The 505,751-nt window shown below is 54.0% G+C and overlaps 17 protein-coding genes across 32 annotated transcripts; 6 read left to right on the top strand and 11 right to left on the bottom strand.

Moving 5' to 3' along the window:
* Positions 1-8,055: 8,055 nt before the first annotated feature.
* LOC142080025 (serine/threonine-protein kinase PDIK1L-like) lies at positions 8,056-15,451 on the bottom strand. The gene is made up of 4 exons (XM_075144797.1): positions 14,832-15,451; positions 13,548-13,764; positions 11,314-11,566; positions 8,056-8,095 (listed from the first exon to the last, which is right to left on the bottom strand). The coding sequence occupies exons 1-3, from the start codon at positions 15,375-15,377 to the stop codon at positions 11,331-11,333; spliced, it is 999 nt and encodes a 332-aa protein (XP_075000898.1). The 5' UTR covers positions 15,378-15,451; the 3' UTR covers positions 8,056-8,095; positions 11,314-11,330.
* Positions 15,452-26,947: 11,496 nt separating this feature from the next.
* PNOC (prepronociceptin) lies at positions 26,948-36,839 on the top strand. Of its 2 annotated transcripts, XM_075147983.1 has the most exons (4): positions 26,948-26,986; positions 30,732-30,868; positions 34,442-34,874; positions 35,835-36,839. In XM_075147983.1, the coding sequence occupies exons 2-4, from the start codon at positions 30,749-30,751 to the stop codon at positions 35,882-35,884; spliced, it is 603 nt and encodes a 200-aa protein (XP_075004084.1). In that variant the 5' UTR covers positions 26,948-26,986; positions 30,732-30,748; the 3' UTR covers positions 35,885-36,839. The 2 variants fall into 2 exon arrangements, with proteins under 2 accessions (XP_075004084.1, XP_075004085.1); XM_075147984.1 differs by lacking the exon at positions 35,835-36,839 and having other exon boundaries at positions 34,442-35,041.
* A 1,479-nt stretch (positions 36,840-38,318) lies between these two features.
* ZNF395 (zinc finger protein 395) lies at positions 38,319-54,269 on the bottom strand. Of its 2 annotated transcripts, none has more exons than XM_075144795.1 (10): positions 54,163-54,269; positions 48,970-49,228; positions 46,713-46,942; positions 46,211-46,323; positions 45,259-45,494; positions 45,041-45,141; positions 43,698-43,962; positions 42,735-42,827; positions 42,407-42,510; positions 38,319-42,209 (listed from the first exon to the last, which is right to left on the bottom strand). In XM_075144795.1, the coding sequence occupies exons 1-10, from the start codon at positions 54,267-54,269 to the stop codon at positions 42,098-42,100; spliced, it is 1,620 nt and encodes a 539-aa protein (XP_075000896.1). In that variant the 3' UTR covers positions 38,319-42,097. The 2 variants fall into 2 exon arrangements, with proteins under 2 accessions (XP_075000896.1, XP_075000897.1); XM_075144796.1 differs by lacking the exon at positions 54,163-54,269 and adding an exon at positions 53,836-54,016.
* A 50,088-nt stretch (positions 54,270-104,357) lies between these two features.
* NCOA1 (nuclear receptor coactivator 1) lies at positions 104,358-289,738 on the top strand. The gene is made up of 22 exons (XM_075144789.1): positions 104,358-104,689; positions 160,566-160,734; positions 224,655-224,761; positions 228,655-228,821; positions 251,116-251,210; positions 255,241-255,418; positions 257,130-257,309; positions 259,229-259,324; positions 260,191-260,331; positions 261,215-261,362; positions 262,079-263,423; positions 268,927-269,110; positions 271,969-272,154; positions 274,391-274,517; positions 278,826-278,994; positions 281,999-282,313; positions 282,480-282,581; positions 283,659-284,058; positions 284,884-285,058; positions 286,233-286,416; positions 287,276-287,365; positions 288,474-289,738. The coding sequence occupies exons 3-22, from the start codon at positions 224,676-224,678 to the stop codon at positions 288,639-288,641; spliced, it is 4,536 nt and encodes a 1,511-aa protein (XP_075000890.1). The 5' UTR covers positions 104,358-104,689; positions 160,566-160,734; positions 224,655-224,675; the 3' UTR covers positions 288,642-289,738.
* PTRHD1 (peptidyl-tRNA hydrolase domain containing 1) lies at positions 289,157-292,710 on the bottom strand. Of its 2 annotated transcripts, XR_012672840.1 has the most exons (4): positions 291,835-291,918; positions 290,869-291,755; positions 290,053-290,254; positions 289,157-289,247 (listed from the first exon to the last, which is right to left on the bottom strand). XR_012672840.1 is itself a non-coding variant. In XM_075144793.1 (2 exons), the coding sequence occupies exons 1-2, from the start codon at positions 292,704-292,706 to the stop codon at positions 291,585-291,587; spliced, it is 456 nt and encodes a 151-aa protein (XP_075000894.1). In that variant the 5' UTR covers positions 292,707-292,710; the 3' UTR covers positions 291,391-291,584. The 2 variants fall into 2 exon arrangements, 1 of the variants encoding a protein (XP_075000894.1); XM_075144793.1 differs by lacking the exons at positions 289,157-289,247; positions 290,053-290,254; positions 291,835-291,918 and adding an exon at positions 292,422-292,710 and having other exon boundaries at positions 291,391-291,755.
* CENPO (centromere protein O) lies at positions 292,706-300,684 on the top strand. 2 transcript variants are annotated; one of them, XM_075144792.1, is made up of 7 exons: positions 292,706-292,811; positions 293,164-293,400; positions 293,883-294,052; positions 294,425-294,536; positions 295,326-295,585; positions 296,040-296,211; positions 298,559-298,880. In XM_075144792.1, exons 2-7 carry the CDS (start codon positions 293,370-293,372, stop codon positions 298,645-298,647), a joined length of 834 nt encoding a protein of 277 aa, XP_075000893.1. In that variant the 5' UTR covers positions 292,706-292,811; positions 293,164-293,369; the 3' UTR covers positions 298,648-298,880. The 2 variants fall into 2 exon arrangements, with proteins under 2 accessions (XP_075000893.1, XP_075000892.1); XM_075144791.1 differs by having other exon boundaries at positions 292,707-292,811; positions 297,829-300,684.
* ADCY3 (adenylate cyclase 3) lies at positions 300,207-315,376 on the bottom strand. Its single transcript, XM_075144794.1, has 20 exons — positions 314,702-315,376; positions 310,366-310,515; positions 306,521-306,651; positions 306,084-306,195; positions 305,559-305,686; positions 305,171-305,329; positions 304,925-305,087; positions 304,685-304,843; positions 304,410-304,552; positions 304,154-304,315; positions 303,976-304,063; positions 303,757-303,873; positions 303,247-303,506; positions 303,079-303,160; positions 302,508-302,666; positions 302,088-302,234; positions 301,855-301,968; positions 301,658-301,784; positions 301,305-301,429; positions 300,207-301,033 (listed from the first exon to the last, which is right to left on the bottom strand). The coding sequence occupies exons 1-20, from the start codon at positions 315,374-315,376 to the stop codon at positions 300,851-300,853; spliced, it is 3,384 nt and encodes a 1,127-aa protein (XP_075000895.1). The 3' UTR covers positions 300,207-300,850.
* A 2,641-nt stretch (positions 315,377-318,017) lies between these two features.
* On the bottom strand, positions 318,018-328,670 carry DNAJC27 (DnaJ heat shock protein family (Hsp40) member C27). Of its 3 annotated transcripts, none has more exons than XR_012672838.1 (8): positions 328,470-328,667; positions 327,126-327,208; positions 326,518-326,587; positions 323,150-323,314; positions 322,592-322,714; positions 321,874-322,034; positions 319,235-320,511; positions 318,018-318,174 (listed from the first exon to the last, which is right to left on the bottom strand). XR_012672838.1 is itself a non-coding variant. In XM_075144788.1 (8 exons), exons 1-8 carry the CDS (start codon positions 328,554-328,556, stop codon positions 318,171-318,173), a joined length of 822 nt encoding a protein of 273 aa, XP_075000889.1. In that variant the 5' UTR covers positions 328,557-328,670; the 3' UTR covers positions 318,018-318,170. The 3 variants fall into 3 exon arrangements, 1 of the variants encoding a protein (XP_075000889.1); XR_012672839.1 differs by having other exon boundaries at positions 320,122-320,511; XM_075144788.1 differs by having other exon boundaries at positions 320,383-320,511; positions 328,470-328,670.
* Positions 328,671-328,837: 167 nt separating this feature from the next.
* On the top strand, positions 328,838-377,646 carry EFR3B (EFR3 homolog B). 6 transcript variants are annotated; one of them, XM_075144784.1, is made up of 24 exons: positions 328,838-329,462; positions 331,659-331,712; positions 351,550-351,626; positions 352,701-352,828; positions 356,522-356,672; positions 362,297-362,418; positions 364,525-364,674; positions 365,910-366,044; positions 366,405-366,483; positions 367,833-367,968; positions 368,497-368,658; positions 369,286-369,397; positions 371,251-371,302; positions 371,830-372,002; positions 372,671-372,746; positions 373,599-373,760; positions 374,064-374,195; positions 374,308-374,375; positions 375,098-375,225; positions 375,636-375,727; positions 376,269-376,317; positions 376,671-376,774; positions 376,980-377,029; positions 377,385-377,646. In XM_075144784.1, exons 2-24 carry the CDS (start codon positions 331,697-331,699, stop codon positions 377,488-377,490), a joined length of 2,460 nt encoding a protein of 819 aa, XP_075000885.1. In that variant the 5' UTR covers positions 328,838-329,462; positions 331,659-331,696; the 3' UTR covers positions 377,491-377,646. The 6 variants fall into 6 exon arrangements, with proteins under 6 accessions (XP_075000885.1, XP_075000886.1, XP_075000884.1 ...); XM_075144785.1 differs by lacking the exons at positions 328,838-329,462; positions 331,659-331,712 and adding an exon at positions 339,579-339,672; XM_075144783.1 differs by lacking the exons at positions 328,838-329,462; positions 331,659-331,712 and adding an exon at positions 347,999-348,314.
* A 4,160-nt stretch (positions 377,647-381,806) lies between these two features.
* Positions 381,807-385,098, bottom strand: POMC (proopiomelanocortin). 2 transcript variants are annotated; one of them, XM_075147981.1, is made up of 3 exons: positions 384,990-385,098; positions 383,063-383,263; positions 381,807-382,448 (listed from the first exon to the last, which is right to left on the bottom strand). In XM_075147981.1, exons 2-3 carry the CDS (start codon positions 383,189-383,191, stop codon positions 381,807-381,809), a joined length of 771 nt encoding a protein of 256 aa, XP_075004082.1. In that variant the 5' UTR covers positions 383,192-383,263; positions 384,990-385,098. The 2 variants fall into 2 exon arrangements, with proteins under 2 accessions (XP_075004082.1, XP_075004083.1); XM_075147982.1 differs by lacking the exon at positions 384,990-385,098 and having other exon boundaries at positions 383,063-383,196; positions 383,228-383,282.
* Positions 385,099-397,639: 12,541 nt separating this feature from the next.
* LOC142079930 (techylectin-5B-like) lies at positions 397,640-410,711 on the top strand. Its single transcript, XM_075144609.1, has 6 exons — positions 397,640-398,071; positions 403,863-404,085; positions 406,953-407,090; positions 408,521-408,737; positions 409,924-410,119; positions 410,565-410,711. Exons 1-6 carry the CDS (start codon positions 397,640-397,642, stop codon positions 410,709-410,711), a joined length of 1,353 nt encoding a protein of 450 aa, XP_075000710.1.
* Positions 410,712-417,074: 6,363 nt separating this feature from the next.
* On the bottom strand, positions 417,075-424,749 carry STMN4 (stathmin 4). Of its 2 annotated transcripts, XM_075147980.1 has the most exons (6): positions 424,656-424,749; positions 421,501-421,558; positions 420,955-421,050; positions 420,050-420,255; positions 419,666-419,857; positions 417,075-418,715 (listed from the first exon to the last, which is right to left on the bottom strand). In XM_075147980.1, exons 2-6 carry the CDS (start codon positions 421,511-421,513, stop codon positions 418,656-418,658), a joined length of 567 nt encoding a protein of 188 aa, XP_075004081.1. In that variant the 5' UTR covers positions 421,514-421,558; positions 424,656-424,749; the 3' UTR covers positions 417,075-418,655. The 2 variants fall into 2 exon arrangements, with proteins under 2 accessions (XP_075004081.1, XP_075004079.1); XM_075147978.1 differs by lacking the exon at positions 424,656-424,749 and having other exon boundaries at positions 417,084-419,164; positions 421,501-421,552.
* Positions 424,750-429,500: 4,751 nt separating this feature from the next.
* TRIM35 (tripartite motif containing 35) lies at positions 429,501-434,421 on the bottom strand. The gene is made up of 7 exons (XM_075144780.1): positions 434,320-434,421; positions 433,117-433,564; positions 431,971-432,066; positions 431,322-431,552; positions 431,125-431,147; positions 430,542-430,663; positions 429,501-430,225 (listed from the first exon to the last, which is right to left on the bottom strand). Exons 1-7 carry the CDS (start codon positions 434,400-434,402, stop codon positions 429,660-429,662), a joined length of 1,569 nt encoding a protein of 522 aa, XP_075000881.1. The 5' UTR covers positions 434,403-434,421; the 3' UTR covers positions 429,501-429,659.
* Positions 434,422-435,799: 1,378 nt separating this feature from the next.
* DRC1 (dynein regulatory complex subunit 1) lies at positions 435,800-449,834 on the bottom strand. The gene is made up of 17 exons (XM_075147977.1): positions 449,695-449,834; positions 448,200-448,290; positions 447,534-447,646; positions 445,681-445,864; positions 444,884-445,021; positions 444,071-444,157; positions 443,209-443,331; positions 439,805-439,944; positions 439,342-439,476; positions 438,987-439,216; positions 438,420-438,589; positions 437,776-437,865; positions 437,268-437,354; positions 436,738-436,928; positions 436,220-436,363; positions 436,005-436,107; positions 435,800-435,874 (listed from the first exon to the last, which is right to left on the bottom strand). Exons 1-17 carry the CDS (start codon positions 449,832-449,834, stop codon positions 435,800-435,802), a joined length of 2,241 nt encoding a protein of 746 aa, XP_075004078.1.
* Positions 449,835-450,972: 1,138 nt separating this feature from the next.
* On the bottom strand, positions 450,973-452,645 carry LOC142081279 (uncharacterized). The gene is made up of 2 exons (XM_075147976.1): positions 451,642-452,645; positions 450,973-451,377 (listed from the first exon to the last, which is right to left on the bottom strand). Exon 1 carries the CDS (start codon positions 452,567-452,569, stop codon positions 451,661-451,663), a length of 909 nt encoding a protein of 302 aa, XP_075004077.1. The 5' UTR covers positions 452,570-452,645; the 3' UTR covers positions 450,973-451,377; positions 451,642-451,660.
* Positions 452,646-463,634: 10,989 nt separating this feature from the next.
* On the top strand, positions 463,635-497,134 carry PTK2B (protein tyrosine kinase 2 beta). 3 transcript variants are annotated; one of them, XM_075144759.1, is made up of 31 exons: positions 463,635-463,718; positions 479,604-479,851; positions 481,637-481,815; positions 481,950-482,037; positions 483,160-483,239; positions 483,433-483,495; positions 483,899-483,953; positions 484,806-484,946; positions 486,090-486,164; positions 486,266-486,367; positions 486,781-486,898; positions 487,128-487,167; positions 487,256-487,302; positions 487,611-487,664; positions 488,134-488,231; positions 488,324-488,408; positions 488,928-489,028; positions 489,115-489,230; positions 489,581-489,681; positions 489,905-489,994; positions 490,371-490,575; positions 491,038-491,146; positions 491,285-491,350; positions 492,034-492,159; positions 492,944-493,090; positions 493,798-493,833; positions 494,112-494,139; positions 494,547-494,593; positions 494,865-495,011; positions 495,892-495,972; positions 496,061-497,134. In XM_075144759.1, the coding sequence occupies exons 2-31, from the start codon at positions 479,645-479,647 to the stop codon at positions 496,274-496,276; spliced, it is 3,048 nt and encodes a 1,015-aa protein (XP_075000860.1). In that variant the 5' UTR covers positions 463,635-463,718; positions 479,604-479,644; the 3' UTR covers positions 496,277-497,134. The 3 variants fall into 3 exon arrangements, with proteins under 3 accessions (XP_075000860.1, XP_075000858.1, XP_075000861.1); XM_075144757.1 differs by having other exon boundaries at positions 494,538-494,593; XM_075144760.1 differs by lacking the exon at positions 492,034-492,159 and having other exon boundaries at positions 494,538-494,593.
* A 2,018-nt stretch (positions 497,135-499,152) lies between these two features.
* Positions 499,153-504,649, bottom strand: CHRNA2 (cholinergic receptor nicotinic alpha 2 subunit). Its single transcript, XM_075147975.1, has 6 exons — positions 504,586-504,649; positions 503,141-503,295; positions 502,325-502,369; positions 501,995-502,104; positions 499,829-500,927; positions 499,153-499,278 (listed from the first exon to the last, which is right to left on the bottom strand). Exons 1-6 carry the CDS (start codon positions 504,647-504,649, stop codon positions 499,153-499,155), a joined length of 1,599 nt encoding a protein of 532 aa, XP_075004076.1.
* Between the last annotated feature and the right edge of the window lie 1,102 nt (positions 504,650-505,751).

Raw genomic sequence — 505,751 nt, 5'->3', positions numbered from 1 at the left:
GGTCCACCCAGCACAGGCTCCACCTGTGAAGAAAGCAAAGCCAGGTGACAAGTGCTGTGAGCCCCTTGCCGAGGCATGGTGTTGCCCCCGCTGCAAGCGATCTATACATTAGCGGCATGGAGACAGGCAGGGACAGGAGGAAACGGCCTCAAGCTGGGCCAGGGGAGGTTTAGGTTGGATATCAGGAACAATTTCTCCACCGAAAGGGTTGTCAAGCCTTGGAACAGGCTGCCCAGGGAAGTGGTGGAGTCACCATCCCTGGAGGTATTTAAAAGAGGGGTAGATGTGGTGCTTAGGGACATGGTTTAGTGGTGGACTTGGCAGTATTAGTTTAGCGGTTGGATTCGATGATCTTAAGGGTCTTTTCCAACCTAAATCATAGAATAGTTTGGGTGGGAAGGGTCCGTTAAAGGCCATCCAGTCCAACCCCCTGCAATGAGCAGGGACATCTTCAACCAGACCAGGTTGCTCAGAGCCTGACTCTGATAGAATCAGAAATGACTCTGTGCCTGCGTTTTTCAGGCCCGTCTGGGCCCCTCTGTCCCCTCTGCCCTGGTGCTCAGCCTCAGCTTGGAGGACCTGATGGACATCACCCTACTTGTACAGCTCTGCGGCAAAAAAAACCCAGATCCACCACAGCACCTGCACAACCCCGTCCCGTTTCCCCAACAAAAACGCGCCTGTGGATACCTCCAGCTGGTTGCCTTGCCGACCACAGCTGCCTGTTGGCCATCCCGGTGCGATACCTGTCTTCGCTGCCTGTTGGTCATCCCGGTGCAATACCTGTCCTCGCTGCCTGTTGGTCATCCCGGTGCAATACCTGTCCTCGCTGCCTGTTGGTCATCCCGGTGCAATACCTGTCCTCGCTGCCTGTAGTTTGCAGGCAGAAGTGGTTCCTGCCCCTTGAAGCTACGTGAGTGAATGCGCAACCCAGGTGGGGCAAGACGGACTAGGTGAACACGGTGATTCAACAACCTCCTCGGGCAAAAAAAAAGCTGTTGCTGGGAGCCACAGGATCTGACGTGCCGATGGCTTTTGGCAGAGCGCGGTGCTGAGCGACTCCGGACGGTAACTCCTACAAGGTAGAAGAGCTGGCTCCAGGAGAAGGATGTCTGACTGCAGCCTAACAGCAGCAGGAAGCTGGAAATTTAAGAGCGGCTGGGAGATACCTCAAAAACTTGAGGTGTTCAAGCCTAAGATGGCCAAGGTGAAGCATCACCATTACAGGAACTGAGCCATAAAACGAGAGGACACCCACACCGGGATAAACATGGTTAGGTGGAATATGAGCGGCTCAGCTGCTCTGCTGTCATTAATGTTTAGGGCAATTTTAACGTCCAGTAGGCCCTTCTACATCTGAAAGGGATGAATTTAGCAGAAGAGGTGTTGCTCACTTTGGAGAAAATAAAATAATATCTGTTTCCCGATTCTAGTTACGCTCATCCTGCGTCCGGCTGCAAACTCTAAGCCACGGTTAGCACCGCTGCTTGCCGAGGCCCCAGCAGCTCTGGTTTTTTCCCAGTTCATTGTTTTATAATGAACAAAGAGAAATGGGGCGGGGGGGAAGGCAAGTAACGCAGCGATACCTAATGACACAGGGCAGCCTCTCGGGTGAGGCCAGAGAGCAGGGTGGCGGGGATCTGACCTGCTCTCAAGGATCGATCCCCTTCTGCCAGCTCGGATTTTGTTTTTCTTCTTCGCTCGCATCCTTCGTGCGGCAGCAGCAGGGGCTGCCTCCTGCCTTCAGAGCAATAAGCAGTCACGCCAGGGGCTCGGGGAATCTGCAACGAAAAGGAGAAAATTAAATCAAGAGAAGCAGGAGCCAGAAAAGAGCCCGATTTTAAAAAATACAGCAGTCATGATCCGGCTGTGCTCACCAGCTTTGTTTAATAAGAATAAGGAGTCGGTGGTTTGGAAAAACAAAATCGAGGTAAAACAGCACTGCTCAGACCTCGGGTAAACAGCAGCACGAAATCTTCGGGCTCATCTCGAGTCCTTTTCCAAATGGGAAAGAAGTGGTTTGGCATCAATTTATCGACATCGCTGCCTGCTTCCCCTTTTGTCCCTTCCCCGTCTCAGCCGGCTGGCACAGGGGCGCGGACGGCTCTGCGGGATTTCATGCCCAAAGTCCCCTTCCGAAGGCCACCAGCCCCTGCACTGACTCACAGAGCCACTTTGGTGGTTTTAAACTCTTGCAGCAACATGCTTGGCTTTATTTTCTTTTTCGCCCCCCTCTTTCAGTTTGTTTATAATTGTGGGAAAAAGCCAAATGTGGTGGGTTTAGCCTCAATCTTTCATGTAAGCAAAAGGCTGAGACTACTCAGTCACAAACTGACAGCTAAATTCATTCAGTACACGTCTTCAGCAGAAGTTGTTGCTGGTTTAAGGGAAAAGGTTAAAAAAAGCCCAAAACTCTTAAGTCACTGTGTACAAATTCCTCTGTAGATGCCTGTTTTCACTGATGCTTCCTCCCAGAATCTGTGCAGATCTAGTTTTTGTCCAAATCCAGCTGATACCATGATGAAAATTAAATGTAAGCTTTGTTATGGCCATGGCTACCAGCAGTTGCTATAATACCCACTGGTGGTTCTTGGGCACTAGGTCTAGGTCCAAGCCTTACATATATGCCGTATAAGCTTTACACACATGTATTTTCATCCCTGGAAGGACTTGATGCATCCCATAGCCCTTTCAGATCACTTCCCAGGAAGCCAGTGGCGGACCACAAGCTCAGTACACTGCTCCTGGGACCCACATCCTCATGCAGGAGCATCCTTAGGAGGTCCTTCCCTCTCCGCTGCCGCTGGGATTTCACACTCCTGCATCATTGCGTGTGTCAGGGCGGTTCTAGAAATTCATTGCCCATTAGCGTAGTCTCTTTAAGTAAACCTTGATGCCTCTGTTTTGCTTGGGAGCCAGCTCTCACGGAAGGTTGGCTGGGATTAGGGGAGCCAGAGGTAGCAGGGCAATGACACCAGGGTCTTGATCCCGGCACAGGGCGCACGGGTGTCCGTGTCACTCGCTATGGGGCTGGACCCACATCACGGCTCAGCGCAGCTCACAAGACATCCACGAAGCCACTTTAAAAACCACTTTCTCAAAAACTTAAAGCCCAGACTTTCTGCAGGAGGGCAAGCGTTGATGGCTTTTGGGTGGATGGTGGCTTCCAACTTCCCTCTTGCCCATTTTCCTGGGAAAACCGGCCGCTTTGCACTCCAGGCCATTCTGCAAACAGCGCTTTGAGTAGGGAGCAAGCACAAGGCTGTGCCGAGCAGGAGCACTGCGAGGAGGTGTGAATGATGCCAGTAGACTGCGCATTGTTTCAATTTAAAAACAACTTAATGTAAATTCTCTGATCCTCTGTGAGAATAAAGGAAAGCTAAGTAAGCTTAAAAGAGAGCAAACCACTGCTTCCAACTTCAAAAAGCCTCAGCAAAATCAATTAAGAGTGTACAGAGAATCTTGAGAGAACAACAGGGACCGACAGATTGAACCGCACGAGCTTTTCAAATCCTCTCTCTATGATGTTCCTGCGGAACGTCAGCCGTGGCACGTAGGTGTCTTTACATTTCGCCTGCGAGAGTACCTGGATCTTACTTTGCAAATACAGCGTTAGTGTTTTATGCGCTACGGAAACAGCCTCCTTTGATGGGGGAAGGCAGCAGCTATTTAATGGAACAAAGGAGCAACGTGCTCAAAGTTTAGGATGAGAGGAGGAACAACGAATGTGAACTGAGCGTTCTAGTGTCAAAGGTTTTAATTAGGAGATAGTCTGTATCCATCTCTGATGGGTTAAGCTGCAGGTTTCCCCGTTCTCCTTATTTTGCAGAAATATTTCTCTAGATTCAGTCAGTCCACGAGTGACGCCAGTTCACTTCTGCACCCACACAAGTCAATAACTTCGTTCTTACCTCTCCAGCCGTGAAGAAATTAAATTCTTCCTCTGAACCCTTCGCAAAGGGAACGTTTCTAGCTGATGAATGGGGATCACAGGAGCAGCGACGCCGCGGCCTGCAGCTTCCAGTGAAACCAAGCTCCCATCCCTCCTCCCCCCACGCCTCCGGAACAGGTCGGCAAATCTGCTTTCCTTATCTCCTCCTGAGCCCCGGCTGAGATAAGACGCTTAATCCAACCGGCTCCTGTGTCCCCCCTTGGAATGATCGATACCTCCAGCCACCCCATCTGCATGTTGGTTGCCTACAGATAACTGCTCAGCGACAGGCGTCCGGAGCGCCTTCGTTAGTCTTTGCGATTAGCAGACCTGGGAATTTATTTAGTTCCAAAAAACGCTTCCCAGCAGCTGTAAGACTACCAGCTACCATGATGTATTCAACAGGCACAGGAAAAAAGACCTTCTGCTGTCTGGCGAGATGTGCTGGGATTTATGACTAACCGAGGAGTCTGCTAATGAATGATTTCGAGGCAATGCTTAAATTTTAGAGAAAAATAGAATAGTATTGACTGACTTGATCCTGACTGGGGACGGTAGTGAGTATTTAATTCTTCCCCAGATAAATTCAGCCCCTAGCTATCGCTATCTTGCATCTCTGTGAGTGATGTTATTTGTCCCACTGAAAAAAAATTAACTAGTCTGAAGCATCCTTAATCCAAAGCAATCAATTTAACCGCCTGCCTCGATGGACAGCTCCAGCATTTAGAGAGGCTATTCTAACAAACCACACCGATGCCCATGAGGCTCCTTGCAGGGGAGAGAATAAAAATGGAGAACTTACATATTTTTCCCCACCAAAGCAGAACAAAGCTTCACCTTCACTATCTGTTCGCTCGAAATACAAAGCTGAATCACAGATCCACATTCCTCTCCGTTCTTTTCTCTTTTCTTCAAGAGAGATTATGACCGTAGATAAAAAAAAAAATTGGAGTGATACATCCTTTAGTCACTGCTGCCTGTGCTCTGACCTAGGGAAAAATCAACAGTGTCAAAGCCCCGCGAGCCGGGCGCTGAGCCGAGGCACCACTCGCAGCCCTGTCGCCCCGTGACGCACTCGACAGCACCGTTCTCTTCCTAAAACGTGAAGTCACGCAAGCAGCTATCACCGGCAAATGTCTTCCCCCAGTCACCAAAGCAGCCGTTTTCACCAAGACCCAGCTACTTTACCATGACGGGAGCGGTGGGCAGCAATATTTAGGGTTCAGCGCTCTAGGGTGAGAAAGGACAGCGGCATCGCCATCTTCCCCAGGAGCTGGAAGAAAAACTGTCTACGAACAGGGCATCAGCAGCTAAACAAGAGTTTAGGAACTCCCTGAACCAAAGGCTGTTCTAAACCACTCTTCGGTAACCGCTCATAGATTTATCTTCCACGAGTAGGTACGATTTAAGCCCTCTGCCACTTCTGCCATCACCAGGGAGTTCAGCAATTCAGCTCTGCGCTGTGTGAAACCTGTGCATCCCCCGGGCACCCTCAGTTCTCATAGCACGAGGGGGGAGCGTCCATTCAATAAAGAGGAGTTCGTTTTCTCCGTAACACACATAATTTAACAAACTTCCCATCCCCCATTGCCAAATCGTAGCTCTTTGACAAACTTCTCTGTATTTTTCTTTTTTTTTGCTCAGGTCTATTATTATTAATGAGCTGCATACAGCTTTTGAAACAGAATACCATGGATTCATGCACCCTTCCATTTCATTCTGTTCCTTTCCCAGCTACAGACATTACATTTACCCTTTAGATCACTTTTGAATATTGAGCTTGTTTTCAGAGCGCTACACGCAGCAGCTCCAGGATTCTCCCCGCCGCCCCTTTCCCTAAGGAGTAGTCACTTAAATTAGAGGCTGTCACTGCATATGTTCATTTACCAATTCACCAGGTATTAGAGTAAGACTTACTAAATTGTGGTACCTAAAAAAAAAAAAAAAAGTGTCACATGTGATTCTAAAGAGACGCTCATTATTACCACACTTTTTAATGCATTAGTAAAAAACCACAGCATTTTATTAATTTATAAAATACAGAGTTTCAAGCGATTAAAGCATACGTACAGACTAGCTAAAAATATCTAGCAGCTGTGAGGATACTCGCCTAGCATGGCAAAATAAGGAAGAAAATGAGTAAACGGCCATTCTTGTGCCCTGCAATTTTCTCACGTGTTGCGAGGGTGTGCAAACTTCTCCGTATTCCAGAAAAATGGACCCGGTCTCAACGAAAAACAACCCTGGAAGACCACCAGCATGCTCCGAGGAGAGATGGCAGAAAGCAGACAATAGAGTAGAGGTAGCCACAGGATTAGAAAGAGAAGGATGAAGAAACCTTACTTCAGAATAGCAGGAGAGTATTTATAACCAAAAGCGTACAGTCCTGATTCCCCAGAACTCCAAGATTAGTTAGAAATGGAGGCAAAAACTAGGATTAGGTAAAACTGGGCTGTACTGCAGGTGTAGAGCTGCAGTTGAAGGCAGACCTGTCTCCTACCAGAAGACAGAAGTCCTCTCCAGACCAGGGTGACTGTGGCTCTTGATAACGAAAGATCCAGACCCCCATTTTCAGCTCGTTTCCAGTCACCCTACGGTCTGTCTGCGCAGAGGTGTCGAGAGCTGAATGAGCTTCAAAGTGTCTGTCGTTGCTGCACACACTTCACAGCACTGTTGGACTAGGGCTTCTCTAAATTCAAAAGTCAAGTTTAATTTGAAGATCTGAATTAACTTTTTTTTTAATACGTTCCCACAACAGCTCTTTTCAGGGACCACTCCTGTTGGGTAGTCCATTTGTTATCTGTTACGGGGATAGAGGCCAATTAATGCTTGTTTGTGCAGGAAAAACATATTTTACAGCCTATGAGAAAATATTACGCTTCCCCATGGAAGGCCAGCGGAGCCTCTGGATAAAGTCATGGAAGGAAGAAAGATCCTCTCCGTGCATTTAGCTTATGACACACTGCTTATAATACAGAATCTTCTATATCGCAGCCACAATCTTAGTAGAGTAGGAAGGGGGAAGGAATATATTTTTAACAGAAATATATGTATTTATTTCTGTCCTCTGTGGGGCATAGGTGGCGCAGAGGGGCTCAGCATTTTCTCCTGCTTTTGGCAGTTAATTCCTTTCCTACAAAGGAAGCTGTCCCTGAAGGACACTATTTCACCTCTGCACAACAGAAGAGCATAGGAGGAACCTTTTCCAGGAGCTCCCAGCTCCTTAAGAAAAGCAAAGATCAGCAGTAATTTACAGATACATTAAAATATTTTTCAAACAGGGCGCAAATTAGACTCCCCATTTACCTGCCAAGATTCCAGTTCAGTCCTTTTCATTTCCCTTGTAAGAACAGCTGGCATAAGCAGCTAACACAGCAGGAAGCATGATTCCTTAAACTACTTTAAGTGTTAGTGACGCATACGTTCTAATCAAGAGTTGGCATCTTTACATTCTTTGTATTTATTTTAAGAAAGCATTTTAGTTAATCTAAGCAAGAATATTCAAAAGCTACTGTGAAGAAAATACATTTTTGTTTCTGCTCAAACTTTTCAGAATAGACACTCAACACTTTGCCAGCTCATTCAGCAGACATCACTCAGTTACGTGGCCAAGCAACACAGAGCGAAGAATTACACAGAAAAAAGCTCCAGTTAAACCTCCTAAAGACAACTTCTGTGCCAAGGACAAGCGACATGGCGTTATCAGAGAGAAGCCAGGGCTGGAAAGGCAGTCAACGCGCAATGGGGCAGAGAAGCCCGTCTCCAGACGGTTTCTGCATGTTTCTTTGCCGTCCCTCGAAAGGGCAGTCACCGGACAGCAACAAGAGGATGCGCAGGGGTTGCTTTAAAAAGAGCAAGCTCAGAAACTCTACGACTGTGCCGAGTACGGCCAGTCAAGGTCACCTCAGTCAAGCTTTCACCTACGCTACTCGCTGCGTAAAAGAACGCATATATAAAAACACCAAAGGTTTGCATAAAAATAGATTTTTTGTAGTTCTCCTCTTAAAATTACTGTACAAATAAATAAAGTTATTGTCCATTTAAATATAACCGTTGGGGAAAACTGGAAGGTGGCAATGGTCTTCTGATCGACCCACTCATTCCAGAGGAAGGCAGAGTTGTTCGCCATCTCCGAGGCCTCCAGATCGCAGCGGGACATGATACCTGCAAAGGAAACACACCGAAGTTGCAAAATAAAATACTTCTTGGCGAGAGCACTGGCCCATACCAAAGGTCCGCTGGCCCACTGTTCTGCCTCGGGGACATCAACAGCATGCATATGCTTAAGGAAGAGGAGGGGGCAGGTACACAAGCAGGCTTTCCTCAGTAAAAATCCCAGTTCTGAGCAATGTTTAACTTAAGGACTTCCTGAATCACAGGTTGTATCCATATCCTTGTCTTTAAATTCATGAAAGAAAATTCATTTAGATGTTTTTCACACTGTTCTGAGGAGATTTAGTGTTTGGCTGCCCTAGACTGTAGAGTTCATTGCCGATGATAACAAAGCATTATGGAAAAAAAAAAAGTATCTCCTGTTTGATTCGAACTTGCTATTGGAGAATTTCTTCTGAAGCACCTAGATTTAGCATTGCAAGAAACCCTTTTCAGCTTCCGTGCTACTCCTGATTTGAGGTTAGGAAAGTCAGATATGAAATTGGTCTGTTTTCTGGACTGAAGCATCCACGAATCGTTGTTTAAGACAACCCCATTTTAGAAAGGCGAGTTGGTTTTCATTTCAGTCCGCACTAACACAGCAGCTGACAGGATTTTCAACAGCGTGAGACTAGCGCCTCGTGGTGTGGAACGCTGCGCCACAAGTCATTGCTGCATCAACTCCGATTACACGCCAAAAGCAAGTCTAGTAGGTATTCAGCTAGCTTCCTACCGCAGAGGAAAATAAAATAAACGAAGAGGATTGAGACAGAGGGGGTTTTCAGGGATATGTCCTGGCTGTGCTGGCATTTTTCTTCTGAACCTAGTCTGCAAACCTATTTACCATTACGGTTTCATAACGAAAAAGGAAAGTCAACAGGAGTAAGCCCGACACTGTGCTGCTAGAGCCTTTTTTTCTCTTTATCCTTCCTTGCAAATTCCTCTATAGCAGGCTAACCACTTCAGGGCTGGCCTGCCAACTAGTGGTACTGTTGCTATTACAGTATGCCAGGCCTCCTGTTTCAGGTGGGAGTCCCCAGAACTGCAGATCCTACCAGACTAATCGAGTAGTTTTCAGCGATAAAACTGATTTTTCTAGATAAAAAGAAGCGTTGGTTTTGTCCAGTGAGATTTCAGTAAGGCATTTGATGTAGTACCACACAAGAAAGTATTAGGTAGACAGGAGAAGACTGGGATTAGTAAAAAGGAAGATGTAAGGCAGTTAACCTGTCCCAAGGGAAAACTGAAACGGGTAATTTGGAAATTAAGAGGCTAGAGTAGAGTTTTATCAAGATTGGCACTGGCAACGAGCTTGTTTAATTAATGTTTTCGCTAACAGCCTTGGCACAATTAGAAGTGTGCCGATGACACAAAGCTGGAGGTATTACGGTTATAAAAAAGGATGAGGAAATATTCAGGGTAATTCACCGTTTCTTCTAACTGACAGGGGATTAAATTCAGTAATAAAAAACATAAGGTCATGCATCTGTGAACAAAAGTAACTGCTGTAACCCAAAATGTTATTGATTTGAAGCAACTCAAGTCAAAAAGGGCTTTAGGATACAAAGCAATTATGAGAGGATTAAGTGATATAGATATGAAAGGAGAGAGATGCGATCCTGGAATACATCGGGAGGAATATTTCCAAGGCTAGATAGTAAATGCTGGTGCTTTACAAGGACCTGAAGAGACTCGTCTAGAGTAAGTGCAGAAATCATCTGTATATGGAGGAGATGGAGGAGCCAACCTCGATGGAACCAACCAACCAACCTTGGACAGGAAGAAATGCTGCTAAGGTTACAATTGTTCTCTGTAATAGTTCAGAATGGGCAAACGCCCAGGAAGAAGAACATTTTAAGCTAAATGACAAGTCTGTCACAAGATCAAGAGTATTAAACTGATCAAAAATGCATTGGTGTTGCAAAGGACAATGTCCTTAGCTATAAGGACAGCCAGATGCTCAGTCTCAGTGATGGTATCAGACACAAAAACCTTTATTTCTATGATGCATCTATCAAAGAAATTCTAGGATATGAAGCCCAAGATAGCAGAAGACAGGACTTGAAAATCCTGGAAACTCCCTTCTGTATTTCCATTGCTCTGCTGAAAGACACAGAATCTGACAGACCGTCTTGAATTTTATGTTGGACGTTCAATCTTCCATCAAGGCAGATACTAAAGAGGCCATCAAGAACTCACAAGGATGAGGATCAAATTTGTTTTTCAAAATGGGCACGTAAAAACAACAGTCTCACTGCAGGACTCCGCAAGACTACCAGACTTCCAGTCCAGCCTTTTCCAAGACATTCTTCAAGGCCTTTACATGTTAACCAGTTCATGACAGGAAGCTCCTCTATCATCTGGTGCACCCAGCTCTGATACACTCAGAGCATTAACAGTGCTTTAATTAAAAAAAAAAAAACAATCTGTCTTTAATCTGACAGTTACTATCATAGCTGAATACCATATTTAAGATGCACACCTACAAATATACCGTAACGTTGCTCACTGCAGCTTTTATTTAGTTAGCAAATATACTGTAATATATTGTAAATTGTAAATATATTGTAAATATATTGTAAATTGTAAATATATTGTAAAAGCAACAAACTGTAAAAGCAAAAAGCAAAAGTAATGGCCTCAAGTTGCACCAAGGGAGGTTTAGACTGGACATTAGGAGAAATGTCTTTACAGAAAGAGTGGTCAGGCCTTGGAACAGGCTGCCCAGGGAAGTGGTGGAGTCACCATCCCTGAAGTATTTAAAAGACGTGTAGATGAGACGCTTAGGGACATGGTGTAGTGGGCATGGTGGTGTTGGGTTGACGGTTGGACTCGATGATCTTAGAGGTCTTTTCCAACCTTAATGATTCTATGATTCTAAACAAGCACGGGTAAATGCTGGAATGATGGCAGAAATCTGCCCTCGTTTGTGGAAATGGATGAGGTTTAGGGTAAAGGACAGGCTGGCCCAAATACAGACAGCACAGCCAGTTCTCTGAACAAACACCATTAAGGAGGCAAAAGTTTCTTACACGTACTTCAACCAAATTCGTCTTCTCAAACGTTTATAGAAGCCTTTTCTTCTAGTTTGATCGCATCTTTCTATCACTGAATTTTCAGAACTGCTACAGGTCACATTTGGTTTAGAGGGCTTTGGCCTCGAGGTCAATAACAAAAAAATCCCCTGTAAGCTCAGCCTAAACAGGGAGTAGCCTGGCAGAGACACTAACCTGAACGTCCTTCGTCTCTACGAGACAGAGCGTTGACGCTTTTTGCCGTAGGAGATTTGCCTGATTCGGACTTCTAGTTGGAAGGCATCCAATCTTTCCTTTGGGTTAAAAGCCAGCATATCATGCAGGAGCTTGCAGAGATCAGCTGGCATGGACTTCTTGTTCTTCAGGGGAATTTGTAATTTCATGTTGGGATTCTCCAGCAACGCTTCTCCGAGGGGAACAAGCTCCTTGCCTTGGCAGATGTAAGTTCCTGAACACAGATTAGAAGGAGTCAGGTTATACAGGTAGAGGAAAGTCTACACAAAATGCTGTCACGCGCAGTACGGACAGACAGTCTGGAACACAAAACATCTGAAAGATTACCAGAAAGATCACTTATTAAGAGGCGACCGCCAACTCAAATATTGGGAGAGGTTGTTATCAGAAGAGGCTTTTACTTTCAAATAGTAATCAAGATGTTGCACAAGGCCGTGTGCGTAACCGTGCATGGAACAGAAGGAGCACGTTTAAGCATGGCGTGCCCGTCAAGCAGTTATATGGACCATCTGCAGAGAAAATGGGCTGCTGCAATTAAATTCCTGCATTTTACTCCAGTTCGCCCTACTAGCAGACGCGGAAGTTCTAGAAAAGGGAGGGAGACTGTGCTTGGCTGAGGTGACTTGAAAGAGTTAAACACAAAACTTATTTGCTCAGTTAGTCAAACAATTTTCAATTAAAATGACAGCGTATGCCATTTACCGTTAGCCAATTTCTCCTCAGCAAGATTAAGGAAGGGAAATGTAAATTTGCTCCTGGTAATCTAAATAATTTCACCGGTTGTTGAAAACGATTAACTGGCTTCCAAAACAGACAGTAAAAACAGCTTTGCTCACTCAAGCTGTTCTGCCCCTGCACCAGGCAAAGAATAAATGTTTCAAAGGCAGTGACCTGTCTGCGTATAGAAAAGGTTGGCCTTGCAAACTCCTTATCTCAAGTTGGCGGGTAGCTATTTTAATGAAATCTGTTCAGGCTTTGGTCTCAGCTGCAGCCATTTGCTTGTTTCTGTAGGCAGGAACTAAAACATTTATCAATGTTTGGCATTTTAAAAAGAAATAAATAACAGAATTAGAACTGAGCCTACTTAAAGTTGGGGAAAAAAAAAAATTAAAGGGGTAGCACAATAGCTTCCAAAGTTCTTCCATAGAAATTCCTTTTAAGAATTTAAACATTTAAAGGAAAGACAGACAGGTATACTATGATCTCAGAGCCCGGGTAGCTGTCTTCAATTATTATGCTAATGTGCATGACTGGCAGTCTCTCCTCTCAAGATGGATTTTCCACTGCAATATACTTTTCTGAAATCATTTAGTACAAAGTATTTCAAGCGTAGATGTGGGGGATTTGGAGAAAGGAGGAGGCGGGGAGAGAGCAGGCCATCGGAGGAGTCATCCCTGTGAGATCTCGCGTCTCTCAACTGTGAGGAAACTCAGCCAGATGGCAGCGAAGCTTACCTAAACATCCTTTCCCAGTTTATTACTTGGCTCCTTGGAACATCCTTTCAGTGCTCCGAGTGATCCCGTCCCTTGCTTATGCCAAGTCCAGGACACAAGTGAACCCTTAAGCCCAATTCCAGAAAGGTTTTGGTTTTAAGAGCATTAAAAGCATTTCTGAGCAAATGGAAGTGTACAGATACTAAATCCCCTATGAAGAGCGTAGCTGTAAGACAGATGCCTCACCAACGGCTACGAGCTTTTTCTCTTACGATTCTTCACTGACAATAAGGGCCAAATCCATTTTTGAAGAGCGTTCCTTGGGGTAAGGAAGGCCTGACAGCAGAGAAGCCAGAAGCAATCTTTCCCTTAACCTTTAAATCCCACAGAGTATTTCTGGCAGAAGGAATGATCTTCCAAACAAAATGATTTGTAAATATAAAAAGTATTCCCTCTGCCTTAGTGATATCTCTTCAAGACCTGGAAACCCTGCATGAGAAGCAACCAAATTAGGAGCAACACGTACTGCAGAAAAAGACATTTCTTTGCAGTCCTCTTAAAAACGAAAACCCAAAACACCCAAAACCCACCAACTTTGGGTTTCTTTGGTTTGCAAAGTGCTTGCAAATTCCTGGAAGAAGCCACATCCAAAGCATATATGCCATAGCATTTCTAACTATGCCTGGGAGAAACACCTCTCAGAGGATCCCTACAGATCCAGAACGTCCCCTGACAATAGGACAGCACTGATCTGATCCTCACCAAGCAATTCCTTCTCAGTATCCCCGTCTCGGAAGGTGATCCTCTCAACCATAGCCCAGAAAATGATCCCAAGGGCAAATATGTCAGCCTTCGCAGTGTAATGACCTTCCCACACTTCTGGAGCCATGTAGAAGTTTGACCCACACGCAGAGGAGAAGCGATGCTGGTTCACATTCCCTTTCCCCTGACACACCTTGCTGAGGCCAAAATCTGCTACCTGCAATGCATAAGAAAAGCAAAATAACTTATTCACAAACATCAAGTTTACAAGCGTGTTTACAAACAGCGGCTCTGGGAATTCCGCTCTGAAATCCACCACAGCGTGGCACTGACACTTGTGGGGTGGCAGCCCTAGTGAAACAAAGAGCTGGTTATTCCCTGTTAGCTGTCCATTCCCCAACTCCTTACCTGATTTGCCGATCTTAGGAAGGGGAACAAACAACAGAAGCCTGTTTGTCATCTTTCTGTGAAGTTCATTCTGAGTACGTCTAATCGGGCATGAACATACCTTGAACAACATCTAGGGTAGAAGTGGCTCTTACTGTTCCACAGTCAGTGCACTCAATCTCTTGCATTACCATTATTATCCACAGTGATTAAGATGGCATTGATTTAAATGTCCCTTGACGGCTCTACAGGTCGAAGTACAAATACCATTATTGATCCGAATAGTCAAGAAATGAGTTATCTGCAAGGTACCGACCTGTTATTTTATGTCTAACCACGGGAACTCTCGGGATTGAAAGTTCAGGAGCAAGATAGCTCCCAGCTTTTCCAGCTCTCTGAAAAGCAGCTGTACAGACTTTCAGTCTGGTGCTACAAGAAAGGCAGCTAGCCAGTCTTCATCTCAGTCAGGGCATCAACCCACATGAAGCACGAAGACATTCCTCACCTCCCCTGAACATCAATATGTGCTTGAGGCAGCAATATTGGAAGCACTAGCTGTTGTAACAGGGCAGTATGTTCTTAAAGTTTAAGGGCACAGAAAATATTGCTTCATTTTTGACTGGTCATGATCTCCCTGATTATCTAGCGTGCAGAAGTTAGACAGCCCTGAACTGCTCCTCTCAACAGTGGATGAAGGACGTTACAGAAAGACACCATCGTGACCTCTACTTCCTTCCAAGACTCCTAAAAAAAAAGCCCACAAGTGATATCAGATGTTCTGAGTACATTTAGTACAAGCTACAAGTATCACACGACTCACCAAAAGACCTTTCCAAAGCATGTGATGCGCGAGCATGTAGATCACATACTTGTTACAGCAAAGTTTTATTCCCTTACCTTTACTATGGGACTTCCACGTCTATGAGAAATCAAAATATTGTCAGATTTCAGGTCCCTGTGCACTATCTGGTTTCTGTGGAGGAAAGCCACAGCGCTGCTGAGCTGCCGCATGAAGCTGTTATTCAGCTGAGCATCCGGGCTGCGAGACAGCAGGTATTCATTCATATTGCCACCGTCACAAAACTCCATCACAAACCACAGAAAGCAGGCCGATTTGGGATCCATGCACCTCCGCCCCTTCAGGCAGGTCTCAATTAGCAGCAAATGGCTGTCTGATTTCCTGTAACGATGACTAATTGGCTGAAAGACTTGACCGTTCTGCAGGATACACTCCTCCAACTGGATCACGTTTTCATGTTGCCTCTGGATGCTCTGCAGGGCCCAGAACTCTTGCAAAGCCAGTTCTACGTTTTCTGGCACGTTACAGTGCATCCTTTTAACTGCTACTTTGCTTCTAGTTTGATTAACGATGGCCTCATAAACCACGCCATAGCTCCCTCGGCCCACTTCTCGAACGATGCTGTACTTGGCTTCCGTAGCCATCCCTCACTTCGGCCCAGTGAACAGCAAATCAGAGGAAAATATTTGAACTCATGGCAATCAGTCGTCACCTGCAGTAAAACCCTGGAAGAGAAGGGGATAAAAAGCTTAAAACTCTCCCAAACCAAGCAGCTTACCAACAATCAACTACAAATACTTCCAACCGGTATGAATTTTAGCGATATATGCACCGGTATATGATGCAGCTGCACGAGGACCGATAGCTAAAGCTGGTTTTAAGAGAAAGCCTATATCCGCGGTAGCTTTGAGACATTACCAAGTACAATCCTGCCTGCACAGTGGGATACAGCCACCTGGGAAGTGACATTGATTTGTCCACAGCGGATGAGGTTTAGTGAGAAAGAAAAAGAACTATGTAGACACGTTTCCTAAGCAGGGCAGGAAAGGGAAGACAAGACCTCCTGGGTAACAGCTGAACTTACTGTTATCAGAATTGACTTTTAAATAAATAGTTAGCCAGAAGTGCCAGTTTGACACTAGATCTTTCACCCTCACTTTTCCCCTCATAAATTTACTTATCTGTCAATGGCTACATCATGTCCCTGCACTTCCACCACCAATTTTCTACCAGTCCATGCCCTGATACTCACCCCCTTTCTCTAGCTCACCCTCTTCCAACCCCTTCACAAGCCTTACACTGCACTTGCCCTCTACCTCAAGCTCCCTGTCCCATTCCCAGGCCACCTACCCCAGGTTCTTCTTCATTTCACTCTCTAGCACAGGCTCCCCCTGCGATTCTCACGGTGCCTCATTCAATTCCCCCCACAGCCCTATCCCCCAATAACCCAGCTCCCATTTTAGCCCCTCATCTCACTTCTCCCTGCTCCAGTGCTCTTCAACACCAGCCCAAGTTTTGCTCCTTAAGCAACACATGAATTCTTCTCTCCCAACTCAATTTTTCTCTGCTTTCATGGCCTGCATGTTCCTTTCCCAATTCCCTTAACCCCTCCCCCCTACCCCACCTGCTGCTGCCTTCAAAGCCCCCACTTCCCCCCAAATTCTCCTCCCTTCCAAAACCCTCAGTATAGCTCCCCCAACCTAAGCCCCCCCCTTCCCAGCCCACCCCAGCTTCCTTCTCAATCCCCCTCCCTCCTCCAGCTCCATCCCCCACCTGTGCTCCTTTCCCAAATCTTTCATCTTTTCACCCAAGCCTCTCCCATCCTATTCACCACTCTCCAGCCCTCAGCCCCCCACTCCTCTCCAAAGCAGCCCCCACCACAGTCCAAACCCCGACCTCCCCCCAAACCCACTCCCATCGTGGCCCAGCCCCGTCCCATGGCATCACCACACCCCCTCCCCGGCTCCAGCCCTGCCCCTTCCTCGTGTCTACTCACCCCAGCCCCCTGCCTCACCTCAGTCCCCTTCCCCACCCCCCCAGCCCCTTCCCCACCCCACTCCCCCACAGCCCCTGCCCCTCCTTCCCTGCCTCCGCCAGCCCCTCAGGCCCAGCTCTTCCCAGCATCTCACCTAAGCCCCCTTCCCCACCCCCAAGCCCCTGCCTCCTTCCCCACCCCCAGCTCCTTCCCCACCTCAGCCCCTTTACCCATCCCCCCCAGGCCCTTCCCCACCTCCACCATCCCCTCAGGCCCAGCTCTTCCTCCCTTCTTGCTTAAGACCCCTTGGCCACCTCAGGCCCCTTGCCCACCTCCCCAGCCCCTATCCCCTTCCCCACCCCCCTACTCCCTTCCCCACCTCCACCATCCCCATCTCTTCCCAGCCTCTCAACTAAGACCCCTTGGCCACCTCAGGCCCCTGCCCCGCCTCAGCCCCCTTCCCCACGCCCCCAGCCCCAGCTCCTTCCCCACCTCAGCCCCTTTCCCCATCCCCTGCCCCCGTCCCCCATCTCCTCAGGCCCAGCTCTTCCCTGCTTCTTGCCTAAGACTCCTTCCCTTCTCCACCTCAGACCCCTGCCCCCACCCCAGGCCTCTCACCCCCCTCCCCACCTCAGACCCCTTCCCCACACCCCCCAGCCCCAGCTCCTTCTCCCCCTCAGCCCTTTCCCCACCTCCAGCCCCTTCCCCACCTCCACCATCCCCTCAGGCCCAGCTCTTCCCAGCACCTGCCTTAAGACCCCTGCCTCACCTCAGGTCCCTTGCCCACTTCCCCAGCCCCTATCCCCTTCCCCACCCCCCCACTTCCTGCCCCCTTCCCCACCTCCACCATCCCCACCTCTTCCCAGCCTCTCAACTAAGACCCCTTGGCCACCTCAGGCCCCTGCCCCGCCTCAGCCCCCTTCCCCACCCCAGCCCCTGCCCCCTTCCCCCATCTCAGGCCCAGCTTTTTCCCGCTTCTTGCCTAAAACTCCTTCCCTTTCCCACCTCAGACCCCTGCCCTGCCCCACCCCAGGCCTCTCGCCCCCCTACCCCCCCCCAGCCCCTTCTCCCCCTCAGCCCTTTCCCCTCAGGCCCAGCTCTTCCCAACATCTGGCCTAAGACCCCTGCCCCACCTCAGGCCCTTGCCCCACCACCCCCCTTCCCCGCCAGCCCCTCAGGCCCGGCTCGTTCCCGCTTCCACTCGCCTCAGCCCCTTCCCCACCCAGCCGTTCCCACAGCCCGGCCCAGCCCAGCCCCCACCCTCTCCTCACCACCGGCGGCCGCTCGCGCCCGGCCCCGCCGCCGCAATTCCCGCCGCCGCCGCGCAGCCCCGCCCACTGCCCGCAGCCGGCCAACCAAAAGAAAGGAGGTGCGGTCGAACCAATCACAAGTCAGCGAATGGAGGGGGTGAGGCCACCGCCGGACCAATCGACTAACGCTTCGCCTTCCCCGGCTCAGGCAGCCCGGGCGGGGAAGTTCTGCGCCTGCGTGGTGGTGGCGGGGCGGGGGAAAACTACAAGTCCCAGCAGCCTCTGCGGCGGACGAGAGGTGCCCGCTCAGGACAAACCTTCGCAAAACTCCGCGTGCGCTGTGGGGCCGGCGTGGCGAGGGGCGTTGGGCGCCACAGCAGAGGCAGCGTCCTCCCCGTCCGTCTGTCCGTCTGTCCCCTTGTCCCGGCCGTGGCTAGCGAAGCAATTGTCCAACCCAGCCGCTTCCCTGCCTTCACTTCCTACCTCTGATTTGACCCCCGTGCTTAAAAAAAATTAAAATTAATTAAATTTTAATAAAAATTTGAAAAAAATTAAATAACTACAATTTTGGGGGGAAACTTGGGGGGGGGCATCAGGGTCCCCTAAGACACGATGGCATCAAACGCCTTGAAAAGATGCGTTCCCATCCCAGAGCATCACTTGGGGGTTCACCCCCAGCTGCGGGTCACCCCCTTGTTCTCAGCCCCGGCTCGGGGTTCGGACCGTGCCGAGGAGGGGGGGTGGTCCCCACGGGCAGGCTGATTTTCCACCAGTTTCCCTTCATTTGCAGCATTTTCAGGCAGTGGAAATGTGCCTTTTCTCTCTGGTTTCTTATTTCCCTCCGTGTTGCAGCCGGGAGAGAAAACCGGGTGTGCGTGGGCGAGACGGGGCTCGGGGGGTTCCCCGCCGCACTTGCAGAAATTAATAAAAGAAAACAGCTTTTAGTGACCCCATTTTGCCAGACAATGGAGCCATTTGATGATATTTAAATTTGTAGAGAGCAACTGGATATGGTTGCGTGGCTTGGAGGGGGCAAATTTCTCAGCGGGGGGATTTCAGACCATCCCACATTTTGTTCCCGCTCCTGTTTAGCTCCGCCTGGCCGCGTTTCCAAACTAAAATACAATTTTATGAGGTGTCCTCGGGGTGTGTAGTTGAGCTGCTGGAGATACCTGTGTCCTAAACCAGCCCTTAGCACTGATGGGGCTGGGAAAAGGGACCAGCAAGAGGCAGCTGGGACCATCTCCATCCCAGCAATAGGGGCTGTTGTGGTTCCCTGGTGAGAAAACACTCGAGATGCCCACCCTGATTGCACTTGCATTAGGAATTGCAACCAAATAAAAACCCACAGTGGTCCCACACGTCACCCTCGGACATCCCAGAGATGGGGACCCAGGGTTGGTGTCGGTCCCGAGGACCAGAGCATCCCGGTCCCCCGGTGTTAACCAGCAAAGTTGGGGAGGTTTCCCCCATGGCCGACCTCTGCGTGGCCATCACACCCCCTCGATACTGGTTTTAATAACAGCCGGAGCTCCTGATACGAAATCAAACCACAGCATCGGTCTGAAATATTTCTTTGTGTCTTAAAACCAAGGAGCCAGACCCAGGGATGCGGTGTCACCCCCCGGGGGCACATCAGCCCCAAATCCTGGCTCCACATGGAGATGCTATGGGGAGGATGAGCCCGGTGGGATGTCGGGTACCACCCCATCGCCTTCCCAGCCACGCTTGGCTGGCAGGGAGAGTTTTAATTGCCTTCACTGGATTTTTATTCCATTATTAACATGGCAGCGTCCTTCAGCTGCTGCAACGTCCCGCAGCAAGGAGCCCGTGGCTCATCCCTCCTCCTCTCCCTTCCAGCCGCCCATCTGCTCGCTGCATTTCTGTATTTTATCCTGGAAAAAAGTCATTTTCTTCTTAACTTTTCTGCCCGGGCAGGCTTTCCTAGACCTCTAGCTCGTCTGCCCCGAGCTGCCTCTTTCCCCAACCCTCATGGGGGGACCACCCCATCCTTCTCACCCCTTGCCCAGCATCATCCAGAAATCCACACCCGCCCTTAGGGCTAATAGTTATTTCTACGTTTGGGTTGAAAAATAATTAAGCATCAAGAGGAATAGTGGTGCGGTCAGTCTGTCCATCCTCACCCGCCCAGCATCCAGCACCCTTCGCTCCTGCAAACGCATCGTCCCACGTGTCGGGGTGTTGGGGGGAGGGGGGGAATATTTTAACAGAGCAATCTAAATAAATAAAGATAAAATAAATCAAAGCCCTGAATGTTAAACATCAGGCCCGCTGGGATAGTTTGGACTCTATTAAAAAGCGCTGCACATTCCTCCGGTGACTCAGAGGTTTTATGTGCTAAAGACGACAGTGATGTAGCAGTTTTTCTTTCACAAAGCACTAAATGCTGGGCTTTGGGGCTTATTTTTTGGTGCATTGTGTTTTAGCAGGTACCAGCCCAGGCTCCTTGCTGGGAGGATGCTGGGACCCGCACTGGGAACGATGGGGCGAGCGGAGGATGCGAGGCTGGTGGGCTGGGCAGGGCTGATGAGCAGCAGGAGCGATTTAGTTACTGCTGAGCAAAGAAATCCCTTATAGTTATTTTTTTTTTTTTATTGATTGCTGAACCTCTTTCATTAAACTTCAAGCTCTTTTTCCCCGGCGTGAGCCCGGCCGGAGGCAGCGCAAGCGTTTGGGGCTGCGCAAGGACGGATGCGTGCCGGTGCTTTGGGCTCAGAGCCTCTCGGATGGGATCATCGGCACCTCCAAACCCAAATCCTGCCCCAAACCCCCCTCCCCAAGGTATCTGTGCTGGATGATAATTCTGGGTTGGTTATCGGCTCCGTCGCAGCGCCTATAGATATCTCAGTGTCTATAAGCGACGGCCATCTCCTAGGGAAGCTGATTGCTAATTATCTCCCCTCCCCAGGGAAAGATGCTCAATCGCAGCCAAATGTCACCCATCAACGGCCGGGGGGGACCCAAGGGGGCCAGGTACCGGCAGGGACGAACCTGCATCCCCATCCCGCATCCGGGATGGCACCGGGGTGCAAGAAAAGAGAGAAAAAGATCCAATTAGGGCGAAAACTCATTTGTCTGTCCCGCGGCAGCGTGGCGCGTGTCGGAGGTGGCTGCGGGGACTTTCCGACCACCTGATGGATGCTGGGGGGGGGGAAACGGCCGCTTTTCTCCCCCGAAATAGCCGCCGGTGGGAAATGAGTCACCGGTTTCAATCTGGTTTCTCGCCAGCCCGTCCCCGCCGCCATCCATCAGACGGGGCTGAACCGAGCAGATTTTTTTCCCCGGGGAAAATTTATTTTTTTTCACGGGAAGGAGGAGACGGGGGGTGCCGTGGCCCCAAAGCAAGAAGTCAGTCGATGGTTTGAACATCATCCTTCCCATTTTTCAAGTGCTGGCCCCAGGCGTTGAACATAAATATAACAACCGTGGGCTCACGGCGTCATCGCTCCCGGATGCTTTGCAGGGCAAAGGGCCTCGGCGGCAATTTTTTGGCTGCTCGTTGGACCCTCAAGCCCATGTACACGTGCATGGATGTGTCCACGTTCCCCACACCATGGGTTAAAATCTTTCCCCTACAAAACTCTTTCTCTGCCCTGAAGAATTTTTGGGGATCTGCCTAAACTCAAGAGTTTTTCCCCCAAAAAATCAGCCTATGGTGCCAATAAAGTGATTTTCCCACCCCCCATTCAAGCCCGACTCCTGCCGGACCACCCGCTCTCGGCGTGGAGGGGACGTACAAGGGGTGATACACCGCATGTTGGAGTCATATGTATTTGGGGTCAGATCTACCATTTTCCCCCTCCATTTGAATAAAAAACTGCTCCACAGCCTTTTTTAACAGCTCCTCCGACATCCTCCAGCCTCCAACCATCCCCGTGGCCTCCCGGTCCCCGCGCTGCTCCTCGGAGCCGAGCATCCCACGCAACGCTCCAGATGTGGCTCCACGGGTGATGAATAGAGAGGGGTAATGGCTTCGGGCACTTCTTCTGAAATTCAGATATTCCTCCAGCTTTCAGGCACCGCCGTCTTGATGGCCTTAATTCATCAGCAAAGAGGTAATTTGTGAAAGGATGGGTGATCTTCAGCAAAGTCTTATCGCTCCCCGCTCCAGCGTTAATAAGCGGCTGCAGAAGGGTTTGAGCGACAGCTAAATGAGCGCAATCGGGATTTCAATAAAACTGCAATTTCTAACGAGACGACACAAATACTTGGCGGGGCCCCGTCGAGCCCCCACCGCTCGCTGAGGCTGAGCGCCGAGCGGCAGAGCTCTTGTGTTGCTGGCAATTATCTCCTGTTGGTTTTATTTCTTGAGGAACCTATTCATCGTTCTGCTTGGAGAAGACCGTTTTCCGGCTGTGCTCTGCTTCGTGGGTTCACGCCGAGGTGGGTACGTGGTGATGGTGGTGGCGGCTAACATCCGCGTGTCCCATGGGAGAAGAGAGCTGAGGAGGGCAGAGCCATGGGGATGTTTGGGGATGGTGTGTTCCAGCATGGGGTGACCAGGAGGATGGTCTGGGATGGTGGCACAAAGAGCTTTTGTGGCAAAAATCACCTTGAATGGCAAATTTGAAGAGATATTTGATATTTGGAGATATTTGAAGAAAAGACATCACCCATCTTTGTTCTTTGTATAGGGTTGATGTGACAGGACCCCCAAAACCAATACCGGAGGAAGGGTGGGGACTCTAGGTTCATCCGCAAGCAAAGCGGGTGCTGGTGGAGGGTTTCTGATCTGGTCAGGGTAGTTTGGTCCCACAAATTAATTTAAAAAAACACCAGGATGGGTGCTCTCCATCACCTTTCTGTGGGCCAGAGATGCTCCCCAGCTACCGCCGCTCTCCACAAGCTGCCCCATCCCCACTGGGACCAGCTCAGGGATGGAGATGATGGAGATGGAGATGGAGATGGCCACATCCTGTGACTCCTGGGGTCACTGCAGGCAGGGGGGTGAAATACCCCCCCTTATTATTTTTAATAAAGGTCCTCCTGGTCCGTTTTGGGTCCCTGCTACCTTTCATCCCCCTTGGATCAGAAAGTCCCAGGAAGGTGGGATGGGACCTCCGGAGGGCTCTGGTCCCAACCCTGCTCAAAGCAGGGCCAACCTCAAAGCAGGTCATGCTGCTCAGCGCCTGTCCAGACGTGGTTCCAGCATCTCCAAGGATGAAACCTTGAGGTTTCAGAGAGGAGGAGCCACGTCCCTTGGGCCTTGGGGGTAAAATCTTCCTTTCCCAACGCAAAATGGAGTTTCCATGTCCAAATTGACCCTTCCTGGCAGCAGGGATGAAGGGCACCAAGCAGAAGTTATGATCTTCTCAGATGTTGCCTCAAGCTGAATTGCTCTAGTCCCCCTTCCCTTGTAGGAATATTGTCTTTCCTTCTTTCCTGCTTGATGCAAAGTGCAGGAAGGGATTGCTATCCCCTCCCTTTCATGTTTTTTTTCTTAACATTTCTCCCAAATCCCTCAACTCGTCCATTCTTGCCCTCAGACTTCCGCCAGGACCTGCTGGAGACCCAGCCATTATTGCCCACATTACGGTGGAGACCGGGCAGGGGATTACGTGCTGCTTTGCCCATGAAGAGCTGCATCCGCATGGGAGGATGCTTTCTGCCCCACCACGTCCTCCTGCTGCCCATCAGACCCCTTCCCCAGCTCATCCAACTCGCTAAAGTGGTGGAAAACTCATCGCCTGCTGCCCAGCAGGACCCGGCCGGCTGCGGTGTTCGGTGGCCGTGCAAGCCCTGGCTTGGCGAGGGGACGTAGTGTGCCGGCCCCACTCCCCTGCCCGGCCCCGAGCTGCTTGCAGGGGGCACAGAAATGGCTTGAGCCTTCATCACGCTCATCCTCACCCCACCAGGGCATTGTCAATGGGAGTAAATCAGCAGCACTGGTCTGTACCCCCCCCCCGTTGGCATTTATCAACGCCAAACTGGGAGCAACGAAGCCCTTTAAACTGCTTCATCCTATTAAAGCAGCTAATCCCGCGAGCAGGATGCGGCCCCGGTATCGAGTGCCTGATTCTTGAAGAGCTCCTGGAAAATCATCTCCCGGGTGGTGGTACCCGCGCGGGGCCGGGAGAGGAGGGGGTGCTCGGGGGGTTGTTCCCGGGCGGTGGTACCCATGCGGGGCCGGGAGAGGAGGGGGTGCTCGGGGGGTTGTTCCCGGGCGGTGGTACCCAAGAAGGAGCTGGGAGAGGAGGGGGTGCTCGGGGGGTTGTTCCCAGGCGGTGATACCCAAGAAGGGGCCGGGAGAGGAGGGGATGCTCGGGGGGTTGTTCCCGGGCGGTGGTACCCAAGAAGGAGCTGGGAGAGGAGGGGGTGCTCGGGGGGTTGTTCCCGGGCGGTGGTACCCAAGAAGGGGCTGGGAGAGGAGGGGATGCTCGGGGGGTTGTTCCCGGGCGGTGGTACCCAAGAAGGGGCCGGGAGAGGAGGGGATGCTCAGGGGGTTGTTCCTGGGCGGTGGTACCCAAGAAGGAGCTGGGAGAGGAGGGGGTGCTCGGGGGGTTGTTCCCGGGCGGTGGTACCCAAGAAGGGGCTGGGAGAGGAGGGGATGCTCGGGGGGATGTTTTTCTTGATGGAGAGGATGGCTGCCCTATAAATGTCCGGAGTTAATTGGGAAAATAATCAAGCAGCATCCAAAAGCGAAGATGGGACGCAGCACACAGGCTTGGGTACGTCCTTGGCCCCTCCAGCTGCGACATTTAAGGGATCCACGAGACCAGAGGAACAACACAACTTCCCAGCTCTCGAGTTTTCCAGCTCCTGAGTCCTCCAGGCAGCTTTCGAATCCTCTCCATGTTTCCCTTGCGCCAGATCCCATCTGCTTTATGTCCTCTTTCTGAAAAGGATCGTTGCTTTTCCATGCTAATTGCCTGTCACTTCGAATCCTCCTGCTCTGCCTCGCCAGGGATGCTCTTCCCCCCGCCCCGAGCCGTGGAGGAGAGTGCTCGGTCGGACCCAACTTTGGAACAGAAATGCCCAAAAAACCTTAAAAAAAAATGCATCTGTATTTTCCAAACTAATTTTACAAGGGGTGAATCCTCCCCTGATCCCAAACCCGTTCCCTCCCCAGTACTGCCGATGGGAGTTTAGCTGCTGGTACCCACACGGCCCTGGAAAAACCTGGAAACGCTGCAAAAACGGGTATTTCTCCTGCCTAGAGTGCTGGCTTTGGGCACCTCGGCTGTCAATCACCCCCCCCTAGCCCTCCGTTAATTAGCAAGACGATAAACGACGTCACCCTGATGTCATTTGCTGCCTCCTGCTCCTGCCGGCTCAACAGCATCATCATCATCATCGGCTCAGACTCGGGGCCGTGGAGGCAATCCCCTTTGGCCGGGTGAGGGGGGAAGAGGCTCCGGTGCTTCAGTAAACGCCGAGAAATGAAAATTTCGGGGGGCTGCGGGGCTCTGGGCAGCCCCCAGAGCTTGTAAAATTACCCCAGGAGGGGACAAAAGAAACACGAAGCCTTCCCGCTCCGGCTCGGCGGCTGCTCGGCTTTGCATAAGAGCCAGGCAATATGTCCTTAATGAAAAAAAGAAGTGGTTAAGGAAAGACTGAAGCAATGTATGAAAAAAATTTAAAAATAAATATATATATAAAAAAAATATATATATTAAAAAAAAACAGCTTCCCTGTCTCCAGCACTTGCCTGGGAGCATGACGGGGAACCGCTTCACCCCCGGCTGCCCATGGGTCCTGCACAGCGTTGCTCACCAGCCCTATTTTCCCCTAAACCACCCAAAATCCAGGCTCGCGTCTCGCCCCCAGCGCCAGGCAGGTCCCCTCCAACCACTCCTCCGATGCCGTTTCATCACTTTTTGACATTTTCATCAATTTCTAGATTATTTTTTTGGTTTTTTTTGCGCCGCCGCATCCGAGGTCTCGCCCCGGGGGCATTAAACGCAACCGTGTAACAGCCGTAGCCGAACCCAAAAGCACGGCGAGGCGTTCCGCTCCCATCTCCAGCCCTTCCCAGGGAGTCGTTGCAAGAAATTACCAAGATAGAATCGCAGCACCGTGGCGGATTTTCTTATTTAATTGCCGAGGTGGGGCAGGGAGAGATGCCCGGGGGGTTCCTGGCTCCGCGCCGGCGGGGATGAGTGTTACGACTGCAGGTCACCTAAATGGGGAAAAAAAATGGGGAGACGCTGGTTTGCAGGAGGAACCGTTGAAGGTCAAGACCGATTTGGCCTTTCCAAACCGAAGGCAGCATCTAGTCCCGATGCCGGAGCGGCCAAATCCGGCTCCCCGCTTCGCGAGGTGCTGGCACGCGGCTGCGTCCGACTCGCCGGGCGTTTCCATCATCCGTGAAATGTAAAGTTGGAATTTTCTGCTCCCCCCGCCCCCCATCATCCGCCGAGCCCGAAATCAATTATTCCCACCCGCACGCTTGCCATCGATGCGCGACGCGCTCGGTAGCCGCGTGGCGTTGCCGCAGCTGTGCCGGAGAGGGTTGGTAGCGGGGTCGGGGACCCCCCTTCACCTCCTCCTGGGGTCTTGGCGGGGGGGAAGAGCCCCCCGGGAAGGGCTGGGGGCTGCTCCGGGGGTATGGGGGTGATTTTTGGGGCTCACCCAGCTGCTGCTGCCTTCGGGTCCTTGTAACCCCCCCAGCTCTGGACCAGGGCACCGAGCAGCGGCTTCACACACCCCCCCCCCCGGGGCTCCATCCCGACCCCACCATCCTGGGGATGCTCGGAGCCACCGCACCTTTGGATAACCACGAGGCCGGCACCCCTCACCTCTTTTGGGGCTGCCTCCCCAAGATTTGAGGAGGAGGAAGAAGAAAGGATGAGGGATGCAGGAGGGGGGGGAAGGATGCACAGCCCCGGTCCCCAGCTGCCGGCTGGCGCATCCCTCCGCCGGCAGCCCCCGGGGGTGGGCTCAGCGACGCACGTGTTCGGGGAGGGAGGTGTGGGGCTGTGTGTACACCGTCTATATATACCACCGTGGCACAGGCGCCGGAGGAGTCACAGATCAGAGGAGCCGGCAGCCGACAGCACACCCGCAGGTAGGAAATCCGCTTTAATTTTCCATCCTGGGAGGGCTCGGCTGGTTTTTTTTAGTCCGAGGATGGTCCGTCCGGCTTCGATTCACATCGATATTCCCCTCCCTGCTAAGGGTTAAATGAAATATCTTCCCCGGAGGGAGAAATCCATCCCCTCTATCCCAAGAGAGGAAAAGTTTCGGCTTCACCATCCAGCCCCAAAATCAAGCGGAGTGGAGCCGGAGGGATGCAACAGGAGTCGGCGCGGGCCGCCTGCCCGGAGGCGGGGGGAAGCCCACGGGGCGGCGGTGGGTTCCTCCGGGATGGGGAGGAATTTTTTAGGGGATTTTTTTGGGAGCCGCCGCGCCACGACTTTCCCCCTTCAGTATTTCTGCTCCTTTTTCTTCTAGCCAGGACTTCACCGGGGTCACCGCCCGATGCCCGGTTTGCGAGCGATCCCTTTTTTCCTCTGAAAAAGCACAAAAAGGAGGAAAATGGGGTGTGTTTTTTTGTGTTGCTTTCATTTTTTTTTAGTCCCCCCCCCCCGCAAAAAAGCAGGAATGAATGGCTGAGACGTGGGGACGTGGGGAGAAACCTTCTTCCCCGGCTTTTTTACCTCTAAACAGCCTTTCTCAGCCCCTCGAGCCCACATCTGTGTTTATAGTCGCGCCGCAGCGCCTAATTTTGGCCAATTATGGCCAATTACCTGATTGAGGGGGATCGACAAAAGGAAACGCTTATTTTTCTGGCGAGCGCCGGGCATCTGTAGCCAACCCCCCCCCCCCCCCCACTCCCAAATCCCTCCAGTTTTCCCTAAAATCCTCCCAAAAAGCCGGCGGCACGAAGCCGTGCGGCATCGCCAGGATTTGGGGGAGCCGGGGAAGTGTTTTAGGCGGTGCCAGTGGGGGACACTGTTGGACAATATTGCGCTTTTTTGAGTGGAAAAAGCTTTGACTCCTTCAATGCTGGCTCCCAGCGGGGCCGGATCCTGCCCGGTCGCATCTTCTCTTGCCCTCTGGATCAGGCCTTGGCTTTGGGCAGGGTGGGAATTAGCAGGGAAAAAATTAATTGGGGCTGGTTGAACTCCGGGTGTGGGAAGCGGGGAGCTCCTAAATGCGCTCCCCACGTGGCGGGACTGATCCTGAGCTGGGAAAGCGAGAGCATCGCTGCGTTTAAACCCTTGGAAAGGTGTTTGGGGAAGGATGGCGATCCCGCTGCCGGGATAATCCCTGCCGTTAGCATCTCCCAGGGGAAGAGGGGATGGAGCATCCCCGGGGAGAGGCAGGGAGCACCTCCCCCAGCTCCCACCCCAAATCGCATCAAATCAAGGGAATAAACCCCACCTCGGCGGGCACCTGCGGCCCCTTCCGCCCCTTCTCCCCGGGTTATTCCCATCCCACGAGCTCCGCTCCATCCTTCCCGCTGCCCCTCACATCAGCCCTTTGATATGGCTGCACCTCCCACATCATCCCACCCGGAGCAATAAATGAACGCCGTTTGTCCTGGCGGATAACCGGACCCCGCCGTTATCTGAACCGCAGGCTGGATTTCCAGAAAAACCTCTTTTTTTTTTCTCCTCCCCCCCCCCGCCCCGAAATATTAATGAGGGTAATTCAACTGGATTGAAAAACTCTTGAGGATGCGCCCTTGGGGTGGGGTGGGGGGTCCCAAAGCTGGTTTTGTATCCACCCTGGGATGGATAGGTTTCGTTTTGGGGGAGGAAGAGGAAGGTTTGTGCCCAGGAGCAGCCCCGGTGTCCGAGGAGCCGCGGGGGTGGCTGTGGTGCGACGCCGGGGCTGTCGCGTCCTTTGCCGGGGTCGATGGCAGCCCTGGGCGTGAGGGCAGCGGGGCCGGCTGGTGCATCTCTTGGGAAATAGGACCCAGGTTCGGTTTACCCAGAGGAAAAAATGGGGAAAAATACAAAAAAAAAAGGGGGGGAAAAATGGGGAAAAATGGGGAAAATGGGAAAAATGGGAAAAAATGGGGAAAAAATGGTGGAAAAAGGGAAAAAATTGGAAAAAGGGGAAAAAATGGAAAAAATGGGAAAAAAATGGGAAAAAAGGCATCCCTCTTTTTCTCGTGGGTCTGTGGCTGCGAAACTCAGAATGGGGCTTCGTCCGTCACCACCCCACAACCTGCCACCCCCCCTCGCCCCGAACACCCAAGGGCAGAAGCAAGAAAAAAACCCACCGCGCTCGATCCTTCCCTTTTCACGGGCTGATTTAATTTTTTGGGGGGGCACCGATGTGCAAAGAGGGGGGGGGGGTTTGTTTCCCTCTTTCCCAGCCCTGCCCCGGCCGGTGACGCTGGCAGGGTACCGCATCCCGCCCGCCCGATAGCATCTTTCAATTAACCGGGAAGAAAAGCCGAGCCGTAATCTCGGAGCCTCCTCCGCAGCCAGATGTGACCTGCTTTTCCCAGGACGTGGGACTTGCTGTCTCTTGGGGACATGGGGACAGGGCAGCAGGGGGGGTTGCAGCCCCCTCCCCGGCTCTGCCGAACCCCTTTTTGGGGCTGAGTGATTTTGGGGGGGGGGGTTTGCCCTCTCCCGGGAGCTTTCTGCCAAGCCTCTGACTCACACCGCCAGCCAGTTTTAATGAGACTCGACGAAGATTAAGCCTTAATTCCTGCTCCTTATCGCCTTCCCCTCCTACCCTCCAGCAAATGACAACCGGCTGGTGGGGACGAAAGGTGACCGTGACGCCAGTTGGGGACCCCGGCGGATGCTCTGCCTCTGTTGCAAGGAGTGAGGGTGTCCCCCCAACTTGGTGGGGTGGGAGATAAGTTGGGACCCTCCGCCCAGGTGCTCAACCCCCCCAAAAGTGGCCTGAAATGCTGCTGGAGCAAAACACAGGTTGCAAAGCCACCGTCACCGAGGTCTTCCTCACCTCCGAGCATCCCGGTACGGGGGTTTCTGGATGCTGCTCCAGCACGGAGGGACCTCGGTGCCACCAAGGGCAGCACCAACCTTCACGTCCCCATCCTGCTCCTCTCCATCACCTCCACCTCGTCCCCTCGCTGGCTGATAAACCTGATGCCAGGCAGCACCGGGACCTGCTCCCAAGGACCGCGGGGATGTCGGATCCCCTTTTCCCGGCGGGATGAGGGCAAGGGGGGGTCGGGAGGACCAAGTGTCCTGTTTGTTGATGGCCATGGGGATGCATCAGGCTAAATCTCCAGGAACTGGGAGGGAAGCACATGGCCTTGGTCATGTCACTTAATCACCGCCTGTCACCGACGTCGGCAAAGCCGGACGGGACACGGGGGGTTTTTTGGGAATTGGCTTTGCTGCTCCACACTGGGTGGGCTCAGATCCTGGCAATCCCTGCCGGCAGTGATGGCTGAACCCTCCCAAGATATGGGCAGGAGTGGTAGCACCCCAAAAACGGCCAGGAGGGGAAACCAGAGCAGGACATCCTCGCCTGGCTCCGGTGATGCTCGGATAAGGAGCGTCCTGCTCAGGGGACAGCCAGGGACGTGCTGCCCCGCCACGTCCACCCGCTAAAATAAGCCCTGGCCGGGACGCGTGCCATGAGATAGCCTGGAAAAAATTAAGCCGGGACACGCCGGATCTGTTTTGGGGATGAGGAGGCAGCCGGGCTCCTTTCCCAAAAGGATAATTTTGGCAGGGAGACTGGGAGCACGCGTTGCTTGGGGGGGGGGGGTGAGGGAGGGCGGGCTGAGAACGGGCACATTTCGGTGCAGGCGCAGGGCTCGGCGGTGCCGGTGCCGTCCCGGCTTGACGGGTTTTCTCTCTCCCGTGCCGCAGCCGCTGCCGGTGCCGCCATGAGGGCTGTGCTCTGGGACCTGCTGCTGCTCTGCCTCTTCGCCCGGGCGCGGGGCGACTGCCGGGGGGACTGCCTGCGCTGCGACCGCCACCTCTACCGGGACAGCTTCGACGTCCTCGTAAGTCCCTCTGCCTGCTGGTTCGTCCCCCACCATGGGCAGCACCCATGGGGGTAGCACCCATGGGTGCTGTGCCAGCTGCATCCCCCCTACACTGAGTGGGCACCCTCCATCCTGCGCCAGGGTCGGGGTTTGGGGTCGGGGGGGCTTTGGCTGCCGGTCGGCGTGGAGCCTGAAGGGGAAGATGCCGCCTGCCGTCACCGTCCCTCTCCTTGGGCACCCCCCCAGGGACAGCATCGGACAAGGTGGTCCTGAGGGAGGATGCAGACCCCAAATCAGCTGCCGGGAGTGATGGGGACAAGGCTGCCATGGCCCAAGGAGGGTCCCAGGACCCCGAGCATCCCCAGTTTTCCTGCCCCCATGGCTTGCGGCATTGCTATCCCCACCTACGCCAACCCTGGATCCCCCCGGACCCCCACCCCATCCTCCAAGGAGCCACCAAACCCCCTCTCCGAGCCCCATCAGGATGGGACCAGCTTTGCGGGTGCCTGGCAAAATGGGGTGTTTCGGGGGACGGGGCGTCGGGCACCCCGCAGCCCCTCTCGCCCTCTTGATTTGCCTCCATCACTGGATGGGAAGAGCCATTAAAGAGCATTTTTGGGTTTTTTCCAGCCCCTAATCCTTTCTTTTCCCCTCCGCTGAGCCATGGCCGGGCGCCGGCCAGCAGCGTTTCCTTCCTTCCCATTCCCCGTCCGCTTCCGGGGGGATTATCCACCTCCCCCCCGCCCGCTCACCTATTAATTAGCGACGATAAATCACGTTGGGTTGAGACGTCCACCCGAAAGGAGCCAGCAGTTCGGGAAGCCCCCAGGATGGGAAATGTCCCCCTGAAACCAGGGGGGGACCAGAGACTTCCAGGGCTCCGTGGAGATGCTGGAGCCACCTCAGTGCCACCCCCTTGCTGGCAAAGCCCTCTGCAGTCGCACGTCGCTGCCACCAAGTTTTGGGGCACGATGGCTCTGGTTTTGCCCCAAAATGTTGTTTTGCAGTCTGAAGGCACCAGCGTCTCTGCAGGGACCCCCCCCTTCCTGCCCGGTCCTGCTTCTGGAGCTGCATTTTGCTCTGTCTTCCCTGGTCAGCAAGATGGAGAGGAGATGGGATGGTTGGTGGCTCATGGGTCCTGTCCAAGGCTGTATCTCAAAACAAGAGTGGTTTGAACCAGGAGCAGAGGAACCCAGGGTCTTTCGAGGCTCAGTTTCAGCTGGAAGAAGCATCGTGGTGGGATTTAATAAAACCCTCCACCATTTCCAAAGCAACGGCCAGGGAAGTCCCATCAGCGACGTGGCTGTTCCCATCCTTCAGAGGTAGAAGTAGGAGATCCCCCTGAAGTTACAGGCATGTCTGCACCAGATCGCAGCTGCCAGGGCAGGACAGGGACCAGCTGATGGAGCTGGACTTCAAGATGTGGATGAATCACCTACGTCCTGGTCCCCAGAGTCATCTAGGGATGGTGCAAACCCACGGAAGGAGCGGAAGGAGCCTCCCCAGATAGTTTCGGCACTGGACGTAGAGGAGCATTGGCTGGTGTTTGCTGAGGACTCCCAAAACACTGCGAGCAGAAGCCATTTCCATGTGAATTAAGACCACAACACGATGGCCGAGGACCCTGGGATGTTCATGGTGCTGCTTTGTGGATGGGTGATAGGACCACTGGTGGTCTTCAGCCTCACGCCTGGGGTAATTCCTCTTGAAGCCTATTAGCTGGTGCTCATCAGAGCTGTTACCTGCATGTGATCCATCACCTTTCATCTCTAATGTGGGCCACTGCCAGGACACTGTCCATCAGCTGTAGACCCTGCCAAAGCTTTGGAGATCCCAGGACAGGATCCCAGCGCAGGATGCGCTCTGTGTCTCCACAAGGACACTCGTAGGTGTCCCAGCCTACAAGACCCTCGTCACCACCTCACTTTGGGACAACTATTTTTCTTTTTTCTTTTTTGTCTGAAGAGCCTGGCTGCCCTCGGGGGGTGGAAATAGCCAATTGCCGCAGAGCCCCGTGCTCGAGCTGCAGCCTTGAGACACCACGTTGGGACTTGCAGCACCTCTCACCCGGCAAGGTTAACGAACCCATGGTGAAGAGGGTCTTTGCAAGGGCTTTGGTCTTGCAGATGGCCTGTAGCAATGAGACACGCCAAAGTGCTTCAACATGGGGTCCCCCAGTTGGTGTTAAGCATTTAGAAAAGCCCACCATGAAGATAACGCTGGGATGGAGACACTCCAAGGTGAGGGAAGACAACCCTTCCCTTCTGGGCCCGCCAGCCCTGGTTTCTTTGGGCATTTATTTAGTTTGGTTCTTCTACGATATTCTCCTGGGTGCTGGTTTGGGTGGTACCAGCCCACTTGGGGCTATCACCCCACGGTGGTGCTGGGTCTGTGTCTTGCCATGGTGGATGAGGCCTCTTGGAAAAAGGGATGAGACGCAAACGTGGTGGGATGCACCCATGGGTGCTGAGGAAGCCCAATAGCACCTCTTGATGAGGCTGCTCTTGATGGCCTTTGAAGGGACGTGGCAATCGGGGTGGGTTCCTGGGGGCTGGGAGGGGGCAGATGGTCACACCTGTCTTCGAGGAAGGCATGAAGGAGGATCTGGGAAGCTATGGGCTGGTCGGCCTCACCTCAGTCCTTGGGGAGGTGGTGGAGCACATCATTCTGCAAAGCATTTCCAAACGTATGAAGGACAAGAAGGTCGTCGGGAGCAGCCAGCATGGATTTACGAAGGGGAAATCGTGCTTGACCAACCTGATAGCTTTCTGCAGTGAGACAACCACCTTGTCTTGACTTTCATCAGGCTTTGACATTGTCTCCCATGACATCCTCGTAGACAAGCTGCTGAAGCACAGGGTAGATAAATGGGCAGTGACATGGACTGAAACCTGGAGGACCTTGACATCTTCATTAATGACCGGCACGATGTGGCAGATGCACCCTCCGCAATTAGCAGATGATGCAGAGTTGGGAGGTGTGGATGGTAGACCACAGGGTCATGCTGCCATCCAGAGGAACCTTGCCAGGCTGGAGAAATGGACTGGTAGGAACTTCATGAAGTTCAACAAGGAGAAGAGCAAAGTCCTGCCCCTGGGGAGGAACAACCCCAGGCACCAGGACACGCCATGGGCACACGCCAGAGGTCCCTTCCCACCTCCGCCGTCCCGTGACTCAGTGATTTTTTGGGCTCATGCCCGGCTGAAGGACCCAGCAGTGCGGAGCATGGGGTGGTGGGATGGGAGCATGGACGTCAACGGGAAGTGTGGAGCGTGTCCAGCGCGGAGCAGAGCCTGTCTAGGGAGGGTCGGGAGAGGGATGCTGAGCAGCTGCCATGGCTCCCCAGCATCTCCACCACCACCACCACCGCTGGGAGCCCAGGAACAGGTTTTGGGAGGGGACACCTCACCGAACGAGGCCAGGCAACGGCTGATGAGCTGCCGGCATCTTCCCATGGGTGTCTTCCAACGCGTTGCATCGCTGGATGGGCTGGAAGTGGGGGGATGCCCGAGCACCTGGCATTTGGGGTACACCGGTGTCCCGAGGGGGGCCAAAACCCATCTGACACCCATCCCCGTGTCTCCTGCACAGGTCTGCATCCTGGAGTGCGAAGGCGAAGCCGTGCCGCGGGCCACCTGGGAGCTGTGCGCCGCCGCCGCCGGCCGAGCCGCCCCGCGACCCCGCGACCTGCAGGACGCCGGCGATCCCTGGCACGACGTGGCGGCGGTGCCGGCGGTGCCGGTGAGCCCGCTGCAGGTAAGCGAGCTGCTGCGGCGACGGGAAGCCGAAGACGAAGGCGTCGAACCGGCGCCGGGCGCCTTCCCGCAGCCACCCGAGGACATTTCCCGACGACTCGGCGGTTTCCCGCGGGGGACGCGCGGCTCGCGGCCGGCGCCGACGGCCAGGGGGGTGCAGAAGCGGTACGGGGGCTTCATCGGGGTCCGCAAGTCGGCGAGGAAGTGGAACAACCAGAAGAGGTTTAGCGAGTTCCTGAAGCAGTACCTGGGCATGTCGCCCCGCTCCAGTGAGTACGACATGGCCGGCGGCATCAGCGAGCACAACGAGATCTAACGGAGACCCGCGCCGCCCGGCTCGGTCCGCCATGGCCAAAAAAGTCAACCCTCTACCCCTCTACACCACATGTCCATAGGTGCAAATTAAAAAGGGGGCAAAAAAAAAAAAAAAAAAAAAGGGAAAATGCCGAATTGGAAACGGGGGAGGGATGCTGAGAGCGGCCGTCGGCACCTCGGCATCCGGAGGGTGCTCGGGGAAAAGCCCTTTGCCGTCAGCCCCCCCCCAGGGGAGGATGGGCAAAAGGGTTTTGTCCTCGACACCAAATAGGTCGGAAGGATGGTTCAGCCCCCGCAAAAAGCAGGAAAAAAAAAAAAAAATCAAAATAAGTTAAGACAATTTAAAAACAAATTAAAAAAAAAATTTGAAAACTTAAGTTTTAAAGTTTAAAAAAAATTAAATAAATTAAAGTAAATTAAAATAGAGTGGAACCTTTTCCTTTTCGAAATTAAATAATTCCTCCCCAAACTCTCCAGCTTCACATCGCCAAATTCAGCAGCGGGTTCACCCCGCGCTGCCGCTCCCCGGGGACCAGCGTCCCCCCCGCCGCCGGCTCCATGCCGGGATGCTCGGAGCCCCCAGCCCCTCTACCCTGCGGCTGCCGAGACCACCCATCCCCCCCCCCAAATTTACAATTTGGGAGAATTTTAAAATTTTTTCCCCTTTTTTTTTGGTTCTTTTTCCTTTTTTTTTTCCCCGGGTGGCGTCTCCCTAAATTAGGGGATGCACCCCCAGCCCCGCAGCCCCTGGGAGAGAGCCCCCCGCTCCCTCCGCTCTCGGCTCAGCTGCTTTTTTTTTTTTCCCTTCTTTTTTTTTTTTTTTCTTCTTCTTTTTTCTTTTTTTTTTTTCTTCTTTTCTTTCCTTTTTTTCTTTCTTTTTTTTTTTTTTTTTTATTTTATTTATTTTTTTATAGCGTTCCGGCACCGCATCCCAGCACCTTCCGCCAGGCACAGGCAAAATTAACCCTGCTCCTGTCCACCCCAGCAGCCTCCATCCTCTCTCTGACGGACCCCAAAGCGCTTCAGACTCGCACGCGTTCAGAAATCACTTTGCTCTTCACTCACTAAGCCCGATTTAAACCTGGACCCGACGAATTTCGGCCTCCGCCGGCGACGGGAGCGAGATGCCGCGGGGAGCGGGGGGAGAGGACCGCGGGGCAGCGGGCGGAAATGTAAACAAGGAAAAAAAGGGATTTTTGCAAAAAAAAAAAATCGGATTTTTTGGGGTTTGTTTTTTTTGGGGTCGGCCACCGTGAACACGTCACCTTGGATCCAGCGGAAAATCAGCCCCCACCCCACATTCCCAGTGCCTTCCCCGGCAGCGCTCAGCATCCCCCGGCCGGGGCTTTCGGCTTCCCACGGGATTTATTTCCAGCTTTTCGGATGGGGGATGCCGAGGGATCACGTCCCACCGTGGCTCCGTCCCCACATGCCCAACCCGACGGCCACCACAGCGGGGACCGGCTCCCACCCCAGCGCCCAGAAACCACCTGGAAATGTTTAATTTTTAAAAATTTTTTCCCCTTTTTTAATTTTTTTTTTTCCCCTTTTTTTTAAGTGTTTTCCTTGAGTTTTTGTAAAGCCTCCGGGGTTGACTTCTTTGCTCAGCAACACAAACCACGCGCGTGTTTTTGTTGCGTTCCCCGTCCCTCCCGCCCCGGCATGCATCGCATCCCAGTCCCCGTGCCGGGATGCGTATTTTTTTTCCGTGTCGCTCCCAGGAGGATCATCGGAGCCGGTTGATTCTCCTAATTTGCTAATTTTAGCCTAATTTGCTACCCAAAAAGCATATCCCGGGAGCGACTTCGCCCGGGTCTCGCCCGCAGTGCTGCCCTTCACTGTTTGTAAAAAAAAAAAAAAAATATAATACCCCCACGGAAAAAAAAAAAAAAAAAAAGAAAAAAAAACTTCTGAGATCTTGTTCTTTTTAATTGTTTCATACAAAGATTTCTCCATTAAACTTGTACATAGCAAAAGGATTAATAAATTAGTTTACTGTTTCTACGATATTATTGCGACTGGCGACCGTCACTTGGGTCAACACTTGCAGAGCAGGTCCCTGCTGCCCCCCCCCGCCAGGGGGGGGATCGGATCGCCCCGCTCAGCTGGGGAATAGCTTGGTTTTAGGGGAAAAAAGGGAGATTTTTGTACATTTGCATTATTTCCAGAGTGGGGGCTTTTTAGATGGTAGAAATCCCCCCTTGCGTGGGGCTGTTGCAGAACTGGGGGGGGGGGGGGGGTGGTCCTGTTGCACACATGCCCGGCAGCCAAAACCAGGATGGATCGGGGTGTTATTTGGGGGGAAAAAAAGGGATTTTAGGGTTTAAGAGAGAGAAGGGGAATTTCTGCCCAACTCCATTGCACCTGGAGCCCTTTTCCATAGGGAAAACCAAGGCTCCAGCGCCCACAGCCCTCCAGCATCCTCACCCTCCGCAACCCCACTGGAAATTTGGGGGTCCACTCCTCTTATGAGCCCCCCAGATTTGGGGAGAGGAGCAGCATCACCACCCAAGCACTATTTTTAGCATTGCCATAGAAACGGTGCCGGTGGGAGGCTGGGTCTCGCCGGGAGCCGGCAGACAGGTAGGGATGTGCGGTAGCCATGCCACGGGCTGGCCCCAGCGTCCCCAGTTGGGTCCCAGTTTGCAAACTGGGTTAACCCTGGGCTCCGGATGATGATGACTTTGGCCGGCGGGAGGGTGCTGGTCCCCGAGCTCCCTTGCGGGACGGGTCGGGGCTCAGGCCAGCCAGAGCCCTGCGGAAATTGTAGGAATTGCATCAATTTGGGATGCAGTTTTTCATTGCGTATTTTTTTTACTCCTCTCCTTCCCCGTGGAGGGGAGGCTGCCCTGGTGCAGCCCCCTCCCCTCTCCCCCGTCCCCCAGCCCCTTCCCTTCTCCTCTCCCCCTTTTTATTTTTCCCTTTTCCAGTTCCTTTTTCACCTCAACATGCATCAAAACCCCACAAATACCCAGGTTTTTTGCATCTCAGCTCGATGTTCAACTCACAGCGAGGGCAGGCTCTGGGCCGCCAGACTCTGCAGAGTCCCCCACGGCCGGACACCGATTAAAAACCCGCCGGGTTTAGCACGTATTAACCCCTCCCCGCAGCTTCCAGGTTAAAAACCTGATGATTTCAGGGTTTTTTGGGGAAAAAACAACAACAACAAAGGAAGCGCAGCATCTGCTGCCGGCGGCTCCCAGCACCGGGCAGACACTGCTATCTAGTGGTGCCAGAAACGGTTGTGCCAAGGGGCTCCCCGAGCTGGGGGGGGGACATCTCCGGGTCGAGGCCAAGCAGCCGCAAGCGGCGGCAGAAAGTGCCCCCCCATCCGTCCCGGGGGACACGGGGAGTCCCCAGGGGACACGGGCTGCAAGGACAAGGCAGAGCCAGCAAGCTATCAGGCAACTTTTCTTTTTATTTCTTATAAAATATATTTCATATTGCTGCTGTAAAAATTACATTTCACATTTTTATTTTCTTTAACTTTTTTTTTTCCCTCTTTTGTTTTTTTTTTTAAACAATAAAAATAATACTTGGAAGACAGCTGAGGAAAGCTCCAACAAGACAGAAAATTCACTGATACGGCATCGTCCCCACAGGGGCACGGCCCCGGTGACAAGCGTCCCCAACCCCTTCCCCGCTCCTCCACAAAGCCTCCGGCCGATGGCAACAGGGCACCGGGTGACGACGTGGGGTCACCCTGCGCTAAACCCACTCACTTTGCCTTTCGGGGTCCGACAGTGGGGTGGGCAGTGTCCCAGCTGGAGAGCGGGGAGCAGCCTCCAATTAATTAGTGCCCAATTAAGAGGTTCCTATATACATACATATACATGCTCCGGGAGACAGCCGGATGATGAGGGAAAACTCTCCAAGCTGGGTTTTTACAGGTCGGGGTTACCCGCGGTTGGGGCTGAAGAGGAGTTTTCTTGAGACCAGCGAGACTCAAGTGTCGGGAGGAAAAGTCCAAAGGCTGGGAGGTGGCTGGAAGTGAGTTAAAAAATAATAGGAAAGGGAAATAATAGAGAAAGGACAAAAAAAAAAAAAATTATATATCCAATGCCAACCAACCCGATAGACACACTGGAAGCCTGCTGTCATTTCTGCAAAAATACAAGAAGGTTTTTCTGTTTTAAAGTGTAAAAATTCCAAAATACTCCCCAAAACAGAAAGGAAAAAAAAAGAACAAAAAACCCCAAAAAACCAAAACAACCCACCCTGCACCAGTTTCTCCATTAAAAATAAAAAGCCAGAAGAAAAGAGCCACGAGCCTAAGGACGATTTTGTCCGGTTAAGTCCGTACCGCAAAAGCCCTTGGAAAAGAAGCCGTACGCGCCTCCCACCCCCCGATAAACCAACACCGATACGAAATACTCCTACGCGAGAGAACCCCCGCCGGCTGCCGGGCAGTAAGTGCTATGCGCTGCGGGAGGAGGAGGCACGGCAAGGGCTGCGTCCCCCATATTTGCTGGGGGGGGTCCCGCCAGCCCCGCCGTCTCACCCGGGGATACTGCATGCCTGCTTGCTCCAAAGCCATTGACGCCTTTTTCTTCTTTTTATATATATATATATATATATATTTTTTTTTTTTTTTTTTTTTAAAAAAGCATCTTTAACTGAAAAGCAGAAAGTTATTTTCGCTTTATTTTTCGGACACCTGAGCTGCCACCAATGAAAAACCTGATCTCTGAGGCAGATCTGCGCTGGGAAGGGCTGGGGGTGTCCGATGCTACACCCCGGTTTCGGGGGGGATGAACCCCCCCCGGGCCAGGGTGATGCTGCACCCCGATGCCGACCCCCAGATGGCTTGGTTTGACGTTTCCTGAGTGATTGAGCTGGGAGTCGCGGGAGCAGAGTCGTGTCCGACCAGTGCCCGACACCGTTTGGGGCAGAAAGGGCATAGAAAAAGCAAGAAGTAAAATCTCCGGTCCTGCCTGGGTCTCTCAGAGTTGTGGGGGCAAAGGCACAAGGTCTGAGGAAAGCACAAATTCACCCCCACCCCCTTTTTTTTTTTTCCTTCCGTGCTCTGGGTGCTGCTTCGAGCCCCGTTTTTAAAAGATATTTGGAAAATGAAAACGCAGCAAGGCTCTGTGTGGGACCTCTCGGGAGAGCCACCAGCATCTCCAGTGTCACCGAAAACCTGCCCGCACCCCAGCATCGCAGGGCCCTTCCCCAAAAGGATAAACACGCTAAGCTCCGCAAGGCGACGCAGGACGGGTAACGCTGGCTTGGCCATTCAAATGCTGGAGGTCAGACAGCAGCAAAGGTGTGGGGGCGTTTTTATTAAAAAAAAAAACCCAACTATTTTCGAGTGCAACAACCCCACCACGCAATTAATTGTTACCAGGGCTGTGGATGCAGAGCACCAACCTGCAACGTGCTTTGGAAAGTCATTCTTGCAATAAAACGCTTAACCTGGGAACCTGCAAAGCGTCTCCGATGCCAGCGGGAGAGGAAAAGGCTTTTCCCGACATTTTGCTCCTAACACCACGCTCCAGCAGGGATGGGAGCCTGAGCGAGGGGCTCTCCAGGAGCAAAACTTCCTCTCTTCCCCGGGATTTGAGCCGGACCTGCCCAGACCCACCCGGGGACGTAACCCCGCAGGGTCACACCCTGCCCAGGGAGTTTTGCTCCTGCTTTCCAGTGGCCAAATTTTGCATCCGCCAGTTGGATACCGGAGAGAAGATGAGGTTGCGGGACGATATACTGTTTATATGTACAAAATTACAAACGAACAACAAAAAATAATACCCAAACACGTCAACAAGCACCAGCAATACATACGTACGTATCTCAACCCGCTTCGCCTGCCCACCTGATCTCTTCAACAACGGGGCTAAAGCGATCTGGGAGCAGTATCGGATTCTCCCAGCCACTTGATTCGCTTTTATAAGGAAAGCTGAGTCTCAGCGCGGGGTCCTTAAAAGCACCCCGGACTCAAGCTGCCTGCAGGGATTGCTCTTGGCACGATGGCTGCGGGTTACAGCCTATGATTATCAAGAACGCAGCAAAAGAAATACTACAAATCCAAATGGCTGCTGGCCCCAGCGAGGGGAGAAAGCCGACGAGGCAATCCGGCTCCCCGGCTGCACGCACCCCTGCCCGACACCAAGCGCAATGCCCCACCAGCAATGCTGGTGTAGGTGGGACAGCCGTGACAGTGACAGGAAACCAGCAGCAGTTCAGGTTGGGTAAATATATATTTTAAAGGATGGAAGTCAGAAAACTGACTCCCACCAGGCTCGATGGGATTCAAAAGCAAATACTGAAGTGTTTTGCTGAATTGGGGCCGTAGGGTGATGCTAAGGGAAAGCCCTTCCCAGTCCTCCCAGCTGCCTTTACTGGTAGAATAGTTAAATAACAAAACGAAAATTGCTCAGCCTAGTTTTGAAAGACACGGCGAGGGCCACAACATAGGTTTTCACGGAGCTAAGCAGACTTACGAAGCCTAAAATGAGAAAGAACACCAGGTTTTGCCTTAAAAATTCTCATAGTTTTCCTGATTAAAACGTTTTGGGTGGTTTTTTCCCCCAAATGCCTCCAAAAACACCACTCTGCAACCGACCAGAGGCACACGCAGGCTCGAGCTACCGGTGTGACGTGACACGAGCAGAGACCACATCCACGCGGGGGGAGAAACCTCCGACTGCTGCCCTGAGAACCGCTCCTGCCTTGCTTGCAGCAACCCAACAGCATTTCTTTTTTAAAGCTATAATTGTTACCGATCCCCTCCCTTAAAGGGTACAAGGGATTTGCACCTTTTAGGTAGTCAAAGGACACGGGAAGCTGCCTCAATGCCTCACCCCAGCCACGCTGCGACAGTTCGGGAGATTTTAGAGCTGATCTGGGAAATGCAGGAAGCTCTTTGGGCCCCAGATCGTCTACAATCTCCCCCGAATCCCGAGGAACCGGCTTCCTTCCCTCCCAACCCCAGCTTTTACCGTACAAAGGGAGATATTCTTCAGGTTTAAAAAAAGAGAAAGTTGGAAAAAGTTTTTTTAAAAAAAGAGCAAACCCAGCAGATGTACAATATACAGAAGGAGGAATTTACACGCAGCTCTGGAGGTGTCTTCTGGGGTCGCAGGAGGTACCTCCAAGGTCCCTGGTTGCAGCAGTGAGGGACTCCGGTGCTCCCCAGGCAGGAGCAGGGGAGGGACGCGGCACCGCGGTGCCACGCTCAGTCCAGGAAGCGCTGGCAGGCTTTTTTCCAGCGGCAGGCCGTGCACCACTGGTCCCGGTGCTCGATGCCGTACACCTTACGGCACTTTTTGGCTTCACCGCGAACTTTCCTGCAAAACGGGGGAAGACAAAAAAAAAACAAAACACATTTATCCACTCGTTGCAGAGCTCTGGTCACGTATCTAAGGGTAATGCCCCGTAACCACGACCGAGCATCATTCTGACGCATCTCAGCAGAGATGCGGGAGGGAACCCCTTTTGCTGACGGGCTCCACCTCTGCTCCCCTCCGGCCGGCGGGACCCTCACCTGGTGCCGATGGACACCCTGGGCGGTGAGGCGACGATCAGGTGGGACTTGAGCATCGGCGTCGGTGGCTGGGGTTCGCTGAAGCTGAGCGACCGGCTCCGCACCTGCGGGGAATCGGCTGTCAAAGGGCACGTGGGACGATGCAGTCCCCTTCCCTTGCAGCCTCCTGGCACTGTGATGGGGCAAGCGGGAGACACAGGTGCCCCCAGCCCACAAATCCGGATGTTTAAAGTGGGTGCGGAGTGAGAAAGCAGAGACAAGGTCCCCACAGCTCCCAGCCCAACCCTGCACCCCAAAAGGATGAAGGGGAAACACAGGCAGGACTCACCGGTGACAGGGACGGGAGAGTTGAGGTGGCAGTGGCCCAGCTGATGCTGGTGAAGATGTGGGGGGACACTGGAATTTGGATCGAGGGCAATGCCTGTAGAGGAAAAGAGCTGTCAGCACTAGCCCCGGGGGCTCCCCGTTCCCATACACCACCCCACAGGCATTCACCTCCCTGAGAAGACCAGCCTGGAGTACCCACAAACTGGGAGCGCTGGGGGTGGAATGGAAATCCCCACGCAACCTCTCCTCCAGCACCAAATCCTGCTAACGTGGGGCATGGCACATGTGCTGTGTCACCCTTCGCCAGGGCACAGAAGCTTCTGGTCTATATGTATATATTCTTGTACCTATTTACATAGGCTTTCTGCTTTTAGATGATGTCGCACCCATTCCCTAGAATAGAAACGGATATACATGCAGCTTATGGATCTATATACCCTGCCCCTGCACGAGCTTGCAGCTCCACAACAGCGCTTGGCTCTCAAGCAGCCCCTGGGACAAGGGCCACTGGCCCAGGGTGCCCATGGGGCCACCGCACTGAGCCCCCAGGTTTCCTGTGCCTCAAAAGCCTGGGCCCCGGCGAGCGAGCGTGCAGCGGAGACGTGCAGGATCCGGCGCGGCTGCATTCCAGCCCTGTGTTATCTGCCGGCAGAAGGGTGTGTTGCATACCAGCACGGGGTAATTGCAGGGGAGCAGAGGCCGGCAGCTCCCCCCAGCCCGAGAACGGCCGTGGCAGAAGCACACGAGCCCCTTAACCAGGTGTTAACGAAGCCGGTTGCTCAAGAGCTGAAGGGCTGCCAGGCAGGGGATGGTGCTACACCGGCACCAAAGCCTCTCCGTGCTGCGGGGGTGGCAATGAAATGTCCCTACCGCAGCAGGGACTTGCAGAGCAAACCGGATCGCCACCTGCCCTTCGGCAAGATTTCGGGAGGTGACCCATCCCCGGGAGATGCCACCAGCTCACCTGGTAGGCGTGATCAGCCTGGATGTGCCAGAAGGAGCTGGGGGCAGACTGGCTCAGGGCGCTGCTGGCCAGGGCAGGCTCCAGCACCGGCTGCTCCACCAGCAGTGCCTCTGGCTTCGCCAGGGCTTGCTGGATGATGATGGGGGCGGACGCAGACGTGGGGCTGGCAGCGGTGGCCGCCTCCGGCGCCGGCTCTTCCTTCACCTGCACTTCGGTGTAGTAGAAATCCTCCTCCCGCTTCCGCTGGTCGGAGTCTGCGCCATCCCTGCCGGGGAGGAAAGGGGGACAGCGGTGAAAAGGCAGTCCCGTTTCCATCAAGGTGAGCGGTCCCTGACTTCCCCGGGGGAGAGTGATCTCGCCCTCCCAGGCAGAGCAGCTCCGCTCCCAGGCTCCAAAGCATCACATCGGCTGCGATCAGCGACAGCCACTGCCTCTGCAGCAGCACTTCGCACTTCCAAGGAAGATCAATACCTCTTCCAGGGCCTTTAAAAATGCTGGCACATTGACCGGGCGCCACTGAAAATCCCCTGCTCATTTCTAATCGAGTTCATTTAGCACAGCTGTGACAGAAACCCTGCAGGTCACCCAGCAGGAAACAGCCACTGAAGTCTTTTTTATTCTTTTCCCAGTGCGTTTATCCGGCACTGGATGGCAGTCCAGCGCTGCCCACTGCACCACAGCCCTTCTGTCCTCGCCTTTCCCAGAGCATTCACGTTTGCAAGGGAAGAGGAGAAAATACATACTGGAAAACACGGACAAAAGCACGAGAAAACTGAGGTTGGGGTGAGAAGTGCCATGGGGCCACAGGAGGAGAGCATAGCAAAGCTGATCCCCACATCCACACCCTCACCACTTGTATTTTGGGGAGAATTCACAGGAGATCAGGACAAAGCAAAGCAAACTGTCAAAGGGGCGGCCGCTGCCAGGCTGGCACATGGGTGCTGCAGCACATGGGTGCCGCAGCAGCAGGCATGGCTTTCAAGCTGTCAGCCCCTGTGGAACCCAGCTGGGCTGGTGCCTTTCTGCATCTGCCCAGGAGCCCAGGGCTCACGTGTAACCTGAACTCCCCCCGGTGCAAAACGCACACCCGAGCTGCGCAGTCCCAAAGCCCAAATGGGGCCCCCGTGCCTCCCAGAAAGCCCTGGGCTCCCTGAGGGTGGGGACACATACAACACGGCTTTGGTGACATGGCCTGCTTGGCTGAGAACTGCCAAGCGCAGTGCACAGAAGCCAGTATCTCCAACATTGGGGATATTTGCTGCAGGAATTATGAATTACGCAGCAGCAGGCCACAAGGCTTTGGTGGTCGGGCACAGATTCAGGAGGTGAAATCTTTGCCTTACCCGAGGTGCTGGGTCTTGACGTGCCGCTTGATGCCGACGATGGAGCGCAGGACCTTGCCGCAGCTTGGCCACAGGCACTTGTACATCACCTTCACCGAGTTCTGGCAGAGAGATGGCCCCTGTCACCCCCTGCCCGGTGGCAGCATCCCCTCCACGGGACACTGGCTCAGCTCGAGCCACCCCACCAGCGCTGGGCCCCCCCGCTACGGCAGCGGTACCTTTCTCTTGCGTGGAGCGGGTTCATCGAGGAGAAAGGGGTCGGAGTCGGTCTCGAAGCCGTCGTCCATCTGGGGAGAGCTCAGGGCCTCGCTGGAGTACTTGGGGCTGCCTGCGGGGTGGGGGGGCGAAGGGGTGGAGATGTCGCTGCCCCCGCTCCAGTGCCCGCTGGTGGTGCTGCTGCCGCTGTCCGAGACGTCGCCACTCTCCTTCCAGGGATCACACGCCACCCGTGAGGCTGCGGGGATGGGACATGCGCTGCCACCATCAGCTTTGGGCCAACTAAACCCCCGCCAGGGCAGAGACCAGCCCTGAGGCTGGATAACCCGCAGCAACAATTTGCCTCTATTTATTTATTTTTTTAAAAACTTGGCAAGGTGAAGCCTTTGCACTTTTGCTTAGCGCCAGCTCCCAATTATTGGTCGTTTATCCCCTTTTTTCCCCCCTCCCCTTCCTCCTTGGCATCAGTGCAATCCCGCGGGCACAGCCGGCACACGGCGAGCAGCCAGCACCAGGGCACGCACATTTCCCACGGCTCCGGGCGCCTATTTTTATCCCTCCGGCTGCATTTGACTCCTCGGGAATGAAACTGCTGCTAAAAAAAGGACCAACCGGGTGGTGCTCCCCGGTCTGGGACTCCTGCGCGGGGCTCCCCGGCCCCCCGGGACTGCTGCAGAGAGCAGGGTTACCCCCACCGTGCTACCAGGGACGTCCCCAACCGGTGCCGGCACCCATGGGTTCCACCGTAACCCCGGTGCTGCTCCCCGGCCACCTCCAGCCCAGCATGGTCCCTGTCCTGGCAGCTATTTGGCACCCGGCAAAGCACCTCTGCAGCGAGCAAGAGCCCTGGCACTGAGATCCAAAGGGCACAGCACGCTTCTCCGCATCTCCTTTTGTTTCAGATGTTGTTTTTTTTTAACAAATATATTTAAAAATATTCATATGCACACTCACGGGGGATGCCGCTCTCGCCGGCGGGAGGGCTCTGCACCACAGGGCTGCAGGAGAGGCTCGTCAGCACCATGGCTGCCACCATTTCATCCATCTCCACAGCGGTGTCGGCCTTCCTGCACCGTGAGGGGAGAGATGTGAAACGTGTGGAGGAAAAAGCAGAGAAACAGCCCGGGTATGACCCAAGGACTCACTGGGCATCCAAAGGGCAGCACAACCTGCAGCAGCAGCGCAGCTTCCCCCCCTCCACCTCCCTCCATAAACTTTCAGTCATTTTTAAGTCATTGGGAAGGATGTTTTCTCCCCATTTGGAGGGAAAAAAAAGATTTAAATTCCCCTTAATCCTGAATTTAATGATCCTCCGGATAATCCCATGCTGGGAAGGCGGATATATCCCCAGCATCACCGCTCTCTCCGTTGGCCTAAAACCAAGTGCGAGTGCTGCCGGAGCCGCCAAGAGCCCCTCTCCTCCCCGAGTGAGATACCACCAGCCAAAGACACAAACCTCTTGGGTACGTCGATATTGCTGGATACGGATCTCTGCAGCGCCTCGGCAGGGCCGGGATTGCCGGCAGTGGGCAGGGTGGGGGGCTGGAGCGTGGCCGGCTGCACGTCCTGCACCCTCCAGCACGCCTGCAAGCCCTGCTCCGGCAGCAGCACCTTCACCTTGTCGCTCAGCGGGTTGTGCTGCTCCACGAGGCCGGCGCACTCCTGCCCGTTGTAGGTGACGAGGACCTGAAAACGGCACGAGGGGCGGTTTGTCGCTGCCACCCGCTGCTCCCAGGGGATGTCGGGCTGCAGCACAAGCAAGCCTTCGCCCGCTGCAGGATCCCCCCCTCCTCCTCCTCCTGCAGTGGAGGGGTCCACAGAGGGCTTTAGGAGGAAGGCAGAGCCTGTCCTGAAGGGCTTTGACTTCAGACTGCTGTCCCAGCAAAGCAAAGGGGTGGCCAGGGTTCATCCCAACCCCACCACCAAGAGATCTGCTCTTCCCAGCACAAGCTCCCCAACTCTGGCAATCCCAAGTTGAGGGATTTCCTGAGCCGGTATCAGCCGCCTCTCTGAGTGTCGTGACTTTGGGTGGACTTTCCTCCAGTGAATTTGTCTGCTTTGGTCTTGTTCTCATGCCATCCTGCTGCAAAGACTCCCACAATTATTACACACCCTGGCAAAGTACGTACATAAAAGGATTAAAAGCCAGAGGGTGACAGGGGAACGGAGGTTTCCTGGGTAAAGCGATCCTGAATTCACACCTTGGCTCCTCCAGTCCCAGCTCCTTTGGGCAGGGGAAGATGTGCAAACCTCACCTCCTCCTTCACAGAGTCCCAAACTCCTTCTGATGGGCAGTTTTCCACCACTACCACCCATGAGCCTATTTCTGTTAATGGAAATGTATCTGTGTCAAAAGACGCTACATATGTCTCCAGCTATTTATAGGAACAGGAACATCTCTTCATGGAAGCGCCACGGGTGTCATATCAACAGGCTGATAGAGGATGGACACATGCACCCATACCCTGACTGGGGAGAAGCCTGCAAGACCATCTCAGGTGGGACCTCTGGCAGAAACACCAGGGTGGAAAAAGCCACCCACGGCAGGACCAAGGTTAAGGGGATCAGTGCAAGGATCAGGACACAGAAGACCCTGACCCCGCTTTCTGAAAAGGAGCAAGGTTTCCCCGTTGAAGCACACAGGCTGTCCCCCAGAACGCGCACGGCACGAGGAGCCAACAGCTCTTTTGGCTTTGCGCAGCCACTGGCACAGGTCCCGGCTGTCGCTGGGAGGTGAAGGCTTCCCCATCACTACTTTTATACCGTTCCTAGCAGCAAAGCAAGTAAACAAAATCCTCCACAGTGGAGCACGTAGGAGAAAACAACTCTCACTGTCCTGTGGTTAATAAATACGGGGCAGGAGGAGCCAGAAAACTGAACAGGGGCCTTATTTACACTCCATTTCATAAGCTCTGCCCAGAAAAGGTTTTACAGTTCTCTGCAGGTAGCAGCCAAGAAACGGGCTCTACGTCAGCAGCTCACGGCGCCCCTCAGACAGTGCTGCTTGGCCAGGCATTAACAGGAACCGTTCCGGTGGGATCCAGAACAAGCGCTGTTCCCTGCCCCAGGCAGCATCCCGGCCAAGGCACGGCCCTCCTAAGCATCAGGAATCTGGGGCACAAGAAATGGCGGGGTCCAGCAGGACTAGATGTCCTTTCTGGACGAGCCATCGCACCTCACTTCCCTAAGAGCTTCTTCACCACATACGTCCATGCCATCGACCCTCCACCCTGCAGCAAAAGGCTGCTGCAGACTGAGCTCTGAGACCCGAGCCATGAGGCTCATCGCCACCGTGGCTAAGCTGGGGGGCTCCTTGCCACCTGCCTTCAGACATTAACGTAGGGCATGGGGAGACAGGACAAGTTCATGGAAGAGAAGTCCACTGGGAGTCACTAAATGTACAGAAACCATCTCCCTTCGCCTCAGTTGGAGAACACTGCAGGGAAGTGTCAGGTCTTCTTACCCTCTTCTCTGGAGACCTACTTTTGGCTAGGACTGGAGACATCTCCTGGAGGAGATGGATCTCCACGTGAGCTGGTATGGTCCAAACCCATCAGGCCAGCCAGGGCCAAGTGCACTAATGCCAACACCCATTAATAACTCCTGGTAATTACAGATCCCCACTGCACCTTACATTAGAAGAGCCCCAGGAGTTTTCTCCCCCACCGGAGTGCATCCCACCAGCCAAGGACACCGAGGGCCTCCTTACGTACTTGCTGCCCAGTGCGGAGCTGCCGGCGGCCAGGGCTGGGGAACCTGGGTGCCTGGCTGCTCTCCTCCACCAACGGCGTGCAGGATCCGTCCTCTCGCGGCACTGCGTGGGCAGACGTCCGGCCAAGGTCGGTCTGCAAGCCAGGGATCTGGGTGGCCACCAGCATCCCGTCGGCCAAGGTGCCGGGGGCAGAGACGCGGGTGCCTAGCAGGGAGCGCTTCCCCAGACGCCTGGACAGCACGCTCGCCATCTCGGACACGCTGTGGAAGAGAAAGACACGGGGATGTTACCTCCAGTGCAGGACCATGATGTTCAACCGGTGTCTTTCCCCCACCGCCACCCTGGGAGCTGAGAAAGCAGCTTTCCGCTGCTCCAGCATCCCCAAGCTCCGAGACCCTGTGGGGACATGGGGACAGCAGTGTGCCTGAGCTCCCCCCATCCTGCCGCTCTTGTCTTTACGGTCATTTCTAAACCCCCCCAGAAAAAAAAAATGGATGAGTCAGCCCAAAGGAAACCCCACGGATACAGTCAAGACAGCCCTCGGAGCCCACGTCCCCATCTTGAGCTACCAGCAGCACATGCTCCTGAGGCCACCGTGGCTATTCCCGCCCGTCACGCTGAAACCTGCCACCAGCGCTCTTCAACCTTGACCTCTAGACTTGGGTCCGTGCCCAGCGCAGTCCTGCAACTCCCCTGCTCGCGCCCCGGCAGGGGCGGAAAGCTCTCTGGCAGTGAAAGCCAGCACCCCTTCTCAGCCTGCACCCCGATGCTCCCCTTTTCAGGAATTCTCGTGTTTTTTGGAGAGGTTTCTCCAAGCTCGCAGCTCATGCCCAGCACTCCCAACTCCAGGGTCAGTCTGGCAACAAAACGGGAGCATCCTCCTGCCCTGCTTTGTTCGAAAAGGAAGAATGTGGAGCATTTTTATCCTAAACTGTTTCCCTGTAACTATCTTTAGCCTATTTTTGCCCCCAAAATAGCTTCCTTTTCCTCTGACATAACTTTTCCTCGTGTTGGTGTGGCTCTGCTAGCAAGCCTATCCAGAGAGCAGTTTGCCTGGCTTGTTTATTTGGGTTTGTAGATTTTACCACTGTTTTAAAAGAAACAAGTGTTTGCAGGTTTCCTTATAATCAAAGTACACCCAGGCACAGGGACAGACGATGCACCCAGCCCTGATAAATCCGACAGCTCCAGCAGCACTCGCTGGCCTCCTCCATCGCATCCTCCTCCCAAAGTCTCCTCCACCGCAACACCCTCTCCGAGGAGCGGGGGAAGCGAGGATGCACACCATGGCGAGGCTGAAGGGTGACAGCACCTGGGGTTTTGGGAGGAGGGAGAGGAGGCAAGAGGCTTGGTGCAGCCCCGTGCCTCGGGGAGCACCGAAAAAGCCACGTGCTTTTGCACCGCCAACAAACCTGTCACTTTTGCCACCCTGCCTGGGCTTGTCAGCAAGCGTCACCCGGCCGGCTGGGTGCTGTGGGTGTTTGTTGGGTGTCTGGGTGGGAGTGTAACCTGGGCCACGGAGAGTCCAAGTCCAAGGAGCTGCTGCTTGTGCAAGAGGGAGGATCAACCCTGAGCCGCTGGGCGCGCTTGCGCCCAGACCCTCCCCTCCCCTCCTCGCGCAGGGTCACTGCAAGAGGTGCTCGGTTCCCTGTCATGAAGTGGCAGCATTTTAACGGCACATCAAATATATTGGGTTTTTTATATCTAATTTACGCAGTACTGTCTCGCACACTAACTCGGATGAGAAAAGGTTCCTGAGGAAGGGAAGGGGAGCTCGCTGCTCCTCTCCACCTCCAACCGTCCCGGGAAGGGTTACTCCAAACAATGTCCCGCTTCAAAGGACGCCCAAGATTTACAAGCGGTTTTATGAATAACCGTACGCACTCAGCTCGCTTTGTCCTCTCCCGAAATCCATCCGTCCCTGAGTAGAAAATTAACAGCTATTTAGGAGCCATAAAGAATAGAGCAGGAAGGGTGGGATAGGGTGCGAAATGGATAGAGGTGTGCCGAGGACAGCACCTCACGCCGGGGCTGCCCGTCCTGCAGCGCACGGGGACTTTGCCGCCGTCACCGCCTTCCCTCCGGAGCAGGATCAAAGAGGCCGCGGCGGCCAGCTGAGCAGAGCCGCTCCCCCGGCTTCCCTCTCATCTCGCCCTGCCCGAGGAACACGCCGGACTTTGCAGCGTACGGGCATCGCCGGGGGATGCTCCGGAGCCCGCTCTGTCCGATAATGTCTTTTTTCCACCATGCAACATGTTTTCTGATGAACACAAGTGACCTGGCCAAGCAGCTCCGCTCCCACATCTCCTATATACCCATACAGGACTTTCTCATCCAAAAGGAGACCAAAAGGGTTGGCGGGGGGGACACGGCGGTTTGCCTCAAATCCCAGAGCAAAGCTGCGGCAAAGCCCCTCCACCTCACCACAGGAATTAACCACTAGACCACGTTTCCTCCCGCATCACCTTAAAACCTCGCTCTCGGATATCCCAGGCGCCGGGGTTTGCGAACTGCACTTCCAAGGGCTCAGGGAGTCGATGCAGCGACGTCGGTGCCGCCACCGCATAGAAAACTGCACCGAATCTCCGCCGCCTTCCCGACGATCGGTGCACGCCGGTTTCAAGGCAGTGCTTGGCCAGCGGCCAGGTGCGGGGAGGGCAGCGCCGAAGGTGGGAGGCTGCTTCTCATTTCCTTTGGGGTTTCATTTCGTCTTCCCTTTCCTTCCCCCTCCGCTCCGGAGGGGGGGGAGCGGGAAGGAGGAGAGAGGCGCGCTTGCAAGCGGGGGAAGGAAAACCCTCCTAAAAGCCAGTTTTCAGAGCCACATCTGCTTCCAGCAGACCTTTGAATGCCAGATCCCATTTCGGCGCTCAGCCCATAGCAGAGGGTGACATGCCAACGCCGAAAAATCCTTCCCCCGCCGTGCCCCAAAACACAAAGCAAGAGGAGAAGCAAGAGCTGGGAGGGCGTCAGCAGTGCAGGCGGAGTCGGGAGGCCACGCTGCCGCCGCGAGCCCTCCCAGCTGTTAGCAATCACGCGCCGCAGGGGTCAGAGCCGGCACAGATCCCAAATTATTTCTTGCTTCAATGCCGGGCGTGTATTTTGGACGGCGTTTTTCCAGCTCTCGCCGGGGAAAAACGTCAGCCCTTGTGCCTACCGGCGTTGCCGCTGCTGCCGGCAGAGCGAAGCCCGGGTGGAGGTTTGGGAAAGCAGGCGCCTTGTTTGGCAAATGAGGAATGCTTCATTTAGCAAGCGGGGAAGGTCGGGGGGCCGTGGCAAAGTGGGGAGGGTGCCCTGGCGCTCACCCCAGCTGCTGTTTGCCTGGGGTTTGCCGGGAGAAAGGCAGCTCCTGTGCCTATGGTGCTGCGCAAACCAGGACCAGCAGCACAAATCCCCTCCCTAGAGAATGTGCAATTACAGCACACCCCATTTTTTCCCATTTTTTTAAGGAATAAATGCTGGTAGGTTCCCTCAAATCCAGCCTAACTCCTGCCACAGACCGCCATGCTATGGATCAGCAACCCAGACCGCAAAGTACAGCCTATAAGAGACCCTAAACACTGCAATAACTGATAATAAACCCCAGTTTTTCGTCTTCTCTCCCAGCCCACAGTTTCCAAAAAGCCCCTTCTCATCCCAAAACATCCCGAAGCCCTTTACAAACCACGCTCCAGCCCCGCGCCCATCGGCACACGTGACCAGGAAACAAGATATCCGCATGGAGCAGTTTGCAAAGTTTGGGCCTTTATTTTAAAAAAAAAAAAAAAAAAAAGAAGCGACAAGGATCTACTGACCCCAAGATGAAGCCAAACCCACCCACGGACAATAATACAAAACAGGCGCTTTCCCAAAGAGTTTCCTCCTAATCCCGCCTCAGTGCTTGCTGCTCGCCGCTTGGGTTCCACCCGCGGACATGTCACTGCGGGGCTGCACCGAATCCCCACCAGCAGCGCCGAGAAGGGCTCCCCGACCCTCACCCTGCCAATTCACCCGTGCCGGCGTTTGCCGCTGCTGGATGATTCCGGAGGAAAACGCTTTTGGAGAACACCCGCCTGCCTAAAAACGCATTTTCCAGCACAGGCAGGAATGCCGGTGCAGGCAGAGAGACTTCCCCGAGCATCGGCGGACCGATGCGTGCTGACGGCGAGGGCAGCCAGGAAGGAAAGGGCGGGAGTTTGCTGCTTTCTGGGAGCGGTGCCGGCGGAGCGTGACTTGAAGCCACCGTGGGGGCACCGGGACAAGCGTGCAGCAGGAGACAGGGCATGCATGTATGCATGTACATGCGTGTGCATGTATGCGTGTGCAGGGCCCGCGGCTGTGCGGGCAGGCGGGGCACGTGGGGAAGATGGCAGGGCCGGAGGCAGGGGAGGAGGAGGCGTGTGCCCGGGCCTGCCACGGAGGGCGGCACCGGGCAGGGCACGTGTGCGCGGGGCGGGCTGCGGCGGGCGAGGGACATGCACGGGGAGGGGGGGGGGACACATGCACCGGGCAAACCGGGGGGCGGAGCATGCACCGGGAAGGGAGGGGGGCATGTACCGGGCACAGGCCCCGGTTGGGCGGGACATGCACGCGAAGGAGGGGGGAGACTTGCAACGGGGGGGGTGTGCATGCAACGGGCAGGCCGGGGGCGTGGCACGCACCGGGGGGGCTGTGCATGCACCGGGGCGGGGGGGGTACACCGGGACACAACAGACACCGGGCAGGGGTGGGTATGCACCGGGCAGGCCCCGGGGGGGCATGCACCGCGGGGAGCGTGCAACGGGCAGGACTCGGGGGAAGGGGTGCGCGCACCGGGGGAGGGCAGAGACCCGTGGGGGACAGGGGGGGATCCCACAGCGGGGGAGCGGGCCCGGCGCGGCTCGGCGCTTACCTCCGGCGCGGCTCCCGCCTTCCCCCGCCCTCCTCCTCCCCCGCCGCAGCTTGTTTTGAAATCCCCGTCCCCGCCGCGGCCGGCTCACGTACGCGGCGGCCCCGGGCTGGAGCCCCGCCGGGCGGGGCGGGGAGGAGCCGGGGCCGGGGGAGGCGCGGCCCGGCCGGGCGGGAACCACCGCTCCCGCGCGCGCGTTTTTTTTATTATTATTATTTTTTAGCTTTTTCCCCTTTATTTTCCCGGCGGTGCCGGGAGGGAGGAGGGAGGGAGGGAGGCTGGCCGGCCGGCCGGGCGGGAGATGCCCGGCGCCGCCGCCCCGCTACTCACAGCGTCCGGGAAGCCCTGCTCCGCGCCTCGCCGCCGGCCGGGTTAAAGCTCCCGGGGCTGGGCTGGTGTAAACAACCTCCCCACATGCTCAGCCCCTTCCTGCGCATTGGCTCCGCGGCTGCCTTTAAATACACGCCCCCGCCGCCCGGCCCCGGCGCTCCCGCCGGGCTGCGCCGCGCCGCCCCGGCCCGGGGGGATGCCGGCGCTGCCCGCCCACCGCGGGGGAAAGGCAGGCAGGCAGGCGGGAGGGTGGGCGCATCTCTCCGTCCCCCTCCCGGCTTCTCCCCGCCCGGCAGGCAGGGGGAGGAAGGCCCCGAGCTCCCCGCAGCCCCCGAGGCTCCGCTATTTACCCGAGCGCCGGGGCCGGGCGAGCGGAGGGAGTCGCCAGGCTGGCAGCGCCCATGCGATTTCTTGTTGCTTACTAAGCTGTATTGGCCTGAAAGGCGCTTTTTTTAATATGTATTTTAAATTTTGTCCGCCAGGGCTTTTTGCCTCCGCAGGGCCGGGGCTCCCCCCACACCCTCCTGCCCAAGGGACGGGGCTCCCTGCCACCCCGCTGTCCTTAGCCCCCCGCTGATGTACAGACACCGTGCCCAGAGCCTCCCGGTTTGCATTTAACGGGCCCTACCGCTAATTCCTCTTTAATTTCGAGGGGACATTACGATGACCCCTACTCGAGTCCCTGCCGCAGCTCTCCAGCACGACCGTACACAAACCTCGAAGGTTTTTCTTCTGCCAGAGCTGCTTCACTGGTCTCACCGAGCCTGTTTAGCAATAAGGGAGAATTAAATTAACGCCAGCGATGCTCCTTTCGGGGTTTATTTCAGCTTTGTGCACTGAATTTCCTCCCTCAAAGCCTTGGCTTCTGGGTTCCCCGTGACAAAAATTCTCACTTTTGCTGTTTGTCCCTTTATAGTGCAAAGTTGATGGACAAACACAGTGGCCAACAGAATGCCTTCGGGCTTTACTCGGGACCCTCCCCAAATACCAATTTATACCCCCCAGGATAAAAAGCACGATATCCCTTCCCTCCGTCAGAAGGGCCACTCACTGCCAGCCTGTTTGGGCAATCACCTTTCAAGCCTCAGTACAGGCAAGGCGATTTGTTTTAATTTGTGTCAGCTAGCGGATACAAATGCTGGGCCTATTGCCAGCTTAAAAAAAATGTGTGTTTTTACCACCAACTAATAATATACGCAACGCAGACAGGATTTTACTACTGTTGTCCAAGGTAAATTGTTGGGACAGGAAGGGGTTATCATCCACTCGTTGAATAAAAAATGAAACCTGCCTTGTCTGTATGAGGACTCTAGTATTTCTCAACAACATATACGTATTTATTTTTTTTGTCCAGTAAAAATAAGGTACCTTCTCCAAAGCATCCAAACAGGAGCCAAAATCTTCTACTTCCAGCAATACTCCTAAATTTCCTCCCAAGCTCCTCAGGCTTGGATTTCTAAGTCACCTCAATACCTGTTAAGATGAAAAGCGAGTTATTACATATGCAGATGAGGGCAGGTGCCTACGAAAGCCCTCGCCTGGCGATCTCACGCACGTTAGCAGGCAGTTTGCTCTGTAGAGACGTGCTGCTGCAACATGCCAGCGGAGGCATTGCAAGGCGGCCGGGACAGGGGGGCCGGGACGGCACCGCACACCCCACCAGCATTGGTGGAGGCCTCCCTTGGCAGCCGGTCGGCCCGGCGATGCTTGGCCCCGTGCCCAGGCCTGCCGCTGCTCCGGGCCGGGGGGTCAGGAGGTGGCAGCCGGGAGAGAGGAGTGGGGTTGGCAATGGGCAGGACCCCCATGGCCAGCGCGTGCCGGCTGCTCTGGGGAAAGGAACCGGTGGGTGGTGTTGGAGGTACCTCAGCCCTGCTCCTCAGAGGGGGGCGATGCCAGCCGCCTTCCCCTGACCTCACAAGCAGCCATGGCTGCCCCTCATCTCTCCATGGCCACCCCTCACACCCCACAACCGCCCCTCATCTCCTATAGCAGCCCCTCACCCCTCATGGCCACCCTCATCTCTCCACATGGATGTCCCTCATGTCCCCATGGCCACCCGTCACGATCACCCTTCACCTCTCCTCAAGGCTGCCACCCCTCAACCCTCATGGCCACCCCTCATGATCTCCCCTCAAGATCTCCATTCATGGCCGCCCCCCAACTCCCCTCATGATTTCCACTCATGGCCACCCCCCATCTCCCCTCATGATCTCCCCTCAAGATCTCCACCCATGGCCACCCCCCATCTCCCCTCATGATTTCCACTCACGGCCACCCCTCATCTCCCCTCATGATCTCCCCTCAAGATCTCCACTCATGGCCGCCCCTCATCTCCCCCCCACAGCAGCCCCTCACACCGCATAGTTACCGCCCCTCACCTCTCACTGCCACCCCTCACCTCCCCTCATGATCTCCCCTCATGGCCGCCCCTCACAACCCACGGCCGCCCCTCATCTCCCCTCACGATCGCCCATCACAGCTGTCCCTCCAGCCCCACGGCCGCCTCCCACCCCTCCCGCCTCTCCCTCACCCCTCATGGCCGCCCCTCCCTCTCTCTCCCCCCCTCCCGCCGACTGACGTCCCTGACGCGTCCCCCCCCCTCGGCCGCCGGCGCTGGCGGGAACGGCGCGTGCCCTCCCCGCCCCCCCGCCCGTCCTGACTACGTGCAGTTCCCCACGTGGCGGCCGCGCGCGCCCCCCGGCCAGGGAACAGCCCGCCCGGCACGTTCGCGCCCCCGTCCGCGAGCCGGGGGAAGGCGGGGGGAGCGCCGCCAATCGGCGGGCGGCAGGCGAGCCGGAAGGGACCAATGATGTCAGGCGGTGCCGCGCGGCGGCCAATACCGACGGGTTGCGGGGGAAGCCCCGCCCCCCCGGCGCCCCTAGCGGCGCTGCGGCCGAGCGCGGCGCCAGCTTGGAGCGGCTGAGGCGGCGCGGGCGGGCGGGCAGCGCCTCCCGCCTTCCCCCGGCCGGCGGCCCCGGCGCCCGCCCCCCGCCCCGTGGGGGGGAGTGCCAGGAGCTGGCCCCCTTCCCGGCAGCCGGTGGGGGTTGTGGCTCGGCGCCGGCCACCCTCCCTCCCTCCGCCGGGCACCCGGGCCAGCGCCTCAGCTGTGGGACGGGGCGGGGGGTGGCGGAGGCCCCTCTTGGTCAGTGCCGGGAGCGTCTCCCGTGGGGCGGCCCGCTTGGACCGCTGTCCCTGAGGAGCCGTGGGGGCCCGGCGTGCCCCTTCCCCGCTGCGTTGGAGGGGTGTGAGCTGCCTCTCGGGGAGGGGAAGCCCTGCCTTCGGCCCCGGCGGTGCCACAGCCCAGGCGTGGCGTGGGCCGCTCCTCAGAGGGGGACAGCCCGGCAAACCGGGGAATAAAGGTGGCGGCTCAACCTCAGGTTGGCGTGTGGGGACCAGAGGTAGTTTTGTTTTATTAAAAAAGGGAAAACTTAGGTTAAAGCTTAGTGAAAGTGATCTTATGTTTTCACTGTGGTGTTCTCGGTGCAAGAAGCAAAGAGGTGGCGAGCGGCCGGCACTCGTCTGCATCGCAAGTAAACCCTGTCCCGTCTAGGCTGGATACCTAGCCTAGGTGCATGGTACGGCCACGGCATTGTGCACAGACGCTTCCAGAGACATTTCTTCACCCCTGTTTTCTAAAAAACCGTTTACAGCCCATGAAAAAAAATGCCATAAATGCTTAAGAGTGAATAAGTAATTGCACCAATCAACTGTCTATCTTAAATCTTGCAAAATTCTTCCAAGACCATGGAAAAATCTCACCTTAGGACATTATTTGACCTCTCTCCTTCCCAGCTTTACTGATTCTTGTTGCACTAGTTCTACCTTTATATTGTCAGAGTTTGGGGTTGATGCCAGGTTAAATCTTGGCTGAAAGGGCTAAATCTGAGGAGAATAAGCACTAATGGTGCTTGTATATAGTCCAGATTTAGAGACTTGGTATAGGTGTAATGTTTAAATAATTATTAAACACATAGAGTGTTTAATAATACAGTGAAAGCAGTATGTGTGCGCGATCCACTGCTTAAATATCCCAGATACTTACCGAGTCCTGGGCAGCTAATTCCTTTGTATACCAATAAAACGTAACGTGATTGATAGGTGGGCGTACCTGACCCCCAGACGAGAAGGTCCATGGCTGGATTTGGCATTGACACCCTGTGGCATCTCTGCGAAGATCGTGAGCAAGCGTGGTAGCACCGATGATGAGCATGCGTGTCACGGGAGCGGCCTTTGAAATCTTGCGCTGAGATTGTTTCACGTAGGGTAGAAAGCTTTTCTGTGGTTAATAGTCCACTTTTAATGTAGAGAGCATCCGCCTATCGTGTTTAATAGCACTAATGCACCTCTAATCCATTAATTTCTTTAGTCCCTTTTTGAACCCTTTTAATTCGCTTGGTCTCAGCCGCATCCTGCCCCCGCAGCTTCGCCAGGGGCCGATGCGTTACGTGAAAAACTGAGTTGCTTTTGTTTGCCTGGGAATTTCTTCGGTGTCCCCAGCTTTTGTCTTAGGTGTTTACTGCCTAATTATTCCTTCGTCGTGCCTGCAATATTCGTGACTCAGGAGATTTACCAGATTCTCCCTCCCTGCCCCACCAGTCACGTCCTTCGCAGACTTTTGGTCTTCCCTTATGCAGAAGCTGACTTCTCCCTCTGATTAACCATGATAACCCTTCGCTGTAATTTTAGTAGTTTTACATATGCGTTTGGAGATGGGGTGGCCGGATCGGCATCAGTCATCAAAATGTGGTGTCTTTACACCAGCATAACGATGTTTATTATTTTGGTTTCTATTTCTTTCCTAACAGCTGCCAATGTTTGATTTGACTGCTGCTGAGCCTTCAGCTGATCTTCTCAGGCAACTATCAACAATCACCCCCAAATCTCTTTTTTCCTGAGAGGTAATAGCTGATTTAGAGCCCGTGACTGTATACATATGATTAGCATAATTTTTCCAGGATGTGTTTCTTATTGAGGTTAAATCACATCTGCCATTGTACCTCCTAATCACACTGTGCTGCAAGATCTTTCCCTGGTTTCAGGCACGGCTCTTTGGGATAATTTTGCCTGTAAACGTTGTCACCTCACTACTCACTCCCTGGTCAGATTTTGTAATGACGTGTTGAACAACAGATCGCCCGGTCCAGATCTGTGAGAGATCCCATCTGTTATCCTCTTGCCTTGGGGAATGGACATGAAACTGTTTATTCCTACCCTTGGTTTCTCAAAAATTTTTAACCGATTGTCTACAAGAGAGGCTTCCTTCCCTATCCCCCAAAAACTTGGTCTCTCAGAATTTGACAGGGAATGTTGGCGAATCTCCATGAACCTCTAAGTGAAAAATCCCAATTAAAAATATTTTGTGATTTCTACTTTACATGAGTAGAACTAAGAGATTCCTATTTCTGTTTTGGGGTTTTTTTTTGACTCTTTGTCTTTGTAGTGTTCCCAATATTGCTATGCATGCAATGTGAGTAACACACCCAATTTTTTAATTAATTGTGCAACATTTTAAAACAGAGAGGGGAAAAAACACAATGGGAAAAAAATGCCATACATAAAAAAACCATGTCCACAGGATGACCATTACTCACAGCTTTCGTTTGAATTAATATTAAATGTTAGTTTGAGTCCAACAACGCTGAGCAGTTGAATAAGTTTGGCTTGGGTTTACCCACCCACTGGTCTGCCCGGCATTTCACTTTGGCATCTGTCCCTCGACCTCAAGAGATTATTCATTTCTGAATGCACGAGCTCAGGATAAACTGCTTAACTGACATTTTGAATCTATTAATATAATTCCTTTTGTTTTGATAGGAGATGAATTAGAACCAAGCCACTGATACCAAATTAACCAAATAAATTGGAGTTTTTTCACTAGATTTTCCTGCATGTCGTTGGTGTTACAAAGGACCGACGTACTGTGATCCGAGCAACTCCAGACTGGGAAAATCCAGATTTCAATCTTAAAGTTGCTAATCCTTGCAGTCTTTGGGACATGATGCTGTTAAAATCCTCAGCTCATGGGATCAAGACATTTGAGGAAGAAATGTGGGGAGGGGAGGAGAAAATTACATAAATTTTTATCGACCGTGCAGTTGAAGAAAAGTATGAAAATTTCCTAAAAAGCATCCTCCGTGAATTTGGATGCTGCCCTTTGGGTTTCCAGAGACCCAGAAGCTCATCTTCCTGATGGCTGCAATTGCGCTGACTTACACAAGTCAACCGACCCATCATGGCTCATCACCCTCCTTCCCAAATCGAGTGTCTACAGCTGAGACCCGCCGAAGAAGAGCTAAAAGCCCTCCCAGACTCAAGGCACGGGCACTCATCGAAGTCGCATCTTGTCAGAATCATCCGGTTGGGAAATCAGACTTCTCCCCTGGTTTGTGGGGTGTTTCGTCCCGCAGGACCTCAGAGCTTGTCAGCACTGTTAGGTTGGCCATCAGAAGTGAGGAGCCTCTTCTGTGGGACATGGTGACCATCTGAAATGGAGGCTACATCATCTAAAATGATTGCCTTCAACCCCTTGTTCTTGTGCAACGCCTGAACGCCTGCTGTATTGGTGCACGTGTGGAGAATATTTGCCTAAAATCCTGGCCTTAACAAAAGCCAACTGGATTTGGGAGAGTTTCCCTTATTTTTCCCGATTTTGACCTCAATGGCAGCAACGATATTAGTGAATTCAACAGCACTGAGGCCTTCAGGACCACTGACAAAGTTTGGCCACATCCCCACTCCTGAAGTGTCTGAGGTCCAGGAGAAGAGTCACTTTGCCCCAGCTGCCTCCAGGAAATCATCCACAGCCCATGCTAACTCCTCACCCATGCCTGGGAGTTATTTGGAGGCGTGCAAGTTGACCCACGGCAAAGTTATGCTGAGGACTGTGCTAACAGCATGAGCGATTCCATCTATTTGAAGTTAATCACGTCTCAACGGGACTTTTTGCTTACTTCACACGCTGCGAGCGATTAATTACCTTCTTGAAGCAAGGCTTGCAAAACCACTTCTCACGGGGTAGGAGGGCTTTCGTGGCAACCGCACAAAACGGTTCATCTCCTCCCAGCGACTTCTGGTGAGCCGAGAACTGTGAGAGGAAGCCATGGCCGAGCATCATCTCCTGCAAGCAGCCAACTGCCGGGATTCAGGGCACCTGCCTTGCTCATCTCTGTTCTGCAGAGCGTAATTTCTTCCAACGTATAGGAAAAGCTTGAATTGGGCTATCAGGAAGAGATGAAGTTCTTGCACGCTGTGTGCCTCTGCGCAGTCTCTGGTTGGGAGCAGATGACGTGACCTTTCCAGGCTCGACGCTCTCAACAAGCTGGAAGGGGAAAAACCTCCCAGATTTACAAGCAGCTACGAGCCCTTGTCTGATCCAGAGCCGCCGTGGTAAATGTGTGGTCAGGGGCTAGTCTGGGGAGAAGGGAAGGAGGTATCTGCGAAGAATAATTTACATGCTTATTGTTTTTAAGTGAAATATTCCCAGCTTTTTTTCTGTTATTTTTTCAGCGAGCCAGTTATTGCAACGTGCCTGTTCCAGTCACTGACACGAAAGCTGGTGGTCTGATCCTAACGTCCTTTTAATGCAATTTTGCCAATTCTCCCATGCGGAAGCGTACTGGACGCTGAGCAGGACTTTGGGAGGTGCTTGAAAAGATTATCCGGAAAGCCGCCTACGGCGAAGCGAAACGTGACGTTGGGGAAAGCTTTCTGCAACGCAGTTATCTGCAGCGCCTCACACGAGCAGGGGGACCCAGGAAAGCTCCGTGGAGGCGGTGGGGTACGTCACGTCAGCATCCACGGAGGAAGCTCTGACCTACGCACGTCCTGCAGCTCTCGGCGGCTGCTGTGTCGTTTCTAAGTTGCAAGGAAGATGGTGATCCACGGCCGTGATTCCTGGTTATGCAATTCAGCCGTTTGCAGTTTTGCTTCCTTCCAAACGCCCTCTGGGCTCTTTTCCACATTATAAACAAAATAGCCTGCAGCATTTAATGCAAAAGGCAGAAACCCGTGCCCTGGACACTCGCTGTGTGCTGCACTTCTGCTTTTTGTTTGTAGGGAATGCTTTTCAGCGGAGCTATCTCAGATGAAACAAACTGCAAGGAGTAAGCACGTTTTAAAAAGAAAGCGTGTGCTTTTTTGGGGGGGGTTTAATTTCAAAATTAAGAGTTCGGCTCCTTGTCCATATATAGTGCAATAAAGGGCTCCCCGGCTGTTTATGCTTCGTGGCACGGCTGCGAGGAGCGTTCAACGGCAGCCTGGCCGCGCTCGGGATTTCCAATTGTAATACAAAAAAGGAAACAGGAAAGAACGATGTAAACATCAGTAACGAAGCCCGTGCTTGCGGTGGGCTCTGAACAGCGCCGCCGGCGCCCCAGGCCTGCTCCTCTTCTCCCCCTGCTTTTCAGAGGGGGCCGTGGAAGGAGGAGAGGCGGGCGCTGGCAGAGGTTTGGAGAGCCCTTGGCCGGGTTGCAAATCTCCCGATTGCCTCCACTGCCTCTCTCTTGCTTCCAGCTGTTGGCCCTCAGCCCCTACTTGATGCAACAAACTTTTAGGGGGGAAAAAAAACGGGGCAAAATGATCTTTTTTTGCATGACGCGTCACTGTTAGCTGAAAAATCAATGCCAGGGTGCTTTTTTCAGGCACTGTGTGACTAAGGCCCATGGAGACACCCCACTCGCATGTTAAAAAAATTGCTTGCTTATTCTAATGCAAGTAGCAAACTGTTTGGAAATGTGATGCGAGTGCTCCCTGATAGTCTGATAAAACAGTGTTTGACGGGCACCGGATGGGCCATGTAAAAGCAAAACCCCCAAAGCCAGCACTCTGGCGAGGGGGCTCTTTTCTTGCAGGTCACTCACCGAGCCCCATCAGCAAAAGCTCGTTTGGGGAGCAATCACCTTAAAAATTATCCAGGACCCCTGGGCTCCTCCTTCTCTTTCTTTCCAGTTTTCTGTAACCATATAATTATTTTCTGATGTGATAATGGGACTGTGCATGGTTATTCTTCATCCCCCAGGCGCCGCATGTTGGCAGTGCCTGCACCCTGTATCGGTGTGCCTGCACTGCCGCGGCACCTCCTTGTTACCCAAATTACAAGCGGACAACATATTTAGTGTATTTTATCCCAAATCTGCTGCGCGCGACCTGGGGAACTTGCCCAGCCCAAACCTGGGCAAGGCTCCCCACTCCCTCGCTGCCAAGCGGCTCGCCTCAACAAGCTGCCGATGGAGCCGGGAAGGGGGAAGGGAGCAAAGCCGCTTGGCTCCCAGCTCCCGGCTCCCGGCGCTGCTGGGACGCCCACGGGGAAGAGGAGCCTGCTTTCGCATTAAAGAGCTCGTCCCAAAATCTGCATTTCCAAATCGCAGTGTAAGCGCCCCAGCCGTGTTTCACCAGAGGAAACGGTGCTTTTAGCTGCTTGCCGCAGCTCCTGGCTTTCGTAGAAATGTTCAAACCCAGCGATAGCCAGCTTTTTTGGAGTGCATACGCCTCTTAAGGGTGTTCAGGAAACACACGGATGCATTAAGGAGGTCACAGCCCCTCTCCTGCTCTTGCCAGGGAAGAAGTTTGCTCAGTGCTGGAGTCGCAGGGACTTCTGCGGGAGACAAGCCCAGCTGCAGGAGCAGACCCGTGGGCTCCAGCCTCCCCTCCTCTTTGCCGTCTGAGCGAGGAGAAGCCAAGAGGGGAAGAGACGCTCACGAGGTTTCCTTTTCTGCTCTTTGCCGCCTTCTACTTTTTTTTTTTTAGACTCTGGCCTGTTTGCTTCTTTTTTTTTTCCCCCTTTTCCTTTGGCTTGCTCATTTTTAACTCTTTGCTTCACTCCCAGCACTGCTCTTGCCTTGCAGTCCACATGGTTTCAGCAATCTCCAGGTCTATACAAAGTACTCAGTCGAGTGCGCTGGGCACAGGCTCTGTCTTGCATCTGAGCTTGGTTTATTTTGGAAGCTGAGTGGATCCAAGCCGGTGGGATACGGAGCTCCTAGGAAAAAAGCCGGGGCACTCAACGCTAAGGAACCTGGCTCTTCACCATGGGTCAGACCACTGGGCGCAAGCTGGAGCTTCTCCACTGCATCTCGGTGGGCAGCACAGCATGGCAGTTTGGGGGAAAGTTGTCTTGTTTGGAGAATGCGATGAAGATGATGGGAGGTGTGGAGGAGCTCCTCTACAAGAAAAAGCTGTATCAGCTCTGGTATAAGGGTGAAACAGTGATCCGCACAGACTATGTCGCTGGTGAGGAGGAAGGAGACCAAGGAGGAGTGTGATAAAGGTCTATACGATGGTGAGTGTCTTGGAGACAGTGAATTTTCCTTTACTAGATGGGATAATGAGTGAAACTGGTTTGCAACAAGTCCAAACCCATGGGGAGCCTTTCATCTCAGTCCCCTGTGGAGCTGTGGGACTCCTTGCCGCAGGATGCTCTGGGTGCTAAAGGTCTGCAGAGCTCCAGAAACTCACGGGGCAGGTGGATGGAAGTCCACCAAGGGCTCTTAAATACAAAGATGTCACTTCTAGCTCACTAAGTTACCAACCTGCAGGTTGCTGAAGACTGGAAGACCCTTAATGGGTGATGCCAGCAAAGGCTTGTCCTGTCCTGGATCTCTTCCCTTCCAAAAGTTCCCAGGGCTGGGAGCACTCTACGGAGATCTTCTACCTGAGGTAGAAGAGAGGGGTTGGAGGCCTCTGGCTGGACACACACGGCACGGGCAGGATTCGTCCTCTCCTGGGGCTTGCTGACAGCAGATGAGATCTCGGCGCCGCTCCCTGAGCAGGTTTTTAGGATCACAGACATTTCTTCTTGGGCCTGCCCGTGTTGATCTCAACCTGCCCTTCCCACGGTCCCAGCCAGCCAACCCTCCTTCTTTCACTCTGCTTCATTTAAAATAGAAAATTAATAATTAACTGGCCTGTCCTTTGAGCAGCACGTAGGGAAAATCCCTGACACCTGTCTTACGGGTTGTCTGTCGCCCTGGAGTCTGTTTGTTTTTCCTGCGAGCTGCTCTCCCTGAGCAGGATGCTGGTGTTTCGAGGTGGCCTCCTGACCACCCCAGGGCTTTCCTCCACCAGCCTGTCCGACTGCAATGCACCTCTTGGCCACAATATTTGTGAAATATTGTGACTATTTCAGAAGATGAATGCCTTTTTGCATCTGCAGGGTCTTCCCTCCGAGTGCCAGGTATGCCAGGTCACCAACCTCCTGCAGCATCTCACCACCTTCTCTGACCTCCATCCTCTTGTGCCCATCTTGCAGCACACGTCAACAAGCTCCAACTGCTGAAGGTGGAATGGGAGGCAACTTCACCCTAGTCTGGGAATTTTGGGATACAGAAAGATGATAGGAAAGGAGGTAGGAGTTGGTTGGTTTGATCTCTTTCTGCTTGTTTTTCACCTAATTAATGTATTACCCTTTTTTTATGAAAGATGCTTTGGTTGGCCGGAGAGAGAAGGTTGGCCTTCTCCTTTTCCAGTGGAGAAGGCAAGTCCTGAGTTATTTCCCATCCCCATTCAACTACAGACCAGGAACTTCACACCCCCTTCTCTGGTGCTTCAAGGACAACTCCAACAACGGCCAGAGAGGCAAAGACGGCTCTTTTAGATGTATTAAATCTAAAACCAAATACTTCTGGCAGAACTGGATGAAGGGAATCCTCTTTCATAAAGATTTACCCTTCCAGTTGATGGGCGAGGTTGCAAATGCTCTAACCCTACTCCCTTATTCTTACGACACCGGTAGAGATGTCGTTGGTGTTAAATGTCCATCCCAGTGCAAATCAACCGATGCGTTAGTATTTATTAAGGGACAGGGAGTGTGCCAGCACACCCCTCCTGAGATAGCTGGGGCAAACCGGGCTCAAACCAAGAAAATCTTCAGTCTTTTCAAATTTTCATGCGTCACCCTCCTAAAAATATAACGTTTTCCCTTACGCTGCTAAAATTACTTGCAGCAACGCAGGTGCGAGGGGTTTGGAGTCAGAGCGGACCCGACGCTGGGGCAGAGCCAGGGGCCTTTACGCATCCCCTTGGCCCCCCATTGTTTTTTTTTTGCTGCTTATTAAAATGGTGCTTCCCACGGATTTCCACCAGCAGCACCAGACCTCATCTCCTTTAGGGGCATTGCAAGCAATTCCAGCCCCCACGCGCTCCTCACGGCACAGCGAACTGTGACCTCTCTCCTTCCTGGCAGCACCGGGACGCAGCGCGGGACCTTGGTCCCCGTGGCGGAGGAGCAGGATGGGTGCTGCAGGTGACGGCAAAGCTGTAGGAAGAGAAACCTGCTGGGGAAGATGCTATTTTTTCCTTTAATGTCAATTTTTAATGTTTCTATATAGGGCTATGGACGGTGCGGTACGTGGCCACACACCTGCCCCGCTGCTTGCCCACGGAGATGCTGCCGCGGCTCGGCGGGATGCTACCAACAGCACCTATGGATAGGAAGGCAGAGGACTGTATAGGAAGGCAGGTGAGTGCATAGGAAGGTGGATGGGCATATAGGAAGGCAGGTGAACATATAGGAAGGCAGGTGAGTCTGTAGGAAGGCAAGATGAGCATATAGGGAAGCAGGTGAGCATCTAGGAAGGCAGGTGAGCATAGAGGAAGGCAGATGAGTGTATAGGAAGGCAGATGAGCATATGGGAAGGTGGATGAGCATGTAGGAAGGCAGGTGAGCATATAGGAAGGTGGATGAGTGTATAGGAAGGCAGGTGAGTGTATAGGAGGTCAGATGAATGTCTAGGAAGGCAGGTGAGCATACAGGAAGACAGATGAGCATATAGGAAGTCAGGTGAGTGTGTAGGAAGGTGGATGAGTGTATAGGAAGGCAAGTGAACGTATAAGAAGGCAGGTGAGCATATAGACCCCGCCAGCACCGACCACACCGGGGGGTCAGTAGCTCCCGAGCGGCAGCACCTCCCTCCCTCAGTGACAGCCGGTGCTTACGAGGGGGTGGGGGGTCTGCGGGGCAGAGGCGAGACTCAGGCGAGTGGAAATATCTAACTCCCCATGGCTCCGAGCCACCCAAACCTCGCCTCACCAAATGCAGCCGTGCCGGTGCAGCCCTCCCGGCACAGCCGTGCCGGACCTGGCGTGCCGGGGCTGTGCCGAGATGACTCATCCCGCCGCTTGCAGCAGCACTCTCCCAACTAGCAACAAATGAAAATAGAAATGTCCCTGGCTCCTGAGCCAGGAATAACATCGCAGGCTATTTTTTTTTGGTGGTTTTTTTCCCTTTAAAGTGAAATCCCTTTTTTTTATTCTCTCTGACTCAACCCCAATAAAGCCACCAATAAAGCAGCAAAGTCTCCTCCCCCGCTTCTTCGCTGTGGCCCGCGGCACGTCGGCCACCAGCGTTGGTGCCGGTGGGGGTGGATGCAGGAGGGGAGAAACAAAGCCCGGCGAGGCGGGTCTGGGGGGACGATGCCACGTCCCGGTGGGACCTGTCTCGGTGTTTTGCCGGCGGGACAGAGCTTGGGACCTAAAAGGGGAGAAGGCTGGGGTTGTAGCCCACGCTGCTTTGGAGGTTTATGTGATGAGAGAAGGAGGAGAAGATGGATGACTGCTGGGATGGAGAGCTGGAAGATGGGAGCAGCCAGACCCTCCTGCCTCGGTGGTGGGACGGGGACGACGGGTCTCCTCGGCTTTGCCCGCTTTGGCATGAGCATCCGCTGGTGGCCACCATCAAATGGCAAAGGGGGGGTGATGGAAAGTGGGAAGAGGGGGTGATGCGGCCGTGCTGGTCCCCGTGGAGCCACCTGGGGCTGGTGGGTGGTTGCAGCTGTAGCGGAGGTATGGGGACATCCCGGGAGCAGGAGCAAACAGCGTTATCTCAGTCACCCCATGTAACCGCTGCTCCCATTACACGCTGCCCTCCAGGCCTCCCCGGGGCCCTGCCAGCGTTTTCGGGGGGAGATAAGCTGAGTCCCACTGCTCTATCAGGCCAGCCCACACCTAGGATCCAGCAAAACACGGCCACTGTCCCCACCCCTGCCCGAGCCCTGGCCGTGGGATGCTCATCCCCCCAGCAGAGCCCATCCAAACGGCCCCAGGGATGAAGCAGGGTGCAGCACACTCATTAAAAATGATTAAAATAGCAATTAAGGACTATTTACATAGCTCCCCATCCATAACCTCTTGCTTCCGGGAAGCAAGATCATGCTACTGATGATTATTCCCAGGGGATACGAGCTGGATGACATGTGGAAGTCATTTTTGGATTTTTTTTGGAGCTTCTCCAAAAAATAATCACACATTTTTCTTCTACCGTTTTTCTTCGACCAACCCCGCGTGGGGGTAACCCCACCGCCTGTTCCCCACGGAGCCCCCAGCGATGGGGATGTCCCAGAGGGACACTCAGGGACCCTCGTGCTGGGTGCTGGGGGATAACCTGGGCCACCTACACTTAATTTTAGAGTTGGGAAGGGAGCGGGCAGCTCTCCAGGGCTGCTGCCCGTGCCTGCCCGCAGCGGCCTGCCCGCAGCCGGGAAAACCCTCTATCAAGCTTGCACGAACCGGCTGGGCTCGAGGCAGCTCCAAAACATCTCCGGGGCATCCTATGCCACATCGAAGTGCTTTTCTGGCAGCGATGGAGGTGCTTCTTCTTGGGGTTCGGGGGTGCTGGCGGGCTGCCGGGGCTGCGGTGCCCGGGGTGGCTTGCACACCCGGGCATACACGGGGCCGGGGCTCCCCTCGCTGCCCGGCTCCTCCTGGGCGATGACCTCCTGCACGGGGATGCTCGGCTCGTCACCGACGGGCAGGGATGGGGAGTCCCCCGGGGCGCTGCCGGCATCCCAGGGTTTTTTCAGCGTCCCAGATTTGTACCGGATGCTTTCGTAGATGGGTCCCTCGGCATCCGGCACAGGGTCCACCGCAGGTGTACCGGCGTCCCCGGGCAGAACCGGCAGCTGCCGATGCCGCAGAAACTTGGGGATCCTCGGGGGTGGTCTGGAGAGCGCGTGGGAATGGGGTGTCCAGCCCGGCACGTGCAGCCTGGGGTTCCCCGCAGTGGGGTTATCCGGGTCCCCTGGCACCGTGGGGCCGTCCGCCTGCTGCCGGGGCTCATCGGGAGAGGGGGTGCCTGCAGGGAGGGAGAAGAGGGGACGCTGAGCTGGGGAGGGTACCCCCAGCACCATCACACTGGGGGGCATCCCCAGCTAATGCAAGGGTAAATGGGATTAAATGGGTCCCACTCCCACTTCTGTCCCCACTCTCCTCTTTTAGCAAGAAAAATAATAAAAAGCGAAGCAAAACCAGGGCGAGCATCCCCGGGTTGTTGGCGGGGGCCGTGCTCCCCGCCGCGGGGCCAGCGCGGTGTCGGGACCTGCCGCCCGCCTTCCCGCGCGGCGGCTCATGCCTTTGGTCAAATATTTATTTAAGAAGGAGGCTCTGCGCTGCGTGCAGGATCTGTCAACACGGGGAGCTGGCAGGGCAGGACGCCCAGCCGGTTTGTTCGCTCCAAAGGCGAAGGAGGCTCCAGAAAAGCTGCGTGACTGGGTGTTTCTCCTCCTGCTTTAAATATGCAGGGATATGGTGGTCCCGTGGGATTTGGGGTGCAGGACCCCGGGTGCTCCCCCCCAGCTGCGGTGCGGGATGCGTGCGTGCAGCACGGAGGTGGAGGCGCGGGCTGCTGGCTCGTGCAGGGAGTTGCAGGGGGGGATCCAGGCCAGAGCCCCTCGGGGCCAGCACAGCCTCCTCACCGCCCTCCAACTCCGTCCTGGCAGAAAGCAGCCCGTGCCCCATGAGCACCCCAATGTAAGCACCCCAACATGAGCATCCCAATGTGAGCATCCCAACATGAGCATCCCAATGTGAGCATCCCAACGTGGGCATCCCAACGTGAGCACCCCAATGTGAGCACCCCAGCAGGAGCACCCCAACATGAGCACTCTGTTAGCATCCCAACGTGGGCATCCCAATGTGGGCATCCCAGCATGAGCACCCCAATGTGAGCACCCCAGTATGAGCACCCCAGCATGAGCACCCCAGCATGAGCACCCCAATGTGAGCATTCTGTTAGCATCCCAACGTGGGCATCCCAACGTGGGAACCCTCAGTGTGAGCATCCCCAGCATGAGCACCCCAATGTGAGCACCCCAACATGAGCACCCCAGCATGAGCACCCCAATGTGAGCACCCCAACGTGAGCACCCCACCATGAGCACCCCAATATGAGCACTCTGTTAGCATCCCAATGTGGGCACCCCAGCATGAGCACCCCAATGTGGGCATCGCGATGTGAGCACCCCAACATGAGCACCCCAGTACAAGCCCTCTGTTAGCATCCCGTGAGCACCCCAACACGAGCACCCCAACATGAGCACTCCAATGCGAGCAGCCTGACATGAGCACCCCAACATAAGCACCCAGTGTGAGCCCCCCGCTGTGAGCCCCCCGACGTCAGCACCTTAGCAGCAGCACCGTGGTGCACCCCAGCACCCTTGGGTGACCCCAAGGGGCCAAGGCTTCGTGTTGGGGGTGTCCCTTCCCCGTCCCGCTGCAGAAAAGCAGGAGAGGGCGAGGGGTGGGAAACGCAGCCGGGGAAGCCCCGGGAATGGGGTACGGGGGGGGCAGGCTGGTGGGGCCACCCCATAAAATCCTCAGGAGCTCCCAGGGCAGCGCGGGGAGGAGCAGGAATTTCGCTCGGGCATCTCAAAGCTCAGCCACAGCGTGGTGGAAAGGGGAAATTAATACTTGGGCTTTAATCATCCTCGTTACCCAGCGATGCTGGGCATAAACGGGGAGAGAAACTTGGTCCCGGCGACATGGAAAAGCAAACGGGCTGAGTGCTTAATCCGGCGGGAAGGTTTGGAGCATTAAAACATCTTTTTTAAAGTTTTCCCCAGACAATTCCCTTTCTGCCGGCGCGGAGCAGGCAGCTCTGCGGTCCTGCCGGAGGAGCTGGGACTTGCAGTGGGTTTTACTGGGATATTTTGCTGTAACTGGGAATTTTAGGAGCTGCTTGTGGACGCAGCTACCGGCCCGTGTGGCTTCTTGCGAGCCCCTTCACCGCGGCCGTGGGGCGTCCCCATCCTCTCCGCCGTGCCAGGGAACTGAAGGCAGCTGCTTGCCGCTAACGAGCTTCACTAATTTCCCCCATTTTGGCTGCCGTGCCCCCGGCCGGGGGGTGCAGCCCCGCACGTCTGGCCAAGGGCCGGCTCAAAGTCCCGCCGAGCCCCTGAGCTCCTCCAAGTTCATCGCTCGGGCAAATCATTAACCGGGCGGAGCCGGCGGCGCCAGGCTGAGCCCCAGGGACCTTCGGACCGCGGTGCCCGGCTCCCTTACAGCGGCCCGGCCCTTCCCCGGGGCATGGCCAGCACCCCGGGGGGTCCCCCCATCCTGCTGCACCCCGCACCTCCCGCGGGAGCCGGGGAGGGCCCGCGGGCCAGCGGGCACGTGGCACCCAGCACCCACATCCCTGGGAGCCCCCGCAGCAGCGGGGCCAGGGGTGGCAGAGGGACGCAGCCGCCGTCCCCGTCCCGTCACCTACCTCCCAGCAGCGCTGCTCCCCCGCCGCCGGAGCCCGGCCTTGCCAGCTTCACCTGCAGCGGAAACAAGAGGACCCTGGCACTTGTGCATCCGCCCCTGCTACCCGTGCATCCCCCCGGGACGCTCCTCTATCCTCCCTGGACATTGTGCGTCCCCCCTGGGCGCTCGTGCATCCCCCTGGTGCTTGTGCATCCCCCCCAGCGCTTGTGCATCCCCCCGAGCGCTTGTGCATCCCCACCACCATTCATGCATCCCCCCCAGCACTTGTGCATCCCCCCCAGCGCTTGTGCATCCCCCCCCCCACTCATGCATCCCCCCCCCAGCACTTGTGCATCCCCAGTGGCACTTGTGCATTCTCCCTGGCACTTGTGCATACCCGCAGGGACTCATGCATCCCCCCCCCAGCACTTGTGCATCCCCTCCTGGCACTCATGCATTCACCCAGCACTTGTGCATCCCCCATGGGCACTTGTGCAACCCGCCCAGCACTCGTGCATTCCCCCACCACACATGCATCCCCCCCCGCCCCAGCACTCGTGCACCCCCCTGGCACTTGTGCATACCCTCTGGGCATTCGTGCATCGCCCCCTGGGCACTCATGCATGCCCCCCAGCACTCATGCATCCTCGCCCCAGCACATGTGCATCCCTCTCAGCACTTTTGCATCTCCCCCAGGCATTCATGCATCCCCCTGGCAATTGTGCATCCCCCCTGGGCACTCGTGTGCCCCCCCCAGTACTTCTGCATCCCCCTGCCAGGCACTTGTGCATTCTGCCTGACACTTGTGCATGCCTCCTGGGACTGGTGCATCCCCCCCCAGCATTTGTGCAGCCCCCCCCAGCACTTTTGCATCCTCTCCTTGGCACTTGTATATTCCCGAAGCACTCATGCACGCCCCAGTTCCCCCTGCCGGCACTCGTGCATCCCCCCCGGGGCACTTGTGCATCCCCCCCCCAGCACTTGTGCCCCCCCCCCGCACTCGTGCACCCCCCAGCACTCATGCATCCCCCCTGGGACTCGTGCATTCCCCCCTGGCACGCATGCACCCCCCTCAGCACTTGTGCACCCCCCCCCCCGCACTCATGCACCCCCCCCGGCACTTGTGCATCATCCCCCCAGGACCTGTGCACCCCCCCGGGCACTGGTGCACCCCCCAGCCTTCTACCAGCAGTACAGGTGTCGGGGCGCTCAGGGGGACCCAGGATTTTGGCGGGGGGGGGGTGTCAGCGTGGGAACATGGCGGGTGGGGGGGCTGCCCTCTGCCAGCACCGACTGGTTCCAGCTGGCCTCCACCAGCCCAAACTGGCCCCAACTGGCCCCACAGCTCTGGGGGGGGGGGCACCCATGTCCCCTTTGCTCAACCCCTGCAAACCCCGGGGTGGGGTCATACCATGGCCAGGGCCACCCGCTGTCCCCGTCCCCCTGTCCCCATCCCAATTCCCCCACCCCCACCCCCACCACGACACTTTTTGGGGGTCAATTTAGCGACTTGGGGTGAAGCCGGGGCCGAGAGAGGGATGTTCCCCGCGCTGACGCTGGAGGGCTGTCGAAGCACGCGGGACGCGTGGGGACAGGGGACGCGTGGGGACAGGGGACGCGTGGGGACAGGGGATGCGTGGGGACAGGCCACCGTCCCCTCAGCCCCCCACCTCGCCCTCCATTAATGGGCACCCAAGGACACGGTGGGGACCCCGGGGTCTCACCCCTCGGACGAGCCCAGGGTTTTCTTTCATTTTCTGGGTGGAAAACCGCCGGTTCTCCCTGCGGAGGAAGAAGGGAGAGGTCAGCGGAGCCGCGTCCCATCCCCAGGGATGCTGGGGTCAGGGTGGGCTCAGAGGTGACACGGGCCCCCCCGTCCCCTCCTCTCACTCCCCTTCCCCGGCGCTCGTCCCCTCTCCGCTTGACCCCGCGCGGGTTGGTTGCACCCAGAGCACCCTCCGGCACGGAGCTCCCCGCTCCCATCCCGTGCCATCCACGGCATTTCCCCGGATATCCATGGCAAACCCTCGGGAAGAAGCCAAATCCCCCCTTTTTGCCCCCCAGAGCGGACGTACCTGTGGAAGAAGGAGCAGAGGAGGAGCAGGAGCAGCAGCGAGAGGCCGGTGGTGGCCAAGCCCCAGGCCACCGCGGCCACCGGGGCCACCGAGCCCTCTGCCAGCGCCGGAGCCATCGAGCCCCCGGCAGGGCGGCAGAGCTGGGGGAGAGACAAGCCCCGAGTCAGGCCGGCGGAGGGGGATCGGGGTAATAACGGGGTGCACGGGGCTGCTTAGGGTGTGCTGGAGCGGGGCGCCCATTCACCCTTTAACATCAGGAGCAATTTTTCCCTCCCCATCCCTTCATCCCCCCGGGACGCTCAGCATCATCCCACCCCTTCCCAGGGGGCAGAGGATTTCGGGGTGATTGCGGGTGCAGGAAAGCTCCGTGTGTCGAACAAGCCCAGGGTGCTGGCACCCACGGCCCCACTCGCCGGCAGGGTCCGGGCAGTGGTGCCCCGTCCTCATCCCGGCTTCTTGGCACGGTGGCCGCTCTCGCCTCTGCGAGGGGCAGCGGGTGGCAAAACCAGCTGGGACATGGGGGGTGATACTGGGGCATGGGGGGTGATAGTGGGGCATGGGGGGGGTGATACTGGGCATGGGAGGAGATACTGGGGCATCGGGGGTGATGCTGGGGCATGAAGGGGTGATACTGGGGCATGGGGAGGTGATGCTGGGCATGGGGCGAGATACTGGGGCATGGGGGGTGATAGTGGGGCTCGGGGGGGTGATGCTGGGGCATGGGGGGTAATGCTGGGGCATGAAGGGGTGATACTGGGGCATGGAGGAGTGATGCTGGGGCATGGGGGGGTGATACTGGGACATGGGGGGTGATGCTGGGCATGGGGGGAGATACTGGGACATGAGGGAGTGATGCTGGGGCATGGGGGGTGATGCTGGGGCATGGGGAGGTGATGCTGGGCATGGGGGGAGATACTGGGACATAGGGGAGTGATGCTGGGGCATGGGGGGTGATACTGGGGCATGGGGGAGTGATGCTGGGGCATGGGGGGGTGATACTGGGGCATGGGGGGTGATGCCGGGCATGGGGGGGAGATATTGGGGCATGGGGGAGTGATGCTGGGGCATGGGGGGTGATGCTGGGGCATGGGGAGGTGATACTGGGGCATGGGGGGTGATGCTGGGCATGGGAGGAGATACTGGGGCATGGGGGGTGATACTGGGGCATGGGGGAGTGATGCTGGGGCATGGGGGGGTGATACTGGGGCATGGGGGGTGATGCTGGGCATGGGGGGGAGATACTGGGGCATGGGGGGGTGATGCTGGGGCATGGGGGGTGATACTGGTGCATGGGGGCTGATAGTGGGGCATGGGGGAGTGATGCTGGCACATGGGGGGTGATGCTGGGGCATAGGGGGTGATACTGGGGCATGGGGAGGTGATGCTGGGACATGGGGGGTGATGCTGGGGCACGGGGGGTGATACTGGGGCATGGGGAGGTGATGCTGGGACATGGGGGGTGATACTGGGGCATGGGGAGGTGATGCTGGGGCGTGGGGGTGGTACTGGGGCATGGGGGGGTGATGCTGGGGCATGGGGGGTGATGCTGGGGCACGGGGGGTGATACTGGGGCATGGGGGTTGTACTGGGGCATGGGGGGGTGATGCTGGGGCATGGGAGATGATACTGGGGCATGGGGGTTGATACTGGGGCATGGGGGGTGATGCTGGGGCATAGGGGGTGATGCTGGGGCATGGGGGGTGATACTGGGGCATGGGGGTGGTACTGGGGCATGGGGGGGTGATGGTGGCACATGGGGGGTGATACTGGGGCATGGGGGTGGTACTGGGGCATGGGGGGGTGATGCTGGGGCATGGGGGGTGATGCTGGGCCATGGGGGGTGATACTGGGGCATGGGGGTGGTACTGGGGCATGGGGGAGTGATGCTGGGGCATGGGGGGTGATACTGGGGCATGGGGGTTGATACTGGGGCATGGGGGGTGATGCTGGGGCATGGGGGGTGATGCTGGGCCATGGGGGGTGATACTGGGGCATGGAGGTGGTACTGGGGCATGGAGGGGTGATGGTGGCACATGGGGGGTGATGCCGTTGCACTGGGCATTCCTGCTGCATCCCCACCGGGGTAGCTCCGAACCCCCACCGAGCTCGGGGAGGCCCCCCCCGCCCTGGAGAAAACACATTGCCAGCCCCCCCAAAAAACCCAGCTCCTTCTTCCACCCAAGCCCCCCTGCCTAAAACTTGGGGTGAACTGAGCTGAGCCCCGCTTCCGAGACAAGAGCCCAGCAAACCGAAACGCCGAACAGGCTGAGCCCGCTCTGCCGGCTGTGACTCAGCCTTCCCGGCACGGCATCCCGGCCCCCGGAGCCAAGCCGGGGTTCGGGGACCCCACATTCCGGCAGCTCCTCGGCCAGGACCTGGCCGTGAAGGGAGGCTACGGCCTGGCGGTGCTTTCGCCCCTAGAACCGAATGCCTCAGGGATTTATTCCTAACGGATGCTCCAGCTGATCCGCCAGGACACCCTGGGTCCCGGCACCGGGGACATCCCGCACCGCTGGGCCCTCCCGCCCACCCCGTCCTGCGCCAGCCCGCTCTGCCTCAGTTTCCCCTGCTGTGCTTCCCTGAGACGAGCGAGACCAGCCTCAGGTCGAGGTGCCTGCCCACGCCCCACCTTGCTTGGCACCCCAACCCGGGGTGGGGACGGGGCTGGGGGCACCCCATGGCCCGGGACCCCCTGGTTCCCACCCGGGAGGAAGCCACTCACCCCACGGCGGTGCCGGCCCCCCAGGCCGGGCAGGGCCGGGTGCAGCCGGCTCCTCTCGCCGCTCAACTTTGGACGGGAGCGGTGGGTGGGTGGCACCCGCCGCACCCCGGCTTCCTGCTCCCACGGGACGCCCGTCAGCACCCGGGCCCGACGGAACGCGTCTCCAGCGGCCATGGGCATGTCGGGGGTGACCTGCACCCTGGGAGGGGTCCTGCACCCCCAGCACCCCTGAGACCTCCACCCTGGAGGGTCCTGCACCCTGGGAGGGGTCCTGCACCCCTGAAACCTGCACCCCCATGAAGGCTCCTGGTACCCCAAGGGGGGATCCTGCACCCCCAGGCTCAGCACCCCTGAGATGGGCACCCCCAGGAGGAGTCCTGCACCCCCAGCATCCCTGAAAGTTGCATCCCCAGGAGGACTCCTGGTCCCCCAAGAGGGGTCCTGCACCCCCAGATGCAGCACCTCAGAGACCTGCACCCCAGAAGGGGTCCCAGACTCCCAGGAGGGGTCTTACACCCCCAGACCCAGCACCTCAGAGACCCCTTCGGGAGCACAGTCGGTCACCGAGAAGGCCCCCCAGGACCAGCCCTCTCCCACTTCCCCCGAGCTGTCCCCGGGCACCCACCTCTTGTCCAGCTCCTCTGTCCCCAGCGCTGCCATCCCCTCCACCCTGGATCCCGGCCACCCTGGATCATCCCCCATCCTGGATCCCATCCATCCCCGATCTCCAGCTGTGCTGGATCCCTGTCTGTCCTGGATCCCCATCCATCCTTGATCCCCCTCTGTCCCAGATCCCCCTCCATCCTGGATCCCCCTCCGTCCTGGATCCCCCTCTGTCCTGGATCCCCCTCCGTCCTGGATCCCCCTCCATCCTGGATCCCCCTCCGTCCTGGATCCCCCTCTGTCCTGGATCCCCCTCCGTTCTGGATCCCCCTCCATCCTGGATCCCCCTCCGTCCTGGATCCCCCTCCATCCTGGATCCCCCTCCGTCCTGGATCCCTCTCCGTTCTGGATCCCACTCCATCCTGGATCCCACTCCATCCTTGATCCCCCTCCGTCCTGGATCTCCCTCCATCCTGGATCCCCCTCCATCCTGGATCTCCCTCCATCCTGGATCCCACTTCATCCTTGATCCCCCTCTGTCCTGGATCCCCCTCTGTCCTAGATCCCTCTGTTCTGGATCCCCCTCCATCCTGGATCCCCCTCCGTCCTGGATCCCTCTCTGTTCTGGATCCCACTCCATCCTTGATCCCCCTCCGTCCTGGATCTCCCTCCATCCTGGATCCCACTTCATCCTTGATCCCCCTCTGTCCTGGATCCCCCTCTGTCCTGGATCCCCCTCTGTTCTGGATCCCCCTCCATCCTTAATCCCCCTCCATCCTGGATCCTCCTCCATCCTGGATCCCCCTCCGTCCTGGATCCCCCTCCATCCTTGATCCCCCTCCATCCTGGATCCCACTCCATCCTGGATCCCCCTCCGTCCTGGACCCCCCTCTGTTCCGGATCCCTCTCCATCCTGGGAAACGAGTCCGGATTGAGCCAGGAAACCTGGAGCTGAGGGAGCACAGCTTTGCCCCCCGAGACCCGAGCTGTTCACCCCAGTAACTTTTGCTTCGCAGTGAATTTGGGGGGGGGGGGTGTGTCTCCACAGCAGGGCAAGCACCCAGGGCTGAATCTGGGGTGCAGGACCCCTCTTGGGGGACCGGGAATCCTCCTGGGGGTGCTGCTTTTTTGGCCCCCAAGCAGCTCTGCAGCATCTTCCCCCTGGGATAACCCAAAGCTGAGCACAGTGCTCCCCGCTCTCCGGCCGGTGATGCCAAAACCCAACCCCGCCGGTGAGGTTTGGGCTCCCGGGAGCTGAGCTGGGTTCCTTCCTCCTCCCAGTCCTGTTACTGATTTACTGGATTCCTCCCCAAACGGCACAGCCGAGGGCCGAGGAAGCGTTTGCAAGACGCGCTCTGCGGATGCAAACCCCGCGGCGGCGAGATGTGGCCCCGCCCGAGGGACGCGCCGTAGGAAAGTATTCCTGAAGGGATGGTAAAAGGGCTCGGATGCCATTCCCGGGGTCTTGCCCTCCTCCGCTCCCCTCTGTTTTAATGGCTCTTTTATTGAGGGATCCCAAAGCCCGTCTGCAGGTCAGGAATGTCCCCAGCATCCCCCGAAAGGGATGTTTTCTCCGGAGGAAACCGGAGGCTCCTGGGTGAAGCAGTTTTCCGGGGTGTTAGCGGGTGTCAATGGGATGGAGCCGCATCCTCCCATCCTGCGGCACAGGTACATGAAGCTTCCTTCGCTCTCCCTTTCCAACTCACATATTTATATCAATAAACAGACCCTGTCCGGGCAAATTTGGCTTTAGAAGAACAAAACCAGTAAAAAATATTTCCCTGGTTTGTTTTCAATTCTGTAAAAATTGCCCAGAGGGATGGGAGAGAAGGGACGGGAAGGGACGGGAAGGGAAGGGAGGGGAAGGGAAGGGAAGGGAAGGGAAGGGAAGAGAGAAGAGAAGAGAAGAGAAGAGAAGAGAAGAGAAGAGAAGAGAAGAGAAGAGAAGAGAAGACAAGACAAGACAAGACAAGACAAGACAAGACAAGACAAGACAAGACAGAAGAGAAGAGAAGAGAAGAGAAGAGAAGAGAAGAGAAGAGAAGAGAAGAGAAGAGAAGAGAAGAGAAGATTTCAGTTGGAAGGGACCTACAAGGATCATCTCGTCCAACTGCCAATGGATGGATGGGTGCGTTGCTGTAAACTGAAATAAATAAATAACAACAAAATAAAAATTAAATAATAATACATAATAATAAACAAATAAATACTACTACTCTCCCCTCCCAGCCAAATTTGCAAGCTGACATGCGCACAGCCCACATGGGGTTGGCAACCCAAAGGTCAAGCGCATGCAAAACAGGTCCAAAAGCCGATCGTAACCAACTGCCTTGGCCCAGCCGAGGGAGAGGCACATTTTTGGGGGGCAAAAAGCCTTTCCGGCCGCGGAGATGTGGGATCGCAGCATCCCAGCCCCGCCGCGTGTCCCGGGATGCAAGGATCACACCCAAGCAGTTTGATGCCACTCTGAGCCCAGCACAGAATCACCGGAATATTTGGTTTATCGCGAGTTCATCTGGAAAGGCATCGCGGCATCCGTCAGGATTTTCTGCAGAGGGCAGCACGACCCAGGAGATCGGATGAGTTTTTTCCCTCCCGGTGCTGCTGAAAGATGGTGAAGATTCATCAAATCTCTGTTTTTCAGCAAAATGCTCGATGAAATATTCCCTTGTCGGCGAGCTCTCCTCGCTGCCAAAACGCTTTGGAAAAAGATCTTGATGAAATGGAGATTGGTAGAAAATGGCATTTCTGACAGTAAAAATTCAGAGCTTTTTTCCTTCGTTATTTCCATGCTATAAATGCGCTGGGACCTGGCAGGATTTGGGGAGCAGCTGTAATCCCATGGAGCCTTGCCCTGTCCAGCTCTGAGCTCCTGCTTTGGAGGATGGATCTGTGCTCCGGAGCATCCAGAGACCAAAAAACAAGTGTTTTTTTCTGTGCAAATATGAAATAACCCGCATTGTCACTAAAAAAGAGGCATTTCTACTCCTGCAGGGTCCAACTGCACCATCACCAGAGAAAGAAAGATCTTTCTCTGCAAATTAAGGGCTTCTTTCCACCAGGTCAAGAGCAATAAGCCCCAGGCTTGGCGACATGAGGAGGATGCTCCGGTGTGAACATCCTCAGGTTTTTAGGGGATTTGCACCGCGGGGGCTGGAGATTCGCCTCCTCCGACAGCGTGAATTGATTCTCCATCAGCTGAAGCCGTGCGAGCGGCAGCTCGATGCGAATATAAATAAGGGCGGACATGTCTCCTATCGATTCAATCAGTTTAAATTTGAATTTTTCTTCCTACCGGAGGAGTTGAGCCAGAAACGAGAGGAGGGAGATGGGATGGAGGCAGCAGGGAGGAAGCCGAGGAGCCGGGCAGGAGCTGGCCTTTCTCGGAGCAGCTCTGTAAGGCACCTCGGGAGGTTCCCAGGTTTTTCGGGGAATTAAACATGTTTTATTTTGGTATTTGCTTCTCAAGGAGCACGCCGAGCTGTTGCTGGTAGTACGAGCACGACCCAGCTTATTCTCCAGCCCCTCCACCTGCCCAAGTATTAAATTAACTTAAGCAATCAGGAAAGCAATTAAATGAGATGGTTCAAGGGTACAAAAACCCCTCAATGAAATATTGCACTTAATATTAATGCAGTGCCCAACCTGCAGAAAGCCGGGGCACCGGCTCTCCCCGCTCTTTTCCCAGGGGTTTGCATCCCGCGGGGTCCTGGGGATGGTGCGAGGTCAGGATGCAGCCCCTGGGATGAGAGGTGGGTTTGGGACCTCGGTGGGGAGCCGTCCCCTGGGCCGGTCAGCCCTGGATTCCGATAGGAAATAAAATGGGATGGAGGGGGTGACCCAGCGGCTGGCACCGGCTCCGAGCTGGCGGTCCCTTTGCCTGCGTTTCGGGTGCAGAACGGGCTGTGTTGGCCCAAATTTTGCCACTTTTCCCGTGCAAAATTCACCGTGCACCTCCCAGGGGTCCTGCAGCCTCATTGCGCACTAAAGCATCCTCCAAAATCCCCATCACCCGGGCGAGAGGTTTCCTTGGGCTACAAATACCCTTCCAGGAACATCTTTGAGGATGCTCCAGTTTGGAGAAGAGACCAGAGGTGGGCAGGAGTCCCACCACTGGCTTCGCATCCCGGGCACATCGGGATGCCGAGCACCCAGGGACCGGGATGAAACGGTGGCTGCCGAAATTTTGGCACGCCGAGCCCAAGCCGAGGTCTTCCCAAAGCGGGACCAGTGGTGACATTTGACGATCCTGGCCTGTTGCCTCTTGTAATTAAACCCTCTGTCTCCAGCAGTCATTTTTCGCCCTATTTTAAGCCGGCTGGAGCTGCTGTGCCATTCTGACGTTCTTCCTTCAAAATTTAATGACACTTAAAATTTTCCAGAAGGCTGAGAAAGGCAGCTCCGTGGCGTGCCTTTGTCTCCTCTCTATTTTCTCATGACATCTCCGGGCTTTTGTGTATTTTAAAAGCAGCTTGACCAAGCGATGGGCACCTGCAGCCAGAACCATCCCCTTGGGAATTGCCTTTGGAGGAGCCGGCGAGCGGAGGTTTTGGCCCGTCGGCGCAGCTCAGGAAAGCAACGCCACGTGCAAAGTTGAGTTTATACCATTTTTATGCCCAATTATGCTGCCTGAAAGGAGCCTGGTGAAGTTTAAGGGTTTCTTGCAAGAGAGCCAGCGCTGTTGCGATGGGTTTTGATGCAGGTGGCCGCAAGGCTCGGCCAGGGTGACACCGCAGCACCCTTTCCCTGCTGATTTCCCCCCAATTTCCCATCTCCGAGGGGTCCCAGAAGCTTTCTGGCTCACTCGGGCTCTCGGCGTTGCCCTGGCATGGGCAGCGGCTCTCTGCGGCGTCGGTGCTTCCCTTCACCGTTGCTCCTTAGGGACACGGATTAGTGGTGGACGTGGCAGTGTTAGGTTTGTGGTTGACTCAATGATCTAAAAGGTCTTTTCCAACTTGAACGATTCTATGATTCTATGATCTAGAAACAGCCTCAGGAGCAAACGCTATCTAAGCTGAAGGAGTAAAATCATTCCCCACCTTCCTCTCCCGGTTGATGTACAGGAGGACACAGCCCTGGCCACCAGGAGAAGCAGAGGAAGCTCTAATTTATAATTTTTGAAACAAGCAGGGGGGAAACCCCCACCTTTTAGAAGCCTTTTGTACATGGGACAAGTACTCTCGATAGCTCCGTCGGGGCAGCCCAGCTTAAGCGCAGGCTTAGCTCGGAGCGCGGGAGCCCCTCCAAGCCCGGAGGGATTTGCCGGAGGAACCCCAAAGTCCTCAGCACCCCGCGGCTCTGGGCCTCGCCGGTGCCGGTCACCGTTCGCCCCGGCAGCGCGGGAGGGGGCACCGCGGGCGGAACACTCCCATTCCTCCCTCCTCGCTCCCTCCTCGTCCCGTTTTACTAAATACCACGTTTTGCCAAGGCTATCTGGGGGTTTACAGCGCTTCTTTGGGCACTTCTGAACGTGTTTCTGCCTACGTATATATAAAATAATATAATGTACACCATTATATAATATATATTATAATAACATAATGTACATATAATATATATAATAATAAATATGTAGATACATATATATACTGTATTATGCTATAGAACAGTATATCCGATAGCATACTGTATATACTGCACAGTACATAATACTGTGTGTGCTATATATATTACATTATATTATATACACTATCTAGATGTAGTGTATATACTATATACGTATAGCATATACTATAGTATATATAGTGTATATATAGATATATACAGTATGTATACTATATGTGTGTATATATACACACTATATATACACTATAGATACAGATATAGCATATATAGAGTATATATAGTACATAATATATAGTATCTATATATACTACATACACTGTACTCTGTATATACTATTTATATACTATATACACTGTACTCTGTATATACTATTTATATGTATATACTATCCATATAGACATAGTATAAATATACACACTGTATATATACCATATATACTGTACAGTACATAGTACAGTATTTATATGTATGTACATATTCATTATTACACACGTTTCCTTTTTCTTTACACACACATGCATATATGCACACACATACATAGAGCATCGGTACATATGGATCAATATAAGTTTAAAGTTCCTCTCTTTGCCGGGGTTCGACCCGCGGTGGTACCAGTCCTCCCTTTCACGTTGCAAGCTCAGAAGGAACTGGTGGGCTTGGGTCCTTCTGCTTTTAAATGCCGAAACTGGTGGCGCTTGTCCCACAGCCTGTTCCTTTCTGACGTGGAGGTCCCCACCAAGCTGGGCACCAAAATACAATGAATTAAATTAGGGAATAATTTAAAGTTGTGTAAACTACACTTCAAGGTGTGGCCCAGGTAGGTTTCTGCTGTGCCCTGCTGGAGGGCCGGTGCCCCGCTCATCACCGAGCCCGTGGCACTTGCTTTACCCCCTCTTGCTGCCCACCAAGAGCTACCATCTTCCCACCGAGGATCTGCAGGACGGTGCTAAATGGCCATCAGGGATGGGAGCAGGTAAGTGGTGATGCCAGGGAAGTCCACCGGCTTTATCCAAGGTTCGCTCTAGGACTCAACGTCCAACGTCACCACAAGGAGATATGTTAGGACACTGTGGACTCAATGCACATCTCCACCCGTGCATGGCCAAGTGACTTCCACCAAGATCAGACCACGGAAAAGGAGCAGGGTGTGAAGACATCAGCGTTCAGCTGATATACACCATCACTTCAGCAGCAGCAGCTGCCAGGAGCACATCCATCTCCCCTCCACCGTCTTCCTGGTCGGGCTCCACGTCATCATGATGTTTCTGAGCTTTGGCCCAGGATATTTAAAAGTTTGACCTAAAGCTGCGGATGTTGACGCTTCATTTATTTTTGTGAGCATGCTAAAGCTTTCTCCAGGAGGTTGAAGCCCACTACTGTAGCTATTACCATGCTGAGGTGTATTTTGGGGGCATTTAGGCAAAAACCCATCTCCAGCTGAGATGATGAAGCTCAACGCCAGAGTCAGTGGCTTTAGTGATTCATCAACCAACTTCCCCATCATCTCCTCTGGCTTCAATAAGTCACCATGGCCACTGTCTGGAGGAGACTCCCTGTTCCTGGAGGCCCATCGTGGACCTCCCCATGCCAGGGTGCTGGCACTAAAGGTGATGTCAGGCATCCCGCCAAGGTTTACACTTCCACACCTTTCCACAAATCCTGGGATTTTGTAGCATTCTGCAACTTCCTAGAGAAGACAGAAGCCTTGCTTTCTTCCAGCGAGGACGAAAGGAGGGAGGCAGCCAGCCAAAGGCAAGACGAGCTGAGGAATAGCATCCAGGCTAGGAGTGGGAGACCAGCTGGAAATCATTACCCCGAGGATCCAAATGCAGCCGCAGCGCGTTGCTGAGCTCCGTGTGTTGCGCCGCACCTCCCACGCACATTTAACCAGCTCCTGGGGCTGCAAGGGGCTTGCGGGAAGGGGGTTCACTGTCCCCCACCCATGGGACTTGGGGCTCCCCATGAAGGTATCAGCAGTGCTAGGTGCGGAAGCACGGGTGGATGTCGGTGCTGCGGAGCCAAAGCATTTCAAAACCACGTTCATGGAGGATGTGGTTGCACCATGGAGGTCCAACTGCAGGTGTGCAAGGTCCCCTTGCTTCTCCTCCAGAGCCATCATCTGCATCTCCCCCTTCCAGGTGTGGCACCTGGACCCTCCCATTTCTCTTCCCTCTGCTACGTCCACCCCAGATACATCTTTAAGCAAAGGGGATCCAGTATCCACCGACTCCACCACTCCCAAATTGCAGGCACGATGGGCAGAGCGGCATTTTTCCAAGGAAAGACCAAGTGTTGCGTTGCGCCATTGAACCCGTTACGCAGCAGGAGAAGAGGGGACCAAACGCTGATCACAAGTGGAAGGTCAGACTGCTGAAAAAATAATAAATAATTTTAAAAATGAGTCTTTGAAAAAGACCAAGTATTAAAGATGCTGTGCAACAGCCTGATGTTTTTATACGAGGACTTTTCTAGGTGTGAAAGGCGGACAGCGGGATTGCACATCACTTGGTGGCACAATCAATTGAACCAGGACAGCGAAATCTCCAACGTGTTTCATGTCTGGTCTTGCTGCGTGCAGGGAATCAGAGCAAAACCCACCGGCCACATCCCTACCGGTAAAAGAAACCGTCCGCTGGTTTTGGGGGTCATCAGCTGGTCCTGGGAGCCCAGACTAAAGCCTTTGTTTACGATGGGAAGCCAGATTCGACGTCAATTTGAAGCAGCTCCTCCAGATCTGTCGTACTGAAGGGTTTAGAGAAAATGTGATTAGTCCCCAGCCTTCAGCCAGGAACATAAAAACGTTGTGATCATTTAATACGTTTATTGGAACGAGGATGCGAAGCGTTTCTTCAGGCAGCAAGACGTTAGCACATGGAATTCATCAAAGGGCAAAAGATCCCAACTCTCCTCTTGTTCCCACCAGCATAAATCACCTCTGACTTGGGGGGACCTTCTCCAAGAGCAGAACTGAGCTCAACTACCGTATCTGGTTTTCACAGTGCTTGTATAAGTTTACGACTAACGGGATCGTAGCAATATATGTGAAGTCAGCTGCAATCACATCTCCTCAAGGTTAATTTAGTGTTTGGGAGTCATCACAAAATTAATGTGGTGGCATTAAGTGGTGTATTTGGGTATTTTTCTCTTTTTTTTTGGAACTCAAAGTGCAGAAATTGAATACGCAGCATGGTTAAACCGAGTTGGAGCTGGCAGGAAAAGGACTTAAAGTGAAAAAGAATGGTTGGAGATGGAAGAGGGCGCGTACGGGAGCCAAACAACAGCTCCGAAGGCAGATTTGACAAGAGAAGAGCGAATGAATGCACGAAACTCGAGCCTCCTAGCGCGCGCAATAGCCCGAAACAATGCAGAATTGTTAAAACAAAAAGAAAAAAAAAAAAACAACAAATAAGTTCAGAGCGGTCGGGTTTCTTGCCAAGAGCGTTTTCACATGATTGAATATAATAAAATAAAGTGTTGGCAGAGCTCTGCCTGAAGATGAGGGGATGGAGAAGAAGAAATGACAGCGAAGGGGGGTACGGCGATGGGGCAAAATTGCTTCGTGTTATTTCCCGAGCGATGCCCAGTGAAGCACCCGGGGTCCGCAGGATGCCGGCAGCGCTCTTCAAAGCATCCGGGGACTGCGGTATTGATCTCAAGTGGAAAATATGCAGTGATGTATAGTATAACCAGCCATCGGCCAGCCGGCAGGATGAAGGGAATCTTTCTTACAAAAGAAAATCGAGTGTAACAGCGGGTCGTAACGACTGTACTCGCCCGTCGATACAGCACGCGAGCTCCGCTCCGCTCAGTCTGATCCCAGCTCACGGGAGGGAATGAGGGAAGCAGAGCTACCGCAACAAGCCGATTTCGGAGAGGGTCGAGGCGCGTATGGCTCAATGAGGAACATCTGTCCCCCACCGCCTGCACCGACGCACGGGATGCCATCCCATCTCCGAAGCCTCCTGGAGAACATTGGAAGCCCAAAGATTTTCACCGTTTCACGGCTAAATCCCTATTTCAGGCCTTTTTGCAGCCAAAAAATACAAACAGGGAGGGGATTTTTGGCTTAGCAGCAAAGGGCCACAAAGGGGTGTTTTATCCCCCAGCCTTAATGCAGAATTTTTGGGGCAAAGTGGGAAAATTCAGGATTGCCACTGGCAGATGGCTGTTACCCCCCGATATACAAACCAAGCGTGGCTTCCCAAAGACGTGCGTTGGGGAAAGCTCCTCGTTTTCTGCGGTGGCTTCTGGAGGTGAAATGCTGGGGAGGGAGCAGAGGGGGAAGGAGGAGAAGCAGCATCTCTGAGAGCATCCACTGCACTTAGAATCATAGAGTGGTTTGGGTTGGAAGGGACCTTTAAAGCTCACCTAGTCCAACCCCTTGCCATGAGCAGGGACATCTTCAACCAGATCAGGTTGCTCAGAGCCCCGTCCAACCTGACCTTGAATGTTCCCAGGGATGGGGCATCTACCACCTCTCTGGGCAACCTCTGCCAGGGTTTCACCACCCTCAGCATAAACAATTTCTTCCTTCTATCTAGTCTGAATCTCCCCTCTTTTAGTTTAAAACCATTCCCCCTTGTCCTGTCACTACAGACCCTATTAAAAAGTAGGTATATCATGTTTAAAAAATGTATATCATGGTTAAAAAATTTATATCATGGTTAAAAGGAGGCCGGCAGGGTCAGCGTAACTTTGTACGCGTTATCCCCAGCTCTCAAACCGCCCCTTGGAGCCCTAAGGAGGAGAAAGCAAACTCAGAAATGCCCTAATTTATATTAGGATCTAGGCACGGATTAGCAAAATGTAAGATAACGGTACAATCCGCTCGCACCATCCTCCAGTAACCCTACACTGAACACAGCATCGCCGCGTTTGCAGATGAATGGGGCTGTTTCATTAATAGCTAATGCCTGGACCAGAAAACTCATCTATTTAAAATCATTAGTGGAATGGAAAAGGATCATCCTGCAGATTAAGAACAGTCTATAGAACTTCTGATTTTAGATTTTCCCTTTGGATGGAGTAGTTTTTTCTTTTAGCCTCCTTAGATACCATCGTGCTGGGTATAATAACGAGATAAGCAGACTCAGACGCCGTTAAACAACAGATGAAAGATGCAGCCGTCGTCATCACTGAAGACGTCAGGCGTGTGGTATTCTGAGTTATGTGACCTATGGGAGAATGACAAGAAAATCCTGAAATTTTATTCTAAAAAGGAAATCGCATGGCTATGAATGAATCTTTGTGCTGCTAACGAACCCCACTGCCAGAGCTTGGCTGGTGTTTTAGGGGATGCTCATACATTCAGGGCAATAAAACCCGTGCTCATTTTTATATTTATGCAATTAGATATATTAATGTGTGAGGGAAAACGCTTTGTCCCAAGAAAATTCCCTGTCGCAGGGACTTGCTGGAGCACCTGCTTTACAGAGGGGTGTGAAAAATAAGGCAGCAGTGAACTCAGGAAGGCTGATGTAGATGGGACTGTGCCAGTAGATGAGTTTTCTCTTTTTTTGGGATAATATTGTGGCTCTTGCTGTTAAAATCCCGTTAATCCACCGCTGTCCAGCGAGGGTCGGTGCTGGGGTGCCCGTGCGGGGAGCGGCGGTGGTGGCAGCTCTCCCGGTGCAGCCAGGCGTTTCAGACCTCGGGGCCAAACACCTTCCCGCGTGAACCAGACCCGAGACAAGCAAAGCCACCCAGGAGCTCAGGGGAACCCCCAGAGCCCACCGAATTTCTGCCATGCCCACGGCATCCTGTACACGCTGGGACCCCCTATTTTGGCGTTTCAAAGACATTGGTTTCCTGCAGCGATCACCCCATACACCATTTTCCTGACTCCCGCACATCACCACCAGCGTGTTTTGCACCTTGCTGCAATGGGTGATGGCACATCAAATCTACCGCCTTCCCACAAGTCACGTCCATGCAGTGGTTTTTCCTCCTGGCTCCAGCGTTTCCTACTCCCCAGACCCCTCTGAAGGACTGGGACCAGTTCACAGAAGATGCTGGACTGGGCTCCTTGGGAGCGCGTGGCTGGTGTCTGCACAGGACCCCGTTTTCCACTGGAATCGGTGCGAGTTTGGCTCGAGCATGAAGCAGGAGTTCAGATTTCCTTAATTCATCTCCTAGCTCTTCGTCACGCTTGTCACCGAGCCTTGGGAGTGGTGGCAAAGCTTTCCTGGGAAAATTGGCAGATGATGGAAACTGGTGGGAATCCCTGAAGATCCCCAATTTCAGCCCGCGGATCTGACTGAGTCTTTGCTCTCACCACCTCGTGTTGAAAGGGGGATAATTTTATTTACCTTTCTCCTAAGGATGTGGCAAGGGCGAGTGGTTTTGAATCTTGCTTTGGAGAGCAAATTGGGAAGTGTCACTGTCAATGACTTCCCCCAAAATACAGCCCCTTCTAACTGTAAATTCAACAGGAGAATTAAATGTGAAAAGGCACCACTCCCACTATTAATTTCTTCACCGCGCTGTTCCCTTTCCTCTTTTATTCTGCCTCATTTTCAGTCCCTTGCCAACAGATCCTTGGCAGCTCTCATAAAAGCAATTATCATCTTTAGTAAAGTTTTTGCAGTATTTTTTTGCTTCATTCTGGAACTGAATTTTCTCCGTAATGTCATTCTGTCAGTCCCAAACTTCGCCGGCTGCATCGCACCTCCTGCTCCGGCTTTTCTGCCACGTGCCCTCCCTTGGCATTTCTGGGGTTGCTCAAGGAGCTTTTCTCTTTTGCTAGAGAAGATGCTCAACCCCACGCAGCCCCGAGATGCTTTTGATTGACCAGGACTTGGAAGCAATCCAAGGCATCACTGTGAGCGAAATTAGAAATACCACCTTGTCCACGGGTCTGGGGAAATTCATGTGCTTGAAGGGCAGGCGCTGCGCCCCCAGGAGAGGCTTTCAATAACCTCTGATGTTATTTTGGCCAAGGTCGTACCCGAGAAAGAGACAGGGAGCCCCGCTCTTCAGAGAAGTTGTCCTGATAAATGGTCCAGATCAGACTTGCAGATCTGAATTTCTTCAGTTGGGGAAGTTCAGAATCGGAGCCAAATTGGCAATTTTGATCGAAATCCTCTCTTTTTGCTTTAATTACGTTTCCTGTTGGCTTCTTCTCTCATTCTAGACAGGGCGCAGGGTGACTCTGGGATAAGCAGACTATTAGCAGCTCTGATTTCCTTGGCCTGAAGGATGCTATTTTTCAGCTTATCTCATTAAATAGCCGCTGTTCAGGGGCTGGGAAGGGCTGAACTTCCCCCGCAGCGGGACTGCTGCCCTGGATGTCTCACCAGCATCCGCCAGGAGCACCTGCCCCAGATGTTGACATCTCCTGAGCAGATGAAATAAATGGGGGGGATTCAAATCCAGGGTCTAAACTATGAGTGTTTGCACCCGAACAAGTCAACCTGTGCTTCGTCCACCATCAGCCAAGAGCTGACCAGTGGTGCCTGCGATGTCCCATCCAGCAACACGCGCTGATCAGATGCTGTTTTCTCTGCTACTCATCTCCCATCCCGCTTGAACACATTCAACTCTACCCTTTAGTGTCTTTGCGCTATAACATGGTGTGATCAAGGGTCCCAGCATCCTGGGCCACAAAATGATCAGAGGGCTGGAACACCCCCCCTGTGAGGACAGACTGAGAGAGTTGGGGTTGTTCAGCCTGGAGAAGAGGGCTGACACAAGGTTGGCGCTCCTGCCTTGGCTCCTGGCTGTCACCTCCAACCCCCCAGCCTATTTTTACACCATCTAAAGAGATAACACCTCCTACTATCAGTGGAGAGGCCCCGTTGGGGTAGTGATGCCCAGTTTGGGAGGTAGCGTTGCCCGTTCCCTGGAAGAGGCAACGTGAACCTTGGAGCTCTCCAAAAGGCAAATGCCTTGTCAGAGCTGCAAAACCCAAAGGAATCTGGCTTGGACGTGCCCATGCTGCTTATCTTAGTGAAGCATCAAGCTGTTTGACCTGCGAGGACCAAGCAGAGGCTTGTGAACTACAAACTCTTGGAGATTTTACTAATCTGGGCTGAACCATCAACAGAAATCACGTCAGTACACAGCCTTCTTTTATATTAGCCCAGCATCTCTACTTTTGAGTTTTGCACCAGGTTTTTCTCCACCAAGGCAAAGCCCCAGTTTGCCTTTCCAGGGGACTTGGCACGCCATGGGGTGCGGGCAGGGTGCTTCCTCGGGGGAAGCCTCCTCCTCCACCTCCCCGTGGCTCGCTGCATCCCCTCTCTCCTTCTCAGCATCCCTCCTCTCGCAGCACGGCTGCTGCTGGAGAGGGTGTGCAAACGCATATCCCCTCACTCGCTACCAGGTGAACTTCCTGGGTTTTTTACAATATATATATTTATGGATAAACCAGGAAGATTTTTCCTGCTTTGCCTTCTCTGTAGCTACCTGCAGAGCATCACCTCCCCTCTACATCAGTCCTGCAGAGAGGACCAGACAGAAATCGTTGCATTTTGGCCCTCCTGCTTATGTTAATTTTGATGAGGCTGGCTATGAAATGAAGGGTTATCTTTTACCAGGCGGTGCCTGCCGCTCACCGCTCCCCTCTGCAGCCAGGGGAACCGCGGTCCCGGCCCCGTGGTGCAGCCCAGGGGCTGCCAGCACTGGCCCTGCCCACAGCCCAGCACCCAACACCCTCTCCATGCGGGGCTGGGGTCCTCCTCCTTCCCACCATAGATGCTTGCACCTATGATTTATTACAGCCCTCTTTCACCTACAGAAATCAGTGAAATTCATGGTTGTGCAGGCAAACGATCCGCTGCAAAGTCCAGCTCCCCCCACGGAGCTGCAGAATTTGCACCTAAAGAATTGCATTTGTCATTACAGCTGCCAAGAAAAAGTAAGAAAAGTAAGAAAAATAAGTCAGAAAGAAAGACATATTTACAATGGGCACAATCAATCACCGCAACAACCTCCCCAGGGATGAGGTAGAATCCCTGTCGCTGGAGGTTTTCAAGACGTGATGGGGCAGGGTGCTAGACAATCTCATCTAGGCTCCCTTTCCCTGGACCAGCTGATCTTTCTAGGTTCCTTCCAGCCTGGACTGTTCTATGTTCTTCGGACCTACGATCTCCTAGGCACAAATTTGTCTAAGCCGAGTCCTTTCCTCTTGTAATTCAGCCTTTAGCAGAGCTCCGGTCAAGTACTCACAAACTGCACCCTTGGCGAGCCATGATTTACATCAATTCTATTCTAATATGAGGTTTGCATCAATTTAACGATATCAGTGTGGCTGGGCTAATGCTAAAGTCCTCAGTCCACGTAAGGTCTGCCCAGCAGCGCTGATGTCCGAAACAGAGGCTTTGGCAAAACTTTGAATCATCCCCATTTAATTGTGCAGCCCAACAGCTCTAAAACCAACGACTTAAGTACTATTAGCTCATTTGGCAGATAACACAGTATTAGCTTCAGGAAAGGAGGGAAGATTACGGAATTTCAGCAAAAGCAGGAAAGCTCAGTGAAAGCGGCAGAAAGCAAAGAGCCGTGCGTTGGAAGGAGCACCCGAAATGCTGTGTGTCTGCAGCGAAACAAAGCGGATTTGGGCATGAAAAGCTGAAAGTAGCTTTTATACACTAAGTTGCCTGCCGCCAAGATTTCTATATCTCTTTTCACTTACCATACATTGACTTGGATCTTAAGGATAATATTTTAGCTCCTGAACCTGTTCACAGCATTTTTGTGTTTGACGAAGGTCCTACTGGCTTTGGTGGGAGAGAATCAGACCTTCCACGAGCAAACATTGTTATTTTATGTTTTGTAAGGCACCGTGTCACCATACACCTATTAAATAAAGAAAAACAATATATAGGATCACCAAGAGAGGGAAAATTGAATGTCCTCTTCCTCTGACCTCCAGTTCCATCTTCAAGTTACCTGTATTTTTGGAAATACCGCTACGATCAGGTGGCAAAGACTTTGGTGCAGTTTGCCTGTGTACGCTGACAGAGGAGGTTCAAGGCAAGCCAGGCTCTCTGCCTCCCTTGCTGGCTTGTTTCCACTCAGAATTCAGCAACTGGAGAACTATTATTGGATATTTCATGCATAGCAGATGGCTCTGCATTTGCTGAATCCTAAATGAAAATCACTAAGCCAGCAAGAAAATAATATTCCATTTTTCACTGTCCTTGGACTTGCTGTGGTCTCTCTGGGAAGAAAGCAGCGCTTCCTCGGGGAGGCCAGCCGCACAATTCGAGAAGCGCCACGACTACGAGAACAAAAGGGATAGAAGCAATAATAAGTATTTCTCCGACGTGAAATGTTAGATTAATTTGTCGTCTGCATGGGCAGAGAGAGCGCTGCATGGCTATAGCGGAAGTTCTCTGATGTAGAAGATCAAGTACAAAGATGAGAAATCAAACCTCTAAGCGAACAGGGAGGTAGAGTTAAAAAACCCAAGAAACCAACAAAAAAGAACCTGAGACGTGCTGGGGAGAAATCCTGACACAGGGAAAAGTATCTTCCCTGAGCTAAGGAGCAACATTTTGATGCCAGGACCTTAAAGCACTATGCAAATACAAACTAAACCTTGTGATCTGGTCAGTATTGCTACTCGCCGTTCTACCAGTGAGAGACAGCCACAGCAAGTTCAGTGACTTCCTCAGACTTTCAAGTCACGTCTGCAGCGTAGCCATGTCCACAATCCCCATCCCCAGCTCTCAGCCCTGTGCTTCCAACACAAAACCTGCCTGACTTCTGTGAGCCGATTCCTCAGCTCTTTGCAGCAAGAAAATACCAAAATACCATGAGGCTCCTCCCAGGACAATCTCTGCCCTCCTTTGCTGAGCAAAACACAAAGAACCTCTTCCCCTCCCTCCCAGTATACACGCACGTGTACATGGGCATGGCAAAATCCTGAAGATCCAAGCCCTGTACTCGTAATTTAGGTAATATCCTCTGGCATAACTCTCCAGCATCAAAATTTCCCCAGTTATCCCAAACTGTGTTTATCAAGATGGTTTCAACGGTTGCACAAAACTTTGGGGCAAAGAAATATTCAATATATGGACATTTCCAATTGTACAGTGCTGGTTTTATAATCTGTATTTTATTTGCTATTTCATAGTCTATTTATAGAATCATTTACGTTGGAAAAGACCTTTAAGATCATTGAGTCCAACCGTAATTAATTTTTGCTTTGTAGCCAATGTAATATCAACGTGCACTTCCCCATGAGGAGGTGTCATATCAGGAATGGAACTGCATCAGCCTTTTCTTACAGTATTTTCTCTGTCTTTTCAGCAAGGTAAACTCTGCAAAAAGAGCCATACAGAGCAAGGTTATGCTTTCTAGGAAGCCAGTCAACAACTATAATACCAGTATCCATGGCCCCTTGGCAGATCTTCCCAGCAGTGGGGTTAACCCAGCCAGCTTTTCAGAAGGAGAAAGAGGATGATGTGCCACTTCCAAGAGCATCTCACCTCCTCCCAGTCTGCTGTTGGTAGTGCTGCCTGATTTGTTTGCAAGGGCAGAGCCAAAACCACTAATAAAACTTGCATTCAAAAAATTGAATAAAGAAGTGGAAAGTCTCCATAAAAATAAAGAATCACTTTATGGTCCCTTTGGGCTTTCCTTCTTTTTCTCTTCCTATTCTCCATGTTTTTGTTGTTGCAATTTTCCTCATTTAATGTGTTTTCTTCAGACTGGTTTTCATCCCTCTGTTTCTTTAAAATGCTCTCTATGAGATGCAGTTCTTTTCCAACTGACCTTTAATTCTCCTTCACTTCTGTCCTCCTTCATGTCTCTACCAACAAATGCCTCCCTATCTTTTTCGAACCCATCCTTACAACACCCCCCCGAAGGAAGAGAAATTCTGTTGCCACCATTTTGCAGACTGAGGCGTGCGACTTAGAAGAATTGAGGCAGAGATTTGTGTCCTCTGGTGTTAAGATACCTGGTGGTGGGGTGGAAATCAGAGACTCGGCTGCACAAGGGAAGAGCCGAGACAGTTCCCAAGGGGGCAGCTTGCCTGGGGGCTCTTGGTGTTCAAGATGGATGGGACAACTTGCTTAGGAAGCCTGGGTGCCGCAGTGAGCGCTGAAACGAGATGGGATGGATCTGGGCATACGCAGCTACCCCAGACCACACAGAGTTTCTGCTATTAAATGAAGACACAAACTGCAGTTTCTCCTCTCTGTACTACTTCTCCTCCTTATTCCCACTCTTCTTCCAATCTGACTTTATTTCTCCATCTTCCTCTCTGTAGCAGGCATTCCCCTTCAGTACAGACATCCCATGGTTTCTTTCTGCACCACTAAGGTCTCTTCTTTCCTCTTTCTGAACTGTCATCTCCTTGTCTTTCCCTTTCTCTCAGTCTCCCAACAGCTCACCTGCACCTTGCATCGCAGCACAGCACTGGCTCTCCCGAAATCAGGGAGCTGGAGCCCTGCATCAAAAAGCTGTTAGGAGACTAGAAACAAAAAGTAGAAATAAATGGTAGGTTTTCATCTTGACTACAAGGCTAACATGACTGCTACTTCGGATTCTGCAGTGTGTTTAGTTTTTAATGCATTTATTAAAAGCCTGATTGGGAGAAGGGCAGTAAAGATAGGATTTGCAGGTGGGGCTCGGTATGGCAGTGCCTAGAGAAAACACAGGCCTTTTTCAAAGGAATGGATGCAAATCAAATCCGCAGTAACATGGTGGCAGGTAACGTGGGTGAGAACTGCAATGGAATATGCACTGGGAGAAAAACTACTCTTAAACTACATCTTTCAGGAAAAGGACAAGCACATCATTGTAGACAGATCTGTGAAGGGCTCTGCTCAGTAAGCAATTTGATAGAAAACAAGCAAGCAAATTCTTCGGTTACACAAAAGATAGTATGTAGAGGAATCGTATATAGCATCTTTGTGGAAATTCACAGCTGCATGTCTCTAATCCTGGCTCAAACAGGGTATTGCAGAACTGGAGGGGATTCAGAGCTGCTCACGGCAACGAGCATGATCCTCCTAACAATATTAAATAGTACGTGAGGGCAAACTGATGATATCTTGTTACAAGACACGGAGAACAAAAGCTGACATTTAGGCCCAAATAAGACAATTACAGGATGCTAAGCTAACTGCAGCGCAGCTATGGCTTTGGGTGAGCAACTCGCAAACCAACTTCATAGAAAGATTTCTTGCTTACTGTCAGTTTGCCAGCGCTTTAGCTCCTCACGGTATTTGTTGTGACTCGGTAGTAAGTTTACTCAAGGGATCCCATACTAGACAGTCTTGACTGTACCAGGAGATCAATACTGCATGTGTTTTACCCCTTTATCTGCATTAGAGACATTACACACACATTTCACTCGGGGGGGGTCAGCTATTTGGTGTGACCCTAGCAAAGGGGATGCAGAGAAACAACACAAACAGGGCTCCCATCTCCTGTGTCATGTATCCAAGAATCATTAATTACTAGTTGGTGCCACGCACAAGTATTTATTGCCTCATTAGAAGCACAAGATCTTTCAGACTGTATTTAGTAGGACCTATTTAATTCCATTTTCACAGTGTGTTTCTAAATCTGTCAGTACACCATTATCCACTATTGAGCTTTAATATTGACTAGCCATAGTGACTGGTAAATCATTTGGGCAATGCAAGTGCAGTTTGCCCAGACACACATTATCTGGCAGTCATTTTTTTCTCTACGCGTAATACCTTAGCTCACGTGTCTCTTAACAATGTGGTTCCATTTCATTTCCAGGATTGGAACTTAAATCAACGTGGACATCAGTTTTTACATAATATATGTTTATGCCGATAGGTATTTTTGTGGTAAGAGGCCATTACCGAGGGAGCCTGCTGGGCTATCAGTAATCTCAACCACAAACAGTTGCATTCGGCTACAAGCTGTAGTAATGCTAACAAGATTCTCCAGTTTTAATCCTTTTTCTTGTATAAAATTTACACATTTCTATTGCTTTTGTCCACGTTTTATTGTCCCAATATGACATTATTAAAGTTTCATTTGATTGCTAAATTTGATGTTCATTGTCATTGAAAATGATGTGTGGTACCACCTAATTTAGGCAGTTCTTGGTGTTTCTATAACGAAGGAGTTTAAAACTTTCAGTTTATAAAACAGTATCACTTAGGCCTTTCACAACGTTGTATACTATTACACCCAACCCATTCCTGAGTCCATGTTGTAAATATTTCCTTTACTTAGGGGCCACATTTTTGCTAGATGTTGCCATTGGAAAAAACCCCAAAATATTTTTTGTGATGCAATAGTGGGGCACTCTGCTGCCTTGTTGCCACTGCAGGGAAGTCTGTATTGCTAAACCTATGGGTTTATTTTTCTCAGGAAGGATCCTTGATTTCAAAAGGAGAAAGCCATGATCTAAACATGTCTTAATTCTGGTTTCAGTTACCACCGTATTCTGGGATTTTACATTCAGTTTAACCCTAGGTTGTGGTACCCTCCATTCATATGTCTCAGGTCACTTAAATGTCCAAGCTCCATTGTAATTCCTCTCATTTACATTAATTTTCAACCAGTTGGAATAAGGGTAACCTCTCCGAGTTAGGTTATCACCATTTTTAACCCCCACATTGTACCTTCCATGAACTCAGAAACTGCAGCATCCTGAAGTGTTAACAATGTTAGTGATCCATTGCAAAAACTTTGTCATCTTCAAAGCAGTGGAAGGGGTAACAATTATCTATATGAGGAGGGACCTGCACCAACAGAAACAGGGTTGCCCATGTTTTAGGCTGGAATTGCTTCAAATTGCGTCTGTTTTCCCTGCCCCTGCTCTGCTCCCGTTCCTTTCTTGCTTCTGACTTCAGCTGTAGCAGTTGACCAACAAGGAAAGTTATTAAATACACACAAATGGTGAAAGAAAAGCAACCAAAGAAGAGAAAACCAACATTAATATTCAATGGCTCCTCATTCTTCTTCTATGCTACCTGGGAAGGACAAAATGGAGAAAATTTTGATCATGATCTAGAAATTTCAGATTGTGACAAGGGTACCCATCTTCCCTTTGTACTTTGATTGGAGATGACAAAGAACTCGTCCCCTTTAACTACAAATACCACTTCCCGTTTATCCTGCATTTTGTACTCCTGAAGCACCACCTTTACCTCTTCCTTCTCTCCTTGACTGCTTCCCCCATTTTCTCTTGCATTTCTAATCACTTCTGGTGCATCTGTTATCCAGGTTAACGCACCTGCCTCTGCAGGGGTCTCTGCTACAACTAAGGACCTAATTAACTGCAGAGGATTTCACAGCAGCCGGGAGTTTAGCAGACTGAGGCATTTTTGAGGATAACAAGATACCCAGGACCCTCAGAGCAAAGGCCAACAAAGTTTTTTGGAAAAAATGTTTTTTCTTCCACCTGGTGCAGTACCGCTCCTAATGGTTAGGCAATGGGAAATATTTTGTGTTAAACCTCTATCGAGAGGGACAGACGCAACAGACACCTGGTGATTGCCGTGGTGGTGTCAGCACCGGTGGTGGAAGGGACGCTGGTGGTAGCCACGATGATTCAAGATCCCCGATTAGTGGGGAAGTTGCTGTGGTAGCATCAACCCTTTTCTCTCTTCCTAATGCATTGAGGGCGGGGAGATGGAGACGAGGCGTAGGAGCAGGAATCTGGTGTGGCGTGCTGTCGGAAACAACGGAGTGAAGTAGACGGACTGACAGGTCTGTCTAAAGGCGGCAGGTCTTGTGTGCCTCACGGAACTACTCCCACGTTTAAAAGTAAGCACTTAAGTGCCTACTGGCTGCACGAGGGCTTTAGTGCTCTTCAAACTAGTGAAGCAGATGATACTTCAAAGGCATTAAAAGTAGGTTAAGGAAAATATTTCACAAGCTGAGTAGATATCTGAATAAAACTGACAGTCTTTAAGTGCAGATGAGTAAATAGAGGGTGTTCTCAGTGGGATCGTCTCTATAGGGTTAGAGAATAGCTCTGCTTTATTCCCCATTCAGCACTTGGTCTCTCCGGCGTGATTGCCAAAAAAGGACAAGTTATACCAACTCTGATGGGAGTTAGAACAGACGGAAACAATCAATTCTTTTTTACACAGGCCACCTAAAAGCCAACAACAAAAAAATACTGTCAGGAAAGAATGAGAAAATACTCTTTTCTTCTATATTCAGCATTATCCAATTAGCCAAGCACATTACAAGCAGGGTTGAATCGCAGATACAGGCAAACACAGGCACTGATACCCAACGTGATCTGACCCGGCGTAGCAAAGGCTTGGTACCTTAACGGGGCTGAGAGGAGCTGTTTAACCCTTACCCCTTAATCATCTAGAACCAACTCCTTTGCATCTAATGAGTCTACTTTAAAGGGCTCTGAAACATACTTAAATGCATTTAAAAATATTTTTTACTTCTGTGATTAGTAATACTTGAGATGACTAAAACTGAAAAAGTGTATTTCCCCACCCCCTTTTTTTTAGCCTTTTGCTCAGATAAGATAAGGAAATGAGGTTACATGATTTCCCTTTAGAGTTTATAATCAGCCACACTATTTTAATAATCTACATTTAGTTCCACTTTCTGTTTCTTAAATGCTAGTACAATGCAGCAGTGTTTTGGTTGCAGGCTCCACAGGAAGACGTTTCAAAAGCCAACAAACACGATCACTACTTTTTTTTAATTATTATTTTTCCTTTTAAATGTCATGAAATATTTCTACCAACATGAAGTTTTGTAAATCTTTTTAAAACTAATTTAATTTCTGACCTTAAGTTGTTTATTGTGGGCATTAAAAATCAGCTTTTAGAAAATGCTCCGAATTAGATGGAGCAATTTTTTCAACCCATAAGAGATCGGCAGATCCACATGACCTGCTCTAGGAATCTGTCGGCACTAAGTACCGTGATTGGTAGTACATTTTTGCAAAGCCTGGTATTCCTTCTGTAGTAAATATAAAGTTTTGGTATAATCTATTTGAAAACAATAGGGTTCTGCGTAAACATAAGTGTCGTCCAAAATTAGTATACCTACGTGTAACAGGCGGTATTTCTTATAGTTAGCACAACACTACAACCTGCTTTTTGCAACCAGCTGTGTCATCAACTCATCCAGTGTTATAAGGAATGGAATATTTATCCTATGAAAGATGGGAATTAATAATAGTAACAATAATAACTTAAGTACAGAAATATAAATATGTTATTAATCATTAACAGAAATCAGAATAATGCTTCAAAGCTCTCTAGGAGAGGAACTGTAGGAAACTCAGATTTTTCTCTATATTTTAAATTTGGCTGCTTGTTCTCTATCTTTATTAAACAAAAAAGTGATTGTTTAGGAAAAAAATCTGTTGCTGTTTTATATGGCTGTCCCTCTTTTGACACCATCTGTGGTCAGATTAAATGCTGAGATCTGAAACAACATCTCTGCGTTTAATCTCTTGTTGATACTTCTGCAGATTGAGAGGTAAAAAAATGATTACAGGGGGCTGGCCAGTCGTACAAGTTTGAGTTATGCCAGTGCAATCTTAATGAATTTCTTAAGTCAAATGTAAATATGACCCTGGAATGTGGAAGCATACATTTTTGTTCTCTGAGGTCTAATAAAAACACAAAAGCTTTCTGTGTGGTTCAACATGGCATTAGAAGTGCTTTGCAACATACCCCCCGACCCTCTGCAGCTTCTGAAGTTGAAATTAAAGTATGCCGAGTTTCCTGCAGGACATTAAGTGTTTTCCTTTTAATTGTTTACAATTTGCTCTCTGCTGTGCCTGTGCTTGGAGTCGATACCATAAAAAGCCACTGACACATCCGAAGCGGTTGCTTTGCAGCCAGGAAAGCAGAAGAAACCTGTGCAGGGGGCTCTTCTACTGACAGACAATAACTCTGCGGTAAAAGACCCAGCAAAGTTACAAACCACATACTTTTGCCCTTGCATCGAGCATAAAATAGGTCACGGCAGAGAGACGCTGTGGCTTTAAGTATTGCCTGGCCTGAGCCGGATTATCATTAGGTTACGTAACTGCTGATGAGCTGCTTTTCATTAAGGCTTCCCCGAGTGGTGCTGGGAGCAGGCGCTGCCTCCAACAACCATCCTGGGGAAGGATTTCCTCCCAGGCGTGCTGCCGCTCTCCAAGCCCCGCAGTCTGCAGCTAGGCCAAGGTGCTTGCATGAACTGGCATGGGCTAAGTGTCTGAATTCGAAACAACTCATTAACCTTAATGGGGTTGTGTATTAATTTCAGTGTCGGCGAAGTTGTAGAAGTAAGAGGTTCAGAAAAGGTGTTAAATTAGTGTGTTAAAAGCGTCCTGCTCGTGGCTCGGTGCCTTTTTTTTCGTGAAATCCATCTTCTGCTGCATAAAACCCCAAACTTTCATATCTTTCTTGGTCTTGAACACTAGCAAAAAGACTGTCTCACAGGAAACGGCACAACGCTGCAGCAACAACATAGCACACCTGCACCTGAGACCTTAGAGGGTGGAAAAAAATTAAAACCAAGCTGATTTCAACCATATTCTTATGCATGCTCAGAAGCACCATGTAGTGTCCAGGTAGTCCCTTCAGGTGCCAAAGTGCTTGTCTCCTCTGGCCTCTGTCTCTGGGCTCAAAGGGCTCAGTCTCATCTCAGGATGAGCTGGAGGACAAGGGATGTTCATCCTCAGGTCTCAATTCTTCCACATGCTGGCTTTTAGCTGTCGTAGGAGCTGATAGTGATGCTTCACCCTCTGGAGAGACCCTCCTCCTCCAAGTCCTCCTGTCCAGGTGCACAGGCTCCATGCAGGTAGATGCATGCTGCGATCCTAGTGACTTGCTAGTCCAGATGCCATCATCAAATGCCATTCTTGTACCCTTCTCCTGCCATTTGCTCCTCCCGGTGCTCCCACACCCGCCATTCCTGTTCAACCCCCCATTCAGACCAATCTTAACATTTCTATTACATTTTTAGGGGATAAGCAACTTGGTAGTAACAGAGGGGCTCAGCCTGAAACAGTCAAGCACATACTCAGCTCTAAAGAACCATACTCATACGAAGTGGAGGCAATACTACCATCAAAGAAATTATTTATTACTTATTACAATGCTGAGTTTGGCCAAGAAGCTTTAAAGGACTCCGTACTATTAATTTTGCCTTCTTAGATTAACGACTGTACTATGGCTACTTGCGGCTTACAAGAAACTCTTAAAATAGCCTGCTTCATAAACCGAAATAAAGCCTGAAAATGGCCTTTAGCCCAAGTAAGTTGTACGGAAAAAGGGCTACAGGTGACAGCGTCACACAGAGGTTTTATGGCAGGGAACAGGACAACCAGGAGACCTCAGTGGTGTTTTGGTTGGAGATTCCATCTCTCACTTGTTGATTGACCGCTGCTTAAACCTCTTAAACACTGCTTTGTATAGGTAAAATGAAGATAATCATATCATCTTGTTTTGCAAAGTGCTCAGGCTAGAAAGATCTAACAACAGTGAATTATTTGTCATTTGAAGTCAGTTGGAAATTAAAGCTGCTCTCAGATAAAGTCTCACCCACCGCAGTTTCACTTACCTGGTGGGAGAGGCCTTTGTTTTGGATTTAACTCTAGGAAGTTTTGAAATAATTTCATTTTGCTGATGGATTTCATTTTTATTTCATGTGTATTTCAATGAGACATTTAATCTTTTTCATAATACCTTTTGAAGTCTCATTCATTTAAATTGTCAGAGCCTGACAGCTCTGTAATGTACTTAAAAATGGCATTGTTTATACCTGCATTCCATTCAGAAACTAACTTGCAGATTAAAGTAATAAAAATGGTTTTATACTTCTCAGTGCTAATATCACTGAAAACTTACAATATCCCTACCACCTGAGATTAGCTCATATATTACTTTCTCGTGAGGAATTCATGGAGGGGAAATATTCTAACACCAAGCTCTGTATTAGTCGTGAAGGCTGAGCATTTTCTGCCTGAATAAAACCAAAGTGGGCATAGCCTGCAGAGGCAGTGGAGAGCTGGCAGCTCAGGAAGACTCGGGGACTTTTACACAGCTTCCTTCCCTCGCTGCTGCCATGAGGTGAACAGGACCAGAAGGAATCTATTAGCACTTCCACCTAGATGTGTTGCAACGAAGGGTCATGCAGCAGCATGCAGCGGCTGTGAATGTTGCCTCAGCCCCTACCAAGAATGCAATTAAAGGAGAATCAGAAGCATTCCTTCGTTACCTCGTGGACAGCGCGAGTTTTGCAGAAGAGGATTTGTTGTGGGTGCGTGATCTCAGGTTGCTGCTCTCCTCTGTCTTGTTTCTCCACCGCTTCCCCGCTCATTTTGATGCTTTCGTTCACAGACCCAAAATCCTTCTAAAAAAAAGTTCTCTGTTTGTCTAGTTGAAGATGGACAAAACATACAGTATTTTATATACGAATGCACCTACCATTAGCCAGGTTGGAATGAATATAAAATAGCCCAGGAAAAGTTTTACTGATGCCAAAATGACAGAAAACAACTAATAAGCCTGTGATCGATATCCCCTGGCCCTTTACCTGCCGAAGGGTTAACTCAGGCTTATCCTGCCCATCCCCTTCACAGGTGCTCCAGAGATAAGGAGGCAGTTATGAAATAAAGCTTACATGGGCTTTTGCTGGGAAGCAGAGAACCTCAGAGGTAACTGTGTGGATCCCAAGAAAGGTGCGGGTTTCTGAGGAAAACAAAAATCCAGCTCAGATGACAATGTGGGTGACCACACCGGGTGGATTTGTGATGTTGTGTGTTTGACCGGGCCTTTTAAGGCCAATTTGTTTTGTTGTAACACAGGCATTCTCAAGCCCCTGAGGAATAAAGAGCCTCCATGGAGGAAAATGAGCCACCTGAAGCTCTGGTTTATTTTAACTATTCAGCCCATTGAGTTGTTTTGCCTCGTGACACATGAGGTGTTTGGGGATTTCACAGTTCCACAGAGAGGATGAATAATGTAACCAGATACAGCCTGAATGTGATAAAATAGTCAACAGAGCAATTGTGACTGTACCATGTGCGGCAGCTTTGCATGGAAATCGCCGAAAATGCCGGAGAGGAGACCAAATGGCGGGTTGAGGTCTGCGTGGGACCGTCTATCTCCCCATACTGCTTACTGAACTTCATTTCGGTGTTCCTGGCTGATCCAAGGCACGTTTCGGCCCTTTTGATGCCTAAATGGAGAACAACGCTAACACAAGACGAAGGCTTTTAAGTCTTCCTTGAAGCCTCGTTGGGGAAGGCGATTGGGAAACAAAACCCGACAGGTGATTTCCAGCACAAAATGCCTCTCCTCAGTGACAGCAGCTCCTGCCGGGTGAGCGGGACGAGGAGAGCCCGGCGGAGGCCTCTTCACCTCGGGGGACGGCTGGGGCTGGTCGAGCCCAGCCCGGCAGCCGGGGCCTGGGTTTGAGGCGGTGGGGCAGCACCGTGCCTCGGACTGGGGAGGTGTGAGGGGTGGGTAGGGCTGGCCCGAGGCCACTGTGGGGACGTGGGTGATGGCAGCGGAGGGGTCCCGGGCCGGTGAGACAGGGACCCCCCCCGGGCTCGGCGGGCAGCGCCTGACCGGGGCACGGCGCTGACGGAGCCCCGCAGGCCGCGGCGGGCAGGCCCCGGCCGCCCCCTCTGCCACCAAAATGGCGCCCGCCTCCCCCTGCCCCTTCCCCGGGGGGGCGGCGGTGGAGGGGCCGCGACCCCCCCAACGCCTCCGCCCCGCGCTGCCGCCGCCCGGGCCGGGCCGCGGTGCGGCGAGAGGCCGCGGGAGGGGGGGGCGGAGGGAAGATGGCGGCCGGCAGCGACTGAGGGAGAAGGAGGAGGGATCCGGGCTGGGCCGCGGCGGCCTCCTCCGACACCGCCCCCCTCGTCCTCCGTGCCCAGCTCCGCCCCGTCCCGCCGGGAGGGAGAGCGGCGAGCGAGCCGGAGCCCCGCAGCCGCGCCGCGCCGCCCAGGCAAGGGGCCCCGGGTGCCCGGGAGCCCCGCAGCGGGAACCGGGGCCCCCAGCAGCGCCCGCCGCCGTCACCGCTCCGGTCACCGCGATCGCGGCGGGGGCTGCTGCGAGCCGGCAGCCCCCCCGGGGCCGCCCCCGCCGCCTGGCCGGGGGAGTCGCTGTCGCGTTGCCCGTTGAGCTCCGCGGCCTCAGCCCCGGCGGGGGGAAGGCGGCTGTCACCCAGGCAGCGGCGGCAGGTGAGTGGCGCCCGGCCGCGCCGCAGCTGGCGGCGGGGCGGGAGGGGAGGGCGGGCAGGCGAAGGGGGGGAGGCCGGCCGGGGCGCCCCGCTGCCCCGCCGCGCAGGGCGGGGGTGTGTCTGGCGGGGCCGGCACGCCGCCCCCGGCCCCCGCCGCCCGCCGCAGCCCCCGGCCTGCGGGGAGGCGCAGCTGTCACGGCGGGGGCGGGCGCGGCGGGGGGACGGGGGACGGCCCGGCCCCCCGCCCCGGGCTGCCATGGCGGCGGGCGGAGCGCGGAGGGGCGCCGCGGCCTCCCCCCATCCCCTCCCCTCGCCCGCCCTCCTTCCCCCGCGGGGGGCTGAGGAGGGCCGCCCCGGGGGGACCCTGCGCGGCGGAGCCCCTCCTGCCTCGGGCGGTTAAATCCCAGCCCTCCCTTTCCTAAATATCCCCCCCCCCCATCCCTTATTATTATGAATTTAAAGTTGATTTAAAAAGTGAAAAAGCAGTTTTCCTCCTCACACACACACCCCCTCCCCTACCCCCTTCCCGGCTGGAAGATGGCTGAGGGGAGGCAGCGGGGCCGCGGCCGGGCCTGCGGGTGCCCGCGGACCCCCCTGGGCAGGGAGGACGCTCCGTTTGGTGGCGTTTTAGGTGACAGCTCTTTGTCTGCGTGTGGCATCGTGTCCCCCCCCCCTCCCCGGGTTGTGTATGCATGTCCCCCCAAAACCACCCCCCGACCCCGGCGGGGCGGTTCTGGTTGTCAGCGGAGGCAAGTAAGTTCAGCGCTAAGGCAAGCGGTCGGTCGGTCAGGGAGAGCCGGAGGTGGCCGAGAGGTACCGGGTGGGTTTTGGGGCCGTGGGAGCGGGGAACGGCTGGGTTGTCAGGCAGGGTGCGTGGGGAAGCAGGCTCCTCGGGGGGGTGCCGGGGATGCCAGGCTTGGGGCGGGGGGGGGGGGGCTCTGCAGGAGGCTGGTGGGGAAGCTGGCGTCCGCCTCCCCGCTCCTAGCAGAGTGCTTGCCCTAAATTTGCCTCATTTCTCTCTTAGAGACACGGACCAGCAGCAGATTGCAAATAATCCTAAATACCTGACGGTGCATATGCAAGTGGTAGCCCGGGTTTATGCAGCGGGGGGGCTCTAGCCGCTGGAATATGACATTTAGTGGTAGAAAAATCTGTTGCGGAAAGGCTGTTTCCTTCCGATGTAGGTTGCTAGACACGCTCAAGCCCTCCAGTTTCCTAGGTGCGTTTTGACCTTTCAGTGGCTGAGAACTGGGTCGTGCGCGTTGGGTGACAGTCTCCTGATTTTTTGCACCCGAAAGAGCATGTTTGCAGAGGTGGAAAGGTGTGGAGCGCCGTCTGGGGCTGCTGCTTGCTTCCGCTGGAAGCTTAATCAGCGTACAGTAGATAGCAAATTTTCACTACCCAAATACGGCATAGCCAGAAAAAAGAGTGACACAGCAAAGTATATTAAAACTGGAAATTTGGACTTGTGTGGGTGGTGCTTGTATGTTCTTCACCCTGTCTCATGGCTTGTATTCTTCGTGTTGCTGGTTTAGACTGAAAAAAAAAAAAAGACCTGGTTTGTGTGGGCTGGCGGGATATACATATATATTTGTGTGTGTGTATAAATACATATAAATAAAAGGAGTAACATACCTGGTGAGTTCTAGTAGCAAGATGGTAAATTTATATGAACAAAAAAAGGGTGCTTCATTTACTTTTCTAGAGATGCGCTGTCCCATTGTAGTTTAGAGGCTGTGATCTTCTGCCTGCAGAAAATTTCAGCAAACATGTCTCTTGTGTTCTGAACTCTGTATGCTGTGGCCATCTGCTTTCTTATACAAGAGAAAGTAAAAAATATATGTTACATATGGAAGTATACATAGTATGTGGTGCATCTGTAGCTATATACCTAGGCCTCTTGCACAGCAGCAGGCAGAGAAACATTGTAAACCAGGAAAAGATGGATGCAAAACCACAAATTTGCAGAGAAGCGTGGTAAGTGGTGTAGTATCCGCAGCTTTGCAGCGCTGTTTTGTGAAAATGATTAAAGTTCAAGTTGCCACTTAAGGGGACAAACAGCTCTTGATGGTAGATAATAAACAGTAGTAACTTTGGCAATAACTGCACCTGGCTCAAAGCCGATGGGCATGATGAAATGTTAAATCTCAACTTATTTGCTCAAGATGGGTATCTGTTGTTTGAAACATGTTGCCAAACAATATGGCAGCACAAATCCTTGCTTCCAAAATAAACAGGCTTCCTGAGAGGCGAGCGGGGGGTTTGGCTCTTCAGAAGGCAGGCCTTTACTTCTTATTCACTACGGCCCGACTTTGATTTTTAGCGTGCGTGTTTTACCCGAGCCTTGCCCTCTGATAATGCTACGACACATGCTCACAACTGCATGACTAATTCATACAATTAGTCATACACTTCCACTGTGGATTTATTGGAGCAATATCACTGTCATTCTCACGTTGTAAAAGTCTGCATTTGGGAACATGTGCCCTCTGTTGACTTGTCTTGGGTCTCTTGGCATGGTTGTTGGGTGGGCTGTTACAAACATTTGAAGCCTTTAGGATTATTAGGCTTACTTAATTATATAAGCATATTTTCAAGGAACAGATCTGCTGGAGATCAGCACCTTGTTGCTTGCTAATCTGAGGGGGGTAATTTGCATGAGACTTTGCAGGGATTGCCAGAAATGAAGGTGTGAGTGCTACTACTAAAAATATCCCGTCTCCTGCATAAATAGTTTGCCAGTTGAAAAACAGTATATTTTGTATAAGGAGACTGTTTATATGACGAGTTATTCTTGTTTGCTTAGCTGACTGTGTTTCTTTGAAGCGTGGTTCTTACCTCTTTGATCAAAGAGGAGGAATAAAAAAAATAGTTTTTAAAGTTAGATTCTGCCTTTAAAGACAGGATTTTAAGCAGGAAGGGCTTGGACTAACAGGTAAATATTTTACCCAGGTATTCCTGAAAGGCCAGCGTGGTGTGTAATACCCCGTAGATGTGGCCACCACTTCTACATACGAGCTTTAATTGCTGGCAGATACAAACAAGCAATTTTTATTGGCGGTTCTATGTTACTTGTATTGCTGCAGCATCCAGGAACCCCAGGCACGGACCAGGTTTGCAGTGGGGTAGGAGTGCCGCAAAAATAGAGTGAAAGTGGACTCTGCTTCCAAAATCTTCCAGCCTAAACCTAAAGAGCTGGAGGAGCGGAGTTGTGACGGGGAAGCAACTGGGTGGTGGTGGGCAGCAGGAGAGTCGGTAGTCACAGCATATTAGCAGCCTAATCTTGAGTTTTTTGGGTTTTTTTTAATAACACTGCAGCGAACCGGCGCTTTATGGGAGGTGACTGCCCGCTGTCGTGCTGCCGAGCCCTCTGCCTGCCTCCCCACAGCCGGGGCTGATCCAGCCCGTCGGAGCCACGTTGGGCGAGGGAGGATTCACAGGAGTAGCTCTGCTGATCGGTCTGAGAACGGCCGGGAGCTTTAACCTCTTCCCCTGGCGCAGCAGGATCTGGAATAGGATGTTTGCCTGTAGCTGCAATATTAAAAATTATGGCTTGCTTGTAAACAGCTTCAACTCTTTGCATACCTAGCCTCGCACATGTGAGTCAGGGTGGTGCAGAACAGGTTTTTACCACTACGGCAGCATCTCCATGTAAAGCTGACCATTTTAAATGCTGTGGCTTTGCTGTGGGACAAATTCTAAAGCACTCGGAGGCCTGGTCTAGGTACAAAGGATGTGTCAGCACCATGCGCTTTACCTGGGCTCCTGTCATTTACAAAGGGAAAAACTGCTGAACTGGTTTGGAGGTTCTTTAAGCCTGAACTAATTTACCTGGCTGGGAATGTAGGTTAGAAACTAGGCTTCGCTTGGCTTTGGGCTAGCGCCAGTACGCTCCGCAGGGAAAATGCAGGCTAAATAGCTTCTGCGCTGATAATCCTGCAATACTGTTCCTACTGTTTCCTCTGAAAAGATAGGTAGGTTCTCGTGCGGTTGACCCAATTGACTGGGAAGCAACTCCAACGCGTCTCGGCACAAGGAGCAGCGGGATGTTTCCCTTAGATGCCCTTGGGTGAGTGGGGAAAAAGCGAGGACAGGATTTTGTGCACAGACCCTGCAGTGAGAATCCTCACTCAAGTGCTCGGGTCCGATGGACAAGGTTGCATGGCCTAAACTAGGCAGATTTGTTAACCAACTTAGGTAAATCTGCACATAGATATTCTTAAATCTGTTTAAACTGCTTACTGGTTTATTATGTTCTGTAAGCTGAGGCAAGCTATCCTGGCAGTCGTGTTTAAACCAGTGTGTGTCTACGCAGAGATTTGCCTTGATTTAGTGAAGCCGGTGCAAGTTGGTGAGTTACAGGAAGGTGATCTAGGAAAGGGAAACAGTGCAGTGAATATATAAGTCAACAGTTTGCTGGCTTGCCTTGGTTAGTGAACTCCACCGTATCCATATTTTGCTTTAAGGATCCACAAATTGTCAGCTTCTTAAAGCTGATCAGTGGAGGGGTTCTTAGATGTGTTTGCGTTTTTCTGTAGAGGGAAAAGATCTTTAAGCGTTAGGTCCTGTTTTGAACAAGTGTCAGAAATGTCCCAGTCAAGGCTGATCCTGCAACTAGCTATTTTGGAAAACAAATCATTAAAACGTCTATTTTGAGCTATTTATTTTGTGTTTATTTTTAATTCTCTATCATGGAATATGCTACGAAACAAGCTCAAAACAGTGTTTCTTTCGCTTAATTTCCCCCCTCCCTTTTTTTTAATGTGACATCTGAAATCCCAAGGGTCTCATTTTTTTGGATTTTCAGAGTGTGAAGACTTCAAAAATAAGGCAATATGCCAGGCAAGGCAAGAAGTAGGCTTGTTTCTTGTATTCGTATGATGAAATTATGAATGAGGAACTGTTTAAAACACAAACAAATCAGTAGCTTTCCCACATATGTGGAATTCACATTGTGAATGGAGGGTTAAGTTTAGAATCACAACACTACCCTGGGATCAAATTATATTAAATGGTATCACACATATTGAAATGGTTGTGTTGATAACATTTTACACGTAATGTTAGTGGTTTCTCCTGTATGCAGCATATGCTGTCTTTGTAAATAAGGGCTTTGGGAGAAGAGAGAGATTCCAACCCACAGCACGGTGATCCCCTGTCCAGAAGGTTTCAGAATAGTATTTGCTGTTTCAGTAATAATAAAAAAAAAAAACCTAGGCGTTATAATCTTTCCTTAAAACTGCACTGAGAGTTTAACAATGAAAACTAAAAATCTTTTTCTCTTTTATTTTTCCTTTTCTGTTGACATTTTATAACTCCCGGATTAAAGAAATAGGAGAGAAAAGCCCTGAACTTTTCAGACCATTAAATCAGATTCATATGTAAATTGAATACAAGACATCTCACAGCTCGGATTCCTTAACTTCTCTTTCTTCTTATTTCTTGTGAATACTATACTTACTACCTATTCTCCCTCTCCTCTCCCCCAGAGCCTGTATTTTGCTCTTAATCTGAGACTTTACATCCAGTTTTATCAACATACTTTAGAGATCTTGAATAAGTTGGGAGATGAACCTTTTAGTGGAAGTGCTAGTCAGCCTCCGTCTTTGAAGTTTTTTTTAATAAAAGTCTGACTAACCTGAAAAGGATTTTGACACGTGCTTGTGACCAGTTATTTTAAATCATACTGGAAAAATTGTGCGTGAAAATAAACAACGAGCTAGAGTTAAACCTATTGTAGACTGGGTGTGTAAGCTTGATCCCTTTGTCTTTCATGCACTTCTTAAATGTGATTGCTGACAAGATGAGTCCTGGGTCTTCTCACTAATTCTGTAAACAGCTGGCAGTTATGCTACCTGTTTCTTTTTTATGAGCAGAGATTTCCAAGCAGAGTTTTAACAGGGAAGCTTGGCAGGATGAGTTCACCAGACTTTCTTCCATGCTCCAGTTGCGAATGGCGCTCAGCTGAAAGGTGAATACCAGACGAGTATTTTTTAATGATGGAAGATGCTGCGTTAGCATTGAAGGAATGATAACTGGACACTCTGGAAACATTTATAGTAGAACCCAATAGATCATGCTGCATTCTTATACGACTTGTAAGTTCAAATTTAATAATGAAATACTGCATGCACAGTATTATTAAGATTGTGAAACTTGAGCGTTTACAACGTGCTTATATCTCAACTTACTGTAAAGTTGAGCACAAAGTCCCAATGTGTATTGAAATGTAATTAGTGTGAAGCCTAATTTGCTATTGCCTGAATAGTTAAAATTTCTTGGAATGGAACTGATGTGTAAAATACCTCTGTTCGTGTCTCCAAATGTCATTTTAAGAACGTTGGTTTATGGAATAAGTGAGAGCTGCTGGTGAAGGATCAGGTAAAACACCATGTTATGCGGGCCTCTCTGACTCACAGGGTAGGAACAAGGACTGAAACCAGCTCTGCCTTTGGCAGCACGTAACTCTTGCTTTCTTTTAAATTAAGGTTATGAAAATCCAGCATTTTAGAATATGCTTTGTATTTATACTGTTTGCAAGCTTTCTTCGTCCTCTTTCAGCTGTATCTTGTTGCCCCAGCAAATATTTTTCTATAGAGGTCGTTTTTAAGTGTTCTTTGTGAAAAATCTTCTATGTGAATTTTCCCTGGGTGTCTGAAATTGCATTCCCAGATTCATATTTTAGTGTAATCAGATTGCCTTCAGTGTGGAATATCCACCCAAGGCATAGTGGAAGTTGTGGGATCCCAGCACCTCTGACAGCTAGATTAATAGTTATGTCCTTAACCTTTAAAACAGTTTACCCTGACTCGACGGATTTGGCATGAAGTTCTGTGTTTTTGAAGATGCAACAGTGATAATCCCTTTGAAGGCCCAAAACAAATGAAAAAGAGCTTTAATGAATTTAAAAATGCCATTGAAAATAGCATTTGGCCTGATTTTACGTTTTTGTTGTTGGAAACGGAAACAATATTGTATATATGAAGCTCACTGTATGGAAAAAAACTATCTGGTAAATATACTTTAATCTAGTTTATTTTTCAAATACAGTGAAAATGGAAAAATAAACTACCTAAAGTCTATTAATTAAATCTGTTTCCATGTGACATAATGTGATAATTTAATGTCGTTTTCTGATACTGTTGTGAATGACATATGTTTCAATACAGTATATCAAAAAAGTACAATTTGATACTGCAGACTAGGACCAAAACCTGGGAAGTTCCATTAAATCAAAAAGCTATTTCGTTTGTAAAGCTGAACATTCAAAAGTTAGGAAAAACAGATGCAACTGTAATTATAATTTTGTAGCCACATGATATTTTTCCATAGATTCTCTGACTTATTCACTGTATGGGCTGGACTAACAAAGTGGAACGGATTAAGGTTGCACAGATGATCATAAATCTGTTACTCTATAATTTTTAGTGCTTGATTTTGCAACCTACTTAATTTTTTTTCTGATAAGCTGCTTTATGACATTCATTTTTGATACGAACGGAGCATCGCATGTATATTGGCTACTTTTTTGTAATGCCCCTGCAAGACAAAGAAATATAATTCCAATTTTTGCGCTCATTTTTTCAGGTGAATAAACCAGAATCACAGCAATGGGATAATTTGCCTACGCGGCAGGGTGTTAGTGAAAGGTAAAAGGGACTTGACAGGTTATTCTCAAGTACCTGGTGCACTCGACCAATCTGGTTGTATATGTGGATTTATTAAATTGGGTGCAACTTTCCTTGAATTTGCCAGCAAACCTCAAGAGGCTTGGCTCCAGCAGTCTCTGTGTCATCGACAAGTAGCTCTGATGACAGGCATCTGATGGCTTTCGTTCTTTAGAGCAGAGGTTCCCAAACTGTGGCATGCGTACGCTCCTGGTATGCAGACTACTTCAAAATAGAGTATTTTGTGACGTGAAGGCAGTAATTCCTGATGCTGAAGGTGAGTAAGCTCTTGTGGGACCCTCGGTGGAGGTGGGTCTTCGTGGTGGCACTCAGGAGTTGTCAGCACCTGCAGAGAGCCATAAAATTGGGGTTTGCAGGTGTGCTTGCACTTCTGATTGAGACTGTAAAGGAGTGAGGATGGAGATGGTGGATGGGGATGCGCGGCGAGTCCTGCTTTGGGAAGCTGGGGTGAGCGTGGAAGATGGGGAGCAAAGGTTTGGGCATTTGGTGTTAGGGAGGTGCTGCAGTGTCATAGGTTGGTCAGGCCAGGTCAGCAGGGCTGGGGGGGTGCAGAAAGAGAATAAATATCATTTTTATGTCCTGTTTTGTGGAGAATGCGGTGTGCTTTTTAGGTGGGGTGGGGACAGCACCAGGGTTTTTGTTTTGGGGTGCAGAAAGGTTGATGACCGAGTCCTGCTGGGGAGAAGTGTCATCCAGCAGAAGGGAAGGAAGGGAGAATCTGGTTTGGGAGGTCGAGCGTGTGTGTACGTCACTAAAAAAGCAGAAACGTTGCCGCTGGTGGCCTCCAAAAAAAACTGCAGCCTTAGTTCCCAAACTTAGAACAGCCCTGCTTGTCGCTGCGGTTGTTGACTTGCTTATAGGTGTGCGTGCGTGGTGCTACGTGCAAGGAGAGCTGGATTCCTGAATTCCTACTCTTGCCACAGAATGTATGATTACAGAGATACCGTGGACTTCTTGAAAACAGTATTAAATAACTTCTGAAGGCTTTTTAAGGAGGTATTTTAAAAACAAGAAGCATGCTTTTACTCTCAGGTTTCCTCCTGGATGCTGGAAAATACCTACGTTTGGTAATTCATACATTTCGCGTGCAACTGGCAGGCTGGAAATAAACTCTTCAGGGTTTGTAAAAACAGTTTAAACGAATCTAGTTAAACAAGATTTAAGTTTCATTGCAGAGGTTTAAAGTGCGAGGGGAAAATATACAGAACAGCCATTACAAATTAAAAAAAAAAAGCAACAACCCCCCCAAAGAATACTAGCCTGGAAATGTTTGCCTCGCTCTGTGCTGCCCGTTAGTCTGCTGACAGGGGAAACTTCGATACTAAATCTACCGGAGGTTGCTGCAGTTGGGTGTTTGGCAGCGTAGCACTGTCGGGGCTCTTGCACCACTCCATCTGCCCCCGGAGTCATGTCTTACTGCAAGTTTATGCACCTTGGAGAACTCCTGCTTGTTGAAACAAAGCCCCTCACTGTCCAGAGACTGCTGGGGACTTTTTATGAGTGTAAGCTCTAGGGAGCAGGAAAGTATTCCCATTTCACAGATTGGCACAGGCTTGTCCAACTTGCCATGGGAAATTTGGAGATCCACTATTTGACCCTTGTATCTGCATTTACTCTTTCAACAGTTGGTCTACAGCGTTTAGCTTTTGGTTTAAATTGTTTAAATCCATTATAGCAATATAATTTTAATTTGTTTACTAAGAGAGTTCTTCAGATAGGCCTCCCGAAGTGCGAGGAATAAGAAACAACTGCTACTTAAAGACAGAAGAGCTGAGTTTGTTTCAAGCTGTTTAAAAGCCTTCAGTTCAGAGATAAGTGCGTATTTTACATCCCGATCAGCAAGTTATAATGAGATTTAGAGCACTAAATGAGTTCTCTCCTAACCCACAGAATGATGCATGTGGCTCAGCACAGAGCTATTGTTCTCATCAGCCCTTGCTGGTGAAATAATTTAGGAAATTGTGATATGCTGCAAACTGGATTTAATCAGCAAGTAGTTTCCACCTTCAGAAGATGACTTACGTAGATAGAAGGCATTTCTCAATGTCCACAAAGGTTTTTGCACAAGGAAAGTAGTGCTTGTGTTCCTAGCAGTGCAAAAGGGCTATCTGGAACTTCAAACACGTGAACAGGCTGTAGGATTAAGTGTTCTCTGTTGTGATGAGTGGAAGTTACGTCTTCCGAGTGCTGGAAATTTCTAAAAGGCTGTTCTGTTTCTCTATCAGTAGAAGATAATGAAAGAGTACAAGTGAGGAAGGGTCATGGTAGAGAATACAAACATGGAAAGCAGGAGAGCTGCTGCTTTCCTGTTGAGCAGTGAAAAGGAGATGGTCTTTACAAAAATGCTGATAGGATCATTGTAGATTGATCCACCCGTGGCAGGATGGTCATTCGCTGGTGGGGTGGAGTGGAAGTATCGATCATTTTGACTCTAACTCAAATGTATTCAAAGGATTTAAATTTTTCTTCAGGTGGTGGCAGAAGTTCCTCTCCTAATCCAGCGGTTGCATTCAGCTGGTTCTTGAAATTCTTATAATGTGGTCTTGAGAGCAACATGTGGTAGAGATGGAATAGCGCAGTATTGCACCTGGGGGAAGGCACTGCGATGCTTTGCAAGGGGATTAGATCCCTTGTGTAGAAAGGTCAGGCATCAGTGGCTGTAAATTTGTATCGTCAAGACTCCTTGTCTGAGCCTTGAGCTCTTCCCATCCCCCTGTTCACAGCAGATTGTCAAAATTGAAGATGGTCTTTCTCCTCTTTTGCAGTCGATTGTGTTTCCAGAGGTGGTTTTTTTTCCCCTTGAGTATTGAAACCACGCTTTGTTTATTCCAGGCATATTTCCTACTTTGCTGTATAAGGCTAGCACATACGCGGTTCAAGGTCCCTGAAAATGTTATGAACAGTCTTATCTCTGTAAGCTCCTTGAATACATTACAGGTTTTGTGTACCTGGCCATTTTGAACCTCATCCTCATTAAAAAAAGAAATAAAAGCCCTTATCTTTTTTTCTCTGAAATGACCTATGAGAATTCTCATGTGGGAGAAAATTAGTATGCATGTACTCGGAGACGTGGCTGGCTGGTGCACAGGCACAGATTTGCTAAAGAAACACAGAACTCGGAAACGCAGAAGCTAGTTGGATTGAAATCGCGAGATATTGCTGTCTATAGAATGATTTATCTGTTTTTTGTCGGGTTTTTTTTTTTGTTTTGCTCACTGGTGGGTAGAGCTCTAGGGCCTCATTTTTAGTACCTATGTCAGTCATTTATGTTATGAAATGATAAAAGGATTATCCAAATGTTATCTGTTAAGTCAGTACAGAAGGGTCTGAACGAACTGGTGATTGCTTGTGTTCAGATTGAGGATATGCTGCTGTTTGCTAAAGAACACTTTATGTTTCATTGGTTTGAGATGGCTTGAAAGCCGTTTTTTTTGGCTTAAGTAATTTGCTTGTCCTCCTCCTTGATTTTACTCCTATCAACAGTTAACAAGTATGTCACGTCCCTGTATCAAGGATTAATTAGCTGATCGCAAAGCACTTTGAACGTAACTGCAAAACATTACTAAGGTAATTTAATCCAAAGTCCTCGCTTTTTAAAGGGAGAAGAGTTGAACTTGCCTCCCCCTTCTCCCCTCCCCAGGAGGCTTTGCCCTACCTGCGCTTCCTAAGAGTTATCCTCGTGCTGCTGTGGGTGAAGATTTGGCTGAATTACTTCTCACAACGAATGCATCGTTCTGAAGGATTTTTGGTGTACCGAAGGACTGGAATTCTCCCTAAAAATCTAGTGCTTAGAGAGGAGAAGAAAGTCTATATAAAATACTGTCTTTGCACTCGCTTTGGAATCACAACTGTTCCTGCTGGGCTTCTGAGATAGACTTGAAAAGGCATCTTGACTTGCATTGTAGGTTAACCCAAATAAACGTTTAGTAAGTAATAGCAGTAATTAGTATTTATAATGAGGTAGTAACAGGCAACCTGAATTAGCCCAAGCTCCCATTGTGCCTGAAACTAAACAAACAAATAAGCTACTTAGGGAGGGACTGCCGTGATTCAAGTATATTTGTCATTTCTTGTCTTACTCTGAAATGTCGTGTAACGTGATATTTAGTACACTTTTTTTAGTCATGTAAGCATAATATTTAATAATATATGCGGTCCGCATTTTGCTTACCTTGATTCCTGTTGGGCTGATACACCCAAGCTATGTTTAAGTTCTGTCTTCAACTGTCTTTAAATTGAAATAATCTTCATTGCAAGTAGTGGCATACTTATAAGATGTCACGTAAGGAGTTATATGGACTATAGTCTCTTCATTGCTGGCATGCTTGTGATTAAGGATTTTCGAACTAAAAGTATATCAGCAGTTTTCATAGGCATGAAGTGTTGAGATAAATATTTGCGTAATGATTTAATGTATATTTACAGTAAAAAAAAAATTAGGAAGAATGGCTGAAAACCCTCCTGTTTTCTCAAACGTAATATTTTTTACCCTCTGTTCTTTTTCAGTTCTAGCTGCACTTTACTGTTTTGGACTATGGGTCTTATGCAGCTACAATACTTTACCAAAAGTTTTGAGGAAATAATATTTCAATATTTAAACTTCTAATATGAAAATTGCTTTGGGTGAGCTGTCTGTGTTCCACAATAGACCCTTAGTGAAGTCAGTCATGAGCTGGGCAAATATAGCCATCACTGTATCCACGTAATTGTAAAATATGGCATTTGTATTTGTGTTTTAATGGGAATTCGTTCAGTTACTACCTAGGTACTTCTTTAGTATGTGCTGCATAAGTAGTGGGAAGTATTTAATAGCCAACTTGAGCATTATTAACTATTTTCATGTATGCCTAATTTATTGAAGCTGGTGATATCTATTAAACAACATTCATTTGCAGCCTGTCCCAGATGAGTAATTTATGTTCATGGCATAAAGGTCTAAATATTTAAGAAGGTACCTAAAAACTGTTGCCTAAATAATGTTACTAGCTTTTCATTGCAGAAGAGACAGAATTTTTTGCTCCACCCTGGCACTGCTTTGATGCCTGTAAATACTGTTGCGCAATTATGTATTGTTTTTGTTGCATCAGGACACTTACCTTAAGGCAAAGGATGGATTTTGCTTGAGCATTGGTCAGTGGCTCAGGTTTTTTTTTCCCTGTCCTCATCATTCATTTGTATGGTCTGATACTCGAGTTGTTGCTTGGAATTTGAAATTCTGTGAATTGCTCCATTTTTTCCTTGCAGCTATGGTAATTGAGCTTGACAATCACTAAATTAATTTGAATTTATTCTTAGTATTTCTTGTGAGATGTGAAGGTACTTCTGTTTCTGTTCAATAGATTAAAGGCTCCAGGAGCTCAAGGCCAACTCTGGAAATGCAGCTGCAGACACTTTTTGGTTGTTAGTTTGACAGGCTCTCCGGGGCTGTTAGGTATTTGGTGTGGGTTTTCCCCCTCCCTCAGAACACTCCTTCAGCCAAAGAGGAAAAAAATCCAAACCAACTTCAGAGGCAGAAGTTTCAGCCATCAAATATGAAAATATTTTTCTGAAAAAGCTGAATTACAGAATAGTGATGAGAAGGTGTTAGAATGGAAATACTTCACCCATGTAAACGTGATGGTTTCCTAAAAATTGAGAAAAGTCAGGTTGTCTGCACAAGCGAACACTAGGAATTAACCATTTCACACATCAGTTTATCTGGAGTGATTATGACGTATTTCCACGGTGTAAGTGGTACAGTTCACTCTTACCACAGAATTACTCTCAGATTCTCAAGGAAGAGTGTTTTTTTTTGATTTGGCCTAACTGGACTCACTCAAGATCTTAGTGGATGTTTATGGCAGAGCTGAAAACAGATCCAAGATTTTTCTGATGTGTAACCCCGTGTTTTAACCACAAAATGATCCTTTCTTGTCCTCTGGACAAGATACTGGACCTCTTAATCCAAAGTTAAACCTGTGGAGCGAGTTGTGACAGAGTAGCAAAATGTCCTTGCTTTTTTGTGGTGGTTCCCCTAGAAAATGGACACTTATATACTGAAAAATCTCTGCTGCTTATTAAGGTGTGTATATTTAATAATGATACTTTGAAAACAGAAATACTGTAATCCTTGAGTTGTGCTCTTTACATTTATTGGTGTGGCAATACCTAAGGAAGAAATACCTTTTTTAATAAAAGAAACCAATGTTTATTTTCCTTGACGTACTGGCGTGATCTCTGGCGTTGATGGAGAGTTCTAGCTTCTAATGAAGCCATTAAGGTGCTGCCAGTAATTAGCATCTTTTAAAAATCTGGTTTTGCATTTGAATATCACTTTATCAACAAGCGTACTGAGAGAGAAGGCTGCTGGGTGCACTTTGACAACCGGGGTGGAGAGGAAGGAGTTTTCCTGAAGTGCAGCTTGAGTAAAGTTGATCAGCTGAGCGGTCCTTCACGGAGTGTGGACTGACGAACTCGCCCGTGGCTGTGCATGTGGGGCCGTAGTTAACGGTTCCACGTTAAGGACGCTTGATGACTTAGAAATACTGATCATGGCTGATGTAACTGTACCAGATTGCAAGCTGTAGCTGAAGTCAAGGGAACAAGGCGGGGTTGTATTGCTCTGTCTTGCTTCAAACTGCAAACTTGTTTTTAAATGTATGAAATTTATAGAATATTATTTCTCAGTAGGCTTTATAACCTATCTGTTCATGTAGCTTGCAACTGCAGCTCAACTTAAATTCACTAATGGTGACGAAGCTGATACCAGGGTGCAGTGAGACCCAAGCGTCAGATTTGTAGCGTGGGGTTTGTTTTTGCTTTAATTGAATAACTGCGTCTTAATGTGGAAGTTTGTAAGTGAAGCCCCACCCCAAGGCTTTATAATACAATAGTTGTGGCACTAGACCTTAACAGTCCCCTTATCTTGGGGACTGGCTCTAAGTGCTGTCCTTGGGACCGTGGCGTTGAGGAAATGAGCATTGCTGGATGCGATAGCGCTGTCGTAACACTGCTACGGCACCTTTTTCCCTCCTGCCGGCTAAGTCCTGTGTTGCGAGTGAAGCATCATTTTTTCTCTTGGTCTTTGAAAGCAATTCCCGAAGGAATGGCTGCTATATGTACTGCAGTTACATGAGTGGGCATATTGCTACTGTATAGTTTGTCAATACTGGTGTAAATGTCTTCATAAAACCCTTGTGTAATCCTCTTAGTCAAGCTAAAAATATGCAGGGCTTTATTTTATTGTTTATGAAGATTTTTATCCTGGGCAAGGTTGTATTTGCTTCCAACAGATGCGCGTGGTATCCATCTGTTTTTTATGTTTTGGCAACATTTGTTTAGGGTATTATACCCTATCAGGATCTCTGGAATTGACTGTAATTTCTGCTTGGAATGGTTTAAATGACATGTCTGCTCCAAATGTAGTGGATATGCATGTGCTGTGTAAATACAGTGAATGTTGTGGTTCTTTTTTTTTTTTTTCAAATTGCCACTAAAAGAATGACGAAAATAATTGATTTTCTTCTATTTGATAGTCTGCTGAGAAAACGACCCTGATGTTTTGGGGGGGAAGAATTGCTTTGAACTCCCAGCATAGGGCTGGAGAGAGCTGGGTCGTGCTGCCGGGTGATGAGTCATGCTGGTGAGCCGAGCTGGTCGTTTCTGGCACGGAGCTCTTCAGCGTTTCATGCCTTGCCTCGCACTGCCTATTTGCTTCAAGCAAAATGGTGAATTGCACGCAGTCTGAAAGCACAGAGTAATACAAAAGCTTCCCAGTAGAATTAAAAAAAGATGCCAGTGCTCCTACCTATTTCCATTTTGATGCTAAAACCATAACTTGAATTTTTACGGGTTTTTGCAATAAAGATTTCAGCTGGCGTTATATCTAATGTACAGGTTTCTGTAAGAAATGAGGTTTCTTGTTTCTCATTTTACTTGATGTTTGGGAGAAAGTCTCTTAGAAGCCCTTTCTTTGGTACAACCTGGCAACACTACTGCTCACAACTTCCTTGTGAAATGATGAAGAACCTGCTTTAAAAATTGGAGTAACAAAATATCAAAAAATGAACAGAACCGTATTTCTTGGGAAGCCTTGAACAATTTTTTTTATAACTTTATATTACATATTGTGTTTTCAGATGGCATGAGTTACTTTGAGTTTTTGTCTGCTTCCCTGTGACCCAGTTTATGCGTTTCCAGGAGAATTATATTTAATAATTTTGTTAATAAAGAAACTTCTGACTCCTTGTATTTCAAGGACATTTCAAAGACAAAAGCCTATAGCTGCAATAGCTTTATCAGCAGAAGAAAACCTTATTGGTGAGAGTCACTGAAGCCAAAATGTGCATTAGGTAGGATTATGGATACAACGCACCTTCCCAACTGGAAACTGGCGTGGCGGGGCTGAGCCCCAAGGCCCCGTGGCGTGCTCCGTGAATCAGTGTTTTACACCTGGGCCTTCTAAAGGCACCACGTGTATCAGCCTGCCAGGCTTGTGCCTCTGCAATAGCTTCTTAGAAGGCAGACTTCTAATACGCCTCATCTGTCAACGGGAGGCCGGCATGGCTGACGTGTACGGTAACTTTTAGAGAGGAATTAATTACCAACATCATCTGAAAGTATAGAATTTTGCATGTACTTACATAGAATACTTTTTGCTTACAAAAAAGTTGGTTAAAGTCTACGTTCTGCAGACTTCACTAGAGAATGAGAAGGTAAAGGATGACTTGCTGGAAAGAAGGGCAGAAAACCTAAAGATTTTTCTCGAATATAACTTTTCACACCCTTTCTTCATAAAGGTTTTGTAAAATTATGTATAACAGGGCTCCAGAAATAGATATGTTTAAAAATAATACTAATGCACTGGAATCTTATAAGAAACTGCCACAGATTTCTCAATCTGCCAAATTCATGTGCAGTCCCAGGGGAATAAAGCACCTCGCACGCTGGCTTTGTCAGAGGAAAGGGGATTGCGCTACGGGGTTTACAACACCAAGAAGAGGTTCCTTCCATCTCCCTTGCTTCCGTTTTATGTCAGCCAGCTTATCTCATCATCCGAGGATCACAGATGACATCTCAGCTGAGCCTGGCAGCACGCAGCGAGTGATTTCCTGCCTGCTAGGTTGAAACGCTCTTCTCCTTGTTACTACCCCAGCCGGACCCATGGCGAGTCCTTCCTCTGGCTTGTTCGGGGTGCTCCTTGGCCAGCGAGTCGGAGCGTGCCGCTCTGCGGCTTCGGGAGAGATTTGGTGCGGCAGAGGGAGAGAGAGCTCCTGCCGGTGACCTACTGGAGACAATATAGTTAGCGCATCCCTACTGTGACTCTATTAGGGTAATTAGATCCAACGTGCGTTGTAGTGCAGCAGAACGTCGCCATCCAATAAAGAGCAGCTCAGCAGAGAGCCTTTGCCTGTGCTGGGTTGTTTGGTTTTTTTTTTTGGTAATCTTTCCAAAAGGAGAACAAAGTCGTTTATTCAAAAGCCACCTTTTGCTGCTCTAGCTGTACCCGATTCTTGGTGAAGCATTCTGCGTGTTAACGTGGCTTACACTGACACATCCTCCACCCCGAGTGAAGTAAGCTCTGCTCGCAGGAATACCCTTTTACTGCTGTAAGCCACATACAATACCTGGCCCGACTTTGTTAAACACCCCAGGCTGAGCCACGGTGTCTGTACAGCCTCTTTGTTCCAAAGATCGCGCTTCGCACGCGTGCGCAGACGTGCTCTTGCAGTGTCACTGAACATTTCATTTTGCAGATGACTAAACGGAGTCACAAGCTTTCAGCAGCACGGCCAAGGACTTGCAGCTGCCTGGTTTCAGAACTGGGGCTGGATTGCAGGTGTCCTGACTCAACAGTCTTTTGCTTTTACTACGCGATTGACCTTTTTCCCTAAAGGAAGGGTGGTATAATGCATAACCTGGGTAAATGCTGCAAGCGTTTACTAGGTGCTCGGCGTTAACTTAAATCGTTCTCGTTTTCTCACTTGCTTTTAAGAAAATTAATTCACTCGCTAAGATGACAGTCTAAATGACTGCTTTTCAGTGCGTGAAGAAATGGGTTGACTCTTTTATCAAAGCGTAATTAAAATGAGTTTCAAGCTTTCTCTCAGCTTATTTTTGAACACTTAAATGTTCATGGAGGAGTGGCTTATTAAAAAAAACAATATATAGGTATATATTTACAAAAGGATGCGATAAAGATCCTGAATTCAGGCAATCTTCCTCTTCTGAAAGCAAGACGAACTTGTTACCTCAAACAGATGTTTATACAGTTTAATCTCAACCCGGGGGGGGGCAGGGGCAAAGTAACTTATTTCAAGTCAATGTCTTAAGTATACTGGAAAACACAACAAACAGGAAACCACAGCTCATAACATGAATTTGTGAGGAGCTGGGAGCTGTAAGAGCCTCAGTAGCTTAACCAGTTATTTCCAGAAACCGGTAAAACTGAAATAATTCTGAGAAGCTTGCAGCAATAGCCTTGCACTAGCTTTGGAAAAATGAATGATAGTGTTTACTATCCTTCTTCCCAAATGATCCCGGCTGTGTAGCGTTTACTAGCTGGAGTTGGATAGAGCAGCCTCACGTTCTCCATCCATCCCCTGCCTGGGGAGCGGAGCCGTTGTTTGTTCCTGTTCTCGTGTGCTCAGGTGAAGAGATGCTCTTCAGCAGGGAAGCAGACTTCAGCGGCGTGTTTTTCTAAGCCGTTTCGGTCTGTAGGAGAGAAATTGTTGTTGACATGGTGAATAGCTCATAGACTGTGTAATTGCTTTAAGGAGAAGCGCTGTATGCATCATTGGAGAGAAGCCCTTGTCAGGAGAAGGCTTCAGCTTGTGCCGGCGAGGAAGAAGCAAGTGGGAACTGCTTTCGTGCAAGATAATGATGGCTGTTATGTCTGTGATGACCCTGCTCACTTACATCTGGGCAAAAGCCATGGTAATCTTCAGTGTCAGCGTCCACTCGCCAGCCTGTAGGTTCTAGATGCCGGGCTAAATGGGCTAGACCCGTAGCAGAGCTCCTCTGTTGGTCATGGAAACCGGCTTTACATCTTGGTCGCTGCTGGGCAGGTCTAGGCAGTTAGTGGTGCTCATCCCTGCGAGAGCCGTCCTGCGCAACTGCGGACTAGCCGTGGTCATTTGGAATATTGTAAGCCTTAGCTTGCTTTTCTCCTTCCCTGTTTTCTGTTCATTTTTATTTTTCCTTTTGACTTTCTTTGCTTAGAAGGTTATTAATGTTTTTTAGTCTAAGGTCTGCAGAAGGCTCTGAATCCATGACGCTTTTGGTTGCTCTGCTATAGCAAGAGCAGAGGATGCTCCTGACCCTGTATTTTTGCACATGCTAGATCTATTACGGGGCTAGAATGAAAAATGGTATCAAAGGATCATCTGAGTGGATTTTTTGGGGTAAGTTACAGTTGATGTAGATTCTTTCCCTGCCACTGCTTTTTTTCTATACCTTCATCACAGCTGGAGAGTTGCTCTCTTAGTTTAAGCCACTTTGGAAGTTTAGATTTGTTAAAATGTTGGCTGAAAACCAGTATGTCCAGCATGAATAAGTTTGTTAGCCATGCCAGCAAGGGCTGTGGCCCTTGCCATAAGCCATCATAGCAAAAGATGTTAAGTGATTTTGTGACTGTAGAGGAGACCAGAATTCAGGCGCCTTGAACTATAGAAATGAACAAGTCTCAAACCACAGCATGCAGGTTTTGCAACTGGTGTGTCAGGAATGCTTGTTATCTGTAGCCTGTCTCCAGCCAGATGCAAATTCTATTTATTTAAACTGATTTAGATAAAAAGACCATTGCAGTACATCTACAGGGTTGGTGTTCCAGTTCCCCGTAGACGTGTAGCTAGATTTGGTCTCGAACGTAATCTTCAGCACAGGAGCACGATGTACTGATACCAGAGTGCTCAGAAACTTTTGCAAGCAAGGTTAAACCATTTAAGAAAACTTCTAGAAAAAAGTTCAGAAGTATTTTCAATTTTAAAAGGATAGCTGTCACTTTAAGTGGATGTATATTTAGGTTAAACTCAATCTTTATTGCACATAAGTATGAAAGTGCTGTCTGTAATGGATCCAGCAGGCATTTGAATGCTTTACTAAGCTCCTTGGCGCACCTCGGCTGCAGCAGAAACCTGTTAAATGAATAGCCTTGGTGGCTAATACTATTTGCAGCGTATTCTCTCCAGTTTGAAATGCGATTTGAGGATCTTTGCTCCGCTCTTCCAGCTTTTCAACGTGTAGCATCATGGTGAAGAAATTCCATATGTCCTCATGGAGCCTTTACTGCGGTCTGCTTTCTTGAGCATAGATGCAGGTTGGGTACGTTTCTTTTGATCTGAGCCTATTCTTTTTCTAAGTAAAGTTTCATAGGTATTACTGAATTTTTAGAAATAATTTTTGTACCCTGAGAGGTAAATTACTAAACCACAGTAGCCTCTGTAATTAGGACCATTAGCAAGCGAAGTAAACAAGTACACAAGTATTTTAATGTTGGTCCTCATTTATTCTGTGATTCTGGCTGCATTCTTTTGGTATTAATAATGTTAAAAAAAATTATAAACCTTTTTTTTTTTTCTGTGTGTATGTGGTGGGCAGTCAGAGTTCCTTTTACGTGCCCCTGGGCAGGCAACGTTTCAACAAAGCATCTTGCCTTTAAAAGCCCCGGCTGAAGGGAGCACCTTGTAATCTGGGTTGCAGAAATAGTGAGTGAGCAAGAAGAAAAACTATAAAAGCCGTTATAGGAATAGAAGGAGCAGTGTCCATGGAGGAGAGGATGCTGCTTTGATATTTCGAACCTTTCTCTTTGCGGAGGGGAAACAAGGGACAACGAAAAGAAAAGAGGGAGGAGGAAAAATAGATAAAGGTATTAGAGAAGAGGAAGAGAGGGAAGATGAGAGCAGGCTGGAATGGAAGGCAGAAGGCTAAAGGATTGATGTAAGTACTTATGCACGCTAATTAAGTTATTTAATTTTTGTAGAAAAATCTCTTATTGTTCCTTTTCTGGTGGAAAGGGAGGCTTTGGTAGAACGGTGCAAATTTTGCCCGTGCTTGGATGTGTTAGGCAGCTAAATAGGACGGGTTTCTTTTGTGTTTGATTGAGTTGCCAAGTCAGCGTTGCATTAATTGCTCAGTTTACAAAGAATATGGTAATAACACAAATGTCTATCAGAAGAGCAGGGTACTCAGGAAAAGTTTCTAGGCTGCTGTAGTCATTGGTGGGAGGTAAAAGTGACAATCTTCATGTAGTCTGCTGTCATGCAAGTCTTCTCCTGGAATGGGGAGAAGGGACTGACACTCGGTGCTGTAGCAGCTGACAACTTTGCGCATTTTTACCTCTGGAAATTTTAATCCCTGAGCAAACCACGGGTTTATTGGAAAGTGGTGATTCTCACCAGTGGTAATGAGCTACTACGTACTCGTGTTTAATAATGGGCATTGAGTCTTTGGATTTAGCAGTGATATGCAAATATTTATCTTCCATTTTGGTTCATTTGAGGAATGAGAAAATGGGAGGATGTCTGTGACCTTGATGATTTACCTGATAAGCCAGTCGTCCTCATCGTTGGTGTCTTGGTGGGAAGAGCCTCCTTGCTTGTGTGCTAGCTTGGATGTGATGCGTCTGTAGTTAATGACGAGCTTAGTGAGACATGTCCTTGGGTAGGAGGCATTATCCTCAGACAAAGGCTGGAATTTCTGGTGACCTATCTCTGATGTTGATGTATGAATGGCATTTACCCAAGGCTTTCTCCATTTTTTTAGTATTTTAGCAAGCATGTTTCCCTTGAGGGTTGGATATGTTTCTTCTGCAGCCTTGCTTACAGAATTAGGGAATGTGAAGAGTCCACCTGTTTTAATTACCTTTCTGTAAGGTTTTGTTAGGGCTACGTAACAAGACTAAATTGTTGTGTAGCAAGTTATAGTGAATTAGATCCAAGTAAAAGCCTTACTTCATTACAGGAGGGTCAGAATATATTTTACGATGCCTTTAGCAAACTGTAGTCCTCTCCAGTTTGTCTTTTTCTTGGTAGCATCAAATTATTTGCTCATTTTCTAGTAGCTTCAACCCTTGTTCATATACTTATTTTTTTAAGGCCTTACTAGTTATTAAAAATTTTATGTAATTTCAGCACAGCAGCTGCTTTGAGAATTCCGACAACCTCCCTTTTCCTGCTTTCAGGCTTGTTTTGGACTATTTTATTTAGTCTTTTATTTGAGTGTTTCACTCAATAGTGATGGTAAAAGTCCTCCTGGATAAAGCAAGTCTGTTTTAAACAAAATAACTTGTGTTGAGGAAGAAATATGGAAATCTAGGAGTGGTAGAAAGCATGCCCTTCTGACAGCATTGTTTTTCATTTTGTAATAGTTTCTTCTGACTTCACTAGAGACTACAGCAGTGATGTCAGCCAGGATACAGTTTATGTTCTGTCTGTCACCCGAGTGATAGATTGCACTAAGTCTTGCCAGAATCATAAATTGCCTGGGAGATTGTAGTAAGTTGTTGGTGGAATTCTGCAGAGTAGGAGCCAAGACTTGAGAACTTCAGGAGAAGCCTCTTGAAGAGCAATCCAAGGATGAAAATCTTCCCGTTCCCTTTAAAAGTTATGCAAAGTCCCATCCCTGGACATCAGAAGGATGAAACTACTTATTCACACTGTAATAATTAATACATCATCACCGCTTCCAGTTGTCATGCTTTCAAAATGTTGTCTCAACAGGTTACATAATAAGATGATTAGGACCATTGTAACTGTAAGGCCATAAAACTATGTATTTAGAAAAAGCTCTAAAAGGGAGATCACACAAAGGGAAAGCAGATGTGATGCCAGCAGTGAATGGGATTTATTTTGATTTATTTATTTTTTAATTGGTGTAAAAAAGTGTAAAGACTGGAAAACAAACGTTGATTTATACAGAAGGAGCTACACTGTGTGTGAGAACAGCTCGGAGTCCAAAACGTACCCTCGCTACTGACGGCATCTTTTTTGATTTAGCTAACAAGGTTTTATAGCCAGGAGTATTTTTTCAGCATAAGGTATGTCATTGTGACCAAAACTGCAGAAGGTATTTCATAATTGTCAAGCCTGTAAGAGCCAATGTGCGTAAGTAGTAAATTACAACATGGAGCAGAAGACACAAATCACCTGTGAAGAGGTGGATCAGGATGGATGAAGAGGACTGTAGTGGTCAAACTTTGTGGGGAATGAGAGCATCAGCATAGTAAAGAAATGAGATCTGAGCTATGCAGAGGTAGGAGTAGAGGAGATGATCTCAGTTGGTACAAAGTTATCCGTTGGATTTAGTGAAACTGTGACGGTTCGTACTGATGGAGGATGTATCCTGAAGGACTACTCCAGGTAGGGATGTGCACGGAGGAAATTTGTAGCTCACTGGGGAATGCTGGAGGACGTAGAAGAGACCTAATAAATAAAAGGTGCAGGGAAATGCTCATGGATCAGGAAGGGAGTTGAAGCTATTAGACAGTGTGGAAGATCTTATTTCTATTTGGAGAGCGGATTATCTAAAATAATAGACTATATTGAAGTCTCTTATTTAAGACCCTTCATCATGAGGGTAAGATTCACTTTGAGGACAGACAGCCTGCCCCTTAGCCCGGGCGTTTTGGAGGTTTGAGTTTTCCACTTCCAAAACAGGAGATGCGGCAGCAAGGGTTTTCCAGGTTGTATCGGATCTTAGGGTTGGACCTGGCTGTTTTGGTAGGAGATGCCATGAATTTTCCTTCCAAAAGAACTTAAGAAATGCATTTGTCAAAACTTGTGCTGTGAAGCTAAATAAATTCTGTTGTCTCAAGTAGTGTTTTTAAAATAGTAAGGCTGGTGTGAACTGTAAATGCAATGGGAAAACAAGACAGGGGAAACTAGGAAGGTTAAAAGCAATTATCAGATTTTGGGTAGTAAGGAATTTAAAAATAATTTTGAAGAGTTTTGACTATTTGCCTGCAAAATGTTGTGGATTTGGAAGAAAACAATTCAGCTTGCATGGAGTAGTCTTTAAACACACAAAAGTCTTCGAATCTGAATTTACAATTTATAAAGTAAATGTTTCCAAATAGGCGATTTCATTAGTACGGGGGCGGGGGCTTCGTTGCCTCATTCAGCAAAGCGCTTGAGAATAGACTGTGGGACCCATCCTGCTTTTGGGGTGTGCAAGATGAATTCATAGAAATTTCCCCTCTCACATCTGCTTCCTGTGAATTACATTTTTCTGCTGTATAAAGAGTCTATAAAAAAAAGAAGCTGTGAGGAAGGGGAAATGCCAAATCAAAGAAACAGCTCAAAAACGCTTCTGCTGTAGTGTCCATAACTGACCAACCATGAGGAAAAGTCCTGTCGATCCCTTCCTTCAGCTGGTGTAACACCTCCAACTTGAAGCAAAAAACCCCCCCTCTTTCTTGCTGAAAAAAAATAAAACCATCTTATCTCCAGCCAATACATACGTCCCAAAGAGGAAACTGGGATTTAATTCTGCACAGTCAACTTCCTGCGATGTGTCTGAACTTCTGCAGCTCCAGCCCGCTGCGTAACCCAGATCTTTTCAGCTTGTTTGTGCTGACCAGACAAAAGGCAGCTCAGTTGCCTTCTTGCTTGCAGAATAGAGATGAGATGCACTGAAAAATTAGCAGCCAGCAAAGATTTTGAAAAAAAAATGAGGAATAGGAAGCTGGTAAGGGGAATAAATTCAGATGTTCTGAATTCTTTTAATTACTACTTCATTGAAATCTCTCTGTAACATTTCCTTTGACTGATTCAGCACTCCCTAAAAACCAATCTGGCTTCCAGCTAACGGCGAAAAACCGTCTGCTGCTCATGTTTAGACCTGAAGGATTCTGGATTAGGAAAAGTCTCCGGAAAGCAAAATGGCTGCTTGGTGGTGTGCAGATTTGACCAGCAAGCCGGGGGTTGTGTAGCCCAACCATCTTGCAAGTCCCGAGGAGCACGAAAGCTGCTCGCATCAGTAGATACCAGAGCAGAGCCAGGACTTGTCTTGGTTGTCCTGTGCAGTGCTGGGTCCTAAACATCTAAATATTTGATGCTTCGGTGATAGGAGCACCTCACTATTGACATTATCAAGTGGTTTTACAAAAGCAGTTAAATTTTCAAGTTTTCCTACTCAAATCCCAAACACCTGCTTCAGGTACAGCTCTGTGCACAGAGTGCAGTATTCAGGGCTGCTACTTGGACATTTTTTTGCTTAAAAAGTTCCTTAACGATATTGTCTGTGCACCCTCACAGCAATCTAAAGGCTGCCAAAGATTTTTTTTAATGCCGTGCTTGTAGCTAATAAAATAATGAAGACTTCTAATATATAGCATTACTTCTGGTATATTGGAAGAAAAGGAGGATTAATCCCAAGCTGTTGCCCGTCCCTTTCAAAATAAAATGCCTGGAGCACAAGTCTTATGAGGAGCGGCTGAGGGAACTGGGGTTGTTTAGCCTGGAGAAGAGGAGGCTGAGGGGAGACCTCATCGCGCTCTACAACTCCCTGAAAGGAGGTTGTAGCCAGGTGGGGGTTGGTCTCTTCTCCCAAGTAACAGCGATAGGACGAGAGGAAACGGCCTCAAGTTGCGCCAAGGGAGGTTTAGATTGAACATTAGGAGAAATTTCTTTACTGAAAGAGTGGTCAGGCCTTGGAACAGGCTGCCCAGGGAAGTGGTGGAGTCACCATCCCTGGAGGTATTTAAAAGACGTGTAGATGAGGCCCTTAGGGACATGGTGTAGTGGGCATGGTGGTGTTGGGTTGACGGTTGGACACGATGATCTTAGAGGTCTTTTCCAACCTGTATGATTCTATGATTCTATGAAAATGAAATAAAGTTTGACTAAGAATACTGCATACAAGAATTAATATTCCAACAGAAAGGTACCCATAAATAGGTAGCGAGACCATTTTGTGAAATAAGTACCATTCTTATGCCATTCTTCGACAAAAATGAACACTTAGAAACGGGAAAAAGAGTTAAAAAGAGGCAGGATAGGTTTGTAGAAGGTCACGTAATCTTAACAAACTTGTTTAACCTCTGTGAGAAAATAAGAAAACCGGAGTAAAAGTCTAGAAATAATGGGCTTTAATCTTCAGAAGGCTTCAGATTGTAACCCAAGTCGTTCTTACATTGGTGTGATATGCTCAACTGGTTTTAAAAAAGCCCTTTTCGGAGGGATCTGGATGACTGATAATAAGCAGTTGAGTGGGGAAACCATTACCAGTGCTGCACTCACTACAAAAGGAGGAATTAAGGGGAGAGATGTTTCAAGAACCTGAAATGTGAAGTTGTAACCAGAAGAAAGTTGCCACAAAACCTCCCTTGACAATAAAAGACTTTAAATGAGGCTGAACCCAGGGGTGTGTAGGAAGGAGGCGAAGCAGTGCGGCGGCAAAGGTCGTGTAACCAGCATCAAGAAATACCAGTGCTGGAGCTCCCAGCCCGCGGGCTAACGTGAACCCTGAGTGCTGTACGGGGAGTAAAATCACGCTGTTCCAGCACAAGGGTGAGGATAAAAAAAAAGAAAAAAGAAAAAGAGATAAATGTCTGTCTCCCGTGATCTATGGTGAGTAACTGCTCAGCACCCAACGTTTCTTCTCTCTGCTCTCTAAATGTTGCAGAATTTTTGTTCCACCACTTCTGCAATCTTGCTTCGTTTGCAGGATGGATCCCAGTTTGTGTTTAAAACGTTCAGGATTAGGCTGAGCGCAGCTCGTTGGGCTGGGGAGGCCCGATGGGCACTGGAAGAGCAGGTACCGCTTGATGTCGTGTAGTGCCCGCGCGTGGATGCAGCCTGGGGATGCTGCTGCTTCCACCCAGCTCCCCGCCTTGTGCCGTGCCGGTTCGAAAGAAAACAAGCTTTTCTGTACATCTTTTTGGCACTGCTTCGGCACATTCCTATAGCTTGAGTGGTAGCATCTTTCTGTGATGTCAGGCTTTCTCTGACCTCGTTGGAGGATAAGCTTTTTCTTTCTTGGAGAGCTTTTGTTCCAGAATAGGAAGCTTGTGTTGCTAGGGAGTTGGCATTTGCGTGGAGCTTGAACAGCCGTGGTTTTCTGAGCTCCTGAAAATTTTAGTCTGCAAAACCTGCTCTTGTGCTTGAGGGATGAGCCTAAGTGCTGACTGGCGTTTTACAGGACCCCTTGATGAGCAGAAATGAACCTTTTGTCATTTCCAGGAGACTGACTCTCCGTTAATAGCAGCTCCATCTCGGTCTGATGCACGCACGCAAATGCCTGTGTTGAGTCAGAACGATGAAAATAATGGAGCTAGAAAATCCCCTCCTTCAAAACGGGGAAAAAAGACTATTTCCTGAGCTTTTGCAGCTTCTATTCATAGGGGTCTGGCTGCTCCACTCCAAAGCAGGAATCAATTAGAAATGCCTGTGACACTGTCTTCTGGAGCTGTGTCTTGAGGGATACCAGCCTTGTAAATTGGTTTGTAGCCTGGTCGCCCGAACCCAGCAGAGGAGGAAGGTTGAGCGTGTGTTTGTGGTTCTTGCCGGTAATTATAACCCAGAGGAGCGCGAGGAGGGAGGAATGCTTCTGGAGGCACGTGGAGCCTCAGCATTGCCTGCCATAGGGATGTTGCTACGGTCCACACCTCATTTAAAAAAAATATAAATGACCTAGTTTGTGAAGCGTATGGTCTTGCCACGGCTCTCTTGGGCCGTCTTCATTCCCTATTCCTCGTCTGGACCGGGCTGGGAATCCATTAGGAAGAGTGCAACATTGGGTATAACCACCCAAAATCAATGCTTTACAGGTATGTGCTCCTCGCCCTGAGAATTTACGGGCTCATCCTGTGAACGAAGGAAATGAAGAGGGTTGAGGTAAGGATGAGAAGACGCACATTTTCTTTTTGGCTAGCTGCGTGCCTGGCCTCCCTCGCTGTTTGCTTCATCTCAGCCGCTTCGTTTCCTTCTGCGGGAGACCAGGAGACGCGGAGCCTGGCATGCCCGGGAATTTTGGGGGTGGTGGGAGAGGGCCGGCTCGTGCTGGAGATCTGCAGGGAACCTTAACGTTGCTGTGAACTCTTCTGCTTTTGAGCACGCTGAATCTTGCTCCTTTATTCCTTTAGCCTTATTTCTCTACCAACTTATGCCAAAAATAGATGGTGCTGGGAACATTGGAGCTGCGCACATTTATCCTCTCCAAATCACCATATATGCCCCTATGAAGCTGACATTTACTTCTAGAATTTATTCCACTTTTCTTCATGCCAATGACAAACTCTTAATTGTTTGGTGAGCTTGTGTTTTTAATTGTCTGTATGGGTCAGCAGCATGTGGTAGAGCCTTTAAAGTATTGTTTCAAAGTAGTGATCCCTTTGGGAAATGTCTGTTTTTCTCTCTTCTGCAATGGATCTCTCTCTCGCAAAGGCTTAGTTTACATAATATCTGAGTGCTAATGTAGAGGCCTTTTGTAAATACACTAAGATGCTTACTAAGCTGGTTGCCTGCTTGTCTACATAACAAAGCCGAGAGTTATGTAGTGGGTGTAGAGAAAGGGTGTGACATGTACTTTAACCTATTAGGCTTGCTAAATCTGGGGAAAAGGGCTTTTGCTTTATTAATCGGGATGGTTATCTGTGTGCTGGGTTTGTCTCGATGTACAAAACACGGAGCGTTTTGCCGGAGCGTGGTTCGTGTTGAAGCGAGGGCTTCGTTTCCAAATAAATACGGTTTTAATGGTCTTTTTGGCTTTCAGAAGAGCTAGTGCCAAAGTCTTCAAGGGGTTTTTTTTTGACGTTGCACTGTGCCCGTTTGCATTTTGCCGCAGTATTTGGTTTGAAGAGTTTGCTTTCTCAATTTTGTTTTTTATGCTTTATTTTTCAAAACCCCAAATGAGATCCAGAGAAACTGTAAAATGCTGAAAACTTTACGGCGTATCCTTATAGAGACTAATAACGTGCGGCAGTTAGTGAGCGAATTGTACAGGAAAAGGGACTACTGGAAAACTCTAATTTTGCTAATATTGACTCCAGACCTCATGGTAGGTTTTTACCTTTATCTTCTGACTCATAGTGCGAGGCTTTTTTTTTTGCAGCATAATTTGTTGTAAATGACAACCTTTCAAATATGACTGCTAACTTTCCCATAAGTTATTTTTCAACTGTTCCTCATGTTTTACCTCTGTATGAGTAATCTCATAGAGGCAAAGCCTGGGTAAATGTAATTTATTGCTGAAGATTATGTGAAATTAAATCAAGGCTAACTGCAGAGACGAGGCTTCAGAAATTAAAATCTCCAGTTGCTGAATCAATTAGGATGTCGGGGGGTAATTGCTGGAGGTCCTGGCATTTCGAAGAAAGAACCAGTTTGTTTTGCTGGATGATAGCGAGCTAAAAAGCACTTACTGACCAGATACAGTCGCTTGCTGTGCGGTGTTTCTATGTAAGAACCATCATCATGTGTTCAGTTGGGTTCTTAAAGCACGGGCTGTCTCGTTTTACCTGCTAAACCACTTTCTTCTCCTCGTGGCCTTGGGGCTACGCTTGGTATTTTTTAAGTGGATTTGTTCAATGATTTTCAAGATAGAAATACATATTGTGGTGTCCTGTACCCTACTGCAGTTTTGCTGGTGTCTTTCTATAAATACCCTTGTTCTTTTAAGGGGCATATAAGTAATAAGCTCACTTCTGGTTTATGTTAACGCATGAGATCTCTTTTTAGGGGAACGTGATTTTAAATATTTTATTTACTAGTAAACCAAACCTTACTGGCATTCTGTAAGAAGAAACAAAATTACCGATTAAAGTAAGTAAAACAACAAAAAAGAATAAGGCATAAATGTGTTTAATATACCCAGTACTGTAATGAAATATTCTAATTGCAGAGGCTTTGTTCCAAAGCACAAGTTATATTGACATTTAGCTCCCAGGTGACTTTACAAGGCAGGCAGTTAAGAAAAAATAAAAATGACTTGCAAGCTGAGCAGATTTGACATAAGTAATTTGGAACATAAAGTTGCATATTAAATTTCTTTTTCTTTATATACTGGAGAAAGATTCTTAAGGAACTTGGGGATCTTTTTTCCTATTGTTGTACTGAGGACTTGGCACCATGAGCATTCGTTGGTATTAACCACGTAAAGTGCTCCTGCGGTGGAGAGGAAAGGATCTGTTACTGCACATACAATGAAGCGAGAAATTATCTCTCGACCAAAGTGGTTCCCGTCAATCAGACGAGGGGGGGAAAAAGTACGCTGGCATGATGGGAGCTGCAGACGTATTGGGGCTTCAGGATATCGTGGTGGTGTGATGTACGATGTAGCTTATAAATGGGAAGAATAAGAGGCGGTGGTATGGCTTTATAGCTGCGATAGCCTTCTGCTGGCGTGGTTTGCATCGAAGCCCCACAGCTGCTGGCACAGCACTTCAATTTTGCATGCGGCTTGCTCAGCCAAGTTTTTTTTTTCTTCTCCTCTATAAGTGAAATAATTTAAAACAGTATTTCATGCCCTTGAATATTTGTTCCGTCAGAAATGAGCTTATTTTTTATTAAGCTGTTTGATCTATTATGTATTAGAAAAACATACAATATTGTTCTGTAGAACCAGTCTGCCGTTGTACAAGCTTTTTCCTCTTCCTAGTGTCATTCCTTTTCCGTGCGCTGATAAACTGGTGAGTGTAACTTCTGCTGTAGTTAAATTGGACCGAGATTTTTTATTTGCATGCTTTAGCTGTAATAACAAGATGGTATACGGGAAGTAGATGGGCATAGCATTTTTGTTCTTGAATAGCCTTGGTGGTTACGACCTTTTATTTTGTGAAATGACTTTGCTGTGGTTTCCATTTTTCTTTTCTTTGCTCAACGGCTTGTTTTTTGGAAAGACCAGTACGTGTTGTGGTCCACCATCCGAGAGGCTCTCCTGCAGCGTGTGGCACCAGCGGTGGGGCTGGTCCATAACCTGAACCCTCCACTTCTTTGAGGCAAGGTCAATATTTTGGATCTTAGCACTGTACCAGGTCTGGGAGTATCCCCGATGTGTAATTTTGAGGTAGGACCTCAGTTGCCTATAAAAGGACTTGGTGAGTTTTCAGTGGCATAAGACAAGCAGCAGCGGGGATGAGGCTGTGACGGGCTAATGGTACATGATGCATCGGGGGCAAAATATTTGTCGGCTGGTTATGAACGTGAAGGTGCCGTCCTGCAAAAATAGAAACTATGAGCAGCAGCTTGAAACAGTGCGATTGGGAGAGCAGACCTGGGTTTGTTAGCCCTTGGAGTTAATGGCTTTTTTTGTGTGCATTTTCTTCGTTTTAAGTGAAGTGTGTTTGTCGTTGATGTTTTTCAGCAACTAGTTGCAGGGGTTTAAGTGTTTTAAGGGGGAAGGATGGAAATACTGAATTGAGGTTGAGATGAGCCTTTTGAGATTGTTTTTGTTTTCCCACCTAAAAAGGCAGTTGTTTGAGTGTATGATGTTGAGAATTTAATATATAAGAATGACTGGAGGAAGTCCTGAGGAAAGGATGACCTCAAAAATTTAGGATGTGCGTGGAAAATTTCAGGGCGTATTCTCGTAGTTGGGAATCGTATCATTTCTGACTTCACCCCTGAACTCCCTTGCTGGTTGTGATAGCAGGGATCTCAGCATAGAGGCTTCCAGTAGCAGTGAACCCAGTTTCTGCCATGGTGTAATTTGCAATAGCAACCTCAAAATGCTTCTCTTGCTTGACTCCAAGTAGTTGACCATGGAATACATCTACGCAGAATTAAATCAAAAGAGAAATTAGTGAATAATCTTTGAACAGTGTTCCTGCTGCATAGCCTGTTGTCTCGCCTTTTCAGTTTTTACAGTTTCATTATAGCTGCATTACTACATGTCCCTGTTAAACAGATCTGCTAGGTTGATTTCATACTCTTTTAGAGATATAAAGTCTTCGAACAAGCCTAGAATTACTCATGATGTCAGGTTGCATTTTCATTATACTTAGTATACTTCCCCCCGCCCCCCGCAACACAAAAAAGCAGAAAAGGGTAAAGAGGATATATTCTTGGCAGCTGAAGCATTCAGCAATCTGGAGTTATTTATATGTTTGGAATGCAGAAGAATGCAATCATAAAATATTAATACTGCTTTATAAAATTAAAAAAACCCTCTCTTTGCAGCGGGTTTAAAGCCCTGATGGAGCAATCGTGGCGCCTGGGCAGCTCCGGTTCATCGGGAGCTGCTCGGGGCCAGAATCACTTCTGCTCAGGTCTTACTGTTTAGCACTAAACAAATATTTGTGCTAGCATTTATCTTTGTGTTAGAAAATTCACAGTGGTTCTGTATCATTGGTAATAGTGCTTTTAAGTAGATTATGTTATTAGTGTTTACATAGCGTATTTGTCCTAGAGAATTGGTTCCAGCTCGGCTAGCCTTCGAAGTGGCATGCTGCGTGGCTTCTCGTCCTTCTGACTTTAAAGAGTCCAACATGAGTGCCAAGCTTGTCATGGAAACGGGTGCTTGCCTAAGGTACGGGGCTTGCCGTTTTATTCAGAGGAGGAGGAAGAAGAGAGGCTGAATAGGCTGTGGGCCCTTTCCTTCCAAGAAACGATAACAAGTAAGCTTTGTTAGATTTTCTTTACCCACTTCTTTAAGGAGGAGAAGGCACTTTCAGTAAGAAATCATGAAGGGACAGATAATTTTCAGCATCCACTGTGGGTTTTTGGGGAGAGGATCTGCTAGGACTGGAAGTCCCAGGCGTTCAGGAGTCCAGAATTCCTGGATTCTGATAAATGATGTAATTCCTTGCTTCATGCCAGAACTATTGGAAGCATAATATTTGAAATGAAAAATGAAAAATGTCATTTCCATATAGTAATCTATGCATTTGCATCCAATCCTTCTTCCCTCCTTCTCCAGCTCTTGGATGGGTCTGTTTAGGGACAGATCATTGAAATGGAAGCGCTTGCCAAGTAGGGAAGGGTCAGGTTCAGACTGAGTTCCTCCATTAGAGTCCTTATTTTATATTTAGAAGATTCATAAACTGTTTCTTGTGCTCAGCACCTAAAATGACAGGGATTCATACCTGTGCTTGTTTGGACAGAGAAAAAAAATTTGCATGTTCTTGCCTGGAAAAAATAACGTGTTGCAAACAGCTTGGAATTACCGTTTTTAGGGGTCAGCTTAGATTGCAAACAGCTTGGAATTACCGTTTTTAGGGGTCCCACAGGCTGTTTGTGTCACAGGGAGGTTTAAGATTAGAAAGCTGGAGGCCCCACTTTGCGAGACATTTAGTCTTCCACTTAACCTGTGTGGCCATCCTGCAGCTGGAAATACAACATGAGAATAGCTCAGAGGTCAGCAAAATCCCCTTGAAAGAATATTCTTAATATATTTATGGTATATTTTTGTATAATTTATATATTTATGTACTATTAATATATAAATTCTAAGTTTTGTTTCATCTCTTGCACAGCGTTAAGATGATGCATCCGTAATGCTTTATGTGAATGGGGAGGGAGATGCCTGTTTCACCAGCTTTATGGGATAGTAGCACCTTTTTGGGAAAAATGTGTCTTGAGCAAAGCAACAGCCTCCAGCAGCACTTCTTGTGCTTGGAAGTTGGCTCCTGGTGTTTGCTGCCTGGGCTGTGAGCTAACCAGGCCTGTGGAGGTCTTGGCCCGAGGCTTGCTCAGAGCCTTGCATTTAGCGTAGGGAAGAGCCAACCTTGATAGATGAATCAAGCAAAACAATTAAGGGCAAGAAGCTCAATGAATGGTCACTGAAAATTGCATATTAAATGGAAAATTAATTTGCTGCAATCATCTGAACCCTGAGCACCCTGCAGCTAAGGAAAATGCAGTATGCCAAGAGCAACTGAAAAATCACAGAATCACAGAATGGTTTGGGTTGGAAGGGACCTTTAAAGGCCATCTAGTCCGACCCCCTGCCATGGGCAGGGACATCTTCAAGCAGATCAGGTTGCTCAGAGCCCCGTCCAACCTGACCTTGAATGTTCCCAGGGATGGGGCATCTACCACCTCTCTGGGCAACCTCTGCCAGGGTTTCACCACCCTCAGCGTAAACAATTCCTTCCTTCTATCTGGTCTGAATCTCCCCTCTTTTGGTTTAAAACCATTCCCCCTTGTCCTGTTGCTACAAAGAGCATGGTGAGGCACAACTTTCATCTCAGGTAGGTTCTTCGCCTGTCAAGGAAGGTGAGGTTGAGATGATCGTGGTGGATGCTCCCATGTGTACCCTGCTCCTTAGTGGTGATGCAGAAACACCTCTGGTGGCTCAGCTTCAGATCTGCTGGTCCAACAAAATGGTCAGGTCTTTTACCCAAAATTAACTCTTCATCCCACCCTGCCTGCAAAATCCCTAAATACCACTGAATACGTACTTTACTTTGGTGGGGGCCAGCACTTTCCAGTAAACTAAAATGTTATTACCCAAATAGAGTCTTTTTCCCCACATGGAGAAGGTTCATAAACTGGGAAGCATTAATGGGGTTGCTTCAGTGGATCCAGTCTATACACAAAAACTACTAGCATTACAAAATCTCAGGCCTGTGTTTAAGAGTGCATTTGTTAGATGTTGTTTCTTATTGATGTCAGTTTGTTGTTATCCATGAAATTAAACAAATTCTTAGTTCTTGACCTCTGCTCCCATAAAAGAGGTCTCTATCTTTGCTTAATCTTAGCTTAATTCTCACATAATTAATGAAATATCCATTTGAGCCTGGGGCAAATGTTCTTTATTTCATCAGTTGACTAAAGTTCTTGGCCACAGTCACCTCTGCCAGGAGAGTTAACGAGTTACAGGCATTTGTATTGGGTCGACCATTTGCAGGTTTTGCATTACTACCAAGTCATGTGTCCCTTATCCCATATGGACGTACTTTATCCCTTATATATGTCCCTTATCCCCTATGTACATCCCTTATCCCAGCTTGCTTGATACAGTTGTATACTTTTTGGGGAATCAAATTTGTGTATATCCCTTTCCAAATCCCAAGCACAGACTATGTTTTTTAGATGTTAAAAGAGGTTTAGCCGCCTTCTTAGGCAAACTGGAAAAGACAACATCATCTCCCAGTCTGTCATTTCATGTGCTGGGAATAAAGAGAATAAACTACTGTTTCTCAAATCACGTCCATAGGGACTAAAATCTGCACAGAGGAAGTTTGTGAGCTGTTTCCCATCTCTTTTCCTTAGAGGATAAAGTCCTGCTCTTGTGGAGCCAAGACAGCTTTAAGAGGATGTCTCAGACATTTGCCAGATGGACAGGATCTCAATCCTCATTTTTAGTAAGTAGTATTTATTTGACTGAACTTAGCTTCTGGATTTTGATGTAGTTTGCCTCGCTTACCCTCCAGTTGCTTTTTAGTTTGGATTCTTATTGATGATCTCCACGTAGCCCCACTCTTACGGGAGGAAATATGCCTGATTCGTTATTACAAAGCTTTGGCTGGAACTCAGGAAAAAAAGGAGAGTTTATGACCTTTGGAAGAGGGGGCAGGCAACTCAGGAGGACCACAAGGATGTCGTGAGGTTATGGAGGAGAAAATTAGAAGGGCCAAAGCCCAGCTAGAACTTAATCTGCCTACTGCCATAAAAGACAATGAAAAACGTTTCTGTAAATACATTAGCAACAAAAGGAGGGCTAAGGAGAATCTCCATCCTTTATTGGATGTGGGGGGAAACACAGTGACAAAGGATGAGGAAAAGGCTGAGGTACTTAATGCCTTCTTTGCCTCAGTCTTTAGGAGTAAGAGCAGTTGTTCTCTGGGTACCCAGCCCCCTGAGCTGCAAGACAGGGATGGGGAGCAGAATGATGCCCCCAAAGTCCAAGGGAAATGGTTAGCTACACCACTTAGACACGCACAAGTCTATGGGGCTGGATGGGATCCACCCAAGGATACTGAGGGAGCTGGCGGAAGTGCTCGCCAAGCCACTCTCCGTCATTTACCAGCAGTCTTGGCTAGCTGGGGAGCTCCCGGTTGACTGGAAGTTAGCAAATGTGACGTCCACCTACAAGAAGGGCAGGAAGGAGGATCCGGGGAACTACAGGCCTGTCTGTCTGACCTTGGTGCCGGCGAAGGTTATGGAGCTGATCATCTTGAGTGCCATCACGCGGCACGAACAGGACAACCAGGGGATCAGGCCCAGCCAGCACGGGTTCATGGAAGGCAGGTCCTGCTTGACCAACCTGATCTCCTTCTATGACCAGGTGACCCGCTAGTGGATGAGGGAGAGGCTGTGGATGTGGTCTACCTGGACTTTAGTAAAGCCTTTGACACTGCTTCCCACAGCATTCTCCTGGAGAAACTGGCTGCTCATGGCTTGGACGGGTGTACTCTTCGCTGGGTAAAAAACTGGCTGGACGGCCGAGCCCAGAGAGTTGTGGTGAACGGAGTTAAATCCAGTTGGCGGCCGGTCACGAGCGGTGTTCCCCAGGGCTCAGTACTGGGGCCGGTCCTGTTCAATGTCTTTATCAACGATCTGGACGAGGGGATCAAGTGCTCCCTCAGTCCGTTTGCAGATGACACCAAGCTGGGCGGGAGTGTTGATCTGCTGGAGGGTGGGAAGGCTCTGCAGAGGGACCTGGACAGGCTGGATCGATGGCCGAGGCCAATGTATGAGGTTCAACAAGGCCAAGTGCCGGGTCCTGCACTTCGGTCACAACAACCCCAGGCAACGCTACAGGCCTGGGGAAGAGTGGCTGGAAAGCTGCCCGGAGGAAAAGGACCTGGGGGTGCTGGTTGACAGCCGGCTGAACATGAGCCGGCAGTGTGCTCAGGTGGCCAAGAAGGCCAACGGCATCCTGGCCTGTATCAGAACTGGTGTGGCCAGCAGGAGCAGGGAGGTGGTCGTGCCCCTGTACTCGGCACTGGTGAGGCCGCACCTCGAATCCTGTGTTCAGTTTTGGGCCCCTCACGACAAGAAGGACATGGAGGTGCTGGAGCGTGTCCAGAGAAGGGCAACGAAGCTGGTGAAGGGCCTGGAGCACAAGTCTGATGGGGAGCGGCTGAGGGAACTGGGGGTGTTTAGTCTGGAGAAGAGGAGGCTGACGGGAGACCTCATCGCGCTCTACAACCACCTGAAAGGAGGTTGTAGTGAGGTGGGTGTTGGTCTCTTCTCCCAAGTAACAGCGATAGGACAAGAGGAAATGGCCTCAAGTTGTGCCAGCGGAGGTTTAGATTGGGTATTAGGAACAATTTCTTCACCAAAAGGGTTGTCAAGCACTGGAACAGGCTGCCCAGGGAAGTGGTGGAGTCACCATCCCTGGAGGTATTTAAAAGACGTGTAGATGTGGTGCTTGGGGACATGGTTTAGTGGTGGACTTGGCAGTGCTGGGTTAACGGTTGGACTTGATGATCTTAAGGGTCTTTTCCAACCTAAATAATTCTATGATTCTGATTTTGTTTACTTCCCCAGTTTTGCCTACCCACTTGGATAGCTTTCCAGAGATGGCACAATCAACTTGAAGATCACATTCCTACATAGAAACAAATAAAAATATTTTCCATTAATTTGCTCGTTTGAAGAAATGAGTACATTTTGTATATAGCCAAATCCTCCTAGCTGATCTTTTTTTCTTCCTGTGAGCAGATATTTATAAGCATATTAATGCTTACTAACACTTGATCAGCTTCAAAATACTTATTTATATGAGAGCACTCGCAAGGAATATTAAGTTTAATTTCTGTCTGCTGGGGCAGTTTTTGATCTCTGGTTTTGTTCTCCGTGTTTTTACCCTTTATATTGCGTGTCCTTAAGGTCTGTGAAATAAAACTTCAGAGGGGTGTGATGAGTGCTTGGAGAATAAGACCTGGATTAGGACCATGAGGGTCTCTCCTAGATGCCAAGAGCTTCATCAGCAAGTTTGCAGAGGACTTTTGGGCTAATTTCTGTGCACTTTGGGATCTTCTGGCGCGAGCTAAACCGAACAGAAAGGCCAACTGCTGCTGCTGAGCCACACGGTGATGTTGGTTACGTTGCAAAGTGAGAAGAGCACCCTAAAATATAAAACCCCTGGACACGGAGAGGTGGAGGTCTCTGGGACTGGGTGTTTTGTGTTTAAGGGAGTGAGAATTTTTAACAGGTAGAACTAGTGAAAATTTCAGGAGATTAGGGTGTAAATTTGGGGGGAGAGAGGTGGATAACAGGGATAGGAAGGGACCAACACGCAATGTATTTTTTTTCTAGCGCCTGGCATCTTTTTAAGTGTCTGAAGCCTCGACTAACTTGCTGACACTGTGCTGAACCCTTCTAGGAGGACCGAATTAAGCCAATAAATCCTTTTTCTGGAGCTGCTGTCAATATTATGCCACTACCTGTGGGCTTGTACCTTCATCAGCAAAGCTTTGCTCTCCGTGCGGATGTTGTGCATGGACCCACCCCAAACGCCTGGCAAAGCGCTGAATGTCTCCAGGTGCTCAGAAATCAAGCGCCTCCTTGAGAGGCCTCGCTTTGTTTGGGCTTAATAAAAGCATCACGTTTTCAAACGATGTGCTGAATCACCGGGGAATTCTCCCTTTCAGCCTGGCTTAACCGAGTGGGAAAAGCACGTATCCAAGATAATTTTGAACAGCTCGCTCTAGGAAGCAGTTTTGAAATGGTGTTTGTCAAAGTTTCCCTGTTTTTTTTTCAAAAGCTTCCACTGTCTTCTGCTAAACAAGCTCTTCTGGAGAGAGTTTTCTAAAGAAGGGGAGGAAAAACAGTTCTTTAGGCTTGTCTTCAGAAATGTAAACAGCCGCGGCACTACAGCGACACTTTGGAGCATCGCCTCTCGAAGCAAGAGCGAGCTGGGCTGGCACAAGCAGCTACTTGTATGAGAACAGGAGGTAATTACCATGAAGCGAGTTCACTTCAGACTTCAAACACCAGGGAGTTAATTTGCTCTAATGTGATTGAAAACACAAAGTGTTTGTAGATGGGCTGCTCCCGAGATGAAGAATTTCAGCAACTGTTAACGTGCTTTAAAGCCATTTCTTTTAAAACACGATGTCCCCGTGCAGGTGTAGATTTGCACGGATAATATTTGGATTGTCTTACCCATTGATAACACCGTGCCTGGCTTTGAGAAGCCGAACAAAAACCCAGCCAGAGATAGTGCGAGGACGTTCATCTTACACCTCGTGGTGCAAATGGTCTGGATCTTCTTGGTGGTTTGTGTCCTGCTACCTGGCCCACCCTAAGTAGTGCTTGGGAACCTCTAAAGAAAGGAAAAAAAGGGGAATAAATCCCTTTAACAAATAATCTGGGGCTGCTTCTCTGTTTAGTGTTTTCTCTGGCCAGATATTTTTAGATTCCTGTATGGTTTTGATCACACTCTTGTTTAAGAACGATCTGAAAAAAAAATTCCTTTTTGAAGGGTATTTTACATACATTATTGCTTTGCAATAAAATAGTTCCCTTTAGTCTGCATATACTACTGTTCAGTAGAGTATTTTTAAAAATCACTATTTATCTGTATCTCCTTCTCAAAGTGTACCAAGGTAGAGAAATTACATTTTACAGTGTCCAAATTAAAAGAAAGACACTTTGTAAAACTTCAGGGAAAGCTGTTTTAACTTAAGGGAATGGTTCCGTGGTTGAAACCTCCAACTCTACCAGGTCTGGCGATCCGTTGAAGTTCTGCTTGAGCGAGTGATAACCCCGTGAAAAGAAACCATTTAGTGACAGGTGTCTTCATATCATATCTGTGGATTCTGTGGCGCAAGTCACAAAGAAGATGATGTCTTTATCATAATATCCCAGATTTGCAATTTTCCTACCGCTCCTCCAGAAATTAAATCGTCTTTACTGTTTCTTGGCAATGTGCCCGGAGATGGCAGAGCTAAAATAGCAGATCCGAAGGGAGGATGGGGATGAATGGACTGGCTGATCCAGCAGAAAGTCATGCATTCCCAACCGTATCTCCTCCCAGGGTTTGGGTATCGCTCCTCAACGACAGCTGTGGGGCACATCTGGCTGCCTCCAGGCCGTGCGCTCGTTACAGTGCCACGTGAAGCCGATGGAAATCCAAGGTGAAACAGGAGCACGTAATTTTTGTCGCAGGAGGCAAAGGGCAGCCTGGCTTTGACCAGCATTGGTCCGGTGAGCCAAACCCACACTGACAGCACGCCTGACGTCCAAGCTTCTGCCAGGTGGGATGGCTTTGAAAATTGCTTTCCTTTCATTTTTAAGAAATTATTCTCTTGAAACTGGGGATTAGGTTGCCTCTGGCAGTTTGAAGAAGATAAGTAGGACTTGCAAATAACAGGGGTGTGTAATTCATTTTCTGTATCTTAATTCCATTATAACACACCCATAGTCCCAGTCAGATGGGACCGAGACCTTTTAAATTAATTATTTGTCTGCTCTGCCTTACATTTGCAGGGATTATTTTAATGCCCAAGAAAGAAAGGACAAGACGTGGGTATTTGAGGGGCAGTAGAATGGAGGCTGTGAGGATTTGGCTCTTCTGGGTGTGTGATGCAAAGCAAGGCTGGCTGTTGGATGGAAATAAAATCCGTTGTGTAAATCTGGTTGTTGTTTTGTCATACTCGGGCAGTGCAGGTCGTGAAAGATAGGACCCATTTCGCTGAACTGAATGTCTCTTTCTGATGGACCAGTTGGCTTTCCAGCTGGGATCTTCTGTCATGTGTTGGCATCCTGCGTGAAACAGTATTTATCTTTTGGTATAGCATTTAAAGTAGATCTCCAAGATGCTTATAAAAGTCTAATTCTCACAATTTTGGGTAGGTAGGTTTTATGTTTGTTGCTCAACCAGCCAGGTGACTGAGCTGAGTGTAGAGTACGATATTCACGTAGGTCTGCAGCTCCTAAACCTGCTGCACATCAGTTGTTGTAGGTGGCCTCCCAGAAATAGTGCTCTACTTGAACGTTTCATTAAAAATACAAATCAAGAAATTCTTTCTAGATAAGAGTTTTTTCTATAAGTGATGCTAAGCCGAAATAGCTCTGATTTTGGATGATCTTACGGATTTCATTCTTTGGACTGAAAACACTGCCACTTTAGCTTGAATTCCTTCAGTCACGATAAGAATCATTAATATTATTGTTTAAACACAGTTGCGTAGGTGTTAGTCATGGTTATCGATGCGAGTATGGCCCCTGACTTCTCTTCTAACATCTGGAAAAATCTGTCTGATCCAACAGCTGTTTCATCTGGTAGAATCATAAAATACTTTCTCGTAGGCTTTAATTCACACTAGGACTTCGCTAGCTGTCAAGATTAATTTGACATTTTATACAGACATGTATCTTCTTGTCGTATCTATCTCTAATGTGGTTCCTGTAAACTGTAAAAGTATAAAATTAAGTTTTGGTTAAGACTTAATACATAATGTATATGATCAGAAAAACAGTGGCTAATGGTATGAAACACTTTGAGGCAAGAATGGAAAAAATCTCTTAAATGCTTATAAATGGCTTTGGAAAAATAAGTACTTAGTCCCATCTAAGCTGTGGTTACTTGCATGGAGGTAACCATGGAAATTTTATATATAAAGCTCATCTCCAAAGAGCTTATTTTAACATGGTCTCTTGCTGCAGTCCAGTGCTTAACAACTCTCTACTGGCACATGGTGAGACTTTGAGGCTCTGAGCAACCTGATCTAGTGGAAGGTGTCCCTGCTCATTGCAGGGAGGGTGGACTAGATGACCTTTAAAGGTCCCTTCCAACCCAAACCATTCTATGATTCCAAAACTTTGGTGCTGTCCCTTCCAATTTTGTGCGTTTGGGAAAAAAAACACCAGGAAAACAAACTCCAAAATGCTCCTCCAGCCCACAGTTGGGGTTATGTGATAGTCCAGCAATTTTGATGGCTGATAAATGAAAATCTTGCCACCGAAATGAAACTCGGATCATAGAATCATAGAACGGTTTGGGTTGGAAGGGACCTTGAATATCATGCCACGAGCAGGGACACCTTCCACTAGACCAGGCTGCTCAAAGCCCCGTCCAACCTGGCCTTGAACACTTCCAGGGATGGGCCATCCACAACTTCTCTAGGCAACCTGTTCCAGTGCCTTACCACCCTTATAGTGAAGAATTTCTTCCTTATATCTAATCTAAACATACCCTCTTTCAGTTTAAAGCCATTACCCCTTGTCCTATCACTTCATGCACTTCTAAAAAGTCCCTCTCCAGCTTTCTTGTAGGCCCCCCTCAGGTCCTGGAAGGCCGCAATAAGGTCTCCCCGGAGCCTTCTCTTCTCCAGGCTGAACAACCCCCACTCTCTCAGCCTGTCCTCATGGCAGAGCTGTTCCACCCCCTGATCGTTTTGGTGGCCTCCTCTGGACCCGCTCCCACAGGTCCCTGTCTGTCCTGTGCTGAGGACCCCCGAGCTGGACGCAGCCCTGCAGGGGGGGTCTCACCAGAGCAGAGCGGAGGGGCAGAATCCCCTCCCTCGACCTGCTGGCCACGCTGCTGGTGGTGCAGCCCAGGACACGGTTGGCCTTCTGGGCTGCGAGCGCACGTTGCCGGCTCATGTTGAGCTTCTCATCAACCAACACCCCCAAGTCCTTCTCCCCAGGGCTGCTCTCAATCAATTCTCCATCCAGCCTGTGTTTGTGCTTGGGATTGCCCCGACCCATGTACAGGACCTTGCACTTTGCCGTGTTGAACTTCATGAGTTTTGCATAGGCCCACTCCTCATCTTTGCTGTTCGGCAAAGATGCCGTTCTTTGTACCTGTTTGCATTTTGGAAACGTGACCAGAAGCCCATGCTGCTGAGCCGCTCGCCCGTGTCGCCCTGGGAGGTGGTTGCAGAAGCAATGCAAGACCCTGGAAGACCTATAATGACTTAAATGATTTCAAGGCTCAACTACTGAATGTCAGGAATGCTGAGATTAGCAGGATGATGCTGAAGGTATTAAGTCCAGATTGACCTAAACTATTATTTTGACTTAAGCCACTGGTGTTTATATTATTTATATGATTTATTTTTGCTAAAGAAAAACCTATTTCCTCTGGCTGCAGAACCAGAAGCTAATCTTTTGATTAACCATCTGTTCAGATTCATGTAATTTCCTTTTCCAGATCTATGACAGTTTTTCAAAGTTGCTTGTTCAGGAGACATTGATGCTTTACAAGGCGCAGTAAGCAAAGCCCATAGCACTTAACAAAAGGTGTCCGCATCAATAATTCCCATTTTACACCTGCAGAAACCGAAGCGGGAGGAAGCTTGCCCAGGTGTCGTGGTTTAACCCCAGCTGGCAACTAAGCACCACACAGCCACTTGCTTACTTCCCCCCACTGGGGTGGGGGAGAGAATCGGAAGAGTAAAAGTGAGAAAACTGGTGCGTTGAGATAAAGACAGTTTAATAGGTAAAGCAAAAGCCGCGTGCACAAGCAAAGCAGAACAAGGAATTCATTCACCACTTCCCATCGGCAGGCAGGTATCAGCCAGCTCCAGGAAAGCAGGGATCCATCACGCGTAACGGTGACTTGGGAAGACAAACGCCATCACTCCGAACGTCCTCCCCTTCCTTCTTCTTCCCCCAGCTTTACATGCTGAGCAGGACGCCATATGGTATGGAATATCTCTTTGGTCAGTTGGGGTCAGCTGTCCCAGCTGTGTCCCCTCCCAACTCCTTGTGCACCCCCAGCCTGCTCGCTGGTGGGGTGGGGTGAGGAGCAGAAAAGGCCTTGACGCTGTGTAAGCACTGCTCAGCAATAACGAAAACATCCCTGTGTTATCAACACCGTTTCCAGCACAAATCCAAACCATAGCCCCATACAAGCTGCTGTGAAGAAAATTAACTCTACCCCAGGCAAAACCAGTGCACCAGGTTTCTGAATTTTCTTTCTCCCTTCTGCTTTATGCATGTGTTTGCCATCTCGAGCTGTTTTGCTGCTGCCATTAGTGATAACCACCTTGTTGCTCGGGTGAGGATGAGGGTGCGTTTCCTTCCAGCGCTGCGCACGTGACGGGAAGGGGAACGCATGGCCAGCAAACCCCCTTGTATAGCTCAGGATGGTGTTGAAATCGAGATGTCATCTTAGTGGGTTAGGAGATCGTTTTGGTTAATACATGTAATGCAGGAGTGGGTGTTTTTTGCTGGATTTGCAATGTTCTCTCCCTTCTGGTCGTGTTTCTATACAGCAAATTGCAGCTGGAGTGCTCTCGTGTTAAGAGTATAAACACCCCTGGAGCAATCTGGGGATTAAGTAAAATGGATGCTTTAGTTGAGATCCATGTTTTCCTATATCTCTCTTTCTAGAATCATAGAATATCTGAAGTTGGAAGGGACCTATAAGGATCATTGAGTCCAACTCCCTGCTCCTTGCAGGTATAGTTGGAGAAGATCAGAATTTCTGGGCTTGACGGAGGAATTACTGTGCCAAGTTCAAAACATGTGGACTACTGAGAGTGTCTACGGTGCTTCTTCCCCACCCTGGTGTCTTCTGCCCAAATATGCCTTGCTTCTCATTATGGTGATCCCATCTGCTTTAGGACATGGGTCTGCAATTAAAAAGACCCTGTCAGCCAAGGTTTGGGGGTCCTGCGGTGCAGGTATGGCATCTGCCAGGAGGATCCTGTGCTGTGGGACGGGGCAGAGGAGCATCCATCTGGGATGCAGATTGCTCAGCCTCACTGTACTTGTGTTTTGGGCACGTTGCATGTGCCCATCTGAAGAGTCTACAGCCCTCGGTTTCTTTAAGGTGGCTTTACTCGCAAAATGTGCTGTTCTTCGGTAGATCAAAGCGATTTGGAGGCTGCGTGTTGTACAGGTTTTGAATGGATATTGGAGGTGACACTTCGGAATCCTTCGCTTTGCTGCTAGCTTGTTTGTCAGGAAAGGGTATATCAAATTCTCCCCTCAAATGGAGACACCGAGGAGTTATTTCAGGAGATTCGATCTTCGCTGAAGTTTCTACAGTGGAGTGCATCTTTGTACCATCTCCAGTGTAGCTGTTTCTCGTTTCCAGCCCCTTTCGGTTAATGCTTCAAAGGAATATTGTCTAAGAAATTGCCAAATGCGCTGTGGTTACCAAGTTGCTATTGGAAAAGGAGGAGGAAATTCCCCACTATTGCAAACTAATAAACAGATCGGAGGTGGGAGTATGAATGTGAAAACAATATATTTCAGCTGGATAATGAAGAGAGATGTTGAATCTCAGCAACTGTTTAGATAACTGTCCTTTGATTTGTTTACCATCTGCTTTTAATTCCGAAAAGGAAAAGCAGTGGTTTGGGACTGGTTTGAGGAGCTTCACAGAAAAAAAGCTCGTTCACATTGCCACTAGCCACAGGTGGAAATTCTCAGCCAAATCCTCTGTTGTTGGAGCTGGTTTCCCTGGAAGGATCAGAGCAGCAGGGAGCTTGGTCTCTGGATTGATGGATGGGAGAAAGTTGAACGTTAAGGGGTTGGTTTGCCCACAGGATGTGAAGTTCTGCAAGAGACACGTTTTGCAGAAAACACATCTCGATGGATTGACTTAAAGCAGTTTATGAACAGCTTTTTTTCTCCCCTCTTTTATAACGTTACATTCAACTTGCGTGGCTATAGTCATCTGCTTCTGAAAAGTATTTTTCCTTCCCTGTCCGTGCCCTCTGTTGATGGCAGACCACACAGAAAACCAGTGCGATGCTGTATTTTCAGGGTGGCGCTGGACCGATGGAAGGACATGATGGATGCAAGAGCAGAGGAGTGGGAGGATGTATATTAGCACTGACACTTGGCTAGTCTGCATGTGCAGCTGGAATCCCTTGTCTCTAAAATTACTGGAAAACAGGCTTAGAGGAGCGTAGAATCATCATAGAATCATACAATCGTTTAGGTTGGAAAAGTCCTTTAAGATCATCAAATCCAACCGTTAACCCAGCACTGCCAAGTCCACCACTAAACCATGTCCCTAAGCACCACATCTACCCCTCTTTTAAATACCTCCAGGGATGGTGACTCCACCACTTCCCTGGGCAGCCTGTTCCAGTGCTTGACAACCCTTTCGGTGAAGAAATTTCTCCTAATATCCAATCTAAACCTCCCCTGGCACAACTTGAGGCCATTTCCTCTCGTCCTATCGCTGTTACTTGGGAGAAGAGACCGACCCCCACCTCGCTACAACCTCCTTTCAGGCTTAGAGGAGCGTAGCTGGGTGGTAGGAAATTTCATAAACTATTTGAGGCTGCAGTGGAGAAGGGGAAAAGCGGTGGTTAACCCTTGACTTTTCTGTACGAGTTGTCTCTGTTTCCCTTATACAGTCTCCTGTTCACTGCTCTGGAGCTGCTCTTCCACCAGTGCCCAGTCAAGGCCAGTTTATAGCACAGAATAGGCTTTATAAGAGAAATTACGATTATCAGATCTGATCTGGCAGCGGGTGCTAGTAGCTGAGAAAGTAAAGCAGTTGTCCTTGTCATCTCAGTCCCATAGTGCATGCGTGGCCATCATTACCTTTTTACTACTGAATTTTCTTTCTGTAGCTATAGCTACATATTCTTATATTATGCATATATGCATTTATGCTATTCCATAATATATGGAGTTATAACTCCAGTATAATTGTTTTCTTAGTATTAATATGCTTTGTGTTATTTAATTGTCAGCCAGGGATTATAGTAAACACAGTACTTCTGTGTTCATATCCAGTCTGTTTATCTGAGCTATCTGCATTGTATAAAAATCTGAAATATAATGATGTGAGTAATGGGGGCAGTGAGAGAAGAGCCGTTTTCAAATCTTGAAGTGGCGGTTGTTTCAGAAAGTCGTCTTCATTTCTTTTTTCCCCTTCATCATCCCAATATATTTAATCATTAAGACATGACACTCAAGAAGCGTCAGAGAACATTCTAAAATTATTTCGTTGGCTTTACTTTTTAAAGAAACCTATTGAGTCAGCTTCTCAGAAACTTCTAAATTGCTTCTGGATATAATGAGCTCTGCCACAGTTTGGATTCAATAAAGGTGATGAGATACAGATCTGAAATCACAGGGCTGAGGACAGTGATGATTTTGTTAGAGATGTCTACCTGTGGTGGTGCAGAGTGCTTTGCATCTTCAGCTTACACTTACTCCCAAGCTTGACTCAGCATGACCCAGGCCCTCGTGAAATGATATTTGAGGTCTAATGTAATTGAAATTCCAAATTCACTGAAATCAAGAGAATTGGGATTTCTCAATGTCTAACGTCTCTCCCTGTCCTTGTTTTTGATGCCAGGACAATAAAGCATCTTTAGAGTTAAAATGTAAGACAAGGATAATTAAGAGCTGGAAGTCCAGACATACGAATAGCAAAGTTGTCACTGTTGGACTCTAGTACACCTTCTCTGTGTTAATATATTAACCAAAAATTTTGAACTCTGTAATTTTATGTACAATATCCTTTATATATTTTATTTATGATATCTTTCTCCCTTAGTTTTTTTAAATTACATTTAGTTGTGGAAGAAAAAAAGGCAAGAACTTCTGTCCCAGGCTGCTGGTGCGTGTTGTTAAGCACATTTTAATGATGGATAGTAAGAAAGTAAGCAGTTTAAAATACTGTACCACATACTTGTAATCCACTGCACAGCTGTTCAAGTGATCGTGAAGGGTTGAGGCCACCACAGTGTCTGTGTATCGCTTGGTATAACAGCATATTTGCGCATCACTTAAGGTTTACCTGGACAGCAGCCTGTTTCACGATGGTACCCGTACAAACCCATTTGTCATTGTTTAATCATCGTCATTGGCTTTGAGTAGAGAGAAAAAAAGATAGGAAAGAATTAAAAGTCAGTCTCACGTTCCTAAGATCAAAATTGTTCTTTGCAGAGATCTCAGATTAGGGATTTATTTTTAAAGTGTGGTAGGAGCTGGTTTTGTTGGAACAGGGAACCTGTGACAGCTTAAATTCCACTTTGAAAGATGCATCCTCTTTCCAGCCCGAGGAATTAGCATTTGCACAGCTCTTCAAACCAGTTACTCTCTTCTGTACAAGATCATCTCTCCTAGATTACTCAGAGATAACTTCAAGTATAGTCCTTTGGAAACGTCATGCGATTTCAGCCTTTCCAAGGAGCTGACATCAAGCAAGAAGCGGTTATCACCCTTTGGCATCAGTCTGACAAAATAGTTTGCAAATGACGGTAGACACTTTTTAAGATAACTGTGAGGCTTTGGAAGAAAAGGAACCCGAGCACCGCAGGAGTACTGAGCTGTGTAAATAATTATTTATATGCTGTTTGGCTTGAAACCAAATTTGCCCTAATGAGAGAAACCGAATATTCTGAGAATGTGGATGCCGTTCCAGAAATTAGGGTGTTCATAGAGTTCACGTTCAGCTGGTGAGGGAGGAATAAAGTTGGATCTAATCTATATCAGGAAGTTATTAAAAACTAATATAAAGTGTGCAGTTAAGGCCGTTAATGACTTGAGAGTTTTTGGACATAAATCTAATGATTCCTTTGGCTAGGACCAAGCTATGGATTAATTTGGCAAAAGGTAGTGAGTGGGCACCTGGGGTGCTGGATTGTGTGTGGATAGAAAAACACTTTGGGTTTTGGTTTGGGATTTTCTTTTCTCCCCTTAAAGCACACTTCTGCTTTCAGGATGCAAAACAGGAGTCCCGCTTGCATGTACTGCAGCAGGGGTGGCTGAAGCACCCTTGGAAAGTGTCATCTGCTAAAGAGCTTTCAGGTTTATTCTCTTTGCAGGATGCTGCAGCAGGTTCAGCCTTCCCCAGAGCTGACGATGGTCAAGTCATGGCAAGGGAGAGATTTTGACTTGTGTGATTCCCACTGCCTGAAGCTCCTGAAGTGGACCAGCTGGGGACTTCTGCCAGCAAAGTGCTATTACGGCTTCACAGCACTTGGGAAATCTTGAGCTGGTTCAAAAGTACAGCAATTTGCATAAATATCCAAATTGGGTACTCTGGGCTTTGTGTTGCGATGAGGCGGATGAGTGAAGAAAAGCCAGTGATGGTGTGGCAGGCTGAGCATTCATGGACATGTGAGATTGTTGCGGAGACCTGCAGAAGTCTGGCATGGCTCCTAACCTGGGCTCCGTGATGTTCCTCCCCTGTCTTGCAGGAGTTCCTTGGGCTTTGGGAACCAGCAGGTTAATTCATCGGTCTTGATCTGTAGCAGTAGGAGCAATCTGCAGATGAAACTTTAGTATTAGTGTTGCCTGTTGTTATTGATTGCCTAAACGAACAAGTGCAATCAATTTCTCCTTCAGATTTATTTTAAAATGTATTTTACACTTTCTGCTTTTCAGTTAAAGCCCTGCAGTTTCATCTAGGACGAGTGAGATCCCTGCAAAACCTGGCACGTGTTCAAAACCTTAGAAGTACAGAAAGCTGTTTATTAAACTTCCTCATGGGTAGATAAGACAACTCGCTTTACTGGAACAAAGTTAATATTTTTTTTTTTTTGTTGAGGTCTTAGTTGTGTAAAATTATTCTTTCCAAATACAGTGATTGTTTTTCTGACCTTTTAATTTGCAACAGTTAACTGGCAAACAGATTTAGCCCTCTTGCAAAACGGCTTTTCTCTCTGTCTCCTGCAACACTTATTTGGTATTGGATATAAATCAGGCAGCAGTACATAAAAAAATAGATAAGGGGGAAAACAGGCTTTCCAGCTGCCCAAAAATGCGTATAAGTTCTTAAGCAAAATCAAATTTAAAGGGAACCTGAAAGAGTACTTTCACGGGGGGGGAAATGTAGTGAGAATTGGCATTGCCTTGAAACTGTTGCCCGAAAGTCCTTCCTCCAGGGAGATTAAATATCCCTTTTAAAAATGCAACATTTACACTGGCCCAACAGCCTTGGAGTTTGGAGGAGTTGCAAAAAAATATTTGGTGCTGCACGTTACTTGTAAGCAGGCAGAAAAGGAATGTCCTTGCGGGAGGCTCCCTGCAACCCCTTGTAACAAAGCTGTTCTTTTTTAATATCACTTTGTAGCGTGCCCTTTTTATATATAGCACGGCAATGAAAAACAAGTAAATAAATTATGGATTTTGTCCACATACAATAAACATTAAATCCCTCCTAACTCCTTTCCACTCGCTTTTTATAGTTGGGTATAGTTCATTAGCTTTGATTACCTAGGCTAACTGGAACAAACTTTTGCAGTGGAAAGACAGGAGAGGATCCTACGGTCACCGCGTGGGCCAAGGTTGGACAAACCCAGAGCTATGTTCATGTTTGTCTTCATGTTGTAGGTCTGGAGCCCACTCATCAAGTGAAGAGAGTAATGCTGTTTCTGGTCCTGGCTCCACGGACCCTTGTTCATGCATTTTAATATTAAACAGTCACCGATAAAGTATTTAGAGCCTTAGGTAAAATATAACAAGGGAGGTATTGAAAGATGCATGTTTCACGTGCTAAATGATGACCGCTTCAAAGGTGCTGTGGTGGCTCGGTCCATCACGGGCTGTGTGAGAACTCAGCTGCAAAGCGTTTATGCCCTGGAGGTCCATGGCTGAAGATGCAGTAGAAAGCACATGACTTCAATGGACTGGGAAATGTTGTGAGCTAAAGATGAAAGGTTTTGGGTGAGATCTAGATGGGATGAAGGATGGCAGTAAGTTGTTTCTTCTGGTCGCTGGAACGTCTGAAATGGATAACTTTTACTCAAAAATATATTAGCAGTTGACCTTGCGCCTAAACAAGAGTTAGTATACTCTCCACTAATTTTTCAACTAGTAGAATTTCAAAGCAGATGGGTTCAGCAACAGTCCAGGCTCTCCTCTGTGTGTTTGAATACATTTTCATGGGATAAGGAGAACTTCTGATACACTGAATCTGCTATAGTTAGTGTGGGATAGTTTAGGTGGAAGGGGTGTCAGGAGGTCATCTGGTCTCAACCTTGCTCCAAGCAGCTTCAGAGGATATGCTTAACAAGATCGTGGATAACCCACTTCTTGCCCTCAGCTTCAACTGTTTAAAACCAGGGTCCAATCCATCGACTTGTATGGGATATTTCTTCTTTCTGCTTTATGGGTTGCAGGGAACAACCCAACTTTGATGCTTTGTTGGGGGGAAAAATGTGGATACACCTAAAGCAAATCACTTCAAACCCTTCAGTGAAAGTTGTCAATAGTTTGAGCAAAAAATGCTGAATACAGGATTTGGGAAGAAAACAGAAGGGCAAAGGTCACCAGTCAATGGACGCTTTAGTGAAGGGGCTTGGGGTTTTTTATGTTGGAAATCTCTAAGTGCATATTCCTACTAATTAAAAGGCTTTCTGATGAAAGGGAAAAATATCCTGGGCTGTTGATGTATATAATCTATGGATACTTATTTCTTTTATCTGTCCTCCAGATCTCTCTATATCTTAAATGGAAAGCTTATGCATAATAGCACTTGTAAAGTATCTTTTATTATTGCCTTAAGGTATTATGTTTTGGAAAGAAAAGCCAAGATCCCCTTGAAGGGGGCTTATCAGAAAGGTGGGGACAGACTTTTTAGCAGGGCCTGTTGCGACAGGACAAGGGGGAAGGGTTTTAAACTGAAAGAGGGGAGATTCAGACCAGATAGAAGGAAGGAATTGTTTACTCTGAGGGTGGTGAAACCCTGGCAGAGGTTGCCCAGAGAGGTGGTAGATGCCCCATCCCTGGGAACATTCGAGGTCAGGTTGGACGGGGCTCTGAGCAACCTGATCTGGTTGAAGATGTCCCTGCCCACAGCGTTGGGCGTTGGACTAGATGACCTTTAAAGGTCCCTTCCAACCCAAACTACTCTATGATTCTATGATTTTATGATTCTATTATCCAGCTCTTTTAGCTTCTTACTGTGATTTAGGGACTACGGGTGGTGCAGACAGGTTGCATAGTAATGACCTGGGAAAGCCTAGCAAAATCTTCATGTGGTTGAGGACAAGAAAATGTGTGGAACATGGGAGAGCTTGAGGGGATGGAGCAGTCCTGCCAAGGAATTACGTCTGGGAGATCTTTGGTGCTCTCTAAACGAGGCATGTGTTCCTGTTTGCCTTTCAAACCTGCTTTCTTCTGCTGATACGGGCTCAGATCATCCGATGGCCCTGGAACAGCATCGCCCCACTGCTGCTTTTGCAAGTTTGCTGCAGTCCGGGAGTGACTCCGGGGCTGCCTGTAAGCTGCATGTGGTTCAAAAGCCATGGTTTCACCATCTCTGGAACAGGAGAGGTTGTTAATAGTATCTGACATGATCACCTGCACGGGAGGCTGTAGGACCTCCCTGAGTTCAGTTGTGTTTGAAAGAGTGGGTTGAGCCCCCACGTTCAGGAGTTTTTCATGCACGTGGATGACGCAGCGCTGCTGGCAAAGGGAGCTGCACTGGGGAGCCATGTGCGGTTGGCGGTCCACCATCACTGAGACCTTTTCCAAAGTACAGTTTCCTCTACTCTTAGGTGAGAATATAAGAATAGCTTTGATGGATCTGCACCCTGTTTCTAAAAGTGGTGTCTCCATAAGGAGGTGAGGACTGGGCAGACCCTGTACAACACTCTCTACAACTGCCTGGAAGGAGGTTGTAGCAAGGTGGGTGCTGGTCTCTTCTCCCAGGTAACAAGTGATAGGACGAGAGGAAATGGCCTCAAGTTGCGCCAGGGGAAGTTTAGATTGGATATCAGGAAAAATTTCTTTACTGAAAGAGTGGTCAGGCCTTGGAACAGGCTGCCCAGGGAAGTGGTGGAGTCACCATCTCTGAAGGTATTTAAAAGACGTGTAGATGTGGTGCTTAGGGACATGGTTTGGTGGGCATGGTGGTATTGGGTTGACGGTTGGACTCGATGATCTTAGAGGTCTTTTCCAACCTGTATGATTCTACGATTCTAACTCTTTCCCAACTCTCCAGCCTCTGATCATTCAACATCTCCAGGACTTTCCCAGCCAGAGATAATGTCCGTCTTATTAGTAACCATCGTGGGTGTCTGCTCTGTGACATGGCCAGTCTTCCGTTGACGCAGACGTTTAGCGTGCACAACATCCTGCGGCAAGGAGCTTAACCGCTCAGCTGGGTTGTGTGTGAAGGAACCACTGCCTCTTCTTTGGTTTGGGACTTGCCACCTGCTACTTTCATTTCTCGCCCCCTTGGTCTCGCGCTGAGCAGGCTGCTGCTGCCTTCACAGGCTGCTGGTGTGTCCCTCCTCTGTTACATCCCGTCTGAATTGGGAAGGGTCTCTGCTCCAAGTTTGTGTTTGGTGGTAAAGATGTGCAAGGTCTTTGGTTGCAGTCCCGTTGGTAAAAGATCCAGATCTCGTGTCCTTTGCTATTTACAGCTTTCAGAGTCGGTGTGAGTCTGATTTGCAGTGGCTTTTGCTCATGGCTTGCAGGAGGATGAGTAATGTAGGGCGCAAGATCTGCTCCTTCTGGGATTTCAGTACGAGCACGTGATTAATGACGATCTAGTTATATTTTATGACTTTTCACTTGGCCAGTTATTAATCTGTTTAATATATTCCATGTTATGTAATGTAATTCCAGTTACTTGAGAAATCATACTTTACAAAGTGAAATGATTTACCGAACTCTAAGTATGCTGCATCAGAGCTGTTACAGTTTGCAGCCTTGTAGTCTTAATAAAAACACGTACAATTGATTTAAGACCCGTGTGTCGATAGACATCAGTTATTTACTTCCTATAATTCCTAATTAGGTTTTATACCAGCATTTCCCTTGTCTTCCTGGCATGTAAGCTGGACCCGATAGCTTGTTATTAGCCCGGTCATCCTGCTCACGCATTTAAAACATTGACACAACAAAATGTCCTTCAATGCTCTCAAACCTCCCAAGTTCACACTGGCGAGGAGCAAGTCCAGAGGGTTTCTTGTCCAGCTCTTTCAAAGCCCCTGGGGTGCAGCTGAAGATCTCCTGACTTAAAAACGGCCAGCTCTGTTAGCTGTTGTTTCACATCTGCCTGCATCGCTGTTTGGAATAGAAAATGTTTCCTGTGGCATGACTATACCATCTGGTTTCTTTCTTAATTAATGAACAGAAATATTTGTTGCATTCTTCTGCCGTTCCTATAATATTGCTGGTGGTTGCTCTGTTTCTGTGCAGTAACGGTCCTCGGCCATTGCTGGAATTCGCTGTTCCTAGGTCATTTTTATAACCTGATGCGCTCAAACCTGTGAGTGTTGTGGTTCCTCTCATTGCATTTTTCTTCTCTTGCTGTTTCATAGCACTACATTTCTGATGTATTTTAATATTTAGTTTAGTTTTTCTTCTCTTTGTTATACATATTTTTTATTCTGATTGTTGCTTTCCTTTTCATGAGAGCCAGGTTGAGAAGAGTTATTTTATTTTTTTAAAACAGGAACATATTCCCTTTTCAGTTTGGGGAGCTTAATCCCCCCCAGACACACACCTCACCCTGGGAATCTGGAAACATATTCTTAAAGTTTCCATTATTATTTATGTTTTTCTGTTTTTAATGTTCCTTCCTTAGCATCATTGGGTCTATTTATTGTAGAGGTAGTGAAAGCAGCTGGGACATATATATTATTTAGAAATTCAAAGACTGTCTCCTACTGGTAAAATGCAACTTTCAGACTGGAAGCCTGAGCAATACAGCAGTTTGTGCATCTTTTGTGTTCATTTATGTGCACGTGTGTATAAAAATGGATGCTTAACAAGGCAGGCATCCCGTCTGCCATCGGGATGTGCTCTGTCATACCCCTCTGTTCGGGTGCGGATCCGTAAGCTTCCGGAGTTGTTCCTTGCCAGTGCCTTGGAGATGATGCTGCCGTGTGAGTTCTCCTCTCTCCTTTTCCCTGCTTGATTTTTCATGAATAAGTTGCAACGAGTGACTTATAAGAGTCTTGTGTTGCTAAAGACGGGTGCATTATTAAGACAGTATTCTAATGACTGTGTCCATGTAAGTAATTTCTTTTATAATAGCAGGAGCGGCGATGGGGACGAGCAGGTTTTGAACTAACGATGGTACTCCCCTCAGCTAACTTCAGATGCTTGGATTTAGAGGTACAAATTTAACCCAGTAATCCTAGTAATTCTGTGAGAGAGAGAGAAAGAAAATAGACACATCCTGGAAGTAATTTAATGCGGACTCCTAACCTGGTGGTTCCTTGGGGACCAAACCTGATCCGCTGAAGCAGCAGCCAGCCTTTGGGGCCGGTTGGGCTGCTGAGGACCTGCAGACATCTCCATCCAGCATCTCCAAGGGGAGATTCGTGGACCTGTTCATTGACTGCAGAGGGACCCTGGAATTACCAGCTCCAATTTCCAACCAGCTCTTAGGTGTCTAAGGTTGATTAAGATGAATTGCCTCCTATAGCTACTAAAAATAAAAGTTCAAAAGCAATATTGGGACTTCTGTCTCAGAACATTTGATGGGATGGGTAGCAAGCTTGGCTGTAGAAACTGCAACGTGTGGAGTGGCTTGGAAGAAAGGTTATGAAGCTCATCTCAGTGTTTCCATGGTTGGTTTTTTTTTAAATTACTTACTTTTTCGTTAGAATTCAGGCAGTGCATCACAATATGATAACCTATTTTATGAACTTAAATTTTTCAACCAATGAAGGTCTTTGCAAGCCACAGATTAGTTGACATACTAGCATTCGGCTCGAGAGGAACAGGGTTCAGACTGGTATGACATACGGAAGAGGGGATGGCTGAAGAAAATGGACGTACTGCAGTCTTGGTATCTTTTTATGGCGTACGTGCTTCGGGAGAGAAATAATTACGCTCATCTCAGGTTCAGAGGCTACCTGGCTTATCGAAGGCGATACAGAAGGTCTGCGGAAGAAGAGGAACTGGAGAAATCCCCTTGATCCGGTTCTAGCTTAATGCTTAGTAACAACAGCAATTTACTATCCGTGCCTTTGAGAGACAGAGAGGGATCTCATTATCTTTGAGTTTTATGAGTTCAGCGGTGGTCTGCAGCCTGTTGGCTGTAAACACCAACTGTAATTTTCTGGTGCTCGTTTTTATCTCCTGTGTAGCGTAGATGCTGTCTCACAATGGCAGATTTGCTACTAGATCTGTGCTGTGTTTTTCTGGAGGGTAATCTTTATTTCTTAGGAGTGGCATTGGCAAAAAGGGAGGGGAGAATTTAAAAAACAGTATTGGTTGGAGTATTAAGCTTTCATTTACTTTATTTCCCCAAGTAGCTTAAAGCTTGAGGAACCGTGATGAGTTCTTGTCCAATGAAATAAAAAAGATAGCTTGCAATTGATAGTATTGAGAAGGTCAGCAAGCTATTAATGATGCTGCTGTGAATTAATAGTTGACCTCAACTTTGCTGTTTTTCTACTTAAAACACTGAAAATTGCATCGTGTGAATAATAATTCAGAAAGATAAATGAAAGATAATGCAGACAAACTGTCTTTTCCTCCGCAGGACTCAGTAATTGATGCTGGTCCCCTGTCAGAAGAGTTCATGTGAAGACTGCCCATGGAAGGTCGATGCCTGCGTTTGCTGAGGCTCTAGGATTCTGTTGGTTTGCTGTTTAATTAACTGAAGAGTCCAGTTTTTCCCATGAACCATCTTTCACCTCGGGAAGATAGAGGTAAGGTTGCAGGTCTCTGTTTCTTCTTTCCTCTGGCGGAGAATGTTTAAACCTGTCATGGAGGTGGTTTTTGCTGGAGCACCTCCTCATGCAGAATTAATTATTAAGACTGCTGAAAGCAAAAGTCACTGTTTTTCTCTGTCCTTGGCATCCTTTGGGTTGTTTTCTGTACATGAGATGTGCAGTCAGTCTGCATTGCATTCGTAGCTACGAGAGTTGGTTTAAAAGCTCATAAAGATGAAATTATTGCCTGAATCAACTGCGCTTTCTCAACATGTTTTGCAAAATTGAATAGCTAATTGCTGTGGTGGCAGAATGGTATGCAAAGGATTTGTGCTAAAGAATAATATGTGGTTTTGGTAAGTCATTGTTATGCTGTGGGCTGGCTCGCGGTGTTGATCAGGTGAATTGAGTCCATAACTAGAGAATTTTAAAAGTCACAAACTTGGGAAATCAAAATGTTTTATGGCAAGGGCTTCTACAACTTCCAGAGCAAGAAGTGCGTGCTCAGCATCCTTGTAGCTCTTACTAGCTGATGCATGTAACAACTTGAACACTTCTGTGGTTTGCCCACAACCGGCAATATCTTAAAGGAAAATTGTTATAATGGAGTGGTAACTCGGAAAGACAGTACAATATATTTAGAAATGAACAAAATGGTAAAACAAGTAGCAGTTGGATGATGGGTTGGCTGCAGCTACTGTACGGCTGTGCGATTTGCAGCCCCTCTCCATCAAGACTGGGAGTGCTTCCTGCTGTGGACCATGAGCACACAGGAGAGGGGAGGACCTGTACCCCTGCTAATTCCCCTGGAAAACCAGCTTCTAGCTGACATGCCTTAAGGCAAAAATTACATATATCACTACAGCTGCTTTTGTCTGATGAAATTTTGTATTGCTTGTATCACGATTTCCTGTCTGAGATAGCTGGTGTTGCAAGAAACTTCGGTGTCGGAGCTGGTTTTGGCTGGAGTGCAATGGAAAATGGGGTATTTCCTTCTGGATTGAGCGTGGCTTGTTCCCATGCCCCTCTTCAGTGCAGTGTAAATACTGGCCCCAGTAAGATACTGGTGATGTATGTCCTCTGTAGGCTGCTTTGGCCACCTGGTTTCTGTCCTTGAGTTGGCTGCTTCCCTAAGCTGTGGTGGGATGATCGCTGCAGCAGGGACTGCGGTGGATCGGAGACGTCAGTGCCCCGTTCTCGATGTCCTCCCCGATCGGTTTGGTGGCCAGAGGGCGGGTAATCGGATGCCCAAGACGGGGCACAGGGGTAGTGGTAGCTGGGAGCCGTCCCCCCTTGCCCTGCTCCGTCTGGCTGTCTAACGTTTGCCCTGCGTTTCTGGGCAAGGCTCTTTGCTCTCTGCCTTGGTGTCTTCCATTTGTAGCACAAATGATGGTGGTAATGAGGCATGGTGGTAAAATTTGGAAATAATATCACTTCTGTATTGCTGTGTGCTGTCCCAGCCTGTTAGCTTGGAGTCGCCCGGGTGGAGAGGAGCTGGGGGGCTGCCCGTGGGTGGTAAGAAACCAGAAGAGCCCCAATCCAGTGCTGGAAGTGCTGCTCAGAGTTAATTTTTAAACCACGCTTTGCCCGATAAATGCACAGTTGGATTCAGGTTTTTTTACTGCAAAAAGATCACCCTTCCCTCTGGACAGAACAGCTACTTTTTGAATGGAAGCGAGTAAGCCGTATCACACACACACAAAAAATCTTAGCTCCTGCACTCTTAAGTTGTGTTTATTTTTCTCTCTGGTATCTGACCAGATTCAGCCTTTGAAGCGGTGACCTCGCGGGGTGGTGGTGGGCTCTCCCCGCTGCCGACCTCCTGCGTTCCAGGTGCCGATTAATACCTGCCCAGGCTGGGAGCTTGCAGACCGATGGCCTCGGGCTGGAGCGTGGACTGTGTGCAGCTTTATCTTCTGAATTTTCTCCTTTTCTCCCCCCTCTCCAAAGCAATCGGTACAAATCACACGCCTGGCAGTGGCCAGGCTTTACCTGAGACATCTCTCAATGTCAGGCAGCTTGAGAGATGCAGCCCAGGCAAGTAAAGGGTTAAATTCTTAATTGTGAAATTGGATATCATTGTGGGGAGGAAGAGTGAGTTCTAGAGTAATTTTAAGGGTGAGGTGCCTCGTCGGCTGCTCTGGATTTCCCCTAATTTAGGGGACTAACAGGCTAGCCCCTGCAGTTGCATGGGGGGAGCTGGGGGGAGCCCTGCCTTCATCCCACCTGGCACCTCCCAGCCTTTCCTTATTCCCCCCCCCCATCTGTCTTATTAAATTTCATTCTTTCCTCTAGCAAATGGACTTTTTGGCTTGGCATGAAATCCGGTTGCTGTGATTGAGTTCCCATCCCCTTTATCCTGCGATGGGGCTTTGAGATGAAAAAATGTAAATGCAATCGCCGAGACGCTCCCTCCCCCACCCTAGCCCTAGGTCTTTACTGAGCCGAAACTCCCTCTTTATTCCTTAATGATCATATTCCTTCCACTTTAAATAGATTTCCTGCTGTTAACAGTGTTTTCAAGTGTTGCAACACTTTATAAATGGTATCTCGTGAGAGGTATTTACCGTAGGTGAGTTTCCTTGAAGTCGTAACCTCTGCCTTGCCGTTCCCTTTTCCCGGGGGCTGCTGGCGGGGTAGGAAGGACACAGATGAAGGGCTTGGCAGTCACCATACTTCTAAATCATCTGTTCTTCTGCCTCTTTTGTTAGTTTTAGAGAGGGATGTTGTTCCAGCCATGTATTTGAAATGGAGTCCTGCTGATCAAGACAAAGATGCATGCAGCACTTTTGGGGACTTACAAAGAAGAAATCCCAGGCTTGTCTCACCACGTACGAATTAAAGCCATTGGGGCACTCCTGAAGCCTGGCTTCTAAAAAGCAAAGAGCACAAACAAGCCAGGAACCCCCACCATGCCCACTGGAAAAGGCTCTCTAGGTTGCCCAGTAGAGAACAGACAGGACAACCACCGAGGACCACGTGCAGGGAGAGGTCTGAAGCTTCTGCCGCTTTGCAGAGGACACCCACCAGCAATATTGCGTCTTCAGGTCGGGCTTCTTGTACTTCTGCTGACCAGCCTGCAGCCACAATAACAGGAGATGTGTTTCTTTCTTTAGGTTGCCAAATACAAATGCTGAAGTGTTGAGTCTTTTTGGTTTTTTGGGGTTTGTTTTGGTTTTTTTAGAAGAAAAGTTAGATTGAGCACATGGAGGCCCCCAACACGTTTCTTTTCATTTTTGTCGTGAAGATGTTATAGCCAGCTGTCACTAGCAAAAAATTATTTAACTTATATTAAAAGCATTCACCCTGTTGAAGGTGTTTGAGTTTTAACTGAGTTTCCACCCCTTTTGTTTTTATTTGGTATTTGATTCTGCTGCAGTCATTGTTTGCGTAATGTTGAAATACCTCTTTCTGTTGGAGGTTTATATGTTAAAGGCACCTGCGCGATGCTAAAGAGAAAAGTTTCAAGCATATGTTGAGAAGAAAACAGTTGATGAGATTTCAGATGTCTGCTAGTGACTTTGGCTCTTCTGTGTGAAATTAAGGAAGAACTGTTTTGGTATGGGAGCTGGTTGTAGTTTCACATCTGAGAACTCTTTCTGTTCCTTTTTTCTAAAAATACCATTAGATGCTCTTGTTTTCACACGTAGATCCTATAGTTGGACAGTCAGATTGGGTGCTTTGTTTATACAGAAAGTATTTGAGACACACACCTCTTCCATTAAGTAAAACTTCTGGTGCTTAGCTCCTTCAAAAAATTAAAATGTTTAAGTAAGGATTTGGTCATCTTCCATTAAACGTTGCTTCCCCAGGAGCTTTGATTAGATCTATTTTGATTACTTTGTTTTAATATCCAGATTGCGGTTTTGCTTATCTTTTGGAACAAACCACTTCATCCCTTTGCCTTACTACTCCCAGAAATTTTAAGCAAATGCACTTTTTTCTTAGGCTTTCACATTTCTACGCAAATCCAACCTAATTCTTTGACCATGACCGGACACCAGCTGCGCAAACCCTGCCAAGGTCTGAGATGTCATTGTCCCTCCACCGTCGGCCACTACCTACATGGCAAAGCTGGTGGCTTCCATGAGGTCATCCAACAGCGCGGTTCTTGTGAGCCCTCCTCATCGCAGTGCTGCCAAGCCCTCCAGGTTGGGCTGAGCCCTCTCCAGTGGCTTTTCAGCTCAAGCTTCTTGTGCTGAAGCACGTGAGAAATGCTCACGTGAACTCTTCAGCCGCGAGCGTGGGGTCCTCTTCACAGGCAACCCAGGAATGGGAACATCTTAATCTGCCGCAGCCACTTCTGCAGCGATCAATTTATCATCACCTTTAGTAGGTAGTTCTTGCTGTGCTGAGGAGACGAGGTGGAAACGTGTTTGTGTCTTGGCTGAGCAGGATTGTAATCAGCAGCCAACAGGACGGTAAATGATGCTGGATATGTTAATGTTTTTAAAACATAATATGTTTTTAGTCTGCTGGGTTCTCTGCTGCCTTCGAGGAATTTCTACTTCTTGGGCCACAAAGATGATGTGTCGTTTAATTGAAAACCACACTCAAGTGAGTCCATCAGTTTTCGAGACTTAATGATTTGGTCTTTGCCTAATGTAGTATTTGCTGTACAAGCCCTTCCTGTGCATGTAAGGTTATAAATCGGTACCTATTTACTTTCTTCCATTGTTTTAGCTATTTTGGTACCTCTTTGTCAGTTTGTGTTAGCTACTGCTCTGACCTTCTCAAGGGCACCTCTTTGGTGTCAGGCCTCCCGTTGGCTGTCAGCACTCTGGAGGTGAGACACCAGCGATTGCTGATTCTCCCTGCAAGACACGGTGTGATCGCTGCCCCCGTAAGCCAGAGACGTATGAGAAATTCTGCCTTTTGTTTTGTTTGTAGAAGATGCAGGTTGGCAGGATTAGAGTCATAGAATCACAGAATGGTTTAGGTCAGAAGGGACCTTCAAAGATCATAGAATCATAGAATTGTTTAGGTTGGAAAAGACCTTTCAGATCATCAAGTCCAACTGTTAAGCCAGCACTGCCAAGTCTACCACTAAACCATGTCCCTAAGCACCACATCTACCCCTCTTTTAAATACCTCCAGGGATGGTGACTCCACCACTTCCCCGGGCAGCCTGTTCCAGTGCTTGACAACCCTTTTGGTGAAGAAATTGTTCCTAATGTCCAATCTAAACCTCCGCTGGCACAACTTGAGGCCATTTCCTCTTGTTCTATTGCTTGTTACTTGAGAAAAGAGACCGACCCCCACCTTGCTACAACCTCCCTTCAGGTAGTTGTAGAGCGCGATGAGGTCTCCCCTCAGCCTCCTCTTCTCCAGACTAAACAACCCCAGTTCCTCAGCCGCTCCTCATAAGATTATCTAGTCTAAACCTCCTGCCATGGGCAGGGACATCTTTTACTAGATCAGGTTCCTCAAAGCCCTGTCCAACCTGACCTTGAACACTTCCAGTGATGTGTGGGGCGGTCATAACTTCTCTGTGTGATCTGTTCCAGTGTCTCACCACCCTCATGGTAAAAAATGTCTTTGTTATGTCCAGTCTAAACCTACCCTCTTTCAGTCTAAAACCACTGCCCCTTGTCCTGTCACTACAGGCCCTGGTAAAGTCTCTCTCTGTCTCTCTTATAAGCCCTCTTTAAGTATTGAAAGGGCGCAGTAAGATCTACCTGGAGCCTTTTCTTCTCTCAGCCTTTCTTCACAGGAGAGGTGTTCCAGCCCTCTGATCATTTCTCTGGCCTCCTCTGGACCTGCTCCAACAGGTCCATGTCTGTCCTGTGCTGAGGACCCCAGAACTGGACACAGTGCTCCAGGGTGGGTCTCATGAGAGTGGAGTAGAGGGGCAGAATCCCCTCCCTCGACCTGCTGGCCATGCTGCTGGTGATGCAGCCCAGGATACGGTTGGCTTTCAGGGCTGCAAGCGCACATTGCTGGCTCATGTCCATTTTTTCATCCACCAGTACCCCCAAGTTCTTCTCCACAGAGCTGCTTTCCATCCATCCATCCATCCATCCCCCATCTGTATTGATAGTGGGGATTGCCCCAACCCAGGTGCAGGACCTTGTACTTGGCCGTGTTGAACTTCATGGGGTTCACATGTGGCCACTTCTTGAGCTCGTAAAGGTCCCTCTGGATGGCATCTCTTCCTTCTAGCGAATCAACTGCACCACTCAGCTTGGCGTCATCAGCAAACTTGCTGAGGGTGCACTCAATCCCACCATCTAGGTCATTGATGAAGATACTGTATAGTACCAGTCCCAGTATGGACCTCTGAGGGACACCACCTGCGACTGATTTCTGTTTGGACATTGAGCCCTTTGTAGAAGCACAGTTCTGTTTACTCAGCGTGGAAGCATTTAAGGAAAAAATTATAAAGTGATAAAAACGTGGGTGAGCATTCGTCTTGCTGGGCAGTGACACATCTTCATGGGCATCACCGCCCTGGCTGTGTTCATGCGGTGATGGCTATCCATTCTGGAGGGGTTTCTTTCTCCTCCCACGAGGTTTCATCTTCTGTCTGAAGCCTCGTAGATGGGGTGAAGCCAACTGGGAGTAGAGCTGGGGACGGTGAGTGAGTTCAACCCTGCAAGAGGCAGGTTCTGCTCCTGGATGCTCATGGTCATCGCTCCCCCTCATCACCTTGGGCAGAGCTGCTCTTCACAGCAGCTTCTGGGGAAAACGTGGCACAGCATGATATCTGAAAAGGAGATCTTTTTATCTCCTAAAAATAACAAATAAACCTGCTTAGAACTGCCTTTTGCTTGTTTCCCTGCTTTTCATCTTGTCTTTGAAAGAGGAAAATTTTAGATGAGTTAAACCCTAAGTAAGGACTGTTTGTGCTTTTAGTCAGAGAGGTCTTTTTTTATCTTCCAGTTATCACTAAAAACATTTTTTAGAGCTGATGGGAGTTGTGTAACCACTTGTCAATAACTCAGGAGAGCGGTAAGATCTGTTTCTGGTAAACTTTCAAGAGATAAACATGAAACCCCAAAGCCACCGCTTGGCTGACAAAAAGCGAGAAGAATTTTTCTGGTGTTTTTTTAATTTCCGTGCTGAGTTGTTGGTGAACACCTTTTGCCAGTGCCGTACGTGGCTAAGTACGTGGCTCTGTTTGCTTCTCAGAAAGAAAACTATCATACCTAGTTCCTGTGGTTTGAAGATGAAGGTGTACACGTTAAAACATGCACGCACATGCCTGCTGCCATCAGGAAAGGACCAAAATTTAAAGTATTTCCTGGCAGTTTTGCCCGAATACTGGTTTAAATTATTATTTAATATTGAGACAGTCTTGTGAGCTGGAGACAGTGGCGTCACCTACAACAGTACTTTTCAAGAACGAGAAATACTGGTAAATAATGTTCATTACAAGCAAGTTTTAGGAGCACAACACCCGTGAAATCTTGATGATTTGGACTGCAAATCTTAATTTCGCTCATCCTTCATCAGCATTCCTGTCTATTGATCAGCATTCCTATCCCTGTCTTCCCTGACGTGCCAGCATCTCAAAGCACCTCAAATGATGCTTAAAACTTCAAAGTACGTTTCTGGTACGAATTATCAACTCGGGGTGAAATTCAGCATCTGCAGAGAAATTATCTGCATTGTCCGACGCCCCGCTGGAGTGGGATGGAGAGGCTGCAGAGAGGCTCGCCCTGGGTCTGTAGCATTAGGGTGGCTAACACACAGGGAACTCTTGCCTCTGAGGTGGAAAGGTAAGTGATGTTTTCCCATAAAATCTGTTTTTTTCCCATATATTTACAACACTTGCTCTCCTCCTTGAATTTACTTACCTCTTGTTGTTGCGAGTTAGGGATTAGGAGAGTGCTAGATGTTGCCAAGAGGATGAGGTGATAGGAGCATGTAGCAAAAAATATGTAGGAATATATAGCAAACTCCTCATAGATGCTTTTTTCTTTTATTTTCGTAAAGACCTTAGACTCCCCTTGCAGATTTCAGAGAAGTCTCGTGAGGTTAATAAAGCCTTAGCTTTAATGTGCTTTCCCTCCCCACCCCTGCTTCTTCTACCTTGTTATCCTGGAGTTTCTTTATACAATGAAAGGCATACATTTGTTTAATGGAGCTGTCACGAATCCCAGCTACAGATGAACTGCGGAATGTATATTAAAATATATTTGGCGAAGTTAAAATGAAATTCAAAATCAAAGGAAAATTGCCCCGTTGCTTGTTACAGTTCATATCAAAATGTCACCTGGGAGAAAGCATATTCCTTTTAGAAGCGTGAATGGGTTGTTAAGAAGGGACCAATTTTATCTGTAGGGAAATTCTCTGCTGTCTTAAGCCCAAATGTGAAGAGGGAAAGGCAAACTAATTAGCAAATTTTAATAACAAAGTAACGGAATATCAGATGGATGGTATGTCTTTCAGCATTGGATTTATACAGCTGAGCAGTTTCCATGTATCTCTGAATGTGTAGCAAATGAAGGGAAAATCTTTTATTAAGATATTGGAATAACATTCTGATTTAAGCAGCCTTAAATTTATGGCAACCATAATAGTAAATAGTCCAGAGATGGAAAATAAGTGAAACTTCATACTTGAAGTGGAAGGTTTAACAAAAAAAACTTGAACAAACACTTCTGAAGAAACGCAGCAAAAATCTGAATGGGCAATTCAAACCCCGTAATTACTCAAATGAAAGAACCACAAAGGAAATGGATGTTCTTGTGCAAGGAAAGGTCATCCCAGATCTTGACAAATGTTAAAACAAAACCCAGTGGTGTTACTGACGGTTTATTATACGAGAGTTGTAAACAGGGAATTCTGCTCAACGGAGCTGGAACAAGGGCCGTTCAGGTGGATACAGGGAAAAACTTCTTCACTAGGAGGACAGATCCCAGAGCTGACCCAGAGCGCGTTGGACCAGACATCCCTGTGATTCAACCTCCATTTCCCTGTGATTCTACAAAATGTTTAGCATTTAAATACACAGTATTTGTAAAGCAGACATGCAGCTCTTGGCAGTTGATGAACAATGAAAATAGGGATTTGCTAAAATTTATAGGAAATACAGTCCAGATCCATGAATGACTATTGTGAAGGCATGGAGAAACCCCTTAGGGAGCAGGGCAAGATATTACTAGTGGTCATGTAAGTGGTCAGCAGTTGAGTTTAATGACATTAATTTCCAGTAGAAATCCCTTCCTCTTTACCGCACCATAAGTGAGCTTATGGCTTTACTGCGCGTTTCTCACTGGCAGCCAATTTTAAGCTATTTAGGAATTTGAGGACATTTAAAGTCGGTTGTGTCGCAGCTTCTGCCTCGCACGGCGCCGAGTGAAGCTCAGCTCACGCATCTGCAGTGTAAAATGCTCATTAGCGTTTTCATACGTCTTTGTAACTTCAGAGCATTAATATTTCCCCCTGCTTTGATCCCTGCAGAAGGGAGGGAAGCGGAGCCGCCGAATGGTGCTGACTCTGATCTCGCTTGAATGGGAGACTCCTCCAAATTTCTTACATTTGTTGTCTCCTCACATTCTGCAGTCTCATCTTTAATCCCTCTCTCCTGTGTCTTTAATTCATGAAAGTAAGTAATTAGAGACCCGAGCACATGTCGGAGTGATGATATACAGATACAGCTGCAGCGTTTTTTTCTTAAATATAATAGTATAATGTCACAAATGAGCTCCCTTTGCTCTGTATTTCTCCGGAGTCCGTCTATCTTTAGATGGAGAATGCAGCTGCACAGCAGTCTCCTGGCTGATGTAAAAACGGGGAGGAAGCTTTTCCATTTTGTGTAGGCATATTATTTATGAATATACCATGAAGAATGGCATTGCTGCACAACACAATGGTAATCCCATCGCATCCTTATTTCTCCAGAAAATACTTCATTACAATTAGATGTTGTTTGCTTGTTGTTTCCTGCGAGGGTCTGCAGTTCAACTCTAGACCTTTTCCACCCTGCCATTATTAATGTGCGTGTTGATAGCCAAGTATTTCATCAGTCATCTACTTGTACGCTGGGTCTGGGTTTGGGATGCTGCAGTGGTCTTGGAAAATGATGGAGTAATAATGGATGAATGACAGGGTAGAAGCAATCTAGCAACTATTTTGCATGTTAAATATGAAGGACAGATAAATTTTACAGCTGTTAGCAATGATTAGAGCATTTACAGACAAGTAGATAAGTCATTAAAAAAATAAAATCACCCCATATACCACTTACCAATCTATTGTTGACACCGTGACTATACATGGGGTAAATAATTTCAGTAAGTACTGAAATCTTATTAAAATTTTTAATTAACTCATCAGCAGACTAATAAATATTTCATGACAGCTAACTAAATGTCTGTTCTAATGTGTAAGACTGGCATCCTCCTCAACAGGAGACCTGGTGAAGGCCATTTGTCTTGCTCACGAGCGTTACAGGTGGTTGCAGTGAACTTTCCTTTCCAGTGTGGGGTGTCCACCTCTGACACGTTCTCATTTCAAAGCTGTGGTTTTAAAGAGAAGAATAAAAATTGAAAGTATACATAACAGCCTAATGCTTTGTTGTTTCTAAGAGTAATTTAGTGAAGGAAGGGACTGATTGCCTTGACACAAAGATAGGGAGGTAAGACTTGTCAATTAAATGTTCGGTTTGCTCTTTGATACTTGTTTTTGGTTGTGCAGCGTTTCTCAAACGTAATACTTCGGTATTTCCCTCCTCCTGTTTGTAATAGGTATGTGACTTCATATAACACATTAGATGCCCGTAAGAGATCTTTCTGCACGTGCATGCTCATATTGCCACGCTCTCCATCAGAGGATGGGTATCACCTTCCAGCTTGACCGCCGGGGTGGCATCGCCCTTTGCTGGGGCAGCTTCCCTGGCGCCTTCAACACCGTCCTCTAGAGCAAGGGGAGGAATAACCTCTATTTCTTATGAAAAGAGCCCCCAAGGCCAAACATTTTAAATATTAATTCCGTTAATGTGATTTCAGCTGTGATTACCCAGGTGTCACATAGCTGCCATCTTCTAAAGGCAGCATCTCCAGCCCCAGCCTTCCCTGCGCCGCAGCAGCTAGCGAGTGCCGTGCCACAGCTGAGTCTTTTCATCGCTTTGTTTTCACAGGCTTTAATTATGGAGGGAAAATAAAACTGTTACTTATATCATAGTGTGATGGCATGGGTATAAAATAAGCTGTATCCTTGCACCAGTGTGAACTTCACACTGAAGTGCTGGAGCTGTCTTATTTGCCTGTATTGTTTGTGCAGCTGCAGGAATTGCACGCACATCTGTTTTGCGGTCCTGAAATTTAGCCCCGTGCACATTTACAAATCATTGTGAACTGGCAATTTTTTTCCTCTTTCTTAATGGTTTAATAAATACCAGGGTTTTTTTTGTTGTTTTTTTTTACATTGAGTTTCATCTTCCCTTTTCAAACAAAGTGTTGCTGGCAGCTTCAGCACGTTGCTGCAGAAATGTTTTTGCAATGCTGTCTTTACAGTTGCACAGAGGATGTGTTTGTTATGTGCACAAGTTTTGTTACGTAAACCGGCCTTCAATTTTTCCAGTTTGTGCTGGAAAATATTTTATCTTCTACCAAATTCCAAGGATTTATAGCCGGGTAGGTTTTTTCCCCCCTTTTATTTCCCAGCTGATGTTTTCTTTAAAAGGTTGGGTCTTCTCCTTGCATTTCTTGCAGTTTTGGGCACCGTTGAATTAATGAGCAATGATTCCTAATTCATTGGACAAAGCAAGAAGTTATTTTCTCTGGAGCAGTGAAGAATTTTGGGGGAGAATTCAGCAAAAGTGACAGTGGGTTACCTATAGCTCACAGCCCTTTGTTACCTCGGTGGGATCCTGCGTCTTTCAAAGGATGTCCTACTTTTCGGAAACGTTATGTGGAGCAGCCCAGCCATTTTGCTGTATTTTCTTGGGCACTTGCCTATTTTTATATTGTAGAAACAGTTTTAAGGAGTGCTGAGTGGCATCGGTAAAGGATTTTAATGCGGTTCCTTCTCTGCAATGCTTCGTGAAATGGCTTGAGCATCTCTTGCCCTCCATTTTAACAGACCAGATACTTGTGGACCTCTTCCACTATTAATATCTGTGATTTAATAGCATCATTTTGGACTCAATTCTGCAGTACTTTCCTCCTGAAACTCTCCACGGGCTGTGCATTTTAATTAGTTTAGCCTCACATTCCCTCCACGAGGGAGCTGGACTCCCCTGACCCCCTCCTGGTTTTCCCCTTTCCTCCATGCATTTGCCTACATGCGCTCGCGCTCTGGCTCTTTACGAGAGACGTTAATTTTTCCTTGATCGATTTACACCCATTTCTGTAGTATGTGCTTGCCCTTTGTCCCCATTTAGATATACTTGATCACCACTCTGATTTTTTTTAACACACTCACCGTATTTAGGGCAGGAGATGCACCCGGTGCGTAATTTTCCCATGGTTTCTTGAAACAAGGGTACGGTTTGTGATGCTGCCCCATCCCATTTCTTCATTCTTAGGATGTAATTACAAACCTCTCCATCTTTTTTTTTTAATGCCTTACCTCTTTTGCTGCTGTTTGTTTTATTAAACCTAAGGATTAGCAGCCGGCGAGGCAGGTTGCATCCATGCCTGCAGCGCTTGTGCTCGCAGAGGATGCGGGTCTGGTCCTGCTGCCTGGCACCAGGCAAAGCGGGTGCAAAACGCTGTCGGTTTAGTTTTAGCTAAGCTTAGCTTTAGCTTTAGCTTAGCGGAGGGGACTCTCTGCACTTCAGCCTGTGGTGTTTTTATCACGTCGGTTGTTTGCATGCATGTGAAACAAAACGGCTTGTGGTGTTTCCATGTAACTCGGAGGTGATGCAGAGGAAAGGTGGTACGAAACAAAGCCCCATCTTATTTTTCTCTGCAAATTAATGTATTTTTGGGGAGTATTTCCCTGTGGGTGCTCCTGAACTTTTACAAGCTTTCTATGGCAGATGCCTTTGTTGCAGAGCTCCTGCTCCTGAGCTCTCTGCAGCCTGCTTCAAGGAGAAAGCCTAAAGGAGAACGTAAGTAGAAATTATATAACGAAGAAGCAGATCAGTTTTGCTGCGGTAAAGCAAAAAAAAAAAAGAGAAATCGTGTGTTGGATAAATGTATTGCTAAAAGGCTGCCCCAGCACCCTTGCTGGGCTGCTTTCCCTCCCCAGGGAGTGGGATGCAGCTGCAAAATGGTGTAAGCTTTTCCTTCAAAAACGGAAAGTGGTGTTTAGACGTATACAGGGTTTTGGATCAGGGCTGGAGCTGACTCTAGGGGCAGGTCTCTAAGGAAAACAAACAAAACCTTGAAGATCTATAAAATCCTTATGTTCCTCACATGCGTTGCTTGGCAAATCTGTCCGGATGGAAATGCGGTGCACTGCTTGAATCAAGAAGGGGATAATAAGTCAAGAAAATGCAAGCCATTTCTACATTTGCATGAAGAGAATAGTATTTGGAAAAACCTGGTCATGCAGTGGGGGGGCAGTTTGCCGCTATCACCGAAGCTACTTAAAATTCAGGTTTTTAATTAGATTTCAAATGGACAGCGTCCCTTCCAAGCCAGTCTGCTGTACTGTAAGCACAGTTGGGATGCAGCACTTCCATGTGCGGCAAATGGCAACGTTAGCCCGGGCAGCCTGGACGAGCAGAGCATCCTGCCGGGTACCAGGAGTGCTCCGCACCCAGCATCCCTCAGCAGTGCCGGGATCTGACTGGCATCTCTTCGTGTAACTTTATAAAACATGTTTCCTGTAGCCGTGCTTGCAAGTTCAGTAACTCAAAAAGCTTGAAAATTAAAGCAACTGTTACATTGAGCAATCTCTCTTTTTTGTTGTTGTTGTTTTGTTTTTACAAAGCACATATCTGAGGAAGTGTCTTTATTAAGAAGTCATGTGAGGCCGTTGGTTTCCATCTTTGGGATCCCCTGTCTCATCAGCTCGGCAAGTTACGCTGCACAAAACTGAAGTAAAACTTGGCGAGTGCACCGTGCATTTGCCCCAAGTAACCTCCAACCGGTGCCACTGGAATGACGGCACCGGAGAGCCTGGCGAAAGGAGGAGCCCATCCTTGCACGCACTGTGCTTGCTGGTGTAATATTTGCTCTGCGCACATGCATTTATGTGTAGAGTAGTAAAATAGAGTCAATAGTGGCAGGTCTTAATATAAACAGTGGATTAATAACCCAAGATAGAACCACAGAACGGTTTGGGTTGGAAGGGACCTTTAAAGACCATCTAGTCCAACCCCCTTATTGCGGCCTTTCAGTGCTTAAAGGGGCTTATCAGAAAGGTGGGGACAGACTTTTTAGCAGGGCCTGTCGCGACAGGACAAGGGGGAAGGGTTTTAAACTAAAAGAGGGGAGATTCAGACCAGATAGAAGGAAGAAATTGTTTACTCTGAGGGTGGTGAAACCCTGGCAGAGGTTGCCCAGAGAGGTGGTAGATGCCCCATCCCTGGGAACATTCAAGGTCAGGTTGGACGGGGCTCTGGGCAACCTGGTCTGGTTGAAGATGTCCCTGCCCGCGGCAGGGGGTTGGACTGGATGGGCTTTGAAGGTTCCTTCCAATCCAAACTATTCTGTGATTCTATGGTTCTAAGGGTAGAATTGAGGCTGGAGTCTTGGCTTCTCATATGGGTGACTAAAAAAGGACGCTTTCAACTTGTTTCCAAAGATCCAGAGTATTAATATCTTCCTGTGTAGCCCTTTGGACGTTGGGAACTGAGCATCTTTGTGTCTCGGGCTCAGGAGATGCAGGTGGTACTTGGAAATTACTCAATTGGGCATGTAACCCCCGCCTGCTCCTCCTCGGGGCAATATCTGATAGAGCTTCTGTGGCATTCCTGCCAAACAAGAGCAGTTCTGCTTCTTGCCGAAGTTCCTTCTTGGTCACAAGAAACAGTAATTAATACTACATTAAACTGATAAGTTTTTCCTTCCTGCTTTGATTAATTTTCATTCTTCGAGTGTTTATATGATGCTTGATGTTGGCAATTCTTGTTCCTAGCAGACGGGCATTTAAAAGCAGGATATTGCTGTGTGCATTGTATGGGGAGTCAGATGTTATCTAGAGATTAGATTGCAGTAACGTAGGGTCAGAAATTTGCTTTGCCACTGACAATTCTTGATCTTGGTCAAGGAGCCTAAATTCTCCTCCTGTGTTTTCTGCTCTGAAAGTCCATATTCTATCAGAAGAGCAGAGATTTATTTGAATCAGAGTATGGGATTTCTGCTTCATTCATACTCTCCCAGGCCAATGTATGTGAGAGAGGCTGTTTTCCACCGTGATCTACTTCTATTTCCTCTCCCATATCCCCGCGCTGGTCTCTCCATCCCAATTTTAAGTTGTCCTCTTGTTTTGTGGTGAATGGGCATGAGCCAGAAGACAGCTTGCTTGGAGTTTCATGCTAGCATGGTCTTTTTTCAGTCTGCAGAGTGCTTTAAAACAGCCCCATCAACTTATTTGGAGACGTGCCCTTTGAGGTTGTGTTTTAGCACCTTTTCCCGGTTCTGGGAAGCCGAGTCCTCCCTGCAGCCCTGGCACAGACAGAGCAACCTCCAGGCTTCTCAGAAGAAGGATTTATCTTCCAGTTCCCGTCTGGAATCTGCAAAGGTTGGGTTGTTAGGAAGATTTATCTGCACAGAGGTGTCACCAGCACTCTCGAGTTTGAGATTTCTGTATTGAACAGCTTGGGAAGGAGGAATCTTATTCTCTGCTCAGGGAATTTCTGGGGAAGAAATAAAGCCCCTTACACGAAAAAACCCCACCAGTCTGCAGTAATTTCTTATTTGCTTTGTTCTCTTTTAATATTGGAGAAGGAAAGGCATGGGTTGAGGATTGTCGGGTTATCTGTCATAAACCTGAAGACTATATTCTGCTTTTAAAATACAGGTTGTTGATTAGGAAAGTGTCATTGGGATTCTTCCCTGTATTTCTCAGCAGCTGTTGGCAAGAGAGTCTCTTTTTAAGATTATGTTTTAGTACTCTTTCTGAAGGTAATATCTACCAGATAGATGCGCTGTGAAGTTGAACGCTCCTAAAATACTTCGATATGGTCACAAGTCTATGAAAATGCAAAGTATGGCAATATACTCATTTTTGGAGCTACATCCAGGGAGATGAGAAGGTGAATGTAGCAGGTTAGAAGTGACTTGGCTGATTCTCTTCATTTAAGCATTGCTCCGTGATATCTGCTTAAGAGGGTTATGCTCTGCAAAGCAGCAGAGTGAGCCCTTGAAACAGAAGTACTTTGTCCTTGTCGGGCGATTGCCCATCATTAAAACCCCTGACTGCAGGATCCAGCTGGTGCAGACCTGGAGCAGCCTCCCAGGAAAGCCGGCTGCTTTCCCAGCCTTCCGAGAAGAGGCTTCAAAATCGGTTAGTTTGAAATATGCCAGTTTTTGCGTTATTTTGCTCTGGTTCTGCAGCAAGCCCCACGCTGCAGGTGGGTTTCCCAGGTCTCCGCTATAAACGAGCAGCCAGCGGATGCTGAAGTTGGGCTAAGCACAAGATTCCTGCACCCAGCCCCTCACTAACCATGATTTCGGGACTGGGAGAGCGTATGTATTCAATTTAGAAAGAAACCAAGCTCGCTTTATTAAGACGAAATGATAAAAACCAAACAAACCATAAATCTCTTGCACATCGTACTCCCGTCGCGTGAAGTCCTCTTACCGCTCTTGCCTAGCGTGGGTGATTTCTCTCCCCGCAACATCAGAAGTACGGCTGGCATATCTGCGGTGCTGAGCCTTTTTTGTCGCTTCGGGATATTTCCCACGGCCAGGGGAATGCCAGGGGATTTTTGGTGTTTAGCAAAGGAATTTCTCAAATTCACTGTATCTTTCCCTGCCTGCTGAGCATGAGCATTTGGCACAGAAAATGGGTGCAGTTCTGCTTAATTTTTTCTCCTGCTAAGGTGCTGCTGAAGCTCTTGGGAAGGGTTGTGGTCTGTTGGAACATAGAAGAAATCTTATATTGCCCTAAAGAGCTTGGTTTCTGGCAGTAGAGCGAAACTGCCATAGTCAGTTGAACCCAACTTGGTTTCCACCCAGCGATCTACGGCGATTTCCATTAACAAATGCTCTTTGTGCATTTTTTCTGAATGAGTGACCTTTCCTTATCAAATGGACTTTTTATCAGTTACTGTGGCTGAGTAGGTGCAAGTTTTCCTTCATGGAAGACATGCAGGGATTTCCAGAAGTGCTGAACCTTGGTGCCTGGAGAAGTGGCTGGTGAAACCCCCATGGGCTTCAGTTGGGGTTTTGACGTTTAACTCTGGAAACTGTTGTGTTGGACCTTGATGGTTGCATCTGATGGTGGTTGCCACCTCCTCCCACCACTCACCGGAGGTAGAGGGACCTGGGGAGGGAAGCAGCTGGGATGGAGGTGCAGCTGGGATGGGGGGGATGCAGCTGGGATGGAGATGCAGCTGGGATGGGACGGGATGTTGCCTAGTTTTTCTTTGCAGCAAGACCTTCCTCAAAGTTACGGTCTGTATTTAGTTGACAACATGGAAGGGGAATTTTTTGCATATTCCAAGTCTTTGAGGCAAAAAAAGATGTTTAAATAGCTGCTTCTATAAAATGCTGTTTATTTTATAGTATGAGTTGTAAATGGGGTATGTGCAGCTCTCCTCTGGCCATCGTCTTTGAGCTGTCTTCTTCCCCGCATGCAGCAGAGCAGGCACTCGGCATGTGGCGGTTTAGCGAAACGCACTCTGGGCAAAATCTTGTCCTGTTTGGGCGCAAGAAGGTGGAGAGAAATCAGATGTATTTTTTGTCGTGTCAGAGCACGCTATTTTTACTCTAATCATTTTACTGGGTGTGCTTTTTTAAGAGGTAGCATGGGTCTTCCTATTTGTGTTTTGAAGGCAGCAAGGTGCTTCTACAACCTGTGAGCTTTGCTCTGCTTTGAGGAACGGTGAACTTGTCCTGGGATTTCACAAGGCTTTGCTCTCTGCCAAATTTCTTCAGGATTTAGCCCATCCCTCTTCAACTCAATTAAGGCAGCCTTTTAACCTTAACACCCACTACCTGATTATTCAGATGTTAAAGGCGTTGGGTTGGCTTAGTTCATAGGAGTGGTGCCTTCTGCCTGTGCATGTTGGATGAGGCTCTGCTCCACGAGGAACGCGTTCAGCGATGCTCGGACAAGAGCGAGTCTCTGTGTGCGTCCAGACCTGGCCTTGGCAGGAAGATCTCCTCCTCATAGTGTCCAAGAGAGCCACAGTCGAGCGCTTAAACATGGTGTCCAAGTCATGATGGAGGGTTCTACAAAAAGTGTTCGGTAGTATAATCCCAGTGCCAAGGTGAAATCCAGAGAATGGGAATTAAAAATGATCATGATCCTAAACTGTAGCTCTGTCCCTGCCTTAACTAGATGGGCAAGACCAAAGGAGGCTTCGTATTGTAAAGGTTACCCAGACCGTTGGGTGAGAGAATGTTTTCCATGTCAAATTAAATGCAAAAGTCACTTTGAGTGAGTGATGGAAAAATGGCATTCCTGAAATTCCCATCAGGTAGGGATTTTTTTCCTTTTTTTTTTCCTTTTCTTTTTTTCCCCTTTTTTCCCACCTTTTTTCCTTTTTTTCCTTTTTCCCCTTTTTTCCCCTTTTCCCCTTATTTTTTCTTTTCCTTTTTCCTTCTTTTTTCTTCGTTCTTCTTTCTTCGTTCTTTCTTCTTTCTTCTATTTTTTTCTTTTTTCTTTCTTCTTTTTCTTCTTTTTCTTCTTTTTCTTCTTTTTTCTTTCTTTTTTCTTTTTTTCTATCTTTTTCTTTTTTCTTTTTTTCTTTTTTCTTTTTTATTTCCCCCCCTTCCTTCCCTTCCCCCCCTTTCCCCTTCACCTTTTTCCCCTCTTCCCCCCCTTTCCCCTCCTTCCCGCCCTGCCCCTCTTCCCCTTTTCCCCCCCCTTCCCCCACTTTTTCTCCCCCTTTTTTCCCTTCCCCCCTTCCGCCCCCGTTTTTTCCCTTTCGCCCCCTTTTTTCCGCTTTTTTTTTTCCTTTTTTCTGTCCTTTTCCTTCATTTTTTTCCCTTTTTACAGGACACCTTACAATGGCAGGCACTCCGATCTGCTCCCCTACAGATTTAAAATGCTTTCCCCCCCATCTGCCAGTGTCTAAATGACCAACGTAGCTGAGAGACCATCACACAGCCCAGCATTCCGAAAAGTTGGATCGACTCCCTCCTTTGCTCGCCGCACTCCTCCTTTCCCTCTCCCTGCCGGTGCGTTCAGTCCGCGAGTTAATGGCCGTGCAGATAAGCACGCTGCATTTTCTAGTGCCAGTTATTAGATCAGCAGATGCTCAGGGGAGTACTGATTAGAGAATGTCATGTTAACGGTCCCAAGGTGTAATTACGCTTTCCAGATTTCTCTTGCTTTAGCCGTGTTGACAACACGCTTGGATTAAGGCGAGAGGGAGGGAGATGAGCTCTTCAGCTATGATTGAGGAGTTAAAATTTATCTAATAACTACGTCTTTGCACAGAGCTCTGCACGCTTTCCTCCAAATAGGTTTGGTGTAGGGTGTTCCTCCGTAACTGCTATCAATAGTTTTAATTTTTGCTATGCCACTAATTTATCTAAATTAATCTAAATTTATGTATCTGTTGGTGGTTAACCTAAAAATTGCTGTCTGGGTGGTGGACTTTGTCGGGCAATCTCAATAAATAGTTAAGGCTATTGCTTCGGATGGGTGGCATTTGGAAAAAGAAACAAAACCTGACTTGCATTGTTGGGGTTTTAATATATGATATTTAATTTGAAAAAAATACCCAGGTAAGAATGGAAATCTTGCAAAGTCTGTATTCAGAGAAAAAACAGGATTTTAGAAAAAGGCTGTTTATTGCTTGAAACCTCAAGCCCCTCTGAGAACTGGCTAACGATGAATCCGTGAGGGCTTTAATTTCCATATAAGCAGGAGCGAATGCTCAAAATGTATTTTAAAGTATTTTGACAGATACTAAGATAATCACCAGGGAAGTTAATAATTATCTTTTATTTCTATAATTTTTAGTTTATTATGTAGCAGGACCCCTGGTAGCTCCAAGGTAGGAATGCCTTTCTGGTTCCTCTTAGATGTGCTTAGATGCTTACCAAAGCTCGGAAATAAGAGTTACTAATTGGGACAAGACCCAGGTTGAGTTAAAATCAGCTGTAGCCTCTACCACTGTATTTCTCCCTGACAAAGGGCGTAGGAGCGTACTGGAATTTAGCATCTGCTTTCTTCCGTCTTCGTCCATCCATCCATCTTCACATGTGAGATCTGAATCTTGCGTTTAGGTCTGCTTCAAAAGCAGCTTTTTGTCGTGGTTTTGGGTTAGGTCCTGAAATCCACTGGTGACTTTAAAAAAAATAAATCGGTAATTGTACATGACAATCTGTAAGGAAACTTCATTTTGCAGTGTCAGCCCCTCTGGGCTCATCTCCCACCATCAAACTCCCCTGTACTGGCCTCAGTAATAATAAAACCCCCCAATAATGATAAAACCAAGAAGCAACTAATGGGATGTAAAAAATTTGTCACCAAAGTCAGGACCAGAAGGTGGCATTGGCCTGCTTAGTCTGTGGTTTTGGCCCTTCACGCCGACGCCGTGTGTTGCATTCGCATCCTTCGGATGTGCCTGATGTTTCCGTTGGCCAACTCCAAGCGTGTGGCTGGTCAACGGCGGGCAAGACCCATGGGCCTCCCAAAGGAGGGACCACCGTTCTGCGGTCAAACGTTAATATTAAGCCTAAATGAACCCCATGTGATCTATTTGATACGCCAGCATGTTAAGTTTGCAGAGAGGAATATAGCCGGAGTCATTGTAGATGATTCATGTCTTTAAAAGCAACAATCACGTAAAAATGGAAGCCAAACCCACCATCCTTTAGAAAAATTCCCCCCAAATCCTAAGCAGACCCCCCAAAACCCCATTTTTTCCCTTTATTCTCCCAAATCCTAAGCAGACCCCAGAAATAAAGCACTTCTGGTTAGAAAAGAATATTTTCAGAAGGGACCTACGACGATCATCTCGCCACAACCCCCCAAACTGGCAACAGCCGCTCCGCGCAGAGGATGTTCAATGAACTTGGGTCAAGTTAAGCGAGACCTCCCCTGCGCTCCCAAAAATAAAATAATTCTATGTCAGAAGGCTTTATAAAGGTAATGGAAACCATAGTGGAAAAGATGAGAAAGGGAGGGGGGAGAACAAAGTAAAATTGAAAGTAAAATAAAGGAAATGCGTTGAAATGAAGCGGCGCTTGCAGGTTCTGCTTTGAGAAAGCAGGTGAAGGAAATGGGTCATTAAAAAAAAATTGAGGGGATTGAAGGGATAGAAGGATGGGTGAAAAAATGTGGATAAAAGGTCTGTGTGTGAGGTACACCAAAAATAGAGACCTGTAAACCTGGATGGATGGGGGTGGGAACCCTGCTGTCTCCATCTTCTTTATAAAAAGGGTCAGCTGGGTGCCCAGCGATGCTTTCTGGTGTTTCTGCCCCAAAATGAGAGGGGTGGCCTCAAGGGCTTGATTTCTTTTTTCCCCTCCTTTTTTTCCCCCCTTTTTAATAGTATTTTTAAATAAGAGGTGTATGTTTACGGGGCCCCTCTATGCACACATCGTATATATTGTATGTAGCACTTTATAATTGTATGTAACAATGAGTCATGTACATGAGTTTATATATTTGTATATTATTGATACATGAGTTTGTTTATATATTATTGATACATGTGTTTATATATTATTGATACATGAGTGTATATGTTTATATATAATGAGTTATATACATGAGTCTATATATTTATATGTTGTTGTGTATAACTCATTGTTATATACAATTACAAAGCGTTTGGGATGTGAGGTTCCCCCACGAAGGAGATCGCTGCACTTCCCAAACGAAACGTAGCAATCGGAGCAATCAAAAGTTACTGAGAGGGATGTTCTCTGCAACGTAATTTACATTAAGGAAGGAAGGTGCCACCTTCCTGGGATCATCACCTGGTATGGTTTTGAACCTCTTATTAAAAATTAACTTCATTATTTATTGTAAAGCCCTAGCTCCAGTGGGTGGTAATGTATTCGGCATTTACGCTATCGTGCCACAGCATCAGTAGTTACCTCCCATTTAGGGGTATTGATTACAGTGTAAAAATGTTTAATTTGTTACATAATTATCCACTGTAATTTTAGTTTTTGCCTGAATAAACTATTTAATTAGGACACGAGCTTCTAATATTTCAGGATGTACTGAACAGCGATATAATTGATTATACGCCGTGCCGGTGGAGCCGTCCTGAAGTTATTATGTAAGGAGACATAACTGCATTTAATCAAACATTGGCTAAAGCCAGCTGCTGGGTGCCGGGGTTTTTTGGCACAAAGTAAGTAGCAATTTAACAATTACTGAGCGCTGCTGAAAATAGCCCTGTAGTAGGGTGGACTTTCTGCTGCGCATGTCAATGCGGGCAAGGCTTGCCTGCAAGGGACCCGCACGGTCGTGGTGGGGCCTTGATTACGGAAGAGGGTTGCTTAACGAATCCGTATATCCAAGTGATGCAATGGGTTGTGTTCGGTTGGGGTTCTGCAAGTTCTCCAGGCTATTTTTAGTGCCACCGTCAGCTGGGGAGAGAAGGAGGCTCAGTGGCACTGGGGGAAGGGTGAGGACCTTTGAGCAGATGAAGGTTCACCAGCAGCATAACGGTGGCGTGGAGCACCCAACCGACGTGCAACAAGTCCTGCAGCCCCTTCTTCTCACCCGCACCGTGCTGGCGAGTGCGGTGAAGCCCCATATTCACGTGGGTTGTCCTCTACTCACGTGGCACCAAGGCGCTCTTCTTGCTTGTTTGAAAGTTTCCAGAAAGCTGAGTTTACATTTTGCTGTTAGTTTTTTTTTTTTTTTTTGCTTATTGAGCACATTTCTGCCAACTTCCTCGTGCTGGAGAAAATTCAGAATTGCAGATGGGAAAAACTTTGCTGTCACACAGACGTTCCCCACCTCCTCTTCCTCCAGGTTGTGGTGACCTTAGAGGGCGTTCCTCGCCTTGGAGATGAGTGGGGATAAAACTGAACCTCTCTTAAGAATTGGCCAATGTTTGTTTGTGCTGTCTCTGCATTAATTGCTGCAGAAATAACTAAGCCTTACTAGCTTCCTCCATTCCTAGGTGGAGAGAAATGCCTCCTACAGCAGCAGCAAGAAAGGCAACTGGCCTGGGGCTAGCCACGGGGCTTACAGCTTGGCCAACACCAACCCTTGCATCTTCCTAAGCTGACGTTACCTGTATATTACATTTTTAGGGTCTGAAAGTGGCCCGTGTCAGCACATCAGCAGCACTGGAAACCTGTCGGTCAAATGTCCCACCCCAGGGGGAAGCCTGATGGGCAGAGGGCTGGTGGTGCCAGTAGCTGCACTGTCTTGGGCTGCCGTGCTGGTTGGTGCACTACGACTGCAAAACTATATGTTTTCATAATTATTTAGCAGTATCTCTCTTTAAAATCGTGGCAGGATGTGCTGCACGGGGAAAGTCTCACTTCTGTGGTCACGGTCATGACAGATTCACTAACCAAGAACAGGCTCCGGTGTGTTTGTCAGTGACAGACTCGTGGCTGATGCTCAGCTTGCTCAAGCATAACAACTCCAAAGCTACAATGGTAATTCGGAAAATATCTGAAAAGGCCACATAATTAGCATATAGGCTTACAGACTCTTACATAAGCAAAGGATATAAGTATACACAAGTATGTTTGCTTGAACTTGTACCTTCCTTCTTAGAAGGAGAGTTACTGCATGTTTAATTCCTGGGTAATGAATGCCATTCCTGAAGAATTAAGCCTCTCGCCCTCCCTCACCCACGTGTCCCCTCTGAATCAAGTGCGACCGTCTCTTTCCACCGCTTCTCCCTCCTTGTGCACCCTTCTGCATCAAATGGTGATCCTGACCCTAGGCAAGATTCTGCCCCAGCTGTTCTTTTTGGGACTTGGCGTGGGCTCAGGAGTCTGCCCGTGGCAGCCGTGTGTTCTGTAAGGTTAGCAGTCGACGTCTTAGCAGCCGTGTGAAATACCCAGCAGTAAAGTATCCAGAACATGCTGTCTTTCCAACTGGGCATTAATCAGGAAGATGGGAGTCGTGTCTCTGAAGGTGCACATCTACAGTTAGGCAAGCGGTCATGATGCCAGTTGTTGGTGGGGAGAATAGAATGGAATAGAATAGAATAGAATGGAATAGAATAAAATAGAATGGAATAGAATGGAATAGAATGGAATAGAATAGAATAGAATGGAATAGAATAGAATAGAATGGAATAGAATAAAATAGAATAGAATGGAATGGAATAGAATGCAAGCGGTCATGATGCCAGTTGTTGGTGGGGAGAATAGAATGGAATAGAATAGAATGGAATAGAATAGAATAGAATAGAATGGAATAGAATAAAATAGAATGGAATAGAATGGAATAGAATAGAATGGAATAGAATGGAACAGAATAGAATAGAATAGAATAGAATAGAATGGAATAGAATAGAATGGAATGGAATAGAATAGAATAGAATAGAATAGAATAGAATAGAATAGAATAGAATAGAATATTTCAGTTGGAAGGGACCTACAACGATCATCTAGTCCAAACGTGACCAGGGGTGAGCGGTTTAAGGTTGCAAGAGCAATGGCCTGTTTCACCTATACAAGCAGGTGGACATCTGAAAGCTGGTCCCCGGAGGGGCTTGTTCCTCTCCAGGGTTGGTACGGGGAACCTGGGGCGAGGAGCTGCTGTGGACGTGCCTCAGCTGAGTGAAGAGGAGCCCCAGCTAGAGTGCTTGCAGGGGGCCCTTGATGGTTATGCAGTGCTTGGTTCTTCTGGTGGTTGCCACCTCGCTGCAGCCCTACACCTGCCGAACCTCTGCTGCAGGGAATATATGATGTGCTCAGTGGGTTGCAAACAGAAACTGTGAGTAGACTTCTGATAAGCACGGTTGGTTACCTTTCGAATGCTCAATAGTCTTTGCGGTGGAGTTTCAGTGTAAGTGACTGACTCTGATTTCTCTTTTTTTTGGAAGAATTTGGATGCCAAATTTCTACTCCCGGTGTAATTGCACTTTGATTACTAAGTATGGAAACCACCTTATCCACCTTTCTCATCCATCTAATTTATATCTAGGCTGTCATAAAGGTGCACAGGTAAGGAAGGAGGAAGCTTCAGTTCTTGGTCTGAATGACTTTTCTTGCAGACAAGAAAAAATTACTTTGCTTCTAAACTGAAGTATTCATTTGAAAGTGCTCTGCAGAAAAAATAGGGTAGAATCAGGGTCTAAGATTTTCTTTTTCCATAAAGTGTGTTGATTGCAGAGGCTGGATGACAATTTTGCTGTAGCCACTGTGAATTTGGGGTACCCCTTTACCACGTTTTGGTGCTGCACGTGCAGTTCTCTTGCTCCTGGAGTTGAGACCCTAGAAGAGAGCCTGGAGACCCTGGGGTTGAGTTTAATCTCTGTAAACTCAGGTCTAAGTCCTGCTCAAGCTGTCCATAGCCCCGGGGTTTGCTGGGGCACCTGATGCCGTAAAATTTATTACAGACAGACCTACAGAAGGACTCCAAGGAAATCGCTGAAAAAGTTTTGCTTGCAGATTTCTACTGGAGCAGATGATGTGTCTAAATAATGGCATAATTCTCCTAATCACAGGGCAAAAAGTCAAGGGTTGAGAGAGTAAAGCCTCCATTTCTTTGTAGTATTCATTAGCTTTTAAATCTTCCTTCCTCTCTCAGCTCAGTCTCTTCCGCTTGGTGTTGCAGTAAGCGCATCTGTCGATAACCAGCCATGGATTTCATTGCACCTCCGCTCCGCCCTGCTTATCCGTCTGACTCGCGAATCCCTTTGCCCTCGGTAAGCGCAGTCCAGGGGCGCTTTATCGTCCCCCGGCATCCTGACACCCAACAGACAAATTTAACAGCCTGCTAATTGCATGCTAAAAAGGCAGCGCGGCTTCTTATCCAGGTCTGGCTCAGCAAAATGAATGCTACACAGTGATTTTACAGCCCAAAATTTGGAGACCGTGCTTTTTCCCATGCAAAGCTTACTGCTGTCTCTGCTGCTTCACCCCTGTGCTGGGAAAGAAGTCGGAGAGGGAAGGAGTTGAGATGGGAAGGTCTCCCCTCGCCTCCTGCCCCAGCACTCCTTGCACATCTCTAATATGATTCCCGGGCAATACCGAGAAGATTTGAAGAATTAGATGAGAATGGAGGCTTCTTTTTCTTAAAGGGATGCTGTTTGGGCAAAAAAAGCTTGTTTGAAGTAGTGGGTTTTGCTTGTAACCGTTTTCCATGCGTGAACACATGCAGTATTGGCTGCGGGGTGTAGTGCTGGCCAGTGACTGCGGGTCTGTGCGCTGTTTGCTGAAAACAGGGTCGTGATAAAACACCATTTATTTTTCCTTCTGTCTTTGAATGAGAAAAGCGACCCAACTTCTGATCCAGCTTCTTGCATGGCCATGCCCTGCTTTTGGCTCCCCCACCGAGAGCTGCAGGAGGGTGATGCTGGAGAAGTGCCCTGGTGGCCGCCGCGCTACTGAGCCCAAGCAGCCTTGCGTGCCTCGTGCCTGCTGCCGCGACGTGGCCGAGGTGCGCGGTGACATCATGACATATCATCGTTACATCATCATCCAGCTCTGCAAGCCCCCCCGGCAGCGATGTGCACCCAGGTGAGGATGCTTTGGCTCACCGGTGGCTTCTGGTGGCTGATGCATCTTGCCGGGGCCATACACTGGCATTGGGGCGCTGAGCCCATGGGTCTGCTCTGCACCTCGAAGCTTTCTCCTTATTTCCTCGAAATATGGGGAAAGAAATGACGTCTCTTCACCAACACCATGCTGGCGCAAGCTGCGGTGTTGAAATAATGACGTGGTGGGGGAGGAATCGTCTCCCAGGTTTGTAAATCTTGTTCAGGGAGTGGCGGCACTTGCAGAAAAGTAACTCTTCTGCTGGCGTGGGTTGCATCTTGATCGCAGCCTGGGCTGGTTCAGCCATGCTGCGAGGAGCCCTTTAACGACTACGATCACTTTTGATACTAATTTTTGTAGGTACAGGCTTGAATCTGGAATGAAAATTGGAAGCGGCTTCTCTTGTTTGCAGGAAGCGGGATGGAGGGGTGCTGGGTTTGGCAGTCAGACAGAATACCTGCTTTTCCGGCTATTAAATGAAAATATATCTCATGCCAGCTCATGCGTGAATCTTGGAGTCCCCCAAGTCTTCGCTTGCTTCCTTAAAAGTTAGTCTGTGCTGGAAACTTTATTGGGGCAGTATGTGAGTGCTAAAATCTATCAACATAGACCTGTTTGCAGGATCCAGCTTCAGCTAAAACCAACCCCAGTCGTCCTAACTTGTAATACGAATGTACATATGTATATAAAGTACTGTGATGTGGCTGGAAACAAACCCCGGCTGAGCTAATTTTAAGCAGTTACGAGCTTACTCTGGTTCCTTTGCTAGGATTTCTCACTGTCCTGGGCATAGGAGGATTTGTGTTGATCTGGAAACCAAAGCTATGCAGTTTGTGAGTGCCATAGAAATTCATATACACCCATAACATTTGGTTAAGATGTAAAGTTTTTATAGTACGGCAACTCCTCAGGAGCCATTAAAAATATTTTGGAAAAAGACTTCATCCTTTTTTTTATAGGACAGTAAGCACTTTGAAATAGAAAAGCTCTTAAAAATACTTTTAAATTTGAGCATGGCTTTGCTTCCCAGCTGACTTTTGGTTTCAGTTTCAAAGCCTCCCGAGAAACATGATATTTTTGGACTTTAGCATTACAGTACTCGTTAGAAAATGGTTTTGGTTTGCTTCGTGGGGTTGGTCACGCTGCATTCCTGCTCCTGTCGGGTTAGTGAAGTTTCTGCAGATGTGCTAAATGCAGTTTGTGTGTAGCCGGTATAACTACGCCGAGCAAGGGGATCGGCTGCGCGACGGGGGCAGCACGCAGATGGCATCGGTCAGCGGGGAGCCAGAGTTCATCTGTGTCCAGCACGTCCAGCGCTGCCAGGAACCTGCGAGAAACCAGCAGTGGAAATGGTGGAGTAGCTTCTCTCCAGAGAAAATGTCTTTCTAATCCCTGGTAGTAGCCGATCCATCCCTGAAGCAGGAAGGTTTGCTCTGCTTCCAAGCCGTTGGGATGAATTAGGTGCAGGTTCGCTGTGTACCCATGGTGCTGGAAGATGGAGGTTCCCAGGGAATACTTGGCCATCGATAACTTTGTCCCAGGTGCTCTTCAGTTCCAGCTTTGGCCCATCAGACCGGACCCAGGATCTCAGCTGGGCTCCCGAAACTGCTGGGCTGCGCTTTGAGAAGTCCCTGCCGCTGGCTCTGTCGCTCTGCATTTCCATGTATTTTGCGGTGGCATTTTGGGGTGGTGTTTGGTTCTTTGGGTGAACAAAAAAACCCAATGAAGAGCACAGTCCTTTGTCACCGCAGTAAGGACATCTTCCTTCTCCCCATCACCCGAAGCAGTTTTCACCCGCGGTTGCTTGTTCCCAGCCTTCGCTGAGGAATCCGAGCCTTGTGCGACTCCGAGTATATTTTTATTTTTGCTCTTGCAGATGCTGTGATTGTAACAATCTCCTCTGCAATGTGGAACACAGTTTGGGGAAAGTGGCTTTCAATTCGTGATTGTTTTGACTGCGTGATTACAAAGGGAGAGTTCTTTATGATCTGGGAAGCGCATGTTGGCTGAGGAATGCTGTCAAGGTCGTGGGGCTGAGAACAGCTCTGCTCCTGTGTAACCATCCTGGTGGCCGGTCCTTTCCTACGTAGGTCTGAAAACACAGCCTGAACCTTTCTTCTCCAAGCTCTGGAGACTCCCTGGAGCAGGGGACGCGTTGCAGCTGCACGTGCTGGCCACGGGGACCACCTTGCCTGCGCCCCTCGTTCAACACGCCGTTGCTTTGCCAGCAGACTTGGCCCCTGAGCGATCTTGCTCAACCCGGGGAAAATGTTGCAGGACCTGCTCTGCAAGTGAATGCGGTTGAGCAGAGGGAATATCAAATTCTGGAGAGTTTAAGTTTAAGAGAGATTAAGTTTAATACCCAGAGCATTGCACAGACCCCCCGAGAGGTGCTTGTCCAAGGGCTTCTCTCCACCATCACCAGAAAGGCTTTTGTGGTGTTACCTGCTGCTGGAGATTTCAGGGCAAAGGTTTTCTCCTGCCTCTCACCCGGTTGTATTGTTCCAACATGCGTGGTTTGAACGTGATTCCCCGTGTTTTTGGGCAGCGCGAGGTGAGCGAAGGGCGCGAGGACCCGGTTTTGGCAGGGCTGATGTGCAAGAGGAGGGGGGAGATACCTCCTCCGTGGGGATTGTCATCCCTCTGCTTCAGCAGCTGTTAAGGCATCATCTCCTTTCTACCTGGGGTTTCATCTATCTGTACCAAAATTGGTCTAATCATGCAGTTCTGTGAACACAAGATGCTTTTCCTTCCTAAATTCCCCAGGACTTCTGCTGGGGGTGCTGAGCTGTGGTGTCAGTGATGCTGGATTCCTTGCTTTGCCCCGAGCCCCCAGCGCGTGCCGCTCTCACCAGCGTCCTGCCTTTCTCTCTTGCTTTCTTTCATTCAGAAGAGATGCTCATTTCTTCCCACACAGGCTCGCAGGCTTTTTTTGATGAGTCCCCCGTCTGGAATGAGCTGTGGTTGCCCCAGAAGTTGTATGTGGTCACATCACCTGCCTTTATTTTGTGTTACATCAGCTGGAAAGCACCACATTGCGTAGTCTGTAAGTCGGTGACCCGTTTACACCCACGTGTTTCCTGAGACCGAGACGCGCTGCACGTTCGGTGACGTGGTGAACCCAGGGCAGGCCAAAAACAAGAGCTGGCCTGTCTTCTTCTTGGGAGCAGGGTCTGTGCTATGCTCTTCTCTGGCACGAGCAAGATGTCCTACTTCTTAGCAATGGTGTAAAATCATAGTTGTCTTTGTGGATGGGGCTTTAACTTTTTAATTTTGGTTTATCAGCATGATCATACAATCACAGAATGGGTTGGATCGGACCTTTGAAGATCATCTAGTCCCCCTCCCCACCATGGGCAGGGACATCTTCCACTAGATCAGGTTGCTCAAAGCTTTGTCCAACCTGACCTTGAACACTTCCAATGATGGGGCATCCACAGCTTCTCTAGGCAACCTGCTCCAGTGTCTCACCACCCTTAGGGTGCAGAGGTGCTGCTGAAACGCTACCTGGTCTAAGTCTGGAGGTTGGCTACTTAGATGAAAACTAAATGGTGATCAGGAAAGAGGAGTGCGTGCTTTCATCTTCTCAGCTGCCTGGTCACCAGAAGGGTTCATAGACCCAACATGGAGTGCGGGGAGGAGAAGCAAAGTGCTTGCTTGCAGAGCTCAGTCCTGCTGCAGGGTTTGGGCTGGCACGGCTCGGTTCTCCTTAGGGCTTTTGGCAAGACGCTGAAATCTCCGGCCGGAGCCCCTGCTTCTAAAATGGAGATGGTCATTTTTTTTCCATTCAGTTAGTCTAATCTATTCAGGGTTTGACATCTGGGGCAGGGATAATCTAATCCTGCGTATTTGTGAGGTGCCAATCATAATAACGCTCCGCTCTTGGTTCCTCTGGGTCCTGTTGTAATACATGGCTCGAGTGGATTTGGAGCAGAGGTCTCGCTGATCTGATATCCCCTCTCTGATGGCGACAGCTTAAAGAAGATGCAAAAAAATCCCTGGAGTGGGCAGCTACGACTTATCCTGCCCTGGGAAAGTCTTTCTCCTAATCTCTGGTGGCGGAGACGTGCGTTGATGCTCTGAAGAGGAAGGATGAAGATGCCAACTTTTCTGGTCCAAGAGGCTTCATCTCTGACTTCAGTGGGACGGCTCTGCAAGAAAACCAAGCAGAGGTTGATTCTGAGGGATTACACTGAACCCAAAACATCTCCTGGGCATAAAGAGGGAGCTGCTGGACCACAGATAGCAGCTCCTTGTAAGGAACAAGCGGTCTTTCATCGTCTCGCTGCTGCGTGTCGGGAAGAGGAGGCGGTCTGTAGTTTTCCCACTTAATGTGCAGCTTCTTAAACCGTAGCAATTTGAGAATTAATATTTTTGTTCATTTGCTTGGAAACAATTATTATAAATAGGGCAGCGGCGAGCTGTTTTGGTGCTGGGTGTTAGGAGGTCATTCCAGTGCCCCATCTCCTGAGCAACCCCCTCTCACACCGTCCAGATCCTGCCTCCAAGAGGGCAGGGAATCCCGCTGGGGTTTGGAAGTCGGTGGGAGCCTGTTTCAGAGCAAAGGCTTTGCTGAGCAGCAGGATTTCTGTAAAAAAGAAGAGGTTCCCGGTTCCTGCTGTGTCCATCGTTCAGCGAGAGCCGCTTGTCCCTGCTGCTTTTTTTTGTCTGCCCTCGTTTTGTGCTTTGCCTGATGGAGACTCAACCCTCAGTGTGGTGCGGAAAATGGTCAGGGCTTTTTTTTTTGAAGATGAAAAGATTAAGCTTGTGTGCATTTAAATCTTTAGAACATAATGAGATTGGGATCCCTAAGGGTTAAGGATTTCAAAATTTCCTGCAAGTTTTGTCCCTTTTTGCACATGCCGCCTTCAGCAATCTCAGGGTACGCTCTTCTGTAATGCAGCTATTTTATCAAATTGCTTTGCTAGTAGTATATAATTTTGCTCTAACTGCTGCTGATGGCAGCGTGGAGATGATGATAGGCGCACATATCTTCCTTGTAAAATAATTCATAATAGATCGGGCTGGGTTCTTCGCATCCTTGTGGTGATGGATGGGTGTAGGCTGGCCCTGATTTCCCTGCACCTTCGGAGATGGGTGCTGTCTCCAGGTTGCACCACTGGAGGAGAGCTTTCTGCAGGGTGCTTGACTCCAGGGCTATCTATGAGATGTGTGGTGGGAATCGAGACCACCGTGTTCCTTGGTGGAGACCAACTGGGATCTGTCCTGCATCCCTCTGTTGAAGACACTGTACAGTGTGCAGTGGGTTTCTGAGCGTGTTAGTGGTCAGACTGGGATTATTTTTGTTGTGATACTGGTTTTCATGTGCTGTTCTGTGGTTCTGGAGGCACCGTAGAAATGCCTTGCGTTTCCAGCTGAGGATCTGGAGAATAAGGTCAGCATTAATAAGTTTCTTTCTTTCCCCTCTGTGGTTCATTGGAGAAGCATTTCTCCTGCTTTTCAGGCTTGAGAGGGAGGAGGATTGGAGGTGACCACATGAGAAGCCCATCTCTGATAACCCATGGTTGGTGATTCCTGGTGCTGAGCCTTAACCCCAAACCCACCTTTTCTCCAAGTTTCCTGGTACAAATTCTGTTGAACAAGAAGAAAGTGGCATTGCATTAAAACAATGTCGTCATCATCGGAGCTTTAATGCAAAAACATAACGAACCTTTTTGATGTTCATCCCCATTTGGGAATAGGTAGGGTGCTCTGGATGATCCCGGCTCAGCAGACCTGATTTTGTTGACGGGCGCTGCAGGTACCGGGGCCGCTGCGTGCACCACAGACGCAGCTGGCTCGCAATTAAGGTTGCTTACCTAAGCCGATACAATTAGGTAAGAATAACAAAGGTAAGACATTTTTAAAAGCAAGGCTGAACCCAGGGTGTCTCTTGATTGTTTTCTCTTGTCACGTAATTGAACCCGTAGGACCTCTCTGCTCCATGGGAGGTCAGCTATTTTCATAACCGGCTTATAATTATTCCTCTTGTGGAACCTCTTACTAGGCATTAAAACTACAGTAAGACAAGTGAGGAGGTATCGATCCCTCCCCTGGCAAGGAGAGGGTCTACACATAGCGCTTCGCTCCCAACCGTGTTGTTTGTGAAGCGCCTTGGGGCCAGAAAGTGCCTCCAAGTGTGAAGAATAACGTCCTTCTGGTGTTAGAAGGGCAAAGGTTGAAGAAGTGTTTTATTGATTCAGAAGGGGTCAGACAGCAGGACCACCAACCTCGGGGCCGATGCCATTAATACACCAGTGTACCCCTCAAGGGTGGTCTCTGCTCATACTGGGCTGCAGGTTAATTGTCCGGTGTCTTAATAGGCTCCTTTCCTTTGGGGGTACGTCCTAAGGCGCAGTTACCTACATACCATCTCCGCTTCCTAGGCGGTCCTGAATTAAGCAAGCAGCTCATGCTTTTTCCTGAAGATGGGCCCTGCATGGGCCATATGGGGACATCTCTGCTTCGTGTGCATCCTCCGCCCGCCGTGATGGAAGGGATGGAGACCTCCCCAAATGCCCCCGCAGCAGCAAGACCACAACAGCTATCGAAATCCTCACGTTCTGAAGCCTGCCCCCTTACACAGAAGGGGAGAGAGCCAGCGTGGTGTGGATGTGGATCCCCGGGGAGATGAGGATGCTCCAAGTTCTGCCCGGCTCTGGGCGGGATGCCGAGCATTTGGGTTTGGGGACAGTGGGAGCTGTGTCTCCCACCCTGTTTATATATCCCCACAAGGCAGGGAATTGTCATTAATATATATTTATAAATATAAAATAATAATAATTTTATATATATCTATAAATGCATATATGCATTACATAGCAAGTCTTGCTACTGTCTCAATAAGTATCTCCATATATTTTTAGGAAGAAGAGGTAAAATGGTGTCCCCATTCCTATCCGAGTGCCCACCTCTGTCTTCTGTGGCACCCATCAAGCTCTTCTTCATAGAGACCAAGTGCATCAAAGCGTCATGTGTTGTTTTAAACAGCTTTCCCTGTATCATCCTCCCAGTTGACTAACCCCCACTTTAGCAAAACAAGAGGAGGAAGTTTTATGACAACTGTGGTTTTGCAGTCGTACCCTGATTTGTATAATTTTGGCTTTGTGCTTGGATTCCTCGGTTGCCGCTCCAAATTCACACGGTCTACTGTGTACTTAACCCCTTTGGCATGGGCGTTTTAGGGATTTAGGGGATAGAAGTCTGCTCTGGGTTTTTTTTCCCCTAAGTTTGCACTTCTTACTGCTGAATATCAAGCTTGCACCGCTGCAGAGTTTATAACACACGCCATCCGTTGGGAAGAACATCTTTTGTTTTTGTCGCTTAGCAATTCCAGGCTGAGTTTCAATTTCAACAGCAAAATTCACCCTTCCCTTACCCAGAGCTCGCGGAGGTTTTGCATCATTAGATGTATTTTCTGGCCAAGAAGGTCTTGCAGCTTGTCGGTATATGTGTAATGTGTGTGTGGTTGTCCTGTAGTATGTGGTGGAGGAGATGAAACAGTGGTCAGATGTGTCCATGCCTGACTTGGAGATGGCTCTTGGGAGAGAAATGCAAACTCCTACTCTTGGACATCCTGGCTGAAGCCCAGCCTTAAACCTGGAGGAGAATAAGGCTTCATTTCAGGGTATCCCTTAGTGAGCAGAAGCTGGGTTACAAAACCAGCTGCCTGGGGTCTCCGAGTGTTGGCTATCGATTTTTTATTTATCCCTCCAGAGCAGAACCTTAAAACGAAAAGGTGGACGTATGCAGAGGAGTTTGCAGCTGCAAATTTTGACTTCTGCAAAGTAGAAGGAAAATGGTGATTTTTAGCACTGGTGATCACCTTAACATTCAGAAGAGAGTGATTTCTTTGCTGGCCCAGCGGATACTGAAGAGGCACAAGGTGTAGGTTTTGCTGTAGCTCGTAGGGGTGGTTCTCACCTTTTTGCTCCCAGTTGTAATGGTGACAGGGATGGTGGTGTGGGAGCGGCTGGGGTGGAGGTTGTCAGTGTGGCCACCCCACCAAAAATGGGGAGATCATAGAACTACAGAATGGTTTGGGTTGGAAGGGACCTTCGAAAATCATCCAGTCCAACCCTCTGCCATGGGCAGGGACATCTTCAACCAGATCAGGTTGCTCAGAGCCCCGTCCAACCTGACCTTGAATGTTCCCAGGGATGGGGCATCTACCACCTTTCTGGGATACCTGTGCCAGTGTCTCACCACCCTCAGCATAAACAACTTCTTCCTTCTATCTGGTCTGAATCTCCCCTCTTTTGGTTTAAAACCCTTCCCCCTTGTCCTGTCGCGACAGGCCCTGCTAAAAAGTCCCTCCCCACCTTTCTGATAAGCCCCTTTAAGCACTGAAAGGCCACAATAAGGTCTCCCTGGAGCCTTCTCTTCTCCAGGCTGAACAACCCCAACGCTCTCAGCCTTTCTCCATAGAAGAGGTGTTCCAGCCCTCTGATCATTTTGGTGGCCTCCTCTGGACATGCTCTAACAGGTCCATGTCCTCCTTCTACCATGTTTCGCTGTCAGAGCTTCAGCTGCTGTGAATTTGCAACAGCCATACGCGTGCGTAGACACCTCCGTAAGCCTTGGAGCTGCTGATGCAGAGCAGGGACCGAGCAACCTCGAAGCATCTCTGAGATGAGAAAGGTTGGGCTGAGTTGTGTTTTGTCACCAATTTCTTCCTCAGTACAGCCAGCCTCCAGGCTGGGAGGGACTTCGGGCTTTTAAACAACGCCTTGGTGTGTCGGAGTTTGTCGTGTGGAGGCTGGGAAAAGCATCTTGCTCACCACTGTAGCTGGCATGCCCGAAAGAATGTGACACGCTTCATTAAGTTCAGTTTTTATTTAAAGTTCGCTCTTTTGGACTCGAGTAAATAGAAACGTTAAGTGCTGACAGTTGCTTAAACTAGACATTTACCATGAACTTCATTTTCTAGATGCAGAAATCATAACCTAGCGACTTTTCCAGTTTCTTGTAGCTTTTTTTAAGTGATGGAAGAAGCCAGGCTGGAAAGTGCTGAATTTGCTGGCTTCGGCAGACACGCAGGCGTGAACGTGCAGCTTGTTTTTGTTGCTTTTTTAACAAAACAAAGCTATTTTGTTCTTGCCTTCCCATTCAGACATTTACCTCGGATGCTTCTCATCTGCTGTTTGCTACCTGGAGAGGGTAGGAAACCTCTCTGGAGCTTGGCTGTCAAAGGATGTTAACGCAATCGTGTGGATTTAATCACCTCGGCAAAGCGCTGAGCCTCGCGTGTTCGTGCTGTATTTATTCTGCTCAGCTCCAGCTGCGGTCCATAGGCACGTGCAGGTCGGCCAAAGAGACGCTGCTCTCGGAGAAAAGGAGCACATCCCTGTTTGGGGAGAAGGATGCAGGTTCCTGGAGGAGTTTTTGGCTGTCGGAGCATCAAGATAAATCTCGTGATGGAATGTTTGTCTCTATAAATAATTAGTAGATGATAAAGATCAGTGTTGATGGAGTAAGATCCTTGTAGCTGGTCACTTATAGGGTGATTTGCGGGTTTTGTATGTAAAGCACACGGCACAGAGTAGTGGAGGTATTTGGTGGTCTCATCTGATCTGCTCTTGTTGCCATGTCAGCTCTCTTGGTCAACAGAGACTTTTGCAAGCTTTTCCAAGAAGGCTGCTAGAGGGTCCTCACGGGACGTAGGTGAAGCTGGGAGTTGATTCGAGCAGTTATAAAACCCGAGGAACATTTTCCATTCCTTCATTTATCATAAAAATAATTTTCATCCCTGACGTTCTCCTCCTGGAGTGTCATCTGCTCACTGCGAGGCAGTCGTGTCTCGGATAAACTAAACTTCATTTTCCCTCCCTAACCTGGAATGACATCTGTCAAGATGTTGGCTTCTAAAAGTCAATGTCAAGTGCTCATCCTACCTACGTTACACGTGGGCACTTCTGGTATTGGGCTAGGGCTCGTCTCCAGATTCCTGCATACTACTTCTCCATCTCTTAGGACTCATTTAAATCAGGGGACTTTGAATGGTGGGAATGGAGAACTCAGATTTGTTGGTGTTCTGTAAGTCTGTTGCATACTGTTGCCCACAGCCACACAAGATCAGGCTCGAGGTCCCTCTTGAAGGGACCCTCAAATCATGCAATCACAGAATGGTTTGGGTTGGAAGGAACCTTTGAAGATCATCTAGTCCAATGCCCCTGCAATGAGCAGGGACATCTTCCACTAGATTAGGTTGCTCAAAGCCCCATCCAACCTGAGCTTGAAGACTTCCAGTGATGGGGCATCCACAACTTCTCTGTCTTGCCTGTTATCATGAAACTTCAGATCTGTCATGATGCCTGGAAATGCCGAGCAGCCGAACCAGTGTGTCCCATCCCTGCATGGTTTGTGCTTCTTCGTTGGGTTCTTGTAGCCAACCATTGTTTTAAACTTCAATTTTGGAAGAGCTTTTGGAAGATTCCCTGGGTGCCGTTGCTGTTGGTGTAAGATGGAAAGCCAAGAGCTTCAGTTTGTTTGGGGCTGCACGTGCCGCCTCTTCTTTCAAAGACAAACATAAAGGTAAGCAGGAAGGAAAGCGATATCTTGGCTCGGAGGGCCCTGGCTAACCACCGCGTGGGGGTATTTGACAGAAGAACAGCTTTAATTTCTTTTTTGATGCCTTTTCTGAAAACCCCAGTACTTGAGTTGGAGGTTTAATAGCAAGGTGGTGCCTTGTGATGGGCTGGCAGTGGTTTAGGTAATGCCAATAGGTTTAGAGGGTAGAAGATCTGGGGAGGAAGGATCATTGATGTTAAAACTTATTCTGAGCTAAATTTGCCCTCGATGAACCATTTGGAGCCTTTTAGCTCAAAACCCTATCCTTGATTCGGGAGAAAACTTAAAAAGAACCAGTATTTGTATAACCACGTCAATGCAGAATCGACACTGAGATGCTCAATGGTGTGACCTGATGGTATCATTGAATTGCCATAAGGCATTTTATTTTATTTGGTTTTATTTTATTTTATTTTATTTTAGCCTATTCTATTCTATTTTATTCTATACCATTTTATTTTATTTTATCTAGAAAGGTTCTCAGTTTCTGGTGTTTTATTAACAAATATCTTGGGGAAAAAAAAGGTATTGAAGTAGATTAACCTGCATTTGGTGGTTCTTTTCGGTGGGGATGGCTGAAGGTCAGGCAGAGTTCCCAGCTCGCTGCCCGGCTGTAGCTGGGATGCGTGGTTGGGGCAGCGGCCGTTGCCCTCGGCTGAGGTTCGCCAGCGGTTCGGGTGATGGATGAGCAGCGCGCGAGGCTGGGGCTCGGTGCTGCCGGCAGGGAATTGGCTCCCCTCCGCTCGCGTGTTTCCTGCAGCCTTCGTAATTAATCACCGTGCCCAGGAGAACGGGCAAGAAAATGAAACTTGGGCTCCTCGCAGGAGCTCTGTCGCTTCTGCAAATTCTTTGTATTCCAAATTCTTTGTCTTATTTAACTCTGCATTGGGAGAGATGGGTTTTACTGCGTTTATTTCCTTTTTTATGGTGACATTGCATTAGCTTCTGCCCATCCGACTCTTTCAAATCTCCTCGAAGGCGAAGAGATGGAGTGAAAAATACACCAAATTAGGGGGGTACGCCCAGGTTAACATCAATGTTCTCGTGAAAGGCAGATGCAGCCAGGACAAAGACATCTATTAATCATTCATTTAACACAGCAGCTGGAATCAAATTCGTTGCTGGAGCCGGGCCATTCCAGCAAGGGAAGCTTTTTGCTGCTGAAGTCGTAAAAAATTGAACAGCTGAAGGGGTGGAATTTGTTGGTAAACTCTTGAAACTTCCCATATTTCTCAATTATTTTATTTTTAATTTATATCATGCACTTCCCAATTCCTCCAAGACTGCAAAGAACAGAAAAACTGGAAGGATCCCCTCCAAAAAACACTGTGCTTTGAAATAATGCAATCAGAAACTTGTTTTTTGAGCAGGCGATGGGGTTTAGTCTTTAGCCTAACTTGCTCCATGGGTGTAGACGAAATAGGGTCTTCATTTGGGTGCTGGATTTTTGGTATAATTCCACTCCGATTTCAGCTCTCTTCCATTTTCCTTCTTTCCCCTTGTGCCATCTCGGCACAGCTGGACCACATAAGGTCTCTGTGGTTGGTGATCAAGACCGTATTTATTACACGGTTGTTTGTGCCTGTAGTACCTGATTATTTTTTATTTTTTTATACATCTCAATGTTACTGCTCCACATCCCCTGCCATTCTCTCCTGCCTTTTGTCATCTTCTCTGCTTGGCCATCCCACATCTGTGGTCCTGCAGGCTCTACCGTGCAAATAACAGCATCCTCCCTGGACAAAAAATCATAAAATCGTAGAATGGTTTGGGTTGGAAGGGACCTTTAAAGGTCATCTTAGTCCAACCCCTCTGCAATGAGCAGGGAAAATGCTACCTGGACATTATTCTTTAATTAAGTTATTCTGCAGCTGTATCTACATAGGCTTTCAATTCTCCAGTACTTCCTCCCATATCTACCTCCAGCTCTTTTTTTTCTACCCTTTTTCCTCTTTTTTTTCTACCCTTTTTCCTCTTTTTAAATTTTTTTTTTATTTTTTAAAGTATTTGGGCTTTTTTATTCCTTGATCTAACACAGCAGCAGTGGCTCCAAGCATTTTCTCCTTTGCTGACTTCTTCTGGAGCATCATTTCTGTATCACTCCATCCTACCGACACACGTTATTTCAAATTTCTTGTTAATTTTCCTCCTTCCATGGCTTTTTGTGTGCTTTCTCCTCTTGTTCTTTAATGTCTGTAGCTGTGCTGTGCAAATCCCATGATGGAAACGGTTCATCTTTGGTTTTGATGAAAAGAATTTGAGAACTGCAGTTCCTCTGAGCAGGGCAGCGGAGGAGGGACCTTCCTCGGGGTCCCCGAAATCAGACGTGCAGATGACGCACCGATGGCAAAACTGAAAATTTTTGGATCCGGATCAAAAGAGCCATTTTACAGCCCAAACACCTTAAGGTTCCTGTTTATTTTTGTTTATGCTATTCAAAAAAAAAACCATCCAGACCTTGGTGGTGCCTGTGATGTGACTCTTGGTATGAAGATACGGCGAGTCCCCATGCTCCTGCTTGTGATGGGTGGTTGGGACCAAGCCCCCCCAGACACAGGTCCCTTTGCTGGAAAGCAGAATGGTGACAATAATTTGGGTTTTTTTCCCCCCAGCTCTGTACACGAGCCGGGCTCATCTAAAATTTTAGCAGAATATTCTGTCCGTGGTGCACATCAGCGCTGGGGAAAAGACCGGTTGGGGGGCCCTGATCCTGGTTTTATCCCATAGTCCAAGCTTGTAAGTCCAAGCTGACATTCAGAGGAGCTTTATTTTCCCAAGCTGGAAAATAAAAAAGCTGCTGCTTTTAAGTGCAAAAATGCCCATTTTTGATGGAGCAGCCGCAGGCTCGGTCACTGGGCTGGGACTTGGGAGGTGCAGGAGGGCTGGTATGATTTGGGTGAAGGAATTTTTCTTGCACCTTAGTTTCTCCTCCTGTGAAATGGTAATTTTTCTATGATGTAGAAGAGGGGTGTGAGATTAAATTTAATAACATTTGTGGCCCATTCAGTTGGGATGGTGAGTTATAGGGATGCACAGATTAAAAACTGGCTTGTACCTGAATTAAAAAAAAAAAACAGCAAAATCGCTTTTGATTTCAAGAGGTTTATCTTTTTATTTTAAAAAATAAAGAGTCCCTAGGACGGGACTGGTTCTGTTTCCAATCACAGCAAGCTGCAAGCGTTGCTGCTGCTCTCGCTCCCGCGCCGTCGGAGCCGCCTGGCAGGTGGCATCGGCATCGGCGGGCGCTCGCTCGGCGCCGGCAGCATGCGTTGGGTTTCATTATCAGCCAGCCGGTGCGGGAATCAAGTGGGAGAAGCTGGCGGCGAGTCCTTTCGCCTGCGATGGCAGCAGCGCCGAGTGCCGGCGGGCGCTGAAGGGCTCGCCAGCCCCCGGGGAGCACGTGGGGGGAGCGCGCGGGAGCGAGCGGGAGCCGGCGAGCTTCACGGCAGCATGTTCGTCATCGGGGGGCTGCGCAGGCTACACCCAGACCGGCGGAGCTGGGAAGCTCTCAGGTAAGGGATGACGGCTCCTTCCTCCTAAAGCAGCCCTGGGGTTGGTGGTAGTTTGGGGGGTGTTTTGGGGGGTGGGGTTGGGAGCGAGCGACGGGGTGTTCCGGGCTCTCCTGCGCTCCCCCTGCTGCGACCTGGCTGGGGTGGCGGGGGAGGAAAACCTTTGCTGTCACTTCATTCAGCGTTTATACAACAGCGCGAAGAAAAGCCGGCGTCCGGCTAATGAATGATATTTGCATTTTCCGAGGCCGCCTTCCCTCGGGCATTTTACTTCGGATTTCTTTTATGGATTGAACTTTGCTGAGGCTGTTTTTGGCGCTGCACCCTTGCGCGCGGCGTTTCCAGCGTTGAATACAGCCGTGCGCTCGTAGGAGAATGTAAGTAGAAAATGACGTATTTCAGCGGTGACCTTGAAAATCAATGTGTAAATGTTTAAGCTGGGTAGAGCTGGCATGAATCCTCACGGCGACTTGCAGAAGTAAGGACGTTAGTTTGGTTTTTTTTTTTTTAAAAAAAAAAAGCATTCCTCGTTAAAAGAAAAAAAATGCTGATTGCTTAATGTTCGTTAATCATTGATGAAAGAAGTAAAAGCAGCAGATGAAGTTAATGATTTCACATGTATATGAGTCCCCTTTAGCAAAGCCTTACACAGATTGAAGGAGCTCTTCCCCTTAGAAGTTCGCGTAGGGTTGCTGTGTCAGCGGGCTCTCGCACGAGGTTTTATGCTTGAATTTCTTTTGCCCTTAACTCGCTCTTTGGGTCCGGGCCCGTCCCTGCCTGCGCGTGGCAGCAGCGCCCGCCGCCCCAGAGTTGCTGGATTACGCAGGGTGAATAAAAAGACAGTCGTCGCCTGGAGCCCGCTGCGTGGGGGAAGGTGTTGTAGGGCTTTCCGCCGTAAATCCGGCGGCGCCAGCGCCTTCGTTTTTGATGTACATCACTGTAACAGGCTGGAGTGACGGAGAAGATTGTTTAGGATTTATGTAAACCTTTAAAATGCTGCATAAATTGTAGCCGGAGGCACTGCTACACCTCTCTTGAGTGGCACAAGCAAATTCCCATCTCCAAACCTGGCTCTATCTTTTTTTTTTTTTTTTCTGATTTTTTTTTGGCGCTGATGACATCAGAGCATCACTAAATAGCAGAAGAATAAGGTCCAAGCATTGGGTATCGTGATGCTGCTCTTGAGTCTTATATCTCCGTCTGCATTTTCAGAGCTCTTTTGTTCACTCCTGTTACATTTTTTGTGTTATTGATGTAGGTCTTCCAGCAAAAAGGGGCACCGTGGCACTAAAAGAACCTCTTTTTCATTAAAAACTTAGGATCCGGACCAGTAAGGCAGAATAGCAGGAAGTATTGTGTGTCTCGAAGATGGGCAAATTGGTTTTAAAGATGGTACGGGGAGATGGTGATTTGCCAAGAGGGCTGAGAAGAGCTGGGACCTGACATCTCAGACTCACATCTGTCACGAGTTTGTCATTTCTCTGTGATATTTGCTTTTTTGTGTTCTCCGCTGGGCTCCTCTTACCCCATCCTCTAGCAGTTTTATGTACATGTTGATGATGGTGGTGAGCAGGGTGGTGACCAGCATATTGTGGGAAATAATGCATCAGCATTGCATCAGCGATGAAGCAAGTCTCTGTGCAAGACCTTAAAACAGGGGAAGGTGATTTTAGTTTGAAATAAATCCAATCCAAACTGGATTTCACGGATCCATGCTCACATTCTTATTGGGACCAAGATGTGTGTTGGAGGCAAGCTGCTCATGTCTAGGAGGTCAGGGCAGGATTCCTGGAGATGAGATGGACATGGCAGCTCGTGTGCTCCTCACACCTCCTGGCTTCTTCCGAGGGTTTGCGTGTGCCTTTCCATGTCTCGGAGGAGCTGACAGTGGTCAGTCCATCCACCCTGTCCTATCCCAGGATTTACCTGCTGTTTTTTGTCTCCTGACCTGGCTCTCCTGACATGCTGCAAGTAGATGTGTGCTGGGATCTTGATGACCTGTTAACCTGAGTACCATCAACATCTGCCATTTTTTAGCCCTTCTTCTGCTGTTTCTTCCTTCTAGCACTTCCACACCCACCATCCCCATTCACCCAGTCAGAGCAGTCTGAATATTCATGGTTCTCCATGGTTCCCTGGTCCTTACCCAGCTCTGGTACGAGATTTGCTGTTGTTGTTGGTCCCATCTGGAAACCCAAAGGAAGGAAATTGTTGTTTTGTCCCTCTCGAGTGGACAAAACTGGACCATCTCTGATATTTGGAGAGGTCACCCTGGACTTGGGTGGGTGAAGCAGGTGGGTGGTTTGATTCATCGGCACGTGCTTTGCTTGGTGGCCAAGAGGATGCAGGATCTGCATTGATGTCAGCTGAGGTGGAGCATCCATCGTGGCTTGTGCTTGCCATGACGTTGCCAACCACACCAGCAATGCTGATGTTACTCCAGCACCACCAGCTCACCTCTCCCAACAGAAATACAGGGCATCCACGTGTGCTGGCTCCCAGTGCTTCGGCTTTCCCCTGCTTGATGGTGGTGGTGAGATGATGTGGGTGACTTTAGATACCCCCATCAGCAGAGAAAAGAGGTGGTGGAGGACAAAACCCCTTCCTGCAGCTGGGCAGAGCTCCAGCTAAGCAGCTTTTGTGCAGGCAGGGTCAGGAACCAAAAATGTGGAACCAACTCCTTGGTAGGTACCAGCACACGTAGGGTGTCCATGGCTTGGTGTCTGCTGGTTGTCCTGGGACATCTTCCTGTTCAGGTAGCTGTGACAAGCAGTGTTGAATTAATTACATTAAAAGCAGGTAGATGCCAGTTAGTAGGATGAGAAATATTTTGAAAATCGATGGTTTCCGCCATACCCCATTTTGGAGCTCTGATTTAATGCTTAAAATTAAAAAAAAAAAAATTCAAAATCAGCTTTTGTCTCGTGGTTGCTCCCAGAACGACAGCAGGAAAGCGGAGCCGGGAGCTGAGCGCTTCCTAACAACTTGCCAGACTTTTAGAATTTTCACACTTTGTACTGTGGGCATGTTCGTTGCCTAATTAGTTTGACTTTCATTATTCTTCCTGGCAAAAGCCATCAGGATCCAAAGGTTGTTCAAAGGGCACGAAGTGATGCAATTATTTTTGCTTCTTTTTTACCTTTCCTAGCAGGTTTGTGTCTCTGACATAGGACTCGGGGGAATGCGATGCTGAAACGTCCTCGCCTACCTTGCTTTTGCTAACGGTTGTTTTGAACGCGTTTTAGCCTGGCTTGTCACGGAAATGTTGGTTACGATGCTTAACACAGTGACTTTCGGATTTTTTTTAAGCGTGCTAATCGTCACCACCTCTTTTTATGCTACTGTGGTGCTACAAGTGCAGCCACATAAGTTTTAAAAAAAATGTAATTTCCAACGGTGCTGCTCCTTGCAATGATCCCCGGCTGTGTACAAGGCTCAGCCCCTCCCCAAAGCGCTGCTCCATCACCCTGGGGCTTCGTTAGTGAGCGGCGTTGAATTCCCCCCGGTCTCCTTGCAGAGACCGACTCAACCCCTCAAGGCACCGAGAAGCTCCAGCCCCGTTTCTCCCTCTTTCTGTCCCCAGGAAATAAAGATCTCTGTAGCCAGCAGGGCTGCAGAGGAGGGGATTGGTTGGAAACCTTAATTATCGAGTCTGCTTTTAATTAAGTGGGTAGCTTCAACCGTGAAAGTAAAATATTTGTGATTCAAGGCGTGGGATACGGCGTTATCTCCCGGGTCCGATGGTTGGGAGTGGGGTGTGTGACGCCGTGCCAAGGTCTCTGCCGGGTGAGATGCTGCTGGGCTCGCCGCGGGGTCCCGCGATGGCCCTTCGCTTTGCAGGGCTCTGACCGCTCCCGTCCTCCTCTGGGTTTTGGGGAGGAACCCGCTCTGCTCCTGGCTTTTTTACCAGCAGGTATCCAAGGTAGGCTTAAAAAGTTTGTCTTCTTAGAAAAGGCTTGATGACACCAGGATACGTGGATGGACGGGTGGGAGAGCTCACCACGTTCATCCTCAGCTCCTGTTTCTCCTTGTGGTGGTTTCCAGCCAGGATGAGATCCAGCTCCGGACTGGAGCAGGGCTGCATCTACACCGAGAATTTCCTCTTTTCAGACATGATCAGTGCGATGTGCAGTGTCTTCTTCTGATGTGCCTTGCCTGAGGCTCCCGAGTTACCCAGGTAGCTGTCAGCGGATTTTAGGATCCCTCCCCATGCCAATTTTATCCGCGCTGCTCTCCGGACCTGCCTGGGATTCGCACACAAACGGGAGGGACGTGGTGTGTGCATGCATGTCTGAAATCAATAGGAATTATCTGCTATGGGATGCTGTTCATCTGCTTGCGTCTGTAGTCAGAGGTCCTGGAGGAAAGGGGACCTGGGCACCAGTTTGCTACTGGTCGGCCGCATCCCCTGCCACCACGCTGTGATGAGTGGATGTAGCAGCCGCGCAGCACTCACGACGGGTAGATTTTTGTCCTTGCACAGTGTGATTTCCAGTAGCGTTTTCCATTTGTAGCATCTCCACCCATGGTTGTCATCCTCCAATTAATCGATATTTGCCCGTGTCATTGCAAAGCAAGCGCCTGTCCATCTGCTCGGGCAGCTCCTGAGTCAGTTCCCCGCGGGCTGAGTTTTGTAGGGGCTGGTGTTTGTGGGACATTTCCCGAAGGGCAACAGGATTTGTGGTTGAGTTTCCTCCTTCTCTCATTACCCGTTTGCTTTTTAAGATCTTTTACAAGTACGACCCGGTGCTGCATTGGCAAAAGCTGTGATCCTGGGGGGTGATGTGCAAACAGGGAGGGTATCTAAAGTCACGTTGTGACTTCAGAACGTGGGCAGAAAGGATGTCCAAGGAGGACAAGGACATCAAGCAGGTGTAGGGGTGCTGCTTTGCTGCTCTTTGAGCCATTCTGAGCTCTGCTGCCTGCTCGCTGCCCTGTTAAACCTTCCACGGAGCAGTTGGGTGGGAGAAAAGGGATGCTGACTGCAACGGAGGGGGTGGAGGCTGGAAGCTGGGGAGAAACGGGGTCTCTGCGGGGTGTTCGGGCAGCGCGGGAAGAGCCAAGGTACCATCCCGTTCGGCAGCAGCGTTAAATAAGAAAGCAGTGGGTGATGGAGACTGGTGCTGGGGGGTTTCGGTGGTTAAAACGCCAGATGGCTTCCCAAAAAAAAGAGCCCAATGGTTTGTGGGCACAACACACTAATGTAAAATAGGGGTAACCTCTGCAAAGCTGCTGAAGTTAATTGTGTCTTTCTTCCCCCTCCCCCCCCGCCACGTTCCCTACTGCCTTATTTACCTCTTAATTATATCACATCTAACGGGCTCTGTAAATACCTCAGGGCAGGGATCCTCCTGTTTTGGAGGCGTCTGCTGCAGCTGTGAGTGATGGCAATAAGGGATTAATAATGATGCAACAGGCTACGACTTTGCCTCCGTTGCGCACTACTGTTGCTGGGTGTGGGGTTTTTTTTTTTTCCCTTTTCCTCCATATGGTTAGTCTAAAATATCAGCTGAGAAGAGAGGGAGGTGTTTTGAAATCTAAGCCCTACACAAACGAAGATAACTGAAGATGGGGGAAAAAAAATAGTCTGCATTTTTGAAGTGGCATTCCCTGCAGTTTGCTCAGTTCCTCTCGAAGAGGGGTCTCTCCAAACTTGCGTTTCACCCCTTCTTGTTCTGCTTGTCCCCCTCGTGCCTTCTCCTCCTGCTTCGCCTTGGCACATCATTGTTGTGTGTTGGGGTAGCTCTGACCTCTGCAATTCGGAAGCGGAGAAGAAAAAATCTCAAGGAGGACTCCAGGTAAGCCTCTGCCACCGGCCGGAGGATGGCACCACCACAGGCTGGCAGCCCAGCAAGGTGGTACCCGCAAGGATGCAAAAGTCCTGGTCTGTCTCGCTCGGGTTTAGACCACAGATTTAATTTCTGAGCCTGACTTGAATATTGGTTGGTGTCTCAGAGGCAGGTCCTGGCTTGCTGCATGGCCTCAAACTTACCATCTCGCAGCCCCGGGGCGCTTTCGCCGTACGATGTGTTTTCCTTTCGAAATGCTCCCAGGCAGTGGCTGCTGCATCCTCCCCATAGAGCCTCGTGTGATGGTGTCGTGGTTTAACCCCAGCCGGCAGCTCAGCCCCACCCAGCCGCTCGCTCACTCCCCCCCGCTGGGATGGGGGAGAGAAGCGGAAGAGTAAAAGTGAGAAAACTCGTGGGTTGAGATAAAGGCAGTTTAATAGGTAAAGCAAAAGCCGCACACGCAAGCAAAGCAAACGGAGGAATTCATTCACTGCTTCCCATCGGCAGGCAGGGGTTCAGCCATCTCCATCACGCGTAACGGTGACTTGGGAAGACAAATGTCATCACTCCGAATGTCCCAGCTTTTTATGCTGAGCATGACTTCATATGGTATGGAATATCCCTTTGCCAGTTTGGGTCAGCTGTCCCAGCCGTGTCCCCTCCCAGCTTCTTGTGCCCCTCCTCGCTGGCAGAGCACGGGAAGCTGAAAAGTCCTTGACTTCGTGTAAGCTCTGCTTAGCAACAACTGAAACATCAGTGTGTTATCACATTGTTCTCATGCTAAACCCAAACCACAGCACTGTACCACCTACTAGGAGGAAAATTAACTCTATCCCAGCCAGAACCAGGACATGATCTTACTCTTCCATGGTCAAGACTCATCAACCTGGGTCCTCTCAGTTTGAAAATCCCCTCACTTTGTGTCCAGCGTATGGATCACATAGGGACCGCGCAGCTGGTGGGATGTCATATGCAATCCAGACCTGTTGAGTTCAAGCAGCTTCTCCTTTTCACTGGGATTTGGTCCCTTTAATCACTTTGTCATTCATGCTTCTTTTTTAGAACCAATTGTTGCTATCTGTTTGCTGAGAAGGTGATTTCAGCTGTGCATAATCCTCTGTTTGCTTAGCTAATTATGCATAAATAGCTACCAACGCCGTCTAAAAACCTGAACCCTTCATTCTCCATGCTCTGCTGAGCATGTCCAAATATCCATGAGTGCTGCTATGTCATTGCTGCATTTTGTGTGAGTTCCCATCCCATATCTTGCTCGGTATTATCTGACTACTGTTAAGTATTTAAACCCATTTAAACCAACCCATTACGCCACCCCCGCCCAGTAAATGGCAGTAGGAGCCACTTCTCCCTGCAGCTGAGGCTATTTCCCTCTGTGGCTATTGATTAAAGCTGTGTTTGACCGAGTTTCATTTTGTTTCTTGCCTGTGTTTTTCAACCCCCTGGGATGCTTCATAATCCATTTTTGTTCTCAGCGACAGTTACATCTCTTCCAAATCTTGTATTGTATGCAAATTTCAATAGCTGTCTGATCCCTAATTAAGATAATAAATAGGGAAAGGCTTAGCAGATATCCTGTGAGCACCAACAGCTACCTCTCCCCACGCCGCTGAGTGATTTAGCAGTTCTTCTGCAAACCTTCTCTGGGCGGTGGAAGAAAAGCTTGTGTTGGGACCGCTGTCTTTGTATCTCAGTTATCATCTGCTCGAGAGCGAGATCTGGCATGATATGTTGCTTATTTTTTATTCGTTTTGAAAACCCCACCCCACTGCAAGCGTTCAGAAAATGTCCAGGATGCAGCTGCGTTTCTGTAGAGTAAGGTCATCAGCAGGTGGCATCAGTCTTCATCCCTTTTGGCAGCAAAATCCTACAGGATATATTCTAGAGACTGGAGGCTTTCCTTCATCCTTGTGAGAAGGATGGTGACCCCATCCCACCTTCTACCAGCAGGTGAGAAGGCCGTCGCTGCCGTGGCCTAGGCACCAGCTGTGGTTCAGAAGCTGGTTGAGATCTTCTGGTCACAAATGGTCTTGTGTAGTTCTAAAATCCACGCAGATGAAAGGCAGACGTGCTGCTTCTGTGGTGCATCATGTAAACTTGGGTTTAGATAAGGATAGAGCTGATGGCAGCTTGAGGATGTTTTTTTAACACCAATAATCCAATTATCGAGGAATTTCTCTGCGTAGATCTTCAGCGGGTTTCATAAGGGTTTGGATTCATTTGGAAGAGGCTGATAATGCTTTATTTTTTAAGCTGCATTTTTCTTTGTATGTGGTTTTATTTTTTTAACGTCTCCCTCTACGGCCTTTCAAAAGATTTACTTTTGGCAGAAAAGAAACCCAATTCAGTGGGTTTTTTCCATTCTATCTTCCTAATGGCTTTCCTTCTCTATTTAAAAAGCCGCAGCACAGCACTTAGCTGGTCTTGCTGGTACGGTTGGTTACGTGAGGATAGGACAGTAATTGTGAAGGGGAAGCACTCCCTTGCTTTGTGGATTGTTTGCTTTGGTCAGGGGTAGATCAATGGTTGGTCCTAACCTGGTGAGCAAAACCTTCTGCTTGTGGCACCACACCCCCATCCCTGTGAGCCTTGGTAGGACCTTTTGAAATAGCAAAATAGAGGTTTGCGTCTTCTCAAGTCTTTGAAATGCACTGGGCAAAAAATACCTTTCAGAACAGCAATTAGTAACTTGTTTAAATAGTTGGGATGTGCTGGTCAGAGAAGATTTGGGTTGTGTCCTGGAGCTGGGCTGAAAACCCAAGCTCTGGGCTCGTAGGCAGCACAGTGGTTACCGAAGCACAGCGGGGATGGGTGTTTGGCACCGACGGTGTGCCCGTGCCGCATCCCGCGCTGTGGGGGAAGCTGTAAAATTAAGGAACTGTTTTTAATACGAGAAACAGCGTTGTTTGGGTTTCCAGGTTGCAGCGTGTGGAAGTACCTTCATGGTCACTTGGAGCTGCTGAGGAATTTGGAGGTAAAATCTATGGAGTGCCGTGTATACCTAGTAACGTGGGGAAATAATCAGATCCACCTAATGAATCATAGAATCACAGAATCACAGAATGGTTTGGGTGGGAAGGGACCTTTAAAGCCCATCCAGTCCAACCCCCTGCCGTGGGCAGGGACATCTTCAACCAGACCAGGTTGCTCAGAGCCCCGTCCAACCTGACCTTGAATGTTCCCAGGGATGGGGCATCCACCACCTCTCTGGGCAACCTCTGCCAGGGTTTCACCACCCTGAGAGTAAACAATTCCTTCCTTCTATCTGGTCTGAATCTCCCCTCTTTCAGTTTAAAACCCTTCCCCCTTGTCCTGTCGCTACAATGGCGGGGTCTGTGCATTTGAGGTGGTTCCCTGAGTGTAGTGCAATAATTCCCCCTACAAAACAGCAAGCTGCAGCCCTGTGCAGCATCTCAAAAAGCTTTTTGCTCGTCTCCCCACCGGAGATCAGGCTGGAGGAGGCAGGCAGGGTCGGCTGCCTGGCTGCCCTAACCCTTGCTGCAATGCATCTCGCTTTGCTCCAAGAGCGTGCGCGGGCTTCCCGCAGCTGCTCGGGAGGTGGCAGCTGTGACTGTCCCCCGGGGGGGACCTTCGCTGCCACCGCGGCACTGGCAACAGTCGCAGCCCCGGGTCTGCACGCTTCCTCCACACCTGCTTGTTGTCTCTCCGGGCTGAGATCCACCTCCAGTGCGCGGTGGGGCTGTATGGCTATTCGCTGGTGGGGAGCAAAAAGCGTGCGGTGGAAGGAAATCTGCTCGATTGGCCAGCAACATGGCACTTTTACCTTAAGATTTCCTAAAGCCTTGTCTTCAGCAATACGTCTTTTTATTTATTTGGTTTTAATTCTGTGGTTAGAAAAAATGAGCATTTTTTATCCTTTAACAAAATCCTAGTGGTGGCCGACACTTTACCATGGGTCGCTAAGCCAGAATGATATCCAAAGCAGGGTGATATCCCTGCCTCATCGGTCAATCCTCAGATAATTAGAGTTCAGGCAAGCTAACGAGAATTTTATAATGGGATAGTGATCAAGGGGTTACAAATACACCCTTTTATAATTTTATTTTTGGTGTGCTGATTGAATCTTGGTTAGCTCTTCAAGCTGTCGCCTTCCAGACTTCTTCCACGGCAGCCAGCCGGCAGCTTGCATCTTCAGAAGTGGAGCCGTCAGTCAGGAATTTAGCATCAAGTCTAATAAAATTGATTAATTTATTCACAGGGAAACCATGACAATCTTTTCAAACGAGCTCTATAATGCAGTGCTTTGTTTTGGTAAGTGAAAAATTCTCTCCAGCAGATAAAACATCATTTTGGAGACAACGCTGGAAAGGCTTTCCTCTGACTCTTGCTATTCATGAGAGCTCGGAGGTGTTGGGGTTCCTGCAGCCAGGGTGTTAGTGTGCCCATGCACAAGCCTGTACGGTCTCTTGGGGTTTTTCAGACTCCTGTTGGACCTGCCTCTGCGGTTTGACCTTGTCCCTGTGTGAGATGACAGTGGACAGCACCAGAAGACAGTATTCTGTCTTCAGGCTTGGCCAGTTGGAGAGGGTATTGCAACTTCTCTTTGGGAAGGTTGCTGCTGCTTCTCGGTGTTACTCACGTTCTCGGCGTTAGATGTCTTGATTTGGCTCTTCCTCGCTCTAGCAAGAGCCCATGGCTGTTGAGCTCAGTTGGGCCATGCAGAGGTGACAGCAGCGAGAGCTTCTCTGGACCGTCATTCTACTCTGAGTTGTACTGTCGGTGGAAAATGATGATGCCCCATCATTGGAAGTATTCAAGGTCAGGTTGGATGGGGTCTTGAGCAACCTGATCTAGTGAAGGATGTACTTGCCCATGGCAGGGGGTTGGACTAGACGATCTTTAAAGGTCTTGTCCAACCAAACCCATTCTATCATTGTATGAAAAAATCACATCCCACTAAGATGAATGGATGAATGTCAGCTCTTCTCAGGATTATATCTCGCTCTGGCTCATTTGACCTTGCTGCCTTGCCTTTTCCTTTCCCGGTGAAGACTATTATTGGGGGTTTCTTCTGCCACCTCTCCTTCTCTGCCCACTAACGTCTTTTCACATTTTCACAGCTCCCATTGGTGATCCTCAACATTTTGGCTTTCCTTTCTCAGACGAATTGAAGCTGGAGAGCTCGAGAGAATAAAATAAACCTACACAGCAGCGTGAGTGCCAGAAGTCCTATGGAGGGCTTAGGAGAAGCAGACCAGAGGTGGACAGTGGAAACCAGAGGTCTCAGGCGGTGGTGGGAGAAGCAGCGGGCCATCTGTCCTGCCGCTTGCAGTGACTTTTGTCAGATAGTGTCAGAAGCACCTGCAGATGCTGCTGGTGGTGGGACCATACAGGAGAAAGCAGAAGTGATCCAAAGTGTTTGACTAAAAGCAGGACAGATGTGAGTAAACAAAATAAAGCAAGAAAGAGCAGAAGAAAAAGGGGAAGAAGAAGAAAAACTGGCCATAACTTCTGCTAGTGCAATAGCCCTCTTTTAGATGGCTTCAAAGCATGGTTACAGGGTTAATCATTAGATCTGAGGTCTCAGCCCTCCCACCAATTCAGCTTCTTGGCATTTTGGTCAACGGATGTATTTTATATTGAGTCAGCATATGGTGTCTTCCTTTTTGTCTGATCCACCAGGACTCTTGAGTTTGCTCAAGCGTCTTGCTCGAACATAAAGGTACGGCTTAATCCAGGAGCTTCCCCCCACCGGGGTTCCTCTGCCGTTGGGAAATGTCTGTGGTTTTTGGGTCAACTGAAGCTGACCCAGAATAAAGACAGGCGTGATGGGCATCAATTGCTGGATTTTAAGGAAGAATTTTAGTTAGCCTCACTGCAGTGTAAATGATAATGAAATAGGCTTTGTGCTCAAAAGGTATGGAGATGCGTGGCTGTTTAGGAGCTATCAGGGCTGCCGTTTCACACCGTACCTTCCCCAAAATGTGCGGTTTGGATGCACATCTGGAAGATGGGGTTGCTGGATGTCCATCACGGGCATTATGGTAGCTCTCACCGGGCTGCTGGAGTATTTGCTCTGTGGCTGCAGGCCAGCACTCTGGGTTTGTTCTTTAATCCGTGCATTTGAGGTATCCAAGATATTATGCAAGTACAGAAATGTGTAATAACAAAATTAGGGGTGTGTGTGTATATACAGATAAATAAATGCTGCAGATTTTGGAGAGAAGGGACCTGTAGCCCAGCATCCCCCTCACAGCAGGTCCATAACCAACACGAGATGGTTACAGCAGGCTCACGCGGAGTGCGGACCCCCACGCCACTCCTGATAAAGGGTTTTTTCCCCACTCCATCCTGCTCCCTGCCTTCTGGTCGAAGGCCTTGGGGCTGGCTTTGCTGGGGAAAGCCATGGCCTTGCCATCTCTGCTGGTGGGGTTTCCATGCCATGGTCTGACGTAGGATGTGCCGGTGCCTTTGCTGCTTGCGAGTTACAGTGATTTTTATGAAGCCACATGTGCTTGTCCCGCAGTTTAATTTGTGCTACATGAGAACCTGATGTATTTGTACGTTCTGCCAAATACTTTCTTCTCCCTATAGAGAAAATTGTGTAATTGCAACGTGTAATTCACGAGCGTAATATGAAACTAAGTGTGTAATGTTCTGTGACTGCGAGGGAATTAGCCTTATTTTTCCCTTTCAGAAGCTGTATAAATTAACCCACTTTTCCTATCAGTTACTGGGAGAGAAGGCTATGCTTCTTGCAGTTCTGTTTTGTATCTTATCTCTGCTGTAAACATTGCCAAGCGATGCTTGTTGGCGTCAAGAAACGAGCAGCTCTGCAAGGAAGACTGCTCAAGGATGGCAACTAAATTGCATATCCATTTCTGGGTACATCTCAGTTTGTGTTTGCAACATATTCCCATTATTAGTGCAAAGCAATTGCAAAAAAAGTAATAAATATATATTTTTGCGTTGAAAGAGCAAGGTTCCTACTTGCAATGTAGAGAAGAGCATCCTTTCCCACAGGGGTGGGACAGAGCTGTTGTACCATGCAAGGGATGACCCCCGTGTGGGAGTCCTTGCTCCCGTGTACTTTTAAGAAGAGCGTTGCCATTTTTACCATCTACATTTCCCTCCCTCTCGCTGGTCATAGTGTACTCAGTGGCCCTAAAAGGATGTGGGCAATGAGAAAAATTATTGGTTTTTTTCGAGTTATACACACCAAACCTTGACTCACCTTTTTAGAGGGTTTCTTGCATCGCTGCTGTTTCTCTCCGACGCCGTACATTCATTTAGCTCACCTTGCTACCAGCCTTGCTGCCTCCAAGAATATTAACCACGCATGATGCACCCTTGGGGGGATCTGGTGGGGCTGTCAGCCCTTGTCCTGAAATGAAGAATAGTGAAAGAAATCCAAGCAGGATGGCATTTAAGCCCAGATCTTAAAAAGGGACTTAAACCTCACTGCGTCCACCACTGTAGAGACCACTGCAACCAGCCCATTGCCTGGCTGGTGGGTCTTCTTCAACCCACGTGGGTTGGGTTTTCCCCTCCCGTGGACAGCTCCATGCCCGCTAACAGTAACGGTTGAATGCCTTTCCTCTGGGTTTTGGATGTGCAGAAATATATGGATGCAAACGCTCGCGGAGTACGTGCTGCCATTCGTGAGCAGCCCTGTAGCAAGGCAGTTGGCGTGCTTTGGGAAAACAGCTGGTGTAAGAAGAAATGTAATTTTCTATTGGGCTTTTAATGAGGATAAAAAACAAAGCGGTTTTAATACTCAGAGATCTTTACATGGGCTTAAAATACCTGATTGGAGTAATTTTGAAGGGAAAATGATGCGTTGCCATGCTTTTAAATGGACTTTTCCCATGGGCGTAGCAAGTGGTGGTGGTGGAGTGACTCCGCTGATATGGAGTTATGACCCATACAGATTGAAAATAGGTGGTGGGTTCCCATCTTACCTAGCACTGAGGCATCTGGCTCTTAAATATCTTTCATTGGCCTGTTGTGCTGCTGAAACGAATTCAGGCTTGGTTTTGTCTAGGATCTTGGCAAGAGGGTTGAAGTGGAGAGGGAACGAGCCATGGCTGAGACCAAGTGGGTGCCTGTATTGACCCAACTCTTGGAAGGGAGCATCAAGAGGAACCTCAGCAGCAAAATTTCATCCCCTGCTTGCTCATAGCTCAATCTGCTGAGCCCCAGGACTGCAGTGAGGCTCAGGGTTTCCCCAACCTGAGCACTTGAAGACGGAGCTGAGTTCAAATAGTGGGGACACTGGGTAGTCACACCAAGGGTGTCCTGTCTGGAAACGTGGATAGTGCCATGGCAGCAGCGCGGTCCTACCCCAGCTCCTACCAGCTGGTGGGGAATGCAGCCACGGCTCCGGCAGGGACAACCTCAGGAGAAGGGGATGAACAAGTACCGAAGCAACTCACAGATGAATTTTACCAGCAGTGCTGCTCAGAGCAAGCAACGCGAGCAGAAACTCTATAATACTGAAATTTAGATCGCTGTTAGAAACCTTTCTTCGTGCTGTCGTTTCAGATGGCAGCGTCTGGTGAGGCGCTTGTGCTTATTTTTATTTAAAAAAAAAAATAGGTGCTTAAACGTCATCATACGTAGCAACGGTCACTTCTGATCTCTTGACTCAGGAGTTATCTTCTGAGCAGCCACCTTCTGGGGAAGGCATAGAAGAACCTATAGGACAGGTTGTTTTAGCAGAAAGCTCTTGAGCTGACGCTCAAAGTTGCTAATAATTAATCAGCAGCATTTCAGTGCTCCAGAAATTAATGTGGGGAGCTGAGGTGCAAGACGGCACCTTCTGAAGGCTTTGCTGGAGCTGGTGGGCTCCGTTCCCCTCACCCTGGGGGCAGCAGCATCAAGGATGGCAGCGCAAGGCGAGTCGTCCTTTTTCGTTTTCCTGTATTTTTTGTAATGTAGCAGAAGGAAAAGTTTAGTTTCTATGTTTTCATCTTCCCCCCCCCCCAATTGGTTTTGGTTTGATTTGGTCCCCCGTCATTCTTCCAAACAACCCCAGAGCAGCTCAGAAGGTAAATCCTGGAAAATTAGGACAGGTAGCAGAAGCTGTGGGTGGTCGTTTACTCCTGAAAACCCTCCATGGTGCAGCATGATTCTTACTGAGCTTATTTGCTTTATTTTTGGGGTGGGGTGGTTTTTTTTTTTGGCTTCCTATTTTCTAGCTGTCTTCTTTATACTGGGCCATGCGAGAGGTTTCACGGTGGTAGCACGGAGATGCTCGGACAGAAGAGGGATGCCGGGGGGTTAGAAAATGACGTGTTGTGACAGTCCCTGCCCCTCGGAGCGCACGATCTAATTAAGACAGACAACAGATGGCTACGACAAACAGATGTGGGTGAGCACCAGGTAACAAGGAGATGATTGCAATTAGTGTAATAAGCAGCACATCCGTTATCTCCTGTCTGTTGTATTTTAGCTGAGGTGAGTTTTAAAGAGAGCTTGGGAAAATAACAGAGAGGCGTTGTGGATTTTCAGAGGTCTCCTTAGGCATCAAATATCGATTTCCCACAGCTGGATTATTCATTTTCATCGTGCTAAGGCAAAGCCCTTTCCCATATTTTCCCATTCATTTGTAAAACAAATTGGCTGCTGGAATTATCCCTGGGCTAGAGCGGGATGGCTGCAAATATGATAGAGATGATGGGCATATTAAAATTCACACCTTCTCTTTGGACCGTCGCCTCTCCAAGGATGATACTTCGTCTGCAGGCCATTGATTTATATACCTCTTCCCCTTCTTTTTTGTGTTTTCTAGGGATCATGTAGAGAGCAAGCGCTGCAGAGCTGGCGTGCAGCTGGCCCGTGCTTTCATCCTTAAGGAATTCACTTGGATGCGTGTGTTTTTGTTACCGTATGCAAAATTCCCTTTGGCTGAATAGGTTCGTTTTCATGGGTTGTACGGCCCGTGTTACCTTTCCAAAGCAAACAACTTCTTGTGGGCAGAAGGTGATGGAGAAGCCTGGATCTGGAGAGCAAAGGTCGTCTTCTCCATTGTGCAGTATGGAGCAGTTTCTGGTGCTCAGAATTAAAATTACAAGAATAATGGGGCCCTGGAAGGTGGGATTAGTGTTCTGTCTCTCTACCCTGTTAGTATGAGGTTCACTCCTTCCCATGGCTGCTCTGCAGAGGACACAGATCTGTAGGACCTGTGGGTGAAGGACTTGATTCTTGGTGCTGGCTGGCCCACCATGGCCACCATGGGTGGTTGTGAAGCCAAGGGCTGCTCTTACTCCCCATGGGCACACCAGCCAGTGGCATTTCCTACCTCATCCTCTGCAAAACCTTTTGCAGTGGTGAACGCGGGATGGGTCTGGTGTTCAGTTTTCCACTGGGATGCGTTGGGTTTCTCTGTTAGGGGCAGGGAGCAAACCCACTGGGGTCTCCAAGGTGGGAAGAGACCTTCAGCTCTGCCCCCATCTCCTCGTTTGGTCCTGAAGAGCAAAGAGCTCCTGGGAGGTTTGGTACCCAGTTGTGGACCGCTGTTGGGTGATGCATGGCCAGGGTGCTCGCTGTGCGCTGGGGCTTTGCACTGCCAGGGTGCCCTTCACAAGAGGGTTCAGAGCACTTTGTAAATATTAAGTCAATTAATTCCCAGGGTTTGCCAGCACTCAGGGAGTTGCTTATTCGATAGTCAGGAGTTTTCCATCCTTGTGTAAAAAAGAAAAAACTGTGTGTTGATGGTGTCTGACCCAGTAAGAAATTAAATTAAGCTCTGACTTTTTGTTCCCTGCGTCACATCCCCAAAATCCAGAGCCCGCGCGTGTCCCCCTTGCCGGGAGTGCCGGTGCCGCGCTCGCCGGGCTGCAGCCGCCGTCCCTGCTGCGGGAGGGTCTGGACCTGCAAGACTTTGGTTTGAGCCTCTGCTGCCCTCTGCCACCCGGGACGCGTCCCCGTCCCCCTGCCGCGGCCCCCCGCGGGATGGGAATAACGAGGCAGAGAAGTGAAATTCATCTTCAGAAGCATTTTTAGCTGTCAGAACGTTTAATCTTTCATAACGTTAATCTCTTCCACAGCAGTCGAGTTTTTGATCGGTGGCTTTTAACCTGCATTGCATCAGTGATGTTTAAACTTTTTATCTCCCTCATGGCATAGCGGGTGTGGGGTATAGAAATGACCTGCCCGGGGCCACCCGACCTGTCGTGGTCCTTTCTCCTCCGTGCCGGTGGCAGTGGAAAGCCTCTCCTGAAGGGTGTAGGCATGTCACGCATCCTCCCCGTCCCCCGCTCCGCAGGGCTGGCAGGTGGGTGCGGATGCAGGGAATTGAGACGGCGAGCTTTCGCTCCACCGCGTCCCCGAGCTGACAGCTTTCATTAGCCTGCTGCTTCCACAGAGCCGGGGATAATTAAGATTTCTGCACATCCCGCTTATCTCCTAGGAAGGAAAGCAAACACTGGCCCTCCAGGCTGGACAGACGCAGGGGACATTGGAGCGTGCTGCTCTCTCCCTGAATTCATCCTCCTCCCAGTGCTCTGCTTAAAGAGGCGAGGCGAGATCAGGCAGGGTGGATCTCCCCGCTGCCTTCATCTCTAGTTTTCCTCGGTGAAAATAAATCTTTATTCATCAGCTCCCTCCGCCCTAATGACCGCGGAGACATGGGCTCAAGGTAGGGTTGCTGCAAGCCCTCCTGGTGACCTTGAGCATGTTCCATCCAGCCTTGACTCGAGCATCACTGTTATTATCATAATGATGGAAGCATCACTTGATACCTGAACATCGAGAGGGGCTGTGCAGGCCAGGATGGGTAATGGGAACCAAGACAAACCCAGTTGCTCACGCTTCCCAGGCTGTGTAAGGCATGTTGGGTTGGACGTCCCAGAGCCAGAAGGTCCATCTGGCGGCCTCTCCACCAGGCTCAGGCAGAAGAAGACAGAGGGCTCGCAGGGCAGGTGAGAGGCAGGAGGAAATGAAGCAGGCAAATTGGGGTAAGGTACCAAGAAAAGAGGACTTAGTTGGAAGGCAGACGTCTCTGCAGGCTGGAGCGATGGCATATGGATACAGGGATTTCCACCCCCCCCCAAGGAGTGTTGCACAAAACAGGTATGACATCTGTTTTGACAACTTTAGCCACCAAAAAAACAACGTTTAATCAGGACTTTACATCGCCCTCCTTTTTTTGTTGGGGATGAGGTCAGAAAAAGAAGTTCTTTTAAAAAAAACCCACCCCACATGCAGTAGGTTAGCAAGTGACTCACTCTTTCTCACCCGTTGCCTCTTCTCTATTCACATCACAGTTTCAGCGTTTCTTCTGTAATCTGCAGAAGTTTAAAAAAAAAAAAAAAATGAAGGTTTGTTCTGATCCCGGCGATGAGAGGAGCAGCTGATGATGAACTTGTGAGGGGAACAATATAGACGTGTCCTTGCGACACTCCAAGAATGCTCTTAATTACCTCTAATTGAGACTGTGTATGCACAGATGGGTTATATTTTGATGATAAATAGCTGTAATATGGGGGACTTTTCCAACATTGTCGTTTTCTTAAAAACAGCCAATTAATTCTGTCTCTCTCCCATAGATGTTAATGTTATTTTGTAAGTGTTTTTTTGGGTCAAATTCATCCAAAATGTGGGAAATACAGTTCTGTTAGAGCTGGCCGCTGAATACTTGATTCTATCTTCTGTGCTGTCAGTGCAAATCACTTGGGCTATTTGTGTCTGCTAGAGGTAGTGATGGCCGTCTTTGGGAAGCTGTTGGAAATCTGTTGGCATTATTAGGAGAGCAGAAGCATTAAGGCTCAGTAATTCGCATCTTTTTTTCTTTTTTGTTATTTTTTGTTAATATGGAAATTGCATTCGTGTCATGATCCCCAAGGTTGTGTTGGAATACTGGTGTTGGCTGGTGCTTCATCCTCCGTGTCAAGGCTCTGGTCTCTGCTAGGATATTCGTTAGCATCCCAAAAAGCAGTATCTTCTTCAGGTAGACGCTCCAGTATGGCACGTTGCAGGACCGATGGAAGAGAAGACAGTATAGGGTTGGAAATCAGAGGTGGTTTCACCTGCCTGGCCGTGGGCAGGTCGCTTCAGCTCTTGTGCTTCTTATCCATCCCCCCTCTCCTTTTGTTTTTCGTCTGATTTGTCTCTTGCAGACTAATTAGTCTCCGGTGAGCAGATGCAGTGTTGCATTGGGGTGCTGGTAACAACAAGGGCCAGGGATTTGTGCCGTATCCAGATCAGTGGGGTAAGAACCAGGGGAGCAAGAACAACGTGGATATGGAGAATCACCTTTGAGAAGCTCCAAACCTTTGGCCTCACCGGTGGCTTGAGTTTAGCCCGGGTTTCGCTGGAGCCGGGGAGCTGCAGTCTGCATCACAGGCGCTCGCTTTGCTGCTAAGCACGGTGCACATCACAGCTTTGCTCATCGACGCCGCTGCTGCAGGACCACGGACTTGTGCGCTAGCTGCACGCCAAGTCCAAGCATGAAGCTGCTGGTTGCAATGATAATATCCATAGTTGTTGGAAAAAACCACTGTGTTTTGGGTTTGCACCGTGACACGGAGTTTTTTCAGAGCAGTGCTGTGCTGTGATGTCTCTTTGGGATGAGGCTTCATCCACGTGCCTCCGGAGGAGGGCAAGAGGCCAACGCTCTTTGTGTTGATGCAGTGCTTAGGTCTTGCTCCTGCCATGGTCAAACGTCTCCCAGGGAGCCCCAGTGAGCGAGCAGTGCTGGTGGGGGCACCAGCAGCGTTTTATACTGTCCCTTAATATTTTTTTTTGGTGGCTTTTGACAGCAGAGGAGCAATCGGTTTAGCAGAGGTCTGCATTGGAGAGCGTTAAGCCTGGAAACTGCTCCCCCCCGACCCCCGGGCTGAACTAATTGGCTTGTTTTCATTACCATCCTGCCGTCCTTCGTCTGCCTCTGTTTGCTTTCCTAAGCCAGCAGAATATTAACATTTTTACAAGAAGCCAGTGTTTAGAAATCAGGTTTCTGGCGAAAGGGCCCCGAGCGCGGGCAGCGGCAGGCAGGGCTGCCTTTCACCGGCAGCCCAACCCTTGCCCTCGGCGGGGGACGTTGTCCCCTGGTCTTGCCCTGACCCAACAGGGCTTTTGAACCGAGTCATCCCCATTATTTTTAGACCAAATGACATTTTTTGGCTTGTCAGCCCTGGCAAGTTTTGCCGTAAAATAAACTACTTTTACAATAAAAAGAAACATTGAGTGTATTATATCAAGGGCTTAACTCAAGCCAAGGATTTCAGCTAAGGCTGCAATGTTGTCCTTAGTTCACCTCTCTAGGGCATATGGTCGCTCTTGCCAAGCCATGGTCCCGCAATGGACCCAGTGGGACGGTCAACTTTACCTGCCATATCCCCGCTCACTTTTTCTTTTAATTCAGTTGTCGAGAGGAAAGGTCAGGACCTGTCAGAGCAACACCACTTACGGAGACTCAGTGTTTTGGTGAGAGCAAGTTAAACCTAGAAAAAGAAGGTTTAAACCCCGGTAAGCTTGTCTGAAACCCCAGCGAGCCCTTCTCACCCATAGCAGATGATGCAGCGCTTTTAGTTTTCCAATCTCTAAATTTTTCAAGAGTTTGCTTTTTTCCCCCTTCGTTATATTTGCGTTGGCATCGTTCCTTCTTGCAAACATGCCAAAGTCGGGGGGGATGAACTCGGATCTGTGGTCATGGCTAGCTTGCTGGCATCTGCTCAGGGTTTCTGATTTTGGTGGATGAGCTCTCGTGCCTGCAGCATCGATTGCCTGCACTAATATTGCTAAAATGATTTCAGGAACTGCGTTCGCCTTAGCACCGGTGACGCAAGCGTTAGCAGAAATGCCTGCGTGCTGCCGAAAGACAGGCTCTTTCCCCACAGCACCGCGTTAAGCGCAGATATTTCACTTATTTTGGAGTAGAGGTTTTCAATGCTGAGCGTGGAGGTGGGTCATTGGGGAGCCAAAATGTGTAACGCCCCCCCTGGACACCGCAGTTGTAGGAGATAACGAAGCTGGTAATGCTGGTTTTCATAGAATCACAGAATGGTTTGGGTGGGAAGGGACCTTCAAAGCCCATCCAGTCCGACCCCCTGCCGTGGGCAGGGACATCTTCAACCAGACCAGGTTGCTCAGAGCCCCGTCCAACCTGACCTTGGATGTTCCCAGGGATGGGGCATCCACCACCTCTCTGGGCAACCTCTGCCAGGGTTTCACCACCCTCAGCGTAAACAATTCCCTCCTTCCATCTGGTCTGAATCTACCCTCTTTTAGTTTAAAACCCTTCCCCCTTGTCCTGTCGCGACAGGCCCTGCTAAAAAGTCTGTCCCCACCTTTCTGATAAGCCCCTTTAAGCACTGAAAGGCCGCAATAAGGTCTCCCCAGAGCCTTCTCTTCCCCAGGCTGAACAACCCCCACTCTCTCAGCCTGTCCTCACGGCAGAGCTGTTCCACCCCCTGATCGTTTTGGTGGCCTCCTCTGGACCCGCTCCAACAGGTCCCTGTCTGTCCTGTGCTGAGGACCCCCGAGCTGGACGCAGCCCTGCAGGGGGGTCTCACCAGAGCGGGGTAGAGGAGAGGGATCCCCTCCCTCGCCCTGCCGGCCACGCTGCTGGTGGTGCAGCCCGGGACACGGTTGGCCTTCTGGGTTTTAATGCAAACACTGGGGTCTTCGAGCAACCAGGGAGCGGAGGAGATGCTCACGGCTGTGTCATTCCCTCTGCCCTGCTCTGAGGTCAGGAGGATCTGGTCTGCAGATGTGGTTTGAGACTCAGAGGACTTTCAAAAGCTGGTGGGACTTTAATCATCACCTATCTGAGCATGAGATGAGCCAGCGCTGATGGCTTTTGATGAGCGACCGCCTTGTGCCGGGCTGGGCAGCGGGTGGGAGGTGCTGGACCACTGAAGGCATCCCACCGCACTTTCGGGTAGGCCGAATAAAATGTGAGGGGAATATGGGCTGTGGGAACTGTGGATGTGCCTTCTAGGGTTTGTTTTATCATAATCCGTCAGCATTTTAATCCTCGTTAAAATTCCAGCTTTTAGAAAGTAATGGAAGAAATGAAGGGAATTAAGTTTAAGAACTTAGATCTTTCACTCTCTAAACTACTACCTTCTTGTCCAGAATCCCATTGATTTATTTCTCAGGGATTGTATCTTCTCACAATGATGAACACTTCCAAAAATTCTAAAATAAATAAAGAGTTTGGAAGGTGGCATTATCCAATATTGAATTATTGTGGTTAGTGAATAAAAAAAATCACTGAATGGCTTTAGCAACGCAAGGGAAGCAACGTGCATAGCTGATGTCTTTTCTGGAGAAGCTCTGTCCCTTGATTTAATGCGTTGTGTGAGGTTTTGACCCTGTCCTATAGCTGTGTTTGGGCAGTCAGAGGGGACTGGCTGTGTTCTTGGGTCAGGGTGTCACGGTCTTTGGCCAAACCTCTTTAATACCCTTCAAGGTGGAGTGTCCAGAAAGAAGCCTCAGCTGGCTTTCTTGCCCTTATTGGGCTTACGTAGTATTTTATTCAGTTAAATAAAAATGTATAATTCATTGTTAAGGAGCATTAACATGCGGGATATCGCAATGTTATAGTCCTCATGACTTCTGGACCTTCTTTGGTTGCTTAGACCTCTGGTTTTCCTTAGCGTGGACTAGTTTACCCAACATCTGCAGAATTACATCCTGAAAATAAGGGTGAAATGTCCATTGGAGAGAGCTGGAACCCAGGAGGTGCCCAGTGTTGGGACCGGCCAAGGACCGGCCGTGGTGGGAAGCTCTCTGCCAGGAGAAGGTTGGGGCTGGGAGGACCGTGCGTGGGAGGCAGCTTCAGCGGGAGATGGGGAAGATGTTCGTGGGAGGGTGTCGCATCCCGTTAAGAGATGAGTCAGTTTGCAGCTCTAATTAAAGCCCAGGCCATGTGCTGAGGGGAAAGGAGGTGGTGGGGGAGCAGGAGCGCAGACACAATGCGAGGGGTGGCGTGTCCTCTGCCAGCCGTGAGTCAGAGGAACCGGGGGTAGATGGCAGAGGAGCCGAAGATGGGCTGAAGGAGAGGCTTGCAGGAACAGGAACCAAAACAAAAGCAATCAAACAGAGTTAAACAAAGCATCGGAACAGGCTGTGTTTAGATAGTTGTTAAAATGCTGTAAGGCCAAGAAGCTAAAATTTGCAGGGATACAGGCAGGAGCTCAGGCTGTGATATAAGGATGGTGAGGGCTTGCTTGGCCAAATGGTGACCAGGGAACACCAAAAGGAGGGTAACATGATCATGTATTGTCTTCCCTTTGCACCGTTTCCTTCACAAACGAGGCATCAATTCAATACGAAAGACTTGCGTTGGGTTAGTTACCTCTTCAGAGATCACTTGGTCCATGTTTTCTGGCTCTGCCACAGAGGAACTACTCCTCCTGCAGCTGCAAAAAGCTTGTCCTTACCCTGTCTCTCTTCGGTTCTAGGTGCAAAGTAGGTCAACCAACATGAGTGGCCTTGGGGACAGCTCAACGGACCCTGCCAACCCCGACTCTCGGAAGAGGAAAGGCTCGCCCTGCGATACAGCCCAGAGGTACGTGTGCTGCTCCCAACCCGTCCCCTGCCGCGGCTACTTTGTCATTCCCACTGCGTCGCTCCGTCCCGTCTGCTCGAGCAGATGGAGCCAGGTTTCAGCCACTCGGAAACGTTCACACTTCCCACCAGAACTTCGCTTTGCTTTTAGCGGTGGCTGCGGTAGAAGATGGAGCATGATGGAAATGCTGCTCCCCATCTGCTCTGCTTGTTGTTAGGTGGCAAATGGTGATTAGAGGCTTGTTATCAAAGTTAATGTATTGATTTTACAAATTGAGAGCACTCAGAGCATCAGGAAAGCTTTCTCAGGGTAAATTTGGGGGAGATACTTCTGCGAGGTCTGCAGATCATCCCAAGACTTCTGCCTCTTCACGCCAGATTCCCAAGAAATCCATGTTTTTGTAATATTCAGAAACTCCAGTGGAGACTCTCCTGCTATTACAGAACAGAAAATACTTCTGTCTGAAATATCTTCGTTTCTGTGTGCACATGCGAACTGCTTCAAAGCTCAGCTCCCTGCAGAAGGGCACCTTCTGCTTATGACCGAGCCTTCCTGTCCCAGCTACCTTGCCACCTGATTTAAGACTACGAAGTCCTAGATAGAGGCAGTTGTGATCTCCTTCCACAGGCTTTTCCAGGCTCTCTGTAAATCCTGTGCATCTTTTTCCATGGCGATACAGTCTGTTAGGAAGGATGAATGTACAGTGCTGCTGCTGAATTCATGTCTCTGCCGCCTGGGATGCTGTTTTGCTCATCGTCGCAGAATATTGATGCACTGAGCAAACCCCAGGTGTATTTTCTATCACTTACAGCTCATACGTGGTGTTCTAGACAATAAATGTAAAGGCTACGGTGTTCCAGTAGAGAGACAGTAAGAGGTTGTTTGAGGATTTCTGTTTATTGCAGTTTTTGGTCGCAACATCTCCCTTCTGTAGAGTTTTCATACCTTCTTAAGAGGCTGTGTGGGTCATGGCTCAGCTGTGCCATTAAAGGACTAATAATTGCAGAACATGTTTTGATAGCACTTGTAGCTGTCTTATTCCTAACAAATACTTCTGTAATCATGTGAAATATTTCTCCTTTCTGGCTGAGTCATTTGAATCAGAGCTCTGCAGCCCTCGCTGCTGCTCGTCTCAGAGCTGGTCCTCACCCCGGAGTTGAGTGTAGGGTGAAGCTGTTGGTCCTTGGGTCCAAGCAAGGTGGGCTTGGACACCTCTTCTTGAAGGAACTGCCTTCCAGATGGATGAGCACACACCTGGCTTTGCTTCATCTGGTCTGCCTTGGAAAGCAGACCTCTTGCGGTTTGTTTCCTAACCCCTAAGCATCCCAAGAAAGCCTTCTGCTGCCAACATCAGGGGTCTTTCAAAATACGAGGAACGAACTGATCGTAGAGGAGCAGAAACTTCTGGATGAAGGATTCTCCTTTCTTGTCTAAGCATGACAAGTTGTCACATCCACAAAGCACCTACAAGCATTTTTAGAAGGGTTGACTCAAATACGTGTCGTAGGGGTGGCCATCCAACCCCGAACACTGGAGCTGAAGCATTTTACCAAAATCCAGAAGAGAAGTCCTCACCAGTGCTGCACCTTCCTTCCTTCAGACCATCTCCCGACTCGCAGCCACGGTGGGGAGGGACCTCGTCCTCCTCCCTGGGCTGGCCAGAGTCCTCCGTAACATACTCCGGAGCAAAGCGAACTTCAGAACTCCTTTGTTAAAACTTGGAAGGTTTAACTATTACTTTTGATGATACTTGGGAGTCATAAAGCACAGCCCACTGCTGTAATATTCTCATGATGCTTTTATGTAAGGAAAATTGGCCAATTCTCCCTCCTACAATTTGAAAGTTGCCACAGCAACAGCGACATTAAGGGTTTTCATGAAATGAGCTCACCCACAACAGAGGGAATTTTTTTTTCTCTCCCCTCTGCTATTGCAGGGAGAGCTAGGAATTAATTTGACCTCAACTAAAATCCTCGCTCAGCTCCTTCAAGGAGCATTTGCCTGCCCATTGCTGGGGAGCGTGCCAGCGCTGGTGTCACCGATACCTGCGCAAAAAGAGGCTGAGGTCCATGGCTGGACTTCTGCAGCAGGTGGACATCCAACCTACCTCCGTGAGGCTCTTTTTGCTGCCTGCAGAGGAGGAAGCGAGGGCTCCTGCGCCCACCCGAGCCCATTGCAGAGGAGTTTCCAGGTTGCACTGCATGTCTCCTGTGGAAGGTCTTGCCTGTGGACTTCACGAGACCGGTGGCCCGAGCAGAAACACGGCTGGTGTTCTCCACACCCGCAGCTGGCTTTGCCTTTTCTTTTTCCTTTCCTTTTTCATTCTGCTGCTCCACTGAGTTAAAGGAGAGCAAGTCATTCCTGTCGCTCCTCTGGGCAGTCGCACCACCTGGAGAGACGTGGGCAGGAGGAGAAGCGAGGTGATGGAGAGTGAACTTGGGAGGCAAGGGGAGCTTCATCATGGAGGCTCATCCTTGCGGTCATCAGGTATTTTCATGTGAGAGCAAGTTTAAGCAGCAGTAAAATGCCCAAGAGAAAAGACCTACCTGTCAGACCTGGATACTGAGCTGATAAAGTGGCTGGAATTAGGAAAAAATAAAGAAACATCTGTGCAGCCTACCTGAGGTGCTCCTTCGAGGGGAGGGCTGGTGTTGTCTCATCCCCTTTTGGACAGATATGGTTCTAAAGGGTCTCTGCAGAGTTATCAGAGTATACTCATGCTCTCCTTGGCTTGCACTCTCGGCAGATAAAATGAACCAAACCTCTTCTCGAAGCCTCCAGCTGTTAGCAGAGCTTGTTTGGCCACGTAGCACAAGCCAGAGCACGTCTGCGGTGGGACACAAATCTCCTACCGAGCCGGACTTTTGGAATCAGCCTTTGTAACCAGTGTTTTCTCAGCCCCTCCATGAGCAGTGGGGCCTCTTTGAGGCCAGAAACATCTCACCATGCCCACAGGCATCTCAGCAGCTTCTTGGTGTCCAGTAAATAATAGGGATTTTCAGGCAATACTTCTTACATAGAGTGCTGGGCGTCCTGTGGAGGTTGTAACAAAAACCGAGGTGGCTTATTGAAAACCAACCTGATAAAAGGCATCGCAAGCAGCGTAGAGCCGTGTCGGGCATTTTGAGCTGTCCTCATTTCATCCCGTGATTGATGCAGTGGAAGGTATTTAGGGAAATGGGTCTCTGCGTGTCCGTCCCACACGCACAGTTTGTTTTGGTGGCTTTGGTGCTTATAATATCTTTGGTAAAGGAATATGTTACAGTGTCCAGGCTGGCTTCAATGATGGCCATGTCATAGCACGTAAATAATATATTCTCAATGCCCAGAATTTAGAAATAGTTGATGGGAGAATGTTGGGCTTCTGCAGCGGCCGGGAGCTAAAAGAAAAACTGCTTTCGCTGGGACAAAAAGGGTGATCTAATGAATATTTTTTATCTTCCTCTTGTCACCATTGATTCAGATTTTCACTTTGGTGAACTCTGGTGGATGTCGTTAACCTTTATGTGAATTTAGAATTAAACTTGGCAACAGCTGGAATAGTGGCTGTGGAAAAATAAGAGGCTGATTAAACTATTTTTGATTATTTTTGTTATAACTCATTTATAACTATTTTGGAGGGGAAGGCAGAGTCCTGAACGTTAGAGGTCTGTTTTTGTTGGGGGTGACTGGTTAGCCCTATGTGTCTCCTTTGGCATTAATTTTGATTATTTTTATATGCCTAAAAAGATAGGAAAGCCTGAACTAACTCCCCAGTATTTTGGAGATATTCGGATTATAGCACGGTCATCACTCCAGCCAGTAGTTGTATTTTGGGGTTCTTGTCCAGCGCCCAGGTGTGGTAGGAAAAAGTCATTAACATGACTTTTAATTTTTTTTTATTTCTCTAACAGCAATGAAAAGCGGCGACGGGAACAAGAGAACAAATACTTAGAGGAGCTGGCGGAGCTGCTGTCTGCAAACATCGGGGACATCGACACCCTGAGTGTCAAACCCGACAAATGCAAGATCCTAAAAAAGACAGTTGATCAGATCCAGCAGATGAAGAGGTTGGAGCAAGGTAAGGCGGCAGCCTCCTGCCTTGGCTTGTCGGGAAGCTTCAGAGTAAGAGCGTTCTCCTGGTACCCTTCAGATACTAAATTGCAGCAGATAATCATATCTTAATTCATGAAAAATCATGACATAATCGTTCCATTTGCAAGAGTTTTTCCTTCTCCGACTTTTATGAAAGCATTAATACAAAAGGGTACACTTCGCCCTCATTGCTGGGCTTGTTTAAGATGCCACCTTTGTTTCTGGTGCAAGGTGGCACTTTCCTCTGTGTGATTCATCCTGAAATTATTCCGTAGATTAAAATAATCAGAAGCGCTTGTTAAGCTTTCAGGATCAGGCCCATTAAGTGCTTATCAGCAATACTGCTGTTAACTGCGTGCAGAAACCCCATTTTATAGCTGGGTAAGGTGAAGGAGAGACAGCTCTGCCACACGCTGCGCAAGACTTGGTGAAGAACCATGTACCCTTGTCGGATCCGTTCTCCTGCCAACCAAAGAGATTAGAGGGGGCATTAATCCACCTCCCGCCGGTGAATACGGTGCTGTAACCGGCAGACAGAGAAGAGGTGCTTGAGAAGCTGTATAAAGCTTAAAATTCACCCCGAGTCTCAACTCACAGACTGAAATGTAGAAGTCCAAAGGGCTCAGGCGATGCCCAGGAGAAGGACTGAGGTGTGTTAAGGAGGGAGTAGGACTTGTTCAGGTCCTCGCAACCCCAGCGTCCCTCCTGGAGCCGCTGCAGGTGGGCTCCAGCTTGCTCCGCATCATGCCTGCTGTGGGCTGCCCATCTTGCGCGCTCGAACACTTCGCCCTTCGTGCAAATACTTTTTCCTTCATGCAAATACTTTTTCCTTTGTGCAAATACTTTGCCCTTCGTGCAAACGCTTTGTCCTTTGTGCGCAAGGTGAATCCCGCTCGGTATTAGTGCTGAGAGCACGTCATCCGTCAAGCGTTGCTTTTGCCAAAGCTCCCGCCGCATGCTCCGAGTGGAGTGATGTTGCCTGATCACAGATGTTAAATTTTTCCCAAACCCTTAGCTGGAACATGGGTATGCACGTACAGGCGATCCATAGAATCACAGAATGGTTTGGGTGGGAAGGGACCTTCAAAGGCCATCTAGTCCAACCCCCAACCAGACCAGGTTGCTCAGAGCCCCGTCCAACCTGACCTTGGATGTTCCCAGGGATGGGGCATCTACCACCTCTCTGGGCAACCTCTGCCAGGGTTTCACCACCCTCACAGTAAACAATTTCTTCCTCATAGCTAGTCTGAATCTCCCCTCTTCTAGTTTAAGCCAGGCATTGCCCTAGGTCCTCCCAGCTCGCTATTATTTTAGGCACTGAATTTTGGGGCAAGCACAGTGGCAAAGCATTCAGCTCACGTTGCGCGGGCTGCCTGGGCTTCCCGATGAACCAGGACGACTGCTTTTAGATTTCATTCACGTTGTGCCCGGGCTCTGAAAGGAGTTTGGTAGCGGGTGAGTACGCCCAGGTTCCTGCTTGCTGCCACTTCACTGTTCATTAGTTTTCTTGACATTGCACAGCAGGGCTGAACATTAACTAGGACAAGCACTACTTAAAAATATTATGCCTTGAGCTTTGCTCTGTATTGCCAGCTTATCTAGTGCGGCGCCAAATTACCGAAGAAAAGAAACTTCACCTGTATTTGTTCTTAGCAGTTTACTGCAAGAGCATGTTACATGAGGAGGTAGGAAAAATACGGCAAAAAGTCAGAATATTTGTGGCCAGAGACAATTTTCTGTCCTTGTAGTTATACTGAGTGTTAGACGTCGTGTTTCCCTGCCTGTGTCCTTCCTCCTCTCTGTTTCTCAGCCATAAAGCTGATTAATATTTGCTAACTGTTGAGGGTGTGGTTTTGCTGCTAAAGTGCTGTGAACAGCGATGTGTCCGGCAGCGTTGGCCGTGCTCTCTGTAATGCTCCGTTACGAAACCCTCCTGGAGACGTGATTTCATGTAACAGAGAGGAGCCGGGGAGCTTGGACCTTGCCGGGATGTGTTAGAGCGGGCTCGGGACATCCCAGCACGTGATGCTGTTCAGCCCAATAATAAGCAAAACCCAGGAAGAATGATGCTAAACCTCGTAGCAGAGCAGATTTCAATGAAAAAACCGCCAATGTCCTGTTACTAATTTAATTTGGAAAATATGCCAGGCGCAGAGCTGGGGAGTTTGGGAGGGGGCAGGTGGTGGTGCTGGGGGAGCGGGGACATCCCGGGGGGGGGCATCATCCCCACTGCCAGCTCCGGAGGGTTTGGAGGTTGCATCCCACCGGCTCTCCCCCACCCTGCACCTCCGCCGCGGGTCGTCCTCGGTTTTAATCCACAGAGGGGTGGAGGAGCCGGCAGAAGCTTGCAGATGGATCGCACGCAGGGGCTGAGCCCTCCCTCCCATCCCCCTGCCTGCTGGGCTGCTATTTAAAGTATGAAGCAAATGCTTTTAGAAAAGATTCCTAGGTCTGGACCCCTTCCAATGTTAGTAATGTACAGTTGGCAGAACAAGCGGTTTGCGGCTGTGGCAGCAACCTGAAATTCATCTGCCAAGACAGCAATAAACGCAGCGGAGGAAGAGGCCAGACAGTTAATTTTTCAGCCTTTGTCCGTCCCGCAAAAGTTTTTTCTATTTTTTCGAGTCAGATGGTTTGAGTGTTGGAGCCCTGAACCGTGCCTGCGCGCAGTCGCTCACTGGGGAAGGAGGAGAAAAAGCCACCGATGTCTCCTGAGTGGTGTGGAGGTCAGCAAGGAGAAGATGTCTCTGAGCATCCTGCCTGGGCTCACGGGGCAGCGGTCCATCCCTGTGGACCTCCCTCCCCTTTGCCTTCAGGTTGGCGTCATGCCCAGCACATGGATGCCAGAGGTCCTCTCCTGGGGTGGGTCCTCTGCTGCGGAGCCATGCCGTGAGACGGAGCTGATGTCCATCCATCACGCAGAGGTGAACTTGCCCAAGGTTGTTTGAATTCAGAGCAGTGCTGCTGCGGTCAAAACCCGACGGATGGAGGCAAGCTGGACAGCTTCGCTGCTCAACATGCGTCGCTCTTTGGCTTGTAGGGTTAGCCGAGGTGGTGTAAAGGCCATTAGAAGAAGCCATCAGGGCAGCGTGGTGGAGCTGTGATGGAGTCAGGAGGCTGCAGGACGGGGAGGAGGCTCGATTGCCGCTGGGAAGGCGGGGGGTGCGTGGTTGCAAACACAAAAATAAGGCATGTTGGTCATATAGGAGAGTACAAAAATGAGCAGAGATACTGGAAAAGCTGCATTGATGCACAGACCACCACTTGTTCTGTTCCTTTTCTGTAAAATGATGTAATATTGATGCCTGCGCTGCAAGTGCTGTGGAGGTTGGGGTCACCCCTGCCCCAAGGAGAGGCAGAGCCTCGGCATCCAACACCCCTGCGACGCCAGGCTCTGCGGTGGCAGGCGGGCTCCAGAAAGGTATTTCCTCTTTTTCCCCAGATGATTTTTTTAATTAGATGCCCCAGTTTTGGGAGGGTGATAACCTTTGGTTTATGGAAGGGGTGATGAGCAGTGTGCAGAGATCTGACGGGGATGGGAGCCGGCGGAGGGGTCATCTCATCTCCCTTGGAGAGCTGCCAACCTTGGCAGTGTCCTTTTTAAGATGAAGCCACCAAGTCTTTTCCCCAAAGCCCTCTCCATTGACAGGCTGCTTAATTTCCTTCCAGGGCAGGAGTATAAATGCAGCACCTTAATAGAATAAATCAAATAGTATTGAGCTTTTCATTACACCGCCTACAAACTCAAACAGCCGCAGAGGGTTGCCCTTGAAACACCTCCTAAGGCATCGCAAGTGACTCTACCACCGCCGGCGTCCAAGGGACCTCCTTCCCCCCATCCTTCCTGCGTTTGCTCATCGCCGCTCGCCGGCGGTCTCTCCCACTGTGCCGCCGTATGTTCGGCTTCTGCGGGGATTGGTGCGCAGAGCCGGCAGCTACCTGGTCCAGGAGCAGCCGCGGCACGGCTCCCGGCCCCGCCAGGACGCGTGGGGCGATGCTCATGAATTTCTGGTCCTGCGAGGTCCAAAAGCCCCAGCAGATTTACTCTGTAGTTGCCAAAATAGAGGATTTATTCTGTGTTTGCTTGGATTTGTACAACTTAACTTATCTCGTGAAGGACCCCGAGTCGCTGCTTGCCTGTGCAGTGCAGGGCTTCTTATGGCGATGGAGGGTCGTATGACCCCATGTGTGACACCTTCAGCCCTGGTGAAGCCTGGCTTTTCGGTGGTGGAACATAAGGGGAAAAAAATTCAGATCTTTATTAATGCGGTTTTATTCTGTAATCATGCTACAGAATAGTGACCTGATTTCAGGATGTTTTAAAAGGGCACTAGGCGAAGAATTAGGTTTCTTTCCTGAACATTACTGTGTTAACCTGCAAAGATGACCCTCAATTTTTAAGTTGAGTTACTTTGGGCAGGGAGGGGGAGAAGGCTATTCCTTGAGCCTTTACATTAATAATTTTCAGGGGTTTTAGGGATAAGAGCATTTCTATCTCATCTCGGACTACACAAAAATTCCCCAACTTGTTCTTCTACTGCATGGAGGTGTCCTCTTTCGGGTCCAAGAAAACCATGAAGCAGTTGTGTCCTCCTGACATCTTTTTATTTGTTTTTTTTTTTTCCTGAAGTGTGGCCATAATAAGACGGGCTCCTTCAGGCAAGTTTGTGCTCCTTTGTCACTAGGGCACATCAACCCAAAAAGACGAGGACCCTTAATTTAAGACGACCCCCCATTTAGAAGTTAACCTACTTGGGGAAGTAATTTTCTTTTTGGGTAAATACAGTAGGTTAATTAAGTGAAGTATATTAAATAATTATTGATTTTGGCTGCTCTGTTGCATACGATCATTGGGCTGTCAGTGGCTTTCCTTTAATTAAGTTTCCCTGCTGTCTTGTCATATGCTTAGATTTGGCCCTGGCTTTATTTTGTGATATACATGTACAGGTTCTAGCGCAGAGAGGTCCTGGGTCCTCACTGGGACATATGGAAGCCTCTTCAAAATGAATGCTGAGTTTCTTCTTGAGTTTGGGAATGCCAACACATGGTGAGCTTTAAAAAGAGGAACAAAAAAACCTTGGCTAAATAGCGATGGTCAGAAATGGTGAACTGGTGGCCTGGGAAGAGGCTTCTCCCACAGCCTGCGACGACGGCGTGAGGTTTTGGGAGGAGGAGAGGAGGAGACCTTGTCCTCGGGCGCTGAGTCAAGAGCCCCTTCTTGTCCCAGCAGCCAAGCGATGTGGTACTTTATTAAAGATCATAAAATCACTCCCATAAAACCACAAAGTGAGTAATTGCATGCAATGTGTGGAAGCAAGTCGCAGAGCTGAGGCCCCTTGGCGAGCTTTACCCCAAAGCAGAGGAACCCAGTGCAGAGCCATTAAAGGCTTTCAGCGGGTTTCTTCTGCCGAGGTCCAGGCTCTCACGTTACCCTCAGTCCACAGGGTTTTGTGTCCACAGCCTCTGGGGAGGGAGCTCACATGGACTTTCATTAGCTTTGAGGAAATATCTAGCCCAAGTCCCTGTTACTGAGCCTGCAAAGGAGCTGGACATCTCCAGTGCAGGAGTGGAAGGAGCCTTTGGTACCTTCTCTCTTGCTTGGCTTTGTTTTGCCAGGATAATGTAGGTAAAGTCTTTAGGCATTTTTTTTTCTGTTTAGGATCCTCTTAAATTGTCTGTTTTGAAGGCATCTTTCTTGACATGCATTGAATCACAGGCAGTATTTCCAGTTTCTGATGAAACTGCTCAGGTCCTTGGAGCTGCTGCCTCCATGCCACCAAGGGAAAGTACCTTTTGCATAACGTGCTCTGCCTTGTTTATGCTTGCATTATTTCTTGCATTTTATATTTTTGAATACTTTTTCATTTCAGCTCTTCCCTCTCCCCATCTTGTAATCCAGTATCCTCTTGGAGAAGTCGAACATTTTACCTGGGTGCTGGCAATCTCTCTGTCCGGTTGGAACCATCTCATTTCCATAAAGCTTATTTCCATTTCTGATAGTGGTGGTGGTGGACAAATGGGTTCAAAGCAGGCTCAGCTCTGGGATCAGCCCAGGTTGCTGAGGGCTTTACCCAGTTGGGCTTTGGAAGCCCCCAAGGATGGAGAAGCACAAGTGCTCTGGGCAACCTGCTCCAATGCTTGGCTGGCCTCGTGGTGAACAAGATTTTCCTCCTATCCCACCTGAACATCTCTTGCTTCACTTGCACCCATTGCTTCTCATCTTCTCACCATGCATCGCTGTGAAGAGCCTGGCTCCCATCACCTCCGTACCTTCTTGTTGGCATGGGCAGGCTGCTGTCACATGCCCCAAAGCCATCTCTTCTCCGGGCTGAGCAAACCCCTTCCCTTGGCCTCTGGTCTCAGGATCATTGCTCCAGCCCTGACCACCTTGGTGACCTCCGCTGAACTCACTCCAGTTTGTCTTACACTGGGGTCCCAAAACTGGACACAGTATGTGGTGGTCACCTAGATGTGGTGCCCAGGCTGGCCATGCAGATGGAGCAGGTTGATGACAGGAGCCAGTGGCCGCTCTACCAAGTACAGGTTGCCATCAGGAGAGCCAAGAGGGAGGGACTCTGGACCCCGGGGATGTCCTGCTGCATTCCCACATCACATCTGAGCTCCTTCCTTGGTGGCCTGAAGAGCTGCCCGAGGTGGGTGTTACTGCCAGGAGGGCAGGTGACAGCACGCCATCACTGCTGCCTTTCTGCCTTGCATGCAGAAATTGAGATAAACTATTAGATTCCGAGAATTCAAGTGTAATTTTTGGTAGCTTTTATGTGCTGAGTCAACACGGAGGTCCTTCAGTGGACCCAAAAGAGAACACTTTCATGCAGTGGAAGAACAAGTTGTAGAGTTTTTGCATAGTCAGGGAAGAGATGGAAACCCCATTACTTGGAAAATCATTAAAGCAAAGGCTCAAGAAATAGCCTGAGCTCAAAGCATCCCAGCTTTCCAGGCCAGCGATGTATTATAAACAGAAGTTTAGGTCTAGCATTTGAGGTTTGAAGAACAAAAGCAAGCAGCAGAACGGCATCTGAGGAGCAATGCAAGTGGAAATGTCTCCTGGAAACGGAGTAAATGAAAACCGCTTTAAGGGGTTTACATTAATTAAAGGATTTTTTAAATTAATTAATTAAAACCACATTAAGGTTTGTGTCAAATCTAAAATTAGATTGGAATCTCTTCAGGCTACAACTGTCAGCCTGGTGCTGTAGTCTCCTCTTTAAATGCATTGACTTTATCGGAGTTATCCTGATTTTGTTTGCTTCCAGGGAGGTCAGAAAAGGGGAGCTTTGCTTTTGCCTTCGAGCGGTGTTTTGCAGACTCTGGGTTCCTCCGCCTTCGTCCCTGAGGTCAAGAAGGACCTTCTCGGCCAGCGGCACTGTCGCCGGGTGTTTGCAGGTGCTGGGGAGGAAAGCTCTTTCTTCATCCCAAATCTGGGGGTTGGATTAACCCTGGTGGAGCTCCTCGTGCTGCTGGAGGGAGGGATGCACACCGCTTTCATCCCATCTCAGTGGCCAATTTTTCACCGTGTGTTAGAGGGCTACAGAGAAAGAAAAACAACCAAACCCTTGAGGCCAAATTAGACATCAGCGGGGAGGGGGAATTCCTCCTTGGCTTCGGTAGGTGTGAGGCTGATCCAAGGTAAACAGAGTACAAACAGATCCCGTCCTTTTAACTGTTTAACTTCATCCTTCCAGGAATCCTTCTGAGATCCTAAAGAGGATGAAACCACCTGCTCATTTTCGGTGGAAAGGAGTTTCGGATCATTTCTGTACCAGCGTTGCCCTTTAATTTGGTTTTTTCTTCTTTCTGTTTGGTAATTACCACGCTTCCCTAATGTATTTTTCTGAAGGTGTTGCTCTTGTTCTCTGCCTTCGCTTGCCTCGTTCAACAAACCAAGCTCTCCTAGGAGCTGGGTGTCGGATAGTTACGCATTTCCTTTAGTCAACTCAACAGCTGTTTTCTGTACTTCTTCCAACTGAACTTCATTTTTCTTGAGTGAATTGGCCCAGACTGTCATGATTTTTCTTACCAGATCTTACCAGTAGCGTTAGGTTGTTGCTGGTACCACCCCTGATATGCTGGAGATAACGGTTGTTGTCTACTCCTGTCACCTCCATTAAACCATCCTCAACTTTTAGCCAAAGCTCATGTTCTCGGTTGATGAGTGCGTGACCTTCAAGTAGTAGAAAGTGGGAGAAGTTAGCACAGTTCAGCAGAGCAGTTGGGTAGTTTTTCTACCATTTGGTCCTCTTCCGTGTGAACGGGTCAACCCACCCTCCAGTTGGTGTGTATTTTCTCCCTGAATGACTACCTTACCTCGGGTGCCAGAGGAACACCACTGGTGACCTCTCCTCAACCTGATGAAACACCTTTATTCTCAAAATTGAGTTTCATGGAGTCTCTGCTAGATCTCGGTGCTATTCAACATCTTCATACATGTGGAAGGACATACAAAATCATTGGTAGACCAGTACAGGATGGGCATACAGGAGTGCTGGGTGGATGGTATCCTGGGAAATGGTGCTTTTGAAGAAGATCTGGAGATCCTGGAAGCGAAGGCAGTTAATGTGAACTTGAGATATGATGAAAAGCAAGGTGGGCTTCTCTTGGGTGGTGTTACATTTGCATGGAGTTGGTGGGATAAAACTGGAGCTCAGGCATGGTATCCACGCTGGAAGGAGATTGCAAAATCCAGAGAAGGCAGAGAGGAGAGCCACGGAAATGACCTAGGGGCTGGAGAAAACGTCTTGCAGCTTGGAAGGTTGAAGAGCTCTGTTGAGTGTATCCGGGGGAAAAAAAAGGAGTGGGGACATGGTGATGACACTATAAACACTAACAAGAACGGAAAATGCTGGCTACTAAAGAGGTTTTTAAATCCAGCATAACAGAGAATGACTCAAAGCTGAAGCCAGACAAAAACAAATTAGGACTTGGGCCCAGAGTTACAACTGGGAGGGTGATAGCTTTGGGAACCAGCTGCCAAGGGAAGCGGTGGGTTGTGTCAAGTTTGGGCCAAACAGAAGTTCAGGGCTCGTGGTGGTGGAAGTGGGTGAATTCTGGTGGCTCTGTGATATTCAAGAAGTCAGACTGGCCAGTCTGGTGATCTCTACTGGCCTTCATCTCTGTAAGTCTGAAAATTTTGATTTTGAAAAATGCCTGGAGAGCCAGATCCCCGTCCACGGCACCGAATTCTGCCAGCACAAAGCCGGGGCGAGAGTCATAGAATCATAGAATCATTAAGGTTGGAAAAGACCTCTAAGATCATCGAGTCCAACCCTCAGTCCTCGCTTTGCTTCCCAAGCACCTGCCTGGGTCCCCTGCACCAAGCCCCGTCCTGCGCCCTTCCCTGCATTAAAACCTCCCTCTTATCGGAGTAATTAATTGCACCTCGCGCACGAGGGGTGAAGAGTTTGTTGGAGCGGGTTCGGGGAATTTCACGCCCTCCCCTTCTCCGCAGTTTGGTTTCAACGTGAAATGTTAAACGGATTGCATCCCTGCCCACGCTCTCCGCAGACATTTGTGAAGTCTGTCTCTCCGTATCCTCTGGAATCTGTTTTATATCAGGGATTGATTTCAGATACGAACTCCCCCAGGTCAGTACTATAAAAATCTCTGCCTGTGCAGCCACACCAGGGAGCATCCTCTGTATATGTTTATTTTATGGAGCCGTACCACCTACAAAGCATGTCAATAAAATTCTCATCCCTGCTCTGACAGTTTTAATCTAGCTGGCAGCTTAAATATAGACCAAGGGGAAGGGGAGGCTGCTAAGAATTGCACAGACCTCTCCAAACGGTGCCTTTATTTTAACAAGTGAACATTTGGTTATTACATCCTCAAGCTTTTAAACATCTCACACTGTCAAGAACTAATAAATCCTTTAGCACCTCGCCGAAAGAAGAGGATCTGATAGGATGTAACAGGCGTGAGGATCATGCGGAGAGTCATAAACCACCTGTAGAAATCACTCCTCCTCTTGCCTTCTGCTGTGCCGGATTAGCTTTTTTTTTTCCTTTATTTTTTTTTTTAAGAGAGGCAGGGAAAAAATCCCCGCTCTTTAAGGCCCTCCTTACCCTTCGTAGAGATGGACAAAACCTATTTTAAGATTCTTCTTTCCCCGGGATGGCACCCCAGCAGGATTTTGCCTCCTCTGAGCTTGTCCTCTCTCCGCTCTGGATCCCCGTTCGTTTGGTTGATGATCAGAAAGAGGTTCCTCCGTCCCGTGAGCGGGCATCCCTTTGGGTGCAGGAGCAGGGTGGCGGCGGTCCGTCCCACCTCTCTTCTAGCAGCTGCGATGGAGACATCTCATCTGAGCTAGTCATCAGATGGCCCGTGCAAGAGAGGGGGTTCAGAGGGACGCTCACCCCAGCACATCTCTGCAGGAACCCATCTCAATTATTGACCCAGCAGAGTGCCCGGCGGTGCAGGCATTGCCATGCCTAAAAAACAAGAAGTAACACAATAAACCTCTTTCTTATGGGGAAAAAAACCCCAAACTTGGAGCCAGCCATGCAAGTCCTTCCGTTTTCATTTCGGATTTTCCCCTGAACAAACTTTTATAGACCTTAATCCTCCTAACGCTCCTGCAAGCAGAGGAAATAAAGGGAGATTTGTACAAGGAGATAATAGCTTTTATTATGCCGAGCGGTATGGTTGGGCAAAGCAAACAAACTTGCTGGGACACGAGCGTGAGAGATGCAGGAGTGGTCTCGCTCCCTCTGGGGCCACGTTATTCCCCGGTGCCCGGCTGCCGAGCTCCTCATCTGGCTTCTTCTGCTTCCCCTGAGCCCCACGATTTCCTCATGGGGTGTTTGGTGGCACGTAAAGCCTCACCAGAGCCTTGGGGAGAGAGCCAACGACACCATTTGGATGGTTTTAAATGATATTTCTCACCGTTCCTTCTGCCCTTGCTATTTAGGAAGTCTGCCTTCCAAGACAGGTTTTCATTAATTAATTAAACCCCCAGTCTCGGCTAACTACCCTTTAAATCATTAAGTCCGTATTACAATGGGCGGGGTTGACGAACGCTGGAGTGGTGGATCATGTTCCCCAGGCTGATGTTTGCCCCGGGTTTGGTGCAGCTGCTGTGCTGAGACAGTAAATTATGTGTGTGGCCGGTTTCTTATGGGAGCAGGGAGTAGTTTGGACCATCCCAAATTTTTCAAATAATGAATACGGTCCTTAAAAAAGTAGTTGCAGGTAGCTGCACCTTGGCCCTAGGTGCAGAACCCCATCGCATGAACCTCTGCGGTATTTCCCGGGGGGAACGAAGGGTGGATATCCAGCCTTGTTCCTTAGTCTCCCCAACACTCACCTGCTTCGGGATGCGGAGCACCCGAGAGCTGTGCCTTCGTGCACCCACTGCGAACATCCAGCATCTGGTGCTGCACCCGCAGTTCCGCAGGTCATGACTGCACTGGAAGAGTTAAAGTTCGTTTTGGAGGTGAGGTCCTCCTGAGCAGGCTCTGTGCAGATTGACAAGAAAGCAGTCTTCACCTGCGTGGCTTGGTCTGTCTTCTCTGGGTGGCTTGCCATACCACGCGGCTCCATCTTCTCTAGGGAGCTTCCCATACCACGTGGCTCTGTCTTCTCTGGGTGGCTTCCCATACCACACGGCTCCATCTTCTCTGGTGGCCTCCCATACCACGCGGCTCCATCTTCTCTAGGGAGCTTCCCATACCATGTGGCTCTGTCTTCTCTGGGTGGCTTCCCATACCACACGGCTCCATCTTCTTTGGTGGCCTCCCATACCACGCGGCTCCATCTTCTCTAGGGAGCTTCCCATACCATGTGGCTCTGTCTTCTCTGGGTGGCTTCCCATACCACGCGGCTCCATCTTCTCTGGTGGCTTCCCATACCACGCGACTCCATCTTCTCTAGGGAGCTTCCCATACCATGTGGCTCTGTCTTCTCTGGGTGGCTTCCCATATCACGTTGCTCCTTGTTCCCTGGGTGGCTTCCCATACCACGTCGCTCCTTCTTCTCTGGGTGGCTTCCCATACCAAGTCGCTCCTTCTTCTCTAGGTAGCTTCCCATACCACGTGGCTTGCTCCTGCCCATCCCTGTCCCCCCAGGGGCATCTCATGGCCCAGAGCCACACTTGCACCTACTGACCACACTCACATACACGTGTTGCAGCCGCCCCTTGGTTCATTTACACTGCGCCACGAAGTCTGCCTTTACCTCCGACAGATCCCTTTGGCGTAGCAGAAAAAGCAAGTGGATCCCCTCAATAGCTGCAGATTGACAGCTCTCCCTTTGCAGCCGAGGAGAGACAGATGGGAGGCGCGAGAAAGTCGGGTTTGGAGGAGCGGGGCTGGGGCGGGGAGTGCCGCTCTGTGCATGGGAAGCGTCAGCTCCCCCCTCGCCGCGCTCCAGCTTTGCATTGTCTGCACGCTTTGGCAAGCGTCGCCTTGCCGGTGCAGTTCACATATTTGACGTGCCTGTGCGACTTGAGCAGAAAGCTGGTTTAACGGTTGACACGAGTGAATTTTTAATAGGAACTTCTCATGGACTGTAGCATGCAGCGTAGCAGGGCTTCAAGATGCTACATTCTGAGAAAAGACAGTCGGTCTAATTCTTTGCAAAATTAATTAAGTCGGATCGTTAAAACGGTGTTACGATGTATTTTATGCCTGCAGGAGGAGAATGAAGGCTATGCCAGGGCTGAATTAAAGTTGTAGGGGGGAGCTACATGTAGCCCTTTCTCATCTCTGCAGATTTGGCCGGGCGCAGTTGACACACTTTTTGAATGAATTACATTCTTCAGATTCGAGATAAAAGTTTTTTTCTCCCTTTATTCCTTCCCCCAGCAAGATGGAGATGTTCTACCTGCTTGATCGCGTCGACTATAAAAAAGTCTCAGCTCCTTATGCCTGTTCTCTCCTGTCAGCATTCAGCGCTCATTAATTTTGCATTCACTCAGCACCGTATAATTTTTCCTGACATTGTTCAGACAACCAGCCTTTTTTACTTAAGACATCTCGACACCATTAATGTTTAACTCTAAAAGGTGTGAAGACAGAAAGAAATACCCTTTTCCTTCTGTTTTGGTGGCAGTGCGCTTTGCTCTGCGCTCTTCGCCATTACACAAGGATTTTATCAGAAGCAGAAAAATAGAGTTTTCCATATAAACTTTGCCAAAGAAAGTGATGTTTGCGGGTCGGAGCAGGGACCGGTGTCTTGGATCTTAACCTGTACTCCTGGTGCTGTCGTACACTGATGGTGCACGATGCTCTTTGCCTTAGGGCATAGACAGATGTGCTCTTGCAGGTCCATCCGGAGTCCTTCAAGAGAGAACCACCAGTTGGTGAACCACCATGGTGTGCGAAAGCAGCATCGGTTGAAGCTAACCCCGGTGGCTTTTGGGTTGTGAGCGTTCATGTGGCATGTAACAGCATCTCAGTTCAGAAGATGTCAATGAGTTTCTTAATCCACTCCAGCAGGAGCTGCAGAAGCGTGTGTCGTTGTGCATCAGGTTTCTTCAGCTGGAAAATGGAGTGTTAATGGGGAGTAGTGTCTTGTCCATCCTCCCTGAGGTCCTCACTTAGAAGGATGTCACAGGTTGCCATTCAGTTGAGAGCGTGGTGGTTGGTTAGGACGCGGGCGACGCTGGAATATGTTCTTTGCAATTTATAGTAAGGGTCAAATGGGTTAAAACAAGGCTGTTGATTGATTTGCATTGTACAGTCCTGAGGAATTTGGTTGTGCCTGTTGCTGGGTAGATACATGTTTAAAAAATAAGAAAAAAAGTTTAAAAAAAACCCAACAAAATTCCTGCCCTCAAAATCCTTATCCTCTACATGGGAAAAAAGGGGAAGTACCAGTTGGAGGAGCAGCCAAAGCTGGGGAGCAGCCCGTAGCTACCTGGAAAGTTAATGTTGCTTGAGCTTGGGATCACCAGGCTGAAGACCTGATCTGGCATTGGTTTGTTGCCCACCAGGAGTGGCTGTTTCCCGGGGTTGGTTGTAGATGTGGTGGAGGTGGCTGTAGCCCTCCTGCTGACGGGAACTGCCATCAGCTCCGTGCGGTAAATTCCACTGAAGCGTCGTGGGATGTTGTCCTCGGTTTGAAATATTGGAGTTGAAAGGTTTTTTGGGCAAGTGGAAGGATAAGTCAAGCTGCCGGTCTGTTGTATCTTTTGCTCATGTGGCTTAAAAGCTACCTTGAAATCACTAATCTCGACATAAATGCAGTGTCCCACCTGCAAACCTCTGCTGGTGGATGAATAAGTCTGCGTGGTTTAGTCCTTTTATGATTTGATGTTTTATGCAGTGGTTGGAGAGGTTTGTACCTGCTGGGACGAGCCCTGCGCGTTAGTGAGACTTCCCAGTGCCGCTGTGGGTTGGTAAGGATGGGCGCTTGGGCTGCGGGCGGCACGGCAAATAGCTGCGAGAGCGTTAGATGGAGCCGCCGTCGTTGCTGGTAGAGCAGCGATGCTTGACTGACTGTTTTGGCTGCTTTTCCAGCCAGGCCACGAAAGAAGACGCTCGGTGAGACATGGGAGAGCGGCAGGACATCCCCGCTGTCCTGCCCTCCACCAATCTCTCTCCACCGCTGGCTCTGCTGAGGCAGCTGGAGTGGCCACCACCTTCGGTCCTCAATCCTCACCATCCAGGTGGGCACTAGAGCCCACTGTATACACCTCGAGGGCTTAGTTTCCTCCTTTGGCTGTGTGCCTGGCGAGATGTGTCCTCCTCTGCATGTACGTTGAGAGAGAGCAAAAGATGGTTGACTGCTGGTTGTGGAAGAGGGCTAGGGGTAACACCCCCAAAAAACCCAAAAATGAGACTCTATCTTATAACAGATATTTAAAATGGATCAGGCGAATCTCCTTTAAAAATGCCTTTTTCTCTGCTTTGGCTGGAAGGGGAGCATGAGGCGAGTAGCTCAGGTGGAAACATCTCCATCACAGATGTCCCATGCTCCCTGAGATGGATCTCACCCCAGTGTCCTGGCGCTCCAGCCTGGCGTTGCGGCACGCGGTTGGGGAGCACCTGGGGCTTGTCACCGGTAGCCCATCGCGACGGATGGTGTAAAGCAGGCGAGTGCAGGGCTCTGAAGGAGCCATGCTGATTTCTGAAAGCCAAGATCTGCTCTTCTATTTCTTGCACTGGTGTTTTCAAGCTCTGAATCTCACAGATTGTATTTTTCCACAGTTTTTTAAATTCATAGATCAGATAATTTCCTTCCTCCTACTAGAATAAAAAGTTATACAACCTAAGAGCTGTTGATTTCCATACAGTGTTTTAGAGGAATCTGGTATTTGTGGAAGTGAAGAAGGGAGGACGCTGGGCTGGGTTTTCTGCATCTGCCTCCGTGTGAATATGCTGACGTTAAATAGGTGGGCGTTGGGCAAATCTCAGCTTCCACAGCTTGAATTTTGGTTTAGAGTACCTCCAAAGAAGCCATCATTGCTGTGGTCCGAGCGTGTGCCCTATAGGCTACGTAGGATGGTCTTCCTTGGAAGTTGGCTTCATCCCCCAGTTGAGGTTGGATCTTCCTCCTCTTGTTGATCCCTAGGGCTGGGGAGGAGAACGCTTGGGCTTGCTGGGACTCAAGAGGAGGCTGAAGGTGAGCTCAGGACCACCACCACCAGCAGCAGCCAGAGATGCTTGGAGGCTTTCCCCCCACATGTCCCTAACCTGACAGATAGCCCTAGACATGTCTGCCTCTTTGGGTGCCATTTAAGAAACACAAAAGTGTTCCCATTTCTACGGCCCAGATCCCCTTACCTGCTGCTTTCCTATATCAATGCCGTTGGCTTTTTCTCCTCTTGCGGCTTTTTTAAACCAGTTTTTTCCTGTCCCGCTGGTCGGTGCATTCGGTGCACACCTTCTGCCAAGGAGTTTATTTTTATGGTAGTTTTTTTTCCTGTTGGGTTTACTGGACTGATGAACCTCGTAGTAAGCACTAATTAATGGCACAGCTTTCTGTCACGCTCTCGATCCGTGGGTGCACCGAGTCTGTTCCATCTGATTTTAATTAACTAAAAATCAAAGCTTCTCATTTGGGAAATTACAGATGTGGATTTTTTTGCCTCGCTCATCTTTTAAAAAGCAGATAGAGCAGATCCTGGCTGAGATCTGGGGGGTTCAGCCGGCACCGCCCTCGGTGAGGCTGCGGAGCTGTGCCGTGTGGGAGAGGGATGGGGAGCCGTCGTGTCCGGCGCTCCATCGTGTTTTCCAGGCGTCACGTCAACTTCTCCATCTTGCCCTGCGCTGTCATCCTTGGTACTCAGCGGGGTACCCGGCATGGTCTGGGAGAGGCTGCAAGTCCTCCTCGGTTGGACTTTTTGCCTTTGAGCTGTTGAATTTTTAAGAGAAAAGTCAAAACCCAAAGACTTTTTGGGCTTCTATCATGAGAAATGAAAAATGAACGTTGCCCATAGAAATCTTCGGTTGAAAAAGAGCCCTTGGAGAGCACGGGGCAGCATTTGGGACCCGGCCATCGTGCCCGCAACCATGGGGGCCTCTCCATGGGGGCTTCCTCGGGGAGCGGCAGTGAGCTTCTCACAACTCTAGGCAAAATGCAATATATTACAAAGTTTTGCGCTGGGCAAGTGGAAACAATTGTTCTGATTTTCTGTGTTCATGACGTTTCTCGACAAAATCCTGTTTTGAGTTTTTTATGTCCTGGTTTAGAAGACCCACGTGCAATATATTATTTTTCAGATATTCCTTTCCCCTTTCTGGGGGAAAAAAAGGCATTTCAGCTGCAAAATTTTAAATGAAGAGCAGAATCAGACAGCTTGTATTGACTGAATTAGAAAGTGCAGATGTAAGGGATGGAGAGAGAGGAGCGCTTGCCCTGGGTGCTACGGATGGAGCTCCGTCCGATGGAGCCTGCGGGGCCGGGGCTGACTTCCTGAGATGCAGCAGGTGGACATCAACACTGGACATCTTCCCTCCTCTACCTTCACCCCCTTCACCCCCATTTTCCTTCCCCTCCCACCTTCTGCTTTGGACTGGCTCTGAGAGACGTCCCCTGAGCCACCGACCCCCCTTCCCTGCGGTCCTGCCATCACTCTATTGGCACATCCTTGTTTCTCCAGCCCTTGGAGTGCAGGTGCTCTCCTGGCCACAGGGGTTTGTCATGTTTTGGGTAAAACATGGCATGTTTTGGATAAAACGCGATGAGTTAAGGCCTTTTTGGGGACTTTTCCCATCCTGTCCTCGAGCGCCGCGGTGGCTCCCACCCTGCGTGGCCTTGGTGTTGCTCCGGGGAAGGTCTCAGCTGGAGGAGGTCCCAGCTCCTCTCCAACACGTGTCTTTTCCCTGCCTCGGGTGCCTGATTTTCGCCGGGTACGGGGTGTCTGGTACAGAGGTCTGGAAGGGGAGAGAGGCAAGTGCAGGATCCTGGGGATGGTTTTGCTGTGCCCCGTGCCACCAAAAATGGTGGTAGAGAAAGAATAGAAGAGCTGCCAAAGGGGTGGAGGCAACTAAGGCGAACTAGGGAGGTTGGGGAAATAAAAAATAATAATGCAAAGAGGGAAAGGAGGTAAAGAAAGGGGAAAACACCACCTACACCTGTGTGGGCAGGGGGGTGGTGGCACCCACTTGCCAAAGCCACGTCCTTCAGCTTTGCTCCATGCGACGTGGTTTTGAGGCAGAGGGTCTGAGCCAGCTTTTAGGGGGTTACATACTGCACTGTCTCTTTTGGGGGAGCAGAAATAACATCCCAGGTGAGTCGTTTGCCTTTCCCATTTATGCTTTTGGCTTTGGGCTTTTGTTAACAAAACCAAGGACTTTGTGCATTGATGTTTTCTAAAATCAGAGCGGAAGATGATCTGAACAGGTCGGTTGCCCGTCCACACGCCTCGACTTGCCGGCATCCCCCCGCCTGGGCTGCACCCCACCGTTTCAGCAGCTTGCCATCCCACCGTCACCCCTCGCCTTGCCACGGGTGTTGCTTTTTCCTCCGCTCACCTCCCACCCCTTTTTTTGCCCCCCAGCATTGCTCCACGCCTTCCTTCCACTGTGCCGAGCCTGAGAGGAGCTGCACGCCGAGAGCAGCCTGGCCGGCAGCCCCGGACGCGGCTGGGTACCACCGGCCTGGGGGCCGGGGAGAGCAGCTCTCGGTGATGCAAAATCTGTTCCCATTGCCTTGTGCTGCTGGCCATCGCTTCCAGCGTCAGGGCATCCGAGCGTGGCATTCCTCTTCCAGTCCCGGTGTGCTTTAGCAGCATCCTCCATCCCTCGTCAGCCTTGCATCTTCCCCATCCCTTCTTCTAATCCTGCGAAGAATCAGCGGCTTCTAGCCAGGAGGCTCGTGTGGCTGCGAAATCGCGGGGCTGAGCTGGAAATGTCACCTCTGCCCGTGCCAAGCTTGGCTGCGTGGGGTTGGCACGGGACAAGATTGTTTTCAAAGTGACTGTGGTGGGCATCGGGTCCTGCACCCGCTGCACTATCGATGGTGTTGGGTGACCTGGTTATAACACACTTATCTCACGGTTCAAGTCCGCTGACCTGATATTTTTGGAGTGCCGAGGACCCTCTGGCTCCTATAGACTCCGGAGGCACCCAGACATCTCCTTGGATGTCAGAAAATTGGGGTGTGTTTTGAGGAATGCATTTAAAATAGCTCCTCTCTATGCTGCAAGAAAAAAAACGCTGCTTTAATCATGTTTGCAGCAATTAGGTTCCAATCGGGGCCGTCGGCGTGCCTGGCTTTTATTGCGAGATGGGGATTTACGGTGCCCGAGGCTGCCAGAGCCCCCGCAGCTGGATCCCGACAGCCTCAAACAGCAGCAGCACTGGGGCTCATGTTGCTCCCGTTGGTTTATTTTCATGTGGATTTGTCTGTCCGGCTTTATAATGAGATTATGAGCTTGGGGAACCGGGAATTTGCTCGGTGTTTGGCTGTGTCGAGCACAGGGGATGCCTGGCCCATGACCGATGCTCCCCGAGAGCATCAGCCTGTCACCGGCACAGCAGAGCCACCGCTGCAATTAATGCTGGAAAAAAAGAAAATTGAGATTAATGGGTTAAGGTGCAAACCAGGGGTTTGCTCGTAATATATTCCTCGGATGCTCGGGATGGAAAAGCTAAAGAGCTGCGTTTAAGCACAGTAACTGAAGTGCTTAGCCGGGATGCGCCGAGGCTTTGAAGGAGTTGGGCATCGCTGGGATGTGCCGCCCCGGAGAAGGTGAGCAGGAGCTTTAAGGGATCCGTCTGCTCCCGGATCCTGGTGCTGCAAAGGTGGGAAGGAGAAGGACTCGCACACGAGGGAGACGTGACGGTGTGTCCTTCTGCTGGTTAATCCTCCTGAATAACGGGCTTGGCGCTGGCAGATGAAACTATTTTGCTAAAGCAGGAGGAGGATCCCGCAGCCCAATTAAAGGATTAGAGCTGAAAGCCAGTGCATTGCCTCCGAGTGCATCAATTTATTAAGAGTAGGGAAAAAAAAAGCCATTTCTCATGCTGTGGTACCCGCCAGCTCCCACGGGTTTGGGTGCATGGGAAACTCTTCCATCCCTGGAAGGGATTTGGGTGTCTTCCTTGGGCGGGTGCTGCTCCTTCATGATTTAACCACGCAGCAGTGGGTGGGAGGCAGGCGTCGCTGCTCGGAGGCGGTTCGGGTGGGATGAACTCTGGTTTCTGCTTGAAACAGGGGAAGCTGCGGCCCATGGGGACGAGGTGAGCTGCCCAGGGGGGTCCGCAGCAGAACGCAGGGGTCAGGTATTTTAGGGTTGAAGTCGGACCGTTGCTTGAGCATCCGAAACCTGCGCGTGTGTGCTCGAAACGGGGCGTGCGTTGCCTGTTGTTTTCGGGGCTGTGCCAGCAGAGACGAAGACGCGACCTTTTTCGGTTGATTTATTTTCTAAAGAGAAAAGAGCCGCTGGGTGAGAGGGAAAGCAGAGGCAGAGATTACCCGATAAATCACCGGGGGAAGCTGGCGGCCACCTCTGCAAGAGCAAGCGTTGAGCAAATGCTCTTCCAAGCTCGCTCCTCTCGGAGCTGCTTTAGGAGCAATGCACAGGATGAAGGACAAAGTCAGGAAAGAGAAACTGTGAGCTTGAAGACAGATAAAGCCCTGGGAGGACCCAGGGGTGAAGAGTTTCAAGTGATGCATCTGTACGTTTTGCAAATGCGATTTGATGCTGAGTAATAAACCTTGCATCCGATGTGCTGCAAAACGGCAAATGCAATTTAGCTTTCGCTTACAGAGAAGTCGGGCGACCGGCTTCCTTGGTGCTGGGATGATCAGCAATGAAGACCAGGGTCAAGAGAGATGAGCAGTGAACCTCCAGCAGTCCTAGAAACCTCTTGGCTTGCACTTTCGGCCTTGCTTGACGGATATTTATCCCGAGAAAACGTCTCTTGCCCTCTGGGAATGGACTGACATAGGCTGGGCAGAGCTCTTTCCTCAGCCTGCTGTGTTGATACACATATACATTTGATTGATAAACATGTATTTATTGATGCACATGAGGGTTTCCAGGTCCTACCCAAGGCCCTGTGGGTTGAGGAGCCTTTTCCCTTGTCCTGTTGTGCAATAAAGTTCACAACTTGCTGCCATCCCTCTTAGAACCAGTTCGGGCAATTTTCTTCCTCCAGCTCCCAGCACCGCCCACGTGTTTGGTCCTTGGGATTTTTCTGAGTATCCCTTTGGTTTTCCGGCAAACCCTGGGATGTTATTCCTGCTGTGTGGGGAAGCGCAGCCTGCAAGGATGGGGCTGCATCCCCCCGGACCACGCACGTTGTCCACAAATCACCAGCTGCATCCTGGCCCCAGCGTCTTTCTTTATACTAACAATTAACAGTTATACAGAAAGAGCACGGCTTAATTTTCAGTTACTAGGCTGCATTTGTGGTTCTGGTACCTGGGAAAACCGTGTAAATGGTGTAAAATTAATAGAGGACCAAGTTTCAAGTCATTTTTGGGTTAGCCACAGAGAGTCTTTTTCATTTTTAATCAAAACCTGTATCAAAGCCGCCCGTGTGAGCCTGGACCGAGGATGCTTCAGGACTCCTGTGCTGTTTCACGTAGTGCGCGACTGATAATTTCCTTTGCCCGTGCCAACGGGCACCGACGTGCTGTGGGTAATACCCTGCCCCTCCGGCCGTCCCCAGGAGCTGGAGTTTTTGCATTTCAGAGCTAAACATCGCTGAGGCAAAAAGCACCTGCAGTCGGAGACATCCCTGCTTTCCCCTTGCTAAGTGGTGCCCGATCAACGAAGCAGGTATCCTCTCCATCAAGATTTAGCTCCCACTTGCCTCTTTCTGCTCTTATTCCGCCCAAACCGTGACATTAAACAGTAATTAATCTCCTTTTTGCTAATACATCTATAGCCCCAGACGTGCCGGGCTGGGGCTTGCACTGCCAGCCTCCCGAGTCGCTCCCAGCCACGAGGGTTTATTTTCAACTGTGGAGACAGGGATGCTGCTCTCCCCATCCTTCCCGGATTGCATCCAGCTAAGGGACTTTCCCAGCTCTCCCAGGGGAAAACAGTCATGGATATGGAGGAGCAAAGCAGCCCTGCAAACGCCAGCGGCATCGTGGCTCACTTGCCCGTGATCGCTGGCTTTATCACATCCCACTTGCCACCCGCCTTTCGCTGCTGGATTTATCCTGAATTCCTCGGAGTAGCTGCACGATGTGGCTAGCACCTTTTGGGGGAGTGCGAGATAAATAACAGGGCCTTCTCTCCGGGTTTTTTGGGTCGTTTTTTTTCCCAAAGGGATTATTCAGCAATACAGCGTGAGAGTTTCTGGCTGGGCTCCTCCAGCAGCATCGCCCGCTCCGTGTCGGATGCTCTCCTCCCGTCCCCAGCCCCGCTGGCTCCCGGCTGACCGGCATCCGGGGCGCTCCCTGCACATCGGTGGTAGGAGCTGCTTTTTCTTCTCCGGCTGGATTCCTTTGGCACAGCCCGTTCTCCATTAATTTCTCTCAGCAGTTATTTCGTAAAGTGTTGTCCGAAAAGTTCCAGATCAAATACTGTAGCTCGCGCTAAACTGGATATAGCGTTTCCTTTTCAAAATGTTGATTTTGGATGCCTCTTTCTGCAGGCTTCTGCTTAAGACGTTCCTTCCTGCTAGCAGTAGGTTGTGATCTAATTAGTGCCTTTATTTTATAATAATTAATAAATAATTAGAAATGACATTTTATCTTCACAGGACTGAGAGGTGAAATGAAAATGCTGGAGTCTTTTGGTGCACATCATTCATTGTCTGTATGACAAGCGGTCAATATTTTGTTTATTATTGGTAATAATTCAGTAGTAAAATGACGGTTCTTTTGGCTGAAACGTCCCTTTTCCTTTGCTACAGAGAAAGCAGCTGATGATGAAGTCCAGAAGTCCGACATCTCGTCCAGCAGCCAAGGGGTGATTGAGAAGGAGTCTCTGGGACCTCTTCTTCTGGAGGTAGGTGCTAAAATGTTCTTGCTGATGCTGCCAGGCTCCCGCTACCGCCCAAGGCAAAGCAGCGCACCAGGAAAGTGAAATACAGAGGAGGAAGGCAACGGGGACGTAGTTGGGATGCTCTAAGCCCAACCATGTCCCTGGCCTAAGTTACAGGTAAACTGATCTTCGTCCGTCGCTTCAGCAAATGGTTTGGAAAGCGAATCTTAACCAAGCTTGATGGAGCTTGGACTTGGTTAAGTCGAAGCTGTTCTGGGTAGCTTCTTAATATCAGCATTAAAATATTGAGTTGCTTCTAAGTGTGGATTAAATTGAGCCCCCGTCCTCATTTGGAGGTGAGTTTAGGTAGTGTGGATGGATGGTTTTCAAGGTATTTGAATCCCCCTGTCCTCTGAAAAACAGGGAGGGACGAGGAGGGCGCTCCGCGTTTCTGGTGGTATCAGTAAATCAGAAATAATCCTGTCTCAGGAGGAAGGTCAGAGTTGGGTCTGATGGGACCATCTTGTATGGAGAAGGTTATTATATGAGGGTTATTATATTATATCACAGGCCCCAGACATAAACTTCAAATCCTAAATCCTTCAGCTGGTAATTTCACAGGGGGTGGCTGGGGCTGGGGGCTTCCTCCCTGGGGATGGCCAGCACCATCCCGCAGCCGCCTTCTTGCATTGAAACCACCTGATAAAATTACGCATTCAAAGTTCAAAAGGAAGCAACATCCTCATCTGATTCATTTAATTAACTGTAAGAGCATAATTGCTGACATGACACAGTCCAGCGATTTACTCGGAGGTTTCCGTTGGGAGCCCAATAGCTGGGAGGTGAAATGTGGCATCGTTTTTGAGACAGAAAGCCAGCCTGGGTTTCAGGATTCCTAGGGAGAGAGGCTCTCCCCAGCCACATTTTTGGCCTCTTCTGGATCTCCGAAAGATTCCCAAAGGCCATGGGGAGCCCTCCTGCGCTGCGATGCATGCTTTTCCAGACCTGCTTAATCCCTCCCCGTACCACACTGCTCTCCCCTGAGCCCTGGAGTAAAGGTGTCAAAATTAATAACGCTCTGCAAGAGGTGACTCTGCAGACAGAGGAGTTAATGCAAAAGGGATGGGATGCATCGAATGAAGGGTCTGACTTGTGGAAAGGATGGAAAATGGCTGCTGGAAGCACGTGGATGGAGTTAATGGGGAGTTGGCATCTTGGCTGAAGAGGTGCTCAGTCTAACAGAGGCAAAAATGCAGAAGGGGCTTAGAAATTAGGCTGGGAATGGCACTTGGGTTTTGAGGAGTGCGTTGGGTGCTAGAAACAGGCATGGGAATATAAAGTGATGCGGGAGGAGAAGGCAGATCCTCAACAAAACCCCGGTATTTGGGTTATATTGGTGAAGGCATCCTACGAGAGCAATGGCAGAGCAAAGAAAACCGTGAGAGAGAGCAGTGTCCGTCCATCCGCAGTAAATCCATGTATTTCACCGTGTGGTGTTGGGAAGGTGCCTTTACATTGCTTAAATGATGAACGTGGGGCCAGCCGGTCACCAGAGCATCATTCAGCCGGAGTCGATCCCCTCGTGTCCGTGTCCATGTCCACACGTGGGAATAGGTGGCTCGCTGTGGCTTGGAGGTGGCCAGTCCCTTGGGTGATGGGGAGCAGAGTGCCTCAGGGCAAAGCGGGGACAGCAGCACGTCGGTAATAGAAATAGCCCTGGAAAAAACCTGAGGTCATCATAAAAAAAGGAAATTAATTAAATCAGCTAGCTCATGACTAAAAATCACCCTCGGTGCTTGGGGCGGGTATCGATGCATCCTTTCTGCGTGAAGGAATGCAGAGGTGCGTTACTGCTCAGTCGATGCCGCTTTGTAAACAACCTACCCTGTATTATTTGATTTAAAATCCATGTTTAGATTACAGTTATTATCTATACAGGCTGAGGAATAATTTCCTAATTGGCCTCCTCTCATGTGAAGCCCATGCGCTTGAGATGCTGACCCTGACCCGGTGCCCGTGCTACGGGGCATCCGTGGCTGCGTGAAGCACTTTGAGGATGCTAAGCCCTTACCATGCTGAGTTTATTTTCCATGTGGATTGACGGTGAGAAGCAATTAGTGGTTTCACTGGTCCCCAAGCAATCCGCAGCCTCCCGTGCCTAAAAACATTCCCCAAATGACTTCCAGCTGCTTCTGGGTGCCCTGGGCTCAGGCGGGGTTTTCAAACCTGGAAAGGCAGAGGTAAAAAGGGCTGTTAAAAAGCATCTTGTTCATTTTTAGGAAAGTTTTTTGCCTCTTGACCTGTTGTTTGGGCTTGACTTCCATAAGCAATTGTGCTGATAAAGTAATTTAATATTTAAACCGTGGATAAATGCCCAGTGTTGCTGCTGGAGGAATGGGAGCTACAGGGGAGGCGTGCAAGCTGGGTCCCCGCCGGCTGCTGCCTCGGAGCTCCCCTGCCCCTTCCCTGCTCCCCCGGCCCCCCAAAATCAGCATCACCTGGGGAGAAGGGTCCAGGTGGGTTTACCATCCAGCCTGGGTCTGTTTTTTGGGCACCCGAAGTGCAAAGGCTGGTTGTCTTGGAAACAGCTGGGAATAAGGAAAATTGCAGCTGATCTGCCAGAACCATTTTGACAAAAGATTTCTTTCTTTTTTTTTTTCTTTTTTTTAAATGCTTCCTGCTTCTTGTACTTAACGTTGCTCTACAGCAAAAACTGCTTTTTAGAAACTGGATTAAATAAAGCCTGGACACCCTCCGTCAGAGTAACTCTCTGCTGGCACGGGCAAGCAGGAGGATGGGGAGGAGATGGCGATGCCGTGGGTACCAATTTTTGGGCATCACGAGTTTCTCCTGTCCCTGCACCATCTCCCACTCCGGGATATGGTCAGATCTAGTTGCAGGATCACGGTCCACCAGAGCTTGCTGTGGATGAGCAGGAAAGGTAGGAGTTAGACTCCAGGAAAACGAAATCCTGCCTGGATGAAACATTTTAGGTGATGCATGCTTGGAAGACTGTAAATCAGCAATCAGCCTTCTCAAGGGCTTCTTACAAAAGCACTGGGCTCTGCAGCTCGCAGCTTATTTCGTAGCACCAGAAAGCGTTACCCCCCCGTACCACGGCAGTGAATTAAAAACCTTGATGGTGTCCTCGTCAAAATAAGCAGAAGATCTCGCCGTGATTGGGTCTGGGTCACGCTTGTGCTCCTCCGTTGGATTGCAGGGCTGAATTTGCCACTTGCATTCTAAAGGCATGAAAACCCCCCTGTTGTTCTGCAAGCCGCAAAGGCTCTGTCATTCTTGGGCTGTAAGGCCAACCGTGTCCCGGGCTGCACCACCAGCAGCGTGGCCGGCAGGGCGAGGGAGGGGATTCTGCCCCTCTGCTCTGCTCTGGTGAGACCCCCCTGCAGGGCTGCGTCCAGCTCGGGGGTCCTCAGCACAGGACAGACAGGGACCTGTGGGAGCGGGTCCAGAGGAGGCCACCAAAACGATCAGGGGGTGGAACAGCTCTGCCATGAGGACAGGCTGAGAGAGTGGGGGTTGTTCAGCCTGGGGAAGAGAAGGCTCCGGGGAGACCTTATTGCGGCCTTTCAGTGCTTAAAGGGGCTTATCAGAAAGGTGGGGACAGACTTTTTAGCAGGGCCTGTCGCGACAGGACAAGGGGGAAGGGTTTTAAACTAAAAGAGGGGAGATCCAGACCAGATAGAAGGAAGGAATGTTTTACACCGAGGGTGGTGAAACCCTGGCAGAGGTTGCCCAGAGAGGTGGTGGATGCCCCATCCCTGGGAACATCCAAGGTCAGGTTGGACGGGGCTCTGAGCAACCTGGTCTGGTTGAAGATGTCCCTGTCCATGGCAGGGGGGGTTGCACTAGATGACCTTTAAAGGTTCCTTCCCACCCAAACCAGCCTATGATTCTATGTGTTTAAGCAAATAATATAGAGTGGGGATGAAGCCAAGGTGCAAGAGGCAGAGGAAGGTTGCCCATGGTCACCGAGCATCCTGACCTGCTCTGGGACCCATTGCCCACATGCCGCCCGGCTTTATTCCCCTTACAGGCTTTGGACGGCTTCTTCTTCGTTGTGAACCGCGAAGGGAGGATCGTCTTCGTCTCCGAGAACGTGACCAGCTACCTGGGTTATAACCAGGAGGAGCTCATGAACACCAGTGTCTACAGCATCCTGCACGTGGGGGATCACGCCGAGTTCGTCAAGAACTTGTTGCCGAAGTCTCTAGGTAAGAAAACCCTTGAGGTGGGTTTTTTTTAATCGGTGCTTGGAGAGCGCTGTCGAAAATGCCGTTGCATCTTCAGTGATGCTGGCCTTATATTGTTTTTTATATCTATTATTTATATATATTATTATTTTTTGTATTGTTTACTGTGAAATTCAGAGATATACCCAGGGCAGGTAATAATCCGTAAACCTTTGCCTAGTGAAATACATCCTACCAGTGAGATATCAATATTAGATTTTTGAGTAAATAGCTGGTGGATGACAATATTCAAGTCATCTTCCCTTTGTCTTTCTCTACTAAGAAAACCTTTGCCTGCGACTTTGGCTTGTGGATGGGAAGAACCGACTCGTCTGCCCCAAGTGAGGGCACACGTAGGAGCTTTAGGGAAATGAGGAGGAGGATTTCAAGGTGTTGATTTGGGGGACTGAGCCTGTTCGCTTATCCCAGTTCATTTAGGACGTCCTCCCAGCTGGAGGAGGGTTGTCCCCAGCTGGTTGCAGAGCCCCAGTATCTGGCATGGGGATGTGCCGCACCTTGGGGTGCGAGAAGAGGTCATGGTGCAAGGGGTGAGCTGACGGTGGTCCCCTACACTGGGGAAGACAGTTGCGAGGGTGGGAGGAAGCATCGTGTGATGAAGGCACTTGCGGGGTGTTGGAAGCAACCGAAGCAGAAGGTTTTATTCGTTGACTGGAGACGAGCATCCTCCGGGTGGCTGACGTGGGTGGGACATCACTGATCCCTCGTCCACTCACACCTTTGGAGAAACTCAAGAGAAGATGAACCTTTTCCAAGTAGCTTGACTTAAAAACAGGGGTTTTTTTTAAATTCACACTTGTCTTCCTTCTGGGTGAATACAATGATGTCTTAAACCACCTAAATCTATGGGCCCTCATCAGATTGAGCCTACAGAGGTTCAGGCATCGTCTTTTCCCTGTGGTTACCCAGCTTCAGGCAGTGTATTTTGTCTTTCCTTGGGTGTTACAAGCCCCTCAGCCCTTCTTGTAGATCAGGTTGCATGAAAACTTGATAATCTGCTGGTGGCAAAATCACTTGGACTGAATACGGATATCCACGAAGAAGTTGTAGGGGGTTAACAAAATCTTTCAACTGCTGCCCAGAGGTTTTTGGAAAAAAGCCAGGTAATAATAGAAAAAAAGCAAAGGTTTTTGCTGCTGCAGTACCAGAAGATCTCTGGCTTACCCCAGAAATGGGCAAAATAAAAATTCATTTCTATGGAGATGCTCAGCTGGACTTGCTGGAGAAGTCCCGGGAGCGTTGCTTCGGGGGGATTTCAAGTACCATAGCAAGAGGCAGGAGCCCTCCCAAGCTGTGGAAGTGACTCAGAGACCCCGTGCCTCAGTTTCCCTGCCCGTAAGATAGAGATGAGAAAACCTACCAGCGATGTAAGGAGCAATTAATAAATGTTAGCGCAATGACTCTCACAATGACGTGCTGATCTCAGTTGGGGTTGTAGGTGCTCTTACGGCCTGGCTGGCACCGTGAGTCTGGGCACGGGGTCTTCAGTAGGTCCGAAGGAGCCCCGGGGGCTCTGCTCTCAGCTTGCCCCTGACCTGGGCAGCGAGCTGGTTTCTTCCCCCATGTCGGCACTTTTCCTTCTATCCCCTCATCCCAGGGGTTCTCGGGCAGTCGGGGGGGATGTGTGCACAGTGCAGCTCCTAACTACCCCTCTTCTCCTTTCTCCATCCCCCAGTAAATGGAGTTCCTTGGCCTCAAGAAGCGACCAGGCGTAACAGCCATACCTTCAGCTGCAGGATGCTGATCCGGCCGCCCGACGAGCCGGGCGCGGAGAACCAGGAGGCTCGTCAGCGCTACGAGGTGATGCAGTGCTTCACCGTCTCCCAGCCCAAGTCCTTCAAGGAGGAAGGAGAAGGTAGGAGAGAGCATCCTCTGCTTCTGACCATGCGTTTGGGCAGGGCAGGCAGGAGGAGTGGGGTGGGGGTGGCAGGGCAGGAGGAGGAGTGGGGTGGGGATGGCAGGGCAGGAGGAGGAGTGGGGTGGGGGTGGCAGGGCAGGCAGGAGGAGTGGGGTGGGGGTGGCAGGGCAGGAGGAGGAGTGGGGTGGGGATGGCAGGGCAGGAGGAGGAGTGGGGTGGGGGAGGCAGGGCAGGAGGAGGAGTGGGGTGGGGGTGGCAGGGCAGGAGGAGGAGTGGGGTGGGGGTGGCAGGGCAGGCAGGAGGAGTGGGGTGGGGATGGCAGGGCAGGAGGAGGAGTGGGGTGGTGATGGCAGGGCAGGCAGGAGGAGTGGGGTGGGGGTGGCAGGGCAGGAGGAGGAGTGGGGTGGTGATGGCAGGGCAGGCAGGAGGAGTGGGGTGGGGATGGCAGGGCAGGCAGGCAGGAGGAGTGGGGTGGGGGTGGCAGGGCAGGCAGGAGGAGTGGGGTGGGGATGGCAGGGCAGGAGGAGGAGTGGGGTGGGGGTGGCAGGGCAGGAGGAGGAGTGGGGTGGGGGTGGCAGGGCAGGCAGGAGGAGTGGGGTGGGGATGGCAGGGCAGGAGGAGGAGTGGGGTGGTGATGGCAGGGCAGGCAGGAGGAGTGGGGTGGGGGTGGCAGGGCAGGAGGAGGAGTGGGGTGGGGGTGGCAGGGCAGGCAGGAGGAGTGGGGTGGGGATGGCAGGGCAGGCAGGAGGAGTGGGGTGGGGATGGCAGGGCAGGCAGGAGGAGGAGTGGGGTGGGGATGGCAGGGCAGGCAGGAGGAGGAGTGGGGTGGGGATGGCAGGGCAGGCAGGCAGGAGGAGTGGGGTGGGGGTGGCAGGGCAGGCAGGAGGAGTGGGGTGGGGATGGCAGGGCAGGCAGGCAGGAGGAGTGGGGTGGGGATGGCAGGGCAGGCAGGAGGAGTGGGGTGGGGGTGGCAGGGCAGGCAGGAGGAGTGGGGTGGGGGTGGCAGGGCAGGCAGGCAGGAGGAGTGGGGTGGGGGTGGCAGGGCAGGCAGGAGGAGGACCAGCCACCACCCCGCAGAGCTGCCTGGGGGGGTGGTTATTCCTGGCCTGGCACAGACGGTGCCCGGCGTGAGGGACAGCCCGGGGGAGATGCCTGAATTTCGCTGCTGGATTCTCGCTCTCCCTTTGCCCTGCGCCGATGCCCTCCAGCCATCCCAGCTTCCCGGGCTCTCCAGAGCTGCCTCTGGGACTGCTTGCAGTCGGTATTCCTTAAGGAAGGAGCAATATTTTATTGCTCACCAAAGCCCGTTGGCTGCAGGACCTTCCCGGTGAGTGACACGGGTGCCCAACACCCCACCTTGTGCCTTCACCGCTGCCAGACCACGGTGCTGCCCGCACGTTTTTGGGCTGAATTGGCTGCCCCCAGGCAGATCTCTGCCCGGGGACTCGGGACAGGCAGGGTTCCCTCGGCGCCGTGGGGGCCGTTGCTTTCCTGCAAGTGCCCTAACTCTCCTTTCGGTTCTTGCAGCTATTATTTTCCAGCACATTAGCTGGATTAATCCATTGCGGTTTACACAGGAGATCATGACTGGAAGGAATAAATTATGGTATTTTATGACCAAATACTTTGCCTGAAGCCGACAGTTGCTGGCTTTTAATGCTGACTTTTATTGTACGATACTGCCAGATCCGAAAAGCCTTTACAATTAATTTCTCCAATCACTGGAAACCTCTTTTCCAGCAAACTTTATAGAGTTTAGAAAGAGCTGTGGGATTGCTCGAGGTAAACACTTCCAGGGCAGGACGTGGCGATCAAGCCCAGCAGTGGTATTTTAATTAAAATTCGGAATTGCAAGTGGTGGTTGTAACGTCTGATTTTCATGTTCCCGGTGCCTTCTCCTTCTCCTGCTTTGGCAGATTTCCAGTCGTGTCTGATATGCATCGCAAGACGATTACCTCGACCGGCAGCCGTCACCCCTTCTGAATCCTTCGTGACCAAGCAAGACACCACAGGTAACGGCCCAGCGATGCCGGGGAGTCCTGGCTCTGGAGGAGTTGTTGTCCCTGGGGGGGAGAGGCCAGCCGTGCAGAGCAGGACCCCATAGCAGGAGCGTGGTCCTGTCCTTTGCAAGTGGCAGCGCTGCCTGCTAGGACCGATGTGGTCGACACCTCCACTGGAGGCCCCTCAGCTGAGTTCACACCTCAGCTGGTCTGATACACCAGACCCATGCCCTGCACGCAGCCCCTCCCTGCTGCCTTGGATTTCGGGGGCTGTTGCGGTTGCTGATTGATGGGAACGAAACAGTCGTCACCTTTCAGATTCGGGTTTGCTCTCGGCCAAGTATTGCTTTCTAGGCATTCTGGTGACCTTCTTTCTGGTAGTTAATCACCACCCTGGACTTCCCTGCAGCCTGAAAATCCTTAATGAATGTTTCCTCTGCTCGCTGCTTCCTGCCCATGGCTGTAAAACAGCCAGCAAAGCTGCCTGGTGTTTCATGTCGAGGGAGAAAGCAGGCGGCAGGTCCTGCTTGGAGGGCCCTTGGATGTGGGCAAGGTGGCTGGCAGGGTGTCCCACCGGGTGAGGGTGTGAACCTGGGGACCCCGGCCCTGGAACGGTGAGGGTCCCTTCGCACGAAGGGGCTTCTTGTTGGGTTTTGTGTCCTCTTCAGCTGGCCAAGGTGTGTGTAGAGGTTGGTGCACGCTCCAGAGCAAACCCCTTGAACCTCCACCTCCTTCTGGAGGACATCCTCGTGTGCTCCTGCCACTGCTGCCTGGCGCCAAATAGGACATGGCTTCATTTTCCACATCCACAGACCTATTTGTGCTGCGGGACTTCTCATGCTGTGCTTGAGTAAGGTGGCTTCTCTCTCTCCGCCCAGGTAAAATCATCTCCATTGACACCAGTTCCCTGAGAGCTGCCGGCAGGACGGGCTGGGAGGATTTGGTGCGGAAATGCATCTACGCTTTCTTCCAGCCTCAGGGCAGAGAGCCATCTTACGCCAAACAGCTCTTTCAAGAAGGTAACGGGCTCCTCTTCCCGGCTGGCGCGCTCCTGCTGGGCAAGGAGAAGCTGGAGCACGGTCCTCCTTGCTGGATAAATGCTTTCTGGAAAAATAAATGCTGCAATAATAATCACAAAGTGCCAAAGGGAGAGGGGAAAGGGCTGAGTGACGCTGGAGGACTCCTCCAGCCGGGAGGTTCCCCCTCACCCTTCAGGAAATACAGAATTGAGACAAATATGAGCTAAATACGATTAATTTAATTTTTTTTTCCTGCGTCACCTGCAAATGCCATCCCCGGTGTCTAAGCAGAAGAAACGGAAGCTCTTCTGTGAGCATCTTTGCTCTGTCGGCTCTTTCATGACCATCTTTTGCTGTGTCGGCTCTTTGATGAGCATCTTTTCTGTGGCAGCGAGGATGCTCAGGACAGGGATGTGGGGAGGGCAGGACGTAGGAGCAGGAGGTCACTGAGCCTCCGGAGAGCTGTAGCTCTGCCAGGGTTGCAGCAGCAGCGTCCTGCTGCACCTTCCCAGCCTGGCCGGGGTTCATCAGCTTGTACGTTGTACGCTGGCGGTTGAGCGATTGCCCCTTCAGGAGCTCTGAGCACCCAAGGACGGTGCTGGATGGATTTAGATTTACCCGCTGCAGGACACGGGTTCGGAGCTGGAGGAGCAGCTGGGAGGATTTCTGGGCCACCGTGGTTGTTCATAACCCTCGTATTTTCTGGGTCTACGGGGTTAGCCAACATGCAGCCTGTGGTTTTGTTTGCTAGCAAGGTGGTTGTCCCAGACAGGTTCTCCCTCTCCTCTGCTCCTTCCATCCTCCTCCTGGTGCTTGTAGGGTGTTGTGGGTTCTGGCTTGAGTTTCTAAGCGGGGTTCTTGTGTTTCTGGTTGTCTCCTTCAGTGATGACACGCGGCACGGCCTTCAGCCCCTCCTATCGATTCACCTTGAGCGACGGCACAGTGCTTAGTGCCCACACCAAGTGCAAGCTCTGCTACCCCTCCAGCCCGGAGATGCAGCCCTTCATCATGGGCATCCACGTCATCGACAGGTACGTCCCCACCCCGCCGCTACCGAGCCGTGCCAGCGCCTGACTGGGCGATCCGGGAATCCAAGTGCCTGTTCCCTACAGCGGAAGGAGGATCCACTGGTGGTCTATGATGCTGGTTTGGAGGTGTGATCCCCATGAGGAATCTGAGGCTGAGGGCCAGCGGTGACAGCAGCTCTGTTGCTCTTGATTATTCTTGTTTTGCAAAGAGGTGGCCCCGGGAGTTCAGGTGGAGGTTTATAGACGTGCTTCAGGTTTCTGCCTTGCCCTGGAGAACTTAAAATATTTGAGGAGGCAGAGGCTCTGAGAAGCTGGCAGGACAGGGAGAGGTGAGGCTGTGGACCTGGACTGTGCTGGAGATGTGCGAGGGGGCTGGGGCGGAGGGGAATGCTGTCGGAGCATGGTCCTTCTCCAGCCACGTGGGAGCGTAAGACCCAGAGAAGGTGACACCTTCAGGGTTTAGCTGGTGAGCGGCTGTGATCCTGAGCAGCATTGCGTTTCTGGGGAGATGCTAAACCGCTGCTCTCCATCCATGCTACTGAACTGGATCCAGAAGCGCTGGTGGTCACGGGAAGGCTGAGACCACCAGGGCTTGCGAGCTGCTGCTCTGCAGGCTTCAGAGCTCTGCAGCATGGACGGGGGGCAGGAGCTGCCTGAGTGACACTAAAGCTTTGGGCCAAGCCTGTTGTGACTTTTCCTCTCCTTTTCATCTCCCGCAGGGATCACGGCATGCTCTCACCCCAGGAGAACACTAACTCCACCATGTCCCTTCCCCGGGTCAGCCCCTCGCTGAACCCCAGCATCTCCCCGGGGCAAGGCATGGCCCTGCCGCCCTCCATCCCTCCCTCCAACGGCAGCATGTTGGCCACCAACGTGAACCAGCAGCCAGGCGCCGGCCTCCACAACAACAACTCCAGCACCAGCCAAACCAGCTTTGGATGTTCACCTGGGAACCAGATAGGAGCCAACGTTGCCTTAAGCCAGGGACAAGCCGGTCCCCAGAACAGTAACCACACTTTGAACCTCAGTAGCTCCCCCATGAATAGTCCAGGGATTACCCCACCGCAGTTCATGTCTCCGAGGCATCGGGTCAGCCCAGGGCTGGTGCCCAGACCCAGAGTGCCCAGCAATCCCTTCTCGCCCACCATGCCCACCATGCACTCCCCCGTGGGCATGGCCAACAGCAGCAGCGGGGGCAGCAGTGGCACCGGTGGCACCAGACCCTTTCCCAACGCCCCCATAAACTCTATGCAGGGGCTGACCGAAGGTCCCAGCACGCCGGTGGGCTACTCCACGCCACCCCCCGTGCTGAGGCAGCTCAGCTCCCAGAGCTCGCCCGGCCGCCTCGCCATGCAACCCATGAAAGCGGAGTCGAAGGACAGCAAAGAGATCGCCTCCATCCTGAGCGAGATGATCCAGTCGGACGGAGGGTCGGGGGATGGCAAACCGCTGGACTCGGGCATGCTGCACGCCGGCGACAGGCTCTCGGAGGGGGACAGCAAGTGCTCCCAAGCCACCAGCCATAAGCTGGTCCAGCTCCTGGCCACCACGGCGGAGCAGCAGCTTCGACATGCTGATGCGGACACGAGCTGCAAAGATTCCTTAGCCTGCGCGGGCACCGCCGGCACCTTGGCCTCCAGCAACCCTCCCAACAGCACCTGCCCTTCCTCCCACAGCTCGCTGACCGAGCGGCACAAGATTTTGCATAGACTCCTTCAGGAGGGCAGCCCTTCCGATATTACCACCCTGGCCATGGAGCACGAGAAGAAGGAGAACGCCCCGAACCCCGCCACCACCCCCACAGCTCAGAGCCAGCTGCCGGGAACCCCGGACATCAAACTGGAGCCAGACGCGCTGAAGAAAAAAGATGTCAAGGATCACCAGCTCCTGCGCTATCTGCTGGACAAGGATGAGAAGGAGCTTGCAGCAGCCCCAGCGCTGAGCCTGGACGACGTAAAGGTGAAGGTGGAGAAGACGGAGCAGATGGAGCCCTGTAACACGGCGCCGGTGCCGCTCGCCAAACCTCCTGCCACGGAGGAGGTCAAGCTGGAGACGCAGGGCCAGGTGAGTTGACCCATCTGCGTCCGTGCTGGTGGGATGCTCTCGACAAGTCGTGTTTTGGGGGCAGTTTCCCTCAAACCTGCTGGTGTGCTCCGCAGCAAGGTGGTGGAGCTGGGAGGAGTGGGGGGGGATGTCCTGTGGCTGCCACAACCTTCTGCCCTGGTGCCACTTTCTCCAGCGCTGATGCCATCTTCTCCAGCACTGATGCCACCTTCCGCAGTGCTGGTGCCAGCTTCTCCAGCATTGGTGCCACCTTCTCTAGCACTAATGCCACCTTCTCCAGTGCTGGGTGCCACCTTTTCCAGTGCTGATGCCACCTTCTCCAGCACTGATGCCACCTTCTCCAGCGTTGGTGCCACCTTCTCTAGCACTAACGCCACCTTCTCCAGTGCTGGGTGCCACCTTTTCCAGCGCTGATGCCGCCTTCTCCAGCACTGGTGCCACCTTCTCCAGTGCTGATGCCACCTTCTCCAGCGGTGGTGCCACCTTCTCCAGTGCTGATGTCACCTTGTCCAGCGCTGGTACCACCTTCTCCAGTGCTGATGCCACCTTCTCCAGCACTGGTGCCACCTTCTCCAGTGCTGATGCCACCTTCTCCAGCCGTGGTGCCACCTTCTCCAGTGCTGATGTCACCTTTTCCAGCGCTGGTACCACCTTCTCCAGTGGTGATGCCACCTTCTCCAGCACTGGTGCCGCCTTCTCCAGCGGTGGTGCCACCTTCTCCAGTGCTGGTGCCACCTTTTCCAGTACCCGTGCTATCCGATTTTGTCCAGACCCCTCACGCTTTGGCAGCTCAGACCTTCAGGGTGATGGTGGGAGGGAGAAAGGGAGAAACTTTACCGAGGTGTATAAAAATGAGAAAGAAATGCAGCACGTCGCTGCAGGTGGTGGGTTTGAGTGAGGAGAAGACCACGTGCATGTTGCCATGCAGAAGGGTTCTTAATTCTGCATCTGTGGGCACATTCAGGGCTCGTGTCCCAGGGAATTTTCAATCCCTTGCCCTCTTGTTGGCTGAGATTAGCAATTATACGGGCCTTTTAGTTATCCTAAAAGTATTATTAAATTGAATAATCCAGTGACAGATCTCTGCAATAGAGATTTGGGTGTATAAATATTCATTACACGCAGCTATGAATAGAAGAGATTTCTTATTTTTGAAAGCCAGGGGAGATGGTAACATGGATAAGGCTGCTTAATCCTTTTTAAGCAAAGAGAAGAGAGCGGCTGCCACGAAGAGCAGGGCCGATCGCCTGCCCCCTGACTGTGGCAAATAAGGCTGCCGGCGTTTGGAGGTGCGGGATGAATTACAGAGCTCGGAGAGCCTCGAATGACGAGTACACAACAAGTCTCTTGATAAGGTTAAGGTCTCGGTTGGCTTGGAGTCGCGGTCGGTTATCCTGTAGGCGAGTGGGAATCGAACTCCTTATCCCTTTCTATAATGTACTTTCCTGGTGCCATCGGCTCGCTGGATGCTACGTCCTCCCCCGTCATCTCCCATTTGAGATCCGTCATCTAGATTAGATGAGGAAGACCCAAGTCAAGATGCGCATATTTTGGGAGGCACAGGGAGCTCGCGGGTGGTAGAGCCGGGTACCCACCACGCTGCTCCGGTGGAAGGCGCAGCATCCTGCCGGGAGGTGCACGGGCTCTTGTACGGAGCCGCCCCAACCTGCTTTCAAGCTGGGAGCGTGTCGGGGAGCGCGGTTGTAGCCGAAATCAGGCAAAATGCCGGGGCACAGGAAGAGCTTTGCTTGCCTGGTCTCCCAGACATCCACGTGCAGGATGCGCTCGCCAGCCAGGGATCCAGGCAGGCTCTGTCAGGGATGGTTCCAGGTACTCCCTCCTTCGGAGAGGGCAGAAAGCCCTATTAATTAAACGAGGCTGCGCTAGCTAATTGTGCTCTGCTCGCAAACGGGCGCACAGACCTTGGAGGACTCGAGCCTGGATGTGTTTATAAGCCCCCCTCTTGCGCTGTTGGAAGCAGCCGAGCATTTTTAGGCTCCTTCGTGGCTTTTCGGTTCCAAGTATCTCTCCCCAGGCAGCTGGAGAGCGTCAGGATTATACGTTGGACTGTACCAAGTGCTTCCAAAGAGTTAATAAAAGAGGCTGGAGAGGGTTTACAGAGTCTTAAAACGCATTTTCTGAGGAGTGAACAACCCTTCACTGCTCAGCAGCTCGGGACAGAGTTTCATTTCCACGTGTTTTCTGTTACAGGCTGCTTTGGTGCGGCGTAGAGAGGGGGAGCTGCCATTTCAAATAAAATCTAGCACTCGCTAGATTTTTCTTTTCATGTGTGATCATTTTAAGAATGAAAATGTCAGTTAGGAGCGATATTAATTGTGGGGCATGCCATGCAGCTCGCCTTCAGCCTTGAAGGAACTATTTCCTTTCTGGATTTATGGAAATGCCCCAGGGTTTGCTCGGAGACACTTGTTCGTGGGGTGAGAACAAAAAATATTTGGGTAGGGCTTGGGGAAGAGCTAATAGGAATTACAAGAGTTAAAAAAAAAAAAGGAAGAGACTAAGCAAGGTTTTGGAAGGGCTCTTCATCCTTGTGCTTCAAGGCATGCGCTGAACTTCAGCTAAGTGAAGAGGAGACTTTCCTTCAGGTCACGTTGTCTTAGATCTGCCCTTGAGCGGGACGCGGGAGCGCTCAGCTCCCTCCACCGTCCACAGGCATGGAGGAGGAGTCCGAAGAGAAGTCACAGATGCCCCATCACTGGAAGTCTTCAAGGTCAGGTTGGACGGGGCTCTGAGCAACCTGATCTGGTTGAAGATGTCCCTGCTCACTGCAGGGGGTTGGACTAGATGGCCTTTGAAGGTCCCTTCCAACCCAAACTGTTCTGTGATTCCATGAAAAATAAAGTTTTACCTTCTTTTTCGTTCACTTTTTGGTCTGAATCTACATTTTGGCTTGTTTTCGCAAGCAGGGTAGAATCGTTTTCTGGAAAAGAAGAAAAAAAGAGGAGTGATGACAGAGCTGGAGATCCGTATGGAAATAGCTGCCTTCAGTAGCCAGGACTGCACAGAAAATTTAAATGATCTGAAGCTTGCAATGAAATCATGGGATTATTTAATTTGTGCGAGTATTTCGTCTCCCAAGTGGCTTGGGAGGAGACGTGCCTCCGCTCCGTGTGAAGGTCCAGCCAGGGATGAAGGTTTGCTGGGTGGATACCATCTCTGACCTCCTCACCAAGCTGATTTCACACGTGGGGCATCTGACGAGCCAGCTGGGCAAGGGTTGAAGGGCAGAGATGAGATGGTGTCCTCAAAGTTTGCCTTTTGGTTGGCTCTGATTTTGGAACCTTGCGTCTGCTGGGAGCCGGAGTTTTGGGGAAGAAGCAGCAGCTGTTCAGAAATATTCAGCCACCCTCGCACCGTGGGTTTTCTCACCCATTTGGGGAAAGAAATAGGTCGTGGAGGTCTGAGCCTTCTCCGAGCAAGACTGGATGGCCTCAGCTTCTCCAGCCCTCCAGCACTGTGCGTTTTCTAGACGTGGAGGAGAAATAAAATACCCATTAAAGTGGGCGCAGATTCCAGGTGCTCCAGAAAACAACGTATAAGCACCCTGCTCCCACCACGTGTGCTTCATTCCCACCTCTCCATCCTCCAACCTCTTCACGTACTCAGCAAGCGATGCAAGAACTTCACTGCCCCCGTTTTATCTCCTCTTAACGTCTGTTTTGGATGCCCACAGCTCCCTCTGTGCCCTTCTTCTCTCTCTGCTTCCAAAGTGAGCTCCCTGCAGGAGGAGATGGAGTTGAGGACATGTATTTCTGGTGTATCGGGGACGTCTCCCATTTGCTTCAGTTCTCTTTGTTCTCTGCTGCAGGAGTTGAATTTGCTGCGTTTAATTCTCTCTGTGAGCCTGGGTTCAGGAGGATGTTCTGCTTCTCAGGGCTCTGGGGTTAGGATTTGATGGAAAGGATACGGGGGAAAAGAAGACGACGGGTTAGTCCGTTATAGAAGTTGTAATATTGATGCCTGCTGCTCGCGGTGCACGTTTCATCATCAGTGTTGTCTAACCATCATTTAATTCACAACGGGCTACGGTAAAGGGAAAGCAAGCGCGTGCCCTGTCACGTATATTAAAAACACCAATTCATCTACCCAGGTGCTCCAGACTGTGGGAAGGGGGGAAAAAGGAGCCGTGAAGGTCAAGAAGGAAATCTCGGACATGGTGGGGAGCGTGAGGGGGGTCCCTCAGGTCTCGGACGCTGGACTGGGCTCGTGGTTTCGATGGAGCCACCGTTGTTGGAAGGTCCATCCCAAGGTGGAGCTTCCCGCAGCCGCCCCGGGCTTTGTCCTCGCCGCGCGTCGACCTGTGCATCGTGGAGGTGAAACTGGAAGCGGCTGCAGTGGCAATTGGGATTGCCGTGGGTTTGGAGGATTTTATCTGAGATATGAAATATTTCCAGCTAGGATTTAGGGAGAAACTTCCCGTGGTTTCTTCTGGCAAGGGGCAAAGCTGTTACCTTGGTGAGAGGTCTTTAACGCTGCTCCGTCAGCCGGGGAAGCGCGGAGGCATCCCAGGGATGCCCAAAGCCAGCGGCCTCCCGGCCATTTATCACGGCGGGGGCTGTTGGCTGCAGCCTCGCGTCCCAGCTGATGGCAGAGCCTCTTGTCGAAACCAGGATCCCAATTCCTGCCTGATTTCTCCATCTTCTGCAGACTGGAGCATCATTCCCTCCATCAAATGCAAAGATTTTCCCTATTGCTATCAAGTTGTCTATTAATTACCCCGTCTTAATGACCAGGCTTTCCCTAACGCCGAGGGGCGGCTCTTCGGGAAGCGGTATGTGTCCTTAGATATAGCTTCCCTTGAGATATTTTTCTTTTTAGCCAAAGCTCATTTATCTCAGCCCCTTTAATCCCAACCTGCTTCTTTACAGCGCCGCTGTTACAGCCACTGGTGCAAATCCCTGTCCCAGTAACTTTCCCATTTATTTGAGTCCCCGGGCTAAACAGCTACTCTTCCGCTCTTAGCGCTGAGGAAGGCTGGAAAAGCTGAATGATATTTTACTACCCCATTGAGGGTAATTACTTGCCCAAGGCCAGCGTCGGTTTTGGACACTTGTTCCAAAAAGTCACTTCTGTTTCTTAGAACAGACCATTTTTTTAGTATTATAATTCCAGTGTAAGCATATGTGTATTAACAAAGCAAATTATCTCCCGTTTTAAATAGCTGGAGGTTATATATACTGTTAATAATTATGCTAATTGCAGTGCGTGAACATCTCGAAGCTGCCTCCAAGGACCGGGCTCTGGGGTGGGGACCCGCGCACGGGGGGGGGACAGTCCTTGTCCCCCCAGGGTCTGCATCTAGCCGGGCAGAGGGACGCGGGGCTGGTTCTCCATCCGTGCGAGATGCTCGGTCTTTCAGCAAGCGAAGGGATAGGGGGAGCAGCGTCGGGGGGCTACGCGCCTGTGAAACCAGCGCTCGGTCTTGCTGATGCTGTGTTTGGGCCGAATCACCCACCTGTGATTTTTTTTTTGCCTTCCTTAGTTTGCTGCCGAACTGGAGCAGCTGGACCAGCTCCTGCCCTCGCTGGAGAAGGCGGCTCAGCTGCCCGGCTTATGCGGACCGGAGAGAAACGAGAGCGGCGTGGCCGGTGTCGCCGTCAAACCGGAGATGCTGGCAGCCCCCCTGCAGCCCAGCACCGCTGCCAGAGCCCCCACGGGACTCAACCGTACGTGTCCGCCCCCGGGGAATGCCGGCGCTCGTCCCCAAACCGGGTCCCTGCCGGGGGGTGGGAGGGGAGGGTCTCCTCCATCACCGGGTCCTGGATCCGGCCGCGGTGATGCTCTGGGGGACCTGGGCTTTGCAGGCTGGTGCAAGGCCGGTGGCGGTGAGCCCCACGGTCCCCCTGCAAACGGCCGTGAGGTGAGTAGGAGGAGAGGGGTGCTGTCCCGCCGAGATGCGTGCGTGGTCGCAAGGGAGCAGGCAGGCTCAGCCGGAGGTGTTTGAGGTTTCAGAGCATGGCTCTTGCCTCCAGACAGGGGTTTGAAACTTAGTACGCTCAGGTGCATCATCAGGACCTGTTTTCTAGGCGTGAAAAAAAAAAACACGGACCTGATTTTTATCCGAAGTGAACAGTTTTACCAAAGAAAAAAATTAGGATTTCTCTCCTGAAGGAGCCTGCAGGCAAATGATAAATTCAGGGTGTTGGGTAGCAAAAGCGTAGGTGGGCCCCACGGCTGGGGGCTCAGGCTGGGGCTCCTTGGGGTGGGCTTCCCCCGGCTGGGCGCTAACAGAGGCACAGCTATTCCCAGCAAACGGCCCGCACCTGCCATGAGGAAAGCAAGCTTTTACCAATTGCAGCATAAATTTGCCCAAATCACTGCACGCAGCAGCTCCTACCGCCGCGGCGTGCTTGGGTAGAGCCCACGCCGCGCTTTTGCCGCGATGGACGTGCCCGTGCCAGCCCCAAGCCCCGCGGCACGAGGGATGCTCGCCTGTCCCCTCTGGTACCGCGGCACCCCCGGGGCAGCGTGCTGGAGCCGGTCCCGGCCCCGTGGGGCTTTTCCCATCCCACGCTTGATTTTTCATGGATATAATTATCTGTCACATCCCCCGTATTGCTGCCGCTGCAAATCGCACTGAGTCTTGAATGCTGAAGTGCAGCTTTCAGAGCAGAGGGAAGGAAGAGTGAGTGGCAGGACAGAGCCCAGTATAAACCAGTTAGCTGCTGGTCCACATCCTACCCAGGGAGGGATAATCGTCCTGTTACTTATTCAAATGGCGATGAGGAGGTTTTGGGTTCCAGCCCAGCAAGAAGCCCGCGAGGCGGCTCTGGCAGGCAGGGCTGGGATATTTTCGGAGGACTCGGGTTGCAGAAGCAGAGCCTTTAAAAGGGTAGGAGCATCGTAGCAGAAGGAAAAGCAACGCGGTGGTGTGAGCACAGCCAAAATCGTGCCGTGAAGTGGGGTGAAGCCCACCCGGGAGGCTGGCTTTGCGGTGGGCTCTCAGGGGGGGACCCTCCGAGGGCAGCGGAGCATCGCGCTGCTGAGCAATGGCTTGCAGGTCTCTAACTCCCCCAAAAAACCCTCTGCGAGCTGCAGGCAGGCTCTGGAGCAAAGTGCTATGGGCTGAAACGTCGCGATAAATCATAGGGGAAGAGTTTGGGGTCTCATAAATGGGAGTGTCGGCTAACAGAAGATGTACAGGGTAGGGCGTAAGAGATGGATGCTGGAAGGGTGATGAGTGACGGCTGCGTTGAGCCCGGAGGCATCGGGGAGCCGTGCTGTGCCTCCCCTCCGTCGGGGAAATGTCTGGGACGTGAAAAGGAGCTGTCAGCCCCGTAGCTGTAGCCGTGGACCGATTCACCCATCATCTCCGAGCTGAATTCATCATTAGGCTTATCGCTCAAGCTTAGTAGTTCCTTGCCAAGGAGCCTCTTGTCCCAGGGCTGAGGTGGTTGGTACCTTCCGTAGCGGGGACACTAGTAATGCTCGACATAATTAAGAGCGGGGCTTATTGCCTTCGGAGGAAAGGGAATCCTGCATCCAAGTTAGAGCGGGGAGGAGGGTGAGCACGGTTGCGGCAGGGGCTGCAGTGCAAGTGCTTGAAATGCCAACTGCTGCCCTCCTGGGTTACAGCGTCTAAAATAGCAGGAGATCCAGCACGAGCCTCGCTGAAGGCGCTGCCGTCGGGTTTAACTCCTGCGAGGCGGCAGCGGTGCACCCCTAAGGCGGTCCCTGAGGATTTAGAGGGGCTGCTGGCTGGGAGAGGGGTTGCCAACAGCCACGGCTGGTGGCCACCGGCTTGCAAGGCTGCCTCTGACATTCATTTTTCAGTTCAACGTGAGCATTTGAGACGTGCTCCCTGGTGGGAAACTGCAGCTTAACTTGCAAAAACTTATCTAAATAAAAATTAGGATAATGCAAGGCCTAACGACATCATTTTAATTGATTTAAAGCCATCAGGTGATAGATGAGAGCTGCCAGCACGGGCAGCATCGCTGCTGAGGGTCCCCTCTAGCTGCCAGGCTAAGGGGGGCACGGCTCCTGCGCCTGGCTGGTGCGGCTACACCGAGCAAGAGCTGCACTTCGGCTTCTGTAGCTCACTCTGGTCCCGATACCCTCCTTTTAGCGGCGGTCGAACCCTGTCTATATATGTTACACGGATGCAACCCCCATCCCCCCTGCCTTTCTTACATCCCGTTGATTATTTTTCATTTTTGTGCCCAGCTGATTATTTTAAGCTCCAGCTACTGGTTTTCAGGTGCTGGCCCGGCTCCTGGATCCCCTTACCTTCACCAGCATGGCACAGCATGCGGTGCTGCCCGGGGGCTGTTGTCACCCGGGGTGGCTCCACCAGGGTGGCTGTGGGTGACGGGGCCACGCATGGGACCGAGCTTTCAGCTTTAGGCGAGGTGACATCCCACCACGACCCCCTTCTCACCCTCCAAACTTACCGACGCCAACTCCCTTCCCAGCAGGGCGAGGAATCTGCCGAGCGCCGGTGATCTTGCAGTGAGCCTTGGGGAGAGATCTGACTTGTGCTTTTTGTCTTTTTTGGTTTTTTTATACTTGAATGAACCTCTAGCGATGAACAGCGGGCAGGGCGTGCAGGCTGGTCGGACCCCATTTGAGTTCTGCGACCCCCTGGAGCCAGCGCAGCTGAGGCCGGTTCCTTGTCCCACCAGCAACGGCAGCAGCCCGCACGCCCGCGGGCCGTCCCAGCAGGGCAGGGGCTCGGTGACCGCACCAAACCCCTTCCCACCCGACACGGGTACGTACAGCCGCAGGCGTCCGCTCCTCTCCACCTTCTCCGGGTTACGCTAAGGCTTTCCAGGGAGTCCCAAGGGAGAAAAGGCGTTGCAGGGTGGAGCTCGAGCATCGCTGCTCACCTCTAGCTTCTCACAAGCAGCGAGCTTCCAGAGTGCTTACTCTTTTCTCTCTTTTTGCGTGGGTATAGTTTCAGACAAAAGAGAGACCCTTCTGTCCCTCCCAGCTCCCAGGGAGGCAGTCAGAGGGGGCTGCATCCCCTCACCCGGGCGGTGACAGCAGCTCAGGCTCTCCTGGCACTGGTTGAGGTTTAATTTCCACGAGACCCGGAGCACGGGTGGTGTGTAGGGAGAAGAGCTGCAGAAGCAACAGTCTCACCTCACCTTGCTGAAATCCCCGATGGCAAAACACTGCAGACCTCGCCGTGAGCCATTTCAGCAGCCTGGGCTCCGGAGGGTTGTGGATGCCGCTTCTCTGCCCTCCTCTGCTTCCCTCGGTGCATCAAGCGATGCTAAACACGATCTGGAAGAGGGACCTTGCTTGCCACCGTGCGCAGGGGCTGTACAACGGCTTGACTGCAGGTGCCGAAAGCAAAATAACCCAGATCTCATCTTCTCACGACAGTTAGCGTGGGACTAGAGGAACTGCTGGATTCATCCCTCTCTGACCGTGGCCAGGCTCCAGGAGAGCACCAGCCCTGCATCTCACACACCCTTCGCCTTGGAGCACAGCTCTGGCCCCGCTCGCGGGGTGGGACTGCCACGCTCCCCACCAGCCCACGGATGCAGGATGCTCGTAACTCTGCACGCAACCGGTCCCCCTGAATCACGTGAAGCTCTTGGTTTGGGCAGCTTCTCCTGAGAAGGAGAGCACCACACGAGAGCTTTCACCCTCCTCCGAGTCCCCCCCAGGAGGGGAGGCAGAGATCAGCCCCGCACGTTTGCACCGTCACAGCAGCTTGCAGCTATATCATATTATTATTTTACATCTGCTTGGGAAAATCTGCAATCTTCAGCATCGATGAGCCTGGGGACCGTTGTCGGGCGAGTCGAGGAAGGATTGGGGACGGCTGCACAGCGACTGTGCCACGAGCCTCCCCGGCCCGGCTGGAGCTGCCGCGGCTGCCGCTGGCACTGCCGGCATCCACCTGTTGCCAAGCAACCTTAAGGCTTTTTTTAAGAAATTTCGAGAAATAGAGGAGTGCTTGGCAGGAGCCGCCGTGCCGGTGTGTGCGGTGGGATGCTGAGCATCCCCGGGCTGGACCTTCCTCCCCTCCCTCCCCTTAGGGCTCTTATTTTCTCCTTTTTTGAAACAAACCCCATGGTCCAGGTGGCACGTGAAGCTGGTGGCTCCTTGTGACAACAGCGAAGACACCGGGCACTGGGTAACCACAGATGTTTTCAAGCAAATAACGTATTTTAGTGGGAAAAGAATCAGCACAGCTGAGCTTGGTTAAAAGAAGAGAGATTTTCATCTTTAGCGACCGCCTCCATCAGCACTTCTCTTAGAAACTCAGGGGTTTTGGCATGGGGGCGGCCACCAATAGCACATCCCGATGTGGCAGAGATGCCACCCCGGCCAGAAATGTGCCTACCCCTCCGGTTTCCATCTCCCTGGATCTCCACGGGCTGGTTCAGCTGAGATGCTGTTTGATCTTCAATCCCAATTCCTGTTTCAAATGGGATGACGTAAAGTCTCCAGCCTCATAAATCTCTCTGTCCTGGGCTTGGGCTCCAAGTTCTGCTACAACTTAATTTAATTGCGTTGGCTCCTTTCCCTGCGCAAATTAACTTTTCTCCAGAAGAGAAGCAGAGGATGCTAATGGGTAGGGGCTATTTTTTAAGCTAAAATCTTCGGTAGTAACAATTTGCCTTCAAGAAGAAACCCTCTAACTTGACTAGATTTTGAAACTCTTGCTAGAAATGTGCTGAAAAGGGAAACTTTTTAATAGCATTTGCACATACTGAGTACACAGGGTCATATATATCTGCTGCGTGTGCAGTATCTGCCTAGATTTCGCCCAGAATTTCATGCTTATAATTAATGCTTAGGAAACCACACCTGATATCTGTAACTTTGGGTTGAAAAGAGCCGTAACTGGTGAATCTTAGCTTCCCTTTTAGGGATGTTTTAGGACACTGTGGCATCCTGTGGCTCTGAGCTTGCCCGGTCCCCACGGCAGCACCCGAGTCCTGCCCACGCACTAACCTTTCCTCCCCCCATCCTGCTTTTCCCCCCAGGAATGCCTGAGCTGGAGATGGGGGTGCCGGATCACCAGTTTGGACAGCCGGGAATGGGGGAGCAGATCCCCTGGACAGATAACAGCATGGCAGCCATGAATCGAGGCGCGCTGAATAAACCCGAAGAGTAAGTACCGTGGGGCTGGTGGCTTCCTGACCTCTCCCCGGAGAACGTCGGGATGTCCTGGGAATAGCTGCCTGGGTCAAAGAGACGTGTCCTTGCTTTGCAAGTGGAGGCTGGGACGAGCGCTGCCCATCGCCGTACGGCAGCGGCAGTTGCTGCTGGGACCTGGGAGGTGCAGGGTGCTACGATGCGAGAGATGACGTCTGTTATCTCTCTAGGGACAAGCGTGTGAGCAGAGGAGGAAGGTGGGTGGGGGGAGACATCCAGCGTATGTCTGGACCTGAATAATCCCACGGCAAAGCCAAGGATGCTGCAAGTCCCCACTATCCCTTGCCAGTGCCAATATTTGGGTTGGTGTTCTCCAGCATCCCTTCTCGCTGGGAGCAGTGGTGGGATCTGGAGAGTCATGGGACAGTTCTGTGTTTTCACGTGATTGCAGCTCTTCGCAGTCCCCATGTGCTTGGCTTCAGCTAAAGTTATTATGGCTCTAATCCAGGGTCAAATAACCCCCGCCGATCCTCTAAGCACCTTTTTTGGGTCCGGGCCCCATGGAGCAGCCGAGGGGCCATCACCTGCCCAAAGTACAACGTCACTCCTTGGCTATGAACGGGTTGGAGGAGACCGCAGGTCAGGTATTTTGGGACGGGAGGTCAGAAGGGTGGCGAGCCCTGCTGATGGAGCTCGGCGGTCGATGAGGGGCACCCCAAAGTCCTCGCGGAGGCAGCAATGCTCACGGAGATGGATTTGGTGCGGACGGGAGGTGAATCCACAGGGAGAGCTTCAAGTACCTGGTTTAAGAGCCAGCACTGATGAGCTCTGCGCAGATCCTCTTGCCAAAGCCCAGCCCTGCTTTGCAGAGAGGCAGAATTTCCTCTGCTAATCGAAGGCTTTCGCAGATGGGCAGCCTGTTTTCCCATCCTGAAGAAGAAGTGTAAGAGCTGTATTTGAGCAAGCCGGTAGCCAAACATCTTTTTCTAGGGGCTAAATTTGGATTAATTTCTTAAAGCTCTTCGCTCACCCCAGAAGAGAGTTTGCCCAAGTGGTCTCCACTGCTGCAACTGGATCTTGGACTTCTGCTGGAAAGACTTGGCCTCTTGTTGCTTGAAAGAACTGGGAGATAAAACAAATCCCCGTTTAGCTGAGCATTTACACCAGCCCGAGTCCTTGCCACAAGGAAGGAACTTTCCTTTTAAGCCTTGCTGGTGTCATTATTTTGTTGGGATAAGATCCGTAGGGCATACCTGGCAAAGGGCAGAGCTGCTAGAGAAATCAATCTGGTTTTTAAGCTACGAATGTTCCTTAAAATGCTGCTTATGGGGTAAAAATGACCTTACCTTACTCAGCAGCCTTGTGCTCCGAGCGCTGAGTCAGTCTGGCTGGCTGTAGATATTTTTGTCTCCCCAGCCAGCGCAGCTGGGAGGAAGGGAGCTGGATTTTCTTCTGGCTCACCCTTTGCAGCAGGATTATTGAGTGAGGACCCAGGTTGGCATGAAAGGCTTGGGACCTGCGCAGGTGTCAAGGAGGGAAGCGTTGGGCAGCAGCATCCCGTGACTCCTCGGGTGGGAAAAACACCTCGGGGGGTTTCAGGGCAGAGCCGTTCGCCAGGAGACAAGGTCGGACCGGTGGAGCAGCGGCATCTGCCCGAAGCCTGGTGAGATGTGGAGGTAACAAATCTCGCACAGTCCCTGCCTTGGGAGAGTGGTGGACTCAACCGCTGGTGGAACTTCAACCACACTTTAAAATTGGCCTGGCTAGGGTTTTACAGGGTAGTATTTGATTTTCTCGGCATTGAGAGGGGAGAAGGCAAGGAAAACCATGCTGTGTGGTGGGACTTCCCATGGCACCATCAGGTCCCTGCAGCAAGGTTGGGCTCCCATGAAGTGGAGATGTGCTGGAAGCCGCCAGTAAAGCCAACACATGGACTGGGGCCACGAGATGACAGCAAGATGAGAGGTAGAGGTCTGCTTGTCGTGGTGAGCCTCCGTTCCTCCTGAACTGGGGTCTCTGGGCATGGGTTGTTCCTGCTGGAGGTGGTAGGCAGAGGTAATGCTGGAAGAAGCTGTTCCCAGCTCAGTTCCCTCTCACATCTTCAGTAACCATAGGTCTGATGGAGCATCACGGGTGAGACCTGCCTTGGCAGCATCTTGGTGGGGTCTAAACACTTCCATCCACCACACATGGTGATCAACTACAAAACCCCGCTTCCACTGCAGCTGAGAGAAGGGATTCTGCTGGGGAAAAGCCTCTGGACTTTGGTCCTCCAGACCTGCAGATGCGCTCCAGTGGTGGAGGACATGCTCGTCTTGGGAGATGCCCACGGTCCCAGCGGCTGCCTGATGGAGACCACAGTTGGAGAAAGCAGACCGAGCCTTTAGACTGCAGATACTACAGGACCGAGAAATATATTTTAGCTCAGATCAAACTGGCAGAGCTTTTGCTTTGGGGGTTGTAAAGATTTCCCAGCTGGGAGGTTCGCGTTAGCTGGAGCTGGGCTGAGGTCCTGGCCTTGTTCAAGGAGCTGGTGGTGCCCAGATCTCCCAGCACCGGGTGTCCTGGGGAACAGGAGCTTCCTTTTAAAATTCTCCTGTTCCCCAAATCCTCCCCTGCTTTTTGCCTCTGATCAAGTGGGACGACTACCACATCCCCTCTCTCGTGTCCCAGGCGTAAGCGCTCTTGTGTCTTCTGCAGAAGAGGGGCACCTTGGGCCAGGTCCAAGGCTTCTCGAACCAAGTCCAGGTCGCTGTTCTCGCACGCGTTCCTCTAATCCCCCAAGGTCAAACATGCCACCTGGGGCCGGATTGGGTTGCCTCAACGCTGGCAACCGGTGCCATCTGAGACGCCTGGGCTTTCTAGGACATCTGTGCAGGAGCGGAGACCTGCCCCCTTCCAGAGCAGCGCTTGGAGGCCGTGCCAGGGAGATGTTTTACGGGACCTCAAGCAGCATCTGACACCATCTCTGCAAGTAGCTGAATTTCTCCTCCTCACCGCATGCAGAATCAGAGTTTTCACCTTAAAAAAAGCCTGAAAGGTAGCGGTGGATAGAAAACCTTTGCAACACGAAATCAGTGGGACTGGGGACATGGTGCACGGGTCCAGGATCTCCTCTGCCCGCCCGTCACCTGCCCAGAGACTCGTTTGAAGCCCACCGTGGCATGGTGCCGGAGGAGAGGAGGGGTGGGGAAGGCTCTGAAGCTGGATTGGGCTGCACAGCAGGACGCGCTGGAGGTTTATTTACTACATAAAGGTTGTATTGTCCCCACGATCTCTTTAGAAAGCAACTTTTGCCATCCATGCAGAAGTCCGGCGTGGGCTGAAGAGGTGGTGCCAACCTGAATTTCTCCTCTAGCTGCCTGTTAATGTGGAGAAGAAGCCTGTCCTCCCCTTCCTCCGCAAGAACGATGCCTGTGCAGCAAACTTTGTCCTTGGCACTGCGAAACTGGGTTTGATACAAGCAGCAAGTAGCAGGGACCTTGGCTACGGAGCGAAACTAGCCCTGCTTTTCACCTCTGTCTCCTCGCTTCCCTCTCTGCTCCCGCTCTGCAATTTAAGAAATCCCAATGCCGAGTATTTCTTTTCCCTGGATTAGGCTGCGTGTGTTGGCTGCAGCGGTCTCGGTCAGATTGGCTTCAGTTCCTTACTGTACATCTGGTCCTCATCTGGAGCTAAAAGGATAAACATGTCTGCTGCTTGGGAACTGCTGGCATGTTCGAGCCCTCGCCTTTGTGCCTCTCTGCAAGCGTGATGTGCCACGGCTCTCTTCATCGTGTCAGACCCGGCAAATCCGATTGACTCCAATTAGTCACGTCATTGGAATGTCTCTCATTACATATTAATCTTATTCCCAAAGAATATTGAGCGAGCTTTGCAGAAATCTTATTTTTGCAGCTCCAAGGTTCCCCTTTGCCTTCAGCTGCTTTGCTTCCAGCTGCTCCGGCTCCATCCAAGCCTCCCTGCTTTCGTGCCGGCTGAGGTTTTGCTCTGCCTCCCGCTGTCCTGCCCAAAACTCTGTGGGAGCAAAGCCTGCAAAAGCACCAAAGTTTTATTCCCAAACCTCACCAAAACGCTGTCCGGGCTTCGTTTTGTGGAGAGGTTCATCCTTACAAGCCGGTTTCGGCACGGGGCTTGAGCTTGAGCTCAGCCGGTGTCGGAGCTGGGGGACGAGGCTGCATCCCGTGGGGTTTGCACGATGCAGCGGGGTGGGAGCGAGTCCCCGTGGCTGCAGGGGCTGTGTCGCTCGAGCGTCTCCCAGCTCAGCCTCCTCGCTGCTTCATAAACCTTAACGTGCCTCCCCTTGACTCCTTCTCTCTGCAGCCAGTGCATCACCTCGCAGCTGGATGAGCTCCTGTGTCCTCCCACCACGCCGGAGGGTCGGAACGACGAGAAAGCCCTGCTCGAGCAGCTCGTCTCCTTCCTCAGCGGCAAAGACGAGACGGAGCTGGCCGAGCTGGACCGAGCTCTTGGGATCGACAAACTGGTCCAGGTAAAGAGAGAACCACTCGTGGGACTTAGGGGAGGTCACATACGGGGCCAGATGCTGAGGCTTGACGTGAGCGTGGGGGAGGATTTCCAACATCTGGTAACGGGAGGCCAGATGTGAGTGGGAACACACGAGCGCATCAGATTCGGAGACGATACTTAACACCATGCCGTTCTCTCCCCCCACCAAAAAAGCTGGAAAACAGCCCCGTGAAATACAATATCTCGCTTCTCCGCTTTTCAAACGCGATCCCCCATGAGAACCGGCAGCCTGGCAAAGAGGCGGCTGAGCGTTTTCGGCCCCGGGAGGCTCATGTAACGGGGAGAGCTGGCAGGCTGTCCCGCTTCCCCACCTCACCGGGGGGATTAGGGCACGGAGGAGCCTTCCAGCTGGAATCCCACAGCCTGGGATTCCTGAGCCCGGGTTCTGCTGCCTAATAATATATCTAATGGCCTCGCTGGTATGAAACCGTGCAGCCCTTACTATCAAGATTGGCTTTCAGTGCAGCTGCCCTTCTGTCTCGGGTTGAACCGCAGGGGAAAAAGAAAATAAATGAGGTTGGTTTTAGTGGTGCTGTCTTACTCGGATAGCGCTGGGGCCCTGGTTTCTGCAGCTGAGCTCCGGTGGAGACTCCCTGTTTGCAGATATCCGTGGGGGCAGATGCCTCTGAAGGGTCCAGGGTTTCATAAATGACGGGGGGAGAAAGCTGGCTGCGGGGGAGCTAGCAAGGGACGTGGAAAATGAGATGGATCGCTTGGGATTTGTCTTCCAGTGGTTTCTTTTTCCGTGCCCCATAGCGCTCACACGCATGCTTTTTCCAAAACAAGGAACAGAATCGAAAGCCGATTAATAAATGGGATGTCCTGAGAAAGAAGCTTCTCAGAGCAAATCCCTCTGGCTGCTCTGGGCCTGATCCTGCATCGTTTAAGCCGGGAGGTGGCCCATCTCCTTCTGCAGCCCCACCGGGATGCCTTGCGCTGCGCTGCTGGGAGGGTTTATCTTGTCATCAGCGATTTGGGGGACCTGTCAGTGAATTCCTGAGTCAGGTATTTGCCACGTCCCTTTTCTCAAGGCTGTGCTTCCAAAATCCCCACCTGCCTTTTGGTTTTTTTTTTTGCAAGTTAGGGGTAGGGAGTTCAGCCTCTCTGGTACAAAGAATCAGAGACGCTCTTGCCAAAGATGCAGCTGCAACAGCTCAGTGTTTTCACAAGGGTTTTGCAGACTCAGCTGGCAGAGCTCCCCAGCAACACTTCCCTGCACCGGACAGGCTCCAGCAGCATTGGATCGTTGGATTGAGATGCCCTCGGATGGCACCCGCCGCTGCCAAGCATCCCCACGCCGATCCGGCGCTTCCCCTGCCGCCGAGCACCTGGCTCGGGGGGAACTGTCTCATGTTTGGACCCCGACCCAGCTTTGCTCCCATCCAGGGATCATTTCATTAGTGGGAATCTTGGGCTTTTTCCCTGGCTTCGGCTGAACCTCAGAAATATTTTGAATAGTTGCATGAAATATTTGCTTGAAATACATCTTTAGAGAAACAACGCGTCAGCATAAAGGCATCTTTGGGAGGAAAACGTGTTGATAGTTCCCCTCCAGGATCTGTTATTGGCAGGTAGGGGTTCGCATCCCCTGGGGCAGAGTTTGGGGATTTACTCTGACTCTGCCAAACCCACCATCTTCTCCGTGCTACCAGAGATGTGGTGGGATGAAGTGCTGGAGGTATCTGCACCCAGTTTAATCAGGAGGCAGCTGGAAACTGGGTACTTCGGGAAGAGAAGAGTAAAAGAGCCTCATTTCAGCAGGTCTGTGGTTTCTGGCCATCGCAGGCTGCTGGTTTATGTCCTGGTATCCAGTCCTTGAACCATATAAGCTCCTTCTTAACTTATCTTAAGCAATTTATTTTTCCCCGCCACCATCTTCATTGATCCTAAGCAGTATATTTTTCCCCACCACCATTCCCATATCCTCATCCCTGCCTTCAAGCCTCAGTCCTTTGATGGGCACCGTCCAACCAAATCCCAAAGGCAGTGGGATTTGGGGGGGGTTGTGCGTGCGGTTTCTCTTAACGCAGCTCTCTCTTAATCCGTGGGACTTGGATTAAGGATTCTGGCTCCAAGGCGTTACTTCTCCGTGGGTTCGTAGCTCAAACACCAGATTTCTCTGCCTGAGCCAAGCTAAAGCAGCGCAGAATATCTTCTTATCATGATTTGCTGGTGTGGAAATCATCCCCCAGCTGTAATGTGGCTCATTTGTGTAAGAATGGCTGTCCCGTAGACCGAAAGGTCCTGTCTGCCCTGGGTCCCTGGCGAGGGGTGTCCACGAGCAGCGCGGGAGTGTAGTCGTGCTTCCCCGTGAGCGTTCCCAGTGCCGGGGGTCCGCGGCTCCCACCCTTGGACGTGGCCTGTGTCCGAGGTGCTCTTGGGGCAGATGGGGACCCGAAACGCCTCTGCCTCCAGCCGAGCCTCCGAGGCTGCATAAAAATAGGAAAGGAGAGAGAGCACAAACTATTTCCCATGTTCAGGTTGATCCTCCGAGCCTTAGGGTCTGTCCAGCCGGGCGTGCTGCCATTTGGAGCCCAGATGAGCAGCTCAGTGCTAGCAGAGCCTGCGGAACAAGGCAGAGGAAGGCAGAGGAAGGCAGAGGAAGGCAGAGGAAGGCAGCATCACCTCCCACTACCCCCCACCGCTTCCCCCCACCAGCCTGGGGAGATGAGCCCTGAGCCCTTCCGAAAAGCCTGGCCGTGGTCTTTGCTCCCAAAAGAAATCCTTTCCATCCCTCTAAGGTTTGATAAGCCCCGGGGAGCGGGTGTTTAATGCCCTCCTCGACAGCGCCGGTCCTCAGACGGGCTGGAGCCTGGCCCAGGGGATGAGGGTTCCAGGCAGCAGCACCCTTCGAGCGAGCTGCCCCGTGCCGGGCGCGTCCTCCATCCCCTCTGAGCTCTCCCGGGAGAGGTCGGGTGCCGGTCGGGCTCCAAAGTGATATTTTCCTCCCCCTTTGCCTTCGCCAGGGCGGCGGGCTGGAAGCCCTGACGGAGCGGTTCCAGCCCCAACAAGCCACCCCACCGCTCATGATGGAGCAGAAACCCGGCATGTACCCCCAGCCTTACTCCTCCGCCTCCCCCACCACCAACCTCCCCGGCGCCTTCCCCGGCATGGTCAGGCAGAAGCCGTCCTTCGGACCCATGCCGGTGCAGGTACCACCACCCCGCGGCGCCTTCCCCACCAGCATGGCCATGCAACCCCGGCAGACGCTCAACAGACCCCCGACGGCCCCCAACCAGCTGCGACTTCAGCTGCAGCAGCGGCTGCAGGGGCAGCAGCAGGTAATTCTTCCCCCTCCGCATCCCAGGGCCAGGGGCAGGGGGACGGAGGGACCCTCGGTCCTGCCTGCAGCCCACGCATCCCAATCGGATGGGATGGGACGGGTGGGAAGCTCCTGCTTCCGAGTGTTGAAGGTCTCCCTCGCTTTTTTTTTCCCCTCCCCTCCAGCTGATCCATCAAAACCGGCAGGCGATCCTCAACCAGTTTGCAGCTAATTCCCCGGTGGGCATCAACATGCGGGCGGGGATGCAGCAGCAGATCACGCCGCAGGTAAGGGGGATGCGGCACGGTGAAAAACTGGGGGTTAATCCCCACGGCCTCCCTGTTAGCACAGCCTGGCTCGCTCCTCTCTGTCATTAACGGGAGAGAAAAATTCTCCCGCGTGCCGAGAGGTGGCTGCAGGACGAGCTGCTGTGGGGTTTTTTTTTTTGCTTCACCCTTATTCCAGCTCCTCCACCTGCTTAAGGTATAAATACTTCGTTATTGCTTACAGAAGAATGTGCTAACGCATTTAATTGAGAAGGATCTTTAGGAAATAGATGCCATCCTTTAAATACCAGAATCTCTAGTGAATCTTCTTAACGATCCTGCAAATCCCCAGGCCCTAAAGTTCTTGTTTGGCTTCTAATAAAGCGAATAAAACATCTGCTGGGTACAAGGAGAAGTTGGAAAGCGTAGCCGAGTTCTGGTGACTTTATTCCACTTCTTGGAGAAGCCTTTCCCTTCTCGGGGAGCGGCGTGACATTCCTAATGTGCTGTGGGGAGTGTTAGTGATAAGGAAGGGGACGGAACGGTTCCCATCATAGCTCCGATTTCAGCCGCCGATGGCTTTGTCGAGCTTTTTAAGGTGATTAACTCCAACACATCTGGCTCAGCCAGATGGGGAGCGAGCCCATGGGGATGGAAAAGCTCCTGGGATGGGGTTTTTTTTGAACAGCTCACAGCTGAAAGAGTCGAGGTCAGGGATCCTGGCTCTGGCCTGCGGGAGCATCCCGGTGAGGGCACAAGAAGCGGGTCCCGCAGAGGAGAGGGGTGGTTGGTGGCAACCGGGTGACCCAGAGCCTCTTTTCCCGGCTGGGGGGATGCTCCAGCTCCTGGAGCTTTGCCATTCGGCATGTCCGGAGGCCGATCTTTTAATATCACCAACCTGCTCTGCCCTGCAAGGGCGTAAACGGGCCAATTTACAGCATTTCGGGGTTTTTCCAGCTTTCCTTGCAAACCGAGGACGGGCACCCCGAGCCGGGGAAGGGGAGCACCCGCGGCTCTTGCGCTGGGGGAGGCTCTGAGCCATTTGCCAGAACCGAAAGGTAACGGTGATAATTGGGGCGTCCCCCTCCTTCCCCGCAGCCTCCCCTCAACGCCCAGATGCTGGCCCAGCGCCAGCGCGAGCTCTACAGCCAGCAGCACCGGCAGCGGCAGCTCATGCAGCAGCGAGCCATCCTGATGAGACAACAAAGCTTCGGAAACAACCTCCCTCCCTCCGCCGGGCTCCCGGTACAGATCGGAGCCGCTCGCTTGCCCCAAGCACCCCCCCAGCAGTTCCCTTACCCCCCAAACTACGGTACGACCCCGGGAAACCCTCCCACCTCCACCAGTCCCTTCTCGCCGTTGGCATCTAACCCCGAGGCCGCGCTGGCTAACCGCAGCAGCATGGTGAACCGGGGGATGATGGGCGGCGTCGGAGGGCAGTTCGGCGCCGGGATGACCCCGCAGATGCAGCAGAACATCTTTCAGTATTCGGGATCAGGTACGTCGAGCAGTTGGTTGCGTTGGAAAGCCGTCCGGCGGGGGGGAGGGAGAGGCGGAGGGCAGAGCTGAGACCCCCCGAGGATGCTGCAGCCCAGCCCCGCTCGCCCGTCACCCCACGGGCTTCATCCCCGGCCATCTCACCCAACCTGCGTACCGGTCTGGTCTCTGGTCTCCGGTCTCCACCTCCCAGGGTGGACCTTTTCTGGTTGAATCCCTAAAAAATAGATATATCATTTGGGCAAATAATTCCTTCATTCTTTCCTTGAAAAGCCAACTGCAAGGCGGTCCTCTGAATTGCGCTTCCTTAAATAGATACGCCCTGAAAAAGGCCAAAGCCTGGCGGAGGTGGCTGAAATGAGCCGCTTGTGTGGGCACCAGGCTCTCTGAGCCCGCGAGCCAGTGCAGAAGCGCACGCGGACCAGCACCGACTGGGAGGGCTTCACGTTGGAGCATCAGCGCAGGGTCTCGGCAAGGTGGACGTCACTGATGAGTAGAGAAAAACGGGGCTGTGGCCGCGGTGGCCCCGCAGGAACCTCCTTTGGCGTCATCTCCTCGTTACCCTGGCTATTTTCCAGCCAGGGGTGATGCTAAAGAGGAACGCCCGCTGATGGAAACCACTTAAAGGGGGTTTCCCTGCTCCTTCCTCCCCGAAATATTTACATTTGAGCGATACGGCTGCTCAAACCGAAAACCAGAGACCCCGAGACCAAAGGTCAAGGCTGATGCTTCTGGTTCGATGCCAGCGGTTGCAAGGGAGGAGGAGGGAATCGGGGCTGCTGGCGGGGGGGTCTGGGCACCGCTGACGCCGTCTGTCCTTCCCCAGGCATGGGTCAGCAAAGCGAACCCGCCTTTGCCCCGTCGCTCAGCCCCAGCAGCCCCTTGATGTCACCCCAGCTCCCGCCTTCGCAAAGCCCCATGCTGCAGCCGGCGCCGCCGACGCCGGGCTACCAGTCGCCTGACATGAAGAGCTGGCAGCAAGGAGCCATGGGGAATAGCAAGTAAGATCATGGTGGGCATAACCCGGAGCACACGGGTGACACAGAGAGAAGGCAGCAAGGTGACACCGAGGTGATGGTCCCCTGGTAGGGTGTTGGCAGGGGCGGCGGTGCCCACGGGTGACACCTGGCTGAGGACACGTGCTGAGCTCAGGCCACGTCCTCTCGCCGTGACGTCCTCCAGAAGTCACCATCAACCCAAGTCCTCATGTTCTCCTCGGCTCGGAGGCAGCCAGAAGCCCACAGCTTTTAAATGAATGAGCACACGCGTTGAGTAAGACGTGAAGCAGGTCTTTGGCTTTTAATTAAACAAGTGGCTTAATTATGGCCCATGAAAGTGGCCTTAGGAAACATGACAATAAATTGAGTCAAGACCAGCAGTCCCAGGTCGCTGCGTGACCCTCTTAAGATGTGTCCAGCTCTGACGTAGGGAAGCAAATGGGAAGAGTCACCAGACTTGTTGCCTTTTTCGCATGAGTCAAGTTTGAGCTTCAGATCTCCAGAAATGGGGGGAAAAAAACCCAAAAGCTCACCTGGGGGATGCCTTGCTTTGTGTCTTGGCTGTGTGCAGGCAGCTCGGCAGGAGCACGGAGCAGGAGGCTACTGGGCTGGGTGGGATGAGATGGGAGCTCTGTTGGAGGTGAGATGCTTCACCTTGCCTTGCGATGGAGAGCTGTCCTCCTGCCTGGAGAAGAAGTGGGGGTGGTCGGGTGTCGAGGAGGGCACTGGAAGGAGCGTGAAGGAGTGAACTCGGTGTCACATAGACCAGGGCTTTGCATCTGACTGACCCTTAATCGAGCCCAAAGCCCTCTCGTGATCCCTCTCCTGGCACTGGTGTTTCTCCTGCTCCACCCCGTCACACCGAGGAGCCCGGGCTCCAGCAGGAGCGGAGGGCGGATGTCTCCGCAGCGCCCACCTCCCTTCCTCCCAGCCTCCACCCTGGCTAAGCCTCGCTGCAGGCAGCACCTCTGGATGCCTCCCGGTCCCTCCCGCTGTCCCCGGGGACCGGCCGGGCTCCCATCCGCTCCACCGGCTCTCTGCCGCGGACGGTCTCGGCGTTCACCGAGAGGCAGGCTGGCTGCCGTCGCGGCTCGGGCCGCCCCCGGGGCTCGGCACGCACCTCGAGGTGCCTCCCACCGCCACGTACGCCCGGGTAATGCCGCCTTCTCTCTTCCAGCGTATTCAGCCAGGCGGGGCAGAGCCAGCCGGCGCCGGCTCAGCAGGGCATGTACAACAACATGAGCATCACCGTCTCCATGGCGGGAGGAAACACCAACGTCCAGAACATGAACCCCATGGCCGGACAGATGCAGATGAACTCGCTGCAGATGCCCGGGATGAACTCCATGTGCTCGGAGCAGGTCAGTCCCGCTCCATCCCTGCTCCCGGGATGGTCAGCCAGCTCCCGGGGGTTCAGCGCTCGCTTCCCTGCCGCTGGGGGTACCCGTGTCCAAAGGGGGGAGCGGCAAAGGTCTGGCTGCCCGTGCTGGCATTGCTGCTGTGCTGGAGCCCAAGGCCACCGGTGCCCCGGGATGTCCCGTGTGTCCTCGGGGGGTGCAGGGACATGCCGAGCACCTCTGGCACCTGCAGCCCTCGCAGTGGGCTGGCAGCGGGTCCGTTTGTAGCCGTGCATCCCCGGGGAGCTGTGAAAGCTGGGGATGGGAAACGGGGAATGGGAACGGTTGGGTACGTGAGCTTTCCCCAGTCCCAGCCCTTTGGCGAGATCCTCTCTGGGCCAGACTGAGATGCCTCCGACTTTTTTAGCTGCCGGGGTTTGTCTCAGCGCCGTTAAGCTCCTGGAGGACACGCTTGGCTCGTTGGGTTTGCATGGGAGCGTTGCGGCGGCTTGCAGCCTCCCCAGGGAAAAGCCGCAGGGCTCGGCGAGGAAGGAGGCTGGTCCCTTCCTTGAGCTGGCCGCGGGGCACGGGCTGAGCCGGTGCCTTTTACCTCTCGCCGAGCAGTTGGGCGGCGGGAGATGGGTTGGGTGAGGTGCCCCCGGAGCCGGCAGCAGCCCGAGGCAAAGGTGGGGAAAAAGGAGAAACAGAGACCCCCGCCGATCCCCCCCAAAACCCCACAGCCCACAGAGGATGTCGTCGGTGCAGTCCCCCGGCTCTGCCCCATCCGCGGTCCCTGCATCCCCCCAAACTCCGCTCGAGAGGGCGGCAAGTGCCCCTCCAGCACCCAGGAGCCCCGGCTGAGCCTGGATCTTGCTTTTGACAGGTAAATGACCCGGCGCTGAGACCCGCGGGCCTTTACTGCAACCAGCTTTCCTCCACTGACCTTTTGAAAACAGAAGCAGATGGGGCGCAGGTCAGTAAGAAACTGCTAAGCACATCTCAGGTACCCCGAGGAGTTTGACGTGCTTCCCCCCCCGTAAAGGCTGAACGTCTCCGGCCGTACCGGCTCGGCACGCTTGGTTTCCACCGGGGCCGGTCCTGCTTGGCAGGGTCGGGTTGAAGCCACCATGGTCGCACCGGCGTTGGGTGACGGCCAGCCCTCGGGGACATCGGTGCCGCTCACAAACCCTCTTTGCATCAAAGCTCGCACCGCTGCCGTGAGCGTTTTCGGCCTCCTTGCTGGCGTGGAAGAGCGGCGACGCCGTGGCTGAACTGGAAAAATAAAAGAGCGTTGGTGCTAAACACCCCTCGCCCCACTTGCTGTCACCCCGGAGGGTTTCTTTCCTAGGCTCGGCCATCACCGGAGCGGCCGATGGCCCCTGCGCCGCCGCGGTGCAGCCAGGCCGCCACGTTAAAGCGTGGCGGAGCGAGGAAATTCGGATGGGGGAGGCTCCGGGGGCGGCGTCGGACGCTGCCTGTCCCTCTGAGCACCACCAAAGCGTGCCCAGCCGCCCGCCGGCGCCGACGCCTCCGGCTCCCGGGGACGATCCGGTTCATCCCCATCTCTTCCAACACCCGCCGGCGTCACGACGTCGCCTCCCCCTTCCCCGTAGCGCAGCCTTGGTTTCGCAGAGCCCGTAGGGACGCGCCGGCAGCGCCGCCGAGACACACCAAAGCTCTTAATTTTGATCAAACAGCCGCGCTGGACCTCGCTCGCCACCAGTGCCACCCCACGCCGCGGCACGGCCAGCACGCCGCGGCTCCCCTTCACCCAGGGGATGCCAGCCTGGGGGGTTTTTTTGGGTTTGTTTTTTTTTTTTTCCCCCCAAAAAAATCCTTTTTTTTATTTCCCCACCCCCCCCTTTTTTTTTTTGGATGAGCAACGTTATGAACCTCGCAGAGCCGAATGAGTTGCAGCGGTTTTCTTTTTATAGGACAAGAAGACAGAAGAGTTCTTCTCTGGGGTGGCTCCAGACTAGAGGAAGTCTCTAGTGAGTTTCCACTTCACGTAGTTCCCAGCTCCGCCGCCGCCGGCCCCTGCCCCGGCCCCGCTAAATCCCCTCTTCTCTTTTGTGTCCCAGCAGGTACAACAGGTTCAGGTCTTTGCCGACGTACAGTGTACAGTGAATCTGGTAGGAGATCCCTACCTCAACCCGCCGGCTCCCTTGGGCACCCCGAAAAACGCCGCCGGGCCGCCGCCGCCGCCGGGCCAGCAGAAGAGCCTTCTTCAGCAGCTACTGACTGAATAATCGCTTTTCGAGGAATGTGAAATTTAAATAAGAAGACGTACAGAGATATATAAATATATATATTATATATTTTTCTGAGATTTTTGATATCTCAACCCGCAGCCATTCTTCAGCTCGTAGTGTTTGGAGCAAAAAGGGGTTTTTTTTTGTTTTATTGGGAGGGGGGGTTGGGTTTTTTCCCTTTTTTCCCCCTTCCCTTTTTTTCACCCCTTTTTTTCTCCCTTTTTTCCCCCCTTTTTTCCTCCCTCCCCCCCCTTTTTTCCCCCCTTCCCCACCCCCCTTTTTTTTATTCCCTTTTCTTTTTTTGCCTTTTTTCATTCCTTTTTTGTTTTTTTTTTTTTAAAAAGCGTTGGATGTCAGCGAAGCGACGAGGCGGGACAGTCGGTTTCTCGAGCCAAAATTACAGATGATTCTTATTTTTGTAATCATTTTGCTGGCTTCTTAATCTGGAGGAAGGTTTCTCGGGGAGGCGGGGAGGGGGAGAAGGCAGCTGGAGGACTGCGGCGGCGGCAGGAGGAGGAGGAGGAAGAGCAATCTCAGTTTCAGCTGGATCTGTCACTGATCACGTCTCGGCGCGGGGCACGGAAGGGGATCGGCGCTGGACTTCTGCGGGAAAAGCCGGTTTTTTTATTCACGCTTAAACAAAACCCCTTCTCTCCCCTCCGCCCCAGCCCGCTTGTGCGTACAATCAGCTTTTTCTAGCAATCGTGAGTTTGTCGGTTTTAAAGAAAAAAAAAAAAAAAAAACCAGAGTATTTTGACCCACCATTTTTTCCATGTTTTATGCTGGTTTCAGGCCTCCGAGCGAAACGGGGAGGGAGGCTACAATGTGTATATTACAACAGGAGGAGGAAAAAAAAAGAAAAAAAGGCAAAAAAAAAAAAAAGACAAAGAACAGTTTGGGGAAAAAACTGCAATAATTTTTAGGGGGAAGGATGGGGGGAGGGGTCTGTCAATTATTGTAGATAAAATTTTCTGATTAAATATTAAATAAAATTAAGCAGTCGGTTCTTTCTGCTTTGATTGTGTTTAACAGCTGAGGTAGCTTAAACTATTTAAAATAATAATAATAAAATAATAATAATAATAATAATTGAATTCTCTGTTGGGAGACAGCTTATTTTTTTTCCCCTCAAGCCTGTCACTGTAAATAGCTCTGAGCTCTGTATAAATTTGTTTTCTTCTCTTTTAGTTGGGGGTCGCTTTTAATATTCACTGCTGACTTTTAGGGGGGGAGGGCGGCTACGGGGGATTTTTTTTTTTTTTTTTTTTTTTTCCCCTCTCTAAAAATCGCGCTGGTGTGTGGAAAAATGTGTAGCTTTGTGGATTGACATTTGCAAGAGTTAAAGATGACAAAAAAAAAAACCAAACAAACAAACGAGAAAAAAAAAAAAAAAAAAAAAAAAGAGAACCGGAGTTGCCAGCTAACGTTTCGTTGTTTCTGTGCCGAGGGGGATGCGGAGCGGGGCCGGGGCCGGAGCGCGGGCAGCCGGGGGTCACGCCGCCCGTTCACCGGGAACCCCTCTGTCACCGCGGTTTGTCACGCTGGGGAGCTGGAGATCAGGCGGTGTGGGGCGTTTGGTGGCAAAAACCAGCGTCTTAAATCCCAAAGCACTGCAGAGAAAACACAGATACAGCGTGCGTGCGGTTTAGTCACCGAATTCACCGCGGGAGCACGGCGCAGGTGGCGGGCACCGGGAAGAGGGGAGCGGACCCCGCGCCGCAGCTCGGCTCCCCGCGGTGACACCGGGGTTTTTGTTTTATTAAACCGGGGGGGCCGGGAAAGGGCTCAGGGGCAGCTTTAAACCCCGGCCCTCGGCCTGCGGCGCACCCCGGGCCGGGTCCTGCCCTGCCCCCGCCGCAGGGGGCTACGCGGGGTTTCGGCGCTGGGTTTCGTGGGCGAGCGCTCCGCGGCAGCGCGGCGGGGGCTGCCGGCACGGGCTTTGCCGGTGCGCGGTAACGCCTGGGTGGAAACGCCGCTGGGGTCGGCTCTGGCGAGAGAAACGGCGCCCGGCTCCTGCCCGGAGCCCGGACCTGAGGGCCGGGGAGCGCGGCGCCGTGCGGCGCCCGGCTCCTGCCCGGAGCCCGGACCTGAGGGCCGGGGAGCGCGGCGCCGTGCTCACCGTGGCGCTGGAAAAGGGGGGGTTGGCGGGGCGGGGGGTGACAGCGGCATTCGCAGCACGACTGGGACACGGAGAGGCGGGGCAGCCGCGCTTCTACCTGAAAACGCACTTTTTTTTTTATAAGTGGCTCATTTCAAACATTTTCCCTGTAAAACGAGGCCGAAGGCAGCAGGACGAGGTCTGCGGCGAGCCCCGGCTCGCCGGCCGATGCTGCCGTCTGCTGTTTGCGTGGCTCCCGGCAGCGTTTCGTGGCGCGGTTCAGCGCGAATAAAGTCACGGACGAACCGGCCTTGCTTTGGTGCGGGAGGAAGGCGCGGCCCGGCGCGGCTCCGCAGCCAGGGAGCGAGGGGCGGAGGTGGGAGAGGCGCCGGCAGCGGAACCAGCGCCAAATCCGTGCCGGCGGCCAGGCCCCGCTTGCGGAGCTCGGACACGGGGAAAGCAGCCGTTGGGATGGACGGACAGACGGACGGGGAAGCTCAAAGGGCTGCCCGAGGGGAAAGTCGCCCCTAAAAAGCACCAGAGACATTTTCAAGTGCGACAGAACCTAAAAGTTTGCCTGCGCTGGCGGTGGGACGACCTACAAGCGCGCCGGCTGCGCGCAGGCAGATTAATACAACGCGTAGCCACTTTCCGCACAGAGTAACATTTAATCCTCCCCACCAAAGAGCCGTTTCACGCTGTGTAACGGCTACCGCCACGCAAGGAGAAGACTCCCTGCTCAGCACTAGCCCCGCGCTCCCGAGACACAGCAGCTTTCCTCCCGGCGCCCGGCCGGGGGTGCGCTCTGGCGCAGGAGGAGAGGTGCCCGTGCCCGGTCGCGGTCACTTCAGCAATTTAAATTTCTTCAGGTGCTGGTGCACTTGGTCTTTCGGGTAGGGCCTGAGCGCCAGGCAGGTGGCCACGTTCTCGGGCTGCTCAGTCCACACTTCGTGGTCGATGCTGTGCTGCTTCAGGGTCTCTGCCAGCGCCGTCAGGGCGGCTTCGTCCGGCGCCTGGGGAGAGACGAAGTCTGCTGTGAGGGCTGGGGTGCGAGGGTATTAGGATGGGCAAGCCCCCTACTCTGGATCGTACCCAAAAGGCATTTTCTTCTTGCAGGCCCGGACTGCGCTGCCGGCCTCTGCAAGCGCTGCGGGTAGGAGCTGGGGGTTGTGTAAACCTTCAGAAATGCAGGTTTTGCCCCTGAAAGCTCACCCGCCCCAGGGTCCACACAGCTCGGCCCGACCCCACGCCCACGCAGAGGCTGCCCCTCCGGCGGTGCCCGACCACGGCCCTGAACCCCCCGCCTCATGCTGCGGGTGGTTGCGGGGCTTCACTGGGGGTAACGGCGCCTCCGGGACCGGAGGCCTCGCAGCCACAGGGGCCGGCGGCCCTGGGGAAGCTTAGGCTGCGGTTCACTCCGCGGGGGAGACGGGCGGGAGGGCAGGCCGGGCCCGGGGGAAACGGGCGGGAGGGCAGGCCGGGCCCGGGGGCGGGCGAATCACGGCCGACCCCTCCCCGCCAGGCCCGGCCGGGGAGCCCCCACAGAGCCGCCGCCCCGCCGGCCGCCCCCCACCGCCCCCTCAGGGCTGTGCCGCGCCCGCCCCGAAATGGCCGCCGCCCGCCCTCTCCGAGCGCGGCGCTCCCGGCGTGCCCCGCGGCTCCCGGCCTGCCCCGCGCACCTCCAGCACGACGGTGCGCATGGCGCCGCCCAACTCCAGGTAGGCGCGGGTGTCGGGGTGCTGGCGGTGCGCATGCGCGGCGGCCAGGGCGGCGTGGCAGCCCTGCGCTACCACCGCGCCCAGCGGCCAGGAGCGCGGCGGCCGGCCCAGGTCCCCCCGCAGCACCACATACTGCACCAGCGCCGCTGCCGCCGCTGCCGCTCCGGGCGCCGCCATGCTGCCGTACGGCGCCGCACAGCCTGCCGGGAGGCGCGGCGCACGCCGGGAGGCAACCCCCGCCGCCATTTTGTTGTACGGCAAGCGGTGCAGGGCAGGAAGGGAAATGGCGTCAGGGGAGGTGACGCTCTTCCGGCGGCGCTGAGGCGCGCAGTTTGAGCGCCGGTTGCTATGGTGAGTGCGGGAGCCGTTGGGGAAGCGGGCCGGCGGGGGGGCCCGGCCGCCTGCGCCCCCAGCCCCGCGGCGCGGCCCCCTCAGCCCCTGCCCAGCTCCCCCCTTGTCCCTGTCCCCCTCGGCGGGGTCCCCGGGGGTCCCGGCCCACCCCAGCCCGACCGTGCGGGGAGAGCCCCGGCACCCCCGGGTGCCTCCCTGTCACCTCCCCGTGGCTGTGGCGGCTCTCCGGGCTCGTCCTGCGGGCGGAGGCCGGTGAATCGTGTCCGTGCCAGCGCTCCCGGGGGGTTTCCTTGCGGGGCCGGTGTGAAATGGTGGCTTATAGAAAATGGTGGGTTATAACGTGTCGTTTCAGCCGTCAGCCCGTGGGATTGTTCCTGCGTGGGGCCGGCCCGGGTGCTAGACCTGCCCTCGGCGCTTCTCGGAGTCCCGTTGCAGCAGGAGGAGGAAGAGGAAGGTCCCCTGAGGAAGAGCTCTCGCTGCCCCCACGTCGCCGCACCCCAAGGGACGGAGCCTGGCCTGACGTCTGCCTTCCTGCTTGCAGGAGAGTGGCGAGGGACGATGGAGGAAGGGAAAGCGTATTCACCGGATGGTGAGCGGTCTGGGGCGCAGGACACCCGAGTGTGCAAAGTGTGTCCTCCCGCAGGAGTGAACCCTAAAATGCTTGGGCCAGAAGTGACCCCCTGGCTTGCTGAGTCGTGTCTTGAGTCACTCTTGGCCAAGTTAGGGTATGGGGGCTTCAGAGTAGTCACTTCGGGTTAGAAGTAACACTGGGAATTGCAGATCTCTTGGGATCGGGACTGGTGTGTTGGCTAGCTTACTCTGCTTTTCAGGAGCTTAGCTAGCTGGTGGGGGGCACCCCGGTGTTTAGGGTCTGCTGGCACTCAGCCTCGCTGTTTAAAATTCCCGAAAGCCTCTTTGCCAGATGTTTGCCTGCCCTCTGCCCCTTTGAAAAGCTGTTGTAAGTGGTTTCTTTATGTATCTGCCCTGGACCGACTTTAGTTTGGGTACCGCAGTGCGGACCACTAATAATCACAGCCTGGATTTTTGAGTGTGTCGTGCTTTTCCTCGCAGGGGTGTTCGCTCACCTGGAAATGCTGGAGGCGCGGGCTTATGAGGCAGCCGTGAAGCAAGAGGAAACGGAGCAGCAAGAAGAGAAGCTGGCCAGGCTGAAAGCGAGAGTGCAGGAGCTGAGACTCCAGAGGGATGAGCTGCGGGCTAAAGTGGACCTGCAGCAAAAGGGGGTGAGAAAGGGCTTGCTGCAGACATCTGGCAGAGGGCTGTGGTGTGCTCATGCTCTCAGAGGGTGGATTTACCAAGATTATTCATATAGAGTTAACGATTATTTTTTTATTTTCCCTTTTTAAGTGACATGTAGTCCTGGTGTCCCCTCTTTTCAGTACCGTGTAGTCCAGAACTGCTGGGTCTACTTGCTTGGAAGTTGTGTGGCCATTTCTGAATTCTTTTCTTGAGTTTTTCTCCCCTCTTCTGCTTGAAATGCCATCTCACTTTTCTCAGAGCCAGGTTATTATTTCTCCGTAGCCTGACTGGGTTCCCTGCAGGTGACAGGTTCGTGTCAGCGATTTCTGACCTCTCTTCTCTTCTGGCTTTTGTAGCAACTTGGGAAAGAAGGAGTCGTGTCGGATCCGGCACAGCCCAGTGCTCGGCCTGTTTTAGAGTGGAAGATAAAAAGCGTTAAAGCCATGCTGGAGGTCTTTTACCTCACAGGTAATGTCTCAAGATTTGCATGTGTTCTGCCAACGGCTGCGTTTCTGGGGTGCTAGATTTTGGAAAATGAGCCTGATGTGAAGTGTAACTTCCCTGTTAACGTTGCTGCTGTTGTGCTTGGAGCATTTAGAGTCTGAAAATGCTGGAAGAGCGGTAACCTTGTAATCGCCTGCCTTTCACAGGAGGTCTCTGGGATGTTCCAGGAGCTATGATTTACTGAACTGTATCATTTAAACTAAATTCTGGAAAACGCGTAACTACTTTATGAATGAAATCTTTGGGAATTAGGCAGTTAAATATCCAGCGGGTCTGGGTCTTCCAAGCAAGCATCTCTCTTCGTCTGCTCCTGAGCTTTGTATTTTAATTTTTTTGGTTTCCGACGAGAGTCACCTTTGCTCTCTGTTCCGGAGAGTGCGAGGATGTGAGTCCTGCCTTGATGCAAGTGCGCTGAGCCCCGCCATGAGCGCTCCTGCCGCTCTCCTTGGGGCAGTGAAGCGCTGCCTTCCTCCGCCCAGGGCAGCCTGTTCTCCCTGTCGCGCTGGAGCTAGAACCGTGTTTGGAAGTGGCAGCATAACTCAGTTATTGGGAATTTAAGCTGCTTGAATTCGTTAGAGGTCCCTTATTAAAAAGTTGCTGTGTTTTATGTCCCTAAACGCTTGCGAGTCTTTAATCCTCTGAGGGAGCTCCCTGAGCTGGCGTAGTACGAGGACGCAGCCCCTCTTGCAGTCTGTGTTGCCCCAGCAGAGCTGCCGTGCGGTTTGCTGAGTAAACCCTCTCTCTGGACCCAAGGGATCAGTGGGAAGCTGACCAAGCGGGGAGTGTGTTTCTGCATCAGCACGGCTTACCAGGGCACCTACTTGGATTCCTACTACCTGGACCTGCTCGCCAAGCCACAAATGCAGATTCACCGCCACTCCGTCCCCATCTTCATCCCCCTGGAGCAGATCGCCAAGAAGTACTTGCAGACGGACATCAGGCGCTTCTTGTCTGTCTTGTCCGACCACCTCAACGCTTACGTGGGGAGGAGGTACCAGGCAGACCAGTTACAGGTACCAGCGGCCGCAGCAATGCTGCTCACCCGTCCTTTTCCCTTTGATGTACCAAGTGTTACGAGTCTCTGAAGTGCTGGGGGGAATCTTGGCAGTTTTCTTTATGTGGAGCCCCGTTCTGGTTTTTAGATCTTCTCGTGCGACTATAAACTCGATTGCCCGTTTTGTCGATTGTCACGTACTTGGATGTTGTCTGGTGGCTCATTTAAAATTTGCTGCCAAACTCCGGAGGTCCCTAAGCTGAAGTAGCTGCGATCTTGTAAAAACCCACTGGAGGACGTGGCTTAAGGATGTGCACGAGCACTGGTTTATTTAAATCTTTCCCAAGTGAGGGTTGCTCGATGTACAGCGTACGGGCGTACGGTGGGGGCACTGCACTCGGCGAGCTCCCAGCCCCACGCTAACGGACTCCCTTCCTAGCTTCGTGTTTCAGAAGTTGTCTTCGTCCCTCCAGGAACACTTTTCAGACCAGATAGAAGGAACCTTGCAGAGGAACTCCTTGTGTAACTTGCTGGTCTTTAATTACAACGTGTCAAGTGAAAGCAAGACCTTTCCGTTCAACGCGAGGCTGCTTTACGGAGATCTCTGTCGCAGCCTCCCCACTGAAGTCATCGTTTCCTGCGCACGTAAGTGGACGGTGCGGGGATCTGTCTGGGGGTGTGGGGTGAGCAGGCCGTACTGCGGTTCCGCAGACAGATGGGGTTTCTTTCTAGTTGAGTTTGGGGACTAAAGGGAGCAAGCTGTCTTATTTCTGAGGGAGAAAAAATTACAGAAGAGGTTGTGTGCAATCGGTGCTGGGTCTTCAGGCAGTTGTAACTCATCCCTAGCAGAAGAGCACAGATCTCTTGCCATACTGGCAAGATGGGGTGGCTGGAGGGAGGGAAATACGGGGCTGAGAAAGGAAAGGTGTGAGCGCAAGCTTGGATGGCGTGAGACGGACGGGCTGCTGGTTCCCAGTTTGCGATTACTTGGAGTGCAGGCTCCGGTACGGTCCCAGCAGGGTCAGGATGCTACAAGGCTCACGGGTAGCGCCCAGCCTGTGCTAGCGCACCCTGCGCACGTGGGAGAGCCTGGTGAGCAAGTGCAGCTGGAAACGCGGACGCTGCCAGCCTCAGCCGCAGTGATAGTTTGTTCCAGTCGACTTACGGCCTTGGACTCGTTTCCGATCCTTGAAAACCTGGCACCCAGCCCCGTGATCTTTCGGAGGGTGGGGGTTACTTGTAGGCAAATAAGACAGGCTCTTTTCAGCGCCAGGAATTTCTCTCTCTCAATGCAATCAGATAAATGACTAATTGAGGCCTGGTGTTGTCTCACATTGTGCAGCCAGGCCCCAACTGCCCCTGCTGCACTCGTAGGTGCGCTGGCATGTGCTGCAGTGCATCGGCAGAGAGAAGAGAGGCAGGAGCGAGGGCTGTGACCCCTTTGAAAGGGTCAGGGATACTGCGAAATACTCGTAACAGAGATCGGAATGCTCCTAACAGAGATCTCTGCCTGAAAATCTTTCCCTGACGCCACCTGCCCCCCCTCCTCTCCATCAGCAATGCTCCCTCCTCCCGGTACGGCAAAAACCGACTGCAGTGCTGGGCGTCTGGGGCAGCCCTAACACCGTGGCACGGCTTAATCCTGCATCTGCGCTACTGGTTACTACAAATGCCAAACTGGGCTGAGGAATTTGCCCGTCTGTCTCCCCGTGTTTCCAGCCACGCCGTGTCCCGCTCACGGCTGGCTGGCCGGGCTGCGGAGCGCGTGGGCCAACGTGCAGCTAGATGGAGCTCCGGACAGAGCAGCTGGGACTAATAATCTCCTCTCTCTGCCATCGGTCACGGTCTCAGGCCTGCTTCTGCGAGCTCCTTGGCTCGCAGTTAGGCTGGAGGAGGAGTCGTGTACAGTTCCCCTCTCCTTTCCTTGCGGTAGCCATCCTTTTATAGGTGAAGTTCTGCCTTTGCTCACAAATTGCAGTGTCTTCTGAGCTGAGAGGGCAACCAGGTGGCTGAGGCTCCCACGTTACTGTCGGCAGTGGGTGTTTCTTAAGGCGCTCGCGCTTTCTGCAGCCGTCAAATCCCATGGGGGAGCTGCGGGACGCGGAGGGTTAAGAAGGAGAGAGAAGGGTTATGAGACGAAAAACTGTACGGCGAGGGAGAGTGAAAAACTCTCTGGGGACAAGGGAAGAATGAGAAGCAAATAGTTTTATGCTGGCAACATGGTGTTCCTTTCCCACTGATCCGTCCGCTTCTGTCTGCCAGCGGACGCTCCCGCATCTCTAGCAGAGACGGCAGCGGCTCACTCGGACCTGTTTCGCCGCGGGGCCCTGCACAAAGCCTTCCGCTCCTTCAGCAGCGCGGAAGAAAGCGGGGATGGAGCTGCGTAAGCCACCCCGGCTCTCCTCAGTAACGCTCCTCCCCGAGCTCCCCCGCCTGTGGGGAGCGATCTCGAAATGCAAACGTTTTCCGTGGACTGCAGCGCTGCTGCTGGGAACCCCCCGAGGAGCGACTGGCCCAGTTTGAATCTCGAGAGCGATGTTTCCTTGAGGCTTTTGGGCGTCTGTTGTTGCAGGTAATCTTTCCTCAGCGCTGTGCTTCTTGCTTGTTCGAGTGCTGATCTCTGCGGTTGGGTGCCGCAGAACTCCGCAGTTGCAGAAAACTGTCTCACGGTTGGAATGAAAAACTATATTAAAAGTTCAAGATCGCGGTGCTTTGGGGGCGATGCCCGACGGATCAGCACCGTGCACTTATCCGGCGCACCTCAAAAAGAGGGGAGCAAGCGGAGTAATCTGTGCCCTCCTTACTACAGCCAGGAAAGGACGACATGTTAGAAGCTGGAAGGGGTTGAGGGACAGAGGTGAGGTTTAGTTATGGCCAGCAGCAGCCCGTGCCCTCCTGGGGCTGTGTTAACCCCCCCCAAGCACGAACGCTGAACTTTCCAGAAAATTTCACACCGGCAGTGGCTTTACACGTGCTGTTTCCTCCCCTCCAGGCGTGGGGCAGCTTTGCTGGTGTCCTGTCGTCGTGCTTCAGGTCTGGATCAGATCTGTAAAAACTTGCTGTTTTGTAACAATACTTTAAAAACCTGTTAATGAAAGTTCTACGTTACTGAAATTGTGGTGTTTAAAAAAATTTTCTGTGGATTTCCTTTAGCCTTTTAATGTGGTTTAGTAGAATAAAATGGGGTTTAAATGACAGTATATATAATGGGGTTTAAATGACAGTGTTTTCTCCTCTCTCATTTTTATGCCAGTCCCATGTGTGATAAGGCACAGAGAAAGCACTTTATAATTTTTTTTTATTTTTTCTGTGATCATTAAACCTCCTTTTCCAGAGGGAACTGGACAACCTGCTTAAATGTAACCTCCAGCTTTTGAGTGTCGTAGCTCCAGGTAGAGATTCCTGCCCCTAATATTCAGAGCTTCTCAGGGAGGAAGGCTGACCAGGCTGACACCGACCAGCTGAAGCTGCTTTAGAATTGCTGACAGCTCGTGGGGTGCTTGCGGGGTGAGCATTCGCTCGCTCCTCTTCGGAGAGGCCTGGGCTTTTGAACGATGCCAGCTGTGCACCATCGGAAGGCATTTTCATTGTCCCCCATCGCTTTTAATTCTGTGGTTGCGTTTTCTTCTGTGAAAAATGTTTGGAAAGTGGAAAAAGCGCTGCTGGGTGCCTCGCCTGTGCCTGAGGGCAGCCGTCAGTTTGCAGGGGCCAGGCTTCTGTGTAAGTCCTGCCCTGCCCTTGCGCGCCTTCCTGTGGAGGTCCCTTCTCCCACCGCTCCCGCGGGGAGGCAGAGCCTGACCTTGCTGTGGGGTGAAGGTCTGGGCCGGGCTTTTGGGGGAAATCTGTGGGAACTGGGCACTTAAGGTGCTAGGCTAAAGTGCTCCGCCTTGTCACTGAGGCAGCTGCGGCAAAGCCAGGCTTAACCCAGGTCTTGGGCCCAATCCCCTGTTTGTGTGGGAGAGAGGGAGGCAGGTCCAGGCCATGAGACCCGTCACACCCCCGGGCTTCTATCCCAGGGTACAAACACCCCCAGAGGGCTGCGTCTGGCAGGGCGGGCGCGGATGCGGGTTTCTCCCCCTCCCCAGCATCGCTCCAGGTGCCCGTGGGTGCTGCTTGCACCCGCAGCCGGGCCCTGCGAGCGCAGGGACGGAGCAGCGCGGGTGGTGGATGTGGATTTTTATTTCCTTCCGCCTGACGGGGTGGAGATTAAACTCCCGTATCGTTCGTATCACCGTTCCCAGTGGTTGGGTACGCGGCTGAGCCCCGACGAGGGAGAGGAGGGAATGCCACCGACGGGAGGTGCTCCCCCCTCCAAAACCAACGTCCCCTCGGCAAGGCGGTCAGACCCTTCTCGCCGTATCCACAACCCCCGGAACAAAGCAGGCGCAGAATCAGGTCTTTGAAATCCAACTGCTTCTATTCAAGAAACAAGCGGCGTAGTTACACGCTGCGGGTGCCTGCCTTCGCCCCCGGCCCTGCCGGCACCAGCTGTAACGCACCGGTCCCCTCCTCGGCCAGTCCCTGGTCCTCTCCTCCATCAAGCGACAGCAACGTGACAGCAGCCGACCGCAGCGGACGAGCGCGAGCCCCGCCGCGGGGAGGGAACGGGCACGGTTAAAAATATAAATGTCAGTTTGTACTCTTATATTATATATATATTTATATATCTGAAATACACAATATCGGTTCCTTTTTCTTCTTCCCCGAGTCGAAGGCGGCTCTGCGCGCTCCGTCTCCCCGATCTCCTAACTACGGTGGTTTTGTGACGAGGATGAACTTGGTACGAACTAACAGCAAACCCCGGATGCTCCCGGTTTGTAGCTACCGCTCCCGGCACGCAGGAGAGACGTGGTGTCTTCCCATCCGGCCCTGAGTTTGGATCTCCTCGTGCCCAGCGCGCGGCGGCCGGGGCCCGTGATGCTACTTGAAGGTCATGCTGTCCCCTGGCGCGGCCCTGGCGTGTCCCCGGCCCCGCGCCCGCCGAGGGCTGCGAGCTTGCGTGCGCTTGCGCACCAGCGTGAACGGCCGGAGGAGCCCGCCGGGGCGGCCCCGCGTCTCCCTCCTGCTCGGCCGCAGGTGCGATGGAGCAAAACCCCCCCCCCAGAAATCTCCGGCGGGGGCTCGGAAAGGGTCGTGCGAAGGGGTTTGGTTTCTCAAGTTTGGTTTCAGATCCGGACCGCGGTGGGATGGACGTCCCCGGCGGCAGGCGCTGGGCCCCCCACCCCAAGCCGCCCCGCTCGGCGCCGGGAGGCGGTGGCTGTGCTGGCGGGCGGGCGCCGGACCCTCAGGAGCTGTCCACCACCTGATGGGGCAGGGTGACGGAGGAGCCGTTGACGAAGGAGCCCTGCTTCTCCCGGCCCTTGAGGAAGAAGGTGAGCAGCTCCCCTTTGCCCTTGACGTAGATGGCTCCCCGGCGCACGAAGCGGAAGCCGTACTCCTTCAGGATGAGGTGGGTCTCCTCCACCACCTGCGGGGACAAGCAAGACGTGGTGGGAGGCCGGAGGGGTCCTTGAGATGGGGAGCAGGGACCCCCCACGTGCCACTCGGGCAACAGCCTGCCCCGCTGTCTTGGGGTGCATCACCTTGCCCCATTCCCAGCTCGGAGGAGCCCCTCAGCCAGCCCCAACCCTCCTGTGTGCTCCTGCCAGCACTTTCCCCCTCCCACCCAAAGCCTGGGGTGTTTCGAGGGCTGCAGCCCCCCATGGGTGGCCGATTTGTGCCCCCCCTCGTCGCCCCACCTGTATGTTCCCCATCACGCCGGTGGACTCCATCCTGCTGGCCACGTTCACCGTGTTGCCCCAGATGTCGTAGTGCGGCTTGCGGGCGCCGATGACGCCCGCCAGCACGGCCCCCTTGTTCATGCCTGTGCAAGACGGGGAGTAGACGTCACCTCCGCGCCTGGTGACACGGACAGGACACCCTGGTCTGCAGGAGAGTCCGTCCCAGGGGACGGGTCGGGGCCATGAGATCCCCCCCCAACCCTGCTGCCTTCAGCTGCTGAACTACAGCCCCTGCCCAGTGTCCCACCACTCACGGGGAAGGAGGGACAGGGGACGCCGAGGCAGACCCTGCCCCACACTCATGGACTTGCCTATGCGGAGCATGAAGTTGTTGAAGGACTGGTAGTTGATGTTCATCAACGTCACCTTCATGGCTAAGGCAAAGTCAGCCAGGTCGGCCAAGTGCTGCCAGCGCTCCTTATCCGAGAGGGTCTCCTTCTGCAAGGGCAGCACGGGTCAGGCCTGCCCACCCCTTGCCCGCTGTCCCCCCACCACGGGGACCCCTCACCTTGGTGCTGTAGCCATTGGCGTTGGCATCGGGGGTCACTCCAGAAGCAGCCATGTAGGTGCTGCCGATGGTTTTGATTTTGGTGATGCACCGGAATTGGGGTTCGTCCAGGAGCTGAACCACGGAGACAAGACCCTCAGGCACCCTGGAGCCATGGCAGGTCCTTCTGCCCCCAGATGGGGCAGGAGGGGAAGGTCCGGCCAAGCCCCACGGCCGGCTCCATTCCGACTCACCGCGTCGAAGTCAGAGATGATCTCGTTGAGGAACCGCAGGCACTCAATGCCTCCGTTGTTGATGCTCTCCTCCGTGTAGAAGTCGGCGAAGTTGGGGAGGGAGGCGAACATGACGCCGATCTCATCGTAGGACTGGCTGTACAGCTCCTGGGGACAGGATGGGACGGTGGCTGTGAGCCGGGGACGTGCCCACGCGTGACACCAGCACCTCCAGCAAGCCCAAACCCTCCTCTGGAGCCATCTTCCCTTGGCACGTGTGAAAAAATGAGGGTGCTCTGCAACCTCGCCTTGCACGGCCAAGACATCATCTTCACCCAACCACAGCTGCTCAGCCAGAGCCTTTGGCAAAGCCTCCGGATCCAGAGGGGCACCCCCCAAAAAAAGGGGGGGCAAATCCGCCCTCTCCTGGGTGCCCCTCACCTCATCCCGCTTCTTGGAGCCCAGGAAGTGCCGGGCCACGTGCTCGGGCAGCATGTTGGTGACGAGGGCCTCGTTCCAGCGCCGCATCTCGTAGACCCGCTCCTTCTGGTCATGGACATCGATCTTCCAGAGGAAGAGGATCCTGGCCAGCTTCTCCACCTGTGGGTGGGAGGAGATGGCTGCACCCACAGTTCCCACCCACCAGTGGGTCCCCTCCAGTGCTGGGAGCATCCTGGCCGCTGTTGGGCCGGTCTGGGCTTGGGGACAGCCTGGAGAAAGGCTCTGGGACAGGGTGAAGCCCTAACTGGGGACATGAGACCTGCTCCGAGGTGCAAATGGGACCCTGGCAGGGTCCATGTTGCTGCCCAGCCCTAACCACGGGGGTGAGGTGGAGGTGCTCTGCACTGATGCGGTCCTGGAGAGAAAGGGCTTCCTTGGGTGGGCTTCCTTGGAGAAGAGCTGATGATGCTGACCACAGCTAGGGACAAATCCTGCTGCCTCGGAGCTTGCAAAAAATAAGGGCAGGGGCTGAGGGTGAAGACGCAGAGGGGTGCGGGGGCGAGTCGCTCACGTGGCGAGAGAAGTAGTAGAAGCTGAGCATCACGATGAAGATCATCGCCGTCATGGAGTACTTGGAGGGGACCAGTGAGGACCTGCCGGCAGAGGCGGTGAGGCGTGGGTGGGCGGTGGGCACGGCCATGCCCCCCCAACCCGTGCCCACCCCCCTGCCACCCCTTACGTGCTTTGCTGGCCACGGCGGCGGTCGTACTGGTCGAAGATGTGCTCCCAGGCGTAGATGTTGACGATGCCGGTGGCCCCGGTGATCAGCACCATGAGGGTCAGCTTGACCATGTGGCTGACCTGCACCAGCATGATGGTGGCCACCAAGGCCAGCAGGGCGATGTAGCTGTAGTACTTGGGCTGCTCCCTGCAGCCGCCCAGCCGCGGTGGCCCTGCCGTCCCGTTGCCCATCCTGCCATGGTCCTGCTGGCAGCAGACCTGGGGGGCACAAGGGCAGGGTGAAGAGGGGGACGGGGTGCACCTCTCCCCGGGCTGCATGGCCACCTGACAGGACAGGCTGTTTTGCAAGGCAGAAGGACGACACCCGACCTAAAATCCCCCTGCCCGTGGTGCAGTCTTGCTAATTGCTTTAACGATCGGCCGTGTACGGGGCCGTGCACAATTATGGGCTGCCTGGATGGAGGTTGGAGTAGGCTTAGCCCCGCTGGCGCCGGGGCTGGTAGCTCACCATGTCTACGATGTCGGCCATGGTGACGATGATGATGGCGGCCATGGCCCAGGTGTTGCGCGCCCAGCGGGTCCTGTCGATCCAGGTGGAGAAGGCCACGAGCTTTTTGGGGAAGACCTGCGGGGAGAGGAAAGTGGAGAGGGGTTCGCCCAGGCAGGACACGGCGGTGGGACATCACAGTGTCCCATCACCATGAGCAGTGAGCCCATCCCGTCTCACCCGGGGGAAGATGGCAGCCAACGAGCAGAGGGTGAGGATGAGCAGCAGGATCTCCCCCACCACGAAGGTCACGTAGTTGGTCACCAACCTGCCAAAAGGCCAAAAGGGGATGGGTTTGAAGCCTGGTGGGGCTGAGCGCACCTTGGGGCCGCCCGCCCCCACCACCTTCCCACCATACCAGGGGTCGATGAAGACCTCCACCAAGGCAGTGAAGAAGAGGACGACGCAGGAGCAGCTGAAGGCGGCCCCGCTCTGCTTCTCCTTCTCCACCGAGTAGCGCGTCTCCATCTCGGGGTCGATGAAGCGCATGGAGAGCCGGAAGGTGCTCTTCCCCTTCAGCCTGCCGGTGACACTGCCCGTCACCGCCCGGCGGCGCCGGGGACCTGCCGAGCCCACCCGCGTGCCGGGACACGCCGCCGGCTGGGGTGACTCACGCCTGGACGGACTCGCGCTCCAGCAAGGCTTCGTTGAGCAGCTTGTTGAGCTCCTGCTCGTTCTGCGAGGCGTCGATCACCCGCTCGGCCAGGTCCCGCAACCGCAGCCGCCGCCGCGGGTTGGGGAAGGAGGGGTTCACCGCCTGTGCCGGTACAACCAACACATCGGCAAGCCCACACTGGCACCAGGGGGTTCGGCCACCCCGGCGTGGCCATCAGCAGCCCTCCAAATGCAGGCGAGCTGCTGGAAGGGGGATGCTTTGCATGGGCTGTACCTCTCCATCCTCCTCCCCGCTTTCCAGGGCGCCCCTCACCCTGGCGTCGGGCTCCTCGGGCTCCTCGGGGCTGGTGCAGGCCAGGCTGAGGCTCCCGTTGCGCTCCTTGGTGTTGACCAAGGGTGGGGAGCCACCATGGGACGAGGTCAGCGACAGCTTCTGCAAGGTGGAAGGTGGTGGGTGGCGGTGGGGTGTCCCCCCCAAACCCCGGCTGACCGCGGCATCACCGCCGCCACTCACCACCCCGTTGATGCCGTTGCGCAGGGGCTGCTTGGGGACCACGACCAGGTAGGTGACGATGCCCTTCTCCTTCAGGTACTCGCAGCGTGAGCCGCCTTCACCCGGCTCCACCTCGAACTCGCCCTTCAGGCAATCCATGGTGCTCTGCGAGATGTGCACCCGCCTGCCAGCACCGGGTGCCAGCGTCACCCTTGGGTGCAGGTCACCCCATCCCCGTCCCCCCACCTCCCCCCTGGAGATGCTCACCCGGGGATGCCGCCCGCCTCCATCTTGTTGGCCACGGTGACGTCGGTGGACCACACGTCGTACTGCCAGCGCTTCTGGCCCAGCACCCCCCCCAGCACCGTCCCGCTGTGCACCCCCACCCGCATGTCCACCGACGTCTTGGTCTTCTCCCGCACGTAGCTGGGGGGGGCGGAAGATATGGGGTTGACCCCATCCCAGCCCATCCCCACTCCACCCCACAGCCCATCCCCATCCCGACTCCCCCCATCGTTAATTATTTTAATGCGTTTTGCAGAGGCTGGACCCCCAAAGCCCCCAGGCTGTACCCCCAGCCCACCAGCACCCCCTGCCCACCCTGGCACCCCTCCCTGGGGGTGAATGTCCCCCCTCCCCGCGGAAAAGCCCTTACGAGATGGCCTCCACCATGGCCAGCCCCATCAGGATGGAGCAGACGGCGTGGTCCTCCCGGTACTCGGGCAGCCCGCAGATGCAGTAGTAGCAGTCGCCCAGGATCTTGATGCGCAGCTGGTGGTACTTCTGGGGATGGGGGGAGCACGGTGTCAGCCCCCCCACCCATCAGCTGGGACCCCCCCCCAGCCCCCTCCCCACCTCCATCCCTCTCCCAGGATGACCTTGACCCGCGCAGAGGTCTCCCGCACCCGGCAGGGACACAAATAATCGGATTTTCCGTTCCCATCCTGCTTCCCCCGAGGGCTCGGCCGGGAGCCCGGCAGCACCCCGACTCGGGGGGGGGGGCCCCCCCTTCCCAGCTCTATTTTTGCAACACAGGGGCAGGGCGTCTCCAGCATCCAGGAGCAACAATAATTTAACCTCCTCATCCCCATCCCGGGATGCAGCTTTCGGCTGGGGCCGGGGCAGGGTGGTGGCTGAGACCTGCCCCGCTCATTACGTGCCAGGCGGGGGGGGCACTCACGGCTGCCAGCTTGTCGAAGCGGGCGAAGAGCTCGTTGAGGAGCTTCACCAGCTCCTGGGCGCTGCAGGAGGAGGAGAGCTGGGTGAAGCCCACGATGTCTGCGAAGAGGATGCTGCGGGGAGCAACGGCGAGCGGCTCAGCCCCGGCGGGGGCCCCCCCGAACCCCCCCCCCCCTCTTCCCCGCGCTCCTTTTTTCACGGGGCACCCGTGCCAGAGCAAAGGCTGTTTTGGGACACGGCTCAAAGGACGCGCTGCAAACCATGGCCGGAGCAAAAAGGGGCCCCAAGCCACTGTCAGGCTGGTGGGCGTCCCCTGTCACCCTTCGCTTTAGCTGCAAACCACCCCAATCTCTCCCTATTTTCTGGCCAGGACTGAAAAATACATATTTCTGCAAAAAAATTGGAGTTTTTCCCCGCACGGTGGAGGGCCGGCCCTACCTGACGTTCTCGTGGCGGTACATGTACATGGTGTTGAACTGCTGCATCTCCTTCTGGCTGGGGTCCTTCTTCATGTCCTTCAGCATCTCATCGGCCACGTGCTTGGGCAGGATGGAGAGCATCAGCCGCTCCTGGGGGACGGGGCAGGGAAGGGCGTTCGCCACGACGCCAAGCCAAGCCCGTGCCAAGCGCAGCAACGCATGGCGCAAATCCACAGTGCGAATGTGCAGTGCAAATGCAAAGTCTAAATGCAAATGCACGGTGCAAAGGCACGGTCTAAATGCACGGTGCAAAAGCACAATGCGAATGCACAGTTTAAATGCATGGTGCAAACGTGCAGTGCAAAGGCACAGTTTAAACACACGGTGCAAATGCAGGATGCAAATGCACTGTTTAAATGCATGGTGCAAATAGCCGGTGCAAATGCACAGTCTAAATGCACGATGCAAACGCATGGTGCAAATGCATGATGCAAATGCATGCTGCAAATACACAATTTAAATACACGGTGCAAATGTGCAGTGCAAAGGCACAGCCTAAATGCACGATGCAAATGCACCGTTTAAATGCATGGTGCAAACGCACAGTGCAAACATATGGTGCAAATGCACAGTCTAAATGCATGATGCAAACGCATGGTGCAAACGCACAGTCTACATGCACGGCAGAAATGCACGGTAGAAATGCATGGCACAAATGCACGGCGCAAATGTACAGTTTACACACATGGTGCAAACGCACAGTCTAAACGCACGGTGCAAATGCACGGTGCATGCACTACGGCCTGAGCGCTCCCCTCTCCATGGGGACAGAGAGCAGCACAGGGACACTTCCAAGCTGCCGGGCCCTCGCTGCTGGCGCTGGCCGTCCCCGAAGCATCCCAGTGCCCAGCCAGGTCTTCAGCCCAACCTCTCAGCCAGACGCGGGGAAGGAGCGGGTGGATCAAGCCACGGGTGAAACAGGAGCTTTTCCTCCAGGCAGGGAGACTAAGCTCGGAGCGGGGTGTCCCAGGCACCCCGGGGAGCTGGGAGCCATCACCCCGACTCCAAACCTGCACCCACGCGTGGAGGGGATGTACCCAGGGGTGGCAGGTCCCCCTCGGTGATGCTCTGCCAGGGATGCCAGCCACTGCTTTTACCATTTTCCTCCCGATTTTACAAGTTCTCGTCAAGATTTTTGCAAGTGGGAATAAATCCCAGGCAGGGGCGGCTGGGAGGGGGGCAGTTTTGGGGCACTGCAGCCGCCAGCCTCCCTGTCCCCGGAGCCGTGGGAAGGAGGGACAGTCCCACACACTTATTTGGACACCGGCTGATGAGCTGCAAAATTTGCTTGTGCGCCCCAGATCCCTTCTGCAGGCGCGATACAGAGCCCAGCCGCTTGCTGGGAGCTTGAGAATTAAAATGCATTGGGTTGGCCAAGGTTTTATCAGCCCAAATAACCCTGGGACGGTGCTGGGAGTGACCTCGGGGTCTGCACTGATGTCCCCCAAGGTCCCTGTGAGCTGCCCCAGGGTGTCCTGTCCCAGGGCTGGGTCAGGGCTGGGTGTACGGACCTGGGTTAAAGCAGCGGGGGAAGGTTTATCAATTTAAAAACGCGGTGGGTACCCCACATCCATGCACAGGACTCAACCAAGGTCCCCCAGGAGGATCAAGCCCACCTGGGGACATCGTACCCATTGCTGTCCCCGCTGGCCCTGCAGCCCCGGAGCCGGAGAAGGGATAGATCTGCCCGGCTGCGCGTGGGGATTTGCGCTAAATGCAAGTAACTCGCTTAATGAAGGGGGTTTTCCCCCGGGACGCGGGGGTTCTGTGCGCAGCCGCGGCGGGGCTGTTGCTGGAGGAACGGCACCGTGTCCCCATCGTCCCCGTCCCCAGGGGCTGCCGGCGGGGAGGCGTACGGGAGCTCCCCGGCTCCTCTCGGCTCCCGGTAACGGGAGCTCTGCCCGCGGGACTGCCGGTTCAGCCATCGCTGGTGGCCTGGAGGGAGGAGGGATGGATCCGGCCGCCAGCATCGCTCCCTGCCCCGCAGCCCCCCTGCCCCGAGCCACTCGGCCTCACGCTAGCACCTTCCTCAAGATCACAGGCTATTTTTAGCTCAATTCCCTACGGAAAGAGCTTACGTGGTAATAATCCCCATCTCCCTTCCTACACCCCCCCGAACCCACGAGCTGCGACTTCGAAGACGCTCTCACTCGGAGCATCCCCCAGCCCCAGGATTTGCCCCCTTCACCCAAAGCCCTCCCTGGCCCTAACCCCTTATTAGACATCAGAGCACCCACCCAGGTTTCGCAGCAAAGAGGCCGCCGGTGGCCCTGGCCCGGCCCCGCCACGTGTCTCTTGTTGCCATTGGGAGCAAATTGCTGGCAGTGGATCAGCCAGATAAGAGATGGGAGATGGGGAGAGAGGCCCCAGATAAGGTGCTAAAATTAGCCCAGCTCATCACTGGATGGCGGACGGAGTCGGCTTTGAAACAGCCGGCTGGCACCGCGACGCCCGTTCCCCTCTGGCCGCCCCTCTTGCCAGGCCACCGTGACACGGTGCTGGCACGGCCGTGGGTGTGGGGCTCCGCCGCGGCAGGCATCGCTCGTGGGGTGAGTGGAGAGCCGCTCTGCCCTCCCCGTCATGGTCTGCTGCAGGACCAGTCCATGAGATGGCTGGGGTCCTGATGGGGACCCGCTGCCTGGCCGTGCTTGGGGACAGGGACCTGCTCCGTGGTCGTGCATGGGGACATGGACCTGCTGCCTGGCCGTGCTTGGGGACAGGGACCTGCTCCGTGGCCGTGCATGGGGACAGGGACCTGCTGCCTGGCCGTGCTTGGGGACAGGGACCTGCTCCGTGGCCGTGCATGGGGACAGGGACCTGCTGCCTGGCCGTGCTTGGGGACAGGGACCCGCTGCCTGGCCGTGCTTGGGGACAGGGACCTGCTGCGTGGCCGTGCATGGGGACAGGGACCTGCTGCGTGGCCGTGCATGGGGACGGGGACCTGCTGCGTGGCCGTGCATGGGGACAGGGACCTGCTGCATGGCTGTGCATGGGGATGGGGACGTTCTGCGTGGCCGTGCATGGGGACGGGACCTGCTGCGTGGCCGTGCATGGGGACAGGGACCCGCTGCATGGCTGTGCATGGGGACAGGGACCCGCTGCATGGCTGTGCATGGGGATGGGGACGTTCTGCGTGGCTGTGCATGGGGACAGGGAACCGCTGCATGGCTGTGCATGGGGACAGGGACCTGCTGCGTGGCTGTGCACAGGGACGGGGACCTGCTGCATGGCCGTGCATGGGGACAGGGAACCGCTGCATGGCCGTGCATGGGGAAGGGGACGTGCTGCGTGGCTGTGAGCAGGGACAGGGACGTGTCGCAAGGCAATGCCTTGGGATCTGCCATGCGGCTGTGCGCAGGGACAGGGACCTGGCACGTGGCCGCGCCTGGGGACCTGCAACGTGACTGTGCATGGGGATGGGGACCTGCCACGTGGCCATGCCCAGGGACCTGCTGTGTGGCTGCACCTGGGGACCTGCCACGTGGCCGTGCATGGGGATGGGGACCTGCTGCGTGGCTGTGCTCAGGGATGGGGACAGCTTGGTGGTGGCCATGGCAGGAGCTGGGAGGCCCTGGAAGAGGACGGTCACACGGAGAGTCCCCAGATTGAGCACAGGGTGCAAAGCTGTAAATGCATTTCCCACTTTGGGTCCTCCTGTCCCCATTGCCACCAGCCACGGACCCCCTGCACCGGGCAGGGCGCAGGCTGGGGGTGCCTTATCCATGTCCCAAAGCCGCACTGGTGTCCCATCGCTGTCCCCTGCCCTGTCCCCACGCTGTCCCCTTGCCCAGCCGTAGCTCCTACCTGCTGCTGGCTCTGCTCCTCCAGGTTGAGCTTGACCTCGAGGGACTGGCGCGCTTCGAGGAAGGCTTTGCGGTGCTTGCGGTCGGCCATGTAGTAGGACATGGTGCCCACCGTGATGGCGCAAAGGTAGATGGCAACATTGGACAGGATCTTTGGGGACAGAGAAAAGGAGACGGGGGTGAGCAGAGCCGTGGGGAAGCCCATGCACACCCCAGGGACAGTGCTGGTGTCACCTCAAGTCCCTGTTTGGGCAGCAGAGCCTGACAGATGAGGGTGGAAAAAAATATTCAAATGCTGGAGGAGGACATAAAATACACCCTGGGGATAAATCACCAAGCCACGGCCACCGTTAACTGCTGGGGGGACTCACTGGGGACCAGGGGGACCGTCACAGTGGCTCTGCAGGAGGGGTCCAGCCGGGGATCGTGCCCTGAGCATCCCAGGAGATCTCGTGGTCCCCGTGGGCTGACTCCGCTTCATTAAAACTCGCAGAGATGTTTTGGAAAAAGGCAGCAGGGCGGCAGGGGCTGGGCGCAGCCCCGGGGGAAGGCGCTGCTGAAGGCGGGCGGCTCTCAGCGGCTCACGTGCCATCCACTCCCCCCAGCCCTGCCATGGGAATTGCACCCCTTTGTGCAGAAAAAGGTAATAAAACCACAGCCAAACCCTAAAATCATGTATTTACTCATGCTCCTGCCCCTCTACATCCCTCTCAACAGCCAAAAATAGGGGTGTGAGCTGGCAGCACTGGAGATGGACGCCCTTGGGTGTTGCTGGCTGTGACAACCCACCCCGTTTTCTTTGGGGTTTCGCGGGAGCATGGCATGGAAGCTCACTGCTTCGTCCCCAAGGCTGGACCTGTCCCATCCCTGGGCTGGACCCTGTCCCCATGGGCAGGACCCTGCCCCATCCCACGAGCTGGACCCCAGCTCCGTGGGCTGGACCCCATCCCCTGGGCTGGTTCCTGTCCCCATGGGCTGGACCCATCCCATCCCACGGGCTGGAGCCCGTCCCCGCAGCCCGGGAGGGGACGGAGCAGGTTGCAGATGGGAGCAAAGAGCCCTTCGTGGAAAATATGACTGATGAGGGAAAGTTAAAAGAATTCAGTTTGTTTAGTCTAGAAAGGGGAAGAGCGACGGAGAGGATGTGATAACAGGCTCCAGCTATGCCGAAGGGGCGATGGGGACATGGAGATGTCCTCCCACCCCGTGGGCCATGGGCTGTGTGACAGCCAGCGTGGAGGAGGCAGCAGGAAGAGCACGGAGCCATCCCTGGGCTTGTCTCCATCAGGGATGTGCCACCGCGCTCAGCATCCTTCTCCTGATCCCCAAATCCCTGGTCCCGACCTTGTCCTGTCCCTGGTCCCCATATCCCACGGCCCAGCTTGGTCAGAGGAAAGCTGTGAAGTGACCTTGGTCCCCAAGCCATCCCTGGGTGTCCCCGTCCTCGAGGGGACAGCATCGAGCCCCAGGCAGCTGGGTCTCATCGCATGGCGACAGGGAGGAGCTGCCAACCCCTTCCACACAGGGGGGAAACTGAGGCACGAATGAAACAGGCCACATGCAGCAATAAATACAAAGCCCTGGCGCTGGGAGTTTGGGTGCTGGTGTGGCACCATCCCAGGGTTGACAAAATGATTTGTAGCAAAGAAACTTTTTGGGGGAGCAGAAAGAGCCTGAGGAGCAGGGGAGAGCACCTGGGACCCCGAATTGATGCCCCAGGGCCAGATCCTGCCCCAGGCCCAGCGGCCGCAGCGGGGGGATCCCCGGGAAGCCCCTGCACCCGCAGCGCAGCAGACGGCGAGCGAGGAGCCGTCTGGAGGTGGGCCCGGAGAAGAAACCCCCAAAACAAGCAGCCACTTGCTATTTTTAACCAGCCTCTCAGGTTGTCATGACAACGGGCCACTCTACCCGGGCTGGATGGGCATGGGGCAGCTCGGCACGGCTCGGCATGGCTCGGCACACCGGGGCCACTGGAAACCCCGGGGACCCACTCGCCCGGCACCGCGTGGCACAGCCGCATCCCACGCCGAGCACGTTCCGGCTCCATCCTGCAGCCATGCAATGGATGCTCAGCCCCAAACACCTCCCCCAGTGCAGCCCGAGCTGCAAAACACCTCCCAGCACCCCAAACACCGCGGGGAAAGCCCCGACACAGAGGAGACCCCGCTCCTGGCGCTGTCACCGGTTACTATTTGCACTCGGTAATTTGGGGGCAGCGAGAGCAAGACTCATGCAGAAGGAGCGTGCAGAGCCAGCGGACCGAGCCTCATCCCGCCTTCCCCATCCAGCCCCATCTGTGTCCTGCAGGAAAGCTCCCGGTGGGATGCACCGGGGCCATCCAAACCGGGAATGGGTCATCGGCCGAGCCCGAGGGTGCTTCGCAGCTGGTTTGTGCACAACCGTGGCAGATACGGCCTCAAACGCTGCCGAACCCCGACCCCCTGCCACGATTCAGCCTTCGGGCTCGTCCTCGACGGCCGGCAGCGGGACAGGAGCTGCCGGCATCTCTCGTGAACCCCCCTGGGCTGCGCCGGCCCCGCTCCGGCGACATCCTCCGGTTCATCCTATTAATAGCAGTGCCCTCCGGGAGCCGCACCACTGGCTATAATAATAAAGCATATGATGTTTATTTCTGGACATAATGTTCCTCCTTTTGCAGCAGGCAGAGGCTGAGGCATGCCGCGTTGCCAAGGTTTTACCGGCCCCGGACTCTCCGTGCCACGGCAATGATTAACGCGGCGGCAGCGGCGCATGCTTGCTGCCGGCCGGGGGGGGATGCCCGCATGCCCCCTCGCCTCCCGCATCCTGGGGCTGGTGGCAGCGAGAGGTTTCCTTGGCTTTGGATCGGCCACGTGCAGCGTTTGCATCCCAGATAGGGAGCGAAACCTGGGAAAGCCACTGCTGCACCAGGATTTCTCCCACCGGCGCGGTACCTCTGGCCGGGCATCACTGGGAAGGCACCCATGCCACCACCCCAGCACCCAGCCTGGCGAAACTGTGCCCAAGAAGTGCTTTTCTTTGCAAAATCCAGAAGATACCCCATGCTGGGGGACCAGCCCCAAACCATACACCCCAGGGGCAGGGAAAAACCAGTATCTTTGGGGTTTTTTTGGAGAACAGGCTCCATTTTCCAAACTCCTGGTGTGACCATGGGCTCAACACTCCCAAAACCTCCCAAAAAGCAAATAAATAACCCCGCTCTCTCTTCCTATTTAGGCTGGGAGCAGCTGGAGGTCTCCCGGGACCTGACCCAGAGCATCCCAAATTCCCGTAGCATCCTCCCACAGAGCGCACACCATTATGAGGCAGAGCGGATGCTTCCAGCGGGATTTTCCCTGCTGCCGTCAGCAGCCACCAGCACACAAGTTTTCAGTTCTGGCTTTTCCCCCATCCCCGCACCCCGGCCATGGAAAGGCTCCCCAGATCGACGGGTGCGTGGCCAGACAGAGGGGACATCGGTGGGAGGAAAGGGACTCAGCCAAGCCATGAAACCCACTGATTTAGGGAATAAAAACAGTCTCTAGCTGCTCCAGGCAGGTATTTCCCAGGAAATATTAAGAATCCGATGGGCGAGGGACCGCTGTCCCCCCCGCCTGACCCCCACGTTCCATCCTTTGCTCTGGGCATGAACGGGTGGCCCATCCTGGGGGCCACGTTCGGGCTCGGGGACGCTGTTTCTCCAGCTTTGCTGGTGCAGAAAATCACCCCACAGCGTCCCCGGGCTCTGCCCCAGGCGCAGGGCTGGGTGATGGGCATCGCCCAGGGACCAAGCTGGGGCCGAGCGGCCGCCCGGCTCCTTCCCCCTGGGAAAGCTCCAGTGGCTGTTTGTGAGCCCGGAAGCTGGGCTCCTGCCATGTTTCTGCTAAAAATGGCCATTTTTGGCCATTTTAAGCCATTTTTGCGATTCAAAGAGAAATCAACACAAGCAAGGCCACTGGGCAGGGTGGATGGGGGAGCCCGCAGTCCACCGTGCCTCAGTTTCCCCAGCAGCCCAATCGCAACCCATGTATCCACGCAGCCCGGGTGGCTCCTGGGGACGGATCCGTGCTTGCAGGGCTGGGTCTGAGGCCATGTGCCCCAGCACCGGCGGGGGCTCCTGCACTCCCCAGCACCCTGCTCCCCATGCGGGTTAATCCCTGGATATGTTTTGGGGAGCCCCCTGCTCCCAGCAAACACCACAATCAGCTCGCAGGGTCCGGGTCAAACCCAGTTTTAGGGTCAGGGCATAGGGATGGGGATGGACCCCACGGTAACTCATGGAAACACCAAATGGGGATGATTTGCCCATCACCCCCCACCACCCCGGGGGACCCCGCATCCCCCCGCTGGTCCCATACCTGTCTCAGGAGCGCGCCCTCGTCCAGGGCGTCCTGCTGCTGCTGGGCGACGGTGACACCGAGCACCAGCGTGTGAATGGTGCAGGAGACGGCGGTGATGAGCACGATGGGCGCCAAGCGCAGCGGCAGCGTGATGAAGAAGGAGAAGACGAAGAAAGCCTGCCAGCCCACCGTGTCGCTGGCCTCGGGCGAGCGGGAGAAGTTGAGAGCCAAGTAGCAAAAGATCTGGGCCAAGATGAGGACCCAGAGGATGTAGGGCAGGAACCTGCGGGCCACCCGCTCGGGGAGCAGCCTGTACTTGCAGAGGATGAAGAGCAGCACGTGGGCAACCAGCCCGGCCACCGCCGCCAGCACCGGGGCCAGCTTGTCAGCGGCGTAGACCACGGCGCACATGACGAGGACGTAGCAGTCGAAGAGGGCGGCGAAGACCACCAGCACCAGGAGGGTCTCGTGGCGTTGGCGGCGGAAATAGGTCTGGTAGAGGTTCTCCAGGGACTCGGGAGCGAAGGTGAGGCGCATGAAGCGGGGTAGGCAGAGGCATGGTCCCGAGCTGCGCACCGTCACCTCATGGGTCCGACCCACGCCATGCTCTGGGTCCGACGGCAGGCTCACCGAGTAGTCGGCGGAGTACTCGGCCGAGCACTCGGGCTCCGAAAAAGCCCTGTTCCTGGGCATCGTGGCACCTTCCCCTGCTCCGGCCCCGCAGAAACGCCGCGGTCCCCCGCACCCCGATGCTCACCAGGGCATTGCCCACACCATCCCCGTCTTGCCAGCCGCCGAGCCGCGAGGCCTTTCCCCTTCTCCTGCAGCCGTAACCCCGAATCTCGCTGCGTGCCGAAGAGCGGCCGAAGGAGGGAAAGAGGGATAATTATAAATAACCGCCGGCGTGGCGCGGGGAGGCCGGGAGCCGAGCGAGCCTGCCTCCCCAGCTCCCTGCCAGCTCTCTCCCCAGCCCTTGCGCACTGCCAGGTTGCAACCGAAGCGACGCGGAGCAGAAAGATGTCGCGATGCCTCCCTGCTCCTCCTTCGAGGGCAGCCGGTTTGGGGGGCGATCCCCACCGCTCCTCCTGTCTTTACCCCTTTCCGAAATGCTTCGTTCCGTGGGGATGGATGGAGAAGAACCGGGGCGGGGGAGGGGGCCGTCCCGGAGCCCACCGGCTGCCGCAGCCCGGGGAGCGCAGGTGCGGCCCCGCCACCGGGAGCGATGCGCTTCGCCTCGCCCGGCCGCCGCCAGCATCCTCCGGCGGCCCCCGCCGCCCGCCTCCCCCGCTCCCTACGCCCGAGACCGCCCTGCCCCGCCGCCCCCTCCGTCTCCGCGGGGCCGGGGACGAAGCGGCGGCGGCGGCTCCGGCCGCGGGGGCATGGTAGCGGCTCGGGGAGGGGGCATGAAAGGGGAGCGGGCAGGGCTTCCCCGGGGCCGGGGGCGGGCACCCACAGCCGGCTGTGCCGGTACCGGTGCTCCCCGGTGCGTCTCCGCCTTCTGTAACCCCCTCGGTGCCGGCTGCGGGGCGGCCCTGCTGCCGGCGGGGATGGGGAACGCGGGCCAGCGGCCGGTTCCCGGGTGGGTTTGCACCCACTCGTGGCCCTCCCTCGGCCCTAGTGCTGCTTTCCTGCGCCTCCTCGTCGTTCCCCCCCCCACTCCCAGCAGCTCACAGACCCCACAGCGCCCGGGGCTGCACCCCATAGGGACCCATGTATCTTGAACCGAGTGCCTACAGCCTCGCTGGGTGCCAGGGACGCCAACCCCAGGGGATGAGCAGGGTGCCAGGCCCCACGCACCCATATAACCCACCAGCCTGTCCTTCACCCGGCTCCACTCACCCCCTGGGGTCACAGCCACCTTGTAACATCCCCACTGGGGAGCAGAGGAACCCAAGGCCTCCCCCCTGCATATCCCCCTTTGCCTACGCTGCCCAAATCACCCCCCAACCTGACCGATACCCCACTGAAACCTCTTCAGAAAGTTTCCCCCTCCTCTTCCCCATGTTTCAGCCACTGCCTGCTCCCCTCCTACACCCCTGGATCTGGAAAACCGGCTGCGGTTCAGAGCTGATGGAGATACCCTGGATCAGCCCCAGAGCCGCGAGGAGCCCTCCCCGATACCGGGGAGAACCACGCTCGGCCCCACCGAGCCGTTGCATGGCCGGAGGCACCGCGCTCCCGCATGTCCTCACTCCAGCAGCTCTAACGAGAGGCCATCTCAGCTGCTTTGCCAGGGGATGTAATTGCTTCTGTGCGGTAATTAATATCAAAATGAGAGCACCAAAACCACAGCTCCCCGGAGGTTTTGGGCAGGCTCGGGGTTATTCCCGTCCTGCTGCAGCTGAAGAGGAACGCAAGCGAGCAGGGTGCGGGCAGGGGCTTGGGCTGCCCAGCCTTGTCCCACCAGGCCTGACACGGGGAGCCTAGGCCAACCCATCCCAGGTTGGCCACGGGCAGGGCACCCCGGGTGGGAAGGTTAACTGGTCCAAAGGGCCAGCAAAACTGGTCTGAAGGCCAGCAAGGGGACCCAGCACTGGTTCGTGAAGCAGGATGAGCGCAGCCTCGTCTCAGGGGAAGGTTCGTTCCCTGCCTGGGCACGTTACAGGGTGTACGAGCCTGGAGCGGCAGCAAGGAGCAGACCACGGCTGTCAGGCACGGGGCCAGACCAGAAATCCTCATGTCCTCCCCGCTGCCGGCTCCACCAAGTGCTGGGAGGCAGGCAAAGCGCAGGCAGGCAAGGCAGCGCCTCTGGGCGCATCGAGGGAGGCTTTCAGTTCCAGAGAGCTTCAGAGGTGGCTCCTGGCTGCTTTCTGGATGCTGAACAGAAAGTCCCTTCGTTTGGGATTCGGATCCCGGCGCCTTCGTGGCAGGACGGGCACTTCAGCAACAGGACTTGCTCTTCGCACGAGGCAGGAGGACGTGGGACTCGGGCCAGAGACAGAGCCTGGATGGTGGCAGCCTTGCTGGAGGGATCTGGAGTCCTGATGGAGATGTCACGGAGGAAGCACACTACCGGGGCTGTCGGTGTGGAGGTGTGTGTGTGCATGGAACAAGGACAGAGCTACCCCTCGGCCTCTGGGTCCCCTGACCAGAGCCAGGCTCCACCGCAGCTGCGTGCAGCCCACATCACATCCCTGTGGGACTCCCAGGGCTGCACTGATCCCTCACCCAGCTCCCACTCCTGCAGAGCTGATTCACAACCTCCATCATCACCCTCGAGGGCAGCTCTTCACCACCAGCCTCAGCCAGACCCGGCCAGGGAAGAGAGAAATGAGTCAAAGGGCAATTAAACATTAACAGCAGGCGGTCGCCACGGGAGGACAGCTCACAGGGCTTCCTTTGTTCCAAAGGGGGGTTTAATTTATAAAAATAACACAACTTAGAAGGTCAGCGGCATCGCTAGACGTGACATGCGTGTGTAATCGTCTCCAAACATCCGGTCAGCTCGGTAAACAGACAGAAGAAACCCCAAAACCAGCAGCCAGGGTCACCTGAGGAGCAAACAGGAGGGACCATGCATGGCACAACAGACCTGGAGAGCCCCTGAGCAGCAGAAACCGAGGAAGCCTTTGAACTACTCCAGGCACTGAGATCTCACCCTCAAAGCAAACTGCACCATTCAGAAATGGGATTATTTACCCTCCTCAATGGAAAAAGAATACAGAGAAATAGGTTTGTAGCCAGAATTAAGTGGTTTCCTCCGCTAGACAAGTGGGGAGGTTTCCAGTGAACTCCATAGCGTCATAAAATGTGTGGAACAAGACCCCATCAGTGTAACTTGCCACAGCTCCAGTGCCTGTCCTGCTAATCTCCCCCAGCCTTAGGAGAGGAAAAATGGAGTTATTTTAAACATTAACATCTTGTAGCAACATCTCCCCTTGGTTATTTCTACACCGGAGGAGCAAAAAGTGCTTCCCAGCAGGACAGCTTATTTCTTCTTCCCAGCAACCCAGCACCAGAAACCAGAGCAAGAGCAAAATGATACTGGCTTTAAAGTCCCTTAATGCTTGCTGCCAAAAAGAGGGAGGGATCTACTGTGGATTTATGATATATTTTGAAGGAGAAACACAGAAAAGCTGCCTTGAAGTGAAAAAAAACATATTGCACTGACCATAGGAGAAAACACTTTTAAATAGGATACTTGTGGGGTGGGGTGAAGACACACACACACACACACACGCACACACTCAGTGGCTTTCATTTCATAGCTTGGTGTCCTGTCCCTCCCTGCCAAGCTCATACAGCAGCAAGGAAATAAAATTGGGTCCTGACAAAACCATGGGAGCCCAAGGAATCTCCCCACGGCTCTGACCTCCCTCAGGATCACAACGACCAGATCCCAAGCCTCTGCAAGCACTTCTTGGGGCGACCAGCAACACTCCCCTCTAAATCAACACGACTATTCAAAGAAAACAGCAGCTGTGACTTGGTGGGAGCAACCCGCACCCACCTGCTGATCAGCAACCCGTAACACAACCAGCAAAGCAGGGCGACGCATTGCTGCTGTGAGAAAAGAGGGGTGGGGGAGAACATGCCCCCTCCCCTGCTCACCTAACCCGAGAGCGCCGCAGGGCCAAGCGAGCAGGCAGATCGCAGGCACCCACGTAGCTCTGTGGTGCGGGCGAAGCTCGGGAGACGAGGCTGGCCGAGGGGAGGGAGGGCAGAGCTGACAGGCAGCCATGCTGGGGGCTGAACTGCCTCCTCCTTGGGTCAGCACCCTCCTCCTGCCTGTAAATAGCCAGGGCCACCCACAGCCGAGGACAGTTCCCCACAGGGGCTGGTGGCACCTACCCAGAGCTCGCCAGGGTGGCACGAGCAGAGGGCTGGGAGAGAGGAAGCACGTGGCTTGAGGGCCTGCAGCCTTAGGGGCTCTTCCCGATGAGTTGAGCTCCGGGAGATGGAAGGAGGTGGTGGTAGGAGGCTCTGTGCTGTGATGAGGAGGTGGGTACCTGGGGGAGAGCCCTTGTCCTGCCAAAGGGACTGTTCCTGGCACCATGACAGCTTGGGGAGGAAGGGGATAGGCTGGGGAAGACTGGGACACTCTTGGAGCCAGTTTCTCCCTGCAGTACCAGAGAGGTTTCCTCAAGCAACCCGCCCTTTTCCTCACTGCCAAAAGCAGCATCGCTGGGTGTCAGCTGGAAGGCGCCAGCTTTGACTAAGGAGCTGAACCGCCCTGGTGCTCGGCAGTGCCTGTACGGCTTTCAGCACAGGCAGCCTTGCAGAGGCGGCTCCAGGATAACCCAGGACTGACAAGCCACTGCCCCTCCTGGGCATCCTCCACCCACGACACCAATGCTTTCAGGTGCAGCAGCTTTTGGGTCAGATCTCACTCTGCCCTCGCTGCATCCACAGGTTAGAGCCACGCATCCAAACCCTGCCATGGAGGGGAGGTGTAACACAGCCGGGAAGGTGGGGACCTCACTGCTTTCAGCGCTTACACCAACCATGACCTGGGGCCACAGATGCAGGGAGGGTTCTGGGGTCCCTCTCCCCTCCTCAGCATTCTGCTCCCTTTCCACCAGATCGCAAGCGCACTACGGTCGGATGCAGTCTTGCTTCCACAGGTGGTGCTGGGAGCATCTGTGTCCATGCCAGCAGTAAGTGTGAGGAGGAGAGGGGTGCCCCATGGCCGTACGGCTGCCTGGGAGCTAGCTGGGAGGAGGAGAAGGCTTCCAGCTCTGAGTGGCACCGTTCCCTACTTGATGTTTTTGAGAAGCGCGGTCCGGGCGTTCACCACCGCTTTGAAGGCGTCCTCGCTGCCGGGAGCCACACACTTATCGGGGTGGAGCAGCACAGCCAGCTTCCGATAGGCTTTGTTCACTTCGTCCCTAGGAGACACGACAAGAGTGAGGGGATGCAGGCAAAACACAGCCCAGCTCAGCCTTGGCCCGGCTGGCAAAGCACAGCAGGGCCAGGAGTTCCCCCTGTGCTAAACACCCCTGTGTAGACGCTTTTGAACCCTTCCCTTGCTGGCACCAAGGACCTCCAGGCTTTGGAGGTGATGCTACGGAGAAAGCTGAAGAAAAGCACACAGGGCACTTCTTGGTGTGGCATGAGACTCTCCTGGGGCAGATACACCCTCTCCACCACGGGACTGTGCCAGCAGGAATGCTCCCACCATGCCAGACACGTGCCTGCGACACGTGCCTTGGTGTGCCGAGTCTCTGGCACCACGAGAGCAGAAAGCCAGGAGACAGCGTGGGGGCACACGCACCCTGACTCAGCTTCGCATCAAACCGCCTACGCACTCCGGGCGAAGGCACTGCACATCACTTCAGCCCTTTAAGCCTTGGATGTCTGGTCCAAGGCAGACATCTTGGCTCCAGCTGCAGGCCGTGGAGAGAGGGGGGCACCTCCTGAGGGAGGTGAATCCATCCGTGCTGGCGATCAAACTGCCCTGCAGAGCTGCTGATCTCTCCCCGTGGACGAGAGGGGGCTGGGGGAGGGGTTAGGCTCAATATCTACATTTCAGAGAGCCAACGGGAGGATGTTTGAGTCCTGAGTGATATATGTTATCCAAAAATCTACTCTCCAGCCCCTCCACAAGGAGTACACAAGGGTAGTCCTCATGTTTCAGGAAGAAGAAAGCAAGGCATAGTTGTGGGAGCTTATTTTAGCTGCCCAAGTCATACAGCAGAACTGGGAGATTCAATATCCAACCTCTTACACGGGCAATGACCAATTCCACCTGGCTAGAGGTCCTCCAAGGAAGACACGAGAAAGCTTGTCTTGTGGGAATACCATTTCCAGGTGGAAGAGCTGTAACATCAATCCCTTTTTGATAACATGGGCAGCAGCCTTACAGCAGCCTAAAAGCTTCTCCAGGCGTGGAGAGCAAGGAAAGTAAAGCTGGAGCCGCTCCAAACACGTCTGGCAAGTGAGTGACCAGAGACGGCTCAGCCTGGAGGCAGGACAGGGCCAGGCAGCTGGCAGGGATGAAGTTCTCACGTTCATCACTCCCCCCTTGCCTCCAGCCTGGCTTGTCTGTTAAAAGGGGAAATCTGGTGCTCAGGACGGAGGATTTCTTTTGCACTGCCTCAATTTTGTGGCTAGATACAAACTACTTGTGCCCAGCCGCTATATAAACCAAGGTGAGCTTATCAGCAGGCAGGTCACAGATCACAGATGCAACCAGCCTGCCGGGTCAGAAAGATTAGGGACAGCCAGGCAAATGCTGAAGTCTCCCTCACCTTGTGGCTCCGGGTTTGACCCCCAGCATGTCCCAGCTGTCCTTACTGTTGCGGATCCTGCGAATGGCATCTGCCTGCTCTTTGGTGAAGCCGACCCCCATGCTGGAGGGGGGACGCTTCCCGCCGTTGTCACACAGGTCGATGATAGCGGAGTAAAAAGTCTGCGGACACAGGGAGGAGTCAGCGGGAAGAAATGGTCCCCAAAGGCGGTGGCAGTGCATAGGAGACCCCAATGCTCTCGCTGGCTGCGGTCTCATCCTCCGAAGCATGCGGGAGCATTTGCACAACTGCTGAATGTTTGCTCCCCACTGCCTGGGCCGTGGGGGCTGGGATACCGCAGTCTGGGGGGTTCTGGTCCCTGCAAGGAGCATGGGACAGACTGAGGAGGCGACCAGGCCCCACGTTTATCTCAAACCCACTTCAGTTCAGTTTCAGTTTCAACACTAGACCTGAAAAGGTGACATGGGCATCTCTGCATCGTGTTCCCAGTGCAGCACGAGGGATCATTGGCTTTGAGTAACGCAATGCCAGGGCCAGCTCAGGACTGGGAGGACCAATACTGATCCTGAGCTAAACAGCTACAGCTTTCTCAGGGTGGCATTTTACTGGGAAGACACCTCTGGGGCAGAGGGCCAACAGGTTTTGTGGGATCCAGGCAGTTTAGGGAACATTCTGCCATCAAATCCTCTGTGCCCTCACCACCTTCATTCCGCCTCACCTGAAACATCTCATTGATTCCTTCTCCTGTTTGCGCCGACGTCTCAAAGTAAAGAAAGCCCCGGCTCTCTGCCCAGAGCCGCCCTTCGCTTTCATCCACGCTGCGGTGCTTGGTGCAGTCGATCTAGAGCAGGAGAAAAGGCAGCGATCAGAGCCCAGCCAGGGTCTGCAGCGGCAACTGGAGGAACACAGCTCCAAGGCCGATTGTCTAACAGCGGGTAAGGGGCTTATCCTGAAGGGATGAAGGCAGTGTGGAAAGAAAGCACAGAAAATGCAAGTGAAAAGGCCTTGAGAGTTCGTCTAGGCCAGAGACAACGTCACCTCTACTTGATCCCTTCCTGACAGATGTGTGGCCACCACATTCTCAAAACCACGTTGAAACAGGGTCTCCGGTGCTCCTCACACACGTCTGGCTCTTAGAAAGTCTTCCCTACAACCTAACAATATTTCCCTTACTACAGCTGGAGCTCAACAGCTTGGGCACACGCTGGGAACACAACGAGCCCCGAGGGCCGGAGATCAGGACCGCACCGCAGCCTGGCTCCCCACCAGAGCCCACCTTGTTCGCACAGACAACGAAGACAATGTTCTCCATGTTCCCGTGGGGGCCCAGCTCTTGCTTCATCTCAGCCAGCCACGCGTCCAGTGCCTCGAAAGACTCCTTTTGTCCGACGTCGTAGACCAGGATGACGCCCTGCGTGTCCTTGTAAAACTCGTTCCTCACCTGCGGGGACAAAGGCAGGGCGCTGGCACCCACGACAGCCAGGCTGAAAGCACACAGCCCAGCGGATTTGGGTGATCGCCATTTACCCGGCACCTATTTGGTTCTGTGATAAAAATCTCATCTCCACACAAAAAGAAGACCACAGAAAAAGGACAGATGGGGGAACCCAAATAATACCCTCACTGTGCTGCCAGAGGAGAGCAATCAGCCCTCCATACAAAAGAGCACAGATGCACAACAGCAGACAAGGTGTCAGACCATCTCCTGGGGAGACTGGAAGGTCTGGGAGTCCACTGAGTCATCCGTGTGTGTCCCTGTGCACGAGGCAGCAGGGGAGAGCGAGGATCCAGGGCCTGCCACTGGACAGACTGCATGTCTAAGCCCCGCAGGAGGGATCTGCGGGATGTCTGTCTGTGCGTGTGGGTGTGCGTAAGGGGGTCTGTACCAGCAGCTGGAGCGGGGCTGCAGCCTCTGGGGCTTGTATGCCCAGTGCCAGCAACTGGGGAGACCAAGGATCCCCAGGACAGCTGCTGGATGAGGGTCTAAGGTCAGCTACAGGACAGAAAATGGAATAGAATAGAATATCTCAGTTGGAAGGGACCTACAACGATCATCTAGTCCAACTGCCTGACCACTCCAGGGCTGACCAGAAGTTGAAGCACGTTATTAAGGGCACTGTCCAAATGCCTCTTAAGCACTGACAGGCTTGGGGCGTCGACCACCTCTCCAGGAAGCCTGTTCCACTGTTTGACCACCCTCTCGGTAAAGAAATGCTTCCTAATGTCCAGTCTGAACCTCCCCTGGTGCAGCTTTGGACCATTCCCAGGCGTCCTGTCCCTGGATCCCAGGGAGAAGAGCTCAGCACCTCCCTCTCCGCTTCCCCTCCTCAGGAAGCTGCAGAGAGCAATGAGGTCGCCCCTCAGCCTCCTTCTCTCCAAACGAGACAAACCCAGAGTCCTCAACCGCTCCCCACAGGACATTCCTTCCAGCCCTTCCACCAGCTTTGTTGCCCTCCTCTGGATGCATTCAAGGACCTTCACATCCCTCTTAAATTGTGCGGCCCGGAACTGCACACAGTGCTCCAGGTGAGGCCGCACCAACGCTGAATGCAGCGGGACAATCCCCTCTCTTGCCCGGCTGGTTGTGCCGTGGTTGGTGCACCCCAGGCTGCGGTTTGCCCTCTCGGCTGCCAGGGCACACTGCTGGCTCCTGTTGAGCCTGCTGCCCACCAGCACCCCCAGATCCCTTTCCGCAGGGCTGCTCTCCAGCCAAACCTCTCCCAATTTATACTTGTGCCTGGCTTTTTTTTCCTTTTTTCTTTTCCTGTTTACTTATATTTTAGTATAAAACCAATTACACATCAAAGACATACTACACATTTACAAGTATTAAATGCTGAAAATACAAATCCAAACAAAGCAGCAAAGCAGCATCAGTTTTCTTGTCTTGTCGATCTTCAATAAATATTTGCCACATATTTATTCACCAAACTGACAGTTTAAGCCCATTACACTTTCCAAGGACTCAGAGTGTTTCTCTTTTCCATCGTCTCATATGGATTAGCTGTGGCACAGCCAGAAAGTCAACACACATGAGCAGCTCATACGTCTGCAAGCAATAACTGTTCTGCAGAGAAAGACCTCTACTGACCACATCTGCATCAGAGAGTCTTTACAGTCTTCTATCCCTCAATTTCTTTATGCTGTCAGCTCTGTCCCCCAATCTCCCTGCTTCCTGCTGTATTGCAGGCTATTAATTAATTACATTTCACTGGTTACTTGTACTGTATCAGGACTTACAAACCCAAGTCAAGACTTGTAGTTCTACACACAGAGACAAATAACATAGAAATCCCTGTTGTGCCAAAACTTCAACAAGCAAATGCTGAGGACACAAGGGAGGAATGGGAGGCTTATGGGCAACCAGATAAATAATAGTCAATAGCCAGGCAGTCACTGGCCAGTATAAACCATTACATTCCTCGTTGTTGTCTCACTCTTTTGCCCTCACTCATTTTCGCTTTTTTATGTCATGTTAGTATTTATCATGTTATAAACTGCTCTTTCCTAACATTCTATACATTTCTGTTACTCACAGGATGACGCTTTGCCAAGCATCAACAGTATATTTATAATTAAGAATTAGTATGCTGTTAAAAACTGTTAAAACAATAGGATTATACTGGATAAACATTTAATGTTCCTTTCTTCCACTTGTGGGCCCACTTTATTACTTTGTTTATAATTTGAAATAAATGTGATTAGCAGTGAGCACAATTATTCCTTTGTGCCAGCTCTCCAAAACGGAAGTTGTAGTCTATGTGTTCAAATCCTAAATTTTTATCCTGCAAGCTCCTTTTCGTAAATAGTACTGTTTATTACTTGTATAGCAAATAATTTTAGAATAGAATAGAACAGAACAGAATATTTCAGTTGGAAGGGACCTAGTCCAACTCTAAGTGGCTTACAGCGCTTTGGCCATGGATTAGGATGCCAGTATGCTACAAATGCCCAAGGTAAGCTCCAAAGATCTCCCAATCTGAGTAAATTTAACCTCAAGATGGGCAGATTCATAAGCACAAGGAGCCACTTTGAAATAGGGCTAGCAACATGAGGGGTAGCACAGCCAAACCTTACACTCATGGTTTATGAGCAAGTTGTTGGGTTATTCTTTCTATCAGTTGTTTGTGGCTTTATAGGTTCCAGTTTTAATAACTTTGTTTTCCTTCTCCTGATCGCCAGAGAGACCAGGATGAGGCCAGTGGTGCCGTCTGTGCCAGGGCTGGCTGTTTCCGTCTGTGTTGATCTGCGCAGCCAGCCACGTGTATACGTATATATGTCTTGTATAGGTGCCTACTGGGGATACGTACTCAGCCTCGCTACTTGTTGGACCTCAGAGTACGGCGCTGTGGCAGCCTCGCCTCCATCAGGCTCCTGGATTCAGCAACCCCTAGCAGCAGGGACTCACTGCTCACAGAGAGGCAGCGAGGGTTTCCAGCGCTGGCCTGCATTAGGTGTCCGTGGCAGGAAAGAAGGGGGTGTACTGTACTGAAGGAAGCTCATAAGAAATGTATTTTCAAGTTTGCCACCCCCAAACCCAATTTCAGGCAGAGCTGAGGAAAGCTGACGGGTGCCAAACGCTTCTGAGACGGGCTGGCTGAGGGCAGCCCTGCAGCGTGCTGCCCGGAGCTGGGTCTGCCTTACCTCGTAGAAGAAGGGGTGTCCCGCCATGTCAAAGATGTTCACCTTGATCTCTCGGTCTCTGACCTGCACTCTGAAAGGAGAGGTGGGAAATGCTTGAGAAGGCTCTAGCTCAGCCCTTGCCCCCGCAGGAACACCCCTTATCTCTGCCAGCCCCCTGCAGAGAGAGAGCTGGGTGACTGGGGAGAGAATAATCAGTCAGAGGTTCGAAGTGCCGGGGTTTAATGGTCAGAAAACTGCCCCTAGAGCTGGTCAGACAAGGAGGACAGCACCAGCTCTGGATGTAACACGATAACGGGGAGCTACACTACCAGAGGAAGGCTGATTATGCAGATTATCTTCTTATTAAAGCAGAAATGCAGATTATGCTGTGGAAACTAAGCAGCCTGGGCAGAGCCAACCACACCTGGCTCAGGGCAGTGTGGTCACTCAGGAGCAGCGGCAGGTGGGACAGCCCCACTGCACCTCTTCCCTCTGGCCCTGTGGGAGACCAGTCCCCCCCGCAGCAGACACCTCACCCAGGCCCTGGCAGACCCACGCCTGCCGGCTGCGACCACGCGGCTCATCCCACTCTCCAGGCACTTGCGGCTCCTCACCGCAAAGGTACTTACTTTGTGACGCCGTAGTCGATACCAATAGTCGCCAGGTATTTGGGAACAAACCTCTTCTCACAATAACGCTTTATAATGCAGCTCTGAGAAAAAGGAAAACGAGTCTCAGCAGGAGGGCACTGCATACCATAATATTCTCCTTAATACAGAATTCGCCAACGGCCCCCAGCCAGCTGGATGGCTGCAGAGACATCAACTCTGCCCTAAGTCCCTAAACCAACTAATTAACCCACAACCAAAGCACCAATCTCTTCCAGGAGCAGTTTTGTTTTGGGGAAAAAAAGGAAAAGCTACTGGATGTCATTATTCCTTACCTGTTTGGAGATTGGAGAGCCAAGAAACTCTGATTTATTTCCCTACAGAAAATATCGATCCTGGAGGAGCTGTGTGTTCAGCGGCCTGCGGGCAGTCAGCTCCCCAAAAGCCACGAAGAACATTTTGGCAGCCTGAGAAGCACGTTCAGGGTCACACCAGGTCCCTCCAGCCCCGGTTCTGCCCCGACTGGCAGAGACACTGTTTAGGGAGAGCGGAGGAGTCGGCTGCTACTGGCCATCGAGAGATAAATGCCATAAGGACAAATGTCACCTGCCACCTCTTTGCCCACTCACTCTGTCCTGCAAGATCCTTCTGGGTTTTCTTGCCATCAGTGAGGCATTTGTCTGCCCCAAGGGAGTCCTGGCGCTATCGGCAGCTTAACAGGACTACATTTACTTAGCAAACAAAAAAGGGCAGCACTTCAGAACAGAACCTGGCTGGGAGAAGAAATAACATCCCGGAGCAGAGCTGTGTCATTCACCACAGCAGGAGGAAGGGGAGCTCCTGAGGAAACCCCGACTAAAGCCAAACCGGGGAGGGGTGAGATTCCCCCAGCCACCTCCCAGTGCCCTCGAGGAAGGCGCTAAGGGCTGGACCCACACTTTCTGCCCTCAGGCGCTGCACCACGGTATCGTGGCTGGAGCACGGTCGTGGGCTCCCTCTCAAGGAAGTGGACACGGATACGCACGAGTCCGGGCACGGAGAAGGCCGCTAACAGCAGAGGCCGCGGGCGCCGCCATGACACCCGCCGCCAGCTGCGCGCAGAGGCGTGCGGCCCCGCCCCTTGCTACGCAGCCAATAAAAACCGGCGTAACCCGTGCGCGGCCCCGCCCCCGAAGCTGTCAATCCTCCGCTCGCCCCAACCTCCCGCCTCGCACGGCACGGCGCAGCCGGCTCCTGATTGGCTCCCGCCGGCCGGCACAGCCACCAATCCGCGACCTCTCTAGCAGCGCGGCCGCCTGCACCCGGTTCCCCATTGGCTAGCTAGCCTGCCCGCCACCGGCGGCCCGCCAATCGCAGCGCCCTCACCTTTCCCACCTCCGCGTTGCCCATGGAGATGACTTTAATACGCAGCGACTTGCGCGTCTCCTTCCGCTTCGGCGGATTCGCCTCCATGGCGGGCCGGGGCGGTGCGGGCCGGGCCGGGCCCCGTTGAGGCGGCGGAAGGAGGGAGGGAGGGAGCGAGCGCGGCGGGCCCGGGGCCGCCTCAGCGCCCTGCGCCCCCGTTCGCGCGAGACTTTCCGCCCGCCCCGGCCCGAAAGTCTCGCGAGATTTGGCGCGCGCGGTGGTGCGCGCCGCGCTGACAGGAGCCGTTACCGTCCAGCAGGGGGCGGCAGTGAGGTGCGGCGGGGAGGGGACCGCCCCGGGGCCGGGTGCCCCGCACTGCCCGCACTGCCCTGCCCGCACTGCCTGCACTGCCCTGCCTGCACTGCCCTGCCTGCCCTGCCTCCCTGCTGCCCTGTCCGCACTGCCTGCCCTGCCCTGCCTGCACTGCCCTGCCTCCCTGCTGCCCTGCCCGCACTGCCCTGCCCGCACTGCCTGCACTGCCCTGCCTGCACTGCCCTGCCTGCCCGCACTGCCCTGCTCGCACTGCCCTGCCTGCACTGCCCTGCACACCCTGCCTGCACTGCCCTGCCTGCACTGCCCTGCCTGCCGTGCCTGCCCTGCCTGCACTGCCTGCCCTGCCTGCACTGCCTCCGCTGCCCGCTCTGCCCTGCCTGCCCTGCACTGCCTGCACTGCCCTGCCTGCCCTGCCTGCACTGCCCTGCCTGCCTGCCCTGGGGGTCAGCAGTGAGGCCCCAGGCCCGGGCCCAGGTCCCTGGGCCGCCCCGGGCAGCAGGGGGAGAGCAGCAGGCCGCTCACCTCCGGCAGGGCCTGCCCTCTGCCCCCGCCTGTCCCAGCATCTCCGGGGCTGGAAAGCAGCACCACGTAGCATCGTGTTGTCCTGCCCGGTCCTGGCTGCTCCCAGGCTGTCCTTGAGGGCTGAGCTGTGCGGGTGTGTGTGGCCCTGGAGAGCTCCAGGTAGAGCGGTTGGGGGGTTATGTCTGTTCCCCGTGACTTGGTGGGGGTTACATCTCCTGCTCCCCGTGACTTGGTGGGGGTTACATCTCCTGCTCCCTGTGACTTGGTGGGGGTTACATCTCCTGCTCCCCATGACTTGGTTGGGGTTACATCTCCTGCTCCCCATGACTTGGTTGGGGTTACATCTCCTGCTCCCCATGCCTTGGTTGGGGTTACATCTCCTGCTCCCCGTGACTTGGTGGGGGTTACATCTCCTGCTCCCCGTGACTTGGTTGGGGTTACATCTCCTGCTCCCCATGACTTGGTTGGGGGTTACATCTCCTGCTCCCCGTGACTTGGTGGGGGTTACATCTCCTGCTCCCCGTGACTTGGTTGGGGTTACATCTCCTGCTCCCCGTGACTTGGTTGGGGGTTACATCTCCTGCTCCCCATGACTTGGTTAGTGTTACATCTCCTGCTCCCTGTGACTTGGTGGGGGTTACATTTCCTGCTCCCCATGACTTGGTTGGGGGTTACATCTCCTGCTCCCCGTGACTTGGTTGGGGTTACATCTCCTGCTCCCCATGACTTGGTTGGGGGTTACATCTCCTGCTCCCTGTGACTTGGTTGGGGTTACATCTCATGCTCCCCATGACTTGGTGGGGGTTACATCTCCTGCTCCCCATGACTTGGTGGGAGTTACATCACTGCTCCCCATGACTTGGTGGGGGTTACATTTCCTGCTCCCCGTGACTTGGTTGGGGGTTACATCTCCTGCTCCCTGTGACTTGGTTGGGGGTTACATCTTCTGCTCCCCATGACTTGGTTGGGGTTACATCTCCTGCTCCCCGTGACTTGGTTGGGGTTACATCTCCTGCTCCCCATGACTTGGTTGGGGTTACATCTCCTGCTCCCCATGACTTGGTTGGGGGTTACATCTCCTGCTCCCCATGACTTGGTTGGGGTTACATCTCATGCTCCCCATGACTTGGTTGGGGGTTACATCTCCTGCTCCCCGTGACTTGGTTGGGGTTACATTTCCTGCTCCCCGTGACTTGGTTGGGGTTACATCTCCTGCTCCCCGTGACTTGGTTGGGGGTTACATCTCCTGCTCCCCATGACTTGGTTAGTGTTACATCTCCTGCTCCCTGTGACTTGGTGGGGGTTACATTTCCTGCTCCCCGTGACTTGGTTGGGGGTTACATCTCCTGCTCCCTGTGACTTGGTTGGGGGTTACATCTTCTGCTCCCCATGACTTGGTTGGGGTTACATCTCCTGCTCCCCGTGACTTGGTTGGGGTTACATCTCCTGCTCCCCATGACTTGGTTGGGGTTACATCTCCTGCTCCCCATGACTTGGTTGGGGGTTACATCTCCTGCTCCCCATGACTTGGTTGGGGTTACATCTCATGCTCCCCATGACTTGGTTGGGGGTTACATCTCCTGCTCCCCATGACTTGGTTGGGGGTTACATCTCCTGCTCCCTGTGACTTGGTTGGGGGTTACATCTCCTGCTCCCCATGACTTGGTTGGGGGTTACATCTCATGCTCCCCATGACTTGGTTGGGGGGTTACATCTCCTGCTCCCCATGACTTGGTTGGGGGTTACATCTCATGCTCCCCATGACTTGGTTGGGGGGTTACATCTCCTGCTCCCCATGACTTGGTTGGGGTTACATCTCCTGCTCCCCGTGACTTGGTTGGGGTTACATCTCCTGCTCCCCATGACTTGGTTGGGGTTACATCTCCTGCTCCCCATGGTCATGGGGAGGTGTTTCCCCCCAGCCTGGGAGCCCGCTCTCTTGCTTCAACTGGGTCCCTGCAGGATTGAGGATAGGCCGGGCTGGGGAGGTTGAGCGGGACGGAGCTCACAACATTTCTGTGGGGCTTTGGATGGAAGATACTGCTTTGGTCTTTGTTAGGAGGTGTTGGGGTCGGTGTTGAATCAGTTCTTGGGGCGGGGGGGGAAATGGACCCTCCTCAAGGATAGACCCCTCGTGAAATAGGTTCTTGAGAGGAGGACATTGCTGTTGCTGAGACAGGTGGCCTTAGGTGACACCAGAGCTGGCAGTGGCCCCATGGCACCCCAGGACATGGCCCACGGGGTCTGAGTAGAGAGGCCCATCCCTGTGCAGGGGCTAGTGTGGGGCAGAGCCATCCGTGGGGACCCTTGTTGTAAATAATGTCCTTATTTGCTCCTTGTATTTGCTCCTTGTAGCCCAGCAAGATCCTGTCAAGAAGGGGAACCTTTGCATCATGCCTCGAAGACAAGGTACCGGGCAGGGGGACACAGCAGCACCACGGCCACCCCTTCACCTAGTGTGGGTGACAGCTGTGAGAAGGGGGGACTCATGGACACTGGCAAGGATGCATCTTCTGTGGGAGGTGGTTCATAAGGAGCCACTGGGGGTTTTGAGGCCCCTTCCCAGGGGGGTCACAGCCACCTCTCGGTGAGGAGACCCCCAGGCAGGGCCCACATCGTTTGAGCATCTCTCAGCTCTCTGGGGACTTGATAGAGATGGACATGGGAGGGGGTTTCCTTGGTTGAGGTGCCCTGAGCTTAGGGATCCTGCGACCCCCCCGCCATGTCCTGCTGGGAGCATGTGTCTGGCTGGAAAGAGGCCCGGTCTGGAAGTGGGGGTGGCAGAAGTGGGTGCTGGGGGTGTGGGGGGTGTCACTAGTGTGTGCTATGGACTAGGGACGCTGGCTGTTGAGTCCTCGACAGGTCTTCTGGCTTCCTCCTGACTGGCAACAAGAAGCTGCTTTTTGACAGGTCTGTTATGGGCTGTTTGGGATCTTCTGCCTCATTATCTGGTCTCATAAATCTTTGCCAAAAGAGTCCTGCCGTTATCCATCTCTGGGTGTTTTATGGCTCCATCTCTGTTCTTCATCTTCATGTCACCTTATCTTTAGCTTTGTTCTTCTTTGTTATCTTCGGTTTGTTCTTCATCTTCCTGCTGTCTGGCCGCTTGATGAAACCAGGCACACGTCTCTGTGCCAATTTAAGCTGATTCCTTTAACCCTTCCTCTGCTGGTCCTATGCATCCATGTACGGACATTCCTGGTCATATGGGTTTTATTGTTTCTTACAAATCCGTCTGGCAGCTGAAGTGGTCAGTTCAGCCCTTCCTCCCTGAGATGCCAGTGGGGACATCTCTGGGCAGCTCCTCGCCTTGGCCCAGGGCACTGTCCCCCTTCCCGAGCCATGAGGGATCCTACCTGCTCAGTAGCAATGCAGGAATGGGCTTAGAATTCCCACTGCCGTGCAGGAGGCAAGCGCTGCCCTGCCCCGATGCCAGCGGCATGAGAGGGATGAGGTTGGGCTTTTCTCTGGGCATTTCATCGTGGGCCAAGTGTGTCCTTTAGTTTGTTTGGAAAAGAGGAGAAAGAAAGAAGAGAATTTTTTCCCTTTTTGTTTTGCTACCAGCTATAAAGCCCTCTGTGGGGTTTGCTCTGGGCTGGGAGGAACAGAGCCCTTCTGTGCCTGGACAGGAGGACGAGGGAAACAGTTTAGCACCGTGCCAACTTCTTCACCGGGTCTGGGCAGCGTAAGCCCTATAAGCAGCCCTGCCAACTTATAGGTTCAGGATATGGTAACAGACACCAGACCAGCAGCTTTAGGGATAAACAATTTATCTCTAAATAACGGTACAGTAATAAATACAGATCAGTAGTGCAATTATCCAGGCCATAATGACAGCAAATCCAGTAATTCACTAATACGGGGCTAGACTTAATATCTGGGAGTGCAAAGACTTACATGACCGTGGCTACCAGGCAGGCAGGAAGCAGAACATGGCTTCTTCTCTGGACAAACGACTTGGACCAGCTGACCAGGAATCCCGCATTCCCTGATGGGACTGTACTTTTTAATCGTTGCGTTGCGGAAACACCGTTTGGGCTTGTTAACCCATCATCACATCCCGCCTCTGCTCCTTTTCTGCGCTGGTTCTGTCCTTGGCATGCACAGGGCCTGGAAATAACGCGTGAGGCAACGCTAGCCTTGCATTTCACCCCTTGTTTGGTGAGGGATAGGGTGGTCGTCTTGCTGTGGCAGTGTAAGGCCAAGACCAATGTCGATGCCTCCCACCTCCATCCCTGGGGGTGTCAGGCACGGAGGGGAGTTTGGTCATGGAGTGGTGAAGGGTTACAGTGGTGCATGGAGAAATCATCAGAACAGCGCGGGCCGAAAACCAAGCACAAATATGTAAAGAGGTGATTAAAGGAAGTAAGAAACTGCTCAAAATAAGGGTAACAACTGAGGGATGAAGTAAGATGTTGAATATTCCCGTAGCGTGGGGGAGACCACCCTAAAAGGGATTCCCACCAGCCACGTTTGACTATTTTTTGAGCGTGTTCCAGGATTTGTGTGATCCGTGGTGTCACGGTGGACAGGTATTAACGTGCGTGGCCCCTCCCCTGCTTCAATAGTCAACGTAAGGCTGCATGTTGCAAAAACTCTTCCAGTAGAGATTAGGGGTAGGGGGTATAGTTAGCTGACAGTACTTGTCAAGCAATAATTGGGGCAGTATAGTTAAAATCACATCCAGGTAGGCTAGTAAAGTTACAGATACACAGGTAAACTAATGTACATAAAGCGTGGTTATACGTAGCGTCAATATCTACAAAAGAATATGAAGATCGTGAAGGTACACGGCCGTTCCTGCTGCACACAAGTGTTGTCTCAGCATGTTTATCAGGTGCTTTAGGAAATGATAGGCTCCCCAGGGGAATTAAGGCTCTAAAGGGATTTCCTTCACACGCGAACCCCGGTCCTGGCTCAGGGACAAAGCTTCGGTGTCTCCTGATCACCAGCCTTTCATTCCCTGCTGACACTCCCTTGGGCCACCCCTATGGCATTCGGTAGCAACATGTGGTCACCATGATTTAGATGTTCCCATGTGTCTGTGCTGAGCCTGGGTTGCTCGTGCGGGTGTAGCCAACGTTTCTGGCCGGCAGGGACTGGATTTTTTTACCTCCGTGGCCTAACTGGCCCTGCCACTGTCACCCTGCTGTGTTTGATGGTCTGGAGCAGCCGTGCACATAAAGCTGTGGCGATGACAACCTTGCACATGTCCCCTGAGTGTCCCTGTGGCCTGCATTGCTTCGTGGGGCTTGGGGAAAGAGCCAGTGGTGTTTGGGCGTGAGAGGCAGAGCGTGACTCAGTTTCCCCATCCCTGAGCCAGGGTGTTGGTGGGCTGTGTTGGCGGCGTGGGAGGTGGGGTGGTGCAGGGCACAGCACTGTCCCCGGACTTTGTGTTGGGGCAGAATAACCGTGGTTCTCATGGATGTCTGGGCCCCAGGAGGCGTTGGGGATGGTCCTGTAGCCCTCGCAGCCCCCAGCACAAGTGCAGGGCCTCCCTGAAGGTCTGCAGGGAGCTTCTCTGTGGCACTGCAAGGGCAGGGTGCCATCGGCAGGAGCTAGCCCCAGGTCAGCCCAGAGCATCGGGGAGATGTGGCTCAGGTTCAGGTGACCGGTTGATTTGCCCGCAGCATCTTCTGGAGCTGGGACATCTCTGGCTGATACCCCCTGGAAACACCAGTGCTCCCAGCAGAGACGCCCACAGGTGCACCCCTTGCAGCCGGAGGGAGGGCGGCGCCTGGCTTTTTGGCAGAGATCCTCCTCCGTCTGCTGCTGCAAGCGATCCACGTGCGGGCAACATCGCTTTGCACTGTCACAGTGTCCTTTCTCCCGTTTCTTGTCCCTCCTGTGCCACACACGTGCAAGAAGTGGATCCTCGTGCAAGAAGTAACGCGGAGAGGTGTGAGAGGTGGCACATTGCACGTGAGAACCATCAGGGCACGGGAACAGCCCGTCCCCAGGCGTCGTGCAAGCCATGTGGCGAGTGTTGGTGCCAGAACGGACGCGGGTGTGCACGAGCCGGTGCCAACACCCCGAGGCCGAGTGCCAACACCCCGAGGCTGAGTGCCGGTGTGCGGGCGCAGCCATAGGGGGCTGGCCCGTGGGCCTGGGGCCTGGCTCTGTCCCGGGTGCGTGGCCGGGGAAGGGATGCACGGCTCGGTGCCGGAGACCCCGCTGCAGTTGCTGCAGCAGCTCTGTGGCCATGGAAACAGCTGCGGGAGAGCGGGGGGATGCGAGGAAGGAGGGAAGAAGACGGACCGGGGATGGACGTGTCTGACAGAGGTGCCTGGGGTGAGCAGCTCCTCACCGTCCTCCCGGCATGACCGTTGCGGCTCCAACTGCCTCCGGGTCGCTGCCTTCTCCCAGCGCCTGCCGGCCAACTCCCTCTGAGCCATCCCGGAGAGGGATCCAGTGGGCACAGTGATCTGTCTCGGTGTCCCACATGCCCACCCTGCCCGCCATGCTGAGCTCTGCACAGCATTTCTGAGCCCTAGGCGGGGACACGGCCGCGTGTCCCGAGAGCATCCCAGGCCCCAAGTGATTCGGCATCCCCCCCTTTCCTGCTGGGGAGGGAGGGGGACTGTGCTGTGCTGGAGAGACGCGCTTGGATCCCTCTGGGCAAGGATGGAACGTGTTGGGGTCCCCGTTGTGGCGATGACAGGTTGAGGGGCAGCACTGGCGGCGGGCAGGGTTTAATTCTTCTCCGCCCTTGACTTGCACCATGAATCAGGAGGATCCACGTGCCAGAGGTGGCCTGGACCCCCGCCCCAACCTCTGCGGATCCGTCCTGACCCTAGGCAGCGTTGCTTGAGTCCATCCTTGCTCTTTGAGGGTAGAGAGCCGGGCTTTTCCACTGGCAACAACTTTTGGGGTTCAAACCAGCCCTACGTGTTTTGGGTATGGGCTGGGGGAACCTCAGGGCTTGTCAATGGTGGTGGGGGTTGGCGCTGGCAGCTGAGTGGGGGCTGTCCCCAGGTCCCCAAAGTGGAGGACTCATTTCCTTGACCACCCTGCAGCACCGTCCCGATGACCACCGTGTCCCTTCACGGCAAGCCCATGGCCTCGCAAATCCCCGTGAGCAAAGGGACGAGGGTTCCTGGGCTGGGGGGATTTGCCACGTCTGCTTCAGGCTCTTCCCTCATCATCAGGTTTTACTCTGAGGCTTCTAATTCACAATAAAAAGGACTTTATGTCTGCTTCTGGGGCTGGGCCTGACCAGGGACGCTCAGGAGCCCCGTCCCTCGGCCTGTGACTGTTGGTCCCCCGTGAAAGCCCTCCTGTCCCCTGGGAACACGGCTCTTTATGCGGCTGCTCCGCCACCCGGGGAATCGGCAGCACAGATTAACTCCCCAAATGTTTTAATTAAAACATAATTTTCCTGCGAGGAGGATCGTGAGGCACCAGCTATTGCCTAATTAGATGCTCCAACCTGGGGGCTTTGTTGTGTGGGAAGAGACACAGCAAAAATCTTGGGGAGGGGGAGATCTGCGGTAGCCCGGTGCCAGCACCTCCCTGGTCCCCTGGCCCTCCTCAGCCAGGGTGCCCTGTCACCTCGAGCCTTGTCCTTGTCCCCAGCCAAGGCCCAGGGCGGCATCTTTGCTTTGCTGGGTCACTCGTGCTTGTGACAGGGTCTGGCACGGGGAGGGCTCGGGCTTTGCTGATGGGTTGGTCTCGCCGTACGTGGGACGCGCCGTGGCTGCGGGGCGGCTGTGGGAGGTGTGTGGGGCCCCGGGGCACGAGGGGCTCCAGCACAAAGTCCCTTATGTCGGCCTGGCCAGCTGGGAAAAGAGGTGGAATGGGTCCAAATGGTGGGAAAAAGGCAAAAGTAAAGGAGAAAAGGTGGTGCTGTGCTGCGCCGTGCTGTGCCATGCCCTTGTGACGCTGTGCCATGCCATGCTTTGCTGTGTAATGCTCTGCAGTGCCATGCTGCGCAGTGCCACGCCGTGTTGTGCCGTGCAGCGCCGTGCTGCGTAGTGCTGTGGTGTGTTGTGCGTGCCAAACCACACCAAACTTCCCTGTGCCAGGCTGTGCTGTGCCGAACCGGGCTGTGCCGTGAAGTGCCGTGCTATGCCGTGTGGAAAACCAGGTTGTGCTGCACTGCGCCGTGCCTTGCTGCACGGTGCCATGCTGTGCCGTGCCATGCTGTACCGCACTATACCCTTCTTCATGCCTCTCTGTGGCCCTGTGCCCTGGCACCTCCTCATGTCCCGGCCCTGCGCCCTGGGGACATGGCAGCTTTTCCTGCCACCCTCCTCTGGCTCCTCCTCGAGTGGAGCCCAAAGACCAGGGGCTGCGGCAGCGACCGAGGTGGGAGCGCCATTGCCTCCGCACGCTGGCTTGTGGCTCCTGCTGCCTCCTCCCTGGCTGGGAGGGCAAGCCGGGACCCCGCGTTCCCGTTTGTGGAGCCGAGCGGGAGTCGTGGGTTTTGGGAGGTGACAACAGCAACTGCACGGCCAAATGAAGTGTGGGAGATGATCAGCACTCAATCCGTGACCTGCAGCTGGGCACTGGTGCGGTGGGAGCACCAGAGCAGTGCCCGTGGCATGTGTGGCCAGGACCACCAATGATGCCGGAACCTGGATGGGGTGGCTCCCTGCCTCAGTTTCCCCTTTGGCAGCAGGGCGTTGCTGCATCGCTTCAGTGCTGCTAAAGCCACCGTGGCAGTAATGCAAAGTAAAAGCACCTCAGGGAGGTATCTTCCTTATTCCTCACCCCCTCCAAACACTCTCAGCCCTTCCCCTGGTGTCCCTGTCTCCCCAGGGCAGGCCGAGCCCCCCCCCATCTCGCTCTCCAGGACTTTCTAGAAGCAGCTGAGCCGACCTGGATCTGTCTGCATTTCCTGCACCATCCCCCTGCAGCCCTTGCTGCTGGCAGCAGCACACCTCCGTATTTCGGGAGCCTGGTGCAGCTCCCACCTGGCCGGGCTGCAACGTCTGGTGCAGGGAAAGGCCGCGGTGTTCACGGTTGCCACCCAGGTGGCCGCAGATGCCAGGGCCAGTGCTCTGTGGGGCTGGCAGAGGGGAGCACACGCAGTATCTCCTCCCCACGGGGGAAAGTGGCTGGGTGTAACGCTCCGGGGTGCTTATTCCCAGGATGAGCGATGTGAAAAGTGAGCACGGGGCACTGCAAGCTCTCGAAGGAAACCTCTCTGCTGGGGTTTGGGGTCCTCAAATGGGGTTTGGGGTCCTCTAACGGGGCTTGGGGTCCTCAAATGGGGCTTGGGGTCCTCTAATGGGGCTTGGGGTCCTCTAACGGGGTTTGGGGTCCTCAAATGGGGCTTGGGGTCCTCAAATAGGGCTTGAGGTCCTCAAATGGGGTTTGGGGTCCTCAAATGGGGCTTGGGGTCCTCTAACGGGGTTTGGGGTCCTCAGATGGTGCTTGGGATCCTCAAACAGGGCTTGGGGTCCTCAAACAGGGTTTGGGGTCCTCTAATGGGGCTTGGGGTCCTCTAACGGGGCTTGGGGTCCTCTAACGGGGTTTGAGGTCCTCTAACGGGGTTTGGGGTCCTCAAATGGGGCTTGAGGTCCTCAAATGGGGTTTGGGGTCCTCAAATGGGGCTTGGGGTCCTCTAACAGGGTTTGGGGTCCTCAGATGGGGCTTGGGATCCTCTAATGGGGCTTGGGGTCCTCTAACGGGGCTTGGGGTCCTCTAACGGGGTTTGTGGTCCTCTAACGGGGTTTGGGGTCCTCAAATGGGGCTTGAGGTCCTCAAATGGGGTTTGGGGTCCTCAAATGGGGCTTGGGGTCCTCTAACGGGGTTTGGGGTCCTCAGATGGGGCTTGGGGTCCTCAAATAGGGCTTGAGGTCCTCAAATGGGGTTTGCGGTCCTCAAATAGGGCTTGGGGTCCTCAAATGGGGCTTGGGGCCATCCGACCCACGGAGGAAGGATGCTCGGGGCTCACCCGCGTGGGGAACCGAGTGGGTCCCGGCTCGCTGGCGGACCCCAAATGCGCAGGGCAGAGCCGCCACCACCCTTGGCGTTGCCCCTGCCAGGCCTGTGGGGCAAAGCCCGGGCGGGCTGCCCCGCGGGGGGCAGGCGGCGCAGCGCGGGGCGGGTGCAGCGTGGGGCGGGGAGGCGGGGGGGCACCGTGCTGGATGCAGGGGTGTGGGGCGGCGGCGCCCGGTGCCGCAGGGTCCCCGCCGGGCCGGGCCGGGCCGGGCGGGGCGGGGCGGGCCGCGGGCGGGCGCTGCGGCCGTGCCGGCGGGAGGAGCCGCCGCTGCGGTGCCGCCCCCCCGGTGCCGCCCCCGGCCGGCGCCGCTCGGTGGGGCAGAGCCGGGCCGGGCACCGCCGCCTGCAGCCGCGCCGAGCCGAGACGGGCCGGGCCGGGCCAAGCCGAGCCACGCCGGGGCGGCGGCAGCGGCCATGTACGGTGAGTGCCCGCGGGGGACGAGCCCGGCGGGGCGGCGCCGGGCCTGGGCCGGTGTCGGTGTCGGTGCCGGTCCGGTGCCGTGCGTTTCCCCCGCTTCCTGGGGACTTGGGCTTGTCCCCGCCCCGGGGCAGGGCTGTGCATCCCCCGCGCCCGGTTAGGGGTTCACCCCTTCCAGGGTCGGGGGACCTTGTTCTTTATAGGGCTGTGCGCCCCCCAGTTACTGGGGGGTATCCCCTCTTTGGGGAGGGGACCGTCCTATATAGAGCTGTGCACCTCCCATTTATTGGGATGTGGCCCTCTTTGGGGTTGAGAGCACCTTGGTCCTTTGCAGGGCAGTGCACCCCCTAAGTTCCTCGGGGGTGACCTCTCTTTGTGTTTGGGGGGGGCCTTGGTCCTGTATAGAGCTGTGGATCTCCCCAGTTACTGGGGGTGACCCCTCTTTGGGTTTGGGGGGGCCTTGGTCCTGTATAGAGCTGTGCATCTCCCCAGTTACTTGGGGTGACCCCTCTTTGGGTTTGGGGGGGGCCTTGGTCCTATATGGAGCTGTGCATCTCCCCAGTTACTTGGGGTGACCCCTCTTCGGATTCGGGGGGGGGCTTGGTCCTATATAGAGCTGTGCACCTCCTTAGTTACTTGGGGTGACCCCTCTTTGGATTTGGGGGGGGGCTTGGTCCTATATAGAGCTATGCATATCCCCAGTTACTGGAGGGTGTCCCCTCTTTGGGGCTGGGACACACACCGTGGTCCCATAAGGGACTGCAAATGCCCCCTCTGTCACTGGGGCATTGCTCCTTTCCTGGGGAACCACGGGCCGTTAACTGCCCCCCCCAGACCAGGTTCCTGGGGTCACCTGCTCCCCAGGGCTGGGAGGACCTTGCTTCTCTATAGGACCCATGACCCCTATGCTACTGGAGATCATCTGGTCCTTGGGGTGAGGAAGCCTTGGGTGCTATATAGGGCTCTTCAGCTCCACCTGGTTACTTGGAGGGGGGGCAGGAGTGTCACACCCACCCCCCCCCCGCCAGATCAGGGGGGATCTTGGTCCTATATATGACCACCCCCCTGCGATACTGGGGAGCTGCCTGGCCCCTGCCATAGGGCAGACCCCAATCCCATATAGGCCCACACACCTTGAGGTGTTTGGGGATCACCATCCCCCTGTTGACCCCCATGCTGTCACTGTTGTCACCCCTCTGTTCAGGGTGGGCATATGGGGTCCCGTGTCCCCGGCTGGGAAGCGTGACGGGGTGATGCCGCGTGCGTAATGGGGAGCAGCTGGCGGAGCAGCTGGCTGCCCCCCCGCCCGGGGGGCTGCGCTAAGCCACTGGGAGCTTTTGGGAAGGGCCGGGGGGTGGCTGGGTGGCTCTTAAATCCTCGCTGCCCGAGCATCCTTCCCCAGGCTGTCAGCGCAGGGCGAGCACCACGGAGGAGGGAGCCCCTGACCGCTGCCCTTCCTGGGGGGCTGCCAGCCCACCCCGAGGGCCGCGGGGTCGCTTCGGTGCTGTTGGCTGAGCGGTGCCGGGGGTGAGTGAGTGCAAGGCGGGATGCGGCGGAGGCAGATGGCTGGGCAGGGTGCTGGGTGATGGGGTGCTCATTTTGGGGCTCAGTGGGGTGCACATGGACGGGAGGTCCTGAGATGCATTGGGATGCAGCACCTGCCTCCTGCGGGGAAAGGAGCAGAGCCGGTGGGCTTGGGGAGCGGGTTTCTACCTAGCGGGGCCGGGGGGTGGGAAGTTGAGGCAGGACGCATGGGTTCCGTTCCTTTCCTCTCCTCGTCACGGTGCTGACTCCTCCGTGGCCTCCGTTGAGTCATTCAGGTCTCCCAGCTGGTATTTTTCCACCCGCAAAACAAGCGGGATGCTTCCCTTCCTTCATCGGCTGTGGCAGCCTGCGGTGATGGCAGCTGCGTGCCCCGGGGACACGGCCCCTCTGCAGCCCCCCCACGCCGGGGGTTCCCTCGCCTGCTCCGACCACAGGACCCGTCTGTCTGGCGTAGGATGGCAGTGATGCTCTCATTGCAGGACAGCCGTCCCCGATGCCCAAAAGCTCCCGCCAGTCCCCTTTCCATCTGAGCTCCCCTCCTTGCTCAGGGGTTTTGCATCTACGTTGGGGCTTGGGCTGAATTTTGGCGGGGGGCGGTTTGGCAATTTGTGCTGCTGGCAAGCAGGAATTTGTGGGGAGCTGTTGTCATCATCCGAAAAATTTGCAGCAGCCTGGAGCAGTTCTCTCTGCTGGGGAACTGCAGGGGACCCCAGCCCCTCTTGCAAACCTGGGGGAGAGCAGAGCCGCGGGTCCCCAAGAGCCCCGCCAGCCCGCCTGGTGTCAGTTTAATGATCTGGCCCGAGGCGTGTGACGTGCTGTGATTGTCCCTGGGATCCTGGCTCAGTGGCCAGCCTGTCCTGCCCATGGGGAATGGCAATGCCACATCGGGCCACGGCTTCTCTTACCCACTGGTTACGCCTCTGGTAGCATCTTGGGGAAGCCCCTGCTCCAAAATACCCGGCGCTTCCTTAGGGTGGGGAAGGGCAGAGCATCTCTGGGGACCTGAATGTGACTTCGAGGACAAAAGCCAGGCTGGTCCCTTCCCCAGTAGCGCTCACAGCCAGGCATTGCTGCGGCTCATGGTCCTGGAAAGCATCCAGGAGCTGGAAAGCTCTGTGGGATACTTCGGATGAAAGGTGCATTAGCAATGCACAGGATTATTGGTATCTTTTTAATCTCTCTTGGCCTGGGGGAAGGGTTAGATGGGTGACTGGGGAGGGTTTTTTCTTGGTGGAGAGGATGAAGCGGTGCAGGACACTTGCTCCATTAGGGGGGAGAGCTGCTGCCTCCCTGGGAGGTGGTCAGAGGGACAGCATGGGGTGCACGGGCCACCCTTTGCATCCCCTCTAATCCCTCAGCCCTGGCATCTTGCACTGAGCTGGTGTTTGCGTGTGTGGGGCAAGGGCAGCGTGCTCGGCATGGCTCTGCCTGGCACCCGTGGCTCGTGGTGTGGGGCCGTGGCAGTGGCCGTGCACGCGGAGCAGGGCTGCTGGGTACCTGCGCCCGTTTTCAGCCCGAGTTCGGTTTTTTGCATCACCGGTGAAAACGGGAGAGCTAAGCTTCGACCACGGCTGTGCCGGCCTGGACGGCTGGTGTCATGCAAACCTCAGTTTTGTGAGCTGAACCTTCAGGCTGGTGTCCCCGTCTCTGGTAGGTGCTCACTATCCTGAGCCTGGCTTGGGGAGTAGCTGTTCCAGGGCAGATTTTGCACTGCAGGAGCTGGGGTGCTGCTATCAGGCTTCTGGCAAAAGAGCGCAGTTATCCCACACTCGGGGGCTGTGCGATGGCCCCGGCTGCAGGGGAAGCCCAGCGCTTTGTGTACCGAGCCACCAGCAACCTTCCTGCTCCGCTGCCGTCTCCAGGAGGCAGGACTTTAATTCAGAAATATGTGCAAAAGGCAGAGTGAGCTCGCTGGGCTGAAAGCACTCCAGGAACAGGGACACGTCTGCAGGGAGAGCGTAGGGGGAGAGCGGGGAGCAAGGGAGCTGCGGCGATGGGATGGGGTTAACATTTCCATGGGGGGTTCCCGGTGGGGCTTGTTTGCAAGTCCCTCCGTACTTTTGGCAGCTGCTGGGAAGGCAGCGTGTGTCGGAGCTGCGGCAGCAAGCCTTTGGGAGCTGTAGTCCAACTGTCTGGCCCCGCAGCCGCTCACCGCAGTTTATTTCCTCCACACTCCCTCGCTTTGCTTTCTGGTCACTGACACGAGCTGTCTCCTCCCATGCCAGCGAAGCTGGAAATAGAGAAGGTTCCCTTTTTTTTTTTTCGGCAGCAGCTGGAACAGGGGAAATGAGTTTTTTTGGCTACCCGGGGAGGAGGCGTTGTCGGTGGTGGGCGCCAGCAAGGTCCCTGCGAGCTGTCTGGGGCTGCTGGCGTGCCACTGAGTCACAGCCAGCAGCCGCGCAAGCGGATGGGTTTTGCACTAAATAAATAGTGCTCGGTGGGACTGGATGGCTCAGCAGGGGAATGTGAAATGCAATTAAGCTTTTTTTTTTTTGGCTTTTTTTTTTCTTCTATGCTTTTTAACTAAATGATCTGCAAATTAATTCAGCGCTCGTAGAGGAAAAAGGGCTGTTTGTAGTGTCGGCAGCGCTGGGGGCTTTCCTGAGCAGCCCGCTCACGGCTCTCGTAAGGGTTTGTGTTAAACCTTGATGGCTGTGGCCGAGTCCAGGGCTTTTTTCCTGGTACGTTTCCAGATGACATTGCCGTGTCCGGGCAGGATTTGACCCCTGCAGTGAAGATGGGGATTCCTCTGCCTGGAGAAAGTGCTAGAGGGGATTGTGCCAGGCCAGGACCTGGCATTGCTCACCTCAAACCTCATCGAGGCTCCGACCGCTTAAAGGCTCTGGTAATTGCTTGCGCAATCAGTAATTGCACAAGAAAACGCACTTCCAGAGATGCTCCGCTCCCAGCTGAATCCCTTGTAGCTCCGTCGCAGGTCGCTCTGCCTTGGGGATTGGAGTTGCTCCCCCTCTGCAGGGACTGCAAACAACCCAGAAAGGCTGGAGAGAAAGCGTGGCCATGGCCGGTCCCACCACGCTTCTGTCTGTAAATGAGGGTGTTTGCTGAGGTTTTCTGCCAAAAACTAAAAGCGGCTGTGGGCTTTGATGTAGCATATCTTGGGGAAATAGGAAACCACAGAAACGTGTGTGGTCAGCATCTCACAAAGGTCCTTATTGTGTTTTTTGTTGAACATGCAAAACAGAGTGGGGGGTTTGCATTTTTTTTTGTTCTCTAAAAACCTTTCAAACTTGCAAGCTTTCCCGTGTCCTTGGCCATTCCGTCGCATCTGGCTCTGCGCTGCATGGGGCAAGGCCCTGGGCTTGTAAAATGAACCTGGCTCTTAATTAAGCAGTTTTCGGAGGCCGGTCCCGACGCTGGGTGGACGGCTGCCTCCGTCAGAGCTTCTCCACCTCCGCGGTCCAGACCAGACACACCACGTCCACGCAACACCTGGTGAACGTCTCACATTGAGGAGCTGCGTCGAGGCCGGGGTTCGAGTGAATTTCCTGCTATTTAAGCTCTTTCCTCTGCCCAGCTTTCCCTCTGCCATGTGTTGTATAACGAAACCAGGCACCCGTTAAGGCGCTTAACTCCCCTTCTCCTCCCCTCGAGTCAGCACTGCCGGCGTGCCAGGTACGTAACGCGAACCTCCCGCTGCGCAGCTCTGCCCTTAATGGGTAGTTTCCCCCGCGTGCAAAAGGGCTGGTGTGGTCTTAATGCCCAAGTCTAATCACCGCTGTGAAATATTAATTAATCTGGCCGCTGTTGAAGCTTTGCGTGCACGCTGCGGTGTTGGAGCGGCAGGCTGGGCCGGGTAGTGAAGTATAAATAATGGAGGGCCGAATCCATCGCTGGTGTAAGCTGGCAGTGGGGCTGATTTATGTCCCACCACTCACCACGGAGTTGTTAAAGCCTGATTTGATGCCTGCGTGCCTCGAGCTGTCGGCATTTGGAAGGGGGGAGATGGGAAGGAGCGTGTTTGGGCAAATCCAGGTGGGATTCAGACATGCTGGCACCAGTGTGGATTCGGCCTCTGGAGCTGCTCTCATTTGGGGGGTCCCTGCACGGGCTGGGGGGAGTCCTGGCACAGAGCCCTACGCTGGGGCTCTGCATGGAGCCACTTTGCCCCCCCGGCCGCGGTGTCTGCCCCGGCGATTCCCGACTGCGTCGGTGGAAGCAAGGCGAGAGCGGCGCGTGGAGCAGTGCCAGGGGGAAGCTGCGAATTTAATTGCCGAGCTAAAAGGCTTTGCGCCGACGACTCCGAGCAGGCTGCGGGCGACGTCTGGGAGAGCGTTTCCCTCTCCGGCATGCTCCTGTCCATCCCGCTCAGCGACATGAGAAAGATGTCCTGGCAGCGGCAGCCTTGGCTCGCCAGTCCCAGGCGTCTCTGCTCTTCCTTTGCTGTCGATGCCTCGAAATATTTCGCTGTCCCTTTGTGCCGGCACCAAGAGACGCGGCTCCCAGTGACCAGCGCTGGCTTGTGCTGCCCTTGGAGGTTTCGGTTTTCTGCAGCGTCCTCGAAAGTGTCTCTGCTCACAGATGAGCTGTCAGCTTTTATAACACCCCCTTTGCAGATGCTGACTCTTACCGAAGGACACTTGGATAAGCAGTGATTAACGAGCGGGGAAGGGAACAAGCCGCGGCCGTGAAGCCCGAACTGTTCAGGAAGGTCAGGAACTATTAATTAACATCAGGACATGGCTCCAAATTACAGAGCTGCAGAGGCGAGCTGGGTTCAGCCCCCTCCCCCCTTCCCAGCCCCCTTTGCCTCCCCCACTAAAGGTTTAATGCAACCACCCAGGGTCCCCCATCTTTTCATGGCTGCTCTTTTCCAACAGCTCTTCTTTGCACTGGGCCGATCTGAACTGCTTGATCCGGCTCCCCTCCCGGCTTGGGGGCTGCCGTTGCCTCCCCCTGCCAGGGCACGGGGCACCTTGCTGTCCTTGCCCCGTTCCCGGCACAACATGCTGCGAGGAGGGCATTGGGCTGCAGTTTTAATCGGTGCCCAGTGCGTTTGGCTCTCTTAAACGCAATTAGAGAGAGATTTACTGGCTTGCTTTACAGCTCTGCTGGCCTGTGGGGTCGTGCTGATTTACACTGGGATCTGCCCTGGCTCTGTGGGGGTGCGGAGGCAAACGGAGGCTGGCTGGTGCAGAAGCTGGATTTTAATGTTGGTTTTTCTGCCATTTAAATTGGTGGCAGAAGCTCAGAGGAGCACCTGAGCGAGGCTTTCCCTCGGGGGAGCTCCCAGCCACGCTTGCTCATGGCTGCGGGCTTTCCCGTGGGAACGGCTTTCGGGGAGGAGGGGAATCTGCAAGTGGTGCCCTACATCTCTTCCATCCCTCGTGGCACCGAGTCCGTCCCTGCTCCCTGCCAGCATCACTTGTTTCTTGCCTTCCCTGATATTTTCCCCTTGCCTCCCATGGTCTGGGGCTCCTCGCCCCATCCCTCTGCCCACCCTGGGGTGGATGGAAAATAGGACTAATGGGTCCCTGGGCCAACTTGAATATTGCTGAGTGACGTTTCCAATGCGTAGCAGGGAGGTTTCATCTTCTTCCCCGGGCAGGCTCACCCACCGGGTGCCAAAGTGCTGAGGGAGTCAGAGGATGGGTATGAAGGAGACTCTCACATCAGCTGCATAAATGAGATTTTGCTAAGCAGATTAGGGAAAGGTCTCTGGTTCGGTACGGCGCTCGGGGGAAGACAATGCTGGCTGGCGGTACACCCCATACCTTCGGGTCGGTGTTTTTGCGTGGGGTTAAGAGACCGACCGTCATAGGATATTAGGTTTAATGAGGGATTTTGCGTGATTAAATTAAGATTTATTTGCAATCAGTTGGAGTGCCCTTATTAAGTAAATTCCAGGCCTCGAATAATATGGCCATAAGGTTTTCCAGTTGTGCTTATTGCCAGGATGCCGTTAAAATGGGGACAGGAGAGGGGATTAATGAGGAAAGGCTTAAGGTCAGAGCACTGGTGGGAGAGCGCATGGTCATTTCGGGAGGTGAGCTGGGCCTGTGTCCCGTTCTCAGCTGGCCGTACTCGGTCCCAAAAACCCCAGTGACAGCTGGTACCAGTGAACCCCCCTCCTGGAAACATATGCAACGAGTTTATCCGAAAGCCTCGGGGCTCATGCTGGCGTCGGAGCAGCTAAGTGGGGGTTATGCTAGCAAGCCACGGTTGCTGGGACTGAAAGACTGTAATTATCCCCAATTAGATCGACTTTCTTGGAGCTGAGCTATCAAAGCAAAAGGCCCTTTTGGCTCACTTTGTCCCCCGGCAAGAGCACAGATATGACCTGCCGCGGCTGAGAGTGGTGGTGAAGAGCCCGATAAATGCCACTGGGGTGCCCCAGGCGGGTGCAAGACGGAGGTGACACACGTATCATGGGTCGCAGCAGGAGCCGATGCTGCTCCTGGGTTTCCCACCTTATTCTCTCCATAGCGAGAGGGTTGAGTCACGTTTCTCCATGTCTCAATTTACTTGATCTTTAAGAAAATCCATGTCCTTGGTTCCCACGGCGGCGGACTGCCAGCAGGAGGAGAGCGTGACGCACCATGCGGGTCCGTGCTCGCCTGTCTGTCGCATCCCTGGATGCTGTTTCGGGGTCAGCTCCGACCTGCTGAGCCTCTCCCCTTGTTAGCGCTGCCCGCAAACGAGCGATGCTTCGTGTGCCGAACGGGAGAGCTTTAGGCTCAAAGGACCTTGAAAAACCGCCCCCGTCCCCACCATCCGGGGCCCTCCGAAATGCCCAACTTCCCCGGCTGCCCCCGCGTACCGCTGCAGACGCCGGCAGAGCAAAGCCAGCGCGGTTCCCAGCTGCCATCGGAGCCGCCTCGGTGACTCAGCAGCCGTGCTGAAAGCTCCCTTATTTATTTAAACGGCTGCTCCCGCTCGGCTGAGCATCCCCTGCAGCGATGCTGCCGCGGGGCTGGCTCCGGCTGCCGCTCGGCAAGGAGGAGAGCGATACCCGGCACCCCGAGCCCCCCGGTTTGCTCCGGACGCGATGGCTTTGACTACCTGGGCTCTCGGCCCCGCGCTGCGGCTCTGTGCCGCCGGCCCTGCCTGCTCCTGGGAGATGCTGCCTGTGGCCGGAGCAGGTACCTTCTTCCCCCTGCTTTGCTTTTCCCGGGGTGCTGGGTTGGATCTCCTGGGAGGGGGAAGCTGCTGCGGCTGCCGGTGACCTTCAGTGTCGTCTTTCCATTTTTTAAATACCTTGTGCCAGCCTGGGCTGGAGGAATGCGTTGCAGCTGCGGGGTTTTGTCCTTACAAGGGGGGGGGGAATGTCGCTGGTTGGTGCCTTGCTCGGGGCCGGAGCTGTGGCTGTGGCGGGGCTGGTGCAAGAGCACGAGGTGCATGGGGTCAGTGTGGTGGGTGCTAAAGGAAAGCGGTGTCTGGAACTGAGCGCCTTGTCGGGTAGCCTGGCTGGGGGGTTGTTGCTAGCCCCAACGTTAGGGTTTGGTGCTGTGAGGTCTGGGGGGGTCCCACATAGACCAAGCACAGGGCTGATTTCAGCCCTGGCATCAAGACCAGACTTGGGTTTGTTGCTCTTTGGAGAGCTCTTGGCGGGGGGAATAAAACAAGGAAAAATCTTCTTCTTTCCTCAAGGTCTGTGTCATTTTTACTCTGCCTTTTTAAGGATCTGTGCCTGTGCATGTCCAGGCTGGGCAAAACCGAGAGAAGGCAGGGGTTTGAGGCAGGAAAGTTTCTCCTGGTTTCATGCAAGCATGGTAAGAGAGACCCTTTCAGTACCCTGCTGCGGGGAGCTCAGCCCTCTTACTAGACATCAGAGAGTCTCACCCGGAGGCACTGCTCTGTAGGAAGCCCTGTCCTTCTGCTGGGCCATGGTGGGATCCTGCCCACCGGTGGTCTGACGTGGCTTTGGGTTGAGCAACGTTCCTGCCTTCCCCCTCCAGACCACGCTTGTCCCCCCATCTCGTGGGACTGATGGGTCACCCGGGTCCCTTCTCCTGGCAGGCGCTTCGGGTCTTCTTCTCTGGCTGCTGCTTTCTTTAGGTGAGGCCTTAAAAACCTCCTACTTCTGGAAGAAGAGGTTGTGTTAGGTGAGAGGGAAGGCATTAGATTTAATTATGCAATTATTATTGATGGGATCCGTGCTGTGTCTGCTCTTCAGCTTCATTCATCAGGATGAGGGTGGTGGATTGGGAATGCGGCTGGGCTCTTTGCTCCACTCCCAGGGCTAGGAATGTGCATTAATCCTGGAAATACTCTAAAGTCACATTTCTGGAGGTGAGATAATTACCAAGGAGGCTGCGGGAGGTGGAGGGGACCTGGCTCCTTGGCTAATGGGATCGCTTACGGGGAAACTCCAGCTATTTTGCCAGGAGAGCCCGTGGCCTGTGCTGAGACGCCGGCAGGGACGCGTGCCCTGGCAAGGTGAGACAAGTCGCGCTGCCTCGGCTGTCCCGGGCGAGGGGAATTTATTAAGGGGATTCAGGAGATCATCAGACGCTCGTTTGTGTGAATGGCAAACGAGAATTTATTAAGAGGCCAGATTAAAGGTACTTTGGAAAAAGAGCAAAATCGATCGAAGGCAGCTGAGAAGGGAGGAGGGAGAACAGCAGATACGAGACTTAGAAATAAAATATTGGATAGTGGGAAGGTGCGGAGGGAGAGCACGAGAGGTGGAAGGAGCTCTTTGCCACCGCAGCTGGGAGTGCTGGGCCTGGGGACCCCAAAGGGGACCCCAAAGCAAGCGGCTGCTTTCGGGTGGGGTGCGGGCTGCCTCCCCCACGTCGGAGGCGATGCGCTCAGGAAGCGAGCGAGTACATTGCAGGAAGCGAGCGGTGCCAGCGCCGGGAGCTGGCGCGAGCAGGCGTGAGCTCATGTGTTCCAGCGGGAGCGGTCGCCGGCTCCCACCGGCGCAGCCTTTGTCTCCCCAGCTTCTGCTTCTCTACAGCGGTGGCCAAAAAGCAGCCCCGAATTACTCACGCTTCCCCGAGCTCGCAAAGGCCGGTGCTTTGGGGTGGCTGACACCAGTCTCCTCCGCGGGGTGCAGCATCCCAGTAACGCCAGGCCCCGGGGAAAAAATGCATTGTGCTGGAGCAGGGGGATCCTGGCGTGCAAAGCCCTCAGAGCGGTGCTGGGGAGGGTAGCGTGTCCAGCAATCTCGCTTTTTTTCCCCTGGTTTTTTTAAATAAACAAACTCCACAGATATTCATCAGCGGCCGGGAGGCAGGGCAGTGCTGGTACAGCTTTACGCCGGGGGATGTATCAGGGTGGCGGTGCCCACAGATGCTGAACTCTCTGGTGCCTGTGGGAGCACGACGGATGCTCGAGAGCCCGCCTGGACTGCCGGCCGGCCCCGAGCCGAAGACGGGGGGATCCCTGGCGTCTGCGGAGGGTGTGCTGCGGCCCTGAGAAACACGATATGGCACAGGGAGAAATATCCAGGTTGCAAACTATCCCTTCCTCCCTCAGCAGCTCCCCGAAAGTGGAGCAGGGGATCGCAGACACGTTTGGGATATTTGGCGGCTAGAGTTAATTGCTTTGCTCTGAGTTGGGATGAGGCTGATGCCCGCCATTCACCGGCCTGCGGAGTTGCTGCTGTGAGAGGGGTTTTGGCCCTCGGAGAGGCTGCGTGGGACACGGCTTGTGCATCAGGGACAAGCTGCTGTCATGTCTGAGGCCCCTCAAAAAGAGGGGCTGGGTATGGTCGTGTCAGTGTCCTGCGAAACACAGGTCCCTGGTGCCCTCCTCGGGGAGAGGGACCGTGGTCTGGCAGCCCAAAGGTAGGGGGGGGATCGAAGGTTTTTGATGTTTCTCAACAGCTCAGCTTTGGAGCTGCAGAGAGGAAAAGGCATTTTCCTTTCATAGCCTTCATAAGATGCTCTCTCTTCTTTGTCTGCCTTGCTGTCTCCAGCAGCCGGTGCTCTCTGTCGCTGCTGGCTCCGTGGGGAGCGCGGGGCAGGGTGTGAGTAGTGTGTCCTCGGGTGAGTGGTTGGAGGACAGAGCTCTTGGTCTGAGGACCTGCAAAAGAGGATCTTGCGAAACAGAGACGCACAGATTTAGGGGAACTTTGGACATTTTGGTCTCTGGGGGCTTTCTTGGGTGAGAAAAGCAGATAACCCTGCAGTCCTACGTCAGATGATGCTGGTCACCAGCCAATTCCCTGCCTTTCAGCTGCGGTTTTCTTCCCTTGTTTTTTCTGGCTGCAAAAGTCTGGGATGTCGTCAGCTTGGTACCCTGTTCTCTTCCCTGGCTTCCCTACTGAATCCAAGGATATGTTTTCCACCAAAGGCACCTCCACTCAGGAGTTTGCCCTGGAGCTGAGGGTTTTGTCCCTGCTGACCGGCTCTGTCTCCTCTCTTCCAGGTGTGTGCGGCTGCTGCGGCGCCCTGCGTCCCCGCTACAAAAGACTTGTCGACAACATCTTCCCTGAGGACCCAGAGGTAAACGAGGCGCTGCTTCACGCGCCGAAGCTCCGGTGCTTTACACACCGAAGCTCCGGAGCTCGGGTTGCAGGGACGCGGTGTGACCTGCCCAGAAACAGCTCCTGGGAGGCGGGTGATGCTTTGGCTCCATAAGACCGTGCCTGGAGGGTTGGGTTTTCCTTTAAAGCCTGTTTGTGAGCAGAAATACAGAAGCAGCTCCTCCAGCTGCATCGGCCTGGAGGGACAGGCTTCCCTTCCCAAAAGTGCCAGGCAGATGTACCATCTGAGGACGGATGGATGGAATGATGGGGGACTGGACCTGAAGGCATACATCCTTTTCTTTGCAGGATAAGGAAAGCAGCTTCTAAGAGCGGTGGTCTCTTGGGACCTCAGCCAGGCTTTTGAGCTCAAAAGCTGCTTATGCTTCCAGGTTGCGGGGAATTTCTGCCTTGCTGAACTGGAGATGGGGGATGCCCTGCCAGCTGCGCCTGGAGCATCACATATCTGGCCTCTTTGTCTCCTTTTCACAGCCGAGATGCAAAGGCAGTGGAAGAGGGGCTTCCAGCTGGGGGTAGCGGGGCTAGGATTACCCGAGGAGGCAGTGAGCGCCTGTTTTGTCATGGTGCTGGCAGCAAAGCTGAACAAGAGAGGAGGCTGCTGCCGAGCCATGTGGAGAGGAGGAAGCACCGCAGTTTTCCACACTGCGGGGGGTTGGGGCTGGCAGCTTGGCACATTTGTGTCGTTTGGCCTCAGCAGCCTGGAGGTGTTGATGTCCCTGTCTGCCCCGTCCATCTTGGTGCTGGGGCGTTGCTAGGGGCTGGCAAACGGTTCTCGTTGTATTTACAGCATGGGGTGCTCGATGGAGACTTGCACTGGGGTCACCCTGTGGTGCATCAGAGAGCCCTCAGCTGAGGCTAAATGCAATCCTCGTTTGCCTTCCCTGGTGTACAAGGTGTGGGGAAGTACCGGGACGGGACGGGACTGGTGTGCTCCAGACCTCTGGCATCGCCGCCAAGGTTTGCTGCAGAGATGCTCCTGACGTTTGGCAGGTCTGGGTGTGAGGCTGTGACCCCCTGTGCTGCTCTCTTTCAGGATGGGCTGGTGAAGACCAACATGGAGAAGCTGACATTTTATGCCCTGTCTGCCCCGGAGAAGCTGGATCGCATCGGTGCCTACCTCTCCGAGCGGCTCATCCGAGACGTGAGCCGGCACCGATATGGGTAAGGGCTGGGAGGCTGTTCAGACACCCCCGTGATTGGCATAACGATGGGCCACTAGATAGCAGAGGGGGCAAGAGACAGCAAGGGGGAGCAGCTCCTGAGTGCTCCAAGGTGTCCTGAAGCTACGAGCATGCTGCAGAGAGACCTGAGCATGTTCTGCCTCCGAAAGTGAGACAAGGGAGTATGCGAGGATGTGCAAACTCCTTGCAAAGTTGCAAGGGACCAGGCAAGCTGGGAGCCATGTAGTGTTTCCCTGGCATCGTGCTGTCCGTGCTTGAGGAGTCTGTGTGTGTATGGTGTTTGGCCCCAGCAGCAGGACTGTCGTCATCCCTCTGGGCCATCATCGGGAGCCTGTGGCACCCTCCTGGCCTTTAAAAGCCCACAGTGGCTCTTCCAGAGCCAGATGGAAGTCTGGCTGGATGTGGGCAAGCAGCTAAACAGGGTGGCCCTGGCTGCAGCTTGCTGGGGGTTATTCAGGACCAGCTTGGGTGTGTTGCACCCCATGCAAATCTCTGTTGAGCTATGGTGATGTGGCACGAGCGGGAGTAAGGATAAGGGGCATCACGCTGACGCTTCTCCAGAGAGCACGTGATGGGGTTGCATTGGGCTGGATGGGGATTGCTGTGTGTGCTCTGTCCGGCTTACCTGCGTGGTCCTGGCTGGGCCCTGTTCCCTTCGTCTTCCCTCCCCGCATGGCTTCCAGCAAGGCTTTGCCGTGTTTTCTGTAAGGAGTAAACTGCAAGGGACATGGTTTAGTGGGCATGGTGGTGTTGGGTTGACGGTTGGACTCGATGATCCTAGAGGTCTTTTCCAACCTTAATGATTCTATGATTCTATGAGAGCGGTGCCTGTCTGGAAAGAGCTGACTGCCCTGATTAGAAATGCTGGGGGAGCACGGGAGGGCTCCTTCCCTTTGAAATAGCTCCTGGGTTGATTCTTGTTGTCTCCTGAACAAAGCCGCGCCAGACAAACGCAGCTCAGCTTCGTGGTGCAAACTTCAGCCTGCCTTTTATCCTGGGGGAAGAGAAGCCAGCAGCCTGCCTAAGAAGTGTTAAAGTTGGAAAACCTTCAAAGCCTCATCCACATCACCCGTCATTGGGAGTGACAGGACATTCAAAGCTCTGCCTGATGTTCTGCGGTTAGGCGGCTGTTAACAGGCTCTGCTTGCTATGTTGGGAAAAGAAAGGCTTTCAAAGATTTTTGACGTGTAACGACAAGCCTCGGCGGGTGGAGGGGGGAATATATTCCTTCCTCCACCGCCTGTGCATATCGGCACGTAATTGGGTTGGAGCGCTAACTAATTTTCAAAGTCTAACTTTGAAATGCCTGAAACGGGTTTGGATCAACCTTCTGTTTGTAGGTCGGTGTTGGCTGGAGCAGCAGGGCTTGCCCCGCTGCAGACGCTGCAGCCGGGCTTTGAAAGAGCGGCCGAGCACGTGGGTGCCTCTCCTGCGTGTGAGATGAAGGTAGCTTTGATTTCAGGCCTGTAGCATGTCATCTTTTTGTTACCTTTATTGCTAAAAGGAGAAAGTGTTCTTGTTTGAGTCTGCAGCAATGCAACCCACCACCTGTAAGAGGATGGTTGGGGTAGGTCGGAGGTGACAACTCCACAAGTGTCCCTTTTCCCTCTTGGTGGCCTGTGTCCAATTGTCCCCAAAAGAGGAGCCGTGCTGTTGCAATAATATTGGGCACAGAATGTTGTTTTCAGCCTTGTTTTCTACAAGAAAGGAGCTTGATGCTTCATGCTGGTCGTCGGTCACCTCTTCATGCCTTTTTTTCCCTCTGGGCCAGTTTTAACCCAGTTGGACAGATGGGTAGGAGCCTCACAGATCCAGGAATAGTCGGCTGCTTATTTTCACTTATTTCAGTGTCTGGAAGAGCTGTAATGGTGTCTGAAGGACAGGCTGCACTGTGAGCTCAACCACGCTACAAGACACCAGAGAATCTACCCAAGACTGGAGCCAGATTTCAACAGTTCTGGGGCCTCAGGAGAAGGGGTCGATCTTTCTGTGTTTTACCAGCTGGAACTTAGAAATTCAGGGTTTATCAGACACCTCCTTTTCCCCGAGAGGGCAGTTTGCCTCCCCAGCTGCCCTTTAATGTGCAGGCAGGGCTGGCGCAAGTAGATGGGCAGCTCCTGCCCGCCTCGCTGCTGGTGAGCTCGGTGCTTTCGGGTTTCCCTCTTGCAGCACAAGCTGATGGCTGCTGCATGCCACCCAGGCTGCAAGTTTAGCCGTGCAAGGAGCTGGCTCGAAAAATGGAGGTTAAAGGAGGAATTGGGCTTGATATCAAGAGATCTGGGCTTGCCACCTCCTTCTTTCGGCCATGGCAGGAGATCCGGGCTCGATGTGAGCTGCCGTGGTACAAAGATTCACAGCTGCACGGAGAGCAGGAGTCAAAGGGAGGTAGTAAGGAGCTGTAAAGATTGTTTTATTCCCAGTGTCCTGGTACCAGGTCCATGTCAGGTATTTGGGTACCTCAGAGGTCCTGCAAGAAGAGCTGGAGCTGTGAGACTCGGTGCAATCACCATTTGGGTTTTTTCTGTGTTTTGGGCAACTCCAGCTGGAATAGATGTCTGCTCACAGCAGTTGGAGGTTGGGGTTTGCTTCTCTGCTGGGCTCTGTGCATGCAGTGGGTGACCAGCAACGGGAGGTCAGCGTGGTCGTTGCACAAGCAGCCCGAGCAGGGGCTCCGGCCACCACCTTGGAAATGAACCAGATGCTGTTGGTGCAGAAAGCGTCGCAGGACCAGCCTGCGAACAGGCTTCGTCAGAGCCGCTCCGAGCAACTGGTCCAATTTGTCTTGGAAACACGAAGCACCACCTGACAAATTCTGCAATTGCAGTAAAAGCATCTGGCCACCTCCGTAACGGGCACCCCGTCGAGATTCATCGCTGGGCATGAGGTCTTCCAGCTTCCTATCGGAGGCAGGAGCATCGCAGGGCTGGTCGGGAGGGGTGGTGAAGGGATGCATTGTGCTCAGGGAGGCCCCCTGCATGGCCCAAGGACCTGTCATGGATGCGTCCCGTCTTGCTGCTGTATTTGAACCATGTTCTGGGCTTCCCCTGTCCCCGTTCAGAGCCGGGACTGAGTGATTGAGCCCCATTCCCGGAGGAGGGATGGGGACCATGGTGTGGGCAACGCTGCATCCTGATCTGTGCACTGCTGGAGGAAACCCTGCTCACCCCGGGAACTTCTGGGGTGACGTGAATATGCTTTGCAGGGTTGCTTTGTTGCGTATTTAAGCACAGCTTTTCTGGAGCACATCAGTCTAATTCTGTGTTCTCGTCCTGTCCCTCCTCCCTGGCCAGGACTAGCTGGGTCTGCAAGAAAGGCTGCGTTTGACACTGAGCCCACCCTGTACTTTGTATCACGGGATATAAAGACCAGGGGTCTTCCCTCAGGGCAAGGGAAGCCCACAAGCAGTGTGGGGGGGATGCAAGGTGTTGCTGGCAGCCTTGGTCCTGGGACAGCGGGGTCTTCGCTAGGAGGAGAGATGCTGGGAGCAGCCAACACCGTCTAAAAATATCGCAAGGGTATTTTGGGTGTAAGATTTTTCTCCTTGGGTTGGTCAGGGCAGGAGGTTGGTGTTTTGCTGGTGGGCACGCAGGCAGTTTGGGAGAGGGGAGGAGGAGGAATGGCCACGGGCCCACGCTGCTGTCGGGGAGTGACCCTGGCCTCTGCCTGCTCCCAGGTACGTGTGCATTGCCATGGAGGCCCTGGACCAGCTCCTCATGGCCTGCCACTGCCAGAGCATCAACCTCTTCGTGGAGAGCTTCCTGAAGATGGTGGCAAAGCTGCTGGAGTCGGAGAAGCCCAACCTGCAGATCCTGGGGACCAACTCGGTGAGTAGGAGTGCAGCGGGGGGTGGCAGCACCCTGCTGTCCCTGTCCTTGGCTTTCCACCCTGCCTGTCACTGTCACAGTGCCAAGGCAGGAAACATTGTTGGGAAAGGATGGGGAGCAGCTGCAGGGGAGGATTTATGGTGTCCCCTCTCATGTGTCCTGCCACGTGTGAGGTTTCTGAGACCCCAGCTGTGCTGCCCGTGCGCTGTCCCTGCTGTTTGCTGTCTGTGACCAGTCGCTGGTCTCTGATCTCTGCTGCCATGGCTTCCCTCTCTTGAACTCAGCTTTTCCTAAATGAGCCTGAGGACATGGGTGCTGTCAGCAGTTTCGGACAATAGACCAACTTAGGAAGTGATCCCCATGGGTTTTGGGAGCTCTTTGTGCTCAGAAAAGGGCTGGCTTAAACAGAGCTGCTGCTTGCAATAAATGGCTTAGCTGGAGTGGGGATGTGTTGCTCACAGACATAAAATGAGGGGAAAGGAGAAGCACAGATGAACAAAGGTGACGTCCTCCCAGCATCCAAACTGCTGATCCTGGCTGGCAACCAGCAGCCACTTGCGCATGGCCTTTCTGCTGGTTTTTACTGGGATCCCGGGGCCTACCTGACAGCTGGGCTTGCGAGGGCTCTGCCCGTGCCCAGTAGCTTGGCTTGGACAAGCAGCATCTGTCCTTGCTGCTTTTTAAGAGGGGGTTTAGATGGAGCTGAGCATCTTGTGGGCAGGAGAGCGGACTGGGTAGATGCTCTCTCGAGTGCCTGGGAAACGCAGAGCCAGCTCGGCCCTAAGCTTTAATTCTCTGCCGTGTGTGACGGGGAGAGGGACGGTATTAATGTTTCTGCTGGCGTCTCCTGGACAGGGTAGCACTGCATCCCACGACGCTTCTCTCCTCCAGGAGCTGGCACGGTCCCGGACACGGGGTTGTAAATGCCTCTGCTGAGGCACGGGCAGCCGAGCGGAGACCTTTCACGCCCCGTTCTCCCTCGCAGCTAATTGCTCCCAGCTGAAAGTGATGTGAGCTGCCCTTCGGTAAACCTATTAATCCACAGCCCTTGCAGAAGCGGGAGGATTGATCCCTCGGTTGAAACCGGCTGCCCGCTGCCGACAACAGCTTACCGTGGCGTTTCGGTGGTGATGCCACCGTAAGCCCTGGGTATTCTGCAAGGGCTGCCTGGGAAAGCCTCTTGCAGTGGCAGCACCCACATCCCTCTGCCCAAGGGTGGCCCAAGCTCCGTGGGAGACCAGAGGGGTACCACTTGCTGTCCAAACCTCTTGAGAGATATGCCAGAGCGACCTGGATCCAGCCCAGTGGCAAGCAACTGGGTCTCTTGCTAAGAAAACACCCCATGTTGCAGCACAGCCCTGCCTGCAAATGCATGCAATATCCCCTTGCCCAGCCCCTGAGCTGCTTGGGAAATGCAGGGGTTGTTCCAGGGTCCAGAGGGACCTGGGGTAGAGGTAAGGTTTAAAGCTCAACTCAGCCAGCGTCTCCCTATCTGTGGCCGCTCTCTGGACACTCTTCAGGTTCTTGGATGGTGCCCAAGCAGAGCCCTGCATCAGAGGGGCCGCCGGCACGTGGCATGGAGCTGCACTTCAACAGGAGCTGCCGGCATGGAGCCGGGGAGGGGACAGCCCTCACTGCAGGGGCTCACAATGCCACAGCAGGGGCTTCAGCGAACCGGCCCCAACACAGACGTCCTCGAGCGGGAGGCATTGGGTCAAGGCCAGATGGAGCCCCGCCTCGTGTTTCCTGCCCATGCAGGGCAAACCTCCTGTGTTCAGGCACCCTTGGAGAGGAGAGATGGTCCTGGACCACGGATAGGTGTTTCCTTAGCACTGCTGTCACTGCGGTCAGGAATCGGTAGCGGGTGAGGAGTCCAGATGAGGAATGATGGTTTAGTGATGCTTTTTTTTTTTTTGCCTTCTCGAGCGTGGCAGTATTCAGAGGGCAAATAGCATGGAAAACTTGTGGGCTTTTATAGAAAAGTGAGTAATGATAATGGGACACTTCTTCCTATATCTGCTAATGAGGAATGTGCCTCAGGCTTGTGCTTAATTAGAGGGTGCTGTCTCAAGCAATCTTCACAATAACGGAGCTGATGGCAAAGGCGGGGGGAGGTTGTTTATAGAAACCTGCTCCAAGTGAGTCATTCTCCGCGGCATGAAATCTCGCCTGAAACATGTCTCCCTCCTCACGCAGAGCCAAGGTGTTGCGCTGCGGAGGGGCTGATCCCGGGGACCAGCCTGCCGGGCTCCACGGCCGCAGCGCTGGAGGCGGCAGTGAAAATCCAGCATCCTGTGATCACTATAACCCCATCCTATAATCCCTGGGGTGAACATATGGAGCAGCAGCTTAAATCCACTTTGGTTTCTCATCCTCGTTAGGAGGCTGCTGGGCAACCTCCCCGCTTTGGGTAGGAACCATCTAATTTCCAGCTCGATGTCATTCCCATTTTATTTTTCCTCGAACCAACATTGATCTTTCATTTAAACAGCTCTTCCCCCGCCTTGATGTTCCTCTTCTGATGTATTTATGTCTGATGTATTTATAGGTAGCAGTGTTATCCCTTCCCAGCCGTTGTTTTGCTTCTCTAAGGCAGCCACGCTCCTCGCATTTCCCCTGCGCTTGCTCCCTGCTCGTCCTAGCTGTGTTTCATTTGGAGCTTGTCGGCTTCAAGCATGGGAGCCCCAAGCTGCCCAGCCCCGCACCCCTTCAAACCACAGCAGAAATAGTGTTGCATTTCAATGTTTTAAACTGTTTTCTTGGTGGAAATACAGTGTGAAGCTGCAGAGCAGCTTTTTGGCTGGGATGCAGTGCCCATTAGTGAAAATAAGTCGCTTTCCCTGAAGATTTGATGCCTCCTTTCCTGCCGGCCCAGCACTCGCTGGGTCATTTCCATGTGTCCTGGTGCTGCTTTTTGCCACTGGGCAGTGGGACTGGCGTGGGCATCTCTCGTAACTGCTGCATGGTAGAGCACTCTTGTGGGGCAGCCAGGTCTTGGAAAAATGGAGTAGTCTATGAGCAAGTGGCAGAGTCCTAAAAATGTCCCGTTGACAGAGCAAGGAGACTTCGAGGCTGATTTTTCTCTGTTCTTGGCTGCTTTTTACAAGTTCTGGCCCTGCCGGAGACTGCAGGCTGAAAATGGACGCAGAGAGGGCAGCTGCCTCCAGCTGTTGGCAGATGTGAACAGTGTCACCGGGCGTAGTGGCACCAGGCAGGGGTGTCTGTCCCGCGAGCACAGAGGTGGGCAGGGCTCGCTGTGCCTGGCAGCCGGCCGGGGAAGCTGCCCTCGGAGCAGGGAGCTGAACCGCGGGCGCTGCCGGCGTGGATGGGTGGGCTGGCAATCCCCGGTGCCTTGACAGCTTCGGAATAAGGAGCGCTGATGAGGTGGTCCTCTTTGGTTGCCTGATGGCACGAAACGAGCTGCCGTCCTCCGTGTGGGTGCGGGGTTGATACCTGCAGATACTGGCTGCAGAGAAGCCGTTTCCTTCCTTTAATCACGACGCTTCTTGGCTATGGGACGCTTGGGATGGCTCTCCCGGAGCTGCTGCAGGGAGCCCTGTTACTGCTCCTCACTCTGCATCCTGCCCTCGCCTCCGGTTGCACGTGGAGTTGCCATGAGCTTAAAAAACCCACTTTGTGCGCTGCCTGCTACAGAGGTTTCTTATATAACAGCCCTGCATTTTTCTGGTGAGTAAGAGGAGTTTATCGGTTGGAGCCAGTCCCTGCTCTCTGGGAACAGTTCTTGGCGGGGCTGAGCCGGCTCCTTTGCTTGCGCAGAGCCAGTCTTTGCAGCTGATGTTATTAATAGCCCGGTGCAGTGGGTGCATGCTAATCAGCTCCCGTGTGATGTGCTGGGACAGGCGGGCTGGCTTTGCCAGCTGTGGAGGGGCACCGGTGGGCCGTTTGCCTGCTGCTCTCCTGGCGGGGCTGGATGCCAGCAAATGCAGAAAGTGAGAAAAGCCTGCTGATAGAGCTGGGGTAAAGAAGGAGCTCCCGTGCAGCGTGGAATCTCCAGAGGGTGCTGAGCACCCTAAGAAATGCCGGGTGGACAGGTAGCCCATTGGAGGCAGGTTAAGCCCTCCCAGCTGGAAGAGGAACCCAGCAGTCCTGATGCCTTGCCCCAGGACAGCTTGCCCGAGTGATGCGGGGTTGCTCTGTGTGACTGCAGAGCTTCGTGCCACGCTGCCATAAGCAGCGGGGCTGCACCGGCATCGGCACTGCGCTGCGGTGCAGCATCTCGGTCTGGTAGAAGCACATCTTGCATATGGTGTGAGCGGGTGCCCGTAGCAGGAGATGTCTTCCTCGGAGGAGTGGTAGGTGTGTGCAGCTGAATCCTTTGCCTCTGCTGTTGGGTCAGGGTTGGGATCTTTCCCAAGGGCTCCTTTGTGTCTCTTGGCTGATTTCCAAGCCTGGAAGAGAGCATTTCTAGCGAGCAGCTTCCAAGATTGAGTGCATGGGCATCGTTGCTCTCCCAGTGTTGCTGGGTAGCGGTCAACAGCTGGGGTGGTTTGGGGGATTGCTTGGACGGGGAGCATCCTCTCCCTTCATCGCATGCCCGTGCAAACAGCTCAGCTTCCCCAGCGTGCTGAAGCGGATGCAGCACGGGAGCACGAAAGTAGCCAGCAGATTTCTCTGCCTAAAATCTTGGCAAGCAGCTGCTTATGCCCTTGGTCTGAGTGGGAGGATAAAGCATGGGGACTTGGGGGCACGATGCTTGTCCCAGGCAAAGGATAAACCTCGTCTGTTCACAGCACCAGCCGATGTTGGGTGGAGACAGGCTGAGTGCTCTGTATGTTCCAGCCAGGAGCTGATGCCTTGGGTTTTGTGGCAGCTCTTGTGCTATTGAGGTTTTATTTTTCCTTCTTTAAAGCTACCCCTTTCAGCATGACTGGATGAGTTACCCAAACCTTTGTTCCCATCTTTTCATGAATAAGTTTTGGAATTCAGAGAAAAGCTTGAAAACATGTTTATCCTTTCTTCCTCCTTAATTCTCTCTCTGAAAGCTTAACAGCCAGATCTGTCGGTCAGCTGGCATTTCTGGCAAGCTCCGTGCCTCTTGGCCCGGCCACGCTGGAAGGGAGCGATGGGACCTCGTGCTGCCGGGTGCTGCGGGCGAGATCTGGGATGTCGTTAAGAACCTGCTTGCAGTTGGTTTCTCCACTGGCATTTCCAAGGCTGTTTTCACCCCTGCAGCAGCATTTGGGAAATGTTGGCCCGGTTTTGTGCCATCTGGGAGGATGGAAAGAAGCTCGGGGCAAATTTATCTCCTCTTACTAGTGTGTGCTGCATATTAGGGATCCCTAACTCGGACCCTCGTTGCACCCCTAAATGCCCTTTTCAGGGACCACTGGGGCTTGCGGTGAGGTTTGCAGCATCCACAGCCGGCCCTGGGTGCTGCTGGAGCTCGGTGGGACAGTATGATGGCATGTTCCTGCTTGGGCACCATGTCCTGGGCGCAGCTGGGCAGACTGACTTGTCATCCCAAGCACACGCCGAGCTGCTGTAGTGAAAAGCCCTGTGTCAGACTGCTGAAGCCCACAAATGTTCGATGGTTTGGAGAGGAATTTTAAGAATATTTTTGTTGTCGTGCCCTCTGGGCTGATCCCTTCTTTCTCCTCTCCCAGTTCGTGAAGTTTGCCAACATCGAAGAGGACACCCCGTCTTATCACCGCAGCTATGACTTCTTTGTCTCGCGCTTCAGTGAGATGTGCCACTCCAGCCACGATGACCTGGACATCCGGACGAAGTGAGTTCTGCGAACGGGGTGTCCCTGGCCTCGTTGGCTCTGTGAACGCATCCTGGGGGGTTTCCCTGTGCCCCCAGCCTCTGCCTTTCCTGGAGAAGCGCCTGCTTTTGGGAACAGGTTGGATGCAGGCTGCACGGACCGATTGCTTTGTGCTGTGATGGAGACGCACAGTGATGCCCCAGAGCTGGGTGCACTCAGGCTGCTGTTCTCTACCCTCCCGTATTTTCCAAGCCCTGCTGACTGTATGGGAGGATGAAACAGGAGCTAGAGAACACAGTGCAGCACACATCCAGCCTCTGTTGCTGTGTGGGATGTTGTGTGCAGTTTTACAGGTGTGTGAGAGAAGTTGGTTTGCATTTGCTGTCCTGGCAGCAGGGCAGATGTGCTCGCTCTGACCATGGCTGATGGCAGGACAAGGGACAAACGTGCCCGTCGGGCTTCCAACTTCTTTGGGCAAAATGTGAGCAGGTAACACCTGCAGTCTGCTCATCACAGGGCTGCCTCAGTGCGTCTTTAAGCATTTCTCGCCTTTGCTCCAGGACCACGGCCTGCAGACAGCTGGAGCTCAGAGCAGGAAGCAAGGAAGTCATCCTGGCCCCAAAAGGAAGGATGGTGACGATGGGAAGAGGCCCCCCACTCTTAGCAGAATGAATGTTCACTCAAAAACTGCCTCCTGCAGCCCTGTGGTCCATTATTTTCCACGTTTAAAGGCGGTTACATCTCTCTAGACAGCATTGAAGACTGACTTGCTTTGCTACGATGGGAAATGTAACCCGGGGGGATTAATTACGACTAAAGCAGACAGATTAATGTTGTTTACTGCTACCAAAGCCGGGTCTGTCGGTAGTGTATTTAAAAAGACCCGGCGCTTGAAATGGCCCTGTGAGGCACCGGTGGCGTGGCACCTGTGGGTCTCGCCAGGAAGCTCTGGGCAGGAGGCCACTGCTGCCAGAGACAAGTTTTAAGTAAAGCCCAGATGTCAGGCAGCATTTCGGCACATCGTGTTGGTGCTGTTCCCGGAGCTGCTGTAGCAGCAGGGACCGGTTGCCTTGCAGAGGGGCGAACCCCTGAGGTTCGCCACTTCTCACGGAGGCTTGTTTCCAAGGACCACTGCAAACTCACGGGTGTTTTGGGTTTTTTTCCTTAATAAGGAAATAATGCGGAAAGCTCATTATTTCCACTTGACCTTCAGGGCACCGATGACGCTGGCTAAATTGCATTGGAGACTGGAAGAGAGAAATTTGGCAGCTCCTGTAATTAAAAAGGAGCACGCTGTTTTCCTGGGGCCTTGGTCCTGCTCGACGCTCCTCCCTCAAGAATCGTGTCTCAGTCGGATTATTGCCTTGATTACATCTGCAAAATGTGTTAGGGAGACCTCAGAGCAGGTTATTTAATGCATTTATTTCTGCAGATAAGCACGTGCTGTCTTTCTCAGGCATTAGCAGTGGGAGTTGAGGGGCTGGTTTCAGACCTGGGAATCCTGCTGTGTAAGGAGATTTTTTTATTGATGACTTTATTGTTGACTAGAGCAGAGTCAGGATCTTTGGTCCCAGAAAGGACACAGGTGTCAAAAAGCACCTAGGTTTCCCTAGCATCCAGCATCCCCACGGGCACAGCATGGCTCTGCAGCTGCTGGGGATGGAGGAAATGGGAAAACCCTGCATGCACGCCGCAGCCGGAGAGCGGAGACTTCCCGGGTCCAAAATCAGGCCAAGCTCGCTGGTGCCACCTCTTCATCTCGGGTAGCGTGTGCTGTGGAGATGGGTGGCTGCTGCTTGCCTGGGGGCCTCCCGGGAAAGACAGCGGATGGAAGCCGGCTGCTGCTGCCAGGATGATTTTAGCTGGTTCAGAGCCTTTCCCGCCTGCGTCTGTCGGGCTGCGGGAAACCACGTCTCTGCGGGATGCGAGGCAGAAGGATTGCCCTGGGGTAGACCAGGCCTGGAGCTGGGAACTGCTCATCGCCTGCATGAACCCCTCTAGCAGCACAGGTATCGGTGTCTTCTCTCCAAACTTGCACAGTTTCACCCGTGTATGTATGTATATATAAATGTCAAATAACATATGCTATACAGATATGTAGCATTTTGGTGTCAATCTGTTTCCCAGGATCCGGATGTCCGGCATTAAAGGCCTGCAAGGGGTGGTGAGGAAGACGGTGAATGACGAGCTCCAAGCCAACATCTGGGACCCGCAGCACATGGACAAAATCGTGCCCTCGCTGCTCTTCAACTTACAGCACGTGGAGGAGACCGAAAGGTGAGTGTTTGCTCGCTCCGCCAGCGGCTTCGGGGCCCCGGGGCTGCTTTTGGCAAGGTTTTGCAGGACAGAGGCGTTGCAGGCTGATTTGTGTCTGCAGCTCATGAAAAATGCAGTGAGTGGCCAGAGGGGAAACCCTGCGAGTACCTCACTGAAGGATGCCGGAGGTGGCAGGAGCTCTGTGTGTCACCCGGTGCCGTGAAGGTTATTGCTGTCTGGGCCACTGCAGGGCACCGTGCCTCCCGTGGAGCAGAGCTCTCTGCGCTGTCCCCGCAGTTAAGGCACGCTGTTTGCAAAGGCTCTGAGCTGCCTGTTCAGTGGGTTGACATCTGTGAGGGATTCCTGCTTAAACGCTACCGAAGCGGTTATTTTGAAGCCGGGCAAGAGGAATCTCAGGAACTGAAATATGGCTTTGCTCGCTAACCCTCCATTCTTGCAGCGTAACCCCCCTCCGGCTGCGTGCTTGCCACCAGCGGGGTGCTTGGAGGGGAGTTGTTTAGCTGAGAAGTGCAGAGCAGAGAAGCAGCCATGAATTCCTCCTGGGATTTTTCTTTTGAAGGTTAGGAGAGATGTATCAGCCCTGGGAAGCTGGCTTCTGGCCAGATGCCTTTTCACTTTTCTTGTAAACTGAAGCATCAAGGTGGAAAAAGCATTTGTGGTGTTTGTGTGATGCCAAACAACCCTGGTGTGGAAAAAGGGGATGGATCTCCTCTGGGGTGTGCGTGTTCAGGGTGACTTGTGCCAAACCATGACTGCATTGCTCTTCCTCCCCCAGGAGGCTGTGTCCACCTTGGGAGGACGTTATGTCCTCTGTCCTCACCGATAAGATCCTTCCCCCTCCAACACTGAGCACCGGAATCCTCCTCCCAGTCCCAGGGACGCGGGGGCTGTCCCTGCTGCCTGGCACAGCCTGGCACTGCAAGCAGGGCCGTCGTGGCACGTCCCCCTCCTCTGCAATCCGTGCACCCATGCTGCTCTCTGATCTGGCTCGAATCCAGCAGCGCTTTATCACTGGGCTCTGCTGGGATGGAGCTACCCCGTCTGCCTGGCAGCGTGACATTTGGCTGCGGCGGGGTGGCTGTGGGCTGTGCGAGGGGTAGCCCATGGCCCACAGGGTGCGGGCAGATGCCACGACCGTTTTGCTCCAACCTTTCCTGGCTGGGCTCTGTGCCTCTTCTCCCCTACTGCTGCCGCACACTCAGCGCCGCTCTCATCGCCCTCCTCTGCTTTCGCAGCCGCTCCCCCTCCCCACTGCAAGCCACCGAGAAGGAGAAGGAGAGTCCTACGGAGCTGGCGGAGAGGTGTCTGCGGGAGCTGCTGGGCCGAGCGGCATACGGCAACATCAAGAACGCCATCAAACCCGTCCTCATGTAAGTCGTGCATCCTTCATTTTTGGCACAGGGGAAACTGAGGCACGAGGAAACAGCCAACGCGGGCCAGAGCTGGGGTGAAGGCATGGTCTCCTCTGGCTCCCCTCGACACGGTACTGGAGATGGGGACTGGGTTTCAAGCTGAGGTCTCATTTTTGGATGCAATGAGGAAGATGGCATGGGATAGATACCTGTTGCTGAGAAAAGTCACCCTGGAGAGGAGTTCGTGTCCCTGCCCTCGCCTGCAGTGTTTGCTCCCTGCTGCTTCTGGCCATCCCTGATGCTTGGTGCTCCTTTGCACCCCTGCAGGGTTTGGGGGACCGACAATTACTTTCCTCTCCGTTTCCATCTCTTCCCCAGCCACCTGGATAACCACTCGCTCTGGGAGCCGAAGATCTTTGCCACCTGCTGCTTCAGGATCATCATGTACTCGATCCAGGTGGGGGGCTGGCGGGGCTTGGGCCGGCGGCACCGGTTGGGGACGCACGTGCATGCTTGGGAGCGCCCGCGTCTGCCTCCACGGCCGCTCTGAGTCAGTGCTGCCGTCACATTGCCGCATCCCGGCATTGCCGCATCCCGGCAGTGCCGAGTCCGAGCGCTCGCAATGAGCTCAGCCTCCAAGCGTGCCCCAAAAATGTCCGGGTGTACGGCGGTGTGGGCTGGGGGCCCCGCGGGTCTGCGGGGAAATGGCTGATAGGCGTTAGCCTGGCTGCGTGCCAGCCGTGCGTGTTTTAGGATGCTGCTCCTGGAGCTCGTATCTCAGTCCCAGGAGACTTTTGCTTTTGCGGAAAGCAAAGCCCTGCTGAATCAGACGGGCTAGCGACATGCTGTGAAACGCTCCAAAGGAAGCAGTTGGGCTCCAATGGAAAGCTGCCTCTTTCCCGATCGCTGCCGTGTAAATCAACCCAAGCTCCTCATCCCTGCAGAACAGGAGAGGGGCTGTCTGGGGTGAAACGTGCCCCGGCCAAACCAGGCATCGCGACAGCGCCTGCAGTCCAGCATTGCCGTCCTTAGACATGGGGATGCTCAGAGACAGACCCTGCCAGGCTCTTCCCTTCTCACTGGGGGCCATGGAAAGTTTAGGTAAACCCCGAAGTGATGGGAAAAGGTCCATCCTTTCTTTTTCCATGTGGATCTCAATGAAACTCTGTTTGCATGGGTCCCTGTATGCTGTTGGGCATGGTGCTGCCTTCCCACTCTGCTGGGGCTGTCCCAGACCTGCTGCCCCACTTCTCCCCTTCGGGAGTTTCCTTTGCTTTTGGACTCAGCAAAGCTATGGCTCTGCTTGGAGAACTCTTACAGTGAAAAGCAGATCGCCGCCCCCTGCTCTTGTTTCTTGTTTTTAATCCTGTAAACTGCCTAAAAGCCTTTACAGCGCTACTAGATTTTATAAAATCCTGTTAATGCATATTGGAGGTGTAAGGTCACAATAACTCAGCAGGACCCTTTTGAAGTATAGACGTGTTTGGGAAACCCTGGCAAAAATCAAATCCCTTCTCCCTGAAATCCCCAGGATTAATTGTCACCATTTCCTTAGATCCGTGCAGCTCTTTAGATCGTTTTTCCTGTGCAAATTGCTCCAAGCTCTTGCTCAGTCATGTAAAACAGGCTCCCTCCAGATGCCCCCTCTCATTTTGCATCCGGAGCTGTCTTGGAAAGAGCTGGACAGGGACTCGGTTCAGCTGGGCACATGTGCAGGATTTGTCCCTGGTAGCCGTGTGGGCTACAGAAACGGGCGGTCACCTGGTGCATGCAGCACCCGCGCTGATGTTCATGCTCTCTTTCCAGCCGCAGCACTCCCATCTCGTGATCCAGCAGCTCCTGGGGCACCTGGATGCCAATAGCAAGAGCGCGGCCACCGTGCGCGCGGGCATCGTGGAGGTCCTCTCGGAGGCAGCGGTGATCGCAGCCTCCGGGTCTGTTGGTAAGCGGATAAATTTATCCTCTCCATCCATCTCTTCACCCTTTTATTGCGGTGAGAGTGGTGAAGAGGTGCCAGAAGTTTGGGCTGGGCTCTGGTGTGTGCCCAAGTGTGAGCTGGTGATGGGGGATCCAGGCTGGAGCACCCAGGGGTGCTGGGGATCTGTTTTGTGCCATTTCAGTGCTCCCAAGCGCAACATCCATGCCCACGTGCAATGACCTAAACCTAGAGGGCTGAATGCAATGCCTGCCTTTGCCTTCGTGGCAGGGGGCGAAGGGATTTTCAGGGGCTTGCTGTGAATACGCTGAGCTGACGGTGCTCCTGGAAGGATATTTCTCTCCTGTCTTGACTGGGGGAGCTGGTGGGGGTTAAAAGTCACTGTGTGCCTGGCCAAACTGTTTTTCCATCTGTTTATGGGGTGGTGGGAGGTATAAACCACACCGACCTGGGGGAAACAGCCTCCATCTCCGTGGCAAAACTGTCGTTCTCCTCCGGCAATGCTCCACCGTCTCTCCCCTCTGACCGCCCCAGGCCCCACGGTGCTGGAGGTGTTTAACACCCTGCTGAGGCAGCTGCGGCTCAGCATTGACTACGCGCTGACGGGGAGCTACGACTGCGCCGCCGGCGTCAGCACCAAGATCATCAAGGAGCACGAGGAGAGGATGTTCCAGGAGGCCGTCATTAAAACCATAGGTGGGGTGTCCCGCAGTGCCCGGCGCAAGGTGCGGGCTGCGCTGGTGGGTGACCCCCTGCGCGGTGGGTTTCTGCCTTGTGCATCCGCAGGATTATTTGGGGTGAAACAAAGTCACCCTCATCCTAAAAGTGGTGATGGGAAATGAGATTTATCTGTCGCGGCGTGCTGCAAGCGTGGCGGCGGGTTATCGGCAGGTGGCATCGCAACCCCAGCCATCCCCGGCAGAGCTGCTGCGTGCAGGCAGAGTCGTGCTTCTCCCTGGGTAGGAGACCCTGAGGAAGGGAAGGAGAGGAGGGACAGAGGGCAGGCGTCAGCCTGCTGCAGCCGCTGAGGATGAGGATGCACCAGCCCCAAAAAAGGAAGGGGTAGAGGCAGAGGCTGGCATCTCTCAGCCTCACCCTGCCTGGGCCTGGGGCTGCCCCACCTGGGAGGTGTTTTGATGGGTCTTGAATCACCCTGAAGGTGAAGCTGCCTACGGGTACCGGATCCAGGCGGGCATTGTCCTATCCCAGCCTGGCTATGAGGGTCCGGCAGCAGGCTTGGAGCGGAGCAGGCGGGCAGACTGGGTGCTTCTGGGGGCGGTGGGCTGCACCTCGCACGCTGCCAGCTCGCTCTTGTCCCCGCAGGGTCCTTTGCCAGCACGCTGCCCACCTACCAGCAGTCTGAGGTGATGGTCTTCATCATGAACAAGGTGCCGCTTCCGTCCTCGCAGCAGTCCATCGAGGCTGGCAAAGCCGGGTGAGAACGGGTGCCTTCCTCCCTCCTCTTGCTCCTCCCTGCCCTGCTCTCCCTGCTGCTGTCCCCTGTGCGGTGGTGTGAGGCTTTGAACATGGGGCTGAAAGTGCTGGGGAGCTCTTGAAACCATTCCCACCTTGAGGTGGCCTTTGGGGACAGAGTGGGACGTGGGCGCATTATTGGAAAGGCTGAGCATCGAGAGCGTCCACTGAAGACCGAGGGAAGCTGAGCAACGCGAGATCCTTGTTCAAAATGCTTTGCTGTCTGCTGCAGATGTGATGACAAGGGCCCCTTGAAACACTGGAGCATCAAGGAGGAAAGGTATTTAGAGGCAGTGGTGTTGCAGTTGAACTCTGCATTTCTTCGGGTACCTGCCGAGAGATTCAGCTGTCAGGAGCTCGGTCCTGGGGTGTCCAAAACTAGCCAGGAACTAAAAATGATGTTCAGGGGAGTGACTTCAGATGTCTCAGGGCAGCGAGGTGGCCGCTGGTGAGGGAGGGCTGCCCCTGGCTTTTGGGAAGCTCGTGTATGGCTTCGTGGGACTGGCTGCTCATCGCTGCCTCCCACCGCTGGCGCGTGGCCCCTCTGAGCTGCCTCTGAGTGTTTTATTAACACTGAGCGGGAGGTGGTGTTTCTACCCGGTGGTGGGGGAAGAGAAGGAAAGGAAAACACCCAAACAACATAATTGCTTAAGAAGTGTGGGAACAGACTATGAGAGCTATTTGGAGCGAGGGTATCAGCGCTGAAACACGTAGGTAAGGAGCAAACAGATTTTCGTGCTATATTTATCTTCAAAGTATGGTCAGGCTCTTCCCACTTGTCTCTGATGGGAGAGAGACTTTGCCGGCTGATACACGCTCTGCTCCTCACTCACATGGCAGTAGTTCCCGACGCCTGTGTTCGATCCCGATTCACACGGTGGGAGACACGCTGGGTGCTGCGTGCCGTTCGGCCAGGGCAGCTTTCCTTGCTGCAGGAGCAGAATCGGGCTCATAGCCCCAGGATGGCAGTCACTTCTCAGTGCTGGCTGTGCCAGGCTGTCTGTCACTGCTGCTTTATCAGCTCATGAGCTTCCTCCGGGAGAGATTTTAAATCTCCTCTGACGCTGTGTGAAGGATGGTGCTTGCTCGGGGTGTGTAGGTGAACCAGGGGTTTGCAGAGGAGCTGCAGCCTGCAGTTTGGCTTATGGGGATGCTGCCGTTTGCGGTGTAGCTCAGTCCCTGGGCAGAGGTAGGCAGCGTGTCGTGGGTGATGGGACAGGCTGGAAATCCCTTGGGAGCTCCCTGTGTCCCCTTCAGTACAGGGCTAGGAGTTCAGACATTAGAGAGTTCAAGATTTCCTCTTTTTTGCATAAAAAATCCCTCATGTTGCTGAAGTGGAAGCGTGGTTCATGGTGGCTCTGCAAGAAGCGAGATGGGAGCGAGGAGCAGGGGTACCTTCATGGACAGGAGGGCTTGGGCTTCGTCTTGCCAATTTTCAGCTGCTTAGAAGTGAGGAGCCTGTTCAGAGCTGGTGCCTGGCGTCCCTCGAGAGCCGCTGTGGGATGGGCACGTCCAGAGGGTGATTCATCGTCCCGAGCTCAGCTTGCGCCTGCCTGGAGATGCGAGTGCTGCCTTGTTTCTGGTGCCTATGGCAGGATGTATACTTTGATATTCATCATTCCTTTAGCAGCCTTTTTGCTGGCTGTTAAATCTGGAGCTCATCTGCTGGAGACCTTTACAGCATGGCTGTTTGTGGTGGTGACTCTTGGGAAGCTGGTCCTACCCTTTCTGAGGCTTTGCCATCCTTTGGGTATGGAAGGAGAGTTGTTTTGTTTTCACTTGGATTTTACCATTTGTTTCTTCTCTTCATGACAGGGAGAACCGGAATCGGCTGACACAGATAATGCTTCTGAAGTCCCTCCTCCAGGTATGAACGTGTCTCCATCCCCGCAGGAGTGTCCAGCCCCCGTCAGACATGTGGGGTCCCCCGCTGCTGCCATGGGGGAGCTGAGCTTGGGGGCCCTCTCCCCGGGGTGGTTTAGGAAGAGCTCAAGCTGTACTTAGTCTTCTCTGCTCGCATCCCCTCTTTCTTGGTGTGTTTTAACCCCCCTCAAGTGACACTCTCATGTTGCCTCCCTTTTTTTGGTCTCTTCTCCCAAGTAACTAGCGATAGGACAAGAGGAAATGGCTTCAAGTTGCGCCAAGGGAGGTTTAGATTGGACATTAGGAAAAATTTCTTTACTGAAAGAGTGGTTAGGCCTTGGAACAGGCTGCCCAGGGAAGTGGTGGAGTCACCATCCCTGGACGTATTTAAAAGACGTGTAGATGAGGCCCTTAGGGACATGGTGTAGTGGGCATGGTGGTGTTGGGTTGACGGTTGGACACGATGATCTTAGAGGTCTTTTCCAACCTGTATGATTCTATGATTCTATGATTTTTCTCTGATGCTTGCAGGTCTCCGTGGGCTTCCAGTGCAGTAACATGCTCACAGCACTTCCCAGCGCCTTCCTGGACAGGCTGCTCTCCGCAGCCCTCATGGAGGATGCTGAGATCCGCCTCTTTGTCCTGGAGATTCTCATCAGCTTCATCGATCGCCACGGGAATCGACAGAAGTTCTCCACCATCAGGTATGTCCTGGGGGCTTTCCAACAGGGCTGGGACCTGCAGACCCTGCAAAGCAGGCTTGGGAGGGGAGATCTGCTGGGCTGGGAGCGCTGGCAGGATTATTAATAAATCTGGTACCAGTTCTGGGGTGGTTTAATGCTGCAGATCAGTGGTCTGCTAAGGGCCAGATGGGTGGGGGGTCTCTCTGAGAGACCGTGCCCAGAGGGACATGGGACCTGCTGAATGTAACTGTGGTTAGACAGTGGTCCCAGGAGGATGTGCAGGAGCAATAACCCCCTCGAGTGGGTTCATCGACTGCATTGCATCCCCATGGATAGGCCTGCTGGACACTTGTGTTGTCCATGCTGCGTTACCTTGGAAGAAGGTGACTATAATCCCAGATGGAAACATCTCCATGGGTTTTGCTGTGGTCCTGCTAATCCATTTTGCTTGCATGCTTCTTTGTCAGCTTGCCTTTGTGTTCCAGAGTGCCACTGCCTTGAAATCCTGTAGTGATTTGGCTCAGTACACTTGAATATCTGAATTGCTCAGATGGGTTTTAAAAGCCACCGTTAGCTTCCCCCGTCAGTTCCTCCCAGGAATTCTCTGCAGATTCCTCTGCAGGTGTGCAGGAATCGTGCTCCTCCCTCCGGTTTCTGAGTTTTCCCTTCCCCTTGGCCTTTCCTTGCAGCACCATCAGCGACATCTCGGTCCTGAAGCTGAAAGTGGACAAATGCTCGCGCCAAGATACTGTCTTCATGAAGAAGGTAGTGGCAGGGTCTGGGTCAAGCTATCCTCGTGCAGACCGGTGTAAGGACTGTGCATCTGTTTCCCCAAGTCACACTGAGCCGTGGGGGAGCCCTATGATGCCTCTGAACCTGGGGATGTCCCTGGGAAAAGCCAGTGGGATTCAGTCTCCATCGGCACTTCATGCGTGGGCCTTTCTAGACGCCTAAATCTGCTATTTCCCCCAAGGAATGAGTACCCTGGGATGTCCTGGTATCCCAAAAGCTGTTTATCAAGTGACTTTCAAAGTTGCCAGATTATTTTCTTTCTTTATTTATTTTTATTTCCTTCCCTCCCCCCTTAAAACATTTTCAGGGGTGGTGCAAACTCCTCTGGAACTAACTTGAGGCCAAGAGAGGATCGGTTTATTACCTTGCACACACCAGGGAGCAGCAATGCAGCCCCTCAACTGAAAACCGTAGCAGAGTTGTGTTTCCCTTGCGCCAGCGTGTGCCCTGCTCTGTCCCGTGCCTCGCTATCAAGCAGTGCGTCTCGGGGCTTTATTTCTCTGTTGTGGTCTGAGCTGTGATTTCTATAATGCTTCTGCAACAGAGGCGTCCTTTCCTTGGGCTCGGAGCTGCGAGTGCTGTTTGCCTGCTGGTGGCTCTTCCCCGTCAGGGTCCAGCATCGAATGGTGAAACACCACCTGATAGTCACAGCTCCCTCTCCCTGGGGCTTTTTTTGTTTGCTTGGTGACCGGAGGAGCTCTGCTCCCTCCTGCATGGATGGAGACCCCTTTGCTGGGCTCTGCTGCTTTACTTTCTCTGTGTTGATGGCAGTGTTGCTCGCAGGGGATGCTTAGGAGGTGACCGCATCCTTACGTGTCCCCACAGCATGGCCAGCAGCTCTACCGGCACATCTACTTGATATGCAAGGAGGAGAGCAACGTGCAGGCTCACTATGAGGCTCTCTACAGCATGCTGATGCTCATCAGCATCGAGCTGGCTAACGAGGAGGTCGTGGTGGACCTCATCCGCCTGGTGCTGGCAGTGCAGGTAGGCAGGGGGGAGCTGGGATGTGATGGGAAGGAGCCTCTGGGAGGGGGGTTGTTTTGGAGTTGGGGTCTCTGAGGAAGCAGGATGCAAGTGCCTCACCTGCTCTCAGTTTCTCCCACCCTAGTGGGATCAGACCAGCACGCTGGGGAGAGACCCCAGTCGCCTTGTCAGCCTCTGAAATGCTGCAAACCCAAGCTTCCAAAAAACTGGGATGTTTGCAGGGCAGGTGATGCCACGAGGTGGATTGGGACCACCCTGGAGCCTTGTCCGTCCTCATCTCATGGGGCTGTGTCTCTGCTGCAGGAGATTGCCCAGATCAACGAGGATAACTTGACAGCGTACAACCGCTGCGCGCTCTTTGCCCTCGGTGCAGCTTACCTGAACCTCATCAGCCAGCTCACCACCGTGCCCACCTTCTGCCAGCACATCCATGAGGTGCGAGGGAGGGTCTGGGGACAGGGCTGGAACCTTATCTGTGGCAGCTCTGGCATCAGCTGTCCTGGCCACCCGTGGGGTTTGAGCTTGGCTCCTTGCTTGTCTTCTGCAGGTCATCCAGATGCGGCAGAAGGAAGCTCCCTATCTGCTCCCTGAAGATGTGTTTGTGGAGAGACCCAGGTAAGAGCCTGGAAAATACCTTCTTCCCCACTACCTGCTCCTGAGAGATTGGCATCCATAAGATTGTGGGCAATAATGCGTTTATCAGCCCTTCACTTGCCTGTGCTCGTCTCCTTTTCCATCTGGGGATGGCACAGTGGGAAGGACATCAAGTGGTTTTCAGCCTGTTTAGAATCTGAGGGGGATCCCACGCAGCCAGGGACGGGGGTGGCCACCGCGGCTTGTGCTCACAGCTAGCCCAATGCCGGGATCAGTTCTGCAGGGGTCCCTCCCCTTCTCTGGCAGCAGGACGGGTGTAGATCTGGCATGTCATCCCGCTGCTCTGCCGCGCCACCAGCTAAAGGACGCCTGCTGCGTCCTGGGCATCCCCGGGCCGAGGCTGGCTGGGTTGTCCCATTCCTGCTGGCACAGCCTTGGCACGCTTGGCATGGGTCAAGTTTGGTGGTGAGGTCCCTTACGGAGACACTGCCCCCAGAGAGTGCCACAGCTCTCTTGAGACATTCCCTAGGTCGGGGTGGTCCTTCCTGAGCACATCTCTATCCTTCGTGATGGGTCGAGAGCCCTTCTGGGACTCTGGCTTCGTGCCGGTGTGCGCAGAAGTGGCATGATGTGTCCGGCTGTGCTGGAGCTAAGTGACCCAAAGGGACTGGAAACCCTGCTGGCACGGTTCCCCTAGCAGGAGAGATGCTGCCATCTCCATTGGTTTTTCTCCATCTCCATAGGTTAAGCAAGAGCCTTGACCGCCTGGGCCCAGAGGTCTTCTTCTGGCAGAGCAAGATCAGTGAGGTGCTGGGCGGCAGCGGCTACAACTCGGATCGGCTCAGCACCCCCTACATCCCCCAGCTGACGGGTACGCAGCACCCTGGGGCATCCCGGAGAACTGGGAGGGGAGGAAACTGGTCCCTCACTCTCCACAGTTATGGGGGTGTGAAGTTCTTGTGGTACGCATGGGCATGTTGTTTTTCTGCCCTCCTTTAGAGGTCTAGCCTTGGGGAAACTGAGGCACAAAGCAGTGAATTGGAAGCTTCCTGGGGTTGCCCCACGCATGGCTGGCTGGCTGGAAGGAGCAATGAAGCCCGCTGGGCTTGGCTTCATCCTCAGTTCTGCTGGTTTGGATGAATTTGGGTGAATGGCTGAGCAGATGAACTGCTGCCCTGGGGTTGGGACGTGAGGCCGTGTTCCCTGGGAGCTGCCTGTGCTCGCCCCGCTGCCCCCGGCGTGGCTGCGATTAACTCTCCTGCCCTTTCTCCTCCTCCCCAGATGAAGACCGCTTGTCCAAGAGGAAGAGCATTGGCGAGACCATTTCCCTGCAGGTCGAGGTGGAATCGAGAAACAGTCCTGAGCGAGAGCAGGTACCGTGTTACACCAGAGCTGCAGGGGCTGCCTCACCCCTTCAGCGCCGTGTGCTTTTAGCAGCCTGACAGCGTGCCATTAAGCCCTCTCTAATTCTTCATTTGGCTGCACGCATAATTGCTCCACTGGCTGCGAGTGCAGGGGCCCATAACTCAGCTCCGGCAGTGAGCGGGGTCAGAAAAACCCCGACTCCCCCTGATGCTCCCCGCCAGGTGCTGACAGGTCCCAGCCTGCAAGGGGAGCTGCACGGCAGGAAGGGTCTCCTGCTGCTGTTCGGGTGGCAAATCTTTATTTTCCCTGTACGCGTATTTTTTAGCTACGGGAGCCTTCGGAGAGGTGTAAGGCCTGGCTCCTCCAGCCTGAAAAAAAAAAAACCATTTTAAAAGTGCAGTTTGCCAGGAAAGATATCCCTGGTCTTGAAGGACAGACTATGTTTTGGTGCAAGAATACAGCCTGGGACACTGCTGCTGAGTTGCTGTGATCGCAGAACGGTGTCCTGTGCTGCGCGTTGAGCCCCGTCTGCTTTTCCCTTTCCTGTAGAGAGCACCAGCGGAAGAGATCACGTACGAGACGCTGAAGAAGGCGATAGGTAAGCGAGGGAGCCGGCCGTGGCAGGGAGAGGTGGAGGCTGGCGTGGTGCGTGTGGATGGGTACTGTCACCCCTGCGTCTGTGGGTGCGCACCATGGGTGGATGAGTCCCCAGCGCCTCGCCATGGCAGCATTGCGCCCACGTCGAAGGGCGACCGGGCAGCTTCATAGCTCTGCCTGGCCCTGGGGGTGCCCCTGGGGGGGCTGGTTCCAAAGCCAGGAGCCTGAGACCCTCTCCTTGACTTTCTAGTGATGCCCAAATCCATGCTGTCTGCTGGGGAGGTGGGGAAGCAGTACGGGGTGGTCTCTGCGGGTGGGGAGCAGCTGAGAGCCATCTCGCCTCTGTTTCAGTAGACAGCGTCGCCGTGGAGGAGCAGGAGCGAGAGCGGAGGCGGCAAGTGGTGGAGAAATTTCAGAAAGCCCCGTTCGAGGAGATCGCTGCCCACTGCGGTGCCCGGGTGAGTCGGGGCTGTGGCACTCTAAATCCCTGCGGCCGCCCTGCTGGGGAGAGGCGGACGGTGATGTTGCGGCTCTGAATTTTGCCAGGCCACCCTCCTCCTGCTCTGGTGACCGGGGAAGGCCAACGGGGTGTTTGTCCCGTTTGTACCGCTGTGGTCCTCAGGGTGCAGCCGCTCTAATACAGCCGCTGTGTCTGTGTTACAGGCGACGCTGCTGCAGAGCAAGCTCAACCAGATCTTCGAGATCACCATACGGTGAGTTGGGGTGACAGCCAGGCACCGTTTGTCAAGCCACCCGAAAACCCGCTGCTGAGTGTGGGGTGCCACAAGGCCGGCGCTGGCTGTGGAGCGATGGGAGCCACATGTGTCCCCCCCATCAAGGAGACTCGCGTGCTGGGGATGGGTGCCAGCCTGAGGTTGGGGCATTTGCGATGGCAGAGGGGACGAGGGTTGCTGGGAGCAGCCTCTGGTTTGTTTGCCCCAGTTCTCCCCTGCTACGGCGGCACTGGGGAGACCTGCAACGGTTCAGGAATGCACGTTTTTTGCACCAGGCTTTGCTTCCTCAGCAAACCTCTCTGTAAACCACCTCCTTCCATCTCTTTTCTTTCAGGCCACCGCCAAGCCCCTCTGGCACCATCACAGCCGCCTACGGCCAGCCCCAAAACCACTCCATCCCGGTGTACGAGATGAAGTTCCCGGACCTGTGCGTGTACTGAGGGGGGCCGTGCTGGGAGGGCAGAGCCACCGCTGCACAGCTCGCACCAAAGGACCTCTTGGGGAGAGACTGCTGACCCTGCGGGGAGCGCGTCCTCGTGCAGGACGGGTGGGGACACGGACACCAAGGCCACCCCAAGATTCCTTGGCACCCCAAACCTGTCTCCCGTACTTTATTTTGTGACTCTCTGCCTCTGCAGCCATGGTTTGCAGCGGTTGGTGGTGCAGGAGGCTCGGGGCGCAGCGGCACGGGGAGGTGGGTAGTTGCTCTGACCTCCCTCTCCGGTTTCGTTTTTCGAGAAGGGGAGAGGACGTTGGGCAGGTACATCTTCCCGGCGTAAAGCAAACCCGTTCCCTGGGGAATCCCTCCCCCCGCAGCGTCTGTCGGCCACGTTGAGAGCCCCTGGCAAGGGGCAGGGCTGACGCTGGAGGGTGTGAGACTGTGAAAGGCAGGAGGGGGTCTGGGCCGCGCCGTGCCGGAGCCTGGGGCAGCCGCAGAGCCGAAGCCTGCCCGAGCTGGTGCTTGAGGCAGGTTGCTGGAGCGGGGTAGGGTCCCTGCATCCCGCTCTTGGCCTGTGAGCCTGCCTCTTCCCGTAGCCCCCTCGGCACATGGCCAGTTGCCCTGGGTGCTTCAGGGTGCCCTGACGCCCCGCGTGGAGGGCTTGCCCGGTGCAGCGTGAGGGTGGCAATCGTCCCATCCCAGTGTGGGGGCACACAGCAGCCTGGCTGGTTCCAGGTCACTTGAAAACACGATTTCTTTGGGAAAACCCACTTTTTTGGGGAAAATCCACGAAAGCCGTGCCTCTCGCCTGGGTCCTGAGCAGGCTGCTCGCGGGGGGCTGGTGCGACTGAGCCCACAGGCAGTGGGCACGGGCATGCAGTGGGACGCCTGGAGCAGTGACACGAGGCACGAGCAACCACCAGGCTGGGGAATATTAACACATTAACCCACCCTTTTCATATTTTCACGTTGGGTTTTCACAGTTTTGGGGTTCCTGTCTCAAAGAAAGAATTATTTATTTTTTTTTTTTTTTTAGCAGAATCACTTTGACAAAGTCCGATCTTAAATCAGATGAGCTGTGACCCCAAAGAAACCCCAGTGCTGTCGGAAATAGCTACGACAAGGTGTTTTACAGGGTCCACCCTGCAGACCCTGCACATGGCAGGCTGTGGATGGTGCCTCTTCTTGTGCAATAGGATAAAACTGGATTTGGGCTGGGGGGAGATGAGGCTATCGAGAACTTTGCTTTAGGCACACGTGGTAGAAAATTCTGGGTCCTACCAAACCAAAACTGCAAGGTGAAGATGGTAGGGATGGGGAGGAAAGGTCGCTTGGGGATATTCAGTCGTTCGCGGGGTCTCTCTTGCTCCCAAATGCCCTTCAAGTGTCGATGTGCTAAGGCTGTTCTTGGGCGAGCTTGGGCACACGCGCACACTGCCTGCAGCTTCCCCACCTCTGAGTAGCCTGGGGGTCTCTCCCGCGAGCTCGGGCAGCCCCTTCCCCTCCGGCCGGACACGCTGCTTCTGTCTTCGCTGCACGAAGAGACACAGAAGGGTCTAAAGCTGGAGACGTGGGAGCTGCTTCTGCCCGTGGTGGAGGGACAGCAGGTAAATGCAGCCGCTCGGCGGTCGCACCGGCTCTGCCCGTGACCCGCTGGGTTGCTTCAGCCACGACCCGTTTCTCTGCCACCTCTTGCTGCAGATTTTCAGGCAGTTATTTTAAGCTGCAATTACACATTACCATCCCCTTTTTTTTTTTTTTTTGCCTCGGTGGCGGATACAGTTCGCAATTGCCCCGAAGTCACCGCTTGTTTGTGTGGTCCTGCTGTAATCCCGGCTTAGGAAATGATCTAGCTTAAGAGGACAGGAAAAACAAGGGTTTATTTCGGTCCCTGGGCTGGATCACGGTGCTGGCCTGCTCGCAGCGTGGCTTTGCCTGCGCCAGCCCTGCCTGGTGCCCGAGGCCCTCCCCTTGCTGCTGGTCCCGTCCCCTGTCCCCAGGCCCTTTTTGCTCCCCGGGCTATGCCCCGTCCTGCCCAAGTCTGAGTTTTGGCTGGGGCAGGTTTTGGGGTCGGCGGTGGGAACGCAAAGGAGGCTGCTCGGGGAAGGAGGGTTTGCTCCCACAGCTGTTCTAATGAAAAGCACTGAAATTTTTAACAAAATGCAGTAGGAAAAGCAATTAACCCCCAAATTGTGTGTCCATGGGAAAACATACTCTTCAAAACCACGAAGAAGGTGGGAAGACGAGCACAAGTTCGCGTGTGCTGAAGGAGGGGAGCCACGGGGACACCACGGGGCACATCTTGGGGTGCCCAGCGTCCCTTTTGGGGCAGAAAATACCCCTGGCCTCTGCTCCTGGGAGCAGCCTCCGGTCCCAATGCTTTTCCCTTGCTCCGCTCCATGGGACCCGGCAGCGGGGCTGGGGCCGTCGCCTCCCGGCTGGCTGCATCCCCCAGCATGTCTCACCGCGGCCCCTCACATTTTGGGACCCAAACTCCACCTGTAAATGTCCCCCCCCCAGACACACACACGGTGTAAGTGACCTGTTTGTACATCACGTTTAGTTTAGATACTCGTGTACGTATAGATGACAAAGTATATTTCTATAAAGTCGGCGGTTTAGGTGCATGTGTGCGTTTCCATCTCTGTATTTCGGAGCACTGTGGCGTTTGCGTGCGTAGCTGAGGGCGGAGGGGGAGCGGGTTGTTAAAAAAAGGGCCAAGAAGCCCTGAATATTTTCAAATGCACCGTCCTAATGCCCTTTTCAAATAAATGTTGATGTTGCCACCCTAGGGGCTCTGCTGTCTTGGCCTGTTCCCGGCCGCTGGGCGCTGTCTCTCTGCCCTGGGAGAGGAAAAATGGGGGGTGGCTGCTGGGATGGAGAAGGGAAGGCAAGGGGTGAGGAGGAGGATGGCCTGGGCTGTGGACGAGCTCACCGAGCCACGTGTGCGCCAGCAGCCCCTCTGCTCCTCGCTGCGTTAAGGACCGACCTAGGGACATCTCTTCGCTAAGGAGTGGGGGGAAAAGCGCTAGTATGAGCCCTGTTTTCCTTGAACAATATTTCCACCATGTTTTACCAAATAAACGGGGATGCACGGCCCCGTGCATCGCAATCCCAGCCCCAAAAGCCCTTCCTGTTCAGGGCCTGGATGGTGCTGGGTTCATCCCACGGCAGCTCTTCTGCAGGTGCTTCCCATCCCCGGGTGGAGCGGGAGGTGGTGGGAAGCACAAAGCCAGCACGTGAGGTCGGCGTTACCATATTAATGCTGGTGTTTTACTGCCCGGGAAGCCCGTAAAAAGGGGGAGCGGGCATGGTTGTGCTTTGGCAGCAATAAGGTGTTAGGCAGAGGTGGTCGAGGTTTCCTTCCCCATGAAACTGGTTTTAGACCTGGCCTCCTCCCCCGTGCACCAGCCCAAGGCACCCTCCCCAGCCTGCCCCCGCTTCACTACAGGAGTCAGCAGCCTTACGTGATAAATAACAAAGCTTTCCCTAGTACCCAGGCTCTTCAGCATTATCATTTAATGGGGAATTAATGAGTTTACCCGGGAGGCGGGTGCTGGGGGAGCCTGGCTGGGTCCCTTCGCTCCTTGGGGCAGCACCCAGAGGATGCTGCATTTCCCCAGGCTGCCAGCAAACGCTGTCATCCCGTGTCGCGTCGGCGTGGGGCTCCTCTCCGGGACCAAAACGCACTCTGTTGGTGCGCCGGAGCTGGCCCCTGCCCAAATGCAGCCCCCGGTGCCCTCGCCGGGCTGGCTGCGGCGAGCCCAGCCCTGCTGGAGCCCCATGGCCAGCTCCTGTGAAGCCCCCGAGCCAGGGGTGCAAAATTGCCCTTTCTCTCCCGACTCCAAAACACCCCCCCCGGCACTTTCCCAGCCGTGTCTCTTTACCCCCCAGCTGCAGGATTTTACTTTGCAATTATTTTTTCTGCCCCTTTACAAACACCAGGCACCCCCAGAGACATTGCCGACACCTGGTTAGCTTGCAAAAAAATGTATTTTTTTTTTTTTTTTTTAGAATTCTTTTAATCCATCATTTACAGTATTGTACAGCTCAGTGAAAATATATGAAAATCATCCGGCGTGCTCCAAACTGGGCATCGTCCCCGCTCCCCGTGCGGGTCCAGCGGGTGCGGCGAAGCCGTTGACGTCTTTATCCCTAACCCATTCCCACCCAGTGAAACCCGGGAGCGGACCCCTTTGGAGTACTAATTAAGAACGACATAACGAGTGATCTCTAAGTGAAACACATGCCAGCGGGACACTAAAGCTAGGGCGGGGGGTGGCGGTGGGGGCGGGAGGCCCCTCGGGCTCTCCCCCATCACTGCCCCTTCTCGTAGGCGCTTTTGATGATGGCGTTTTTGAAGAGAGTCACTAGAGGGGTCTGGCTGTGCTCCGAGGTCATGAAGCCCCCGTAGCGCTTGTCCTTCAAGGGCGCGTGCCAGCGGAAATGGCGCATGCGGTAGGAGCCGCCGGCTGCCTTCTCCTCCTCCTGGCCTTCCTCCTCCTCCTCCTCTTCCTCCTGGGGCGGTGCCCCGGTGCCGCCCAGCGCCAGCTCCCGCCTGAACTCCAGCGGGAAGCTCTCGGCCGACTCCTCCTCCACCCCGTTGGGGTAGACCTTGATGGGTCTCCTCTTGCGTCCCACCGGCTTGCCCCAGCGAAAGTGCTCCATGGAGTAGGAGCGTTTGCCTTCCTCCCGCTCCAGCCCGGTTCCCTGCTCTTCCTCATGGCGGGACGGGGGGACGGCGGGCAGCGATGCTGGCGGCGGGTTACCCCCAGCCGCCTCCTCCCGTTTGTGCCCCCCACCTCCGCTGCTGCTGCTGTTCCTCCGGCCGAACTTGTTCCAGCGAAAGTGGCTCATGACGTACTTGCGGATGCTCTCGGAGAGGGGCTGGAGGTGCCCGTTCCCCGGGTAGACGGGCGCCTCGGCCGACAGGTCGGCTCTGCACGCCGCGGCGCACGCCTGCGCGGGGGGACGAGATGTGCAGGGGGGGTGAGCGCACGGCCGGGCGGCCCCGGGGAGGGGGTTTGCAGGGGGTTGCTTGCACGGAGTGGGATGTTTCACGGGATGGTTTCACGCTCGTGCCCCGCTGAGGTTGCCCGTGCGGGGAGGGAGCTTCAAGGGCTGAGCCTGGAGCATCGTGCCCAGGCACCAAACCAGCCCTGGAAACAGTGCTGGGGGGGGGCAGAGCCCCCACTGTGGGGTCCCTGGAGCAAATTCAGTGCCTGCACAGGGTGAGCCGCTACCGCTGTCCCATCACCGGTGGGAGCAGGTCACGCTCTGCGAGCACCCTTGGGCGCGGGGTCAGGCCCGTACGCAGGTTGCTGGTTCACCCCGTGCAGGGGGGACGCTGCAAGCTCAAAAACTTATTTTACCATCGCCCAGCACGAAGCCAGCAGGCACCAGCCCACCCAAACCTGCAAGTCATGGGGCCCCAAGCATCACCCCCACGTCGATGCGGGTCACCCCGCGGTGACGGCATCCCCGTCGCCTCCTCCCCCAGCCCACCGCGCCGGTCCCTGGCGGGGGGTCAGGAACCAAAGCGACCGGAGGGCAGTCCCCATCCCCAAGCTTACCGAAACGCCGGCCTCGCTGGCAAGGTCCTGGCATTTGCTGCTCTCCCAGCACGGGCCGCTGGCGCCGGCGGGGTGCCAGAGCAGCAGCCCCAGCACCACGGGCAGGCTGCTCCACAGCACGCTCCCCATCCTGGCCGGGGACACGAGGCCGGGGTCACAGGGGGGATGCGAGGGGCTGCGGGCCCAGAAACCGTGCAGGAGCTATAGGGAAAAAAAGGAAAAAAAAAAGCTTTTTTTCCTTCAGGAGATTCTTTAATCCTTTCCTTGACGTGTCCACCTTACCCTTTCCCTTTTCGAAGCCGCCTCTGCTGGGGTTGCAGGAGCGGGGTCCCCTCCTGCGGCACCGACCTGCCTCCCCCCAGCCCTGCCCCTTCCCGCAGGGTCGCAGCTTTGCCTGTCCCTGTCCCACGGGAGATGCGTTAGTGCTGCAAACCCCTCCTTCTGCAAAGCTTTCCTCCCGCTTCAAGCTCATTGCAAAGGGATGCTCCTCCCTACGCCCCAGGAGCATGGGGGTGATTTTGCCGGAGGGGAAACTGAGGCACAGAAAAGGGAAGGCAACACCCGAAGCTGCCTCCCTGCCTGCAGCCGCATCGCTCTGCTCCTGCTCGGCCGCACCGAAAACCAGACAACCTTCCCCCCTGCCTCTTCCTTTTGCCTTCCCAACAGAAAGGCGTCTCTCTGGAGCCCAGGTCTTTTGTCACTGCTACCGTAGGTGACAACCGCTGTCGGCGGGGATTGCTGCCGCCTCCTGAGAACCCCATAAAGATGAGTGATGCGGCAAGGGGAAAGCGTTAGGGAGCTGTCTTCAGGTTTCATCCCTTGCCAAACCACTCACGGCTTGCAAGCTGATTCCTCTAAAAAATATATGCTCCCTCCTAACCCGTCCTGCGATGCTCCTCGGGCGGCTGCAAAACTCCTGTGTGGAGGGAGACTCAACTGCAAATAATATTAAATTAGGATTAGAAGAGTAAGACGTGAATGTTTTACATTAAATAATATTGAAGGTGGTCGCTTGGCTTTTGGGAAGGGCTGTGGCAAGTGCTGGTAGTGTTTGGGACACGGCGTGCCCCGGGGGCTGCCAAAATTAACTCAGGATCCGGCCGAAACCCTGGGGCTGAAGCGGCCGTTGCTCCAACCGCCAAGGATGTGCCGTCAAGGATGAGGTTGGGGTCGGTTCCTGGACGCCCACGGGACCTGGCTCCGGGGTCCCCGAGGATGCCCGGGTTGCTTTTCCTCTGCAAACCCCAACTCTTTCCCAAGCAGCCGTGTTTAACTCGGGGTGGACTCACGCGTCTCACCTTCCCCCACGCTGCAGGAGCTCTACAGGAGGAAAAGCCCATCCCACATTGAAAGAAAACAGAAGAAAAAATCTCATTTTAGCCCAAAATGTGTAGCTGGTGGGAAAGCCGGTGCAAGGGCTGCCAGGTCGAGCCTGGATGGAGGGGGATTTTCTTTGGCAGAGGGAAAAAAAGACCCTGGATTTATGACAGCAAATAGCAGTTCAGAACGAGGGATAAAACAGCGAGACAGACCAAATTTAAAACGTAAAGGTTGTCTTTCTGTCTTCTGCTCCAATTTGTGGGTGTCGCTGCCTGGGACCCCCCAGCGCAGCAGCACGGAGGGGGCGGGGCGGCAGCGGGCAGCACCTCTGTAGCACATTAACACCCAATAATGCAAATAAACCCAACAATTAAGGGAGGCGAGAGGGCACCAAGCCGGAGGCAGGGAGGGAAGGGTGTGTTTTATTGCCCGTCCCTCGCTGGGATCCCCTGCCCGGCGGCCATCCATCGCCGCGTGTCACCCCTCCGCAGCGACCGCTCCCCACCATCCATCAAGCCCGTATTTTTGCCAAGTTTCTTTCCCCCCATGCACCCCAAAACACATCGGGGAGACCCACAGGGCTGGCTTGTTGGTTTTTGGGGCTTACCTGTGGCCGGGGTGGGAGCCCGACCGCCGCCGCGTGCCCTCCGTCCCCCTCTCCCGCGCGCTCCCGGAGAGCGTCTGCCACTCGGCCGCTGGTCCCGGCGGCTTTTTATACCCCCCCCCCCGACGATCGCATCCGCTGCCGTCTGCCGGAGGGAAGGGGGGGCGAGAGGGGAGGCGAGAGGGACTGTTCCAGGTACCGAACAAAAGATGAGCAAGCGACGGGCGTTTGCCGGATCCGGCCCCGCGGCGGATGGAGGGATTAGCATCTCTCCACGAACCGCAGCCGGCAAAGTTTTCCGGGTGATGCTGCTAATTGCGTTTGCAGCTTTGGAGCTGGGGGGGGGGGTGGTGGGATGGAAAGTCCTTCACCGGGTACCAGCCGGCACCAACGGTTGGCACGGGTTGTTTATTACCGGCGCGCTGGGCAGGAGCATCCGTCACTCCTTGGGCTCAGGCGTGGGAGGGCTTCGTGCTCCGACGGGTGCTGAGGATTTGGGGTTGTCTTTCCGTGGGATAAAAGAGGACACGGTTAAAAACAAACCTCTCGGGACAGCAGCGGCTCCTCAGCCCAGGCCGGGTGGGCGCAGGCAGCCTGAAGTGCCAGGGAGTCGTGCGCCTGCCGGCTTTGGGTGCAAAAGCAGCGGGAGAGCGTTTTCCAGCGCTTTATGGGCTTGAACCTCCGGTGCTTTGCCTCACGCCCTCCGTCCCCCTCTCCTGCGCGCTCCCAGAGAGCGTCTGCGCTCGGCCACGGACCCTTTCCCTATTGTACAGCGGCCCAAAGCCCAGCGGAACTCATGTTTTCTATAGGGTTGGCCTTGGCTACTCTATATCATAGAATCATAGAATGGTTTGGGTTGGAAGAGACCTTCAAAGGCCATCTAGTCCAACCCCCTGCCATGGGCAGGGACATCTTCAACAAGATCAGGTTGCTCAGAGCCCCATAAGAGCAGTGGTGGCTTCCAGGAGGCCCCTTCATGGACCTTGGCCAAGCCTTGCATGGGCGATGAGGGATGCTCTGTCCTCTACAACGTGTTCAGTGCAGGACAGCACCTTGGGGCCAGCTTGGAAGGGGGCTGGGGGTGATTGGGGGATCCGAGGGGGTTGGAGCGATGGGGAAAATCAGCCGGTGCCAAGTTTCCAGCCTCTCGGACAGCTGGCTCGTGCCTCAACTCTCTTTTTCCACCCAAAAGAGGGTGACGACGTGCAAACCGCTGCTGTGGATGGCTGTGGCTTTGCTAACTCCTGACTCTACCCTGGGGTGGTTTGGGGTAAAACCACGTCCCAAAACCCCGCCAGGCCCCTTGTGGGAGGTTTAACAGCAGCAGGACGGTGTCCAGAGCTGATTTACCGGGGTTTGCACGGCCTTTTATACCCCTGTCTCATGTGTTTGAGGCGGATTTGCCTCTGACCTTGCTCATCACCTCCACCGGCTGCTCTCCACAAGTATCCCGTTGTGATGGCACCGGTCCTCAGCCGCATGTCGGGATCACGGGATGGTTTTAAAATTTTAAGGTCTTTTTTTCCAGGTGTTGGCTTACCCAGGTGGAGAAACACATCTGCATCGGGATTTTCCACCCCCAGGATGTAATGCCAAGGTGGCACCTGAAGGCTGGGCCATCCTCCCGGAGCACCTAACAGTGATTTTTGTTGGGTCTGGGCTCAAGGAAGAGCTAGACACGGGCTGTGAGCATCCCTCCCCCCAGCCCGCATGAAGCACAGTCGTTGATTTGCATGCTTGTGAGAAGACAAACTGCAGGGCACGGCGAAGCCACACGGGGAGGTTTGCCAGTGATCCTACAGCAGAGAGCAGATGTGGTCTCGCCTTGGGCGGGTGAAGGATTTGCTCCTATTTTACTCGACACGGTCTTCTGCAGGGAAAGGAGCCAACCCAAAGGCAACCTCCCGGGGAGAGCAGCCCATAAACAGGACACTGGGGCTGGAGGGACCCGGAGTGGGGTTGAGCCACTTCATCCAGACATCTGCTCCATCCTGGAGAGATCTCCTCTGGAGATCCTCCTCTCTTTCCAACAGCCAGAGAAGAGGCTGAGAATAAACAAACACAAGGTGGGCTGCAGATGTGTGCACCTCCTGGCCAAAGGATATTGGGGTGCAACAGATTCACCCGAGTACCCCGGGACTGGATGAAACCCTCCATAGCGGGTTATTAAAGAGGCAAAGCACCAGAGGTTCAAGGCGTATCCTCTGGAGCATTTGGTTCACACCTTCTCCGGACCCCCGACCTCCCCAAATCCACCCCCAAACCAGCCGCATCTCGCCGCAGCGCCCGCAACTGCGTCAACTGCCTCCGTCCTCCCTGAGAGATCCCCCGATCTGCAATATTTTTCCATGACGGAGAGCTATTCTGAGATACTTTATGGCCCAAACCGGAGCTATGATTCCCACTTTAAAGGCTCCTTCATCTTCATTAGGCCAATCTGAGCGGTTTATGTTTATAAGGAAGATGCGAAATCTGTTTAGGAAACCTCGTTGAGCGGAGCGGCCGCAGGTGAGGGGCTGAGATGAAGCATCCTCTGCTGCGGCTCCGGCAGCCCGTGCTGGATGCCTCCGCGCTCGCCGGCCTTGCAGCCGGTGCTTTCAGACCTCCCTCCCGGAGACAACCGCAGCCGGAGCTCATGCTCCCCGCTCCCGGTGCCGGAGAGCACGGCATCGCCCGGGGACACTGGTGCCCCAGCATCTCTGGAGGATGCAGGAGTGCCGCCTCCGCTGTTGGGGTGCTGGCACGACCAGCCCCCCATCCCAGCGCAGGGCTGTTCCCGGTGTAACAGCAGGATACTCATTATAATATTTTATGCCAGAGCTTATTTATCTTTTTTTTTCCGATGTGTGTAAATGATTAGTGGATGCAGCCAGCTCCCAGGCAGGTGAATGGGAGTGGTGGGAAGCCAAGACACCAAGAAAAGGACCCTCCAGTGGGGAGAAAATCCCGTTAGGAGGAACCTCTTCTTTCTTCCCCCTGAGCAGGGGAGAGCTGAAGGACCATGTAATTACACTGCATGGGTCCTCCAGCCCCTGCGCTGAGCATGGCCAGCAGCAAGGCATGGCCCCGGGGCTCTGCTCCAGCAAACTGCCCAGCCCTGGAGACCTCACCTTAGGGATGCCTTGAATGGGATCTGGTGGCTTCATCGTGACCTTGTCCCCGTAAGCGCCACATGCTCAGGACGTCCAGCCCTTTCCCGGCAGGGCTGGACGCGGGGGATGAGGCATCCATGGGTGAACGGGCTCGTTAGCCGCGTGATTTCTGGCCTTTCCGTTTTAATTTGCAGAACAGGTCGCACCTGGGTGTGAATGAGCTGCGGGGCCGGGTGCGAATGTCACGGCTGTACTCAAATCCCGTGGGACGTGGGGCAGCCATCCCGCCGGGCTGTAAACACCAGCGTCACAGAGGCGAGAGGTGCTCTGGGGCTTGCAAAACCCTTGTGACGGCCACGTAAGGTCTGTCCTAGGACCCGCACGTCCCTCCGGCACAGCCGCGTGCCGCCGGGTGCCGAGCCAGTCCCCTTCCCTGTTATCTGCAGCGCTTTGCAGACACTCGACCCGACCTCTGTTCGAGCAGGTCTCCTGGGCTCAGCACCCACTTCTGCTCCTGCCCTGGTGCAGCTGGTGGGGTGGGGAGTTGCGCTGAGGACCCTGCTCCATCCGGACCATCTTCATCTCATATTTGGTGAAACGGGATGAGGATGGATCCCCAGGGCAGTTGCATTAAGGGCCTGTGCAGGGTATCATGAGCAGGGACGCAGGAGACATCCAGATGAAGAAATAGTTGGATCACCACCATAAAACTACCTATATCTCCATCGCTTGAAGATTTTAAAGCCAGAAGACACTTATTGATGGTCAATCTGAGCCTTGGAGCCAGTGCCTGGCAGATCATCCGTAGGATTAGAGCCTTTTTGGGTGCATAAATGGAGGTGATCACACCTGTGCACACCCGGAGCTGCCTTGAGTCCGCGGCAGGCGGTGAAATACAAGCCGTGCACCTTGCTCTCGGAGGAAAACGCTGATGCTTGCGCTGTCGTAGCTTCGCTGTAGGAGCAAGAGCAGCTCTGAAGTTCAGGACTGGGAATCCCACCACCAATTCCTTGGCCCAGCAGGCACCTGGTACCAGGTTTAAGTTCACGTGAAGGTGCTGAGCTCCACAGCAAGAGCAGCCCAGGGCAGCCCTCCAGTAGAACAAAAAAATCCTTTTTTTGGCTGGGAGGTGGCACACATGGGTTTTACTGCAGAGAGGGGAGTCCCTTTCCTTGCTCCTGGAGGCAGCTGATTTTCCTACTGACTTCAATAAAATCAAGATCAGACCTAAAATGAAGAAACCAATGGCTGCGTGGAACTCATTGCTGCTCTGCCTAAGCTTACTGATGCCAATGCACTTTCCTCAGCACTATTTATATGCTAAAATCTATAATTGTGCCTGATTCTCTCTGATTTGAACTAAAATTGGGCATTTCTCTCGGAACAGACAACTAAAGGCATTTGAGGATCTGAAGGATGTCACTCTGATATTTTTGCTTGTAGGTGTTTTCTGGGATGACTTTTGATGTATTTGCTAGTAGGTGTTTTCTGGCATTATCTTTTCTTCCTGATATTTGCAAAGAGCTTGAGTCACGTCACCCCACATGATAGATCATGCACCGACTACAATTGCAGGATCCGTGCAAGACTGCAGCAAACCCCTTACCCGAGCAAGCTCCTGCAGGGACGAGAGCCTTTACAGCTTGAACAGGTTTGTGTCCGCTGCTCTTCTGAGTTCACGGTGAAGGACGCATCTTCACTGCAGCAACTTGTGCTTGTTAGGAGGAGAGGCTGATAAGCGGCGCACGTCCAGAGCAATCTGTGGGTCACGGTGTTTAATAGCCCTTCATGGCTTTCTTTTTCACAATCTTTTCCAGTGTCCCCTTCAAGCCAATTGACCTTCAGCACCGAGAGCATCCCTTGGCTGGGAGCTGCACAGTCCATCTCCCTGCTCTGTAAAGAAATGCCTTACTTTTCATTGTCAGAGCAACATTTCCAATGGCACAAGTGTTTGAGAGGATGCTTGCCTTGCTTAGTAGCTCCTGATCATCCTTCGTGACCCTCACCTCCCTTAGAAATGATGCTCTGCTGGGTACCAGCTGCACATCTTGCACCAGGACAGGGTGTGTGGCACCGGTTTTGCACCAAGCAGAGCGTGATGGGGACCCGGAGACTCAGGGAGCTTGGCTGGAGTGAAAGGGCTTTGGGTGGCCACAGTGCAATGCCTGAGGATGCTCCCAGACAGCATCTGGTCTTGGTGAAGATGTACCCGGTGAGCAGAGCCAAAGACAGGGGGAGAAAGGCTGTCTGCGCCTGGGAAGCACTGTGCATGACCCCAAAAGATGCTGCAGCAAGGCAGCCTGGAAAAGCAGGCGAGGGAACAAGAGCACTTGCTCTCTCAAAGCCTCCTTCGAAAACCAGCTTGTCATTTGGGATTTGCAGCCACGGACTTTTTTCTCTAAAAAAAGTTGGTTTGCACATCAGACTTTGAGCACCTCTTGGCACATTTATCCCCTGTTGTGGCTGAATTTCCTCAAATATTGATAGGCTGGAAAATGTCAGCATGTTCTGGCACCTCCAGAATTCCCTCATTTTTCTCACCTTGATTTTTCCAGCCAGCAAATTCATCCCAACTGGCCAAATCCTTTCAGGGAAGCCCTGTCCTGCAGCTCCGTCTTGATCCCTTTAGAAATTATGACAGGAGCCTGCAGCTCTATTTTCCATGACTTTGGAAAGTTGGAGTCAGGCTCATCTTGGCCGTCACAACTGAGCTGACTTGAGCTGCTCTAAATGGCTGAGGCTTTATTCCTGTTACGCCTGTCTTTCCCCTGGAGTCCTCCAAGGGATGAAGGAGATGGCATTCCCCAGCGAGGACCAACCTGGCTCAGAGGAGGCTCTCAGCCGCAGAAATAATTGCTGATCTGGCAGATGAGCCCAGCACACTATGGGTTTTGTTTGTCCCTATTTTGCTGCCCAACACCAAACTCCTTGGACAGCAGTGACTGGACAAATACCACCGTGACCTTTCTCTGGTGCACCCGGTTTTCTCACATGTGCCAGATTTTCCTTGCCGGGATGCCAGAAACACAACATCAGGTCATCATCAGGGCATCACCAGGCATCACCAGGACATCACCAAGCACCACCAAGCATCACCAGGGCATCACCAGGCCATCATCAGGGCATCACCGGCCATCAACAGGGGATCACCAAGACATCACCAGGGCATCACCAGGTATCACCAGGCATCACCAGGGCATCACCAGGCATTGATGACCAGGGCTCACAACTCCCTCCGTGCCCCTATTCAGGATTCCTGCAAGCACAGAGCTGCAAAGCAGAAACTAAGGGTCCTGACCCCCATCCGTTGCAATTTATATCCCCCTCATTAAGAGTTTTTGAGGGAAATACAGTTGACTTTTTTTCTTGGAAATGCAGGGGGTCAAAAATACCCCTGGGCATCCCCAGTACAGGAAAGACGTGGATGTCCTGGAGCAAGTGTGCTGTAGGAGCAGCGAGATGGCCACGGGGCTTTGGGGCTGTAACCCCCAGCAGGGAATTAAGGCTTGGGTATGAGTAAGTCCATTTTCACCACGAAGACTCAGCTCTTTTGGTTGTGACTGTTTTGAAACCATTCCGAGCAACTGGGGAGGGTAGGAAGAGGGCAGCTGCCTCTCCATCTGGGAATGCAAGTGGCCATCGGGAGTGGGACAGCACGTTGCATGGGAAACCCTCCCCGAGGTGCACCTCTTGCTCAATTCCAGCTGCTGGTAACAAAAAAAACCAGTAAGTAAATATTGCACCTTGCTTTTAGACCAAATTCATCTCATTTTGGCTCCTGGATTTGGAAATTGTCCTGTTTCCTGGGCTGGAAGAATGGGGTCAGCAAACCCCTGGCCGGGTTAGGGGCACAGCCATGACCCTCTCGAGGGGGTGTCCTGTCCCCTCCTGCCCGGAGCAGCTCCTCGGGTCCTTGCCACCCATCTGAGGACACAGAAGTCCCCAGGGATGTGGCTCCTTCTCTGGTGACAGCGGATCATGGACTGGAAGGAGCTGCCTGACTTTTCGCTGGCTAAAAGTGCTGGGAATAAATCCTGCCCTCCCTCCGGGACCGGGGGCGGATCATCCCCTCCTGCCCGGCACGGATGCCATCCCTGGGGCAATCGGAGAGGTGGGGGCAGGAACCCAGAATTGTCCAATTCAGCGTTTTCCTTCCTCATTCACGCTGCCTTTCTTTTCTTTTTGACCCAGTTATATACACGCAGACACGCGCACGTGCTGTACACCCCCACACACGCATTTGCACACCCAGAGCCAAATCCCTGATTATTGCCCGTGCCCCTAAGAGGGATTACAGCTTCTTAGGGGGGGGGTGGCTTTCGGCAGGGTTTAGGAGCCCAGCAGGGACTTCATTCCTGCAGCCCAGAGCTCATGCTGCGTTTCGGGGTCCCGTGGGAGGAGAACTGCACCCAACCCCTTCTCCAGCCCCAGTCATACTCAGCCATGTGCTGTTTTCCTCCTTTCTGCAACTTCAACTCTCTTTAAATCACACATTGAAATTGCAGGAGGGAAGAGAGGATGGGAGGGGGATTTGGGAGGCTGCAGGGAACCAAGAAAGGAGCAGCCCAGAAGGGTGCGAACAGCCTCGCTTGCCCCTTTGAGATGCTGCCTCTGCCCCGGGGCTGGTGCTCTCGGGGAGGATTAAGGGCAAAGGTGCTTAGCAAAGCCCCCGGGCAGAGCCGGATCCCTGCAGGATCCCAAAGCGGCCCCAAGACCTGCAGTACCTTCCTGAGCACAAGCAGCTCCCCAGCTCCAGCTGGACCCTAAATCTCCATCTGATGCACCCAGCCCCCCTCACCCTCCCCGGGCAGGCGTTACCCAGGGCAGGGCATCCCGGGGCAGTTTTGCATCCAGGGTTTGGGACCGGCAGAGAGCATGAGCCCTGGAAGCACATGGCCCCTGTACCTCAGGGAACGGCTTTTGCAGATGTTTGTGGAGCGTGACTGCGGGCGGCAGAGCAGCACTAAAGTTTACTCTGATTTTGGGGCTCCCTGGTCTTCAGAAGCCTCTGAACTGCCTCTTACTGCTGATTATTTTATAGTAAATCACTGATGTTTGGTGTCAGCAGTGGGAGCTCGTTCGGGTCATTGCAATCCTAAGAGGTTGGGGTAGGTAGAGTTGGGTTGGTTTGTCCTTTCCTCCAGGAGACCAAGGCAGGGATGGAGAGTTATCCAGGGATACCTGGGGATCTCTTCACTCCATTGGGCAGGAACAAGAAATGTAGAAGTAAGTATTACGTTTTTTGACATTTCTCCCTCAAAGAGAGAGTATGTGAGAGCCGGTGGGTTGTCTGCACACCGAGTGCGACCTGTTGAAGGCTGGGAACAGGCTCATCGAGCAGAGGAGAGGCTGCAGCACCCAGGCGATGGTGGTGGGGACCTCGTCTCCTCCAGAAACTACAGTGGGGAGCAGATAGAGTGGGATTTGGGGTGGAGCGGGAAGAGCAGGAGTTGCATGCCCATGGAAACGCTGCGCATTCCTGCATTTGGAAGGAAGCAGAAGAAGAGGTGCTCGCGGCAGGGGAGGGTGGTGGCGGCACAGGCTTCATGGTGCTGCTCTTCACAGCACGTTGGGGAGATGGGTGCTCAACAACTACTCCCCAGCAGGGTGGTGTAATCTGCATCTATGGCTTTGGAAAGAATTGGCCAAGGGGTACCCAGGGCTCTTGGTGTTGGCTTCAAGTAATCCCAGACCTCTGGAGGGGTCGTAGCGGATGTCCCCCCAAACAGCGGGGAAGGATGCCGAAGACGGGCAGACCAAACACCGAGCACTCAACCTTGAGCCTTTCAGAGCCGTTATCTCTATTAGCATCGCCCAGGCTCTCTCATTGAATTTCCCCCCCCTCTCCCCTCTCCCCTCCTCGCTAAATGCTCCCCAAACAACTCAGACATCAATCGAAGGCGGAAGAAATGGCCGCGCTTTGTCTCCCTGAAAAGGCAGCTTTGCATCGAGCCCCGTCAGGGCGGCCGGTGGGGAGCCGCCAGCGGGGACCATTTTCACATCTCCCTTTGTGAAGGAGCAGCCTTGAGCGAAACGCCACTCGAGGGGCATTGAACGAAATGTACGTTCGCCTCTTCCATGTGGCACTCGGTGCCCGTCTCCGCCTCTGACGCTAATGATCCGGACGAGGGTTGGATTTTTTTTTTTTCCAAGAATAATGAGGAAAAGCAAATGAAAGGGAAAGGGGCTGGAGGAGGAGAGGTCAGATCCATTTAGGAGCCCAAACGTTTACGGGGAGAGTGCCTCCTGAGTGGCCGCACAAAGTGGCATCCCTCCTCCACCGCCTCTCCCCCGCCACCTCCGGCCATGAAAAGGGGGAACCAGAACTGTAGGGCCTCCGTTGAAAAATGAGGATAATGGATTTCATTATAGACAAGCACGTTAAATGTCTATCCACTCGTGTGCTATAAAGGAAAGCTGGTCTTTAGCTAATCGCGCTGGAGGAGCTCTTGGCTGGGATTCGAGAGCGAGATGTTCCCCTTGGTCCCCTGCCCCGATCCCACCCCGTTCCACCCCAAAAAGAGCTGGCTATGGGGTGCAATTAGTCTTATAGCCATGTTGGTGTCTACTATCGCATCCTTTTTCTCTCCACTGGCCATGGGGTGGCTCAGGACAAGCCTGGAGGGTAAACATCTACGTCTGTCCAGAGGAAAAACTCTTGCGGTGGTGGAGTGGGGTTTGCTGGTGCAATGGTGGGATTCAGCCCAAAGAGAAGTGTCAGCACCAAAAGGTCTTCACGTCCCTCACCTCCAGATGGACCACCACTCCTGCCCTCCCTGCAATGACCTTTTCCTGGCTCCCTCCTGCCCCCAGCCCCATTTTCCCATCCTCTGCCCATGGTGTTCCTTCACACAGCACTTCTCTTGGTGTCCTTCAGAGCTTTGCAGGATGATCTGTGCTCCTGTTTTACCCAGGCTGGCTGTCTGCTGGGTCTGCTGGGCTGGCACAGCTCCTGCCAGCTCCAGGGAGGATGCTTCAGCCTTATTTTCCTCTCCCACAAGTGGTCTGTTGAAGCAAAGTGCAGCCATGCTTGAAAAAGAGCAGAGGGCGGCTTGGCTGGAGGCAGCATGTGTGAAGAGATGTGATTTATGGAGCAATCCGGGTTCCTGCCCCAGCAAGAAGAGGTGTCCTCGGGAGGTCCTCCCGGCTGCGGGGAATTGGGGTGATCTGCTCCCTGCCCGGGCTGGTTGCTCTCCGTCCATTAGCGTGTGTGAGCTTGGGACAGCCTCTGCTCGCACGGGGGACTTGCTGCTGGGGTCCCTTCTTCTCCAAGCCACTCTGGGTGGTGGATACAGATGCTGGCTGTGGATACAGATCTCCGGTGCCGGAGGTGCAGAAATCAACCCAGGGACTGGGCAGGACTCAGAGGCAGCACATCCCCCTGCTCTGCCCTGACCGACTCCCCACAGAGACAAAGAAAACAAATAAAACCCCTTCCCCTAACATTTTTACAAGCCGAAAGCAAAGCCGGGAGCCAGTTGTGGGCTGCTGATCTGTCTGGGCTTTTAGCTTCTCTGCCTAATCCTAGAGTTAAACTCAGATTTTATCCTTCCCAGAGGAAGAAAGACTGGATCCGCAGGGCTGGATCCAACTGTGGGGAAGTCAGGGCAGGACACGGCCCCACCATGGCATGTAGGGTCGGGTGCTCGGGTGTCATGCAAACTGTGTCCTCTCCTTATCTCATGCAGACCCACAGCCTTGCTGGGGGCCACCGGTGGTGCAGAAGGGTCCCGTCCATGGAGGTGACAGGTCCAAAGGACAGCCATGTGGCCATCTGGGATAGCTGCTGGAGGACCGGTGAGGTTCAGCGCCTCTCCAAACCACCCGAGCAGACGTTTGCTAATGAAGCTCCCCTTCTCCAGGCAGTTCCTCTGGTTTTGGAGGCCATCTGAGCTGGTTTGAGTATCTCCTTTGTGGGAATCGGTCTGGGAACATCATCTGGAAACTCTTTACATTAAGGGAAGAAAACCCAACAGCCAACGCTTTTGTCCAATACAGAAATCTCTGATTTCAGCTCGCTGAATGATTAGCATATTTAATTAAGCAAGCCCGTTGACATTACTCCCTTGCAAAAGCAAAGAGGAAGCCCTGGGCTAGTGAATAAAATAAGCGATGGCTGTTCCCTGCCCCGAGCCCCTGTCCACGGCCAGGTTGGGAAGGTCTCCCCACAAAATTGCTGGGATGGGGCAGATCTCTGCCCTCTCCCCAAAACACATCCCCGGGGTGGGACAGGGGGTTTCTAGGCGAGAGGAAGCCGTGCCCTCCTGCCAAGGCACCGGCTTAATCCCCCGTACGCTGATAAGGTCACGCCGGGATCGGCGCTCCTCCCTCCCGCGCATCGTCTGAGGCCGGCGGCTCTCTTGGCCCTATTTATAGTGCGGTGATAGGATCAGGGGGAATAAGCATTTAGTGTCCCCTAAATCACACCCTGCTCCCCATGGCCGGTCGGTGCTCGCTGCTCTCTGCTCTTGCCGCCGGAGAGCCTGGCCAGGACTTTTGAAGGTATTTTGAGAGCTGGGGTGCTGCTTGCTGGGAGCTGGGGTGGTGCTGGGCAGCTGTGGCATCCCTCCCAGTTCCTCATCTTCACTGGAGTGGGATGGGGATGGCTTTTGGCTGGGAGAAACCTCAGGAGCACGATGCCATGGCGGGGACCCCCGACATCAGGCAGGGATCGGAGGGCAGCTCTGGCTGCAAGAGGAAACTGATTTCTCCAGATTAAAGGGACCAAATAATATTTGTCTCACCTGGATGGTGGCCAGGCCACCATCCCTCCATCCTCCCTTGGACCTGAGCCTGCGTGGGACAATCAGCCCACAGCCAGGGTCCATCCAGACTGCCCCTGGGTTGGTGGTCTAACCCTGCCCAAGGATGGGTTGGTGGTCTGGGCTCCCCCTGTAGATGGCCACCATTCACTTGATAACTCCATTTATAGTTACATCTGCCAAGAAAAAGTCATACACAGGGACAGGGAGAGAGCCCCAAATCCGTGCCCTGTGTCCCTGGGCCGGGGGGATGGCTGGAGCAGGCCAGGGAAGGTGGGGGGACCTGTCAGTTTGCTGCGGGTGGGCAGCATGGTGGGGAGGGTTGGTTGCTCATCCTTCCTCTCCATCACCCGTCTCCTTGCTCTGGTTCCCATTTCAGGGAGCAACGGTGTAGCGAGATGCCCCATCCGGGGGAGCCAGCTCCTTCCCGTGCGTGGTCCTGTGTGGGCAGAAAGCCCTGCTCGAGGGGCTGACCACCCCCAGCCAGACCTCAACACCCGCCAAGCCAACCAGCAGCTCTGCAGGAGGGGAAACGCAGCCCACGAAGCCGGTGGAGCCTGGCCAGGAGAGCGGGAGATCTCCCACCCGAGCTGGTCCCAGCTTGGTGGCCACGGGGTGACACCAGGAAGGATGCTCTATGGGGACAGGTGAGTCCCTTGCCTGCAGTGACCCCCTTGGCAGGAGCTCTGGGATCCCAGCTCTGTTCCCATACAGCTGCAACCTCACCCGCTAGCTCTCGGGAGAAGACCTGGTGTTATGCCCTGCGGACTGCCACCTTTCTCCCCGAGGGTGTTTGGTGATGAGACACGTGGGGCCACCCCCGAGGACCATCCTCACCTGCCTGATGGAGGTCTGCCCCGGCACCGGCTCTACCAGGGCAGGTTTGCTACCCCTCATCCTCGTGGCCACGCTGAGCAGCCCCTCGCTGCAGAAATCCCTGCCCATGGCGTACAGAGACCACCAGGGTCCCCAGGGGGGCACGGGCCTGATCCAGTGCGGGGAGTACAGCAACCAGGTTCTGCCCAACGGCCGCTGTAAGATCGTGGCCACGCTGCCGCAGGGGGACGAGCAGCGGTGCCCGGACATGTTTCGTTGCACCGATGAAGTGTCCTATTGGCTCCATGAGAATGAGGAGCGCAAGCAGCAGGTCCTGGAGCTGCGGGAGCTGATTTCAGAGCTACAGGAGGAGCTGAGGAACCACCGGCACCGCATCAAAGTCCTCGAGCTCCAGGTAAAGGGCTGCCCTTCGCAGACCCCCTCCGTGTGCGTGCCCAGGGTCCCTCCCCATGGTCCCTTCCAGCTCCTAGCAGTTGCAGGGGGAGGACACCCGATGAAGCATATGGTGTTTTCCTGACCACAGGCTGGGATATCCCTTAAACCCCAGCTGCTCCTACTGTGATGGCTCAGGAGTCTTCCAGGGCTGATCTTTCTTAACATTAGCCACAGACCCTTGGGTGTTTTAGCTGTGCTATCTCCTCCACCTTTGAGCCTGCCTAGGAGAGGTTGGGGTCGCTGATCCATCCCATTGCCCATTACGGGATCCCAGACTAGACCTGGAGTTTTGGGTGGCCGGTGAAGGACCACATCTCTGATGGCCACGGCTGAGCAGGAGAAGCCCTGACCTCCAACCCACAGCACCCTTCCTGCAGTCTCCTTTCTGGTGCCCATCCCACCCCGGCTCTATTCACCAGCCCTGCAGCCTGAAGCTTCATGCTAATATATTTTTTCCAACCTTGTTCGGCACCTCTGAAGCTCGCAGATGTTTGGCACTGCCCCATGGTTTTGCCCGGCAAACACTCGGCTTGGCTGCCGGTAGTGGCAAGCGGCAGCTTGCACAGGGTTGTACCCAGGAGCAGGGAGGGAGCAGGGTGTGTTTTTGCCGGCCGTAGGAGTTGTTTCCCAGCTAAGATGTCTCACTGGGCTGGTGATGAGATGCGCAGAAGAACCAGCAGCAGCGTACTGGTGTCAGCTGGAAGAGCCCCAAGACCGCTGGGTGAATAGCACCCTTGTCTTTGCCCTTGGAGGAGATGAGGTCTGGTGCGGTCTGGCTCTGGGGCTGATTTATTCTCTATTTGGCTTCCTTTCATCCTCCCCCTTGGGCTCCCGGTTTGGAAAGGCCCCTTCGAGCAGCCCCGCGGGGAGAGCGAGGCCGTGCCGGAGGCTGCGGGGCTGCCTGAGCGCTGCGATGGCCACGCTGTTGGGTGGGTGTCTGTCTCGTTGGGTGGGTGTCTGTCCCGTTGGGTGGGTGTCTGTCCCGTTGGGTGGGTGTCTCCAAGATGTTCCTGGTGTGACGGAGGAAGAGAGGGGGCACGTGAGTCAGGGTGGGTGCTCGTGCTCAGGCAGACCCACTCAGTGCCCCCCACCCAGGGTCCCTCCTCCCGTGTTGGCCCCTGTCCCCCATCCTGCCTCCTCACCCACTTTCCGCTGCTCCTCTCCCATTTTCTCCTTGTACTTGCACTGGGACAAGCTGGTGCAATAGATCTTCGGTCTCCCTTCTTCCCACATTCATCCCCTGGTGACATTTTGTCCCTTAGGACTCTTTAATCTGTCCTTCCCCAATCCCAGCTCCCTGTGCTGGCCCCAAAACACACTCTGGGCTACCTGGAGCTGCAGCTCTTCCACCGACCTCTCCACCCAGAGCCAAGGAGGGAGATGGACAGTAACGCACTAAGTATTTTCCCTGTGGTGCTCTTAATCCATTCTTCACTTCCAGGCTGTGCAATGACCCATCTAAAGGCAAGGTGTTTGGTCCGTGGCAGTTGTGCAGGGTCTCTTCAGAGAGGGAAGGGGGAGGAGGCACCTTGGGTTGCCTGGTGGTGGCTGCAGAGGGAGCTGAGCTGATGGCCTCGAACAGGACGCTCGGTGTTCAGGCGAGGGAATTCGATATGGAGCACGGGCTCTCAGTCCGTCTAATACCCATGCCCGGATCCTGCACCTTCTTACCCTTCATGCCGGTCTCCTCCTGGGCCAGATCGAAGTTTGCCAGCGAGTTACATACACACAATTAAATTCCCTGGGGAAATACAAACACTCCCAGGTCTTTCCAGCTGCCGGTGTTTAGACCCCTCATACATGCACACGCACATACACATATACATGCACATGCATATGCATATATACATGCACATGTACATGCACATAAACATACACATGCACAGGCACATACACGTATACCTGTATATGCACATACACACCACGTGCACCCTGACCTAGACCTGTGAGCCCCATGGCCTCCGTCCCTCCTCTTGCAGGCACTTAGTCCCTGCAGCGCTCACACGTAGGAGAGAGTGAGATTACGCTGAAAAACATCAGCTAAGGAAAGGCCTGCGCAAGAAGAGAGGACGGGCTGCAGTGATCGGGCTCGGTCGGACAAGGGCACCGGCTGGCAGCTGGTTTAAGCCTGTCCAGCCCATTTTAACCCCCCATCTCTCCATTTTCCTACCTTCATTCCCTACCCCATCCACCCTGACCCTCCCTCCTTTCCCCACCTTTAGCCTTTCCCCTGAACATCCCATAAGTCGTCTCGCAGAGTCCCACAAGCCCATAATACTCCTGATAATTGTGTTTCCCCCTTCCTACCTGCTGCAGGGCTCAGGTGGACCCTGTCCAAGGCCATGCCCCAGCAGGTCCATCGGCAGTGGCTGAAGCCTCTGCTCTCCCTTATTGTCTCCCTTATCACCCGCCTGGTAATTTCTATGTCTTTTTTTTAGTTTATTTTCCCTTTCCCTGCTATTTTCTGGGTTTTTTTTTGTACTGAATCATCCTTAGACAGAGAGCGGGTGCTCTCACGTCATACCCTGGCACTCCAGCCTGTGCCTGGCAACTGGGGAGAAACTGGTCGACAGGGATGCTTCTGGAGCAGCACCAAAGGGTGGGATCCCTCTTGCCCACCTCCCACGTCTGCCATGCAAGGGTCTCTGTGGGACTCAGCCGACCTTGTAGAGATCTGAGCAGTGAATGCAGACATAGATGCTGCAAGGACCTCTTGGATGTCTTCTGGAGGATGGGATGAGTTGGGAGAACTTGTTTCTCCTCAACGGGAGCCCAGGTGAGCAGCTCTGAAGGAGTCGTGTCTGCTGTGGGGTGCTGCTGGGCTCCTACAAGGAGAGCAGAGGGACAGAGGGTGCACCCAGGTGTCCTGGAGCAGCCAGGTCCCAGGTCCTACCTAGGTGTCTCCAAGCGGTTCATACCTGGGGGACAGTGCCAGCCACATCCCTGCCACCAAGATACTGCCGCACTCAGAAAGGGGACATCCTCTGAGATCTTTTGAGATCATTTGTAGAGAGTTTCAGACCTTGACTGGAAAAGGCCCTGAGCAACCAGGTCCAGCTTGGGAATTGGCCCTGCTTTCTGCAGGAGGGTGGGCTGGAGACCTCCAGCCATTTTTTCCAACCTCAGTTTTTTTTCCATGAGTTTAAAAAAATAAGAGGATGGGAGGCCTGGAAGAAGAAGGAAGAAAAAATCTGGAGAGTTTAGCTGATGGCAGTGAGTGTGTCCTGCCATCCCTCCAAGCACCGGAGGAGGAGAAAAGCAAGAAGCAAAGCTGAATGCTGAGCTATAGCCGATCGGAGGAAACCCGAGGCAGCCACGGCTGCCGAGCTGCTCGCCTCCGCTCCCCGCCGGTGCCGGGACTCTCCCCTAAGGAGTTTTCCCGCTGCGTTGGTCTGACCGCTTCCCAACGCCTGTGCCCAGCCTGGGAAGCTGCTTTCCTCCTGCATCCCCTCGCATCTCCCGGGAGTCGTCCTGCCGAGTTCCCGGCTGTGTCAGCCGGGGTAGGTCTCCTCCGCCTCCATTCCTCCCACCGAGGAGCTGTTGCTCCCTTAATCCGTCTTCATAAATCAGCCTCCGGCTGCTGCTGGTTGGTCTCCCTGGGGTTTGCCGTCAGTTATTTCTCCGGGAGCTCAGCGTGGGCTTGTCTGTCCGAGCGGAGACGTCTCCCTGAGCTCAGCATCCCTTTCTGAGCTGAGTGGGAGCAACAGGCTCTGCCAGGTCACAGCTCCTCTCGGGCTAACGGGGACACGCAAATTGGGTCAGATGAGTTCACCCCGTCTATGTCCTGTCTTCCCTCCCCACCTCCCTCCTTCCAGCATGATTTAGGGAGCAAAAGGAACCCCCTCGCCCAGCCCTCCCCGTGCATTTCCAATCCTATTGCATTTGCACGGCTGGGTAATGCACAGAGCAGGACCCCGCTGTGCAAAAATACAGCCCCGATCCCACCGGAGCCGAGGGATGCGGTGAAGGGAGCAGCATCGGGGCACCGTCGCGGTGGTCCGGCTGTGCCGTTTTTAATCAGCAGCAGGAAAAAAAAGGTATCAACTGTGGAGGAGGGGACTGTCTGGGAGAAAGCATCATGGGGTTTACTCGGAGAGCTGATGCGTGGGTGAAGGGAGCTGGAAGAAGCCTGTATCAGTCACAGCTCACAGAGCGGGAGGGGGGGACGGCTGATTTGTGGTAGAGCCGGAGACGTTGCAGTCCTGAGAAGGAAAACACTCTGTCGTTGCACACCGTCATTCCCGCTCTGCTGCCCCTGCCTATCCAGCTGCTCTGGATTTTGGGATACAGGCAGGCTTGGTGGGCTTTTAGCAGGGCCGCGCAGGCAATGCTCAAGCAGCAAGGGGAAGGATATGGTAGAGCTGCCATCAGTTTTTGGTACAGTAACCCAGCAGTGGTGATGCCATCTCCTGGGAACAGCAAACTGAGACGTGTCCTGGCAGGAATGGGGATCGAGGCGCGAGCCGGATCCTGGGAGCAGCTGGAAGGGAAGAAAACACACTCTGGGCATGCAAACCCCTTCCAGCTGAAGGAAGCCCCCGACCCTCAGCAGCACCGCTGCAGTTTTGCAGGTAGTGATGAGTCAAGTGCCAGATCTCTGTGTCCCCAGGGATATTTAAGAAGCTGCAAGCTTGCACGAACACCTAAAAATCCAGATTTGCCCCTGATGCTGGGGACAGGGAGGTGAGAAAATAAACTCATTTATTTTCAGGGTCTTGGGGTGGCTTGGGAGCCCGAGGCAGTGATGCCGAGCGGGTGATGGAAGAAGAGATGTCCCCATCGGGGGACAGGGAAGGGCAGTGCTGGTGGAGAACAAGCATCCCTCCACCGCAGCTGGGGGTAGGGGATTGCCGGACCCCCGGGGGGGTATTGGGGAGCACGGGGTAGAGCTGTTGCATTGCCCAGGAGAGGGAGGGGGGGCTCCCAGGCTGCTGTGGGATTTTGGAGGTGCTGTTTAAGGCCTGCTCTGCCATCTAATGGACAGGGAGCACTGAACAGGAGAGGCGAGCGTGTCTGCAGTGACTGCATCTGGGGCACGTTTGGTGCGTGCTGCTGGGGCTCGGGGTGCCCATCTCCTGGTACGAGCTGAGGGCATCTCCCGCATTATTTTACATAGGATCAGAGTCTGGTTGCCCTAAAAACAAGCAGTAAAAGGGTCGTGAAAGGAGCTGGGGTCCTGTATCGCACCCACTCCTTGCATAGCATGGATGCGGTCGTTGCTGTTTGCAGGACACCAGCCGTTGCCCAAAGAGCAGGAGGTGGCTCCCCATGCAAGGTGTCGATGAGCTGTGGAGCTCCTTATAAAGTTAGAAAAACATGATATGGTTCAAGTGGAGATGGGACAGCTTTTTGGAAGGAAACTCCAACCGTGGTTGCTAAATATGTAGAGGCCACATCCATGTTGCAATGGGCTGCAGACTGGGGGGTGTTTGGAGAGGAATCCCATGTGCTTGCCTTGCTCTTGCAGCCCTAGGCTTGCCTCTGCACGCCCTGCCTGCACCACAACTTGGGAATATCAAGCTGCCTATAGCTCCCACGGTGGGCTGGGGGCTGGTATGGGGCTGCAGGGTGAGGGTGAGGGTGCAGGCACCATCCGTGGGGTCCTTGGTCTCTCTTGGTGCATGCAGCGAGCACTCCTCTGCCCGCTCGCTCCCCTGCCTGCCCATCCCTGGGGGGGCCCTGGGCCATGCCCCCGGCTCCGTGCCGGTCCCCAGGCATCCTCCCCATCCCACCTTTCTCCCTGCCCGCAGCACGAGGAGGCGGCCGGCCGGAACCACAGCCTGGCTCAACGGGTGCAGGACCTGGAGCATCGGTACAGCGAGGCCAGCACCCTGCAGCACATCCAGGCTACGCTGCTCTACGACATGCAGGCGCAGATAAACAACATCTCCGTCCTGACCGACTGGGCCTGGCGTAACCCCACCTGCCTCAGCCCCGCCGAGATGAGGCTGCAGGAGGAGATGCATCATCCAGGTGATGGGGAGCTGCTGGGGCCAGCTGGGAGGGGATGCTTCACCCTTAAAGCCTTTCTCGAGGGGGATTGTAGAGCAAGGGTGTGGGGAAACTGCTTTAAATCCCCTTTGCATTGGCCAGGAGCCTGATCTCACCCAACCTGTCCTTCCAAGGCAGCCAGGAGGACTCCTCAGAGCAATGGATGCCTCTGGGGATGGTTTCCATGCCGTCTAGGAGAGGGGTCCTGTCCCTCGGTGGCTCCTTTTTCTCTGGTGTGAGATGGTGTGAGATGCTCGCAGGGACCAGCTTAGGCTCTGACAGGCAGGTTGGCATTGCTCCCACCATCACCCCACCTGCAGTCAGCCGCCTGAGCGTTCCTCCCAGCTGTTTTTCCATCCAAAAAAAACCCACCCAAAAAAACAAGATTTTTTTTTTTCTTCAAAAATTCACAGCATGAAATTAGGGCTTTGGTGAAACTCTTCAACTTTGTAAAGCAATTCTTTTCTGTTGTTTCTCACAGGCTCTTTTTTTAACGAATGCATTTAAATTTTTGCCAGGTTTTTTGGTTGTTTTCCTTGTTAGTGCCTGCAAAGTTTTCTTTGTTTTTTAGCAAACATGGGAACTTTCAATTAAAGAATTCGAGGTTCGGTTTGACCAAAACCCCATTTTCTGCCAAAAAACCCACTGCCGTGAAAACATTTTGACCAGGGCCTACCATAGCCAGGATCTGCAAAGCTCAACCTTGAGGTGCTGGAAGGGAAACTGAGTTGCTTTTGCAACCTGTTCGAGTCTCTGGGTCCGTGGCATGAGGGTGGTGGTCTTTAAGACACGACCAGGTGTGCCAGTCTGGTCCCTGTGCCCCAAATCCCATCTCCTGCAGCAGATATCTGGGAGGAGCATTGGAGATGGACAAAGTGATACTTCTCCTGAATAGTCTTCCAGCCTTTGGTGAACTGTGGTTGAGGGACTTTAAAGACAGCATCTGTCTTCTCCATCAAGGAGGAGGCTGGATGGGACGACCCAGGCAGCACGTACAGCTGAACCGCTAATGCCTTTCGCCTACCAACCTTGGTCTGATTTGAGTGACGTCTCACGGGGAAAGTCATGTTACTTATCCCTTGAGCCAACTGGTCTAAGTCCTTTCCATTGTGCTCGTTTAAAGCTCTTTTGGCCATCCATGTCGTGGTGGAGGCAGCATAAACATCTCCGCTGGTACCTGCTTCCAGGTGCCTCTGAGCCCTGAGCAAGAAATGCTCTGTGCAAAACCAGGACGCCAGAGTTGATGTCTACACCCGTGACCACCACCTGCACGCCAGAGCTGGGATTCATCTCAATAACTTGATATGACCGGCACAGTGACTTCTCTGGCCCGGAGAATGCCAGCCTGAGTGCAGCCGGTTGGTGCAGCACTTTTAGCTGAGTAACCTCATGTGGGATTGGGCTCTGCCTGCTGTCCCAGATGCTTGCTGGGTCTAGATTGCCCCTCCCTGACCTCTGCTCGCTGCACACAACTGGTTTCTCCCACAGGCTCTCCTGCAGCAGCACTGCCGGTTGGTACCAACCTCAAAGGACGTCCCCAATCTGTCACCAGCCCGCAGCCCATGGGGGACCTCCCAGCCACCACAGTCTCCAGTTGGTGGGCTGGGATGTTGCAACTATTCATCCATCGTTCCCCCTGGACTTACTTTCCCATCCACAAAGAGCTTTCATCGTCTGCCAGTCCCGTGGTCTCACCCTTCCTGCGTGCCTCCTGGAAGGGCAATCTCCCATGCATGCTTTCTGCTCCCTCCCTTCCTCGGTTTCCTGGTTCTCCCAGTGATCCCAGTCTGGTATTCAGGCCACGCTGTGCTTCAGGCTGGTCTAGCTGTGTGAGTAAAAGGAAGGGGAGCTGCCTTTGTGCCTTTCTTTCTGAAGATGGGATTCATCCCACCAGGGAGGCTCAGCTCACAGGTGAAGATGCTTCATGTTGGGTGTCTCCACACGCGTGTCCCCACATGAGCTGGATATTTAAGATAACGAGGCAAACAGTGTGTGGACAAAGAGCAACTCAGCGTGCTCTTTCCACTGCTATGACGAGGGTCTCAGTTCAGCTGACACCTAGAGCCACCCGAAATACTCTGGAGCATCCAAGACACCCACACAAGCCTGGCAGATACAAGACAGGACTTACATGGGACAGCTGAAAGCCAGCCCCAGGGCACCTCGGGTGTCACCGTGCACCGCTGTGCAGACAGCTCAGCTGGGCTCCTTGGTAGGTGATGGAGGGAGGCACGGAGAGCAGCTCTTCTCTCCTCTCCCACGTAAAACCAGGATGAACTGCCCTCTGCAGAAGTCTCTGAGGACTAGCCGAGTCCGCCTGCCTGAAGTGTAGAGGACTGCTGCCAGGTGAAATAAATCCCACCTGACGTATCCCAGTTAAAAACATCTTTAGGTTCTCCAGAATGATTTTGATGCCCTTTCCTTGTAAGACAAAACCCACAGCAGCAGTTTGGGAGAAGAAAAGCCTTCCGCTATCTACACCGACCATTGCTCGAGAGCCAGCCTATTCTTTATCAATGTATAAGACATTTTGGTGTGAGATATAATCTAATCTGAGCCTGGCAAAATGCATATCATTTCTGTGTTGCCATTACAAAACCAGTTGAACTGAAGATCGTTCTCAGCCACATCATCCTTAAGTGCTAACGAACCTTATCACTAATGAGCCACTGCACTCAGGCGTGAAGCCAGTGTGCCGCAGAGGTTTTCAGCTTCAGAAGCGGCTCTGGGTCTGGGATTATTTGTCCGGCTCTGCATTACGATTGCGTGAAAGCAATGCTGGCTTTGGTTGCGTGCCCCTTTCTCCACGCCGTGCACTAAACGCCGTGTTTCTCTGCTTTCTCGCTCAGAGGTGAAGCATGCCAGGAACTGCCCCATCGACTGTGCTTCCGTTTACTACAACGGGCTGCGGCGATCTGGGGTCTACAGCATCATGCCCTCGGTCGGGGGGATGCCTATTGAAGTGCTGTGTGAGATGGACACCGAAGGTACTGCGGGAGGCACCTACAACAGCTTCTAGAAGAGCTTTGGCTGGGATTTGACTAACCTGAGTTGTATCTTATATCTGAGCTATTTTGAGGTTACGTTATAGTCAGTGAGAGTAGCATCTCCAGAAGGGCTCTTGTCTGGGGACAGAGGACTTGTCCTTTCTGCTGACTAAAGGAGGGGTTTGGGTGGATAGTTCAAACCAGACATTATGGCTGGGATTCAGTTGCCTAAATACAGGCGTTTAGTGCTCTTTGAGATGTCCTCATGCATCCACGGTATTTGCAACACACTAGTGGGTACGACACAGGGCTTAGGGAAAGAGAAGCCCTTCTGGAGCAGCAGCTGGTCACTGGGGGGTATCTGGAGCATCTCCAGGTAGTTGAGGGCTATGTGTGGGCAATCATTAACTCTAGCTGTGCTGAAGTAAGGAGGGGGGAGGTAGGTCCTCTCCCACAGATGTTTTGGAGTGTAAATGAGGGAGCAGATGACCTCCCACACCCTTGCTGTCTAAATATCCATATGGAGCACACTACTGTCATGCCAAGGCAAAAACTTACTAACAAAATCAGGTTGCGACACTTGAGTTTTGGAAGAATAATAACAATCGTCAGGGAAATGGGGTGGATTGTCAGCCCCTTGCCCCATGGATCTGCTCCAGTCCGGATGGATGTGTCACATCAGCGTGTCCCATGCTGGAGGTAGGGGTTCAGCTCCCCACACACAGGCATCCCCCCTATTGTAGTATCTACAGGTGATTGCAGCTTTGGGATGCACGTGCTCGTTAAGAAACAGGCTGTCCAGACAATGTGGTCTCTGTTATGTCATTACTATTATTTGCATGACCATGAACATAATCTTGGACACTGTAGAGTGACAGGCTGTACAAAGAGCAAATAAAAAGATGGCCCCGGTCCCGTCCCCCCCACCCCAAGCTTACAGTATTGGAATAAAATGAGAGAGGAGAGAGGGATTTGGACAGATGGGAGAGCAGATGGAGACAGTGAGACAATACTGGGAGAGCTCGTGTGCCTCTGTGGTGCTGCAGGAACAGTACATAATAATCTCCAAATTCCAGGATCTCTAGTTTGTTCCAGTCCCAAAACATTTGCCTCCCAAAAGCTACCATCTCTCTCTCATTTAAAACCACCTTAAGATCTGGAACGACCCCCTGACAGCCCACAGGGGAACACCGTCATGAACCGACATGGGAGAGGTGGGAGCTTCTTTCTGCGAGCTGTGATGGGCATCACGTTTTATCCCCGTGCAGCAACCAACACTGTATTTTGCCAGCTGGTGAAAGGACACATGACAAGGAGACACCTTGCTGAGCTCCAGACGGATCCTCAGAGGTGGCACCAGTAAGGGGTCTGTCTGGGACCCTTGGATGCTCCCTGGAGACTCCCATTTTATGTTATCTCTCTCCTGGCAGGTGGGGGCTGGACAGTCATCCAGAGGCGTCAGGATGGCTCAGTTGACTTCAACCGGACCTGGAACGAGTACAAGGAGGGTTTTGGGGACCTCAATGGCGAGTTCTGGCTGGGCAACGAGAACATCCACAAGATGACGAGCCAAGGGGACTACTCTCTGCGCATCGACCTGGAGGACTGGAACAACAAGCACAAACACGCCTTCTACCAGGTCTTCAGGTAGAAAGTGGGATGGCCTTCCCTGGTTCTCATAGACGTAATGGGGTCAATGCTGGGAGACCTTCAGGCATGGGAACCCCATTGAGGTCAGAGTGACTCTGTCTAGAGAGCTCTTCAGACTGGGCCCAGGCTGTCTATCCTTTCTTCCCCACCTGGATTTGACCACCAGTTTTTGCTCTGGGTTGAAGCCTGGGTGTGAGCTAGCAAATGTGCAGTGTTGTCCAGCCGTGGCCAACGTCCACAGCCCCAGCGGAAGGGAGCTGTAGGACCCAATGGACAGTCCCCAGCTGCTTAGAGGTATTTTTTTTCACCAAAATTATTGAGCTCTATGTCAAAAACAGGGGTTTGAATCCCATGGTCTTGCTGGGGATGTCCTCCAGCATCTCCCTGGTTTAGAGTCGTGTTTTGATTTTTACCGTCTTTACTCATGGCTTTTACTTGCTGGGCCTGATTTAATGTCCTTCAGTGTCTATAGCTCTTCCCCTCCTCTGGTGTTTTATTTATCCATACCACATCAGCCACATCCTTTCTTAATCAGGGGTGACCAAGTCTGTCTAGACTATCAAAAATGAACTCCTTCCCTGTCTCTACTGTAAATGCTTGTGGGTGACTGTGGAGTAATCCGCCATGGGAGGATGTCCTTATGGACACTTGAAACTTGAGGGCTTTCAGTAGACCCCAAAAGTGCTGAAACCGCTGGAAAAAAAAATTCTATTGCCTGAATGTGCTGAGGAGCATCCTCCAAATGTGTGCTCTGAATGGTGACCCCGACTTTTCTCATCAGACGTCATGTGTAATGGCAGTGACCTGCAGCCTTTGCTAGCCCAGGGGCAGATAGCTCTGTCTAGGTGAAGAGTGAGATGCTTGTTATGTGGAGAGGCGGCAGTGCTGTGTAATTAGAGGGATTGTCTTGCCAAAGCTGCCACGGTCCTTTATTGTGGTTTTAGAGTCACGGTCTGCCCAGTTCAGCCCTATAACAAGTGCCCTGAGTCATGACAAAATCATGCACATCCCAGAGAAGGGAGAAATACATCATCTTTGGCTTCTAGAGGTGATGAATCATAGCAGGGAGCCTGGCCAGAGCAGCTCGATGACTGCTACGTGTCCACACCAGGAATGCAGTATCCAGGTTGGAAGGGAGACTCAAACACTCCCCATTGAACAATCCCACCTTTGTTACTTGCAGCATTGAGGACGAGGCAAACTATTACCGCCTGCACGTGGATGGGTTCAGCGGGACGGTGGAGGATTCCTTTGCCTGGTACCACAACAAGAGGAGCTTCAGCACACCCGACTCGGGGAACATCTGTGCCGAGATTTCCCATGGAGGCTGGTGGTACCACCAGTGCTTTTTCTCCAACCTCAACGGGGTGTACTACAAGGTAAAGTGGAGGGATGAGGACGCAGATGTTAGCACACGAGGTCCAGGGCTGGGAGGAGGTTGGTCCTCACATCATAACAATCCCTCCTGGCTTGACCAGCCTCTGCTCTCCAGGGAGGGAACAAAATGAGTGCTGGGCACCACGGCAGTCCAGCCTTCTCAGTGCCATGGGCCAGACGTGAGTATTGAGACACCTCTGCACGCTGGGGTTTGGGACTGCATGGTGGAAACTTGTGGTACAGGTGACTCACGCAGCCTGAGATGGATGGATGCCAGCTCCATTGGGACCATTTGAAAAATGTTGGGCTTTACGTGCTCTTTTCACTGCATCATCATTAAGCTCTTTGCTCCAGCGTTTCAGAGCAATTGGTTTTCTGATGCTCCTATCCGGATGACGCTTCCGCGTGTTTCCCATGCCTGACCATCCTTCTTTCTCTGCATCACAGGGCGGTCGATACTCCATTAAAAACCGCAAGATCCTGGGGCCAGACGGTATCGTGTGGTACTCGTGGAAGGACACAGACTACTACTCCCTGAGGAAGGTGGTCATGATGATTCGACCACGCACTTTCCGGCCCCACGTCTCCCCATGAAGGAGCCTGGGACATTCTTCGTTTCACCTCATGTTGAACGTTGGGAACAGAGGGCTGGAAATAGTTTGCTGTGAGCAAAAACTGATGCTGGAGATCCCGGAGGGACCGAGCCACCCTGCCTGTTGCTGCCTGTTTGCTTTTGAGAGAATTGAACCAACAGCAGAGGTGTCAAGACCGTCAACAAGTGTTTGGGTGGTGAAAGCTCTCCTAAAAACGTGGAGATGATTGCTGAGAAGGGCTTTGCAAAGTCAAGCATGCGGCTTGCCGTTTCACCGGGCAGCAGCAGTCCTTGGGCATCCCCAAGGCTTGAGACTAAATCCAGTTGACTGGGTGATGGGAGTCAGCCACACGCTGGACCTTAGGTTGAATGGAGATGTTGAGTGCTCTGGCTACCAACCCAACGGTATTTTAGAGGGCAGCAAAGAACCAGCAATCCTGTACGAGTTTTCCACATGGGATGTGACGGACCAATTCTTGTGCCGTATGATGAGCATCTCTCTGGTCTCGGCAGAGTTTCTCTGTTCACATCACCGCGTATGTATTTGGTACTGAAGGTCCACCACCCCAGGGCTGTGCTAGGGTGGCTCCAAGGTGCTGAGATGGCCCTGAGGAAAGCCAGGAGAGCCAGCGTGCATTGCCCAGGGATGGTGTCATGGGCAAACGAGGAGGAAGGTCTGCAGTGGCCCTCGCCTTCTCTGGCAGGGATTGTGTTACACACGTGGACATTAGCTAGCTGCGATAATAATACTCCAAATGAAAAGATCTAGAAATAAAAAATGCGGGAGCTTTTCCATTTTCCATTGCATTTTTACCTCTCCATCCTTTCTCCAGCAAAGAACTTCTGATGAATTTTCTATCCACCCTAAAAGGGGTCTGCAGGGATGATCAGACATGTTTTTAAGTCTTTTTTTCTGCCTTACTCCAGATAAAGAAGATTCGTTGTTGCTGTCTTTTAATTTTCCATTTGTGGCTGCAGCAAGAGACCCTCTTTTTTTCCTGACTTTGCCTCCTCGCAGGATCAAGAGATGGAGGCTGGGACTTGGCGTCAGCCCTGATTGTGTCTGGTGATGAATATTTAATTAGATTCCCTTTTTCCTGTTTCATGTGCACAGATGAGTTCAAAGAGGGTTCAGCGAAGGGGAAAGGCAGGTGTATTGGATACAAAGCACCATTCCTCCCAACTCCTTGTCTCCCGCTTGATGCTCTGCTGGCTCCCTGATGGTTTCTGTAGTTTTTACACTGTTCTGGACAATATTTTGCCTGGAACCTCATTTTTCATGAGCAAATCAAGCAGAGGATTTACTTTCCAAGCATCCTACAAACTAATATCACCAAGATAATAAAACAACATTATTTGTCTTTCCCTCTGCCAGGTTTGCCTTGGTAGTCTTCCTTGGGTGCGTTCCCAAGACATATCTGATGGTGTTTGGGAATCGCAATGGGCTGGTCTATGCTGCTGTTGGACCATCACTCGCCGTGAACATCTGGGCACTACCAGTGGTGGGAGGAGAGCTTTCTTGCCTCGTGGCACGTGCATCTGGGGTATAACACCATTCCTTCAGGGTCTGACCTTCCCTCTTTGGGCTGCAGGCATTCAAAAGGCCATGATGTCTAGTGGTTAAGCAATACCCTACTAAGAGACTAATAAATCACTTGAATAAGCAACAACCTCATTAACTAATGATCACATTATCATTATTAATCTATGATCTGATTTTTGCACATTATTAAACACAGTGATGAAGGTATCACTCTTAAACCTCATGAATCACACACGACTACTGCTGAATTACAGTTTTACTATCCTTCCCTCCCCACCGCTCTTCACACCGGGGTGCAGGTGTCTCCCTTTTTACCCTCTTGCACTAAGTCTTTTGGACATAGCCCTGGTGGAGAGTCCAGCGAGTTGTCCAAGGGCATCCCATGCAGTTGGGTACCCAGGTCAGCGTCACCACTATCTGTAGGCATCCATCCTCCGACCACCGAAAGATCCCACCCTGTGTTCCTTACCTGGTTTCATAACTTATTCCTCTTTTTCTTTCTATTTCTCCCTTAGCACCTTTTTCTCAGCCCAGTCTGCCCCTAATTACTTTTTTTTTCCTTATTGGTCCCAATTCTGCTACATCCACACTCAAATATGTTATATCTGATGTCATGATTGAGGCAATCTTGGCCTTCTAGGGCATTACTGGTATGGTTGCCTGTACACAGGTGGCTTTGCAAGACTCTGCACCCCAAAGCTCCCGAACAGTTACGGGTTCATACTGGACACACGCTAGGTGCCTTGTACACTCTCTAAGAAGAATCGATGTGACTCCTCCTCCTTGCCCAAACAGCTTCTCCCGCACAGATTGTCTGCACGCTGGAGGAGCAGACAGAATAGCGTGATTTTCCTACTGTTTTGGAGTTCACACAGCACCCTTACCCTTGAACAGTTTTAATCACCCCCCCCAGTTCCCTGCAGAAGCCCCAGCTGGTTATGACGCCCAGTGCTCCAGCCGCACCCCTTGCTCACCAGTGCCATCATCCCGTGAATGAATGGCTGGTACCTTGTCCAAATTTATGATTTCTGAGAAACCAGCATGAGGCTATGGACTGGAGGAAGGACATCAAATGGTAGAACAGTCCCTGCACAATGTCGCTGCTGTTGATGACACATGAGCCAAGAAAAGCATCCAGAGCCCAGGAATGGGTTTGTGGCAGGAAGATTCACCTCCTCGCTTGGTGTCCTGGAGGCACTTCCAGGATGCTGCTTCTGTACCCGCTTGGATCTGTTATGTGTCACTTTGCAGAGACGGGCAGTTGTCTCCCCCATGCAAGTCAGCAACTGGGCAGCACTTGTCATGTCTGCTCTGAAGGACGCCCAGGCATCCTCTGATGTTCAGGAGGTGCACCTCATAGCACAGGTCTTGCTTGGGCTGGGATTTAGGGATGGGATTGCATCTGACTTTTCAAACAGGAGAGGTGGGATCATGTGCAAAATGTTTGTCCAGATCTCAGTCCTCAGAGTCTGGCATGTGCCATGAAATGTCTCTTTGGAAGGTTCCTTGAAGGCACCAAACCTTTGCTTTGTGCTTTCCCCTTCTATGTCCTGGCTGTGCCCACAGGATGGTGCTTCAGGAGAGGATCCACCACATAGGCAAGGACCTGGTCTCCATCACCTCCTCTCCAGTGTTTGGTTAAGGATGCCCAGGTGCGAGGGTCTGAGCTCCAACCTCTCACCCAGGTGTGGGTGTCTTCTGCCATTTGAAACTTGTGGGCTGTCAGAGGCTGGCACATGGGGTGGGCAGAGGTGACACAGGACCCACAGGACACAGGGCCCTTGGGAACCAGGTGGGTAACTCTGGGGGCATCTCAAATGGCTCTGCATGGTGAGATGAAGGTATTTGGTGCCCCAGCAAGGCTAAGGGCAGCCTGAGTCTCATCACTGCAAGCCCCAAATCCAGCCAGAGGATGCCTGAGTTCCTCCTAGGGAGGAAGGAGGAGAAGTAGGGCCAGCATCTGCAAAAGCAGCTCTGCTGCTGAAAGGGAAGGCTAAGCCTGGACTCCCGGGTGCTCAAGCCCCATAGCTTATAGCGGATGGGACATGGGGAGACCTCCTCTGCCTCTCGACAACCCTGGTGGCTTCCCCTGGAAGAAGGTGATGGTCCTGGTCCAGGCGTCTGCTGGGCACCAGGCCTTGGGCAAGACACAGCAGTGTGGCTAAGCAAGAAACTGAATACCCCCCATCAAATGACCCCGAACTGCACCGGGGGAGGAAAGCGCGTCTGACCCGCCCCAGGACAGGGCTCCCGACTGCGAGCCTGGCTCCTTCTTCTGCTCCTCCCCTTCACGCTCAAACTAACCCCTGCCTCCTTAATTTGGCTGACCCCATTATAGTGCTGTCTGAAGTGATGTGGGGCAAGAAATGGTACTGACAGCACCTCATGGAGCGCAGCCACGAGGCAGGCACCCCGCCGGGTCCCGTGCTTTGCTGCGCTAACCAGACAGCCCTGCAGAGCCCTGCGCACATGGACAGGCAATGTTCCTGCTGCGGCGCAGCGGCCGGCTCTGCGTGTATCTTGCTGGGGGAACGGCTACGTGACCTGGCGTTGTTTTGTCTCACAGCTACCCGAGAGAGAGGAAGGTCTGAGAACAATTTCTGTCTGCTGTGTTAGGTCAATGCAAGTATTTCCATCTGTGTGATAATCAGGACTCAGTGTATCTGCTGGAGATGGAGAAGGTTTATGAGGGCCACCAGTCCATGCTTCCACACGTCTCCAGTCCCATGGCTGGGAAAGGCATTTGAGCTGAGACCAGAAAAAACACAGGAAAGGGCTCCTGGAGTGATGGTCATCAAAAAAACCTTGGTGAGGTGTCCGTGACCAGAGGGCTGGATCTTCAAACACCCTGGGGTGAGGAGAAAAAGACAGGGAGGGAGAAGAACAGGGAAGTTAAACATTTGCTATTCTAAAACGCAACACTCAAAACACTGGAAAGAAGATTAAAACTTGATCAGTTTAGGGAGGGGATTATCTGAGGTGGACCACTGTGCTGGCCAAAAAGGTGGATGCAGGAGAAGATCCAGCTCACCGCTCTCTTTAGCCTAAGCCACCACCATCTCTTCCCCTTGACAGCAACGGGAGAAAAATGAGCCCCTGAAGCCTTGCTGGAGCATTGACCATGTTCATTAGGATTCGGGCCATGGAGCAGGATGCTCTGAGATGCAGGTGGTTATGGGTGGGGTGGGTTTCTGCTCCAGGCGCCTGGAGAGAGTCGAGAGTTTTTAGGATGTGCATCCTGACTCCACCTGCATCACACTTTGCCTGGTTTTGACTCACCCTGATCCTCTTCGGATGGCCGCCTCCAAACAGCCGCCTCCTGACGGTGTTGGTGCCTTCAGCTGTGCCCCGCCATCATCTTCTTACCCCAGCATCCCATTTTATCCCCTGACACCCGCTGGCTTGTCCCCAGGGAGAGCTGTGCTCTCCTGGCTCTGCTCCCCGTTTCTCTGCTACCCTCCTCAAAGCTTCTGGGTGCTTTTTAAGGCTCTTTGGTGAAAGGTCTTTTTAGTTTCTCCCCATTTTCTTCATCCTTAGCCCAACTTGGGTGCCCCTTTCACTGTGTCATGGTACCTGCATCCCTTCATGCCCATCAACGCACATGCTGTTGTGGGCTGTGGCACAGAGTCCTAGGGCAGAACAATATATTTCATTAGTCTTCGTTTATTCAAATACAATATACCTAACAGACCAGGGTTTTATTTCCTGCAGGTTTACCCAGCTCCTACCAGTCTGCTGATGGTCAGCCTCAAAACTCCTGTTGCCGTCGTCTGTACTAGACGTACGCACCTTGCCTTCTTCTTGAGCCTGTGGCTTCTCCTCCCTTCTTGGGTGTAACAAGCTCTTCTGCACTCCCCAGGTCCTCTCCCACATGGCTTTTGGGGGGTGCTAACTCTTGTCTCACCAGTTCGTATGAGCATGGTGGACTCTGCCACCTCAACACTGACTCCATGTCCTTTTTTGCATGGTCCCTTTTGATATGGCCCCTTGGCTGTTGCACCTGAGCGTGATGGGAACCCCTGAGCATGGCTGCGGTGTTCACAGGGAGGTCTGAATCCCCTCCTGGGATGTGTCTTAATGTTGGCACCGAATCCCACACCCGTGGGACCACCAGCTCCTTGGTTGGTCACCCGTCTTCCAAGGCTTCTCAGGTTCAGGGAGGACTCCCTTAGCCCAGATCGGAGAGGACCAGGTAAGGGAGGACCTCCTTGGCCCAGGAGGAATGGAGACGTGGCCCCTTTGGGAGTCTGGTCCTAAATTTTGGTGCTGTCAGCTCTCTCAGGCTGAGCAAAGATGGGAGAGGAATTGGTACCACTTTCTCCTTAGGGTTGGAGAAGAAGAAACCCCCCGGCTCCTCTCCTGGCACTGAGGACATGATGTTTTGCTTTTGTCTACTCCGTGCATAGACCAAAGGGACATCTGGCCTCAGCATACACCTTGGCACATGTCCAGCTACCTCCGTGCTTCCTCACCACGCCGGCCAACTCCTCTCCATCTCCCAGCACGTGACTGAAATTTGGCTCCAGCTCCCTGCTCTGGGGTGGGAAACCCAGGGGTGCACAGGGCGAGCCCGGGGTGCAGGGCTGGGTGCCAGGGGTTGATAGTGCTGGAGAGCCAAAGGAGCCCCAAATCTGCTGCAGTCCCACCAGGCTGGAGTTATTTGGGGCATTGGGGTAACACAGACCCGTCCCCCTGATGCACCAGCTGCCTCCCACCCCAATTTCCCCCCCCAAGTCCCTTTCCCCTTCCCAGTGTAAGCGACACGGGGATGCCCCCCCACAAAAAAACCAAACCACACCCAAGACACTGCACAGATCATGAGAAAACAAAAGAAATGCCAAGGCAGTTTATTTACAACCGTTGTATACAAAAGAAGGACAGCTCGTGCCACAGTTAGAACAGCCCCCTCCGTCTCCTTCGCCCACCGCCCTCTTCCGTGCTCCCCTCCCCGGGCTGGTCCCCCCCCGGGGCTCCGGGGTCCAGGCGAGCATCTGGCGGCACAAGAAGAGACACTGTTCCCTCCAGACCCAAATCAGGGCTTGGAAAGCCTTGTCTGGCCATGGTGGAGATCAAACCCTCTGTTAGCATCAGGGTTGGAGGCTGATGAGGTGCCAGGGCATCGCGGCACTGGGACCACTGCCTGCTGGTAACTGGGAGAGGAGGGGACATGCCCACCCGCCCGGTGGAAGGCAGGCTCTCCACCTTCTCCTGCTGGGAAGGATCTCACTGCAACCTCTCTGCTTCGCTCACCCTCCCTGGAGGCAAAGATCACCCAGGGGATTGCACAGCAGCTCCCACAAAGCACCTCCTGGGCTGGTCACGAGCCATTGGTGGGGTCCCAAACTGGCCTTCCTCCTGCCCTGGTGTCACCAGGAGGTGACATTGCCGTCCCCAAGGGCTCCCTATGGCTCTTGTCTTCTCCTGCTCTCCAGAGAGGCATCTCCATCCCACCTCTGGCTCTCCAGCCTGGGCTCCCCTGGCTCCTCTTTCCCTCTTGTTTTTCCCCGTCCCTTCCATCACGGTTTCCACAGCCCTTCCCTGTTTTCCTCTCCTGCTTTCGCTCTCCATGGGGGTGATCTCCCTTTTCAAAGAACCACCTCTAAAAGCTGATGGCTTTCCAGCCGCTCTACAGCAGAAAAGGGGATTTCATCCAAGAGTTCCCACAAAGATGATTCTCAGGAGGTTCTTACAAAAAAAAAGCAGCTCTTTGGGAAGTCACGGGGCTTTTCAATTTCACCCTTGAAAAGGATCATCAGCGTCTCCTACAGCCGGATGAAGCCTTTGGAGCAAGTGAGCCTCACTCTCTGACCACCTCCAACGGGGGGGTCTCTTCTCCCCCTTCCCCAAAATGGTTCTGTAAGGTCCATGGGCAAGTAACGCCTGCTTCGGGCAAGAGGCCCTGAGTGCAGGCAGGGAAAAGGCAGGGAGGGAGGGACACCAAGAGATGCCGCTGCCCATCGATAGGGTGGGAAGGAGGAGAAGGAAGCTGGAGGGATGCCCACCTGCCCGCCCTGCCTGCCCAGCACCAAATTAAAGTCACACACGACGCACATTCCCCCCCCTTCTTCCCTCCCCACCCGCTCCGTCCCCCCCCCGGCTTTTCCCTGGGGGGCCACCTCCTCCGCTTCGCCAGCCCTCGGCTGTCTCCTCCGGACCTGGTTGACGGGCGGCTCGTGAGACCCACCAAGGAGGTGGGCATCCCAAAACCAGCACCCTCCCGCCCACCCTCCCTCCTTTCTCCTCCCTCCCCACCCACCCCAAAACGAATAGGATGGCTTCACTGGTCAACTCTTTACATTCACGAACAAAGAAAGCAGAGGAACGTCCACCCTTCCACCATCCGACCTTGCGCTGCGGCAGCCTCCGCCACCTCCCCGGAGCTGTCAGTCCAACCATCGCCTCTTTACCTGGAGGCTTCTTCCTTGAGCTCCTTGTTTTTCCTCACTTCTTCCGCGTGTTTGTCCTGTGGGAGGGAGGTAGGAGGGAAGGAGGGGGGGGACACGCGTTAGCTGGACGGACTTCGGGGTCCCCACGGGCGGGCCAGCGGCTTCGGAGGGGTTCGAAGGCACGAGGGCGTTCGCGAGGTTCATCCCCGGAGGGACACCACCGATGGGTCAACAGCGTCCTCTCCTCCCCTGGGGTGTTTTAAGGAACTGTGGAGGCACTCAGGGACAGATTGTCCTTGCCCTCTAGCTAGGAGGTAGACGTCAAGCAGACGGGATGGACCGGGAGCCCCAAGGAGATGGGGTTAGCTCGGATTGTCCTTCATTATCTCGTGCTCTCTGCCTCTGACCCAAGGCTAGCTGAGGCGTTTGGAGAAGGGCACTGGGCGAGCTCCTTGCAGAAGGGATGTTTTGGAGGGAGCTGGAGGTGGTGAGGGTGGGACCTTCCGTGCTGAGGTTGGGAACAGACCTGCTTCGGGGAGAGAGAAGAGGTCTGCACAGGCTGGCAGCGTGGAAGCATCTCCTAGCACGGCAGCACGGACCCCTCCAGCTCTGCCGGGGAGCTGATGGCTCCACGGCCTCTGGGGAAGGGACCAGGGGAAGATCTGCCACCCGGGAGGTGGAAAAATTGCCAGCGGTGGGTCAAGGCCATCACGGTGGGACATGGGGAAAGCAAAGGCTCTGCATGTCTGCAGATGAGATACAGGTCTCAGTCTCCACCCGCCAACCGCTCATGAGCCTACGGACACATCAGGCTCGGTGGGTCCCCAGGTAGGACTCCCCCACCCCAGGTGGGACGTTGCATTTGGGTATTGCTGCACGGTGGGAGGGGAAGAAGGATCCCCGCCTTTGGTGGTGTCCCAGGGAGTAATGCCACCCCAAGAGCCATGCAGGGTGCCTGGGTGTCCTGTGACACCCTCCTGGACCGGTGTCCCAGCACATCCCCCCTCCCTCCTCGCCGGGCTCTCACCTTCTCCTGCAAGCGCTCCAGCATGGCCGCTAAATGGGCCTCGCGGTTCTCCTTGTTGGACTCCATCTTCTGCGCCAACTTCTCTTTGGCCATTTTGATGAAGTTGTTGTTCTCCTCGATGGCCTTCTGGATGACCTCCCGCTCATGCTCCCGCTTCTCTGCCAGATGCTTCAGCAGCTCAGCCTCCTGGTACTGCATGGGCAAGTGGACATGATGGCCATGTGGACCATGGGTTCCTTACCCTCCTGGCCAAAACCATCCCCTCCAAACTCAGCAACATCCCCAAAGGTGGGTGTGCCTTGCTGAGCACCCCAAGTGCAAGGTTGTGTGTCCCCATGGCACGTCCCCCATGCTGCAATGCCGTGCATGAGCTGCTGGACCTACCTTCCTCCTCTCCTCCGCCGCCTCCAGCTTCTTCTGGATCTCCTCCAGGGACGGGTCACGCCGCCGGGGCAGGGAGGCATTGAACTCGGGGATGCCATCAAACGACGGGGGCTTCAGGATGACCTCGAAGGACTGCCCTGAGGTCCGCTTGTTGAGCTCGATGACTTCCATGTCGGAGATGACGCACCAGGTGAGGTCTACGGTGTCTGCTGGGAAAGGGGCAGGGGCTGACTGCTGGTGCGGGAACATCCCACTCCTCTGGGCAAACCATCCTGGGGTCCCACACCTACAGCCCATCCACACGCCACCACCATCCCCGATCTCCACTGGTTTCACCCAAATCCCTGCACCCTGAATGCACCCCTGCGGTTCAGCCCCAATGTCATGGGTTGGGGTAGGGACTCCAGGACACCCATCAAGGGGCTTGAGCTGGGAATATTTGGGTGAGCTGAGGGGCTGGGCATCCCCCCGTGGGAGAGGCGAGCAAGCAGGGTAGCGTTCAGCCCTGCTTCGGGGACTGGGAATGGGACCATGAAACCCCTTTCTGGCTGCAGATCCCCCCACAGCTAGCCAGGAGGGGCCCCCCAAGGCTGGGCATCCCCCTCCGCCGCCGCTGTCGCCTCTGGACCCGCTGACATGAATCAGTCTGAGTCACCCGGCAGCGTCTGCCTAAAAATACCGAGCCCACGCCCGGCGCTTCGTGCAGCGGAGCCACGGCAGAGGGGGGCTGCGGGGCTGCCCAAACCCCCCCTGACCCCAACCCGGCCCCCTGCTTCCAGCCGGTGCCAGCAAAACCTCTCTCGGTTTGAGGATGACCCCACTCATGCCAAGGCGGGGTCCACAGCCCCCCCACAGCTCCCACCGTTCGTGCACCCCTCGGCCGTGGGTGGGCAGCAGGCTCCTACCTTCATACGTGTACGCCGGCTTGTTCAGGGGGTCCGAGAGGAAACAGGAGCAAAAGAGGGAGACGAGAGGCAGCTCCTTCATCTTCTCTTTGTAAGCTGGGAAGAGGTGGCGGGATTGGGGTCAGAGGGGTGGGGGGTCCTGCCAGGCACCCGGGGCAGGGGCTGCCACGTGCCGGGGAAGGGCTGGGACGGAGACGGGGGCTGGCAGCGAAGTTTGCCCAGATATTGCAAATGGGGTGATCTGGGTGGGGCAAGCAAGGTGTGCAAAGGGGAAACTGAGGCACGCAGAGGTGGGGTGCTGTACTCATGGCCACATGGGTTATGTCTGTCCTGGTGTGTTAACCCCACGCACGACCCTTTGCCTGTCACCTCTGGGATGCCAGGGCAGGGGTGCCTGGGGTAGAGCCATCCCCAGGGTGGTTTGGATGGGGTCCCACTCAAACTAGGGGTACCCCAGCATGGGGCAGGTGCCAGGGTTGGGTTCATGGGGTTGGGTGAGCCATGCTGTCCCCTGTCCCCACACGTGACCCCGTGATGGTGCCGTACCAGCCAGAGTCATGGTGTGGAGATCCTCGGGCGTCTGCAGCAAGAGCGTTCCTGGGGCCTGGGGGAGGAAGGAGCCAGGATCAGTGCGGGGTGTCCTGGGGCTGGGGGCATCGCCCAGCCCTGCCCGTTCCCTGCAGGCAGTGGGACAGCTGCACACACGGCCTGGTGGGCACGCTGGGGGTGCTGCGGTGGGCACGCGCTGGGGGCACGGGGTGGGCACACGCTGGTGTGGTGTGGTGGGCATGTGCTGGGGAGGTGGGCGCACGCTGGTGTGGTGTGGTGGGCATGCGCTGGTGAGGTGGGCACACGCTGGGGTGGGCATGCGCTGGTGAGGTGGGCACACGCTGGTGTGGTGTGGTGGGCATGCACTGGTGAGGTGGGCACACGCTGGGGTGGGCATGCACTGGTGAGGTGGGCACACTCTGGTGTGGTGGGGTGGGCATGCGCTGGGGAGGTGGGCACACAGATGTGGTACGATGTGATGGGTACGTGCTGTTGGGATGGGCACACACTGGTGTGATGTGATGGGCATGCACTGGCGTGATGTGGGGCACACGCACTGGTGTGATGGGCACCCACTGGGACGACGGCAGCAGCCGGTGGGGTGCACCTGGCACACACAGCCCTTCCCCCGCTCTGGGCTGCCCAACGCCTGCACAGCCCACACGTGTGCACACACGTGCCGGGAGCAGCGTGCACACGCATGCATGCACATGCACATACATGCATGCACACACATGCATGCACGCACATGCACACACACGCACCCCCCACAGATGAGTCTCTGCTGTCACCCAAGGCCACCCCTGCTGCCACCCCCACTCGTGTCTAGAGAGCCCCAGTCCTCAGCTCGCCCCTTGCCAGACCACACGCACCAAGACCCTCTCCCCCATCCCACTGGGACCCTCTCCAGGGGTCTCCATGGTTGTGGGTCAGGCGTGGGGGCATCCCCGGGACCCCCCACCCATCCCCGGGGTGCAGAGCCCCTGGGTGAGCGCAGGACCTGGCGTGGGGCGGCAACACCCAGGGACTCGTTAAAACCCGGAGAAGCTGGGGCCATCCCCCGTTCCCAGGGTTTCTGGGGGACACAAAGGGGGTGTTGGTGGCATCAGAAGGGTTTCCTGGTGGAAATGCCCTTCCCGGCTGTGCCAAAGCGGGGGCTGAGTTTGGGTTTTGGAATTATTCAGGGCTTTTAGTTCTAAAGGGGAAAAAAAAATTCCTTCTTTAAAATAGGGAATCTTAAATCCCTCCGTGGGCATCCCGGAGCCGTCAGGGCACTGCCAGCTCCCACAGCCACAGCACATCCCAACCCAGCTCGACCTGGGGGGTCCCGAGAAATCCCGACCCCTCATCCCCCATCCTGCTGGGATCTGACCCAGGGATAACCCAAATAACCTGCCTGCAGCTGCTGGGGGGGGGGAAGAGGGACAAAATGTGGGGACACCCTGCTGGGGACACCTTCCCAGGAGATGCTCCCCTCTTTTAAGTGACCCCCGGAGCCAGGGCTGGTGGGGTTTGGGGGTTACCCAGGGGTGTACCCCCACCAAGGGCTTTCCTCCTCGCCTGGCTGAAGGGGTTTGCCCCAGGCGGCCCCTGCCGAGCGCGGGGCCGGGGCAGGGGGGATGCTCGGAGGGGAGGCTGTGCCTGGGGCTCCGACAGCCCGGCTGGAAGCCGCCGGCGTGCGAGCAGGCAGCTGAAAACATGATTCTTCCTCGTGCCTCCCCGCTCCTTGCATTGCCACCCCAAATCCTGGTTTGCCCTGGGCTTGCGGGGGGACCTGGATGCATTTCAGAATTTTCAGAATTACAGAAACCCTTCTCCCAGACCTCACGTGGCGTTCGTGCCCTGGCTGGAGGATAAAATGCAGAGATCAGACCCAAAACGGGGAGGAGGATGGGGTCCAGCTGCCGGCTGGGGGGGAGGTGGGTGGTGGGCTGCCAGCCCCACTCCTCCTCGCTGGATAAAGATGCTGTTCAAGGTGTTTGGAGGCTCCTCCAAGAGGGAAACCCCTCCCTGCTGAGCTCCCTTCCATCTCTGCTTCCCAGCCCCGGTGCCCCCCGACCAGCACCCCCAGCCCACGGGGAGCGGGGTGTGCTTGGGGCCCTGCCGCTGCTGTCACCCCCAGGCTGAAACCTCGCTCAAACCCCCAGCACGGAGCCTGCGGGAGCGATCCCGCTCCCGGCAAGATGCACGTGGCAGCGAAGGGGGCCCGATCCCACCCCAAAGGGCTGCTACCCGGTTTCACACCCTGATCGCCACTGTAGATCCCCTGAGATGGTGGGGACCCCCACCCCATCTCCCATCCCTTTCCCTGGAAGAAGCACCCAGCGATGGAGGGAGAGGATGGAGCTTGCCAAGCGATGGCTGCTTTGCCCCCCCTCTCCGGGGGAGAGGCAGGATGACAGCCGCCTCCTCCCTTCCTCCCCCTCCCTGGAATAAATATTTCAGCGCCTGCTGAGAGCAGGTCACCTCCGCCAGCATCCTTCCACCATCAATAATTCAGGCTGACCCTGCCCTCCGGGGGGGCTCCGCGCCCCTCCGCCCACATTTGGGGGGCTCCAGGAGAGGTGACGCACCCCCCCTCGGGCGTCCCCGGGATGCTGGGGATGCGGGACCCCCGGGGATACTGGGGTGAGGCGAGGAGGAGGATGCCGAGCCCCATCCCTGCACCCCCCGCACCGTGGGCGTGGGTTGCCCCACGCCCCCGCATGGCAGGGCAGGATGAGGCCCGCCGTGATGCGGAGCGAGGGAGGTAGAAGGGGGCGTGGGGAGGGTCTCCAGCAGCCCCAGTTCGGCTGTTGGGATGGTGGGGAGGGAGACACGGCCCCCCCGGCTAATCCCTGGTGTCCAGGAGGATGGAAAATGCCCCGCCGGGGGGGTCCATCCCTGCTCGGGTGCGTGGGGGGGGGTACCACCCCAAAAGGGGTGGGGGCGCGGGGGTGGGCCGGGGGGTCCCCCGGCACGGTGAATAGGATGCTGGAGGGATGGGGAAGGGGGACAAAGAGGGGTGTCGCGGCCAGAGAGCGACATCGGGACCCCCTGGAAAAATACCCCCCCCCCAACCGCTCCCCAAAAACTTTTCAACCCTTCGCCTTCCAAAAAATACCCCCCCTCCAAAACAAAAACAACAAACCAAGCCCCCCCCAGGCACTCACCCCACCGCCGGTGCTTGGGCTGCTTCTCCGCGCTCTCCGGGCTCATTTAACGCGGGCGCGGGGGGTCTGCGCGGAGCATCCCACCCGGGGGGCCCCCAGCGCCCCCCATGACATCACCTCCCCGGCCGGCCATTGGCGCAGCCGCGCCGCCGTCGCTGATTGGTCAGGGGACTGTACGAACCGGGTACCAGCCCGGTGACATCACGCCGAGCAGCTATTTTTGGGCTGGACCTGGGGAAAAATAAAAAAAAAGAAAAGGAGGATAAAAAAAAAAAAATTAAAAAAAGGGGAAAAAATGACAAAAGCCAAAGGGGTGGGGGGGGCTGGAGGGGAAGGGGGGGTGGCGAGGGGCCGGATTTGGCCCCAAAAGGGGGTTTTTGGGGGGGTTCTGGGGGAGGATGCTGGATTGAAAGGGCTGAGCGCATGGTGGAAAGCGAGCCTCGGCTCTCTGCTAGAGCAGGGCAAAGCTGGAGAGGGACAAAGTGACAAAGAAGGGGACTCGGGGGGTTTAACAGGGCCCTGGTGGCTTCTCCAATGGGGTCAAACTGCTCCCCTAAACCCCACGCCAGCACGGGCTATGGGGTGCCCCCTCCACGCTGGGGAGCAGTGGGGTGTCCTCTCCATCCTCCCAGAGCCGGGGTGCGGCACAAGCCCGGCGCGGCCCGTTCCCAGCCCCAAAGGCACGTGAGGACTCCTTATCCCCCCACAAACTGGGCGACGGGAGCTCGGAGAGGCCGAGTCCCAGATCCTCAAACTATTTTGGTGCGATGCCGCCGGGGCTGCCAGGGGGAGTGGAGGTCCCCGGGGAGCCCCGGCAGAGCTGGGACATCTCTTAGGGCTCTGCCCTTCCCATAAACCCACTCTCCTTCCCCCAGATCTGCTTCACCCTGACCTATTTATCGCCGATGGCTCCGTCTGACAGCGATCACAAGCCCCGCACCTCCGGGGAACCATGCGGGTATATTTAGGCACCGGTCTCCTCCGTTACGCAATGAGAATCAGGGCGGCTGTGGGGAGGTGGTTCCCCCTGGAAAACGAATGTAGGGTGGCTTTGCAAAGCCCACGGCCTCAGGACACGGGGAAGGACAGGGTGACCCAGCTGGAAACGGGGGTGACATCGCCTGTGTGACACCGCAGCTCAGCCATTTAGCTCGTGGTGTGGCATCGGTAACACGGTCCGCTGAAACTCAGCGGCGCATCGCTTCCCTCCAAAGGGATCCTCTAATGCTGGGGTGATGAGCGAGCTCCGCGCCGGAGCCCCCCGGCTCGGCAGGGTTCGGGTGCCCACGCAGGCGTGGGTGCCGTGGGTAGGACGCCCGTGGGATGTGCGAGGAGCTGCAGAGGGAACGGAGCACAGCCCTGAGGCGGAGGGGCCGAGGGGAGGAAAGAGTCGAGACACAGCGGCCAACTGGGGGACAAACAGCCATTGTGGGGACCCACGTGGCTGCGGGACGGTCCCTGCCGCGGCTGGCACCGGCATGCGGGGCACCCCACGGCGGGGGCCCAGCTCAAATGCTCCTTTGAGCTCCCCGTGGTCCCAGGCTCAGGGTATAAATCCCTCCCGCGTTGATGGTTGCTGGAGTCGGGGGAGATGCTGGGAGCCCTGCGGAGGTCACATCTGGAGGTGCCTCCCTGTCCCCCAGCTCCGCAGGACCAGCGTTTGGGGGGACGGAGCTTGGTTTCAGCTCCTGGAGCCCCTGTGTGAGGCTGTGGCTCTGGGGATGCTCGGTGGCCACTGTCCCCCAGGGCTGTCATCCTCCACCCCGCAAAGCACCCTGGCTGCTCCAACGCCGGGAACTGTTTTTCTCCAGCACCGTGTGCTGGGCTCAACTAAATGAGGTGCAGAAAAAGGAGGCCGAGGAGATCTGGGTGTACCCAGAGCGATGGAGATTGCAGGCTGCAATGGGCCACCCCTTTCCCATCCACGCCAGCCCCACCAAGCCCTCCCCAGGGCGTCAGCCTGGCGCGGGGCCGTCCCCAGCTCCGGGGGTAGGAGATGGCAGGAGGTGGCTGGAGGAGAGCTTGGCCGTGGAGCCAGGCCAATGCTGGGGAGAAAAGAGCCCCAGCAGCGAGAGGAGGGCTCGGGAGGCGAAGGGTTTGCCTCTGCCCATGGCTGCAGCCTGCTGGCTTAGGGAAACTTGCTCGGCATCCCAGTGCCAGCGTCCAAACCCTTCCCAGGCACGGGTGGGAGAGACGGAAAACACCTTTCGCGCGTGGGACCCGTCCGCAGCCTGTGATCCCTCTGGGATGGAGCACGAGGGTCCGTGTGTCCCGGGATGCCTCTCGGCCGAGAGCAGGCATCCAGGGGAGACCCTAAGGATGGGGTGAGCGTATTGGGTGTTTCTCCCGAGCCCTTTCCCACCCTCCAGCCGTGCTCCGGGGGGGGTTGCAGGGCTGGAGGTGGGCTCTGCATCACCCCCCCCACTGCATTCCTCTCCCAGGACATCTCCAACCTCCCCCTAAAGGGTTCAGTATCCACAGATCCTTCAGGAAAAAGACCCAAGGTTTGGACCCTTCTCGTTCCGGAGGATTCCTGCCCCTGGGAAGAGCCAGAAGATCTGGACACAGGCTTAGTCCCCCCCAGCGCTGGGGACCTGGGTGCAGGATCGGTCCCCAGGACCGTGCATCCTCCGGGCTGCCCGAGGGCTGCACAGACCCTGGGAAACCTCCTTGGGGGTGTAGTGGGGGTCCCCCCCTTCCCCCCCATCCCTCCGGGATGCACCGTGCCCCGGCGCTGGCTGGTACCCGGGGTGAGGGAGGGCTGGGGAGGGGGCGGGGAAAAGGTGCTGTCCTGCCTCGGATTGGGTAAAAATGACATCATCGCCCGGCTAAGAGCCAATGGGAGAGCCACCTGCTTCTCCGAAATATCGCCCGTCCCTATAAATGGGGGGATACTGCGGGGGGTGGGGGGGTGTGTCAGTACAGCTTGATGGGATGGGGGGGCTTCATTGCAGCAACCCCAGCCCTCCCCCGGTTGGATTCACACCCCCTTCCCCACCCGGGGAACCCCACTCTCACCCCACGCCCACCCGTGGACCAGCGGTACCCACCCACCCCTTGCGGGGGAGCAGCACCGGGATGGATGGGGATCGGGGTCCTGGGCACCCCACGGGCCGGAGCGGGGCCCAGCGCTCCCCGTCCTCGGCATGAGCAGCCAAAAATGATGCTAAAGTAATAACAATAATCGTTAAAATCCTTCTAATTGCTGCAAGGAGGAAGGTTTGAGCTCGGAAAAGGTCCTGCAAGCAACCGGCGGGATCTCAGGCATCGGGGGAGGATGCGATGGCTGCACAGGAGGGTCCCACGCAAAACCCACCTGCCCCGTACCGGAGCTTTCCCCAAATTTGTCCTCCAGTGTCGGATGTGCGAGCAAATGCTCAGTCCCGGGGAGACATCGCCCACGGCTGCAGGCTGGGTGCTCTCTCCCGGGCCAGCTCCGGAGGAGAGGTCTAATGTCGGTGGGAGGAACAGCTTCCCTGCCTTGGTTTCCACTTAAAAGCATTTCTCTGCCTCTGTGGGAATGAAATTAAGCTCAGGGGAAGACACAGGTACCCTTTATTGCATTAAAAAATGCAGAGTTTTAGGGAGCCAACCAGTTCATTAATTCACGTTGTTTCCTGCAAACCAATTTTTCACCAAATGATTCGGAAAAAAGTCAAAACATCTCAGTTTCGCCATCCGAAGCGATGCCTCATTTCACCCTTTATTGCCATTTTTATGCCAGGCACCTGCTCTGGCACTGGCAGCCGCGGGAGGGAAATGCTCCCTTCGGACCTGACAAAGAGAAACGCCTCATCCTGCTCCAGCCCCGGCAACTCAGAGAGCTTCCCCGGCTTTTTATTGTTCCCAAATAACGCCTTGTTTCTGCCTAAATTGGCCGTGGGATGCCCGAATTTCCAGGCACTGCCAGCTCTTTGGGGGGTGATGGGCAACGTCAGGACACAGCACAGGGAGGGAGATGGGATGCTCACCCCGATTTTCCTCCTTTCCCCGTATCCAGGGATGCTCGGTTGGAAATAGATAACGTCAGCCGACGTAAGGAAGGCGGAGGACCCCCGGGGTCGCCCCCGCACCGCACGCCTCCAACATCTCTCTTTTGTTTTTCCGCCACCAGCTCTTGTTCCTAAGGAGCATCCTATGCAAATAGTGAGAAACCATGGAAACCGCCCGTTAATATCAGCATAATATCCTGGCCGGCCGGGCTGTGCCAGGCAGCGAGGGCAGCGTAGGCAACACGGCCCCCCGGGGACCCTCCCTTTCCCCAGGGCATCACCTTTAAACCCCAAGTGCTCACCAGGGTGGAGGAAAAAGCCTTTTTGGCAGGATTAATATCAGGCCAGACCCAGCATGGGGTTGCAGAAGGTGGTTTTTTTCTCCCCCCCATCCCACCTCTGAGCCTCCTCCACAAAACCAACCGCACGTCATCACCTGACTCCCAGAGCTGGGGATTTACAGAAAAGCCCCTCAGAAGGGTAAAGTCATAGGGAGAAGGGTCAGAGGAGATGGGTTTTTATTCTCAAGGATGTCCCCATTAATGGTTTTCCTTGTAGAGGGGGAACACGTGCTTCTGCCTGCCTCCAGCCAAGCCGTGTGGGATTTTCCCACCCCCGAGGTGCCGGGGCAAGGGCCACCGTCCCCTGCCTCACCCACAACAGCGAGACTTGGAGCCCTGCAAGCTGCAGCACTTGACCAAGCTTGGAAAGCCCCCAGATGGTTTAATTTACTATTTACAGCCCCCTGGCAGGGAAATGCCTCCTTCCCGAGGCCTCCCCAGCTTTGACCCGTGATGGAGAGGGGCAGGAAAAGATCTGGGGCGATTTGGGCACAGAGAGGTGCAGAGCCATACCAGAAGAGCAGTGTTTATTAATGATAAAAAAGAGAAGCAGTACATACACAAATTATTTTTTCCCCCCCGTTTTTTTTTTTTTTGTTAAGGAAAACTGAAAAAGCATCTGGAGAACCCCAAATGCAGGCAGAGGCGATGGTGGCAGGAGGTGGTGGCCACTAGACGGGCACATCCTCGTGGATGCGGACCCGGAGGGGACAGATGCGGAGAGCCTCGGGCAGCGCGCCCATCGGCGTGCCCCCCACGTAGAAATAGGGGAAGACGGTGCCGCCGAACTTCTCGTGGAAGGTGTAGATGTGGGTCTTGCGGTCGGCGTCGTAGAAGGAGAGCTCCCCTTCGTCGCAGTCCAGCTCCACCCGGATCCGTCTCAGGTCGCCCAGCACCGTCTCCGAACGCGCCGTGTTGGATGCTCGGCACGTCTCGCCGTCCTTCCCGGGCAGGCGGTAGATATACCAGAAACCGGAGCGAGCATCGTGGTGGAAGGTCCAGTGGGTGCCACCGCGTGGCCGGGCCACCCCCACCCGCCAGTTCGTGATGCCGCCCAGGTTCACCTCCCAGGTGTGGAAGCCGGTGGAGAAGCCGTGGGAGCCCAGGATGCAGGGGGCCGAGGTGAAGCGCTCGGGGTTCTCCACCAGCAGCTTGTAGCCCCCGTTGGTGACACTGGCGAGGTCCTCCGACACCGAGAGCCAGGCCGCCGCGGAGTTGGGGTCGAAGCTGAAGGGGACTGTGGTGGGGACATGCATGTTAGGAGCCCGGCTTGCTGCAGGGATGAGCTTACGGGGGGACCACAGCCCTGCAGGTATCCATCCATCCATCCATCCTTTCCTAATCCAGCTCACCATGGAGAAATGCACCCTCCAGGCTTTCCCTTTTGGGGTGCAAGTGCCCCAGAGCACCCTTTATGCTCTCCAGCTCCCTTCCCCAGTCCCATCAGCCGCAGGCATGGCTGCTCCACGCTCCTCTTCTCTCCAGCACCCACCACCCTGGGGCTGCCTCACGCAAAGGCTGCTTTAGCCTTTGGGGGGGACCCAGCACCTCACCTACGGTGATGATGTCCAGCATCTTCTTCCACACGTTGTACTGCAGTGAGCCCAGGTACTTGGCGATGTCGAGGAGCATCCCTGAGGGCACGGCCTCCGGCTCCTCGGCCGTGCAGGCGATCCTGGGGCAGAGGATGGAGATGGGTCAGGGATGGAGGAAGGGACCGGACTGGGTCTCCTGGCACCCTGTGTTTTGGCAGGGGCTTCCCCACCAGCACCCCACATCTCCCAAACGTTGCTCTCACCCCAGGAGGGTCCCAGCACCAAATCCCCCCAACATCAGGGTTTCAATGCTTCCCCCAAGACCTGCAATGTTGCTTTGTGTCTGCATGCACGGCCCCCCACCCTGCCTGGAGGCACCCAGGGGTGCTACCTGGCCTTGGGGACCCCCAGCACCTTCTTTTGCCGGAGCACCCAGACCCGGAGGGGACACGTGGGTATGGGAGCTTGCCTGGGGCAGAGACCTGACTCTGCAGCCAGGCAGGAGACCCCGTTCAGCCCCAGGGAGGGGGAGCGGGGGCTCAGCCACCCCCCGAGCACCCTGTGTCACCGGGTAGGGGACGTGGCGGGGACTGGGACTTACCTGCGCTTGCGGTTCTTGTGGGTCTGAAAGAGAAGGAAACACCAGGCATCAGACCCCCACTTGTAAGGGGTCACGGGGGCTTGCAAACACCCAAAGGATCACCCAGCACTCTGCTTGCACCCTGACAGAGGCAGGAGGGTGCCACAGCGAGGGTGACACCCCGCAGGGCACAGGGCAGCATCCCGGCAGGGCTTTACCATGAGGAAGGTGTAGTCGTCCTCCTTGAGGTCCGCCTGGAGCTGGCGGGCTTCGTTGAGCAGGGCCCGGCTCTCCTCTGCCAGCTGCTTCATCTTGCCCTCGATGAGGCCGTGCTTGCACCGCGTCTCCTCCTGCAGCTGGGCCAGCAGCGCCTTCTCCTCGCCCCGCAGGAACTCGTGCAGCTTCTCAAACTCCCTCCTGATCTGCTCCTCCAGCCGCACCGCTTCCACCTGCCCCGTGTGGGGACGTCACCATCTCCCCTCGGAGCCCCCAACTCCCCCGGGCTCCCCCCCAGCCTCCCCCTAAATGCTGCTCTGGAGCCCTCCGACCAGCGCCAGTGCTCAGGGACTCGCTGAGCTCCCACTGGGACCACGCTGCCCTCCCAAAATCGATGTCCCTGCTGCCACGGCAGGCACAGCCCCATCAACCCGGTCCCCAATTCCGCATCCGAGTCCTTCCTCCCCCCAGCATCACTCCTCACTCAGCGATGGAGCAGCCCAGGATGGGTGCAGCGCTCCACCCCAGAGCCGGCTGCATTCCTGCCCAGGGCGTGTACATGCACATACATGTGTTTGCACATGTGTGCATGCCTGTGCACACGTGTGTCAGATCAGGCCCATTGCCTCCCTGCCAGGAGGGACCACGCACCTGGTTGTGTTTGGAGATGGACTCATAGGAGCGATGCACGGCCCCGAAATCCTTCGCCTTATCCCGCAGGGAGGTCTCCATGTTCTTCAGCTTGGCCTGCGGGGAGGAGACGCCTTCAGGACCCTCGCCAGCCTACGCCCAGGGTTTCCAATGCGGAAAGACAAGAGCCCCAAAACCCAGTAGGACGAGGTTAAGCAGGATCCTTGCTCAATCCACCCTTTCCCCTCCTGCGGCCGAGGTCTGCCGGCGCTGCACGGGGTCAGCTCCGCGCGGGGCCGTGCAAACACGGCGCCCCAAAGCAGCGAGGCAGAGGAGCTTTGCTCCGTGGCGAATCCTCCTTCCTGTTTTTAAGCCCTTTTACTGATGCACCGTCAAGTCCCTGCCTGTCCCGGTGCCGCAGGCAGCCACTGCCCCGCTCCCAGGGAGGCTCGGTGCCACCGGCAGCCCGCCAAGCCTTGCAAAACAGCAGCCCGATGGCCGCCCCGCGACATTTGAAATCTGGCTCATCCCCGCAGGCTGAGTCAGGACGGCAGTGGCTGCTTTTCCGGCTGGGAAACACGGCAGGTCCTGGCATGATGCCCGGCTGCTGGTCAGAGCCCATCTCCTGCCCCTCCTCCTCCTCCCCGTGCAGCCACAGCCCATCCAAGGGGCTCAGGGCTGTCTCCGCAACCCTCCCCGGCTGGGGGAATTGTGCAACCCCCATCCCAAACACGCTCCCAACGCCGAGGCGCTGCTGCAATAACCAGCTGCTGCACTAACCAGCATGGCCGGATCCAGCCCAGCCCGGCGGAGGATGAATGAGCCAAGGAAACGCGGGGACCAGGCCAAACCCCTTGGAGCATCACCCCGCTCCCCTGTACCGCAGGGCATGCGGCCGTGCCCGGGGGATGGGGTGGCACTGGGTAATTATTAGGCAGGGAGAGCGTCGGGCAGCGATGCGGCAGGGGCACTCCCGCGGGGACCCACCCTCGCAGCGTGGCTGCTTCATCTTTCCTCCCGGCGTGCCGGCGGGTACAGCCACGCCGTGCACGAGCCAAAGCCATGCGCTGGCAAGTTTGTACCAGGGCGTGCACGGGCTGCACCCCTCCCGATGCAGGGGTGTCTCTCCGTGCCATCGATCCCCCCCTTTCCTGGAGCATCCCTCACCCTGAAATCCGCCGCCGCCTCCTGCACCGGTCGCATCTTGTGCCCTTCGTGCTGCTTGGAGCTCTGGCAGATGAAGCACGCCAACTCCTTGTCCTCCAGGCAGAAGAGTTTGGCTTCCTCGTGATGCAGAGGGCAGAGGGCGGCCGCCCGGCCCCGCCGCTGCCCTTCCTCCTTGAGGATCATCTCCACCAGGTTGTTGAGCGTGTGGTTGACGCGAAGGTCATCGAAGGAGGAGGCCTCCTTGCAGACGGGGCACACGTGGTGCCGGTGCTCCCAGGAACGGCTCACGCAGCCCTTGCAGAAGTTGTGGCCGCAGCAAAGCGTCACGGCTTCCCGGAAAGGCTCGTAGCAGATGGGACACAGCAGTTCCTCCTTGAAGGTGGCCGTGGAGGACGAGGCCAAGGCCACCGAGCTGCTGGTTGAGGGGCTGGCTCCCTTCTCCATGGCGCTGGGGAGAGAGGGGATGGAGGGATGGAGGGAGGCCGGAGCGGGGCTTTCTGAGAGCCCCAGTTGGAAAAACAGCCCCGGTCCTGATGCAATCGGTTTCCTGCCTGTGACTCACCCCGCAACTCCCTCCCCGGGCAGGCACCCGCCTGACTGACACGGCCCCGGGCCACTGGCAGCCGCCAAGGGCGGGCAGGCTCCGGCCGCCGCGCCGGCATGCGGGGGGTGCGTGGAGAAGGGGACCGGGGCCGGCCGGAGCCTGCGCGGGGCTTGTCCCGGTCCCGTACCCGGGGCAGCCCCCGTGCCCGGACCGCGGTGCTTTCCCCTGGGGTCCAGACCTGGACCCTCACCCCTGGTGCTCTCCCCCGGTGCCCGGACCCTCACCCCCGGGGCTGCTCCGGTGCCCGGACCCCCACGGCCGGGGCAGCCCCGGTGCCCGGACCCGGACTCCCACCCCAGGGTCTGCTCCGGTGCCCGGACCCCCGGCCCCGGGGCAGCCCCGGTGCCCGGACCCGGACTCCCACCCCAGGGTCTGCTCCGGTGCCCGGACCCCCGGCCCCGGGGCTGCTCCGGTGCCCACTGCCCCAACCTCGGTGCTGCTCCGGTGCCCTGACCGGGACTCCCACCTCCAGGGCGGCTCCGGTTCCCTGACCCCAACCCACGGGGCAGTCCCAGTGACCGGACGCCGGCGCTCCCCGGTGCCCGTGCATGGGGGGTGCCCAGGACCGTGCACCGGGGTCCCGAGGCGGGGGGTCCTACCTTGCCGAGGGCGAGTGGCAGCGCTTGCAGCGGCCCCTCCGCCGCGACGGGCGGTGGGGAGCCCGGGTGGGCGCCTGCAGCATCCCGTGGCCGGGGCCCGTCCGGTGCAGGCGGCGGCGAGGGCGCCCGGAGGGGCGGAGCGGGGCGGGGCGGGCGGGGGCCGGGCTGCAGCCGCCGGGGAGGGCCCTCGCCCGGGCACGGCCCCACGACCCCACCGCACCCGCTCCCGGCCCGGCCCCCCGGATTTCAGCCCTCCTGCTGCTGCTGCGGGGCATCTTCACCGGTTCATGAAACCCACCCGTGCGTGTCCCGTGTGGGGTGCGGGGATTTAGGACTCTCCTGCCGTGGGGCTAGGACTGCTGACACCCACTTGCTCGCCTCCCTCTGCGATTACAGGAGCTGGAGGCTGCTTGGTCCCGGGTTCTCAGGACATCCCCTGACTCCAGGAGCTGCCGCCTCGGCGGTCCCGGGAGCCCGGCAGAGCGAGCCGAGATGTGCTGGGCAGTGTCTGCCATGCTCTTGTCCCAGTGCCCATCCCTGCCTTCCCTGCCCCAAAACCCTTTCCCTGCCTCCCATCCCCTCGGTCTTGGCCTTCTTGTTCACGTTTGTGCCCTCTGGATCCCGCTGTACCCCAGGGGTACAGCGAACAAGCCGTCCCACTGGATCACCAGCCCTCGAAGCTGGCCAGATCCCCTGATGGGGACCAGGAGAAAAGTGAAAACTATTCAAGGGCACAGATACCCAGTGAGCAAAAAAATAATGGTGTTATTCTGCTCTGTATGAGAAACTGCTCATGCCGTGTTAGCGTTAGGCAGGGGAGTCAAGGCTAAAGATAAAGCTGGCCAGGAAGCCTGTACTGGGAATGAGATATAACTGGTATGAACCAGAGGGGTGGAAGGGAGTCACGGATGCAACACGGCCCTCCCGGAGATAACTCTGCCGGTAGCACCGCTTTGGGCTGATATCGCCCTGGAAAGGCAGGATATAGGTACAGATGTAGCAGCACTGGGATTGATGAGGGAAAAGTAATTGGGCATGGGTGTTGTTTGGGAGGAGTCAGGGGGGAGAAAAGGTGTTGGGGCAGCAAAAAGAGAAGGGGGGAATAAGATGTAAAATCAGTTAAAGAAAGGTGGGCGTTCCTGAAGCCAGGACGCCCCGGGTCGGTGGGGATGCTGACCAGCGGGAGGTGAAGGCTCCTGCCTGGATTGGGCTCCACGGAGGGAGGGGAGGACACAGACCACACGGCTTTGCGGCATGAGCGGGGAAATGCTTTCGCACAGTGCCCTGAGTCCCCTGGATCGGGGGGATGGCTGGCTGCGGCTCCCCAGCATCTCCAGAGGCGAGAGGGGTGCTCCTCGGAGGCCACACGCACGCTCACGGCCCAGGTTTGGGAAGGGTTTATTAGCCCCTGCCAGGAAGCCCTGGCTCCAGAGACAGCTTCGGCTTGGGGCAGAGAAACCTGTGCCCTGGCCCTGAGCACTCACTGCGCTTCCCCGGGGCGGGACAGGTTCAGATCCATCCACTGCGTGGGAGGGGAGAGCAGCTTGCTGTTCACCTGCGGGGAGAAGCACCCTGAGGCCGACAGCGATGGGCTCCAGGCAGCGGCCCCCGTTTCTGGGACCTCTGCCTCACCCCACACGTGGTGGGGTGTCCCCAGGCTGCAGGGAGGAGGATGCCGCACTCACCCCGGAGCTGACGTACTCCTCCAGCAGCAGGCACAGCTCCGAGTTCTGCTGCTGCAGGACGGCTGCTTCGGCGAGCAGGCTGGCCCTGCGCGTGAGGACCTCGCTGGGCAAGGAGGGCAGAGGGTTGACGTGGCCAGTCGGTGCCAGCCCCGCTGCGGTCCCCCCAGCCATGCCACCAGCCTGCCCTGTTCCCAACAGCGCTGCCAGGCACTCACTAATATTCCTCCAGTGCCACCGCCAGCGCATCCCACAGCTTCAATGTCGGCTCGGGGATAACGTGTGCCAGGGCTTCCCAGTACTCCCCATCCTTGGAGCTGTCCCGTACCTGTAGCACCTCCTTTGCTGATCCATCCTTCTCCCTGGGGGACGGAGAACAAAGCCCTGGGGCTCAGCTCTTCACGGGTGAGGAACAGCGAGCGCCATCGCCATCGTCACACGCATGAGCAGCTGGCACCTGCCTGCCCCATGGCTTTGCTTCCCTCCCTGGGCTGCTGGTCATCTCACGCCTGGTTGTCCCCAGCCATCCCTCACTCAGGCTCTGTCTGTACCCCCTTGCCCTGCTGGGACCCTCCCCAGCCCTTTGTAATCTTGCAGGGCGGGCAGGGGAAGCTCTTGCTCCAGCCAGGGCAATCCAGGCACTCCTAGCCCTGCCTGCACACCCCCACAGCCCTCCCTGTTACCCCAGTCTGGCTCCCTCCCAGCCACAACAGCCCCACTCTGCCCCTAGTTCTACCTCAGCTTGTGAAAATCCCGCACAAACGCTTTCAGGATCTTTAGGACATCATCAGCGTGGATGTACACAGATGGAAGGGAGCCCAGCAAGCTCCGAGGGGATTTGAGCTCGTCCCTCTGGGCACTGGATCCACCGTCCTCTCTGTCCTCTGCCAGATTCGTGACATCTTCTCCACCTGGGCTGCCCTGGCTCTGGAGGGAAGGCCAGCAAGCTGGGCACGGTGCCTTCCACCACCTCCTCCCCCCCAAGAGCCACCTTCCCCCTGGGAGCTGCCCACAGCCTTGTCCCTTAGCAAATTTAGGGAGCTCAGCCAAAAATTCATGTGCAAGGGTCCCTGTTCAGTCACTGCAGAAGAAGATCTCAGCTCTGGCACATTCACCTCCCTTGTCCGGTCACAGGAAAACATTTCAGGGTCAACACGCTGGTCCCCCTCTCTGCCTTCCCTGAGTGTTCAGGAGATGTTCTGCTCCCCCTTTCCTGGACCCCTGGCTCTGCTGGGCTCTCCCCACTGCTGTCCCTGGTGGTCCCACCTGGCTGACAGCCACCTCCTGGCCTTTGTACTTCAGGAAAAAATCCACCAGCTGGTACAGGTCATCCTCACTGTCGATCTCGAGGGCCTGGGGAGCAGAGGAACCAGGTTAGCGTCCCTCAGAGACATCGGGGGGGGGCGGCGAAACGAAGAGCATTTCCCAGGAGCAGAGGGTGCCCCTCTGGCAATGCCACGCAAGGCAGGAGCGGGTGGTAAGAAGTGGTTAGTGTGGGGCAACCAGGGGTTTCTGTGGATGGGAGAGTCTGAGAACAGGCTGGAGGGGCCCTGGAGATGGTGTTTAATTCATCAGCAGGACGGCCTTGAGCTGAGAAGCATCTGGCCACGGTGCTTCACAGCCTTTCCCCTTGCTGCCCCAGAGTCCCCCCAGCAGCCCAGCCGGACCTCCCTGGGGTGGCTCGGTCCTACGCCACGCGGACACGGGGCAGAGAGCTTTCCCTGGTGACCGCCAGCCTTTCCTGCAGCCCCTGACGGGCCAAGCCACAACTCACCGCAAAGATGGAGTCGAGCTTCATGAGGGTGCGCTCGTGCCTCCCCAGCGCGTGCAGGGGCCTCAGCAGCTTGCTCTCAATGAGGAAACCCTTTGGAGACACGGAGAGAAGAGGGTGCAGAGAAATAGCGAGCGTCTCCGTCCCTGCCCAGAAGCCAGCCCATGCCATGCTATGGCCGTGCCATCCTGCGACGGCAGGCTGAGCGGGGAGGGTGGGCAGCGGCTGGGCAGCGTGAGGCTGGCAGGGCCAGGAGGCTCTGGAATAGCCACCTAGAAGATAGACTTATTGATGCCAAAAGGACCTCACGATCTGAAGCTCTTGCTGACTATCCCCAGAGATGGGGAACAGCCTGGAGCTTCAGATGCAGCAGGTTTGCCTGTGCCTATTCTGGCCTGGGGAGCTGTGGATTTGGGCAACGGGGCTGCATCTTTTATTAGCATCATATATGTGCCACAGAGTGGAAAGACCTGGAGATCCCCTCGCGGCCCCTGGGGCAGCTCTCTGACAACAGGCTGCTTGGCACAGCAAGGCAGCGCCATGCAGAAACCTTCACCCCAAGATGTGAAGCTTGGAAGAGATCCACTACAAGCTGGAGCAACCAGGGGACAGCACGCTGATCAAGCATGTGGTACATCGTCACGCACCGACTCGTCGCTCACGAGCTCCAAGATCTTCTTAACAGTTGTCTTGGAGATATTTCGCAGAGGTGTGACTCTATCCTCAACCTTTGCTGTGTTTTCTTTTCCTCCTTCTCCACTACCCAATTCTTCCTTCTTCTCTCTCCCTTCCTCCTCCTGTCCCCCAGAGCTGCTCTCTGAAACATGGAGAAAGAAGGGTGAGCAAAAACCTTTGTGCTTTGGCTGTGCTCCTCAGGCTGTGCTCCCCAGTCTCATCACTGCAGGAGTCACCAGGGAAATCACAATCGTTCCCTGCGACCTGGAAAGCACCCCAAAGATCTCAGGACATGAGCTGGCTCTTGGTCAGCTTGTCTGGAACTGGGAGCACTGGGCAAAGTACAGTGCAAAGATCCCCAAGCTGGCCTGGCATGAGCCAGCTCAGGGCTAGGGACAGCCCCTGCCTGGGCTTGCAATGTCACCCCTGTAAGATCCCACCTTGCAATGGCAAGGACAGGAGTGACAGAAGGGGCTGTCACGGAGGAAGGTGAGGGTTTCCCAGTGCCACAAGGGTGACAAGGTTACTGTGCATCCCACCTGTCAGGACCTCCACAGCCAGCTTGGTTGCCATCCTCTTCGCCTTGTAATGCCTGAGGGGGCCGACATTGTTCAGGAACCAGTAACGAGGCTCTTCCCAAGGCAGCCCCAGTTGCTGGGTGTGAATGATGCGATCTGCATCGAGGGCTTTCCGCATCAGCCCTTTGGCTTCCTCCTCGTTCATAAGCCAGACCTCCGTGAACTTCTCAGCGTCGCTGACAGCAAAGTGCCTGTGCAGAAGGGACATGGCCCATGGAAGGAGGCTCCGTGCCCCGGAATGACGAGTCAGCCCCCTCCACACCTTACTTAGGTGCTCCAAAGCCTCGTCATGGGTGGATGCCCGCGCACACCCCACCTCATCCTCCTCTGCACCTCCTTGCACTGCCCCGTGATGCGCTCGCAGTAGGCTGCCAGGCTCTGGTTCTCCTCTCTGAACTGCTTCTCTTGTTTGGCCAGTTTTGTTCTCAGGTTATTGAGCAAGCTGTGAAGCCTGGGGAGGAACAGCAAAGCTGGGCACCCCCGAAGAGGCACCTTCGGGCGTACCCAGCTTATATGGAGGCTTTGGGACTTGGGGCTGCTTATCTATTAGTGACTACTCAGTGCCACTGATCCTGCTGCAGCGGGCACAGGTTGGCCATGGCCAGCCTATTCAAAGTGCTCTGGGGATGGCCCTGCCCTGGGCTAACCCCTGCCCCTGCCCAGGGATGGGTTGGGACAGAGCTCGTTGGCCTGTGGTAGGTGATGGGCTCCACAAAAAATGGTACATGGGAGGTGATGGCAGGTAAGGCAGAGCCCATCTTCCAGGGATGGATTTTTACCGGTTGAGCTTCCGCTTCTGCTGGGACCTGATGATGGTGTTCTCCTCGTCCTGCTTCTTAAGCACCTGAAGGTTGTACTCCAGCTTCTCCTGGTTCAGCTGATAGGCGGCTTTCATCTGCTGGAGCTGCCTCTCCAGGTTCTGGCATTTCAAAAAACACGAAAACAAGCCATGCCATGAGCAAAGGCCACACTGAAGCCTGGATCCTACTGATCCTGCATCTCCAAAGCCCATCTTCCCATGCACATTTCCCCAGCTAACCCCTGGCCACATGGCATCACTCATGGGTGAGTGCTGGAGATGCTGGCTGTCCCTAAGTACATGCTACGGGGCCATGTCTGGGGAAGGGAGAACGGCCTGAAGTTGTACCCAACTTTCACTCAGTGGGACACTAATGCGGGCCTCTCTCCTCAACCTAGCTGCCGATTTTCACGTCAGTTTTAGGAATTGCATGTCTTTGAATTAACCAAGAGTCTCAGAAGTTACTTGGCGAGCTGGAGAAAGGGACACACAGGAGGAGTGACCGCACAAACTCCAGGTCTTGAAGAAACCAGAACAAAACAAATAACAAACATTCGTGACGGCAGCGTCTCGCTGCATAGCCTGGGGGACAGGAGAGAGGCAGTGAGTTCTCCCCTTTGCTCCACAGCTGCAATAGAGGAGTCATCTGCAATGCAGACATCTCTCTCAGCCCCTCGTTTGCTCGACAGCTGATGGAAAGGAAGAGCCGCTTCCCGGGCTGATTGCCCCAGTCTCCTGGGGTTGCTGCTCTGGGCTGGAAGCATCACACCCTACTGATGATCGCTGCTCTCTGCCAGCCCTACAGCTCGTTTGGAAGCGAGCTCAGGAGGACACAGTGGCATGGAAACTCCAGGCGCAGGCAGCGTGACTGCATGGACGGGTGAAAGGCAGTGTCTGGCATGGTTTAATTCATTAGTATATAAGGGTCTTCCATGTGCAAGAGGAGGCAGAAATCTGATACTGAAAAATCTCATAATACAGCGCTTTACCGGGGAGGCCTATAAAGACTTCTTCCATGGTAGGAGGTGATTAGAATTAAGCTGCTGCATGGCCCCAGATTACAGCATCAGCTACAGGCTCGGTTGTGCACAGCAATCTGCACAGCAGAGAGATGCAGCGGGGTCTCCGTCAGGGGCTCAGGCTTGCTCTCGGCCCAGGGGGATCTCTGTGGGCCGGTAAAGAGTCTCGAGCTGTAGGCTGGAAGCAGGGAAGACACTGGTACCCGGGTTAGCTGGCTCAGAGCTCTCCTGGGCAGCCCTACGTACAACAGGGAGTGTACAAACAACCTGGGAAGACATCCAGAAGCAGTCCCACCTGGCTAGGATTAAAGCTTGACTGAAGAAAAGATGGAGGTAAATCCCAGCCTGGCCAAGGGACCTTCTCCTTACAGCAGATGGAGGAAAGCCATGGCCCAAATTCCATATTTAAAATGCTCATTCCCATCTAGTGAAACTGGGAAGTACTCAATAACCCCCAAACCATAGACTTCATCTTTAGGTCTTGGCTAAGCTCCTGTTTCAGAGATACCTCGGAACAAGGGTATCACAGGTTAATCAGGAAAACAGGGGTTTCCAACTTCTCTTTTCTTATTCTCCCTGAACTGGAACGGTGAAGTCTGTGCTATAAAGAGTTACACACCTGCAGTGCTAAAGGGAGCCGGGGGGACATCTGCTTCATCCCTCTGCCCCACAGAGGAACAACTTCACCAAATCAGCCCCAGCAGAAGTTGATTTAAGCTGTTCCTAAAACCCTGTGTCAAAGAGCAGCAAACCGAGGGCACAGTCACTCTAGCTAACCATCAAGCAAGTCCTTGCCGTTTCTAGGCTTTCCTAGCTTAAAATTTCAACCCTAAATCTGAATGCCAATTTAAATCTTCCCCATCAAAACTCAACCCTATAATTATTTTCTTGCATGTACAGTGGACACAGAGAAGAAGTCATTCTCCTCCTCCATCATACAGAATTGTGCATATTTGTAGACTTATCACCTCCCTACAGAAATCTCTTCCCCGGTCTAGGCAGTCCCAGCCTTTCAATCTTTTCTCAGGGGTCATTTGTCTACTTGGTCTCTTCTAGATTCTCTCCCCTCTTCCCAAGCGTGTTGCCAAACCTGGACAAGGACACGTAGGTATAAAGTAGAGAGGAATAATTACCTCCCCTGCCTTGTATATAAACCCTCCCACAGTTACAGCTAAAGGCAGCAGGTGCATTTTTACAACAGCCCCACATCGCCGTCTGTGAACCTTGATCTCCAGCATGCTGCTGCCTCCCTCCTCAAATGGCTCGGAGCCCTCTGCGAACGTTACACATTCTGTGTCACCTTCCAGGTTATCAATATGAAGGCGAAGAAACCGCAAAGTCAGGACTGCCCTCCCTGGACATGCCCTTTCAGGCTGACAGGGACCTTGCAGCAGTAATATTTCACCTGAAGTTGCGCAAAACCTTCTAGACATCAGCCCTAGCCCGTATTTCCCTGGGTTTCCTAGGAGGACATCCCACGGGACAAACAATGAGCCTTTCTAAAGTCCAAATGCAATGTGCCCCATATCTACTGTGCAGCCCTGGGAAGCAACACGCAACAACTAGCAGGGAAGGTGTCAGCGGCCGCAGGGGTCTCTGCTGAGCAGAGGAGGCTGAATGATGCTGGGCAAAGCCGGGGCTGCCATCCAGGGGACCAGCAGGATTGCAGAGAGTCACAGATGCACTGCTCTGTTGGCACCGCTGTCACAGGGAATGCAGTGGATGAGAAGGTATCTGTATCTCGGGGAAGCCACGGCTGCGAGAATTGGATCTGCAGTGAGAGCCCCTGGCCTTGTTCAGCCAGCAGTGTGCCAGGGCTGTGCTCTTCCACTGCATGTCCTCCTACCTGAGTAAGGGCAAACTCATGATAGTTCTCACACCAAGTGGACTTGATGGGCATTAGAGAAATCATGGGTCTATGGCTAGATGTCAGAGGAAAAAGCTCACACCTCCTAGGACAGGGACTCTTACAAAGGAAGAAATTAGGTCGATCTGAAACGATCTGGTGTCAGGATACTCATATTATTTGATCCTCCTACCAGTCATGATGCCAGAAGTAGCAAACCCTTCGACCTTCCCAGGTGCTTCATACGTCCTAGAGCTACAATTCATGAGCTACAGACCTCTGAGAGCCAAGGGCAGATGGACACTGTGGTGTAGGACCCATGGAGAGGAGAGAACAATAGCTCCATCACCCTGTTGACATGGGGCTGGACCGTGCACACGGAAGAGCTGAGATGACCAGATACCAGCTGCAGCTTTCATACCGTCTAGCTACCCCACAGAGACAGCTACACACAGAAAAGCCCAGGGAGATCTGCTCCACTGCCTCCCCACATAGCACACATGCCAGCCTTTTCTGTACCTGCACATCGTTCTCCAGCTGGATCTTCATGCTGTTATACTCCTCCTCATCCTCCACCCGCAGCTGATTCAGCTGTTTCTCAAACTCTTCCACCTTCCTCATACGGGCATGCAGGTATTCCAGCTATGGGCAAAAGGAGAACGTCATCCATCAGTGGCGACAATTTCCTCCCGCGATCACAGCTCCTTTGGCTAGCCCAAAGCAAGGTCATGCACGGATAATTCCCCTGCAGAGCAGGATGAAAAACTGCTCCTTTGCTCCCCACGCTCCTGAGGAACCTTCATGCACGCTTGTCTTTCAAGGCAGCCCAGTGCTGGAGAGCAGCACTGGTCCTGGCAGCCTTTGGCCCCTCACTACAAGAAGGACATTGAGGTGCTGGAGCGTGTCCAGAGGAGGGCAACGAAGCTGGTGAAGGGCCTGGAGCACAAGTCTGATGGGGAGCGGCTGGGGGAACTGGGGGTGTTTAGCCTGGAGAAGAGGAGGCTGAGGGGAGACCTCATCGCGCTCTACAACTACCTGAAAGGAGGTTGTAGCGAGGTGGGGGTCGATCTCTTCTACCAAGTAACAGCGATAGGATGAGAGGAAATGGCCTCAAGTTGGGCCAGGGGAGGTTTAGATTGGATATTAGGAAAAATTTCTTCACTGAAAGGATTGTCAAGCACTGGAACAGGCTGCCCAGGGAAGTGGTGGAGTCACCATCCCTGGAGGTATTTAAAAGAGGGGTAGATGTGGTGCTTAGGGACATGGTTTAGTGGTGGACTTGGCAGTGCTGGGTTAACGGTTGGACTCGATGATCTTAAGGACCTTTTCCAACCTAAATGATTCTGTGATTCCGTGATTCTAAATTTCACATGGATCTTACCTCCTGTGCATTGTGGGCTTGGATGGCTTCCTCCCACTTCTTCCTGTTGTTGTCCAGCAGCTCTCGCCGTTCAAGCTCAAAAGCTTTCTGTGAAGGAAAACAGAGCCCTTCACCATCACGTTGGCACCTCTCATTACCAAGTCCTGGCCAGCAGCCTCCAGGAGAGGACTGGCTGCAGACTGGTGCCACTGCCCAATGAACACACACTGGCCTGATCTCTCCTTTCCACGCCAGGACCCCACTGGCAGAGATCTCACACTGCAACCCCGCGGGGACTGCTGCTATCGGCCACCCAGAGCTGGGAGGGACGCTCTTGGCGGTGGGTAGCTCTGTGAGTTCACTGGAAATCATTGCTTGATGATTAGCAGTGGAGCTTGGTCAGACAGCTACCTGATTTCACCTAACAAGACATTAAATGGAGAGAGATGCCCTCACTCGGTTTGATCCGTGAGGTGGAACTTTGTGCTCTGCAGAAGGTAAGGCTAAAGATCCACGATGGTCCTTTCTGGCTTTTAGAGAGCTGAATAATCAACCATCAAGCAGCAACAGCTTCCACATGCCACCCAGTTGCTCTGCCCTAAAGCAAAGTCACTCACAGCATGGTATAAACCAGCCCCTCAGCACTCAGCACCATTCAATGCTCTTGCTTGGCCAGATTTCAGCCTCATTCACCAAGACATCAGCCCTGCTGCTCTGGACAGTGGTCAAGCCAGCCAGTGCAATGAGCCTGAGGCCTTTTCGCCATAGATATGGAGAAGCAAGTGGCTGCAGGTTTTCTCATTGGACTCTTCCTCCACTATATGAACTGGCTACCTCAATCTGTAGGAGTTTGTGATGGTAAGTTTTCAGCATGATCCTGATCTGTTCCTCCATTCTCTCCAAAAGCAGGTAGATATCATCCGACTGCTTCTTAATGGCCTGCACGTATTGCTCGTCTTTGTTTTTCAGCTCCTGGAGGAGGAGAGCAGATGCTGAAATCAGAGAGAAGTATTTGACCAGAATCCTCAGGGGTTAACTGAGAGGGTAAGACCCAGATGCTGCTTTTTCTGAAGGAGAAGAGGTGATGAGAGCAAAGAGCCAGAAAGTCAAGAGGTAGTTAGGAGGGAAGATGGGAGGATGCCAAAGGGAGGATGGGAGGATGGGAGGATGCCAAAAGGTCCAGGTGAGATGGAGTGGGAGGTGACATGCCTGCAGACACACCATTCCTTCTCTGGGGGCCAGGGAACCTGCTGTGGGGAAGGCTTTCTTCCCTCTACAAAAACACTCCCCCTCTCTGCTCATTTGCCTTTTTTTTTTACAGTGCAATCTGGGACCTGCCAGTTTGTCTTACTGCTACCAGTGTCCTGTGTGTCTGTCCTTGTACGCTGAACACTGCCAGGGCACCCGATCTCATCGTCCACGTTGGGACGCTGGCACTGCAGCTCCTGGCACAGTTTTGACCCAGACTAACTGACACTACACGGATCTCTGCAATGTACTGGTGAATTGAAGATCCACAGAGAGGGATGACTGAAAAGCCAGACAGGGATGACCGTTGCTTTAGAACAGCATCCTCCAGAGCTTGAACCCCTCCGTCCTTCCCGGTTGTCCCTGCCTGGTCCCCACGCTACCTGCTGCAGGTCACCGATGAGCTTGTTCTTCTCCTCCAGGAGCAGCTCGCACTGCTGCTGCTGTTGGTTCAGCAGCTGCCACAGCTCCTGCGGGATCGTCATCTCCTTGGCCAAGGCCCACTTGGAGGTGATCTCCTCAAACTTGTACGTGCTAGACTTGGCTTCATTCTCCAGCTTCTCCACCCTGCAGGCAGTAAGGAGCACATGGCAAACGGGGAGCTGGGGCAGGGCAGCAAGTGCTTCAGACGTGGTTCAGTGGCCCACGCTGCAGGAGCACTTTCCTGCATAACCCAGATTGAATTCAAAGTGGTATCAACGGAGCAGCAGCTTTCTTGCAAGTGCTTGTTAGAACATTACACAAGGGCAGAGCTGGCATCCTGCAGGCCCTTCTCTTCAGACAGGAATTTCCCCAGCTCTGCCCTTGCTCAGTGCTCTAACAGCCTCTTACCTGGAGGGAAAAAGACTAAAAAGCCCAGCTTAAGCAGCAGTCACCTTTGCAAGGAACACCAGTCCTTCTGCCAAGCGAGCTGTCTCTGGGCAAGAGGTGATGGGCAAGCAGTGCCAAACAGCCTCCTGGCTACGTCTAGACTTGGGAGTCAGACTGTCCAGAGACCGTACTCCAGCTAAAGCCAAATGGCACTGAACAGCCCACGTCCCTATTACAAAACTCTTTCCTCTTCCAAGAGGCACCATCCAATGTGCTCTGAGGATGGCCCTTGGCTCAGGCTGAACAGCGGCCACCACCTTTGCCACCCCCAAACCTGCTCTAAGGACAGTTCCTCGACACAGCACCTGGTTCCTCAATGAAATTCCCACTGGGAAACCATCTGAGCAAGGGACACGGGTCTTGCTACAGTCAGCCTCCCATAAAATGTTCCTACAGTGCCCTCCAAAGGCAGTAGGAGCAAGGACTCAGTGTTTCCTAGCTGATCTCCAAGTCTTGGGGACAGGGCTGAAAGAGCCAGTCCTTTGGAGATTGCCCAGCTCCTCTGGTGAAGCAGGACAGCTTTGCCCAGGAAGGCACACAGAGAGGATCAGAGAACAACCGAGGCTGGAAGGGCTTCGGGAAATCACTGGCTCCCAGTCACAGCAGGATTAACTTCAATGTCAGAGCAGGTTGTGCAGGGCCTTGGCCAGGCATGTGCTGAGTATCTCCAAGGAGGAAGATCTCTACAACACCAGGGGCCCCTGACTCAGCATCTGACCACTCTCACGGCAAAGACCTTAATAACCAATTTCTCAAATTAGCACAGCCTCACATTCTTCCCACTCCTCACACAGAGCCTACTGTGGCTGTCCCAGCGCGTTCCCATGGTATGGCTAATAACTACCCCTATCTCCATGACAGGAGGGCAACCTCTGGAAACAGGCCATTTACTGAGCCACCTCTTAGCACAGGGTGGCACGTTTTCTACCAAGGTGTCACCTCCAGGCTCAGGAGAATTGCTTGGCAAGCCAGAAACAAGGGCAGCTGTGCCTGTGCTTCTCAAGCAAGGAGACCACAAGTATATGTGGTACAGACTCCTGGTGAAAAGCTGAGAACCAGCTGCGTTTCTCACACTCTGGAGCTCAAGATGTGATGGGTCTGGAGGAGATTGGTAACCAGACAGTCCGCAGTACTCCAGTGCCTGGGGAAGCCACCAGCCTTGACCTGCTCTGTAAAGAGCCAGATCTGCCGCAGGTGAGACCTGGAGGCTCTTTGTGTGCCTAAATTTTGCTTTTGAACATAAATTCAGTGTTGCCCTAACTGCTAAGTGTTCCTGGATGACCAGGGTTAGGATGTCCTCCAAAAGCTGCACCAACATCTGCACTGCTCCTTCCCAGCAGCGCAGATCCCTCGCACAGCCTCTTACCTCTGCAGCTTCAGCTCTGCCTCCTCTGCCCTCCTCTGCGTTTCCCTCAAGTCAGCAGCCACCTGGATATTTGTCACCATCTGCGTGCCATCAAAGAGCAGCTTGGCCAGCCTCTGTGAAGTAGACGGTATGCATCTCACACCTGGAGACCTGAGCTCTGGAGGAAGGGATCCTGGAGCAACTCTCGCTATGCCTGTCCAGGGTCTGGCTCCTATCCCCATGCAGAGGTGGGGACCCATAAGCCCCGTCTTCCCATGCTATGGCGGGGTTTGATGAACACCGCAAGGACTGCAATGCACCCATGGGTCCTCCCTCTCCTGGAAAGCCCTGCAGGCCATCAGCACCAAGAGGAAAGTGCTCAGAGCACCCTCTTGTTTTGGTTCCCCTGCGTGTGCGGATGAGGCTAGGGGTTTGGGTTGGGGTTTGAATGCATGGCGTCAGTCCCAGATCCTTCCAATCCATGGGCTGTTTGTCACAGGGAAATCATATCCCCAGGATCCAGCCCAAGAATCACCCCCCACCCAGTCCTGAGGAGTTTCTGTCCCTGCTTCTTCTCACATAAATGCTGCTGTGTGACACTAAGCACCGCACAAAGCTAAAAGGAGGGTAAAGCCAAATGTCTAGAGGTCAGGGACCTGCGAGGACCTTCCTGTCCTGCTGCCGCACCTGCCTGCTCTCCTCAATCTGTTTATGGGTCCTTCTCTGCTCTTCCTCCTCCTCAGCCACCTTCGGCTCTGCATCTTCTCCAAGGGCCTCCCTGGGGAGAAAAGGGGAAAAGACAGGACATTTTGCACCACACCATCTTCCTAATGCTCGGAGATGGCCTTGGATCTGGGATCCTAGCCCAGGCTGCATGGTTCAGCACAGCACGCTTCACTTTCTCTTCCCCTCGGCAGGTTTAGTCCCAGGAGAAAAGAGGCAGGAAAGGGTGGGACAGCCTCCCCGAGGGAAAACAGGGTCCAGGCTTCCCTTTCTGGAGCTGGGAGTGCAGCCCAAGGCTGGTTACTCCTGCAGCACAGGGCTGGGGGGCTCAGCCCCTGTTTGCTTCCCTGGGGGAGGAGGGCAGGGGGCAGAGGGTGTCTGGGGGCAGCCCTTAGGTGGCTGTAGGGGACCCTTGCTCGGCCGTGAAGACAACCAGCTTCTATCTGGAGCCATTTCAGGGTTGGCACGGATCCCATGCTAATTCCTTGGGATCAGTCTAACCTAAAGGGAAGGCTTTGGGATCAAGAAGGAGAAAACAAGCTTGTCTGGGTGAGAGTGGATGTTACTGACCTAGGTACGGTTTGGTCCCATGGTTTGGTAACAGCATCCACAGGCACCTTGTTGCAGTTTACTCTCGGTTTGGAGAGGAGATGGTGGTTACTGCCATGGTTTTCCCCAGGCTGGGGGAAGACGGGACCCTGACCCAGTTCCAGCTCAGGAGAGGGTGGCAGGGTACTGCCACTTCGTGGTCTGATCCCACCCAGCCTGGAGGGGCCTCTAAGGCTTGGGAGAGGACCCCAGTTCAGTCCTGCCTTGGGGAAAGGTGTGCCCCATTGCTGGCGAGTCCCAGTTTTGGCAACAACATTGGCTTGATCCAGGAGGCCACTGGCCTGGTGCTGATTTTGTCCAGAGGGGCAGAGGGTCCATGGCAGGGTAATATCTTGGGGAAGGGGGGTATCGCTGCCCCCGCGCTAGACTGGGGACAGGACAGGGATGTCCTTGACTTTGGGCTGAGCTGGGATTGGGAGGGTGGTCCCTGGGTCTCCCCAGTTTGGGGAGAGGTCCTGGGTCCCATGAAGGCTGGCAAGGCCACGTCGGGGCCCTGCCCCCTGCCAGTGCCTGGGAGGGGTCCTGGCCCAACGCCAGCGTGGGGCAGGGGATGTTCTGAGTCGTGGGGACAGTCTCTGAGCCTGTGCTGGTGCTGGGTGGGGGGTCAGGACTGGGTGCCACTTTTGGGTGAGGGATCTGGAACTGGGACCGGTTTGGGGGTGGGGGCATCAACCCCGGCGCCAGTCTGGGGAGGAGGAGATCATCTGTGACCACAGATGGGGTTTGGGGAGAAGGTGCAGGACTTGGTGCCGGTTTGGGGCAGGGAGGGGCCTGGACCCGGCTCAGGGGGAGCCGGCTGGGGGTGCAGGCCGCCGCAACCGGGGCAGGGGGGACGAGCCCCGTTTCTCACCGGCGCTTGGCATCCAGGCGGGCGGCGATGCGGCGGCGACGGGAGGCGATGCGCTCCTCGGGGCCGGGGCCGGGGTCGCTGAGGGCCGGGGCCGGAGCCCGCCAGCCCGCCGCCGCCCCCGCGCCCGCTCCCCGGCTCATGAAGCCCCGTCTCGCCTGCAGAGGCAGCTAACGCGCATGCGCGCCACGGCACGGCGCGTCCCGGCGTCGCCTAGCAACGCCAACACAGCGCATGCGCCTCGCAGCCCCGCCCGCGGCTCAGCGACTCCGCCTCGCCCAGCACCGGCACGACTGCGCCTGCGCGCTGCGCCTTCCCGCTCCTGGGCGGTGCGCGAGCGTGCTGCAGGCAGCGGCCGTTGCTGCGCATGCGCCGGGGGCGGCCGCGGGCTTGCCCCTGAGGGGAGGGAGCGAAAAAGGGGGGTCAAGGGCGAATGATCGGTGCTGAAAAATGGGCACGGGGGCACTGTGAGAGAGTGCGGGGGTCCTGTGTGCTCCGCGCTGCACTGCTGGTCCTGGCTGGGCCTCCTCTTTTGCATTATAGAATCATAGAATCATAGAATCATGAAGGTTGGAAAAGACCTCTAAGATCATCGTGTCCAACCGTCAACCCAACCCCCCATGCCACTAAACCATGTCCCTAAGCGCCTCATCTGCACGTCTTTTAAATACTTCCAGGCATGGTGACTCCACCACTTCCCTGGGCAGCCTGTTCCAAGGCCTGACCACTCTTTCTGTAAAGAAATTTCTCCTAATGTCCAGTCTAAACCTCCCCTGGCGCAACTTGAGGCCATTTCCTCTCGTCCTCCTCTGTGGAGGTCTCCTCTGTGGGTCCCGTTCGTGGCTTTAGTCCCAGAGAAGTGGGGCTGGAAGATGGCGCCGGTCCCGAGGCTGGGTGTCCCTCACCTGTTAGAGGTGGGGGGCTGGCAGAGGTGCCCAGCTGGCTACTGCAGGGCACCCAGGCTGGGGGTCTCAGAGCCTTTTGCCCACTGGGGCCACGGCAGGTGCCTTCCCAGAGAGCTCGGCCCTGGCCCCAGGGGAGGGGGAGGGAGAGCTGGGGCTGCATCCGAAAAGCTCTTTGGAGGGACATTGAGAAGCAAGGATGAAGCAGGGACCTGGGCTGGAGCAGCTGGGGACACGCCAGCCCCCCCAGGGTGGGGACGAGGCACAGAGCGGCCCCAACGCCTGTCCCCCCTGCCAGCACTGTCCCTGATACCCTCGTAGCGCTGGAGGTCGCTGACCCCTGTTCATTCAACAAGTGAAGCACTCTCGGGGATGTTTTAAGGATTATAATGTTTTATTGCAATATAGGCTTAGTTTCACCGCTGCGCTCTCCGCCAAGGTCTCGCGTTCCTGGGGAGAGCGCTCACGGCTGCTCCTTGGGGTTCTCTGCTGCTGGAGGCCTCCAGAGATGACAGGCGGATCTTTGCTCCATCCCGGCAGAGCACGAGGCGTTCGAGGGCTCCTCTTGTCCTTGGTCCCATGGCTGCAGAGGGACCAAACCAGTCTGGGCTCTGCTTTCCCCTCTGGGCAGGACGGGGGCAGGCAGTCAGCAAGGTCCTGCAGCCGCTGGCGCCGATGGCACGTGAAGGATGGAGAGCTGTTGGTCGTGCCGCGGGCTGCCCTTGGCGGGGGTCTGACGTAGTCCAGCAGCTCATGAACTTCCTCGCTGAGGTCCACCGTCAGCCTGGCCCCAAAAGAGATGCGCAGGGAAGCCCCAGTCAACCATTTGGTGTCAGTCCCACTCCTGTTCAACAGCCCCATCCAAACCAAAAACCAACGAGAGGCCATCACACCTCCCACCGTCATCCCAACGCTCCCAGACCACGCCATTCCGTCCTCCAGAAACACCTCCTGGACAACACAGCTTCAGCAGCTGCACGAGACAGCCCGGTCCCGTCCCCGTCCTCCCATGCTGTGCTCACCCTGCCCACGCTCCTCCCAGTCCCACCTTTTCTCGCCGGTGCTCCTTACGCCTCCGTCCCCATGGCGTGGAAGAGCGCGTCGACCTTGAACCGGAGATCGAAGGGCAGCGTCTCGTCCTCTTCCTCATCGGAGCTCTCTACTCTCCGCAACCAGCGCTGCCCGGTCTCGACACTCTTCCGCACGCTGGCCTTCAGTTGGGTCCAGGACCGCCGGACGCGCTGCAGACTGAGCCCCCGCCCCAGGCCCTTGTACCCCACCCAGGGCAGGGGCTCCTCCCCAACTCCCTGCAGCCGGTCCGGGGCCCCGGGGGAGAGGGGCCACGTGGGGACCACGCTGGGCAGAGACTCCTCCTGCCCATCCTCCTCCAGCTGCAGCTCTGCGCTGCTGGTGTCGCTGCAGCTTGCGTCCTGCCCGTCCGGTCTCATCTGTCCCGCTGGTGTTCCCTGGGCCTCGGGGACAGCGAACCATGCCTGCAAGCTCTCGCTGTCCCCGGGGCCCCTGGGCAGAGGCGCCTTGCACTTCTCACAGAGTCTCTCAGGGGGTATTTCGGGGAGCCGCTGGGTTATCTCCCACACGTAGACCGGCTCCCCGCCGACGGCCAGCTCAAGGCCCAGCCCCATTTCCAGCTGCATGTCCTCCTCGTGCACCAGGATGTCTGCGGTGCGAAGGCAGGCAGCCAGCGTGTGCCCCTCCTCTTCTGCCGCGGGCTCGCTGCCCGTGAGGCACCGACGGCACTGCAGGCAGACGGGGTATTCTGTCCTTATGCCTTCGTGCGGGACTGGAGCGCCGCTATCCTGGGAGTCCTTCAGCTTTCCCAGCAGGTCGAGGCAGATTTGGGTTATGTCCAGGGACTCCATCAGGGATCCGGCGAGCTCCTCCATGTCGGTGGTGGAAGGCTGGTTCTCGAGGAGCTCTGAGCTGGTGTCAGCACTGAGACTTCCACCGTGACCCATGTCTCCTGTCTCCTGGGGGAGATTCCTTGCTTCCCCGCCGTAGTTGCTTTCCCACCATTCTCCTCCATGAGGCTTCTCCCACCTGTGGGGGGAAATACCAGCTGGGCTGCGGGGGCTGCTGTGGCCCTCCCCAAGCCATCCCCCCGCTTCCCTCCCCCCCCCAGCCCATCCCTTCCTCGGCTTCCTCAGGGGATCGGGGCTGACCCCGGGCCCTGGCTCGGTGCCGGACCCTGCTCTCGCCCACCCGCAGCCTCCCCAGGGCGACGGGGCAGCTGCAGGGGCAGAGGGACCCACGCGTGGGGCTCCCCAGCCAGGAGGGGGCTGCCTCCCTGCAGGGAAGGGCTCTCCTTACCCTGCCTTCAGGCTCTCCGTAGACCCCTCCGCGCCTTCCCAGGGGTCGGAGTCTCCTGGGGGAGGAGGCAGAGGGAGAGTGAGCACGGGCAGCCGTGGCGGGGGCTGCAGCCGCAACGGCGTCTCTCGGCCGGGCGCCGCTGCGCAGCCCGGCGCAGCTCTGGGAGGGGGCTGCTCACCTGTCGGCTCCTTCCTGCTGCTTCTCCCGCAGCTCTTCCACACAGAGATCCCCTGCCCCCAGAAAGCAAGCCCCGGGTTAGTGCGGGTGTCTCCCCTCAGCCGGGAGGGCCCCTGCCCAGGAAACAGGGACCCTGGGAGGGCAACTGCAGTTACAGGGACAGGAGCGTCCCTGGCCTGCTGCCCGAGCGGAGGTGGCCCGGTGGCCGCAGAGCAGGGGCTGGCTGGGTGGGCAGAGGCCCCTGTTCACTGCTCCCTCCCAAAACGGGGCCCCTCCCGAGCTCCCTGGGGATGGGCAGTGCCCCAGGCTAACCCCCGCCCAAGGAGTGTTTGGGGTGACACCGAGACGGACACCTACCTTGACCTCGATGTCGGGCCACCAGACCAGGAGGAAGCACAGACTCAGTATGGCCAACAAGCTGGGGGTGCAGGGCAACATGAGCGTGCAGAGGCCCCACAGGCTCAGGCTTGACATGAAGAGCAGCACCGTCAGCTGCCACTCCTCCGTCTTGCACACCAAGCTCTGGCATCTCCTCCAGAAGTTCTGCATGACAAGGGGATGGGCAAAGGGATCAGCTGGGGTGGCCGAGAAATCCGGCGAGATCCCCTGAGGGGAGGAGAGGTTGGGGTGACACCGAAGCACCCCGCTCCTACCTGCTTCTTTTCCTTTCCTTCCATCTCTGATGTGTTTTTCGCCCACTTGTCGAACTTCTCCCTGGCTCATGCGCAGGCGAAGTCAAAGTGACACCCGAGCCTCCTCGAAACCCACTAAAATAAGGTCCACGTTTGTGATGCCATTGTGACATCGTGTCAACACACAAAGGCTGAGCTGGCACAGGAGACTGTGCAGTCATCAGGGAGCAGCCGCCCCAGAGAGCCCCTGTGTCAGGGTTTGGGGGGACGTAGCCCAGGACCTGCGGGGGAGTGTCGCGAATGAGTGGTTTAGAGGCCGCTCAAAGAATCACTGTCGACGGTATTAGCAGAAAGTGATTTTAACAGAAATTTATAAAAGTGCGACTTAACAGAGTGCGATGGCAAGGTTCACTCTATCACTTACTACGTGGATTAAGTATACAAAGGAAAAGAGCACGGGAAGCTGAAAAGTCCTTGACCAGAGTAAACACTACTTAGCAACAACTCAAACATCAGTGTGTTGTCCATTAATCCCATACTAAATCCAAAACACAGCACTATACCAGCTATTGGCAAGAAAATGAACTCTGTCCCAGCCGAAACCAGGGTATCGTGTTAGAATTGAGCTGGGATGATTTATATTGAGGCCGAGGAAAAAAGGTTAAGGGAGACCCTCCCGTTGAGTCACGAGATTCGGAGTAGACCCAGCTAGATCTACCCCTAGTCCCAGACTGGGTCAACGGTGTATGTCTAAGGGACTATGTGTTTGGCAGCAGTCTAAGGTTCATTCACGATCTTAAGATAGATTATAAGATTTTAGCAGACTATATTTGCTAGCAGGTACTTCCATCAATTCACGCACACGCAGATGGAGGCAACGATGGATAAATACACAAAGATATACCTGTTAAAAATCCCCCTCGAATTCAGTGAAATACTCACGTAAAATGTCTTCGCATTTCTCAACGGGCAAAGGGTTGATCCTCGATGAGTGTTGCAGCCGGTGACAGTCCTCCGAATATCACAGACTCGAGAGTTTGCAAACTCTGATGAGCGTTCATCTCGGAGGGAGATGCTGGGCGCAGGAGAGCTCAAAGGGTCTTGCTTGGGACCGCTGTTTATAGGGTCACAAGATGGTTGACTTTAGTCATCCGTCAAAACTCTCAAGGTTTCAGTAATAGAATCATAGAATCATAGAATCATTAAGGTTGGAAAAGACCTCTAAGATCATCGTGTCCAACCGTCAACCCAACACACCATGCCCACTAAACCATGTCCTTAAGTGCCACATCTACACGTCTTTTAAATACCTCCAGAGATGGTGACTCCACCACTTCCCTGGGCAGCCTGTTCCAAGGCCTGACCGCTCTTTCAGTAAAGAAATTTCTCCTAATGTCCAATCTAAACCTCCCCTGGCGCAACTTGAGGCCATTTCCTCTCGTCCTATCGCTGTTACTTGGCAGAAGAGACCAACACCCACCTCGCTACAACCTCCTTTCAGGTAGCTGTAGAGCGCGATGAGGTCTCCCCTCAGCCTCCTCTTCTCCAGACCAAACACCCCCAGTTCCCTCAGCCGCTCCCCATCAGACTTGTGCTCCAGACCTTCACCAGCTTCGTTGCCCTCCTCTGGACACACTCCAGCACCTCAATGTCCTTCTTGTCGTGAGGGGCCCAAAACTGAACACAGTATTCGAGGTGCGGCCTCACCAGTGCCGAGTACAGGGGCACGATCACCTCCCTACTCCTGCTGGCCACACTAGTTCTGATACAGGCCAGGATGCCGTTGGCCTTCTTGGCCACCTGGGCACACTGCCGGCTCATGTTCAGCCGGCTGTCAACCAGCACCCCAGGTCCTTTTCCTCTGGGCAGCTTTCCAGCCACTCTTCCCCAAGCCTGTAGCGTTGCTGGGGTTGTTGTGGCCCAAGTGCAGGACCTGGCACTTGGCCTTGTTGAACCTCATACATTGGCCTCGGCCCATCGATCCAGCCTGTCCAGGTCCCGCTGCAGAGCCTTCCCACCCTCCAGCAGATCAACACTCCCGCCCAGCTTGGTGTCATCTGCAAACGGACTGAGGGAGCACTCGATCCCCTCGTCCAGATCGTTGATAGAGATATTGAACAGGACCGGCCCCAGTACTGAGCCCTGGGGAACACCGCTCGTGACCGGCCGCCAACTGGATTTAACTCCGTTGACCACAACTCTCTGGGCTCGGCCGCCCAGCCAGTTTTTTACCCAGCGAAGAGTGGACCTGTCTAGGCCGTGAGCCGCCAGCTTCTCTAGGAGAATGCTGTGGGAGACAGTGTCAAAGGCCTTACTGAAGTCCAGGTAGACCACATCCACTGCCTTTCCCTCATCCACTAGGCGGGTCACCTGGTCATAGAAGGAGATCAGGTTGGTCAAGCAGGACCTGCCTTCCATGAACCCGTGCTGGCTGGGCCTGATCCCCTGGTTGTCCCGGACATGGCTCGTGAGCACCCTCAAAACCAACCGCTCCATGATCTTCCCCGGCACTGAGGTCAGGCTGACCGGCCTGTAGTTCCCCGGATCCTCCTTCCGGCCCTTCTTGTAGACGGGAGTCACATTGGCGAGCCTCCAGTCGTCCAGGACCTCCCCAGTTAACCAGGACTGCTGGTAAATGATGGAGAGTGGCTTGGCAAGCTCTTCCGCCAGCTCCCTCAGTACCCTCGGGTGGATCCCATCCGGCCCCATAGACTTGTGAGCGTCCAGGTGGCGTAGCAGGTCATGAACTTCATCCTCTTGAATTATGGGGGGTTTATCCTGCTCGTCGTCCCTGTCTTCCAGCTCAGGGGGCTGAGTACCCTGAGGATAACTGCTCTGACTACTAAAGACTGAGGCAAAGAAGGCGTTGAGTACCTCAGCCTTATCCTCGTCCTTGGTGGCAACGTTCCCCCCCGCATCCAATAAAGGATGGAGATTCTCCTTGGCTCTCCTTTTGTCATTAATATACTTGTAAAAGAATTTTTTGTTGTGTCTCACGACAGTGGCCAGGTTGAGTTCTAGCTGGACTTTTGTCTTTCTAATTTCCTCTCTGCACGACCTAACGAGATCCCTGTACTCCTCTTGAGTTGCCTGCCCCTTCTTCCAAAGGTGATAAACTCTTCTTTTTTCCCTGAGTCCCAGCCAGAGCTCCCCGTTCAGCCAGGCCGGTCGCCTTCCCCGCCCGTTCTTCTTGCGGCACATGGGGACAGCCCGCTCCTGCGCCTTTAAGACTTCCTTCTTGAAGAACGTCCAGCCTTCCTGAACCCCTTTGCCCTTCAGGACTGCCTCCCAAGGGACCCTCTTGACCAGTGTCCTGAGCAGGCCAAAGTCCGCCCTCTGGAAGTCCATGGTAGCGGTTTTGCTGGCCCCCCTCCTTACTTCACCAAGTATTGAGAATTCTACCATTTCATGGTCGCTAAGCCCAAGCCGGCCTCCGACCACCACATCTCCCACCAGTCCTTCTCTGTTTGTGAACAGCAGGTCAAGCGAGGCACCTCCCCTGGTGGGCTCGCTTACCAGCTGCGTCAGGAAGTTATCCTCCACACACTCCAGGAACCTCCTCGACTGGTTCCTCTCTGCCGTGTGGTATTTCCAGCAGACGTCCGGAAAGTTGAAGTCCCCCACGAGAACAAGGGCTAGCGACTGTGAGACTTCTGCGACCTCTCGTAGAATATTTCATCTGCCTCCTCGTCCTGGCCAGGTGGTCTATAACAGACCCCCAGCAGGATATCTGCCTTGTTGGCCTTCCCCCTCATCCTTACCCACAAGCACTCGACCTCGTCATCACTACCATCGAGCTCTAGACAGTCAAAGCACTCCCTAACATACAGGGCTACCCCACCACTTCTCCTTCCCCGCCTGTCCCTTCTGAAGAGCTTATAGCCATCCATTGCAGCCTTCCAGTCGTGAGACTCATCCCACCACGTTTCCGTGATGGCGACTAAGTCATAGCTACCCCGCTGCACAATGGCTTCCAGCTCCTCCTGTTTGCCGCCCATGCTGCGTGCATTGGTATAGATGCACTTGAGCTGGGCTGCCGATTTCTCCCCCGACAATGGCGTGCGGTCCCTCGGCTCTTCTCTAGTGAGCCTGGTTCTATCCCCTTCCCCCTTCGAACCTAGTTTAAAGCCCTCTCGATGAGCCCCGCCAACTCATAGGTGAGAATCCTTTCCCCCTGTGAGACAGCTGAACTCCGTCCGTCGCCAGCAGGCCCGGTGCCGTGTAAACCTCCCCGTGGTCAAAGAAGCCAAAATTTCGCTGATGGCACCAGCCCCTGAGCCACGTGTTGATCCGATGAGTTTTCCTGTTCCCTTCAGTATTCCTCCCTGCCACTGAAGGGATCGAGGAAAACACTACCTGTGCTCCCGATCCTCCCACCAGTTGCCCCAGCGCCCTGAAGTCCCTTTTGATCCCTTCGGGACTTCTCTCTGCACCCTCCTCGCTGCCAGCCTGTATAACCAGTAGCGGGTAGTGATCGGAGGCCTGGACCAGACCAGGGAGCTTCCTAGCAATGTCCTTCACCCGGGCCCCAGGGAGGCAGCAGACTTCCCTGTGGGATGGGTCTGGCCAGCAAATTGGGCCCTCCGTCCCCCTCAGAAGGGAATCACCTGTGACAATTACCCTCCTTTTTTTCTTAGCGGAGGCAGTCGTAATGCGTGGGGCTGGCTGCCTCGCCTCAGGCAACCCGAGGGCCTTCATCTGCATCCTCATTTGCCTGCCCCTCAAGTTCCAGAGCCCCATATCTTTTGTGTAAGGGCAACTGGGAAGGCTGGGGTGAGGGAGGCCGGGCGGGGGTTCGCCTGGCGCCCCGAGCAGGGACCTGTGTCCATTCCCCCCCGTCTCCTGGGCCCCCTCCTTCTGCCTGGTGGCAAGAGGGCAGGGGATCCTCCGCTTCTTGCGGAGCCTCCATGTGCTGCCCCTGCCTCAGGGACGGCAGGGTGCGGCTCCGCCGATCCATCTCCCTCTCGCACTCCCTGACACTCCTGAACCTCCCCACCTCCTCCTTCAGCTCTGCCACAGGCTGAGCAGATCATCCGCCTGGTCACCGCGCACACAGGCGGCGTCTCTGCTGCCCGCCGGTACCAGGGACAGGCTCGGGCACTCCCTGCAGCCGGAGGCCTGGACAGATGTGTGTTTGCGTGGGGGCTCCGTCTGGGTCGCCACGTTTCCCCTGGCGATGGCTTTCGGCCGAGCGGATACCATGGCCAGGTCCTCTTCTGGGAGGGCGACGACCACGAGCTGAGCCTCTGGAGCCCGGAGGGGGGCTGCACCCTGCCCGCTCCCCTTCCCCGCAGGCCCTGCCGGCGCGAACCGCCGCGCCACGCCCTGTTTGCCCGCCCTGTTCGCCGCGCTCCCTGGGGCTGCCCTTGTAGCTGAGGGGGTTCGGCCGCCGTCCCGCCTGTCCCCGCCCGCGCTGAGTCAGAGCTGCCGCCCGTCAGGAGCTCGCTCCCCGGCTCGGGGGAGGGGGGCAGGGCTGGGGCACCCTCTCGCTCCCGCGCTTTTGCCTTCGCGGGTTTTGCCGCGGTTTTGCCGTTTGAGGAAGGGTGCCCCGGTGCGATCCTCCGCTCCGGAGCCCTTCGCCTCGGTATCACTCCACTTGGGCTACGGCTCAGATAAGGGTATCGGGGGATGACAAGTATCCCTGCTCTCGTCCTCCGCCTGGGCCAGGTGAGACCCCCCTGCAGGGCTGCGTCCAGCTCGGGGGTCCTCAGCACAGGACAGACAGGGACCTGTGGGAGCGGGTCCAGAGGAGGCTACCAAAACGATCAGGGGGTGGAACAGCTCTGCCGTGAGGACAGGCTGAGAGAGTGGGGGTTGTTCAGCCTGGGGAAGAGAAGGCTCCGGGGAGACCTTATTGCGGCCTTTATATATTTCAATATATAAAGGGGGCTTGTGAGACAGATGGAGAAAGACTTTTTACCAGGGCCTGTAGTGACAGGAAAAGGGGCGATGGTTTTAAACTGAAAGAGGGTAGGATTAGATTGGTGATAATGAAGAAGTTCTTTACGGGGATGGTGAGCCATGGGAACAGGTTGCCCAGCGAAGCTGTGGATGCCCAGGAAGTCCCTTGCCCAGCCCAGCCCAGCCCCCCCCCCTGGTGCCTTGGTCCAGCCACGATGGGTTCACTCAGCCCAGCAGAGCCGAGATCCTGCCAGGGGCTTGGAGCAACCCCTTCCCAACACCCCCCTTTGGAGGATGCCTTTCGGTTCTGCGTGGCTCCTGTCCCACCCAGCCAGGCAGGAGAGAGGACACGTGGCCAGCAGAGCCGCTTGTAGCAGGCTCCAGCAGGGAGGTTCAGTCCCCTGGGAAGGGAATGTCACCCTTATCTTCAGGAAGGGCAAGAAGGAGGACCTGGGGAACCACAGGTCGGTCAGGCCTGCAACTCCTCCATGTGGGGTCTGGGGGACATCCTGGCAGCCCTGGCAGCAGCCCCCCCACTCCCAGTCTCCTCCTGTCTCCATGGCAACCGCAGATACAAATACCATGGCAACCCCATGGCAACAGCACAGGCAATGCCACCAGTTCCCACAGCCCGGAGGCGGGCGGATGCCTGGGCGTGCTGAAGCCAGAGATCTCTTCCTCTGCGCTTCATGGCCACCACCCTTCCAACCCGGCAATGGTGACCACCGGTAGATCTGGATGGAGGAGGAGGGGATGTCCTGCTGCCCCAAGGTCAGACATGGTCATCCCAGACTCATCCATCCCTGTCATCCCAGGGCTGGGGCAGCAGGTCCCCCATCCCAGCACAAGTCCTGCCTCTCCAGGTCTGCATCAGCTGCTTCATGTCCAACCTGGACCCAGGGAGCCCCTTTCAGAAGGCACTGGTTTTCCGTGGGACAGGAGCAGGGCTATGTCAGTAGATAGTTTGTGGAGGACCCTATTGGCTTCTAGGGTAGCCCAGCCAGCCCTCCCCACTGCCTGCTTTGCCCCTTTGGAGGTGTCATGGGTGGAAGACCTCCAGGACCCAGCGAGCCGAGCAGTCTCCTCACCAGGCACCATCAGATGGCAAAAGAAGAGCAAATCCAGTCCCATATTGGGTGCTTTCCTGCTAATCCTCAGGGCCTGACCCCCCATCCCCTTCCAACCCTGAGGGCCAGACCCTGCTGCTCCCCAAGGGCTGAGGAGAGATGGGGTGCTGGTGGGGAGCACCCCCACTGGGGACCCCCCGGTGCTCACACGGGTGATGATCCTATCGGGGTGCACTGCATTGCGGGCACTTGTCCTGGCTCCTACTGACAGCTCCCGAAAAGCACCCGAGCATCACAAATCTTGCTCCAGCATCTCGCCGGTGGCTTGGCACCCTTGTCTGCCATCGCTGCCCGTGGCAGACACCCGCCCGCCCTTTCTCCTCCTGTTTTCAGGGGTTTGGGGCCTGAGCCACTTGGAAAAAGGATTTTTCATCCCCTAAAAGTGAAAACAAGATTGGTTATCAAAGTAAATAATAACATAACTGTTTTCCTGGAACTTGCTATAGGTTGTGGGAGCCGGGGGGAGCCCCACACTCCTTAGGGTGCTGTGGGGGACCAGAGGGTATTTCTGCAGCTCAGGTTGGCCGGCCTCAAGATGGCAGCAATAACATGCAGCATCCTTCTCCCCGCTTCGAGTGAGTGGGGACCGCTCCATCCAACCCTCCTGGCTCGAAGGACACCCCCAGCCGCCTTTCCTGGCATCGTCTCCCCGCTTCTTCTACGTGACTCCGGCATGACGCAACTTCTGCTGTTCCTTCTTGGTGCCCTCAAACATCTGCTGGTGGCTCTGGAGCTGCAGCCGGTGTCCTCCTCCATCACCCGCGACCCTCCGGCCCCGGCCCCGCTCCCTGGCAAAAGTAAGTTGGTGCCTTTCTCCATCGAGCAGCCCCGCGCTGGGATGCTCGAAGCCGTTTCCGAAGCACCGCTCCCTAGTGATGGGAGAGGTGCTATTAATAAATCCCGTCAGATTTTATCGCTTCTCTCTGTGCCAATGAAGAGGGTGGTTTGGGGAAGGGGGGAGGCGGGGGGAAACCTGTTTCTCTTGAGCGTTTCGTAGCTACGAGCTCACCCTCGGTGCAGGAGCATGGGATGGCTCAGCAGGCTGTTCAATCAGCTTTCCTGTAAGTCACGGGGCTGAATCCGCCGGGGGCTCGGGGGGGGCTTCTTGGGTTAATTTTTGGCAGGGATTAGCAGGGGGAAAGGGTTGCCCTGCTCCCTGGGGGCTGTGCTGGCCAGGGCACAGGAGCAGCATGCCATGGTCTCTCCCAAACTTGTGTGGAGCCCAGGCACCTTCTTGGGAGTGCGTGGGCGAGATGGGACCGGGGCGAGGGGATGGAGAGGGAAAGGGATGCGGAGGAAAGGGGTACGCAGCGCTGATGCACCTCCCCGGCTCCGTGGAGCCGCGACAGCGAGCAGAGGGGTCCCCAGAGCCGGTGGTCTCTCTCACTCCACCGGCTGCCCCCACTGCCCACCGTGCTTCCCCCTGCCCCTTGCCGGGAGGTGCCAGCCCACCCGAGGCATGCGGAGGTAGCTCCATCCCTTTGACGGTATTTAGGCATTTAAATAGCTTGGCTGGCTTCGGGCAGGAGAGTGGGCGCAGGCTGTCAGCGCTGCTCTCCGTGCGTGGGAGAGCTGCCGCGGGAGCTCCGGGCACCGCTGGCGGCTGGGATGGGCTGGGAAGAGGGTGACAGTAGTTGACCTGTGTCCATCTGAAGCTCTTCTGGCCCCTGAGAGGGTCTTCCTCATGCCCAGAAGCTTTTTGGTCTTTGTGCCTCTTCCCCTGCATCTCTTGGGGTACAAGGAGGTCCTGCTGCCCCTCCGTGCCCGGCTGCCGGAGCAGGGATGCTCCCACTATCTTCCAGCGGCTGTAGCGGGAAGGAACTGTGTCCAGGTTGTGCCTGGTGTAGCACCAGTTGCTCCCAGGCACCACAGCTCGAAGCGGGGGGTTAATTTGGGGGCAGCAGGGGAGGAGAGGGAGGTGAGCGGAGGAGGAAGGGATGGGAAGGAGACAGGGTGAGACCTGTCTCTGAACGCCTCTCCAAGGCAGGGGATGCCCACGCAGGGAGGGATCCTGCTGTGCCGGTGATGGGGCTGCATGATGGGGTGACCCGGCAGGGACCTGCTGAGCAACGGGTGGGGGGATTCCCGGGGGGCTACAGCTCCCCGGGACCCTGCAAGCTCCTGTCTGGGGTTTGGGGAACTGCCCGACCAGCTTTGCCCCACCGCTTCCCCATTCCAGCTTGGCACAGGGGTGCCCCCCACCACCTTCACCATCTCCCAGGATCGCAGCTGCCCCGCTGCAAGCTGTGGGGCGGGGGGCACGGGGTGCACCCCATTTCTCCCTCCTCCTCCAGCTTTTCCTTGGCCCCTCGGCATCCCCAGCAGAGCCCCGGGGTTGGGGTCAGGTCTTCTGGGGGCCATGGAGGGGGTCCTCAGAGGAGCATTAAAGCAAGCGTTAAAGGGGGGCCTGGTGCACCCCAGAAGTAGGGAGGTGTTGCTGTGGCCGGGGGTGTGGCGGTGCCGGTCAGCCGCCCCGTGACCGCGAACGTCGGCCCTGGCAGCTCTTGCACCATCCTCCTTCCTGCCTCGGGTTCTTCCGCGGTGCTGGGGCCCACAGTTTTGGGGGGGCCCCTGTGGCGGGGGCTCGCCGTGGGCAGCCTACCAGCTCCTCCCAGGTACGAGCGGGACCAGCCTGAACACCGGCTGCCTCGGGCTCCCTGCCCAAATTCCCGGCTGATCCCAAGACCTGCCCCAACCTGCCTGCAGGACCGAGGTGGGGAAGGCTGGGTGGGCAGGTGAGGGGTCCCGGGGCCTTCCTCGCCTCCTGCCTCCTCTTCCTCCTCGGCGTCGGCTGGCACCCGCCAGTCCCGGTGAGCCCTTTCCGGAAGCGGGCGGCGGGGAGGAGTGGTTTCACCACCCGGTACCAATCCACGGGACACGCACCCACCCGGCCAACCCTCCCCGCCGGCGACGCCGGGGCGAGGAGCGGGGCCGGCTGGGGGGCAGCGAAGGCAGCGAAGGTGAGAATCTCTGCCCGCTTTTGGGGAGACGCTTGGGTGCCAGGGGGGACGGGGAAGAGCCGAGGGAGGCCAGGCAGCGGAAGCCCGGGTGGGTGCAGGAGAGGGGCACCCCTGCCCGTGGTGGGGGTCCCCTCCCCAACGCCCCCATCCAGCTGCCTGCTGCAGGTGGGTGAACAGGCAGGGCTTCCCGAGCCCTTCCTGGCAGCGGTGCCGGGGTGCTCGGGAGCTTGGGGGCACGAGGGCAGGGTGCAACGCTCCCCCGGCGCTCCCCGCCCTGCAGCCGGCGATCGGGAGGTGCCCGGGCTCTGCTATCTCCCGCCGGCGTCAATGTTTGCCCAACGGCGGGGCGGTTCCCGCCGGCGAACATGCCTGCCTGCGCTCACCGGCCCGGCACGGGGGAGGAAGGCCGGAGACGGGAGCGTTGCAGTCCAGGGGGGGCTGATGCAACAGCCCCGTGCGCTTTCTGCTGGGGTTCGATGCAGCCGGGGATGCGGAGGATTCCCCCGGGACACGCTGCTCCTCCTAACCCGGGGTACATCTGCCCCCCATCCCCCGGCTGGGAAGGGCGGCCTCGCCGCTGGATCCCCCGGGACAGGGACATCCAGGGGATGTCCGACCGCTTGGCCAGGGATGGGAAAGGACTTGGGGGTCTCGGAGGTGCTGCATGGGGCTGGGACAGTCCCGAGGAGGTGGAAGGGAGCCGGTGACACGCAGCGGCCAGGGAAGGCTGGGTGTGTGCCCCGTGCTGGCAGCGGGACCATGCTGGATGAGGCACCGGCGTAAGGGCAGGGAGGTGGGGAGGGGTCAGCGCTGGTGGCTGGGCCTGAGCGTGGTGTCTCCCGGGGGCTTCGTGGGGAGGGAGCTGCTGCCCTGTCTTGGCCCAAAACCATGCCCAGCGCAGGGGTATATCCAAGACAAGGCGACCATCAGGGCCCTGCGGTCTGTCGGGGAGGGGACAGCCAGCTGCAGTGTCCCATTGCATCCATCACGTACCCCTCCTTGCTGTCTTGGTGCTGGAGGAAGCCCTGGGGAAGGGGTGACATCAGGGCTTGCAGGAACACCCCAGGAACAGCCCCGTCGCACCCGTCGGGAATCGCCTCCGAGTGCTCTGCTGGCATCAGCCGCGCGGCAAAGGCAGGGGGGATGCTGCGAGTTCACCTCTGCGTGGCTGTGGGTGACAGATCCCCGCAGCAGGAGCCGAAACCGGGCGTCCGTGAGCTTCCCAGTGCCGGGCAGCACTGGGATGCGAATCATCCTTTGGTTTCGGGTCCGCAGCCCTGATTTACAGCTCCCAGCCGAGCCTGCAAGGGCATAGGTGAGAGTCAGAGCGAGAAGAGCGGGCTGCATGGGTCTGGAGAGCCGCGGGCGTTAGAGAGCAGGAGGGAGCGGAGGGCGGTGCGGGGCAGCGGTGCTGCTGCGGGCAGTAGCCGCAGGGGACACGGGCTGCACGCTCCAGGGTGTCTGCAAAGGACGGGCAGGGATGCACACACAGCACATGGTGGTGTGGGTGCATGGGAAACACACCCTCACCTTTGCCAGCGATGCTTTGCACATGCTAGTGAGATACACAGACGCGCGTGCAAGGGCATGCATGGGTCCGGCGTGCAGGGGCACAAGTGCCACTGTCCCCAGGCTCTGCATTTCTATGCCTTCGCACTCAGCTGTTATTAACATTCAGCATAAAGGCTCTTCCAGGCGCTGGGGGCTGGGCAAGCAGCGTCTGAATCATTTTGCTTTTTCCCTGGCAGAGTTATTACTCACGAGGGGTAGACGGAGCTGGGAACCTTTCATGCAAAGCCTTGCTCGTGTTTCAAATTGCAACGGTGGCAGACCCTGTGCAATACCCACGTCTCCTCTGCTGAGGCATCCTGGCATGCAGGAGGGGTAAAACCCGGAATGCCCGGCACAAAAATCCCCGGGAGACCTTTCCCTGGGAAACCACGGGGGTACAATTAGATTTTTCCCTCGGAAAATCCTCCCGAGGAGTGGCAATCCCTCTGGCTTGGCTGTGTTTTCCCCTGGGATGGGGCTGGCCAGCCAGACCGCAGCTCCCGTGGGGAAGGAGGGACAGCGGCGGTGGCTGCGGTGGCATTGCAGCGAGGCCACCAGGCTCTGTTTGGGGAAGTGGCTTCAAAGAGGGAACAGGAACACGACGTGTTGGAGATGCAGCTCCCGTCAGCCCCTGGGGAAACCTCGCAGGACGCAGTTGGGCTTTTCGTTTTGGGGTGGTTTGCTATGTTTCGTGTTAAAAAATGGCTAAAAAAATAGTTTCAGCAGAACTCCGGTTCCCGCAAGGAAAAACCCAGCAGCCGGGGGAGGCTTCTCCCTGGCTGTAACCACCAGTAAGGCAGGTTAGCTGGTGCACTGGGCTGAACTGGGATGGCCCCGCTGTGCAGAAAGGCGCTGCGGAGGGAAGGAAGTGCTGCAGATTCGGGGACAGGCTGCTCCGAGCGCCCCGGAGGCCACGGCTTGTCTGAGCAGAGAGCCACGTGAAGGCACAAGCAGGGCTCCCCTCGGGAAAAAAACCCGGACATTTTTAGGGTATGAGTTATTTCATCCCTGGGGAGAACTTGAAAACAGTGGCCTAAAAGCGTCCGCTTCGCTCCGTAGGCTGAAATGCTGGACGGTGATGCCCTGCCCCGGGGAGGTGATCTCCACGGAGGTTTGTTAATTGGGGCAGGAGGGCTCTGCCTGCCCCCCGCCCTCGCCCCTGCCTGGCAGGGTGCCCCGTCCCTGCCCCGCTTGGCTCCCATCCCGATGCAATTACTGGTGCAGGTTCGATAGACTTCCACCTCAGCAGGAGTGCTGCCGCGGGCAAGAGCTTGCCACGGGCAACCTGACCTCGGTCGTGTGTCCTAAGCTGGCTCCAGCAGGTATCGCCTGGGGCGCTCTGCCTGTGAGCCTTGTGCAAGCTGCTGCGCGCCGGCCACGCTGCGCAGCCGGCCACGCTGGGCACCCGGCCACGCTGCGCAGCCGGCCACGCTGGGCACCCTGCCACGCTGCGCACTGGCCACACTGCGCAGCCAGCCACGCTGGGCACCCGGCCACGCTGCACAGCCGGCCACGCTGGGCACCCGGCCACGCTGCGCACCCGGCCACACTGCGCACCCGGCCACGCTGGGCACCCGGCCACGCTGTGCAGCCAGCCACGCTGGGCACCCTGCCACGCTGCGCACTGGCCACACTGCGCAGCCAGCCACGCTGGGCACCCGGCCACGCTGCGCACCCGGCCACGCCGTGCACCCTGCCACACCACGCACCCGGCCACGCTGCGCACCCGACCACACTGCGCACCCTGCTACACTGCGCACCGGCCACGCTGCGCACCCGACCACACTGCGCACCCTGCCACGCTGCGCACCCGGCCACGCTGCGCACCCTGCTACACTGCGCACCCTGCCACGCTGCGCACCCGGCCACGCTGCACACCCGGCCACACTCCGCACCCGGCCACGCTGCGCACCCGGCCACGCTGCGCACCCGGCCACGCTGCACACCCTGCCACGCTGCGCACCCGGCCACGCTCCGCACCCGGCCACGCTCCGCACCCGGCCACGCTGCGCACCCGGCCACGCTGCACACCCTGCCACGCTGCGCACCCGGCCACACTGCGCACCCTGCCACGCTCCGCACCCGGCCACGCTGCGCACCCGGCCACGCTGCACACCCTGCCACGCTGCGCACCCGGCCACACTGAGCACCCTGCGACGCTCCGCACCCGGCCACGCTGCGCACCCTGCCACGCTCCGCACCCGGCCACACTGAGCACCCTGCGACGCTCCGCACCCGGCCACACTGCGCACCCTGCCACGCTCCGCACCCGGCCACGCTGCGCACCCGGCCACGCTGCACACCCTGCCACGCTGCGCACCCGGCCACACTGAGCACCCTGCCACGCTCCGCACCCGGCCACGCTGCGCACCCGGCCACGCTGCACACCCTGCCACGCTCCGCACCCGGCCACGCTGCGCACCCTGCCACGCTGCGCACCCGGCCACACTGAGCACCCTGCGACGCTCCGCACCCGGCCACACTGCGCACCCTGCCACGCTCCGCACCCGGCCACGCTGCGCACCCGGCCACGCTGCACACCCTGCCACGCTGCGCACCCGGCCACACTGAGCACCCTGCGACGCTCCGCACCCGGCCACGCCACGCACCCGGCCACGCTGCACACCCTGCCACACCGCGCACCCGGCCACGCTGCGCACCCTGCCACGCTGCACACCCTGCCACGCTGCACACCCTGCCATGCTGCGCACCCTGCCATGCTGCATACCCATCTATGCTGCACACCCAGCTATGCTGCATACCGTGCTACGCTGCACACCGGCCACATTGCACACCCTGCCACACTGCGCGACCAGCCACGCTGCACACCGTGCCATGTTGCACACCCTGGCACGCTGCACACCCTACCATGCTGCGCGCCTGGCTACGCTGCACTCCTGGCCATGCTGCACGCCATGCCATGCTGCACACTGTGCCGTGCTGCACATCTTGCCAGTGCTGCACACTGTGCTACATTGCACGCCCGGCCACACTGTGCACTGTGCCACGCTGCATGCAGTGTCACACTGCGCACCCTGCCACACTGCATGACCAGCCATGCTGCACACCCAGCCATGCTGCACGCTGTGCCATGTTGCACGCCCTGCCACGCTGCACACACAGCTATGCTGCACACCGTGCCATGCTGCACACTGTGCCATGCTGCACAACCTGTCACGCTGCACACCCTGCCATGCTGAACGCCCACCCACACTGCACAACCAGCCATGCTGCACACTGTGCCACACTGCACACCCGGCCATGCTGCACGCCGTGCCATGCTGCACACCCTGCCACGCTGCACACACAGCTATGCTGCACACTGTGCCATGCTGCGCACCCACCCACGCTGCACGCCCTGCCGTGCTGCACACTGTGCCATGCTGCACACCTTGCCATGCTGCACACCCAGCCACACTGCACGCCTGGCTACGCTGCACACATAGCCATGCTGCGCACTGTGCCATGCTGCATGCCCAGTCATGCTGCACACCCATCCACGCTGCACGCTGCCATGCCACACACCCTGCCACGATGCACACTGCGTCATGTTGCGCACTGTGCCACTCTGCACACCCGCCCACGCTGCGCACCTGGCTACGCTCGCTGCACTCCTGGCCATGCTGCACGCCGTGCCATGCTGCACAACCTGTCACGCTGCACACCCTGCCACGCTGAACACCCAGCTACGCTGCATACCCTGCTATGCTGCACAACCAGCCACGCTGCACACCTTGCCACACTGCACACCCACCCACACTGCACAACCAGCCTCGCTGCACACCCACCCACGCTGCACACCCTTCCACGCTGCACACCCGGCTATGCTGCACACCCTGCCATGCAGCACACTGTGCCGCGCTGCACACCCGGCTACGCTGCCCACCCTGCCACGCTGCACACCCGGCTATGCTGCACACCCACCCACGCTGCACACCCTTCCACGCTGCACACCCGGCTACGCTGCACACCCTGCCATGCAGCACACTGTGCCGCGCTGCACCCCCCGCCACGCTGCGCACCCCGCTCCCCCTGCCCGCCTAAGCCCCACGCGGGCCTGCGTGAAGGAAATGACCCCTTCCCTTCCCAGGCTCTGCCTCCCGCAGCTGCAGGCTCTTCCTTCCCCCTGCCAGCTCCAGGCGGGCGCTGGTGTTGCTGGGTGCCAGGCGGGGGGAGCCAGGCTGCAGGGCTGGGGGGGGCTGCTGGGGCCCCCTCCCTGCTCTGACCCACCCCAGGGCAGGCGGCAGAGGAGGAGGAGGAGGAGGAAGGGGGATTGCCTTCACCTCCCTACAGCCAGAGGCAAAATACCTGCCTGTGTTGCCATGTCCCCGCGGGGCCCTGCCGGGGCCGCTTCCAGCAAACGGGGAATTTCCACCTGGCAGAAACCGGGGCGTTTTGCTGCCTGGTTTTATCTCCAAAGGCTGAAGCACCGAGAGATTTCAGCTGGGAAATCCCCCGCCGTCCCCAAACCCGTCCCCTTGCAGAGACGGCACGGGATGCTCAGCCGGCTACGCTCCATCGCGAGAGCATCGCTGCCCTGGCCCTGCGCAGAGGTGGGGTGATGTGCAACCGCGCTGCCTTTCACCCTGCTGGCACCTGCACCCCTGGCCCCAAGTCAAAAGAAAACCTCGAGGTTAAAAACTAGGGACCTCACACTGAAAAAAACTGAAAAATCACCCGGTTTGGGGGAGTCCAAGGGGAATAAACGTCATGTTTTGGCCTGAGCTGGTGCGTCTGCAGCTCAGGCCAGGCGGACGGAGAGCTGAAGGCACCTCGGGGGGTCATTTCACTTATTTTGTTCTTTAAAATGATGTTTGAAATGTTTATCTTTCCGAGAAAAAGCCTGAAATCTTTGCAGAGGGTAAAAAACTTCCAGTTTGGTGGCGAGCCGATCCTGCGTAAGCCTGTGCAGCGGCGTGGTAGCGCGCGCTGGAAATGATTGACGAGCAAGAAAATAAAATGCCTAATTAAATGACAGCGATTAATTTCCCCCAAACCCAGCTGAATTCCCCTGGGAAGTGCAAACTTCCCACATTTTGCAAACCCAGCCGAGTGTGCTGGGACTGCGCAGCTCTAATGCAACCCGACCGGAGAGGCGGCTGTAAAGCCACGCTGCAGCCATCGAGGACAGTATAGATAACATAATGGGTGGCGTGGGACCTGCTAACGAACCTACCAAGCATATTGAGAGGGCTCGGTGGTGGAGCCTGGCAGTTTGGAAAAGGAAATGAGTTTTGAAGCAGGGCTCGGGGGGGACTTCCAAGCTGGTGCTTGGCATTTTTTGCCCGGGGAGGTCGTCACCACGCGGTGTGACCACGGCCGAGGGCTTTTCCAGGCTGCGGAGAAGCGGCTGGAGCTTGAAATTCCCGGTTGGTGCAGGGGAAGGCCAGTAAGTGGAATTAGTGTAAGCACCCCGGGTGCTGGGGGCTGGTTTTGGTAGCGGTGGGAGAGGAGGGACCAGCACAGGTCTGTGCCTGCGGGCATCTCAGTGCGGTGATGCCAGCCGCATCCCGCGGCCGATGCCCTCCCAGCCTCGCACATAGCGGGGGTGTCTATCCCAGACCCTCTATTTTCCTTTCCCTCCCCATTCCCGAAAGGAAGCAGGAGCAGCATCTCCCGTGATTCCCGTGGGTTGCCTGGCGACCGGGATGCTTAGCGACCAGGACCCGCCGCCACGCTTCCCGCCGTGCCAAAAATGATGCTGCAAGCCCTCGCCCGCTCCGCTTCCTTCTCCCGCAGAAAGGTTACCGGGAAATACGCCCACCCTGTCCCTGGGAAGCTGTTTTCCCTCCCCGAGGGGAGGCTTTGAGTGCTGCTCAGGGGTTATTTTTAGCCTGACTTGTGTGCGTTTGGTTTGGTTGAGCCCTGGCAGCCCCCTCCAGCCCCTTGCCCTGGGGGTGCTGTCTCAGCCCTGTCCTCCTGCATCATCCCAGAGCGAGAAGCACCTCCCGCATCCCCCCCACAACTGCCCTCGAGGGCTTTCGGAGCCCCCCACGTCTGATTTGGGGAGCTCTTCCAGGCTATTGGCACGTTTGACCCTTTTCCTTACACTCATCGTTCTTGGCTGGAGCAGTGTTGGACCCGTTTTCGGTTGTGAAGGTACAAGAAAAAACACAGACCAAGCGATAATTCCGTTATTAATTGTAAGAATGAGCGGGAGCCCCAGGACAACCCCGGTGATACAGGATCGTAGCAGGACTGCGGGGCTCTGGGACCTCAGTCCCATGGTAGGACGGGCTGGAAATGGGATTTCAGAGCCTGCCCGTGATCCTTTTTGTGTCTGGCAGCTGCAGGCAGCAGGCGGGGGAGTATAAAAATGCAGCTTTGCTGGCTCAGGTGCGAGTTGTTTCTCTCCTGGTATAGAAGATGAGGGATTTAGGGTGAACCCCTGTTCCTGCAAAGCCTGGGGCTGCTCGGGGGGTGCCTTTTCCCCCTGCAGCCGTGGGATTGCTCCTAGATGGAGCGGTGTGGAGAAGCCGATGGCTCTGGCATGGCCAAGTTCTGGAAGGAAGATCTCCGTCGGGGTGGAGAGCAGAAGGGACCGTTGCAGCAAACCTTGCATCTGAAACCCGGGCAGTCTGCCCTCGAGGGAGGATGCTGTGGCCCCCCTGCAGCCACGGGACCCACAAAATGCTTGGGAGGGTGGCTGCAGAGCTCCCCTGCCCGGGGAGGGGGTGGCCAGGAGCAGTTAGCAGGGGCTCAGGGGGGACATTTTGTCTTCAGGACCGAGCACCGCATTAACCATGGCCAAAACCAGTGGGGCTGGGGGTCCCTGAGCCCCTCGCCCCGGTGCACCCTGTGGGGATGCCTTGCCGTCCCCATCTCCTGGGGAGCCGTTCCTCCCCAGATGGTTCTGCCTCGTCCCTTCCCCGGCTCCAGAAAAACAGCGCTGCTCTGCGCCGGGAACACGGAGATCTTTCCCCCGTGCCTGAGTCACCCCCTCCAGCTGAGCTGCCGCGCGTGGGCTTTGACGGCAGCTCTCCGGGTGTTACTTCTAATTCCCCAGGAGCCTGTCGCCGGTGCCGGCCGTCTCACCGGCTGTGCGGTGCAGGTCGCAGTGTCGGGATGGGAGGTGGGATGCGGAGGGAGATGGGATGCATGGGGAGATGGGATGCAGGGGGAGATGGGATGCAGGGGGAGATGGGGAGTAGGGGGAGATGGGATGCAGGGGGAGATGGGGTGCAGGGGGAGATGGGGTGCAGGGGGAGATAGGGTGCAGGGGGAGATGGGATGCAGGTCCATGCCCAGCCCTGCACCCAAAACCAGCCACACCGATGTTTTCCCAGTCTGAAAAAGGGGGGTGCCTGCCTGGGGGAGGGATAACCCCCCCCCCCCAGGAGACAGGGTGAGGGGTCCTGGGCTGCGGTTGTAGCAAGAAGGGTGTCAGATGGGCAGAAAAGCGATGGGACCTGAGGAGGTCTGGGGGATCCTCGTCTGCCGGGGGTGTTTTTGGCTGTCGTGGGGAGCTGCTGCACCAGGGATGGGGGTGTCAGCAGCGGGGAGTGTTTTGGGGTCCCTTAGCAGAGGGGACAAGCGCTTCTGTACCTGCTCCAACCCCCCTCCCGGGCGGCCCATCCTCGCTGGCTGGAGCCTGTGTCATTTCCTTTGCTTTACGAAACGCAGGCTTCCTCTGCGGGGACATCACGTGAGGAGCCCTCGGTCCCCAGCCTGCCCCAGCGCTGCCTGCCCCGGGGGGGGAACAGGGGGACCGTCCCAGTGCCCCCCAGCCAGCTGCCACCGCTGGACCACGCTCCCCGCTGCCATCCCGTCTCACCTCCCACCTCCAAGGGCCGTCGCATCCTGCTGCCAAGCCGGCAGCATCGTGCGTGTGCCGGGGATGTGCTGGTGTGAAATCCCGCAGGGATGAACCCTCGCTGGTGGGAAAGGGGAGAGATGCCCCGGGCGGGCAGGACCGGGGCAAGAGGGGATGGAGGACGGGGATGGGGTGTGCAAGGGGGCAGGAAAGCCGGCATTACAGCCCACGGCAGAGGCTCGGATCTGGCTGGAGCTCGGCTCCCAGCCGTCGTGGAGGTCCCGGCAGCATCCTGAGGCATGTTTTTGTGTTGCCAGCCCTCAATACCTATCCAGGATCTGCGGTGGGGAGGCAAAAACTTGCTCCCCGTGCCCGCTGGGGACAGGGCTGAAGTGATGGACGGGAGCTGGGCAAGGCGGATTTGGGGTAGATACGGGGAACGAGAGAGAGCTGGGAGTGCAGCAGGGCGGTCGGACCCCTGCGAGCGACGGCTTGGAGAGCACCCATCCCCTCTCCCAGTTATATGGTGGAAACTCACTGGTTTCGGTGCTGAAGCAGAGCTGGAGTGTGATGCCGTAGGTGACAAACAGTGTCTGTTCCCCCTGGAACCCGAGCAATAAAGTCATGAGTCATTTAAATACCTGCATAGATAGGGGAAGGGCCTGGGGCAGCCCTGCGCTGTCCCCTGCCATCGAGGAATGCTGCTCCCCGGGGTGACTCAGGCTGGGCTGGGGTCCCCGCGCCGGGAAGGGACCACGGGGACGGGGTTGTTCCCGGGGCCGCGTTTTCCTTGGATGGAGGCGGGATCCAACTCGGTGGCTGCAGAGAGAAGGGACAGGATGGTTCAGGGAGGGATGCGCTGGGTCCCGGTGTGAGGGATGATGGAGCCCACGGGCCGGTCTGGCAGCTGGAGACCCTCTGGGGTGGCCAGGGTAAGTTGTGGGTCACCGTTGTCCCCGTCCCCTGCTTCTTGCAGGGTCCTCGGGTCGGATTCCCCCCGGCACAGGCGCTTTGGGGTTGTGGCATTGCTCAGCAGGACCTGGCTTTGGGGGTTTGCAGAGGAGGGGGATGCGAGCTGCCTGCTCTGCCTGCTGCCTGCATCCCCTGCGCCCACCCAAACTGGTCTCCCAGGCTGGGTGAGCCGTGCCTCAGTTTCCCCGTCTGTATGACGGGCTCGAGCAGCCGCTTGCGGCACGTGCGTGAGCGTGCCTGCGCGTGGGCCCTGCCTGCCTGCCTGGGTGCTATGCAAATGCCTCTGCGCGCACTTGTCAGCCGCAGCAGGAAGCGCCGGCTTCGTCAGCGCGGGCTCGGCGTGGGGACGGAGGGGACCGCCACCTCTCCGTAAGTGCCGCTTGCCTCTTGCTTCTCCTTCCTTGGGTGCCTGGGTGCCCCGGGGTGTGATGGTGGGACCGAGACCCTCACCCCGAGGAGGTGGGTGAAGGGCTGAGCACGTGCAAACTCATCACACTGAGTTGGAGAAGGGGTTCGGTGGGGTTTCAGCGTGTCACTGGGGCCGTGGCCGTCAGCCCAGGTGTGTCTGGGGTTCGGGGTAGGGCTGGAGGAAGCGGCACCCCGGGGCACCAAACTTTTCCGAGAGCGTGGGAGCAACCGGAGAAACTTCCTGGTCCGGGGCTGTGCCGGGGTGTGGGATGGGAGGAGGCTGTGAGCCGCCACGGGGACCTTTTGGGGTGTCACCCGCAGGAGAAGGCAACAGGGGCTGCCGGGGGGGGGACACAGAGGCTGCAGCAAGGGGATGTTGGTGACGGTGGCAGCAGTGCAAGCTCTCGGTTTCGTTTCGTGGGCTCCTCTGTCCCCGTGTGCCTGGCTGGGGCTGCGTCACGCTCCGACAGGGCTGTCCTCGGTGGGGACAGAGCCGTCCCCACGCCGGAGGGGAGGCGAGCGGGCAGGGGGTGGAGGTACGGGGGGCTCTGGCCGTGGCCGAGGCCCCTTCTCCACCCTCCAGCCAAATGGCCCTGGGGATGCCCGGCCGGGGTGTGCCCCCCGGGCGCTGCGGGTGCAGGCAGGGTGCAGGCAGGGTGCAGGCAGTGCCTTCGCCACGCTCTCCAGCTTTATTTTGGACAGGCATCTTGGCCCAGGCAAGGCAGGGATGTGCACGGGCAGAGCGCGGCCCCGGGGCGTGCAGGGGCTGGGAGACTGCGGGTGCTTGGCTGGAGGGACGGAGCCGTCCCTTGCGTCCACGCTGGGCTTGAGGGGACATCGAAATGCGGGACGTGCCCTTGTTCACGCTGGCTGCCTCCAGCCCTGTCCGTCTCCGGCTGCGACGGTCGGAGGTGCTGCTCAGGGGCAGCGGGATGCTCTCTGCAGCATCGCTCCTCAGGGTGGGGACACAGGGGACATCCAGCCCTGGTCCTGGCCCCATGGGCTCACCGAGAGTGTGAGGGGACGTGTCGCGGGAATGGGACTGGAGGAAGAAAATAGAAAATGAAGAGAAAGTGGAGAAAAAGCAGAAAAGCCAGAGTGCAATGTTCCCGGCGCATGCGCTCAGCAATTGCCCCTCTCAGCCGAGAGCTGAGCTCCCCCTCCCCGCGGGCTGGCTCGGGCCATCGTCCCCACCATGACACCCCCCGTAGGAGGGTCCCTCTGAAACCCAGAGGACACAGGGTTCATTTTTTAGCTATTTAGTAGAAGAGATCTTTATTTTAGATATTTCTGGGAGGAGAAGCTCTTTGGGTACCGGTTGCTTCTGCAGAGCAGCAAGAGCTGTAGCAAAACCTGCAGCGGAGCATCTCTGCGCCTGCTGCCGAGCTGGGACGGGGGGTTGCTGATTTTGCTTGACCCTCTTGCTCTTTGGGCCCGGTTGAGCAGGAAACACTCGCCCAGCACAGTGTGATGCTGGGCAGCTGCAGCGCGGATGCAGTCTGCGGGCTGGTGTCGCTCGGGCATGTATCATCCGTGATATCGCTTGCAGGGATGGCCTCAGCTTCTCTGGCGTGGCTGGAGAGAGGGCAGGGCAAGGGGGGGGGATGCCCTGGTTGCCCCCACTTCAGCCAGCCCTTGCAGCCCGCATGAGAAGGGGACCTGGCTAAAAAGCGCATCACCTGCAGAGAGCTGACCATCCTGCAAAGGATGTGGCTTGCTGCAAGATCCTCCCTCTGCAGCCTGAGACACTGCTGCAAAGGAAAGAAAAAAAACCCAAAACACGGTGTTAAAAGGCACGCGGGCTCACGTGCACTTGCCCATCGGCGTGGCTGGGCTCGCTGCCGGCCCGTGCCGGAGGCGAGGGTGCCCAGCTCAGCGCTGCTGCCTTGCTCAGGTCCAAGGCTGCCAGCCCAGCATCCCACCGCTGTCATAGCAATGCTCCGTCGCAGCCACGGGGATGCGGAGCCGCTTTCCCCGTTCCCTTGGAGAAACCTGGAAAACAAAGTCTGGGCCGTCCACGCATTGCACCGCTGCCAGCAAAACCCTTTGTACGGACCTGAAAGTGCCAGGCTACGCCGCGCGTATTTTTAGGCCGGTGACTCAGGAGAGTTGCTTTAAAAAGCCGAAGCTCGCGGGAGGCGGCACACAGCGTCCCGCTAGCACGCAAGCTCGCGCGGGGCTGTAATTGCAGCGAAGCCGCCTCTAAGCCCTCTGCAAACGATGGTGCAAATCCCAGCGAGGAAGGGGAAACGGGGGAATGGGGAGAGAAAACCTCGGCAGCCGGCCTCGGGAAGGGTTCCTGCCGGCAGCTCCTTCGCTGCATGTTTTTCTTGCCGTCTCCCCCGTCGGCGCTTGGTTTCGCAGAGGCCGGTGCTGGGGGGATGGCTGCAGCCCGGACCTGCAGCTCAGGCTCGTGGCGTGGGGCAGAGCCTCCCCCCAGCCCTGCAAGGGTGAGGGCAGCCCGTCCTCGCTGCCTCCACCCCGGGTGGGTGCTGCGGGGCTCCGCGTGAGCGCTCCCCGGCCGCTCCGGTGCCGAGGCAGCCAGCCAGCCGCGAGCTTTGGGTGAGAAGAGGGGTGCTCTGATCCTGTTTGCTGCCTTATTAGGGGGTGTCTCGGCTCTACGACCCCGTGGGTATCGTGGGGATGCCCCGTGGACATCGTGCGGGACATCCGCAGCCGGTCCCACCCACCCCTTCCTTCCCTGCAGCATCTTCCAGGTCCGCTCCTCACCCTGCCTGCCTTCGCAGGGCAGAGCCGGGGAGACCCTCCGGGCCCCCCAGCCCCTCCCCAGCCCCTCTGCCCCTCCAGAAGCCCCCCCCGGAGCCCCCCCGGGACCTTTCCAGGGTGCAGACCCGGAGTGACGCACGCAAGAGCTGCAACGCTCCGGTTTGCAAACGGCTTCTCGGCTGTTTAATCAGTAACTCGGGGCCGCAGCTCAGCTGGGCCTCCAACTCAGAAGCAGCCTAACCGGTCAACTTCCACATTTTTTTCTTTCTATTTCACGCCCAAAAAAATGCAGTTTGGAGCAGCTTTCTGCAAAGCTGAATTTCCCGCGTGCAGCCGGCCGGGGGGCTGGTGTTTTGCTGGCCCAGGCTCCGTGCAAGGCTCCGTGCAAGGCTCCGTGCAAGGCTCCGTGCTTGCCTGGGAAGCCGGTGGCCGGGCTGAGGCAAACACCTTTGCTCTTAAGGGGTTACGTGAGCTGAGTTTGCCCGGCCTCAGCCCAGGTGCGTGTCCAGAGAGGTGGAGAAAGCAACCCAGAGCAAACCCTCTTCTGTGCCAGCCCTGCCCAGCTTGCAACCCAAAAGCCACGTGAAGAAGAAAATTTTGGATCCGTTCGGATCATCCAAGACCCACATACCCCGTTAAATGTTTTTCTCAGCAAAGAGAAAACTCAAGCCACTTCCCTTCTGGCTCAAATGACATTTTTGAGCAGGCTTCTGGGTTTTTTCCCCTCTAAAAATAAAAGAGCAAATCAATATAAATCAGTATCGCCCTTCCAGGGGAGAAGGAACCCGGCTCGCTTGCCCCATTTTGCTTTTTATTGGTTTTTTTGCAAAGCCATCTGCTAAATTCAGCTCGGCTGGGAGGTCACGTTGTTGAACCGCAGGTGCAGCTGCCCGTGCTGGGAACCTGCAGCCCGAAACCTTCACCCGGGTTTCATGGGGGGGAGAAAATGGTGAGTGCTGGGGACACAGCGGTATGGCTCCGGAGGGGACGGGGACACACAGGGACTGCTCAGGAGGTGCTGGGGACACAGCGGTATGGCTCCGGAGGGGACGGGGACACACAGGGACTGCTCGGGAGGTGCTGGGGACACAGAGGTGTTGCTCTGGAAATGACAAGGACACAGAGGTCTGGCTCTGTAGGTGCTGGGGACACAGAGGTCTGGCTCTGGAGGTGACAAGGACACAGAGGTCTGGCTCTGTAGGTGCTGGGGACACAGAGGTCTGGCTCTGGAGGTGCTGGGGACACAGATGTCTGGCTCTGGAGGTGACAAGAACACAGGTATTGCTCTGGAGGTGACAAGGACACAGAGGTATTGCTCTGGAGGTGCTGGGGACACAGAGGTATTGCTCTGGAGGTGACAGGGACACAGAGGTCTGGCTCTGGAGGTGCTGGGGACACAGATGTCTGGCTCTGGAGGTGACAAGAACACAGGTATTGCTCTGGAGGTGACAAGAACACAGGTATTGCTCTGGAGGTGACAAGGACACAGAGGTATGGCTCTGGAGGTGACAGGGACACAGAGGTCTGGCTCTGGAGGTGACAAGAACACAGGTATTGCTCTGGAGGTGACAAGGACACAGAGGTATTGCTCTGGAGGTGCTGGGGACACAGAGGTATTGCTCTGGAGGTGACAGGGACACAGAGGTATGGCTCTGGAGGTGACAAGGACACAGAGGTCTGGCTCTGGAGGTGTCAAGGACACACGTATTGCTCTGGAGGTGCTGGGGACACAGGTCTGGCTCTGGAGGTGACAAGAACACAGGTATTGCTCTGGAGGTGACAAGGACACAGAGGTGTTGCTCTGGAGGTGACAGGGACACAGAGGTCTGGCTCTGGAGGTGACAAGAACACAGGTATTGCTCTGGAGGTGACAAGGACACAGAGGTTTTGCTCTGGAGGAGATGGGGACTCAGAGGGACTGCTCTGGAGGTGACAGGGACACAGAGGTGTTGCTTTGGAAGGACAAGGACACAGAGGTCTGGCTCTGGAGGTGATGGGACACATAGACACATGCTCTGTAGGTGCTGGGGACACAGAGGTGTTGCTCTGGAGGTGATGGGACACATAGACACATGCTCTGTAGGTGCTGGGGACACAGAGGTGTTGCTCTGGAGGTGATGGGACACGTAGACACATGCTCTGTAGGTGCTGGGGACACAGAGGTATTGCTCTGGAGGTGACAAGGACACAAGGCTCTGCTCGGAGGAGCTGGGCTTGGGGCCCCGGCGGTGGCCGGTGGCCGTGCGTGGCGGGGGTGTACAGCGGGAGGGAGGGCACCCTTTGGCGCGCTCTCTTTCTTTCTTTTCTCTCTCCCCCTCTGTCTCCATCCATCTCCATCCCTTCCCTCCTTCCCTTCCCCACCCACCCCGGGGTGTCCCCGCTCTCCCCATCCCACCCCTGCCTCTCCCACCCCTCTCGGTGACCCCCCCCGTCCCCAGAGTCCCCAGCGTGCCAGCGCCCTGTCTCTCCCGCAGGGAAGGGATGCTCAGCTCCTAGCACCCCGGGCGTGGTGAGGATGTCGACCATCCCCGAGGCGCTGGGTCGCCCGCGGAGCAGCTCCTCCCGCAGCCTGGCCGGGTCGCTGGAGGCCACCCTGGGCGTGGGGACGTTGGAGATGGACAAGGAGGAGATGCGCATCCTCAAGGTCTGCTTCTACAGCAACAGCTTCAACATGGGCAAGAACTTCAAGCTGGTGAAGTGCCCCGTGACGACGGAGATCCGGGTACGTGGGCAGGGGGGTGGAGAGGGCAGGGGAGGGGGGGCTGTTTTGTCCACCCGGCATCAGAGCTAGCTCCCTTCCAGACACCCATGGTGGCCCCCAGAACCCCATGGGCTGAGAAGCACCAAAACCTGGTGGACAGAGAGAAAATTTGTCCATCTCTGGTGGCCCAGGGGAGTTTGGAAAGGGTGAGGGCTTGTTGGCCCCGCTGCTGGTTCCTGCAGTGAGGATCGGTCTCCTTCGTGGGCAGCAAAGAGGAGTTTCCAGCCCACGGTTCATCTCGCCCTGGAGAAGACATCCTTGGGCACAGCAGTGCAGGGAGCCATGGGAGGAGGCTGGAGGACAAGTCGATTTGGGACATGACGGTTTCTTGCAGGGCTTGGGCTCAGGGACCGGCAGGAGCTGGGTTCCCACCTTTCCTTCATCCCTGCTGACCTGCACGGACACAGGTCCTCGGTGGTGAGGAGGACAGTGACCGTCACAGCCCCAAGCCCTCGGCATTTCCCCATGGCCACGCTGCAGTGTCACTGCCTGCTTGGGTGACTCTGCCACCCCTAGACACCCAGCTCCGAGGCCAGCAGCACCTCTTGCTCTCCTGCCCATACCGCAAGCCAGGACCCAGGTCCTTCCTCCCACCCCACCGGGACTTCTGCACCCAACTTCTGCCCTTTGCTGGTGGGGACATGGGGCTGGGAGTACAGCGAAGGTGATATTGGTGCCTTTCCATCATGGATGTGGTGGTTTTGGGCTGGAAACGTGCTCCTCACCCTTCCTACCTGGAGTCTTGTGGCTTCCCAGCTGGGGGAAGATGTGTGGGCACTGGGGACCTGCCGGCCAGCGCCAGCTGTGCGCTTGGGTGCTGCAGGCTTGGTGTCCACCATGAGAGATACACGGCCTGGGTTCAGTGGGTGATGCTGTGTCTTCTCCTGGGGCAAGTCCTCGGGACAGTGCATTGCAATGAAGTCACGGGGAGGTGACCAAAGTTCAGCTGAACTGGGGGTTGTTCTTCAACTGGTGGGACATGGAGGGGGACAGGGCTGTCCCCCTCCTCCCACCCCCAGGAGGAGGTCGTGGGCATAGCAGAAGGTTTCAGAGGAGCGGTCAGAGCAGGAGAGGACTCATCAGGCTGGGAAGGAGATGTCTGGGGAGGGGAAATGCAAGTGAAGCCATGAAATGGCAACGGTCCGGCTGTCCCCAGCGCAGGGATGGGAGTGCAGCCAGCAAGGACGCAGGAGCGGAGCAAGCCAGAGACGGTCGCTCCTCGGGGACAGCTTGGCCACCGATTGTGTTAATAACCATCAGCTTTTAGTTGGCTTTTCGGCTACCAGAGTGAGAGCAGAGGCCTGGCGGGGTCCTGGGGACCCCCTGCCCGCACTGCCCCGGTTCTGGGGCAGCAGAAACAAGCTGCACTGCAAGCTCACCAGCAACAGCGATGTCTGCTTTGCTACCTCCTTGCAACCAACACCATGCATCAGGTGTAGCTCAGCTGAGGCATAAGGAGGGGTGGAAATGACCCAGCTGGGCTTTTATGCCCGACCAAAACACCTCTGGGAGGTTGGATGAGACACGTTCAGGCTGTGGGTTGTTGCAGAGCAAGCTGGAGGCATCTTTGGAGGCTTCACGTGCAGATCGCTGGGGCTGGTGGCTGTGCCCGGGGCTGTCTTTTTGCTTTAGGGGCATTTGTGTTGTGGTTCCGCTGTATTTCCTCCTCGTTTTCTTGCTATCTAAAGCTCATCTGCAGCCCGGCTGGGGATGCTTGAGTCTCAGCCCTGCTCCTTTCCGCCCCAGGAGGTGATCAGGTCCATCCTGGTGAGCGGCCGCATCGGGCCCGACATCAAGCTGGCCGAGTGCTACGGGCTCCGCCTGAAGCACGTGAAGTCGGACGAGATCCACTGGCTGCACCCAGACCTGACGGTGGGCGAGGTGCAGGAGAAGTACGAGTGCCTGCACCTGGAGGCCGAGTGGAGGTAGGACCCGTGGTGGTGGTGTCCCTCTCTGTGTCCCCAGACCCACCCGGGGCAGGGGCATGGGGACCACCGAGCCCAGGTAAAGGGAAAGCTCCTCCAGCGCGGTCCTCATCAAGGGGCTCTCCTGTTGCCAGGTACGATCTCCAAATCCGCTATCTGCCGGAGGATTTCATGGAGCGCTTCAAAGAGGACAGGACCACCTTGCTCTACTTCTACCAGCAGGTCAGAGGTGGCCCTGGGGGTCTCCTAGCCCAGCCAGGTCTGCTCTCCAGCCGCCCTGGCCCACCCCCCAGCTCCAGGAGGCTGTTTCCTCCTCCCCAGCCCAGAAAACGTGATTCCCCAGAGCCCCAAGACCCCGCAGCCCATTTACCTTCACCCTGGGCAGCCCCTGGGGTCCCACCCCGCTGCTGGATCTGCGCATCGCCATTGGGCCCAGCCGGGCCCAGCCCCTTCACCCCGCTCCTGCCCCTGCTGCATCCCAGCGCCGGATCCCCTGCCAGCATCCCTGCCAGCATCCCTTGCATCTCCTGCAAGCATCCCCTGCCAGCATCCCTGAGAGCATCCCTGCAAGCATCCCCTGCAGGCATCCCTTGCATCTCCTGCAAGCATCCCCTGCCAGCATCCCCTGCTCGCATCCCTGCAAGCATCCCTTGCATCTCCTGCAAGCATCCCCTGCCAGCATCCCTGCGAGCATCCCTGCCAGCATCCCCTGCTCGCATCCCTGCAAGCATCCCCTGCATCCCCTGCCAGCATCCCCTGCCAGCATCCCCTGCAAGCATCCCCTGCAAGCATCCCCTGCATCTCCTGCAAGCATCCCGTGCCAGCATCCCCTGCAAGCATCCCCTGCATCTCCGGCAAGCATGTCCTGCTAGCATCTCCTGCAAGCATCCCGTGCCAGCATCCCCTGCATCTCCTGCAAACATCCCCTGCGAGCATCCCTGCAAGCATCCCCTGCCAGCATCTCTTGCCAACATCCCCTCCAAGCATCCCCTGCCAGCATCTCCTGCCAACATCCCCTCCAAGCATCCCATACGAGCATCCCCTGTGAGCATCCCTGCCAGCATCCCCTGTGAGCATCCCCTGCATTTCCTGCAAGCATCCCCTGCCAGCATCCCCTGTGAGCATCCCCTGCATCTCCTGCAAGCATCCCCTGCCAGCATCTCCTGCCAACATCCCCTGTGAGCATCCCCTGTCAGCATCCCCTGCCAGCATCCCCTGTGAGCATCCCCTGCATTTCCTGCAAGCATCCCCTGCCAGCATCCCCTGTGAGCATCCCCTGCCAGCATCCCCTGCCTTTCCTGCCAGCACCCCCTCCACCTCCTGACCCCCGCGTCTCCTCGGCAGCTCCGGAGCGAGTACATGCAGAATTACGCCAGCAAGGTGAGCGAAGGCATGGCCCTGCAGCTGGGCTGCCTGGAGCTCAGGTACGTGCCTCCGCCTGTCCTGGCCCCTCTGCGGCCGCGGGAGGGCTGGGGAGGACGGGGCAGCGGGCGCTGGGGCCGAGGGGGGGTTGGCCGGAGAGAAAGGAGTTTCCAGCTCACTCTTTGCCGTGGTGGGGGGACGCGGCGGGGGGACGCGAGCGCAGGGCGGCTGTCTGATGTCCCCCCCTTCTCGCAGGAGGTTTTATAAGGACATGCCTCAAAACGCGCTGGATAAGAAGTCCAACTTCGAGTTCCTGGAGTGAGTAGGCACAGCCCATCCCGCCGGGCAGAAAACCCCTTCCCCCTAAACCCCCCACCCCGTCCAGCCGGTCCCGAGGGGCTGGGGATCTGCAGGTGGCCTTCCTCACCCTCCCGCAGCTCCTCACCCTCCCGCAGCTCCTCACCCTCCCGCAGCTCCTCACCCTCCCGCAGCCGTCAGCCCTGCTGATGGGGAGGGGGCAAGGAGGGGGAGAGGGGAACCTTTCACCCTGCGCTGGCTGGGCGGCTTCTCCCCCAGGAGCACCCCCTTGCCCCTCAGCACCCACTTTTCTTGGTGCATCCCCCCCGCCCCAGTCTGCAGCTCCCCGGGAGGCCCCCACGCAGCCCCGGGAGCGGGGGTCCCCGTGGGGCCGTTAACGCGCACGGGGGTCTCTGCTCCCCAGGAAGGAGGTGGGTCTGGACCTCTTCTTCCCCAGCCAGATGCAGGAGAACCTGAAGGTGAGGGACGTGCGTGGGTGCACGGGTGCAAGGTGTGTCAGCGTGCAGGGACGTGGCCGCGGGTGCTCACGTGCCGGCGTCGAAGTGCGCATGTAGATTTGCACATGTGTGCGCATCTGCACGCACTGGTGCACGTGTGCGGTTGTGCTCACAGGTGAAGATGTATCTGCATGCACACACGTGTACAGGTGTGTCGACATGCACATACAGGGCCAGGTGTGCGCGTCAGCGTGCACAGGGTTTGCGCACACATGTACGTGCACATCTGCCCACACTGGTGGAGCTTTGCACGCACGCGTGAAGGTGCGTCTGCCTGCGCGTGTGTGGTCACATACAGTGCCGTGTGTGCTCCTGTGTGTATCAGTGTGCACGGGTGGATTTGCGTGTATAGGCATGTCTGCTCACACATGTGAAGGTGTATTTGCATGCATGTGCATACGTATGCATGTATATCTGTGCAGATGTATGCATGCAGGCCCATCTGCTCACACGTGATGATGCATCTGCATGCACACGCATGTGCATGTGTTTGCACACATGTGGCCGTGTGTGCACACATTAGTTTGCGCACACGTGTGCATGCGCATCTGCCCACACTCAGTACATGTGAGTGAGCACACACACGTGGAGGCATGCTGGCATGCACACACGTGTGGACATGCATGGGTGTGCACACAGATGCATGTGCATATGTGCATATTCATATTTGCAGGTGAGTGCATGCGTGCGTGTGTCCATGTGCCTGTCCATGCACGTGTGGCCGTGTGCGTGTGGCCGTGTGCGTGCGTGCGTGTGTCCGTGCCTTGCACCCTCGCACGCGCCCGGCGTGGCTAGCGGCCGCTGTGCCCGCAGCCCAAGCAGTTTCGGAAGATGATCCAGCAGACCTTCCAGCAGTACGCGCTGCTGCGGGAGGAGGAGTGCATCCTCAAGTTCCTCCACACCCTCGCCACCTTCGCCAACATCGACCAGGAGAGCTACCGCTGCGAGCTCATCGTGAGTCTGCCGGACGGGATGGGATGGGATGGGATGGGATGGGGTGGGATGGGGTGGGATGGGGTGGGATGGGGTGGGATGAGATGGGATGGAATGGGATGGAATGGGATGGGATGGGATGGGATGAGATGAGATGAGATGAGATGGGACGGGATGGGATGGGATGGGATGAGATGGGATGGGATGGAATGGGATGAGATGGGATGGGTGAGATGAGATGGGATGAGATGGGATGAGACGGGATGGCGTGGCAGTGCATCCCCCTGCCCAGGGTGCTCTGGGGCCAGGCGCACTGGCTGTGCCCCCCGTGCCAGGCAGTGTGCAGGGGGACACTGCAGGATGAGGACAACCTCCACCGCAAGCTGGTGTTAGGGGCTGCACCTCCCACGCCCTTAACCCAGCAAAGTCTTGCTAAAGATGCCACCACAGTCATCACTGCTCTTAAGCTCTTAATTAACCCTGCACGGCGGGGCAGCGAGCTGCCGCCCGAAGCATCCCCTGGCACAGTTGGGTGCTTTCAGGTGGCAGCCTGGGCAAAGCCACCCTGCTGTGGGCTGCTCCCTGCCGCAGTCCCCGGGCTCAGGGGAGACCCTGCAGGGAGTTTCCAAAGCTTGGAAATCCCTCGCTGTCCCCCAAGGGATGCACAAACCCCAAATCCCCCAGGGAGGGGGTTGCTGATCCTGCAGCCCCCTGGCATCACCTCCCCGAGGGGCAGCTGAGCATCTCCCCCCTCCCCACAGCGGGGGGAGGCCCTGGGGTCCTTTTTGGAGGATGCTGATTGCTGAGAAGGGCTGGGGGTGCAGCGGGGGCTCCGGGGACCTTCCCCACCCAGGAGTCCAAGCCCGGTGGGTGCGAGCCAGTGCCTGAAGTTTGCTGAGCCCCTTTGGGGTGAGAAGGCGGCAAATCAGGAGCCCTGGGAACCCCTTTGGGGCCAGGAGGAGGAAAACCACCCACACGGGGCTCCTTGCCTTGCACCATCCACCATCCCCGCTCCAAACCATCCTCTCTCCAAGTCCCTCCGGGAAGGTGATTTGTCCCAAGGTGTCTCACACATTGCAGCTGGTTGAGGGGGGGGGACCTGGTTCTGAGGGTGCACCTCCCATCCCCCCAAATTTGCATCCTCCTTCTGCTGCCCCCCCCCAGCAAGGGTGGAACATCACGGTGGACCTGGTCATCGGACCCAAGGGCATCCGGCAGATGACGAACAAAGAGGCCAAGGTACAGGGTGGGGGGGTGTTGGGTGCTGGGTGGGGAGTGGGGGGTGGCTGCTCTTAAATTGGTGATTAAAGTCGACGCCGGGGCTCTGCCTCTCTCCCCAGCCCACGTGTTTGGCCGAATTCAAGCACATCAAGTCCATCAAGTGCTCCAGCGTGGAGGAGGGCCGGGCTGTGCTGCAGCTGGGGCTCAGCGGCACCCCCCAGGTGAGGAGGCATTGGGGAGGGGGTGCCCTGGGTGCTGGGGGGGTGTGGGTGGGGTGCGGGATCCCCCGGTGCCCTGCGAGTTAGGCAGGACTTGGTGGATGGCTCCGTTTCCACCACGAGAGCTCCTGCCTCCAGCCTCGGCCGAGGGGAGACTGTTCCCCAAAACAGGGCACCTCCAAGCTGCCCCGGGGGTGCCCCTGCCCCAGGGGTCCACCCCTGCCCAGGGAGGGGGTTGGTGCCAGGCGGGTGGGCTGTGTTGTCCTGGGGTGCTGGGAAGGACGATGCTGGAGAAACTGGGATCTGCTGCAGAGCAGGGAGGTGGTCACCGAGCTACCCTGAGGTGGAGAGAAGTGGGGGACCCCCTGTCCCAGCTCGGGGCTCACCCGTCCCCCCGTCCCTGCCGTCTCCCCCAGTCCCTGGCTATCAAGACAGCTTCTCTGGCCGAGGCGGAGAACATGGCTGACCTCATCGACGGCTACTGCCGGCTGCAAGGGGACTTGGAAACCTCCCTCATCATCTTCCCCAGGAGAGGTGAGTGCCCGGGGGGGCACCGACCCCGGCAGGGTCCCAACTTGTGCCCCCTCCCGAGCCCTTCTCCGCTCTCTCCATGGCCACAGCATCTCCCGTGGCTTTGGAATGACCCCGGCTGAGACCCACCAAACTCACTGCACGTGTGGTCGAGGCACTGGGGGGGCCCCCAGCGCCCATGGGGCTCTGATGGGGGTGGCCGGGAAATGACTGTCTGCTGTCCTCTCTGCAGAGCGGGAGAAGAGGATCAGCCTGCCCCAGATCCCGGCCCCGTGAGTAGCTCCTGGCCCCGGAGCGGGGCTGGGACCCCGTCCTACCCCCCCACCCCGCTCCCTGACCCCGACCTCCTCCCACCCCCAGGCACCTGGAGGAGAGGCAGTCCACGCTGTCGGACAGCGTGAGCGTGGGTGAGTTTTTGGCTCTTCTCCTCCCTTCCCACCAGCCCGGGGGGATGCAGGCAGGGCTGTGGGACACCGGTGCACAGGGATTTGGGGGTTTGGTGGAGCTGGACACCCCCAGCCCTTTGTTTGGGGGTCGAGGTGCAGCCCAGCATCCCCGGGGAGGGCCAGGCTGGCATCCCGCACGCTCCTGCCGGCCGCGGTGCCTGCAGGGGCTGCTCCAGCCTGGGTGGCCGGACCCCATGGGGATGCTGCAAGAAACCCCCCTGCCCGCTGAGCTGCCTGAATCCCTGCCTGCAACCTCCCTCTTGCCCTAGACTCCGATATTTATGCTGAAATCCCTGATGAATCTTCAAGACCGCGGTCTGGAGGTAGGTGCCACCCCCCCTGGGTGCCCTCTTGCCCATCTCCCAGCACCCCAACCAAACCCTCCCACCTTCTCCTGCCCACCCCAATTTCCCACCCCATCCCCCCAAAGCTGGGAACAAGGTTTTGCCCTGCCCACCCCAATTTCCCACCCCATCCCCCCAAAGCTGGGAACAAGGTTTTGTCCTGCCCACCCCAATTTCCCACCCCATCCCCCCAAAGCTGGGAACAAGGTTTTGCCCGCACTGCCCACCTTACCCCCCGTGAGAGGCTGAAGGAACTGGGATCACCCCATGAGCCATGGGGCAGGAGCTGGGGGTCCTTGCCGAGGGGGTGATGGAGAGGGTTGGTACCCAGGGATCAGCCAACATCTCCCGCTTAGCATGGGGGCTCTGCCCACGGAGCGGGCAGGGGTACAGGCAGCTTTCTGCCCGCTGGTGCTGCCACCTCTGCCCTGCTCCCCTGTCCGTGAAGTCCAGCACTACAGGATCTCCCGGGAGGACGTCGCGTTGGGCAGGATCCTCGGGGAAGGCTTCTTCGGTGAGGTCTACGAGGGGATCTACACCACCCCGGTGAGCGTCCTGCCCTCTCCCTGCCCTGCCTGCCCCCTCCGCGGCCGGGGGGAGCACGGTAAAGCAGCCCCCACCCCTCCTTCTCCTTGCAGAAGGGGGAACGGGTCAACGTGGCTGTGAAGACCTGCAAGAAGGACTGCAGCCCGGAGAACAAGGACAAGTTCCTGAGCGAAGCGGGTACGTCTGGGGGTCCTGCTGCCCTTTGGGGGGGACAGAGCCTGCTCAGCCCCCCACCCTGGGGCTCGCATTGGCGGGCAGAGGTGGGGGGCCTGGCGGTGTTTGTGGCATTGCAATGGTGGGGTGTTAGAGACAGGATGGCGGAACCCTGCCCTGGCATCTCCCGGTCCCTGCTTGGGGACAAATCGCCATTGCAATGCAGGACAGAGCAGGAGGAGGGAGGTGTCCCCTGTGACATGGCTGTTCTCCAAAATATCTCTTTTATGGGAGGGATGGCTACCGGGAGGGGAAGAAAAGCTGCTGAATCCCTGTGTGAGAGCAGACGGGCACCACCTGGATGTAAATCCCTGGGGAGCTGGAAACCAGGAGCCCCAACCCCTTTGGGGACGTACTAGGCAATTCCTCTGCTCTGTCTTTTGGCTTCGTGGCAGAGACCTGTCCCTACACCCCAGGACAGGGGTTTGGGCTCCTGGAGGGGGGTCCCCCCATTGCAGGGTGTCTGACACGGTCTCCCCGCAGTGCTGATGAAGAAGCTGGACCACCCCCATATCGTGAAGCTCATCGGCATCGCGGAGGAGGAGCCCACCTGGATCATCATGGAGCTCTATCCCTACGGAGAGGTGAGCCGGGGTCCCACCGCTGGAGCCCATCCCACCCTTCCTGCCCCGGCTCGGTCCCTGAGCCCCCCTCGCTCGTCCCCTTGCAGCTGGGGCAATACCTGGAGCAGAACAAGCACTGCCTCGCCGTGCCCACGCTCATCCTCTACGCGCTGCAGATCAGCAAAGCCCTGGCCTACCTGGAGGCCATCAACTGCGTGCACAGGTAGGGCAGGAGGGAAAAGGAGCCGGGCAGGGTGCGGGAGGGGCAGGGGACGGCAGGGACCACGGGGGGACAGGCAGGTGGGGAGCAGGAGCGGGCAGAGGCAGAGGCTGGCAGCATCCTTTGCTGCAGACCCCTTTTGCAGCTGGGTGAGCTGGTTGTCTGGGTTTGAGCTCTCCTCCTCCATCCCTCCTCCATCCCTCCTCCATCCCTCCTCCATCCCTCCTCCATCCCTCCTCCATCCCTCCTCCATCCCTCCTCCATCCCTCCTCCATCCCTCCTCCATCCCTTCTCCATCCCTCCTCCATCCCTTCTCCATCCCTTCTCCATCCCTTCTCCCTCTCTCCTTGCAGGGATATTGCCGTGAGGAACGTCCTGGTGGCCTCCCCAGAGTGCGTGAAGCTGGGAGACTTCGGGCTCTCCAGGTACATCGAGGACGAGGAGTACTATAAAGGTGAGAGCCGCGTTGTGGGGTTGGGGCTCGCTCCAACCCCGTCAGGTTGGAGCAGGGATTTCTCCAGTCGGCAGAGCCAGCCCGCGGCGGGGCTCCCTGCAAGAGCAGGACAGGGTGGTGGGAAGGGGCTGGGGCAGAGACCGTGGTGAGACCTCGCTGCCCTGCCCTGCCTGCGCCGGGGCTGCTCCATCCCCCCGCAGCCACCGTCTGTCCCTCCCTCCAGCATCTGTCACCCGTCTCCCCATCAAGTGGATGTCACCCGAGTCCATCAACTTCCGCCGCTTCACGACGGCCAGCGACGTCTGGATGTTCGGTGCGTGGTGGGACAGGGCCGGAGCAAGGTCCTGGGCATTGTCCGCCTCCCGTGGCATCATCTTAATGCACGGGGACAAATCCTGCTCTGGAGCAGAGGGGTTATCCTGGCCTTGCCCTTGGGGAAAGGGCTCCTGGGGCAGAGGTTCTTGCAGTTCAACCATCATGAAGTGCTTCCTCCTCCTCCAGTGAATTCAGGACATTCAGGGGGCCGAGTTAAACTCTACCCCCTGCAAATATCCCTCTCCCTGCCTTTCAGCCCATCCTGGTGTCACACAGCAAAGCGTGGCACTGTCACCAGCTCCCCAAAAACCCAAGCGAGGAGCCGGTCCCCCAGCTCTAACATCAAGTTGAGGTTGCTCATGTTGCTCCCCCAGCCGTGTGCATGTGGGAGATCCTGAGCTACGGCAAGCAGCCCTTCTTCTGGCTGGAGAACAAGGACGTGATCGGGGTGCTGGAGAGGGGCGACCGCCTGCCCAAGCCCGACCTCTGTCCCCCCATCCTCTACACCCTCATGACGCGCTGCTGGGACTACGACCCCAGCGAAAGGCCCAAGTTCAAGGACTTGGTTTGCAGCTTGAGGTGAGCGGGGAGGCGGGGGACTGATGGTGGGCTGGGGGGTCTGTGGTTTGAGGGAGGGGTGGGCAAGTGGGTGAAGGAGAAAAATGAAGCCGTGCAAGATTTTGGGTCTGGAGTTTTCTGGCTGAGGCCGAACTCAAAGGACCTTTTGAGACCATTTGAGCCCACCTGCCCCCGAGGGGGTTGGGGGGTGCCTGGGCTGAAATGGAAATGCTTTGCTTCCCGGGGAGGGGTCTTGCAGGGGAGTCCTGACCCCACATCTCCCCGAGGCCGGACATGGCGATGCTGGTGTGGCCGGCCAGGACCACGCTCTGTCCTCCCAGTCCTTCCCCTTCCCTCTCCCCATCCCTCCTTGCTCCCTCGTGTTTCCCACGGCGCACCCAGCTCAAGCATCCCCACGCTCTGGGGTCTGGGAGATGTGCCAATGCTCCCTCCTGGGGCTGTCACCTCCGTCTCCCCCTGCAGTGACATTTACCTGATGGAGAAGGAGCTGGCCAAGGAGCAGGAGAGGAACAACCGCCACCGGCCTCCCAAAATCATGGAGCCGCCATCCTTCCAGGAGCCACCTCCGAAGGTGAGGAGAGGGCAGAGCCCGTGCGGGCAGTGCAGGCAGGTCCATCTCCCTGCCTCGACCCCCTGATGGGTGCTGCAGAAGTGGGACCTCCCCAATATTGCACCCACCGTGTGTTTCTCCCTCCTCTGCTCCCCGCAGCCCAGCAGACCCAGGTACAAGCCACCACCCCAGAGCAACCTCCTGGCTCCCAAGCTGCAGTTCCAGGTAAGGTTGCACGGCCGCAGGGACCTGAGCAAAGGGGTCGATGCTGGAAAGCCCTGCCCAGAGCTCAAGCTCTCGGGGGCTCCTGGCTTTTGGGGCTCCGAGGTTGCCCCACGCCACCACCGAGTGCCTCCCGCCGCCTTGCCAGCAGGACACCGCGCCGCTCGGGGCTCAGCCCTGCCCTGCCCTGCCTGCCCCGTGTTTTGTCCGTCCCTCGGAGCTGGCAGAGAGGCTTTCGCCCCGTGGAAGGGCAGTTTGCAGGCTCAGCACCGGCCGGTTTGCACGCACGGCTGGGAGGAGGGGAGGTTTGCTGCTCTCTGGTGTTATCTGGGCTGATTTTGGCTGCCCTGTGGGAGCACAGGTCACCCCCTCTGCAAGGACCGGTGCAGCGTCAGGGTGAAGCCCTCAAGAGCAACTATTTTGGGTGCTCTTTTGGGTCTGGGCAGGGGTCCAGGCGGCAGCGCAGGAGGTCTCAAGCCTGTGATCAGTGTGAGGAAGAGCCGAGCAGGGAGGAAGGTCCCAATGCTGCTGCACAGACGGGCCTGAGGGCAGAGGCTTGCTCCCGGTGCAAAAGCCGCTCTCCCCCGCGTTGTCTGCTCCGTCCGTCCGTCTGTCCGCACTAACCCCCCGTGGCCTTGTTTTGTGCCCGCGCCGCCCCGCTGCCCGCCCCCCCCGCCCGCCCGCAGGTGCCCGAGGGTCTGTGTGCCAGCTCGCCTACGCTCACCAGCCCCATCGAGTACCAGTCTCCGGCCAACTCCCTGCACACCCCGCCGCTCAACCGCCACAACGTCTTCAAGCGCCACAGCATGAGGGTAAGAGAGGGCGTCCCCCATCCCACGGCATCCAGAGGATATCCCGGTCCCGGGTGACCTTATCCCGGGCGCGCCGGGGACCTCGCAGGAGGCGAGGGCTCGGTGGGAGGGATGCTGGCTGCACCACGCTCCGCTCTGCGCTGCTGCCTCCGCTGCTTTCAGCTCCGTGTTGCTCCCAACCCGCCCGCTGGAAGGCCAAATCCTGTCACCCCACGGGTGCTGTTTGCAGGCTGGAGGGATCAAGCCCGTGAAGGGCCCCGGGGTGTCTCCAGCCCCCCGCCATGCACCTTTGCACACACATCCCCGGTGAAGGCGTGTTGGTGGACGAGCGGCTGGCACGGCGTCCCCAAAAACGAGCAGGGGACGTGTGGCTGCCGCTCCTCGGGGCTTTGGGTCGGCTCCTCACGCTCGGCATTGTCACCCGGAATGCCAGCGGTGGTTTGCAGCCTGAGCTCGGTCGCTCCAGCCCCGAAATCAAAGGCGGGGTGCCGAGTGCATCTGTGCGTGGGCACGAGGAGCTGCTCCCCAGGCCGGCCCGTCCGTGCTGCCCACGGCTCACACGCGGGGCTGGAAAGGGCCGGGATGCGGTGGTGGGAGGTTTGGGGTCAGCCGCTGGTTTCCTCTCCTTTGCTGGAAACCCAAGCGCTCCCCAAATTCAGTTTGGACGTTCACGGCTGTGGGGGTCTGGCGCATGGCTTGCATGCGTGGAGAGGGTTCTGGCTCCCCTGCCGAAATCAGGGGGGGACTCCTGAGCCCCCCGGTCACCGCCGGCTCTGCACACCAGGAGGAAGATTTCCTCCGTCCCAGCAGCAGGGAGGAGGCGCAGAAGCTCTGGGAAATTGAGAGGCTCAAGATGCGGCAGGTCCTGGACAAGCAGCAGAAGCAGATGGTGGAGGACTACCAGTGGCTGCGGCAGGAGGAGAGGTCCCTGGTGAGTGGCCTTGGGCTACCTCCAGCTCTTGCAACCCCATGAAGGTGGTGGAAGAGCCGCAGCAGCCGTTGAGGTTGCTCTTCATGACTGGAAAAGCCAGTTTTCCTTGGAGGAACGGCTCCTGCAGCAACCAAACCTCATGCACCCCTTTATTTTCCACACCCGTAAAAATCTCACGGAGCTGCTTCATTTCGAAATGAGTATTTTGACACTTGGGCAGATTTTAGATACCTGCAATTGCGTCTTAACGAGCTTTTATAATGCTTTTGAAATAAGGACTGGAGATAGCTAACGTGTGACGAATCTATCAGCTTGCGGTGAGACAGGCTTGGAAGGAGACAGAAAATCTTTTATTTGATCGACTCACGCAGCTGGTGAAGCAAAGCCCAGCTCCCCTCGCCCCCGGGGCTGTCGGATGCCGAGCGGCTGCAAACAGCTGCTTGAATTAAGCTTCATTGTTTTGGAGCAGCAGTTTGAGGTTTCTGGTACCTCGGGAGCAGGCGGGGAGCAGATAGGGGTGATGGGATGGGATGGAGATGGGACCAGCGATGGGCATGAAGCCCCTTCCCCTCCCACATTCCCAGAACGCAGAGCCGCGTTCCTGTGATGCATTTCACGAGTCTCCAAGAAATCAGGAAAAATCCCTTTTTTTTTTGCTTACTTTTTCCTTTTTCCATGCCCCTCACAAAGCTTCTCCCCCTTTGCAGGACCCGACGGTGTTTATGAACAACAACGTTCCTCCGGTGAGTGGTGCTGGCCCTGGAGAGACCGGGTCGGGGTGTATTTGGGTGCAGGGGGTCCCCTCCTGGGGGATCCTCATTAGCTCGTGGTCAGGCGATAGATATTTATATATGTGCCCCTTGCATTGGGAAAATTAATCGGCAGATGTTAATGGGGTGAAATACCGGTGGTCTGGAGCTCCCCACCAGAAGCCCGAGGAGGGGATGCCGATGCCTCCTCCCTTTTCGCTGCCTCCAGCCAGGATTTTGTGCCTCTCATTCGCTGTTTCTTCCCTCCGCAGCTGCTCCCGGAGAAGGAGACGGATTACAGTGAGTGCCCACAGCTGCACGGGGTGCGGGGCTGCCCGTGGCCCCCACCCAGGAGCACCCGCTTTGGGGCTGCAAGCGGGGAGCCCTGCGCCGAGCTGCGAGGAGCTTCGGGGCCATATCCCTCCCGGATTTGGGATCCTCCATGAAAGAAATTCCAGATCATGGGGAGCAGCTTTGCCTGCCCTGGGGGGGGGGGGTCTGCCTGTCCTGGGCATGGGGATCTGAGGGGGTCTGACCCTGCGGGGGGGTGGCACAGCTGGGGTGGGTTGGGTGTCTGGGCACAGTGGGACACGCTGCTCCAGGGTGGTGCGGGACGTGGCAGGGGTCCCAGGGGTCTTGCAGGCTGCCCGTGTGTCCAGGGGAACAGCCAGAGTGACTCTCCTTCCTTTCCCTTACTGACGGCATAGCGGAGTTCACGGGGCCCCCCCAGAAGCCTCCAAGACTTGGGGCACAGGTAAGACCTCCCTGGATCAGGCCACCACGGTCCCGGTCCTCTTCCTCCATCTCCACAGTCTCATTCCTCCACCTCCACCTCCATCATCCCTCTGCATCTGCAGGAAGGGACTTTTCTGACTCCCCCAGTCCCCAAAGGGGTCGGACAGACCCAGCAGCGTCGGGGTCGTGGGTGGGAGGCGGATGGGTCTGGCCAGGGCTCCCCATAGGTGTTGGTCTTCCCCTCCTTGCCCCCTCGGTCCAGCTGATCCCATCGTGTCCCCGTTCCCCAGCAGTCCATCCACCCGACCCCCACCGCCAACCTGGACCGCACAGATGACACGGTGTACAGCAACGTCATGGACCTGGTGCGGGCCGTGCTGCAGCTGAAGAACGAGATCAGCCTCCTGCCCCCGGAAGGGTACATCCTCGTGGTGAAGGTAGGGAGGGCAGGGAGGGGGCCACGCCAGGGGAATGGGGGACGGAGTGGGGAATGAGTCTCCAGAGCGACTCCCACCAAACATTCTTCTCAGGAATCATAGAATCATAGAATCATAGAATTATTAAGGTTGGAAAAGACCTCTAAGATCATCGAGTCCAACCATCAACCCAACACCACCATGCCCACTACACCATGTCCCTAAGCGCCTCATCTACACCTCTTTTAAATACCTCCAGGGATGGTGACTCCACCACTTCCCTGGGCAGCCTGTTCCAAGGCCTGACCTCTCTTTCAGTAAAGAAATTTCTCCTAATGTCCAATCTAAACCTCCCCTGGCACAACTTGAGGCCATTTCCTCTTGTCCTAGGAGGGTCTTGCACATGTAGGAGGGAGCATTTCCAACGTTCCCAGCTCCTCCTTTAGCTCCTTGGGTCAATGATGGGAGAGTTTCCAACATGTCCTGCTCCTCCGCTGGGTCCTTGGGTCAACGATGAGAGAGTTTCCAACATGCCCTACTCCTCTGTTGGGTCCTTGGGTCAATGGTGGGAGCATTTCCAGCACGCCCTCCTCCTCAGTTGGGTCCTTGGGTCAACGATGGGAGCATTTCCAGCACTCCCTGCTCCTCTGTTGGGTCCTTGGGTCAATGGTGGGAGCATTTCCAGCACGCCCTGCTCCTCAGTTGGGTCCTTGGGTCAATGATGGGAGCATTTCCAGCACTCCCTGCTCCTCTGTTGGGTCCTTGTGTCAACAGTGGGAGAGTCTCCCACTATGCCCCTCTCCCAAATGGGATCCTTGACTTGGTAGCACAGACTTTTCCCATGCACCACTTCCCCGTGCCCATGCCTGGAGTCATCCTAACCTTGCTGCCCTCCCTGCAGAACGTGGGCCTGTCCCTGCGGAAGCTGATCGGCAGCGTCGATGAGATCCTGCCCGTCCTGCCCGCCACCTCCCGCACCGAGGTAGGACCGGGGAGGAGGGAGAGGGGTCCGGCATGGGATCGGGTGCTGGTGGCACCCCTGTCTGTAACCCCTTGCGTGTCACGGTCAGATCGAGGGGACCCAAAAGCTGCTCAACAAGGACTTGGCCGACCTCATCAACAAGATGCGCCTGGCACAGCAGAACGCCGTCACCTCGCTGAGCGAAGAGTGCAAGCGGCAGATGCTGACGGCCTCCCACACCCTGGCCGTGGACGCCAAGAACCTCCTGGATGCCGTGGACCAAGCCAAGGTCCAGGCCAACCTGGTGAAGCTGTGCTTGGAGTGAGGGCAGGGGAGGAGAGAGGGAAGGAGAAGGGGTGGGGAAGGAGAGGAGGAGAGGGACCGCCGGGCTTCGGTCGGCGGAGAAGGGAGGAGAGCGTTGCGGAGGAGCTGGCTTTTGTGTGTCTCCCGTGGCCTCGCCGTCCTGCCCGCCCTGTCCCCCCTCCTCCTGCAGCCGCTCGTGTCTTTAGCATCGTCTCGTCGGTCTTCTGGAGAAGGGAGGCATCTGGTGACTCGTCCCTGGAAAGGGCTGGGGGGGACCAGGCCGTCCCCAAGGGCGGCTGAAGATCCCTTTGGCTCGGCAGCTCCCTGCTCCCCGGCTGCCAGCAGGTCCGTGTGTCCATCCCTCGGCGCCTCCGAGGACGGACAGCCGCGGGCAGCGTGTCGCGACGGGGACCTGGACCCTGCTCCTCGCTGCCGGGAGCCGGGGGGCACGGCGACTGGGGGAGCTGGCGTCCCGGGGGGCCGCGCGGGGGTCCCCAGGGGCCATCGGAGCGGTGGCCGGAGGGACTGTTTGCATTTCCTTGTACATTGTATAGAAGAATTTATTTAATGATGGGAGGCGGGCGCGCACACCGCGGTGGAGCCGGTTCCGGCGCCCGTGGCCGGAGCGTGCCCGGCCCCAAGCCTGCAGAACACGGGGAGGGATGGGACCCCGCGGACCGCAGCCTTCGGTGACACAAACCAGGAGAACAGTGCCTCTTCCAGCTGAGTTTTCTCCGAGCTGCTCTGTGTAAGCAACGACGGCAAACCAAGTCTCTGTTCGGTTTGTGCTTTGAGTTGGAAACCGTAACGGTTCGGGCTTTTCCCCAGCATCTTCCCACAACGCTGTTCATTCTGGCTGAGATAAACCATGCACAAAGTCCTGCTGTGCCTGTGCTTGCCTGTCACCCCCATGCCGTGGGGACAAGTCCCCTGGTCACCAGCACCTCCTCAGAAAGCGTCGGGCTTGCGCTGCGCAGACCTCTGAGCCGTCTCGCCGGCGTGGGGAAGCGCCGTCCCGGTGGCAGCATCCCCGGGGGAGCTGCTGGGGTGAACCCGGGTCTGCTGCATCCACGTCCTGTCGGGAGCCCCACCTCCCTCCCATCGAGCCCCCAGCCCATGCGAGGGCCCTGGACTCCCCTTGCTGCCACCCCAAGCCTTGCTGGTGAGAGTACAGAGCTTTGCTTTTCCAAGGCCGTAGGAAATCACGGGCAGTTCACGGCGGAGGCTGCTGGGAAGTGGTTTTTGCAGGATAGCACAGATATAAAGATGGGTTCCCCCAAAAGAAGGATGCTTGGGGGGGTCTAGTGCCACACTGGGGGGGGGTCACCCCAGAGCTTGCGCCCCGGTGGCCTCACCAGCCAGGCGGGGCTGAGCTGAGAGGGGCGGTGGGTGCTGGCTGCGGCTGGCGAGAGGGGCTGCAGGGATTAACATGGGAAGGGGAGCAAGTTCCCCCTCTGCCCCGTCGCGGTGAGGCCTGCTGCAGCCCCGTGTGCCATGGGGTGCTGGGCATCCCATCCTGTTCACCTCCAGCCAACACCCCTGCATCAACCCAGGGAGACGCAGCCCCAACCAAGCCAGCAATGATCCTCACGGGAGCGTTCTCTCCACCCGCGCGCTCCCGGCTCTGCAGAGCCCTAAAGCCCGCGTGTACCGGGTTAGACACGCGCACACGTGTACCCACGCACGCATCCAGCCGGCCACTCGCTCCCTCGCATGTCTCAGCCCCGCGTGCGCACGCCTGAGCAGCCCTCCAGCACCGGAGGCTGCGTGAGAGGCTGCAACACCCTCGGGATGTGCACGTCCCTCCGCGGCACCCTTTATTCCGGCCCGTTTCACTCCCGAAAGCACAAAGTGTTTTCTGAAACCCCTCAGACCGCATCCAGCACCGTGATGGGTCGGGCTCCAGGAGGAGAAAACGTTGCAGGAAAAACCTGGTGTCTCTCGGGGCGTGGAAGAAGAGAGTAAACGCTCTGCGAGCGTGGGTCCTTTAGGGTATGTGGAAGCTAGAAATTAAAAGCTGGATTGCAGCAGTCAGAGCCAGAGGGTTTGGGATCTGATGTGGGATGGGGAGGGGGATTTGCTCGGGATGGACCTCGGCAGTGCAGGTTCCCCGCGCGCCAGCCAAGTCCAGCAGCCTCGGCGCAAGGCAGCACCCCTGGGGCCCATGGGCCATGGCTGGGTGGGTTATCCCGTTCTGCAGGGTGGTCTTTCCCTTCCAAGCCACCCACATTTCTGGTTTGGCTGTTCCCGTCTCCCTGCTGCTCCGAGCTCCGGTGTGGGGTGGGGTGGAAGCGACCGCTTGTGCCGGGGCGTTGCAGAGGGTCTGTGCCTGGGCTGGGCTTTGCAGAGCAGAGACCCCCCGAGCCATGCGGCTGAGCAGGGACCTCCATCCCACGACTGTACCCCTTCTGCGTGGACCATCTGAAGTGTTATTGCCACAGCGGTCACGCATGGCCGCTCCAGCCTGTGGTCCTGAGCACCCTGCGGTCAGGATGCGTCCTGAAGCCGCTGTGAGGTCCCTTCTTCTTGCCCAGCGCGTCGGAGTCACAACCAGCCGCAGCTCTTGGGTTTTGGGTAGGACTTGCAGCAGCTCGAGGAAGCAGATGCCTCTCCTAGATGCCTCCAGCCTGCGCTCGAGCAATGGAGAAGCTGCACCGTGCCTTCCTCGATGCCGGGACGGCTGCGGCCGCCCCGGGCAGGATGGCAGGCAGCCGTCCCTCCCCACCATCCCCAGGTCACCCCTCAGCACAGCTCTTGCTTCACCCTGCATTTCCCATCCCAGGGTCCTCCATGTTGTCCCAGGGAAAGGTGAGGGTCCCGCTGGACGTGGACACCAACCGTGCCCGCTCCCCGGCAGGAGGGAGCGTGCATCGCCCGCCGTCCCCACCGCAGCCTGGCCTAGATCATGCCCGCCATGTAGGGTGGGAGGAAGAGCCCCACGGTGCCCAGCAGGCAGACGATGATGAACATCCAGAGGAAGATGCGGTCAATCACCATGGCCACGTACTTCCAGTCCTCCTTCACCTGCCGAGCAGAAAGGGGTTGTGAGCGCGGGCAGAGGATGCAGCCCCGCGTTTGTGAGGACCTCTTGGAGTTAGGAGGCCACCCGGGGCTTCCCCTGCATCTGCCGTTTGCCTCAGGGCGAGGAGATACCCCGTGTCTCGGGAAATCCCTGGAGCAGCAGGGCTGGGGGATGGACCTCTCCGGGGAAGCTGCTCGGGGCAGAACTAATCCCACCCAGGGTTTTCTGAAACTAAAAGTAGGGGTGCAGCCTCTGCGCAGGGTGCCAGCAGGGCAGGCTGGGCCACCGCTGCTCTCCGAGGGCAGGACAGCACGGGCAGGAGAGGGACCTCCAACATCCCCAGCAGCGACGGGGGCTGGAGGAACCCTCAGCTGACCCCCTGGACCGGGCATCTCCCAGGTCGTTGATCTTCTTCCTGGCTTTGGGTCCTCAGCAGCCAGGGCACCAAACCGGGGGTCCCAGCACTGACCCCCACCATGGAGGTACAAGTGGCAGGAGGCAGCACCCGCGTTGGGGACCCCCTCACCCCCCCAGCCCAGGACACCCACTCACCGAGAAGTCAGCATCCTCGGCTCGCAGGTGGTCCGCGATGTACTGCACCCCTTCCAGGGCCCTCAGGATGCTGGGGGACAGCATCAGCCCCCGGTCCGAGCCTTCCTCCTCCTCCTCCCCCTTGGGGGGCACCCGGGGGGCTGAGCCCCCTGACGTCTTCCCGGCTTGACGCCCGCAGCCGTAGCGGCACTGGGTGCCCTGGCCGTGGGACCCCGCCTGGGATATGCGGCTGGGGTATGTCTTCTCCTCCTCTTCCTCCTCCTCTTCTTCCTCCTCCTCCTCCTCCTCCTCCTCCCACTTGTCATCCACATCGGTCTCCAGCCAGCACTGGGAGGTGCTGAGCCTCGTCCCCGGGAGGTCGTACTGCCCCGCGGTCCCCTCGGGGGGAGGCAGCGCCGGGGGTCGCTTCATGAAGAGCCAGCGAGGGATGAAGTCCAAGAAGAAGCTGCGCACCCAGCGGGGCATCGTGTGGGTGCTGGGGGAGCGGTGGTGGACGTTGAGGACGAACACGGTGATGATGATGGAGAGCGTGACGAAGATCATGGTGAAGAGGAGATACTCGCCGATGAGAGGGATGACCAGCGAGGTGGAGGGGATGATTTCCGTGATGAGCAGCAGGAAGACAGTGAGGGAAAGCAGGACGGAGATGCAGAGGGTGATCTTCTCCCCGCAGTCGGAGGGCAGGTAGAAGACCAGCACGGTCAGGCAGGAGATAAGCAGGCAGGGTATGATGAGGTTGATGGTGTAGAAGAGCGGGAGGCGACGGATGACGAAGCAGAAGGTGATGTCGGGGTAGATCTCGGTGCAGCAATCGTACTTCTTGGAGTTATAAGTGCCAATGGCATTTATGATGGCCCACTCGCCGCTCTCCCAGTAATCCTTGAGGTCCACGTGGTGCTCCATGTTCTCCAGGTCGATCTTGGCCTTGTCGTAGGTCCAGGAGCCAAACTTCATTTTGCAGTTCTGCTGGTCGAAGGGGAAGAAGGTGACGTCGATGCTGCATGAGCTCTTGTAGATGGCAGGTGGCACCCACTTCACCTTCCCGTTGGAGAAGAGGTGGGCCTTCGTCATGTGGGTCACAGCAAACTCCCCGTCGGCACTGCAGGGGTGGAGGGGTGGAAGGTCAGAGGAGGATGAAGGGTTTTCCCCAAGAAATAGGGCCAGGAGCTCGCTCAGCGCCCAGGGCTGGTATGAGCCTTGATTTGAGGCTGTGGCCCCATCGTGCATCCCTGCACGGTGCTGGGTTCACCCTCCTGGGCATCACCCATCATGGAGATGGGTGGGAGTGTGAGCACTGGGCATGGGGAGATGGATGCAGATGGATTTGCATCCTTACCAGTGGGGTGGCATGGGGAGGAGGAGGGCTGGCAGTGCCAGGAAGCTGCTGGGATGGAGTGTGATGGAATGAGCTGCAGGGATGGGATGAGATGGGATGAGATGGGATGATGGGATGGGATGGGATGGGATCGGATGGGATGGGATGGGATGGGATGGGATGGGATGAGATGATGGGATGGGATGGGATGAGATGAGATGAGATGAGATGGAATGGGGTGGGATGGCATGAGATGGGATGAGATGAGATGAGATGAGATGGGATGAGATGGGATGGGATGGGATGAGATGATGGATGGGATGGGATGGGATGGGATGAGATGGGATGGGATGAGATGATGGGATGGGATGGGATGAGATGAGATGAGATGAGATGGAATGGGATGGGATGGCATGAGATGGGATGAGATGAGATGGGATGAGATGGGATGGGATGGGATGGGATGGGATGAGATGATGGATGGGATGGGATGGGATGGGATGAGATGATGGGATGGGATGGGATGGGATGGGATGGGATGGGATGGGATGGGATGAGATGAGATGAGATGGAATGGGATGGGATGGCATGAGATGGGATGAGATGGCATGGGATGAGATGGCATGGGATGAGATGGGATGGGATGGGATGGGATGAGATGATGGGATGGGATGGGATGGGATGATAGATGGGATGGGATGGGATGGGATGGGATGGGATGGGATGAGATGGGATGGGATGAGATGATGGGATGGGATGGGATGGGATGGGATGGGATGGGATGGGATGAGATGATGGGTGGAATGGTGGATCTGGCCCTAGGGGAGCCCCATCTTGGCAGCGCCACTCACTTGTTGTAGAGCACGATGTCGGGGATCCAGATCATCTCGGAGGGCACCCGGATGGAAGTGACATTGTCAAAGTCGGCCGGGTCCCAGCGCAGCTTGTAGTCGCTCCACTCCTGGAGGGAGACGTGGAGAGGAGGGCGTCAGGTGGCCCTCGGTCTGGTGGGACCGAGCTGCCCAATGGCACCTTCCTCCTCCTCCTCTGGCAGCATCGCTCCGAAGAACAGCACCATGGAGGTGCCACCAAGCCCCCCTGGGCAGGGGCTTTCTGCCCCAAATGCTGTGTCCTCCTTGACACGCTCCCGCCCTTGCCCCAGAGAGGGAACAGGCTCCTACCTGCTTCAGCCAGACGTTCGTGGTCATCATTTGGTTCTTCTCATCCTGCGGTGGGAAAGAGGGAGAGGTGAGAGGAGGCAGGCAGCCCAAGGCTTTGTCCCATCAATGCATTGGCCCCCAAATTACTGCTTTCACTTTCTGCCCTCTGCCTCTGCGTTTCAGCTCCTGGGAGCAACTGGTCCCAGTACAAGTCCAAGGAGAGATTATATTTCCCCGGGATATCTGCTCACTAGATGGCAGCAAGAAACAGCATTTTGCAGCGTGCAGCTCTGAGCCGCTCTGATGGATGGACAAATGTACAGACCCGTGGATGGGTGGGTGGAAGGATGGATAGATGGTGGACAGATGGATGGGTTGAGCAGCAGATGGGTGGATAAATGAATAGGTAGATGGGTGGATAGGTTGATGGGTAGATGGGTGGATGGGTGGATAGGTAGATAGGTGGATGGATGGATAGATGGGTGTGCATGGGAGGAATGAGCAAGGGGTGGATGGACAGACAAACCCAGAGGTGCCTCAGGGCAGGTAGATGGTGGATAAGGACATGGCAGGGATGGAGAGCTGCAGTTTTCCTTGATGCTCTCCTGCTGGGGAAGGGAGGGTTTGGGATGGAGAGGAGGGGTGCAGACCCCCCTGCTCATTGGAGGTCTGGGGGAGACAGAGTGGCTCATTTGTCACCTGCTGGAGATGGCCAGGAGGTTGCTGGTGCCCGAACCCAACCTCACACCAGTGTCCCCAGGCCCCAGACCAGTAGGACCAACGGGTGAAAAGACAGACACCATGCAGGACCGGGGTCTCCACCAGTGGGCTACGCACCACGTCGATCAGCTGCGCGATGGAGAGCCCGAACTTCACGATGACCACGTCGGAGGTGTTGGGCACCGGCCGTGACCAGCGGTTGTAGCCGGTGAAGAGGTGCTTGAAGAGGCGCTCCTCGGCGTGGCTGCCGGGCTGCTCCCGCAGGCAGGCGGCTGCGGGGAGATGAGGATGGGGATGGGATGGGGATGGGGATGGGGTGAGGGAGAACTCGCTGATTCGCATTTCGGTGCTGGGTGAGGATTCAGGATGTCCCGGTCCTTTGCCCGGCTTTGCCTCCCATTCCAGGCAAACCCCCTCTCTGCCGCAGCAGGCAGGGATGTCAAACCTCGCCCTGGGATGGGGAGAGGGGAATTAGCCCCCTCAAAGCTGCCCCATGCTCCTCCCGGGGAGCGGAGAGCGGTGCAAGGTCAACCTTGCAATGCTGGCCGAGAAAATCCCACTCGTGGGTGGCTGAGGTCCCTCTCCCAGTCCCTTCCAGCTGCTCTTACTGGTGCTAACTGGTTCAGCTTTGCAAGGTGGAGGCTGACCCAGTCCTTGGGACCGCTGCAGCCTGCCCAGAGACCATCCCTCAGGCTGGGCTGGAGACAGGGCTGGGAAGGAGGGCAACGCTCTTTGCTCTGCCTAGAAATTGTTGGCATTGGTCTTCGGTGCCGTCAGCTTGCGGTGCATCGCTCGGCTGTCCTTGCTCGCTGCAGAGCCCCATAAATTTCCACCAGCAAGTCGAGGGAGGCCGAGGGAGGGAGGGATGGAGGGAGGAAGGGCTTTGCACAGTGATGTGCAACCAAAGAGACGTTGTACGGGTGGCTCTGCCCTGAAGAGGGATGGGTGTACGGCCCCATAGCATGCCCCGTGCCCCGTGCAAGCTCTCCCCGCCGGGCAGGCAAGCCCAGCAAGGGGCCCCGGTTGTTGTCCTTTGGCCAGGGATGATGTGCTGAGCAGCTTCGAGGGTCTTAGAGGTGTTGGGGAGGGCTGGTCCCAAGTGAAGGGACAAGCAAGATGCCCAGCTCCTGGGAGGTCTTGCGTTGACGGGGAGTGGAAGCAAAATCCATTTCTTTCCCATCCCTGCAACCTTTCTAGCTCGCACAGGAGGGACCTGGGGTCCCAGAGGAACACCCCGTGTGGGGGATGACCCAGAGCAGCCCACCTCCAACCAAGTGTTCTGGGTGGTGTCAAGCTGCTCTGCAAAGACGTGAACCCCGTCCTAGCACGACGCGTGGTACAGGACGCCATGCCAGCATGGAGACTGGGGATGCTGAGAGACCGCATGGGGGTAACTGGGAGAGAACTGGTTTTCCATGCGCATGCACCACAGCCCCCTCAGCTTCCCCTCCCCTCTCCCCAGATTTACGCCTCCCGGGACCCCAATGGGTGACACCCATGGGAAGGCAGGGCTCAAGCGAAGGAAATTCAGGTACCCCAGGGAAAGCCAGAGCCGCCCTTACCTGCCTGGAAGGTGATGAAGCACCATGCGACGAGGGGAACGATGCCATGGGACAGCCACCCCATCCTCCTTGTACTAGTGTCCCCCGTGGACCCCCTCCCTGGAGCAGTTTGCAAAGCCCCCCAGGAGGGACCAGGGGGAGCGATGAGCTGAGATGGTGGTGGGAGAAGAGGTTCAGCAGGGAAAGCCACCACAGGGGACCTCCGACAGGGTGTCCTGCATGTCCCCACCGATAGCAAATGCTGGAGGAGCCATGGATGGAGCTGGACGTGGGCTGGGAGAGCCTCAGCAGGGGCACAGCGGTGCCAGGGTGGGTGCGTGGTCTGGGATGCTCTGCTGAGCCGCCTGCCCCAAATTTCATTCCTGGAAAGACAGCAGAGAGCGGCGCTGTCACCACGATGCCACCGCGGCGCGGGTCTGGGAGGTGACGGTCCCGCTGTGGTCCCCTCAAAGCTGCTCCCAGTCACAAGGAGGGCTCGGAGCTGATCCGAGCTGCCACCATGGCGGAGGCAACGGCCCCAAAGCATCTGCTCCCCGTTTCACGAGTGCTCCTCGGGCAGGCAGGACACGAATCTGGGCAGCGTTGGCGGCAGCCGGGCAGCCGGACCCCGTGAGTTAAAGCGATGGGGAACCCAGGTCTGCCCCTGGGGGATTTAATAGCAGAGATGGAGTCCCGTGCTTCAAACTTTACTGGGGTGATCAGAAAATAACTGGTTTCAACCATCCTTCTGCCCTCCCCGACCCAAAGCTGCTTCGTGCCCTGAGAGCAAGGGAGCGGAAGCACCTCAGCTGCTCCAAGAGACTGCACTGCCCGAACGGGCTCCTGGGGCTGGTTTCTCCAGGAGCACCCTCTTCTGAGAAGAGGGATTATCCTTTCACCATCCACCCTCATCCATCCATCCACCCATCCATCCATGTATCCATCGATCCTTGCATCCATCCATGCATCCATCTACATATGCATCCATCCATGCAGCCATGCATCCATCTACCTATGCATCCATCCATCCATCCATGGATGTGTTTGGTTCCCCTCCCCAGCAAAGCAAATCTCTGCAAGGAGAGACATCATTTGCTCTGCAGAGACCCCAAAATCTGCTCCTGCTGACAAGGTGACTCCTCTACACTTGACCCATGTCCCCAGGAGCAGCTTCCCCTCTCCAGGAG

Source organism: Calonectris borealis, chromosome 3 (genome assembly GCF_964195595.1).
Source record: "Calonectris borealis chromosome 3, bCalBor7.hap1.2, whole genome shotgun sequence".
Classification (NCBI taxonomy): Eukaryota; Metazoa; Chordata; class Aves; order Procellariiformes; family Procellariidae; genus Calonectris; species Calonectris borealis.
This window is presented reverse-complemented; position numbering and strand designations above follow the sequence as displayed.

Excerpts from the sequence above, each read along its gene's own strand:
- LOC142081279 (XM_075147976.1), bottom strand. The coding sequence starts at position 452,569 with ATGGGTCACGGTGGAAGTCTCAGTGCTGACACCAGCTCAGAGCTCCTC.
- PNOC (XM_075147983.1), top strand. The coding sequence starts at position 30,749 with ATGAGGGCTGTGCTCTGGGACCTGCTGCTGCTCTGCCTCTTCGCCCGG. Across the intron at positions 30,869-34,441 it reads GGGACAGCTTCGACGTCCTC|GTCTGCATCCTGGAGTGCGA; the intron begins GTAAGTCCCTCT and ends TCTCCTGCACAG. Across the intron at positions 34,875-35,834 it reads GGGCATGTCGCCCCGCTCCA|CGTTCCGGCACCGCATCCCA; the intron begins GTGAGTACGACA and ends ATTTTTTTATAG.
- CENPO (XM_075144791.1), top strand. The coding sequence starts at position 293,370 with ATGGAGGAAGGGAAAGCGTATTCACCGGATG. Across the intron at positions 294,537-295,325 it reads GGAGGTCTTTTACCTCACAG|GGATCAGTGGGAAGCTGACC; the intron begins GTAATGTCTCAA and ends TCTGGACCCAAG. Across the intron at positions 295,586-296,039 it reads ACCAGGCAGACCAGTTACAG|GAACACTTTTCAGACCAGAT; the intron begins GTACCAGCGGCC and ends TCGTCCCTCCAG.
- DNAJC27 (XM_075144788.1), bottom strand. The coding sequence starts at position 328,556 with ATGGAGGCGAATCCGCCGAAGCGGAAGGAGACGCGCAAGTCGCTGCGT. Across the intron at positions 323,315-326,517 it reads GACACCCCTTCTTCTACGAG|GTGAGGAACGAGTTTTACAA; the intron begins GTAAGGCAGACC and ends TTGTCCCCGCAG. Across the intron at positions 322,035-322,591 it reads GAATCAATGAGATGTTTCAG|ACTTTTTACTCCGCTATCAT; the intron begins GTGAGGCGGAAT and ends CTGTGTCCGCAG.
- PTRHD1 (XM_075144793.1), bottom strand. The coding sequence starts at position 292,706 with ATGGCGGCGGGGGTTGCCTCCCGGCGTGCGCCGCGCCTCCCGGCAGGC. Across the intron at positions 291,756-292,421 it reads TGCGCACCGTCGTGCTGGAG|GCGCCGGACGAAGCCGCCCT; the intron begins GTGCGCGGGGCA and ends GTCTCTCCCCAG.
- LOC142080025 (XM_075144797.1), bottom strand. The coding sequence starts at position 15,377 with ATGGCTACGGAAGCCAAGTACAGCATCGTTCGAGAAGTGGGCCGAGGG. Across the intron at positions 13,765-14,831 it reads GTGGAAGTCCCATAGTAAAG|GTAGCAGATTTTGGCCTCAG; the intron begins GTAAGGGAATAA and ends TATGCATTGCAG. Across the intron at positions 11,567-13,547 it reads TACTGAGAAGGAATTGCTTG|GAACTTACATCTGCCAAGGC; the intron begins GTGAGGATCAGA and ends ATCTGTGTTCAG.
- TRIM35 (XM_075144780.1), bottom strand. The coding sequence starts at position 434,402 with ATGCTGCAGGCGCCCACCCGGGCTCCCCACCGCCCGTCGCGGCGGAGG. Across the intron at positions 433,565-434,319 it reads TGCCACTCGCCCTCGGCAAG|CGCCATGGAGAAGGGAGCCA; the intron begins GTAGGACCCCCC and ends CTCTCTCCCCAG. Across the intron at positions 432,067-433,116 it reads AGGCGGCGGCGGATTTCAGG|GCCAAGCTGAAGAACATGGA; the intron begins GTGAGGGATGCT and ends TCCTCCCCGCAG.
- PTK2B (XM_075144757.1), top strand. The coding sequence starts at position 479,645 with ATGTCGACCATCCCCGAGGCGCTGGGTCGCCCGCGGAGCAGCTCCTCC. Across the intron at positions 486,368-486,780 it reads GGCTCAGCGGCACCCCCCAG|TCCCTGGCTATCAAGACAGC; the intron begins GTGAGGAGGCAT and ends CGTCTCCCCCAG. Across the intron at positions 490,576-491,037 it reads GACTTGGTTTGCAGCTTGAG|TGACATTTACCTGATGGAGA; the intron begins GTGAGCGGGGAG and ends CTCCCCCTGCAG.
- ADCY3 (XM_075144794.1), bottom strand. The coding sequence starts at position 315,376 with ATGCCCAGGAACAGGGCTTTTTCGGAGCCCGAGTGCTCGGCCGAGTAC. Across the intron at positions 304,064-304,153 it reads GAGGTCTTCATCGACCCCTG|GTTGGTGACCAACTACGTGA; the intron begins GTATGGTGGGAA and ends GCCTTTTGGCAG. Across the intron at positions 303,161-303,246 it reads CGCCGTGGCCAGCAAAGCAC|GTCCTCACTGGTCCCCTCCA; the intron begins GTAAGGGGTGGC and ends CTCTGCCGGCAG.
- DRC1 (XM_075147977.1), bottom strand. The coding sequence starts at position 449,834 with ATGAGCCGGGGAGCGGGCGCGGGGGCGGCGGCGGGCTGGCGGGCTCCG. Across the intron at positions 448,291-449,694 it reads CGCCTGGATGCCAAGCGCCG|GGAGGCCCTTGGAGAAGATG; the intron begins GTGAGAAACGGG and ends TTTTCTCCCCAG. Across the intron at positions 435,875-436,004 it reads AGGAGTACGTCAGCTCCGGG|GTGAACAGCAAGCTGCTCTC; the intron begins GTGAGTGCGGCA and ends TTCTCCCCGCAG.
- STMN4 (XM_075147978.1), bottom strand. Across the intron at positions 420,256-420,954 it reads GCCGGCGTACACGTATGAAG|ACACCGTAGACCTCACCTGG; the intron begins GTAGGAGCCTGC and ends CTTTCCCAGCAG. Across the intron at positions 419,165-419,665 it reads TGGAGCGCTTGCAGGAGAAG|GTCTGTTCCCAACCTCAGCA; the intron begins GTGAGAGCCCGG and ends TCCCCGAAGCAG.
- EFR3B (XM_075144783.1), top strand. The coding sequence starts at position 348,221 with ATGGCTTTGACTACCTGGGCTCTCGGCCCCGCGCTGCGGCTCTGTGCC. Across the intron at positions 366,045-366,404 it reads GCCATCAAACCCGTCCTCAT|CCACCTGGATAACCACTCGC; the intron begins GTAAGTCGTGCA and ends TCTCTTCCCCAG. Across the intron at positions 374,196-374,307 it reads TCTGCCAGCACATCCATGAG|GTCATCCAGATGCGGCAGAA; the intron begins GTGCGAGGGAGG and ends TGTCTTCTGCAG.
- ZNF395 (XM_075144795.1), bottom strand. The coding sequence starts at position 54,269 with ATGCGCAGGAAGGGGCTGAGCATGTGGGGAGGTTGTTTACACCAGCCC. Across the intron at positions 42,511-42,734 it reads CTCTCCCGTCCCTGTCACCG|GTGCGGAGCCGGTCGCTCAG; the intron begins GTGAGTCCTGCC and ends GATTCCCCGCAG. Across the intron at positions 42,210-42,406 it reads AGGGTGTCCATCGGCACCAG|GAAAGTTCGCGGTGAAGCCA; the intron begins GTGAGGGTCCCG and ends CCCGTTTTGCAG.
- NCOA1 (XM_075144789.1), top strand. The coding sequence starts at position 224,676 with ATGAGTGGCCTTGGGGACAGCTCAACGGACCCTGCCAACCCCGACTCT. Across the intron at positions 263,424-268,926 it reads AGCTGGAGACGCAGGGCCAG|TTTGCTGCCGAACTGGAGCA; the intron begins GTGAGTTGACCC and ends TGCCTTCCTTAG. Across the intron at positions 284,059-284,883 it reads CTTTCAGTATTCGGGATCAG|GCATGGGTCAGCAAAGCGAA; the intron begins GTACGTCGAGCA and ends GTCCTTCCCCAG.
- LOC142079930 (XM_075144609.1), top strand. The coding sequence starts at position 397,640 with ATGAGACACGTGGGGCCACCCCCGAGGACCATCCTCACCTGCCTGATG. Across the intron at positions 404,086-406,952 it reads GGAGGAGATGCATCATCCAG|AGGTGAAGCATGCCAGGAAC; the intron begins GTGATGGGGAGC and ends TTTCTCGCTCAG. Across the intron at positions 407,091-408,520 it reads GTGTGAGATGGACACCGAAG|GTGGGGGCTGGACAGTCATC; the intron begins GTACTGCGGGAG and ends CTCTCCTGGCAG.
- CHRNA2 (XM_075147975.1), bottom strand. The coding sequence starts at position 504,649 with ATGGGGTGGCTGTCCCATGGCATCGTTCCCCTCGTCGCATGGTGCTTC. Across the intron at positions 502,370-503,140 it reads TCGCGCAGCTGATCGACGTG|GATGAGAAGAACCAAATGAT; the intron begins GTGCGTAGCCCA and ends TTCCCACCGCAG. Across the intron at positions 499,279-499,828 it reads CCGAGGATGCTGACTTCTCG|GTGAAGGAGGACTGGAAGTA; the intron begins GTGAGTGGGTGT and ends TCTGCTCGGCAG.
- POMC (XM_075147981.1), bottom strand. The coding sequence starts at position 383,191 with ATGGGGAGCGTGCTGTGGAGCAGCCTGCCCGTGGTGCTGGGGCTGCTG. Across the intron at positions 382,449-383,062 it reads CCAGCGAGGCCGGCGTTTCG|GCGTGCGCCGCGGCGTGCAG; the intron begins GTAAGCTTGGGG and ends CCCCCCGCGCAG.